At 42.9% G+C, this 466,842-nt stretch overlaps 3 protein-coding genes and 1 long non-coding RNA gene across 18 annotated transcripts in view; 2 read left to right on the top strand and 2 right to left on the bottom strand.

Annotated features, from left to right (window-relative positions):
* Positions 1-77,423, bottom strand: part of znf469 (zinc finger protein 469) — a 1,056,360-nt gene extending 978,937 nt beyond the window's left edge. For 7 of the 9 annotated variants that reach the window (XR_013576938.1, XR_013576939.1, XR_013576940.1 and 4 more), the window contains exons 1-2: positions 77,295-77,423; positions 39,837-39,903 (exon numbers count right to left, since the gene is read on the bottom strand). The gene's annotated coding sequence lies outside the window, so the exon portion shown is untranslated. Of the gene's footprint in view, positions 1-39,836; positions 39,904-76,188; positions 76,297-77,294 lie in introns of those variants that run through there. The other 2 variants (XR_013576943.1, XM_078544424.1) reach the window with 1 other exon arrangement.
* Positions 77,424-100,544: 23,121 nt separating this feature from the next.
* banp (BTG3 associated nuclear protein) lies at positions 100,545-380,953 on the bottom strand. Of its 4 annotated transcripts, none has more exons than XR_013576944.1 (13): positions 380,815-380,953; positions 341,663-341,779; positions 332,254-332,360; positions 325,220-325,419; positions 309,492-309,614; positions 300,559-300,734; positions 261,083-261,322; positions 255,742-255,909; positions 232,990-233,123; positions 217,348-217,436; positions 201,057-201,101; positions 122,471-122,614; positions 100,545-101,597 (listed from the first exon to the last, which is right to left on the bottom strand). XR_013576944.1 is itself a non-coding variant. In XM_078544429.1 (13 exons), exons 2-13 carry the CDS (start codon positions 341,730-341,732, stop codon positions 101,469-101,471), a joined length of 1,608 nt encoding a protein of 535 aa, XP_078400555.1. In that variant the 5' UTR covers positions 341,733-341,779; positions 380,815-380,953; the 3' UTR covers positions 100,545-101,468. The 4 variants fall into 4 exon arrangements, 3 of the variants coding, with proteins under 3 accessions (XP_078400555.1, XP_078400556.1, XP_078400557.1); XM_078544429.1 differs by having other exon boundaries at positions 217,348-217,419; XM_078544430.1 differs by having other exon boundaries at positions 217,348-217,410.
* Positions 380,954-404,925: 23,972 nt separating this feature from the next.
* On the top strand, positions 404,926-447,782 carry ca5a (carbonic anhydrase Va). Of its 4 annotated transcripts, none has more exons than XM_078544435.1 (7): positions 404,926-405,560; positions 405,885-406,082; positions 412,852-412,970; positions 415,293-415,388; positions 416,182-416,244; positions 434,339-434,365; positions 445,193-447,782. In XM_078544435.1, exons 1-7 carry the CDS (start codon positions 405,443-405,445, stop codon positions 445,349-445,351), a joined length of 780 nt encoding a protein of 259 aa, XP_078400561.1. In that variant the 5' UTR covers positions 404,926-405,442; the 3' UTR covers positions 445,352-447,782. The 4 variants fall into 4 exon arrangements, with proteins under 4 accessions (XP_078400561.1, XP_078400562.1, XP_078400560.1 ...); XM_078544433.1 differs by having other exon boundaries at positions 404,929-405,560; positions 434,210-434,365; XM_078544436.1 differs by lacking the exon at positions 434,339-434,365 and having other exon boundaries at positions 404,927-405,560.
* A 4,989-nt stretch (positions 447,783-452,771) lies between these two features.
* On the top strand, positions 452,772-457,011 carry LOC144682099 (uncharacterized). Its single transcript, XR_013576937.1, has 2 exons — positions 452,772-454,542; positions 456,663-457,011. It is a non-coding gene; the product is annotated as an uncharacterized LOC144682099 (long non-coding RNA).
* Positions 457,012-466,842: the final 9,831 nt, after the last annotated feature.

The following is a 466,842-nucleotide window of genomic DNA, read 5'->3' as shown; positions in this document are numbered from 1 at the left end:
TTTCCAAAAAGTTTGCTTTATTTCATCTTTGTGGACTGAAGATATCAGATCACAGAAATCTAAGAATTATGTTTAATGTGGGATGAAAACATACAAGACAATAAAGTAACTCTCTCATAAATTCATATGAAAGCTATCTGTGCATTAAAAGTAAAAAAAAAACATGATTACTATCAACTGTTTATTTTTCACTTGCTAGAACAGGAATAGTACAGGAACAAATGTTTCAAAATTAAGGGATGAAATGCAGTTGGAAAATAAATGATGATGATGGAAATAATGTATAAATATCTTCATCAAATAATGACTTACATGAAAAATAAACACCACAGTGGTATATTTATTTATATTATTGCAGTATAACAATCTTGGGACGGTATTCCACGGTCAAGAATCTGATTCTGCAGAGAGACATATGCATAAGAGACATCCTTTTTTTTAAAAAATGAACAATGAATTCTAGCAACAATAACTTGTATTTCTACAACACCTTTAACACAGAAAAAAAATACCAAGACTTCACAGCTGTATAAACAGAACAAAATAATAACACCAAGCCAAAAATGGATATTAGGAGGGTCAACTAAAAAAGCTTGGTCAATGGTGCTTTTTAAGCAGTGCCTTAACAGAAGAAAGGGGTGTAGAGGGGCAGAGGTTTAGGGAATGTATTAGGCCCAAGACAGCTGTAGGCATGGCTACTAATGGTAGGGTGAAGGAAACTGGGTATGCATAATAGACTTGAATTGAAGCATCGCACAGTTCTGAGGGGGTTGGAAGGCTGGAAAGCTCGACCAAGGTAGGGAGGCATTAGGCAGTGAAGGAATTTAAACACGTGGTGAAGAGTCAGCTGCAGCCACAGGATGGGGAAAGTGTGAAGGGGGTTGAAATGGGGAGATCAACATAATGGGAAAGTTTGGCAGAGGCTTCCTTAAGGGGTTGAGGTGGAGAGCACTCCTGTTACTCCGTGGTACAAGGAGTGCTGTTTACCTTGCAGCTGACAATTCCTGCCTCCCGTTCACTGGCTGGTTTCCTGACCCTTAGCAAACTCATGCAGCTATCGACAAACTTAAATCAAGCTCCATATGCACAATGGGAGCCTGACTTCAGGAATTGTCCCAACACCGTGGGCAGAGTGCCAATGTCACAAAGTCCACCGACACCACAAAGCTCACAACCAGAAAAACAACAATGGGATGTGTATGTTGGGGGCACATTCCCTGTATTTTTAATCCACGATGATATGTCTTGGGCCAAATCGCCAGTTTCTATGTTCTATATTCTATGTAATTCCATGTAAAAGTTCAATTCCGTGGTGCGTACTTGCACCAGTCACAAACCAGTTACCTTCAGTAAAATCAAGACTGCAAAAGACTTTGATAAGTTTTTCATTTTTCCCCTAGAATCATTATTTGGTTTTGATTTTTGCAGTTTCCAAGAAATTATCTTAAAAGGTGGAAACAAAATACCTTATTCATCAGGGATGAAATCCAAAACAATGAAAAAGTGCACAAATGAAGCAATACCTGACAAAAACTTTTCCCTTCCATATACAGCTCTACCAAATTAAAAGACGTAGAACTTACTTACTGGACGTCCTTGCGTCGGTTTGCAAAAATCTAAAGCAAGAAGCTAGATGCACATGTGAAAATGTGCTGACATTGGAATCCATTAGACCAAGAGGAATAAATTTTAGAGCGGATTACTATTTTCCTTCACTGGGTCAGACTTAACAGGCAGGGAGACTTATCTTTTGAAATGTAACCAGCACCATAAAATTGTCCAGTTTCCCATAAACACAGCCTTTCACCATTTTGCCTTTTAAAAACAACAGCTGAGCGATGTTTAACTGATACAATTTTTATTAAAAATGCAAGGAAGTAAATAACAATTACCATCTTGGCGAGCCAACACTATCAGCAGTGAAGATAAAGAAGTGCCATTGCTGGCAGTGAAACAGCTAGACATTGGGATATTAAATTAATATATTGGTTTTGGCATGATTAAAGAATGCTGAGAGAGTAAGTATCAGTCTAGCAGCAAAAAGGCTTCTCATTTGGAAAAACTAGGATACAAGTCACTATTTTCTTTACCAAAGCGTCTAATTTTTATTATCTCCATTCTTGCAGAATATATCTCAAATATCAGAAATATGCTGTGCAAGGATTTTGAAAGAACGAGTATGGCAAATGTTCTGCCTACCCACTTAAAATTACAGGAATTAATAAATATTAAAACATTTGTTCAAAAATATCTGCAATTGAAAATGTGGCTTTTCAGTAAAAAGCAATTCTTACCCTAACTTAGTGTCCAATACTTCAATTGTTGTGCTAAAAGTGCAGTCCCAATGTGCATGCGTCACAGTCTTAAAGTCATCATGCAGGCTGAGTAAAATGTATGATGGGCCATTGGAAAATATTATTTTATGGGTATTGGTGTTCCAAATAAAAACCCCTTCTTTAACCAATTTTCTCTGAATTTACCTGTCTTTTTGGTGTCTGTTTGTTTCTTCCTAGGTTTTGAGCTTAAAATGAGGCCTCATCATTGAATGCAACAAGTTGATCAAACAAAGGCTTCTGATCTGGTACTTATGCCAGCTACTCCAGTCTACCAATGCCCCTACTGTAAATTTGCAATGTCAGGTCAATGTGATAACTTGTTGATCTGTGTAGCTTTTAAGGAGTACAGCATCTGGGGTTACAATTATCTCAGCAGTCACTTCCTCCATAGCTTGTTTTGTATGCTTTTCTCATAACTATAATGCCAAAGCTAAACCACATCAGGTAGTTTTCAATATCCATATCGGTTATGATTTCTCCAGGCTCACAACAAAAACCCAACAACGTAAATAGTCAAACAGCTGAACACATTCGTCAGGCCCACGAAGCAACCAGGACTTTTCCTTTGTTTTGAATCTTTTCAGTTTGTAAATTGACTCTTAGGGTTGCAGGATCTCTCACGAACAAAGCCAGTTTACTCTCAATAAAGCTAGCAAATAACTGATACCATGGGCAGAATCTTCTGGCCCCGCCAGCAGAGGGAAGTTTGGCGGGCAGGGGAACTTATTTTGGCGGGAGGCCAAAAATCAGTTTTCCGATAGCAGGACAAAATTTTGGAATTAAGTTCTTGGGACTTTAAAAGCAAATGGAACTTCCCAACCAACAATATCGGGAGGCTATTCTGCATATAGAACCATAGAAAAGTTACAGCACAGAAGGAGGCCATTTGGCCCATCTTGTCCATGCCAGCCCGAGGACACCCAGGTGCCCTTTCTAATCCCACCTTCCTGCACCCGGCCCATAGCCCTGCAGCTTACAGCACTTTAGGTGCAGATGCAGGTACATTTTTAAAAGAGTTTAGAGTTTCTGGCTCTACCACCAACTTGGGCAGCGAATTCCAGACACCCACTATCCTCTGCGTATAAAAGTTCTTCCTCATGTCCCCCCTACACCTTCTGCCACTTATCTTGAATCTATGTCCCCTGGTTCTAGAATTCTCCACCAGGGGAAACAATTTTATCCTATCTTCACATATGGTACATGCTCATTAAAAGGCCAGCTCACCAGTATCAAGTCCCCCCTCCACGTAAGCTCCCCGCCAGTGTGAAACTAGAATGTTCATTTTTACAACTGCATATAAGTGGCGTGCACCTGGCAAGGCTGCCTTCTTCCATGATCAACTGAGTGTTACCGCTGCATTGTCCCCTTTGGAGAGCGTCTGTAATTGCCAGACTATGCTCGAGACCAAATGGCGGAAATGCAAGTTGTGTAGAGGAAGACCAAAGAAGGGAGGAAGGGAGAGTGGGAAGGGTCGAGCGGTGGCCAGGCAAAGGAGTAAGGTGGAAGGAGTAATCCAGACTGTCCGGGTGCCCTTTAGATATGGTGCCTGGGCTTTTAACCCTATGAGGTAACAGCAGGGACGGCAACTTCCTGCTCGCCCCCACCACGAGAATCGTTGAGCTCCAGGCGGACGCATATGTAAAGAGGTGAAAAGCGCAGGATTGCACGTGGTCAGGCATCGCCCCGGCAGCCCCACTCCTACCCCCCATAAAAAATCACTCCCACTTCCATGCCCATCGCTGAACATAGACTCCAGAACGGAAGGTCCAGCCCATGTCTTCTTCATTAAGAGAAAATGAATTTGAAAACAATTTTGCTATGTATCGAAGTTCCGAGATTTGTAAAACAAATTGAAAATAGTTACATTAAAAGGTATAAACTGAAATCACTGCTGGATATAGCAAGGATCTCCTTTCATTCACTCTGCCTCCAATCTACCTATCAGGGTATCTAAAGCTGCACTTACACTTTAACTGTAGCATGGGTGCTAAACAGTTTAACCTGCACCATCACTACATTTATAGAGTGTAAATTTATCCAAATCCCACTCTGAATTTGATGGAGCCCGTCAGAGCGGGCACGAGGATGGGGGTAAGGAGGCCAGGAGAATCAGGCGGGGGTATCCTCGTCCAATTCCTCGCATCAGGAAACTGTCCCCAATTTAGTCAGGGACAGGAAGGGCTCGATGCGGGAATCCCACCTGCTAGTGTCAGGATGCCAATTAGGTTCATAAATGGACCGCTCAAAGCCAATTATCCCTGAGCCCACCGGAATTTATGGGTTTAAAAGGGGCTCACACAGGTCTCCTGTGGCTCCCGAAAGCTGCCCTGTAAACCCTATCAGGTTTGTCTGCAGCTTGGTAGGGGAGTCACTCATTGACAGGCATTCAGTGCCTGATCGAAGGACCCAGCATCAGGTAGAGGGGACCGTTGGAAGCCACCTCTGTGCCCATGCATCCAACCCCGCTACCCCACCTCACCAGTGACCCCCCTCCCCATGATCCCTATCGCACCCACATTCACCTATTGCCAGGGATCCACGTCGATCTTCTGACTAGGCTTTCTGGCAACCAGCAGCAGCCACCACTCCGGATACCCCAGGGCAAAAAAAAAACAGTAAAAGCTGGAAAATAACAATACTGGTCTGAACTGGTCTTGCATACCTTAAAATGGAACACCAGTAAAAACTGGGAAATAAGAATACTAGTCCGAACAGTTTTTCCTTCTGGGTGGAGCGCTGCTGGTCACTGACCGGCTGGTAGCTCTCAGGGTAAGGATTCTGCTCGCCGGGGCCTTAATTGTGACAGAGACCCGACACTGACCAGTTAAGTGCCTAAGTGCCTTAAATAGCATCAGGACTGCAGCATCAGGACTGCAGCATCAGGACTGCAGCATCAAGGATGGAGTTTTTGATTCCAGCTGGTTCTCTAACTGGTGGGGAGGGGGGACCCGTGTCACCGGAACTAAATTCCCCCCTTGAATCTGAGCAAAGTGGAGTAAAATTCCCTGGAATAGGCAGTCTCACTCCACTTTAAACTCAGTCAGACCTGAACTCCTAATTCTTTCACAGTTTAGCATCAGTGGGAAGCCAAAACCGCATTATGCAGATGTTAAATTTGTACTCTGAATGCACCCTAGGTTTCTAGTGCCTCTCCCAATTCTGTACCGTATGGTGAATATTTTTGGTTTCTGGTTATTTTCAGCAACTGTAATCTTATGTGCGCGTATTATCACATCACGTTGCAAAAAAAAAGAACACATTTAAAAATTGTGAAGTGGAGAAAAGATGGAATAAAGTTGGAAAGTGCGGTTTTCAGAAACGTCAGCTTCCTGATTGATTACTTATTGGCATGAAAACATTGTAACAAAAAAATAAATTGATGCTAAACAAGATTTTTACTTGTACTAAAATGTTAAACATTAAAATAAGTGTTCAATAACAGTGGAACAAGACAGATACTCAAAACATATTAATTCCCAACTCTCATAACTAAAGTAAACTACAGTCCCCAGCTATTAAACAAAAGGGATCCCTTAAACGTCATCAAACTGTTCGGCACGCTCCAAATCTAATGATTCATACTAAATGTAGTACAGTTTTATCAACATGTCATAGTAAAACCTTAAGTGCCATGTACTGCGGAGCTGATTTCCTTTCATGGCATGTTGTGAATACAGGGAACCAAATAATTCAATAACTGCAGATGGAGTTCCTCATTAAAACACACAGGGATGTTGTACTTTCTCTTTTTTAGCTAAAATAAAACATATCTCCAAACTAAGTCAATCGTAACATCTAGGTTAATGAAAACCTGAAAAACCATTTGAATATACAGCAGATATTCTGAGGTAGCAGACTACCGGTTAACAATTACCATAATGGGTAATATTTATATTTATGCCAGGAAAATCAACAGCTACACTGAAGCTTACAAAAACACCTCTAATATTAACTACCCCAAATTCTAAATAAATTTCTCAGAAGCCATTTGGCTTAATGTGCCACTTGCATACCATCAAAACCCTATAAGTTACAGATCAGGTTATACTGATCTTCCTATTAGTTTGCAAACATCTCAAGCTATGGGTCGCACCAGATCCATGGGTCCTGATTTAGGATTCTTCCGCAATGTGAACAGCTATTTTCAAATACTACACGAAACTCAAAATGAATAAAGAAAGAAAGAAAAATCGACTACAAGTAAAAATTGCGTGGCTCGGTGTGAATTGCCAGGGCTTGGGGCTGATTATGTGCTGAGTAATACAGCATAAAAAGTCTTCCCCTCTCTTTCAAAATACTCAACAGACACAATCACAGCTTTCCATTCCTAAATGCTTGATACGCCTGCATGATGGAACTCACAACTCAAATTAATCTACACAATTTAAAAATTATTAATTTAAATCACTTCAAAGCATTTACAGCACAGAAACAGGCCATTCAGTCCAACAGTTCTATTCCCGTTGTTGCAAGTGTAAGGTTTTATAGGATGGTTGTGTTTTGGCAAAATGGAGTGCATGTGATCTCCTACTAGTTCTGTCCAAGGATAAACCTATGTGACCTGGTTGCCACGGGGGCTGTGGGCCCAGGTCGAGTCCTATTAAAACTCAATTGCCAGTTTTCACAACTGGACACAGTAGAAAGGAGCAGCTGGCCTTGCTTACTGACTCAGAGACTCAAACTGGATACAGAAAGAGAGAGAAACACACAGAGCGAGAGGAAGAGAGAGAGAGAGAGAGACAGACAGAAAGACAGAGAGAGAGGGAGAGGGAGAAAGAGAAAGAGAGAGAGAAAAAGAGAAAGAGAGAGAAAGACAGACAGACAGAGGGCGGAATTTTCCATGCCCGCTGATTCTGGCTGTGTTTGGCAGCGTGAGCAGACAATATAACGAGAGGGCCAAAGATCAGTTTCACGACATTGTGAAACCAGTTTGCAATCGTCCCCTCTGCCTGTCAATGGCGGGCCACATTTCCCGCCATTGGATGTTGGGAACCTCATTGTAATACATCTGCATGTCATTATAAGCCCAACCCACTGGAATCATCCCCCTACGCTGGATCATCCAAGCACAGTGGTATGCGTTTCACTACAGCATTTATAATGCGTGAACTTGGTGTGCTGCATTTCAAGGGGAACACGGGGGTGAGTGCACAGTAACTGCAGCACTCGCCAGGGTCGACTGTTGGATTTCAAAGTTTGAAGTGCCGCACATTCAGGCAAGGGCACAGGCAAGTCATATTTTCCTGGCTGGCTGACAGTGTGGTGCCAGGGCATAGGATGCTCTATGGTTCAAGCGAGTCGGAGGGGGGTGCAAGGGCTGCCCCGAGGTTGAGGTGACTTCAGGGGGGAAAGGGCTGCACTGCGGTTGATGGTAGTGCACAAGCACGTGCAGGGTGGCAGGCGTGCGAACGGACGGGTGGGCGGGCGGGGAGGGAGGGAAGCGGCCACACATTAGGGAAACCTTGTATAAAGTGACCATTCCTCTGCAGCCAAAACAGTTCAGATGCAGCCACATTGAGTCTGAAAGCATCGTTGATAGCACATTTAGAGAGGTGGCCACACCGCAGCTGAAGGGACTTGAGGAAGGACGGGAATGGGTGACCACCAGGCAGTCCAAGAGAAACAGGCAGGTAGTTCAGGAGTCCCCTGGGGTCCCGCTTGCAAATCGGTATTCCGTTTTGAAGGGTAATGAGGACGCTGGTTCCTCCAGGGAGTGCAGACAGAGCCAAGCTTCTGGCACCACAAGCAGCCTGTCTGTACAGGAGGGGAGGAAGAGAGGAAGAGCAATCGTAATAGGGGATTCTATAGTCAGGGGAACAGATAGGCACTACTGAGGCCATCAACGTGACTCCAGGATGGTGTGTTGCCTCCCTGGTGCCAGGGTCCGGGATGTCACTGAACGGCTGCAGGTGATAAGGCAGAGGTCATGGTACATGTTGGTACCAATGACATAGGTAGAAAGAGGGATGAGGTCTTGCATCAAGAATTCAGGGAGTTAGGCAGTAGACTAAAAAGCAGGACCTCTCGGGTTGTAATCACTGGATTACTCCCATTGCCACGTGCTAGTGAGCACAGAAATAGGAGAATAGCGCAGATGAATACGTAGCTTAAGAGATGGTGCAGGAGGGAGGGTTTTAGATTCCTGGATCAGGGGGAGAGGGTGCGCGCAGTGGGAGAGAGGGCGTGCAGAGGGAGAGAGGGTGCACAGGGGGAGAGAGGGCGCGCGCAGGGAGAGAGAGGGCATGCAGGGAGAGAGTGCACACCAGGAGAGAGAGTGCGCAGGGAGAGAGTGCACACCAGGAGAGAGAATGCGCAGGGAGAGAGAGTGCGCGCGCGCAGGGAGAGAGAGCGTGCACAAATAGCACGTGCGCACAAGGAGAGACACCATCCACAGGAAGAGCGCGTACGCAGAGGGAGAGAGAGCATGCAGAGAGAGGAAGCGAGCACACGGGGAGAGGGAAAAATTGCATGCGCAGGGAGAGAGAGCACCCACACGCGCACAGGGAGAGAGGGTGCGCGCCCACAGGGCGAGATTGAGCACCCACACGCAGGGAGAGAGAGAGAGCACACGCAGGGAGAGAGAGAGAGAGAGAGCACACCCAGGGAGAGAGAGAGAGCACACCCAGGGAGAGAGAGCGAGTACACACAGGGAGAGAGAGCACACGCAGGGGGAGAGAGAGAGCACACGCAGGGAGAGAGAGAGAGCACACGCAGGGAGAGAGAGCGCACACGCAGGGAGAGAGAGAGAGCACACGCAGGGGAAGAGAGAGAGCACACGCAGGGAGAGAGAGAGAGCACACGCAGGGAGAGAGAGCACACGCAGGGAGAGAGAGAGAGAGAGCACACCCAGGGAGAGAGAGAGAGCACACGCAGGGAGAGAGAGAGAGAGCACACGCAGGGGGAGAGAGAGAGCACATGCAGGGGGAGAGAGAGAGCACACGCAGGGGGAGAGAGAGAGCACATGCAGGGAGAGAGAGAGAGCACACGCAGGGAGAGAGAGAGCACACGCAGGGAGAGAGAGAGAGCACACGCAGGGGAAGAGAGAGAGCACATGCAGGGAGAGAGAGAGAGCACACGCAGGGGAAGAGAGAGAGCACATGCAGGGAGAGAGAGAGAGCACACGCAGGGAGAGAGAGAGAGAGCACACGGAGGGAGAGAGAGAGAGAGAGCACACCCAGGGAGAGAGAGAGCACACGCAGGGAGAGAGAGAGAGAGCACACGCAGGGAGAGAGAGAGAGCACACGCAGGGAGAGAGAGAGAGAGAGCACACCCAGGGAGAGAGAGAGAGAAAGCACACCCAGGGAGAGAGAGAGAGCACACGCAGGGGAAGAGAGAGAGAGAGAGAGCACACGCAGGGAGAGAGAGAGCACACGCAGGGAGAGAGAGAGCACACGCAGGGAGAGAGAGAGAGAGCACACGCAGGGAGTGAGAGAGAGAGCACACGCAGGGAGAGAGAGAGAGAGAGCACACCCAGGGAGAGAGAGCGAGTACACGCAGGGAGAGAGAGAGAGAGAGCACACCCAGGGAGAGAGAGCAAGTACACGCAGGGAGAGAGAGAGAGAGAGCACACGCAGGGAGTGAGAGAGAGAGCACATGCAGGGAGAGAGAGAGAGAGAGCACACCCAGGGAGAGAGAGCACACGCAGGGGAAGAGAGAGAGTGAGCACACCCAGGGAGAGAGAGCGAGTACACGCAGGGAGAGAGAGAGAGAGAGCACACCCAGGGAGAGAGAGAGCACACGCAGGGAGAGAGAGAGAGCACACACAGGGAGAGAGAGCGAGTACACGCAGGGAGAGAGAGAGAGAGAGCACACGCAGGGAGAGAGAGAGCACACCCAGGGAGAGAGAGAGAGAGCACACGCAGGGAGAGAGAGAGAGCACACGCAGGGAGAGAGAGAGCGAGAGCACACGCAGGGAGAGAGAGAGAGCACACGCAGGGAGAGAGAGAGCACACGCAGGGAGAGAGAGAGCACACGCAGGGAGAGAGAGAGAGCACACGCAGGGGGAGAGAGAGCACACCCAGGGAGAGAGAGAGAGCACACGCAGGGAGAGAGAGCACACGCAGGGAGAGAGAGAGCACACGCAGGGAGAGAGAGAGCACACGCAGGGAGAGAGAGAGAGAGAGCACACGCAGGGAGAGAGACAGCACACGCAGGGAGAGAGAGAGAGCACACCCAGGGAGAGAGAGAGAGCACACGCAGGGAGAGAGAGCACACGCAGGGAGAGAGAGAGAGCACACGCAGGGAGAGAGAGAGCACACGCAGGGAGAGAGAGAGCACACGCAGGGAGAGAGAGAGAGAGCACACGCAGGGAGAGAGAGAGAGCACACGCAGGGAGAGAGAGAGAGCACACCCAGGGAGAGAGAGAGAGCACACCCAGGGAGAGAGAGAGAGAGAGCACACCCAGGGAGAGAGAGAGAGAGAGCACACGCAGGGAGAGAGAAGCGAGAGCACACGCAGGGAGAGAGAGAGAGAGAGAGCACATGCAGGGAGAGAGAGAGAGAGAGCACATGCAGGGAGAGAGAGAGCGAGAGCACACGCAGGGAGAGAGAGAGAGCACACGCAGGGAGAGAGAGAGAGAGCACACGCAGGGAGAGAGAGAGAGCACACGCAGGGAGAGAGAGAGAGCACATGCAGGGAGAGAGAGAGAGAGAGCACACGCAGGGAGAGAGAGAGAGCACACCCAGGGAGAGAGAGAGAGAGCACATGCAGGGAGTGAGAGAGAGAGAGCACACGCAGGGAGAGAGAGAGAGCACACCCAGGGAGAGAGAGAGAGAGCACATGCAGGGAGTGAGAGAGAGAGCACACGCAGGGAGAGAGAGAGCACACCCAGGGAGAGAGAGAGAGAGCACACGCAGGGAGAGAGAGAGAGCACACGCAGGGAGAGAGAGAGCGAGAGCACACGCAGGGAGAGAGAGAGAGCACACGCAGGGAGAGAGAGAGCACACGCAGGGAGAGAGAGAGCACACGCAGGGAGAGAGAGAGAGCACACGCAGGGGGAGAGAGAGCACACCCAGGGAGAGAGAGAGAGCACACGCAGGGAGAGAGAGCACACGCAGGGAGAGAGAGAGCACACGCAGGGAGAGAGAGAGCACACGCAGGGAGAGAGAGAGCACACGCAGGGAGAGAGAGAGCACACGCAGGGAGAGAGAGAGCACATGCAGGGAGAGAGAGAGAGCACACCCAGGGAGAGAGAGAGAGCACACGCAGGGAGAGAGAGCACACGCAGGGAGAGAGAGAGAGCACACGCAGGGAGAGAGAGAGCACACGCAGGGAGAGAGAGAGCACACGCAGGGAGAGAGAGAGAGAGCACACGCAGGGAGAGAGAGAGAGCACACGCAGGGAGAGAGAGAGAGCACACGCAGGGAGAGAGAGAGAGCACACCCAGGGAGAGAGAGAGAGAGAGCACACCCAGGGAGAGAGAGAGAGAGAGCACACGCAGGGAGAGAGAGAGCGAGAGCACACGCAGGGAGAGAGAGAGAGAGAGCACATGCAGGGAGAGAGAGAGAGAGAGCACATGCAGGGAGAGAGAGAGCGAGAGCACATGCAGGGAGAGAGAGAGAGCACACGCAGGGAGAGAGAGAGAGAGAGCACACGCAGGGAGAGAGAGAGAGCACATGCAGGGAGAGAGAGAGAGAGAGAGAGCACACGCAGGGAGAGAGAGAGAGCACACCCAGGGAGAGAGAGAGAGAGCACATGCAGGGAGTGAGAGAGAGAGAGCACACGCAGGGAGAGAGAGAGCACACGCAGGGAGAGAGAGAGAGAGCACACGCAGGGAGAGAGAGAGAGCACACGCAGGGAGAGAGAGAGAGCACACCCAGGGAGAGAGAGAGAGAGAGCACACCCAGGGAGAGAGAGAGAGAGAGCACACGCAGGGAGAGAGAAGCGAGAGCACACGCAGGGAGAGAGAGAGAGAGAGCACATGCAGGGAGAGAGAGAGAGAGAGCACATGCAGGGAGAGAGAGAGCGAGAGCACACGCAGGGAGAGAGAGAGAGCACACGCAGGGAGAGAGAGAGAGAGCACACGCAGGGAGAGAGAGAGAGCACACGCAGGGAGAGAGAGAGAGCACATGCAGGGAGAGAGAGAGAGAGAGCACACGCAGGGAGAGAGAGAGAGCACACCCAGGGAGAGAGAGAGAGAGCACATGCAGGGAGTGAGAGAGAGAGAGCACACGCAGGGAGAGAGAGAGAGCACACCCAGGGAGAGAGAGAGAGAGCACATGCAGGGAGTGAGAGAGAGAGCACACGCAGGGAGAGAGAGAGCACACCCAGGGAGAGAGAGAGAGAGCACACGCAGGGAGAGAGAGAGAGCACACGCAGGGAGAGAGAGAGCGAGAGCACACGCAGGGAGAGAGAGAGAGCACACGCAGGGAGAGAGAGAGCACACGCAGGGAGAGAGAGAGAGCACACGCAGGGAGAGAGAGAGCGAGAGCACACGCAGGGAGAGAGAGAGAGCACACGCAGGGAGAGAGAGAGCACACGCAGGGAGAGAGAGAGCACACGCAGGGAGAGAGAGAGAGCACACGCAGGGGGAGAGAGAGCACACCCAGGGAGAGAGAGAGAGCACACGCAGGGAGAGAGAGCACACGCAGGGAGAGAGAGAGCACACGCAGGGAGAGAGAGAGCACACGCAGGGAGAGAGAGAGAGAGAGCACACGCAGGGAGAGAGAGAGCACACGCAGGGAGAGAGAGAGAGCACACCCAGGGAGAGAGAGAGAGAGCACATGCAGGGAGTGAGAGAGAGAGAGCACACGCAGGGAGAGAGAGAGAGCACACCCAGGGAGAGAGAGAGAGAGCACATGCAGGGAGTGAGAGAGAGAGCACACGCAGGGAGAGAGAGAGAGCACACCCAGGGAGAGAGAGCGAGAGCACATGCAGGGAGAGAGAGAGAGAGAGCACACGCAGGGAGAGAGAGAGAGCACACCCAGGGAGAGAGAGAGAGAGCACATGCAGGGAGTGAGAGAGAGAGCACACACAGGGAGAGAGAGCACACCCAGGGAGAGAGAGAGAAAGCACACCCAAGGAGAGAGAGAGAGCACACGCAGGGAGAGAGAGAGAGAGAGAGAGCACACCCAGGGAGAGAGAGAGAGCACACGCAGGGGGAGAGAGAGACAGACAGAGAGGGGGCGGGCACAGACAGAGAGGGGGCGGGCACAGACAGAGAGGGGGCGGGCACAGACAGAGAGGGGGCGGGCATGGACAGAGAGGAGGCGGGCACGGACAGAGAGGGCGGGCACACACAGAGAGGGGGCGGGCACACACAGAGAGGGGGCGGGCACAGACAGAGAGGGGGCGGGCACAGACAGAGAGGGGGCGGGCACAGACAGAGAGGGGGCGGGCACAGACAGAGGGGGCGGGCACAGACAGAGAGGGGGCGGGCACAGACAGAGAGGGGGCGGGCACAGACAGAGAGGGGGCGGGCACAGACAGAGAGGGGGCGGGCACGGAGAAAAGGGGGAAGCACGTGAAGAGTGGGTGCACGCACGGAGAGAGCGAGGACACGCGCATGGGGAGAGAGAGTGCGCTGAGAGAGAGCGATAGCCAGAGGGTGAGCGAGAACGTGTGCAAGGAGAGAGCGAGAGCGCAGAGAGAGAGAGCACACACGAGAGAGCCCATGTGTGAGCAAGTGTGCACACGCTAATAAGAATAGACACCCGCGCAAGCAAGAGAACTTGCATAGTTACCTATTCAATTTTCAAAGAAACATCAGAAAAATCTTCAGATACAATTAATTACTTGATGTTCTATGGCATTCTCACAGAAAATTTGCTCTGTGATCTTTAAAGTCTCCAAGAATAGTCAGGTGAACTTTACATTTCCAGAAGGGCAGGACCACTATTAATGCAGCACTCCGTCAGTGCTTGATGTTGTCAGATAGATTATATGCAGAAATTCTGGAGTTGGACTTAATTCCACAAACTGCTGACAGTTGCTACCAAGCTGACATCAACACAAACGCAACAGACTGTGCTCCAAAGTCGCAGTTTACAAATAAATCACAAAACCCAGGACCCAAATGGAGCAATTCGAGGCAGTGAATCATTTCAATTTGGCGCAAAGTTGTTCATTATGGTCATGTGACAAAAAAGTGATCATTTCAGAATTTGAAACTATTTAGCTGGAATTGAGTACTTTTGACTTGCATGCAAACTAGAATATCAGCAATGTAAAATAGGAAGACTAAATGTGAAATGCCACCAAAAGTATCAGCAGTTTATCGTTAAAAACAGATGATCTGAAAAATCAATAGTTTTACCTTTGGTGAATCCACACTCCTACTAAGAAGGGAACAAATATGCCAACCCTACTCCCACCAGTTAAAACACGTGTTTAATTTGTCCACACAATTAAAAATCAGGCTGCCACATGCATGTACACAGCTATAGTAAAATATAAATGCATTCCTCCAGTAGAAATCTAGGAAGCAACCAACAGTTTAAAGTTTGTTTCCCCTAACAGCATGCAAATTTAAAATAAAGTCTTAGACATCCTTTTATGAAGGGTGCATGCATGCGTTACACTGTTGAAGGAAAGCTATTCTCGTTTGCCCCAGTATTGCATGATCTGCTGGTTCCAATTTTGTGATAAGTTTTAAAATACAACTTGTTGAAGAGAATGCACTTGTTTGTGCCGCCGAATGAAGCACTTTCCAAATTTATAATACATTTGCAAACACCAATTTCAAAGCAGCAAAGAAAAATGGTCAATTTATACTGTTGGGCATTTTCAACCCAAGGACAAAACCTGTTTGCAATCAGAGACTCAGCATGCAATCACAGATGTTAGCTTTACAACTTTAGTGGTACTCAACTGCAAAATTAGTTACCCGCAAGAATAAAGCACTAAGTACAACTTAACAGGACAACCTAGATTTACACCGTACTGAGAGACCAGTTATCTAGATTGGAATAATTATCAACTGCTATATAGTTTGTGATAAAGTCGAGGTTAATTCGCTTGCTACGTCCTGATCACCAGTTTACTGGGATTCAGGGATCTGGGTCGCACGCCTGTTTTGGGATGGCCGAGTTGGTACAATAGACAGGGTTGATGAGTAGACAATTCTTAGATGGAACACATTCTGCTTATTGACAAAGGTACTCAGCAGCTACACTTTTGTGTTTTCAAATCAAACCCTGTCTCCATACTAAGATAAAAGCAAAAAACTGCCGATGCTGGAAATCCAAAACAAAAACAAAAATACCTGGAAAAACTCAGCAGGTCTGGCAGCATCTGCGGAGAGGAATACAGTTAACGTTTCAAGTCCGAATGACCCTTCAACAGAACTAAGTAAAAATAGAAAAGAGGTGAAATATAAGCTGGTTTTAGGGGGGGGGGGGGAGGAGACAAGTAGAGCTGGATGGAGGGCCAGTGATAGGAGGAGATAACCAAAAGATGTCACAGACAAAAGGACAAAGAGGTGTTGAAGGTGGTGATATTATCTAAAGGAATGTGCTAATTAAGGGTAGAAAGCAGGACGAGCAAGGTACAGATAGCCCTAATGGGGGGAAGGGATCGAAATAGGCTAAAAGGTAGAGATAAAACAATGGATGGAAATACACTTAAAAATAATGGAAGTAGGTGGGAAAAGAAAAATCTATATAAATTATTGGAAAAAACAACAAGGAGGGGGAAAATCGGAAAGGGGGTGGGGATGGAGGAGAGAGTTCATGATCTAAAATTGTTGAACTCAATATTCAGTCCGGAAGGCTGTAAAGTGCCTAGTCGGAAGATGAGGTGCTGTTCCTCCAGTTTGCGTTGAGCTTCACTGGAACAATGCAGCAGGCCTAGGATGGACATGTGGGCATGAGAGCAGGGTGGAGTGTTGAAATGGCAAGCGACAGGGAGGTCTGGGTAATGCTTGCGGACAGACCAAAGGTGTTCTGCAAAGCGGTCACCCGGTCTGCGTTTGGTCTCTCCAATGTAGAGGAAACCGCATTGGGAGCAGTGAATGCAGTAGTTTAAATTGAGGGAAGTGCAAGTGAAATGCTGCTTCACTTGAAAGGAGTGTTTGGGCCCTTGGACGGTGCGGAGAGGGGAAGTAAAGGGGCAGGTGTTGCACCTTCTGCGGTTGCATGGGAAGGTGCCGTGGGAGGTGGTTGAGGTGTAGGGGGTGATGGAGGAGTGGACCAGGGTGTCACGGAGGGAATGATCTCTGCGGAATGCCGCCGGGAGGGGGGGCGGTGAAGGGAAAATGTGTTTGGTGGTGGCATCATGCTGGAGTTGATGTAAGTGTATTTCCATCCATTGTTTTATCTCTACCTTTTAGCCTATTTCGATCCCTTCCCCCCACCCCACCCGGGCTATCTGTACCTTGCTCGTCCTGCTTTCTACCCTTAATTAGCACATTCCTTAGATAATATCACCACCTTCAACACCTCTTTCCCCTTTTGTCTGTGACATCTTTTGGTTATCTCCACCTATTACTGGCCCTCTATCCAGCTCTTCTTGTTCCACCCGCCCCCCCAAACCAACTTATATTTCACCTCTTTCCTATTTTTACTTAGTTGTGTTGAAGGGTCATTCGGACTCGAAACTTTAACGTGCTCCTCTCCACAGATGCTGCCAGACCTGCTGAGTTTTTCCAGGTATTTTTGTTTTTGTCCTGTCTCCATACTTCTGACTACTAACTCAGACTACTCACTACAGAGGTAGCCCCCGTTACTCCTCTATTAGTCACATAAGATCATGTGATCTTCCTTTATAACATCCTTCTTAAAGGTATACTACACATTACATAAAACCATTATTACCACAACGCTATAGCAAGATATAAAGCATACACCACTGCCATGTGAATACACTTTATATGGAACTATGATCTTATCATGTAGACAGACAGCAGTGCAAAACAAACAGGGGATGTTGATATGCTACCACAGGATACAAAGCGTACCACACTGCCTTATGAAAACACTTTATACTGAACTATGATCTTACCAGAAACACAACACTTCACTGTGCTTTTTTAAAAATATGCATGTTCCCATACAATAAACCCATAAGAAAGAAAAATAATCTATTCAGTTTTCCAAGCTCCCTCACTGAACAAACCCTGCGGTTCACCATAGTATGGACTCTAAGCCAACTATTTAACCTCCTAAGGGAAAAAGGCTGAACCGAAAGGAAATACCTCCATGAAAATAAAACTTTAGAAAATTTCTCCCTGACCCCAAGATTAGGTTTCTGCTTTTGCTCTCTGCTAGAGGAGAATTTTAGGATTATATTTTAAACTTTTATAAAAATTAACCATCGTGTCACAGAACACAGACATGGAAATACCAACTAAATTTTAAATCACATTTGGTGCTGCATACTTGATGCTTTCCTACATCAAACAAAGTTGCCATGACACTAGAACTGAATGCCTGCCACAGAACTTCACAGCAATGAAACTATGGTTCAAGATGCACCAAGATTCTTGGCCTACTGTTCCACAGGATCGCCAAAATTTACGCATCAGAAAGGCTCAATTCCAGCTGGTGACACAGCAAATTACCCCAAGGAAGTATTATACTATTCTAAGTCCACTAAGTCCCACAGCGATCCTGATTGCATTTCTCCCTGCCCCTATTCCGTTCACCAAGTTTTTGCATTGCCATCACTTCTGTTCTAACAATGCAACCTTCCATTCCAGTGCTTCAATGGGTCTTTTTACCTCAACCAATGATTTTCCCCCTCTATCACCCACAATTGTGGTTTCCTAAAGATCTGGTCTCAACCCTTCCCTCCACTCCAAAAAACACAAGAGGATTCTCCTTGTCCTCGCTTTCAATCTCACCATCCTCCACAATCAATGAACTATCCTCCATCAATTCTGCCACCACCTGTATAATGTTCCCACCAAGTTATTCTTCTCATCTCCCAATATTCTGAAGGGATCATTCCATCTACAACACCCAGGTGCACTCTTCGATCACCCTCACCACTCGCCCCCCCGCTTCCGATGGAGGTGCAGGGAATGCAAAGCCTGCCCTTCCATCTCGCCCCTTTCTACTGTCCAGAGCACCAAACACAACTTCCAGGCAAAACAGCAATTTACTGGTACATATTTCAATTTAGTATACTGTATTCCCTACTCACAATGTTGTCTCCTTTACACTGGAAAGACTAAATTGGGTGACAGCTTTGCAGAACACCTCCACTCTGTCTGCAAGCATGACCCTGAGCTTCCAGTCACTTGCCACTTGAATTCTCTGTACCACTCCCATCACTGACCTCTGTCTCCTGAACTGTTCCAATGAACCTCAACGTAAGCTTGAGGAACAGCACCCCATCTTTCAGTTAAGCAGCAGTTTACTGCCTTCCAGACTCAACACTGAGTTCAGCAATTTCAGATATAACAAGTGCCCTCATTTTTTTGGGCAGCAGGTATAATGATGATGGGAAGGCCATTGGTGAAGCAGTTCAAGATCGTTAGGCCTAGGACAGTGCCCTGAGGAACTTCTGCAGTGATGTCCTGGGACTGAAATGATTGGCTTCCAACAACCAGGACCACCTTCCTTCATGCTCGGCATTACTCCAACCAGTGGAGAGCTTTCCCACCACTGATTCCCATTGACTTCAATTTTGCCAGAGCTGCTTGATGCCACACTCAGTCAAATAATGCCTTAAGGTCAAGAGCAGTCACTTTTCACCTCACCTCTGGAATGCAGCTCTTTTGCTCATGTTCAGAACAAGGCTGCAATCATGTCTGGAACTGATTCATCCTAGCAGAATCCAAACTGAACATTGGAAAGCAGGTTATTGGTGAGTAAGTGCCACTTGATGGCATCATCAATAATACCTTCCATCACTTTGCTAATGTTTTGAGAGTACTGATCGTTGTGGATTTGTCCTGTCTTTTGTCATCGGGACATACCTGGGCAACATTTCACTTTGTTAGGTATATGCCTGTGTTGTGGTTGTACTGAACAGCCTGGCTACAGTCACAACTAGATCTGCAGTATAAGTCTACAGCACAACAGCTGGAATATTGTCAGAGACTCTATAGCCTTTGTTGCGTCCAATTTCTTGATATCAGATGGATTGAATTGAATTGGTTGAAGATTGGCATCTGTGATGCTGTCCCAAGCATCAGAAGACTGCCGGGATGGATCATTCAGTGGCATTTTTGGTTGAAGATGATTGTAAATGCTTCAGCCTTGTCTTTTGCACTTATTCACTGAGGACGGGGATGCTCAGGGAGCCATATTTTTTGTTTAGTTGTTTAAGTGTCCACCACCATTCAAGACTGAATGGGGCTGGACTGCAGTGTTTAGTCTGATCCACTGGTTGCAGGACCAGTTCTGAACATTAGAACAATTACAGCACAGGAGGAGGCCATTCAGCCATCATGTCTGTGATGACTCTCTGCAAGAGCAATTCACCAAGTCTCACTCCCCTGCCTTTTCCCCATAGCCTTGCAATTTTTTCCTTTTCAGATAATGACCCAATTCCCTTTTGAATGCCATGATCAAATCTGCCTCCACCACACTCTCAGGCAGTACGTTACAGATGCTAACCACTCGCTGTGTTAAAAAAGGTTTTTCTCATTGCCGACTTTGCTTCTTTTGGCAATTATCTTCAATCTGTGCCCTCTGGTTCTTGATCCTTCCACCAATGGGAACAGTTTCGCCCCATCGACTCTGTCCAGATCCCTTATGATTTTGAATATCTCTATCAAATCGCCTCTGTCTTCTCTTCTCCAAGGAAAGCAGTCCCAATCTACCCACATAACTGAAGTTCCTCATCCCTGTGACCGTTCTCGTGAATCTTTTCTGCACTCTCTCAAATCACTTCACATCCTTCTTAAAGTGTGATGCCCAGAGCTGGATGTAATGGATGAACCAGTGATTTATAAAAATTTATCATAACTTCTTTGTTTTTGTACTCTATGCCCCTATTTATAAAGCCCTGGACCCAGCAATAGTACTGAAGACTCATGCTCCAAAACTAGATGCACCCTTAGCCAAGCTGTTCCAGCATAGCTACAACCAGTACCTGGTAACGTGGAAAGCTGCCCACAAAAAGCAGAACAAATCCAACCCAGCTAATTACCGCCCCATCAGTTTATTCTCGATCATCAGCAAAGTGATGGAAGGGGCCATCGACAGTACTATGAAGCAGCACTTACTCAGCAATAACCTGCTCACTGGTACTCAGTCTGTGTTCCTCCAGGGTCACTCAGCTCCTGACCTCATTACAGCCTTGGTTCAAACATGGACAAAAGAGCTGAACTCCAGAGGTGAGGTGAGAGTGACTGCCCTTGACATCAAAGCTGCATTTGATCGAGTGTGGCATCAAGGAGCCCTAACAAAACTGGAGTCAATGGGAATCAGGGGGGAAACTCTCCACTGGTTGGAGTCATACCTAGCACAAAGGAAGGTGGTTGTAGTTGTTGGAGGTCAATCATCTCAGTTCCAGGGTATCACTGCAGGAGTTTCTCAGAGTAGTGCCCTAGGTCCAACCATCTTCAGCTGTTTCATCAATGACTTTGCCTCTGACATGAAGCTATTAATGTAATATATAATATTATTGGAAAATATTTTTCTTTTAAAGTAGAGGCTTAGTCTGTGGGTGTGCCCTAATTGGATTAAAACTAGCTAGTCTGGGTGCTTTGATGTGTACTAGTTTTGAGATGTAAGAGGTAGAGTGCGTTTGCATTTTCTGAATAGAACATTCAAGAAGTGGGGTGAAATCTGGCACCTAGCGAGCAGAAACCAAGCAATATGTTTATATTGCTAATAAAATTGGTACTATGAAAGAGGTTTTATTGTTAGAAGAGGTGGATTCAAGGAGGCTGGTGATACAATGAGAATTTACATTCAATGATCGGTGCTAGGTATAACTTCAGCAGTTTTGAGTGTGTGGGGCAGAGGCAATGTAAGATCAAAGTAGCTGTAAGCCTACAACTGTCTCCACAGGAATCAAAGTGAAAGGAACCTCATTTAAATTCGTAAGGTGAAAATGCTTTGCCCAGTGTCTGCTTAAAAATCTATGGGTTGCTGTTGTCTTAATGAAGATTAGTTTAGGAGTTTGTTAAAAGTTATGATAGTAGTAATTCTTGGCCATGGATATGTATTTAATTTGTGAAAATTAATAAAATGTTTTATTTAGTTTAATATAAAACCTCTCGAGAACTGGTGGTCTGATTCCTGAATTTAGAGTTGCATGTCAAACATACCACTTAAAAATATAGGTTATGACAGCTGTTTAAAGTTTCCCTCTGGGGTTTTTAAATAACTCAGCTTTACCAAAAGGCTGTCTCATAACAGCCTCCATCATAAGGTCAGAAGTGGGGAAGTCAGACGTTCGCTAATGATTGCAAAATGTTCAGCACCATTTGCGACTGCTCAGATACTGACGCGGTCCATGTCCAAATGCAGCAAGACCTGGATAAAATCCAGGCTTGTGTTGATTAGTGGTATGTAACATTTGCCCTACACAAGTGCCAGGGAATAACCATCTCCAACAAGACAGAATCTAACATCTTCCCTTGATATTCAATGGCATTACCATTGCTGAATCCCCCACCATCAACATCCATTGGCCAGGAACTGAACTGGACCAGGCACTTAAATATTGTGGCTGGATGAGTGGAGCTCCAACAACACACAAGAAGCTCGACAACATCCTGGACAATGCAACCCACTTGATGGGCACACCATCCATCAACTTGAACATCCACTCCCTCAACCACCAAAGCACAGTGGCAGCAGTGTATACTATCTACAAGATGGACTGCAACAACTCACCAAGGCTCCTTCGACAGCATCTTCCTAACCCGCAACCTCCACCACCTAGAAGTACAAGGGTAGCAGATGCATGGCAATACCACCACCTACAAGTTCCTCTCCAAGCCACACACCATCCTGACTTTGAACTATATCGCCGTTCCTTCACTGTCATTGGGTCAAAATCCTGGACCTCCCACCCTAATAGCACTGTGGGTGTACCAACACCGCATGGATTGCAGCAGTTCAAGAAGGCAGCTCACCACCACCTTCTCAAGAGTGTTTAAGGATAGGCAATATAAATGCTGGCCTAGCCAACAACACTCATGTCCCATGAAAGAATAAAAACAAACTCCATATGCTTTATTAAGCACGCTCTCAGCCAGTCCTGCCACCTTCAATGATTTGTGCACATAGACCCCAGAACTGCTTCTGCACCATCTTTTACAATTAGACCCCTTTACGATATATTGTCTTTCCATGTTCTTCCTAACAAAATGAATCACTTTGCATTTCTCTGCACTGTATTTCATCTGTTACTTGTTCACCCATTCCACCAACCTGCTTGCGTCCTTCTGAAGTTTAACACTATCCTCCTCACAATACTTCTAAGTTCCATGTCATATGCGAGTTCTGAAATTGTGCACTGTACACCAAAGTGTCTATAGCATGCTGCTTCTGCTACTTAGCATGCATGTAGTCCTGTGTTGCAGCTTCATAAGATTGACACCTCATTTTTAGTTATGCTTGATGTTGATTCTGGCATGCTCTTCTCCAATCCTCACTGAACCAGAGTTGGTCAGCTAGCTTGATGGTAATGGTACAGTCGAGGGATATGCCAGATCATGAGATTAGAGATTTTGGTGGAATAGAATTCTGCTCTGCTGATGGACCACAAGAGCCTCATGGATGCCTAGTTTTGAGCTGCTAAATCTGTTCTGAATCAATTCCATTTAGCATGGTGGCAGTGCCACACAACACAATGGAAGGTATCCATCCTCAGTGTGAAAATTTGCCTCCACAAGACTACGTGGTAGTCAATCCTACCAATGCTGCCATGAACAGATGCATCTGTGACAAGTAGATTGGTGAGAGCAAGGCCAAGTAGGTTTTTCATTCATAGGTGGTGAGGGAACCATCATGTCCTTCAAGATTCAGCCAGCTTGTTCAGACTGTAAATCACTGTGCCGCTACCTCTGCTGAGTCCATCCTGCTGGTAGGACAGGATATGCCCAGGGATGGCGATGGGGGACTCTGAGTATGACTATCAACTAATGAACCAGAATTATACCTATGTTTTGCTGCTGTTTGACCAGTGGGACAGCTCTCCCAATTTTGGCACAAGTCCCCAAACATTAGTGAGGAGGGCATTGCAGGTTTGATTGGGCTGGCTGAGCCTGTGTCAAGCCTGGTGCCTAGGTCAATGTCGGAAGGTCCAACCTCTTATTATTTTCGTTTTATGTAGGGGTAGATACAACAGAATGGCTTGTTAGGCCATTTCAGAGGGCAGTTAAGGATCAACCACATTGTTGTGAGTTTGGGGTCACATATAGGCCAGACTGGGTAAGGTGAACAGATTTCCTTCCCTAAAGGACATTAACGAACCAGACAACATCCAATGGTTCAAATGGGTGGCTAGTGTGTGGTGTTAGGCATTAAGTGCTATTGTGAGAATTACTTGGCCACTGAAGTTACTGCATAGCAATTAGGAGTGGGAAGCTTGACTTTGTTTCTGCTCTTCCTAAACCAGCAGCACAAAGGTCAATTGCAGACTCAACTGCTACTTCAGCATGCTACAGTCATTTAACTCAGTATCTGGAATTAAAGCCAAGAACTTTGATGTATCTCTTAATGCTGCACAACCCAATGGCTTTATCCTATAGGAGAGCAGGGAATTGCTTCACAATCAGAACTGACTTCTCATTTGTGACAAAATATGATACAAATTCTAAACAACTCATCATTCTTGATGATTTTATCCTAAAGTTATCCTCATTTCATAGCCTTCAAACTACCCACTCAACCTGAGTATCCCCCCTTATTCTGGTCCACTGTAATTTACCTCATCTACCAGCCACCTAAGAGGTACCAGGCTCACATCCATCTGACAATATGAAAAATTGCCCAGTTATCGCCAGTCCATAAAAAGCAAGGCACATCAACCTTGCCAATTACCCACACATCCCCCCTCCCCAAACCTCAGCAAAGTGATGGAAGAAGTCACCAACAGTGTTATCAAACAGCACTAATTCCCAAAAAGCTGCTCATAGGTGTTCAGTTGGTGTTCTGCCAGGGCAACACCACCCAGATTCATTATAGCCTTAATCCAGCATACATTAGCTGATCTTGGAGGTGAAGTGAGAGCGATTGCCCTTGACATTAAGACAGTGTTTGACTGAGTGTGGCACAAAGGAGTCCTAGTGCAACTGATGTCACTGGGGATCGAGGGAAATCGCTTCACTCTCTGGAGTCATACCTAGCACAAAGGAAGACGGCTGTGGTTGTTGGAAGTCAATCATTTCAGCTCCAGAACATTGTTGCAGGCTCAGGGCAAAAACCTAGGCCCATCTATCTTCTGCTGTTTCACCAATAATCTTTCTTCCATCAGGTGGTCAGAAATAGGTTGGCTAATGACAGCACAGTGTTAGATCCATTTGCAGTTCCTCCGACAGTGCAGCTTTGCCAGCGATGTCAACATCCTGAGAATTCATTCTTTTAATAAACTCCTATATGGTTTTAAACATAATATCCTTTCCATTCTGAAAATGAATCTTTCCAAGCAGCAAAATAAACACGTGTATGTGGATGCTTGGTAGATGAGTATATTCAAGACTGAAATCAATAAATTTTGAGGCACTATAGGAGTCAAGTTATATGGGAATAGGGTGGGAAGAAGAGTTAATGTAGAAGTTCAACAATGACCTTACTGAATGGCAGACCAGACTTGAGGGGTCTGCTACTATTTCTTGTGTACTTATGTGTCATTCCTTTCAAAGTTCAAGTGCGGAAAAGATTTTTTTCCCAAGTAATGTAGAGCTATCAACAGCCGGGACATGTTACAATTGAGATTAATGATTAAAAAAAAACAAAGCCAGACTGATTGCAAAATCATTTAAACATATGAAGTTGTGTTTATGTTACAGAGTAAGATTTATCAAAATACTTTTTGACCTAAAACTATAACTCAAAATAAGCACACTTGATAGGGCAAATCATACATTAAGACTGGTATCAATTAAAGAACTTTGGACAGTTTTGTGGCAATAATCACACAAGGTTGTTGCCAAATCAATCACATTTCCTTTTGGCTTTACTGGATTTAACTTGCTTCTAGTGTCTAGTCACATAATTAGTTGAGACCAGTGATTATCATACTTAAGCCCTTCAATAAGCAGGAAGTTGGGTCCTTGATCCATGTAAATGGTTTCGTTGATCCAGTCTTCTATCTATGTTACAAAATAGTAACTTGATCACCCACCGGCTCTGATCAGAAAATAGCACAATGAATATTTTAATAAATTTACTAAGTTTGCTTCCCCAAGTAGGAATAAACCTGATAGAAGAGCAAAATACTATGGATGCTGGCAATCTGAAATAAAAACAGAAAGTGATGGAAATATTCAGCAGGCCAGGCAGCATCTGTGAGAGAGAAACGAGTAGAACAGGGGACAACAGGTGAATATAGTCACTGCATATGGGTGAATTCAGCTAAATTATGAAAGGTGTCGGCAACTGAGGGGTAGCTATTTAGGAAAAGGCGAAGTGCATTGCTGCAGGAATTAAGCACAGGAGAGTTCCATAATGTACAACATATCTAAATGCTTGTCAAGCATAGCACAAAAAACAAAGGGATAAAAGGCAGGACAGAAAATAATTACAAAAAGCCATTCTATTTCATTTAAGCATACCAACACTTTAATGCAATCAATAATATACAAACATAAGAAATAGAAGGAGTAGACTATTTGGCCCCTCGAGCCTGCCCAATACGATCATAGCTGATTTTCTATCTAATCTCCATTTTCCCGCCCACTCCCCATATCCCTTGGTTCTCTGGGACACCAAAAGTCTGTCTACCTTAGCCTTAAATATATTCCACATCCTCTGGGGTCAAGAATTCCAAAGGTTCTCAACTCCTTGAGTGAAGAAATTTCTCCTCATCTGAGTCTTGAATGATCAGTCTCTTACCTGAGACTGTGCTCCATGTTCTAGATTCCCCAGCCCTGGGAAACAACCTCTCGGTGTCTACTTTGTCAAGCCCCTTCCTGTATGTCTCAATGAGATTACCACTCATTCTTCTAAACTCCAGAGAGTGTATTTTTTTCTTTATTCTTTCATGAGATGTGGGCATCACTGGCAATACCAGCCTTTGTCATCCATCCATAATTGCCCTTGAACTGAATGGCTTGTTTGGCCATTTCAGGTGTAGTTAAGAGTCAACCACATTGTTGTGGGTCTGGAGTCACGTGTACGCCAGACAAGGTAAGGACAGCAGATTTCCTTCCCTAAAGGACATTAGTGAACCAGAAGGGTTTTTACAACAATCGACAATAGTTTCATGGTCGCCATTAATGGGACTAGCTTTTTAATCCAGATTTATTGATTGAATTCAAATTCTACCAGCTGAGTGGGTGGGATTTTGAACCCATGTCCCAGTACATTTGCCTAGGTCTTTAGCAAAGGGACAATTTACACAGCCTCTCGTCAAAGGACAGCCTTCTCATCCCAGGAACCAACCTGTCATCACAATCTAGTGAATCTTCACTACACTTGCTCCAAGGCAAGTACTTCCCTTACTTACAGAAACCAAAACTGCACACACTACTCCAGGTGTGCTCTCGCTAAAAGTCTGTACAATTGTAGTAAGATTTCTCTGTTCTTGTACTCCAATCCCCTTGCGATAAAGGGTAACCTGCCATTTGTCTTCCTAATTGTTTGCTGTGCCTACATGTTAACATGGTGTTCCTTATACAAGTATACCCAAGTCTTTCTGAACATCAACAGTTACAAGTTCCATGCCTTTTAAAAAATATTCTGCTTTTCTATTCTTACAACCAAAGCGAATAACCACACACTTCCCCACATTATACTCCAACTGCCAACTTGTTGCCCGTTCACTTAATCCGTCTATCTCTCTTTGTAGCCTCTTTGTGCACCCCACACCCCCACTCACAGCTTACATTCCTGTCCAGCTTTGCAAAATGAAAATGTGTTCACGTTCAGTGCAGCTTCTTGACAAAAGTGGATAACTACCTATGGCTGTTCCTCAGGCCCTTTCCACTAAAAAAAAATCAAGCCTCTTTCAAGGTGCCTGATCAACACCCTGTCCTTTTTGTGTAACTGTGGCAGGTTTCCAGCGCGGTGCCTTCTTTTGTAGGCGGAAGCTGGCTGCTGCCTGTAGGACTGTTCTCAGTTCTGAATGTTTCAGTAGTCCTTTACTGCCAACCCTGGGTTTAGCTTCTTTGGCAGCATTGGGAGTTGGGTGCTGAGTTCTCTGCCCATCAGGGGCTCTGATGGGGCTAATCCACATTGCAGCGGGACGGGTCTATAAGTTAATATCGCCGTAGGGAAGTCATTGCTCTTTCTCAGAGAGCTTTAATGGCATGGACGCCCCTTTCTGCCTCACCATTCAATTGCAGATACCTTGGGGTGCTGGTACAGTGTTGAAATCCTTCACTGATGACAAATTGGGTGAAGTATTAATTTATGAATTATCGGACACCACCTGGTCCGGGATGCCATGGCTCGCAAATATCTCCTTCAAGAATCTCACAACCGCCTCAATGGTCGTCGTGTGTAATTGCTTCACCTCAAATCTATCAGGAGAAGTAGTCAATCACAATGAGGAAGGACTTGTCATTAAAGACGAATAAATCGACTTGCAACTGTTCACATGACCTGGTAGGGAACTGTGTGGGGATGAGGGGCTCTCTTTGGTCTGGCCTGTGCAGCGCACAGACCTGGCCATTTGCGGTCATTTCTTCAATGATCCTGGCTATGTCCGGCCACCATACTGTAGATTGAGCATGCAATTTTCACTTAATAATGCCCAGGTGGCCTTGGTGAATGTTTTGGAGAATCTCTAGCTGAAGGGAGACTGGAATGACCAGCCACTTGTTCTATACTAGCAGATCACCTATCAAGTTGAAGTGTTTCTGCTGTTCAAACCAAGTTCTCCTGACGTTGCCACCAGCCCTCTGCTGTGGCCAACCTTGCCGACAGTAATGGCTGATGCGGACACACTCATCCTGCATCTACTCCTGGCGTATTTTCTGAAGTTCCCCTGAGGCAGTCAGCAGTTGGCTCTTCACCAATTTGGAGCATGACTTGAGCAACTCAGCCAGGTTGACATTTTCACAGTAAGGTCAACCAGGATCCTGGATAGCGTGTCTGCAGTCATTTGATGTTTCCCTTGAACATACACCATCTCATATGTGAATCTCATGAGATGTAAACGGAATCTCTGAATTTTGGGGACTATCTTTGCAAGTTCTTTCTCGTCTAACAGTGAAACCAGTGGTTAATGATCAGTTTATGGCTTTCAGGCCGATAATGTAGTCAGAGAACTTCTTGTAAGCCCAAGTGACTGTGAGAACTTCTTTTTCAATAATGCTATTATGCTTCTCTATGTCTGACACTTCTCATGATGTATAATACACCAGTGCAACATTCATCCAGTTGTTCCTGAAATAAAACAGCCCCTTGGCCTGTGGCTCCACATCTGTTGTTATAGTAGTGGGCAGGGATGGGTCACAATGAGCCAGGATATTGGGTGAGAGCAGCATGACTTTGATGTGCCCAAATGCCTGCTCCTGGTGTGCATCCCAGTACCATGCCTGTCATTTTTTGAGAAGGTGTCGCAGAGCTTCTGTGAACTATGCCAGACTGGATAGAAATTGCGCCAATTGGTTCACCATGCCTAGGAATGTCTGGAGGTCTGCAATAGATGAAAGAGTTGGGAACTCGCTGATAGCTTTTTGTTTTTTGTGGGTCCGTCATGATGCCTTTCCTGCTGACAATGTGTCCTAACAACTGAATATAGGTCTTGGTGAATTCACATTTCTTGTTTAGTGTCAACCCTGCTTCCCGCAAGCATTCTAGGACAGCTAGCGAACCGTGTTCCTCCACAGTCGTGCCATGGACCAAAACATCATCCATATGGCAGATGACACCCTCCAGGCCTTGCAAAATGGCTGAAATTTTGTGTTGAAAAGTCTCTGGTGTTGAGGTAATGCCAAATAGCAATTGGTTGAAACAGGATCTGCCAAAAGTGGTGATAAACATAGTCAGCAATCTTCATTTCCTGTCTAGCTGAAGTTGCCAGAAGCAGCTGTTAGCATCTAGCTTTGAAAATACTGTGCTTTTGGAGAGCTTGGTCAGACTGTCATCCACCGAGGACGTTGGGTGGAGCTCTCTCTTCACTGCCTTGTTGAGCTGTGTCAGGTCACACAGATATGGATAGGCTTGTTTGGCTTCGGAACTGGGACCATCGCGGAACACCATTTGGTCGGCTGAGTGACAGTGGAGATGACCCCCAGTTTGGTCATCCCGTCCAGTTGTTGCTGCACTTGCTTCATGAGCGGGTGTGGTATTTTCCATGGTGTGAGCAGGCACACGTGCTTGGCTTATGACCTTAATGTAATGCTGAATGCAGTCTTCAGTCGCCCCAATCCAGTGAAGAATTGGAAAACTCTTTTTTTAATTTGGAACCAGACCATTGCTGGTTGACCTTGTCAGTTTTCTGAAGGAGGTTGAGGTCAACTTCTTGCTTGAAAGGGGAAATTCTTTATTCTGGACTACAAATAATGTCTCCAGTATTTGTTTATCCTTGTATTAGCATGTTGCCTGCAATGTACCTTTAACTGGGAGCTTGATGCTGTCTGCTCTGTACAACTATGTTGTGGGTTTAGTTTTTGCAGTGATTTGTTAAATCAGCAATTTGGGGCCTTCCCTGTGATATCAGAGGATTTTTGGGCATTTTACAATCAATTCCCAGCTTTGGCTTCTTTTTCTTTCCCTTACAATGAGCTCAGCCGCCACATGGTATGGTACCGACCCTGAGCCCAGGCTGGTCACAGTTATTTCAGAAACAGGCTGCTCTGACATTTTTACAGTGCTGAAGCTTTTTAAACTAGTCCTAGCTTAGAAATGAATTTTTTTACTCACCACTGCTAGATCCTTTGACTCAGCACTCTGTGGGCATTCACAGTGGACCTCTACAAGATCTTGTGAAGTCTGCAGCTGCACAGTGGAGTTTTTTTCTTCTGCCTTTCTGCTCCCAATTCTGCAATGGAGTTTCTTTCAAGCGATCTCCCTCTGTGTCTTTACTTCAAGTGCTTTCAGTCAGGTCAGAATGTTACTCCTTTTATTTTCCAGCATTTGAATTTCTGCTCCAGCTTCTCTGAGCTTCTGGGTTTTTTCATTCGCTGCCACCATGTTGCATGTTTAGTAGGTCTCATGAAGAGCTTCTGAGTCTTGTATGGTTGAACGTTAAGTGCTTATTGATAACACATAACTATGTACAAATATACAGGGTATAGCCCAAGCTATGAGGTAACTCCATTCTTGCTCCTATACAGGTCTCTGTCCAATCCACAATTGACTCTAGTTTCAGGTCATGTGTCTCTTTACATCACACTGTGAATGGTACTGTTTCCCAGCCCACATTAGCCCTTGCTATGCCAGATATCCTTATACTACAATTACCAAACAAAACATTATCTAAATTGATACATGCTTTCTCAAAACTGTATTCAAAGATGCTAAACCAGTCAACACCTAATTCTAGAACAAAAACAAAAATACCTGGAAAAACTCAACAGGTCTGACAGCATCTGCGGAGAGGGATACAGTTAACGTTTCGAGTCCGAATGACTCTTCATCAGAACTAAGGAAAAATAGAAAAGAGGTGAAATATAAGCTGGCTTAAGGGGGTGGGTGGGACAGGTAGAGCTGGATAGAGGGCCAGTGATAGGCGGAGATTGCCAAAAGATGTCATAGACAAAAGGACAAAGAGGTGTTGACGGTGGTGATATTAGAGTAAACACCTTGTCAAACACCAGGAGAGAAATGGAAAGCAATGAAGGTGAACAGGGCAAAAGAGATAGGCGGAAATCCTGTAGGAGAGAAGAGCAATACTTCTTCAAGAAGAGAGGTGGCAGTCAAATTAAACACTAAGATAAAAGCAAAATACTGCGGATGCTGGAAATCTAGAACAAAAACAAAAATACCTGGAAAAACTCAGCAGTGTTCAGCTACAAGGAATGTCATGATTAGTTCAACAAAAAAGATAGGTACTATAATACCTTGCGATAAACAAAAGCAAAACTCGATCACGTCATTTTGCAGACAGGGAGTCAAGACTGAATATAGCCAATGGATAAAATGGGAGTTTTGCAGGTGGTGGGGTGATGACTGCTGGGTGAGAGAGAAATTGGATCAAGGTGTACAAACATATTTCATTTTAAAATGTTATTCCCTTATTTTTATATTTCCATTGCAAATTGCACATTTGTAATGTAACCGTCAACATAAATTTGTCCTGAATTACACTCTCCCCTGCTCATGGTGATGCTGCATCATCTCTAGTGGTAGGAGGGGGAGTTGCCAGACAAAGGATTATGTAAACAAACAGCTTTCATTCTCTATCAAGACATTGGAATTTATATGGGAAAAAGTTGACCAGAAGTACATATACCCCAAATTTTTAACAATTGTACACAGGTAGGGCAAAGACTTTAGTTGGAAAAGAGAGAACCAGCAACTAACATTCAACCAAAGACACACATTCAGCATGCAAGGTTAGCAAAACTGAACCCACAGGATAGTTTGAAAAGTTGAAGCCCATGGGATAAAAGGGGAAGTAGCAGCACTGATAAAAAATTGGCTAAAGGATAGAAAATAGGGTTGTGGTGAATGGCTGTTTTTTGGACTGAAGGTAGGTATGTAATGGAGTCTCCCCAAGACTCAGTACTAGGGCCACTGATGCTTTTAATACAAGGACTTTCACAATACTGGCATACAATATTGTGACAAAGAAGATCAAAATTCAAATTCATTAAAACAAACAGGCAAGAACTTTATTTCATTCCTCAACAACAACAGCAGGAGATGGGGAGAAAGAGCCTGAGAACAGTGTCAGATTTTCCATTTTTAAAAAACAAATTCCCATAAATTAACCTCAAAGCTTGCATTGAAAATGCAATAAATGTTTGAGACATTCAGGACACCATGCAAAAAAATATAAAATTAACTGAACGTAATCATATCCCATTGTAATCATCTGAATGGAAATGCTATCAAAAGGATGGCCAGATACTACTTCAAAAAGGAAATAAGCAGGAAAAGGGAAATAAACAGGAACAATCAGGAAAGCAAAATGCCTCAGGTAATGGAAATCTGAAATAAAAACAAAAATGCTGGAAATACTCAGCAGGTCAGGCAGTGTCCACGGGGAGAAACAGAGTTACCGTTTCAGGTTGAGCTGACCTTCCATCAGAACTGAAGAAAGGTAGGAATATAAGAGTTTTAAGCCAGTGGAAGGGGGGAGGGGGTGGAGGTAGCAAGAACAACAAACGGGAAGTTCCGGGATAGGGTGGAGAGCAGGAGAGATTAAGTAACAAAAGATTTTATGATGCAACAGCCAAAGAGAATGGCAATTGTAGAAGGATCCGGTACATTAAGGGTTAACTTAAGGGACTGAGTACATGACCAGTGATGTAAGAAGGCATCTGACCTAGCGCTTAGGTCAGCAGTCTACAGCTCGGCAGCAACATGTAAGGACATACCATGGAGTTCTCCGTACCTGTAGCCTCGACTGTAAATATGTACATAGTTCAGTAATGTTAATAAAGACCTCTTGGTCATTTCTACAAGACTGCTTAATGGTGTCTAAGCAGCACACACCACGGGTAGCGACAACCCAATATACCATGATGAGCAGCGGGGATAAAAATCCACGTCCCCTGGACAAACACTGAAGAATTCAGGAAAAGGATGCCATAAATGAATTTCTGCTCAAAACCTCACCCAAGAACGAAGTAGCTGAAAAGACTCAGCTGAAAAACTCCAGAGAAAGGAGATCCTGACAGCAGAACTAAAGGTGCAAGTTGAGCTCAAGCTAAAGTCTCCATTGAATCCCTGTGGAACCAGCTTCAACACAGCAGAGCTAATGCCCAGGGGCCTGCTTGTTGAGGTCAAATCTTTCAAAAAAAGGGTTCCAGGAAAGCCAGTCCTGTGAACTGTTTCTTTGAAATCCAGACAGACAGAAAATTCAGTTGTTCATGTGTCAGTGTTCATCGCTAGTCCAATGGCTCAGCACCCTTTCCATGTGTCCCCCTCCCCGCTGAGTCCAGAGCGCACCAAAGGAACAAAAGGAAAAGAAAACATCGAACACAGGGAAACCCCGTTTAATCAAAAGCCCAAGTACCTCACAAATTGGCCTCCTGGCCAGTGAGACCTTTGCCCCCCCTGACCCGGACCCGATCCACGACAAGCCAACAGCATTGCACAGCCTGTAGTCGCAACCTGACCCGCCGCCATTTTGAAGCTCCCTTCTCATCGCAGATCATCACTGCCATTTTAAAAGTTGCACCAAAAGGTCGAAAACATGTGAAAATCTTCTCCTTGGCAATACCGATGGTGCCATTTTGAAATCCTCCTCCCTCTTAAAAGGGCAGCGACCTGCAGATTCTCTTAAAAGGGCAATGACCCTTCATGCTGTAGGAAATAAAGGAAATGCAGCCATGGATGGGAAACTTAAACTCCCAGACCCATTTCTGCTAAGGCAAGTTCAAAACCAGGCCCATGACTGGGAGTCCTGGAGAAGAAAATTTCTAAATTACTGGAGCACATTAGGTCTTAGTGAGAAATCAGAAGAATTCCAGGTTAGCACCTTTTTACACTCCTTGGGTGAACCTGCTGCCCACATAATCCTCACGCAGTCCATCAAAGGCCCAACCACCTTCGATGAAATATTAGCAGCGTGCCATAAACGTATGCACAAAGACCCTTTACATTTGTACGGCAGAGCTCTGGCCAAAGGAGACGACACATCTGCGAGAACAGTGGCCCTGAAACCACTGAAATTTATTAATGGATGCAACATTAACCATCCCAAGAATTCAGACCAGGACATGGACAGAAAGATCAGAGTGCGAGGAAGGTGAAGAATTAAAACAACAAACAACCAGAAGCTCGGGGTCATGCTTGCAGACTGAATAGAGGTGTTCCACAAAGCGATCACCCAGTCTGCGTTTGGTCTCCGCAATGTAGAGATCGCACTGTGAACAGAGAATGTAGTATATTAAATTGAAAGAACTATAAGTAAATCACTGTTTCACTTGGAAGAAGTGTGTGGGGCCTTGGACAGTGAGAAGGATGGAGATGAATGAATGAGTACTGCATCTCATGCGTTTGCACGGAAAGATGCCAAAAGGAGGGCTGTTAGGGATGACTGAGGAGTGGACCAGCGTTTCATGGAGGGACCAGCCCCTTTGGAATGCTGAAAGGGGAGGGCAGGGGAAGATGGGTTTGGTGGTGGCATTACGCTGGAGCTGTCAGAAATGGCATAGGATGACCCATTGAATATGGAGGCTGGTGGGGTGGAAGGTGAAGACAAGTACCTAAAATGTTAACTCTGTTTCTCTCCACAGATGCTGCCTCGCCGGGTGAGTATTTCCAGCATTTTTTGTTTTTGTTTTAGGAACAGTCTGGAATTCACTTTTGTTTCTAGCTGATCCTGATAACAGCTGTTCCGCTCCAGGACACCAACTAAGACAACTGTTAACATGGTTTTTCGAACCTTGAATCTTGCCAGTCCTCTGTGACACATCCTTATCTTTTTCAGGGTTATCGGTTATACTCTGGTCACATTATTTTCCTATCAGATCATATGTTTCAACTGCCTTCTAATGAATTATCTTAATTGCACTGATGTTCATTTTTAAATGTCACATATTGGTGTCCATCTTTGATGGAAACTAGAATGTAATTGAATCATCACAAAGAGAATATTGCTTTGATGTGCACAATGTTACCTCTATTATCTCTACCATATTTTTCCTAACAATAGATAAAACAATTCTAACGTCCTTTACCCTGGTCAATTTTAAACTTAACCACCAAAATCTCTCCACTATTGAAAAATATACTCATATGCATTTATGATATCAAACCCTCCTTCTAGGTGAAATGGTGATTTACTTGTACTTCTTCAATTTTGTATACCATATTCACCGCTCAGTGTGCAGGTCTCCTTTACATCAAGGAGGCTAAACAGAGGGTTGAGTGGTAGCATTGAGGAACACCTCCATTCAGTCTGCGAGATTAATCCTTCCAGTCATCTGTCATTTTAATTCTTTGCCCCACTCACACTCTGACCTCTCTATTCTTTGCCGCCTATGCTGATTCAACACAGCTCAACTTAAGCTCAAGGAACAGCACCTCATATTTTGATTAGGCATTTTACATCCTTTCAAACTCAACAATGAGTTTAACAATTTCAGATCGCAACAATTGTTCTTATTTTTTCAGTCAGCAGTCGTTGATAATGATTCTAACATTGCCACTTATAGCTCCTCTAGACGAATAATTTGCTTCTTTACTTGTTTCATTACCCCCATTTTAGTCTTGCAGCATCATCCATTTTGTCATTTAATCTCACCCGCTTTCCATCCTAGCACAGGCATTGCATTTTGATATTTCCTGTCCTTCCCCCAACCCTGCTTACAACCTGTTACACCTCTAATTTTTTCCAGTTCTGATGAAAGGTCATCGACCTGAAATGATGACGCTTTCTTTTACACAGGTGCTGTCTGACTGGCCGGATGTTTCTAGCGTTTTCTGAGTTTATTAATTACTTGGATTTAGGATAGAGAGCACAATTTCCAAATTTGCAGATGACATAAAACTTGGAAGCATGGTAAACAGTGAGGAAGATTGTAATAGACTCCAAGACAGGCTGGTGGAATGGATGGACTCATGGCAGATGAATAACAATAAGAATGGGAAGAGACAATACAGCTAAATGGTACAATTTCAAGGACAGATCTTTGCAAAAATCTTTGAAGGAAACAAGACAAGTTAAAAAGCATGTGGAAATCTGGGCAATTACCCTGGCAAACCTCAGTCTCTACAGAGGGATGTAAATGGATGCCATGTAAATATTCCCATGTTGAAATGCACATATTATCTTCCAGTGGTGCAGCTTTTCTAATTTTCCTTATTTGCAATGGTAGACACCCACCAGTTGGTGGAAATCCCGCCAGGAGCCAGCCCACCCTTTATACCCAAGCAGCCCTAATCCATGAAAATGGGTGAAGGTTAATGTAGGGCCAGCAGAGCAGAAAGTCCCACCTCACTGCCACTCTGCTCAAAAAGGTAAATCCCACCCACAATGTAAAAGGGGAGAAATTTCCACCACATTGCTGGCCTCTGCACAATTATTCAAATGCGTGAAATCAGTAAACCACTTTATCTTCCAGGAAGGGTTGAAACTGATTCAAAGTCTTGCTCTTGCCAATGGGAGATAAACAGAAATATTGAATGCCTGGAAAATTGTAAAGGCTGGGAACCCATATCGAGTCCACCATCTGAAAACTTAATTAGCTGATGCAGAACTACCCAGTTTTGAATTACAGTATAGTTATGACAATAATTTCATTTGACCAAGTACAAGATCCTTCTGAATAACAGCTTAGCCATGATAATGATGAGTTGGTGGGGTGGGGGTGGGGTTGGTGCGGGGAAGGATAAAAAGTTTATTCATATGTTTACTAAGTATTTAAAAGCTATTACATGGAATATACAGCACAGAAACAGCCAATTTAGCCCAACTAGTCTGAGACACTACTACCTTGTGTATTATTGAATAATTACAGGACCAAGTTAATTTTGCTATTCATGATTAAAATGCAAGATCTTGCTGTTAACTCTTATATAATCCTTAGAATTGTGAGCATTACTCCCCCCAGACCCCCAAAAATACTGTTTTAACGTAACCACAGTTTTTCTTTGAAGGTAAAAATTCTATTGATTACACATTTTAAAATGTATAAAACCTAAATTGCTGAGTAAGCCAATGTTTTTTAGCTTTCATATTCATCAAGATTCCCAGGTATGGCCCTAAATCCCACATAGAAGAGTTGAAAATCAGTCATTCAGCTCTTTTTGAAAACAAGTTTCAAGCAGGTCAATTATTGTAAAGAAATTACGGTAAAAACTAAGAAGCCAATGAGAAAATGCTAATTACATAATTCTTTTCACAATTTCCAATTTCTCTATCAATGAAAAAACTGAGAGCTTGTTTCCACGACCAGGTACATTTATTAACTCTGTTGATTAATTAGTGTAATCAATCTATTGCTAACCATCTCTAGCAAACTCTTGTTCCAAAAAAATTCAAGTTCCCAAATATAGAAAATTAACCCTTTCAGAAAAGAACCAGGATAGGGTTCAAGGAATCTTCAGCCCCCAGTTCAACCCAGTTTCCCAACATATTGTGCAGGGACCAATACTGACCACATATAGTTGAATATAGATATCAGTGCGCATTCCATACTTAAGGTAGGTAATCACAGTTAAACTAATTGTTCAAAATCACATTCATGCCTTGTTTCATTTTTTTGAAGAGACTAAACATGCCCAGTTTATTCTTAATCTGTGTCCCAGAAGGTAGTGTTCATCATCAGTTTCAATTCCAAAACAAATTGACTTTGTACAGCATTAGGACTGCTTTTAGTACACCTTATTTGAAACCTAGTACAGGAGACAACCACTGACTATTAAACAGGGAATTAGCAAACATGCTGGCTTTGAGAAGGGAAATCTTGTACTGTCTGCAACTGGCCCACCCCTATATATGGCAATGCGAAAACGCACAAATGTAGATCAGATTCAAAATAACCGACAATTTTAAAAGAGCCCCAAATGTAGGCCAAGCTCATGCCTGTCGCATGTAACTATACAAAGTGCGTCCAGCCAAATTTCCATCGCGTGTGGGGTCTTACTCTCCTTTCCTGCAAAGAAATGCTGGGCTGTGTGGAAATTAATTGGTATTCTTTGTTGCCAACTGCACCAAATTGTTTTAAAATTGTTCATCTTTCATGGTGATCAATTTACTTTTTCTCTCCCCTTCCGGCCCCAGGTCAGAGTGGACTTTTCTTCTCGACTAACGATTTACATGCACCCCTCTATCCCCAGTTCCGCTGGCATTACTTTCCCCATCAATTTAAACTGGTCCTCATCTCTGGATGAGGCAGTGGGTGGCCTGGGGAAACTTATATTATATTTCAAATATATGCTCCAAAATAAATATCAACTTCCTAAATTACTTTGGAAATGTTTAAGTTCCTGACCTATCTTCAACTTTTAGGCACAGAGCACGAAACTTGAAATATCTACAGCTCAGGGAGAGAGTGTGGATGGTCTTTTCAACTCTTTCGAGTACATTCACAGTTCTTGGTTTCCGAGAGTGGGACATGAACCCACAACCTTCTGATTCAAAGGCGAGGGTGCTATGAACTGAGCCACAGCTGACACCTCCTGACCTATCTTCAATCAGGACTTGACCTTCCTCCACCAGAATGGGGTGTGGGTTGAGAGTGCTGCTTACAAAAGCTGTGATGGGGTTTTCCCTCAGTATTTAACTGACTTTGGGAGAGAAGTACGGGCCCTCACAACATGGGATGAAGAAAGCAGCAAAATGTTTCACGTATTGGCAGGGTGGGGGGGAGAGGAGGTGGTAATGGTATGGGGAATGGTAGGAATCAGGAATAGTGAGAACACAGCATCTATCTATAGTAGGAAATCCATTCGAACCCACTGCACACCCTTTCTTCTGCTTCACAATTCTCTCCACCCACTAAACCATCACCCATGCCTGTTTCCCATGACTAACCCAATCATGGGAAAACTCCTAAAAGCATCCCACTGCCTCCTCTCCAATGGAAACACCTCCAACTTCTCCACTGGCTCTCCCAGACCCTCACAAGCTCATGTTATTGCTCTCAGATCCATGACCCTTTCTCATACCACACAACTGTCCGAACACCACCCATGTACATAGGCACTCCCTGCTGCTATGTGGAATATGTGTCCTCCCATTTTCTCTAAATCCTAATCTTTCATGCAAATCAAGAGATAAAATTAATAGTCATCAAGATCCTCCAAACAGCATATCAATATTCATTACAAAACCCAAAACAGTTCCACCCAAAGAAAGCCTAGAAATTTTGTTTAGAAATGGAGATGATATATTTGAACAAAAATTGCAGTTTGACTTTCTGAATCACCATAAACGAGTAGCCTTATATTATGCTTTACACGGGATAAAGCTTATGGCCCAACTCATCATGAGCATCACCATGCTGATCTGAGTGTATAAACTAAAATGAATAAAGGCTTTAATGGAAAACACAATTTTAAAAAAAAAAGCATTTGGCCCGAAAAGCCGTATAAATGTAGCTTAGAAAATGCAAAGTACTCACAAGCTGCACTGTAACCTGAAGTGGAGATTTTTATACAACTAACTAACTGGAACGTATCCTGGAACAGGACTATCATATCTGTCTGCCTCCTTAGTAGCGGTCTTGATAATAGTGCTATGGCAACATGATTTTAACATAAACTGTAAGGCTGAAGATCAAAAATTTGTTCAACGTTAATAAGAGATAAATATACTGCATACTTAACTGTTTGCATGTATTTTAATAAAAAATTAAATATGTTTAGCTTTAAGCCACAGGGAAACCATTTGTAAACCTGAAATTGGATGCAAGAATTCAAATACCTTTCAGATATCTCCTTTCCATCACTTCCCTGTCACATCAACTGGCCCGCCTCAGGGATCTTACTTCCTGAAAACAAAGCAGTCCACCATTATTCACATAAAATCAATACACTTGATAGCAAGACTTAAAATCATTGCTCAAAAATGAAAGAGATATGCAACATTGATCACAATTCAAAAAGGTGGGGTTAAAAAATAGCAGGATTTTATCACCTCTGAACTGTTCTCTGTTCAGTAGGTCTCACAAAGAGGTTCTGAGTCTTGTATGGTTGAACATTAAGTGTTTATTGATAACAAAGAACTATGTACATATATATAGGGTATAGCCCAAGCTACGAGTTCACTCCATGCTTGCTTCTATTTAGGTCTCTGTCCAGCCCGCAACTGACCCTAGTCTCAGGTCATGTGTCTCTTTACATCACACTGTGGGCGGTACTGTTTCCCAGTCCCACATTAACCGTTGCTATGCCTGAAACCCTTATACTACATGAACACAGAAAGATGAAACACAGAAAAAAGGCATCACTTGTACCATATGCTTATCAGTAGTTCTTTAGTGCTTGCAGAGATAACAGTTCAGAGGGCACGCAAACATCCAGCTCAGGTATGACTTTCATAATATGACTTACTCTCAACCTCAGGTCACATTGCTCTGAACTAATGCGGAACATAAGAACATAAATAGGAGCAGAAGACCACCATATGAACCATCGAGCCTACTCGACCATTCAATATGATCATGGCTGATCCTGGGCTTCAACTCTACCGCCCACTCCCCATATCCCTCAGCTTCCCACAATAGCTTCTAACTTCATGGCTTCTAACTGTAATTGCCAATTAGTAATATTAAAGCAGTTCTGTGCTGAGCACACAGCCCTACAAACTGACTCTTGAGACCACTCTACTTTGTTTTGGATTTGCCCCTTACAGACAATACAAAAAGTGCACTTTCATCACATTAGCAATACAAGCCCAGGTGCCAGAAGTGATGAGGGATTTCAGTTATGTGGAGAGGCTAGAGCAGACCTCAGGTTAGTGAGAGACCTAATAGAGATATTCAAAATTATGAACAATCTTTGATAGAGCATTAGGGAGAAACTGTTTCCTCTGCCAAGTGGATTGACAAACAGAGATCATAGGTTTAAAATAATTGGCAAAATAACCAGAAGGGAAAGAAGGAAACATGTTTTCAAAGTTTTAAGATCTGAAATGCACTTCCTGAAAGGGTGGTGGAATCAAATTTCAGAGAAAATTGCAAAAGGAAATTGGACATAATTGCCGCAGACTAATTTGCAAAATTATGGGGAAGAGGCTGACATGTGGGACTAAACTAGACAGCTCTTTCAAAGAGCCAGCACACATATGGCTGTTTGAATGGTCTTATTCTGCACTGTAAGATTCTATGACAGTAGAAGTGATCACCACACATTCCTTGTGCAGACAAAGTCCCATGTTCACACTGAGGACACCCTCCATCATGTTGCGTGGCACTGCCACTGAGCTAAATAGGATGGAATCAGAACAGATCTTTCAGCTCAAAACTAGGTCACCAATAGCAGCAGAATTGTATTCAACCATAGTCTGTAACCTCATTTCCCAGTATATCCCTCACTCTACCATTACCATCAAGCCAGGGGATCAACCCTGGTTCAATAAGGAATGCAGGAGAGCATGCCAGGAGCAGCATCAAGCATACCTAAAAATGAGGTTGAAGCCTCATGATGAAGCTACAATACAGGGCTACATGCTAAATAATACAAACAGCACGCTGTTGACTGCGCTAAGCAATCCCACAATCAATGGATCAGATTTAAGCTTTGCAGTCCTGAATGGTGGTGGACAATTAAACAACTAACCGAAGGAGGAAGCTCCAACAGCATTCCATTCTCAATGATGGAGGACCCCAACATGCCAGTGCAAACAGGCAGCTGTAGCATTTGCAACCATCTTCAGCCAGGAGTGCCAAGTAAATGATTCATCTCAGGTCTCCTTCTGGGGTCCCCAGCATCACAGATGCTAGTCTTCAGCCAATGCGATTCACTCCATGTGATATCAAGAAGCTGCTGAAGACACTGGATACTGTAAAGGCTATGGGCCCTGACAACATTCCAGCTGTGGTGCTGAAGATTCTGCTCTGGAACTAGCTGTGCCCCTAACCAAGCTGTTCCAGTACAACCACAACACTGACACCTGCCTGACATTGTGCAAAATTGCCCAGTTATGTCCTGTTCATAGAAAGGAAGACAAATCCAATCTGACCAATTGCTGCCCCATCTTTCACTTAACAGCAAAGTTATGGAAGGTGTCAATGACAGTGTTATCAAGCGACATTTACTCAGTAACAACCTGCTCACAGATGCTAGTTTAGATTCGCCAGGACACTTGACTCCTGACCACATTACAGTCTTGGTCCAAACGTGAACAAAAAAAGCTTAATTCCAGAGGTTAATTAAGAGTGACTGCCCTTGACGTAAAGGCAGCATATGACAGAGCGTGTCATCAAGCAGCCCTAGCAAAACTGGAATCAATGGGAATCAGAAGAAAAACCTCCATGGGTTGGAGCCATACCTAGCACAAAGGAAGGTGGCTGTAGTTATTGGAGGCCAATCATCTCGGCCACAAGGCATCACTACAAGGGTTCCTCAGGCTAGTGTCCTAGGCCCAGCCATCTTCAGCTGCTTCATCAATGACCTTCACTCTATCATAGTGTTCAGTACCATTCACTCCTCAGATACTGAAATAATCCATGCCAGCCTGCAGCAAGCCCTGGACAACATTCAGGCTGAGGGTGGTAAGTGCCACAATACAAGGCAATCATTATCTCCAACAAGAATGAATCTAACAAATAATTTTTTAAAAATCGAAGTGAAAGTCCATTACAACCAATTGTCCTCAATTTGAATCTTGCAAAGAAAATAAAGTGTTTCATTGTTTGAGCTAGTCAATGGCAGGAGTGCCAGAAAGTCCTCTTCTAAACTAACTGACATCTCATTTATCAATATAAAGATCTAGGGCAGAATTATCTGCCTGTCGGGCAGGTGGGCCCAACCCCCAACCCAATCTCCGGTGATCCCTGCCGGAGAAGCGGGCCCCAACGCCATTTTACATGGGCGGGCCAATTAAGGCCCGCCTAGCATGACGTCTGGCGGTAAGCGCTATGCGCTTCCTGTGCGGGAGGGAGGGGATTCCCCAAAAGCGAAAGTGCGCTCTTTCACGCATGCGTACGAAAGAGTGCACATCTCCCTGGGGCTAAGTGCTGCCTCAGGGAGATCGCTGACACTTGTACAAACATTAAAAATAGAAAAAAAAATCCTTAACATGTCCCCCTCATGTGACAATGTCACATGAGATGGGACATGTTCATAAATTACACTAAAACTTTATTAAACTTTTTAAATCCCTACATGAAACCTCATCCCGCCGGTGGATGAGGTTTCATGTTTTTTCTATTGCCCACCGGGGCTCCTGGCCTGCCCACCAACCTTAAGGTTGGACGGGCAGGTCCTTCAATTGTTTTAATGATCCTGTCAATGGCCTCAATTGGCCATTGACAGGTCGGCGGGCACACAGCTGATTTTGCAGTGCCCCCGCCTTCCTGAATATTTAAATGGGGAGGTATGACATCGGGGGTTCCACCTGATGTCATCCCACGTCATTTTACACGTCGGCGAGCGGGCCCCGCCCCCTGCAAAATTCAGCCCCTAAACTTAACCTGGGCTCAGGTTAAGCATATTATGCATGAAACATCAGACCATCATATCCTGTCAAAATAGATAAACATCAAAGTTCTGTTTTAAGTTAAAAAAATTGTGCTGTAATTTCGTCTATAAAGCTCACAAAAGGTATATAGGATAGATCAGCAAAGAAGCACATTTCCATAGGAATTCCTGACATAAAAAGATTCTCTCATCACCCGTCACATACAATTCCAGGAGCACCTCCATCCTCCACACAGTTTTTTGGCTCCACAGGCATGTTTCTACTATCAGATTCAAGCCTAGCATTATTTGTCTTGGGAAGCGTGAAGCCACATCTCTGCAGAAGATCTTTACAGCACCATATTTGTTTTTAAGATCTGCTGAAATTCCATGTCAGTTTAATGACAGAATATAACATTTCCCAACATACTAGGTAAGGAATTTATCACTAAGCCTTCTGTAAATAACTTCTAATGATTGTTTAAACAGGACAAGAGTCGACAGGACTGACTTGCCACAAGGTTTTTCTGAACAAATTCACTGAAGAGAGCGAGCGTGATGGCGCGAGCGAGCCTGAAGGAAAACGGTTGGATATCCAAAGTTAATAGCAGTGGCAGGGAGTCAATGAGAGACAGGGCCAGCACTTTCAAAAGGAAGAAAAAAAATCAGCATGATATCAGAGGAATATAGGCAAATAGTTGATTAGTATTTCTTGAAACTAGGGCATTCGCTTAAACTGGGATGTGGAAAATTAAATATTTCAATTGGGGTAAGTATAACAGTAAGGGAATTAAGAATCTGGGGAGTCTTTGGGGTATGTGCCACTCTCAAACCAGAGCTCAGCATTGGGGACTGCTGGGAATGATGACCCCTTGAAAGAGTGCAGTCCAGACCATGGCACCAATGGGTACAAGGGGAAACAGCAAAGATTAGAAATGCAGTCAGCACAGGAGATTGCATGGTTAGGGACACCGACAGGCATTTCTGTAAACATCATCATAAATAGAGATGTTGAGTACAAATGCAGGGAAGTTATCATCAACCTTTATAAACTCTGGTTAGGCCACAACTCGAGTATTGCATCCAGTTCTAATCACCACAATTTAGGAAGGATGTATCTAATCCTGTCATAATCTTGTAGACCTTTACCAAATCTCTCCTCAATCTCCTTTGCTGCAAGGAGAACAACCGCAGCTTCTCCAACCTAACTTTGTAGCTAAATACCCTTATCCTTGTAAACATTCTGTTAAATCCCCTCTGTATCCTCTCAAGGACCTAAAGTGGACAAAGAAAAGCTGTTCCCTTAACTGATGGTACAAGGATTAGTGGACACAGATTTACGATTTTTGGCAAGAGATGCAGGAGGGATGTGAGGAAGAACTTATTTCTTTTTACGCAGTGACTGGGAACGATCTGGAACATACTGTCTATGAGGGTGGTGGAAGCCAAGATGATTAATGATTTCAAAATGAAGTTTGATGGGCACTTGAGCAAAATAAACATACAGGCCTCAGAAATAGATGGGGAATGGGAACACTAGGATTGCTCTACAGAGAGCCAGTACAGACTCAAATGGGCTGAAAGGCCTCCCTCTGTGCCATAATGATTCCATAATTCTATGCATACAATTTTATATCCAACAGTGCAGGAGTACATTCTAAAAAAAACCTAACACTTCATCAGAGGAGAACAAGACAATTGCATTAGAAACTAATAAAAAGATGATGGTGAGGACCATTGTGGCATATGCTGGCTTACATGCAGATTTTTTTATGATCGTTGTATGTTCTTTCCTTCTTTTGTTACTACCTATTGGTTATGTACTGAGATGGTCTGCAATATAGCTGAAAACACCAGCAACATTGTATGGAGAGGTGAGCGGTAACTGTGGCCAGCGCAACAATTCTAAATAATCGCTCCAGGCAAACAGGGGAAAACAATGTCAACCAACAATAAGCGGCATCAACAGCTTTTGTCAAACGACAAGCAGCAGACTAAGGTTGACGCAGCTCATTGAGCAAGTCAATATTCTCAGCAAACAGTCTGGTGAAGAAAAAGGACCACTCACAATGGATAGACAAAAACCTAGATGTACTAAGATGCATCTCATAAATTCAGACCAGGACTGCAAACTTTACTGGACAAGGCACTACAAAGCTTCGCAATGAATTTGGGGAATATATAGACATGGAGTATATTTGCAATTTGCATTTAATACAACACCTTTAATGTAGTAAAATGTCCCAAGGCGCTTCACAGGAGGGTTATGAAATAAAATTTGAGCCACATAAAAAGAGATATTGGGATAGGTAATTAAAAGCCTGGTTAAAAAGGAAGGATTTACAGTGCAACTTAAAGATGGTGAGAGGTAAAGTGGTTTAGGGAGTGGTTTCTAAAGTGGAGGGCTTAGGTAGCTGGAGGTATGGCCGCCCATGGTACAGTGAATGAAATCAGGGATGCACAAGAAAGGAGAATGGGAGGAGCACAGAGATTTTAAAGAGTCATTGAACTGAGGAAGTTATGGAGAAAGAGGGAGAACGAGGCCATGGTGGGATCTGAACACAAGAATGTGAATTTTAAAATTGAGACGTTGAACTGCGAGCCAATGTAGGTCATGGAGCACAGGGGTGATGGGTTAGCAAGACATGGTTTGATTTAAAATATGGAGAACAAAGTTTTGGATGAGCTCAAGTTTACACAGGGCGGGTGAGAGGCCTGCAGGAGGAAAAAACAGTAAAAACTGGGAAATAAGAATACTGGTCCAAACCGTTTTTTCCTTCTGGGTTGGTATAATTGATTCTGAAAGTAACAAAAGCGTAGATGAGGATTTTAGGCAGCAGATCGGCTGAAGCATGGGTGCAGACAGGCAATTCAATGCTATGGAGGTAGAAGCAGGTGGTCTTGTTAATGGAGAGGATGTGAGTTTGGAAGCTTATCTCAGGATCAAGGTTGTGAACAGTCTGGTTCAGCCTCAAGACAGTGGCCAGGAAAGAGGATGGAACTGGTGGCTAGGGGAAAAAAAGTTTGGTATTGAAGGCAATGGTTTCAGTCTCCCCAATATTAAATTGGAGGTAATTTCTACTCATCCAATACTGAATGGCAGCCAAGCTACATCACAAATCAGAGGCAGTGAATAGATCAAGAGGGGCAGTGGTGGTGAGATGGGCTGTGTGTTATCAGCATACAAAGAATCTGGCATTATGTTTTCAGATGTCGCTGAGGGGCAACATATGGTTGTGGAATAGGGGGAAGCTAAGCATAGATCCTTGAGGGAATCCAGCGTTAGCATTACAGAGATGGGGAGAAAAGAAATTGCATGAGATTCACTGGCTATGACTGGCTAGATAGTTAAGGAACAAGGAAAGGGCTGTCTTAACCAACTAGATATCAGAGGAGAGGCTTTGGAGTCAAGATTGTGGTAAACCACGTGAAACGTTATAGAAAGGTCGAGAAGGATGAGGAGGAATAGTTCACCATGGTCACAATCACATGGGATATCATTTGTGATTTTGATACAAGCTGTTTCACTACTGTGACAGTGTGGAAACCTGATTAGAGGGATTAAAAAGTGCATTTGCAGGAAAGGTGTGGACAGGTTTGAGAGGCAACAACAGGCACAAGGACTTGCGAGGAAAGGGGCCTGTACATGCCATTGTCTACTAAAATTAGGGAGCGTGGATAAAAAAGTGCAGCTGTAGCCTCATCTGTAGTCAGCAATTCCTGCTGAACAATACTGATTTGACAGATCCTAATTTAAAAGATCCTTCATTTAGTGTGCACAGTACATAAACAAATTGTCTTAACTTCAAAGTCTCACTTGCAAATTATATATCATGCTTAATATGGGTTTCTACACCCACCAAGTTGACCTGTACTAATATTTAGACAAGTAAGAGAAACTACTAACCATGAAGTAAAGAGCCACAGAGAAAAAAATAATCTATTAAACTACTCTTCATTCCCTCCAGTTATCAATCAAGATTCGATAACTTGCATGGAATAAACCAGCCAAATCTTTCAAACAATTTCGGGTTTTTTTCAGTGACCAGTTAGCCAATAACGTTCACCTAAGATTACCAATTATTGAAGAAAACTTTATGCTATTGCAAATCAGTCCAATGGGGCCAATTTTCCATTTTGTGTTCTCAACAAGGACACTTGCCCACGAATAGTGATGTCAGAAATTTGGGTGTACACTGTGCGTGGTTAAAACGGTTGGGTAAATCAGACACAAGTTGCTTTTTTCCATTAGGCCTTTCCTCATGATATTTTGAGCCTCTGTGCATGCCAAACCTAGCATACCTTTCTGTTTTCCTAACCTCTATGACTAGCAGCATGACTGTCAGTTCCCCAGCAGACCATCATAGCTCACTCAATGGAACCTTTAAGACTCTGGAATATTAAACCTTGCTGCATAGGAATCAATATATATTTTAACTGAAGTGTTTCAGCAGAAGCCTGCAATAATAGTTCACCTATCTCCAAGAAATTGATGACCCCTTGAACTTGTGCAGAGCTCAGCTTTGCAGTAAGCGTTCTCCACAACTTGAAGAAAAGATCTTCAAGCCGTGCCCAAACAACAAGACTTTGCAGGCCTCAAGAAATAGTATCCATTACGTCAGCATACTTCGTTATGCAAAACATTCTGCTCAAATATAATCTTCATCTATTTGTTTTCTACTCTACTCCCATTCTTTTTGAACTAGGCTTTTACTTTTTAAAACTATGCAACTTAATTTTCAACTAATATGCTCTGTTATAATGTTTGTCAATTACTTTGAGTACACTCAAAATTTTCCACTGCTTCTGCAGTCCAATTGTTCATATTTGGTGTGGGAGGAGATGAACCACATCACAAAATACGCCTTCTGATTCCATTAAAGCCAAATCAACAGACTAATTTTTCAATTAGTGGAGGCTCAGAACAATAAATTCTGACCTGGGCTTGTCAGTGACTCAACCATGTGAAACGTTGAAACGTTGAAGCATTTTTAGAACATGAATTTTAACATTAACAGCATGCTAAGGGTTGACTAACATTGTTGGCAAGCTTTCAACATCCAAAGTCTGCAGCGTGGAGAGAGATACACTGACAAAAAACCACACAAACAGAATAGCCAATTGTCACATCAATCCAAAGACAATGTACAAGTTGCTTATCACAGATCCTTCCTCTCTAACGTCATTGAACACATTGCTACTTCCCTATTCACTCAATATCTTTCCTGCAATGCTATGGTTGAATCTTGCCTAATTAAATTTCCATCTCTGCTAATGTATCGGAACAACCGTGATTGAAGTTTCAAATGACATCCTATGTAACTGTGACAAAGGTAAACTAACTCTCCTCACCCTTCTTGACCTGTCTGCCATTTTTGACACAGCTTCCTCTGTTGTCCAGTTGTGTGGGACTGACCTCACCCGGTTCCATTCTTATCCATCCAGTTGTAGCCAGAGAATCACTTGCAGTGGTTTTTCTTCACACTCCCACACTGTGGCCTCTGGAATCCCCCAGGAATCTAGCCTTGGTTCCCTCCTATTTTTTACCTACATGCTGGCCCTTAGCAACATCATCTAAAAATGCATCAACTTCCATACATATTCTCACTATGTTCACTGGTGGCACTATCACCATGCCAAATGGGATGGATTTTGAACGGATCTAGTAGCTCAAGACTGGACATCCATGAGGTGCTGTGGGTCATCAGCAGAATTGTACTCAACCACAATCTGTAACCACAGGCCCAACATACACCCCACTCTGCCATTACCACCAAGTTAGGGGAACAACCCTGGTTCAATGAAGAGTGCAGGGGGGCATGCCAGAGCAGCACCAGGCATACTTAAAAATGAGGTGTCAACCTGGTGAAGCTACAACACAGGACTACTTGCGTGCCAAACAGCATAAGCAGCAAGTGATAGAGCTAAGTGGTCCCACAACCAATGGATCAGATTTAAGCTCTGCTGTCCTGCCACATCCAGCTGTGAATGGTGATGGAAAATTAAACAACTCACTGGAGGAGGAGGTTCCACAAATATCCCCATCCTCAATGACGGGGGACCCCAGCACATCAGTGCAAAAGATAAGGCTGAAGCATGTGCAACCATCTTCAGCCAGAAGTGCTGAGTGGATTATCCATCTCGGCCTTCTCTACATGTCCCCAGCATCACAGGTGCCAGTCTTCAGCTAATTCAATTAATTCCATGTGATATCAAGAAACTGCTGAAGACACTGGATACTGCAAAGGCTATGGGCCCTGACAATTTACAGCAATAGTACTGAAGACCTGTGCTCCAGAACGTGCTGCACCCCTAGCCAAGCTGTTCCAGTACAGCTATAACAGTGGCATCTACCCAACTATGTGGAAAATTGCCCAGGTATGTCCTGTACACAAAAAGCAGGACAAATCCAACCCAGCCAATTACCGCCCCAACAGCCTACTCTCCATCATCAATAAAGTCATGGAAGGGGTCATCAACAGTGCTATCAAATGGCACTTGCTTAGCAATAATCTGGTCACTGATGCCCAGTTTGGGTTCTACCAGGGCCACTCAGCTCCTGACCTCATTACAGCCTTGGTTCAAACATAGCCAAAAGAGCTGAACTCCAGAGGTGAGGCAAGAGTGACTACCCTTGACATCAAGGCAGCGTTTGACTGAGTCTGGCATCAACGACTGCTAGCAAAACTGGAGTCAATGGGAATCAGGGTGAAAGCTCTCCGCTGGTTGGAGTCACAGCTAGCACAAAGGAAGATGGTTGTGATTGTTGGGGGTCAATCATCTCAGTTCCAGGACATCACTGCAAGAGTTCTTCAGGGTAGTGTCCTTGGTAGTGGCCAAACAACTTCAGCTGCTTCATCAATGACCTTCCTTCCATCATAAGGTCAGAAATGGAGATGTTCGCTGATAATTTCACAATCTTCAGCACGATTTGCGAATCCTCAGAAACTGTAGCAGTCCATTTCCAAATGCAGCAAGACCTGGACAATATCCAGGCTTGGGCTGACAAGTGTGACACAAATGTTACTTACCACAAGTGCCAGGCAATGACCATCTCCAACAAGAGAGAATCTAACCATCTCCCCTTGATAGTCAATGGCATTACCTTCACTGAATTCCCCACTATCAACATCCTGGGGGTTACCATTGACCAGAAACTGAACTGGACAAGCCATATAAATACTATGGCTACAAGAGCAGGTCAGAAGCAAGGAATCCTGTGGCAAGTAACTCACCTCCTGTCTCCCCAAATCCTGTCCCCCACCTACAAGACAGAAGTCAGGAGTATGATGGAATATCGCCACACGCCTGGATGAGTGCAGCTCCAACAACACACAAGAAACTCGACATCAACCAGGACAAAGCAGCCCGCTTGTTTGGCACCCCTTCCACAAACCTTCACTCCCTCCACCACCGACGAACAGTGGCAGCATCTATAATATGCACTGCAGGAACTCACCAAGGATCCTTAGACAGCACCAGCTTCCAAACCCACGACCGCTACCATCAAGAAGGACAAGGGCAGCAGACACATGGGAACACCACCGCCTGCAAGTTCTCCTCCAAGCCACTCACCATTCCCACTGGAAATATATTTTCATTCCTTCACTGTCGCTAGGTCAAAATCCTGGAATTCCCTCCCTAACAGTACTGTGGGTGTATCTACACCACACGGATTGCAGCGGTTCAAGAAGGCAGCTCACCACCACCTTCTCAAGGGCAATTAGGGATGGACAATAAATGCTGGCCTAGACAGCGATGCCCACATCCCATAAATGAATACAACAAAAAAAGTTCTATTTCACCATCACCTCTTGATCCCTCAATGGTGTTTGATTGGTGACATTACTTGCTTGACATCTAGCAATGGATGAGTGTAAAATTTTCTCCAACTAAACATTGGGAAGACCAAAGTCATTAACTTCCGTCCCTGCCACAAACACAGTTCCCCAGCCACTAATTCCATCTCTCTCCTGGCAACTGCCTGAAGCTGAACTAGGCAATTCACAACCTTGATGTCATAACTGATTTTGGAATGAGTTTCCAACCATAGATCTGCTCTGCTATACCCCAGTAAGCCAGGGGGCAAAGGATAGAACAGGTACCAATCTTTACACACTTTATTAGCATCAATTTACAGTGATACAGTTACAAATATGAAGTAGAAGGTGTGAGGTATTCCCACCTACAAACAATGGCCACGGCAGCTGTGCTGACAATGGATAGAATGCTAGTTTCCAAGTCACAGGAAGTGTTAGGAACGTTAGGTTTTCTAAACGGTTATACTTTAAACTATTTAATTTCAGGATGGAATGAAGTTGGGGTCGAAAGGATAGATAATTAGCATTTCTAACTGCATTCAAGGCCCATGGGATTCACGTTACCATGGAAATGGGCTTTTAGAGGGTAACAGACGTTGGAAAGTGATAGTAGCGCCTTCTTACAGGGTTTTTTTTTTAAGGATATCCCTGAATCTCGTGGACAACTTAGTCTCCAAGAATCTGAGAAAGAACAGAGAGATAGAGACAGCCAGTCTCTATTGTTCACCACACAGAATGTGGGTTGGAGCTCATGCTCAGACTGAAGAGTCCAAATTTGTGAGGATTTAAATGAGGCTGGAAGATTCACCGAACTTTGGCTAGAGGGAGGGACTTCCAGGGTGACCCACACCGTGAAAGTGGGGAAAGGTTATCCAGCTGGAAAAGGAAAAAGGAAGCAAGCCATCGGAAGCTTAGAAAAGCTTTGGGCTGGTTCCTGGAGAATGAAGTGTCCACTTTAGGGACAGAGTATTCTATAACTATGGAGGGAGATTTTTAGTCATTTTAAAAGTTAAACAGGGAAACTTTCTGCAGTTGAGAGTATAAGTTGCCTACTGAAATATTATTTTGACTATGTTGCTTTTACTTTGCACAGTAAAAGTCTTAAAACTTGAAATCTCATCATGCGATCTTTTCTATTGGTCATTGGAATTCAAATATCTTTTTTTTTTAGAGTTATTGGTCTCCACAGGGATCAAAACAACACACTCTCCAAACATGCACCTCCAGGCCCAACACCCAGCTTCAAACTCTTTCGAGTTATCAACAGTCACAGATTGCAACTCTTTCGAGTACAATCACAGTTCTTGGTTTTCTGGGAGTGGGACATGAACCCACAACCCTCTGATTCAAAGGCGAGGGTGCTATGAACTGAGCCACAGCTGACACCTCCACCCAGCTTCAATTTGCACCTAATTATAAAAGCACATGTGAATCCCCAGTTAATACCCATCAACTGCATACAATTAAATATAATTAATATATAATTAACATGCTCCATCATTGACGCTGCCTACTTCTATCTCTGTAACATTGCTCAAATCTTGCCCTGCCTCAGCTCATCAGCTATTAAACAAACTCATGGATGAGGATTTCATCTCCAGACTTGGTTATTTCAATGCCCTTTTGGTCTGTCTCTCATCTCCCACCCTACATAAACGCCCCCTTCACCCACCATCCCTGTGCTTGCTGACCTACACTGGCTCCCAATTGGGCAACACCTCAATCTTAAAATTCTCATTCATGTTTTCAACCTCCTCCACAGCTTCCTCCAGCCCTAAAAGTCTTCGTGATCTCACGTTCCTTGAATTCTGGCCTCTTGTGCAACTCCAGTTTTAATCACGCTATCCTTGGCAGCTGTGCCTTTGGTTGCCTAAGTCCTCAGGTCAGGAATTATTTCCCTAAACCCATGCACCTCTCTACCTAACTTTCCTTCTTTAAGACACTCCATAAAACCTACTGTTTGAATAAGCATTTGGTCATCTGTCCCAATAGCTCTTTATGTGGTTGTGGGTCCAATTTTGTTGGATAATGCTCCTTTGAAGAGACTAGAACTCTTCGATAGTCACACTCTCACAGGAACCATTTGGTCCCCCAAGGAATATTTCATCAATACCTAATGTTGTCCTTATAACCTCTAATTCCATTCTTAACTACTTAATTCTCTGTCTTTTTTCAACTGCTTTTGTTGAAGTCTTGAGAAAAGATTCTTGTAAACAAATATAATTTGAGGCAGATTTTTTACTTGTACCCTTCAGTACTGTACCAAGGAAAGCTTATAAAGCCTAAAAGATTATGACACAAATCATCTTTACAAAAGCCAGATAGGTTCACATTCCTTTGAGTTCTGTGAAACTTCTATATGCAGACTTGGCATTGCAGCAAGATTGCTATTGGCTTTGATAGATAATTCTCATTATGTGATAATACATATCATGTAAATATTCATGAAAGTCACTAACTATGAAGATATTCATGTTTTGACAGCAGAGATCAATCTCAAGAATAGGCATTTTAAGTAATTACATATTCGTCCTGAACATTACAAAATATATCATGCTGTTGTTCAGAAATGAGTTTCCATCTTGATAATACTATTATCCAGAAACGGGTTACTATTGAGTTTGGGTTGATATGTTCCTTTAAGATATTGTTTAATCCTCATTTTGCAAAATAAATTGAATGGTTGCCTAGTTGTTGGACTTACGTTCAAATTCCTACCCCGCTACATGACCTGGCGGATATGTGACTATATAATTGACCCTTAATCCCCTCCCACAAGGATAGTTAATAACTACAGCCTTGTCAATTTTGCCCATATCCCAAGAACATAAAAAGAACACGCACTACCTAAATTTGAAAAGGAGGTGGGTCAGCTCACAGGGCTTTGCCAATGTTATCCTGAAGCTGGCCACAGAGAAGTATGCACAAGAACTCCAATTTGCTTTTCCCTTATACTTTCCTTCCATCCCAGTGGAGAAGTTATTCCACCCCCTTCCATTTGCCCACACTCCGCACCCCTGCCCAATTCAGTAACTTCTCATTGTGACATGACTGAAATCATCGTTCAGCACATCAAGAGTTACAGGCTTGAACTGTATTCCATTACTGACACAATTAAGTAATTTTCCAAAACACTGCACCCTTTGAAGATGGTTAACAGTACTGCCCCTCCAATCCATGTTTTGAAGTGTTTTGTGATACGTGTACATACATAGTGGATGTGTATACATACATAGTAGATACATATACATTCATAGTGGAAGCTATTGCTGCGACAGTAGTACTAATTTTTAAAAAAGGAGGGCTAAAAGCATACCATGTGTTGAGTCTTATTTAGTTCACTTACATAATTGTGCTAGTGACAATTTGAAGCCTATGGGAACAATTAAAATAAATTTTCCACAGGAAAAAGAGATTAGTGTGGATACTGTACTGGATTAAAAGTTTGAGAAAATTATTTGCACTTGATGAAAGGATTTTAAAATTATTGTGTACTTCCAATCAACTACTTAAAATGTAATTAAAAAACTCTTTGTGTGGTTTTAAATAAGAAGTCTGGGTAATTTTCTTCTGCACAGAAAAAGGGTCATGGAAAATTATTTTAACTTGGCCACCCCGCCCATTGATTATGTATTAGAACTAAAAAAAACTAAAGTCATAAAATTCACGAGTCGCAATCCTGGTGCTCATGCCCAAAAGTGTGCTTCAGAGATGAGCCTGCTAGAGTTTGTGGAAACAGTGAGATGGTACCTCACTTATGCGAGCCAGAAAGGTATCACTGTCACAACCTTGATAGAGACCAGTAACTTTTTTTTATAAAACAAGAAATCTGAAATCATCATTATTCACTAAAAGAAGGAAGCCACAAGATTCCATGGTTTAAGACAAAATAATTTTTATTACACAAGAATCAGGAAATGCAAACACTAAACATTATCTTAGCTAACCACATATACTCCAACACCCAGAATCAACACAAGTTAATCATGAATTAGCAGGTAAATTGTGGTGAATATAAACCATAAATTACACATTAAATGGCAGATACAACTAAGGCTCAGTAGTCTACTCAGCATATAGGTTATCAAATTCAGTTACAAAGTCCTTTAAAACTTTGTCTTCCTGATGAAGAATTTCAGCTCCTCTCCTTCTAGGAACTAGTCCAATCCCCAGCCGACAGCAATGCACAACCAATCCAAATTCCTCGCACCACGTCTTCACCAAAAATGGCACACGTCTGCAACTTGGTCTGGATGGTATAGATCCACTAATGTTACCTTCAAGCAATAGAATCAGCTGCATCAACTATGCAATAAAAACAGAAAATGCTGGAAGAACACAGCATCTGAAGAAGAGTCAAATGCACTCGAAATGTTAACTCTGTTTCTCTCTCCACAGATGCTGCCAGACCTGCTGAGTTTTTCCAGGGGCAGAATTTTTACCTCGCCCAGTGGGCGCAGCGAGCGGGTCTGGGAGCGGCCGCGCAACAGACCACCGCCCGCGATCTGGCCCTGACCGCAATTTCACACTGGCTGCCCAATTAGCAGCCAGCCAGCGTAAAACGCATGCTGATAACCTCAGCGCTACCGGGGTGGGGGCAGGAGGAGCGCAAACGCTGAAGTTTGCACATGCTCAGTGAAAGCTCCCTGAAGGCACACAGCTGCTTCAGGGAGCTGAAGATTTCTAACATTAAAGAATTCAACATTTTTTTTAAAAATGTCCCCGCTCATGTGACTCTATCACATTAGCAGAGGCATGTTAAAAATGAGTTTTAAAAATGTTAATTTTTTTAAAATCACTGTTCGAAACCTCATCCCGCCCGTGGATGAGGTTTCGCAAAAATGCAAAGGCCACTTGGCCTATTTGCCCGCCTGCCAACCATAAGGTTGGACAGGTAGGGAAAATCTCACTTTAATTAATTAATTAATGGGCTTAACGGCCCTCTTAATTGTTGACAGACATGCTGCCGACTCCCGCATGTGCCCGCCACCCGAAATATCGCTCGAGTGCACGATGATGTCGGGACACTTGCCCGCGTCATCGCGTGCTACTTCACACTCGTGCATGTCGGGTACCACCCACACGCCAAGCTAAAAATCCTGGCCCAGCATTTTCTGTTATTATTTCAGATTTCCAGCATCTGCAGTATTTTGCTTTTATTGCATCAACTATGCATTTACTTGTGCTCAGCTTCTGGATCTGTCTTCTGTCTTCTTCAGCTTGCCAGTACTGCACCACTGGACTCATCAACTTGGATTCAGTTAGAATAGCTTAGATGGCCTTGGGCCCCTCTGTATAGCCTCAACCAGTTTCAGTCTGCCCAGAAGTTTTAGTTTCAGATTTGGTTTCCTTAGAAACTGGAAGGATCAGTTTCCTTTCCCGGTTCTCCTTTTCATTAATGGGCTGTCTCCAAAAACACAAGTTTGGAAACCCTGGATTCCATCATACCACCACTTCAAGTGCATCTCTGAAGCCCACCTACCACATCTGCTACTAATGCCACCTCTGCCCTACCATTAGTGGTTGGTGAAGGGAGGGGTGAGAAAAAGGGTTCCCAGGTCCTCCACATGTTTTTTCCTCAGTCTCCTCTGCTGGTGGGCCGATCCACTATTGGAGGATTGGGTCAGTTAACTGCCCTGAACTGTCCGTTGCAGTTTACATGCAACCATATGGAAGTTAGTACATCTCTCCTCGCATGTACGCATAGACTGAAATGCCAGGTCCCTGCCCAGCCTAAGTATTGGGACATTAAGGTTTGAAGAGAGTCCTGCCCCATGATCTTGCTTTTGTACTGCAGACATCTTGAGAAGGCCTACCTACCATGGACCTGCTGGCAAAGAGCTTAGAGATGTCTGCAACAAGTTTTTGTTCCCTACAGTTGAAAGCATTATCCCAACTTTCCTAGAGTCACCCAAAGCAGGTGTTTTTCTCTCCCACCCATTTCCTTTGTTCTCTCTGCCTTTCTATCGCTATTCTGCTCTCAAAGAAATATCCTCATGATCCACAGTAATACTCTCCAGAATGGTTATAAAACTGAACCATGGTGCTAGGGTACAAACATCAATTCTGTGAACACCAGCCATGCAATAACTCTGTTGTGACTTGGAATGCCCAATGGGAGCGCCAAGGTCCCCTTTTCCAGCAACTGCTTGCAAAATGTTGGATGGCAATGAACCTATCTGGACCTTCATTTATAATGTTGTTAGCTCTTTCTCACAAATGCTCCAGTCTTTCCTCACCCCCTTCAAGTGCTACTCCATATTCTCTAATGCATTCCACTCCTTTAGCCAACATTCTTCACTCACCCTTTAATTGCACTCAAAAGGATTTAGCGCACAAAATCCTCTTATTTGGGCTGCTGGTCAAGGTCATGCACCAATAGAAATGTTGCATAAAACAATCTGTGGCCATTCTGAATGTTAACAATTGGATTGGTTGTGAAAGGATTTCTCACAAGTTAGAAATTAAGGTAATTGGCTCATGTTTCTGCTGTTAGCCAGTGGAAGCTGTACCACGATCCTACTAAGTACTAAATAAATGCTAGTGTTCTTTCTCTTTATAATTTTGACATCAGGGAAAGAGAGGAAACTTAGAAAGCATTTCACAGAATCGTTGAATCACAGACTGGCGAGGCCATTCAGCCCACATGTGTTCATGCTGGCTCAGTCCCACTTACCCATCTTTTCCCCCTAATCCTGCAATTTTTTTCTTTTCAGGTAATTAGCTAATTCTCATTTCAAGGCCTCAATTGAATCTGCCTCCACCACATTCTAAAGCAATGCATTCCAGATCGTAACCATGTTTTCCTCATCATCGTTGCTTCTTTTGCCAATCACCTTAAACCAGTGTTCTCTGGCTCTGGGTCCTTGCACCAATTGCAACAGTTTCTCCCTATCTACTCTATCCAGATCCCTAATGATTTTGAATACCTCTATCAATTCCCCTCTTAATTTTCTCTTCTCCAAGAAGAACAATCCTAGCTTCTCCAACCTATCCATATAACTGATGTCCCTGATCCCTGGGACCAATCTTGTTCATCTTTTTTCTGTACACTAATGGCTTCACATTCTTTCTAAAGTAAGAGGTGTCAGCTGTGGCTCAGTTCATAGCACCCTCGCCTTTGAATCAGAGGGTTGTGGTTTCATGTCCCACTCCCGGAAACCAAGAACTATGATTGTACTCAAAAGAGTTGCAATCTGTGACTGTTGATAACTCGAAAGAGTTTCTATCTAAAGTATGGTCCCCAGAACTAGACACTGTACTCCAGCTGAGAGTGATCTGTTTTATAGGGACTGTATACATTTGCTGTGCTGCAGATCATGTCTCAACTTGTGATACCTTTCTCTATATTCTTAGAAAGTGTGTTTGATGGGAATAGCATGACTAGTATTTACACTATTGCAAACAATTTTCTTTTCTTCAGCTTGGTATCCAACATCTTCAGAAATCCACTATCAGTTTAAGAGTCTTCAAATCAAGCTACTAAGAAATCAACCCAGTGTTTCCTGTTTGTACAGTACATAATACATTCCCTATAAAGAATATGCCATCTAAGGTTGAGATCCTTGGGTTCAAGATTAATAAAGCTGAGCCTTGAAGACCCATGTCAGCACAGGGCTGCTGGAGTCTAAACAAACAGTTAATCCCAAGAAGCTCATCTGGCTAGGTCCACCCTCGTGGTTACATTAGTCAGTCAGGCTGGCTCATCAACTGGTTACTGGGGAACTACCTGCAGTACAAGGTTAAGATTGCCAGGTCTGCTTAGTTCCAAGTTTCCACCACAAGGGTGCTTCACCTTGGAACCGTCTCAACCTCAATTTATCTCATTAACAGTTATAAATTGGTGATCAGGCAATGGAAAAGGGCAGCTGTCTAGTTTTCCTCAATTCAATCATCACTCTAAACCTTCGATATACAACTGCTTGCTCTTACATCTGACCTCCAGTAGCTGTTGTCTTAATTCTAGATTTTATCACAGAACTACACAACAGGACTCAAGTATTGCTGAAAAAGGGGGCATGCTATCAAAGTTTTTCATCTTTGTCATCAGGACAGCGCACAAGATAAGCCAGCAGTAAAGGTAACAACAATTTATACTGCATGAGAAGAAAGTGTCAATTGGTTGGCAAGTGGACTCTGATTGGTAAAGGCATTGCCATGGAAAATGCAGCAGAGAACAGTTAACTGCCAAGCATTTGTTCAAATTCAAACCAGGAAGGTGGCTCTGATTGGTCAAGGCATTGCCATGGGGAATGAACCAGGGAATGGCTGTGCCCCAAACTTTTGTTTAGTTGGAAAAGGCACAAAGTGTGGACATGCTCCTTCTGTCTGCTAAGGACAGGGTCCTGTGTGTGAATATATGTGGCTTCTAGCACATGTAAATGAGCCACATTGCAAGCCCAACTAATAATCTTAAATTGTTTTCAATGTAATTCATAGCACAATCAGGATTATAACCAGCAGTATAAACTGTTGCTCCCTTTACTGTTAGTTTATCTTGCAAGCTGTCCTGATGAGTACAAGATGAAAAGCTTCCATAGCATGTCTTTTTTTTCCAGCAATATTCAAATTCTGTACAACCAAATGACTATTAACGTAACAGAAATACGTGTTTCGCTTTGTGGAAGGCCCTACACAGGACATATCGTGTTATGCCAACTACCTGGATATTAGGCCAGAAGTCTCCTGGAATTGGCATCAATCTCCCAATGGCTTTTAAAAGCAATCTGGAAGATTTTAAAAGGCAAAGGGTTCACTTTTACCCCTCCTTGCACTTGTCACTGGGAAAAGAACGAACAAATTGATCACATAAACAGAAATCCAGGTTGATAGGATTGTTTCCCTAAATTACCTTGGGAAAAACACATTTCTGAAATTATATAATTCACCTCATTCGGTACTTAGATCGGTAAACGTGATCAAGATTCAAGGTTCCACAGCAATAGTGAGCAAGTTTACCAACAGGGGCAGACCCAGGCCAAGCTGACAGGGCAGAATCTCACTTCTGAGGTGCTGTTGTACTGTGGACTTGGTTTGTGCACTGAACACTTCCAGGTTCTGCAAATGGTGTAGGGTGGAGGGCGTGGCTCTGGCAGTTTGTGCCCAAGGTTAAAACAGTTAAATATCAACATTTCAAACACATCTCAGTTCTAAGTAGATTTGTTGGAGCTGAGATAGACAGATGGAGTTTTCTGTATCCATGCTAGGGTCTGTCTGACAGTTAAAGGCGCTGGTTTAATTATTCATATCACTGAACTGGGAAGGTAGTCAGAGGACTTTTTAAAAAAAAGTTAACTTCCCATCAGTTGCGGTTGTTGCCATTTTTGATGCACTATTAACTCAATCAGTGTCGTGTTGTTTTATTAGTTTTCTTCTAATCTTGGGCCATTGAACACAACTCGTATTGGAAGCCAGAATTAAACATTTAAAAGACCCTGAGGTGATTGTTGTGGGGAGAGAAAGGGGAAACCAAAAAGAGAAATAAATGTCTAAAAGCTGAAACTGAGAATGGCCGAGGGAAGTGGGATGAGATGATGGGGTAGATGAGAAATTGGGCCAGTGAAGAAATTCACCTGTTCTTGTCAGGCCACCAGCTTTCCATGACGTCACTCTCACCAAGGTCTCCCAGAATTATGTACAGCCAGAGTTGGCAACCGTACTGGATATTCCAGACATTTAAGTCCAATGTCACACAATAGCCTGACTCATTCATTAACTGATAAATCTAGGTTCTCACAAGGGGTTTCAGCAGAAAAACCTAATCACATGAAGCTGCTTTCCCCTCTCAGGTGCTCAATGTCGGGCCACAGCACTCATTCGCAAAGCAAACCTTATCAAAGAGTAATTAATTTCATTGCTTGTTCCTGAATTTTTCAGATTTTCCAGGGAACAACCTTTGGTTTCATGCCCAAAGTGCTCTATACCATTAAAGAGAACAGTGCAGATGCCACGTCTTAACACCACAAGATTAACCTGTACGGAGGTTCTCCAATCTTTGACAAAAGAGAAGACAGATCAAAGCATTTTTCACCAAAGAACTCTAAACAGTGTCTAGGGTGAAAATGATATTTACCAGCATTGTGAATACCATTAACATTGGTGCCTTACATATACCAGTCACTCATAAGGAGCAATACACAGTCATGAGACCAATGTGAATTAAGGATTTCTCCATTACCCAATATTATCCAATATCTGAGAAAAGCACGCAGATCCCCCGAGCCAAAGCACACAACCCTTAAAAAAAAGAGCCAATGAACATTAGGAGGATCTGGTGAATGACCACATCCCAATTGTAACCGGATCCACAGCCCTTCAATTTAGTTAAGATATAGATTAGCCATAAATAACTGAATGGCAGGAACAGTTACATAGGGCTGAATGGCCTATGCCTGTTCCTTGTAAGCATTGAACCTTATGTAAAATGGTCATTGAGCCACCTATTCCCTATCATGCAGACATATACATTCCCAGAAAAAGTCCATTCTATGGTCTCCATTTTTGCAACCTTAAACACCAATTCCTTGAAGGTAACAGTTGAAATTGAGCCACAAATTTCTTCTAATCATTTTGCAAATTCAAGAAAAGTGTCTACTCCTCCTTGACAGTGAACTGGATAGATAAATGCAGTGCTACGACCTACCAATAGGTCCAGACAACTGCCTCTTTAAATGCAACAATGTTTAAATCAGACACTTTCTGCATGTCCCCTGGACAAAATTATTAATTGTTGTTAAATTTCCACCAGAATAAATGCCAATTAAAAGTCATTAAAATAGCCTTGTATCTCTATTAAATCTTCATCAGCTTCCATTGCAGCTGTCATGTCTTGTTAGGGATTCACAATCCAAAGGCTCCACTACTAATTCTGCCATTTAATTAGACTGTACATTAGTAAAAACAATTTTATTTCTACCAGCTTAAATGCAGATTATGTTATACACACACAGCAAACTGTGAAACATAATAGATGTCACATGTTGCAGGACAAAAATGCACAGGATTAGGGTATGCACACGACTCACACAATAAATGTCAAAAGCTGGCAACACAACATGTTCCACGCGCTACTTGTGGATATTTTCTCTTACATAGGCCGGAGCTTTAAGACAAAGCCATAAGTTTTAACTTTTACTTTTTAATACTTAAACCTACACTGATATATTTTTATTCTAGTGATTTACCTTTTCTTCTGTTCAGCGTAATAATTAATGGTATTGGAAGATGAAATTTTTCTCCATGATACCCAGATGTTTCTGTGGGCAATTATTTCCTCCATCAGTTATCTTCAAGAGAGGCAACTATATTTTACCAAGTAAGTTAAAGGAATTTGGCTCCGTGATGTGCAATGAGCAGAAAATGGAGTTCACTTATGTCCAGTTTGCTTTATAACTTAAATTTGTTATACTTCCTTTAAGCAAATTATTCATTCAGGACATAAGTACGGTTACAGTTCCAGGCAGAGCACAGTATTTCCAAAACTAAGCGTTAATATTCAAAATGGAAAATTCATGATCATATTCCAAATAAATTGATACATGATAAATCAAATGGCATAACAGCAATAAAACAAATTGGTATTTAATTCACCGCAACTCTGAATGTGCGTACAGTAAACAATTGAAATGGATTGTAAGTAATGATGCAGATTAGAATGAGTCTTGCTGGGAAATTGCGCACTTCAAAATTAAGTGAAACTGACTAGATTTTTTAAAAACCTTTGCATCACAGCTATTAATGATTGGCTAACAATAAGAAAAAGACTGCAGCAAATTTGAAATAAAAACTGAAAATTACGGTGTACAACGCCACTGTATACAGAAAAAATGGGTTAATGATTTGGATGTACCTTTTCATCAGAACTGGAAGGTAGGAAATTGAAATGTCCTTTTTATAAGGCTGAGTAAATTGAAAGGGGGACACAAACGGCAAGATGGAAAAGTATCAAAAGATGGCCAATGTCAAAAGAAATTGACAATGCTCCTAACAAGTGGACATATCAAGAACCAAATGATACGTCAAGACAGGTAGTTACTTTGGATTTTTAACACATTTTATGCACAATCTTCTTTCCCTTGTTGTTTTCTAGTTTTTCTACTACCCTCATACCTATTCCAACCACCTACCACCTACACTTCATTCAACTTTGAACCTTTTCAACAACAAGGTACAAGAATGGGAATAGTTATTGCACCGTCAGGCACACGTTGCTTAGGATTTCTATCTGGGAAAGTAGTGAGCAGCTCGTGTCCCAGCTCTCTTTTCATCTCTTCCTAATCATATTGACATTTTTATCTCCTTCCCTCTTCAATTCAGCCTGGCATTCCTCTTTCCCCGTCCAACTCAGTAAAGCTGGCATTCTCCTTCCAATCCTCTCCCATTGTTAAAACTAGTATTGTTTCCTCCCCTCCAGGATTTATCCTGGCATTCTTTGCCATGACACCGCATCCCAGTTCACAGTGGCATGCTCTCGCCCTCAGCCAATGCTGCACTCTTCTTCCTCACTACAAAGCAGTACCAATGTCTCCCCACTTGGTTGTTGAAAGTGCCTTTCCAACTTCTACCCCTTTCTCCCTTCCGTTCATCATCGTTTCCTTCTTCTATCTATTGCTATTTATTCCCATTAAATTCTCTATTTCACTCCCATCCACTTCCCTCCTACTGATACCCTTTGTAATGCATTCTCTGATATGTAGAAAATACTAGCCTTTGAAAAGATAGCTTTCCATCATTTGTGAAAGATAACATCAATTGATATGATTCTGACTGTAGTTTATTTTGGTATGTAAATTCTTGGCTTTTGGAAGGTTTAATTCTACACCTTATAACTGTTAAGAACATAAGAAATAGGAGCAGGAGTAGGCCATTTGGCCCCTCAAGCCTGCCCCGCCATTCAATAAGATCATGGATGATCTGCCCCAGGCCTCAACTCCTCTTTTGTGCCAGCTACTCTGCTACATCTAAAACTGTGTAAAACTGTCTGTCAGTTCAGTAACTACATAAGGTCCAAATGCTTACCCATGCCAAATTAAGGAGAAAAAAGTACACAAATTGAATTATAAAGTTTCTGGGTCATTTTTTGATAATGGGGGCCCCAAAGCTGCAGGGTTGTAATGTTCTACATCAAAATCTCTGATTTATGGACAGGGGGAGTTTAAAGTTATAATCAGAACAGTAATTCATCATTGAGGCAGAAAGATTTCAGCTGTTACCACCTTGGCAGCTGGTAATGAATGAGTTTATTTCTCTAGCTGTGTGCTTCAAATACGACGCTCTACAAACATTCAAATCACAGTGGAGTGCTGATAACTAGAATCATCTGCTGGGATAATTTCCATCAATTCAAGATAAAAATGACTGAATTTTTACACCACAGACCAATTAACCATTCACTGAAATTCAATCAAAAACAATTCTTTGAAACAGAATTTTTAGATAACAACAGAGCCAACATTACTATTTTTCTAAAGAAAAGAGAAGGCTAGATTTTTCATAATGGCTAAGCCTTAATGAAATGCAGGGACATGTGGTTTTCAACTGTGTGACTTCATTTTATATTTGCCAAACAGCAAGCAAGTCACTTAGCCATTGGAACTGTTAAAAAATTCATTGTCCAGCAATGGAGTGTGAAAATGTCTAGGGAAAAGAAGAATATTACTGTGAAGTAACATCACAGGGCATACTTACTAATGAAGCAAACTACTTATACCAAAAATTATGCATTGTCAGATCATATTAGCTAGGAAAGAGCAAGTATGATATTCAAACTGAGTCATTACTTACAACATACATGGCATGTTTCAGGACAGAATATACTGCAGGAAGCAATTTTCTTTGTGTGGAACAACATACTGTATCCCAGTGCCCAAGAAAACTCTCATAGGAGGCACAGGTGCAGCCCCCATATTTTAAAAAAACTCTCTCCATGTCAACGATCAATAGTTCATTTGCTGGGGAAGGAGGAGCCAGAAAAACCTGTGTCAGAACTACAGCGATCGGACGAGAAGAAAGAATCACAGTATAAGTGATGTAATTCAAACCATTAAGTACCCAAATAGCTAACTGTTTATGAACTGACAAGAACATGACTCTTATCTTGCTGTAAAAACTCTTGAAAAAGTTACACTTGTTGAATGAGATGTAACTGGGTTTATAAACTGTGAACTAACTTCACAGTTACTTGAGATTACCCTCTGTGATCCTGAAAAGCTAATCTTAAAATTTGTGTCATGTGTGGACAAATCATTTTCTCAAATAATAGTCAAGAGGAGTTGCCCTGGGGGTTCTCAACATCAACTCCACCCTCCATGAAATCTCATGGCATCAGGTCAAACATGGGCAAGGAAACCTCCGAGTGATAACCGTGTACTGCCCATTCCGCTCCCCCACTCAGTTGATGAATCAGTACTCCCCCATGTTGAACACTTGGAGTAAGCAAGGAGGGTGACGGGGGCACAGAATGAACTCTGGGTGAGGGACTTCAATGTCCATGATGAAGGGTGGCTCGGTAGCACCACTACAGACCGAGCTGGCATAGTCCAAAGGACATAGCTGCTAGACTGGGCCTGCGGCAGGTGGTGAGGGAACCAACAGGAGGGAAAAACATGCTTGGCCTTATCCTCACCAACCTGTCTTCTGCAGATGCATCTGTCTATGATAGTATCAGTAGGAGTGACCACCGCACAGTCCTTGTGGAGACGAAGTCCCATCTTCACACTGAGGATACCCTCCATCGTGTTGTGTGGCACTACCACCAGGCTAAATGGGATAGATTTCGAACAGATCTAGCAAATCAAAATTGGGTATCCATGTGGTGCTGTGAGCTATCAGCAACAACAGAATTGTACTCAAACATAATCTGTAACCTCATGGCCCAGCATTTTCCCCACTCTATCATTAACACCAAGGCAGGGGATCAACTCTGGTTCAATGAAGAGAGCAGGAAGGCATGCCAGGAGCAACACCAGGCATTCTTAAAAATGAGGTGTCAACCTGGTGAAGCTACAAGACAGGACTACTTATGTGCCAAACAGCATAAGCAACAAGTGATAGACAGAGCTAAGCAATTCCACAACCAACAGATCAGATCTAAGCTCTGCAGTCCTGCCACATCCAGCTGCGAATGGTGATGGGCAATTAAAAAACTCACTGGAAGAGGAGGATCCACAAATATCCCCATCCTCAATGATGGGGGAGCCCAGCACAGCAGTGCAAAGATAAGGCTGACGCATTCACAGCAATCTTTAGCCAAAAGTGCCGAGTGGATGATCCATCTCGGCCTCCGCCAGGAGGTCCGCAGCATCACAAATGCCAGTCTTCAGCCAGTTCAATTCACTCCATGTATGATGAAGAAATGGCTGAAGGTACTGAATACTGCAAAGGCCATGGGCCCTGGCAATATTCCGGCAATAGTATTGAAGACTTGTGCTTCAGTACTTGCCACGCTCCTAACCAAGCTGTTCTAGTATAGCTACAACACAGGCATCTACCCAGCAATGTGGAAAATTGCCCAGGTATGTCCTGTACACAAAAAATAGGACAAATCCAACCCGGCCAATTACTGCCCCATCAATCTACTCTCAAACATCAGTAAAGTGATGGAAGGTGTCATCAACAGTGTTATCAAACGGCACTTGCTTAGCAATAACCTGCTCACTGTCGCTCACTTTGGGGTCCGTCAGGGTCACTCAATTTCTGACCTCATTACAGCATTGGTTCAAACATGGACAAAAGAGCTGAACTCCAGAGGTGAGGTGACAGTGACTCCTTTGACATCAAGGCCGCATTTGACTGAGTCTGGCATCAAGGAGCCCTAGCAAAACTGGAGTCACTAGGAATCAGGGGGTAAATGCTCTGCTGGTTGGAGTCATACCTAGCACAAAGGAAGGTGGTTGTGGTTGTTGGAGGTAAATCATCTCAGTTCCAGGATATCACTGCAGGAGGCCCAACCATCTTCAGCTGTTTCATCAAATGATCTTATTTCCATCATAAGGTCAGAAGTAGGGACGTTCACTGATGATTGCATGATATTCAGCACCATTCGTGACTCCTCAGAGGCTGAAGCTGTCCATGCCCAAATGCAGCAAGACCTGGATAATATCTAGGCTTGGATATTAGCAAGTGGCAAGTAACATTGGTGCCACACAAATGCCAGGTGATGACCATCTCCAACAAGACAGAATCTAACCATCAACCTTTGACATTCAATGGTATAACCATCGCTGAATCCCCTAGTACCAACATCCTGGAGGTTACCATTGTGACTGAAGTACAATAATTTTCACAATATTTTTCTGGTTTATTGTGAAGTAGGTTTATGGGGGTAAGTACAGTTGGGTCTGTGTGATTTAATTACATTTGAAGTCATCAAAAGAAGCTCGGTGCTGGGCATGCTAATGAATAAACATGGGTGGTGGCTTAGCATGTAAGGTGTGAAGGGGATTGGCATTTTTAGATAAATGAAGGGATTTTTGGGTTTCAAAGGGATCTTAGTCTGTTTACAACGAGCCAGATAAGCAGGGCTAACGAATGTGTTTATTTCTCCCAAAGGTTACTGATATTATTGCCAACATTTAAGTTTTTATATTATGAGGAAGATACAGTTTCAACAGCATATGAAACAATAGAATTTACATATTATAAAGAGAGAAACATATATAAAGGAGAATGAAAGCCTATGTGGGAGGTAGGCCAAGTAAGATCTAACAGGAATGTGTGAGAAAGCCTTAAATGAAGCCTCCAGCCATGTGTGTTTGAGTCTGCTATGTAACGAAACTGAAGTTACGCAAAAGCCATTTGGAATTCCACTGTCAAGTGGGTATTGTGTTAACTTGCTGGTTCTGTTTTAAATCTAAATTTTATTTTGGACCATTGCCTTAAAGGGGATGTAACTGGGGGTCAGGTTAATTAGGAATTTTAGGAGTTATCATAGTAGTAAGTAATTGTAGTCTTATGTATGCGCTTGAAGTATTTTATATTTTGTTATTAAATATTTTAATTTAATTTTTTAAATCTATAAAGGTCTTGGTGGACTTATTACTTCTGAATTCAGTGCACACATCTTCCCATAATAAATACAAATTGAAAACTGTTGTGATTGGGCGACCAAGTTTCCTTTGTGGATTTGGTCCACCTGGCATACATCATTTGCCACGTCATAACACCACTGACCAGAAACTGAACTAGCCATAGCCATATAAATACTGCGGATATAACAGCAGGTCAGAGGCCAGGAATCCTGCAGCAAGTATCTCACCTTCTGACTCCCCAAATCTTGTCCACGATCTACAAGGCACAAGTCATGAGTGCGATGGAAAACTCTCCACTTGCCTGGATGAGTGCAGCCCCAACAACACTCAAAGTTTGACACCATCCAGGGCAAAGCAGCCTGCTTGATTGGCACCTCTTCTACAAACATTCACTCCCTCCACCACTGACGAACAGTGGTAACAGTGTGTACTATCTACAAAATGCACTGCAGAAACTCACCAAGGCTCCTTAGGCAGCACCTTTCAAACCTACGACCTCTGCCATCTAGAAGGACAAGGGCAGCAGATACATGGGAACACCACCACCTGGAAGTTCCCCTCCAAGTCACTCACCATCCTGATTTGGAAATATATCGCTGTTCCTTCACTGTCTCTGGGTCAAAATCCTGGAACTCCCTCCCTAACAGCACTGTGGGTGTACCTACACCAGAGGGACTGCAGCAGTTCAAGAAGGAAGCTCACCACCACCTTCTCAAGGGCAATTAGGGATGGGCAATAAGTGCTGGCCTAGCCAGCGACATCCACATCCTGTAAATGAATTTTTAAAAAAGATTGTTTCTCCAAGTGATTCAAAAAATGTCGAAGATGAATTATGGGACCCGAGTTGAAACTTCACAGCAATCTATGACAAAATACTTATTTTTAATATCAGAAACAGGTGCTATTTTAGAGGACACAAATCAAAAGGGAAGACATGAAAAACCTGTGCTTGAAAAGTTCAATTTCATTACCGTTATAAAAAAAAATTGGTAATTGGTAAAGTAAAGCAAACTTTCACATTAAAACTATTACTCCACGAAACTCCAGGGTCTAGTTATATGAAATCGAGTTCAATTAATCAAATTTGCCAGCTCAACTGGCCCATGATTCCTAAGTGTCCACTAATTTAAATATAAAACGTAAACCACTGATGTTGGTGTAGGTGATTACCATTTTGGTATGTGAAAAAAAAAGTTATTCAAATTAAATCAATGCGTTATACTTTATTTAATGAAATATTTCTACAAGGATGTTTGAACCACAATCATAACGTTTTAAAAGCCATCAAATTCATAGTTTTCAGCATCCGATGCAAAGAGTTCACTGGATTCATCCTGAATCCCTTTGCCAAAGCATCATCATAAGGATCCCATTCTGGATCAGATGTGGTGCTTTCGATTTCATAATCGTCCTTCCACAACAAATCATCTCCCTCTCCATCCATTGACTTGGATATGCCACATTTTTTGAACAACTGATGACAGTTTATTCATTAATTGATGTCAAAACCACAAAACATCAAGCAGGGTATTTTCATATTTCCATTCCTTGTGAATGTTTCCTTCTCCAACAACCGTTCACCTATTCCATTCGGCACAAACTTGATCCTTAAATATCTTGTTGAGGCACACATCCAAAGGTTGAATGACAGACATTAGACCCCACCATTATAACTGCAACTTGGGTGTTATTTTGTCGCAAGTGGCTCTTGATCTCATTGGTTATATGGGATCTGCACATGTCCCACACTAATAAACTGCATTCTTTGTGAAGGACACCTATTCCGCACGTGATTAATCCAAAGCTTCACTCCAACCTCATCAATCCAACCATTGTCATGGACATGCACAAAAACTCCTGCAGGGAACCTGATATATGATATGGTTTTACATTTGAAAATTACCATAGGCTTTAATTTCATTCTGTCAGTCATGCAGCCTTGTACAATCATGAATCTTGTCTTCTCACGTCCTATGGTTTTCACTAAAACTCCTTTTGAACCTTTCCACTCCAGAGTTTGGTTGCTGCGCATACTGAAATTCACAGGCTTTTCATCCATGTTGCCAATGTGACTATGGGTACTTGTGTTTTTGCCACTGTTGATGAATCACTGGAAACTGGTCATTTTCGCATCGAGGTCTCCTGGTAGTCTTTGAGAGATCTCAGTATTCTGTCGCCACACTGGACATTTGTGTACCATAAAGCAGCTGTGACAACTAGCTGTTGCTCTGAAGTCTTTGCTGCACTCAGGGTTTGATTTGGGCCACTTAAGTGCATATATATGCATTGAATTTCTGGTGACAATGTAACCATTCTGACTATTTGAGGACCCATTCTGATACATGCATCTCAAGATCAGGCCAGTGGCTGATTCCTGTTCTCATCGCACATTTCGCCTTGGGCATCTTTGTTAGAGCAGATTCCTTATTCTTCCATTCATGTGCTAGTTTTTCACTAACGCTGAATTCCCTTGCTGCAGCACAGTTATTTGATGAGTTAGCAAACATTATGACTTTTAGCTTGAAACCAGCCCAATACTTCATTCTTTTGGCAGGAGGATCTATTTTGTTCACCACATGCAGTGTGCTGTGTGTGGACATGTCTTCAACTTCCGCGCATCTTCTTGGCAATGCAGCCCGTATCACCTGCTTGATCCCATGCGCCAACTTATAAGGTAAGTCTAACCCTAAACATGTACTGGGGTTGAAAAATTGAGGCCGGCTCCTAATGCATTTATTAGCTGAAAAGTGGAAGGTCTAATTAAGTGCAGAGTATAGACCTAAATTTGCATTTTGGCACCAAAAAAGAGATAGTCTTATATACTGGGTCAAGTTAGCGCCATGATCTACAGTACTATGCACAGTTCTGGTCCATATTATAAAAATAATACAGAGGCAGTTGGGAAGGTGCCAAGATTTAGAAAAATGAGACCAGAACTGAGAGTTTGTAACAATCAGGATAGACTGAATAGATTGGGTACATTTTTCCAGAAAAGAGAGGAATGAGGGTGACTTAATAGTAGTGTTTAATAGAGTAGATATAGTGAAGATGGTTCACATGTTGGGTAGTTCAAAACTAGGGACCATAAAGAAAATAGTCACTAATAAATCCAAAAGGGGATTCAGGAGATATTTCTTGACCCAAGAAATGATTCGAAAGTGGAACTTACTACCACATGGAACAGTTGAGGTGAACAGCATAGATGCCTTTAAGAAGAAGCTAAATAAGAAGAAGGGAGAAAGGAATAGGAGGTGGTGCACGTAGGCTTAGATGAAGCCTTAGATGGAACATTATCATTGACAGAGACCAGTAAGACTAATAACCTGTTTCTATATATTCTCCTCAGGTATTCCTGTTGCATTTTCACCATCTTCAAAAGCAAAATATTTTTAAGACTCTCTAGAATTCTGTCACAAATAGAAGATGTCCCCTTTGTTTACAAGTGGTTCCACCCCTTCTTTAGCAATCCTCTTGCTCCTGCTCATAAACAGCCTTGCTTACGTCCCCTTCTTTGCTACTCAGCCATGCTTACCTCTTTCAACAGTATTAGACAAGCACAGACCCCTGCCCCTGCACCATTTCTGCCCACAAATTTCCATCTTATGTCAGTCATAACATACTTAAAACACCTCCCAGTATTGTAACTCCATGACTACTGCAAACCTCTCCAAATTGGTCCATTGTACAGTGATCAGAGAGAAGCAGACAGATGAGTACTCTTCCCAGATATACAGGAAACTGCTATTTACTAACAGCAGGTGAGCAGAGAAGCAATAAGAATGCATTCTCCTCTTTTCAATTGAAGTTGCACATCTGAACACTCTTTCTACTGACTGTTTTTCTCTTCTTTACATTTCAACTAGATTACCACAGGTAATTAAGGAAACAGCCTTAACAAGTCCTAGGATGTAGTCTAGCATCAAATGTTGAAACTACAAAGCATATCTTATGATTTCACTCCTGTTAATTTCTTAGACAAATGATGGAACCATCTCCCAATGGGTCAGTAAATTTACCTATTAAGCAGCTGAGCTCAGAAAAATAAAATTTCCTAATCTTTAGTGAATTAGCTGCTTGGTAACAGAGTTGCTTCAACTGGCCTCGGTGCCCCTGCATTAGGTAAGGTTCTTGTTCCTGCCCATAATCACTATGAAGCAATGGCTGCTGTATGAGCACATACGAATACCAGATAAGTAAAAGACAAGGCTCAGTTGAGACACACTCAACCCTCCCACGCACCCCTCCCTCCTCCGTTTGAATAAGCCACTGGCTATCGCTGTCAAGGCTTAAAAATAAATGGCACTTGGATCAAAAAAAAATCCCTGTAGAACTGCATTCAGTTAGGTGGGTGGTTAGTTGTATGGATAATGGTCCACAATTTGCAGAGTTTACCAAGGTCTGGAGTTTTAGGCACATGGACCTCACTGCCTCACTACTCAAGGTCCAATGGCAAAGCTGAGAATGCTGGCAAGACTGTGAATTGACGTTATGTAAAACGCAAGGAGTTCAAAGTGTCTAGATCTGTTAGGTTGGCGCAAGAAGCCATGTGAAGGTATAGGTACAAGTGCTGCACAGTGACTTGGGTCATAGGTGTGAGACACTTTTTCCTGTAGTGGGAACACTCCTACAGCCTACATATAAATTGAATGCATTAACTTTGTTTCTCTCTCTGCGGATGCTGCCAGACCTGCTGAGTATTTCCAGCACTTTCTGTTTTTTATCTCAGATTTCCAGCATCTGCAGTAATTTATTTTCATCCTCCAACCTAGATATTCAATTGAGGAAGACATCCATGTGTTTTCTGGCATGAAATAATGTGAGTAGTATGGCAATGACAGAAACGCTAAGCCATTTCATGAAATATACTGGTGACGTGTGCAGATGAAGCTCCGTGGCTGGAGTATCTGTATGCCGGAACAGGCACACATATGGGGGTCTTAGAGGTTAAATAATGTACAAGGCAAGGACCTCAGCAGATCGCAAAAATCACCGTCAGTTGACTTATGTTGATGAAGCATCTGTAAGCAAAACTCCTAAGATTAAGGACGCTTTTGAAAGGTAGGTCCCCAGTGGTCCTCTTCTACAGTCTCCAAAAAAAAACTACAGAACCTGGTAGTTAAGAATCATTCACCAATTGCAGATCTGGAAGATAGCATCAGCCTCCATCTCAACTGAAAGGACTATTGTGTCAATACCTCTTTAAACAGTAGGCATAGCCATAAGTATCAATATTTTATTACATATATAAAATGAGAAGTAAACAGAGTAAGTTCTAGAAGCTATAAGTGTTTGCTGCTCAACAAATCTCTCAGAAGGGAGAGAACCAAAGAATCACCTGATGAATCACATGAGAAATCTTATCAATCAGATACTGCACAATTGCAACCGATGTACATCTCGCAAATGTACACCCCTCAAAGAGCAAAGACTATACTATTTCAGTTCAAAAGAGAAAAACACATGCATAGCAGTGTATCGTGGTGTACCCCAAAGATGCGCTGGGGAAACCCCCCCAGAAGTTCCCAGATAAGGAGTGTACAGCAATTGCCCGGGAAATTCAAACTTCTGATGGGCAATTTCCCTGCACTGAGAACCATCCGAAAATGCGATTTAAATCACAAACTTCAATTGCTTCTGACTGTATTGCAGCAATAGTTATCCAGAAATAGATAGAAGAATTGTATTGCAGCAATAGTTATCCAGAAATAGATAGAAGAATTAAAACCATCTGGCTTCTGGGTAACTATAGCACTGACCTACCCGGCTCCCCCACGGGAATCCCTCGAGACCCCACCCCACCTCCCGGGACTACACCCTCCCCCCTCCCCACCAACTCCCCACTGGACTACCCTTCTGGGACTCCCTCCACCACTGCACACCCCCACCCCCCCCCACCCCGAGTCTATACCCCATGACCCCCCCCGCCCCCACAGGACTCCCGACTCCACCCACCAAAGGCCGATACATGACTACCCCAACCCCCCAGGGCCCAGGACCCACTGCCCACCATTCCCCCAGCACCACCACCCCCCCCCCCACCCCCACCCCCCCACCCCGCCCCGAATGCACCTCTCCCCCCCCCAAGGCCCGACTCCCAACCATCTCCCACACCCCTCCAGGCCCGCCTTCCAACTACCCCCTAACCCTCCCAGGCCCACCTCTCGATTACCCGCCCATAGGCCCGCCTCCCAACTACCCCTACCCCACCAAAAGCCTATCCACTTAACTTATACATTTACATTCTCCCTGACTTGTCAAAGGCCTTTAAACTCAGCTCGACCTTTAAACTTACCTGCGCCATATAAAAGGGGCTGTGGCTTACCAACCTTCAACTGAACTGCCCTCATCTATATGCCGCAGGAGTGCGCTGCACTGCCCAGACCTTGCTTGGCCTGAGTTGGAAGGTTGTACAAGTTAGGATCGCCTGGATTTCCAGGTAAGTAATTTTGCACAGAGTGGCAATCCGAATCAATTGCCACTCTATCAGAAGTTACAGCCCAAAAATGCAGCAAAGAATTTGGGAGGTAAAGTTTGGGTTGGGGGGGGTTTTCTAGGATAGGAAAGAGGTAATACTCAAGAGTTCCCCTACAAAATAAATATTTCCCTCTTCCACTGATTTCTCAGGAAAGGAATAAAGGAACATTAGGCATACCTGCAACTTAGTTATAATACCCTCCACACTTTCAATATCATTGCTTATTTTCACTATTGCAGGCTTATATTCTGGGCTCTTATTGGGCAGTCAGCCTACATAAGATATATGGCACTGAAACAGGCCATCCAGTGCATGCCCATGTTTATGCTTCACTCGAGCCTCTTCCCATCTTTCCTGATCTAAATCTACCATCATAACACTGTATTCTCTCCTCCCTCATATGCTTGCCTAGCTTCAACCATTCCCTATGGTAGTGAGTTCCACATTCTCAGCACTCTTTGGATGAGGAAGTACCTTCTGAATTTCTTTTTTGGATTTCTTGGTGACTACATAATATTGATGGCCTCTAGTTACATTTTTCCCACAAGTGGAAACATTCTCTCAGTATCCACTCTATCAAATCCTTTCACGATTTTAAAAACCTCTATTAGGTCGCCCCTCAGCCTTCTTTTTTTCAGGAGAAAAGAGACCCAGCCTATCAATCCTTTACTGAAAATGTATACCCATGCATTTCTGATATCATCCTTGTAAATATTCTCTGCACCCTCTCAAGTGCCTCTATATGCGTTCTATAATATGGTGACCAGAGCTGCAAACAATACTCTAAGTGTGGTCTGACCAAGGTTCAATATGGGTTTGACAAAACTTCCCTACTTTTCAATTCTAGGCATTCCAAGCTCCTAGTTATATTTTTTTAATGGCCTTACTAACCCTGTGGCACAGCTTTTAATGATTGGTGTGTTTGTACTTCAAGATCCCTTTGTTCCTCTACCCCCCCCTCCCCGAGGCTTGCATCTTCCAAATAATAAGTGACCTCCCTATTCTTCCTACCTAAATGTATTACCTCAGATTTTTCTGTGTGAACTTTATTTGCCAACTGTTTGCCCATTCTAATGGTTTGTAGTCCTCCTCAGCGATGACTACCGGCCCCAATTTGTTGTCATCTGCAAATTTAGAAAACACTTTTGATTCCCAAGTCCAAATTATTAATGTAAATTGTGAACAGCAGTAGTGCCAGCACTGACCCTTGTGGAGTACCTCTTCCCACATTCGGCCACTCTGCCTAACTACCCTTTCCTGCCACTACTTTTACCAGGCGTTTAAGTTGCCAGGAATAGGGAGAACAGTTAGAAAACACATCAACATGTTTACCTGTCCTGCCACTGTTGTCACTGAATAAATTGTTCTATGTCGATCAGAACACAACAAAGTGCCGGAGCTCTGCACAAAACCGGTCTTGTTTCGACTTCTTGCTCACCGTGTGGGGGGGGGGGGGGCGCGCACACCCGCGACTGCAGCGCGCGCCACCCACCTGCTCGCTCCCAAAAGGAGTTTTTCGGTCTCAAACCTTGATTCGTCAACACAGAATGGGAGTGAAATAAACTATGAGATGTGTGCAAGGAGATAAAAATGCTAGATTAATGTTCATGCCTCATCATTTAAATTCTAAACTTCTATGTCTCTTGGCTGCCGGCACCAGGTGTCAATTTGCACGAGCTGTCAAGGTGAGGTCGCCTCTCAATTTTGTAGACCACAGTCACAACGAGACGACCGACAAATTCCTCCAAGACCAAAAACCTTGGCATTATTGTTAACAAATACAATCACTTCAAAGTTACTTGGAACTTGGGTTTTTTTTTAATCGTAAAAGAAATCTTGCAATTTTCAAAGAAATGCATCCCAAGAAAATGCGATGGGGAGAGTGCTCAGCAAAGTTCCATGATCTCCTAATAAGAAACAGATACTGACGGCTTCCAGCCATAGAAAAAGCGAAAACTATTTCAAAGCTCTCCAGTTGCATTAATGGACTGCTGATGTTTAAAGACGTGCTGACACCAATTCATTCATATTTTTCAACACAATTCTCTATGTAGCTGCCGACTCAGAACATTGTGCATGTTTCACCAATAATAATGTATTGAAACTAACCAGTTCAATCGGGCTGCTAGAACGCGTTTAAATGAAAATAGATGCCTGGTGCAAATAATTGAAAATTGTGCTTCGTCTGAGCGTTAACTACTCTCAAAATAGTGATGGATCAACAGTAAACGTCTTAATTTTGTAATATCCCTAATTCTAAAGGCTTCAGAGTGCAAAAGTATGTAAAATAAAACTTGCGCATTATTTAATTTTCTCAAGTTTATGGCCAGCAATGAACTCCTAACTTTTCCAAATTCCAAGCCAAGCTAGTTCGATTTCTGATTCTCTTATGAAATTGCACAAAACAGCAATGTTTACAATAGTTATCAATCACTCACCCTCTCGCCACCCAGAATGGTTCTCAGTGAAGAACGATTCGAGAGGTTAAAGTAACATGTGGAGCTATGGATGGATGTATCTATCTTCTTTGCAAATTATGTGAGAAGATTCCGCATTGTCGTTCTCCGCAGCAGCACTTCACAAAAACTCAGAGAAATCTCTCCGCCCTCACACTTTGTTAACTCTCTGTGTGCCAAAAAGCTTTTGTCCTCCTCTTCCGCTTTGGTGTCAATTTCTATTTAGTGGGGTAATCAATTCGAACATTTTATTCACCTGCAGTTTCTTGCATGCTATTATTTTTTTAAATATTGCCCGAAATATTGAAACGTCCATATTCTCATGTTTCAACTTGGTAGATTGTTGAAACAGCCATCATCCCACAGACCATATCAAGTGGTCGTGCACAGCTTAAGCTATAATTATGGGTTTAATATTATGGCTCCGAAAGTACACGGGGCCATTCATCCCGGTGTTGCACTCTAAAACGGGAGGACCCCATCCTCCACCATCCATGACCAGAATACGTGGGAATCTGCTGATTTAAATATTGTATCCTCTGGCGTTTCTTTCCTGCAATTGCCTATAACATCAAAGTTATCTTGTGGCATAGGTGGGAGCTACTGCTACAGTCTACAAGAAGTGGTTGAAAATTGCCAAGAAGTTTAGGGAAGCTTTGGGTTAGTACAGTGGTGAACTTTTTCGTAAGAGGGGTCACTGTTATTGCTAGTTTATGAGATGTTATGGCACTTATAAATAATATCTTACATTGGAGAAGCAGGCAGAGGCATCCAGAAAAAGGAATAGAGCATTGGAAAGATGCAGAAAAGAAGAACACAACATTTTAATGAGACAACCATTCATCACTCCTGGGTGAAATGCTGAAATAGAAAGGCTGCTAAGTGCCATGTGGAGAGTCATACAGTTTTATGGAATAGCTGACTTCCTTAAGGTTTGTGCTGCTATCAATAATGTCTACATTGCATTGGTGGTGCTCAAAGAGCACCCAGTTATGTGAACAGAAAATTATTCAATTCCCTCAATACCCAAATAGTCCATGATACCACATGGTGATTTATATGCCTGATGGGCAATAAATGCTGGCCTAACCAGCGAAACCCACATCCCTTGAAAGAATAAAAAAAGTCAAAGATTCCTTGTTTTCATCAAAAAGCAGGATATTGCAGATGGTGGAAATCTGAAATAAAAACAGAAAATGCTGCCAATGTTCAGCAGGCCAGGCAGCATCTGTGGAGAGAGAATCAGAGGTAATGTTTCAATCAATGACCTTTCATCAGAACTGGAAGATGTTAGGGAATGAACAGTTGTTAAGCAAGTGCACAGTCAGGGGAAGTGGAGATGGGTGGGTGGAGATCGGAGGAATGGAGTGCAGAAAGAATGAAAGGGTCTATGATAGGGTGGAGGGCGGGAGTGATTCACAGACAAAAATAATTATGCCTTTGTTTAAAATTTCCAGCATCCACAGTATTTTGTGTTACTGTAATTAGTTGTTGAATTCGCAAAGCTCGGGTAGACGAGGGCAGTGCTGCCAGGTGGCAGAGTGCCAAGCAGGGAATGGCTGCACTGGCACATTTACCAGTAACAGAGCAACACTGGCACTAACCAGGACTGCTACTGGTGCATGTGCCAGCGCAGCCATTCCCTGCTTGGCACTATGGACATGAAGTTCTTCCCTGTCCTTCAAGTTGTTCAGGTAGGATGCTGAAACGACAATTCTCTGTGCAACTCGGAGATCAAATCAGCCGCCATGCAAAAACAACAATGTTTCCTGGATCAATCCTTACACTGGCCCTCTTCAACATACATGCAAGTGACAGTTCTTGGCATATGCTGATGACTTGGTTCTGGCTTTCTAGGTTAAAGAATTCCAGGACATTGAGAAAACACTCATTGAAGATCTATGTTCTCTGGAAGCCTACTTCAGAAAATGGAGTCTTCGACCAAATACTGCCAAGACCAGGCCAGTGATCAAGGGGGAATTTGGAAGTGCAAATATTAAGGGATATGCGGATAGCGTAGGAAGATAGAATTGAGGTAGAAGACCAACCATGATCATATTGAATGATGGAGTAGGCTCAAAGAACCAAATGACCTACTCCTGGTCCTATTTCTTCTGTTCAAAGTGCACTTTTGCTGCTTGGAAAGGTTGGGCGGGGATTTCCCGTATGCTCCAAATTAGATATCCAGAATACTGATGATGTGCCCTTCACTACTTTGCCATTCAGATAGGGCTACATCTTGATGTAACTGAGGATACATCCCTGGTCCAATGGATCTTCAACAATATGGAGCAGATAATCAGGATGGCATGTATTCAGAGAAATCTTCACTAATGTGGTATTTCTTTGCCAAGGATGGAAGAAAGAATAAAGAACATAAATCGAAAAGAAAGGCCGCAGTAACTGAACTGAACTGAACTCAAGCAATCTTTTCTGTTTTTGAAAAAAGATTGAATTTGACACAGTTTGACTGCTCCTCCTCCACTTGCAAATAGAGAGACATTCCCTCAATCCACTATTCATCGTCTCCGATGATAACTCATCAGCTCTCTTTGTCTTGCCAATTTTTTAAAATATTCATTATAGGGATGTGGGCATCGTTGGCTATGCCAGCATTTATTGCCCATCCCTAAATGCCCTTCGGAAGGTGATGGTGAGCTGCCTTCTTGAACCACTGCAGTCCCTGTCATGTAGGTACACCCACAGTGCTGTTAGGGAGGGAGTTCCAGGATTTTGACCCAGCGACAGTGAAGGAGCAGCGATATATTTCCAAGTCAGGATGGTGAGTGGCTTGGAGGGGAACTTCCAGGTGGTGGTGTTCCCATGTGACTGCTGCCCTTGTCCTTCTAGGTGGTAGCAGTCGTGTGTTTGGAAGGCGCTGCCTATAGTCTTGGTGAGTTTCTGCAGTGCATCTTGCAGATGGTACACACTGCTGCCACTGTTCGTCGGTGGTGGAGAGAGTGAATGTTTGTGGAAGGGGTGCCAAACAAGTGGGCTGCTTTGTCCTGGATGGTGTCAAGCTTCTTGAGTGTTGTTGGAACTGTACTCATCCAGGCTCCATCACACTCCTGACTTGTGCCTTGTAGATGGGGGAAAGGGTTTGGGGAGTCAGGAGGTGAGTTACCCGCTGCAGGATCCCTAGCCTCTGACCTGCTCTTGTGGCCACAGTATTTATATGGCTAGTCCAGTTCAGTTTCCCCCAGGAAGTTGATAGTGAGGGATTCAGTGATGGTAATGCCATTGAATGTCAAGGGGCGATGGTTAGATTCTCTCTTGTTGGAGATGGGCATTGCCTGGCACTTGTGTGGCGCGAATGTTACTTGCCACTTGTGAGCCCAAGCCTGGATATTGTCTAGGTCTTGCTACATTTAGAGATGGACTGTTCCAGTATCTGAAGGGTCGCGAATAGTGCTGAACATTGTGCAATTATCAGTGAACATCCCCACTTCTGACCTTATGATGGAAGGAAGATCATCGATGAAGCAGCTGTAGATGGTTGGACCTAGGATGCTACCCTGAGGAACTCCTGCAGTGATGTCCTGGAATTGAGATGATTGGCCTCCAACAACCACAACCAACTTCCTTTGTGCTAGGTATGACTCCAACCAGCGGAGAGTTTTCCCCCTGATTCCCATTGACTCCAGTTTTGCTAGGGCTCCTTGACGCCACATTCGGTCAAATGCTGCCTTGATGTGAAGGACAGTCATTCTCACCTCACCTCTGGAGTTCAGCTCTTTTGTCCATGTTTGAATCAAGGCTGTAATGAGGTCAGAAGCTGAGTGACCCTGGTGGAACTCAAGCAGAGCGTCAGTGAGCAGGTTATTGCTAAGCAAATGATGCTTGATAGCACTTCTGATCATCCCTTCCATGACATTACTGATGGTCAAGAGTCGACTGATGGGGGCGGTAATTAGCTGGGCTGGGTTTGTCCTGCTTTTTGTGTACAGGACATACTTGGGCAATTTTCCACATGGCCGGGTAGATGCCAGTGTTGTAACTGCACTGGAACAGCTTGGCTAGGGGCACAAGTTGTGGAGCACAAGTCTTCAGTCCTATCACCAGAATATTGCCAGGGAGCATAGCCTTTGCATTATCCAGTGCCTTCTGCCATTTCTTGATATCACATAGAATGAATCGATTTGATTGAAGACTGGCATCCAGAAGAGGCCAAGATAGATAATCCACTCGGCCCTTCTGGCTGAAGATTGATATGAATGCTTTAGCCTTATCTTTTGCATTGATGTGCTGGGCTCCTCCATCATTAAGGATGGGGATATTTGTGGAGCCTCTTCCAGTGAGTTGTTTAATTGAACACCACCATTCACAACTGGATGTGGCAGGACTGCAGAGTTTAGATTTGATCCACTGGTTGTGGAATTGCTTAACTCTGTCTATCTCTTGCTGCTTATGCTGTTTAGCATGCAAGTAGTCCTGTGTTGCAGCTTCACCAGGTTGACACCTCATTTTTAGGTATGCCTGGTTCTGCTCCTGGTACACCCTCCAGCACTCTTCATTGAACCAGGGTTGATCCCCTGGCTTGATGGTAATGGTAGAGTGGGGGCTATGCCAGGCCATAAGGTTACAGATTGTGTTTGAGTACAATTCTGCTGCTGCTGATGGCCCATAGCGCCTCATGGATGCCCAATCTTGAATTGCTAGGTTTGTCGAAATCTATCCCCAATTAACACAGTGATAGTGCCACACAACACGATGGAGGGTATTCCTCAGTATGAAGATGGGACTCCATCTGCACAAGGACCGTGTGATGGTCATTCCGACCAATTCTGTCAGGCACAGATGCATCTGCAGCAGGCAGGTTGGTGAGGATGAGATCATGTTTTTCCCTCTTGTTGGTTCCCTCACCACCTGCTGCAGACCCAGTCTAGCAGCTATGTGCCACTGTTGGTGATGGACATTGAAGTCCCCCACCCAGAGTACATTCTGCACCCTTGGCACTCTCAGTTCTTCCTCTAAGTGGTGTTCAACATGAAGAAGTACTGATTCATCAGCTGAGGGGTGGGTGGGAGGGGCGGGGTTGGCATGTGTTAATCAGCAGGATGTTTTCCTTGCCCAGATTTGACCTGATGCTATGAGACTTCATGGGGGCCAAAGTCGATGTTGAGGGCTTCCATATGAGTGCACCCTTTCCTGTATGATAATGATCCCTCATGAATGAACAATGTTTCAAATCAGTATGGTTTACTTTAACAGTTTCAAAGAACTCCCCAACTCTTTGCAAACACAATGGTCCCCTTGGGTACCTACATGTCTTTCTATTGCCTACTCTAGTACTTCTAAATGTCAACTGAGGACCTGGAATATGAGAGATGGCTGGATGTTCCTGCTGTGCAGAAGGATCTTAAGACTGAGGTGACTCTCATCTTCTGGCTGCTGTTTCCTGTTAGGGTGTTTCTGGGAAGCCTGGTCTCACATTTCACATTCCACAGTTTCCTTCACCTCAAGGAGTTTATGCTTTCCTTTGTCCAGGTCTACCATAGCAAGAAGAGCAATGGAAAATTTTATGGAGGAAGATGATAGTCAATTGTGGGTCAGTTGGTATTCAGTCTATCATCCTGTGATTCTACAATAGTGATTGCTGTTTGGACATCTCAAGAGGGGTGCTGCTATATAATCCAGCCAAGACAAACGGGGCCATCATATATATCACCTGTACTTGCAATGTTATGATCAGGTTCTTTGGCATCCTCTGGGTCTATCACCCATCCTTTTCTGATTTCAAAGTTGTGAAGCACATAACATGCTACCTCAATTTGTGAAACAATGTGGGTCATATACAACAGCACATTCCCGGACTATCGAAACATTGAGCTAAATTTTACACTAGGGAAGGAGGGTCGATCATGGCCCCGCTTGGCTGGCTTGCCATGCAGCCATTTAGCGACTGCTGGGAGTCCTGAAAGGAAGCATGCTGTGATGGAACCTGGACTTGAAGGTAGGTTGGAGATCTAGCCGGGGTCAGGCAGGCTGGTGAGATGGATGGTGGGCTGGGATGGACAGGTCAGGGAGGGAGGGAAAACATATGGAGAGGGGTGTACCTTGAAGGGCACCCTGATTGGCACAGATGACCCAAAAAGGTGGCACCCCTTCCTTGCCTGGCCACCAGTCTGCCAACTTTCACCTAGTAGGCTGGACACTTGGCATTGGCCTCCCCCGCTGCAGGTAAAATTCCAGTGGAGACAAAAGGTGGCCCTTAAGTGGCCATTAATTGGCCATTTATAAAATTAATAAAATTCCAGCCATGACTTTCTTTGAGCATTCCAATGCTTTTTTTCAATTCTTATTCTTGGTCTGCATGCTTCCCTGAAAAGATGTTATGAATCATGGGTGTAGCAGGTATCATTTGTCACTTCTTGGCAATCTTGGTTCTTGGCCCAACTGTGAGACTGTGCTCTCAAAAATATGAAAGCATGCCTTTACTTCAGATACAAAAAGCTGTGTCTGTCATCAAAAGTAAGCTGCACATCTAGGGACTTCAATCTATGCTGTTCACAAAAAGAACTCTATAAAATGACATCCAGAAAATACAATATCAGTATTTCAGCCATTTGATCAGAGCTGAAAAGCTGCAGTTATCTATTCTAAAGGGCAAAATGGAGGTCAGCAGAAAGACGGGCCCACCCAGGTGTAGTTGGATGACAGGCGTCATAGAGTGGTTGCAGATGAACTACAGTGTAAGGCAAGACAGACGAGCTTAGCATACATAACTCCTGGTAGGAGTAGCTACAAGCAGCAGCAGCAGTTCACTCAATTATAGGGGTTTATTATATTTGGGGCACATAATTACTATTGGATGCAATCAATGGCCCCTAAAAACCCCAGGAAATCTGGTAATTCTGAGAAGTTTGTTGGTCTTCTCAATCATCTGCCTGGAAGCATTGTCTCAATCTATAAATTGAGCAGCTCTGGCAAAGAGTAAATTGGTGACTTGTTTTGTAGAGGAATGAACAGCACATTGACTGATCAGACAAAAGTCTCCTGTGGCTCACTGAATGAGCTTACAGAATGAAATTTGAGAGCTGTGGTTACTTTCTCTGCCACTGTCTAGAGAGTATGTGCTGTGGACCTTTTGTTTGCTGTTGCAATCAGGCATATCAACTGAGATCCTCCAAAACTTCATGATGGTACTGGAACTTCCCGAGACAAAGGTCTCAAAAAGACCTTGCATCTATAGATCTGGTGGATGGATAGGGCTGAGATTATCTCACTCTCCTCTGGTGTCGCCTGGTTAATCTGGCTTTCCTTACATCCTCCTCCTGTTTCTCTTCCTCCAGTAAAGAGATCATGTAAAATGGTGTTCCCATTTTGAAACTCTCAGATCCAAGCTCAGTAATTGTCTTGCAATGGAATGTTTTCCAATGGAAATGCAGAATGTAGGGTAAGCCCTGACCATATGAGTGAAAACATTCTTGCAATGCCCACAGTGAGTCTCGAGGTCAAAAGTCTCTACAAGCAATCCCTAATTGAACAGTGTCCAATAAACCAACTACTTTTACCTTGATGAATTGATCCTGCTGAGTGTATCTTTTATTCCATGGAGCATATTCTCAAGGATGCATTGGGAGGCAGAAGTTCTGGAATTTAGCACCAACGATGTCATCCCAAACTAAGGCTATCAATTGCATTTATCACTGAGAAGGCAGATACTTCATCAGCGTGGTCTGAATCTAAAAGGGACTTATGATGAACCTCTAGCCAAATATAGGTGTACATCAGCATCAAATTTCTGGCCCCACAAGATGTAACTGCTGATCTACACAATTGTCCAACCCAGTAATTTCCAGGTTGATGTCCTCATTTATTCCATTTTCCACATATCCAAATTCTTGCAAACCTGGAAACCAACCCCACTCTGTGCAAACTCCACTCTGTAAAAGAACGGTAGGTCCAAGCGAGGCCAATTTTCCCTTCCTTCCCATTGGAGAAGTAACAAGCCTCTATTTAGGTTAACTCCTTGAAACCACAATCAGATCGCAAAGTTTGTGCATATCCAACCATTTTGTGACTGTATGCCATTCATATCCACATTCAAAAGTAGGAAAAGCATTTTCTTAACCCACCAAAATTTAGCCCATCTTCAAATAACCACGAATATTCACTTAAAACTTTAAGACACACCCTGAGACATATTTTTGTGCAACCTCAACTTATTTGAAATTCCTTCAAGCTTATACTAATCATACACTCAAAAAAACAACATATTTTGACTGCAATGTGTCAGATTTTCATTGTCCAGTTACACATGAATGATAATTTCCAGTGCTTTATTTAACTTTGAATATTTGGAATTGAAATACCAAGTTATTGAATTTCAACATCTCACATTTCTTTACTGCACTAATTATCTTTTTTGCCACTTTTTTCTTGGAAAGACTTCAATTTCCCTTGCTGATTAATTTTTGAAAAATAAATCAGTGTGAGCACAAAATGGAATTTTCAATTTTTTCAAGTAAAATATTGACCACAGGAATTTTACTCACTTCATTCTACATTAGCTGTTCCTGCTTTGAAGGCTCACATCTCGAACAAATACTGTAGATTATAAAGTTGAGCAGGAAAGTGTTGCAGTTGTTGCAGGTCAGAAGCCCACACCAATACTCTGGTTATATAAACTGGGCTGACACTCCAATGAAGTACTAAGAGTGTCCTGAATTGTTTTTTGAACAAGATGTTAAATCGAAATTCTATCTACTTTTCAGATGGATGTTAACGTTATAATGGGAAGTAACTATAGTTGGTAACCATGGAATATAAGGTCTGCAAGGCTTTATACACTCAAACCTAAATAATCTGCATTTGCAGACTTAAGCATGTCAATCAGTGGCACTGCAAACACAAGTTTCCTGGATTTACCACTATTACACTCTGGGTAAAGTTAGACCTATATATGTGAGGCACAGTGGCTGACTGTGCCATGTGATCAAGGTAGACTGAGGAGCTTTTAATAGTCTTAAAACTTTGTCTTCTGACTTTTCCTCAATCTTAACTTTGCTTTTACCTACTGAGACCTGAATTTGATTTTCAATGCCTATCACTGGGTCAAGTGACCTAGAGTATTTTTGGACCCAACCTCACCCGCCTTCCCTCCACCACCTGCAAATAACCAGAGCAAATGCGCAGCAGGAAGCACATGACTGAAAATGCTTGAAATCTGAACAAAGAAATAGAAAAGACTGTATATACTCAACTAGTCAGGCAGCGTCTATAGAGAAATGCAAATCAATCAGTCAACATTCTAGGTCTGAGACCCTTCCTTTAATTAATTATCACTTCTCTTCTAAGAATGCCAACCTTAAAGTTCTGCTCCTCTCTTCAACATGATATCCATTTGTTTCTTTTACCCAGTTTAACTTCATTGTTGTCTCTTTCACTTCTTGTGTTTGATCATGTACTTGCTAAGATTAGTTTCATAGCTCCATCCCTTCATCAACTTTTATCTCTATCTGCAATCCTCAGGAAGGGTACTGGAACTGAATATCCAGGAACAAGTATGATGTTTTTCTTGAGCAGTCCAATCTATGCCATTATTATGAAGGTGGAAGAACAGCACAGGTTGGAGAATCAGGTAGCATGGGATAAGAATGGAGTCCACCACAACCACCACCCCCTGCAATCATGGAGCACAGTTATAAGAGGACCACTTTGAGAATCTCTGCATCGGAAGACGTTGCTTCTCAAAAGTTGCAATTGGGCATTTCTGTGAACTGCTACATGAAGTAATCAGGCCATGATCATCTGCAAGCACTGCTCTTTCTCTCTGGTGATGATGGTCACCACACCACTGTCCTCAACTTTTATGAATCAGGCTCCTTTGATGCAGTCACGAGAGATCTTTGCAACAAAAGCGGAGACAATAAGAGCATGTATATGCCAGGTCACTGGTGCCCCATATAGTAGAGCAGTCAACTTCATTAGCTTTAGTATTACAACTAGGCAGCAGCTGTAATACTAAAGCACCCTACAGTTCTATCTGTTTGTAATACAAAATATCTGTTTACTGTCAGTCATAAGTTAACTGGTGCATTCGCCATGGCATGCCTCTACCAATCAGAGTCCACTTGCCAACCAATCAGCACTCTTCTTATGAAGTATAAATTGTTATTCCCTTTACATTTGGTATTCTTGCAAATTGTCCTGATGAGTGGAAGATGAAAAGCTTCAACAACATTTGTCTTTTTTCAGCAATACTCAAGTTCTGTACTATCAAATGTACTATGGTTGTGGTTGTTGGAGGTCAATCATCTCAGTCCCAGGACATCGCTGCAGGAGTTCCTCAGGGTCATGTCCAAGGACCAGCTATTTTCAACTGCTTCATCAATGACCTTCCCTCCATTATAAGGTAAGAAATGGGGATGTTTGTACAATGTTCAGGACCATATGCGGCTCTTCAGATACTGATGCAGTCTGTGCCTGTATGCAGCAAGATCTGGACAAGATTCAGGCTGGGGCTGATAAGTGGCAAGTAACATATAGTTAACATAGTGGCATAGTAACATATGGGGCAGAATTTTTCCGTTGGCATGTGGGGGCGGGCCCCGCACACTGACGTGTAAAATGACGCGTGGTGACGTCAGGCGTGCGTCCTGACATCACCGCGTGCCATCGTGGTATTTGGGAAGGCTGGCACGCTATAAGTTCGGTTGTGTGCCCGCCATCAATTAACGGGCCAGTTAAGGCCCTTGAGGCAGCAATTGAATTTGATTTTTCGCAGCCCATGCGATCTTCAGGACGTCGCATGGGCGCAACGGGCAGGTGGGTAGGAGACATTTGTATAAACCTCATCCACGGGCAGAATAAGAGGGGTGAGTGGGGTCGCGAATGTGATCTTTCAGGTATTTAAGTGTGAAAGTTACTGATACTTGCCTGTGTGAGCAGGAATACTTCAGAACTCATACCAGCTGCTTGGACAGGAGTAAAAGCCTTGGTCAGGACTCTACAGTAAAGGTCATTTTTGGGGCCTGCAGCTTTCAGGGAGCCTTCCCTTAGCCTGGGAATAGGAGTTGTGCTCTCCACTGGAGGCACCTCCTCTGAGGAGGAAGGGAGGGCCAGAAGGGGGAGGAGGCCAGGAGTCCACATTCAGACTCTAGGGGAGCCACCTTTGGGAGGAGAGGCAAAGGGCCAACAGGAAGTCCATGGCAGAAGGGGCCACAGAGATGCCAATATTCTGCTGCCAGGGTATACAGGCGGCGCAGCAGCTACCTCAATATGTCTGAGGTCCAATGCCGAAGGAGGCTCCGTCTCTCAAGGGAGACAGTCACTTCCATCTGTCAGATGATAGGCCCTGAGATCTCCGCAAACTGTGTGAGTGGGGACCTCATGCCAGTGGCTCTAAAGGTCACAGTTGCCCTCAACTTCCATGCCTCCGGCTTTTTCCAGGGGTCGGTGGGTATTCTCTGCGGAGTCTCCAAAATCAGCTGTCCACACTTGTATCAAGCAGGTGACAGATGCTCTATTCAGGTGTGCATTAACTTTCAACCACTACCGCTGGGACGATGCCAGCCAGACACAGTGAGCCAGAGGCTTCGCGGCCATTGCTGGTTTCCTCCGCATCCAGGGTGCAATAGACTGCACACATTGGCCATCACCAGCAGGTGAGCCCAGTGCCTTCGTCAACAGGAAGGGCTTCCACTCCATGAACGTGCAGATAGTGTGTGATCACAGGATGCTGATTCTCAGGTATGTGCAAGGTACCCAGGCAGCCCCCACGATGCTTACATCCTCAGACACTCCCAAGTGCCGAAGCTCTTCAGTACTCCAGCCCAGCTGGATGGATGGCTGCTGGGTGATAAGGGCTATCCCCTCAAAACATGGCTCATGACGCCTCTCCACCATCCAAGAACAGAGGCTGAGCAGCGGTACATAGGAGCCACGCCTCCACATGGGCTGTGGTGGAGAGAACCATCGGTCTCCTCAAGATGCGCTTCCGATGCCTGGACCGGTCAGGGGGCGCACTCCAGTACCCACCAGATCGTGTGTCGCTGATTGTGGTTGCATGCTGCACTCTCCACAATCTGGCGCTGGAAAGGGCGACGCAGTGGACGAGGAAGACATAGATGCAGTTGCTCCGGATGCATATGATGAGTCCAGCAGTGAATCCGAGGATGAGCACGCACAGGAGAACGCTAAGGGGGTAGACGCTGACCCGGGCATAATCCAGGGAGGTAGGGACACCCAGGAGGCTTTAATCCAAAGAACCTTCAGCTAGCCCACCACAGATGGACCTTCAACACACGCCAGGGCTGCAGGCTCCACACTCGATACCTGAGTGCTAAATCTGCCTGGATACTAATATTAACTAAGGCCCTTGTCAATAAAGCTCAATGTCAAACAATTCACTCATAACATCATGGCTTCCCGGCCACTTGCAGAAGTAAGGAATCACCCTGAGGCATGGCAATATGTCAAAATTTATTGAGTGAACAAATGTAACTTAATAAAGCAAAATAAAACGGTGTTGGACATCACACCGAGTCTTCCAGAAAGTACTATGGGCCAACATAAAAGCACCAGTGAGAAACCCATGGTGTGCCTAAGATGCCTTAATTTACGCTTAATGGGTGCTACGTCTAGGTGCTATCCCCTCACTGGCACTGGCATCTGAGACAGCCTGCTCATTGTGCTGTCCTGTTGGCCTCGATGACCTTGGCGGACGTCCTCTGGCCTGTGGAGCATTTGATAGCCCCGCCTGGGAGGGAGCAGCCAGTTCCACAGCTGGCTTCTCCCCAGTCGTCGCAGCCTCATCGAATGCCACAGTCACTGGCAGAGGGGCGGAGAAGCTGCTGCCCTCATCCAGAGAACCCTGAGAGGAGCCCGCAGAGACGACAGGCAGCTGCTGCGCTAACGTGAGGTCGCTTCAGACCTCCCTGCTCACTGTAGATGGATGGGCCCTGAGCTAGGATACTTGGTGCCCAAACCATCTCCCACACTGGCACTGACCAGCTGAGGCCAATGCCGCTGCAAGGGCTTGCAGGTCCGAGCGCAACCCCCGGAGGCCCCGATTGTTCTCCTGGAGGAGCCTCTCCCCGTGAGTCGCCACTCTCTCCATGGAGGAAGCATGGCCCTCAGCCATGAGGCTCATTGCATCGGTGATGCTCCGTGTGGACTCCTCAAGTATGGGCACCATGCCATGCATAGCCTCATGTATCTCCGCCAGATCCTCCCGCACACTCTACTGCACTTCCAGCGTTCGCTGCCTCATGGACAACTCCAGAGGCACATTATCAGCTACCGACTGAGCAAGTACCTAGTCCCCAGCAGTCCCCCGACTGCCGGCGCCCTGGGCACTCTCTGTCTCTGCCTGCTCCTCAGGCGAGTGTGAAGTGCCTTCACTGCCGTGCCCCAGGACACTAGCCGAGTATCTAACTCGCACTGAGGTGCTAGTATCTGCGCTGGTGCCTGCCTGGCTGAGACGGTGTGACGCTGGTGAGTGGATTTGCTCTGGGGCTTCAGGGGTGAGAGGTAGACCCTCTGCCTCCTCCTCCTGGCCCTGCTCCGGTGATGCTGAAAGGAAGAAAAAGGACATTTGATTAGTTACAGTGCAGATAATGTCAACTTGCATGCTGCTCCCCCGGATCATTATACGCTCATCCTTCAATAATCAATGGTCAACCCATGTTGCTAACTTCAATCACTGAGCATTCAGCAGTGCCATGGCTTCTGTGGCACTCATGGTGACCTGTGTGCTCGCCAAATATACTCTGCTAGCGTGCATTCGTTCAGAGGCATTGTGTGCAGTCTTCTCCTGAAAAGGAGAGAGGAGCATTGATTAGTCCAGCCTGCACCTGAATTCCCATCGCATCCCTGCCAACCCAGCCAGAGTGGGACATTGCAGGGCTCCAGTTCTTCGTCACCCCGCAGCTGCTGCACACTCACCCAAACCAGCCAGGGCTGACCCCACCGCCCCCCCCATTGCCAAAATGCTGCCTCCTTTACATGTGGCACCACTTTGCTCAGCAAGGAGGCACAAGCACGTGGAGTGCAAAGACCAGCAGATGGATTGGTGCCCTGCCAACTGGAAGCTCCGCTCCCGGCATGTTCGCACTCTGACTTTGACATGCTTCCCAGTTCCAGCACTCTGCCTAGATGCAGACCCTTGACTTTCAACCCCATTCCATACTCTGGATGTCAGCGTCACACATGCTGCGGATGCAGAACCCAGCTCAGCACAACCCTCTCAGGGTGAACTGGGCATGGGCAATATCTGCTGGCACACCCAGCGAGGGATACATGCCGTGAGGGATGCAATGCCATTGCTGTACTCAGAGTTGCGGGGCCGGGGGGGGTTGTTGGGGGGAAAGGGTGATGCGTGAAGTGACTTGAGGTAACATGGTTCTCACCCTTCCCGAGCGCAGGAGATCATTGAATCTTTTGTGGCCCTGGAGCCATGAGTGCCGCACCACATCATGGGAGCTCACACTCTCGGCCACCTCCTCCCATGCACGTTTGGTCAAGTGGGGAGGCCTCCGCCTCCCGTCCCTCAGAAGAAGGACCTCCCGCCGCCCTGCCACCTCCTCCAGGAGGGCAGCTCGGCACTCGTCGGAAAAACGAGGGGCACACTGCCCCGCTGGCCTACCCTCCAGCCTGGCCTGCCCCGATGGCCTACCCTCCAGCCTGGCCTGCCCCAATGGCCCGCCGCCGCCCCCCATTCCTGCTTCCATGGGAGTCGTTAAGTATGCTGGGTGGGCCTTAATTGGCCTGCCTGCGTAAAATGGCGGCACGGACTCAATCGCTGGCGGCGATCGGGTCCGCGCACGTTACCGCACAGCCGGCCCGACATGGGGCAAATTCTGCCCATGATCCTGGGCCAGACTCCCAAATTTTTGTTAAGATCTGGTTAGGGACCCATAACTTCTTGTTTAAAGCAGACAAAGTCGAGATTCAAGACACTTGCTAAGAGAATGAACCACAAGATTCCATGGGTTTTGAACAAACAAAACTAAACTTTACTATATAAGATCTCACAGGGCCACACCCCCAGACAGCTTTCCATCTTTCTGACAATATATTTTCTCCCTTTTGATCAGTAAATCCCATTGTTTCGCCTCTTGCTTTGGAAGTTACTTTTCCCAGAATATAAGAATCTTTCATGTTATCCTAATGGCCAGCATTTTCGGGGGAAAAAATGAATAACTTATTTATCTTGCCAGTTGTAAAACATCTTAACATACCTTTGAAAAATCAAACAACCTCTCAATTTATCTACAAAATTCAAATTCCATTCACGCTGTATCTGCTGAGACTTCATCTTAGCTCAACCACCTCCATTTCAAAATGCCTGTTTTACACTTAACCCCATTTGCTGATTTAAACCTTGCAGTCTGACTGTCTTTAGTTTGATTAAATTAGTCTCTCACACACAAACATACACACAGAAGCGTGCTTCAGTATCCCACAGTAATATTAAGAAAAATAATATTTCCTTTTCATAGCCATAACCAGTGGGTAGTGAGAAAACTGACCCATTGTCCCTCATCAGTCTTTAAACTCTTGGTATCAAGGAATTACAACAAACCTACCAACTCTCAGCATATAACTCTATTGAAATATGTAGAACTATGCAACATCTCAATGTATGTATCTGGAAATAATATGACTTTTTAAAATGTATTTGTTCATGGGATGTGGGTGGCGCTGGCTAGGCATGCATTTAATTCCCATCCCTAATTGCCCTTCAAAAGATGGTGATGAGCTGATTTTTTGAACTGCTGCAGTCCAAGCGGTGTAGGTACACCCACAGTGCTGTTAGGGAGTTACAGGATTTTGACCCAGCAACAGTGAAGGAAAGGTGATATAGTTCCAAGTCAGGACGGTGTGAGGTTTGGAGGGGAACTTGCAGCTGGTGGTAGTGCCATGCATCTGCTGTCCTTGTCCTTCCAGGTGGTAGAGGTTGAAGGTTTGAAAGGTGCTGTCAAAAGAGCCTTGGTGAGTTGCTGCAGTGCATCTTGTAGATGGTACACACATGCTGTCACTGTGTGTTGGTGGTGGAGGGACTGAATGTTTAAGGTGGTAGATGGTGTGCGAATCAAGTGGGCTGAATTGTCCTGGATGGTGTCAAACTTCTTGAGTGTCATTGGAGCTGAATTCATCCAGGCTAATGGAGAGTGTCCCATCACACTTCTTACTTGTGTCTAGTAGATGGTGGACAGGCTTTCGGGAATCAGGAGGAGGGTTACTCGCTGCAGAATTCTCAGCCTCTGACCTGCTGTTGCAGCCACAGTATTTATATGGTGTTCTGGTTCAGTTTCTGGTCAATGATAACCCCTAGGATGTTGATAGTGGGGGATTCAGCAATGAGGTAATGTCATTGAATGTCAAGGGGAGATGGTTAGATTCTCTCTTGTTGGAGACTGTCATTGCCTGGCACTTGTTTTATGAGATCCAGACTTACCTCATCGCCGGAAGGCTGGGAACTACAACTCTGCATATATGTGGACTGAGAGTGGACTGCGCATCTGCAGCAGTGTTTTGGAGTTCTCAGGGCACATGTGTGAAGAGGAAAAAAAGGTGCAGAAACCCCAATCATGTGACCTGGGAGGGAAATGCCATAATTGCAGAAGAGTCCCTGACAAGGAGAAGGAACAGAGAGAGCTCCTAATTAAGAAGAAAGAGGCTCCAAACAGAAAAAAGGGATGCAGCTCAGGGGAAGCCCTGGAGATTGAAGAAGGCATCAGCCCTCTTCAATGCTGCAGGCTGTTGGACAAAGGTAACCCTCTGGAGCAGTAGTGTTTTGCTTGATGCGGCCAAAGAGCTGAAGTTGTACTTGTGAGTTGGTGCTAGAGTGCAGATTTGGGAATCCAGGGGAACAGTGTCTCGGGAGATAAGACTGAAACCCTATGAGATGGACCGTCGTTCAGGCTGCCTGAGTTGGAGCGACCTTTGGAGAGAATTCCAAGGTGAGATCTTCAAAGGTGAATCAATGAGATTGGTTGACTCAGTGTTTACTGACATCTAGGTTGGTTGTTGAGAAATACATGGATTCTGCCTTGGTCACATCTGCCATTTATTGTGCAGTGTGGTGTATTTGACCACAGTTTGCCTGTTAATTCACATGTTACCTTATATTAACCATGAATGTTAGCGTACAAGGTAGATATTGTAAATTGTTTTCTTTTTATGACCTTATATAGTAAAGTTCATTTTTGTTTGTTCAAAACCCATGGAATTTTGTGGTCCATTCTCTTAGCAAATGTCTGAATCTCAACTTTGTCTACTTTAAACAAGAAGTTATTGGTCCCTAACCAGATCTTACCAAAAATTTGAAATAGACCTGTGAAAAAGCAGCCTCTAGCCACCTCAGATAAGTGCTGATTTGGTCCAGAGTGCAAGGTTTTGTTGAAAGCTTTGGACTTCCATTGTCGAGTGAGAGGGAGAAGCTGTGAATACCTCCCTTATAGTAACAGTGGGTGCATGTGGTAATATTGCTGATTGTTTTATAGATTAAGAATCTACTTGGACTGTTACCTGAAAAGGGATGTGCAGTTGGGAGTCTAGTTAATGAGAAATATTTTGGGAACTGTTATAAAACTAAGTTTAACTGTATAACTGTAATATTGTGTGTAACTTATTTTCTTTTGTTAATAAATGCTTTAATTTAATCTTTAAAATCTCCAAAGGTGGTAGTAGACTTTTTACTTCTGACTTCATTGTACATACCTTCTTGTATTAAATGCAAATTGCAAAATCGTTGTGATTTGACCAAGATTCTCTTTGGCATTTGGTCAGCCTGGAAATTACCATCTGCCACATCATAACAGGTAACATTTGGACAGCATGTACTCTTTGATATAGTGGTAGTATGGTATCAAGCTTCCCATTTATAAAACCAAGACTTACTCAACAAAGTCGGGTAGAGGAAAAGATTTTGGATGTATCCTCTTGCTGTTGGAAATGGAAATTGAGCCGGCTTCCGCAATGATCAGTACACAATTCCCCAACTACTTATGAACAAGTTCCACATGGAGTAGCACGGTTTTGTTCACTATCTCAAGGTCCAACATTATCTTCAGAAGATCATCCTTCTTCCTTGCAAAAATACAAAGGCTCGCTCACAGACATATCTTCCAGCTTCTTTATATAGTCTTCCGTGAGAACAGCAAACATCAATACCCTACCTCATCCTTTGGAGTGTGATCCAAGTTGACCCACAAATAAGAAGACTGGAGACTAGCATGTAAGCTTAGCCACGATCTTTATCTGTTGCAGAATGAGAGTAGACCAACTCAAAATACACTTTTGACCATTAGTTTGCCAGTCAGAAATAAGTCCTTAACAGTTCCAAATTATTATGCTGACATTAATAGCACTGTTACAGAAATTGGTATCTTCACCAAAAAAAATCAGAAAGTTGAAATTTTCTGAACAGGTGCTTGATCTAAACCCCAGAAATTTGCTTCCCAATATTGAAGACAAATTTACAGTGAGATGAAAAAATAAACATAGTTGGAGAATTTATAAAAACATTTCAATTTAAGTTAAATTGAATTTCAACTTTGGTTTGCTTATATTTCTTCTATATTATGAGAATGCCAGGAGCATTTCCATCGATTCTTGTTGCTAGCAAAAGAGCATTTACCTAATGGCAGTCATTCAACGGCTACATGACAAAATGGTAGAGCTGTAGAAGCAGCAGAGAGGAATTAATCTGATGGAGTGTTGAGTCCAGTTAACTTTAGAACTTAATGATCTCTGCAGCTTTTTTAATACTTACAGATTTTGAAGATTTAAGGATTATGACTGTGTTGATAGTTTGATATTTCCCTTTTGGAGTAGATCCTGAAGAAATCTGCTGTTGGAGCTCTCAACTTCTTTTCTTTTGTAAGTGAGGCCAATGAGGCACAGAAAATTAAGCAAAATATTTATTGCACATTTTTATTAAGCCTATTGGCCTAGGAACATTTTAAAATATTGAACTTTAGAATTACATCAACAAATGGTGCATTTTTTAAAGCTATGTCCTGCTGTCTAAAAGGTAATCAGAATTCAGATTGCAAGTCATCTTCATCCCCTCCTGTTTTATACAGCTCTTGAAATAAGGAAAAACATAGGAGGGGATATATTGCAGAGCATTATCCTCATGAAATCTGGATGTCAAAATCATTTGTTGCCAAATAAAATATTAACAGTGAATTGGCAAAATTCAAAGTGATTAAAACCTGCTTAAATCCCAAGTTCATACCTTAAATGCATGAGGCTGAATTTTGCAGTCAGTGGCAGAGCAACATGCTCGCCACTGACCTCGAAAAAAGCTGCTCGCTAAGATCTAGCTATCTCAATAGCATGGATTCTCTCTTTTGTGATATCAGTTTGAATCTGATGTCAAGTCAAGGGGATCTACAGGTTTGCAACAAGAGTGACATCATCAAGCAGGGTGAGCAGCCAGTCACGCTGAGGTATTCTCACAGGCAGCAAACCGGGAAGTAATAGCCACTGAATCCCACTTTTTATTCTTAAATTTTACAGACAGTGAAATAAATAATTGGGACATGTACATGGGATTAAGCTAAAATATCAAAAGCAAACTTAGAAAAAATACATTAAAATATATGGAATTTCTTAACATAATGGAGATATTTGACATTCAACAAATATAAAATTGATTTATCAGGGCCAGTAAGGCTGCTTAGCAGTAATTATGAACTTAGTTCCTCATTCAACAAGGTGTATTTTTTCGAGTGTTTTTACAGCGAGACTACAAGGATAAAAAAGGATTTTCTTGTCAGTTCAATGATTTTTAATTGATTGCAATCTGTGGAGACTGCATACCCTTTGAAGAATTTCCCTGTTTAACTGTGCACATACAGACTTCAGAAGTTGCTCAGTTTCAAAGGAGTAATGACAGCGAATGCTAACAGTTTCACCATTATTACTACCACGAAATCCAAATCAAAATTTTAGACAATAATGGAAGGGGAATTGAAACAGAATCCATTTTCACTGGACTTTCTGGTCCTATTGAAAAACTCCAATAGTAGGGGAGAACATTTTCCACCCATCACCATTATTACTACCACGAAATCCAAATCAAAATGTTAGACAATAATGGAAGGGGAATTGAAACAGAATCCATTTTCACTGGACTTTCTGGTCCTATTGAAAAACTCCCAATAGTAGGGGAGAACATTTTCCACCCATCTCTTTCCATGTGCTGTCACACTTGGATGCAGGACTGTCAGAATTTCAGGTTCCCCTGGAATTCTGACTAGCTCTGCCCTCTGTACAGCAACCACACTTGCCAAACAGGTGATGTAAATGCGTGTCACAGTACCATATCTAAACATCAATGTCAAAAAGATCTATTTCCATTTTGAGAGTGAATCAACAATAAGGGCCCCAATATGAGGTGATTTTCTCAAGTCAACACTTAGACCAAATTGCTTGCATTGCTCAGACAAATTTGTATGGTGCTGTTCTGAAATCAGTCTGCTTCTACAGGTGTTCTCATGGTAACATTACCAGTGTGGGTGCCAGCCTGCCCCACTGTCTTTTCCCAAGATAAATGCCACAGGATGATGCGATGACTTTGCAATATTGCTGTGGAACCATGGAACCATAGGGATACTTAAAGAATGCCAGAGCACAAAATGTAAATTGCTCACCTTTTTGCATAGCATTCCGCAGTTTTGAAATTGATTTTATGTGCCCAAGTAACAGAACATGATGAAACATCAGTCTTCAGCACCATGAAATGTTTGGAATTCCAACCAATCTCTTGTTCCATCAAGTTGCTAACCTTGCCTTCAGTGGTGGGGTGAAAGGAAATGCAAAGAGACATCGCCTCTTCTGGCTTCAGCTGAAAATGACCTAGGTGACAGAGTCAAAAAGCATGTTGCCTACCTTCTCAACTGCAATAAATAGCACAAGGAGATGAGGATAGAAACTGAGTGAAAAGTAAGTGACTTTCTGAGTTACAGCAAGCACTGTACAATTTTTTGAAGAAATTTGTAAATATTCTTTTATGATGAGGCAAAGTTCTTTCAAGGCATCTTGCATGACAAGTTCAGTGAGATGTTCAGATAAGATCTGTGGCTTTGCACCCTGGTGGCTGGGTATCAATGGGAGAGTTTGCTTCTATTATGTTGCTTGTTTATTAGTCTGACCTCCTGGGTTCTCTGCTCCCTCTCCTTCTCCAACAAATACACCTTAAAGAGGGAAATTCTAATGACGGAAAACACTTTGCCCTTCACTTAGGGAAAATCCCCAAACAAGAGCATCTCGGAAGACTTCATAATTAAGCTGGCCCCTTCCAAAATGAAAAAGGAACAATCAGAGGTATGATCATAACTCTCTACCTAACAGCACAAGAAAATATGGGAAGATTGGCACCCCATCTACAAACATTCACTCCCTCCACCACCAATGCACAGTGGCAGCAATGTGTACCATTGACAAGGTGCACTGCAGCAACTCACCAAGGCTCCTTAGACGGCACTTTCCAAACCCACAACCACTACCATCTAGGTCAAGGACAGCATACACATGGGAACACCACCACCTGCAAGTTCCCCTCCAAGCCACTCACCAACCTGACTTGGAAATATATCGCCGTTCCGTCACTGTCACTGGGTCAAATTCCTGTAACTCCCTCCCTCACAGCACTGTGGGTGTACCTACACCACATGGACTGCAGTGGTTCACGAAGGCAGCTCACCACCACCTTCTCAAGGGCAGTTAGGGATGGCCAATAAATGCAGGCCCGGCCAGCGACGCCCACAGCCCGTGAATGAATAAAAAAAATTAACTCGCCCCTAAGATTCATGCAATAGCCTTTCTCAGCTAGGCCTGTTTTATAGTGGCATAAGTTAAGTTGGTGTAGCCTGGAATTTCTTTTCATCCGTTCATGGAATGTGGTGCTGTTGTTACATCCTTTTTCACATTGGTGAGCTCCTTCCCAGTGACAAGAACCTTTTAAGAGTATATTGTTGAATCTGATGGTGACAAAAGCATGGATAGGCAAGCATTAAATTCCATTATTTACGTTCCGGGGAGGTTGTGGCATAGTGATATTGTCACTGGATAGTATTCCAGAGACTCTGGGAACCCAGGTTCAAATCACACCATGGCAGAAAGCTAAGCAAGTATTTATTGCCCATCTCTAATCGCCCTTGTTCAGAGGGTGTTTAAGAGTCAATTGCATCTGGAGTCACATGTAGGCCAGACCAGGTAAGGACGGCAGATTTCCTGATGGGTTTTTACGACAATCAGCAATGGTTTCGTGGTCATCATCAGACCTTTATTGAATTCAAATTGCATCATCTGCCATGGTGGGATTTAAACCCAAGTTCCCAGAGCATTACCCAGAATTTCTGGAATACTAAGATAAAAGCAAAAAACTGTGGATGCTGGAAATCCAAAACAAAAACAAAAATACTGTTGAAGAGTCATACGGACTTGAAATGTTAAATGTATTCCTCTCCGCAGATGCTGTCAGACCTGCTGAGTTTTTTCAGGTATTTTTATTTTTGTTTTTGTCTCTGGAATACTAGTCCAGTGACAATCCCAATATTTCACCACCTCTCCCTGGAATGTAAATAATGGTTGCCTATCCATACTTTTGTCACCACCAGATTCAACAATTCCCAATGTGCCAAAATATTTCCTCTTAAAAAGTTCTTGTCGCTAGGAAGGAGCTCACCAATGTAAAAAAGGATGTAACTGCAGCACCAGAAGAAGTGGCAAGGGCCATTTAAGGATTAGAAGTGTCTCAAAGACTGATTCAAGGATCCCACAGGCTGAGATCAGGGTCTTCAGCAGGTCACTGCTAAGCAAAAACAGAAGGGAGAGGGAGCCTCTAAAACACCCTCTTAGTTAGGGTATATATGTGGCGGCCCTGAAAAGCAGTAGTAAGTGCTTATTGAAGGGGGAATCCACCAAAGATCTGAACTTCACCTCTGCTGCTACTTCCAAATGTCTCCATGAGGCTATAGAAATCCTGGTAAGGGCATAAAGGAGGCAGTCAGCCTCAGTGCTTGCATTTACCTGGTTAAGCCCATTCAAACCATCAAAATTTTGGGACAAAAGATGTTTTGCTGTTTTTTTTAATCCAAAACTTCAATCATCAAGAAGAACTCTAGGTTAAGTGTGACAACTTGTTCAATATTACTGATATTGAAAAATATACACTTGGAATACTTAAATAAACAGTAGTGATAACTGTGACAGGAATGTCCCTTTGCAAATGACAGGGAAAACACTCAGTAAAAAAAATCTTCTCAATGATTTCGTCAGAAAACACTGGTTTTTAATGTGTTTTTATGGTCAACTAGACATAAAGAAAAAATGATCATAAGAGTTATTAAACTTATGTTTCCGTGACTAGTGTTTTGACTATGTTCCTGCTCAATACTATCCATGTTAAAAACACAATGACCTTGGTTTCTCATTGATTTAATAAGCACTTTACAAGAATATTTCTATAGCACATGAGTCTTTATCAAGACTGCAGAAGAGTGCAAAAACACTATTTGCTGTTTCCTTTATGATGTAAGTTAAAAGTAACAACATATTGCTACACCTAAACTAAGCAGTAAAATGTTAATTCACTTCAGACTGAAAGAACTGGCGGTACTTCACTATTCCTTTTCATAATAATTGGAACAAATCTCCTTAATTGACTGCCATATTTTCTAACCAAAATTAGTTACAGAAAAGCTTTACTGGTTCTGCCTCCTAAGAGCTTGCAACTGCAAATGATAACGAAAAAATAAACTCCCTGAATTCTAGTTATAATGTATACAATTCATAAATACATTTCTTTAAAACTTCAAACAAAGCATCTGTGTAATTCAGTTTTCAAACCAAATAGTTCAGTAGCAATAAAAACACACTGCAGTTAAGCCAGACCCTGTAAAATTACAATGAGCAGTACAGATATATATATATATATATATTTTTTTTTTCCCTTGTTTCACACATGGTTAACAGTTGATCCCAATGTCCACAATAGTTATTTTGATATAGGAAACAAATTCTTCAAATGATTTCAAAGTCTTTTTATATTTCTCAACAGAGCACTGAAATGCTTTATTCTTTTGTAATGCTTCAGGTTTGGCTACCATAATGTGCGACCTGCAGCTAAGCCATAGCTTGTTTTGCACAGGCTGTGTTTTTTCTCCCTGCTATTATAGTTCTGTTCATTTAATTTTAACTGTTGACAGTATTGACTGGCATTTGGATTTGAACAACTTCTCCATTTTCTCCTTGTTGAATCTGGATCGCTCCATGTTCAATTTGCATTTCAGGCTGAATTGTGGCTGCAAGAGTTTCTGTTCCCTAAATAAAGACAGAAAAAATGCTAATTATTACACGTCAAATTCTCTATGAGACGGTTCCCAAAAAATGAAGTTTACATCCTTGTTTCTTTTCTTTTTAACTGTACATATATTTTCTTATAGTTTTCTACTTTATATATATTTTGCACATTTTCTTTTTGTGAATTGTAGTTATACTCTTTCCCTCCATTTGTTTTAAATATTAAAAGAAAACAGATTTTTCACTAATAGATGGTGGCATCCATTTCACAACAAGGAAATTCAGGAGGAATTGAAGTTATAAAATAGCAAGAAAATAGAATGCTCTCACTTCTTAACATAAAGCACAAAGGGCCTGACCTTCCACGGAAAGGCAGAGTTGGATTGCCACTCCGCTCCTAGGTACTTATCTGGGAATCCAGCTAATCCTTTTTCTCCTGACCTTCCGACTCAGGCTGGGTGAGAACTGTGTAGGGGATAGCGTCCTGAGGCCTTCAGTCAAGGCTGGAAAGTCGGAGGTAAGGAAACCAGGCCCCTTTTTTTACAGCACAAGCTGCTGCAAAGCAGCTAAGTTTAAAGGTCCAGCCACTTTCAAGCCAGAGAGAAGGAAGGTTTGTAAGGGTGGTCAGTGACGGGGTCAGCTGGTCAGATTGTCAGTGGGGGGAATGGATCAGTTAGGGAGAATGTCGGGTGTCAGTGTGTGTGGCGGGGGGGGGGTCGGGTGTCAGTGGGGGTGTTGGGTGGTTAGTGGGGGTGTCGGGTGGTCAGTGGGGGTGTCGGGTGGTCAGTGGGGGGGAGCTGGGGAATCAGGTGGGAAGAGTCAATCGGGGTGAGGTTCGGGTGGTCAGTGGGGATGGTGGGAGGTTGGGTGGTCAGCGGGGATGGCGGGAGGTTGGATGGTCAGCGAGGGGGGTGTCAGGTGGTCATTGGGGGCTGTTGAGTGATCAGTGAGGGGGTCAGGTGGTCAGTTGGGGTGTCAGGTATTCAGCGGGGTGGGGGAGGTTCAGAGGGTGTCCAATGGGAAGAGTTTGGGGGGGTGGGGAGAATCCAGTGAGAAATCAGAAATCAGTACTATAGTTACCCAGGAGTTAGAAGTAGTTTTAATTCTTCTAATTTTTCCTCGGTAATTATTCTGCTAAGACATTCAGAACCATCTGAAGTTTGCAATTTAAATTGTACTTTCGGATGGTTTTGATTGCAGGGCAATGTAAGTTTAAACTTCCCGGGCAATTGCCAGGTAATCCTTACCTGGGGACTTTGAGGGTGTTCCCCAGTGCATCTTTGGGATTAATCTCAGTTACAACTCTGGGAAGCTTGGAAGTTATGGGCCAATACTTTGAGAATCCTGCTGCAGAGTATAAAATGTCGCTAACTCTAATCAGAAAGGGTTATTTATGTAATGTGTATACAGAAAGTTTGTACTATACATTCTGTAGGTGTATCAAATAGCATTAAGACATGCCTAAGTGACATTATTCATCACAAGGTCAATTTCTGAGTGATCAAGAATGATGCTTGCAGATTCAAGACGTACGGTTAATATTGTTGAGGCACATTAAAATTTAGTGTTCGGAAAAGTTAATATGCAATCCCAAGCATATTGGCTGTGAAGTGGTTGTTCTGGGCCCCTAACTACTTAAAAAGACTCTGGATTCAAATGTTACAAATTTATATAAGCCATAATTCCAGCATGCCCACTGTTGGTCTTCAGTGCTAATCATACTGGAACATGTGGAATCAGTTGAAAGACTCATTTGCATGGGGTTAGTGGGCATCTATGTCATTACAGACAGATCTTAGGGACCCACTATTCAACACTGGTGAAAATATTATTTGCTGTCAACCAAAAGGTCAGTCCCTTCAGCCTCCAGAGAAACAAAGTCTGAGCCTCCTTATGTCCCATTTGAATGTAGGCTGAAAATGGTAAATATTTCATGGAAACTTACTGGGCACTCGATGGAGCCCATTTGTATCCATCTGGAAGTCAGTACAAATCTTGGCATACCAGCTTTCAAACATACAACAGGTCCTAATGGGCATTGAAGATGTGGAAAAGTCCAGCATTGGGCTCTTCTGCCATCAACCCTGCTCCTTTTGTATCTTGTTCCAGCTGAGCGGAAGCTATGGCTGCAAACTAAACCACTGAAAATTTCCTAAGGCTGGGAGCTGGTGTATCTGGGACATGGTGTATTCTGGGTCCTGAGGGAGTTTCTGGTTATTCGCCTCAACTCTTTCCGGAATTATAGAAGGAGTCTGGAATAATGGCCGAGTGGACACAGGATCAACGTCTTTTCATTTGTACAGTGTTTCTAAACTGATCTGATAGGAATAGTTTGTAAATTGTTAGTCTGTAAAGAGTTCTCCTTTGAATAATAGTGGAAGGTTAGAAAAATGGAAATACATTTATTGAGGCAATCATTTGCTTTTTAAGATTGTAATATCAAGATTTGCATATACTTGAAGAACTACTTAGCTAACATCTCAAGGAATAGGACGGTCTAGTTAAATTTAGGATTTGGTTTAACAGAAATAACTCAATTTTACTTACTGAATTATAGTTGGACTTTAATTTATTTCATTTTAGCTATTCAATATTAAAGTCCATTTAAACCTGCTTATATTGTGCCTTAGGTGTGTATTGACTTGAACTATTAACAGGTGATTAATTTCTTAAGTAGATAGCATGATTAGCTCTTCTCTGATTGACAGATGATCGTTCTGAATCTGGGACTCACCTTTCTGAAAAATAGCACTTTTCTCCTTTTTATGATGAATATGTTTTGAAGAAACAGAGAGCTTACACTCAACTAATTCTTTGTAAAACATTTGCTTTTAAATTAACCATTTCTCAGAAAGATAAATAAAACATTTTTATTGCAAAAATACAATTAACTGATTTAAATTGCGATGAGGCACTTGTTTCTCCAATTCAACAGCAGAAGATGGAACCAATTGTTTTGGGCCCCGTCAACACCAACTCATGATCCCCATTGGCTGTATATATTGAGCCGAACCAGACTGTACATGACACTGACATCCTCTTTGATTTTGCACTTCTAAGTGTATGCCTATATGTGATCAACACCACTTAATTTCACTGTTGCAACATTGCTATATTCCTGATCAGCTTCTCCTCAACCACTGAAACCTTTATCCACCACACCTTTGTCATCTCTAGAGTTATTCCTCTACTGTCCTCTTGAATGCCACTTTGCATAAACTCCAACTTATCCAAAACTTTGTAGGCTGCATCCTGTTCTGTCCCCTATTTCATTTGCCTATTTCCCTCAACATCCTCCCCACTAGGCCTAAATGAACTTTCTGTACCCCCAGAGCACTGAATTTGAAATCTTGGTCCTCATTTACAAATTCCTCCAAGACCTCATACCACCTTAAATCTGCAGGCTCTTACAGCTTAACATATCTTTCTGTTCCTTCTAGATCACTGGCTGTAGCCTTCTGCGCAAAATTCCTCCTTCTGCTCTGGCATGTGGTAAACTTTCCACCATCATGGCTGTACTCTCAAACTCCCTCTCTAAACCCTGCCACCTCTCTGCAACTTGAAAACACTCCTTAAAACCCATTTCTGCGCCTTTGGTTACTTTATCTCTCCCACAAAGGTTTGCTGTGTGTTCCTTTCTTCCACTTTATAGCACCTTAAGAGAATTTTTTATGTTAAAGGCACTATATATTATGTATAATGTTCCTGATACTGCTGTTGTTTCCTTCATTCGGTACCGAAGTTAATATTGCCACGATTTTTGAAAGGAATTTGTTTCAGATTGTGACAGCAATAGAAAGAAGCAAATATGGCACCCTATTCCCCTATCGTCAACTTCAGGAAGGAAACGTTCAATTTTAATAGGATGATACACATCATAAGAAGCTCAAATGGAACTGGTATTTTTAGTTTGCATTTTTAATCAAGTTTTACTGCAAAAAAATAAGTTTTTAGTTAGAAAAGCTGAAATTCAGTCATTTTGAGAAACAATCCAACCCTCAAACCAAGCAAAGTTGATTGTGAACCAATACAATCAAACTAGCCAAATTCCCACTGGCTCAGTATTTTGGCACGGGTATGCACTCAACCCTACAGACACTGGAAGTCTGCTACTACTGCCAATAATGTGGGACACATATGTACTTTCTGTTCTTTTGCGTATTGATAAAGTCATGCCAAAAGTGGTAGCCTAAAATATATCCAGTATTTGAACTACGGTCAGCTAAATTGTAAAAAAGCACACAACATTATCATATTTATTCACTTCAAACCACATTATTCATTCAGTACACATTATCTTTACTATATGGCTTTCAGATAATTTAAACTTGTATTCGTCACCCTGGTAAGTTACATGTTCACAAAAAAATAACTGACTTAAATTTTCCCTCAGACATAGAACTTGTACAACCACAGAACCTGTTGCACAGATTCTTTTGGTGCCACTAAAATCCATAGGTTGATCAACTGTCAGTTAGATTTGCCATTACAGATGTTGCTGTAGTTCTGCTTCAATATTAAGCATTACATATCATAGAATAATACAAGACAGAAGGAGGCCATTCCACCCATTGGGAGGAATCGTCCCAGATTTGCACTAAATGCGGAAGAGGACGGGTAAAACGATGTTTTACCCGCCGGCCACAATAGCAGCTTTTCACACATCGTCCCAAACCCACTGCATTAATTATGCATTCCAGGGAAACACGTCGTTTCCATGCCATGACCTTGCCGCTTCAACATGCTGCTTTAAAGTCCAGCTGTGCGCACACATCTCAGTGCTTCCAGCCCACGACTGCTGCAAAGAAAACATGGTCCTGAAAAGCAAAAAGACTGCAGCCCCCAGGTTCAATGATGAGTCCCTCAAGCGCCTTTTGGACACAGTGGACACTTGCTGTGATGTCCTCTACCCCTGCTCTGGCCGCAGGATGGGCAGCAACCTCACTAATCCGGCTTGGGAGGCGGTGACAGCGGTGGTCAGCGTCAATGCCCTTCAAAAGAGGACAGCCACCCAGTGCCGAAAGAGGATGAATGATCTCCTCCGTCCCGTCAGGCAAGTCACTCTTCTCATCACTCTCAACTCACACTCATAAACCCATCATATATCCACAGGGCCCTCACTCACTGCCGGTTCAAGGGACATCACCATTCACTCTCACACACACCTTCATTGTTGTCATCCGTCCATGAGGCCACTCACTACCCACACATGCCAGGCACACTTATCATTTGGCCTCACAGGCGTCCTGCTTACACTTTCTCCATTCCCATTCATGCAGGACAAGCTGGCGCACAACAAGAGGGAGAGGTCACAGGCAGGTGGAGGAATACCTGAAATCAAGGTCCTCACGGACTTTGAAAACAGAGCCATCCAGCTGGCCGGTGAGGATCTGGACCGGTCCTGTGCTGATGGTGAGGTCAGTGATGCTCTACCAAGTGAGGATCCAGCAGTGCAACATCCATCAGACAACCATGCTGTGACTGATGTGTCCTGTTTCACAGGGCACTGCCATGCACTAATTATCTCCCTTTCCTTCCGCAAGCACATCTGGGAAACAACTGACTGAGTCCACAACCCAGGGCCTCCAATCAAGCCTCGAAGGAACCTCTGAAGAGGAATCTGAAGGCACCCTCCTTGAAGTCCTGTTACAGCACTCACCCACACACTCCACCAGCATAGAGACACACACCTCAGTGGGACCTAGCTTTACTAGCCTCAGGATCACAATCTGGTGAGCACATCGCACTGTCTGATCCACAACAGGCGGGGCAGGGACTTCCCGTCCAGCACTCAGAGCACTGCTGGAGGCCACAAATTTGCTGACAATGAAAGTCAGATGTAATGTCCGATGATGAGCCTCTGGACTCGGTCATGCCACAGTTGCTGGAGTTGCAAAGGCAAGCTCGGGAACATCAGGAAGGGATGTCCACTGCACTCCCCACATTGCAAGGCACGATGGAGGAGTCCATCCGTCTTCAGAATGAAGTGATAGCACCGGCATGCCAGCGCACCAAGTTCAACACTGGTAGGATGGGGGCCACCATGGGGGCCTTGGTCCAGGATGTTGCTCCTGCACTGCTGTGAGGGCTCAAATCCATTGCTGATGCCATAGTCGGCCTCCAACAGTGTGTACGCCAGAGGGTGTGGCGCAGCTTGATCTCACTCCAGATACCCCTTCTCCTCAAGGAATCAGCCAGGGCACCCATGGGGAGTAGGATCAGCAGGTATGCCCCCCCGATGGCATCCATCCAGGCCCCCTTAACAGATCCAGGAGAGTGCTGGCCACCACTTGGATGGCCAGAGACTCCTGCGTTGCTTGGCTGTCTGAAACCCCATCCACCTTTGCCCCACTCCACCCAACCAATTGGCTGCAGCTTTGCCAATTGAACTGCATGCTGTGCTTTCAGCTCAGGTGCAGACATTCTCCTAACCATGGTGCAAGGCCGCACTGTTAGCTTGAACCGGGGGAGACTGGTCCAAACTGGGATGATGACGTTGCAAGGGGCCGTGAACGCCTCCACCAGTGACTGCTTCATGGCCAGCTTTAGCAAGGAAATTGTACAACATGCCCAGTCGTCCAGCTGTTCTGCAGTCTACTAAAACGCTCATTACTTTGCAGTCCGACCAATACGAATCCTCTCTTCCTGTAACCTCAGCAGCCCCAGCTCAACAGGCTGAAGAGGGTGCCACTGCCACACAGCAGGGCCCCAAAAGCAGGGCGGAGCTCTCCAGATCTCAGCGCTCCAGAGGACGCCCACCAAGGTCATCACAGACAGGGCTTGCAATATCCCACAGAGGTCACCTGCGGAGACCTGAAAGAAGTCATTGGCGTAGAAATTGAGCGTTGCTGTCACTTTCACGGCCATTGGCAGTCGACGCTCTCTATGTTCCTGTGGCACCAAATCCTGCAGTAGCTGGCAGATGTGATTGACCAGTTCCCTTGGCATGTGCAGTCTTTGGCAACACTGGTTCTCGGTCATCTGCAGGAATGAAAAGTGGCATCTAAAGACCCTGGGTTTAGCTAGGCACCGACCAGCCACGGCTCGCTGTGGCTCTTCGGCAATGTGTGGGAACCACAGCGGCCCTTTCTTAGAGGGTGCCGCTCCGCCCTTTGTGCAGCCAGGCGCCTCAGTTGCTCTCTTCATCATTTTTGCTCTCTGTAAGCCACAAGGCATACAGCTAGATCACTAGGCTCCATGCTCCTGATGTACTCCTGCAGGATGAGAGAGTTAGCATGGGTGTACTAAGAACCTGTCTTGATTAAGTATGACACTCATTACTTTGCAGTATGTGCCCAAGGAGTGAGAAGCTCTGGAGCACTTGGTGGCACTTTGATGCCTCTGCGTTGCTTGAGTAGGCAGAGAAACTAGAGGCCCGACTCCAATCATATCAATGTGTCTGTGTCTGAACTGTCTCAGCTGTAGAGGAATGGTCACTTTATACAAGGTTTCCCTAATGCGTGGCAACTTCCCTCGCCCACCGCCCCCACGTGCTTGTGCGTTAAACCGCAAAGCCACCTTTGCCCCCCCACCCCCACCAAGTTGCCTCAACTGCAGGGTAGCCCTTGCACCCCTCCACCCCCCACCAATTCACCTCAACTGCAGGGCAGCCCTTGCACTGCCCCCCCCCCACAGTCACCTCAACCGCAGGGCAGCCCTTGCCACCCCACCCTGCCCCACCCCAAGTCACCTCAACCTTGAAATTCAACAGGTAACCCGGGCGAGTGCTCCGCAATGTTAGTGTATACTCACCTCCGAGTTCCCGTCAAAGTGCAGCCCGTCAAGTGCATGCCTCTTATACGCTGTTGCGAAACATGTTGGCGTGGGGGGACAATCCCAGCGGGCTGGCCTTATATCGATATGCAGGTGTATTCCCGATGTCCAATGGTGGGAAGTGTGGCCTGCCATTTGCGGGCGGAGCGGACAATCGCAAACTGGTTTCCCGACATCGTGAAACCGATTTTAGGCCTTTTCGCCACATTGTCCACTCATGCCACCGAACACACCTGACGCCAGCAAACACGGAAAATCCCAGCCATCGAGTCTGCACCAGCTCTTTCAAAGCGTAATGCGGCTTGTCCCACTCCACGGTTCTTTCCCTTTATCCTTGCCATTTTTTATGCTTCAGGTATTTATCCAATTCCCTTTGGAAAGTTACTATTAAATCTGTGCCCATTACCATGTGAGGCGGTGCATTCTAAATCCTAGCCACTCATTTGAGTAAAACAAATTTTCCTTGTGTTGCCTCTGGTTCTTTAGCCAGTGGCCTTAATCTGTGTCCTCTGGTGGTCAACTCATCAGTCATAGGAAAGTTTCTCTTCATTTACTTTATTGAAACTCTTCATGATTTTAACACCTCTACTAAATCTCCTCTTCACCTTCTCTGCTGTAAGAACAACCCCAGCTTCCCAGTCTATGGTTGAAATATTTATATTTATGATTCCATATAGAATTATGAATTGTTTCCTAATGGTTCAGTCAAGAAAAAGTATTGTTTTTTTAGATTTCTCACTCTGGGACAAGTGTAGCAGAAAAGCGCGATTAAAAGTATAGTCACAAAATCTTCAAAACATCAATAAGTTTGAAACCTAATTTAGGGTTTTTATAATGAGATAGATAGCCAAATGAAAAACAGGTCTCCAAGTCAGAAAGTTAGATATGTTTCTCAGCAATTACTATTTACTTTCATAACATTTTAAAGTAAGTCTATTTTGATCAAAAAGTGTTCCTTCCCCACATGAGCACCCTCATAGTCGAAGTTCATATTTTGAACTTCAATGGATGATAGTCTATCCTTTATTTCTAAACTGTTAGAAATGTCAGCAGTTCATACCCCAGTTGTAAAATGAGATAAGAGGGCCATCTAATCTTGAGGGATCTTGAAAGTGCTTGTCCACTGTAAATTCAATTACCAGGAGCAAATGAGCAAAATAGAAGTCGAGCATTTCTAATCCCATTACGCCTGATTTCTAACACTTCTATTTCCAGCTACAACTGATGGAAAGCAATAACCTGTATTCATCCTAAGCATTTTTTTGCATGAATTACAACAAAGCTGGGAGATGTTCATCCCTGGTGTTCAGAGCTGCTGTCTTTGACTGAGGGCGCCATTTAAAGAGCCAACAAACCCATTTAATGGACTGCAGAGCCATTCATTGATTAGGTTTAGATGCTGACTTCCTGTCAGGGGCTGAGAGCCCATTTGAAAAACATAAGCGGCCTTGAAGCCTGAAAATCAGTCAGGGTCAGGGTCAGGGTGTATCCTTGCAGTGGATCTCACCCCACCAGAGTTGTGGATTCCATGATTCCAGAAAAGCAGAGAACTACATATGGTGCAAGCAAAATACTACAGCATGATTATAAAATCAACAAATAGAAGATAAGAAATATTTTTTAAAAAAATGTTTATATAGGAATGAGTTAGCTGGAAAACTCTGTACCACAGTCACTTCCCTGTCAAGATAACTTGAACTCGGTTTTCTGCTTTAATGATGTGAGTAATACTTTCACTCCGATGACTTTCTGCCCTGTGGGAGTTTGGGGGAACGACTCATTTTCCATGTACTTTATCATTAGATCTCCAAGGGGCTGACATCATCAGCTAATATGAACTCAGTATTTCTGAAAGTGAGTTGGCTTCTCCCCACAAAATCATTCAATGCAGTAAAAGCATATTAATTATTTTCAACTTTTGAGCAAAGTATCCTAATATGCTTAAAAATGAAATATAGACCATTGGGGAACGCATGAATTACTTATACTTTCTTGTATTAAGCACTACCAGTAACATCCTAAACATTCTGATATTTCAATATATTAGTCTGCTTGATCAAATGGATGCATAGCACTATTCAAAGAAGGGAGCAGGATTTTACAGTATTTATGCCTCATTCAGGTGTGTCCCAATAATCTATATATTTATACATCAACCAATACAATAAATCGACCATTCTTTGGTCTTTTGCTGTGTGTGGGCAGAGCTCTATGCAAACTGACTGCATAGCACTTTGAGAGATCCTGAGGGCATGAAAGGGATTATAAAAGTGTAAGTTACTTCTTCAAGGATTCTGTTGTATGTAAAATTGTTGCTGGATGGGATGAGACAAAAAGTGTTTCCTAAATTTCCAGTGAAATGAAAACAATGGATGGATATTATAGTTTAATAACTTGTGTGAAATATTTAACCATTCAGAATTTGTACTTGAATTTTACAAGTCTAGAAATCCTGGAAACTACTGTCGATGTCTTCAAGAAACTGAATGCAATTTTTAAATATTAAAACAAGCTGCAAATAATAGCTTTAAACTAAAAAAAGCAAATTACTGGTTATTAAGAGTAGATTTTAAAGATAAATGGCTGAATCATGGGATATCTGATATTCTATTGGTGATTTGAAAGAAAATAATGGCATTGTACAATATTTGAATTACATTAAATAGATATTTATCCAAGTGTCAGTTTCACGCATAAAATAGGGCAAAGGTTGTTCCAAGACCTGGAGTGCTCAAGGAAGCTTCTTAAAGATGTGGGTTTGACCAAATTATTTTGTTTTTTGTGTTGTTCCTTTTGATGAACTTTTCTTAGTTAATTGGTGTTCGTAGATTGTTTGTAGTTCCCTACTTTTGGGAATTTTCCCCAATACTGGCTTCATCTTTCTCTGTTAGCTTTGATGTTGCACCATATAAAGGCATCGCTTTATGCTCTGATTCTGGTTTTTAAGTGTACTTAAGTGCAGATGTTTGCCCTCATGAACAATGCATTAGTTTCTTGTCTGTTATACCTACACATTGCGTACTTGTTAACAGCAGCTTGCGAGGGGCTGAAGGAATAAAAAAATCAGGATGGTGGTGACTTTGAAAATCATTGCAGTCTCAGGTGAAACTGCAGAAGCTAGAGCAACTCTTGTTATTGGAATGTAGGAACATAGGACTTTGGAGCAGGAGTAGGCCAGTTGGCCCATCAAGCCTGCTCCACCATTCAATAAGATTGTGGCCAATCTAGTTGTCTCTCTTGTTAATTTTTTATCAATTAGGATTAATTGTACTCAAATGGTGGACATTAATTCAGGATATAGTAAGAGGCTGAAGGTTTGGTTGTTGGTTGGAGGTGCACAATATGCAATGTGTGTATTTGAAAGTAAAAGCTTTTAAGTGTATAAAATAGGGTAAAGTAGGATCATTTGAGACCTTGGAGATGGTCATCCCTGTCCTTTTGCAAGTCTCCCCAGGCAAGGGTTCCATGGCCAATGGCGGAACCAGTGAATTTTTGATGATGACGGCAAAAGAGCTAGAATCTCGAGAAACATCAGCTGACGAGATCCTTCAAGAAGAGAACTTGTGTTTCCTTTAAGCACACATGAGGAAGGCATCAAGAAACCAGCTAGAGTATTCTTACACTCCTGGTCAAACTGAAAATCGGAGGCTCTTAGAAGCAAATGAAGAAGAAAGTGCAAGTCAGTGAAGCATAGAGAAATGAGGGGAGGACCTGCCCTTCAGCAGATCACTATAACAAGTGTATAAAGATTAAGCTCCAGTTCTTCCTTCAGCATGTGGCAGCCTGTGTTGTCACATCCCCTGTGAACATTAATTTTAGGATGCTAGCTCTGTCCAAACATGCCCAGGCGTGGGTCTATAGATGAAGTTGCATAGGTAATGGTCGGTGTGGGCAGTCTGTCTTGAATACACATGCAATGCTTTGGCATCCCTTCCTACATCTTCTACATTGTATGACTTTATGAATGCATCTCCAAAAACTCAACAGAAAAGCACAGTAATTACACTACCTATTTTAGCATTTTTGTGAACAACCAAAATATCTCCATTCACTTTAAGAAATCAGTTCCTCAATCAGGCAGAAACGTTTCTGACTTTTACACCATTTATAGAGTGGACCATGCACACATAATGATTCCATTATAAAGGACAGGATTTCATGTCTGACCTCATTTACATCTAATTATCGATTACCAATCAAATGGTGCTCTCACCATTTTGTTTGGAGAAGTAGTATAGCTGGCCAAAAGGGCCGACTGGAATTTATTACACAGGACAAGTTCAACAAGAGTCCAGAGAAATGGATCCTTGCCTGATTTCTCAGCCCTGCATGCCTGTTCTGTGTTTAGTTTGTGCTACCCATTCGATCATTATTTTTGAAACAGATAACTTGGAGAAACACTCCATTATTAGGAACTTCATAAAAATCAGTGCATATTATAATGAACCTTTATGGAAGCAGGCAAATGACAAATGCAGTCAATACGCCAACCATGCGGAAGTACCTTTTTCTATTATTTTAATAATCTATTAATTTATTTTTAATTTTTATTGATTTTTAGAAGGAAACTAAAGCACAAGGCTAGGGGGTCTACGAGAAGCATCATAGAGGATTGCTGAATTGGCCTCCTTCTTGGAGCCAAATTTCAGCCAGGACTTACATAGACTTTAGTGATACCTTGGATTTTGTTGTCAAAATGTAGTAGGTGGGAATGAATGAAGTTGCAAACCCATTCTTGGTGCTAGGACATAAAAAATAGGAGCAGGGGTAGACCATATGGTATATCGAGCCTGCTTCAACTCTCTACTTTCCCACCCGTTCCCCATATTCCTTGAGAAACCAAAAATCAAAAAGGGACAGTAGCAATGTGGGTACAAAATTGGCTGAGGGATAGGGAACCGAGAGTAATGGTTAATGGGTATTTTTTGGGTTGGAAGAAGGTTTGTAGTGGAGTCCCCCAGGGGTCGGTTTTGGGATCCTTGCTTTTCCTGATATATATGAATGATTCAGATCTTGGTGTGCAGGGGACAATTTCAAAGTTTGCAGATGACACAAAACTTGGGAGAATTGTTAAACTGTGAGGAGGACAGTGTAGAACTTCAAAAGGACATTGACACATTGATGAAGTGGGTAGATAGGTGGCAGATGAAGTTCAATGCGGTGAAGTGCAAGGTGATACACTTTGGTGCAAAGAATATGGAGAGACAGTATAAAATAAAGGATACTATTCTAAAGGGTCTGCAGGAGCAGAGAGACCTGGGTGTATATGTACATAAGTCATTAAAGATGGCAGGACAGGTAGAGAGAGCTGTTACTAAAGCATACAGTATTCTAGGCTCTATTAATAGGGGCATAGAGTACAAAGGCAGGGAGGTTATGATGAACTTAAAAAGACTCTGGTTAGACCTCAGCTGGAGTATTGTGTACGGTTCTGGGTGCCACACTATACGAAGAATGTGAACGCATTGGAGAGAGTACAGAAGAGGTTTACGAGAATGGTTCCAGGGATGAGACACTTCAGTTATGAGGAAAGACTGGAGAAGTTGGGATTGTTTTCCTTGGAGAGGAGAAGGCTAAGAGGAGACTTGATAGAAGTTTTCAACATCATGAGGGGTCAGGACAGAGTAGATAGGGAGAAACTGTTACCGCTCATAAAGGGATCGAGAACCAGAGAGCACAGTTTTAAAGTGTTTTGCAAAAGAAGCAAATGTGAGGTGAGAAAAAAGTTTTTCACACAGCGAGTAATTAGGGTTTGGAATAGACTGCCTAGAAGTGTGGTGGAGGCAGGTTCAACTGAGGCATTGAAGAGGGCGTTGGATGATTATTTAAGTAGAAACAATGCGCAGGGTTACGGGGAAAAGGCAGAAGATTGGCACTGAGTTAAAATGCTCAGAGCCAGACAAGACACGATGGGCCGAATAGCCTCCTTCTACAGCATAACAATTCTGTGATTCTGATCTGTCTATCTCAGCCTTAAGTATATTTGATGATGGAGCATTCACAACCCTCTGAGGTAGAGAATTCCAAAGATTCACAATCATTTGAGTGAAGACATTTCTCCTCACCTCAGTCCTAAATGATCAGTCCCTTATCCTGATACTGTCCCACAGTGTTCTAGATTCCCCAGCCTGGGAAAACAACCTCTCAGTGTCCACCCTGTCAATCCCCTTCAGAATCTTGTATGCTTCAATAAGATCACCTCTTATTCTTCGAAGCTCCAGAGAGTAAAGTCCCAATTTACTCAACCTCTCCTCATAGGCAATCTTCTCATCCCAGGGACCCATTTACTTCACTGCACTGTCTCCAATACAGTCTCCATAGTTATTCCTTAAACATGGAGACCAAAATTGTACTCCAAAGCCTCATCTTTATCTGTCCATCATTGTTCATATGAATGTAATAAAAAAGGACAGCAAATACAGTGAAAATTAACTTGTATTCTTTATCTTCAGAAACTGGTTTAAATTTGAATGTGTACCATGTTTTCAACGATCCAGTCAGAGCCTTTCAGGTTTTAACAGTGATTTACAAAAAGTACATACTTTATGGTCTGAAATGATGCATTATACACAGTTTATAAACTGTGACCAATACCATACTCAAAACCCTTCATTTGGGAAAATAAAGGCTAGCTTTGCTAAAATCATTTTTCGTCTTATGAAGGACACACTACCTCACTTTTCTTCCCATTGTTTGAAAGTGTTGTCCTGTTCTTATGTTCCTAGGTTCTGCAGCTCAGCTATCAAGAGTGTGTGGAGGCAATCTGCTTCCAGAGCTTCAGAAATGCTCCTTTGACTATCACCAGAAAATACTGGCAGCAACTCACACATTTGACATTCCCTCAATTACAGAGAGCTGCTACAGTTTCTCTTTGGCTCCTCAATGGGCTTAGGTTGGGAATGGAGTAGTGCTGAGTATGGTTCTTAAATATTAAATAAAGCTGCTAAGACTATGCCCTGGTGAGGATTACTATCAGCATGTCTCAGACTTTACTACTTTAAAATTAATAAATTCTACACTGAAAACAAAAAGAAAGATAAAGATATTATAATTTAATTATTTTTCTGATAGACTGTCACAGAAACAATGGGAAGAGAAAAAATAGGGTAGCACAAAACCATGATTCTTGCATATTAATAAGGGTAGGAAATTAACAAAATTACCCTGTACTTTGATATGTACTTCTTTTTTTAAATATTAAAAGGACTGCATTTCATTAATTTCACAGTTGGTTAACTGGGCTAGTTTATCATATATAAATGAAGAACTATACAGAAAAAAGCAGCTCTTTGGCTCCAGAATGAGAAAAATAAATATTTTTCTTGTGATAGTGTAAGTTATAGGATCGTATTTGCATCATGTGAGTACTGTAGTGATACAAGCTTTAGTTAGATTCATATGGATTGAGCTCTACAATACAAAAGCAAGCCGATGTTAGAAATACTAGTTGTGCAAACATCAATGGCTTACCACCAAAACTAAACTATTTTAATTTAAAGATAACAATTAATTTGTAGACTATAGTCAAATTACACACAAAAGCTTCTCAAGAGATGGTCTCATTTTCTTGTAACGTGCTCTAATCTTTTCAAGTAAACCAAAATTAAATAAACATTAAGTAAATTAATCCATGTGTTTTATGTCTGATTTCTGAGGCCATTTCATGAGAAAGTAAAATAATTTCAGAATTCCTACCAACAGATTAGAAAATATACTTGTTAATCTAGCCACAAATCAGTACGAATAATTGTTGTTTCATCATGGGATGCAACATACAAATCTGTATATGTGAAACAAATGTTAAATTGCAAAAGAATGCATTTTTTTGATTAAGGGAATTAAAGGCAAACGATGCTGCGACCAACAATGCATCGTTCCAAATAGTAATAAGATGCTGATTTGTTCCTTCATTCCACCGAATTCTTTAGCTAAGCTATGTTGCTGCAGGCATCATGAATAGCGGGCAGGTGCCTCTACCTGTGGAGGGGGGAGGGGAGAGAAATCAGATGAACAAGTCTCCACTAAATTGTTCTCGTGCACAGTACTTCATGTGCATCAATACCGGAGATAATCTGGGATAATCAGGGTGTCTACTATACCCTAAGATAAAAGCAAAATACTGCAGATGCTAGAAATCTGAAACAAAAACAAAAATAGCTGGAAAAACTCAGCAGGTCTGACAGCATCTGCGGAGAGGAATACAGTTAACGTTTCGAGTCCGTATGACTCTTCATCAGAACTAAGGAAATCGAGAAATGAGGTGAAATATAAGCTGGTTGAGGGGGGTGGGACAGGTAGAGCTGGATAGAGGGTCAGTGATAGGTGGAGGCAAAGAAGAGCTTGCCAAAGATGTCATAGACAAAAGAACAAAGGGGTGTCGACGGTGGTGATATTATCTAAGGGATGTGCTAATGGTGACATTAAGGGTGGAAAGCAGGACAAGCAAGATGGCCCTAGTGGGGGTGGGGTGAAGGGATCGAAATGGGCTAAGAGGTGGAGATAAAATGTTAGATCGAAATAAATTTAAAAATAGGTGGTAAGAGAAAAATATATTTTTTAAAAATGATAAATTATTGGAAAAATGGGGATCGGAAAGGGGGTGGGGATGGAGGAGAGAGTTCATGATATGAAGTTGTTGAACTCAATGTTAAGTCCAGAAGGCTGTAAAGTGAACACACACTCGACCTCTCCCTCCAGCAGCACCGACTCACCCTATCTCTAAGCTGTCCTTGCCCCCAGTTTCATTTTATTCTTCGTCTCATCCGACGCCTCAACAAGAAACTTTGTCTCTTTCTTTCAGGTGCAAAGGAACGCAAGCTCCAATAACTCATCGACACCAACGCCCATCCAGGACCCTCCACCCCTGCCCGTCCCTCTGACCCCATCCCATCTTCTAATCCCAGCCCCGGCTATGTATTCGCCATACCCCCTGACCTTCCCCTCTCTGATGCTGAAAGTTCAGTGCTCAGCATAAGACTCAGTTTCATACCCTTACGCCCTCACCTCAATGAATTTCAGGCTCAGCATGATATTGAACTCTTCTTCCGCCGCCTTCGTCTCCGTGCTTACTTCTTTGGGCAGGAGTCATCTCCCCGTTCAATGGATCCTTTTACCCGCCTCCAATTTTCTCCCTCCACCTGGACCCCTCCCTCTGGATTCTTTCCTGCTCTTGATCTTTTCATTGAGAACTGTCGGCGTGACATCAGTCGTCTCAATTTCTCTCACCCACTCTAACCTGCCTCTTTCTGAACTTGCTGCACTCCGTCCTCTCAGGTCCAACCCTGCCTTTGTCATCCAACCTGCTGACAAGGGTGGTGCTGTTGTTGTCGGGCGCACTGACCTCTACATCGCAGAGGCTGAGCGTCAACTCGCAGACACTTCCTCCGACCTCCCCCTGGACCATGACCCCACCACTGAACATCAAACCATTGTTTCCAGGACTGTCACTGATGCAACTCCAGCATGATGCCACCACCAAACACATCTTCCCTTCACCCCCCCCTCCCCCGGCGGCTTTCCGCAAGGATCGTTCCCTCCGGGACACCCTGGTGCACTCCTCCATCACCCCCTACACTTCAATCCCCTCCCACAGCACCTTCCCATGCAACCGCAGAAGGTGCAACACCTGCTCCTTTACTTCCCCCCTCCTCACCGTCCAAGTGCCCAAACACTCCTTTCAAGTGAAATAGCGCTTCACTTGCGCTTCCCTCAATTTAGTCTACTGCATTCGCTGCTCCCAATGCAGTCTCCTCTACATTGGAGAGACCAAACGCAGACTGGGTGACCGCTTTGTGGAACACCTTCGGTTTTGCCGCAAGCATGACCCAGATCTCCCTGTCGCTTGCCATTTCAACACTCCACCCTGCTTTCATGCCCACATGTCCGTCCTTGGCCTGCTGCAATGTTCCAGTGAAGCTCAACGCAAACTGGAGGAACAGCACCCCATCTTCCGACTAGGCACTTTACAGTCTTCTGGACTTAATATTGAGTTCAACAATTTCAGATCATGAACTCTCTCCTCCAAGCCCACCCCCTTTCCGATCCTCCTTATTCCAATAATTTATAATTTTTTTTTTACAAATATATTTTTCTTTTCCCACCTATTTTAAAATTTATTTCGATCTATTGTTTCAGCTCCACCTTTGAGCCCATTTCGATCCCTTCCCCCTACCCCACCCCCACTCGGGCCATCTGCGACTAGCTTGTCCTGCTTGCTACCCTTAGTGTCCCCGTTAGCACATCCTTTAGATAATATCGCCACCGTCAACATCCCTTTGTCCTTTTGTCTATGACATCTTTGGCAATCTCTTCTTGGCCTCCACCTATCACTGGCCCCCTATTGAGCTCTACCTGTCCCACCCTCCACTACCAGCTTATATTTCATCTCATTTCTATATTTTTTAGTTCTGATGAAGGGTCATACGGACTCGAAACGTCAACTGTATCCCTCTCCGCAGATGCTAAGAAACAAAAGGTGCGTCCAGAGGAAGTGTGAATGGCAGGTTAGCAGCCATCTGAACACAAAGTCTTTTTGTCACATAATCTCTTCTGCTCCACACCCTTCCATTTTGTCCTCCTTCCCACCATCCCTCCTTTCACTTACTCAAAACCAATTGCATTACCAGCTTTTCTCAGTTCAAATGAAAGGTATAGACCTAGAACATTAACTCTGCTTCTCTCTCCAGAGATGCTGCCAGACCTGCTGAATATTTCCAGAATTTTCTGCTTTTATTTCAGATTTCTAGCATACATAGTATTTTGCTTTTGTAGCTATGCTTTTAATCTGTTAGTCAAGCAGGGCCTGGGAGAGAGGGGTGCATACGGTCCTAATCACCAAGGTCCGTGCCTCTGGGGGGCCCGGGCTCATTGGCCAAGTGGCCTGTCAATCTGGATGGTCAGTGTCCAAAGCAGCCAGTCCAGCACGTAAATCATCCTGATTGACAGGCTAATCGACCAATGATTGCTGTTGATCTGAACAGCAGCAATCATTGGTTGAGTAGTAGGACACACCAGATTCCTTTCTCACCTCGTGGGTTTCTGTTTGGGCCTGGTCATCGTGGAATGCTGCTGCTTCTTTAATCTTCAGACCTGCCTGGAGTACAAGCAGGTTGGTGACAGTCATTTTGAAGCTCTTAGAATTACTTGGATGGTTGTTTTTCGAAATAGAAATGGGAAAGAACATGTGATTCTGTACACGGTAAAGCGCCTGGTGCCTCACCTCTCCAGTCTTACCCAATCTTCCTCCCTCATTGGTGTGTGGGCGCTTGCCCTTCCAGCCCTTCCCAAACCCCTTCAGCCACTGCTCTTGGTGTTAATACGGAGTTCCACCACATTTCTGTATCCTGTGAAAAATTATTTCAGCTCCATCTCATCTGTATAATGAGGCAGGTTCTGAACAAATATTGGATTGTGTGCTGTGTTTCTGTACCCCCCGGTTTATTTTCACTGCGACCTGGCCTCGGGCTCTGTGGTGGCATTTGCTGATCATGAGGCCTTGGGGATGGAACCTGTTTTTCTGATTTTGTCTCTGGTTGGGGCTGTGGTGTTGGGGGGCTTTGACAACATGAGGTGCAATTCCAGTAGTGGGGACGATCCCTCCTGATCTCAGTCCACACACACACACACGTCGAAGCTTTTTGTCTTGCACTCATCAGGGCATTTCACAAGAATACCATTGAAAGGGGAAAACAACAATTTATATTGTTTGAGAACAGAGTTCTGATTAGTTGGCAAGTGGACTCTGATTGGTCGAGGCATTGCCATGGAGAATGCACTAGTGATCGTGACTGACAGTTAACTGCCAAGCATTGTTTGAAATTTAAACCAGGCAACCTGACCCCGATTGGTCAAGGCATTGCCCTGAGGAATGATTCAGTGAATGGCTGTCGCTTATTCTGTTCAGCTGAAACAGGCACAACGTGTGTACATGTTCTTTCTTTCCGCAAAGAACAGGGCCCTGTGTATTAATATATGCAGCTTCCAGTATACGCAAATGCGCTACATTGCGAGCTTGCTGACAATCTTAAATTGGTTGTCAGCGTAATTCTTAGCACGCTGAGGATTATTTAGCAAATGGTTATCCAATCATACAATCACAATTTTTTTTGGAAATTCTTATTTAATGTTGTGCCAAACCAGATCTCAGGCAGCTGCTGCTGAGTTTCCTGCTGAAGGGGAATGAGAGGCTCACAGAGGTCTGATTGCTTTTTGGAGGGCTGACAAAAGGGTTTAATTTTGCTCTAATAAAAAACAGAAAGTGTTGGAAACGCTCAGCACGTCTGGTGGCATCTGTGCAGAGAGAAACAGAGGTCAGTAACTCTTCATTAGAATTAGAGCGTATCGTGGACCTGAAACATTGACCCTGTTTCCTCTCCACAGATGCTGCCTGGTCCACTGAGTATTTCTAGCATTTTCTGTTTATATTTCATATTTTCAGTATCTACAGTGCTTTGCTCTCCTATTATATGCTCCATGCTGGACATTTATAAGTGGTTAGTTTCAATTTAAAATGACAAAATTATTTATCACTCAATGCAAAATGTAATTTCTCTGTTAACATTAGTTGGTGCTAATTTGCTGGAAGGTTTTGCCATTTTTAAACTTGGAAGCGAAACCGGGAGTTATGCACCAATAGAAAATGTCATTGTTAGTTTTAGATATTCTCATTTGTTTTTGGGATTGTTGATACAGTGCTTGTGAGGTTCAAGTCTTTGGATGTTGCAATGGGCCTGGTTCAAAGAAGCACAGATGATTGCATATTATGAATGACCAAGTTGTGAGTAATTGTCTGACAAAGCTGTGGTTGTAAAGTGTATCATACTGAAGCCTGAGATTTCGATGGGCTTTTTAAATGGAGGCATAGAGTACAAATGCCAAGAAATTTTGCTAAACCTATGTAGAACAGTTCGATCCCACTGCCAATTCTGGGCACCTAGGGGATGTAAGGGGTGGGCGGGGGAAGGGAGGATTTGGGGGCCTGGAAACAGGAGAAGCACCAGGGCTCATGATTTCTCTCCCTGGCCCTGTAGCCAAGATTACAACTATACTGATAAATCAGTTTACCTCCCAAACCAGAGACTGAGGAGGAAATAAATTGATTAAGTCTCCATTCTGTTACTCACTTGAGCTGCTGTGGTGTGATCTGTTACGGGTGCAAGCTGTACATATTGCACCTGGATGTCACTTCCCTGTAGAGGCGATCCATCTACTCCACTGGCTGGATGTTCAGCAGAAGCTACTGCAATTAACTGTGCACCTTGCAACACCTACAAAATACAAAAATAATGACTAAACGTAACTATATTCACTGTATTAGTTTAATATACTTTCAGGTCAGTCTTTTATCTAAACATCATTGCCAAAACACTAGATAAATAAAAGAACGCTGTGAACAAAAGTACATGAAAGAAAGGTTACTTTGCATAATTTAAAATGCTGATATTAATACATTTTACATTAGATAACTCATGTTAATGATTGGGTTTGGCTGAAGTCAATAGCCATTGCAGCACAGTAGGAGGCCATTCAGCCCATTTAATCTAAGCCTGAAAGCACCATCACCTCAAAGTGATTCAATCATGAAGCTTTCAGGTCTGGAGGAAAATGTGCTGCCATTGAGCCACGAGATCTACAGGTCACAAAAGACCTACACAAGGACTGCTGCAAGATTATCCATAATTACTTAGTTGACTAGCCAAAAGAAAAGTAAATCAAACATAATTTTTTTGAAGAAGTGGAAAGAGATAAATATTAATAAAATCCTGTCAAAAACTTAAAACTCTGCAATAACCGACAACACTGGAAGCTTCATCACGATGATATTCTGCTCTTTGAGACTGGTTCACTATTTGTGTATGGTATACAAATCATAAAATATGTGGAGTTGAAGTTTATTTGTGTTCTTTTTGTGAATCTTGTTGTTCAATATCAAGAAAATGAAACTTTCCCAGAAGTTATCGGCTTGATTTTCCCAGCACTAAAGCACCATCTTTTCCACCCATTGTACAAATAGGTACTTGAATGGAAGGCAATGCCTAAGCAAGGTAGGACAGAAACAAAGGGCAGAATTGTCCCAGATTTGCACAAAGCATGGCAGCGGATAGGAAAAAAGTTGCTTTACCCACTGGCCGCAATGGCGGGTTTTTGCACCATATCATCCCAGAGACTGCCTCCTCAGCCCTCAACATCTTGAGACCACTTGCACAGATCAATGTGCCCCCACATACACCCTGGGATACCCCCCTTCCCCGTACAGCCCTCGCCCTGTAGCCTCTTCCCCTGCCTGAGGTCACTTCTGCCCCTTGCCCAAGCAAGCCCTTGCCGTGCAGCTGTTGAAAAGCCATCCCTGTCTTATTGCTGGTCTGGTAGGTAGAGACCTGCCCATGAGCTCCCTTGAAAGTGATGTGGTGCTGACTGCGAAGCCTGGCACTGATGACCGCGAGTGTCGCCCGAAGCAAGATAGGCAAACAAACTTTGAAGTCCCGAGCAAAGTGCAGCTCGCCAGCTGCACATTGCTTATGTACAGTTGTTAAACACGTCGGTGTGCAATCACGCCAATGTGCCCGGAAGATCCAGCGTGGGGGCATTTTACCAGCATGCAGGGCTTATAATGAGATGCTAGAATACTGAAATTAGGTTCCCGACGTGTGGTGGTGGGAAATGCAGCCCCCCATTGAGGGGTAGAGCAGATGATCGCAAACTGGTTTACAACGGCGTGAAACTGATTTTTGGCTGTCTCATCATATTGTCCCCACCCCCTTGCCCGCCATGACACCTGATGCCAACAGGGCCAGAAAATTCCAGCCAAAGCTTCAAGTAACTTTACCATCTTGGTTACAAAGCAACATTGGCAGGGATCCCAAAAGTTACCTGGACTTTTGTCCCAGAGATGCTGATTGGGGAGGGATTAAAGAAAGGATGGAAACAAGTTGTGGGGATTTACAAATCTGTTGAAGTACATGATGCAACTTGGTTATTAATATTTCACAATATAACCTGTGGACTTAATACATCACATTTAGAAAAATTCTTCACTGGAAACAGCTGGGAGATTGAAAGTGTGTCATGTCTATGATATGTAGGGATAGAACATGGCATAAGCATCCTCCGGAAGCCTACATTCCCATTCCAAAACTTGATATATTCTATGATGTTCTCCCATGCTGTTGTTATAGCAGCTTTCCATTAAAAAAATAAGTTCTATCAGGAAACTATAATAAATTAATATTTTATATATATTTCAAACAGGTTGTTAATTTGTTAACATGAGCTGTGATTTTAAATGAAAATAAGATTAAGGATATATTAAATTAACTTCAGTAAAGTATTTGAATTTACTTGCCTACATTTCATATAACTTGTTTCTTATGTCAATGTTTTATAAGCAATAATACTTATTAAACAGCACTTAACTCAAATCCAGATGTTCATAAAACAACTGGGTGTTGCAGTAAAATAATAAAATGCTATGTAGTTCTACCACCAGACAGGTAGAAGGGTGGTGAAACTGAACAGTAACCATAATTGAAGGCACTATAATAAAAAAATGTGGAAATAAGTATTAAAAGAAATAACCATGAAAATGAACAAAGCAGTCTACAGGATTGATGTCCCAATTACAGGACTAAACCAACACACCAAGGTCAAAATATAAAAAGCATGATGGTAACCATGATTGCCATGTACCATCTTTTGTCATTTAATCTCTCCCATTTTCCACATTATCACAGACCTTCCCTTTTGTTCTGTTCCTCCCCTGCCCCCTTTCCCTGGCTCTGTATTTGCTTCAAAGCTGTTATATCTCTAATGTTTTCCAATTCTGATGAAATGCCATTGACCTGAAATGTTAACTTTGTTTCTCTTTACAAGTACTGCCAGATTGATTATTTCCAACATTTTCTCTTTTTATTTGATTTCCAGCATCTGCATCATTTTACTGTCATACTATTGTAACTAATTGCTTTGGAATTAAGAGTACAGCCGCTTTTAAAGAACATAAGAAATAGGAGCAGGAGTAGATCATTCAGCTCTTCGAGACCGCTCTGCCATTCAATGAGATCATGACTGATCATCTACTTCCAACATTATTTTCCTGCACTATCCCCGCATCCCTTGATGTTTTTAATATGTAGAAATCTAATGATCTCAGTCCTGAACATACTCTACGACGAAGCCTCTACAGCCCTCTGGGGCAGGGAATTCCAAAGATTCACCACCCTCTGAGTGAAGAAATTCCTCCTCATCTCAGTCTTAAGTGGCCTATCCCTTATTCTGAGACTGTGTCCCCTAGTTCGAGACCTCCCAGCCAAGGGAAGCATCTTTCCTGCATCTACCCTGTTGAGCCCTGTAAGCATTTTATATGTTTGAATGAGATCACCTCTCATTCTTCTAAACTCCAGAGAACAAAGGTCCAGTGTATTTAATCTTTCCTCATAGGACAGTCCCTCCATCCCAATAATTAATTTAGTGAACCTTTGTTGCACTCCCACTATGGCAAGTATATCTTTCCTTAAGTAAGGAGATCAAAACTGCACACAATATGACAGGTACGGTCTCAACAAGCTCTCTATATAATTGCAGTAAGGCATCTTTACTCCTATACTCAAATCCTCTTGTAATAAAGGCCAACATACTATTTGTTTTCTTAATTGCTTGCTGTACCTGCATGTTAGCTTTCAGTGACTCATGAACAAGGATATCCAAGTCCCTTGGAGTTCAACCCAGCCTCTCACCATTTAAGAAATACTCTGTTTTTTTTTGTTTTTCCTACTAAAGTGGATAATCTCACATTTCTCCATCTGCCAAATTTTTGCCCACTTGCTTAGCCTCACCAAATCTCCTTGAATCATCTTTGCATCCTCCTCACAATTCATACTTCCACCTAGTTTTGTGTCATCTGCAAACTTGGAAATATTACCTTTAATCCCCATATCTAAATCATTTATACAAATTGTGAATAGCTGGGGCCCAAGCACTGACCCTTGCAGTACCCCACTAGTCACAGCCTGCCAACCTGAAAATGACTCATTTATTCCAACCCCTTGTTTTCTGTTTGTTAACCAGTTCTCAAACCATGCCAGTATATTCTCCCCAATCCCATGAGCTCCTGGACCTCATCAAAAGCTTTTTGAAAATCCAAATATACCATATATAACGGTTCCGCCTTATCTATTCTGCTAGTTACATTCTCAAAAAACTGCAACAGGTTTGTTAAACACGATTCCCCTTTCATAAATCCATATTGATTCTGCCCAATCCTATCATTATTTTCTAAGTGTCCTATTATCACATCCTTTATTATAGATTCTAGCATTTCCCCTACTACTGGTGCCAAGCTAAAAGGTCTGTAGTTCCTCGTTTTCTCTCTCCCTCCTTTCTTAAATAGTGGGGTTACATTTGCCACATTCCAATCTGCAGAACCATTTCAAAGTCTAGAGAAGTTTGAAAGATGATCACCAATGCATCTACTATCTCTGCAGCTGCCTCTTTCAACACTCTGGGATGTAGATCATCAGGTCCAGGGGATTTATCTACTTTAGGTCTCACTAATTTCTCTACTACTATTTCTATACTAATATTGATATCTTGCAGTTCCTCATTTACACAAGTCCCTTGATTCTCCATTATTTTTGGAAGGTTTTTTCGTATTTTCCTCCATGAAGACAGACACGAAGTATTTGTTTAGTTTCTCTGCCATTTCCTTATTCCCATTGTAAATTATCCTGACTTTGCTTATAGTGGACCCACATTTGTTTTTGCTAACCTTTTCCTTTTTAATACCTATAGAAGCTTTTACAGTCTATTTATATGTTTCTCACAAGTTTACTCTCATATTCTATTTTCCTTTTCCTAATCTTTTTCTTGGTCCTCCTTTGCAGGATTCTAAAAGGCTCCCAATTCTCAGGCTTACCTTTTTTTGGCCATTTTATATACCTTTTTCCTAGTTTTACCTCTGTCATTGGTGCCAACATGGACCACGACCACTGGATCCTCCCCCTCCCACTGCAAATTCCTCTCCAGCCCTGAGTAGATATCCCAAACTCTGGCACCGTGCAGACAACACAGCCATCTAGACTCATGCTCTTGACTACAGAGAACAGTATCTATCCTCCTGACTATATTGTCTCCTATCACTACTTCATTCCCCTTTGCTCCCCCCAACTTGAATGGCATCCTTCACCATGGTGTCATGGTCAGTCCGCTCATCCACCTTGCAGTCCTTCTCCTCATCCACACAGGTAGCAAGTGCCTCGTACCTGTTGGGCAAAGTCAGGGGCTGAGGCTCCGCCATCACTACATGCTGGTTCCCCTATCCTGCCTGACTTGCAATTACATCCTCCTGCTTCTGACCACCGAGGCCAACACTGGTAGCATGGCAGCCGCCATGGAGATCTTGGTCCAGGACATCACTCCTGCATTGCTCCGTGGGCTCAACTCCATCGCTAATGCCATAGTTGGCCTCCAACAGTGTGCACGCAAGAGGGATGCTGGGCAGCTCAACCTCACTCCGGCTGCCCCTTCTCCTCAAGGAGCCAGCCTGGAGCCCTCGGGCACCCATAGGGAGGAGGATCGGCAGGTACACACCACGGGGCCATCAATCCAGGTAACTCCAGGAGTGTCCGGCCCATCCAAATCCCCCCTTCCTGTGAACTCAGCAGCTCCAGTCCCATAGGCCAAGCAGGCTGCCACTACCACATAGCAGGACCCCGAAAACAGGCCGGGGCCTTCCATGTCTCAGCCTTCCGGAGGACGCCTGCCAAGGTCATCACAGACAGGATGTCACAGTCAGCAGGCTGCCTCCATCTCCGCTGTGGATGTCCAGGGAGCACCAAGATGTAGCGGCAGGGTTAGGAAGGTTAAGAAGAATTAGTTGCACAGCCTGGGTGCAAGTATTAATCACTTGTACATACTGTTCACTATTGTCATTAAACTTCCAAGAATGTCTCCCTGCCTTTGGCTCCTTGTTCTGATGAGCAATGTTTGTGCCACTCAGATGCGAAACCTTTCTGCATAAGATAAAGGCAGGTGTCTCCATCCAGGGCCTCTTCCCTGTGTTTTGTGCAGCCTTCAGACTAAAGTGATGGTCTGGCCTCACACTCCCTGGACACATTACTGATGCCTAAACCTCGATGGTGCTTGTCATTGCTGCCAGAGTGTAGTGAGCAGGTGTCACAAAGTTGTCATTCTCTCTGTGTGCTCTCAGCACCTTTAAGGTGGGGCTGGCCCCCATCTCTTCAGCATCTGTGACCAGTGACGCTGTGCTCCTGAAGGGGTCAGGTGGTGAAGGTGGACAAAGGATCAGATGCTTCTAAAGTTTCATGGCTGCATCTTTACGATATGACCCTGATCACAGAGCACAAGCTGCCCTCGGCCAGACAGGAGTCAGATATTCTCAGAGGCTATGTGAAGATCTATAGAGCGTCCTCACTGCATGTCAATCCTCCTGCAGTCGAGCGACTATAGGGCTTCCATTGCGTCTCCATGACAGGAGCATTATCACAGCGGGTAATCATGCTCTCCCATAGCCAGATTGGAGTCAAACATTCACAGGTGCAACGTGAGGATCTATGGGGTCTCCTCACTGCATGTCATTATCATCCTCCACAAATCTAGCAGCTTTGAGGGCCTACTGAGCTTGCCTGCCTCATCCCCATCATCATTACCTTCAAGGACTTCCTCACCCTCATCCCCCTTATCGGAGGAGACCTCCAGCTCCTCCATCTCCTCTTCAGCCTCGCCCCGTTGCAGTGCCAGGTTATAAAGGGCACAGCAGACAACGGCGATGCGTGAGACCCTCTGCGGATTATATTGCAGGGTTCCACCAAGCTGGTCCAGGCACAAGTGCCTCATTTTCAGCATCCCGATGGTCTGCTCCACCAAGTTGCGGGTTGCAGCGTGAGCCTCATTATACATTTGCTCTGCTGCAGTCTGAGGCCGCACGAGTGTCATCAGCCACAGCCTCTGTGGGTAGTGCTCGTCTCCGAGGAGCCATCCCTGCAACTTCCGTGGACCCTGGAAAACTTCAGGGATCTGTGACCGACCGAGGATGTAGGAATCATGTACACTCCCTGGAAACTGTGTACACACCTGCAAGGTGCGCATCTGGTGGTCAAACACCAGCTGCACATTCAGTGAATGGAATCCCTTGCGGTTGATCTGGTTGACCGTGTGTTGCGACGGAGACCTGAGTGCCACGTGAGTGCAGTCGATCGCACCTGCACCTGTGGGAAACCCGCGATCTGGGCAAATCCAATCGGTCTTGCATCCTGGCTGCCCTGGTCCCAGGTGAAATGCACAAAGTTGTGAGCCCTCGCAAAGATGGCATCCGTGATCGCAAGGATGCATTTGTGGGCAGAGGCTTTTGAGATTCCACAGAGGTAGGTCACCTATGGAGCCCTGAAAGAAGCCACAGGCATAGAAATTGAGTGCCGCTGTCACTTTCACGGCCACTGGCAGTGGATGCCCTCCATGTACCCCTGATGCCAAATCCTGCAGCAGGTGGCAGATGTGACTGACCAGTTCCCTTGACATGTGCAGTCTTTGGTAACACTGGTTCTCAGTCATCTGCAGGAATGAAAGGCGGGTTCTATAGGCCCTGGGTGTCGCTAGACGCAGACCAGTGACAGCTCGCTGTAGCTCTTCGGCAGTGTGTGTGGGAGCCCCAGTCGCCCCTTCTTCCAGAGGGTGCTGCGCCTCCCTCTGCGTAGCTGGGAGCCTCAGTCGTTCCTTCCTCCGTCGTCTTCGATCTCTGTAGGCCATCAGGCATGCAGCTAATTCACCAGGCTCCTACTGAGACTATTCAAGATCTGCAACAGAAATACCGAGATAGGTTTGGCACCATGGGTAGTTTTATAAACGACACTGTTCTTCACCTGAAAAATTACATGGGTCCTTCCACAGATCCACCACAGAAGTGCACTGTCCACATAAAGGACAAGTTAAAGGCCAAGCTTGACACGATGAGACAACAAAGAATTATTTACTATGTTCAATAACACAAAGATTGGTGTAGGTCTATAGCCACTGTAATTAAGAAAGATGGACCGAGTGTGTTCCTGGCTGTGTTTGTATTGCAGATGACATACCAGTCATAGGAAGTACCAAGGAAGAAAATGACAAGATTCTTCACATTCTAATGAAGTGGCTAAAAGCAAAGGTCTTGTCTTTAACAGTAAAAAATGTGCAATTAATGTGAAATATTCATTTCTTCAGTTCAATTTATTCTGATAAGACAATATGACCAGATCCCAGTAAGGTCAGTGATGTGCAATCAATGCCCACTCCTCAAGATAAAGATGATTTATGGAGATGTTTGGGCTTGTTTAACTTCTTAGCACCATATATCCTGAATTTTTTTGAAAAAGCATCATCACTGTACAAACTTCTCAAGAAAGATGTGCCCTTCTGGTGGCATGACGATTATTAACATGTGCTTGATTTGTTAAAATGGTCACTTTCTGCCTAAGATAATACAATCCGAGGGAAGAAACTGAACTCGAAGTAGGTGCTTCACAAAAGGGTTTCACGGCATGTCTGTTGCAGGAAAGCAGGCCAGTTGCGTTCGATTCCAAGAGTTTGTCACCCAGCCAGGTAAACCATTCTGTAAAGAAAATATCATTTTTTCCAATATTATTGTGGGAGACTGTGAAGCAGGTGTGTGTGTGTGACTAATTGAATTAAACTGAAGGCAGTCAGACTGCAAGGTTTAAATCATCAAAGGGTTAGGTGTAAAAGCAGGCATTTTGAAGTGAAGATGAACAAGCTAAGATGAGATACAAATAAATACAACATGAATAGGAATTTGCATTGGGAGATAAATGAGGAGTTGAAGTTTTAGCTGTTGAATTTCGAAGAGAAATAAAAGGAAGTTTTCCAACTGGCAAAGATCATAAACTTAATAACTTTGCCTTTTTCACGAAAGTAGTGGCCATAAAGACAACATGAAAAATTTTTATACTCTGGCAAAGGTAACTTCCAAAGAAAGTTAAGAACAATGGGTTTAAAGATGAAAGAGAAAAAATATATTTAAGGAAAGCTTGAAAGCTGTATGAGAAGTATGGCCATGTGATCTTAGAGAGTATGTTGTGCAAGGACAGACCTGTGAAGTAACCAACCCCTAGCCACCCCAGAGAATTGTTTGTTTTCCAGAAACAAGGTTTTGTTACAAATCTTGGATGTCCATTGTTGAGTGAGAGGGAGAGAGAAGCCTGTGAAATACCTCCTCTGGAGCAACAGTGGGTGCCTTATAGTAATATTACTGGATGTTTTGTAGATTAAGAATCTATGGGGGCTGTTGCTTAGAAAAGGGTGTTTATTTGTGAGTCTAGCTAAGTAGAAATCTTTTGGGAAATGCTGTAAGACTAAATTTAACTGTGTAACTGTAATCTTGTGTATTTAAGTTTTCTTTCCTTTTGTTAATAAATATTTTAATTTAATATTTAATACAAACCTGGAAACCTCATGGTTATGTCTGACACATTAAGCGTGCTACCCAATCCAAGAAGACAGGATATACCATTGGATGTCGAAGTGGAAACTAGATGCAGAATTAGAAGCTGTACACAACACTGAAGTGATTCGATTTAGACAAGCCAAATGTAAGAAGGTCCGGAGAGAGACTTCCAGAGATCCTGTCTTCAGGGCACTAGAGTAGATCATCATCAGTGGGTACTGTATGGAAGGTTCTCACAGACCTCAGAACTTTTTTACTGTATTGTGATGAAATTGGCATTTCAACTGGAGTCATTTTAAAGGACAGACAAGTGCTGATATTAGAAGCGCTTTGCCAAGATATCCTTACCCAGTTACATCAATGTCACGTGGGCATTGAATAAACAATTTGCACATGAAACAGTTTATTGACCAATGATCAATAATGACATAGAACAAGCTGTGAAGATGTGCGATGCATATCAGAAGCATCAGCTGAGTCACCACAAAGAGCCACTCCATCCTCATGTTGTTCTATCACATCCATGGTCAAGAATAGCTGCCGACTTGTTTATTGTCAGAAGTTATTTGTTACCAACTACTTCTCCAAATTTCCTATAATTCAGCAACTGAGGGATACATCAAATGCATCGGTGACAAACATGAGGGCAACTTTCACTCTTTTTGGTTACTAGAAAAGATAGTGTCAGACAAAGGTCCACAATACAGCGGTAAACCCTTCAAGGACATGTGTGCGAAGTGGGCTGTAAACCACGTTACGTTATCCCCACACTATACGAGGTCAAATGGGCTAGCAGAAAAGATGGTGTGAATGGTAAAGTCACTGATTTTGAAATGTAAGGAGACCAGTCAAGATATTCAAGTAGCAATGTTGCACCTACCAGTAACACCACTAGATTTGGGATCATCATCTCCTGTAGAGATTATATTCAGAAGGCAAGTGAGGACAACTCTTCCAAGTCATCATCCGATCAGATCGTTGTCAGTCCAAGAAAAATTATTGGAAAGACAAGAGAAAATGAAAATCACACATGACAAACATGTAGGTGTGGAGTTGCCTCCTCTTCATGTAGGGCCGAAGGTCACAGTGATCCACCTGCAAGAGAGGACATGGTTCCCTGCGGAAGTGCCTGTAATGCGCCACAGTCATTGAGGTGACCATCCCGAATGTAGCGATGTCGAGGAGGAACAGATGTCAGTTGAGAGAGTTATCCAACAGAATCTTAACCATCACTCCTGTGGCGTCAAGAACGAGTGCAAATTTAAATTCTGAGAGTGGAGTTAAGAAAGATGACATCCACAACACTCTTGTGCAAAATAATTGTCAGTCTATACCTATGAGTCAAGAAGAAGAGTTGACAATTCCAGATCTCAGCAAAGTTTCACTGTTACCAGATCAGGTCGAGTTCGACAGACCACCTGTGCGTTTCAGAGACACTTGAATAACTAATGTGAGAGTCAAGATGTGTGTGAATACTGTTCATAATTATCCTTTTCCATTATGTACAAAGAAAAATTACACAAGTTATAAGCTATTTAAAGAAAGGGGGATGGTGTGACATTGCTTTGTAGTGCATGTTGTTTAACTTACTGCTGATTATGTAAATGTGGTTGGTATACATCATCATAGAAAGGGATGCAAGTTATATAGTAGTTGCAGCAGTGTTGATTAGTAGAGAACATGTGTATGAAGAGCTCTCTTGGAATCCTGTTATTCTTCAACAAAAAATCTTTCCTTTCCTTTACCAATCATTGTCCTAGTGTGTTTGATACATTTCTGTTAAAAGCCAATAAAACAACAGAGATTACCCATTGCCACTGTCGAGCTCAGTGTTGAGTTTGGAAGCTTACAGAGTACCTAATCAAAAGATAAGTGCTGTTCCTCGAGCTTATGTTGAGCTTCATGAGAACACTGCAGGAAGCAGAGGACAGAGAAGTCAATGTGTGAGCAACTAAGACACTAAAAATGACAAGTGACAACAAGCTCAAGGTCAAGCTTATGGACTGAACGGATGTGTTGTACACAGCAGTCACCCAATTTGCATTTGGTCGCCCCTTGTTTTCAGACAGCAGCTATTCTTCAATCTGCCATTTAGACCTCATATATACACATTTTCTTACTTGTCCTATTACCACTCCCTTTTGCTCTGCACCACACTCGTAACATTAAATTTCTCCTGTCTTCCAACCTATCAGACCTTCCCTTTTGTTCTTTTTCTACCCTTCTTCCTTTTCACTTGCTTCAAACCTACTAAATTTCTTACACTTCCCAGTTCTCATGAAAAGTCATTGCTCTGAAGCATTAACCCTGTTTCTCTCTCCACAGATGCTGCCTGACCTGCTAAGTATTTCCAGCTTTTTTTGTGTTTATTTTTGACATGGCATGACCTTTTCTAGAATCCTTGTTGAGACTCTCAAGTAAGAGCTTCTGTATCAAGGTGGCCCACACAGTGTATCACTAATGATCCCTTCAAGCAATTTACTTACCACTGATGTCAAACTAAGGGGCCTTTAATTACTCTAATTTCGATGGCAGTAAATGTAAACATGCTGCACAAGAAAGGCCCTGACATTAGTAGCAAGGAAATTCCAAATTTATTATTAAAGATGTGGTAGCAGTACACTTGTAAAATCACAACGTATTTACACAGATTCAGCACAGTTTTACAAAAGGGAAATAGTGCTTGACAAATCTATTGGAGTTTTTTGAAGGTGTAACTAACAGGGCAAATAAGGGGGAAACCAGTGAATGCAGTTTATCTGGATTTTCAGAAGACATTTGATAAGGTGCCACACCAATGTTTGTTGGGGAATGGGGAAATAAATTAGCATGGACTGAGGATTGGTTAACAGACAGTAAACAGAAAGTAGGAATATATGGTTTATTGTCAGGATGGCAGGGTGTAACTAGTGGAGTACTACAAGGATCAGTGCTTGGGCCTCAACTAGTTACAATCTATTTCAATTATTTAGCTAAGGGGACCGACAATACAAAGCTAGGTTGGAAACCCATAAGGAAGACTGTTATGGGAACATGGGCAGGTTAAGTGAGTGGGCAATATGGTGGTAGATAGAGTGTAATGATGGGGCAAGTGTGAAATTACAGATCAGCCATGATCTTATTGAATGGTGGAGAAGGCTTGAGGGGCCAAATGGCTGACTCCTGCTCCTAATTTGTACGTTTGTATGTAAGAATAATTACAGGGATTTTTATCCTTGCAAGTTATTTTTGGTAAAAATGAACCAGCCCCAACAGCTATAATTCATCATCCTAACAGAGGAAGGCAGCAAGAAAAGGCAGATAGTTAACCTAGGCAGACAAACCACATCTTCTCTTCCTCCAAGAACAAAACAATGTACATAAAAGAATTGTCTTTCCTTAAGAAACATAGAAAATAGGAGGAGAAGGCCATTCAGCCCTTCGAGCCCGCTCCGCCATTCATTATGATCATGGCTGATCATCCAACTCAATAGCCTGCTCCCGCTTTCTCCCTATATCCTTTGATCCCTTTCACCCAAGAGCTATATCTAACTCCTTCTTGAAAACATACAATGTTTTGGCCTCAACTACTTTCTGTGGTAGCAAATTCCACAGGCTCACCACTCTCTGGGTGAAGAAATATCTCCTCATCTCAGTCTTAAATGGTATACTCCGTATTCTCAGACTGTGACCCCTGGTTTTGGACTCCCCCACCATGAGGAACATCTTTCCTGCATCTACCCAGTCTAGTCCTTTTAGAATTTTATAGATTTCTATGAGATCCCCCTTCATTCTTCTGAACTTCAGCGAATATAATCCTAATCGACTCAATCTCTCCTCATATGTCAGTCCCGCCATCCCAGGAATCAGTGTGGTAAACCTTTGCTGCACTCCCTCTATAGCAAGAACATCCTTCCTCAGATAAGGAGACCAAAACTGCACACAATATTCCAGGTGTGGTTTCACCAAGGCCCTGTATAAAGGAAGGCACAAATTAGGAAAGCAATTTAGTTCAACGTTAAGGACTACCTTTTTTCAATTCTCTGAGTAAAATTAGCCAAGATCAAAAATAAACTGAACTCAATCTCAGCACACATGAAATTTCTTCCCACTAAATCTACAACAATGCAAGCTTATTTCAAGGCTAAGACTACAATTATTTATTTTTCAAATAAGGCAACCAAAACTATACACAGTATTCCAAAAGTGGTCTCACTAATGCCCTATACAGCTTTAGCAAATCTTCCTTACTTGTATATTCCATTCTGCTTGCAATAAAGGCCAATGTTCCATTTGCCTTCCTAGTCACTTGCACCTGCATACTAACTTTTTATGATTCATGCACCAGGACATCCAGATTCCTCTATACCACTGAGTTCTGCAATCTCCCTGCATTTAAATAGAATACTGCTTTTCTATTCTGTCAAAGTGGACAAGTTCACATTTTCCCACATTATACTCCATCCGTCAAATTTTTGCCCACTTTCTTAACCTGTCTATGTCCCTTTGGAAACTTTCTACCTCCTGACAACTTACTTTCCTACCTATCTTGGTGTCATTTGTAAATTTAGCTACCACTCACCATTCCTTCACAGATTCTGAAAACTGGAAATCCTTACTTCCCTTATCTGTCCTTCATCTAGCAATATATAAGCTTTAAAAATCCAAGGCTGGTTTCATCTAATCACTGGAGTGTAAACACTATGGCACCAATTTTGAGCATGAAGCTCAAATGATGCAGCCACAATGCGTGGACGGAGACCGGTCCAAAGTTAAGCCTCAACTTTGTTAACATGGTCTGTTGTCCAATCCAGGGATGGATTGGCAGGGTTCTGGGGCAGCTTGTGTCCCAGGGCCACAGTGTGGGTACTGCTGCTACTGGATGAACAAGGGTAGTTGTATAGATAAAACAGAGAAAGAAAACTTGCAACGAAATGATAGAAGTTAGAAGCTAGAGTGAAATGAACAGCCCAATAACAAACAAGATATTCTTTGTAAAGAAAGAATTTGCAAATACTATGTACATATTACATATCTAGAGAACATCCAATTAATTACTTTTGAAGTGTAGTCGCTGTTGGTGTGTGGGCAATATAACAGGAAATTTGTAAAGATCCTAGAAAGGACAAATGAGATAAATGACCACTAATCTCTTGGTGGTGCAGATTTGAGAATGAGTATTGGCCAGGGCACCAGCAGAATTTCCTATTTGTTGAATAGTGGTCTGGGATTGCATTCATTTGAACAGAGAGGACTTTTGTCTAACATCTTACCAGAAAGAATGCACCACCAAAACTGCAACGTTGCCTCAGTACTGCATTGAAAGTGACAGCCCAAATTTACTTGCTCAAGTCTTGGAGTGGAATTATAATCCACAGCCTTCTGATTCAGAGTCAAGAGTGTTAAGGGTGTCAGGGAACACAAAGGGGATTAAGTTAAGTAGAGGAAGTGGAGAAAAGGAGAATGGGGGGAGCGGGAAGATTACAACAGCAAAGACTGAGGAACTAGCTCAGTGGAGGTGGGAGGAATGCTTCCCTTCCATTCTGTAGAGATGCATTTCCCTCAGTGTGGGTAGACAGTTGTGAAGGATGGATGTTGAGTAGAGGATCTGGTTTCTGGCTCATTGGTTGGTTAGAAGGGGTGATCACAGGCAGAATGTCCATTATTCTGTTAAGTGAGGGTGTGTGGTGATTGAGAAAGACTTGTTTTCTTCTCTGTAGGGGAGCAGACACTCTGTTTTCCATCTCAGCAGTGCGACCATTTGAATACTCCATGTGGATATGTATGTCCTGTTTCACAGCCACATGAGGAGCGGGAACAGCAGGTATTTCTCAATGCTTGGTGCTTCTCCAGTAATAAGTAGGGATAGGGATGGTTGTTTCCCTGTCAATAGATTGGCTGCGGGTTATTATCAATTATGGGAAAGCAAGTTTTACTCAATATGTTAGCCTTGACAGTGTAGAAACACTCCCGCCTCTGTATCAAAATGTCACGGGCTCAAATGCTATCCAAAGGACTTGAAGACACAACCTTTGCCAACATTTCAGTGTAGTAATGAGGGAATGCTGCAGTATTGGAAACGCCATCCCTCAATCAAGACATTAAACTGAAGCTTCATCTGCTCTTGTCAGGTGGATGTAAAAGGTTCCATGACACAAATTTAAATAAGAGCAATGGTGTTCTCCAGATGTCCTGCCCAACATGCATCCTTCAATCACTAAACCAGATGATCTAGTCATGTATCTCATTGCTGTTTGATGAACCTTGCTGTCATGTTGTCATATTTACCTACATTATAACAGCAAATGCACCTGCAACTCTTAAGGCGTCTGTAAATATTTTAAAAAGTCATCTAAGTTCATTAAATTATATGGTGCCTTTAATGCAGTGAGAAAATCTCAAGGCACTTCAAAGTGGCTTAAAAAAAAGTCTACATCAAGCAAAGGAGGATGATATTAGGAGGAGTGGCAAAACGTTTGATTGGAGAGGTGAGTTTTAAGGAGACCTTAAAGGGGAGAAAGATATAGAGAGGCAGAGTTATTTCGGACAGGAATTCTAGAACGTGGGGCCAAGGCAGCTCCAAACATGAGCTGGAATTTTCTGGCCCTGTCGCGGGTGGGGCCTGCCGCGGGGGAAGCGGCGCTCCAGTCTGCTGTCCACTGACTTACGACGGGACCAGAAGATCCCAGCGGTGGACAGGTGCGGAAAATCTCGCCCATGGTAACAAATGGTGGAGCAAAAAGGGGTTTGCAGGTGGGGTGGGGGGAGAATGCCTAAGAGGCCAGACTTCGAAAAATATAGCGTTTGAGGAGTGTCATAGAGGTAGAGGAGGTTATAAAGACAGGGAGGGATAAAGCCACAAAGAAATTTAAATTTAAGGATAAGAACTTTAAATTTGAGATTTGGGGACCAATAAGGAATTATTATAGGTCAGCAAACAGAGGTAATCAGTTAGTGGGACTTGGTATGGGATAGGATATGGGCAGCAGAGTTTAAGATAGCTAATCTACTACTGAAATTTGTTTTTTAGACTATCACAGGCAGGTGATTTTTATGAAGGTGGACATGGGCAGTCCTTATGATAGAGATGACATGGAGTCAGAAGTTCACCAAAGGATCGAACAGCACGCCGAGTTTACAAAGGGAGATGGATTTGGTGGTAAGGTATGGAGTTTGTCTTGAGCATTAAATGTTGATATAATTTTACCAACCACAAGTTATTTTCCCATACTGGTGATCAAAGGCAGTCCAAGAATCACTCTAGCTCTGATAATGCTATACAATACTTAACTTTTGTATGAGGTGTTCTCTGCCACAGTTGGAAACAGGTCCAGCTCTCACTTAAATCTGGTCTGAATCATTTTGCAGAGTAATGTGATGATTTATGTGCGTGGCCACTTCTGAAACTTGAACCTATTTTTTTCCTTTCAGATGCTGACAGACATGTGCACTTCCAATATTTTTTTTTTGCCTGTAATGCAGTAGCAAACCTAAGCATATACTGCAAAACAATAAAGATTAATTAAAAGCACTGTAGTTCCACCCTGGTCAAGACGATCATTTACAATATGGGCCTGCTGGAACAATCTGCTCAGCCTATTCCTGGCCACTTGCAGTTTATATCTACTCCTTAGATCCCCAGGTGTGTCTCAGAGGTGAGCTGATTTTCTGTGTTATCTGTCATGGTAACTGATTTGGATTGAGTGGGTTAGGAGTGTACAGCTGTTTTTTAATAACAATGTAATATGTTTCTGTTTCCTTGAGGTTTCTCTTGCCCTTGCTGAGCCATGCAGCTTGTACAGAATGATCTGTCCACCCCTCACCCTTGCCCTTCCAGAGGCCTCAGTCTGTGCTGTTCATCACTCTATCTATTGGCCAAGTACTGTCTGTCACCCTCCATAAATTGAGGTAATCCAAAGTTCTGCTGCCCATGTCCTAATTCACAATGTCTCATTCACCTATCACCCCTATGTCAGCTGATCAACATTGGCTCCAGTTAAGTACAATACCTCGATTTTTAAAATTCACATTCTTAGTTTTCAAATCTCTCCATGGCCTTGCTCTTCCTCACCTTTGTAACTTCCTCCAGCCTACAACTCTGCCTTTCTCCCCTCCCTCTAACCCCAAGATATTTGCACTCATCCAATTCTGCTTTCTTGAGCATTCTCGATTGTAAAATTGCTCCAACATTACTGGTAACATCACAAGCTGCCTAGCCTCATGCGCTGGAATTTCCTCCCTAAATTTCAATGGCTCTTTACATCTCTTTGCTCCTTCAACATTCTCCTTGACTGAGTTTTTGGTCATCAGCACTAAAAATCTCCTTATATGGCTTAGTCTGAAATTCACAGACTCAGAATCACAATGGTTACAGCTCAGCAGACAGCCATTCAGCTAGTTGCGCATGTACTGCTCTATGAAGGAGCAATTCACTTTGTGCCATTACCCTGCCTTCTTCCCATAGCCATGCACATTCTTCCTTTTCGCATAACAATCTAATTCCCTCTTGAATGCCTCGATTGGACCTGTCTCCACCACACCTTCAGGCAGTGCATTCCAGATGTTAACACTTGCTGCGTAAATAAGTTTTTCATGTCACCATCGCTTCTTTGTCAATCACCTTAAACTGTACCCTCTGGTTCTCAATCCTTCCACCGATGGGAATAGTTTCTCCCTATCTACTCTCTCCAGGTCCCTCATAATTTTGAATACCTCAATGAAATCTCCTCTTAACTTTCTCTAATCGAAGGAAAACAGTCCCAACTTCTCCAATCAATCTTCATAACTAAAGATCCTCATCTCTGGAACCATTCTCATAAATCTTTTCTGCACTCTCTAATGCCTTCACATCCTTCCTAAAGTGTAATGCCCAGAGCTGGACAAAATACTCCAGCTAAATAACGCTGCCATGAAGTGCCCTATGATGTTCTACTACATTAAAGGCACTATATAAATACAAGTTTTTTTGAAGGCTTCTATTAAATCTTTCTTTAAGCTTTATTGTTCTAAATCTCAGTATCTCCTTGTAGCTGAAATCTCATCCTTGGTACCATTTGAGTAAATCCCCTCTACACTCTATCCAAGCGTGTTTCATCCTTCCATAAGTATGGTGACCAGCTGTGAAACATTTTCATATTAGTTGCACACCAGTTATTTAGCAGTCTGCATTTTATCAAAATGGTTTCATGCTGTTTGCCATAATGCACTTTCAGATTAACTTCACACACTAGCAATATGTAATTTTATTCATTAATAAAAAGACTACACTCTAACCAGGTATGAATAGGCTATTATCTTGGATACGTCAGTTCTCAACCTGACCTTCCATTGCATCCAAACTTTAAAATTCCCATCATGCACACCTCGGTGGGACCTAGTTCTAGAGTAGCCTCAAGGTCAAAATCTGGTGTTATGATCCCAGCTGATGTTACTACTGGACAAGCCTGATCCCAGGGTGCAACCCAGCTTGATAGATCCCAACTTTTTTTTGTTTAGATATGTGGAGAGTGGCTACTGAACAGAGTCACCAGAATCAGCTGATGAGCTTTCAACAAAAGAACACAACATTTATTAAACAAGAAAAGGACTACATTACAATACTCCTTCACCCACAACTATACCTTTGCAGATAGATACGGCTTTGTAAGGCAAGTTACAAAAATTATCTTGTACTTTAATGTTCACAGTAAGTACACAGTCCATGTAAACCAACAGATGACCTATGGTCAGACACACCACATTCTAAAACCAAGTGACAGATGCTACTCCAGACATGCTATGGATCTCTCCTCAACTCCCCCCAGACACTTGTTGACCATGAGCCAACCAGTCTCACTGAACTCTGTCTTTTACATGAGGGTTTCCAATCTCCAATCTCCAAGAACTCGCTTTGGAATTTTCTTCCAAATGCCTTCCGCAAGGGTCCACCTCCAGGGTTTCAAACTCCCCTTCCGATGTTCCTCTCACCTGGTCACCACATGCATTCATGCTTTCTTCCATGCACTCTCTCTCACCGACTCAGCCGTCAACAGTACACCACTACTTCACACGCCCATAGTAAAGAGTTACAGGCCTTCAGCTGTCTCTTTGGACCTCTGGCTTCTCGCATGACTATATCGCTTTAAATCTGCTTCCTGTAGCTTTAGTCTCTTTAAGCTTGAAGCCTTCCCTTCTGTTCCTTACTGTCACTTCTATTGAACAGGATCTTTTCTTATAGTCTCCTGTTCTTCCTTTGACTAGAATGCCTCCTTGGGACCTTTCCTTTTTGTCTCACTCCTAGGCCTTGGAACCTTTCGGTTCTTTTGGGAAATCTACTCTCTGCAGTTCCCTCTCCCAGTAGACTGCTTCTCTGGAGCCTTGGCTTCAACTTCAGTTTGGGACTTACTATCTGTCTCACCTCTCTTGGCAGCTGCTTCCATCTGAACTCAAACTGCTTTCTACTGAACTCAAATTGCTGCTTTTTTGTGTGTGTGTGTGTGTGTGTTGTGGGGGAGGTGGCTCTCCTTCTCAGGATCCCTGTTGCTAGGAAACGGCAGTTTTTCTCTACCTTGTTTGCTTTACTCCCTTCAAAAGTCATAAAAATCTCCTTAGAATGCAGGCACCTTTTAAAGTGAAACTAAAACTCAACCTCTCCTTTTCTTAAGACACAAATACAGAAATACAAATCAAACTTAAACATTAAAGATATATCTTATTGTTAACACACTCAAATACACATATAACTTTTCTTAAACTATCTCTATTTCCTAACACTGGTGAGCACATTGCACTGTCTGATCCACAGCAGGTTGCAGTAGGGACTTCCGAGGTTACCAGCTCACGGAGGACTGCTGGAGGCCAGAAATATGCTTAGTCCGAGACAGATGACGAACCTCTGGACTCAATCATGTCTTAGTTGCTGGAGCTGCTAAGGCAAGCTCGGGAACATCAAGAAGGGATGTCTGCTGCACTCCTCAGATTTTAAGGCACGGTGGAGGAATCCGTCCGCCTTCACTCTGAGGTGATAGCGCTGGCATGCTAACGCACTGAGATCAACACTGGTAGGATGGCACCCCGCCATGGAGACCGTAGTCCAGGACATCGGTTCTCCACTGTTGCGTGGGTTGAACTCCATTGCTGACACCATAGTTGGCCTCCAACAGTGTCAACACGAGAGGGTTGTGGGGCAGCTTGATCTCACTCCAGATCCCCCATCTTCTCAAGGAGTCAGCCAGGGGCCCTTGGGTGCCCATAGGGAGGAAGATCAGCAGGTGCACATCCTGGGGCCATCCACCCAGGTGACTCCGTGAATGTCCGGCTCATCTGAATCCCTTCTTCCTGTGACCCCAGGGCAGCTCCTGCTCCACAGGCTGAGGAGGCTGCCACTGCCACACAGCAGAGCTCCAAAAGCAGGCCGGAGCCCACCAGGTCTTGGCCCTCCAGAGGATGCCCACCAAGTTCATCACAGACAGGGTGTAGCAGTCAGTAGGCTGCCTCCACCTCTGCTGTGGATGTTGGGAGAGCACCAAGATGTAGCAGCAGGGTTAGGAAGGTTAAGGTGTAATTGCACAGCCTGAACATGGGTGTTAATCACTTGTACATACTGTTCAGTATTGTCAATAAACTCCCAAGAATGCTTCCTTGCCTATGGCTCCTTGTTCTGATGAGCAGTGTTCGTGTCGCTCAGATGTGAAACTTTGGTCCCTGCACAAGATAAAGGCAGGTGTCTCAGTCCAGGGCCTCTTCCCTGTGCAGTGTGTAACCTTCAGACCAAAGTGATGGTCCGCTTCACACTGGACACATTTCTGATGCCTGCACCTCGATGGTGCTGGTTATTGCTGCCAGGATGTCGTGGGCAGGCATCACAGAGTTCCATCATTCTCTCTGTGTGCTCTTAGCATCTTTGTGGTGGGGCTGGCTGCCCATCTCTTCAGCATCTGTGACCGGTGATGCTGTGCTACTGAAGGGGTCAGGTGTTGAAGGCTAATAAAGGATCAGGTGCTTTTAAAGTTTCATGGCTGTGTCTCCATGATGTGACCCTGATCACATAGAGGAAGTGAGCTGCCCTCAGCCGGACAGGAGTCAGACATTCACGGAGGCAATGTGAAGATCTATGGAATGTCCTCACTGCATGTCATCATCATCCGCCTGGAATCTAATGATTATTACGGCCTCCACTACGTCACCATGACATGAGCCTGAGCACTGAGGGTATATGCGCTGCCATCAGCCACACAGGAGTCAAACATTCACAGATGCAAGGTGAGGATCTCACTGCATCTAGTCATCATCTTCCTACGGATCGTGCGGCTATGAGGGCCTTCCAAACACGCCTGCCTCGTCTGGCCACTGTGATGGCCTCACTGCCGGGATCCTCACCTATGAGGATTTCATCATTGTCATCCCCTTTGACGTCCCCCTCATCGGAGGAGACGTGCAGCTCCTCCATGTCCTCCTCAGCCAGCTCCTCTCCCCGTTGCAGTGCCAAGTTGTGGAGCATGCAGCAAGCGACGATGATGTGCGACATCCTCTAGGGGCTATATTGCAGTGCTCCACCGGACCTGTCCAGGCACTGGAACCTCACTTCACCCAAGTCTGGGTCATGAGCCTCATTATACCGTCTCTCTGCTGCAGTCTGAGGCCGGCGCACGGGCATTATCAGCCATGTCCTATGTGTGTAGCCCTTGTCCTTGAGGAGCCAACCTTGCAGCCTCTCTGGACCCTGGAAGGTGTCAGAGATCTGAGACCTGCTAAGGATGTAGGAGTTGTGGACACTCCTTGGGAATCGAGCACACACCTGTAGGATGTGTTTGTGTTGGTTGCACACCAGCTGAACATTCAGCAAGAGGAAGCCCTTGCGATTGACATAGTTGACTGCTTGTGGCCAAGGAGATCTAAGCGCCATGTGAGTGCAATCAATGGCACCCTGCACCTGTGGAAAACCAGAGATCTGCACAAATCCCAGCGCTCTTGCTTCCTGGCTTTGCTGCTCCTGGGCAAAATGCACAAAGTTCTGTGCCTTCGCAAAGATGGCGTCCGTGACCTCCTGGATACAGTTGTGCGTGGAGGCTTTCAAGATCCCACACAGGTCACATGTGGAGCCCTGGAAGGAGACACTGGCATAAAAATTGAGCACCATGGTCACTTTCACGGCCACTGACAGTGGATGCCCTCCAAGTCCTCATGGTGCCAAATCCTGCAGCAGGTGGCATGTGACTGACCAGTTCCCTAGACATGCGCAGTCTTTGGCGACACTGGTTCTCGGTCATCTGCAGGAATGACAGGCACCTTTTATAGACACTGGGTCTAGCAAGGCGCCTACGAGCGACGACTTGCTGTGGCTCTTCAGCTGTGCGCGCAGCAGGCCCTGCCGCCTCTTCATCTTGAGGGAGGTGCTCCTCCCTTTGCCGAGCCAAGCGCGTCTGCCGCTCTTTTCTTCTTCTTCTCTGGTCTCTGTAAGCCATGAGGCATACTGCTAAATCACCAGGCTCCATGATCCTAATATTCTCCTCCAGCAGGATCAAAGAGAGAGACGCGTGGGTTAGCATAGGTGTACTAAGAACCTCTTTTGCTTAAGTCTGAAGGCCCCTTCACACATGCGCCGCTTGGATGGCAGTATGTGGTGCGCTCATTGGCTGTACGAAGCCCCATACACCTCTGCCCCACTCCACTTGACCGATTGGTGGCAGCTTTGGCCATTCAACTGCATGCTGTGCTCTCAGTTCAGGCAAAGGCATTCTCCAAACCTGCACTGCAAGGCTGCACTTTTAGCTTGAACCATAATGGATGCTGGTCCAAACCTTTATAAAGACATGCAATTGGCCGTTAGCGCCTCCACCAGTAACTGCGCCATGGCCATCCTTTGCAAGGGAATTGTACAACTTGCCCAATCGGTCAATTGCTCTGCTGACCCCTAAAATGCACATTAATTTCCAGTTTGCGCTTGAGGGGTGAAAATTCTGGAGCATTTGGTGGCACTTTCATGCTCTTACGTTGTGTGAGTGGGCAGAAAAGCTTCAGAGGCCCAAATCCAAGCATGTCAATGGAACTGCTGCTGAACAGTCTCAGCTGCGGAAGAATTCTCACTTTTGACAAGCTTTTCCAAGTGTGTGGCTGCTTCCCTCACCCCTCCTTACCCCAATCAACCCTCCCCCTCAGAATGAGCTTGAGTATTTCCTTCAATCTGTGCTCCCTGCACTGGATACACTCCAGTACCTGCACTGGAGCCCTCGCCCCGGCAACGCACTAAAAGCCAGCCGGGAAAAAGCTACTTGCCTGTGCCCCCTGCAAATGTGCAGAGTCTCTTCCTTGATGTCCTATGGGTGCTGTGCGCAATTGCAACACAAGGTTGTGTACACTCACCTCCGTGTGTCCCTTGAAGTTCAGGTTGCCAGGAACATGCCTTTTAAAGGCAGTCATGAAGCACGCCATGCTGAAGTCATGCTGACGTGGATGGTAAATTTTACAAGGGGGATGACTCTGGCGAGCAGGGCTTATAAATAGATGCAAATTTATGAAAATTACACTCACGATGTGCATCGGTGGGAAGCTTAGTCTGCCATTGACGGGTGGTGCGGACAATTGCAAATTGGTTTCATGACGGTGTAAAACTGACTTTTGGCCTTCTCGCCATATTGTTCACCTCCTCCCCCTGCCCCCAATGATGCCTGACGCCAACGGGGCCAGAAAATTCTGGCCTGAATCTTATAAATGTGCTCTCCGACAGCTAGTCTGGTTAAGAGTTCAGGATATTCCTTCCTCTTCTTGAGGTGACTTTTGGATTCCTGGAGGTAAAGATTGCATCCTCATAAAGAAATTTTGGCGACAATGATAGTGGATGCTATGCTTGCAAAACTTAAAAACAAGACTTCTGCTGTTAGATGTAATTCCATAACGGGTTGGCACTTGTTAAAAAATCTTGAATGTGCTAATAGCTACATCAACAACCAATTTAAGATAATCAGCTAAGCTTGTAACATGGCTTATTTACTTTTGCTGCACATACATTCGTACACAAGGAGCTATTCTCTGCAAAAAGGAATATGTTTAAGCCTTGCGTCATTTTTCAATTACACAGGAGCTTGGGGAATCTATAGTTCCTGTTGCCTTCTCCATTGCAACTGCTCAGCCAATCAGCAACTTGCCAACTAATCAGCACCCTTTTCTCCAGCAGTATAAATTGTTGTGACAGTTCAAATTTGGCATTCTTTAATTTGTCCTAATGAGTGCAAGAAAAAAGCTTCAATAACATGTTTCCCTTTTCAGTAACATTTAAGTTTTGTACTATCTCGCGACTATTTGACTAGATTGTTTAGCAGATTGGTACCCAGGCATTGGTTTAGCAACCAAGATTATTGCTTTAAATCTCAGAGTTACTTGTCACTTAAATCTGCCTACTAGATGGAACAAATCTTTTGAGGTCACATATTGAAGTGCCATGTAAACATTGAAGTTCCATTCTAGTGGATGGAGAAAACTGCTATTTCCCATCTCACCATTCTATAACCACACATCCTATTGCCTATTTATTGAGTATTTGCCATTTATGGTGTTTTGGGCTGAATATTGTTTTGCAGCAAGAGACCACTTGAGTTCAACTGTACAGGAAATGTAGGAGGAATTTGACTTCTATTGCAATATTTCATTTATAAATTTCTGCAGAAATCTATGAGTCACTTATTTTTGATAAGTTTATTGAATATCTATTACGCTGCAGCTCAGAAGAAATGAAATAAATTCTGTAACCTGACCACACACGCTCATGACAATCCCTTGGTCGGTATCACAATCTGTCTTCACTTAACTTCAACAGAATCTATGTAACAGTCAGGAACAGAAACCTTGCCCAATTTATCCCTCCTGATCTTTCAATACTGACTCAGCACAAACCAGGGATTGAACCTGAAAGTTCTGTGGTCTGTGCAGCTCAGTGTGATGCAATGCAGTACATAGCAATCACATTACCGGGTAGGATTTCATTTCATTTTCATCAAAGCCAATTATACATTCTCTTTACAATATTTTTTTGCCAACATTTTCCGCCCATTTAAAACATGCTGAGATTTTTGGTCAGATTTACTATAGATGTGCATTTCTTACATTCGTAGAGCACCCATAGGGGCAATAAAATCTCATTCAGCCACTGAAAGGTTTTGATCTCCTAAGTTCAAGAAAGCTCGGTATTAGCTTGATAAAAGTGAGACAATCTTTTTTCCCCCAAAGTCAATAACAAATAATACAAACAGAAGGTACTAACTGAAAAATAGAGTTATGATAATCATAAAAATTCTAAAATACAATTTGTAATAGAGGTCTTAATGGATTGCTATAAAATATTCTGATGCTTTAAAAGTTGACTAGGATCCAAAGCCAGACAAAAATATACCAATTTCTGTTTTCATATTACAAATTGTGCATAATGAATATCCCCCAATACTATTATCAACATATACATGACAATATAAATTAAATGCACTCAGTGTTAAATCAACCTGGTCATTGGCCTCTATTTTGCACTATTATTACAATTGCATGCTGTGTATCAATCATTGTAATTGTATCCATGCCTCTTTGCGTTTACTCACAGCATGCTGTGCATGTACAGGAAGTAAATCAAAAATTTGTACATGAAGTTGAACAAAGCATCATAATTTTAAAATGCACTTTCTCAATTCTATACAGTTTTCCTCAGATCTGAAAATATGGAATCCATTGAATGTTGGCATGAAGATAATTCACATTACAAATGAATGTTGAAAATTAGAGAAAAGAAAGACGCAGACATGGAACGAATATATCAAAAGAGCACAGTTAAAAAGTGGGGAAAAAGAGCTTAAAGTCAATGATACAAATGAAGAGAAGTTTATTAAGAGAAATATGAAGAAGAGGAGAACAGCCCAAATCACAGTGAAGCATAAACTGTATTTGTTTGTATTCCTGGGAAAATACTAAAGGACTTTAAAGTCTGAAAATAGATTGTACATAGAGCAGAAACCATTTTTTTGATAAAATAATAGACATTTTAAAATGTGAAACAAAAATGCTCTATAATGAAAGGGTACTTCCATCAGGTATTTATTAAAATGTCATTGCTGTTTGTGGGATCTTGCTCTACACAAAATTACTGCACTCCAAAATATAATGTGAACTACTCTGACATGATAAAGTGCTATATAAATGCATGCCTTACTAAATAATAACAACCATATTCGAAAAACTTGGTATTCAATGAGAAGACAGAAGACAAAAAAATTACAAAAATCTTCACCAAAAATAGTGCAATTTCTAATAGTTTTTCTCCCGGCAAGAAAAAATGGTCTCGATACAGAAATAAAATGAGCACTCTAATGAGGCAAAGGAAATTAATCAACTTAAATACATGGACATTTCTCTGCTCACTAGCCTCAAGCTTCTATTGCGATTTCTACTGGAGGGGAGCTGGCAAAACAGCTCCTTTCTATAATTAAAAAATATAAAGACATCTCACGATAAAAGCAAAATACTGCAGATGCTGGAAATCTGAAACAAAAACAGGAAATGCTGGAAAAACTCAGCAGGTCTAACAGCATCTGTGGAGAGAAAAACAGAGTTAACATTTTGAGTCCGTATGACTCTTCTTCAGAGCTAAAGAGCTTTACACACCTAATTGGCCACTAAACTCAGTTCTGGGTTAATTTGTGGCTGACACATTGAAAATTGTGTTGCATCACTATTGCAGTGCGAGGTTAGGTTCCAGGGGTCATGTTCCTAATCCTGGAATGAAATTTCACTCTTATGTATCTGAGTTCCGGGCCCATTTCCTTGGGTCCACGGTGACAGCCTCTTGCCACCCGAGGTCCCAGTCGCCGCTGGCTTCGGGCAGGAGCAGGCATAATAACATTTAATGAGGCATGGAAGTTAATATTGCATGGGCCACAATGCTGGCACTGCCACGGGCACATCTCTCTCAAACACATCCCCCATTCCCGCTCAAGGCTAAATCAGTTCTTCTATTTTTCAACAAACCAGGCACCATAAGTTATGTTTAGTTTAACTTATAGAAAATTCACAATTTTAATTCACATTTTGACTTAAATCTGTAAGATATTAATGTACATAGCTATTCCAGGGCACCTGATTCTTATATTCCCAGTTGCTTTTCAATCAAACACTTTGGAATCATGCTATGAAACCAGGCATATATGTCAATGGGTTTAACTTTCTGGTCAACGGCAGCTGAAGTTCTGTAACTCTAACAGTTGAAGGGGTACCACTTACAAAACAAATTTGGATACTATTGCACACGGTGTTCAAAACTCTTAAGAACAGAGATTTTAAAAAAAGATAGGAGTTTCAGGCAGGACAACAGTTGAACTCTAGGCCTCAACATTGCTGAGAACATATTCCATATTAAGAATAAAGCAGATCTCAAACCTCAGCTATGAAATAGCTGGAAACGGAAACAGTCTGGTTTCTAGACATCTCGCCCACTCTTGTTTCCCCACTCCTGTTCCTCCCCACCCACCCCACCAGTAACTTTCCCTTCAGAAAATGCCCCAATGGCAATTTGCCTTGCTGCATTATAGATTGTTATGGGATGATGGGCCAGTGTTAACCTGGCAATCAAATCAGCCATGCTTGTAGCAATACTGTATATCATTTCAGAGTAAATTTAGATTTCTTTCAGCAGTCTAACAAGCTCCAAGTTCAACATGGTTTCAAAACATTTTGCAGAGGAAATTGTACATCAATGTACCCATTTCTCAAGCCTGAAAGAAACAAAGTGAGGTCCAAAATCAAGTTGAAATTGCCCACATCCAATTGGCCCTGAAAGTGTAATTTATATGAAAATGAATCAGTGGCTTTTGGTTACAGGAATCCAGCATGAAATTAGATATCAACTAGGAGGTGCTTGCAACTAATTATTCTTGGCCTAGAGCAGCTTAACCTGTGGTCCTTAAAAGGACAACAGGAGCCACTGAAAAAAGGCACAGCAATTTTGAAAATGTATTTGCAGAGTCAGGAGTAGGAATACTCCTCCTGGTTTCACAAAGCAACTGACCATTACTGGCCTGGATTTCCCCACTCTCAATTTTGCCTTACCCTCTTGTAGGACTTCCTTGGGAATTGCTGCTGGCATTGTAGCTGACCCAAATTAATGCAAATGAGGTGCTTCTGGTTGCGCATTTGGTGCCTGCAGTTCACTGATCAAATACAGATAATGCCTGGAGCTTTGGAAAGAGCTTGACAACGCTATGTCGAAAAATCACTATGCTGGTTTGCTCTATTTCAACTTCAAATCCAATTTCTACACATTAAAAGGTTATGTAGTCATTGCCAACTAACTGTTCAAGATAGCAATTATATCTACCCGATTTTAACTGAGATGCCAAATGTTACTTTTAATGCTGAAAAAAGCTCACACTGCAAACTGATAATCCCACTCCTGAAATTTAAGGACTGATTCCAACAATGGGCTTCACTCAATGAAATTGCAGTTTGGGGAAATCAGGCCTATGATGTTTAGCTGTATGTCGACTCACGCATCTTTGCAATTACCGAATGGGCATGTGAGATTGGAAAATCATCCCTTTCGAGAGAAGATGATAATACCTGCTGAGAATTCCCTCTGATGGCTCGATGAGTAAACATTACTGTGAGTTATAGGTATAGTATTGAGTCATAAAAGCCATTCATTTGATGGCAGGTGCCCTGTAATATTATGTCTCAAGGTACAAAGCCAAGGACATGTCCAATGGGCCTGGAACAGTTGCATGCTACTAGCCAGCACAAAGAACCTGATATTTTATAGAAAGGCAGGGAAGCAGAGGAGTATTTTTGGCATGGTACCCAGTAACCAAGCTTGGTGGAGTGGGCGGTGTCAGCCAATCAAAGACCAACTTGTTGAATATACAACGCAAGACTACTTACATGCTAAGCAGAGGAACCAGTTTGCCAGAGACAGAACTAAGCAATCTCTCAGTCAACTGATCAGATTAAAGCTCTCCAGTTCTGCCAAATCCAGGCATGAATGGAGGTGGATAATTAAACTAATGGGAGGAGGTGGTTCCATGAACATCCCCATCCTCAATGATGGAAGAGCCCAGCACCTAAGTGCTAAATTCAAGGCTGAAACATTTACGACCATCTGCCCTCAGAAGTGTTGAGTAGGTGATCATCTTGGCATCCTCCTGCATTTCCTACCATCACAGATGCCACTCTTCAGCCAACTCAATTCACTCCATACGATATCAAGAAACCACTGAGTACACTGAATACAGCCAAGGTTATGGGTCTGGACAACATAAAGCAGTTAGAGTTCGGAGAGAGAGAGCCCATAAATCAGCATAGGGTTTGCAGAGGGAGAGCCCATAAAGCAGCAGCAGTTCAGAGGGAGAGGAAGAGAGAGCGAGTGAGCCCATAGAGCAACAGGGGTTGGGAGAGAGAGAGAGCCCATAAAGCACCATGGAGTTCAGAGAGAGAGCATATAAAGCAGCAGTAGTTGAGAGAGAGAGCTCATAAAGCACTGCGGAGCTCGGAGAGAGAGCGCATAAAGCAGTGCGGAGTTCAGAGACAGCATCCATAAAGCAGCAGGAGTCGGGGAGAGCCCATAAAGCAGTGCGGAGTTCAGAGACAGAGCCCAAAAAGCAGTGTTGAGCTCAGAGAGAGCACGCATAAAGCAGTGCGGAGTTCAGAGAGAGCATCCATAAAGCAGAAGGAGTTCGGGGAGAGCCCATAAAGCAGTGCGGAGTTCAGAGACAGAGACCAAAAATCAGCGTGGAGTTCAGAGAGAATGCCCATAAAACAGTGCGGAGTTCAGAGACAGAGCCCATAAAGCAGTGCAGAGCTCGGGGAGAGAGAGCCCATAAAGCAGCATGGAGTTCAAAGAGAGAGAGAGAGAGAGCCCATAAACCAGCATGGAGTTTGGAGAGGGAGAGCCCGTAAAGAAGCAGAGGGAGAGAGAGAAAGCGAGCCCATAGAGCAACAGGGGTTGGGAGAGAGAGAGAGAGCCCAAAAAGCACCATGGAGTTCAGAGTGAGAACATATAAAGCAGCGGTAGTTCAGAGAGAGAGCCCGTAAAGCACTGCGGAGCTCAGAGACAGAGCCCATAAAGCAGCACGGAGCTCGGAGAGACAGCCCATAAAGCACTGCGGAGCTCAGAGACAGAGCCCATAAAGCAGCACGGAGCTCGGAGAGATAGCCCATAAAGCAGTGTTGAGCTCAGAGAGAGAGCGCATAAAGCAGTGCAGAGTTCGGAGAGAGAGCCCGTAAAGCAGCAGGAGTTCAGGGAGAGCCCATAAAGCAGTGCAGAGTTCAGAGACAGAGCCCAAAAAGCAGCATGGGGTTCGGAAAGAGTGCCCATAAAACAGTGTGGAGTTCGGAGACAGAGCCCATAAAGCAGTGTGGAGCTCAGAGAGAGATTCCATAAAGCAGTGCAGGAGTTCAGTGAGAGCACCCATAAAGCAGGGTGGAGCTTGGTGGGAGAGCCCATAAAGCAGCAGGGGTTCAGGGAGAGCCCATAAAGCAGCACGGCATTCAGATAGAGATCCCATAAACCAGTGGGAGTTTGGAGAGAGAGCCCAAAAAAGAGAGAGAGCCTATAAAACAGCATGGAGTTCAGAGGGAGAGTCCATACAACAATGGGAGTTCAGAGAAAAAGAGCCCATAAAGCAAAAGGAGTTAAGCGAGCCCTTAAAGCAGTATGGAGCCGCTCAGTCTGTAGACCAACTGCACAGGGAAACAAGTAATTGATTGGTGTGTTTTTTGCTCGTTTATGTTTCAAAATGCAGGCAATTTAGTAGTGATTATAAAGTTTTATTAGTAGTAGCAATTACTAGCAGTAGTAAAGCTTATTAGGAGCAGTAGGGTTTATTAATTATAAATTAATTAAGAAAAATAAATTAACATGTAATAAAAATGGCAGGGCAGATGATATGTGGGTACTGGTGGATCCCAGTGTGATCCAAGCATTTGCAGTGTTTGCGGCTCAAAGTCAATAAACTGAAGACTGAGCTACGGACACTGTGATACATCACGAAGGGGGAAGGTTATCTGAAACTTTGTTCCAGAAGGCAGTCACACCCCTTGGGATAGGGTCCTCTGATTTGGTCAGTGATCAGGTACAGGAGGGTGTGACAGCAAGTGAGGCAGGTAAAGGGACTGAGAAGGCAGAAGTGGAGGAGCTTCTTCCAATTGCGATTGACTAACAAGTTCAAGGTTCTTGCAGCTTGCATGGATGAGAGTGGAGGTTGCAAAGTGGTTGAGCGAACTGACCATGGCATCATGGTACAGAAAGCAGTTTAACTGGACCGAGTTAGTTGGAATTTTGTTGTAGTAGGGGACAGCACAGTCAGGGGTAGACACAGTTCTCTGCAGCTGAGAGCGAGTCCAGAAGGCTTTGTTGCCTGCTCGGTGCCAGGGGTTGAGACGTCTGCTCTGGGCTGGAGAGGAACTTGCAGTGGGAGGGGGAGGGTCCAGTTTTCGTGGTGTACATGGGCACCAATGACATAGGTAAGACTAGGAAAGAAGTTTTGCTTAGGGATTATGAGCAGCTAGGTGATAAATTAAAAAACGGAACTTCAAATGTAATAATCACTGGCTTGTTAACTGAGCCACGAGCAAATTGGCATAGGGTAAATAAAATTAGAGAGATAAACACCTGGCTCAAGGACTGTTGTGGAAGAAATGGGTTTCGATTCATGGAGCACTGGCACTAGTACTGGGAGCTGTACCATTGGAATGGGCTTCACCTGAATATTGCTTGGACCAGTGTTCTGGCGAGTCATATAACTGGGGCAGTAGAGAGGGCTTTAAACTAAATAGGGATGTGAGAAGAAATGTGGTAAATCAAAGGGAAACAATGAGGTAATAGAGCAGGGTAGTGATTTGGGTAATGATAACCAGAGAAAGGCAGGAAGGGACAAAGAATACAAGCTTAAGCATGCACCAGCAGAAAAGGCCAGAGACTATGAAAATGGCAAAAGGACAGAGTTAAAGGCTCCGTATCTGAATGCACGCAGTCTTTGTCACAAAATGAATGAGTTGTTCGCACAGATAAGGCTGGGACATGAATATTGAAGAGTTTATGACACTTCAAAAAGATAGGAAGCTAGGAAAAGGTCGTGGGTAGCTCTGTTAATTAACAATATTATTAGTACAGAAGTGAGAGATGACTTTAGCTCAAAAGAGCAAGATGTGGAATCAGTTTGGATTGAGATAAGAAATAGGAAAGGAGTCACTTGTGGATGTAGTATATAGGCCCCCCCAACAGTAGTTACGCTGAAGGCAGAGCATACAGGAAGAAATAAATGAGGCGTGTAAGAAAGGTACCACAATAATCATGGGTGACTTTAATCTACATATAGATTAGGCAAATCAGATTCACAAAGGTAGCATGGAAAATGAGTTCATAGAGTGCATTCAGAACAATTTCTGGGAGCAGTATTTTCTAGAGCTAACCAAGGAACAGGCTACTCTAGACCTGGTAATGAGCAATGAGACAGGATTAATCAATACCTTCATGGTAAAGGATCTCCTTGGTGATAGCAATCATAACATGATAGAATTTCACGTTTAGTTTGAAGGGCAGAAGTGTGGGTCTAAGACTAGTATTTTAAAACTGAACAAAGGTAAGGATATGAAAGCAGAGCTAGCTAAAGTGAACTGGGAAACTAGGCTAAAAGGTAGGACAATAGAGATGCAGTGGCAGACTTTTAAGGAGATAATTAATAACTCTCAGCAAAGATTTATCCCAGTAAGAAAGACTCTTTGAGGAGGATGCATCATTGTGACTGAATAAGGAAGTTAAGGATAGTATCAAATTGAAAGAAATACTGTATAAATCTGCAACAGTTAGTGGTAGGTCAGACGATTGGTCAGATTTTAAAAACCAGCAAAGAATGTCTAAAAAAAAATAAAGGGGGACAACGTACAGTATGCGAGAAAGCTAGCTAGTAAATATAAAAACAGATTGTAAGAGCTTCTACGAGTATTTAAATAGGAAAAGAGTAACTAAAGCTAGTTTTGGTCCTCTAGAGAGAGAGTTAGGGAACTGATAATGGCAAACAAGGAATTGGCAGAAGCATTGAACATTTTGTATCAGTCATCACTACAGAAGATTTAGAAAACTTTCCAAAGATACTTGAAAATCAAAAAGTGAACAGGAGGGAGGAACTTAAACAATCAACATCACCAGGGAAAAGGTACTGGGAAAACTATTAGACCTAACGGCTGACAGGTCCCCAAGACCAGAAGGCCTGCATCCTAGGGTCTTAAAATAAGTGGCTGCAGAGGTAGTGGAAGCATTGGTTATAATCTTCAAAAATTTCTTGCATTCTGGAAGGGTCCAGTGGATTGGAAAATAGCTAATGTAACACCTTTATTTAAGAAAGGAGGGTGACAGAAAGCAGGCAACCATAGGCCAACATCTGTCATTGGGAAATTGCTAGAATCCATTATTAAAGAAGTGATAGCAGGATGCTTAGAAAATTGTAATATGATCAGGTAGAGTTAACATGGCTTTACGAAAGGGAAATCGTGTTTAACTAATCTATTAGAGTTTTTGAGGCAGTGACAAGCCAGATGGATAATGGGGAACCCGTAGATGTTGTCCACTTGGATTAGCAAAAGGCATTTGATAAGGTGCTCCATCAAAAGTTATTACACAAGACAAGACCACATGTGTAGGAGTTAAGATATTAGCAAGGATAAAGGGTTGTTTAGCTAACAGGAAGCAGAGATTAGGGATAAATGGGTCATTTTCCGGTTGGTAAGCTGTAACTAGTGAAGTGCCTCAGGGATCAATGCTGGGACCTCAGCTATTTACAATATATATCAATAACAAAAACAAAAATACCTGGAAAAACTCAGCAGGTCTGGCAGCATCTGTGGAGAGGAGCACAGTTAATGTTTTGAGTCCGCATGACTCTTCAACATAACTAAGGAAAAATAGAAAAGGGGTGAAATATAAGCTGGTTTAAGGGTGGGGGGGGGGGGGGGGGGACAAGAAGAGCTGGAAAGAGGGCCAGTAATAGGTGGAGATAACCAAAAGATGTCACAGACAAAAGAGCAAAGAGGTGTTGAAGGTGGTGATATTATCTAAAGGAATGTGCTAATTAAGGGTAGAAAGCAGGACGAGCAAGGTACAGATAGCCCTAGTGGGGGTGGGGTGGGGTGAAGGAATTGAAAAAGGCTAAAAGGTAGAGATAAAACAATGGATGGAAATACATTTAAAAATTAAGGAAATAGGTGGGAAAAGAAAAATCTATATAAATTATTGGAAAAAACAAAAAGGAGGGGGAAAAATCGCAGACACTTCCTCCTACCTCTCCCTGGACCATGACCCCACCACTGAACATCAAGCCATTGTTTCCAGGACTGTTACTGACCTCATCTCCTCTGGAGATCTTCCTTCCACAGCTTCCAACCTGATAGTATCCCAACCTCGGACAGCCCGCTTCTACCTCCTACCCAAAATCTACAAACAGGACTGTCCCGGCAGACCGATTGTGTCAGCCTGTTCCTGCCCCACGGAACTCATTTCTTGCTATCTTGACTCCATTCTCTCTCCCCTTGTCCAGTCCCTTCCCACCTACATCCGTGATTCCCCTGACACCCTACATCATATCAACAATTTCCAGTTCCCTGGCGCCAACCGCCTCCTTTTCACCATGAACGTCCAATCCCTCTACACCTCCATCCCCCACCGGGATGGTCTGATGGCTCTCCACTTCTTCCTCGAACAGAGGCCCGAACAATCCCCATCCACCACTACTCTCCTCCGTCTGGCTGAACTTGTTCTCACACTGAACAATTTCTCCTTAAACTCCTCTCACTTCTTCCAAATAAAAGGTGTGGCTATGGGTACCCGCATGGGCCCCAGCTATGCCTGTCTCTTTATGGGGTATGTGGAACATCCCTTGTTCCAGTCCTACTCCGGCTCCCTCCCACAACTCTTTCTCCGGTACATCAATGATTACTTTGGTGCTGCTTCATGCTCTCGTCGGGACCTGGAAAAATTTATTAATTTTGCTTCCAATTTCCACCCCTCCATCATTGACACTTCCCTCCCTTCCTTGACCTCTTTGTCTCAATTTCTGGTGATAGACTGTCCACCAATATCCATTACAAGCCTATCGACTCCCACAGCTACCTCGACTACAGCTCCTCACACCCCGCTTCCTGTAAGGACTCCATCCCATTCTCTCAGTTCCTTTGCCTCCGTCGAATCTGTTCTGATGATGCCACTTTCAAAAACAGTTCCTCTGACATGTCCTCCTTCTTCCTTAACCGAGGTTTTCCACCCACGGTGGTGGACAGGGCCCTCAACCATGTCCGGCCCATCTCCCGCGCATCCGCCCTCACACCTTCTTCTCCCTCCCAGAAACATGATAGGGTCCCCCTTGTCCTCACTTATCACCCCACCAGCCTCCGCATTCAAAGGATCATCCTCCGCCATTTCCGCCAACTCCAGCATGATGCCACCAGCAAACACATCTTCCCTTCACCTCCCCTGGCGGCATTCCATAGGGATCGTTCCCTCCGTGACACCCTGGTCCACTCCTCCATCACCCCCTACACCTCAACCCCCTCCCATGGCACCTTCCCATGCAACTACAGAAGATGCAACACCTGCCCCTTCACTTCCCTCTCCTCACTATCCAAGGGCCCAAACACTCCTTTCAAGTGAAGCAGCATTTCACTTGCACTTCCTTCAACTTAGTCTACTGCATTCGTTGCTCCCAATGCGGTTTCCTCTACATTGGAGACACCAAACGCAAACTGGGTGACCGCTTTGCAGAACACCTTCGGTCTGTCCACAAGCATTACTCAGACCTCCCTGTCGCTTGCCATTTCAACACTCCACCCTGCTTTCATGCCCACATGTCCGTCCTTGTCTTGCTGCATTGTTCCAGTGAAGCTCTACACAAACTGGAGGAACAACACCTCATCTTCCAACTAGGCACTTTACAGCCTTCCGGACTGAGTATTGAGTTCAACAATTTTAGATCATGAACTCTCTCCTCCATCCCCACCCCCTTTCCGATTTTCCCCCTCCTTTTTGTTTTTTCCAATAAATTAAATAGATTTTTCTTTTCCATTATTTTTAAATGTATTTCCATCCATTTTTTTTATCTCTACCTTTTACCCTTTTTCGATTCCTTCACCCCACCCCACCCCCACTAGGGCTATCTATACCTTGCTTGTCCTGCTTTCTACCCTTAATTAGCACATTCCTTTAGATAATATCACCACCTTCAATACCTCTTTGTCCTTTTGTCTGTGACATCTTTTGGTTATCTCCGCCTATCACTGGCCCTCTTTCCAGCTCTTCTTGTCCAATCCCCCTCCCCCTTAAACCAGCTTATATTTCATCCCTTTTCTATTTTTCCTTAGTTCGGTTGAAGAGTCATGCGGACTCAAAACGTTAACCGTGCTCCTCTCCACAGGTGCTGCCAGACCTGCTGAGATTTTCCAGGTATTTTTGTTTTTGTTTTGGATTTCCAGCATCCGCAGTTTTTTGCTTTTATATATATCAATGACTTGGGTGAAGGGATTGTATGTATGGTAGCTAAATTTGCCGATGACACCAAGATAGGTAGGAAAGTATGTTGTGAAGAGGAGGTAAAGAGTCAATATAGATGGGTTAAATGAGTGGGCAAATATTTGGCAGTTGGAGTATAATGTTGTAAAATGTGAACCTGTCCACTTTGGCAGGAAGAATAGAAAAGCAGTATGCTATATACTATTTAAATGGAGAGAGATTACAGAACTCAGTGATAGGGGGGGGATCTGGGTGTCCTGGTACATGAATCACAAAGTTAGTATGGAGGTACAGCAATTGATTAGGAAGACAAATGGAACATTGGCATTTATTGCAAGCAGAATGGAATATAAAAGTAGGAAAGATTTGCTACAGCTATACAGGGCGTTGGTGAGACTACATCTGGAATACTTTGTACAGTTTTGATCTCATTTGAAAAAAGAAATAATTATGTTAGTTGCAGCGCAGAGAAGGTTCACTCGACTCATTCCTAGGATGAGGGGGCTCATCTTAAGAAGAAAGGTTGAACAGGCTGGGCCTATAACCATTAGAGTTTAGAAGAATGAGAGGTGATTTTATTGAAATATAATATCCTAAAAGGACTTGATAGGTTGGGTACCAGGAGGATGTTTCCTATTGTAGGGGAGACTAGAACTAGAGAACACAGTTTAAGAGGTCTCCCTTTTAAATGGAGGTGTGGAGAATTCTTTTCTCTCAGAGGGTCATTAGTATGTGGAATTCTCTTTCCCAGAAGGCAGTAGAGGCTGGGTCATTGAATTTACTCAAGGCTGAGTTAGTTAGATTTTTGATCAACAAGGGAGTCAAAGGTTATGGTACACAGACTAGTTCAGACCACAACCAGATCAGCCATGATCTTACTGATTGGCAGAGCAGGTTCCTAGGGCCAAATGGCCTACTCCTGCTCCAAAGTCCTAACATTCTGTCTGTAGTAAAGACAAATGCTCCAGAACTAGCTGTACCTCTAGAAAAGCTGTTCCAGCACAACTATAACATTGGCATATACCTGAAAATTGCCCAGGCATGCCCTGTTCACAAAGAACATGATAAATCCAATCAGTCCAAGCAGCAACTACTCACCAATGAGCCTGCATATTAATGCTATTTTTGGGCTTCACCAGGGCCACTCATTTCCAGATCTCATTACAGCCTCAGTCCAAACATGGACAAAAGATCTGAATTCCACAGCTGAGTTACAGTGACCTCCTTGACATCAAGACAGCATTTGACCGCGTGTGGAATTAAGAAACTGTAGTAAAAATGGTCAATTGGAATTGGGGGGAAACTCTCCACTAGGACGTTTTACTTACATTAAAAGGTGCTAAATAAATGCAAATTTGTGTAGTTTGGATATTGAAGATTAATAGCAAGCTTGGTTGAAATGCTCTTATGGTTGAATAACCTGATGTTTTTCACTGTCAAGATTACACAAAGTATCGTTCATTCTTGGTGCCCATCAAACTCTAGGGCAGCATGAGTCTATGTCTTGAAAAAAGAGAAAACAAATTGGGGGAAGTATACTTGCTTAATTAAAACAGAAAATGCTGGAAATATTCAGCAGGTCAGGCACTAGCCTGGGGAGATAGTGGCGTAGTGGTAATGTCATTGGACGAGAAATCCAGAGGCCCAGGCTAATGCTCTGGGGACACAGGCTCAAATCCCACCATGGCAGCTGGTGGAATTTGAATTTAGTTAATTAATCTGGAATATAAAGCTGGTCTCTGTAATGGTGACCATGAAACTATCGTCAATCATTGTAAAAACCCAGCTGGTTCACTAATGTCCTTTAGGGGAGGAAATCTGCCATCCTTACTTGGTCTGGCCTACATGTGACTCCAAATTGACAGCATTGTGGTCGACTCTTAACTGCCCTCTGAAATGGCCTAGCAAGCCACTCAGTTCAAGGACAAATTGGGATGGGCACCAAATGCTGGCCTTGCTGGCAGCACCCATATCCCATGAAAGAATTCTTAAAAACATTAACTCGGTTTCTCTCTCTCACAGATACTGCCTGACCTGCTGTGTATTTCCAGCATTTTCTGTTTTATTTCCGATTTCCAACATCTGCAGGATTTTGCTTTTGTATACTTGTTTAATTATTCTGTTGCTTCAAACAATCACCTAGATCTTAGAGCTTTTTTAATTTAGTGCAAAGTCCATCACAGAAATAGATGACATGGGACCAACAAAAGCAACTTCTTGAAGAATACTTCATCATTTTGAAGATAATGAACAATGAACTCATAAAAATAGATAGGCAACTGATTACAGGTGCTGGTTAATCTTTGCTTTTCAAATTTTTAGCAAAATAATTTCAATACTGAGTAAAATTGTAATTAATATAAATGAATGGAACCAAATTCTGCCTAGAATAAATCACATATCCCTTTTAATTCATTACTTAGACCTAGAAAATAAATAACAAAAATATTGAGGGTTCTTATCAGAAAGGACAAATAAACATTTCAGACTTTACTTGTAATGTTTAAGGACAAATGCTTTGAGGTAAATGATATGAATGATTTAAATTATTTGATGATTTGTCTGAAATTTTTCAAATGGCAGAGTGTGATTTACCTCCTTGTCTTAAACTGCTTTGAAATAATAGAGGCTATCAGTGCTCAAATTTACTAAAGAGTAAATCAGATAGCAACTTCTGCCATTCACTGATGTACAGTTGTAATGAGGCTATGCCCCTTTATTTTTGAAAATATGATTTTTCAACTCTCAACTGACTGGAACTTTTTCAATTTGAATTGAGACAGAGCAAACTTCTTAAAAATGCAAGGCCACACTCCAAGGTGAAGTTGAGAAACCAACAAATCACTCTCAGGGGAATGTGAAGAGGGAGACATTTCCTATAATCCAGACACCCATTGAAACTCCTAACTGTCTAAGGAAAAGGCATTAAAAATGCAAAATACTCGATACTGAAACAGTAGCTGTTACAGACAGATCCACCAAAAACCTTTTGGAAATACACAATGGGTGAAGTATTTCAAGACAAGGCTGCCAGCCACTGGAGAGAGACTGCAAGTGACACAAGCAGTTTCCAGAAAGTTTTCAGCAGAGAAAACAATCTGAGGGCAGCTCGCTCTCTCCCACTCTTTCTTTTGCAATAAGCACGTCACCTGGTTCCAGAAGCCAACTCTACTAGAAACCTGCCAGCAAAAAGAGATCTCATAATAATTGCAACATCTCCTACATCTGACCTCATCCAAGAAACCAGCTAACCTAAATCGGCTGCAATGTTTAAAATCAAAGGGCTCTTAACCATATACTCTTTTACTTTTTTTAATTGGATGTTACCCCCTCTCATTTCTGACACCTGTGTGTGTGTTTGTGTGGGCCCTAATGACTGCATGAGTGCTGAATGCTTGATGTCACATTTTTATTATTTTTCTTGGGTTTGGCGCATAATAAATTTGTGACCAACCAAGGATATTGAATGGGGGGGAGCCAGTTCACTCCTGCTCAGCTGGTCGTAACACAGTAAAACATGGAATACAGGAAGGTACTGTCCCAATTGCCCCATTCCTTCACAAGTTGCGCTACTCTGGAACCTTGCCAATAGATACATTTCAATGCCAAGTCTGAGTAGGCTGTAAATTTGTAGGTACTTACCCAATAGATACCACTGGACAAGCCTGAAAAAATTACAGCTTGTCCATTCAAGTGTGTGAATTTTTAAACGGCATAAATCTTAATTACTGTCAAATAAGATGTTGAAAATTAACTTTTAAAAGTAAGGACTCTCACTCCTCCAGATTTTAATTAGTGTTGAGATTTTTTAAATGAATAAAATTAAAACTTTTTTTATGTTTTCTTTCTGTCACTCATATCTCTCTCTTAATTCCATCTTTTCCTCGTTTTATTTCATTTTGTGTACTTGATTTTGCATTGAATTAAACATTCCAATTTAGATTTCCTAGTTTAAATTCTGCAGGGGCAAAAATTGGATGGTTCCCGAAAACACGCATGATTAACTTACTCTTCTTTCTGATACTAGCAGCACGCAAACTCCTGTTCATTACCATAATTTTAACAACATTTATTATTTAGCAACTAAGCTCACATTATTTAGAGCTAGACTGCACTACTTTCAGCTAGCCTGAACCCCTTAAAGGGGAGATGCATTCTGGCTGCAGCATGTGCTGGAAGTGACCGGGAGAGTTTTCAAGCAGCAAGAACATTGAATCGTTTTTTTTTTATATTCAATTTTGGGAGATGAGCATTGCTGGCAAAGCCAGCTTTTATTGCCCATCCTAGTTAAAGTGCTGGTAAACCACTTTCTTGAATTACTGCAGTCCATGCAGTGTAGGTATACCCACAATGCTGTTTGGGAAGGAGTTTTATAACTTTGACCCAGCAATAGTGAAGTAACAGCAACATATTTCCAGGTCAGGATAGTGCGTGGGTATGTGTGGAACTTGGTGGTGGTGGTGTTTCTATGCATCTGCCTACCCTTGTTCTTCTAGCTGATAGAGGTTGCGGATTTGGAAGGTGCTGTTGAGGGGCCTTGGTGAATTGCTGCAATGCATCTTATATACGGTAAACACTGGTGCCACTGTGCACCAGTGGTGGAGGGACTGAATCTTTAAGGTAGTGAATGGGGTGCCAATCAAGGCAGGTTCTTGGGCCTGGATGGTGTGGAGCTTTGAGTGCTGTTGGAGCTGTACTCATCCAGGCAAGTAGAGAGTATTCCATGACACCCGATTTGTGCACTTGTCGCCACAGTATTTATATGGCAGGTCCAGTTAAGTTTCTGGTCAATGGTAACCACCACCAACTGCACCCCCCACCCCCAAGATGTTGATGATGGTGGTTTCAGTGATGGTAATGCTATTCAATGTCATGGGGAGACAGTTAGATTAGGTCTCTTTGTTAGATAGTGGAAGGGGAGTGAAGGACGTCCCTGACCCAGAGGTTAGAGATTTGCACACTATTCCAGCTCTCACTATGCCTAGCTTGTCTTGCCAACCACTCTGCTCTCCTGCACTCTATTTTCCATCATTCTCCAGTCTGTGCCTTGGAATGTGTGCATTTAATATAGAATTAAAGCCATGCTCCATATTTGATGAAAATAACATGGATGTATTTCAAAAAGTCCATTTGGAAATGTGACACAAGGTTTCTGAAAAGTAGATCAGAGCATGTAACAAATTAACGTGTTGCAGCTTTTATAAAATGGTACATTGCACCACAATTATTTGAAGACATGGAAAGTGACAGTATTGAAGTACTGATGGTTTACTTTCAAAAAATAGCTCTGTGATTCTGACTGTATGGTGACTGGAATTGAATTGGTTCAGAAGGAAAATCACATTGCCCACAACCTTTCATAGACATCGTCTTCATGATGCAGTATGAAGTGTGAGATTCATTGGCTTGGAACAACTTCAGTACAGCACAAAACCCAGAAATTTGGCAACAGTAAGCCTTGTGAAAATGTTCAGTTTTCACTGTGTGGATGCTATATGTCAAAAAGGTAACTGATGAAGGTAGTTCAGAGTTCTAACTTTTAATTAATTCCCCTTCCCTTCCTGCATCCATAACAATAATTAATGGCATTGAGGTCTCATGGCACTGTTCACTTGTTCGTCTATAAATAATAACTCTTTGTTCTTAGTAACATGATAAATATATTTCATCTGATTCTAATCAAGCTTCATGAATGAGCTCCTTTCAGTACATTTTGGTTGCATTCATTTTAACTCTGAACAGGCTAGGAGCTCCTATCTGCAATGTTGTGAAAAGCCTGATTCCAGGGTGGAGCCCAGCTTGCTAGATCCTAACTTTTATTTGTTTGTTTAGATATATGGAGAGGGCTATTGAACAGAGTCACCAGAGTCAGCTAATGAACTTTCAACAAAAGCATAAAACATTTATTAAACAAGAAAAGATGAACTATATTACAGTACTCCTTCACCCACAACTATACCTTTACAAATATATACAGATTTGTAAGGATAGCACAAGTTACAAAAGCTAGTTTATACTCTCATGTTCACAGTAAGTACACAATCCATGTAGACCAATTGACAACCTGTGGTCAGACACACCACACTCTGAAACCAATTGACAGATGCCACCTCAATCAGATGCTACGGATCTCTCATCAACTCCCCCCCACTAATGCTTGTCACTGTGAGCCAACCAGTCTCACTGAACTCTGTTTTTCACACGAGCGTTTTCAATCTCCACTCTCCAAGAGCTCACTTTGGAATCTTCTCCCAAATCGATGTTTTCTCTCAGATGCCTTCCGTAAGGGTTTCGAACTCTCCTTCTGATGTTCCTCTTTCTCTGGGTCACCACGTGCATTCAAGCTTTCTTCCACGCACTCTCTCTCACCAACTTAGTCATAAACAGTACACCACTGCTGCACCTGCCCATAGCAAAGAGTTACAAGACCTTTAGTTGTCTCTTTGGACCTTCTGGCCTCTTGCAATCTGTTCTCACTTTAAATCTGCTTTTTGTAGCTTTTGTCTCTTTAAATCTGAAGCTTGGAGCCTTTCTCTCTACCCCTCACTCAACTTCACTTAACAGGATGTTTTCCAGCTTCTTGTCCTTCCTTTGACTAGAAGGTCTGCTTGGACTTTTTCCTGTTCCGCTCCCCTGAATTTTGGGGTCTTTTCTGTAGCTTGGGACTGGCTATCTGTCCCCTTTGCTCCAGCCTCTCCTGACAGCTGCCTTCAAAACCAACTAAACTGAAACAGCTTCCAAATCAAACTGTTTCTAGTTTAAAAGCAAAATACTACAGATGTTGGAAATCTAGAACAAAAACAAAAATACCTGGAAAAACTCAGCCGGTCTGACAGCATCTGTGGAGGGGGATACAGTTGACGTTTCGAGTCCTTATGACCCTTCATCAGAACTAAAAAACATAGAAATGAGATGAAATATAAGCTGGTAGAGGGGGGTGGGAGGGACAGGTAGAGCTCGATAGGGGGCCAGTGATAGGTGGAGGCCAAGAAGAGACTGCCAAAGATGTCATAGACAAAAGGACAAAGGGGTGTTGACAGTGGTGATATTATCTAAAGGATGTGCTAATGGGGACATTAAGGGTAGCAAGCAGGACAAGCTGGTGGCAGATGGCCCGAGTGGGAGTGGGGTGGGGGGAAGGGATCGAAATGGGCTAAAAGGTGGAGATGAAACAATAGACCGAAATAAATTTAAAAATAGGTGGGAAAAGGAAAATTTATTTGTTTCTAGTTTCTTGTGTGTGTCTGTGGGAAGGACCTGCCTCTCTGGACCCCTGTTGCTAGGTAACAGCCCAGTTTCTCTACTCTTGTTTGTTTAACTTAGCTGCAACAGTTGTAAAACTATTAGAAATGCAGGCACCATTTAAAGTGAAACTAAAACTCAACTTAACCTTTTCTAACACAAAACAGAAATACAAATCAAACTTCATGGCACAAAGTTCTGTGCCTTCGTGAAGAAGGTGTCCGTGACCTCCTGATGCACTTGTGGGTGAAAGCTTGAGAGATCCCACATAGGTCACCTGTGGAGCCCTGGAAGGACACACTGGCATAATAATTGAGCGCCATAGTCACTTTCAGTGCCACTGACAGAAGATGCCAGCCACATCCCCATGATGCCAAATCCTGCAGAAAGAGGCAGAAGTGAGTGACCAATTCCTTAGACATGCGCAGTCTTTGGCGATACTGGTTCTCGCTCATCTGCAAGAATGACAAGCGCTGTCTATAGACCCTGGGTCTAGCAAGGCAATTAATGGCGATGGCTCGCTGTGGATCTTCAGCTGCATCCGGAAGAGACCCTACTGTCCCTTCATCTTGAGGGTGGTGCTCCTCCCTTTGCCAAGCCAGGCACTTCTGTTGCAATCTTCTTCTCTGCTTCCTGTAAGCCTTGAGGCATACAGCTAGATCACCAGGCTCCATGATCCTAATGTTCTCCTCCCGCAGTGTCAAAGAGATTGATGTGAGGGTTAGCATATGTCGCCTAAGGACCTCTCTTGGTTAAGTCTCCACCTCCAGTCGCATCTCTCAAGGCCCCTTCATGCATGCCAGAGAGTACTGGCCACCACTTGGATGGCCAGTGTTTAGTGAATCCTCACTGTCCCTCCCATGATCACGTCAGGCAGAGGTCAGGCACCTCGATCAAAGTGCTGTTTTTGCTTCTGCTCTCTCAATTTGAGCAGGTCCTGCATGCTGTAGCTCACTAGCTTCGGAAATATCAGTTGAAGCACAGTTGGAAGCTTAGTTCTTAGTTTTCTCCCCATCAGGAGCTGTGCTGGAGATGATCCAATGCCCTCTTATGGAGTATTCCTGATATCCAGCACAGCCAGATAGGGGTCTCTTCTGCCTGCCTTTGCCTTCTTCAACAGGTGTTTTAAGGTCTGCACAGTACGTTCCACCGTTCCGTCGGATTGTGGATACTTGGGGCTTGACGTAGTGTGGCAAAACTCCCAGTCCTGTGCAATTATCTCAGTTATCTGAGATGGGCACTTCAGGTATGCTGTAGTGAGCAAAAATTGATTTTAAATTATTTATTACAGTGATGCTCTTACTATTATTTCTCAGCAGCATTGACTCAAAGAACTTTGAGTAATAATCTACTGCTAGTGGGTACTCATTGTTGTCAAATGTGAACAAGTCCACTCCAATTTTCTGCCAGAGCCTCTCTGGAACACTGTGTGGTTGAAGTGGTTCCTTTCATTGCGATTTACTGTACTTTTTGGCACACTGCACACACATTCACCATTTTCCTGATTTGTGCTCCCATTCCAGGCCAATACATTACATCTCAAGCTCTTCTCCTGCATGTTTCTATGCCAAGTTGACTTTCATGTATGCGCTGCAGCATTTCTTTCCTCAGGGTTGCAAGAATTATGATCTTTTCTCCCTTGAAAAGTATTCCTTTTGCTACATGAAGTTCCTCATGAAAGCTCCAGTACTCTTGTACAGCAGAAGGGGCTCCACCTGATGTGTGGGCCAGCCAATTTGCACAATTTGTAGCCGTTTTCTCAGGGTGGTGTCATTGTTGGTCGTGTCCCTGATCTCATCCAGTTTGTTTACAGTCACAGGTAAGTTCTGACCCGGTACTTCTACAGACACATTAGTAATCTTTGGATTCTTGGTGGTGCACAGTTCAGGGGCTTTTTAAGCATAGCTTCCTAAGGCTTATGATCAGACTCTGCCTCTACATCTTTGACATAGACAAACCGGTGGAAGCGTTCCAGGCCAAACACAATTGCTAGCATTTCTTTCTCTATTGCGGCATAGCGCTGCTGTGTTTCAGTCATTGCCTTTGAAGCTTATGTCACTGGTGCCTCATTTTGCAAGAGGACAGCTCCCAGGACTGACTTTGAAGCATCCATTGAGATCCTGACCGGCTGACTGACATCGTTATACTTTAACACTGGTGCCTGGGTCAGTGTTCTCTGCAGACTGATCAAAGCTTCCTGGTGACTTTGTTCCCAATACCATTCCACAGCATTTTGTAGAAGTTCTCTGAGAGGTGCTGTCAGGTCTGACATGTTTGGAATGAAATTCCCAAGATAGGTCACCATTCCCAAAAACCTCTCCAAATCTTTCTTACATTCTGGGGGTGGCATGTTCACGACTGCTTCAATTTTACTCGGGTCCGGCTTCAGTCCCTCACTTGTTAGCACATATCCCAAGTACTTGGTTTCATGAAGTCCTATTTTGCACTTTTCCTTCTTCAGCTTGAGGTTCCTTTCTTTAGCTCTGGCTAGCATCTGCCTCAGTCTGTGATCGTGTTCTTCTCGTAAGGCTCCCCAGACCAGCACATCGTCGATATAGGTTTCGACGCCCTCTAACCTTTCAAACAGGTGCTTCACTGTCCTCTGGAGCTGAATTAATACCAAAAGATAAGTGTAAAAACCTGTATCGCCCGTATGGTGTGTTGAAGGTGCAGAGGTAGGAGCTGCGTTCATCCAGTTTGACCTGCCAGAAGCCTGAGCTCGCATCCAAGACTGAAAAGTATTTAGCATCAGCTAGCTTGCACATGATCTCTTCTACTGTGGGCAGCTGGTAATGCTCCCTTTGTAATGCCTGGTTTAGGTCTCTGCGATCCAGACAGACTCGCAGATTCCCATCTGATTTTTCTACAGTTACAATTGGATTAATCCACTTTGTTGATTCTTCAATTTTCTTGATGGTGTGAAGTTTCTCCATTCTGTCCAACTCTGCTTTCAGTTGGTCTCTCAGCATTACTGGTATTTTCCTGGGTGGGTGCATTTTGGGTGTCACAGTTCCATCAATCTTGATGGTGTGTTCTCCTTTCAGGCAGCCAATCCCAGGAAACACATCTTTACACTGGCTTAGGATGTCATCAGTGGTATCAGTCATTATTCTCTTGATTAGCTTCATATTTTCACAAGCTTTGACTCCAAAAATGGGTTTTGCATTAGTTTTCACGACTATGAATGGAAGAGCTTGAGACTGTTTTTTGTAGCTCACTTGAAGTGTCTTCTACTGCAATTTTTTCACCTGCATAAGTAGACAGCTTCACTTTTGTTTTAGTTACGTGTTTTCCTTTGTGCATCTTACAATACAGGCTTATGGGAATGATATTTGCTTGTACACCTGTGTCAAGCTTGAAATTCACACTCATGTTGGCAATTCTTAAATCAACCTTCCATTTGTCTTCTTTGGAATTTGTTATTGCAGCAACAAAAAGTTCAGTTTCAGTGTCTGTGTCATTATCTGCAATTGTGTGCATTTCTTCGATTTACACAACTTAGCAAAGTGATTTAGTTTATCACAGTACTTGCACTGCTTTCCGTACGTTGGACAACTACGTGATAAATGCTCTGTTCTGCATCGGCTGCATCTACACGTTTTAATAGCAGTTTTATTCTTTTTATGCTCAAACTGTCTATTTGTTCTTTCCCGGGGCTGTTTCTGTTTAACTGCATCTAACGGCTTGACTGTGTGCTGCTTATCATCTTCTGTCATCTGTTTAATCTGGCATTTCATTGTCTCTGCCGCTCTGTAGATATTTATTGCTTTCTCCAGCACGAGATCAACTTCTCTCAAAAGCCGTTTTCTCAGAGTCATTTGCGATCCCGCAAATTATTCTATCTTGGATGAGTGATTCTTCAAGCTCTGCAAATTCACCTGATTTAACTAGTATTCTCAGCCCAATTCTTACTGACTAATGTTGTCACTGCCTTGCGTGCACGTAAAAAATTGGTATCTTTCATACGTGATGTTTTTCTTAGGGCTGCAGTAGGTTTCGAATTTTTCCATTATTTCTTTCAAATCATTTCATTTCTCATCACTTTCAAATGTGAATGTGTTAAACACATCTAGGGCTGCTTCCCCTGCTACATAAAGAAAGATAGAAGACTGTACCTGAAGGTCTTTTTTATCACTGCCCGTCGCTGTACAGCTGGAATCGCTGCCAGTTTTCGGCAAGATTTCCCTCCAAAGTGAGCTCTGTCAGTGGTTTCAGAACCTCCCTTGTTGTGCTTATAGTTTGCTTCTGACACCATGTCTTGTTTTTTGTTTCAATGGAATCCATAGTTTCAAAGCTTGTATTTTTTTTAAGATAGACCCTAATTGAAAGTGGAAACTAAAAAAGGAAACTGACTCTCCCAAACAAGCTAAGTTTCTAAACAAGCTAGGTCTGAAACTGAGATGAGAAACTAGAACTTCTGGGGAGACTGAAACTTATTGAAACCATTTAAAATGACATACAGCACCAGAGCTCAGATAATGATCCAGGTGGTGCTGTACAGCCAGGCTGAAGACGACGAAAGTTGGATCCAAAAGCTGGGAATAAGGAAATATACAGTTGCTGCAGCTGTTTCTGTTACTTGCTGCATTTGGACATGGACTGCTTCAGCATCTGAGGAGCCTCGAATGGTGCTGAACATTGTGCAATCATCAGTGAACATCCCCACTTCTGACCTTATGATGGAAGGAAGGTCATTGATGAAGCAGCTGAAAATGGTTGGGCCTAGGACACTACCCTGAGGAACGCCTGCAGTGATTTCCTGGAGCTGAGATGACTGATCAACAACCACAACCATCTTTCTTTGTGCTAGGTATGACTTCAACCAGTGAAGTGTTTTCCCCCTGATTCCTATTGACTCCAGTTTTGTTAGGGCTCCTTGATGCCACACTCAGTCAAATGCAGCCTTGATGTCAAGGGCAGTTACTCTCAATTCACCTAAGAAGTTCAGCTCTTTTGTCCATGAACCAAGGCTGTAATGAGGTCAGGAGCTGAGTGACCCTGGCGCAACCCAAACTGGACATCAGTGAGGTTATTGCTGAGTAAGTGCTGCTTGACAGCACTGTTGATGACCCCTTCCATTACTTTACTGATGATCGAGAGTACACTGATGGGGCGGTAATTGGCCAGGTTGGATTTGACCTGACTTTTGTGTACAGGACATATCTGGGCAATTTTCCACATAGCCGGGTAGATGCCAGTGTTGTAGCTGTACTGGAACAGCTTGGATAGCGGTGCGGCAAGTTCTGAAGCACAAATTTTCAGTACTATTGCTGGAATGTTGTCAGGGCCCATAGCCTTTGCAGTATACAGTGCCTTCAGCCGATTCTTGATATCGCGTGGGGTGAATCGAATTAGCTGAAGGCTGGTGTCTGTGATGCTGGAGACTTCCAGAGGAGGCCAAGATGGATCGTCCACTTGGCACTTCTGGTTGAAGATTGTTGCAAATGCTTCAGCCTTATCTTTCGCGCTGATGTGCTGGGCTCCCCCATCATTGAGGATGATATTTGTGGAGCCTCCTCCCCTAGTGAGTTGTTTAATTGTCCACCATCATTCACGTCTGAATGTGGCAGGACTGCAGAGCTTAAATATGATCCGTTGGCTGTGGGGTTGCTAAGATTTGTCTATCATTTGCTGCTTATGTGGTTTGGCACGCAAATAGTCCTGTGTTGTAGCTTCACCAGGTTAACACCTCATTTTTCGGTATGCCTGGTGCTGCTCCTGGCATACCCTCCTGCCTTCTTCATTGAACCAGGGTTGATCCTCGGCTTGATGGTAATGGTAGAGTGGAGGATATACCGGGCCATGACGTCACAGATTGTGTTCGAATACAATTCTGCTGATGGCCCAGTGCCTCATGGATGCCCAGTCTTGAGTTGCTAAATTGGTTCGAAATCTATCCCATTTAGCACAGTGGTAGTGTCACACAAGATGATGGATGGTATCCTCAATGTGAAGGTGGGACTTCGTCTCCACAAGGTCTGTGCAGTGGTCACTCCTACCAATACTGTCATGGACAGATGCATCTGCAGCAGGCAGGTTGGTGAGGATGAGGTCAAGTATGTTTTTCCCTCGTTGGTTCCCTCACCACCTGTTGCAGATCCAGTCAGGCAGCTATGTCATTTAGGACTAGGCTAGCTCAGTCAGTAGTGGTGCTACCAAGCCACTCTTGGTGATGGACATTGAAGTCACCCACCCAGAGAACATTCTGCACCCTTGCCACCCTCAGTGCTTCCTCCAAGTGATGTTCAACATGGAGAAGCACTGATATATCAGCTGAGAGTACGTGGTAATCAGCAGGAGGTTTGCTTGCCCATGTTTGACCTGATGCCATGAGACTTAATGGGGTCCGGAGTCGATGTTGAGGACTCCCAGGGCAACTCCCTCCTGATAGTATACCACTGTGTCGCCACCTCTGCTGGGTCTGTCCTGTTGGTGGGATAGGATATGCCCAAGAATGGTGATGGTGGTGTCTGGGACATTATCTGTAATGTATGATTCTGTGAGGGTGACTATGTCAGGTTGTTGCTTGACTGGTTTGTGAGACAGCTCTCCCAATTTTGGCACTTGCCCCCAGATGTTAGTAAGGAGGACTTTGCGGGATTGACAGAGCTGAGATTGCCGTTATCGTTTCCGGTACCTAGGACAATGCCTCGGCCGGGTGGTCCGTCTGGTTTCATTTCTTTTTTGTGACTTTGTAGTGGTTTGATACAACTGAGTGGTTTGCTAGGCCATTTCAGAGAGCATTTAAGAGTCAACCACATTGCTGTGGGTTTGGAGTCACATGTAGGCCAGACCAGGTAAGGATGGCAGATTTCCTTCCCTAAAGGACATTAGTGAATCAGTTGGGTTTTTACAACAATCGACAATGGTTTTGTGGTCATTATTTTGTGTTTAACTTATGTCGACTCTGGGTTTTTAAGAGTATAGATAGTTAGCCAAGGTAGTATTTAGTGTTTACTTTGTTTGACTACTGTATAGTACAAATTATTTTGTTTCAAGCCATGGAATCTTGTGGCTTGATTCCTTCAGTAAATAAATTATTTCAGATTTCTTCTCTTTCAAACAAAAGTCACTGATCTCAACTGAGATGATAAGACATTGGGAAAGGCACCATATAACTGCAAGTCTTTTTTTAAAAATTGGATCCTGTCTGTAATTCTGAGATACCAGTGTGTGGATTGGGGGCTAGTCACATACTGCACATTTGTACCAGGTGTTCAGCAATCTCAGCTACATCCACAACAGGCTACAGGAGACCACTTAGAAAGCAGGCCAGGAAATTTTCAATTTTGTTTTAAAGGGACCAGGAGTCAAATTACACAACTGAGCCAGGTATAGTAGCATTGTAATTAAGAAAAGTGATATATTGGCTGTACATTGTCACTCACTGAAAACAATCTCTCCAAAGGCATTGCACTTTTTCCACTGCAGTCACCATTTTGGATGGCATTGTCCCCTATGATGAACTGCAATACTGTCAGTTGTTAGTCCAAAACACTGGTGCCAGAAATGGAGGTATTCATCTCTGAAAAGGATTTCTCAGTCATTTCCAGCCTCCCTCAAGTTATTTATTACTTGGTGTTGCCACAGCCAGTATAACTACAATAACTACAGCAACAGTGTTAACGATCAATGAATGGTAGCTTGCATTTTTAAAAAACCTCTAACGGGCTGAGTGCATTCCACATGGGTCAGCAATGCTCTGGACATAACAATGTTTTGTCTGTTGTTGCTGACCCAGTGGGATCTGCCCAAAATATAAACAGACAGTTTCCACACCAATAAGAGTTAAGACTATTATAGAATGACTACTACTTGAAACAATTAAACAAATGTAGCATTAATTGGTAAATCAACAAGTCAATGAAACTTGGCTGAGATTTCCCATTAGTGAATGTAACAGGTTACACAAAGCAGACAAATAAAACACTGGAAGAGATTACTGAAATAAAGCTACATACAACAGTAAAATGAAAAAAGGGCTAGACAATGAATGGCCCTTTCCAATAATGTTTTCTGTTTTTTCTCTCAGTTTAGCTGAAATCTATTATTGACGCTCTGGCTTAGCACTGCTGATAAAGGTTGACCAATATATTCAAAAGATACTGGAGTTACTGCATACACAAACACTCACAACAGTGAGTGTTTGTGTATGCTACAAGTTCAATTGGTATAATTTTCCTTTTAATAAATGTCACTCAAAATTTGATCACTTTATTCCATATATGCTGAGGTTCTAAAAGAAGCGTGCAATGCTTCCATCTATCTGAATGATTGGTATCAAATGCAACTGGCTTTTTGCCAATTGGATATAAAAAGGGAGTATGGATCAGGGCCTATGTTGGACTTGAGAAACCATCTTTGAAAATTAGTAATGATTCAAAAGATCTTTTAACATCTTACATTTAATTAAAATGTGATGGCAAATAAAAAATCGAATTTTGTTTTAGTGCATAACAGCTTATATTTACAGACCAAGCGTATCCATTATTTGGAGCACAAAATTACATTCCTGACAAAATAATTGGTTGGCATGATATAAAACTGGTTAGATCACTGTCTATTTTGTCCTGTTACAATTGATTGTGGCTTGAAGTGGTACAAGAAGAATCTACAAGTTTATGGATAGATGCAGATCAAGTTGTGCATTGTGCCACACGGAAGATTAATAGTAGGCAAGATAAGGGCTCATGGAGTTGGCAGTAATGTATTAGCATAGATAGAGGATTGGTTAATGGATAGGAAGCAGAGAGTGGGCATAAACAGGGCATTTTTAAGTTGGCAGGCTATGACTAGTGGAGTGCCGCACCTCAGTAATTTACAAACTATTTTAATGACTATTTTTTGTTCATTCAGGGGATGTGGGCTTTGCTGGCTGGGCCAGTATTTATTGTGCATTCCTAATTGCCCTTGAGAAGGTGGTGGTGAGCTGCCTTCTTGAACCGCTGCAGTCCATGTGGTGTAGGTACACCCACAGTGCTGTTAGGAAGGAAGTTCCAGGGTTTTGACCCAGCAACAGTGAAGGATCAGCGATATATTTCAAAGTCAGGATGGTGAGTGACTTGGAGGGGAATTTCTAGGTGGTGATGTTCCCATCTATCTGCTGTCCTTGTCCTTCTAGATGGTAGTGGTCATGGGTTTGGAAGGTGCTGTCTAAGGAGCTTTGGTAAATTCCTGCAGTGCATCTTGTAGATGGTACACATACATTGCTGCTGCTGTGCGTTGGTGGTGGAAGGATTGAATATTTGTGGGTGTGGTGCCAGCCAAGAAGGCTGCTTGTCCTGGATGGTGTCAAGCTTCTTGAGTGTTGTGGGAGCTGCACTCATCCAGGCAACTGACTTAGATACATTACTCTGTCTCTTCATCTAAGTTTGCTGATGATACAAAACTAGGTGGAAGGGTAAGCTGTGAGGGGGACACAGAGAGGCTGTAAAGAGACAGTGACAGGTTACGTGAGTGGGTAACCAGGTGGCTGATGGAGTGTAATGTGGGGAAATGTAAAGCTTTTCACTTTGGTCGTAAGAATAGAAAAGCAGAATATTTTTTAAAAGATGTGAAACTTGTAAATGTTGCTGGTCAAAGAGGCTTGGGTATGCTTGCTCAAGTAACACAAAGTAAACAGTAAGGTACAACAAGCAATTCGGAAGGCAAATGCATGTTGGCCTTTATTGCAAGGGGATTGGAGTACAGAAATAAAGTCGTCTTGGTACAATTTTACAGGACTTTGGTGAGACCACACCTGAAATACTGTGTACAATTTTGGCCTCCATATTTAAGAAAGGATATATTTGCATTGGAGGTGATACAGCGTTCACTAGATTAGACCCTGGGAATGAGGGGGTTGTCCTGTGATGAGAGGCCAAGTAAATTGGGCCTATATTCTCAGGAGATTAGGCGATCTCATTGAAACATAGAAGATTCGGAAGGGGCATGGAAGGGTAGGCACTGACGTACCATTTCTGTTGGTCAGGGAATCTAAAGCACGGGGGCACTGTATCAGGATAAGGGTCTGATCATTAAGACTAAGATGAGGAAAAATTAGTTCAAAGGATTGTGAATTTTTGGAATGCTCTGCCCCAAAGGGTTTTGGATGTTCCTTTGTTGAATATATTCAAGGCTGGGATAGAAGGGTTTTTGGTCTCTCAGGGAATCAAGGGAAATGTGGAGTGGATGCGAAAGTGGAGTGCCCAAGATCAGCCATGACCTTATTAAATGGCTAGACAGGCTCGACAGGCTACATGGTCTATTCCTGTTCCTATTTCGTGTTTTCTTGCCATCACCAAACACATCTTCCCTGCCCTCTCCTTTCAGCATTTGTAAGGGACTATTCCTTCCACAACACTCTGGTCCACTCTTCAATCACCCCCAACACCCTGTCCCCTTCCCACGGCACCTATCCATGCAAGCACAGGAGATGTAACACGTACGCTTTTACCTCCTCTCTCCCTCACTGACCAAGGCCCCAACCACTCCTCATGGTGAAGCAGCAATTTAAAAGTACTTCTTCCAAATTAGTATACTGTATTTGCTGCTCACAATGTGGTCTGCTGTACATTAGAGAAACCAACACAAATTGGGTGACCGTTTTGCAGATTACCTCTGCTCAGTCTGCAAGCACAACTTTCTGCGGGAAAATTTCAAAAGTCAAAACAGCTTAAAAAAAATCACAGGGTCCAGCTGGGCAGTTTTACCTTCCCTGTCTCCCATTTGTCCGATACACTTGAAAACAAGTGTCACTTTAAAACAATGAAAAAAAAATGTCTAAAACAGTATTCAAGTTCTTCAATAACATCTCACAATCTGGATGTACACCTTCTGGTAGAAGGAAGTGCAGGGAGTCTGCAGTCTCCTTTGAATTACTTTTTAAATATTCATCAAAGTTCCATGACCTTCCCAGAGGTGGAGCTAATGCTAAATTTCATTGGTGAGTTGCAGCTAAAATAACTGCATAATAAGTCTTTAAATGACCCTCAAGTAATAATTTTACAGGGATGTTATCTTCGAGACATAAACCAAAGGAAAGCATTAATTGCATTTTTTACTAAGATGGTGGTGTAGTGATAATGTCACTGGACTAATAACCAGAGGCCAAGATTAATGCTCCGAGGACATGGGTTCAAATCCCACCATGGCAGCTAGTGGAATTTAAATTCAATTAATGAATCTGGAATTGAAAGTTAGTCTCATAACCCACCCTGGCAGCTGGTGGAATTTAATTTCAATTAACAAATCTGGAATTGAAAGTTAGTCTCATAATGGTGACCATGAAACTATCAGCGATTGTCGTAAAAACCCATCTGGCTCACTAATGTCCTTTGTGGAAGAAAATCTGCTTTCCTTACTTGATCTGGCCTACATGTGACTCCAGACCCACAGCAATGCGGTTGGCTCTTAACTGCCTTCTGAAATGACCTAGCAAGCCACTCAGTTCAAGGGCAGTTAGGGATGGGCAACATGAAAGGATAAAATAGAATAACTTTTACACATCTCTTTGTCTGTCATTCTCCCATCACTGATTGTTCCTTTACTTTAGCCTCCAACTTTCTCTCTTCACCCAATCTCTCCTCACTACAATGATTCAAGCTGGCAAATGGCTGCATTTGCAGTGGTGACATGTGATAACCCTGACAACCCTGTACAGCGACCAGCAGTACCATCACAGCTACCTCTATTAGATTTTCATACAATGAAAATATATGCATGTTTGACACAGTGTGGTGACAAATAGGTTTTGGTAAACTTTGGGTTAGAGTTCCAAACTTGTAGTGAAGAGAAATTTACACAAAACATACAAACTTGTCCATTTTCCCATCAATTTTTAACTAAATTGGAGTCAAAGGTTGATAGAAAAAAAGCAGTAGCTGATCAATGGGCTAACTTCAAAGAAGAGATAATTCGAGCAAGGTATATTCCCCGAAAGGGAAAGATAAGGCGAACAAATCCAGAGCTCCTTGGTTGACAAAGGAGATAGAAAATTTGATAAAGAAGAAAAAGTGTGCTTATGGCAGGTGTCAAGTGGAAACTACAATTGAGAACCAGGCTGAATGTAGAAGGTTCAGAGGAGAGGTGAAGAAGTAAATAAGAGAAACAAAGAGGGAGTATGAAAAGAGACTGGCAGCTAACATAAAAGGAAATCCCAAAGTGTTCTATAAGAATACAAATTGAAAAGGGTGGTAAAAGGGGGAAGTAGGGATGATGAGGGGCAAAAAAAGGAATTTACACATGAAGGAAGATGGTACAGCTGAGGTATTAAATGTATACTTCACCAAGGGCTAACAAGTGGCAAGTAACATTCACACCACACAACTGTCAGGCAATGACCATCTCCAATAAGAGAGATAATCCAACCATCGCCCCCTGACGTTCAATGGCATGACCATCACTGAATCCCCCACTATCAACGTCCTGGGGGTTACCATTGGCCAGAAAATGAACTGGACTCGCCATATAAATACAGTGGCTACAAAGCAGGTCAGAGGCTAGGAATCCTGTGACAAGTAATTCACCTCCTTATACCCCAAAGCCACCATCTACAAGGCATAAGTCAGGGATGTGATAGAATACTCCCCACTTGCCTGGATGAGTGCAGCTCCCACAATACTCAAGAAGCTTGACACTGTCCAGGACAAAGCAGCTCGCCTGATTGGCACCACATCCAAAAACATTCACTCCCTCCACCACCGACACACATTAGCAGCTGTGTGTACCATCTACAAGATGCATTGCAGGAATTCACCAAGGGTCCTTAAACAGCACTTTCCAAACCCCCAAGCACCACCATCTAGAAGGACAGAGCAGCAGATGGATGGTAAGACCACCAGCTGGAAGTTCCCCTCCAAGTCAGTCACCATCCTGGCTTGGAAATATATCGTCGTTCCTTCACTGTCGCTGGATCAAAATTCTGGAACTCCCTTCCTAACAGCACTGTGGATATACCTACACCACATGGACTGCAGTAGTCCAAAAAGGCAGCTCACCACCACCTTCTCAAGGGCAACTAGGGATGGGCAATAAATGCTGGCCAAGCCAGCGAAGCCCACATCCCATGAATGAATTAAAAAAAGGAAGATGATGCTCGCCAGGCCATGGTAAAAGAGGAGGTAATTCTGACGCTAGAAGGGTTTAAAATGGGAAAGGAGGAGGAATTGGATAGGTTATCTGTACTTAAAGTTGATAAGGCACCAGGACCAGATGAGATGCACCCAAGGATACAGCAAGTGAGTGTAGAAATTGCAGAGGTATTGGCCATAATTTTTCAGTCATCCCTCGACTCAGGGGTGGAGCGAGGACTGAAGAATTGCAAACTATATACCCTTGTTCATAAAAGGTTGTAAGGGTAAGCCCAACAACTACAGGCCAATCAGTTTAACTTCGGTGGTGGGGAAACTTCTAGAGACAATAATTCAGGGCAAAGTTAATAGTCACACAGGCAAATGCAGGCTAATTAAAATCATGTTTAACTGACTTGCTGGGGTTTTTTGAAGAGGTAACAGAGAGGATTGATGAGGGCAATACTGTTGATGTGGTATACATGGACTTGAAAAAGGCATTTTAGACAGTGCCACACAACAGACTTGTGAGCAAAGTTATAGCTCATGAAATAAATGGGCATAGGAACACAGGAAACATAGCAACATACGAATACAGGAGCAGGTGTAGGCCATTCAGCCCATCAAGCTAACTCTACCATTCAATATGATCATGGGTGATCATCTACTTCAAGCCTTTTTCCCACAATATCCCCATATCCCTATATGTCATTGGTATTTAGGAATGTCAGTTTCTACTTTAAATATACTCAATGACTGAGCTTCCAAAGTCCTCTAGGGTAGAGAATTCTAATGATTCACAACACTGGGTAAAAAGAATGGCTTCCCCCTTATTTTGAAATTGTGTGACCCCTGATTCTAGACTCTCCAACCAGGGGGAACATCTTACCTGAATCTACCCTATCTATCCCTTTAAGAATTTTGCAGGTTTCAATGAGATCACCTCTCATTCTTCAAAGCTTTAAGAGTATAGGCTCAGTTTCCCCAATCTCTCTTCATTGGACAGTCCCGCCATCCCAGGAACAAGTCTGGTGAATCATTGTTGCACTCCCTCTATGGCAATAATATCCTTCCTAAGGTAGGGGGCAAAAACTGCACTCAATACTCCAGGTGCTGCCTAACTAACGTTCTAGGCCAGGCTTGTCCAACCTGAGGCCCACAGACAGAATTGTGGCCCGTGAAGCCCCTCTACGTGGCTTGCAGAGTGATTGTTCAAAATGAGTAACCATTCCATTTCCATGTTTGCTGCTGATATACTCAATAGTGAGTGAGTGAGTGAGAGAGAGAGGGAAAGAGACAGAGGTGAGTATATGTGTGTCAGAGGAGTGCATGTGTATGAGAGAGAGGAGTGCGTTTCCAGGTGGTGGTGTTCCCATGTGTCTGCTGCCCTTGTCCTTCTAGATGGTAGCAGTTGTGGGTTTGGAAGGTGCTGTTGAAGGAGCCTTGGTGAGTTCCTGCAGTGCATCTTGTAGATGGAACACACTGCTGCCACCTTGCGTCAGTGATGGAGGGAGTGAATGTTTGTGGATGTGGTGCCAATCAGGCGGGCTGCTTTGTCCTTGATGGCGTTGAGCTTCTTGAGTGTTATTGAAGCTGCACTTATCCAAGCAAGTGGGGAGTATTTCATCACACTCCTGATTTGTGCCTTGTAGATGGTGGACATACTTTGGGGAGTCAGGTGGTGAGTTACTCGCCACAGGATTCCTAGCCTTTGACCTGCTCTTGTAGCCACAGTATTTATATGGCTAGCTAAGTTCGGTTCTAGTCAATGGTAACCCCCCAGGATATTGACAATGGGGGATTCAGCATGGGTAACGCCAGTGAATGTCACGGGGCGTTGGTTGATTCTCTCTTGTTGGTGATAGTCATTGCCTGGCACTTGTGTAGCATGAATGTTACTTGCCACTTGTCAGCCCAAGCCAGAATATTGTCCAGGTCTTGCTGCAGTTGGACATGGACTGCTTCAGTATGTGAGGAGTTGCGAATGGTGCTGAACATTGTGCAATCATCAGCAAACATCCCCGCTTCTGACCTTATGTCGGAAGAAAGGTCATTGATGAAGCAGCTGAAGATAGTTAGGTCTAGGACACTACCCTCAGGAACTCCTGCAGTGATGTCCTGGAACTGAGATGATTAATGCCAACAACGACAACCATCTTCTTTTGTGCTAAGTATGACTCCAACCAGTGGAGAATTTCCCCCGATTCTCATTAACTCCAGTTTTGCAAGGCTCCTTGATGCCATATCCGGTCAAATGCTGCCTTGATGTCAGGGCAGTCACTCTCACCTCACCTTGGGTGTTCAGCTCTTTTGTTCATGTTTGAACCAAGGCTGTAATGAGGTCAGGAGCTGAGTGACCCTGGTGGAACCAAACTGAGAGTCAGTGAGCAGATTAATGCTGAGCAAGTGCCGCTTGATAGAACTGTTGATGACCCCTTCCATTACTTAACTGATGATCAAGAGTAGACTGATGGGGTGGTAATTGGCCAGGTTGGATTTGTCCTGCTTTTTGTGTACTGGGCATACCTGGGTAATTTTTCACATTGCTGGGTAAATGCCAGTGTTGTAGCTGTACTGCACCAGCTTGGCTTGGGATGCGGCAAGTTCTGGAGCACAAGTCTTCGGAACTATTGCCAGAATATTGTCAGGGCAGTATCCAGTGATGTCAGCCATTTCTTGATATCACATGGAGTGAATCAAATTGGTTGAAGACTGGTATCTGTGATGCTGGGGACCTGAGGAAGAGACTAGGATGGATGATCCACTCCATACTTCTGGCTGAAGATTGTCGTAAATGCTTCAGCCTTATCTTTTGCACTGATGTGCTTGGCGTTCCCATTATTGAGGATGGAGATATATGTGCAATCTCCTTCGCCATTGAGTTGTTTGATTGTCCACCACCATTCACAATTGTCTAGCACTTGTTGCTTCGGTTGTTTGGCAAGCAAGTAGTCCTGTGTTGCAGCTTCACCAGTTGACCAGTTTGAGGTATGCATGGTGCTGCTCCTGGCAAGCCCTCCAGCACCAGGATTGATCCCTGGCTTGATGGCAATGGTAGAGTGAGAGATAGGCATGGCCATGAGGTTACAGACTGTGGTTGACTAAATTTCTGCTGCTGCTAAAGGCTCGCTGCACCTCATGGTTGCCAATTCATGAGTTGCTAGATATGTTTGAAATCTATCCCATTTAGCACAGTGGTAGCACTGTTGCTGAAGTTTTTGAGACATCTTATCCTTCCAGGACATTCTGAGGTTGAGTGGGCACTTTTCAGGACCAACAGTGGCAGCCTTAAGCCCATTCATGAGTTTGCCCCATATACAGCAAGCAATGAACCAATCAGGATCGCCATTATCCCGCAGGATAGCTTTGATGCACCCTATTTTGGCATCAAGCTTGCATAGTAAACAAATGGCTTGGGCCCTATTTACGTGATTGCCAATAAGGGCAATCTTATAGCACATGGAACTGTAGGAGCCCCAATGAGTACATTCATCAGTGAAAGTGGGTTTGCAGTAGACTACAGTAAAGAACCCACTGGTAGATTTCTCAACTAGCACATTGAGGAAAGCGAGCACATTTTACTGCTGCATTTCAAAGGTGAATTTGAGCGCAGGATGGAGCCCATTAAGGTGTTTAAGGAACTTCTTACATGCCGTTGCAGATTCAAATGTAGCAAACATATTATCTACGTATCAGAAAATATGCATGAGTAGGAGGTTAGAGGTCATTCCATTGAATGCGCATTTCCCGTGGAAACTGACAAAGATGTTAGCAAGAGCTGAGCCTAGAGGGGATCCCAAGGCAACACCATCTATTTGGGCACCCATGGTGTTGTTAAAACTGAACTCAGTTGTGTAAGTTGCTGAGTTCATAAATTCAATGAATGCAGATTTTGACAATGGCAGGACATCCAGATCACCATGATATAGTGATGTGGTGCAAATGTCTATGGTTTCCTTGAGTGGTACATCGCTGAGTAGGCTAGCAATAACGAACAAGCACATGCATGGACATTACATTGCTATTGATATGCAAGTCCTGTATGGTGTTATTTTTCTAACTCCCATATTTGAACAACAGTTGTATTTTCTAACTGATTCGCCCTGCAAACACAGCATCCAGTTTTAAAATTGAAGAGGGCTTGTGTGCTTTTATTCTTACTGGCGATAGGTACAAGCTACAAATCCAGCTAGAACTTTATAATCATTGGTTAGGTTTTAGCTGGAGTAATGTGGATAAATCTGGGCAAAACACTTCAGGGAAGGCATTTAGGCCACAGAATGGATTTTGGGGATGTTACCATGGATTAGGACCTTCAACTATGAGAGGTTCAGAAAGGTAGGACTGTTCTCCATGGAATAGAGAAGGTTAAGAAAAAACCGAATAGATGTTTTCAAGGTGATGACAAGTTTTGATAGAGTATACAGAGAAGAATTACTCCTTCTTGTGAGTAGGTCAATAACCAGAAATCATAGATTTGATATAATTGATAATAAGTGCTGGCCTGGCCAGTGACCCCCACATCCCGTGAAAGAATAAAACTGGAAAAACATCTAGGCGGGGGGGAAGAGAAACTTTTTTCACAAAGAGACTTGTTGAGGTCTGGAGAGCTCCACCTGGAAAAGTGGTGGAAGCTGGTTCTATAAGTAATTTTAAAAGGGAATTGAACATGTACTTGAGGATCAGGAACTTGCAGAGTTATGAACAAAAAGTAGGGGCATGGGAGCCAGCACAGGTACGATGACTTCAACTGCCTCTATGTTGAGTTTCTATTATTAAAGCCATTTGCCATTCTTCCCTTCAAAAGAGGATATTTTGCTTCTCCACACAGCCAATTTTATTTAGCAGGCTAACTCAGGTTCTTAAGAACTCACTTAATTGACAAGAACATCATCATGTGATAAGGCTGCTCAGGGACCTCAAATCATGGGGATAGATTTCAATTTTCTCCCCATGTCTAAAACTGGAATGAATCTCAGTTGATCTGCAACGCCAGTTTAATACCTGGACAGCAAGTTGAAAATCTACACCATCTCTTGATCATGCAATATCAGAAATTATTTTTTTGTAGAAAAGCACTACATAAAATCACTATGACATTGAAAGTGTCAACAGTTTCCTTTTTTTATGGTGTTTATTAGCTCAAATAGGCCTTGAAATTATGGCATGGGATATTAACATTATAAACATTTAACGCATATATGAGAAATTCCATCTTCTGCTATTTTAATTTAAAAATGAACCGATTAGTACCTTAAATAAAATAGTGATGGAAAGAAATGCAGATTAAAGCAGTAATGATAAACCCAGAGGGGTCAGTCTCCCAGTGTGGAGTCCTGCTGAACTGGAGAATTTGTCACTAAATCAGACGTATAGTACTGTCGTTCTGCCTTGGACCTGCATTCACCAAGTCGTGAGGTTCAAAGGCTAGAAACTTATAACCTTAACTGCTCATGCATTTTTATCCATAGGTGTAATTTTAGGACCTTAGAAACTCAGAAGGATCAGTACGATTAAGGAGTGTTGCCTGGTCATTGACCATGTAGGTACAATCATCTATACTGAACTCAATGGCAAATAACATCATCAATGCCCTCAAATTTTATACCATAGGGTTCCTGCCAGCACCACATTGGAACATCAAAGAAGTCAGTCACTTTGTTGTCGATAACTAGTGTGGGTTACATTGTCCAATTTTCTCCCAGCCCGCGAGTTCTGGAATTGGTTACTATTGCTTAATATTCAGCATGTTTTCAAAGCCAGAACTGCTCGCTGCTTTTTCAGTTTTGTTTCTGCCAAGAAATGACTATGTTCATCTTGCATAATTGACATTTTCTGCTGTATAAAAGAATAGATGTTACAGATATAAGGTCTTGCCTTACATATTGTCTCAGATACAATGATGCTGATCACTCCCATAAGCAGTTCTTACATTCACAAATGTGCCCAAACCGTTCAACATTTAAGTATAATCTATAACAATCGAACCCACCTAACACCACCTTCTGATCTGAACTAGATATTGTAGATTTTGTATGTACCTTCACATGTACTTCTCCAATCTTTCAGTGGAGGAACTTAAAATCACATCAATGAGACAAAGTTAGATATAAATTGTTTCGCTACTTTATTTTTAAACAGAGCAAGCGAACATAGAGTAACCGTAATAAATACACCTCACTAACTGCAGTCAATTTATACTTTCCCTCCTCGAACATTTGAAAAAAGTTAATAAACCACATGCCCTATTCTTTTCATGAGCTGGTTGTCTCCTTTTTGACAGCTTTTAGTTATGAAGCTGATCATCTTATTTCTTCAAACTTCAGGTTCAGACCTGCATCTCAGGCTCTTATTTAAAACCTGACTGACGGTCCAAGTGTTTCTTTTCTCATTTTCTCTTGGTGTTCCTAACAAGTGGGAGGGCCGTTCTCTGTTCCCTTCCCTATTCAGTGATTGTCCCTACAACTGGCAGCCTCTTCTCCCATCCTTGGGGAGTAGGTTTAAATAAACCATCTCTTGCTACTTTTAAAATAATGGAACAGAGTCTGAATTAATGACAAAACATGTTGGAAATACTCAGCAGGTCTGGCAGCATCTGTGGAGAGAGAAACAGAGTTAACGTTTTGAGTTGAATATGACTCTCGAGTCTCATTTTCGACTCAAAACACTAACTCTATTTCTCGCTCCACAGATGCTGCAAGACTGAGATTTCCAGTACCTTGTTTTTTTCTTTCAGATTTCCAGCATCTATTGTATTCCACTTCTATTCTGGCTTAACACCTTGTGCTGAGTCAACCTACTCTCAATGCCTCAGTTTGAAGTAGATCATGGTCTGCAACATTCCATATTCTGGCTTCAATGCACATCTCTAATGTCTAGTCCAGTATCAAATAGACCATAAGACATAGGAGCAGAAATTAGGCCATTCGGCCCATCGAATCTGCTCTGCCATCAATCTTGGCTGATAAGTTTCTCAACCCCATTCTCCTGCCTTCTCCCCGTAACCTTTGATCCCCTTACCAATCAAGAACCTATCTATCTCGGTCTTACATACACTCAATGACCTGGCCTCCACAGCCTTCTGTGGCAATGAATTCCATAGATTCACCACTCTCTGGCTAAAGAAGTTTCTCCTCATCTCTGTTCTAAAAGGTTTTCCCTTTACTCTGAGGATGTGCCCTCGGGTCCTAGTCTCTCCTACTAATGGAAACATCTTCCCCACGTCCACTCTATCCAGGCCTTTCAGTATTCTGTAAGTTTCAATCAGATCCCCCCTCATCCTTCTAAACTCCATCGAGTATAGACCCAGAGTCCTCAAACGTTCCTCATATGTTAAGCCTTTCATTCCTGGGATCATTCTCGTGAACCTCCTCTGGACCCTCTCCAGGGCCAGCACATCCTTCCTGAGATAGGGGGCCCAAAATTGCTCACAATATTCTAAATGTGGACTGACCAGAGCTTAGAAAGCCTCAGCAGCACATCCCTGCTTTTATATTCTAGTCCTCTTGAAATAAATGCCAACATTGCATTTGCCTTCCTAACTACCAACTCAACCTGCAAGTTAACCTTAAGAGAATCCTGGACTAGGACTCCCAAGTCCCTTTGCACTCCAGATTTCTGAATTCTCTCCCCATTTAGAAAATAGTCTATGCCTCTATTCTTCCTACCAAAGTGCATGACCTCACACTTCCCCACGTTGTATTCCATCTACCACTTCTTTGCCCATTCTCCTAACCTGTCCAAATCCTTCTGCAGCCTCCCCGCCTCCTCAATACTACCTGTCCCTCCACCTATCTTTGTATCATCTGCAAACTTAGCCAGGATGCCCTCAGTTCCTTCATCTAGATCACTAATGTATAAAGTGAAAAGTTGTGGTCCCAACACTGACCCCTGCGGAACTCCACTAGTCACCGGCCGCCATCCTGAGAAGGACCCCCTTATCCCCACTCTCTGTTTCCTGACAGACAGCCAATCTTCTATCCATGCTAGTACCTTGCCTCTAACACCATGGGCTCTTATCTTACTGAGCAGCCTCCTGTGCGGCACCTTGTCAAAGGCCTTCAAGTCCAAGTAGATAACATCCATTGGCTCTCCTTTGTCTAACCTACTCATTACCTCCTCAAAGAATTCTAACAGATTTGTCAGGCATGACCTCCCCTTGATGAAACCATGCTGACTTTGCCCGATTTTACCATGCACTTCCAAGTATTCTGAAATCTCATCCTTAATAATGGACTCTAAAATCTTACCAACGACCAAGGTCAGGCCAATCGGCCTGTAATTTCCCATCTTTTGCCTCACTCCCTTCTTAAACAGGGGGTTACATTAGCGATTTTCCAGTCCTCTGGGACCCTCCCTGGCTCCAGTGATTCCTGAAAGATCACCACTAACGCCTCCACTATCTCTTCAGCTATCTCTTTCAGAACTCTGGGGTATAATCCATCTGGTCCAGGTGATTTATCCACCTTCAGACCTTTTAGTTTTCCTAGCACCTTCTCCTTGGTAATGGCCACCACACTCACCTCTGCCCCCCCCCGACTCTCTTGAACTTTGGGGATGTCACTCGTGTCTTCCACAGTGAAGACTGACGCAAAGTACCCATTCAGTTCCAGCCATTTCTTTGTTCCCCACTACTACTTCTCCAGCGTCATTTTCCAGCGGCCCAATGTCCACTTTTGCCTCTCTCTTACCCTTTATATATCTAAAAAAAACTCTTGCAATCTTCTTTTATATTACTGGCTAGTTTAACCTCATATTTACTCTTCTCCCTCCTTATTTCTTTTTTAGTTGTCCTCTGTTGGGCTTTGTAGGCTTCCCAATCCCCTGGTTTTCCACTGCTCTTCGCCGCAGATAGATCATTTGTCTCAGTGGCTTCATTCTGTGGCTTTTTAAATCTTTGTGAACCACTTTGTTTTAAAACACAATTCTAACATAACTCTCATCCATTTCCTGTCCATCAAAAAATGGTCACAAATACCAAAATGTGACAAGTTACATTGAGCATGTGGTAGTTGAGATTGGGTTGCCAAATATAGCTGCACATATTTTTGAAGGTTTCATCACATGATCTCTGATCTCCAACTGCCCTACCTGTCAGACAGCCTTTCAACACCCTATTTCCAATATTTTGGTTTAACACTAGTTAAACAAAAATATCCAGAAAATGAGAATAAAAACAATTTTCTTAATGACCATGTAAATTTTCTCCTGGATTGCTCTACAGGTGTGCCCACGAGATTAATTTTGAGTTCCTGGAGATTCAAAGATAACCTTGGAAAGTTGGCAACCCTAATTTGAATGCATGTGGTTTATATGTTAAAATATCTTTCTGGTGCATTTCCATATTTGATGTTTGCAGTATAATTTCCATAATTTTGTACAGCACCTTTAATTTAGGAGATCATCCAATGTGCTTCAGAGAAGCTTGGGGTGGGTGGGGGGGAGGGGGGGTTTGAAATAAGCATTGTGTACCACTGAATAACCGAAAAATAGTTATGTCCATCATTAGTTTCATTTCTTTCAGTGCATGCAGTGCAATTTATTCACCTTTCTAATAAAATATATATGGGTGCATCAGTTATTTCACTCATGTTGCATTCTCCCCTTGTACCCAAGATTCCCTTCTTAACGGTATTATGTTGTGCACTTTAAAGATTGTTCTAAACTGTGGATATTGGAAATGATTATTTTTTTTCTAAAGGTTTCTTTGATAACAGGAACTCACCCACAGACTCCTCCTCCCCAGAGTAATCCAACACAATGCTCAATTTGTTCCTACTTGGTGCACACTGAAGACAGGATCTAAACTGAAACATTACACACAAGTGTTTGCATATTGAGCCACTCAATGTGAACCAGAAATAGAAAACAAGATTTAAAGGAACATTAATTCACCTCCTACCTAAAGATCAATTTATCTGTTATTGTTAATATGAAGTAGGTTCAATCAATCCAGTCTTAATGGATTCAACTTCTTTCAACTTGTGGTTAGAAAAAAACGGCAGCGCAGCACACTGCTGACAAGTAATAGGGGGTCTTTGTGATTGGTATCACGGGGTCAGGTACAATATTCCCTATAAGGTGCCCCATGCATGGTCGCACAGCAATCTTGAACGTACCACAAATTAGGAATAAACAGACTGCTCAAAAGCAAACTCGAGCATCAAACCCCAATGGCAAAAGCACGAGTGACTCGAGAGTTTGGGCACAAGTGCAACTGTGATTGGAGGATCAGTGTACTCAAGCGGGAAGTGGTATGTGTGTCCGGATATGAATAGCATGTGGCGAGAAGGGCAAACAACAAGGCGCCACACATGGTTTCAGAACTGGAGGAGAGACTGAGCTTCAGAAGGTGAGAGAACTCTGGATTTAATCAAACAAGGTTTGCTGGAGAACACTTGGGTCAGCCAGTGAGAGAGGAGCTGAGTCAGCTGAAAGTGATTGGGCCCACGGAGCGTCTGGATAACAGCCCTGTATTACAACGAGACTCGAGAGTGTTCCTGTTCAGTAGCTCTCAATGCCCAAGGCTCAACCTGTCCGAAAAGGCCCACAGCCACTAAATAACAACAACTTACAATTATATATCACCCTTAACATGTTCCAAGGTGCTTCACCGGGGCATTATGGAACAAAATTTGACACTGATGCACTTAAAGAGCTGTTAGGTCAGGTGACCAAAAGCTTGGTCGAACAGAAAGGTTTACAGGAGTGACTTGAAAGGTGGAAAGAGAGGCAGAGCGATAAAGGGAGGAGATTCAAGAGCATAGGGACAAGTCCAGGCTTGTCCAACCTGTGGCCTGCAGGCTGGATTGTAGCCCGCGAAGCAATTCTCTGTGGCCCCCAGAGCCCTCTTCAAAATACCAGTAAGACAGGCAAGTAAAGTTGAAGATTCTGCAAGGGAGTGCTCCTCCAATCACAGGCTGTTCCTTTCCCACAATTGAGCTCATCAGCACTAAATGTGGGAGAGAAACAGGCTGTGATTGGAGTAGCAGTGGACACCAGTAGCGGTGAGATGCTGTGAAAATACAGAGGTTTTGGGCTGCCAGGGCCGTGGGGGAAGGGGAGGCCGCTAGGGCCGCGGGGGGAGGAGAGGCTGCCAGGGCCGGGGGGGGGAGGAGAGGCTGCCAGGACCGCGGGGGAAGGAGGGGCCGCGGAAAGGAGGGGCTGCCATGGGCCTTGCGGGAAGCAGAGAATGCGAGGGCCACGAGGAAGGAGAGGCTGTGGGGTCCATGGGGGACGGAGAGACTACAAGGGCCACAAGGAAGAAGAGACTGCCAGGACCTAGCAGTGAGATGCTGGCTGCAAGGACCGGCGGTGAGACACTATGGAGCCCGGGTTCAGGGGTGGGGGAAGCTCTGGCTGGTGTGTGTGAGTGTTTGAGAATGAGAGAGAGAGTGTGTGTGAGAGAGAGAGACACAGACAGAATGTGAGAGAGAGAAAGAGAGAGAATGAGTGTGCGCTCGCGCGAGATGGAGAGAATGAGTGTGCGTGCGTGAGAGGGAGAGAGGGAGAGAGTGAGTGCGCACGCGCAAGGGAAGAGAATGAGTGCGCGCGCGCAAGGGAAGAGAATGAGTGCGCGCGCGCAAGGGAAGAGAATGAGTGCGCGCGCGCAAGGGAAGAGAATGAGTGCGCGCGCAAGGGAAGAGAATGAGTGCGCGCGCGCAAGGGAAGAGAATGAGTGCGCGCGCGCAAGGGAAGAGAACGAGTGCGCGCGCGCAAGGGAAGAGAACGAGTGCGCGCGCGCAAGGGAAGAGAACGAGTGCGCTTGCGTGCAAGGGAAGAGAACGAGTGCGCTTGCGCGTGCGAGAGGGGGAGAGAACGAGTGCGCTTGCGCGTGCGAGAGGGGGAGAGAACGAGTGCGCGCGCGCGTGCGAGAGGGGGAGAGAACGAGTGCGTGCGCGCGTGCGAGAGGGGGAGAGAACGAGTGCGCGCGCGGGTGCGAGAGGGGGAGAGAACGAGTGCGCGCGCACGTGCGAGGGGGGAGAGAACGAGTGCGCGCGCGCGAGGGGGGAAAGAACGAGTGCGCGCGCGCGTGCGAGAGGGGGAGAGAACGAGTGCGCGCGCGCGAGAGGGGGAGAGAACGAGTGCGCGCGCGCCCGCGAGAGGGGGAGAGAACGAGTGCGCGCGCGCGAGAGGGGGAGAGAACGAGTGCGCGCGCGCCCGCGAGAGGGGGAGAGAACGAGTGCGCGCGCGAGAGGGGGAGAGAACGAGTGCGCGCGCGAGAGGGGGAGAGAACGAGTGCGCGCGCGAGAGGGGGAGAGAACGAGTGCGCGCGCGAGAGGGGGAGAGAACGAGTGCGCGCGCGAGAGGGGGAGAGAACGAGTGCGCGCGCGAGAGGGGGAGAGAACGAGTGCGCGCGCGAGAGGGGGAGAGAACGAGTGCGCGCGCGAGAGGGGGAGAGAACGAGTGCGCGCGCGAGAGGGGGAGAGAACGAGTGCGCGCGCGAGAGGGGGAAAGAACGAGTGCGCGCGCGAGAGGGGGAAAGAACGAGTGCGCGCGCGAGAGGGGGAAAGAATGAGTGCGCGTGCGCGTGCGAGAGGGGGAGAGAACGAGTGCTCGCGCGCGTGCGAGAGGGGGAGAGAATGAGTGCGAGAGAGGGAGAGAATGAGTGCGCGCGTGCGAGAGGAGAGAATTAGTGTGCGCGGAAGGGAGAGAATGAGCGCGCGTGCGAGGGAGAGAATGAGTGAGTGCGCGGGTGCGAGAGAGAGAGAGAATGAGTGTGCGAGCGAGAGGGAGAGAATGAGTGCGCGCGTGAGAGAGAGGGAGAGAATGAGTGCGCGTGCGCGAGAGAGGGAGAGAATGAGTGCACGCGCGCGTGCAAGAGAGGGAGAGAATAAGTGCGCGCACGCGTGCGAGAGAGGGAGAGAATGAGTGCGCGCGTGCGAGATAGGGAGAGAATGAGCGCGCGTGCGAGGGAGAGAATGACAGCGCGCGTGCGTGCGAGGGAGAGAATGAGTGCATGTGCGAGAGAGGGAGAGAATGAGCGCGCATGCGAGGGAGAGAATGAGCACACGTGCGCAAGAGGGAGAGAACGAGCGCGCGCGAGAGGGAGAGAATGAGCGCGCGCCTCAGGGGAGAGAATGAGTTCGCGCGCGCGAGAGAGGGAGAGAATGGCTGCGCGCGCAAGAGGGGGAGAGAGTGTATGCGCGAGAGAGGGAGAGAATGAGTGCGAATGAGAATGAGAGAAGAGGGTGTGTGTAGGAGAGAAGTGCGTGGGAGAGAATTGAGTGAATGCATGGGAGAGAATTGAGTGTGTGTGAGAGAGAGAGGGAGTCTGTGTGTGTGTGTGAGAGAGAGAATGTATGCATGTGAGAGAGAGTTTGTGTGTGTACACATACAAGCACGCACAAGCCAGGCACAGACATTCTGACCCTCTCACACTCTAACGGTCATCTTTATTAATTACTCTTTTGTTAATTTTATCAATTTATTGCTTTGACATTGCTTTATTTTTACTCTCCTGGCAGCGCAAGCTCTTAATTCAGGAAAGTAGAGCTAACAGTTCAGGAGTAGAATGTGTGAGGAAGATGGAATGGGATGGATGTTAAGGAGGGTAGAATGAGATGTCTGCGGTGAGGTAGTACAACCCATTTAAGAAGAGGAAGAATGCAACTACTTGGCAGAGAGATAGAATGGGATGCATGGTAAAATGGGACCAGTGAGAGGAGAGGCAGAATGGGATCAGTGAGCGGAAATGCGATGGTGTAGTGGTATTGTTACTGGACTAGTAATCCAATGACCCAGGGTAATGCTCTGAGGAAAAAAATGTTCTGATGAAGAGTCATACGGACTTGAAACGTTAACTCTGTCTTCCTCTCTACAGATGCTGTCAGACCTGCTGAGTTTTTCCAGCTATTTTTGTTTTTGTGTTGTTAACGCTCTGAGGGCCCAGGTTCAAATCCTGCCTCGGCAGATGGTGGAATTTGACTTCAATAAAAATCTGGAATTAAAGAGTCTAATGATGACCGTGATGACCATTGTTGATTTCTGTAAAAATCTATCTGGTTCACTGATGCCCTTTAGAGAAGGAAATCTGCTGTCCTTACCTGGTCTGGCCTACATGTGGCTCCAGACCCATGCTGTGGTTGACTCTTAATGCCCTCTGAACTAGAGCAACGAGAGGTAGGTAATAAATGCTGGCCTTGCCAGCGATGCCCACATCCCATGAATGAATAAAAAAAAAGAATGGGACCAGTGAGAGGTGAGGCAGAATGGGACCAGTGAGAGGGCAGGCAGAATGTGATCAGTAGAGAGGAGAGGGAAAATGGGATGTGAGAAGGGAATGAGAATGTCAGAGGAAAGGCAGAATGGGATCAGTAAGAGAGGGGGCAGATTGGGACCAGTGAGAGGGCAGGCAGAATAGGATCAACTTTACAACAATTCAGTAACTTTTAAAACGTAAGCTGCCCATGACAAAAATGTAGCGCTTAAAGAACTTTGAAGCCCACCTAGTACAAAGAAAACTTCGAAGGAACTTTGGTTGGTGGACTTGGACTTGGGATTGGGGAGAGGTTGGAGTCTCTGGGGTGGTGCCAGGTGTCGGGGATTTCAGTACCAGGAGCAGCGCCAATTGGGATGCTGGTCGTGGTCAGTACTTTTTTTTATATTTACACTATGTTTAGGGATGGTTTTCCAGCTTTGTGCTGGCTGCCTCAGGGGAAACCAAAGTTGGAGGTGGGATCTGAAGCATCCTTTACTTGCAAAGCAACAGGGTTAATGCCTTATTCAGGCATAGTTAAACAATGTCTCTTGTTTGTCCTTACCAAAAATGGTGAGCGGCATATTTCAGGTTGGAGGTGTATGCATGTTTCCTGCCTAGGCTATATGGCCCAATTTAACCCCAAGGTGTGTCTGGGAAAATAATAGAAATTGTAAATGATGCATGGTTTTCCGTATTTATTGCTGGAGTTGATGAAGACATTAGTGGAAGTAATGTGAATGACAATAAGGAAAAGGTTTCTGTTTTGAAAGTCTCACGGATTGCTCTTGCAGTTGCAACAGATCCCTAGAGGACTTTTCTCAATTTATTTTGCATTCTAATCACCTGCATCTGCTATCTCATATTTATCATCCTGTTGCTGGTTCTCAAGATGGATAGTTGTTTCAATGACTACAAGACAACTAACTTATACACCACCTTTAACGCAGTAAAACATCCCAAGGCACTTCACAGGAATGTTATCAAATAAAATTTCACACTGAGCCACATTAGGAGATATGAGGATGAGTGACCAAAAGCTTGTTTTGTTCAAAGAGGTATGTTTAAGGAGCATCTTCGAAGAGGAGAGAGAGGCAGGTGAAGGGTTCTCAAAATTCCCACATTTTTCATATCATCAACAAGGATCTGACTTTTGGACTTTTAAACTGCTGAGTTGAGTGTAAAACCCTGCAGACAGGAGGCTGGGCCCATGAAGACCTGGGGCTGGACATGCCCGGGCTTGTTGAGTGCACTGTGGATAGTTTTGCCTGAGACCAAACAACGAGAGGAGACAGAATACGCATTCTTCCCTTTTAAAACAATCAATTCAGAGAAAGACTTCATCTTACACTAAACTAAAGCCCAACAAAATCTTGCATAAATAATCACTACTAACTACTAAGGCAGGAAGGCACAATCAATGCAATTATGTGAACCCATCAATACTCCACACATACAATGGCTTTCAGTTCAAAACTAGTTACGGGGGCAGGAAGACAATGATAAACATCATGCGAGCCCATTAAAAACAACGAGACAACAATCACTGGGGGAAGCCCTCCAAAATCAAACAAAGAACTAACCTTGATTTGGATTCCGATAAGAAATTCGAAAGACAGTATAACTGGCCCAGTCAGTTACGAAGGGGAAAGAGAGAGAAACCAGCTAGCAGGAGGGTGGGGAGTTTTTGAGACGGTTGAAACGGAGTTTAAGCAAGGAGACCTGGAGGTTTGCAGGCCCGCAGGCAACACCACGGCGAGTGGCATGGGGTGGCAGGCTCAACCGAAGACAACAAGGCCGCAACGGCAGCCCTCCACGAAGATCGACCACCCACAACTGCGTCCTCCACTCAACTGAAGAACCTTTGCAGATTCCACAGACCAGGACCACGTGGGGACGGCAGGCCCCAGAGGACACAAAGAGCGTACCCCAAAACTACAACCGGCTTACCTGGCTGGATTTCAAACTGTCAAGGAACCCTGGGTTGGTGAGCATGATCCCTGACCTCTCCTAGTTCAATTTAGTTAGGTTTTGGGGGTGGGACAAGGGTAAGGAGATTGGTAGTGTGATTTTCCCTCACTATGCCGTGTGTTCCCCATTCTTAACTAAGTGTACTTTGTAAATCTGTATAATCTCAGTATAATCCTAATGTTATAAGTTCATTTGTGACTTCAATAAACACAGTCTTTTTCTTGCACCAAAACCAGTTGTCTGCTGCACTTTGTCACAACCCCCAAATAAGTCCAAGGTCTAGAACCCAGGGAGTGGGATCGATTTGAACCGCTTAGAAGTCAGAGGTGAAACTAACACACACTACCACAGCCCACACAGGAAGGTTTAGGAAGGGAATCCCAGAAGTTTGGACCGAGGCAGTTGAAAGTGCCCTGTGATTGTGGGTGTAATTTAAATCAAGGGGTGCAGAAAAGGCCAAAATTGAAAAAGTGCAGGGATCTTGAAGGCTTGTAGGAGGCTTGATGCAGGAGGGTAAAAAGATAGGGAGGAGTTTTAAAACAAGGATAGGGATTTTAAAATCATGGCCTTGCTTGACGAAGAGCCAATTTAGATCAGCAAGCATATTGTGATGGGTGAATAGGATTTAATGCAAGTTAGGGTACAGGCAGCAGAATTGTGGATGGGTTCAAATTTATGGAGATGGAAGATAGGGAGCATTTGCATTTCCAACAAAACCAATAATGCATAGAACAAAATTAAGAATATTAACCAGAAAACACAAACAAAAAACTTTTTTTGATGAACAACGTACATACTTTTAAGAGGACTGCTTGAGTGTGCTAGGCCTCCAAGCATCTGATGTGCCCATATAAAAACGGTGTGCAGCTATATATTGGAGAGAATCCAACTATCTCCCCTTGACATTCAACGGCATTACCATCCCTGAATCCCCCATTATCAACATCCTGGAGGTCACCATTGATCAGAAACTGAACTGGACTAGCCATATAAATACTGTGGCTATAAGAGCAGATCACAGACTAAGAATTCTGCAGTGAATAACTGATGTCTTGACTCCCCAAACCCTGTCCAAGGCACAAGTCAGGAGTGGAATACTCTCAATTTGACTGGATGAATGCAGCTCCAAAAATACTCAAGAAGCTAAACACCATTCAAGACAAAGCAGCCCGCTTAATTGGCACCCCATCTACCACTTTAAACATTCACTCCCTCCACCACTGACACAGAGTGGCAGCAGTTTGTACCATCTACAAGATGCACTGCAGCAACTCACCAAGACGTCTTCGACAACACCTTCCAAACCCACAACCTCTACCAGCTAGAAGGACAAGGGCAGCAGATCCATGGGAACACCACCACCGGCAAGTTCCCCTCCAAGTCACACATCATCTTGACTTGGAACTATATTGCTGTTGCTTCACTGCCGCTGAATCAAAATCCTGGAATTCCCTTCCTAACAGCACTATGGGTTTACTTACACCACATGAGCTGCAGCATTTCAAGAAGACAGCTCACCACCACCTTCTCAAGGGCATTAAATGTTGGCCAAACCAACGGCCTCCACATCCCATGAAAGAATAAAAAAGCTGTGGTAAAAATGGGGCATGGTCAAAGTAGTCTCCTTTAGTTCAGATGTATTCAGTTCAAAATGCATTTTACTTTGGAGAATATCTGCTGGTAGAGCAGATAGTTAAGGGCTAAATAAGATTAAGACTTGATAGATGAAATAATCATATTCTGTCTCAAACTCTTTGTGTGGTAGGACAGCCACAGCCAATGGATCCTTGTGTTGTTAATTATCATGGAAGAGAATAGTCCACTTTGCCAAAAGATGAATCATCCCTACTCTATATACAATTACCATTGTTGCAATGCTGCCCTCTAATGAACTACAGAATAAAAATAAATCCTGATATGTGTATGCATGAAAATGTACAATATAAAATCTAAGATACTTTTGCATGTTTTCACAATCGATATCCAATTTTACTTCGCTACTACTTAAACAAAAATAATTCTTAATGCATTGGGGTACATTCATCGATCCTGCACCTTCGATGTGTTTTCTTTAACTGTGATACCATCGGAAAATTACCACAACAGAGCTGCAGCCTGACTCTTCCTTCCTATACACTATATATTGTTAACATCATTATGCTCAGGATAATTCTCCTTTGTTACAAATTTATCAGTCCATCTGCATTAGTCATAAAATGCAAATGAAAATGATAGATTGGTAGATGATCACTGTGAAATTAATTGTATAATGGTACAATTGTATAATTAGCTAATAATTAAAAACAGCAATTCATTCTAAACATATCTTTTGTCAGTTGGGGAATGAGGGATATGGATGAAGGAAAGTGGCTGTTCAGTTAAGTATTGTGTAAATCGTGGTTTAATTGATACATTAAAAATCAAAATATTCATTTCTGCTTTTAAAATTAAAGGTGCTACTCTTTTTCTTTGCAGTTTTCTCAGTGTTGATGGCTTTCAATGCCAGATGCATATACTGAAAGTGGAAATTGTACTGAGGGTTCCCACCTCCAATATAGAGCAACAGCATTCTGCACCATTAACAGTGGGGTATTGTGTGGACCTTGTCTGGCACATTAAACATAGGCCTTGGGAGGAGCAGGATGGGAGGTGGGAAAAACAAGCAGAACAAGGGAATGGGTTGAGGCAGCGCTAACTGAGCCCTATGAATGTTGACAGCAATTTGTAATGCTGATAGTTGTCAAGCATGAAGGACCATACATAGTAATGACCCATCCCACGTAAAAGTCAACCCCTGGATTTTTGTCAAAAAAAAATTCATTTTTCATATATCTCATGTGTAAGTTGACCCTGACTTGTAGCCAAAAAATCCAAACTTTTTGTACTTATCACCCACTCGCTGCTGGAGTCAAACTTGACCTGGTGGAAACCCATTCATTGATAGAATCATAAAATAGCACAGCATTGAAGGCAGCTGTTCAGCTCCTCATGTCTGCACACATCAACAAGTGATTCAAGGCTACCACTTCACTGGTGCGCACTGAGTTCCCGCGCATCCTGCTCTCTAATATGGCAACATGGTATCAAGAAGGAACAGCATATACACAGCCCAGTTTAAACTTGAAGTCGCTGAAATTGCACAGCAGACAAATAATTGTGCAGCGGCTCGAGAATTCAAGATATCAGAGAAGAACGTTAGAAATTGGAGGAAGGTCTCTACGCAACTTAGCCAGTTGCCTAAGAATAAGTGTGCTAACAGAGGAAAGCTTAGCATGTGGCCTCTGTTGGAAAACGAAGCTGCAAAATACAATGAAAATCACCAGAATGGACTCTCAGTTTCTCAAGGATCAATCCAAAGCTTCGCCCTGAAACAAGCAAGAAAATTAGGCATTGCAGAGTTCAAAGCCACCATCGATGGTATACCAGTTTTACAAAAAAAAACAAATTTGTACAGCAACAGAAGGCCAAGATTTCTCAGCGTATCCCAACAGAACTTGATGATAGGCTTAATGTACTTCAGTGGGTTTATAATCAAACATCAACAAAAGAATGGATACAGATTGCCCTATATTGGGAACATGGGTGAGACTCCAATGAATTTTGACATGCCAGCCAGTCAAACGGTGAGCAAAGTTGGAGAGAAAAAGAGTGTTAGCGAAGGTAACTGGCCATGTAAAGAGTAGATTCAACATTCTGCTGTCGTATTTGTCTGACGGGACAAAGCTTAAGCCAATGGTGATATTCAAGAGAAAAACCCTCCCAAAACAGCAATTCCCTAAAGAAGTAGTCATCCACATTCATGATAAAGGATGGCTGGATAAGGTGGCTTGAAAATATGGCTGAAGAAAGTTTGGAGTTTCTGACCAGGAGGATTACGGAAAGAAAAACGTCTTCTCATCTGGGACATGTTCAGATCACACTTTGTCGATGTTGTTGTTGCTGAAATTAGATCACATAACAGTGATTCCCAGTGATCGAACCAGCCTCAAGCCCTTCAAGGATAGCATGAGAAAAAGTGGAATTACTTTATGATCAGAGGAGAGAAGATATTCACCAAGGGAGGCAGCATTTGGGCTCCGACATTAGCAACCCTGTGTGAATGGGTTGCGGATGCTGGGATGAAATCAAAATGGAGATTATCATCAAGTTATTCAAGAAATGTGGTATATCCAATGCACTTGGGCACAGAAGATGATTATTTGTGGATGGTGTTGATGACCCATATGATGATGCCATTCAAGGAGTATATGGGACAGGTTACTTGGTTCTGAAGATGAGGAGGAGGGTGATTTTTATGGATTTAACACATGTTCAGTGCATGCTTCGGCTGCTAAGTAATATTCTTTTCTGTGCTTTGAAAAAAATGAATGAAATTGCACAAATTTGCATATATGGCATTTGTTTTTGATGAATTTAGTGTACACAAATTAATGTCTGTCTCCATGGAGATTATTACTTGTAAATAAAAATTAAATAATAAAAGTAGATTTTAATCTCCTTTTGCGCTTCATTTGGGGGTGCAGTTAGCGGAAACAATCTCCAACCTGGCAACGCTGCGATAGTGAGATGATGGGAGAGGGTGGATTTCAACCCCTAGTGTAGAAGTCGGGTTTCTAAGACTAAATTTTTGCCAAAATGCAGGAGGCCGACTTTTACCTGAGTATATATGGTAATATCACTCATAAAAATTGTAAAACTGCAAATACATTAGTTTCCTTAGATGAAATGTTTCTGTTAAGAAATAAACTTTCATAGAAAATTATTGAGCTAAACAAAAAAAATGCAGCTAAAACATCATTGCAGACAATTAAGCAGAATGCACAAAGTAAATTACAAGCACTGGCAGCTTTCTGTGGAAAGATGTAGTGTTATCAAGTGGATTATCATTCACACATTAAAATCACTTTTAAAATTCCTACATTCTTCTTGAAAATTAAATTTAATATAGGATAATAAAATGACTGCATCATCACTTCATATTATGCTTATGTTCTATTTTGTTTAGTAATTGAGATATTACATTAAGAGGATGCAATGCCACAAGAAATATGCTTGGAATCATTTCATTGAAATATTTATGAAGCTTACAATGAGGTTAACAAACATTTATTGACATGGCGTTAACCATCATGATAATCTGACTTCCTTACTAAAAACTGCCTTTGTTTAATTACCACTTTTCAAAAATAGTTGCAATACACCAAATTCACTGCAGTAATATTGGACCATCTAACTTGCCAGAGTGCTCTAAAATAGCAAATATATATGTGGGGATATTTGTCAAATAAGTAAATCAAAATCATCTTACAAAGGCACTTACCTGGCCATCTTGGCTAACATGTACCTGGTGTATTTGAAGATTGCCCTATATGTAAAGAAATGAATAAAAAAATACATTACTTAGTTTAATAGTCTTTTCATCTTGCAGTTTACTCCATTCATCAACTTGGTGTTTGCTTTCTCCTTCAGATATTCATTTGAAGGCCCTTAGTTCACTGGATAAATGTATTTGGTATCGAGGCAGCAACCTAATCTTTCAAAATGAGTGACAACGCATCCCTTGTGCACATTGCTGGATTAATTATGAACCTTTGGCTGCATTTGGATTGAAATTAGCTCAGTGGATTCAAATTTCCCAGGTTTTAAAGCACTCTATGGTCAGTTAGAACAACTCTCTGTAGTGGTGAGTTAACTGCAATCAAGTGTAGACAAGCAAGCTGCTCACCAGCAACTTCTTCAATGAAATAAAAATAGAAAATGCTGGAAATGCACAGCAGGTCAATCAGCATCTGCAAAGGGAAAAGATTAGTTATTATGCTTTGGGTGTGTATCCTTCATCAGCAACGAGCCTGTCCCAAGCAAGCCAACAACAGTTTATGATGTTACTTATGTAAGGTACTGAAGAATCAGTCATAGAGCTGTTGCCCAGCAAAGAGTCTACATGCTGAAGAAAAAGTTGGTAAGGAAAATTGAAATTATATTGCATAACCAGTACAAACCACATTGTCTTCTGAGTGAACACATTAATAAGGCAAGATCCAAGAATAAAATAGTACATTATGTGACTGAACATTCCAGAAACTGTAAAAGTTTCATCAAAAAAGGTGAAATAGTGGATGAAATTGGAGTGGAGAATTGACTGAAGATGAAAAGATGACAAAGGACATCTAAATGATCATTGAGTTAGACAAATGGTTGTATAAAATTCCACAGGTAAATAAAAAATACTGTAATTCAATTTCTATGTTGGATAACCTCACTGCTACATTAAAATGAGAGCTTCCATATCTTGCTAACAAACCCCATTTGCTCACTGAAACTTCAAAGTTAAAAAAATTCTACTCTCTCTTGTACTCATTAGCAGAGAAGCACAAAGCGGTTTGACTGGTAGTGTTTCTTGAACAAGTTTATGGACCAGTGTCCCAACACTGATGGTGATTTGTAACCCCAAAGCAAAATAAGGCAGTCTTGGCATATTTGCATCAACAGGATTTGACCATTACTACATTCTGGATCTGTGTTACATTTTCAGTGAGGGACGTAATCTGCCTATCACAATGATAAACAGATTAGCTAAACAATCAACCCTCTTCAGTGCTGTGCCAACCAAATGTGCCTTGATGCTACTCGATGCATCATGAAGCATTTTGAATGTCATGATGAGGCAGCTGAACGCTATCCTCTAATATGCCGAGGACATGTGAAGTGGGTGTAAAAGCACTAATTTCTATCAAGTGGGCTAATCTGCCTCTGGTCTTTGTTGTCAATCCTTTGGTCTATATATTTCAGGTGTCTGTCAGAGGTGGAATATAATTGGAGGGTTTCAAACTGGGAATAGCAGGAGAGATGGACATAGGTTTGCCAAATAACAACACCTTCTAAGATTCTGAAGAGGAAAATGCTGGAGGTGGTGTGATGGTTTGTAAATAAAGAGGAACTTAAGGTGGGATTTTTGAAGTAAGGGGTGATGATATCAGTCGTGTGAAGGGGATGGGCGGGCAGCAGGTGGTAGTATGAACTTGCCAGGCAGAGACAGAAATTAATGAAAGCCTGGTGGCCTTTGGAGGACTTCCGAGGTCCAAATGTTGATAAGGAGATTTTGGGAGAGGGAGTTTGGCACTGCTCCCTTTCACAGTCCTTTTATCTTCTCCAACATCAGAGTCCTGAACCTGTGTGGGTTGAATGATGACGTTAAGTGTGGAGGAGAAACAGTTCAAAGTCTCTTTGATTCCTCCAGACACTTAACACCCCACAATAATTCACCGGATCTTCTGGTCATGCAGAGAGTGGGAGAAGCAGGTACAGGCAAACAAAGCAAGTGCCTGACCTGAATCTTTCATTCTCTTTGCAGTTCACTGAAGCTAATGTCACCTTCAGTGGTTTTGGGGATTTCTGGCAAGAGTCAGGACCGAAAGGTTGCAGAACATGGGGCAAAGAAAATAAATTATGCAGGATAATGTGGAGTCACAGCACAAAAATTTCCCATTAATCTGTCAAAACTAAACTCAATGCAAAAACATTAAAATTCTGGTTGTTGTAAATTGTGTGAAAATCTCTATTCCTGGGCATATTATTAACTGGCATTTTTGGAATTTCTAACTCATGCTCAGGAGTCAGTGATTTGAAATAACTCAACTTTTTTTTGGTTATCTTCAAAGTTCTGGAATGTGCGAGCAGAAAACAAGAGCAAAAAGGGGACTATTGCTGTATGATAATGATTTGAGGAAATCTTATAGTTAGTTGAATTGCTCCACAGAGTGTTTAAAGTTTTTTAAAGTTTACTTGTAAGTTTGGAGAAACTGGCACAAGCTGACATTCATTAATGATGTCTGGATTTGTCTTAAAATGCAAATAAGTTAACTCCCCAAACAGCTTTGCAATTTTTGTACTTACGGATATTAGATTAACTCTTTCTAAATCACCAAGTAACAACTTCTGCATTGAAAACTTGCCTGAAGTTTAAGGGATTGATTGATACTGCAGTTTCTTGGAATCATCGGAGTCAGCATGGGGCTAATGAAGTCAATGGATAGTGATCTGAAATTTTGTTGCAACACTGATGACTGATAAGTGTGTGATAATACCTATCAAAATGATGCTAATTTAACATCCTGCATGGAATGATCTCACTCATGCAATGTTGAAGCGTGGAGGTTAAATTACCCTGTAATTGTGGGCATGGGGTGTGGAAGATTGTGTGCACATAATTTGCAACCTTGTATCAGATTTGTTACCAATAATGAGATACAGGTATACATAGACATAGGCTGGGGTTTTCTGTTTTCGCTGGTGTCGGGCGTGTTTGGTGACGTGAGCAGACAACATGGCGAGAATTCCAAAAATCGGTTTTGTGACATAGTGAAAACAGTTTGTGATCGTCCACTCAGCCTGTCGATGGCGGGCCGTGTTCCCCACCATCGGATGTCGGGAACCTCATTGTAATACATCAGAGTATAATTATAAGGCCAGCCCGCTGGAATCATCTACCCCCACCCCCACCCCCCACAAATGGTTCGATTCTCTCTTCTTGGAGATGGTCATTGCCTGGCGCTTGTGTGGCGTGAATGTTACTTGCCACTTGTCAGCCCAAGCCTGGATATTGTCCAGGTCTTGCTGCATTCGGACATGGACTGCTTCAGTACCTGAGGAGTCGCGAATACTGCTGAACATTGTGCAATCATCAGTGAACATCCCCACTTCTGACCTTATGATGGAAGATCATCGATGAAGCAGCTGAAGATGGTTGGACCTAGGACACTACCCTGAGGAACTCCTGCAGTGATGTCCTGAAGCTGAGATGATTGATCTCCAACAACCACAACCATCATCTTTTGTGCTCGGTATGACTCCAACCAAAGGAGAGTTTTCCCCCTGATTCCCATTGACTCCAGTTTTGCTAGGGCTCCTTGAGGCCACACTGGTCAAATGGTGTCAAGAGCAGTCACTTTCACCTCACCTCTAGAGTTCAGCTCTTTTGTCCATGTTTGAACCAAGGCTGTAATGAGGTCAGGAGCTGAGTGGCCCTGGTGCAACCCAAACTGGGTGTCAGTGAGAAGGTTATTGCTAAGCAAGTGCCGCTTGATAGCACTGCTGATGACCCCTTCCTTTACTTTACTGATGATCGAGAGTACACTGATGGGGCGGTAATTGGCTGGGTTGGATTTGTCCTGCTTCTTGTGTACAGGACATACCTGGGCAATTTTCCACATAGCCAGGTAGATGCCAGTGTTGTAGCTGTACTGGAACAGTTTGGCTAGAGGTGCAGTAAGTTCTGAAGCACAAGTTTTCAGTACTATTGCCAGAATATTGTTTGGGCCCATAGCCTTTGCAGTATCCAGTGCCTTCAGCCATTTCTTGATATCACATGGAGTGAATCGAATTGGCTGAAGCCTGTGATGCTGGGGACCTACAGAGGAGGCCGAGATGGATCATTCACTTGGCACTTCTGGCTGAACATTGTTGCGAATGCTTCAGCCTTATCTTTTGCACTGCTGTGCTGGGCTCTTCCATCGTTGGGGATGGGGATATTTGTGCAGCTTTCTCCTCCAGTGAGTTGTTTAAATTGTCCACCGCCATTCACGACTGGCTGTGGCAAGACTGCAGAGCTTAGATCTGATTCGTTGGTTGTGGGGTCGCTTAGCTCTATCAATCACTTGCTGCTTATGCTGTTTGGCACACAAGTCGTCCTCTGTCAAAGCTTCACCAGGTTGACACCTCATTTTTAGGAATGTCTGGTGCTGCTCCTGGCATGCTCTCCTGCACTCTTCTTTGAACCAGGGTTGATCCCCTGGCTTGATTGTAATGGTAGAGTGGGGGATTGCCAGGCCATGAGGTTACAGATTGTGTTTGAGTACAATTCTGCTGCTGCTGATGGCCCACGGCCAGTCTTGAGTTGCTACATCTGTTTGAAATCTATCCCATTTGGCACGGTGGTAGTGCCACACAACAGATGGAGGGTATCCTCAACGTGAAGCCGGGACTCCGTCTCCACAAGGACTGTGCGGTGGTCACTCCTACCGATACTGTCACGTACAGATGCATGTGCGGCAGGCAGGTTGGTGAGGATGGGGTCAAGGATGACAGATTTCCTTCCCTAAAGGACATTAGTGAACCAGATGGGTTTTTACAAAAATCGACAATGGTTTCATGGTCATCATTAGACTTTTAATTCCAGATTTTTATTGAATTTATATTCCACCATCTGCCGTGGCGGGATTTGAACCTGGGTCCCCAGAGCATTACCCTGGGTCTCTGGATTACTAGTCTAGCTACAGTACCACTATGCCATCGCCTCCCTATATGTGCAGCATTGGCACTGATCCCCACTGCCACTGTCTACCAAGCCAGAGTGGCAATGTTGCTGCCCTTACTGCGGCCAGAGCTGTGGTAGAGGGCATCACAGCGGGCCTCCACAGCGTCCAAAAGGCACTTCAGTGTTCTTGCCTTTCGGGGCCATGTCTTCTTTGCTGCAGGCCAGGGCTGGAACCATTGAGCATGGCTGTACTTTAAATGTGGTGCCTAGCGTGATGAAGCAGCGAGGTAATCGCATGGCAGGCGAATCGGAGCCCGTCCACCATGAAAACGTTATGCATCCTGGGAATGCATAATTAATGTGGTGGATTTGGGACGATACGGTGTGAAAACCATTGTGGCCGGCGGGTCAAGTGTCGTTTTTCCTGCCTGCTGCCACACTTAGTGCAAATCTGGAACGATTCCGCCCATAGAGTCAGATAGGCACTGAAGGAGGCCATTGGGCCCACACCTACTCTCTGTCGAGCAATCCAGTCAGTCCCATTCCCCCACTCTATCCCTGTAGCCCAGCAAGCTTCCCTTAAGTGTCTATCCAATTTCTTTTTGAAATCATCAATTGTCTCCACTTCAACCACCTTTGTGGGCAGCATGTTCCAGGACATTACCACTAGGTGCAAAAAAGTTCTTCCTCACATTTCCGCTGTATCTCTTCCAAAAACTTTAAATCCGTGTCCCCGTGAAACATCAGCTGACGGGAGCAGGTTTTCTTTGTCTGTCTTATCTAAATCTGTCATAATCTTGTGCACCTCTATCAAACCTCCCGCCAACCTTCTTTGCTCCATCAGCTTCTCTAACTTAACCTTGTCGTTAAAATCGCTCATCCCTGGAACCAATCTGGTAAATTTTCTCTGCACCCTTTCAAGGATCTTCACATCCTTTAGCAAGTGTGGTGACCAGAACTGGGTGCAATACTCTAGCTGTGTCCGAACCATGGCTTCATAAAGGTTCTGCATAACTTACCTGCTTTTGTACTCAACACCTCTCTATTTATGAAGTCCAAGAACTCATATGCTTTGCTAACTACTCTCTAAATATGTCCTGCCACCTTCAAAGAGCTATGTGCATGAAGCCCCAAGTCCCCCTGTCCCTGCACACGCTTTAGAACTGTGTCATTAACTCTATTTCCTCTCACTATCCCCTCTGCCAAAATGCATCATCTACACTTACCTGTATTAAATTCCACCTGCCACTTGTCTGCCCAATCTGCTTGCTTATTTATGACCCGCTTCAGTCAACTGTGATAATACTCACTGCTTGCCAGGACTCCAAGTTTGGTATCATTGGCAAGTTTTGAAATTTTACTCTGCATTCAAATATTTAAGTCATTTATAGATATCAAAAAAAGTGGTAGCCCTAGTACTAACCATTGGGGAACACCACTGTCTACCATTCTCCAGTCTGAAAAACAACCATTTAGCATGAGTCACTGTTTTCTGGCCTTAAACCAATTTTCTATCCAAACTGACACAATCACAGAATTGTTACAGCACATAAGGAGGCCATTCAGCCCATCACGTTTGCACTGGCTCTCCAAATGAGCAATTTGTCTAGTGCCTTTCCCCGCCTTCTCCCTGTAACTCTGCACATTCTTCCTTTTCAGATAACAGCCTAATTCCCTTTTGAATGCCTCGAATGAACCTGCCTCCACCACACTCACAGGCAGTGCATTCTAGTCCTTAACCACTTGCTGCGTGAAAAAGTAATTCTTCATGTCACTTTTAGTTTAAATCTGTGCCCTCTCGCTCTCGATCCTTTCACGAATGCAAGAAATTTCTCCCTATTGACTCTGTCCAGGCCTTTCATGATTTTCAATACCTGTATCAAATATCCTCTCTACCTCCGCTTCTCCTGGATAAACAGACCCAGCTTCTCCAATCTTTCTTCATAACGGAAGTTCCTGATCCCTGGAACCATTCTTGTTAATCGTTTCTGCACTCTCTCCAATGACTTCATATCTTTCCTAAAGCATGTCATCCAGCTGAGGCTGAACTAGTGTCTTCTATAAGTTTAAGATAACCTCCTTGTTCTTGTACTCTGTGTCCTTGTCAATAAAGTGTTGTATAGTGTATACTTTATTAACTGCTCGCGCAACCTGTCCTGCTACCTTCAATGACCGATGCACATATACACTGAAGTCCCTCTAATCCTACACGCCCTTAAGAGTTGTATCCTTTATTTTATATGGTCTCTCCATGTTCTTTCTATCAGAATGAATCACTTCACATTTCTCTGCACTGAAATTCATCTGCCACTTGTCCACCCCTTCCACCAACTTGTCTATGTCCTTTTGAAGCTTTACGCTATCCTCTTCAATGCTTCAAGTTTCATATCATCAAACTTTGAAATTGTGTCCTGTAAAATAATATCTAGATCATTAATATATTTCAGGAAGAGCAAGGGTCCCAACACTGATCTCTGGGGAGCTCCATTACAAACCTTCCCTCCAGCCCAAAAAATATCCATTAACAACTACTCTGTTTCCTGTCACTCAGCCAACTTCATATGCATGTTGCTACTGTCCCTTTTATTCCATGAGCCATAACTTTACTCACAAGTCTGTTGTGTGGCACTGCATCAGATGCCTTCTGGAAGTCCACGTACACCACATCAACAGTATTACCCTCTTGAATCCTCTCTGTTACATCTTCAAAAAACTCCAGCAAGTTGATTAAACACAACTTTCCCTTATCAAATCCAAACTGGCTTTCCTTAATTAACTTGCATTTGTCCATGTGACTATTAATTTTGTCTTGAATTATTGTTTCTAGAAGTTTCCCCACCACTAAAGTTAAACTGACTGGCCTGTAGTTGCTGAGATTATCTTTACACCCTTTTTGAAAAAGTGAGAAAAAACTTCTTCACACAACGAGAGGTTTGGGTCTGGAATGCACTGCCTGGAAGTGTGGCGGAAGCAGGTTCAATCAAGGTATTCAAGAGGGCATTAAATGATTATTTGAATAGAAACAATGTGCAGGGGTACGGAGAAATGGCAAGGCAATGGCACTAGGTCATAATACTCATTTGGAGAGCAGGTGCAGACACAATGGGCCGAATGGCCTCCTTCGGGGTGCTGCTAAAATTCTGTGATTTGGTGTGTAACAGTTGTAATTCTCCAGTCTTCTGGCACCACCCCTGAGTCTAAGGAAGACTGGAAAATTATGGTAAATGCATCTGCAATCTCCACTCTTATTTTCCTCAGTATTTTTGGATGCATCTCATCTGGTCCTGGTGCTTTATTAACTTTTAAGTATAGACAGCCTATCTAATACCTTGTTATCTATTTTAAATCCTTTGCTTGTATTAATAACCTATTCTTTCACCATGGCCTGGTTAACATCATCTTCCTTGCTAGAGACAGATGCAAAGTATTCATTTAATACCTCAGTTACTCCCCTCTGCCTCCATGCGTAAATATCCTCTTTGGTTCCTAATCGGTCCTACTCCTCCATTTACCACCCTTTTATTATTTATATTCCTATAGAAGACTTTGGATTCCCTTTTATGTTAACTACCAGTCTCTTTTCATACTCCCTCTTTGCTTTTCTTATTTGCTTGTTCACTACCCCTCAATACCTTCTAATCAACAGGTTCTCCAACACTCTGAAGAGTCATACGGACTTGAAATGTTAACTCTGTTTCTCTCTCCACAGATGCTGTCAAACCTCCTGAGTTTTTCCAGCATTTTCTGTTTTTATCTCCTCTGCATTATCTACCTGACATCTGTCATAAGCACACTTTTTCTTCATCTTAATCTCTATTACTTTTGTCATCCAGGGAACTTTGGATCTGTTTGACCTACCTTTCGCCTTTGAGGGAATATACCTTGACTGTGCCCAAACTATTTCTTCTTTGAAAGTAACCTATTGTTCAGTTACCATTTTTCCTGCCACTCCCGGTCTCTCCCTTTGCTGCCACTTGCCGACTGAACTCTTGCTTTGTCCATGTTGTTTATATCCCCGCTCTCGTTAGTGGACTCGCCCACAGCGGGAAAAGTAAACATGAAAATTTTCTCAGCTCTGTTGGCCACATATTCGTGGGAATCTAGGTTGATCAATATAAAAGCTACATTTTGCAGGGAGAAAAAGTTCAGAGAAGTTTTTTTAATTCATTTGTGGGATGTGGGCATCGCTGGCTAGACTGGCATTTATTGCCCATTCCTAATTGCCCTTGAGAAGGTGGTGGTGAGCTGCCTTCTTGAACTGCTGCAGTCCATGTGGTGTAGGTACACCCACAGTGCTGTTCAGGAGGGAGTTCCAGGATTTTGACACAGCCGACAGTGAAGGAACAGCGATATATTCCCAAGTCAAAATGGTAAGTTGCTTCGAGGGGAACTTCCAGGTGGTGGTTTTCCTATGTGTCTGCTGCCCTTGTCCTTCAAGATGGTAGTAGTCATGGGTTTGGAAGGTGCTGTCTCAGGAATCTGTAGATCTTGTAGATGGTACATGCTGCTGCTACTGTGCACGATGGTGGAGGGAGTGAATGTTTGTGGAAGGGGTGCCAATCAAGCAGGCTGCTTTGTCTTGGATGGTGTCAAGCTTCTTGAGTGTTGCGGGAGCTGCACTCATCCAGGCAAGTGGAGAGCATTCCATTACACTCCTGACTTGTGCCTTGTAAATGCTGGACAGGCTTTGGTAAGTCAGGGGGTGAGTTACTCGCCGCAGGATTCCTAGCTTCTGACCTGCACTTGTAGCCACAGTATTTATATGGCTAGTCCAGTTCAGTTTCTGGTCAATGGTAACCCCCAGGATGTTGATAGTGGGGGATTCAGTGATGTTAATGCCATTGAATATCATGGGGCGATGGTCAGATTCTCTCTTCTGTGGCGCAAATGTTACTTGCCACTTGTCAGCCCAAGCCTAGACATTGCCCCGGTCTTGGTGCATTTGGACATGGATTGCTTCGGTATCTGAGGAGTCACGAAAGGTGATGTTGTGCAATCATCAGCAAACATCCCCACTTCTCACCTTATGATGGAAGGAAGGTCATTGATGAAGCAGCTGAAGAGCACACAAGTGTTTTTGAAATGTCTAAAGGGAAAAACAATGAAGAACGGAAGCTGTGGAAATTAAACATATGTGTCTATGGATTGAATGATGCATTCAGGGAATGCTATTTTTTGGTTAGGTCTGTCTTGCTGAAAGTAGGCTGTACTCAACTGAAAGCAGATCCCGCAATGTTCTACTGGTATCACAAAGAGAAACTCTAAGGCATCTTTATGATGAATATTGATATTCTATGGGGAGGTTCTGTGAATTTGTCATAAATAAGGTTAATGGGGAATTTAAGGTTGGAAGTCATGCTTCAGGGACCTTAAATATATAGGCTGAGACATTAAGAATAATAGGTCAGGAGAAATGTTCAATCAACAATCATATCTAGAAAATGTTACAAGTATCCAATAAATCTTGCTAAGTTGTCAGTGAAAGATGATCTTACATCTAAAGGAGAAACAGAGTAGTTAAGAAGTTTGATAGCCAATTAAATTGGCTATGTAATCAGACAAGACCTGATGACAGTTTTGATATATTGGAACTAAGTACTACGATGAAACACACTACAATTGAGGATGTTTTAAGGGCAAATAAACATTTTCAAAATTAAATACAGAGAAATGGATACTCCAGTTTCCAAACTTGGATGACCTGAAGGACATCAAATTAATCCTTTTCATCAATGCTTCCCATGCCAATCTTTTGGATGGGTATTCAAGTACAGCATAGTTTATAATACTCTCAGTGGGTGAAAATGAAAAATGTTGTCCCTTAGCTGGGAAAGCTAAGGAAACAAGAAGAGTGGTTAAGAGTACCTTAGCTACAGAAACACTGGCTTTCGTAGAAGCAATAGATATGGGGTTCTATTTATCAAACATTATAAGGGAAATCCTACACAAGGGGCATTCTGAGAATAGTTTGCCCATTGAATGTTATGTGGATAACTGTTCTCTGTGGGGTAATATACACTCAACAAAGAACATGACTGAAAATAGGTTAAGTATTGATCTGGTTAGTATAAAAAAGATGACTGGCAGAAAAGAAATATCCAAGATCAAATGGATCAACACAAGTCACCAATTGTGGATTGTTTTACAAAAAGAAATGCTTGCACAAAAAGACTATTGGGAGGGATGTCTTGTATTATGATGTAATATACAAAATATGGAAAACCTTTTCAAACTTATTCTTTTCTTCAATTTTGTAATACTATTTGTATGTTGTGAAGTTTTGCTTTTTTTTAAAAAAAGAGGAGAATCGCTTAATGGTATATTAATTGTATTATCAAGGTTAAGGATACACAGGTGAAGGGCATTGGTTGACTAAGTACCCAGAGCAAATATAAAGAAAGACTGCAGGGCTGGAGTGCATTGTCAGCCCCAATAACACAATTTTAATTCGGTTTGTTAAGTTTCCTTTAGAACTTTTGATTTGTTTGTTGCAGTACCCAGCCAGGGGCTGTCAAGCACTGCCTCCCACCCTTTCATTTGTGTGATTTATGACCACTTGTTTTATTCAAAAGAGAATAAAAAGAGCTGGAGTACATCGTCAGCCCCGGGTACACCATTTTGATTTGATTAAGTTTCCTTTGAAAGTTTTATTTCTGTTACAGTGCCCCATCAGGGGCTGTCTTGAACAGTCTCAATAATTGAACTTCCACAGACCTCTGGGATAAAGAATTCCAAAGATTCACCACCCTCTGAGTGAAGAAATTCCTCCTCATCTTAGTCTTAAATGGTCTACCCCTTATCCTCAGATTACATCTCCCTGGTTTTAGACTCACCAGCCAGGGGAAACATCTTATCCAAATCTACCCTGTCACGCTTTATAAGAATTTTTTAAGTTTCAATGAGGTCACCCCTCATTCACCAAAACTCTAGAGAATACAGACCCAGTCTCCTCAATCTCTCCTCGTAAAACAATCCTGACATCTCAGCGATCAATCTGGTGAACCTCCACTGCACTCCCTCTGTGGCAAGTATATCCCTCCTCCTTAGTTATGGGGACCAAAATGGTACACAATACTGCAGTGAGGTCTCATCAAAGCTCTATACAACTGCAGCAAGACATCTTTACTTCTGTACTCAAATCCCCTTGCAATAAAGGCCAACATACCACTTGCCTTCCTAATTGCTTGCTGCACCTGCATGCTAATTTTTAGTGACTCATGAACAAGGACACCCAGGTCCCTTTGGACATCCGTACTTCCCAGCCTCTCACCATTTAAGAAATATTGTGCCTTTCTGTTTTTTCTACCAAAGTGAATAACTTGACACTCATTCATATTATATTCTATCTGCCATGTTCTAGCCCATTCACTTAGCCTGATCGAGTTCTCTTGAAGCCTCCATGCATCCTTCTCACAGCTTACATTCCCACCCAGTTTGGTGTCATCAGCAAATTTGGAAATATTACAATTGGTTCCCACATCCAAATCATTCATACAGATGGTGAACAGCTGTGAACGTAACATAGATCCTTGTGGTGCTCCACTAGTAACAGCCTGCCATCCTGAGAACAGGGAAAAAAAGAACAGATCTCTGAGTGACTGAAATGGCATATGTTCATAATAGATATAGTGCATTTGATGAGGGTGCATTTATTGAGAGGCAAAAAATTTTACTATAAGGATGATGGTGAGTGGAATTGTTGATGGATAGATGGAGATGTGAGGAAGTCCACAAAAAAAGAGTAGGGTCTGTGTACTTGCAAGGCAGGTGGATGTGAGGAGCGATGTAGGCTTGACAAAGTAGTGAGGGGGTGAATGTGCAGCTATACTTGCCTTTCCAGGCCTGGTTAGGTCATTAAAGTGCTTGCTGCATTAAATCCAGGACATGCAATACTCCTGCACTGACTGGCTGGAACACCTCCAGCCAGGCCTTCTTTGTGGCAGCAATAGGTTTCTGCCTCTACTGGGGAAGAGCAACAGCTCCTCACTGTCCCCAGCAGTCGATACAGTGATACAAATACATCATTAACTGAATGCACAATCCTTGACTACTCTAATCTATCATGAAACTCCTACCTCCTCTTTGGATTTGCCTGTTAAATACTGGAGTTGAGATTGCAACATGTGGGTCTTCATTCAGCCTGCTGCCATGCAATCAACACCAAACCCCGTAAGTATAATGATAAATAGCTGACTGTGTTAAAATGACACATACAGAAGTGCTGAACTTATCTTCCATTCAATTTGAAACTCCTCCCCAACATCACCACCCCCGATTCACCCCCTGCTTCCAATGTGCCTCCAAGTTAATATTGTGGACTATGTGGCTGTGAGCGAGAAAAAGCTGGGGGTCATGGTGTGCATAAATTGCATCATGATAATATAGGATAGGCTTGATGGACACTTTAAGTTGGCCTTTTCCTGTCCTTTGATTCATTTGTACTTAGGTACAAATGAATTATTTGTTTTTAGTATTTTACGTACACTAAGCAAAATTGTAGATATCCTTGAACTAACTGAGAATATCAATTTTATTGCTTCAAATTTAAATTGAGCAGAAATTTATTTTTACAGAAAACCAATATTTAATGGAATTGTTTCTCATAATGTAAATTAGAGATAATGTCATTAGTCTCTATTGAAGATTAAACCATAAGCCATCACAAAAAGTCGATTATGCAAATTTAATCAGAGAATTTTTCACTTTCATTAATTCTTAAAAATATACACATGAAATGTTTGGATTTTTAAAGAGAAAAGCATTATGTCACATTTTGGTCAAAAACCAAAAATTCTTATGGACCTTTTCATTAGTACATAACTTTCAAATCAAACCAAGGGCATTACTGGGCTCCAACCTCTCAGCTGACAGCAAATATTGCCTCAGTAGCTGTATGGACAGCCACCAGAATTTATTTGAAAGAGAACATGTCTGGATCAAGTAACTCACTTTTAATAAAAATCAGAAATGGTCATATTTTCATTCTGATTTGCTTCTGCTTTGCTTTGCGTCCAAATTATGTTGCAAAACTGGGGGCTATAACAAAGGTTGACATGTTTCAACTTCATAGTTCCAGACACAGATGGCATGATTGTGTTTGTAACACAAAGAATTAACTTGAAAAAAGTTGACTGTATACAAAACATAGAGAAATAGTTTGCAAGATAGGATGAAAAAGAATCACATATGTCTTCTATAAGGTGGTTTCCCTTACAGGAAACCAGTCAACATCATCAAAAAAGAAACTTAACTGATCATTCAAAATGCTGTTAACCAAAAATTAAGTCAATATGTCATCATAAAATCTTGTTGCAAACATCAGATTTCATAATTCATATGTTTTAGGAAATAACTTCCAGTTTAGGAATTGAATTTTCAATGTAGATAAATGGAAATATTTGGTTGAGAAACTGGGAAGCAGACCTGGGATAATTACAGTTCAAAGGGTAACCTGTGTATATTTACTAAGTGACAAATTAATAGATGACCCATCTCTGAGCTCTTGGTAGGGACAGGAGGTCTACAGTTATTCCAATAAGGGATTTGGATTGTTCATGTAGTCCCCAGACCAAAAAAGCTAAAAGCACCTTTGTAAACAAAGGGGTTTCTTGGTGGAACCAGTAAGGCTAGAAAGAGGGCCATTAACTCCATTAGAGATATAAAATTGTTCATGTGGGTCACAGAATCAGAATCAGAAATATGGAAGGCAAATCAGTGCCTGTGACTGATGGTGAGGAATTCAAAGAATGAGTTCCCTAACTCCTGTCAAGTTAGAAAGTTTCCAAAAGTTTGCAAAAATAATTTACAACCTAGAAACATAGAAACTTGGGCAATAAAATAAACAAAGTTAACACAGTGGCTATGGACCAACTTAGAATGCAAAACAAAAAAATCACTTCATTGATCACAGTCTTTTAGTGATAAATTGTGTCAGCATGACATGCTTAGATTGGGAGGAAGTATAGTAAAATGAAGGATTGTGGAAAATATCAGGAAAAATAACTGATGGCACAGTGACCTTAATGATTGGCACTCATGGAGAATTCTTTTGATGTAAATGGAGAAGTATACATTGGGTCGGGGCCAGTTTGGCAATCATCAATCTCAAAAGGTGTAGGCAACAGTGAGAAAGTGGCATTATTGTCATTTCTAGAGAAGCGAAAATTGTGAAGGAGTGTTGGGTGATAGAAAATACATGATTACTGACAATACAGTCATGCAATTCAATAGAAACAGTAGTATAAGATACTTCTCCTTAATCTTATTTTAAGTACTTTGAAAGCATTGGATCATCACGTTTGTGCAATATGCTTATTATTTTGAATGGCAAATGAAATCTGAATTCAGATCCAATGAAGTGAAACAATACATTTGCCACCTGACAAAGTCACAACATAGATGTTAGTGATAATAAGCTCAGGTTTTTTTAATGTTTGCATGAAAAAACATATTTGGAAATCTCACACCCAGAAAATGTCAAAGCACAGCACAAATCATATAATCAATAAAATGTTACACCTTGGAAATGCAAAATACAGGACTGAGCTAAAGGCAAGTTATATCATTGACTGTTTCCCCAGCATACTTCAATACGAATAAAATCCAGAGCTTGATGAGATAAAATACAATTATCAAGTTTGGCAAATAACAAATAAAGTAGTTCTGGGGAAAAGAGATGAATAACAATTGTTCACAGATATATGGTCAGATGGAGAACTTCCATCACACTCAACATTTCTGAGATCGATTGTTGGTGTTTGCCATTTATGTATTTCAACTGTACTGCCTGCAATGCACTCGGACAAATGTCTTGGAGCTGAATATTAGTACTTTGATTTTTTTTCTGCTAAAGAACATGATAATAAAAATGAGCAAAATGAATAAATGACAATTTAATGGAATTCCTATTATGTGATTCAAATGGTACAAGAACAATAAAACACAACATTGTCATTATGCCTGGCCAGGGAGGAATACAGTTGTATTACAGAGATTTATAACAATTTGGCAATCTGAAATGCAATAAATGACTGTTGGTGATGCATTGCAATAATTAAAAGAAAAAAAAAACACCTAATCATGAACCAATATACACTAAAACTGATATTAAGAGCCACCTGTGTCAAAGAACAGCAAAGGTCATTCCCCGGCATCAATGCATTTCTGACCCAGGCTTAAATATTTCTTAGATTATCTACCCACCAGGAGTATCAGTGGGTAATCCTAAAAGACATCATTATAAACAAAGTTCATGAAACAAGTTTGGTATATTTATCAGTGGCATCAATTTAGTCATGGATTCACTGGTATTCATGAAGGGTGATCAGAAAATCAAAATTAAGCATTCCTGCAACCTTACCTCGCTATCCTGAGTGATTTGTACTTGCTCTCCCTGTGGTACCTGAGCGATATGCAGGTGTCCCTGTACAGCCAGTAGGCAGAAAAGACATGGAGAAGGAAGAAAAAAAGTATCACTAACTGAAACAAATCACAGGATCTAAAGGGCTTGCTTGCAAACAATTCAAATTAAAAGTTACATAGAACTGCCTGCTACTTAACCTGATTGGCAATTAAGCCAAGGGATATTGGTTATTACCAGTAAATAAATCCTTGCATTCTAGTATTCAGCTGCAGATTGCAATCACATGCTGCTGGTAAGCCCTTTCAGTGTATTCACCCACAGATAGCCGAGCTTCCTGACCTCCTCCCACTTGACTGTGGACCATCCCGACTTCCGTCCGCTTGATGCCCCACTCCTGAGCCCATGGGAGTGTACGTTCAGGACAGGGGCATTGAGCGGGAGGTCAGATAGCTTGGCCATCAGGCAAGGAGGTCGAGAAGGTCCACCATCGAGCAGGAGGAGGTGAGAAGGGCCACCGTCGATTGGGAAGAGGCTGGGAAGCTAGTGCACTGAATGGCAGGAGGATGGGAAGGACTGTCGCCGAGTTGGAGAAGCTCAGGAAGCCTAGCCATGGAGCAGAAGGAAGTAGAGAAGGGCCACCATCAAGTAGCAAGAGGTCGGGAAACTTGGCCATCAAGCATGGGAACGCCTAGGGCTTCAATTCTGAAATTCCTCAGGGTGACCAATTCTATCAGGATGTTTATAATGTTTATCCACAGGAAACTACAATGGGACATTGATTATCTGTAACAGGCCAGCTTGATATAAATTGTTCCGGATCATTGAGAGGAAAAACATGCTGTAAATATTCCAGAGGTTTCTATATACAAACATACGAAATGCAAAAATATTTCCTGTTACGGCAGAAAATTTGCATTTGAGACAAAATTCAGTGATATAGTAATCATCACAATTTACACCTTGCAAATTAAGGTCATATATTGTTTTTGAAAGTGTCCTGTGGCAACAAAATCATAAAATGGTTCTCCCACAGCCAGGGGCAATTTTTTTTTATGCTGCTCAAGTCAGACTGGTTTTTTTTTGACTTGAGTCAATCCAGTTGGCTTCAATTTGTACAGTTTCCAGTTCAAACAATTGTTGAAGCAGCTAGATATCAACTGGCTCCACTTAATTGAGCAGGAGGGTTAAGGGAGGGGGTGGACATAAAGGGTCCAGAAACAGGGCACCAACTTGACAAGTCTAATTCAGTGACATGGAAACATGAAAGATTTATCACACAAAAGGTGTTGCTGAGGTTCATAATGTCTTTGCTGACTAAGAAAGAGCTATCCAACCTAATCCCACTTTCCAGCTCTTGATCTTGTAGCACTTTAAGTTATGGCACTTCAAGTGCATATTTAAATATTCTTCAAACAAAAAGAGGTTTCATTTATGTTTGTTGGAGTTTGCTGTGTGCAAATTTTTTGAATTCTTTTCATGGGATGAGGGCATCATTGGCTGGGCCAGCATTTATTCCCCATCGCTAATTGCCCTTGAGAAGGTGGTGATGAGCAATCTTCTTGAACCGCTGCAGTGCATGTGGTGTAGGTACACCCACAGTGCCGTTTGGAAGGGATTTGCAGGATTTTAACCCAGCAACAGTAAAGCAACAGCAATATATTTCCAAGTCAGGATGGTCTGTGGTGTGCTGCTCTTGTCCTTCTCGTTGGTACAGGTTGCGGATTTGGATGGTGCTGTTGAAGAAGCCTTTGTGAGTTGCTGCAGTGCATCTGGTAGATGTTACACACTGCTGCCTCTGTGCATCTTGTGGTCGAGGGAGTGAATGTTGAAGGTGGTGGATGGGGTGTCAAACATGCAGGCAGCTTTATCCTGGGCAGTGTTGAGCTTCTTGAGTGTTGTTGGAGCTGCACTCATCCAGGCTAGTGGAGAGCATTCCATCACACTCCTGATTTGCGCCTTGTAGATGGTAGACAGGTATTGGGAAGACAGGAGGTGATTTGCTTGCTGCAGAATTCCCAGCCTCTGACCTGCTCTTGCAGCCACAGTATTTATATGGCTGGTCCAGTTCGGTTTCTGGTCAATGGTAATGCCCAGGATGTTGATAGTGGGGGATTCAGCAATGGTAATGCCATTGAATATTACGGGAAGATGGTTGGATTCTCTCTTGTTGGAGATTGTCACTCCCTGGCACTTCTGTGGCACGAATATTACTTGCAACTTATCAGCACAGGCCTGAATGTTATTCAGGTCTTGCTGCATATGGGTACGGACTGCTTAAGTAGCTGAAGAGTCACAAATGGTGAACATTGTGCAATCATCAGCGAACATCCCCACTTCTGACATGATGGAGGGAAGGTCATTGGTGAAGCAGTTGAAGATGGTTTGGCCTCAGACACTGCCCTGAGGAACTCCTGCAGTGATGTTCTGAGACTGAGATGATTGACCTCCAACAACCACAACCATCTTCCTTTGTGCTAGTATGACTTAAACCTGTGGGGAGTTTTCTCCCTTATTTCCCATTGACTTTAGTTTTGCTAGGGCTCCTTGATGTCACACTCGGTCAAATACTGCCTAAATATTAATGGCAGTCACTCTCACCTTACATCTTTAGTTCAGCTCTTTTGTCCATGTTTGGACTAAGACTGCAATGAAATAAAGAGCTGAGAGGCCCTGATAGAACCAAAACTGAGTGTCAGTGAGCAGGTTATTGCCGAGTAAATGCTGCTTGATGGCACTATCGACGACCCCTTCCATCACTTTGCCGATGATCAAGAATAGACTGATGGGGCAGTAATTGGCTGGATTGGATTTGTCTTGCTTTTTGTGGACAGGACATACCTGGGCAATTTTCCACATTGCCATGTAGATGCAATGTTGTAGCTGTACTGGTACAGCTCAGCTAAGGGCATGGCTAGTTCTGGAGTACTATTGCCAGAATGCTGTCAGGGTCTAAAGCCTCTGCAATATCCAGTGCCTTCAATCGTTTCTTAATATCACGTGGAGTAAATCCAATTGGCTAAAGACTGGCATCTCTGATGCTGGGAACCTCAGGGGGAGGCCGAGATGGATCAGCACTTCTGGTTGGAGATGGTTGCACATGCTTCAGCCTTGTCGTTTGCACTGATCTGCAGAGGATGGGGATATTTATGGAGCCTCCTCCTCCAGTTAGTAGTTTCGTTGTCCACCACCTTTCACTACTGGATGCGACAGGATTGCAATGCTTACATCTGATCCATTGGTTGTGGGATCGTGTAGTTCTGTTTATCACATGCTGCATCTGTTGTTTGGCATGCAAGCAGTGCTGCATTGTAGCTTCACCAGGTTGACACCTCATTTTTAGATATCCCAGGTGATGCCCCTGCCATGCTCTCCTGCACTCTTCATTGAACCAGAGTCGGCTCACCGGCTTGACGGTAATGGTAGAGCGGGGGATATGCCAGGCCATGAGGTTATAGATTGTGATTGTATACAATTCTGCTAGAGCTAATGATCTACAGCGTCTCAAGGATGCCCAGTTTTGAGATGCGAGATCTATTCGAAATCTACCCCATTTATCACAGTGATCGTGCCACACAACATGGAGGGTATCCTCAATGTGAAAATGGGACTTCATCTCACAAGCACTTTGCGGTGGTCACTCCTACCAATACTGTCATAGACAGATGCATTTGGGGCAGGTAGATTGGTAAGAACAAGGTCAAGTAGGTTTTTTCTCTCTTGTTGGTTCCCTTACCACCTGCTGCAAAATCAGTCTAGCAGCTATGTCCTTTAGGACTCAAAGCGTGGTCAGTAGTGGTGCTATTGAGCCACTCTCGGTGATGGGCATTGAAATCCCCGACCCAGAGTACATTCTGTGCCCTTTCCACCCTCAATACTTCTTCCAAGTGGTATTCAACATGGAGGAATACTAATTCATCAGCAGAGGGAAGGTGGTAGGTCGTAGCCAACAGGTGGTTTCCTTGCCGATGTTTAACCTGATGTCATGAGACTTCATGGGGTCCAGGATTGATCTTGAAGACTTGGTGGTGTCTGGGACATTGTAAGGTATGAACTCCATGAGCGTGACTACGTCATGCTGTTGCTTGACTAGTCTGTGGGACAGCTCGCCCAATCTTGGCACAAGCCCCCAGGTGTTAGTAAGGAGGACTTTGCGGGGCTGTTTCTGCTTTTGTTGTTTCCAGTGCCTAAGCTGATGCCAGGCAGTCCATCTGGTTTCATTCCTTTTAGACTTCATAGCAGTTTGATACAATTGAGTGGCTTGCCAGGCCATTTCAGAGGGCGTTTAAGATTCAACCACATTGCTCTGGGTCTGGAATCACATGTAGCCCAGACCAGATAAGGACAACAGATTTCCTTTCCTAAAGGACATTAGTAAACCAGATGGGTTTTTCTTTGCGACAATCAACAATGATTTCATGGTCACTATTACTGAGACTAGCTTTTAATTCCAGGTTTAATTAATTGAATTTAAATTCCACCAACAGTCATGGTGGGATTTGAACTCGTGTCCACAAAGCATTTCCTATATTTAAAAAGCTGACTGCACCTGAAAAAAGTAGCTCACTGGCTATAAAGTGGGTTGGGACATCAAAGGCTCTACATAAATGCAATTGTTTCCTTCTTTGAAAGATCATATCTGCTTCTACAGAGGATTAAACCAAGGGAATTTGGTTAGCAAGGGAATCTTGTGTGGGGGGGAAGGGATGCTGTTCTAGCATTTAAAAAAAAAGGAGCAATCCATGAGAGGAAGCAGGAGACGGCAAGCATGGAGAGTTGAGGTCTAGAGGCAATTATTAAAATTAATTGTTTAAACATTGTATTAGCTATATACTAAGAGAGGGAGTTGATTTTTTTTTAAAGGTCGTGGATGTGCAGCTGGGAATTGTTGCTTGCAATTCCTGTGTCGGGGGGGGATGGGAGGCAGGCACCACATGTGTAGGAAGAGTCTCCAGCTGCTCGAGCTCAGTGTTTCCAAGCTTATGGGGCAGCTGCAGTCACTGTAGAGCACCAGGGAGCCCAAGAGATCCCTGGATCGTGCATTCCAGGAGGTCGTCACTCCACAGACAGCATGAGATCAGGATAGTAGCTGGGTGGCCATTCGGAAGAGTAGGAAGAAACAGGAAGTGCAAGAGTTTTCAGGTGTGTACCACTTCCAAACCAGTACTCAGCACTGGAGAATGGTGAGAGTACAAGAGTGCAGTCCAGACCACAGCACCAATGATCATGTGACTGCACAGGGTTGGGGGGGAACAGCACAGTAATTATAGAAGATTCCACTATAAATGAGAAAGACAGGCATTTCTGTGACCATCATCATGAGTCCCACATGGTGTGTTCCCTCCGTCACACCAGGGTAAGGGGCGTCATGGAGAGGGTGTAAAGTATTCTGCAGGCTGAAGAGAATGAGTCAGACTGTGGTACACATCTGGACCAATGACATAGAGAAAGCAAGATATTGAGACCTTTACATTAGACTTTCAGCAACTGAAGAAGTTGATAAGAAGCGGAGGTTAAAGGTAGCAGTCTCTGGATTACTCCCTGTGCCACTTGCCAGCAAGTGTAGAAATTTCAAGATAGGTAGGATCAATGTATGGCTTTAGACATGGTGCAGAGGAAAGACTTCAGATTCTGGGAGCATTGGGACCAGTTCTGGGGCAAGAGGCACCTATTCAAAAGGATGTGTTTGTTACAAAGCTATCATATTTTTCATATAATTATTGTGGGATATTGTAAAGTAGACTTGTGTGTGTGTGGCTGATTTAATTAAATCAGAGACAGGTAGACTGCAAGGTTGAAAAAGGTGTGAAAAGGCATTTGAACTGCTAATAAGTGAACTAGGGTAAAGTCAGCAGATAGGGCGAGTGAAATTCGCTTTTTTAGACCATAAGATGTAGGAGCAGAAGTAGGCCATTTGGCCCATCGCGTCTGCTCTGCCATTCAATGAGATCATGGCTGATCTGATAATCCTCAACTCCACTTTCCTGCCTTTTCCCAATAGCCCTTGATTCCCTTACTGATTAAAAATCTGTCTATCTCAGCCTTGAATATACTTAACAACCCAGCCTCAACAACCCTCTGCGCTAAACAATTCCACAGATTCACTAACCTCTGAGATAAGAATTCCTCCTCATCTAAGTCTTAAATGGGTGACCCCTTACTCTGAGATTATGCCCTTTGGTCCTAGACTCTCCCACAAGGGGAAATAACCTCTAAGCATGAACCCTGTCAAGCCCCCTATGAACCTTATATGTTTCAATAAGGTCATCTCTCATTCTTCTAAACTCCAATGAGTACAGGCCCAACCTACTCAATCTCTCCTCATAAGAAAATCTTTCCATACCTAGGATCAACTTAGTGAACATTCCCTGGACTGCCTCCAGTGCCAGTATATCTTTCTTTAGATAAGGGGACCAAAACTGCTCATAGTATTCTAGGTGTGGTCTAACTAGTGCCTTGTATAGTTTTAGCAAGCCTTCCCTATTTTTACACTCCATTCCTTTTGAAATAAAGGCCAACATTCCATTTGCTTTCCTATTACCTGCTGAACTTGTATGTTAGTTTTTTGTGATTCATGTATGAGGACCCACAAATGTCTCTGTGCTGCAGCTTTCTGCAGTCATTCTCCATTTAAATAATATTCAGCTCCTCTGTTCTTCCTGCCAAAGTACATAACCTCACATTTTCCCACATTATATTCCATCTGCCAAGTTTTTGCCCACTCACTTAACCTGCCCATATCTCTCTGTAGTCTCTTTGTATCATCCTAATCACTTGCCTTCCCAACCTATTTTTGTGTCATCTGCAAACTTGGCGATAGTACATTCACTTCCCTCATCCAAGTCATTAATATATATTGTAAATAATTATGGCCCCAGCACTGATCCCTGTGGCACTCCACTAGTTACAGGTTGCCATCCTAAAAATACCCCCCTTATCCCAACTCTCTGTCTTTTATTAGTTAGCCAATCCTCTATCCATGCTAATATACTACCAGCAACTCTATGGGCTCTTACTTTATTAAGTAGCCTTATGTGCGGTACCTTATCAAATGCCTTTAGGAAATCCAAATATATTACATCTACTGGTTCTCCTTTATCTATCCTGCTTGTTATCTCCTCAAAGAATCCTAATAAATTTGCCAGGAATGATTTCCCCTTCATGAAGCCATGCTGACTCTGCTTGATTATAATTATGCATTTTTAAATGCTCTGCTATTACATCTTTTATAATAGACACTAACATTTTCCCAATGACAGATGTTGAGCTAATTGGCCTATAGTTACCTGTTTTTTGTCTCCTCTTTTTGAGTAAGGGTGTTACATTGGCAGTTTTCCAATCCTCTGGGACTTATCCAGAATTTAAGGATTCTTGGAAGATTACTACCAGTGCATCTTTTATCTCTGTAGCTATTTCCTTTACTATCCGAGGATGCAACCCATCAGGTCCAGGGGACTTACTGGCCTTTAGCCTCATTAGTTTCCCTAGTACTTTTTCTCTAGTGGAAGTTATTGCATTTATTTCCTCCCCCACCTTTTCCCCTTGATTATTTAGTATTTTTGGAGTGCTTTTAGTGTCTTCTATCATGAAGACTGATGCAAAGTATTTATTCAACTCCACTGCCATATCCTGGTTCCTCATTATTATTTCCCCAGACTCATTCTCTAACGGGCTTATGTTCACTTTGGCCTCTCTCTTCCTTTTTATGTATTTAAAGGAGCTCTTACTGTCTGCTTTTATATTACTTGCTAGTTTACCCTCAAAGTTTATTTTCTCCCCCTTTATTTTTTTGGTCATCTTTTGTTGGTTTTTAAAACTTTCCCAATCCACTGGCTGACCATTAATCTTTGCCGCGTTGTATGTTTTTTATTTCAATTTGATACTAACCTTAACTTCTTTGGTTAACCATGGTTGATTTATCCCCTCCCTAGAATCCTTTTTCCTCACTGGGATATTTTTGCTGCGAGTCATGAACTATTTTCTTATACATCTGCCATTGTTCACCAACCGCCTATTCTGCTAAACTCCTTTCCCAGTCCACTTCAGCCAACTCTGCCCTCATTCCTTTTTAATTACCCTTATTTAAGTTGAGCACAGTTGTTTCCAACCCAAGTTTCACACTCTCAAACTGAATGCTAAATTCTACCATGTTATGGTCACTGTTTCCTAGGGGATCTTTTACTCGAGATCATTTATTAAACCTGCTTTATTACACATTACCAGATCCAAAATAGCCTGATCCCTAGTTGGATCCACAACATGTTGTACTAGGAAACTGTCCTGAATACACTCTACGAATTCCTACCCGCCGCTACCTCTGTCAATTTGATTTTCCCAATCTACATAAAGATTAAAGTCACCCATGATTAACGTGCTGCCTTTTTTTACATGCCCTCATTATCTCCTGATTTATTCTCTGTCCTACAGTATAGCTACTGTTCGGGGGGTGGGGGCTATAAACTACTCCCACCATTGTCTTCTTCCTCTTGTTATTTCTTATTTCCACCCATATAGATTCTACATCTTCCGATCTAAGATCATTTCTTGCTGTCGTACTTATTCCATCTCTTACTAACAAAGCTACCCCACCACCCTTTCCTTCCTGCCTGTCCTTTCGAAAAGTCACATACCCCTGAATGTTTAGTTGCCAGCTTTGATCTCCTTGTAACCATGTCTCCATAATGGCTATATGATCATACCAAATAACCTCTATTTGTGCCTTTAATTCATTTATTATGTCCCAAATACTAAGTGCATTTAAGTTAAGAGCCATTAATTTTGCCTTTTTACCCCTTTGCCATATTTGCTGCTTTTTAAAAATGTTTGTACACTCTCTCTCTTCCTGTTACACTCTGGGTATCATTGCCTAAAAAGCTGCCCTGCAATGCTGCCATACCCTTTTGATTTGTAAGCGAATGTATTGCTTCTCCAGAACCCTCCCCCACTCTATTTAGTTTAAAGCCCTCTCTACAGCCCTAGTTATTTGATTTGCCAGGACACTGGTCCCAACATAGTTCAAGTGAAGCCCGTCCCACTGGAACAGCTCCCTTCTACCCCAGTACTGATGCCAGTGGCCAATGATCTGAAACCCATTCCTCCCACACCAATCTTTGAGCCATGCATTTAAACTCTTTGACTTTATTTACCCTATGCCAGTTTGCAATCCCGAGATTATCTTGGAGGTTCTGCTTTTTAATTTAGCTCCTAACTGTTCAAATTCTTTCAGTAGAACCTCCCTTCTAGTCCTATCAATGTTGTTGGTACCAACGTGAATGACGACAACTGGATCCCTCCCCTCCCACTCCAAGTTCCTCTCCAGCCCCAAGGAGATGTTCTTATCCATGTCACTGGACGGGCAGCCTTCGGGACTCAGGCTCACAGCTGCAAAGAACAGTATCTAACCCCACTAATTATACTGTCTCCTACCACTACTACGTTCCTGTTTCCTCCTCCCATTTGAATGTCTCCCTGTACCACAGTGCCATGATCAGTTTGCTCATCCTCCCTGCAGTCCCCGCTCTCATCCACACAGTTTGCAAGAACTTCATAGCTGTTGGACAATTGCAGGGGCTGAGGCTCCCTGGGTCCCTGCCTCACCTGTAGTCTCCTGTCCCTGATCACAGACCAAATTGGAATTACCTAATCTGAGGGGGGTGACCTCCTCCTGGAACAAATGTCCAAATAACTTTCTCCCTCCCTGATGTGGCGCAATGTCTGCAGCTCAGATCCGAAGTTCCTCGAGCTGCAAACACTTACTTCAGATGTGTTTGCTCTGGATCACCTTTGAGTCCAGCAGCTTGTTGGATTTTCAAAAGAAACATGATAATGTTTTTACGACTGGAAAGATAAATAGGGTAAGGTTATTATGTTGATTTTTTACCAAAAGTGCTGACAAAAATGATAACATAAAAGATTTTTATATTATGGGAAAAGTAAATTCCAAAGGCAAGGGGGAACAATGGGATTTACAGGTCAAAGAGGAAATAATATATTTAAAGAAGGATGGAAGGCTATGTGGTGTGTGGCTATGTGGACTCTGAAAGGTACACGGTGTGAAACAGACTTGGGGAAAAGCCTCTTGTCACTTTGCTGAAGTCTGCTGTTCCAGTAACCAAAGTTGCATTAAAAGCCTTTGGAATTCCACTGTCGAGTGTGAGCTTGTGGCGACCTTGGACTATTGCCTTAAAGGGGGTGTGTAATTGGGAGTCTGGTCAATTAAGAATTTTGGGAATTGTTATAATATTAACTAACTGTGTAATTATAATCTTGCGTATGTGTTTTATTCTTTTCGTTTGTTAATAAATGTTTTAACTTACATTTTAAATGTCTCTAAAGGTGTTAGTGGACTCATTACTTCTGAATTCAGTGCACAAACTTTCTTGTAATAAATGCAAATTGCCATAACATCGTGATATTGTGGCCAAGTTTCCCTTGTGGATTTGGTAAATACCACCTGCCTTATCATAACAGTTGCATATCAACAAGACTGGGGCCAATGTCCTTATGGGGAAGTTCACAAGTATGGTTGGGAAGGGTTTAAACTAAATTGTCTGGATGGGCACCAGGATATCGAAGCAGAAATGAGGAATAAGGTGCATCTGGGAGCGAGAGTGATAGTTCCATTTTATATAGGAGCAGACCAAATGGATTACAAGGAATACAAAGACAGGTTGTATAGTCAATGCCCAAAGTTGGGTAAATAAGTTTGGTGAGGTACAAGAGCAAATACCCAACTGGGAATGTGATGTAATGCTAAAAAAGGGCACTTTATATGCACGGATACCAAGTGTTCAGAAAAGATATGGAAGGTAAAAAAGGTAGGTGGGTGGCAGTACTGATTAGAGAAGCCCTTGCAGTGTTGGAAAGAAAGCAAGTCTTTTAGGGTGTTAAGAACAGAAACCAATTGGTCAGAGTTGAGGAGCAAACAAACCTGCAAAAAGTGAGAGTGTGATATAGGAGCATGCAAATCTGCAGGGAAGTCACAGAGCTATGCAAGTACCAGAGTAGTGATGTTGGGAGATTTTAATTCTCCAAATATTCATTGGGATAGTTTTGGAGTAAAGGGGGATGAGGAGAGGAATTTCTGTAAAGTGTTCAAGAAAGCTTCCTGGGCAAGGGCGTTCTCAGTCCAACTAAGAAAGAGTCATTCCTGGATCTGGTGATGAGGAATGAGCTTGGCCAAGTGAATCAAGTGTCTGTGGAAGAACACTTGTCTAAGAGTGACCATTGGATCATACCATTTAGGTTTAGATTACTAACGGGGATGAGCAAGGTACTATCTAAAGTAGAACTTCTAAATTGGAAGTGGGTTGACTTCAATGGAGTAAAAGGGGATACAGCCACAGTAAAGTTGTAATACAGTCTGGAAAAATTGTAATGGAACAAAAGGTGATCTTTAAGAAAAAAATGTTTCAGGTACAAGGAGGAAAGGCCAAGAAGCTAAAGCCAGGGCTCTTTGGATGACAAGGGAGATAGAGAATATGATGAAACAAAAAATGGGAGGGTGTATGATGCATGTCAGGTGAATTCTTCAAACAAGAACCAGGGCAAATACATTAAGTTGAGAGGGGAAGTGAAGAGGAAAATATGACTGGCAGAGAGAGAATATAAGAACTGAAAGGCAGTTAATATAAAAGGAACCCAAAATCTTCCACTGGCATGCAAATAATAAGCAGGTACTAAGAGGCAGGGCAGGACCTATTAGGGACAATGAAGGTTATTTATGCATAGGGGCGCTGAGCAAGGCTAGAATACTTAATGGGCACTTTGTATCAGTGTTTACTAAGAAAGAGGGTGCTGATAAAATATGCGGATATGGTAGAAGTAATGGTGGGGTGAAAATTAATAGGCAGAATATACTGGAAATGCTGGCTATGCTTAGAGTGGATAAGTCACATGGTGCAGGTAGCTTGCATCCTTGATTGGTAGGGGAAGTGGAGGTGGAGATAGCAAAAGTGCTTCCAATCTTCACCAAATACAGGAAAGAGCCAGGGGATTGGAAAGTGGCAGATGTGACACCCTTGATCAAGAAATGGAGCAAGGTCATTCCTTGTAACTGATGGATTGCCCCGTCGCTTCAACAAATGAGTGTTCAGCAAGTAAAAAGAAAGACTGGTTTACAGACTAAGTTGATGTTGTCTCATGTCTGATGTTAGTCCAAGTCTCAAGTTGCTTAACCAATTGCAAATACTACATATAAAGTCAGTGTTGGAGGCATTGGCCTTGCGCCATGCTCTCTTGTCCTGGAGGCAATTGACTCTGTTCTCTTCACTTGTCAAAATCACTTGGTTCTCACAAAGACGTCTTCATTTGGGTCTGTCCAAAGTTGTTTTTTCCCCATGTATTGCGATCCAGCTTGCAAGGCTTGAGGTTGGCTTTTTGATTGTCTTTATATCTAAGTTTGGCTGGTCCTGTGGTGCAGGTTCCCATGCTCAGCTAGCTGTAGAGTATGCGGGAATCCTCGTTGCAAACCACATGACCAACCCAGCAAAACTGAGCTCAAATGAGCATACTCTCAATGACAGGTATGCAGCACTTTGCAAGAACCTTGGTGTTGGGGAATTTGTGTTGCCACCTGATATTGAAAAATAGATGTCAGACAGAGAAAATAGAATGCATCTAGTTGTTTTATGTGATGCCAGTAGGTTGTCCAAGTCTTGCACACATAAAGAAGCAATGGAAGAACCACCACTGCATGGTAGACTTGTATCTTTGTTCCAAGGCAAACTCCAGGCTCTCTCCAAAGTCTGTGAGTGAGCCTGCCAAATGCTGAATTTGCTTTTGTCAGATGATGGTTGATTTCATCATCCTGCATAGTAACATTGGAGAGGATACGCTCAAGATAGCAAAACTTCTGTGGTGGACGAAGGATGGTTTTTTGATACTGACTGTGGGGTCTCGGAGTACGTGGTCAGGGTTGAGTTAATGAAAGATCTCTGTCTTCTTCAGGCGTATTGTCAGGCCAAAGTGTTCTAAGGCCGCAAAGTGATCAACAAGCAGTTGAATTGTCCTCCGGAGTCTGTGCAAACAAGAGTTCACTCAGTAGCTGTTCAGTAACCTTTGTGCAAGCCTTGAACCTTTACAAATTAAAGAAGTTGACATTTGTCCTGAATTGAATGTGTATTCCTGTGTCAAGATCTTTGAGTGCATACTGGAACATGGCTGAGAAATATACGGCAAACAGAGCTGGAGCTAATACATGGCCTTGCTTGGTGCATTAGTGACAGGAAAGGCATCCGATGACGCAACACTTTGCATCATGCCGGCCATCATGCCACCGTGAAATGAGAAAATGACACTGATCATCATCTTTTTAGGGTAGCCATATTTGTATAGAACCTTCCACACACCTTCTCGATTTACTACATCAAAAGACTTGGTCAGGTCAATGTAGAGGTCCTCACTCTCTTCGATGGATTTTTCTTGAATTTGACATGCTGCAAAGGTCATGTCCACTATTCCCCATTCTGCATGGAAGCCACACTGTGATCCTGGGTACACACAGTCAATGAGATGAGCGACAATCCAATTAAGAATGCAAGAATTGTTGAAAGAAGTGATATTTCATGATGATCATCACAGATGGACTTGCTCCTTTTCTGTTTGTAGAGATGAGTTATGGAGGCACCCCATCCACAAACATTCACTCACTCCACTGCCGATGCACAGTAGCAGCAGTGTGTACCATCTACAAGATGCACTGCAGGAGCTCACCATGGCTCCTTAGATAGCACCTTCCAAACTCACGACTGCTACCATCTAGAAGGACAAGGGCAACAGATGCATGGGAACACCATCATCTGGAAGCTCCCCTCCAAGCCACACACCATCCCGACTTGGAAATATGTCGCTGTTCCTTCACTGTCGCTGGGTCAAAATCCTGGAATTCCCTCCCTAACAGCACTGTGGGTGTAGCTACACATGGACTGCAATGGTTCAAGAAGGTAGCTCACCACCACCTTCTCAAGGACAATTCAGGATGGCAATAAATGCTGGTCCCGCCAGCGATGCCCACATCCCAAAAATGAATCTAAAAAAAACTTTGCCCAAGCAAGTCCAAAGGCCAGCTTCGACAGTCAGGTATGGACTTTGCTATTCGATTTGAACTGGCGCGCAAGCTAGACTCATTTCCTACAGGGATCAGCAATGGACTCATGGTTCTTTATTTAAGTCGTGCCAGTAACTAGCATGCAACACTCATTAGTGCCTATGCTCCAACAATGACACATACAGATGAGGTTAAAGAAGCTTTCTATGATTATCTCAGCAAGATAATTAGAAGAGTGCCCTACCAGGACAAACTCATTATACTTGGTGATTTTAGCTACCAAGTGGGCACAGGCTGTAATACATGTAATAATATATGCGGCTGCTCTGTGTTCTAGTTTCATATTGTTGTCTAGAAGTGTTTTGATATTCCATGAACCGAGCTTCATATGATGAGTAGTATTCTTGTTCTTTACACTTCGACTGCCTGAGTGGATAACCAGCCAGGTGCAAGTGCAGGGAAAGCAGGCTGTGTTTAGAGTTCCTTTTCTTCCCTTTACCTGGATTGTAACTGTAGGCTGATCAGTTTAACATCAGTGGTAGGCAAAAGTTTTAGAAACAATAATTAGGGAAAAAAAATAAAAGGCATTGAGTTAATTAAAGAGAGCCTGAAGGATTTGTAAAAGGCACATCATGTTCAGCTAATCTAATAGAATTTTTTGATGAAGTAACAGAGAAGGTTGATGAATGAATGCAGTGGATGTAATCTATATGGATTTTAAGAAAGCTTTTGACAAAGTGCCACATATAAGACTAGTTAACAAAATTGAAGCTCATGGAATAGGAAGGTCATTCTCAGCTTGGATTTTAAAAAGTTAGCTTAAGGATAGAGTCGTGGTAAATAGTTGTTATTCAGACTGGAAGATGGTTGACAGTGGTGTTGTTCCCCAAGGGGCATTCCAAGGATCACTGTTTTTTTACTTTATATATATATTATATATTATACATATATATTTTTATGGGTACTGAAATACAGAGCAAAATTTCAAAATTAGTCAATCATACCAAACTTGGAGGTGCAGCAAAGTGAGTATGATACCAATCAACTGCAACAAGACATAGAAAGGCTAGCAGAATGGGCAACAAGTGGCAGATAGAATTTAATGCAGAGAGAGGTGTATAAGATTTTTGGGTAAGAGATACATACAGAATGTGAGGAAGAACTATTTTACACAGCGAGTGACAATAACCTGGAACTCTGCCTATGAGGGTGGTGGAAGCAGAGATTATCTATGATTTCAAAAGGAAATTGGATAGGTACTTGAGGGAAGTAAACTTGCAGGGCTACAGGGGTACAAAGGGAGAATGGGACTGACTGAACTGATATACAGAGGATTGCTATACATGGACTAAATGGTTCAAATCACCTCCTTCTGTGCCATAATGACTCTGTGACATAAGCGATACAAACATACTGTAAGTTACTGTTAACACAGGTAAATCCTGCAATCCCACACTTCTTAGCTGGAAAGCGGAATTCAAAGGGAGCATGAACTAAATGTAGGCTACAACATTAAAATGTCAATTTCTGGCTCAAGAATTGATGTAATCTACCTTATAATCTACCTTCCTGTGTTATATCTTGAAAATACTCACTACTTGTTGAACTTGTCCATCCTCTCCTATGCGATGAATATGAACTTGCTGAGCATTTGCTAATGCATAATGGAGTGTTTGTGCCTGATTCTGCTGTAAATCTCCAGATGACGACACTGATCCTTGTATTCCCCCTTCAATAAAGAGAAGCAGGAAGAAAAATACATGTAAGGGAAGTGTTCATACCTATTGTGGACTAAATCAAAAATACTTAATGTTATTATTTCATATCAAATTCATATTGTTCATACACATGACTTCTTTTGTATTTTACAGTTTTTCCAACATACAGGCTAACTCCTATATTTTATCCATGGTTTTCCTAAATTACCTTTCTCCAACAAGAAAACAGGTGGGCAAGCAATCTGATCCCATGCCTCAGCTAATTCCATTCTGAACCCATTGGGTGCATGAGAACGGTTTATGGATGATCATCATTCTGTGTCTATGCCTTGGTGAGAAAGTATCTGACCACCCACTGGACCTTAAGTGTTATCATTCCTCAAAAGGTGACAAAATAAAAATCCTGCTCCGATAAACATAGAAATTTAAAGACTTAGATCGTTTCCTCTAAACAGCTTACTTCCCCTATAAATTAGGAATATATATGTTTTTGGTAACATCATCTACCCATCTATTCTATTAATAAATATTATGGACAGCTGCAACCACAGGGCTGACTCCTGGGACATGTGTAAGGTTATTCAATTTGGTAGTAAGAATAGCAAAGCAGAATATTTTTTAAAAAGCGTGAAACTTGCAAATGTTAATGTTCGAAAGGAATTGGATGTACTCATACAAGGAATGTAAGAAAGAACTATTTTATGCAGCAAGTGGCAATGGCTTGTGTCACAACACGCTGGAAATAGTGTGCTGTAATATCAATCCCCACTGTTCCCCAAGCCACGACAAATGTGAAAAGTTTAACCAAACCACCAGATTGCCCTAATTCTACCTGTTTAATTTAAGTCAATACGTTAGAATACGTTTGTAAACTTAATAAGTAAATAACTGTTTATTGAACAAATTGTCTTTAACTAGTGGCAAAAGAAAGAAATATGAACTGCTAACTTCTAATTCAACTTAAACTCTGCCCCTTCTTAACCCCCTACACATACACAAAAAACATGGATTTTAAGGGTGAGGTAAAACAGTGCAATAGCACCAATCTGGAGTACAGGATTAGATGGGCTGATTTTGATTGATGTCTTCCAAATTCCTTGCAGTTTGTTGTTGATGACACGAGGTGGTGTCCCAGCACTTTCAGTCTGTGCTTCACTGGTTGAAAAACTTGCTTTTCAATGCCTCTACAGGTGATTTTACCCCTTTCCCTCTAGACAAGGGTTTTCAGAGAAATTAGGTTACAGGGATAGGAGGGATAGCCAGCTAGCTATTATGGCAGAATTGCTGGAATCATACAAACACAGGAGAGAGAAGTTTCAGGTCTTCACTCTTTGCAGGCTAGGAGCTGTTCTGCCTGCACTGTTACCATACAAACCGTGGTCACCTTGTCAGGAGCCAATTAAAATGCCATCATTAGGCAGTTCCCCCTCTTCCAGAACTTCTTTCCAGCACCACCCTTATGGTGCCCTCTGTTCCAGGATAGCAACATTGTAGATATTCCTCATCCTGTTCCAGCAAACATATCTTTCAGCTGCAGCCATGGTAGTTTTTAAAGCCACAGTCCAATTTTAAAGCCACTGTCCAAGACAAAAAAAGGTTCTTTACACCTGGAACTCACTGCCTACGAGGGTGGTAGAAGCGGAGATGGTCTATGATTTGAAAAGGAAATTGGATAAGTACTTGAGGGAAATAAACTTGAGGGAGTCAAGGGTTATGGGGGGCAGATGACAAAGTGGGGTTGAGACCACAACCAGATCAGCCATGATCTCGTTGAGCAGCGGAGCAGGCTTGATGGTCTGAATGGCCTACTCCTGTTCCTACGGGTGCCCCATCGTTGGATATATTTAAGGCTGAGGTAGACAGACTTTTGATTTCTCATGGAATATGGGGAAATGGGGAGTGGGCAAGGAAGTGGAGTTGAGGCAGAAGAACACCTATGTATCCTATAAATTGGTGGGGCAGGCTCAAAGGACCATGTGGTCCACTCCTGCATCTTATTTTCTTATGCTGCTTCTCCTATCAAATTCACCATCCATTGCCACTCACCACTATCAATTTTTTTTAAATTTGTTTCATTGTAGCCAAAAAAAGATGAAGATTAACACTTTGGGTGTTGGTTAACTTATCGCATAACACACACAATTTCTGTTCATATTTCATATCCTTATAATTTTTCTTCACTTTTATTTCAACTTCACCGACGCCATTATTTTCAGTCCCCCACTCCAAACTCCATTCCCTAGTTACAGACTCTATCCTTGGCAACCGTCCGAGATTAAATCAGTTGCTTCACAACATCTGTGTCTGACCATCTATTTCCACCTGCATAACAACGTCCAACTTTGCCCATGTAAGCTCATCTGCTGCTGAAACTCTCAGTCATGCTTTTGTTACCTCTCAACTCGTCTAGTTTAAGGCTGGTCTCCCACATTCTACTCTCCATAAACTTGAGGTCATCCAAAGCTCTGCTGCTCATCTCTTAATTTGCACCATCTTTTTCACCTATTGTCCCTGTGCTTGTGACTTATGTCGGGCACAATAGCTCACTGCTTGGTATGCTTACCCAATGGGGCATTTACAATGGCCATTTAATTAATTATGCCTCCATAAATTCTCTTCAACTCCTGAAGTAGCAACAACCTGCATTTTCTAAATTAAAAGCTGTAAAAATAAAGATTCCAATATTTTTCCAAACCCCCATTATCTTACCTCTTGCTTCTGTAGGAGATCTCTCATTCTTCTTTTCTACCATTAACAGGCCTACAAACTTCATTTTGTCAAACCCAAAATTCATGCAGTTTATATTCTTGCCATTTCACAGAATTGTTACAGCACAAGGAGGTTATTCGACCTATTGTTTCTGCACTGGCTCTCCAAATGAGCGTTTTGAATTAGTGTCATTCTCCTGTTTTTTCCTCATACCCTTGCACAATGATTATTTGAATAGAAACATCAATTGCCCTCTTGAATGCCTCGAAAGAACCTGACTCAACCACACTTCCAGGCAGTGCATTCCAGACTCGAACCACTCGCTGTGTGAAAAAGTTTTTTCTCACATCACATTTGCTTCTTTCAAAAATCACTTTAAATCTGAGCCCTCTTGTTCTCGATCCCTTGATGAGCAGGAACAGTTTCTCTGGTTTATCCAGCCCCCTCATAATTTTGAACACCTCTATCAAATCTCCTCTTGGCCTTCTCCTCTCCAAGGAGAACAGTCTCAACTTCTCCAATCTATCTTCATAACTGAAGTTTCTCATCCCTGGAACCATTCTTGTAAATCTCTTCTGCACTCTCTCCAATGAGATCACACCCTTCCTATAGTGTGATGCCCTGAACTGTACACAATACTCGAGCTGAGGTCTAACTAGTGTCTTATATAAGCTCAGCATAACCTCCCTGCTCTTGTGCCCTACGCCCCTATTCATAAAGCCCAGGATACTGTATGCTTTATTAACTGTTCTCTCCACCTGTCCTGCCACCTTCAATGATCTACATACATATACACCCGTCTCTCTGCTCCTGCACATCCTTAAGAATTGTACCCCTTATTTATATAGTCTCTCCATGTTCTTCCTACCAAAAATCACCTCACACTTCTCCGCTTTGAACATAATCTACCACCTATCTGCCCACTCCACCAACTTGTCTATGTCCTTTTGAAGTTCTACACTGTCCTCCTCACAGTTTGCAATGCTTCCAAGTTTTGTATCATCCACTAACTTTGAAATTGTCCCCTGCACACCAAAATCAAGATCATTAATATATATCAGGAAAAGCATGGGTCCTAACACCGACCCCTGGGGAACTTCAATACAAACCTTCCTCCGGCCCAAAGAATATCCATTGACCATTACCCTCTATTTCCTATTACTCAGCCAATTTTGTATCCACGTTGCTACTGTCTCTTTTATTCTATGAGCTATAACTTTTCTCACAAATCTGTTGTGTGGCACTGTATTGAATGCCTTTTGAAAGTCCATGTACACCCCCATCAACCCTCTCAGTTACCTCTTCAAAATACTCCAGCAAGTTAGTTAAACACAATTTCCCCTTTATAAATCCATGCTGGCTCTTCCTAATCAATCCACATTTTTCCACGTGACTACTCATTCTCCCCCGAGTAATTTTGTCTGGAAGCTTCCCACCACTGAAGTTAAACTTCAGGGATTACTTTATCATCAACTTTTTATGTTTGCTTTACTATTTTTCCAATCTCCCTCTTGCCAATTACATGAAATCTATAAAAATATTTGTATTTTTCATTTACCTTATTTTTAAGATCTTTATTTAACTGCATTTCAAAAATATTGTAAATTAAAGGCATTGAATACTCAATTAAATAGAGCTGAATACGAAAACCAGCTAAAGAAAACAAAGGCTGCTAATAGATCAACTAAAAGGCTAATAGAAAAGAGGGTCATAGACAATTGTGGAAATGATGAGGTAAGCTTTTACAGTTATAAAAACAAAAATACCTGGAAAAACTCAGCAGGTCTGGCAGCATCTGTGGAAAGGAGCACAGTTAACGTTTCGAGTCTGCATGATTCTTCAACAGAACTCTGAATGAAGAGTCATGCGGACTCGAAACGTTAACTGTGCTCCTTTCCACAGATGCTGCCAGACCTGCTGAGTTTTTCCAGGTATATTTGTTTTTATTTTCGATTTCTAACATCCGCAGTTTTTTGCTTTCGTTTTAAGCTTTTAAGTTGCCTGAAAGATCAGAGAACTGTCAACTATTGTATTGGGCCACTGAAAGACTGGTTACAAAGGAATCACTGGGTATGGTGGAAATATTAAATGAGTACTTTGTATTACTTTTCACTCTTCAAGATGATGCTTAACTATTTGAATTGAATGATTTTACTAATAAATCTAATCTAAAATAGATGAACAAGTGTTGCTGGCTATCTGTAGAGTTTCTTCACAGGGCCAGCGCTTCAGTATCTATTCTCAATGGGTGACGTGCAATAGGACTGCTGTTCAAGTGCTCCAGTTGCTTAATGGAGAGGCTAATTTAAATAAAACGCGGGACATTAAAATGAGCCTGACCAACAGTTTTTGAGCAGATATCCTATTGGATATTGGATAACATGCTGACGTTTTGACCGTACACTGGCTTCAAGCTACGCCTTAGTGCAATCAATACATCATATTATCAGCCTCATTAAATTATTCATCTGTACCAAGGAAGTTTCAGGAGTGGCCCTCAATATGTGCTGATTTGGCTGATATTGGCCAGTGATAGGGTGCAATGTCTATAATTGGCTGCAGCTCCATATTTTAAGGATGAGAAAATTGGCCAGGATTAAAACATGCTTATGTTTCTTGGAGGAGGATTTTTTCAACACTATTTTCCCCAGACTGACTTCAGCTGACCGAGTTTCAAGTCATTGCAGAAGAGGAAAACTAGAAAAATACCACTTTTTAATTGAAAGATTAACTATTTTCTCCTGCCAACTAAGGTTAATCTTTACTTATGGTTCAACATTTCTCCCCTCTACTTCAGTCTTCCTAATAGCGCTGCAATTATTGCTACCTAGCTCGTCTGACATTTTTTTCTTCCTGTTTTGAACCATGCTTCTACCTTCAATATTCTTCCAACTCCACTTCATATCCCCATGCATCTGCCTGCATTCCATATTTCCATACCACGTGAGGTTCCATATGATTTGTATCAAACAACTGTTGTAGTTCAAAAAGATGACTATTACAGTAGCATAATGGGTTAATAGAATAGTTATGCTAATGAGTTAGTGACGTATATCATGATGTAACAGTAACATCAGCAGTCATGTGCCAGATACCAGGTAGAGCAACCAACATACAAAATAACTACCTTTTCAGGTCAATTAAAAGCAGGCAATAAATACCACCATTGCCAGCAACACCCATACCCAAGAATTATTTTTTTAAAAGCCAGTTAAGGTCAACACCAAAGTAACAGTAGACAGATTATGGACCTTAAAATCAATCAGCTACTATCTGAATCCTAATTCTTACTATCTCTGTAGAGACTGTTAACATTTAAAGAGAAATTCAGAAGTGATTAACTGAAAGGACTATGCCACAAAATTTCATGTTTTTAAACAATAACTTTACTGTTTATGTAAAAAAAAACCAAAATAAACACGACCAACTTAACACTGATCGTCTGTCAAGACTTGATCCAGTTTCCTTCCGAATTCCACCTAAGAGATCCCTGCACATTACGAGATCTTGAGGGTTAATTCACTTCTTCTGCTAGGATCAAACCAAGTATGCCACAGCTCTTCACTTTGATTTCTCCTCAGTGTTGTAACTATTTTCCAGGGAACAAGATTCCATTGGCTTTTGGCTAAGCAACCCTCAAAATTTCCTTCAAAACCTCAGAACTGTCGACTTCTCAGCTCAAGCTTGGGCCTCACTGGGTTTGTGTACAAGGAAGACCCCTAGTTCCTAATGGTTTTTATGTTCCTTGACTTGGCTTGGCTTTGGACAAACAGACTGATTTCCCCCAGTCTGCTCTCAGGCTAACTGCTTTTCACTATGAAGGTTACTGCAGATTTCTTCCCTCTAGCTCCAAGCTAGGCAATTTTTTTATTATTCATTCATGGGATGTGATGTCACTGGCTGGGCCAGCAGTGAAGATAAGGTGGTTCTACCTTCTTACATGGACCACTGCAGTCCATGTGGTGTAGGTACACCCACAGTGCCAGTAAGGAGGGAGTTCCAGAATTTTGACTCAGTGACAGTGAAGGAACGGAAATATATTTCCATATCAGGATGGTGAGTGGCTTGGAGGGTATCTTCCAGTTGGTGGTGTTCCCATGTGTCTGCTGCACTTGCCCTTCTTGATGGTAGCGGTTGTGGGTTTGGAAGTGCTGTCTAAGGAGCTCGGTGAGTTCCTGCAGTGCATCTTGTAGATGGCACATACTGCTGCCACCGTGCATCGGTGGTGGAGGGGACTGAATTTTTGTGGATGAGGTGCCAGTCAAGCATTGTCCTAGATGGTTGTTGGAGCTGCATTCTTCCAAACAAGTGGAGAGTATTCCATCATATTTGTGCCTTGTAGATGGTTGACAGGCTTTGGGGAGTCAGGACGTAGCCACAGTATTTATATGACTAATCCAGTTCGGTTTCTGGTCAACAGCAACCCCCAGGATGTTGGTAGTGGGGGATTCAGCGATGGTAGTGCCACTGCAGATTAAGGGGCGATGGCTAGATTCGCTGTTGTTGGAGCTCGTCATTGCCTGGTACTTGTGTGGCACGAATGTTACTTGCCACTTGTTAGCCCAGGCCTGGATATTGTCCAGATCTTTGCTGCATTTGGGCACGGACTGCTTCAGTACCTGAGTCGTCGTGAATGGTGCTGAACACTGTGCAATAATGGAAGGAAAGTCATTGATGAAGCAGCTGAAGATGGTTGGGCTGAGGACACAACCCTAAGGACCTCCTGCAGTGATGCAGGATTCACCTCCAACAACCACAACCATCTTCCAGCTTCTTTTCCCCTCACAAACTCTGTCTTCAAACTGAGCACAAGCCCCCACCCACATTCAGCACAGTGAACAATAAAGTTAATACTTTCTCTGTTTAAGGTGCAGGCCTGGTTAATATTTATCTCTTTCATACCCTTGACTCTCACTGAGCTGCAAACTTCACAAAACTGTTGTAATTGAGGGTATAGCCCCTCCTGCTGTCTATCAGGGTTACACTAAGGCTCCGGCCAGTGAGCCCTAAGCGTGGGCAATCCAGGGGGTGCAGCTTCCTGACGAGAATTCAGACCGACCGTGTAGCACCTCAAAAGCTCTCTGTAATAAAGTTTAGCTGTTTCTTGTTGAAGCCTGCCCACTCCATTAAGTCATTACATTTGGCGACGAGGGTAAAATTAGCTCTGACTCTGCGCCTCGCCCTGTTACTGAGAGTGCATCGCATTTTAAGAAAAAAAAGAAACACTACTCCCCAGTCATGACACTGTTCAGCAGAATCAATCCTTAAGATGCGACTATGGAAGACTGGAGCGAATATGTACAGAGCCTCAGATTTTATTTCGTAGTGAACAAAATTGCCATGGAGGAAAAGCAGAAAGCCATCCTCTTAAGTGCATGTGGCAGTAAAACATACAACCTCATTCACAACCTGAAGGCCCTGAGCGCGCCCAATTCTAAGTCCTATAATGAATTAGTGGACCTCAGGAAAACACACTTCCAGCCGAAGCCATCTGTAACCATAGAACCATAGAAAAGTTACAGCACAGGAGGCCATTTGGCCCATCTTGTCCATGCCAGCCCAGGGACACCCAGGTGCCCTTTCTAATCCCACCTTCCTGCACCTGGCCTATAGCCCTGCAGCTTACAGCACTTAAGGTGAAGATCCAGGTACTTTTTAAAAGAGTTGAGTTTCTGCCTCTACCGCCAACTTGGGCAGCGATTTCCAGACACCCACTACCCTCTGCGTAAAAAAGTTCTTCCTCATATCCCCCCTACACCTTCTGCCACTTATCTTGAATCTATGTCCCCTGGTTCTAGAATTCTCCACCAAGGGAAACGATTTTATCCTGTCCACTCTATCTATTCTCCTCATAATTTTGTACACCTCAATCAAGTCACCTCTCAGCCTTCTTTGTTCTAAGGAAAATAACCCTAACCTAGCCAATCTCTCCTCGTAGCTACACTTTTCTAACCCTGGCAACATTCTTGTAAACCTTGTAACGATGCAGCGTTTTAAATTTAATTCCAGAGTTAGGGCCCCGGGAGAGTCCATTGCCACCTATGTAGCGAACCTCAAGCAGTTAACAGAACACTGCGACTTTGGGGACATATTAAATGATATGCTGAGGGACCGATTAGTTTGTGGAGTTGACGATGATGCCATACAGCGCCGTTTACTCGCCGATGTCAACATCAAGTTTAAGCGCCCCCTAGAAGTCTCCCTCACCATGGAAAGTGCTGCGAGAGACTTGCAGGCTTTGCAACACATAGAACATGGCGCCGTACTTCATGTTGGGACGGAACCTACCGCCAACAGTGGCACGAAAACCAGACACACCAGGGCAAAGCTGAAACAGCCTGCAAAACAGCAAACCAACGTGATTGAAAAGAATACAGCAGAGACTGAAGCTGCTGACATGGACTTTTATTCCCTACATAACATAACAGCTGTGAAAACCAAATCTGTCATTGTGACAATCCAAGTTAATGAGAAGCCCGACCGCACCATACATATCTGTGGAGACTATAAATTGATAGTAAATAAGGCAGCCAAACTAGATAAGTACCCTAACCCAAGGATAGATGACTTTTATGCCAAACTGGCTGGAGGCAAGTCCTATACAAAACTGGATATGAGCCACACTTACCAGTAACTAGAGCTTGATAGCACATCGAGACAGTACATAACTATTAACACACACACAAAAGTCTCTATCAATACACCCATCTACCCTCCGGGGTCTCGCTAGCATGTGCTATCTTCCAGAGAACAATGGAGAGCCTTTTGCAATGACTCCCACGAGTAATTGATGGTGTCCTCATCATGGGGTTAACTGAGGCAGAGCACTTGATCAACCTGGAGGCGGTGCTAAGGAGGTTCATGGAAGCTGGGGTACGTTAAAGGAGGAAAAGTGCACATTTCAGGCACCAGAAGTGACTTATCTAGGCCCCAGGGTGGATGCCATGGGACTGCACAAACATAGTTCAGGCAATAAAAGATGTACCATCACCATCCAATATAACAGAACTCAAGTCCTTCCTAGGCATGATCAACTACTATGTTGCTCTGTGTTGGCACCGTTACACTCGTTACTAAAAAAGAACCACCATTGGCTTTGGGGGACACAACAGGAAGGAGCTTTCATGAAAACAAAGGAATTGTTGCATTCGTCGTGTCTACTGGTAAACTACGGCCCATCGAAAGAGCTGCTATTAACATGTGATGCCTCTCCCTACGGAGTGGGAACTGTGTTATCCCAGAAAATGGAAAATGGGTCTGCAAGGCCCATTGGCTGTGTCTCGAGAATCCTCTCCACAGCCGAGAAGGGCTATTCCCAGCTAGAATTCCCAGCTAGCCTATAGTATTCAGGGTGAAGAAATTGCACCAGTACCTGCGTGTACACCATTGTGTCGGACTATAAACCATTAATGGGTTTATTCAGCAAGGACAAGGACATCCCGCCAATAGCATCAGCAAGGATGCAACAATGGGCTCTGATATTACCTGCGTATGTTCTGTCCTGGCCTACACATTGCAAATGCAGATGCACTCAGTCGGCACCCGTTGCCAAACAGTATTGTGCATACTCCCGTTGCACAGGAATTAGTGCTATTATTGAACTACTTAGATTTTTCACCTGAATGCGAAACAAATTAGAAAGTGAACAGAGGTCCAACATTATTGAAAGTCAGAGACTCTGTCTCAAAAGGATGGCCAGACTTGCCTGTGTCTGAAGATGAGACCATTCCATGTCAGACAGACGGAATTGAACTGCCAAGGTGAGATTTTGTTGTGGGGGTCAAGAGTGGTGGACCCACCACAAGGCAGAGAGCCACTCTTGACAGAGCTCCATAGTGCGCATCCAGGCATATCAAAAATGAAAATGCTTGCATGAAGCTATTTATGATGGCAAGGCATTGATGGAGATATTGAAAATTTCGTCAAGCACTGTCTCCACTGTCAGCAAGAACAGAAGTTATTTGTTCCGGCTCCCCTGCATCTGTGGGAGTACCCTGGTCGACCCAGGGTTTGATTACACATCGATTACGTAGGACCATTCTTGGTTATCACGTCCTTGTTAATTGTAGATGCACATTCCAAATGGATGGATTATATAAAGTCAAGTCGCCAACATCAAATGTAACTATAGAGAAGCTACGTCACAGTTTCAGCATACGTGGCCTACCTGAAATTGTTGTTACAGATAATGGCACCGCTTTTACCAGCACAGAGTTTCAGAAATTTATAGATCTGAATGGAATCAGACATATTAAAACAGCCCCTTACCATCCCTCACCGAATGGCCTAGCCGAAACTTTTAAGTCTGGTATGAAAAAGATCTGGAATCTCAACTTTCCCACTTTCTTTTCAGTTATGGTACAACACCACATTCGACTATAGGTTCAACACCATCTGAATTATTGATGAAACACTGCCTAAGTGCACGGTTACATCTGGTATTTGCAAATTTAGAGGGGGAGGTAGAGAGTAATCAAAAATTAAACCACGACATACACAGCAAAGCTTGCACCTTCACTGTAGGTGACACGGTATTTGTGCGAAATTTTGGCAGTGGACCCTGTCGGGCTCCTGGAACCACTGTCTCAGAGACTGGTCCATTATCTTTCCAAGAACAAGTGGGAGATAGAATCGTCCGTAAGCACGTAAGTCATATTTGTGCTAGAGAGACATTCCAACAACCAACTATTCCACCTGTGATTAACAATGACCCATCAATTCCTGAGGCGACTGATCAACCTAGAATAGGCATGCCCAATGTCTCTGTAGAGTTGCCAAACCCTGAACTACCACGTTCCAATGATGTGTCTCATGCTGCAGTCCCAGGTCCTGTCTTTCCTGTTGAGGAACCTCAAGTGGTCAAGCTATGCCTCTGTGCCTCAGAGTTAGACCTCAGCTGAAGTATTGTGTACAGTTCTGGGCACCACATTATAGGAAGGATGTGAACACATTGGAGAGTGTGCAGAAGAGGTTTACAAGGATGGTTCCAGGGATGAGAAACTTCAGCTATGAGGATAGATTGGAGAGGTTGGGATTGTTCTCCTTGGGAGAGAAGGCGGTTAAGAGGAGATTTGATACAGATGTTCAAAATCATGAGGGGTCTGGACAGAGTAGATAGGGAGAAGCTGTTCCCGCTCATTAAAGGATCAAGAATGAGAGGGCACAGATTTAATGTGATTTGCAAAAGAAGCAAATGTGACGTGAGAAAAAGCTTTCTCATACAAGTGGTTCGGGTCTGGAATGCACTGCCTGGAAGTGTGGTGGAGGCAGGTTCAATCGAGGCATTCAAGAGGGCATCAGGTGATTATTTGAATAGAAACAATGTGCAGGGGTATAGGGAAAAGGCAGGGCAATAGCACTAGGTCATAATGCTCATTTGGAGAGCTGGTGCAGACACGATGGGCCAAATGGCCTCCTTCTGTACCAGCCATATAAGGAGAGCAATTCAGAGGCTTGATCTTTAATCACCTGAAATTGTATATATGTCTATGTTGTTGGATGTTCAAATATTTCCCATTATTAGAAATTGTAAAAATCTAAAGGGGGAGGAAATATGGTCACTGAGGGTACAGCCCCTCCTGCTGGCTATCAGGGGTCATGTGATGTTCTGTTAAGGCTCTGATCAGTGAACTCTAAGCATGGGCAATCCGGGGGATGGACCTTCCTCACGAGAGTCCTGATCAAGCGTGTAGCACCTGAAAAGCTCTCTGTAAGAAAGTTTAGCTGTTTCTTGTTGAATTCCACTCCGTCGAATCATTACAAAGACCAAAGCTGCAAATATCATAAGACCATAAGACATAGGAGCAGAAATTAGGCCCTTCGGCCCATCGAGTCTGCTCCGCCATTCAACCATTACTGATAAGTTTCTCAACCCCATTCTCACGCCTTCTCCCCGTAACCTTTGATCCCCTTACCAATCAAGAGCCTAGCTATCTCGGTCTTAAATACACTCAATGACCTGGCCTCCACAGCCTTCTGTGGCAATGAATTCCATAGATTCACCACTCTCTGGCTAAAGAAGTTTCTCCTCATCTCTTTTCTAAAAGGTCTTCCCTTTACTCTGAGGATGTGCCCTCGAGTCCTAGTCTCTCCTACTAATGGAAACATCTTCCCCACATCCACTCTATCCAGGCCTTTCAGTATTCTGTAAGTTTCAATCAGATCCCCCCTCATCCTTCTAAACTCCATCGAGTATAGACCCAGAGTCCTCAAACGTTCCTCATATATTAAGCCTTTCATTCCTGGGATCATTCTCGTGAACCTCCTCTGGACCCTCTCCAGGGCCAGCACATCCTTCCTGAGATATGGGGCCCAAAATTGCTCACAATATTCTAAATGTGGTCTGACCAGAGCCTTATAAAGCCTCAGCAGCACATCCCTGCTTTTATATTCTAGTCCTCTCGAAATAAATGCCAACATTGCATTTGCCTTCCTAACTACCACGTCAACCTGCAAATTAACCTTAAGAGAATCTGGACTCCCAAGTCCCTTTGCACTCCAGATTTCTGAATTCTTTCCCCATTTAGAAAATAGTCTATGCCTCTATTCTTCCTACCAAAGTGCATGACCTCACACTTCCCCACGTTGTATTCCATCTGCCACTTCTTTGCCCATTCTCCTAACCTGTCCAAATCCTTCTGCAGCCTCCCCGCCTCCTCAATACTACCTGTCCCTCCACCTATCTTTGTATCATCTGCAAACTTTGCCAGGATACCCTCAGTTCCTTCATCTAGATCATTAATGTATAAAGTGAAAAGTTGTGGTCCCAACACTGACCCCTGCGGAACTCCACTAGTCACCGGCCGCCATCTTGAGAAGGACCCCCTTATCCCCACTCTCTGCCTCCTGCCAGACAGCCAATCTTCTATCCATGCTAGAATATCCCTGTGGTATTCCTGGATTTACAGAAAAGCCTGTAACTTGATCCCAGAAATATCTTCCCCTATCCCCTCCTCCAAGTAGAAATATTAAGCAGCTATCTCTGACACAACAGTCTTTAAAAACAAAAAGGACAGGTTTCAGCACAACTATTTACAATTTTGATACTGGTAACATCTTTGAGTTTCAGGAGGCTTAGGGCTGGATTTTCAGCTTGGCATGCAGTTGTGTGCCCGATATGCACAAGCATGAAATAGCGCGCGATGAGGGCTGTTAAGCCCATTAATAAATTATTGAAGTGAATTTTTCCCTGCCCGTCCAGCTTTACTGTTGACGGGTGGGCGAAAAGGCTAAGCGGCCTTTGGATTTTTGAGGAAACCTCATCCATGGGTGGGATGAGGTTTCTGATGTTAATTAAAAATGAAATAACATTTTTTAAATCTAATTTTTAACATGTCACTCCTCTTGTAACAGAGTCACATGAGGGGACATGTTTACCTTAATTTTAAAATCTTTATTTTTAATGTTAGAAATCTTCAGCTCCCCGAGGCAGATCTGTGCCTTCAGGGAGCTTTCACTGAGCGCACCTGTCCGCATGCGCCGACTTCTGCACTCGTCCTCCTCCCCCCACCACCCAGGCAGCACTGAGCGTTTCAGCGTACAATTCACGCTGGTTGGCCGTTAATTGGCCAACCAGCGTGAAATCGTGGTCGGGGCCCAATTGCGGACGGCGGTCGGTTTCACGGCCGCTCCCAGGCCCACCCGCTGTGCCTGCCCGATAAGGTAAAACTCCTGCCCTTAAAGTCTGTTAACTGTAGACATAGCAACAATGTAAATATCAGTCACCTCCCTTTCAGTAACACAATTTGAGTCTTCCCTTTCATCTTTAAGAATTAACACCCAGCTTTTACATTCAGTTGGACTGCAGCACAGATTACATGATCCCTCTCATTTATCCTAAATTTCAAAATACAGTCCCAAACTCTAACCATCCCTCAAATTAAAAGATGCAGTCCTAAAACATAATAATTATACTTCACCGTTGTAACATAACACAAAAGCAAAGCACTGATGCTGGAAACCTGCAATAATTAATTTTGTTAAAATAAAGAATTTTGTGACGAATGCTGTTATTTGAGGAAAACAGCTCATGGAGCCCCTCACTAGCCTCCAATCCCTACAAAAATACAAAAAAAAGGTGAAATTAAAGAACATTTGCTGCCAGTTCCAGTTATATCCTTTTCATCATTTTATTCAGGCTGGTATAAGGGAACATTGGTTTAAACCTTTCACAATTGCTCAAATTTGCAAATCAAAATATTGTTCAAGGTCTCAGAGATAAAAACGTAGGAATATGCGTTTCCCAGATTTTATGGCCCAAATATTTTTGTTAAAAATAATGGTGACAATATTAACACTCACTGTTATTATGGAATGAATCAGTCAGAAACATCCAGAATCCACAGATGCACAGTTAAACGTGAAAATCTGGAAACTGCTGTCCAATTTACCCTGCTCCCCCAAAAGCTGCACTAGACCAGTACTTCGACAACAGACTGAGTATTGAAATCAATGTAAGGGCGCAAAATTGCTACATTTACCCATTAGTTACTCACTAACTATTCCAGAAAATATTAGGGCTTTGCTTTCAGGTGTAAGTGAATTTTTAACTGAATTCTTCTGGCCAAATGCCTCTGGCATTGAAAGTTTAATTTTATAAGTGTGGAGAGTCACATTCTTTCAAAATGTAATTCTGCTTAGAGATATTTTTGATTTTTTTTTTACATGCACTATATCTTAATTCCATCTTTCTTTCCCTCCCTGTACAGGGTTTTATAATGGAACTAAATATTTTATTTTACAATTCCCTGGTTTAGGTTCTTATGGTTGAATTTTAATCTGGAAGAGCCCCTGAGTTTGCATACAGGCGTGGGGTTAAAACTGGGAAAAATGCTGTGCATCCGGAAGCTCACTCAAACCCACCAACTTCCACATTTAACTCAAGCACTTTAGGCTGCCTACCCACAACACTCCTCAGGAAAAGCAAGTTGCCGATTACCACAGTGCAAAACTAGAGGCCATCAATATAAGATAGTCACCAGGAAATAAAATGCTGATAAAGTTATTATTCAGGCATCATTCCTTCACAATTTCTTTGTTCATTTTGCATCATCCTGGGTTTCAACAGTTTTTCCCTGAATTACTGTATCCCTATGATACTTCACCAGATGCAACACTTGCCAATTTACCTCTTCCATATTATTGTCCAGGTTTGCAAACACATCTTCCATGCAAGACAATTTACAAATATTTAATCCAATCTGTTATGCAGTTTCCAGTGCTCATGGAGCTCTCTCTCTCTCATACTTGGAGACTGAACAATGATTAGGTGACTGGTTTGCAGAACACCTTCTGTAGCCTTAACTCTTCTCCTTCTTCTGTTCCTAATTTGATACTTTCACCCCTGGCCTCCTACACTGGTCACAAAACTCAGAGTTAATTCAAGGAACAATTCCTATCTTTTAATTAGGCATTTAATGTAAATGTGCATCTTTAGTAAAACAAAATGGGCCAATGTCATTTCAGTGCTTCACTGTTGCCTAGCATTTTGCAATTCATCGCCTATTTTCTCTGAAGAGAAGGGATTACGGGCTACTGAACGAATTAGCTATCTTTCTGTGACAATAGTTAAGTGTATCTGACTCTTGACGTTGACCTGCCCAGAGCCTTTGCTTTCTTTATTTTCTGACGATTTCAACAAGAAGGTATAGGGAAAGAGAAGAAAATCTGAGGTTTATTCAAAGACTGTTGAAAACTATCAACTGGTCACAGAATCACAACGGAAAAAATGATAGGCAGCTCAGCTACTTGAGTTTTCATTCATGGAATGCAAAATATATGGACCTATATGGAGGAGAGGAAAAAGTAATTTGAACAAAATGGTAGGAGCTGCAGAGATGGGAGCGGAGGGCAGAATTATTATTCCGAAGTGATTTAAACTAGAAACGACACTACTTCTTGTAAACAAGTGAAATAGATAGGTGGATGTTTCAGCTGGCAACTGTATTTTTATAAATCCAATGCTTGGAGAAGGTACTTATGAGATTTGTTTGAAGTCTGACAGGATTCAAAGTTTCAGTTGACAATCATCCCTGGACAAATTATCAAGACCACTATAAATTCCCTCCTTGTCCTCATTACAGTAGGGGATTACATAACAATATTTTATTTTGAACCCCCTCATCGAAAGCATACCAATGCTGTAGGAAGTGAATAGTTTCTAAAGAGAAACTGACTCCCAAAATTATGCAACATGGCATACTTACTCCATTGCAGCAGTCCTTGCTCTAATGTTTTCAAAATATTACACATATTTAACTTTGTTACGTGTATTCCTATTATTAATTTTCCCTTCAATATAATTCAAAAATGTAAAATGTCATTTCCTATTCTTTACATTTGCACATTATGCTAACCAGCTGCAAGACGCTAAATGTATCAACTGCCACAGGATTACAGCAACAGTATAACCAAAGATTCTGAAGCAGGCTATGTCAGCTAAGTCCCATGTAATAAAAGTTATTACATCGATTCCTTCCTGATAAAATAAAGTCAAAATCCTAAAATAAATCAACATGTGATATAAATAATATAAGTAAAGGGATTTTGTTTTCTGGAAAAACAAACCAGAGTAAAATTGTAGTATAAGGCTCTGGCACATAGAGGGCTAATTTGGAACTGAGTGCAATACCACCCACACAGTTATCTAAGAAGGGGCATGACCCAGGCTTAGGGTCAGTGTGATGTTCAGCAGAGATGTGTAAAGGCCTAGACATGGAGATAGCTCCTTGCCTGTACCCTTTGCTGTATATATGTATGTAGTTACAAGTAGTTAATAAAGGCTTGCTGTTAACCTAAAGAAGACTACGAAGGCTTCTTTAAGAGACACCATTCCGTAGCCAACACCCTCCCAACATGGTGGCAGCTCGGGATCAAAAATCCTCACCCTCACTAAAATGATGAAACACTAAGAAAAATCAAAACCTTCAATAGAAATTCTGACCTGAGAGAAGCTCCCAACAGAAACTGAAGAGATTGAGACAATTCACCAGAAAACGCTCTGGAGAAGTGAGCCTGGAAGTTGAAGGCAGATTTTTTTTTACAGCAGCTGAAAACTTCACTGAATCTCCCTTGGAAGTCCAGCTTCAAAACACAGAGTCCACAGAGTCTGCAATGGTGAGCTAAATCTTTTAAAGTTCCAAGCTGCAGTTAGTCCTGAGAGCCCTTTCACTAATCCAGTGTCAGAAGCACCGTTTGAACAAAACCCATTGCTAAAACCCAATCCCTTGACTCGGAGCCTCAATATGTGGCCCCCAAACACGTAAAAGAAAAAAAAAAAATTAAATCTCTGGGAACATCGTGACTGTCCAACTCAGAAAACATCAAGCTTACATTTAAATCTGAATGCCTCATTCCTCAGAAAAGTGAGCCATTGAACAAAAGAAGTCGGCAGACAGCCAACCCAGGCAGCCATTTTAAAAAGTTTTCCTTCAAGAAGTGCACCATCGCCATTTTGCGGAGTCAAAACTGGCAAGCATGGGAAATTCTTTGTATTGTAGTGAACAGCGATGCCATCTTGAAAGCCTGTAAGCTATTAAAGCTTACCCATACTTTAAAAATCTTCAACATGGATCACAATTCAATGTTTCCAATTCAATTTGGACTAGCCCAAAGGCCAAATCCAACAGGAAATCTGGCATCCTTGAGAAGCAACTTTTCACATTACTGGAGTACATCAGGTCTCAGTAAAAAAAAATCAGAAGAGGCACAGGTTACTGCCTTTTTATACTGGTTTGGCGATCTCGCAAACTATGTTATCCTGATGCAAGGCATTGATGAATCTACAACCAGCCTCGAGGAACTATTAAATAGCCTTTGATGAATACTTTACTCTTCAAGTTGAGGAGAGTACAGGGCTTAAAAAGAGGCATAGAAAATCTCCAGCAAAGCGATGAGAGGGTTTAAGACAGTACCCAAACAAACCACACAAGGGTGCCAGAGAGATACAGAACCTTCCAGAAGGCCAGGAATATATTTTTTTGGGTAGCCTGAGACAGAATTCCCAAATGAATACCTTTTCAAAGATCCAGGCATGTTTCCAGAACTGTATCAGCAGCTAGTATCAAATGACAAGGAAAAAGCAGAAGTTAAATCAGAAAAGTTGAACTGAAAGATTTTATGCGTAAGATTCAAGCCGAGTGTATACCTTTGAGAATAAACGATAAGCTGAAGTCTTCACTGAACCAAGTTGTTTGAGATCTGAAAAAACACATTTCAGAGACACCACAAAGGTATCAGGGGAAAATAAATACTCTCAATTCAATAGCTGGCAAATCAAAGCAGGAATTAGAAAAACTCAACCAGCTGTACAGCCAGGTACAACACTAGGCAGAAAGCGTACTCAAAGACATTGTGGCCTTGAAAGACTCTTTGAAGAACCAATACATACCCCTGGAAAAAACACAAGGAGTTAATTAACACATTTAATGCTACCTCAGAAAAAGCTGCATTGAAGCTATCAGTGACAAAGCAATACACTGAGACGCTGCATGAAAAAACAAGAGCTGACCAAGAAAATAAGCAGTTGAAAAAACAGCTAATTGTCCTTCAGGATCAGACTCAAAACCCTTCAGCAATATGACGGAATAAAGAATACCTTGAGCAGCAGAATGGCAGAACAGCAGAATAAACTCAATGAGACTCTGGCAAATTACACAAAAACTCTTGATGAAATAATTGAGCTTTGCAATGAAGAGGAAAGCCTGTTGAAATACCTTCACATGCTACAAGGATCCCTCAGCTCAGAGTTTGTTCCTCTGGAACATTACGAAGTCAAACAAAATGAATTTAATGGCACTCTGAAAGAACCGACGAACCAGTTTTCAGAGAAGACTCAGGAATGTTCAGTATTCTGAGACGGAGCCGAGAGATACATGAAAGAGACTGCGTGGCTAAAGGAAAAAGCTGCATGTTTGGAAGAAACCTTGGAAAAATATTACATTTCCAAAGAGACGAATATCAAGAACATAGAATGGCAAGCAAAGATAGAAGTTCTCACTAAAGAGCGTGAAATGTTTTTAAAAAACTGGCAGAAGTGCAATTACAGAGGAATTATACTCAGCTTTCACGTTTGAATGATAAGTTTGTTAAGGAAAAATGAGAACCAATGAGAACATAGGAAGTAGAACACTTATAAGACTTGGAATGCTTAAATGATGAACTTATACAAATAAATTCAACAAAGATAGAACTTCAATTAAAACATGATGAACTTCAAGTATTTGACATCACTCGTAAAGATTGTGAGAAATGCCTGGAACAGGAGAAGGAATTACAGAAGATGCAGAACAGTTGCTTGAATGCAGAATTAATAACAAAAACTGAAAAAACTGTTGAACTCCGATCCAACCTGAACAACATGGACGGACGAAATGTGTAGTATGGAAGAGCAAATCCAGACTTTGAAAGCAGAGGAGGAAAATTCTAAGAATTCTGAGGATCTAACAAATGAACTGGAAAAATCTAAACAGCGGTCAGTGACCAGGCAAGAAACATTCCAAATAGAACTGAATGCCCAGGTGAAGCTGTTAAACTTATATAAGAGTTCCGCAGACAACTTTGAAACAAAGACAACCCAACTTAGCAGAGTAGTTGCCGAGCCAAATGAAAAGACTCCTAAGCTCCAAAGCAATTGAAAAGAAGTATTTTAAAAACTGACTAAAATTGTGAAACTGGTGCGAATGAAGGTTCCAATCTTGAAACATGAACGTCCATATACATCGAGATGGCCCACATGGCGAAAGAAAAGAAAGAAGCATTAAAGAAACAAACTCAATATTCATCCTCCCAGAAAAAAATGAGTTAGAGTAGCAGCAAACGCTGATCAACGCAATCACTGAACTGATCGACAGCAGTTTAACATGAAGCAATGGAAGAAAAGAATGAAAGCATGCCTGAATGCTAGTCCAACCTCCAAGCCAATAGGAAGCAAGAGCAACAACAGAGCTTACCACTCCTCCAACAGAACGGCGAACAAGATATGCAAATATTATAAGGCCTCCACGCCGCCTGAACCTGTAAATTCGAGGACTTGAAGGGTGGAGATGGGGTACGGATAATATTGTTGCAGTAATAATGTAGTAATAGCAATAGTGTGGTAACAACAACGTAAATGCATGAGACCGACAATATAAGACATGAAGTAAACTAGTGTAGCTTCAAATGCATTGGATAAAGACTTGGGGGTGGTATAGTATACGGTTCCAGCACATGCAGGATTAATGTAGGACTGAGTACAGTACCGCCCACACAGTGATGTAAGAAGGCACATGATCCAGACCTAGGGTCAGTGAGGTTTTGAGCAGAGACATGCAAAGACCTAGAAGGAGATAGCTCTTTGCCTGTACCGGTGATCGGTGCCAATGCAGCACAGAAGAGGTTGGCCATCCGATGCAGACAGAGGATAAATGATCTCATATGATCTCATCCGTGCAGCCAGGTTAAGGCAACCATCTCATCACTATGAACTCACATACTCAAGCCCATTACACATTCACTGGCATCTCATTCACTGCCAGCTCAAGGGACATCATTACTCACTCTCACATCTCCATTTGGCCTCATCTCCTATGGAGACTGCCTCCACAGTCACCATCTTAAAGCCACTTGCACAGATGAACTTGTGCCCCTCACACACTTGGGATACACCCTTCCCCACTCAAGCCCTCACCCTGCAGCCTCTTCCCTTGCCTAAGGCCACTTCGTAAAAGACAACTGATGCTTAAAAATAGGCCACTACTAAGTGGTCAAAGTTCCTTAACGAGTGTCTTTATTTCTATCCCTGTGGACTGCAGCTATGTAGTTTTTAAAAAAGAAAGGCTTTTTTCCACTAGTCAGGTAAGGGCACATAAATTCATTATTACAAGAACTACAAGAGCATATTATGCTTCATTATACTTCAGTACAGTCAGCTATTTTGCAGGGCTTAAGTCTCTGGAGTGGGACTGAGAGGCAACGGTACTACCAAATGAGTAAGTAATGCTGGCGATTCAGAAACATGAGGATTTCAATAGATTAGGATTGAACAGAACACAGGCATTTTGCATCATCTGTTTCCGCCTGAATAAGTAGGTGAGGGATGGAATTGGAGACCGCATATGAAGTTTTGGCAAGAGCCAAATGAGGTAGCTATAGTCTTCCCGAAGTTCAAATGGATGAAATTATGACCCATTCATGTTCAGATAGAATTTCTTATAACTCAGAAATGATTGCAAGTTGAGTGCGCTGGAGAGGGAAAAGGGAATGTTATCAACTGACAGGTAAATGAGGGAAAGGGCGGGGGGAGAGGGAAAGTGATCCAAGATGGAAGCTGTGTGTGTTCCAGAGCTGATGTTACAGGGCAGGTGATGAAGCCATTGCTGGAGATGGGCTGGTTGTTATGACAAGTAAGAAAAACAATCTCTTGGGGAGGGGTCCAGACAGATGAATTGGGATGAAAGGAGGCAGAAGAGCACAGAGGCTGACCATGTTGAAGTACACAGAGAGAATAAGGTGGAATGCCAGCCATTGTCGTGATTTTGACTAAGTCAGTCTCAATGCTGTAGGCAGAGTGGAAGCCAGACTGAAGCAATTTACAGGTAAAAAGGTGAAGCGTGAGTAAGGTGGCAATGATGTGTTCAGCTTCATCTTTTTAATCTCAACTTGAAAAGTGCTACCCCAATACCATTACAGCTCAATTTATATATTATGGAATAAAGTCAACAAAGCAATACAAGAAAACTTATCTCTTGTACACTTTTGCAATGACCAAAATATATGATTACTATAAACGATAATATATGTAAAAATAGACTAAGTAATTGCTTTATTGGATTAACAGATATATTCTGCTTAAACATGCTTTCAAAATTCAAAAATTAAATAAATAACTAGGATATATGAAATCTCTTTCTTTGATAATGTTTACACCATGTATTTTTGTACCTGTTCCACTCATAACTGATGATGAGGGTGTCCTTCGGGCAAAACCTTTTACTGCCAAGCTTTGTCCACGCTGCTTTCTGCGCCATGCCGTTCGACATTTTGAGTCTATGCTCTGTTTTATTCTGTACCAGTCCGATTCAGTGATTCCAAATTTATGGAAAAGGTGGCCTGCAAGTTTTAAAAAACATGTTGAAAAATATAGCTTTGTACTAGATGCACATGATTACAGGTTAATTTGTATAAAACTTACCAAGACATAGAATCATCCACTGTGCTACCAAACCAAATGGCAAAGTCCTAAAATGGCGCACAAGTTCAGGTAAATCTCACCTGACTTGTCTCTCCATCCTCCTCCCGACCCCTCCACAGCCCTACCTCAAGTATTGCTGAATGCCATGGGCCTGAAAATCCAGTGTCAGTGCAGCAAAACAGGCGTTGACCTCTGTTCCTGACTCTGCCAGGGTATCCAAGATGAAAGCAATATGTGAAAATGCCCACATCTTCAGATGTGGGCAGTTGCACCAGCCTGGTCATGTGTTTGATGCCTGTGTGGGCTGGGAAGGAAGGAGGAGTGGTGGGAACAGGATATGTGACACTGGCATGCCACATGGGTGCAGCAGCTCCAAACAGTTTTTTTTTCTTTTGGTCAATCAATTCCCTTACAGATTGGGCTGGCAGTTTTCAGGTCACCGAGGCAAGGCACGTTTCAGGCTTGAACACAAAGGTGTCCCATACCCACAGACTGAAGCTATTAGCAACTATAGAGCACAGCAGAATTATGGTCAAGACCATTGATTTTTGTTTTCACAGAAAAATATAAATGGAATTGCACAATGTGGTCCCAGAACACCTGTAAAAAGTCAGGAAAATAACACTCAATGATCAACAACCAATGGTCTTAATTAGAAGTGAGTGGAGTAACAGAATGCCTTACCTAAAATACTGGCAAAAATCCTGGAATTTCATGTCATAAACAGATATTGATAATTCAATAACTGCAAAACAGTGGGCCTGGTCATTATGTTTTTATTATTTACTTCATTGGCAGTCTTCACAATGGTAATTGAAAAATCAATAATTGTAGCAATTTGAATTCTCTCAATGGCGTGTGATAGTTAATGGTTAAAATGTAGTATACATTTAGAGCAATATGATAATGGCAACAAAAAGAGATGTACATTAGTCTTCTTCAGCTAACAGCATTCTAGGCTTAGCGTCACCTGGTCATGCTGACAAAGATGAAAATATGGGCTATATCAGTCAATACACCTGCTCCTAGGATCATATAAATAATAGTCAGACCTCCTCTATCATGAAAGCTGAAATTAGCCCAAAACCTCAGGTCAGAAATTGATCTAGATTTCTTCACTGGTCTTGTTCCTTAATGGAAAGTCTATGGAGCAGTCTTAGCCAGTTTCAATACAAGTGGGAGCCAAGTACAGCTTCTTCAAATCATGGTTCCATAAGTCAGAAATATTTCCTCTGAAGCCAAAAGACATACAACAGATTGTTGTGATTGATTTATTGCTGAAAGAATGCCTTAAGGTGCTCATGCTCCTCAGTGAATTTACCAGTACTCATTACAATCAAACAGATGTTATTCCATCACATATGTAAAATCATGCCACGTCATATTTCTCAACAATTATTAAGAATTTGATGTTATTCTATGATCAGATGGTATGAGATGTACATGGCACAGAAAATAAAAGGCTGCCACACCTCCCTCCCCACCAAGTAAATTAATTGCTTCAGTTACACCACCTGGTAACCCAGAAGAGAATTAACATTGCTGCATTTAAGGGGAAACGAGATAAACTCATAAAGGAAGCAGGAATAGAATATTGATAGAATTAGGTGAAGAGGACTGGGAGAAATCTTGTGTGGAGCATGAGGACCATCTTGGGTCAAATGGCTTGTTTCAGTGCTGTACATTCATAGGTTTAGTAATTAGCAGCACCAGATTTGAACTCTCAATTAATTTTGTCAAAATATTGCTCTGAAATTGCTTGCTTTTATGCCTGTGTGAAATTGGTGCATAATTTTACTAATTTGGTTCATCATAAAATACTTTTCTTTTAAATAATGCGAGGTTCTGGTAAAATGTTAAAATGCTTATTGACATAGATCCATTCACAGTAAGCCTAATTCTAAATGACTAACAATCATCTACAATGCATCTGATACTTCTCAATTTAAAAATACCTATGCAAATAATCTAAGCTGACCCGATACTATGAAACAATTTGCAAATAAACACGCCATCATTTATTTGCAAGTTAGACAGTAACTTCCAGGGAATGCACACGGGCAGTCAAACACAAAAATCTGGAAGTCGCTATTCAAGATACAGAAGCTTTCCAAAAACAATAAATTGTCATCTGGCTCCCATTCGAATGTATTGAGCAGCATGAAGTTCCTGTACTTAAGTCATAGATTCAGACTAAACCTGCCACAAAAAGCTGTCAAATCACTCTAGTCTAAGTATTCTTTTAATGGCTTGATAAGTGTTAATTCCTGCAAAACCACCTTACGGGCACTGAAAATTAACTTTAACCAATGTGGCGACTCATTCCTTCAGATTTTAATTAACGTTGGAAATTTTTTAAGAACTATAGCTTTTTAAAAAAAATTTTTTGTTTCTTTTATTCTCCCGCGATCTAATCCTTCTTTCTCTTTCTGGACTTGATTTGACATTGAATTCACTATTCTGACTTACACTTCTGGTTCAGGGTTTGTAGTGCTCATTAATGATTCTTCAATCCAATTGATTAAGGGGATGCACAATTTCTTGTCCTGTTGGTCCCAATACCATGTAGGGCAGTGCTTCCCAAACATTTTCCCAATGTGACCCCATTATTTTAATTCCTCAGACTTCATATGACTCCAAAGTGAAAGTTTGCGGCGTGTGCAAGAGTTGTTGAGGGGAGACTTCTGCTATTGAGCAGAGGGGAGGGAGGGTTGGAGGACAGGAGTTGAGTGGAGGAATTGATGAAAAGGCATGTAATAGTATCCTGAATTATAACATAATAGGACTCTTATTAGGAATGTAATACGAACCTCATTATTAACAAGCTAGTACTCAGGTTATTAATGTTCTGATTAATGATTAGGACTAGTGCAATAGGTACTTGATTAATGAAAATGTGTATGGATTATTAATGTATCTGGACTCATTGTTAGTGTAATAGCATCCTTATTATTAATTTTATAGGAACATGGTTATTCACACAACTGGCAAATGGCTTTAATGTAATAGGATCCCAATTATTGATGCAAATGGACTGATTATTAATTTAAATTCTAATTATTAATGTATTAGCATCCTGGAAGCAATAGGCAGCTGATTATTAGTGCATTGGAACTGTGTAATTCTGTGTAGATTCTAATTATTAATGTAATAGTATCCTGAATATTAAAGTAATAGACCCTGCTTATTTATGCAACCATATCCTGATTTATATGCAATGGACTATTAATGTCATATTATCCTGGTTATTAATGATATAGTATCCTGAATCTTAAAGTAACAGGGCTTTAATATAATAGGAATCAGATCATTAATGTAATAGGACTCTGAGCATTGATGTAATTAGATCCTCTTAATTGCTGCAATAGGACTCTGATTAATGTATAAAATCATGATTAATGTACTATGATACTGATTAATGAAGAAATAGGTTTTCAAAAAAAAGAAACATAAATACCTACCTTTTTCCAGACTTTTTTTGCTGCAGCAATCGGGTCTCAGAGATGTCCATTAGGCCACTCCCACCAACCAAAAAACACAAGGGTTTAAAGGGGCCTCACAGTTTTCAAAAAATCAGTTTGAGCCCCACAGCAGCCATGCTGCCTTGGAGCTCACTACACCAAAATTTCATTCCACAACCCCTCTGGGGCTTGCAACAGTTTGGGAAGCCCTGTTGTAGGGTGCCCTATGTCATTTGAATGGCCCTCTGACAGCAACTTGCCATGCAAAGCCTCATGGAAAATCTATGGGCAAGTGCCCATAGTCTAATGAAGAGCTGGTGGTGTTCCTCCAGCACTCACAGCAAAATTCAGCCCAAAAATTTGGTTTTATAAGCTGTCATATTGAGAATTGAACCATAGTATATAAATTACTTAGTAGTTTTGCCAAATAGATAGGACACAACTACATCTGTGATGGTGCCATTGATTCCAGATATGAACATATTTTCCCAGCCTGACGGAGGTTATGGGGTGCATGCAGTGGGGAGGGGAGATCCCGGAAATTGACAGTGGGTTGGGATTCCAATGTCATCCTGCCCTACTCTGGCTTTCCCCTGCGCGGGCTCAAAGGCGAGCAAGGAATGACGTTGGATCTATCAATGAGTAATTGAGAAATGATTGAGGAAGTTAAGGAAGGAATTAGGACCTGCTTTAACCCTGAAACCCGGATTTCCCTACCAGGGGTCTGTTTCCCAGCCTGTCAGCAATGCATTGGGGTCACCGAGGCGAGTGCACAGTTGGAAGAGCATTTTTCAGTAAAACTGACAGGTTGGGAAGGTTTTGATCAGTTACAGTGAAGAGATCCAGCCATGGCCAATGAGACGTTGCAGTTCAAAGTACTTCTTTAACAGAGTGCTTTCACTATTTGACAGGTGATTGCCAACTTCTTAGGAGATGCTTCAGCTGTCTCGCACCACCTCACCTTCAGCTGCATTTTCTTGCTGCTAGCCTTCAACACGGCATGAGAGAAGCTTCTGGAGTTTTCCCTTCCATCTCTGCTGAGAGGCAAGAGCAGTGGCCACACCATTGCCAACTGCTCCAGCAGCATCGGGAGCAAAACCTGCAGCAGCACCAGCTACCTTCTCCTCAAATGCATGCCACTCCACAGGACAGATACAATGGTCACTGAGATCACAAGAACACAACAATTCGGAGAGGAGAGGTCATTCGACCCCTCGAGCCTGCCCTGCCATTTGATGAGATCATGGCTGATCTGAATGTGCCTTCAAATCCATTTCCTATCTCTCCCACTAACCTCTGATTCCTTTGTCGATGAAAAAAAACTAGCTTCAAAAATCACACTTGTTAACTGTACATTTAAATTGTGTTAATTAATAACCTTATGATTGCAGAGAAGTTGATGAGTAGTATCACCACCAGGGAAAATGTTACGCCTCATTTTATGGTGGTTTACTTGCTCTTGAGAAATCAACAGGTCAAAATTAATACCAAAAAATTTGAAACCATCTGTAGCCCAGTGAATTTCTCTCTTTGCAGAAATTAGTTTGGAGATAGGTATTACAACAAAACTGAGGACAGAAGCAGAGAAATAGTGTTTTATTAATAGGCAAATAAATTTCACAGTGCTTACATCGAATTCCGTAGATCATTAAAGGATCCAGCTGCTTCTTGCCATGTTTTCCCTGCCCTGAGAGATTGGACACAGCTTGTATCTCACGATGGAACAAGTAGTCCAAGAGCGTCAATGCCATTTTTTCAGCTGTTCTGCAATTTGTGGCAACATGCAGCATATCAGCAGGAGTGATAGGACTCCTGACTCGCATCTCAGCATTATTCTCATCCCCAAGCCAGGTTCCATTAGGGAAATCCTCTGAAAAAAAACATATTATAGGATTCAAAGATCAGAAGTAGTAGACAAACAACACTCATCAGCAATTATGAAATTATCAAGTATTATTCACAATCTCAATTTTGGATAGTTACTATTATAAGCAATTATCTATTAGAGACTTGTTCAGAGACATCAAACCAGCTAGCCAATCTTTACGGAAATCATGGTTGGTGATACCATGATTTATTTAGGTTACTCCATCTATAACAAACTCATTTTTGTATTTAATCATTGAGACAGTTAAAATTTTCACCCCCCACAACTCAATGGAAGTTGTTCCTGAAAAATCATGAAAGAAATTCAATTTCTCATTGCAATTACTGACTCCTGCTGGGATAAAAGGTATTGGCAGACCTCCGGTACTGTGTACAAATGATCACAGCTCACATGAGACTAAGCCTGAAGGGTTACTAAGTTCGTGCGTGTGGAGTGTCACAGGAACTTAAATCAAATCCTTGCCCAATTCTACAAATGAACCTTCAACAGGATGTTAGTGGAATCACTTTGAGCATCTGTAGCATCCATACATACAGGTATGCATACTGAAGCACTAAATCTGTATTTGTTATTTACTGCATTTGCATTGTTAAAAATGTGAACATCTGAGCCGAATAGCACATTGTCTGGTCAATTTTTAAATGAATTGTACCATTGACGTTATAAGCTGAATATTGACATGAAAACATCCATATTTCATTGGAAAATGTAGAATTCACAATGAGACCTTTTATGGAACCAACTAGTTGGTTACACAACCAATTATGAGAGCACTTCATGGGGTGGATTACCCACCCCACCGACCTAACAGCTAGTTGAAACCTCACCAATGTGAAATGTGGCTGTCCCGTAGCAAGATAATGCTGGGGCGGCCTTACTTGGGTCAGAGTGGGACATGCGCCCCCTCAGGGACAGGATGTCCCGTCCTAGAGAACAGGAGGAGGTGTAAAGGGGGAGCCCCCAGATGGCCACAGGGAATTTCCCCCAAAGAAGCTACCCCCACCCCCCCTTCCTACTTGACAGCAGCCTACGCTGTCAAAACTGCCAGGCTGCCCGCCATATTTCCACTTTCCCCGCAGACTGGGAAATTGTGGCGGAGACAGAATGGGGCCCTTAATTGATCACACAAGGACCTCAATAGGCCTAAGGGCAGGTGGGCTGTGTGACACCTTACCCGGCCCTTGCAACATGGGATAGATGTCAGGGGCGGGTGGGAAGGCTGGGGACTAGCCACCCGCTTTATTTTGCACGCCCCCTACCTCCAAATACGCCAGCTGGGAGGGTGGAATTCACCCCTATATACTCAAATTTTTTTTAAAAATAAAGTTGCATATTTACTATGCTATTTCCATTCTGACAACCACATGCTTCTGAGAGAGGTGAATTCTACCATACATTATGCCTATTAAATAAATATTAAAATGTTCTCTGCATTAATTGTCCAATTCAATCAATATGTATAAAACAAATAGAATCTGCATTATAATATAGTTACAACTCCTTTAAATGCTTCAAATGATATGGTATTGAATATCCAAGGGTACTCGATATTTAGGAAGGGCAGGCAAAAAGGAAAAGGAGGTGGCATGGCATTGTTAGTTAAGGATGAAATCAGTGTGATGGTGAGAGAGGATATTGGCTCAGAAAATCTAGATGTAGAATCAGTCTGGGTGGAGCTAAAAAGCAACTAAGGGCAGAAAACATTAGTGGGAGTTGTCTATAGGCCTCCAAATAGTAGTGGTAAGGTAGGGAACGACATTAAACAGGACATTAGAGATGCATGAAACAAGGGTGCTACAGTAATCATGGGTGACTTTAATCTACATATAGACAGCGCAAACCAAATTAGCATTAACACCGTGGCAGATGAATTCCTGGAGTGTGTACGAGACGGTTTGTTAGATCTGTATGTTGAGGAACCAACTAGGAAACAGACTATCCTAGATTTGGTATTGTGCAATGAGAAGAGGTTAATTAATAATCTTGCTGTGCAGGGTCCTTTAGGAACATTGACCATAACATGATAGAATTCTTCATTAGGATGGAAAGTGAAGTAATCCGATCTAAAACTAGGGTCCTAAATCTAAACGAAGGAAACTACGAAGGTATGAGGCGTGAGTTGGCTAAAATAGATTGGGGAACTTCATTAAAATGCATGGCGGTGGATAGGCAATGGCTAATATTTAAGGAATGAATGTACGCATTGCAACAGTTATGCATTCCTTTCTGGCGCAAAAATACTACAGGAAAAGCAGCCCAACCATAGCTAACAAAAGAAATTAAGGATGGTATTAGATGAAAGAGGAGTCAAATAAAGTTGCTAGAAAAAGTAGCAAGTCTGAGGATTGGGAGCAGTTTAGAATTCTGCAAAGGAGGACCAAGAGATTGATTAAGAGGGGAAAAATAGAGTATGAGTAAACTTCCAAGGAACATAAAAGCAGACTGTAAATGCTTCTACATGTAAAAAGAAAAAGATCAAAGACAAATGTAGGTCCCTTACTGTCTGAAATGGGAGAGTTTATAATAGAGAACAAGGACGTGACAGAGCAATTAAACAACTACTTTAGTTCTATCTTCATGAAGGAAGTCACTAGTAACTTCCAGAAATACTAGGGAACCAAGGTTCTAGCGGGAGGAGGAATTCAAGGAAATTAGTATTACTTAAAAAAATAGTGCTGGAGAAATGAATGGCACTGAAAGCTGATAAATTCCCAGGGCCTGATAATCTACGTGCCAAGAGTATTAAAGGAGGTGGCTATGGAAATCGTGGATGCATTGTTTGTCATCTTCCAAAATTTTGTAGATTCTGGAACAGTCCCAACAGAATGGAGGGTGGCAAATGTAACCCCACAATTTAAAAAAAGGAGAGAGAAAACAGTGAATTACAGACCAGTTAGCCTAACATCAGTAGTAGGGAAAATGCTGGAGTCTATTATAAAGGATGTAATAATAGGGCACTTAGAAAATATCAGTGTAATTAGACAAAGTCAACATGGATTTATGAAAGGGAAATCATGTTTGACAAACTTATTGGAGTTTTTTGAGGATGTAACTAGCAAAATAGATAAGGGAGAACCAGTGGATGCGGTGTAGTTGGATTTTCAGGACGCTTTTAATAAAGTCCCACATAAAAGGTTAGTGTGTAAAATTAAAGCACATGGGATTGGGGGTAATATATTGGCATGGATTGAGATTTGGTTGACTGGAAGCAGAGTAGGAATAAATGGGTCTTTTTCGGAGTGGCAGATGGTGACTAGTGGGTACCACAGGGATCAGTGCTTGAGTCCCAACTATTCACAATATATATCAATGATTTGGATGAGGGAACCAAATATAATATTTCCAAGTTTGCTGACAACACAAAGCTTGGTGGGAATGAGAGTGGTGAGGAGGGTATTGAGAGGTTTCAAGGCGATTTAGGCAGGTTAAATGAGTAGGAAACTACATGGCAAATACAGTACAACGTGGATAAGCGTGAAGTTATCCACTTCGGTCGGAAAAACAGAATGGCAGAATATTATTTAATTGGTGATAGATTGGGAAATGACACTAGGCATTTTTTAATGGCTCCACTCTTAAATAACCTAATGTATGAGATATCTAGAATTATAGGTTTTCAGATGTCCCTAAAGTCAAATCCCGTCCTCATGAAAAAAAGTGTCAACACATTTCCTATCATAGAAAAGCCTGGTTAGTTTAAATTGAGTTTAATGTGATGAGCCAGTCAGGTTTGATATAGAATAGGCAGACTGAATCATGGGTCCCAGTATTTACACGGAGAGTGGGATGAGGCCGAAAATGGACAAAAATTCCAGAAAACGTAGGGGTGCAAAAAAAACCCACCAATATCAACAGCAGGACCTTTTTCCCACTGTTTAGCTCCAATTCCCATCCAGCAGACAGTCAAATGGAGAACACTAGCAGCCAGGAGACAGCAGCAATCAGATTGTGCGGCAGCCGGTGAGGCCCACGGCTTCCTGGAGGGGTCGGGGTTGGGCAAGTGGAGCTCCTGCTTCTCCTGGCCTACAAGTAGCCCTGAGAGAGGTACTTTTCTTGTGGAACCAACACTCCAGCCTCGCTCTCACTGTTTGGTTTCCTGGCCCCTGGGAAACCCATGCAACAGCAGTATACTTTAAATTGGGCTTCCTATTGCATGAATTTTTGTTTGGCTGCGAAGGTGGGTGAGGGCACAATATCACACCCTGAGCAGTGTACTGGTTTGCTGGCATAGTTCGGCCTAAATTTTGGAACAGCCTGGATCGGTTGGTTGACAGCAAGCGGCAGGTAGCCAATTAAGCCACACAAAGAGCCTATTAAGGCCACTCTACTGGTGCCAACTGGAATTGCATGCAGGCTCCAAGCTGAGGCCAAAACATAGCCAAGAGTTGGAGGTGGCCTCCCAGTGGCAGACCAAGGAGGATACGGCTAGCGTTCCCCTGCCCCCATTTCACCCCAACATCTGGCAAAACCATAGTGCCACAGCTGTTACCTCTCTATAATGTAGAGGGTTACCCCTCTACAATGATGGCCTGGCAGTTGTGGCCTCTTTGTACTTATAAATTTGTAAAAGGGCTTCAGAGGGTGCTACCATCTCCTCTTTCTTCTGCCTACATCAGCAGCTTCCACCTTTTAACAATAAGGTTGCCAATCTGTCATTTCTGGTAGGCCTCCTACTGGCCCTCCAGCTGCAGGAGCCAACCTGCATTCCTTCAACGGACAGGGCTTCTGGAGGCAGTCTCTCAATCAGCTGCCTCCTCAAAAACACTTGCAGGGTCTCGCCGCTGACATCTCTGCGTTCCTGACCCAGAATTCATCCTGGCATTGTGATAAAGAGCCTGGAACGAAAATCCAGCCCAAAGTGTCGTAGCTTTCCAAAGCAAGACACTTGGATTCCCCAAAATCCATCGCTGTAACAGGAGTGGCATGCACATGTGTGGTGGATTGCAGCTGCGTTCCTGTATTTCACTTTTTAACCCAACCTCCCCAGTCCTCTCCCACCTGTCATAAGAAGTTGATATTGAGGCCGGAATTCTCAATAAGATGAATCAGAAAATGTGTTACATGATAGATTTGAATTATGTTGTCATTTATATATTTATGAAAAGCAAAATTAAACACAAATACAGGAAATCTGAAACAAAAACAAAGTGCTGGAAACACAGTACATTAATCATCATCTGTGGAAAGTACAGTTAACATTTCAGGCACACAGCCTATGATCAGAACTGGAAAAATTGATGAGCAATCATTTCAATACAATCAAAACAAAGGGGACGGTTAAGGAAAAATAAAACAAGAAAGTACGTTTTTGTATAATGGCATTAAAAGACAAACTGGTAACAAATATTTGACTGAGATAATCTTTACATCAGACATTTAAAAGGTATGTAAAAACATAACAGAATCAAATAAAAGTCTAGTATTTTCTACTTTACCAAACCAACTTCGTAATTCATAGTCTTCACACTTATGATTATTGCACATTTCCAAAATCCACGAGATCATGAAAAGTGATCTGAAGTATCCAACAAGCTAACTAATACTTAGAAGACATTTTATCCAATCCGCAAGCTCACTATATTACCAAATATTGAGCATATCTGGTATTTAAGGTGTGAGGACTCACTTAAAGCATGGTCTTTGACACCAAGCTCAGGAACAATTTAAAGTCCAGCACGGTTATGTTTTTAGAAATGTCAGTGGAAACCTTTCTTCAACAGTACAAATAGAACTTATGCTCAACATGTCAAGTATAGCATGCCCCATTTAGCTCCAGGTGCTAATCAATAATTTCACTCACTACAAGATGGATGAGGTAAGATTCCTCACTCAAATTAAAAGATAAATTGCAATGTTAAATATAGACTAGAAGGTTATAATCTTAATCTTAATTGGAACTACATTTGTAGTTCTTTAGGCACAAAAAAACCTCTCAACACAGTTCCACATGTTAACCTAGAAAAGTTATTTTATAAACTGCATAAAATTGTTAACTCAACCCCCATTAAAATAATTAAAACTCAAGTAACAACCAATAACTCAAAAACGTCCTTGACCATAGGCCTATGACAAGGGCCACTGCTTTGACATGAATCACATGTAGATGTCATAGTTGAATGATGTAATAACATAAACACTAATTGAACCTTGATCTTTCAGGTAGATGAAGTAAGTTCTTCCATTAACATTCTTCCATCAACTATGAAGAAGCAGTGTTTAAACATGCCTTATATGTTACAGCTTAATATGCCTTGCGAGAAAGAAAGATTCTACGAGAAAGACACGCCATCTGTGACTAATTAAGGAAGTTAAGGATGGTGTCAAATTGAAGAAGGCATACAAAGTGATCAAGGGTATGGGGAGAATGTGGGAGAAGGCTATTGAGTTGGATGATCAGCCATGATCATAATGAATGGCGGAGCAGGCTTGAACGGCCGAATGGCCTACTCCTGCTCCTAGTTTCTATGTATGAAGATTAGTGCTAAGTGAGAAGACTAGGAAAGTTTTAGAAATCAGCAAAGGATTACTAGCAAGAAATATAAACAGACAGTAAAAGCTTCAAGTATATAAAAAGGAAGAGGAGGTAAAGTGAGCATTGGTCCCACAGAGGGTGAGAATGGGAAATTAATAATGGGAAACCAGGAAATAACAGAGGCTTTGAACAAGTATTTTATATCTACCTACATGGTAGAAGACACAAGAGGCATCCCAAGAATAATAGAAAATCAAGATACAAAAGGAAAGAAGGAATTTAAAACAATCGTACGAGAAAAATTAACAGGAATGGCCATGGGACTTGAGACTGACAAGTCCCTTAGATCTGATGGCCAGCAGCCTAGGGTTTTATAAGTGGTAGCAGGGATAGTGGATGAATTAGCTGCACTCTTCCAAAATTCCAAATTTTGTAAGGACCCCAGTGGATTGGAAAGCTACAAATGTAACAACTCTATTCAAGAAAGGAGGAAGACAGAAAGCAAGAAACTATAGGCCAGTTAGCCTAAATCCAATATCAAGGACGTTGTAGCAGGGCATTATAAAAAATCAGAATGCTATTAGGCAAAGTCAACATGGTTTTGAAAAAGGGATATCATGTTTAACAAACTTAGAGTTCTTTGAGGATGTAACAAGCAGGGAGAATAAAGGGGAGCAGTAGACGTAGCGTATTTGGATTTTCAAAAGGCATTTGATAAGGTGCCACATAAAAGACAATTCAAGAGCTTATGCTATTGGGGTGATATAATAGCATGGATAGAGAGAACTGGCTAACTAACAGGAAACAGAGTCAAGATAAATGGGTCATTTTCAAGATGGCAAACTGTAATTGGTGGTATGCCACAGGGATCAGTGCTGGGACCTCAACTTTTTATGATCTATATTAATGACTTGGGTGAAGGAACCGGCTGTATTGTAGCCAAATTTGCTGACAATACAAAGGTAAGTAGAAAAGCGAGCTGTGAGGAGGATACAAAGAAGGTATAGATAAGTTGTTGGAGGTCAATGATCTCAGTCCCAGGCCATCACTGCAGGAATCCCTCAGGGTAGTGCCCTATGCCCAACTGTCTTTAGCTGCTTCATCAATGATCTTCCCTCCATCGCAAGGTCGGAAGTCAAGATGTTCACTGATGATTGCACAATGTTCAGCACAATTCGTGACTCCTCAGATTCTGATGCAGTCCATGCCCATATGCAGCAAGACCTGGATAACATTCAGGCTTGGGGTGACAAGTAACATTCACGCCACACAAGTGCCAGGCAATGACCATTTCCAATCAGAGGAAATCCAACCATTTCCCCATGACATTCAACAGCATTACCGTCGCTGAATAGCCCACTATTAGCACCCTTAGGGTTACCATTGGACAAAAACTGAACTGGATCAGCCATATATATATGGCAACAAGAGCAGGTCAGAGGCTGGGAATTCTGCAGAGAGTTACTCCCCAAAGCCTATCCACCATCTACAAGGCACAAGTCAGGAGTGTGATGGAACACTCTCCACTTTCCTGGATGAGTGCAGCTCCAACACCATTCAAGAAGTGTGACATCATCCAGGGCAAAGCATCCTGCTTGATTGGCACCCCATCCACCACTTTCAACATCCACTCCCTCCAACACTGACACAAGTTGGCAGCAGTGTACATCATCTACAAGATGCATTCCAGCAACTCACCAAGGCTCCTTCGATAGCACCTTCCAAACGCGTGACCTCTAGCACCTAGAAGGACAAGGGCAGCAGATGCATGGGAACACCATCGCCTACAAGTTCCCCTCTAAGATGTGACGAGTGGAGTCCCACAGGGGTCTGTACTGGGGCTTCAACTTTTTACAATTTACATCAATGACTTAGGTGAGGGGAGCGATGGCATGGTAGCTAAATTTGCAGATGACACAAAGACAGGCAGGAAAGTATGTTGTGAAGAGGACATAAGGGTGTTGCAGACGGATATAGATAGGTTGAGTGAGTGAACATAGTAAGAAACAGGAGCAGGAGTGGGCCATTTGGCCCCTCAAACATGCCCCACCATTAAATAAGATCATGACTGATCTGCCCCAGGCCTCAACTCCTCTTTCTTGCCAGCTCATAGCCCTCAACTCGTGATATTTCAAAAATCTATCTACCTCCTCTTTAAATACTTTCAGTGATCTAGCCTCCACAACTCTCTGGGGTAGAGAATTCCAGACATTCACTACCCTCAAAGAAGAAATTCCTTCACATTTCAGTTTTAAATTCTGTAACTATGTCCCCTAGTTCGAGATTCCCAGACTAATGGAAACATTTACCCTGTCAAGCCCCCTCAGAATCTTGTACGTTTCAATAAGATCACCCCTCATTCTTCTAAACTCTAATGAATAATGGCCTGTTTAGCCGTTCTTGATAAGTCAACCCCTTCATCCCAGGAATCAACCTAGTGAATCTCTTTTGAACTGCCTCCAATGCCAGTATATCCTTTCTTAAATACAGGGACCAAAACTGTACACAGTACTCCAGGTGCGGCCTCACCAACAACCTGTGCAGTTGTAACAAGGCTTCCATATTTTTAAACTCCAACCCCCTAGCAATACAGGCCAAAATTCCATTTGCCTTCTTAATTAGTTGCTGCACCTGCATGCTAACTTTTTGTTTTTGACGCACAAGAATACCCAGATCTCTCTGTGTTGCACCTTTTTGGAGTCTCTCTCCATTTAAATAATAGTCTACCTTTTGATTCTTCCTACCAAAGTTCATGAACTCACACTTTCCTACATTAAACTCCATCTGCCAAGTTTTTGCCCACTCACTCAACCCATCTATATATCCCCTTGCAGATTCCTTCTGCCCTTATCACAACATGTCCTCCCACCTATTTTTGTATCGTCAGCAAATTTGGATACATTACACTCTGCCCCCTCCTCCAAGTCATTAGTATAGATAGTAAATAATTGAGGCCCTAGGACTGATCCTTATGGTGCTCCACTAGTTGGGCAAAGATCTGGCAAATAGAGTTTAATGTGGGAAAACATGAAATTGTTCACTTTGGCAGGGAGAATAAAAAAAACAGAGTATTACTTAAATGGAGAACGGCCGCATAATTTCAAGGTGCAGAGGGATCTAGGTGTTCTAGTAAATGAGTCACAAAAAGTTAGTATGCAGGTACAGCAAGTAATTAAGAAGGCTAATGGAATGTTATCCTTTATTATGAGGGGAATTGAACATAAAAGTAAGCATGTTATTCTTCAGTTATACAGGGCATTGTGAGACTGCATCTCAAGTACAGTGTGTGGTTTTGGTCTCCTTATTTAAGGAAGGGAGTAAATGCATTGTAAGTGGTTCAGAGGAGGTTTACTAGATTGTCACCTGGAATGAGTCTGAAGAGGAAAGGTTGGACAGACTGGGGTTTTTTCTACTGGAGTTTAGGAGAGTGAGGGGTGATTTAATTGAAGTATACAAGACCCTGAAGAGCCTTGGCAAGGTAGACACGGAAGAGATGCTTTCTCCTGTGGGTGAGTCAAGAACTAGGGGACATTGTTTTAAAATTAGGGGTTGCCCTTTTAGAACAGAGATGAGGAGGATTTTTTTCCTCTCAGGGGGTTGTGTGGCTTTGGAACACTCTGTCTCAGAAAGCGGTGGAGGTGGGGTCGTTGAATATTTTTAAGGCAGTGGTAGATTGATTCCCTTGCCTAACAAGAATCTAGGTTATCAGGGGTAGATGGGAATGTGGAATTCAAAACACAAGCAGATCAGCCATGATCTTATTGAACAGCAAAGCAGGCATGAGGGGTCGAATGGCCTCCTCCTGTTCCTATTTATGCTCTTAGATTCTTTTGTTCTAAGCCACACACCATCCTGACTTGGAGCTATATTGCCATTCATTCACTGTCGCTGGGTCAAAATCCTGGAGCTCCCTCCCTAACAGCACTGTGGGTGTTCCTACACCACATGGACTGCAGCAGTTCAAGAAGTCAGCTCACCATCACCTTCTTAAGGGCAATTAAGGATGGACAATAAAAATGCTGGCCTAGCCAGCGATGCCCACTTAACATCAAAGAATGAAAAAAAGTTGTGTGCAAAAATTTGCAAATGGAGTATAATGTGGGAAAATGTCAAGTTGTCCACTCTGGCAGGAAGAATAGAAAAGCAGAATATTATTGAAATGGAGAAAAATTACAGAATCCTGCTGTACACAGGGGTTCAGCTGTCTTTGTACATGAATCACAAAAAGTCAGCATGCAGGTACAGCAAGTAATTATGAAGACATTTATTGCAAGGAGGATGGAGTATAAAAGTAGGAAAATATTGCTACAACTGTACAGGGCATTAGTGAGATCACACCGAGAGTACTGTGTACCGTTTTGGTCACCTTACTGAAGGAGGGACATACTTGCATTGGAAGCAGTTCCGAGAAGATTCACTAGGCTGATGCCTGGTTTGAAGGGTTTATCTTATGAGGAAAGGTTAAGCAGGTTCGGCCTGTATTCACTGGAGCTCAGAAGAATGAGGGGTGATCCTATTGAAACATACAAGATTCTGAGAGGGTTTGACAGGGTAAATGTTGAGAGGATGTTTCCTCTCATGGGAGATTCTAGACCAAGGGTCACAGTTTAAAAATAAGGATCTCCCATCTAAGACAGAGATGAGGAGGAATTTCTTCTCTCAGAAGGTCATTACTGTTTGGAATTATCTCTTCCCCAGTGAACAGTGGAGACTGGGTCATTGAATATATTCACAGTTGAGTTGGACAGATGATTAATTGACAAGGGAATCAAGGAGTATGGGAGACAGGCAGAAAAGTGGAGTTAAGGCCACAATCAAATCAGCCATAATCTTATTGAATGGCAGAGCAGGCTCAAGGGGCTGAATGGCCAACTCCTGCTCCTATTTCTTATGTTCTTGCTGCCATTGAAAGAAAACAAAGGTCAAATTACCTTTAGCCCTTATTAGCATGGTTTTGAAGGCTGAAGATGGCATCTAGATCCCAACACGAATGAACAAATGGAACAGATGGCCCACTCTATCTTCTGATCAACACATTTGAGATCCTTCCTTGATGCATGCAAAGTCATAACACTTTATACTATCTAGGGGCTTAGCACTGAGTTCCACAAAGAGAATAAAGCTCATCAAACTCTCAGATGAGTTGCCAACAACATTAGATTGTCTGTTAAAAGCAGACCTGCATTATTTCAAAATATTCAGAACAGGTACTCCATCATTAGCCATATTATTGAACATATCATTAATGAAGTCAACAAATAAAATGGGTGAGAATGTTCAATCTTCTCTTACAAGGGATAGGTGGAGGAACTCGCTAAACCTATCCATATATGGATCTTGGAGCATGAGTATGTATGCCAGACAAGATTCAAGATTTGACCATGTGTTACCATAATTTCCAGCTTGTGCCCAAGGGCTACAAGAAGAAAGAAATTAAAAGCATGATTAAAAGTGTACAAAGCAATGTAAGTGGATTCATTCCTTGCGCTTCACAATGCTACAGAACCAACGATAAATTCACAATTAGCCCATGCATTCCTTATGAGGTAAGATGTTCCTCTCCGATTATTCAGCAGGCCTTCAATATGTGCATCAAAACAACTCAAAGAACTGATGCTATCACCAAGATTACTGATAAACTTCAAGTTCACTGGGATTCCTTCCTTGTGAATAGAAATCACAACTGTACTTTGGTATGTTGAGGGTGTACATGCTTCAAATAGAATGCTATTCACAGTCTCAGGATGACCAAATCCAAGAAAGACAACAGAAATAAACTTGCATTTATACAGCAACACCCTTTCCATATTCAGGACATTTTACAACCAGTGGTGATTTGAATACAGTCATTGTTGCAACAATTGCACCACTGTGCACAAAACAAAGTTAGTTGAAGGAGGAATGTAGACCAAGACATCAGTCTCACACCCTGCTGTTCTTTGAATAGTGCCATGGGATCCCAGTTTAATTCCAATCTGAAGACAGTACCTCTGATAATGCAACACTTCCTCAGTATTGCACTGAACTGTTGCTCTAGATTAGATATTCAGGTCTGCAATGGGATTTCAAGCCACAACACCAGATTCTGAGGCAGAATTGATGCCAACTTATCCAAGCTGACGCTTAAGGCAAGTTAGTACTTTCTGGCACTGTCCTCCAAGACTATTCCCTTCCCTTCTCACCCGGAGTAACAAACACTGACTGAATATATATACGTCACTTCTCTCATTGTACATTTTACATTACTCTCTGTATTTTCCATCAGTTTTTCCACTACAATTTACACAGTAGGCTCTACAGAATATCTCCCAGGAGTTTTGATGCCACCTTTCAACACAAGCCAGAATGAGGCCTACATAACCAGGCATGAATGCAGAACAATACCTCTCAAGAAATTGCAAAACAGTAGAATTTCTTACTTTACAATCAATTAAGTACTTTTTAAAGTTTGGTTAAAGACTGTAGAGTGCTTTGGAATGTTCTGAGGTCACGAAAGGCACTATATAAATGCAAGTTTATCTTTTCCCTCCTATTTGCAGGGTATTCTGCAGTAAACATGGAAGATTGGCCAGGCAGAACCAGAAGCACTAACTTATTCCAAGAAAGATGGTATTGACGTGTGAACACAAACGCTGAACATGAGCATGGAAATGCTAATGGCGGGCATGACTGACTTTTTAATGTTGTGGTTCCTTACAAGGACAATTCAAATCTGGGAGATAAAAGGTATTTAAAAACAAAAACAAAACATTTTAACTACTCATGTAACTTTTTCCCCTATCCATCATTTCCTAAATGCAATATCTGGCATGTGAGCTGCTCCAGGTAATGGTAATATTATGCAACTGAATGCAAAGAACTCATACAAAGAACTCAGAGAAATCTCAGAGTTGCAGAATCTTATGGCAGAAGGAAGAGCAAAATACTGCAGATGCTGGAAATCGGAAATAAAAACAGAAAATGCTGGCAATGCTCAGTGATAGCGTATGTGGAGAGAGAAAGAGCGTTAGTATTTCAGGTCGATGACCTTTCGTCTGATAATAGGTCATCCGCCTGAAATGTTAACTTTATTGCTCTTTCCACGGATGCTGCCAGGCCTGCTGATTATTTCCAGCATTTTCTGTTTATATGCCAACTTACTTGTCCTGGCTTTCTAAAGCTATCCACTTAGAACCATTTCTCTACCCTTTCTCCACAACCTTTCAAACTTCTTTTCCAAATATTTATCAACCTGCCCTGTAGAAGCTATTATGGATTCTGCTTCCACTGCTTTTTCTGTCAGAATACTTCAAGTAGTAACACCCTTCTGCCTCAAATTTTCTAATACTTTCCACAATTCTATTTCATGAAAACAGACCACTGCCAAAGTCCAATGACTTCCTGCCAGGAATTTAAGTAGTTATATACGCTCTATCTCTATTCTTTCCAAAGAGAAAATACTTGTATTGAAGAGTTCAAAATATTATTTTATCCTTCATTCCAATTACAGCCTTAAACTCATCGCTGAGTTGCAGCAGATATTCAAGTGTTTCAACAGTCAGGAAACACTGACCAGCTGAAATAAAGCTTTGAAATCTGCTTTTAAGCTTCCAGCTGAAATGCTGTAGTGGCAAACAATATATTTTAAAGCAGACCGAATTTTAGATGTTCTATTTGTTGGATCAAATTTTCCTCAGCTTACTATATACACATTGGTTTGATTAAAAAACTAAAACTGAAAAAAAGTTTGATTTTTCTTATTTAATGACTAAACTATGTTTGCTACATGAGGTACTTTTCCATGAACAAGCTTATTCGGAGATCCTATTGATTCTTTCAGCTTCTTAATAACCCATGTAAATATTTAAATACGCTTTCTGCTGTGTTTTACTTTGGTTGTTGTCTCATATAAATTCAAATCAGCAATTTATTTGTTGGTCTGGTGATTTCAACATTTTATAACTCTCTAACCATATTACCATTTAAATTAGTTTGTTTGCAAGCTTTGTAAAGTAACTTGTTTTTGATGATTACTAGCTTCATAATAACACAGGGCATTTCCAGGACATCTGTTTTCACTGTGCACTCTGTTTCACTTCATGTAAAACTTGTGTAAAACACAACATATTTAGTTCCACTCAAACGCAGCAGCCCAAATAACTTGAAGTCTGGACTTGATCTTTGGTAGTATATGGTGCAAATTAAAGCCCTGTCCTTCATCTTCATGTTGTAGAAAAGAAGGTCTCTTTATTAACTTTTCTGGTCACACAGGAAGTGATAGCCCCATCTTTCCTAATCTAAGAAAAAAAACCAATATGAGTATAAACAGTGCTCCTTGCCAACATGCGGACATCTTTACTCATATTCAATATTCCATACCGTATTTTAATAATTTAGACACTCTAAAGATGAATTCTCACTAAAAGTCTTTGCAAAAAAAAAATTGATAATAGCTGTGATCTGATTTTTGCAGTACAATGTAAATTTGTCATCGCAGTTAACTGCAAGCTTTATGACATGAGAATAACAGCTTTCAAAATAAACAATAAAACAGAATGTATTCAAATGGAAGTCAGTACAAAATCAACCATATTTTTATAGGTGTGAGATGTTATACTCCCTCCACCCAGCAACAGGAATGAGCAAAGGGCCGAACTCCAAGCACCATTTTATAAATATTCTGCAGTCCTGGTGAAAAAAATCTAAGATTAGTTCTTTCTTAGATCAGTAAGGACATGAACCAACATTGTTATACTGAACTTATGCTGTCAACCCAAAATCAAATCTTATATGACATCAACATCAAAGATGCAGTGATGGTTCTTACAGTTGAAGGTACTGCCTTCAATTAATTTTCTTGATTACCCCTGTCGAGACAAAAATCAGCCTGTTTTAGCATACTTTTGAGGTGCTTCGTGTAGTTTTTAAACAGCTTTTACAAGCCACAATCAGTCTAATTCAGTGAATTAGATCAATTAGTGAAATAAAAGCCCTGCAATGTAATTAATTCCCACAGAAATTCTCATTGAATTAAAATATCAACCAATTTAATCAAGATAGGTCTTCACCCTTGTACAATATCCTCATTATGGTCATTATGTTTTTATTATTTACTTCCTTGGCAGTCTTCACAATGGTAATTGGTAATTGAAAAATCAATAATTGTAGCAATTTGAATTCTCTCAATGGCGTGTGATAGTTAATGGTTAAAATGTAGTATACATTTAGAGCAATATGATAATGGCAACAAAAAGAGATGTACATTAGTCTTCTTCAGCTAACAGCATTCTAGGCTTAGCGTCACCTGGTCATGCTGACAAAGATGAAAATATGGGCTATATCAGTCAATACACCTGCTCCTAGGATCATATAAATAATAGTCAGACCTCCTCTATCATGAAAGCTGAAATTAGCCCAAAACCTTTTTTATTAGGAGAACATCAGGGCTAAAAGATTATAAGGATAGAGTCAGAAGATAATTGACCAGAGCTGGTTTGACACAGTACACAAACGTATTTTCATGTAGGCAGAAGTGGGGAATAAGATGGTTCATGATAAGTCTGTAAACAGAACAAATACATTGTTAATATCCAGATATTCATTGCCGCACAGACACTTTCTTGGCTTGGAATTCACTGCACTGGCAATATTGGCATATTGGCAATGAATGTGATGATCTTTCAATGGCAAACGCACAACATCATTTGATGGAAAAATGAGTGAATACGCCACCGTGAGTTCAGCGGTGATTCAGAAGTAGCACAACCTATGGCTCTCTGCAGTTACAGGGAGTAAACGTATTGGAAATATTCTCTCCCAAAATAGTTCACTACCAAACTGTAGTAAAAGTAAGTGTTTTATGCAACACATAGTAACTGCACTGTATTCTACTTGAGATGTAATAAAAGTTACCTAATAAAATAGGCATTGCATTACTGTACTATTTAAATTTGAAAGCTACCAGGTCCATCGAGACAAGCAAGACACCCAGTAGCGACGGTTTACCAACCGAGTTGTATTCGACTCTGTGGGATTTGATTTTCCCAGGCCTGCAGGAAGTGTACAAGAGCATGTTTCTGGCTGGCAACATGTCAGAATCCATTAGCAAAGGCATCATTACCCTCATCCACAAGATAAGGGGGAGAGGGAGGATATCAGAAATTGGCAGCCCATTTCATTGCTTAATGTGGGCTATAAAATTCTGTCCAAGGTCATTGTTAATCCAATCTTCTCTGGAGTTGCTGATCCACCCTGATCAAACCTGCACCGTAACCTGGCACTAAAATCTCTGACAGCCTGGCATTACTTGGGAATGCAATCTTCTATGTACAGAATAGAAGTGTAGACACCTGCCTCATCAGCTTGGACCAGAAGGCATTTGACAGAAAATTATACATCTATACAATGGACATGCTCTCTAATATGAGGTTTGGGGAGGGAATCCACAATTAGACCAACCTACTCTACACAGACCTCAGTAGCATAGTTTCAATCAACACACGGGAATTAGAAAGCTTTCCTATCAAATCTGGAATCAGGCAAGGCTACCCTCTCTACTGTCTTGCTCGTCTGTGCATCGAATTTTTTGCCAAGTCCATCAGGAAGGATGCCAACATGGAGGGGTGGCAATCCCAGGCAGCAGAGACGCTCAATTTAAAGCCTCCCAGTACATGGATGACATTGCTGTTTTCTGCTCAGATCTGCTGCCGGCTTGAAGGTTGATGAGCATCTCCAACCACTGACTGAAAATGGACTGTGTCCACTGGGACACCATGTATATATCTCTAGATAAATGGGAGAAAAATGTACCCAACGTCGCTCTTATCCTGATGGCCACCTTTGTGTGTGGCTGCATAAAATATGTGCGTCAGCCCTTGGTATGCAAACTCCAAGTGTCATTATGTGCTGAGATTCTATCTGTCCCCAGCGTTGTGAAGGATGGATCTGGTCATGTTGCCACAGAATGTAGCATTCAGTTTGACCGTGCCATACTACTTGTCCCTCATGGAGAAGTGGTGCAGAAAAACCTTTCAGCAGAAGTCCATCAGGTAGTGGTGCTCAAGGCCTTGCAGGAAAAGGAAATGGTGCATCCTGTCAGATGGTTTTCTGAGCAGGCTGTCAAAGTCATTTAGCAGTATGCTTCATCACCAGAACTTTCAAACAAGCGCCAAGATTTTGCTTGGCTGGTGGGGAGGAGGGCCGTCCCTGTCAGACTCTTCATGCACACCAGGAGTCTCAGTGCCATTGCATGCAGTTCTCAAGGTGGCTGCGGTGGTGAAGAGACCATCATCCATCCTCCTTCTGGAGTGTGCTTTTGAAAAGAAGGTCTGGACAGAGATGTAGTTTTTTGTCAAGGTTCATCCAAAGCAGCTCCATAACACAAGACTCTGCTCCATGGGCAGTTCCAACAAACAGACACGCACCAAGACAAGTATTAAATGCTGTTGGAGGACCATTAATTCGGTGAAAGATGCTTTTTGGCTTGCATAAAACTTGGTCTTCTAGTGCAAAGAACTGGGCATTGCCAAATGTTGCAGGCTGGGACGTTCCAAAGTCCAAGACTACTTGCAGGGTGACGTATTAAAGCTTTGGGCAACTACCACCAAAGCTCAATAGAGAAAGTCTAGTCTAAAGCCTTCTTGCCATGGTACATCAAGGGGCTGAAACCGTGGCAAAACCCATGTATGCACTAGAGAATGTTTGACATGAAATATATATTGTGAATAGATCCTGTAATTACTTCCACCAATTGCCCTCACTGGCTTTTGTGGGTCCTTTCTGTGCACAAGCTGGTACCTACACTTATCAAGAAAATAACAGTGACCATACTTAGATTTTTTTTGGTTGAAAAATACATTGGTGCACTGCGAATACACATCCTTCCTTTCTAACTGGGGATTAGGTGCATTTGTTATGCAGAGCAAATATCAAGGGACCACTGGATATTTTTATGATTTATTTTTAAAATCTTAATCACTTTATCCTTCTAGAGACCCTTTTATGCTATTTATCATTTACATGTCCCCTAGTTCATCATTTCTTTCAGTACTTGTCCCATCACTTGTCCTTTTTGGGCTCTGAACCAGGGGGCCTGAGAATGGATAGTAACTGGTTCTCAGGCCTCATCTCAATACTGAGGGTGAGCTGTCATCACTGGTTGTGCTTCTCCATACATATAATGGAGACATCAATATTGGTCCACCTGGCCCTCAGCTAAGTTCAAGGGGGACAATCGGCATTCCTGGAATTAGGGGAGCACTCCTCCTACTGGTGCCTACTGGGGGTAGAAAAAGCTTTTAAATACATACCTTTGGTTGCCGAGTGCAAGGACTGCTGAATAATCCTGATGGCCCACTGCCTACTTTGTTCACGGTTACTAATTTCTCAAAAGTTTTTTTTTTAAAAAGGCCGCAGGCCTCAAATTTACATGTTCATAAAGCCTAATGTTGGTTTTGCTTTATGGATGTCATAGTGCTACCAACAGAAAAGACCTGCCCATATTTTCTACACTACTCACATTTAAGCGCAACTGGTGTTCTCCCAGACCAATTGACATTCATCACTTGGAGGATAGGTGGGAATTGCCCCATTTCAAATCAACCATTTGCTTTTTTTAATACTTTCATGGGACGTAGGCGTCAGCAGATGGCCAACGTTTATTGCCCATCCCTAATTGCCCTTGAGAAGGTGGTAGTGAGCTGCCTTTTTGAATCGCTGCAGTCCATGTGATGTAGGTGCACCCACAGTGCTGTTAGGGAGGGAGTTCCAGGATTTTGACTCAGTGACAGTAAAGAAACAGTGGTATAATTCTAAGTCAGAATGGTGTGTGGCTTGGGAGGGGAACTTGCAGGTGGTTGTGTTCCCATGCATCTGCTGCCCTTGTCCTTCAGGTGATAGAGGTCATGGGTTTGGAAGGCACCATCTACAGTGTATTATACTGAGATGTGGCAAAACACTGTTATTATCCAGGGGAGAACAACCTACTTCAGGGTGTTATAAATTAGAATTTGCCCTAAGTGTCTTCTGGGGTATAATATGATCAGTCACTCCCTACACCATCTGAATGCCTTTTTATTAAGTTGGCTCCCACCTGGAGCATAAAAGTGAAATTTCATTGTAATCTGGACCAAAGCTTTTCCGTTCCATGATTATTTCCACCACACCCCCCTCCTCACCCCCACCAACCTTTATTCAAATTCTTCCTGCTCCTCACTATTTTAAAGACTCAGTTTGGAAATGTTGATTTCTGACAAGTCTTATTACCTTCACCAATAAAACTATCACCCTCCCTACTGCTGCCAACCTCAGCTTTGTACTCTTGACCTGGGTATTTCCTTTGTGGTGTCTTTCAGACTTTACAGACTATTTTGTAAAAATAAAGCCTTTTTTAAAATAATCTTTGCTTTAAAAGTAACTAAATTTTGTTTTCCTTGCCCTCACAACAATGTTACTGTACATTGCAGAAAATATACTTCATATTTCAACATTCAGCAGCTGCAAGCAAAAAGCCCTCCCATTTTTACAATGCAAAGCACAGACATTATGCTTGATTTTGTTGGTGCAGTGGGGCTCCAGGCAACTGGCCAGAAAGCCAGGGACAACCCCACCCCAGCCGTTTGGCACCTCCAGTCACATTTTAGGCCCATCCAGCAGCTAATTAGCTGCATCAGGGCACCTGTCCCTTTCAAAGGCAGGAGCCCACATCCAAAAGTTGCTGGCCAAGCGGAGAGCTGACAGGTCTTCAGGCTCAGTAGTGCCACTGCAGCCAGTGGCCAAAGCTGGGACTGTATCCAGCCCAGAAGGCCCAGTGATGGGGACTGCCCTCTAAGAAAGGTGAGTCGGATCAGGGTGGCCAGGAGTTAGTGAGGCATGTCCCAGAGAGGGAGGTTGGGGGGTATTGGTGAGAGAGTGGGGAGGTGTTGGCACAGATGAGGACATGGGCCAACTAGTGCCCGATTAGAAGGACCGCCCCCCCCCCCCCCCCCCCCCCCCCCCCCACCACCCAAATCACCGGTGATGGGAAAAGGCCCTTGGCTGCTTAAGGGGCACAGTTGGCTTCTCAATGGGAGGGCTGTGTTCCACCTTCCCTGCAAAACGCCATGGCAGCAGACAATCCACCCCCCCACCTTCCCAAGTCATTTTAAGGGCACTCCTCATCTCCCAGTCCATCCTTTGAGAGCTGGTAAAATCCAACCCATCATGTCTGCAAAGATCCAGTAGACTACCACATGTGAACCAACCACACAAAACAATACAGCAGGGTGCAAAAGCTTCCTTAGAGTTTCAAAGACTCTCATGCTATTTGGCCAGAGAGGAATTAAGTGAGCTAAATATTGCCAATTAGACTTCAGTGACTTCCAGAAAAGCAATCCATTTAATAAAGGGAAGAGTCCAAACTGTTCAAGGTGGTACAGAAAAATCACTCTATTTGGGCATATTGTTACTCATGGCTGAAATTTTTATATGTAAGTTCATTAACCGGTTTCAAAATGTTTAACTTTTCTGCTGCATGACACCTTCATCTTTTTGCCATTTTCATTCCCTATCTTCTTTATGGCGCTCCACGCTAAATAGCATTTCTCAGTGACAGAAAGGTTAGATAGTCTTCTGCCGGGCATTTGCCTATAGCACTTGCATGATAAATTGTCCAGAACGATCAAAAAATACATTAGCTTCACTTAGAATGTGTGATGGAGACAGTCTGTCATTTTTAATTGCACTTAAACTTTGGGGTTGAGGCGTTGTTGCAAATATACAGCTAGCACCAGAAAAATCTCACACAAGATGTATATATTCAATATGAACAGGTATGTGTGTGTTTATGTATAGACATACATCCATACATGACACAAATGGTTCTAAACATATACACATGATCACATGTGCAGTGTTTTTGATAGACAGACAGACAGATTGATATTGCTGCTGATCCTTCTCAGTGGGAGAATATAAGGACAGAATTTTACGCTCCCCAGCAGCAGGATTACAGGCAGAGGGCCTGTAAAATTCGTCGGATGGTCTTCTCACCACCCTCCCTGACCTGTTCTCAATTTTACAGTGAGATGGGCGAAGCCTAGCCCGACCCGCCCACCTTCCAATTGAGGCCCTTAAGTGGAAATTAATGACCGCTCAAAGGTCCTTTTCTGCCTTGCCTCAATTTGAGGTAGGCAGGAGGAGTTCAAAAGCAGGGGATGGGAAGCCTGGAAAATCACCCTGCTCAGGCCTTGGGTGGGAAGAAGGAGGGCCCACCCTTCTACGGCCTCCTTTCTACATCAGGCGCTTCCTGCACAAGATTCCTATGAAGGATGGTTAATCCATAAAGCCAGTTTTACACCCAGGCGGCAGGTTGAAAATCTACTCCAATGTCTCCTTGCTGGGTACTTATGTGAACGAGACAGGGAGCTAACGTTAAACTTCGTCATACAAGCAGTGGACAGAAAAGCAGAGAAAACAATGGGTTAATATTTTCATTTGTAGAATCCAAATGAGGCAGAGATCAGGGAATGAAACTCAGGCCATGATCCAACTCCCACATCTGGCTAACCAGTTCAGTATTCAAGTGTGTAAATAAAGTTGGAGTCTGAGACGCCCAGACAGTCCTACACATTACAAAAAAAAACACCTGGCTGGATTTGAGCTCCATTAGATATGCATTACCACTTGCCATTGTTGCAACAATGTATTTTGCATTTAATATTTTGGAGATGCATCCTCAGCAGACATTGTGGTTGTCTGGTTGGGATGTCTGTTCAATCAAAACTCTTCAGACTTGAATTCTGCACGATTTTAAGTTAGCCAGTTGCTTTTGCTTAGCAGAGGTGCTCAATTTACACTGTGACACTGATCAACAAGAGTAGCGTGAAGCAAATTTTTGTAACCTGCCATTTTCACCTTTCTAATCCTCTGAAACTAAGAAAATAAACATGCATTGCCACCAACACAACTATGATAACAAGAAATCTCATTGTGTAGTTCCTCGTATGCAAAACGAGATGACATTTAAAGTTCAAAAAGTAACCTGAAAAACATAGAAAGAGAACCCCAACCAAGTAAACAACAAAGAAAAAGAGGTCAATGTGCACATCCACAATTTCATGCAAATTTCAGATAAAAGCACCAACGACATGAAAAGGGCATCGCTTTATGAAATGTTGGCAAGACCTTCTTTCCTTCTATTTCATTCCATCCTACCTTCCAACTGCTCGCCTTTAATTGAACAATTCTAGCTGAATCAAGCAATAGAAGGGATTATTTCACAAAGTGGATTACCTATTGGCACAGGTGCTATTATCGCTTTTTAAAGTTACAAATAAATATGTAGTACTACTGCAAAAATCAGAGTCTGTCACTTTAAAAGACTTCACAGTCACAAACCATGCCACTTCTTTTTGTTTTAACCAGGGGTGCAGGGAGGGACAAGGGTGCCCTTGGGGCTCCTCTCGAGGTGCTCCTGGCGTGGCCAGGCAGGCTCTCAGCCGCTCTGACCATGACATCCAAGGCTCATGAAGCCACAAAGGCTGAGGCAGCTCCTGCATAAACACAGGAGGCCCTCCATGTACTAGGACCCTCTAGCCCTTATACAAAGAGGATGACTGCCTGATCATCTAAAGCAATGGAGCAGGGGTGCAAGCAACCTGCCTCCACATCAGCTACTTACTTGTACAAGGTAGCACAACATTGGAGGAAATGCAAGCTCAAGTCCGCCTACATGTACTTGGCTGATAGTTTGTGTTCTGTCACATCGTTGGCTGAGTGTGTCAAATGAAAATGATGTGTAGCATTACAGAAGTCCTCCTGTAATAATTTCTGTGCTATTAAGTCCTTAACAGCTGGAGTATTCTTGAGAAGGAAGTGAAGAGGTCTGGGACTACGAGGGGTCATTGCATTATGCATGCCTTGATCTGATGTCATGACAGGTCCAATGAGATGGTAAGGGCATGCACCGTCAGGGCAACAGGGTTATAGGTGCGAGAAGATTCAATTGTTTACATGGACGTCTAAGTAATTCTCAGGAGAAACGTATCTATATGAGTGACCCAAGTTCCCTGGGCACATATGTCATTCAACCTTGTCTGCGATCCCTCAGGTACTTTGTCAATGCCTGCCTAGTCTGCAGCCCCTCCACATCTTCCTCCCTGGAGGAAGATGCTTCACACTCGAGGAGGTTCTCATTCTCCAAAGCTCTGTATGGTTACATATTTCTAACATGTATAGAAGAGGCAACATTGTAATAGAGAGCACTGTAATCACAGAAAGAGATGGTATAAGCGGCTTGGTTGATGTAGTGAAGAGAGTGTTGTATTGACATCGAGGATTGTAAAGTCAAAGAACCTTATTAGTTATATAAAAAAAAAGCGCTTGGAACAAAGTTGAGAAAAGTAGAAAATCTAATCCCATTATTTAAAACCTAGTCAAAAGACATGCTAGGAGCTTGCTGAATGCTTCATCAAGTTTTGCCATTGAATAGCTCAACCAAATACACCAATGAGATTTAGATTCCAATTCCTGCTGTGTTAATGGGTCTTAATGGGGATGATAAGGCAAACTGTCGTACATGCACCCTATTATCCTGAGCGAGAAAAAGGGGGAATATCCTGGCCCAGATTTCACAGTCTGCAGCAAAGCAATGGTGTTCGCCACGAATCTCAAAGAAAGATGCACACATAGATCTGTGGCGTGATTTACCAACATTAGTTTGATTCTGGCACCAAATCTAGGAGAAATCCAGCTGTGCAGCAACAGTAATGTCATCAAGCAGACGAAGCAGCCAACCACACTGATGAATTTGCATGGACAGCAAACCAAGAAGTAAAATACACTGATTAATCTTTCAAGTTTTATAAATTTTACAGAGAACAAAATAAAAATTGAGACATATTGAGGAATGAAGCCTGGTCAAAATACATGCTATGGACTTGCTTAATGGTTCAACAACCTTCACCAATGAATAGCTCAGCCAAATATACTAAGATTCAGATTCCAAATCCTTGCGGTATTAATGGATCTGAATGGGAATGAAAGGATGTGCGTACAATAGTTTGCCTTATCACCCTAGGCAAGAAATAAGGTGATAAAGTAGAAGCTGAAATATCAAACTTTCTAAAACATAGCTTTTATTATATTAAAAGTCTATGGAATTTTTATCATAATGTAGAAATCAGATTTTCCACAAATATAAAATTAATTTTATAGATCAAGAGAGGTTGTTCAACAGTAGTTATGATTTAATATATTGTTAAAAACCCAGTGACAGCTCATTCAACAAGGCAAAATTTCTTCAGGCTTCTTTCTGCAGAGGTATTGCAGCAGAGGGGGGATAGTGCATGTCAGTTTAAGGGATTTCTGAAGATTGCCGTCTGTGGAGACTTCAAAAGCACACCCTGTGGGGGAGCAGGGAACACTGACAGTCACTTCTGAATTTCTGCATTTAACTGCACATGTGCTGATGCCAGAGTCACTGTCAGCTTCACAATTGTAATGACACAAAACACTGACAATTTTGCCATCATTACCATGGTAAAATTCAGGTCAATGTGTTCTCTTTCCTGGTCAGATAGATAAGCACAGGATCATATTTTGCTGGTCACCTTCAGCTCATCCAGAACTGTGCCATCATATCCTAACATGCACAAGTCCTGTTCAACCATCAGCCCTGTGCTAGATGATCTACTTTGGTTTCTGGTCCAATACTGAACTACTTGATATTAAACTTCTCATTCTTCTTTTCAAATTTCTCCATGGCCTCTCCTCTCCCTAACTCTGCAGTCTCATCCAACCCACCTTCATGGTTCAAATTGATCAAGCCCAAAAATCATATCCTGGAATTGTCCACCATGGGAAATTCTCCCTCAGGAGAAGTAGAACGACATTCATGAGACCTTAATTTAAATATTGAAAACCTGCTTAAATCATGGGCAGAACTTTTTGTAAAAACAAAACTTTTATGCTTATCGATGAGGGTTGACTTTAACTTTCATATAGGTTCCACCAGAAGGGTAGTGAATTTTGTGAATGTGTTCAAGGTAGTTTTCTGCAACAATATGTCCTAGATCAACAAGGAGGCATGCCACATTAGATTTAGCAATGAATTATGAACCAGGTTCATTTAGCAGCCTAACAGAACACGAGTATTTATATAATAATGATCATAAAATGATTGAGTGCAATGTAATGTTTGAAATGGATTAACATTAAATTCCACCTTTAGTACGTATTTCATGTTGGCAACACAGGTCCAACAGCAGACCCAGAATCGGCAACGCTGACACTTTGGGAGGAAGCAGCCAGTTGAACAGGGCAGCCTGCCAATTAACGTGTTAGAGGCGCAGGGTCCATCCATCAAGTGACGGAGAAAAGCAGGAAGGCAGAAATCCTGGCTTCAGGTGCTGGCACCATTTTTAAACCCAGCATTTCTGACTCAAGATTTCTGTTTGTGCTTGCAGCCAAGAGGATCCACCATGCAGTTCAAAACACCAGCTTCAGCTTCATGTCAGAAAGGATTGAACAGGAAGATGTGGATCCACCATTGGCCACAAAGCATTCTGCCTCCCCAGTGTCTGTAGCCTTCAATGAAGAAAACGAGGCGAAAGGCTGATAGAGTGAAACAGCGCAGGTCAGACAGAGGATGGCCCCTGTGTTCAGCAATGCCTCCCTGCAGGATTTTCTCCAGGTGGACCAGGAATGGCGGGAGGTCTTGTTCCCAACAGATGGAAAGAAGCAACCCCCCTACTTGACCAAGTAAGCCTGGAAATCTCATCATGGAACCCCAGATCCAGCAGAACACGGTGGCTGCCGGGTTTGCGCGTAGTCCTGCATACCATAGCTTTGGCCATGAATGTGAGGTCATAGTGAGGGGGGGACCTGGAGCTCCCTCCAGATGCCCCTCCATCTCCGGTAGACAGGAAGGTGCTATTGCGCACAAGAGGGAGGAGATGCTGCAGCCTGCCACAACTAAGGGCTCCTCTCAAGGCATTCCTCAGCCCCTCTGCCAGTGACCCGACACTGCCTCCAGTGAAAGTGACTCCAAAGGAGACTTCTGCACTGGTCTAAGAGCCCTTCAGCATGCCAGAACCCTTCAAGACCCAGCACATAGAGGACGGCCGCCAAGGTCATCTCAGGCCACAGGAGTCACATCCAGCGACAAAAAGGCAGTATGGAAAGAAATTTGTAAAGGATTTCAAGGTCAAGAAAAAAATGTTACAATTACATTAGGAAAAAGAGGGCGGCCTTTGATAATTGGCAACAGTGATATTGTCAATGAAACTAAGGAATTGCTGGGCATGTTGAATGATTAGTTTTCCAAAGTATCAACAGTAGAAGTAGAGGTTAGCATGGTAAACATCCCAAGGAAACTAATATTGTATCAGGTACAGGACTCACCAATATCAACATAAGCGAAAGACCTGTACTGAAGAAAATAATGGCACGAAAGAGTGAAAAACCCTCAAGGTCAGATGGGTTCCAGTGCAGACTTTTAAAGGAGGTGAGGGAGAACATTGCAGATGCCTCAAAGACGTTTGCAGCACAGAAGGAGGTCATTCGGCCCATTGTGTTCGCGCCAGTTAACAAAGATCTGACTACACTAAAATTATGTTCCAGCGCTTGGCCTATAGCCCTAGAGGCTATGGCAATGCAAGTGAATATCTAAATACTTCTTAAATGTTACGAACGTTTCTGACTCAACCACCCCTTCTGGCAGAGTTCCAGATTTCCACCACCCTCTGGGTGAAAAATTTTCTCAACTCCCCTCTTAGCCTTCTGCCTCTTGCCTTCAATCTATTCCCTCTGGTTATTGACCCCTCTACAAATGGAAAAAGTGCCTTCCTATCCACCCTATCTATGCCCCTCATAATCTTATACACTTCTATCAGGTCCCCTCTCAACCTTCGTTGCTCCAAGGACAACAACACCAGCCTATCCAATCTTTCCTCAAAGCTGAGACCCTTCAGCCCAGGCTGCATCCTGATAAATCTCCTCTGCACCCTCTCCAGTGCAATCACATGCTTCATATAATGTGGTGACCAGAGCTGCATGTAGTACTCCAGTTGCGGCCTAACCAGCGTTTTATACAGTTTCAGCGTAAGCTCCCTGCTCTTGTATTCTACGCCTCAGCTAATAAAAGCAAGTATCCCCAACCTATTACGTTCCAAAGTTCTCTCGATTTGGGGAACCATTCCTTTGGATTTAAAAAATTGTGCAGAGCGGCAGCAGAGAATGCAAGAGAAGGAAGCAATTCCTGCACTCTAGATTCCATTACCTCGTGGGATGTCCTGCCTCATGTGCCCAAAGATCTGTGGGTCAAGAATTGGCCTGTTCAGTCACATGATGACCCATAGCAGAAACTCGCGGCCCTAAGTAAACGTCACTCAAATCGGGGAACAGCCGACAATGATGACGATACAGAGTTGCATTGCTTGGAATTTAGACGGTTATGGTGTGATTTGATTAAAAATTTCAAGATATTAAGGGGAACAGATAGGGTAGACAGAGAAACTATTTCTGCTGGTTGTGGGGTCCATGACCAGGAACAGAGCGTTAAAAGCTAGTGCCAGACCTTTCAGGAGTGAAATTTTGAAATACTTCTACATGCAAATGGTGGTAGGACACTCTTCTGCAGAGGACCATTGATGCTAGATCAGTTGTTAATTTTAGATCTGAGTTTGATAGACTTTTATTTATCATAAGTATAAAGGGATATGGGGGAAAGTGGGGTATATGGAGTTAGGTCGTAGGTCAGCCATGACTGCATTGAATGGAACAGGGTCAAGGGGTGAAATGGACTATTCCTATGTTCCTACGCAGAACGTTAACGCTGGGGAATGTAACCACTGCTAATTCAATCACCCAGTGTTGGCAAGAATAGCACAACCAGAAGTAGACTCAAGCTCCCTAAATACCATCTCAAAGTATGCTCAGCAAGTGCAGCTGAGGAAACTGAGTGCAAAGTTGAGAGTTTGGTGAGTGGGGTTGTTTGGTGAAGGGGAGGCGGGAAGGAGGTGTTTGTTTCCTTACGTTTTTTCTACCTTTCTCACCCTGTCGGAATTGGTTCTTACTCTACTACAGAGTAAGGAGCTAGCTATTTGGTGAGGTTCTGGTAAGTGGTTAAGGCCTATTCTATTCCTAAGCCTTAAAATAGTATACAAATTGGTGGTAAAGTTAATAAAATATAAAAAAGCAACATAAATAAGTGAATAATATAACTAATTAATTAAAACACATTAAGGATGGCAGGATAAGTGACACGTCAAGGCTGCAGCATGTGGAAGCTCCTGGATACCATTGTGATCCAGGACAAACATGTCGGCAGCTTTTGCGGCTCAAGGAACTTCGGCTCAGAGTCATTGAGCTGGAGGCTGAGCTGCAGACTCTGTGACACATCAGGGAGGGGGAAAGTTACCTGAATGCTTTGTGCCAGGAGGCAGTCACACCACTAAGGATAGGGTCTTTTGATTTGGTCAGTGGTCAGGAACAGGAGCGTGTGACTGCGGGTGAAGCTGGCAAGGGGACCCAGAGGGCAGGAGCACAGGAGTGTCAGCCTCTGCTATCATACAATATGTTTCAGGTTCTCTCAGCTTGTTTGGATGAGAATGGGGGCTGCAGGGTGGAGCAGCAAACTGACCGTGGCACCATGGCACAGGAAACCATTCAAGTCGGGGGAGCAAAAAGGAATGTAGTGGTAGTACGGGATATATAGTGAGGGGGATTGAACGAGAGCCCAGATGGCTTTGTTGCCTGCCTGGTGCCAGGGTTCAGGACATCTGCTCAGGGCTAGAGAGCAGCTTGCAGTGGGAGGGGGAGGATCCAGTTGTCGTGGTCCATGTAGGTAGCAATGACATAGGCAGAACTAGGAAAGAGGTTCTGCATAGTCAGTACGAAGAGCAAGGCTCTAAATTAATAAGCAGAACCTCAAAGTTATAATCTCTGAATTATTACCTGAGCCGTGTGTAAATTGGCATAGGGTACATAAAATTAGAGAGATGAATGCGTGACTGAAGAACTGATGTGGGAGAAATGGGTCCCAGTTTGTGGGGCACTGGCACCACTACTGGTGAAAATGGGGGCTGTACCGTTGGGACGATCTACAACTGAACCATGCTGGGACCTGTGCTTTAGGGAGCCACGTAACTAAGGAAGTAAAGAGGGTTTTAAACTAAATAGTGGGGGCAAGAGAACAAATGTGGAAAGATGTGGTATATCAAAGAGTAGAGACAAAGTAAAAGATGGAAATAGTAATATGGGAAATGAGGGTCAGTGAAGGGCAGGAAGAGAAAGAGAGAAAAAAAACCTAAGACTGCACCAACAAACAAGACTAGATGTTAAAAAGCTAACAAAAAGATAAAACTAAAGGTTCTGTATCTGAAGGTGCATAGCATTCATTACAAAATAAACAAATTGATAGCGCACATTGAAGTAAATAAGTATGATCTGATAGCCATTACGGAGACGTGGCTGCCGGATGACAAAGATTGGATCCTGAATATTGAGGGGTATATGACATTCAAGAAGAATAGTAAGCTAGGTAAAAGTAGAGGCATAGCACTGTTAATCAAGGATGGCATTTGTGCTATAGTTAGAGATGACTTTGATTCAGGTGATCAGGATGTAAAATTGGTTTGGGTGGAGATGAGGAACAGTAGTGGTCTACAGGTCCCCTAACAGTAACTACAATGTAGGACAAATTGTACAAGAAGAAATATTGGGTGCTTGTGATAAAGGGGTGGCAATAATTATGGGTGACTTTAATCTATGGATAAACTGGTAAAATCAGATTGGCAGTAGTAGCCTGGATGAGGAGTTCATAGAATGCTTTTGAGATGATTTCTTAGAGCAGCACATTCTGGAACCAACCAAAGAGCAGGTTATATCAGGCTTGGTATGGTGTAATGTGACAAGATTAATTAATGACCTCAGAGTAAAACCACTGCTAGGTAGCAGAGACCACAATATGATTTAATTTTACATCTGGTTTGAAAGGGAGAAGAGTGGGTCTAAGACTAGTATTTTAAACTTAAAAAAGGGCAACTATGTGGGCATGAAAGCAGAGCAAGCTGAAGTGAACTGGGATACTAGGCTAGGGGATAGATCAGTAAAGAAGTAGTGGCAGACATTTAAGGGGATATTTCAGAATACTCAGAATAAGTATATTCCTACTATAAAGGAAAATTCTAAACGAAGAACCTACCATCCGTGGTGGACTAAAGAAGTTAGGGAAAGCATCAAACTTAAGGAAAAAGAATTTAACTAAGCAAAGATGACTGGTCACAGTATAAAGAATGGCAGAGAATGGCTAAAAGGTTAATCAAGAGAAAGAAATTAGTGAGAGAGAAAGCCAGCTAGAAATGTAAAACTTGCTAGCAAGAGTTTCTACAGGTATTTAAAAAGGAAAAGAGTAGGTAAAGTGAGAGTTGGTCCTCTAGAGAGTGACAATAGGGAGTTAGTCGTAGATGATAAGGAAATAGGGGGGAGGCGGTGGCATAGTGGTATAGTCACTGGACTGGTAATCCAGAAACCCAGGGGTAATGCTCTGGGGACCCAGGTTCCAATCTCCCCATGGCAGATGGTGGAATTTGAATCCAATAAAAATCTGGAATTAAAAGTCTAATTATAACTGTGAAATACTACCGATGGTCATAAAAACCCATCTGGTTCACTAATGTCCATTAAGGAAGGAAATCTGCCATCCTTGCCTGGTCTGGCCTACATGTGACTCCAGCCCCACCACAATGTGGTTGACTCTTAAATGCCCTCTGAACAAGGGAAATTGGTGATGGGCAATAAATGCTGGCCGAGCCATACAAAAAAACAATGGCAGATGAAATGAACAAATATTTTCCTTCTATAGAGGATACAAAAAACATTCCAGTAATAACTGTAAATCAGGAGGTGGAATGGACAGAGGAACTTGGTGAAATTACAATCACTAGGGAAGCAGTACTGAGCAAACTGATGGAACTGCAGGCTGACAAGTCTCCGGGTCCTAGAGTTTTAAAGGAGGTGGCTAATGAGATAGTAGATGCATTGGTTTTAATTTTCCAAAATTTGCTAAATTCTGGAAAGATTCCATCAGATTGGAAAGTAGCAGATATAACCCCGCTATTCAAGAAGGAAGGGAAGGAGGGAGGCAGAAAACAGGAAACTGGATGCCAGTTAGCTTGATGCCTGTCCTGGAGAAGGTGTTAGAATTGATCATTAAAGAGGTTATAGCTGGGTACTTGGAAAAGCTAAAGGTAATCGGGAAGTGTCAGCATGGTTTTGTGAAAGGGAAATCATGTTTAACCAATATTTTAGAGTTCTTTGAAAGAGTAACATGTGCTGTGGATAGAGGGGAGCCTGTAAGCATAATGTACTTGGATTTCCAGAAAGCATTTGAAAAGGTGCCACATCAAAGGTCATTGCAGAAAATAAAAGCTCGTGGTATAGGGGATAGCTTATTAGCCTGGATAGAGGATTGGCTGGCTGGCAGAAAACAGAGTATGCATAAATGGGACTTTTTCCCGATTGGCAGGATGTGATGAGTGAAGTCCCACAGGGGTCTGTGCTGGGGCCTCAACTTCTTACAATTTACATTAATGGCTTATGTGAAGATGGATGTTATTATTTCAATATTTTGGGAATATGATGGTATCCTGTAAAGAAGGGTGTGTGTGTGTGTGCGCGTGCGCGTGTGAGAGATTAATTAAACTGGTGAAAGATTAGTAAAGACAGCTTGTCTGTGGAAACTGAGAGATGAAAGGTAAAAGTGCTAGATGCAAGCATTTGTAATGAGAGGTTATGGTGAAGTTTAAAGTACGAATAAATAGATTGGGTTTGAAAATTTGCATTAGGTGATAGGGACTTGACTTTTCAGCTGTTAAATTTCAATGGGGAGTTTAGAAGTGACAAGGGACTTTTACAACTTATAAAAGTTTCATAAGTAAACAAGGGAAGGTTAATACATTTTATTTGAACCAAAAGTGGAGGTAATAGGAAAACATAAAAGGTTTTTATATTTTGGAAAAGTTGAGTTCAAAGAGATGCTTAGGACAATGGAATCTAAGATGAAAGGGGAAAAGCATATCTAAGGAAAGATGTTGAGCTGAGTTTGTGTGGCTGTGTGGGGAGATGTCCTGAGACTAGACCTGTGCTGGGAGAAGGTGTGAAAGTTGTGAATTTGAAGCAGCCATTGGGTTTTCAAGCCAGAGTCTTTGTTTTCAGAAAGCAGTCTGTTTCTGAACCTTTCTTTTGGGTTTCCACAGCAGAGTGGAAGAAAGTGAGAAGTCATGTGGTATATCTTTTACTAAAGTGACAGCAGTTTTTGCCTCGGGTCATACTACTCGATTTTTATAGTTAAAACCTATAAGGAAGGTATTGCCAAGTAGTTTGCTTGTATACTCTGACCAAGTGTTTTTTTTTCTGGGATGTTCTGTCGAACTGTTTCAGCTGTGTAATTTTAATCTTATGTGCTTAAGTTTTTTTTCTACTTGTTAATAAATCTTTTAATGTTTTAAAATCCTAAAGGTGTTACTGGAGTTCTATGCTTCTGGGATCAGTAGCTTTTCCTCCTAGTTTTCAAAATATAAATATAAATGGTTTTGATCAGCACACAAGTTTCCCTCTGGGATCTGGTTTGCTCAGCAAATAACATTGGCTGTGGTCCTAACACTTAAGATGAGAGGAGCGAAGGCATGGTAGCTAAATTTTCAGGTGACATAAAGACAGGTAGGAAAGCAGGTTATGAAGAGGACATAAGGAGGTTGCAGACAGATATAGATGGGTTGAGTGAGTAAGCAAAAATCTGGCAGATGGAGTATAATGTGGGAAAATGTGAACTTGTTCGTTTTGGCAGGAAGAATAAAAAAGCCAAGTATTACTTCAACAGAGAACGAATGCAGAATTCCAAGGTGCAGAGGGGTCCAAGTGTTTTAGTGCATGAGTCACAAAAAGTTAGTATGCAAGTACAGCACGTAACCAAGAAGGCTAATGGAATGCTATCCTTTATTACAAAAGGAATTGAACATAAAAGTAAGGATGTTACGCTTCAGTTATACTGGGCATTAGTGAGGTCACATCTAAAATAGTGTGTGCAGCTTTGGTCTCCTTATTTAAGGAAGGATGTAAAGGCGTTGGAGGAAGTTCAGAGGAGGTTTACTAGAATTGATACCTGGAATGATGGGGTTGTCTTATGGAGATAGATTAGACAGACTGGGCTTGTTTCTACTGGAGTTTAGAAGAGTAATGGGAGACTTGATTGAGGAATATAAGATCCTTAACGATCCTGACAAAGTGGACGTGGAAAGGATGTTTCCTCTTGTGGTTGAGTCCAGAACTAGGGGGCACTGTTTTAAAATTAGGAGTCGCCCTTATAGGGCAGAGATGAGGAGAAATTTTTTCTCTCAGAGGGTTGTGCGACTTTGGAACTCTCTGCCTCAGTGGTAGAATCAGGGTCATTGAGTATTTTTAAGGCAGTGATAGATTGATTCCCTTGTCCAGCAAGAATCTAAGGTTATTGGGGCTAGATGGGTATGTGGGATTCGAAGCACAATCAGAACACCCATGATCTTATTGAATGGCGGAGCAGGCTTGGGGGCCAAATGGCCTGCTTCTGCTCCTATTTTGTATGTTCATAAGTATGTTTGTATGTTAACCCCAAATTCAGAAGAGTACCCTGTTTCTAGTTCCATCTATCCAAGGCATTCCAGACGATTATAACCAATTAAGGCTGAGTTATAAGATGTTTTGTGCAGGACCTTGCATACTAGTAACTAAACTGATATTTTCCCAAGTCATTTCGGAAAGGGTCCTAACTGCCAGGAGATGAAAGGTTGCTGAATTCCCATCATGACAGAGATCTTGACCAAGAATGGTAAATTTTTATTTGATCTGAAGAACTGGATTGTTTTTGGGAAATTAAAGCTTGCCATCCCCCACATCTATACCTGATAAAAGGTAACTGAAGAATGCTTATGCTAAGCAGAATTTGGAAACTTATTCTATTCTCCATGGCTAACAGCAGCAAAGGAAACTAATATTTATTTCTAAAATGTGCCATGAGGGTATGAACATTAGCCTGTGATGGTAGGAATTGCTTGTGGTCTAAGGAGCTGAAGATTCCAATTTCCAACATACGAATTAGGAGCAGGAATAAGCCATTCAGCCCCTCGAACACTATAAGGGACCATTTTATCTCCTTCACTGTCCGCCATTCAATAAGATCATGGCTGATCTAATGTTAACCTCAACTCCACATTCCTGCCTATCCCCAGTAATCTTTCACCTCCTTGCTTATTAAGAAACTATCTACTTCTGCCTTAAAGATATTCAAAGACTCTGCCTTAACCACCTTTTGAGGAAGAGAATTCCAAAGTCTCACAACACTAGGGGAAAAAAATTCTCCTTATCTGTCTAAATGGGCAACCCCTTATTTTTAAACTGTGATCCCTAATTCTAGATTCTCCCATAAGAGGAAGCATTCTGTCCACATCCACCCAGTCAGGATCTTATATTTCAACCAAGTTGCCTCTTACTGTTCTAAACTCCAATGGATACAAGACTAGCATGTCCAACCTTTCCCTATAAGACAATGCACCCATTCCAGCTATTAGTCTAGTAAACCTTCTCTGAACTGCTTCTAATGCATTTACATTCTTCCTTAAATAAGGAGACCAATACTGTACACAGATGTGGTCTCACCAACACCCTGTATAACTGAAGCATAGCCTTCCTACTCTTGTATTTAATTCCCCTTGCAATAAATGATAAAATTCTATTAGCTTTGCTAATTACTTGCTGCACCTGCATATGATTCATGCACTAGGACATCCAGATCGCTCAGTGTCTCGGAGCTCTGCAATCTCTCACCATTTAGATAATGTTTCTTATTTATCCGTCTGCCAAAATGGACAATTTCACATTTGCCCAGATTATACTCCATTTGTCAGATCTTTGCCCACTCACCTAACCTATCATTTTGTAGTTTCTTTATGTCCTTTTCACAACTTACTTTCCTACCATCATCAAATTTAGCAACCATACCATCATCCAAATCATTTATATAAATTGTAAAGAGTTGAGGCCCTAGTACTGATCCCTGTGGCACTCGGCACATCCTGCCAACCAGAAAATGATGCCATGTATGTCTACTCGCTGTTCCTCTAAGCTAGCCAATCTTCTATCCATGCCAATATGTTACACCATACACTATAAGCTTTTATTTTCCTCAATAACCTTTGATGTGGCACCTTATCAAATGCCTTCTGGAAACCTAAGTACATCCACTGGTTCCCTTTTACCCACAGCACATGTTACTTCTTCAAAAGCACTCCAATAAATTGGTTAAACAGGATTTCTCTTTCACAAAACCATGTTGGCTCTGTCTGATTGTCTTGAATTTATTGAAGTGTCCTGCTATAACATCTTTAATAGCATCTAACATTTTCCCAATGGCAGATGTTAAGCTGACTGGCCTATAGTTTCCTGCTTTCTGTCTCCCTCCCTTTTAAATAAAGGAGTTACAACCGCTTTTTCCAATCTAATGGAATTCCTGGAATTGAATGAATTGGAACCAACGCATCAACTATTTCCTTAGCCACTTCTTTTAAGGCCCTAGGATGAAGTCCATCAGGACCCAGGGACTTGTAAACCTGCAGTTCCAACAATTTGCTCAATACCACTGCCCTGGTGATTGTAATTTTCTTGAGTTCCTCCCCTCCCAATTCTTGGTTTACAACTATTTCTGGGATGTTACTTGTATCCTCCATAGTGAAGACCGGTGCAAAATACCTGCTCAATTCATCTGCCATCTCCTTATTTTCCATTTTTAATCCCCAGACTCACTTTCTATAGGAATAATGATCACTTTGTTAACTCATTTCCTTTTTAAACATCTGTAAACTCATACTGCCTTTATATTTCTAGTTAGCTTTCTCTTGTACTCTAACTCCCCCCCACTTATTAATCTTTTAGTCATTATTTGCCTTTTTAATATTCTTTCCAATCTTCTGACCTGCATCCATCTTTACACAATTATATGCTTTTTCTTTAATTTTGAAATGATCTTTAATGTTTTAAGTTAACCACTGATGGTGGGTCCTCCCCTAGGATTTTTTCTTTTCTCGCTGGAATGTATCTATTTTGTATATTCTGAAACATCCCCTTAAATGTCCGCCACTGCAGCTCTATTGACCTATCCCTTAACCTACATTGCCAGTTCACTTTAGCTAGCTCTGCTTTCGTGTCATCCTAATTGTCCTTATTTAAGTTTAAAGTACTAGTCTTAGACCCATTCTTCTCTCCTGCAAACTGAATGTAAAATTCAATCATATTATGATTGCTGCTACTTTGGGACACGTTCATTATGAGGTCATTAATAATCCTATCTCATTGCAAAATACCAGGTCTAATATACCCTGCTGTCTGGATGGCTCCAGAATGTGGTATTCTCAGAAATTATCACAAAAACATTTTATGAATTCGTCATCTACGTTACATTTGCCCATCTTATTTTTTCCAGTCTATATGTAGATTAAAATCTCCCATGATAATTGCCATATCTTTCTGACAAGCTCCCACTATTTCTTCCTTTATTCCCCATCCTACCACGTGGTTACTGTTCGGGGGCCTATACACCACTCCCACATGTGGCTTCTTGCTTTTATCATTCTTCATCTCTACCCAAACTGCTTCTATATCCTGGTTTCCTGAACTTAGGTCATCCCTCTCCATTGTGCTGTCACCTTTAATTAACCACCCCCTCCACCTTTTCCTAACTTTCTAAATGTCACATATCCTTCAATATCCAGATCCCGATCTATGCCATCCTGCAGCCATGTCTCTATCATGGTTATTAGGTCGTACTTATTTACCTCTATTTGTGTATCAGTTCATCTGTTTTGTTTTTAATGCTACATGCATTCAGATGCAGAGCCTTGAGTTCTGTCCTTTTATTATTTTTGTAATCTCTAGCCTCATCTGTTGATTTCCTTTTAGATTTGTATTCTCTGTCCCTTCCTGTCACCAACTGTTTATCATTCACATATTAATACCTCATCTTACTTTGTGTCTACTCTTTGGTATACCACATCTTCCCACATATGATCCCTTGCCTCCGCTATTTAGTTTAAAACCCTCTTGCCTTCCCTAGTCATGTGGCTCACAAGAACACTGGTCCCAGCATGGTTCAGGTGGAGACCATCCCAACGGTACAGCCCCCATTTTCCCCAGTACTGGTGCCAGTGCCCCACAAACTGGAACCCACTTCTCCAACACCAGTCTTTGAGCCACACATTCATCTTTCTAATCTTATTTTCCCTATGTCAATCTGCACGCAGCTCAGGTAGCAATCCAGAGATTATTACCTTTGGGGTTCTGTTTCTTAATTTGGTGCCTGGCTCCTCATACTGACTATGCAGAGCCTCTTTCCTTGTCCTGCCTATGTCGTTGGTACCTATATGGACCACCACAACTGGATCCTCCCCCTCCCACTGCAAGTTGCTCTCCAGCCCTAAGCAGATATCCTGAGCCCTGGCCCCGGCAGGCAACACTGTCTTCTGGACTCTCACTCTTTGCTGCAGAAAGCAGTGTCAATCCCCCTCACCATTACATTCCTTTTTGCTCTCCCCGCTTGAACAGCTTCCTGTACCACAGCCAGGCTGCTCATCCATCATGCAGACTTTGCTTTCGTCCACACAAGTTGCAAACACTTCAAATCTGTTTGACAATTGCAAAGTCTGAGTCTCCTCCACTCCTGTCTGCTCGGTCCCTTTACCTGTCTCACTCATGGTAACATCCTCCTGTCCCTCACCGTTGACCAAAACAGATGACCCTATTCTAAGAGGTATGACTATCTTCTGGAACAAAGTGTCCAGGTATTTCTCAGGAGGGACCGAGTGGCCTACTCCTGCTCCTAATTCGTATGCTTGTATGTTCACTATAATTTGACTCATTTCCTTAAAAAGCACACTGAGTTTCAAAAGCAAACAAAGCCTTTGAGGGAAACAGGCAGAAGGACGCATGGGAGAGCTAGGACAGATACAAACAGGATGAGACAAAGTAGGCCTCTGGCCTCACAGTACCCAACATTCGGACAGCAAATAGGAACAATGGAGAGTGGATAGAGAGTTATGGTTAAATTGAGTAACAGTGCAGCAAGGGAGAAGGGAGGTTACAAAGTTAAGTAGTTTGTTCTAAGTGGAAGAGATGGGAAGTGGAAAAACTAAGGAGTAGTAGGAGGATGAATGAGCAGTGGGAAGCAAAGACATAGAAGGCCCAATGGGAGCAAAAGGGGAAAGGTATGAGGGCCTCCAGCCCCCATCCGAAATGCAGCCTGTAACTGTTGGTAACTCTTTTCTCCACTATACCACACACCAACTCCCAAATGGAAGGGAAGAAGAAAATAAAGAAAGATGCAAAAGAGAAAAAGAACCAGCAACATGAAGGCATCAGACATTTTAGAAAGTGACTGCAGAAAGCTCACAAACCTACAACACTAATTCTGTTTCCCTCACAGATGCTGTCAGGCCTGCAGAGTACTTCCAGCACTTTAGGTTTTCATTTTAGAAAGTGACTGTACCTTGAGATTTACTGTGGTCAGTTCTACAGGTCAAACAGTTCTTTAGGAATTTCAACATGCAGTAAGAAACCTTTATAGCAAAGCATTAACAACTCATGACATGGGAAACAAAGCACTTCTATTAATTAAATGGCTAATTTTACAGAAAGTCACAAACTATTTATACAAACTACATTATTTTCAACATTTTTTCTTCCAAAGTTTAGACATCATAATGCCTACCTTCAGAGTTCAATGTAATGAGCGTAACATTCGGTGCCAAGTTCTGACCACCTGATTGACCACTGTTCGAAACGGTGTCACTTGTTTCAGATCCACTTTCAACATCTTCAGTATGGCTATCTTCATGGCCAGGAACCTTCACAATTATTGTGTTCTGTCTCCTCCCTGGCATAGAACTTTGTTGTCCCAAAATAGGAAAAAATACACAAAGTAATAAAGCAACTGGTTAGACTATATGTTACTCACATATCAATAAGAATGAAAGTGATGTTTGGGGCTTTATAGTTAATTATTGACATTCTAAAATAGCTAATGAATTGTCAGTAGACACGTACAGTAAAACCTTATAGACATATTTCATAACAGTATACTTTTTAAAAATCAGCTACTTGGCAGATGTCTTTATTTTTCAATTATATGGAAACATGCCATTTTAATTCTCTCCTCACACCAGGGATCACAGTAGCCATGTATGTTATTATGAAGGAAAAATTAATTAAATGCATTTTAAAAGAACTTCAACCTGCATGTGATACACAAGAAAACTGAAAAAATATTGTACTACTGAATGTTTCAACTTAAGAGCACTAGACGTACTGAGAGTTATGAGTTCCATGTCGTAAATCAGATACTTTTCATAAATCATACTCTTTTGATTTGCACTATACTTAGCCAGCACACATTTTTACTTCCTACATTTTCTTTCTCATGAAACATTTTGTGAAGACAGTATTCATAGAATATGATCAGACTGTTACATAGATTTTGGGTTTTCATTTTAAATGTTTGTTCATTTTGAAATATAGTGTAAAGCAGCATAAAAAATTGCCATTTGATAATAATAAAGACAGACTAAGTTTCAAACCTCATAACACATTAGGAGCCAAAATACAGACAAATATTAAGTGTGAATGACCTGGTTTCATCATGTGATTCAAACGGCTATTTCAAGAAACTTAAAAGAAAGCTATTTCTAAAAATAAATTACAACTGATCTGGACCAAGGATCAACAAACATCTGTTTAAACAGGCATTTCTTCCAGTTCTTTGAAACTATGGGTGGAATCTTCCATTCTGGAATCTAAGTTTGGTGGCAGACATGGAAGTGAGAGATTTCAGTCGGGGGTGGGGTGGGACAGCTGATCTTGTGCTGTTCAGCTCATTACATATGCACCCATAAGGGACTTGCCAACTCTCGCAGCGGGATGGGCAGGAAGTTGCCACCCCGCCATTGCCTCATAGGGTCAAAGGTCCAGGCGCCATATTTAAAGGGTGCTCAGACAACTATTTATTCAATGCAGGCCAGAAGCATCACTCTTACTATCAGTTAAGATTCTGCCGAGACCAGAATGTTACAGAGAAGACAAAGTCTGGCCCACGGTTCAGCGAAGCCTCCCTGCAGAATCTCCTCCCGGCTGTCCAGGAAAGGCGGGGGGTGCTCTTTCCCAGGGATGACAGCAGGAGGCCCTCTCTTTGGCCATGGCAGCCTAGGCAGAGGTTGCAGCAGTGGTTAGTGCCCATGGGACCCACAGGAGAACTGCTCAGCAGTACAGAAAAAAGATGAAGAATCTGCTGCGCTCCACCAGGTTAGGTGGCATAGTCTACTCACAGCAAAGTGACACTCAAAAGAGCATCCGAATGGCCTACTCCTGCTCCTATGTTCCTGTGTTCCCATCTTCCTATCAAGGGTGTCAGACAGGAGTTTGGATTGCAAGACTCAGTAGCAGACGGGACATGTGCACTTAAAGTGTGCCAGCCACTTCATGCGTTCAATGTTATTAGTTGCAGAGCATCTTGCTTGTTAATCACTTACTGGAGAGGAATCAGGAGCTGACACAGGCATGTATGCTTCTAAATTGCTCATGCACCCATTGGAATGACACTCAATCCTTCTGTCTTTTTGCAGGACAAGGACAGTAGGAGAGAGCAGGCCAAGACCACAGGCGGCCTGCCCAACATCAGAATCCCCACCCCTTTCGAGGAGGAAGCCACCAAGCTAGCCAGAGAGCAGCAGGACTGTGCCTGCGCTGAAAGCGGGATAGGACTCCCCCAGCAGGCTAGTGAGGATGCCTCCAGCCTGCAAATGTCAGATGCAGCAACTGAGTGAGACATTGCTTTAATAAAGGAGCCTGCTTAGGCATCCACTCCAGGTACCAGCAAGGAAAGCAGGAGGTCCATAAGAGAGGCTAGTCACAGAACCAGCTCCAACCACACCTCTGAGGATGATGCACCATCAGGGCTTTAACCCTCCACCAACACAGATACATTCACCTCAGTGGGTGCACAATCTAGAGTAGGCTCAGGGTCATAATCTGGTGAGTACATCATTGACGCGAGTCTACAGCTGGAGGAGGAAGTGACAGCCGAGGTCTCTGACACTGTGAGGACTGCTGGATGCCAGGCCCCTGCTCAGCCTTAAGAGATTTGATGGAAATGCAGAAACAGGCAGGGGAACATCAAGCAGAGATGCCAGAGGCAACGCGTGGGTTGGACCAAATGCTAGAGGAGTTCATCCACATTCTGTCTGCTGTCATGGCTCCAGCGTTAGTGCCTGGCTGCAGTGGAAAGGGTGGCTGCCAGATATGCACTTGGACCTGCACTCCATCGCTCTAGCCATAGGTGCAAAGCAGTGCAGCAGTGGCTAGGCAAGAGGGGGACGGGCAAACTTGACCACCCTCCAGCTGCCCTTTCTCCTCAAGGAGTCAGGGAGGTGCCATGGAGCATCCACAGAGAGAAGGAGTGCCAGCTAGCCACCCAAGGGCTTCAGCCCAGAACACTCCAAGAGTGCCCTGCTACTTCATCTCCCCTCTACCAATGACCCGATTGCCTCCAGCAGGTCCGACTGAGAAGGGTGCACCTACACCTGAGCAGGAGAACCTTAGCAGGCCGGGGCCCTCTAGGCCTCGGGCCACCAGAGAACATCTGCCAAAGTCATCACAGTCAACAGGGCATAACAGCTAGCAGGCTGCCTCAGCTGTGGATGTCGGGGCTGCACCTAGACATAGTAATAGAAAAAGAAATAGAATGAAGTTTTGAAGGCACATAGTGTCCAAATATTGTATATACTTTTGGCACTTGTAAATATATGTTCACTTGCACAGTTTGGAAATGTCTTGGATTCCATCTTGCTGCTAGTTGCTTCAATGGTCATGGGCATTTAAGAATGTGGAATTTGGGCCCCCATCAGAGTCAGATAATGAACTCCTATAGATTCAGCTCTCTTATATTATCAACATAGTCATTACTCAATAATCCCACATGTGCGTGCTTAAGCACTGGGCATCTTTTGTGAGCATGTGGCCTGGGCAGGCATCATACAAGCCATTACTTGCAGCTCAGCATGTTCTGACCTCTGAAAATGATGACTGCACAGTGTGTTCAATGAGGTCATTATATCTCCTGGTGCTGTTGTCGATTTGAGATGTGGGTAGATGCCACAAGTACTCAAGGGGAGTTAAACATGCTATGCGAGTGACAAGGAGCACTGTAGATGCAGTTTCAGGGTTGAAAGAGTGATGCTCTACAATGTGTTCTTAACAACAGAAAACCAGAGGGTTCCCCACAAGCTGTGGTGGGCACATACAATTGTTACTGGCCATCCTTGGTGATTTGTCATTTTGAACTAACAAGGCTGAACTAACAAGGTGAAGGCTACAAGTAAGGAAGCAACAGGCAAGTTACTCTTGACTGCAAGAGCAATTGAGTGTAGGATTAAAGTGTGTGTGCAGTTCACTGAGGCCTTTGTTGGACCTCACATGGAAATTTGGTTGGCCTGCTCGTCTCCTTATCAAATGTGGCTGTACACCTTGCAATAAGGGTTTGCATCAAAAGCGTAACAGACATCACTGAAGGACTGCAGTATTAGTCCATCAAGTGAGAGAGAGTAGAATGGGCCAATGTGCTGGACCATGCAAAAGACTGTGAGGCTACCCTTGTGAAGCATCCACAGCTCTAACAAGGCTCCGCAGGGTCCATGCAGGAAAGATGTTTACCTCGGCTGATGTGTACAGAATGACGGATCACAGTCTCACACTAATACTAAGGCCAACTAGGGCTCAAACTTGTAGGAGTCTCTGCAATTGGGAGGTACCTGAGTGGTTGCCACTCAGCAACTCATAGTGTAGGTGAGGCACCCTCAGCGAGTGGACTCTAAAATAACCTCGCAATTTTTTGGGATGATAAAGATATCGTGGAATATGAGTTTACTATGGGCAAGTAGTGATCGGAGGGGGGAGGGTTAGGCGGGGCAAGAATATAACCTTGTCTGATCAATCTGCACGGAGGAGCGATCTCGAGAGACCAATGGTGTTCTCATGCTGTTCCTTCCTGTGGACCCATCTATCTGGTTCAGCTCTCTGCAAGATCTGTCCCCCACCTGTTGGGAGCAGGTGTGAAGGTGACATGACTGCATCCCTGCCAAGGTAAGACTTGATATTGCTTCCAAGTTGCTATGCACAGGGACTTTGTGAGAGCATGGAAAATATTCCTACTTAAGGTGCCTGAGGTTGTGGGAGAACAAAGTGCTTTGCATGTTCTAAAGTGTGCATTTCGCGCTGGGGCTCTGTATAGCAACATGCAAAGGATCGAAACGCCAGCATGGGAGACATTAAGTAGTGCAATTTAATTCAGCTATCTTAAATCAAGGTACATTAGAGCAAAGTATAAGGTCTGTTACCAAAATAGAGCTGGGGCCTGCCAGCCAGCAGAAGATAGAAAACCAAACAACAAAGGAAATGTCTTGGCAGCTTACTCTGCCTGGAATCTATTAGTTATCAGATTGTTATGGGCCTCTCTGTCACGTCGTACCCTTGCGAATGGCTTCTGTATGTACCTCAGCGACATCCTAGCCCTTGTCATCATCATTCCCTTCACCATCCTCATCATCGGAGGAGAAACCTTGGTCCTCCATGTCTCCCTCAGCCAAGACACAACCCCCCTCTTTGTAGTGTAAGACTGTGTAGGGCGTAGCAAACAACTATGATCCTGGACACACTTTGTGGTAAATATTGGACAGTCCCACCTAAGCAGTCCAAACATCTGAACATCATCTTTAGGAGGCCTATCGCCTGCTCATGGACTTCATGGAGGCATGTGCGGCATTGTACGTCTCCTCGGCAGCACTCTGCACACAGAGAACTGGTATCATCAGCCAGGTCTTCTGGGGGTATATCTTGCCCCCAAGGATCCAACCCTGCAATCACCAAGGTCCTTCAAAAACTTGTGGCACCTGGGAATGGTTCAGAATGTAGGCATCATGAAAGCTCCCTGGGAACCGAGCACAAACATGCAGGATTTGTCTTCTGTGATCACATATCAGCTGCATATTAAAAGAGTGGAAGCCTTTCTTATTGATGTATGTGAGCAGCTTTTGCCAGGGAGCTCTCAAGGTCACATATATGCAGTCAATAACCCCTTGCATTTGCAGGAAACTTGCGATGGCTGCAAAAACAAATGTTGTTGCAGCCTGGCTTTCGGGATCCAAGCAGAATTGGACAAATTGGTGTGCTCTCCTAACAAGGGCATCTGTCACCTCCCAGATGCACATGTGGCACTGTCTGGGACTTGCCACACAGGAGCCCTGGAAAGACACTAGCAAAGAATTGTAAGGCGGCGGTGACCATTAATGCCAATGGCATGGGATTGCCACCAAGTCCTTGCAGGTACAGGTGCTCATGGAGAAGCTGGCAGATGGTGAGCAACCACATTCCGAAACATCCTAAGGCACCTCTGGCACTGCCTTTCACTCATCTGTAGATAGGTGCACCGCTACCGAGATACCCGTGGTCAGGCCAATGTTCGCCATTGCACTGACCCCTGGTCGACAGCATCCTGACCTTCTTGAGGCCTCTTGCTGCTCAGGCCATTGCTGCTCCTGGCCCTCTGCCAACCTGCACTGGATCCTCCTCCTCATCTGGATGAGACCCAGTAGAAAGACAGAATTGCCTGGAGCCTGCATCATCTAGGCCTCAGTGGATCTGTGAATGCAGAAATCAATCTAGTGAGCATATTCTTTGCAGATTTGCCTCCATCTTAGAGCCACCAAGTTAGTGCTAAGCCCTGTGCCCGGCTTCCATCTAGACAAGGCACCCCCTCCCCACCCTTTCCAGATGAAGGACATCCTGGGGGAAGAGAGATGAGTGTTGCTTCCATTCATACACGACTTTTCATGGAGAAATTGTTCTTTGACTGGGATGGTGATAGCCACGTACAAGAACCCACCCTCAGGCACTATTCAGCTTGCCTCCATTACCCTCGAAACTCTAAAGAGACACCACTGCCTTGGCAGCATAGAAAGATTTCCACATGAGCCCTTGCTAGCCATGACCATTCATCAAGGAAGAGGGGGGCTTGGAATCAGGAGTTTGCTGCCCTCCGCCAGCCGTGCCACTTGGAGGCATCCACCTCCCTCCCTCCCTGCCTTTGACAGCAGCAGATGGCAAATTGCACAGAATGAACAGCTGCTCCAGGACTTGCTGGGCTCTCGATATAATACCTGACTATTACCCTGGATCTGCCACCCTGCTGCATCCAACTCCCCGCTCTCACTGTGGCTGTTCCCTCCACTGCCCAGTATCCTCAGTTCAAACCCCAGGACCCCACCATCTCGGACCATCCCACTCCCATCATCCTTGCCCGGAAACTTTCTCCCCCACCCAACCACAGGGCCCAAAGACTCAAAAAGCAAGGTCTTCCCCTCCATTCCATGTACCTCACCCTTGCCTTCCCTCATAGCCCCCCTCCCTGCCCCAGTCTGTCTTCCTTCCCTGGACAGCTGCCCACCCATTCCCCCCCTTTACTTGCCTGTCATGTCCAGCCTGCACTCCACTCCTCCCTGCCCGTTAGTTTGCCTCCCGTGTCCAGCTTTCGCTCCTCTTTTCCACCCTTAGCCTGCCTCCCATGTCCAGCCTTCCTCAATCAAGAGGCTGACATTTGTGAGCGGTCCCCAAAAAGGCCAAAGCAGTGGCTACTCATTTCAAAGTCATGGGAAAAGTCAACCTCACCAGGTGCATGGCACTTATATGCAGTCGTAAATGTAAACGGCCTAATTTCTGACTGGGAAGGAACTTAATTTGGAGGAGAAACCTAACTCTGGCAAGCTGTCCTTTTAATGAGCATGCATGACTTGCTAGTGCATTCAGAAGGGCTTCCCGACATTGTTTGTTGGGAAGCTCAACCTGCCTTTAAAGTCCCAAGAACATAATTGCAAAAGTTCACCCTGCCATCAGGAAACAGAGTTTTGCCTTCACACCAAATTAAGTACCCTCGCCTGCCAAGCTTCCCGCTGCTGGTGGACCTGGAAGGTTCCACTCTACATTTTTATAGCATGTCCTATTTGCCCTCTTGGAGTCAAAAAGAATTTAAAAAATGATCAGGATCTGTCTCAAATTTTATTTACCTTCTAACATCAGATTAAGTTTCTACCATACCTCTAAGATTAATAATTCCATGTTTAGCCAGCTACTAGTCAATCAGGAATGCATTACAGCTGCATCAACTATGTAATAAAAACAGAAAATTCTGGGAAAACCTAGCTCTGAAGAAGTCATACAGACTCAAAACGTTAACTGTTTCTCTCTCCACAGATGCTGCCAGACTTGCTAAGTTTTTCCAGTGTTTTCTGTTTTTATTTCAAATTTCCAGTATCTGCAGTAGTTTGCTTTTATCAAACTATAATAATATTTGCCAACAACCCTCTTATGCTGCGCACTTACACTGTCCCTTTCCATAACTGATATTCAAAATACTAAATGTTTGCTAATGATGTCATCCTAATGATGAAGAAATCACTATGGTGTGAAATTTGAGTTTTTCTGTCTGATTATGAGTCTGCAATGTGCCACTGGGCATTTTATATAGGTGCTGAACAAAATCTTGAAACATTTTGCTCAGAGTTGCAACTATCATCTAGGATGAAATAAAGCCATAGACCACAGTTAATGAAAAGAACTTTCCAGCCAAGATCTCAGAATTAGTAAGAACATTTAATTCTTCATATGCATATCAAGTGAGCAAACAGTAAACACAATAGCCTAGATGGCATAACCTCAAACAAGTCAGGGAGTGCAAGAAGGTTATTTGCCCAATTTTTAACACACTGACCCTATGTGAATTTTTGGAGAGAGGCTCGTCATCATGACATAGCCAGTTACCTGATATAAAAACAACCAGCAATAAATTCACGTATTAGGCAGAAAATCCAGCATTGGTGATTTCACACTGTGAGGAACAGGAGGTAATTTACTGAAAAATGCCTATAAGGAGCGCTGGAAGGCAGAGAATCGGATAGTTCTCTGATGGGGTCAAAGAACTTTTCCTATAGGAAATCAAGATTATTACAGCAACCCTCTTCTGGATTGAGCACAAGATGATGGTATTGTTTTGCAGGCTGGACACACCTTCCATATGTGAATATACACCAAAAAGCATGAAAGATCACGTCACCCTTACAGCTGTGAAAACGGTCAAAATATATAAGTGCTGCTGTATTTTAGAATTTAGCCATTTCACCATACAAGTCAAGGATGTAATTTAATTTAAATGTACTTTTAAGTTCTTTTCTTGCCCCATCACCATTCCCTTTGGCCTTGTAAGTCTAATCCTTCTGACATTCAATCTCTCCGGTCTTCCACCCAATCACAGATATCCCTTTTTGTCCTTGTCCCATCCACCCCTTGCTCAAAACCTGTTATATCTCTAACATTTCCCAAAATAATGAAAGGTCACAGACCTGAAACGTTAACTCTGTTTCTCTCTCCACAAATGCTGCCTGACCTGCTGAGTGTTCCCAGCATTTTCTGTTTTTATCTTACTAATAACTCTATAGGGAGACGAAAATTCGTGGTGTGTAACTAAGTGGATTAGTAAATTATGGTTATTGCTAAATAACCTTGGTGCAACAAGAAAATGAAGTGGAATTTCTAAGTTTCACTAACTTGCTGAGAATATTGTCCAGGGTGTCTGTGCCTCTCGGTGAAGGTTCTTCTTGTCCAGCAACCTTGGAACCAATTGGGTTCTGACGATCGCTATTTAATATTACAGTGGTCTGTGGTACAGTACTGCAAGAAATGTCAGGTTAAAAAATAAGAAACTTGAACAGAGTCATACATAAAACAAGATCATAACTAAATATTATATCCAACAAGAAAATACAGGGTGTAATTAGTTCCATATATACACAGATCAACATTTTGAGAAATAACAGTTGCCCAAGGGGGAGCAAGGAGGTTATGCTGAATTTATATAAGACACTTGTTAGACCTCAGCTGGAGTATTGTGTACAGTTCTGGGCGCCACATTATAGGAATGATGTGAACACATTGGAGGGAGTGCAGAAAAGGTTTACAAGAATGGTTCCAGGGATGAGAAGTCTTTCGATGTAGGCCCCAGCAGCTCTGACGAACGGAAGTGGCAAAGTAATTTTCAAGACCAGTTAAGTAGGTATTCATTTTTCTAATTTCTGCGGGCCAGCATTTCCCAACGCTAGTCGGAAATTACGGCCCAATATTACTTCACCATACTCAAATTGTCTTGAATTGACAAAGAACTAATGAATGTTTTGGCAATTTTGACAATACCAGAGACATACCACTTACATTTCACTAGGAGTAATGGAAGGGTAACCAATGCTAAAGCTGATCATAAAGAGAGATTAAAATGGAACAGGAAAAGGAGGGTTATGATAGGAAAAGGAGATAAATGACAAGTGTAAAGTGCAAAATACATTAGAGAACCAAGTAGAACATAGAAACTACAGAGACAATCTAACAAAGGGGAATAAGAGGGGCAAAGAATATGCGAAAAAATAAGCGGTTAACATAAAAAGGAAACCCAGAAGTCTTTTACAACCATATAAATAGTAAAAAAGCAGTTAAAGGAAGAATGAGGCCATTTCAGCACCACAGAGGATATATTCTCGCCAAGGCAGAGGGTATGGCTGAAGTACTAAATAAGTAATTTGCCTAGAAGGGGATGTTGCCAATGTAGCAGTAAAGAAGGGGGATGAAGCAATACTGGGTAAAATAAAAATAGAGAAAGAGGAGGTATTTAAAAGGTTGACAGATCTCAAAGTGGAAAGTGACCTAATCCAAATGAGATGCATCCCAGGTTACTGTGGAAGTTCTAGCCACAATCTCCCACTCTATTTTGACACTGTGTGGTATCATAAAACTGGAGGATTGCACATGTTACACCTCTGTTTAAAAAAGGGGAGAGCGGTAAACCTAGCAACTACAGGCCAATCAACATAATATCAGTAGTTGGGAAACTTTTATATATAATAACCTAGAGCAGAATTAACTGTTATTTGGAAAAGTGTGAGCTAATAGATGAAAGTTATCATGAATGCGTTGAAGCCAAATTGTGTTTGACTAACTGAATCAAGTTCTTTTGTTAAGTAACAGAGATGGTTGATGAGAGAAGTGGAGTTGATGGTGTGTATATGGACTTTCAAAAGATGTATGACAAAATACTATATAATCTTTTTGCAAAATGAAAACTCATGGCATTAAAGGGACCGTGACTATGTGCATACAAAACTGACTAAGTGCTCAAAACCAGAGGGAAGTGAAGTAGAGAATGTAGAGTGGTGAATAGTTGCTTTTCAGGTATTTCCAGGTATCAGGGCCACTAATTTTTTGATATACAAGAATGACCTGGTGGATTTACAGGGCATAATTTCAAAGTTTGCAGCTGACACAAAACTGAGAAATATAGTAGACAATGAGAAGGACAGAAACAGACTTCAGGAGGTCATAGAGTGGTGAAATGGACAGACTAAATGTTTTGTAGTGATGTGTGAAGTGATACATTTAGGTAGGAAGAATGAAGAGAGATCATTGTAAACTAAAGGGTACAATTTTAAAGAGGTGTGCAGCAACAATGATATCTAAGACTGTATGTACACACATCTTTGAAGGTGGCAGGACAAGTTGAAAATTCTAGAATAAGAATAAAGAATTCTGATCTTCATTATTCAAGAACAGAACAAAAAAGCAAGGAAATTATGCTAAACCATTATAAAACACTGGCTAGGCTGCAGCTGGACTAATATGCGCAAGATCTGGGTACCAAACTTTAGGAATTATGTCAAGGCATTTGAGGGTCTGTAAAAGAGATTTACTAGAATAGTACTAACAATGAAGGACTTCAGGTATGTGTAAAAAGTGGGAGAAGCTGGGGTTGTTCTCTTTGGAGCAGAGATGTTTAAGAGGAGATGGGCCATTCCAAATCATCAAGGCTTTTGATAGAATAAATAAGCAGAAGCAGTTTCCCCTGGCAGAAAGATGCCAGATGAGACAGGTTTATGGTGATTAGTCAAAGAACCAGAAGTGCCACATTCTTTTTTTGTACAGCTATTTGCAATTTATATCAATGACTTGGAAGAAGGGCCCGAATGTATGGTTGCTAAATTTGCTGATGACACAAAGATAGGTAGGAAAATAAATTGTGAAGAGGTCATAAGGATTCTGCAAAGAGACATAGATAGGTTAAGTGAGGGGGCAAAAATGTGGCAGATGGAGTATAACGTGGGAAAATGTGAACTTGACCAGTTTGGCAGGAATAACAGGAAAGCAGTGTATTATTTAAATAGAGAAAGATTGCAGACTTCTGAATTACAGAGGGATCTGGGTGTCCTAGTACATGAATCATAAAGTTAGTATGCAGTTACAGCAAGTGATAAGGAAGGCAAATGGAATGTTGTCATTTATTGCAAGGGGAATGGAATATCCTTTTTATTTTTTCATTCTGTCATGGGATGCGGGTGTTGCTGGCTAGGCCAGCAGTTGTTGCCTATCCCTAATCACCCTTGAGCTGATTGGCTTGCTAGGCCATTTCAGAGGGCGTTTAAGGGTCAACCACATTGCTGTGGGTCTGGAGTCACATGTAGGCCAAACCAGGTAAAGATGGCAGATTTTCTTCCCTTAAGGACATTAGTGAATCAGATGGGTTTTGACGACAATCAATGATGGTTTTGTGGTCACCATTTCTGAGATTTATTAATTGAATTCAAATTCCACCAGCTAAAAAAGTAGTGATGTTTTGCCACAGTTGGTGAGGCCACATCTGGAGTAGTGTGTAAAGTTTTGGTCTCCTTATTTAAGAAAGGATGGAAAGGCATTAGCAGCAGTTCAGAGAAGGTTCATTCAACTGATACGTGGGATTTGGGGGAGGTGGTTATCTTATGCGGAAAGGTTGGACAGACTAGGCTTGTATCCACTGGAGTTTAGAAGAATGAAAGGTGATCTTATTGAAACATATAGCATCCTGAGGAGACCTGACAGGGTGGATAATGAAAGGATGTTTCACCTTGTGAGAGAGACTAGAACGAGGGGTCACAGTTTAAAAATAAGGCATCTTCCATTTAAGATGGAAACAAAATGATATATTTTCTTCCAGAGGGTTGACAGCCTGTGGAACTCTTCCCCAGAGAGCAGTGGAGGCAGTATCATTGAACATTTTTAAGGCAGAGGTAGGTAGATTCTTGATTAACAAGGGAGTCTAAGGTTATTGATGGTAGGCAGAATACGAGTTAAGGCTATAATCAGATCAGCCATAATCTTATTGAATGGCGGATCACGCTCGAGGGGCCAAATAGCCGCCTCCCACTCCTAATTCATATGGTCAGACGTTCAAATGCACAGGGCAACTTGTGTCATACCAAATATCTTCATCGTTCAGATATCCAAATCAAGTGCCATTAACTTCAAGGTTTACTCATCATCAATTCTTAATCCAGTTCCTCACATAAGGCACATCCCATTATTGGTATATTACCCTTTTGCCATAGGATGGATTTGGAAATTAGTTAAATTTTAAGCAGCGTGAATTAAATTAAAGTGGGTTATAAACGGGAATGATTAGCTATTCAGGGAGATGTGGTGGCGTAGTGGTATTGCCACTGGACTGGTAATCCAGAGACACAGGGTAATGCTCTGGAGACCTGGGTACAAATCTCACAATGGCAGAATTTGAATTCAATAAAAATCTGGAATTAAAAATCTAATGATGACCAGGAAGCCATTGTGAATTGTAAAAACCCATCTGGTTCACTAACGTCCTTTAGGGAAGGAAACCTGCCCTCCTCACTTGGTCTGGCTGACATGTGACTCAAATCTGCAGCAATGTAGTTGACTCTTAAATGCCCTCTGAAATGGCCTTGCAAACCACTCAGTTGTACCAAACCTCTAAACAGTCAATAAAAAGGAATGAAACCAGACGGACCATCGGGCATCGACCTCGGCACCAGAAACAACAACAGCACACCCAGCCCTGTCAACACTGCTAAGTCTTCTTTACTAATGTCTGGTGGCTTGTGCCAAAACTGGAATAGCTGTCTCACAGACTAGTCAAGCAACAGCATAACATAATCATACTCACAGAATCATACCACACAGGCAAGTCCCAGGTACCACCATCACCATCCCTGGGCACGTCCCACTGGCAGGACAGACCCAGCAGAGGTGGCGGCACAGTTGCATACAGTCGGGAGGGAGTTGCCCTGGGAGCACTCAACATTGACTCCGGACCCCATGAAGTCTCATGGTATCAGGTCAACAATGGGCAAGGAAACCTCCTACTGATTACGACATGCTGCCCCCAGTCGGCTGATGAATCAGTACTCCTCCATGTTGAACACCACTTGCAGGAAGCACCGAGGGTGGCAGGGCGCAGAACATGCTCTGGGTGGGGGACTTCAATGTCCATCACCAAGAGTGGCTCAGTAGCACCACCATAGACAAAGCTGGCCGAGTCCTAAAGGATATAGCTGCTAGACTGGGTCTGCGGCAGGTGGTAAGGGAACCAACAAGAGGGAAAAATATACTTTGCCTCATCCTCACCAACCTGCCTACCGCAAATGCATCTGTCCATGACAGTATCGATAGGAGCGACCGCTGCACAGTCCTTGCGGAGATGAAGTTCCATCTTTACAATGAGGATACCCTCCATCATGTTGTGTGGCACGACCACCATGTTAAATGGGATAGATTTCGAACAGGTTTAGCAACTCAGGACTGGGCAACCATGAGGCGCTGTGGGCCTTCAGCAGCAGCAGAACTGTATTCAACCACAATCTGTAACCTCATGGCCCGGCATATCCCCAACTCTGCCATTACCACCAAACCAGGAGATCAACCCTGGTTCAAAGAAGAGTGCAGGAGGGCATGCCAGGAGCGGTACCACACATGCCTAAAAATGGGATGTCAACCTGGTGAAGTACAACACAGGACTACCTGCGTTTCAAACAGCATAAGCAGCAAGTAATTGAGAGCGCGAAGCGATTCCACAACCAATGAGTCAGATCTAAGCTCTGCAATCCTAACACATCCAGTTGTGAATGGTGGTGGACAATTAAACAACTCACTGGAGGAGGAGGCTCCACAAATATCTCCATCTTCAACAATGGAGGAGCCTAGCACATCAGTGCAAAAGATAAAGCTGAAGCATTTGCAACAATCTTCAGCTAGAAATGCCAAGTGGATGATCCATCTCGGTCTCCTGCGGAGGTCCCCAGCATCACAGATATCAGTCTTCAGCCAATTCGATTCTTAGGCCAGAAGTGGGAATGTTTGTTCATGTTGAAATGGTGCCAATAGAGTTCATGCTTGAAGTTCATAATTAAGAGCATCTGTCCCCGATTGGGGGCTTCATCACATAGGATGTTAAAGGGAAATTGGAGTAGTCTGTCTCTTTACTCTGCAAGCTTGGAAATATATCAGTCTTAAGGTATTGACTAGCTTCAGACTCATTCTTTCATCAACATACTGATGCTGGGTGTTTCATGTTCAAGGATGATTGCACAATGATTGCATCATTCAAGACTCCTCAGACACTGAAGCAGTCTGTATCCATATGCAGCAAGACCTGGACAACATTCAGGCTTGGGCTAATAAGTGGCAAGTAAAATTCATGCCATTCAAGTGCCAGGAAATTACCATCTCCAACAAGAGAATCCAACCATCTCTTCTTTACATTCAATGGCATTACCATTACTGAAACCCCACCATCGACATCCTGGGGGTTACCATTGACCAGAAACCGAACTGGACCAGCCACATAAATACTGTTGCTACAAGAGAAGGTCAGAGGCTGGGAATTCTACGGAGAATAACTCCCCAAAGCCTTTCCACCAGCTACAAGGCACACCAGGAGTGTGATGGAATACTCTCCACTTGCCTGGATAACTGCAGCTCCAACAACCCTCAAGAAGCCTGACACCATGAAGCCCGCTTGATTGGCACCCCATCCACCACATTCAACCTCCACTTCCTCCACCACCAATGCTCAGTGGCAGCAGTTTGTCCTATCTACAAGATGCACTGCGGCAACAGTGGAGGCGGTGGCGTAGTGGTTTTATTTTTTATTCATTTATTCATTCATGGGATGTGGGCTTCGCTGGCTGGGCCAGCATTTATTGCCCATCCCTAGATGCCCTTGAGAAGGTGGTGGTGATCTGCCTTCTTGAACTGCTGCAGACCAGTATCGTCAATAAATTGGTAATCCAGAGACCCAGGGTAATGCTCTGGGCTCCTAGGTTCAAATCCCACCAAGGCAGATGGTGGAATTCAATAAAAATCTGGAATTAAAAGTCTAATGATGACCAGTGGTGGATGGGGTGCCAACCATTGTCAATTATTGTAAAAACCCATCTGGTTCACTAATGCCCTTTAGGAAAGGAAATCTGCTGTCCTTACACGGTCCACATGTAACTCCAGACCCACAGCAATGTGGCTGACTCTGAAATGCCTTCAAGGACAATTAGGAATGGGCAATAAATGCTGGCCTAGCCAGCGATACCCATATCCCAAGAATGAATAAATAAAAAAAACTCACTAAGGCTCCATCGGCAGCAACTTCCAAATGCACGGCCTCTACCACCTACAAGGACAAAGGACAGCAGATGCAGGGGACACCACCACCTGCAAGTTCCACTCCAAACCACTCACCATCCTGATTTGGAACAATATTGCTGTTCCTTCATTGCTGCTCTGTCAAAATCCTAGAACTCCCTCCCTAACAGCACCATGGGTGTATAGGCACCGCATGGACTACAGTGGTTCAAGAAGGCGGCTCACCACCACCTTCTCAAGTGCAATTAGGGATGGGCAATAAAAATGTTGGCCTAACCAGTGACACCCACATCCCGTGAAAGAATAAAACCTCTGCCAAAATCGTTCTCAAAGGCACCACTTTAAGGTACCACATAGAGAAATCCATGATTGTTAAAAGATATTGATGCCCACTTTTGGTTTTGAGGAGGGACCATCTACCGAGGCCTTACGAAATAGTTCATCAAAAACTGGTTTGGAATCGAAGGTGCTGGTAAAATTGATGGTTGGGGTTTCCCAACTATTTGACACATATGACCATGCCTGACAAAATCTAACCACATCTTTATGTAACGCTGGCCAATAAAAATGTTTCATTATTTTAGCTTGGGTTTTCTTGATTCCCAAATAACCTATCAAAATTTCCCTACAATAACCATGAGGGAGTACAATCTGACGGACTACTGTGCCTTCCTCATCTGCTGGGATCTGAAGCGATTTCCATTTCTTCATTAATATATCATCCTTTATGTAATAACATTCAGGAACCTTTTCTGATTGCACCTCAGAATACGCTGCCGGATACAACCTCCTCAGGATCTGCCTGTTGGGCTTTTTTTTCATTCATTCATGGGATGTGGGCATCACTGGCTAGGCCAGCAATTATTGCCCATCCCTAATTGCCCTTGAGAAGATGATGGTGAGCTGCCTTCTCGAACTGCTGCAGTCCACGTGATGTAGGTACACCAACAGTGCTGTTCAGGAGGGAGTTCCAGCATTTTGGCCCAGTGACAGTGAAGGAATGGCAATATATTTCCAAGGCAGAATGGTGAGTGGTTTGCAGGGGAACTTCCAGGTGATGCTCTTCCTCTGCATCTCCTGCCCTTGTCCTTCCAGATGGTAGTGATCATGGATTTGGTAATTGCTGTCTAATGAGGCTTGGTGAGTTGTTGCAGTGCATCTTGTAGATGATACACACTGCTGCCACTGTGTATTAGTGGTGGTGGGAATGAATGTTTGTGGATATGGTGCCAATCAAGTGAGCTGCTTTGTCCTGGGTAGTGTCAAGCTTCTTGAGTGTTGTTGGAGCTGCACTCATCCAGGCAAGTGGAGAATATTCCATCACATTCCTGACTCGTGCCTTGTAGATGGTGGACAGACTTTGGGGAGTCAGGGGGTGAGTTACTCACCGCAGGATTCCTCGCATCTAACCTGCTTTTGTAGCTACAGTATTTATATGGCTAGTCCAGTTCAGTTTCTGGTCAATGGTAACCCCCAGGATGTTGATGATTAACCTCCAACAACCTCAACCATCTTCCTTTGTGCTAGGTATGGCTCCAAACAACGCAGAGCTTTCCCCCTGATTCCCATTAACTCTAGTTTTGCTTGGGCTGCTTGATGCCAAACTTGGTCAAATGTTGCCTTGATGTAAAGGGCAATCATCCTCACCTAACCTCGGTAGTTCAGCTCTTTTGTCCATGTTTGAACCAAGGCTGTAATGAGGTCAGGAGCTGAGTGGCCCTGATGGAACCCAAACTGAGCATCAGTGAGCAGGTTATTGTTTCGCAAGTGCTGCTTGATAGCACTGCTGATGATCCCTTCCATCATTCCTAATACAACCCCCAAAGAAAGGTTCTATTAATCAGCCAGACCTGTTGATTGATCATCAATAGGGCCCCAGAGAAATACAGATCCACTTCAAATAAATATTAAATTATTGATCCTGCCAGGGTTTTAGCTTGAATGTGAACTTTAATCGCCAAGATTGCCATCATGGTGTTCATTCAACCGCCAGAAGGCTTACCTTCTTCCCAAAGAGAATAATCATTAGTTGATCATTAGGCAACTGACAGGTGTGATTTAAAGCTTAATGGTAAAAGAGCAAACAAAAAGGGGATAAGTGAGGGGAAACAAAAAAAAGCAAGACGAGACAAATAATGCAACAACTATATGTCATCTACACCAAAACTGGTTATCAAAAATAAAACTTTCTGATTTACAATTTCAACTGCATTTCATTCTATATTTCCTTTCAGGATTATTGGAAATATGGATAAAGCAGGCCTTGGTCATTTATACCATGGCATACAATTTTATTGTACATTGGCTACATATTAGTATATAATCGAATAGAACTAAGTTACTAGAAATACTGGGAACAGTAGTAGGCTGTTCAGTCTCTCAAGCCTGTTCCAACATTCAAAATTACCATGGCTGCTCTATGCTCAATTTCAATTCCCTGACTTTGTTCCCTACCACTCAACAAAACATTATCCGAGTCTTGAAAATTTCAACTGACTCAGTATCTACAGCGTTTTGGGAAAGCAGGTTCTAGATTTGCATTGGACCTGATGGGTTGCATCCTAGGATTTTAAAGGAAATAGCTAAAGAGATACTAGGTGTGCTGGTAGTAATCTTCCTTGTGGGAGACTCTCGGACCAGAGGACATAACTTCAGAGTAAGGGGGCACCCATTAAAAACAGAGATGAGGAGGAATTTCTTCTCTCAGGGGGTAGTCAATCAGTGGAATTCTTTACCGCAGAGGGCTGTAGAGGCTGGGTCGATAAGTATATTCAAGGCTGAGATAGACAGATTTTAATCAGTAAGGGAGTCAAGGGGAATGTGGAAAAGGCAGGAAACTGGAGGATTATCGGTTCAGCCATGATCTCATTGAATGGCTGAGTAGACTCGATGGGCCAAATGTTCTGTTCCTATGTCAAATGGCATTATGATCCTTTGTGTGAAAATATTTTTCCTGATTTCACTCTTAAATGGGCTAGCTGCAATTTTAAGATTATGCTGTTTGTTCTGGATTTCCCTACTCAAGAAAATAGCTTCTCTGCAGCAATTCCATCGAAACTCTGTATCATTTTAATCGCTTCAATGAGGTCACTCCTAAACCTTTCAAACTCAATGGAATGCAAGCCAATCCTCATGATTTAAGCCTAGAAACCCTGGTGTAATTTTTGTGAAGCTGCATTGTAACGCTTCCAAGGCCTAAATTTTCTTTTGAGGTTTAGCATGAAAACTGGGCAGTACGCCAGATGGCTTCGAACTAAGGCTCTGCATAACTGAAGCATCACTTTTCCACTTTTGAATTGTAACCCCCTGGAGATTAAGGCTAATATTTCATTACCCTTCTCATTTTTTTCATTCATGGGATGTGAGCCTTGCTGGCTGGGCCAGCATTTATTGCCCATCCCTAGTTGCCCTTGAGAAGGTGGTAGTGAGCAGCCTTCTTGAACCGCTGCAGTCCACATGGCGCAGGTACACCCACAGTGCTGTTAGGAAGGGAGTTCCAGGATTTTGACCCAGCAACAGTGAAGGAACGGCGATATATTTCCAAGTCAGGATGGTGAGTGACTTGGAGAGGGACTTCTAGGTGGTGGCATTCCCATCTATCTGTTGCCCTTGTTCTTCTAGATGGGAGTGGTCGCAGGTTTGGAAGGTGCTGTCGAAGGAGCTTTGGTGAATTCCTGCAGTGCATCTGTAGATGGCGTACACTGCTGCTACTGTGCGTCAGTGGCGGAGGACGTGAATATGTGTGGTTGTGATGCCAATCACGCGAGCTGCTTTGTCCTGGATGGTGTCAAGCTTCTTGAGGGTTGTGGGAGCTGCACTCATTCAGGCAAATGGGGACTATACCATCACACTCCTGACTTGTGCCTTATAGATGGTGGACAGGATTTGGGGAGTCAGGAGGTGAGTTACTTGTTGCAAGATTCCTAGTGTCTGGCCTGCTCTTGTCGCCACAGTTATTTATATGGCTACTCCAGTTCAGTTCCTGGTCAATGGTAACCCCCAGGATGTTGATAGTGGGGGATTCAGTGGTGATAATGCCGTGGAACATCAAGGGGCAATGGTTAGATTCTCTCTTGTTGGGGATGGTCATTGTTTGGCATTTGAGTGGCGTGAATGTTACTTGCCACTTGTCAGCCCACCCCTGGATATTGTCCAGGTCCTGCTGCATTTGGACATCGACTGCTTCAGTATCTGACGAGTCGCGGATGGTGCTTAACATTGTGCAATCATCAGCGAACATCCCTACTTCTTACCTTATGATGGAAGCAAGGTCATTGATGGATCAGCTGAAGATGGTTGGGCCGAGGACACTACCTTGAGGAATTCCTGCAGTAATGTCCTGGAGCTGAGATGACTGACCTCCAACAACCACAACCATCTTCCTTTGTGCTAGGTACGACTCCAACCAGCAGAGAGTTTTCCCCGATTCCCAGTGACTCCAGTTTTGTTAGGACACCTTGATACCACATTCCATCAAACGCAGCCTTGATGTCAAGGGCAGTCACTCTCACATCACCTTGGGCGTTTAGCTCCTTTGTCCATGTTTGAACCAAGGCTGTAATGAGGTCAGGAGCTGAGTGGCCCTGGTGGAACCCAAACTGGGCACCAGTGAGTAGGCTATTGGTAAGCAAGTGCCGCTTGATAGCACTGTTGTTGACCCCTTCCATTACTGTACTGTTGATCAAGAGTATGGTGATGGGGTGGTAATTGCTGGGTTGGATTTGTCCTGCTTTTTGTGTACAGGACATACCTGGGCAATTTTCCACATAGCCGGGTAGATGCCAATAGTGTAGCTGTACTGGAACAGCTTAGCTAGCGGCACGGCAAGTTCTGGAGCACAAGTCCTCAGTACTATTGCTGGAATATTGTCAGGGCCCATAGCCTTTGCACCATCCAGTGCCTTCGGCCGTTTCTTGATATCACGTGGAGTGAATCAAATGGCTGAAGACTGGCATCTGTGATGCTGGGGACCTCTGAAAAGGCTGAAATGAGTTATCCACTCGGCACCTCTGGCTGAAGATTGCAGCAAATGCATCAGCCTTGTCTTTTGCACTGATGTGCTGGGCTTCCCCATCATTGAGGATGGGGATATTTGTTGAGCTTTCTCCTCCTGTGAGTTAGTTAATTGTCCACCACCATTCATGACTAGATGTGGCAGGACTGCAGAGCTTAGATCTGATCCGTTGGTTGTGGGATTGCTTAGCTCTGTCTATCACTTACCGCTTATGCTGTTTGGCACGCAAGTAGTCCTTTGTTCTAGCTTCACCAGGTTGACACCTCATTTTTAGGTATGTCTGGTGCTGCTGCTGGCATGCCCTCCTGGCTTGATGGTAATGGTAGAGTGGATGATATGCCGGGCCATGAGGTTACAGATTGTGGTGGAGTACAATTCTGCTGCTGCTGATGGCCCACAGCACCTCATGGATGCCCTGTCTTAAGTTGCTGGATGTGTTTGAAATCTTGATTATATAAAAACAGAAAATATTCAGCAAATTAGCAGATCTATGTGTCTCTGTTTCTTTCTCCATAGATGCTGCCCAATCTGCTGAGTGTTTCCAGCATTCGGTTTTTATTTCACATTTCTAGAATCTAAAGCATTTTACTTTTGTATGAACCTTTTTGATTTTACCTGTGCACTAGGTGTCAATGATTTGTGTACATGGGCATCTAAGTCTTCTTGTTCATGTATAATTCCTAGTCTCTCACCATTCCAAGCATTTTCTGATTGACTCTCAGATTTGAAGTGGATGATCTTTTACTTCTTTGCCCAGCGCAGTGGCATAGGATTGAACCCAGGATCTTCAGACTTTCAATTTACTGCATCTCTAACAGAGCCACCGCAATGGGAGATTGCATTGTTAGAGAACAGGGCCGCAATAAACTAAATCCTATTTCCTAACTCTAATCCCCTGGCATTTCAAACTCCTGCCAACCAAGAGAGGAGAGTCTAACAATTAACTCTTCTATTCCATTACTCAGTCAGTTCAGTTGTTTAACAGTTAATGATTTAACATTCAACATTTAACACTCAACTTCACCAAGCAGATTCCTGTGGTTACAGATTTGTACTAGTGTAGCCGTTATGGTACTGCAAGTCTTCAGTTCAAACATGCCATTGCAAGTTGTGAAACTGAACTCAATTCTCCTGAAAATTTATGAGTTAGCCCAAGAGAAAAAAAATCAAAGTGTTTTCAGTAAAAAGCCTTAAGAGAAGGGAACCAGTCTAACAATATATGGTTAGCTCTCTATGACCCCTGAATTGGTCTAGAAAAACAATCACTACAGAATACAATTACCAAAAATATTAAACCGACCTACTACAAAAACCTAGTCATTGATTCATGACAAGTTAGGATATATGGTCGGACCTTATTTGACCTGACGTGTTGAGACTTCATGGGGGCTAGAATCAATGTTCAGGACCAGACGATATTACCATGCCCTCAACTCTGGGATAAGACATACCCAAAGATAGCGATGGAGTTAGATGGAGTCCATTGCACAGAAATAGGTCATTTGGCACAACTGGTCTGTGTCAGCATTTATGCTCCCCACGAGCCTCCTCCCACTCACCTTCATCCAACCCAATCAGGATACCCTTCTATTCTTTTCTCCCTCACATGCTTATCTAGCTTCCTTTCAAATACATCTCTGCTATTGGCTCAACTACGCCTTGTGGTAACACATTTCACATTCTTACCAGTTTCTATTGTCACTAATAAATCCAAAAAAATAACTATTTATCAACCCTAGTTTTTGAATTCCCTACAAATGGAAACATTTTCTTTAAGTCTATCCTATCAAACCTTTTCATCATTTTAAGCATGTTTAACAGCTCTCTTTTCTAGAGAAAACAGCACCAAACTGTTCAGATCTTCCCTATAGTTATAAGCTGTCACTTGTGGAATCATTTTCAGGAATGCTCGATGTTGCATTTAGCATGGTCTTTTATACTCCTCATTGAACTCAGGTTGGTCATCTGGTTACAGTAGACTGAGGGACATGCCAAGCCATAAGGTTACAGATTTTGCTGTTGTTGAGGGCCCAAATGCCTTATGAATGCCCAGTTTTCAGCGTCTGCATCTGTTCTGAATGTACAAGTTCCCAGATTTTAGTGACGACAACTGTGCAGTCAACTGAGGTGGGCATATCTAGATATTGATGCTGACTGGTCTGTCCAGTTTCATTTTCACTATAATTCTTTGTAGTGCTCAATACAAATGAGGGGCTTGCTGGGCCACTTTAGAGGGTGGTTAAAAGTCAACTACATTGCTGTGCATCTTAAGACACATATTGACAGCCAGCTTCTTTCTCTAAAAGACATGACTGAACCAGCAGAGCTTTCACAACAATTAAATTGCTTCAGAGTCACCATTACTTTTTATACCAGGTTTTTGATAAATTAACTGAATGCAAACTCGCAAACAGCCACTGAAGTTTATCCATGCATCCAGAATATTACTTAAGCCTCTAGATTACTACAGCAGTATCATTGCCATCATACCATTGCAGTATCATGTATATGGAAAAAATAAAACACACAAAGATGTGTTTGTGGGTATGGATTTAGAATTTTTTGAAGGAAGAGAATAAACTCTGATTGTGCAAAATTTCTCTCTTTTTTTAAAAGGAGCGCTGCATCTTTGGGCATTCTTTGCTAATAAGAGAAATTTTGATTTTCAACATTTTGTGCTGCACTTTCCAGTATTTTGAAGTGTGACAAGATTCTGCAATTGGATTTTTGAACTTAGTAAGGGTGGTTTAACCCTAACTTCTGAACAGTATTCTAACCCTCATCATAATCCAAGTTTTGTTACATTTAAAACCCATTTTAAAAATTCAGAACTGTGTTTTTAGCTGGATTTTATTTGTTAGTTTGCTAATTGCTAATTTTCTATTTTTAGGAGACACTCAAAGTCAGTTATTCCTGACCCATCAACTCCACACTCCTGGGCCAAGTCTTTGTGCAACATTTTATTGCAAACTTTCCCCATATTAAATGGCTGATATCTATGTGTTATTATTTGTAGCTGTGGTTGCCTTGTATTGCCAAGGAGTCATTTAGGGTTTCTTGGTATTCTGGAAGCTCATTACAGCAAATTAATTTCAATAATGTTGTAATACACTGATAGGAGCCGAGAGCCATCTCTGAGTACAATGGGTCTGTAACATAAGAAAATGTGTAATTACATAAAAGTAAGATTTAAAGACAAAATTAGGAACTTACTTTGCCCAACTAACTGCCCTTATTCTACCCTCAGAAAATGAAAATTCCAGGAACCAGAAGAGAACTAAATCAAATTATTTCAATTTATTTTACTAAGAGGACTAATTGCTCAAAATAATTCATGTTATGTGCAAAGTGAAGAAAATGCAATTTAAAATGCTGTGACAGATTCTCTTTTGTGCTAATGGCCTCTTTCTCCCACCATCCTTTTGAATCCTTTTTGAGTCCTTTCTCAGTTGCAAATGATCAGACTGGCAAGTGATTTCGCACAGTTTATAATTACAGTCACAGAAATTATGTTGATAATACCAAATTACATTAGCCTACCAGTACAACATACATGGGTTATCAGAAAAAAAGACAAAAAAAATCACAGCGAGTCTATATCACATATTCAACCTTATATAGACACTTCATGTGTGGTTAAAAACTCCCACCTTTCACACACTTATGAAGGTAGTTAATAACTATCTGGCCTTCATTCCTATACAACAATCAGCCAATTCAAAACAATAACGTACTTCTGTACACAAGTACAGCTGCAACACATTTTCCTGAATATTTGTTTCCATAGCATGAAGCTTACCTGCGAACTTTGTTCCATGTCTGTGTTGCACCCAAAGGAGATCCTGCCACCATGGGGACCTGGATAGGACTATTTTGTTTATTAAGAACCAAGTCTATTTTTTCTTCAATAGCTTTACAAGTTGCTTCTACAGCCTGGATTTTGGCTTCAATGCTATCAAGACGCAAACAAATGGCTTGATTAATGTCAAAGAGAATGGACTGTAAAAAGAGAAAAGAAAAATAAACAATAATTACTTTTACTGGTAAGAAAGTGTGAAAAGATTGTAATTTGTGACTTTCACTTTGGCTTTATGAATAAACACTTCAAAATGATCCATTTATAATATATTATATATATATATATAATATGAATATATAATTATTCACGTAACTTGTATCCTTGTCGAATCTCCAAATTCTTCAGTGGAGTGGGTTTGAATTTTATCTGTTCACTTTCAATGATTACAGTGAATCAGCTTATTTTGTTTACATGGGCAAATCTATACTAAACTTTACTTTGACATTTGAAATTTTGATAACAGCCTTCACTTGAGCACTGAATGCTAGACGTGAGTAATACTGTCTCTGAAAGGAATATTTGAAAAGTTGAAAGTCATTACAAACCATATCAAAAGTGATGACAAGAACTGAATAAATGAAAAAGTCATTGCAAGTAGAAAGTATATGTGAATTGTACACATCTCTCCCTCCTCCGGAGGCCAGTCTTCAGCCAATTCGATTCACTCCACGTGATATCAAGAAACGGCTGAAGGCACTGGCTACTGCAAAGGATATGGACCCTGACAACATTCCGGCAATAGTACTGAAGATTTGTGCTCCAGAACTAGCAGTGACCCAAGACAAGCTGTTCCAGTACAGCTGCAACACAGGCATCTACCCAGCAATGTGGAAAATTGCCCAGGTATGTCCTGTACACACAAAAAAAGGACAAATCCAACCCAGCCAATTACCGTCCCATCAGTCTACTCCCAATCATCAGTAAATTGATGGAAGGGGTCATCAACAATGCTATCAAACGGCACTTGCTTAGCAATAACCTGCTCACCCACTCAGTTTGGGTTCCGCCAGGGCCACTCAGCTCCTGACCTCAATACAGCCTTAGTTCAAACATGGACAAAAAAGAGTTGAACTGCAGAAGTGAGACGAGAGTCACTTTTTTTATTCATTTATGGGATGTGGGCGTTGTTAGCTGGGCCAACATTTATTGCCCATCCCTAATTGCCCTTGAGAAGCTGGTGGTGAGCTGCCTTCTTGAACAGCTGAAGTTCATGTGGTGTAGGTACAGCCACAGTGCTGTTAGGAAGGGAGTTCCAGGATTTTGACCCAACGACAGTGAAGGAACAGCGATATATGTACAAGTCAGAATAGTGAGTGGCTTGCAGGGGAACTTCCAGGTGGTGGTGTTCCCATGTATCTGCTGCCCTTGTCCTTCCAAATGGTAGTGGGCCTGGGTTTGGAAGGTGCTGCCGAAGGTCCTTGGTGAGTTTCTACAGTGCATCTTGTAGATGGTACCCATTGCTGCCACTGAGCGTCAGTGGTGGAGGGAGTGAATGTATGTGGATGGGGTGCCAATTAAGCAGGCTGCTTTGTCCTGGATGATGTCAAGCTTCAAGTGTGGTTGGAGATGGTCACACCCCGGCACTTGCGTGACGCAAATGTTACTCGTCACTTGTCAGCCCATGCCCGGATATTGTCCAGGTCTTGCTGCATTTGGGCATCGATTGCTCCGGTATCTGAAGAGTCACAAATGGTGCTGAATGGTGTGTGATCATCAGCAAACAACCCTACTTCTGAAATACGATGGAAGGAAGGTCGTTGATGAAACAGCTTTAGATGGTTGGGCCTCGGACCCAAAGAACTCCTGCAGTGAACTGAGATGATTGACCTCCAACAACCACAACCATCTCCATTTGTGCTAGGTATGACTCCAACAAGCAAAGAGTTTTCTCCCTGATTCCCACTGACTCCAGTTTTGCTCGGGCTCCTTGATGCCACACTTGGCCAAATGCTGTCTTGATGTCAAGGGCAGGCACTCTCACCTCACCTTTGGAGTTCAGCTCTTTGTCCATATTTGAACCAAGGCTGTAATGAGGTGAGGAGCTGAGTGGCCATGGAGTGACCCAAACCGAACTTCAGTGAGCAGATTATTGCTAAGCAAGTGCTGCTGGATAGCACTGTTGATGACTCCTTCCATCACTTTACTGATGATTGAGAGTAGACCAAAGGGGTAGTAATTGGCCAGGTTAGATTTGTCCTGCTTTTTGTGTAGAAAGCAGACCTGGGCAATTTTCCACATTGCCGGGTAGATGCCAGTGTGTTCTAGCCGTACTGGAACAGCTTGTCTAGCGGCGCGGCAACTTCTGGAGCACAAGTCTTCAGAACTATTGCGGAATATTGTCAGGGCCCAGAGCCTTTGCACTATCCAGTGCCTTCAGCCGCTTCTTGATATCACATGGAGTGAATCGAATGGCTGAAGACTGATATCTGTGATGCTGGTGAACTCTGTAGGTGGCCAAAATGGATCATCCACTTTCATTTCTGGCTGAAGATTGTTGCAAACGCTTGAACCTTATCTTTTACAATGAGGTGCAGGGCTCCTCCATCATTGAGAATGGGGATATTTGTTGAGCCTCCTCCTCCAGTGAGTTGTTTAATTGTCCACCACCATTCATGACTGGATGTGGCAAGACTGCAAAGCTTAGATCTGATCCGTAGATTGTGGAAATCACTGAGCTCTGTCTATCACTTGCTGCCTATACTGTTTGGCATGCAAACAGTCCTGTGTTACAACTTCACCAGGCTGTCACTTCATTTTTAGGTATGTCTGGTGCTGCTCGTGGCATGCCCTCTTGCATTCTTCACTGAGCCAGGGTTGATCCGTTGGCTCAGTGCCGAGTGGTGCGTCCAGTTTCATTCATTTTTATTGGCTTTTTAGTGGCTTGATACAATTGAGTGACTTGCTAGGCCATTTCAGAGGGCATAAAAGAGTCAACCACATTACTGTGGATCTAGAGTCACATGTAGGCCAGACCAGGTGACAATGGCAGGTTTCCTTCCCTAAAGGACATTAGTGAACTTCCCTTGACATCAAATCATCATTTGACTGAGTGTGGCATCAAGAAGCTCTAGCAAAACTGGAGTCAATGGGAATCGGGGGGAAACTCTCCGCTGGTTGGAGTCAAACCTAGCTCAAGGGAAGATGGTTGTGGTTGTTGGAGGTCAGTCATCTCAGTTCCAGGACATCACTGAAGGAGTTCCTCAGGGTAGTGTCTGCAGAGCAACCATCTTCAGCTGTTTCATCAAAGATCTTCCTTCCATCATAAGGTCAGAAGTGGGGATGTTCGCTGATGATTGCACAATGTTCAGCACCATTCGCGACTCCTCAGGTACTGAAGCAGTCCATGTCCAAATGCAGCAAGACCTGGAAATATCCAGACTTGGGCTGACAAGTAACATTCGTGTCACACAAGTGTCAGGCAATGACCAACTCCAACAAGAGAAAATCTAACCACTGCCCCTTGCATTCAATGGCATTACCATCACTGAATTCCCCCACTATCAACATCCTGGGGGTTACCATTTACCAGGAACTGAATTGGACTAGCCATATAAATACTGGGTCTATAAGAACAGGTCAGAGGTTAGGAATCCTACGGCGAGTAACTCACCTCCTGACTCCTCAGAGCCTGTCCACCACCTACAAGGCACAAATCAGGAGTGTAATGGAATGCTCTCCATTTGCCTGTATGAGTGCAGTTCCAACAATGCTCAAGAAGCTTGACACCATTCAGGACAAAACAGCCCACTTGATTGGCACTTCAACCACAAACATTCACTCCCTCCACCACTGATGCACAGTGGCAGCAGTGGGTACCATCTACAAGGTGCACTGCAGGAACTCATCAAGCCTCCTTAGATGGCACCTTCCAAACCCACGACCACTACCATCTAGAAGGGCAAAGGCAGCAGATACATGGGAACACTGCTACCTGGAAGCTCCCCTCCAAGCCGCTCACTATCCTGACTTGGAAATATATTGCCGTTCTTTCAGTGTTGCTGGGTCAAAATCCTGGATCACCCTCCTTAACAGCACTGTGGGTGTACCTACACCACATGGACTGCAGCACTTCAATAAGGCAGCTCGCCACCACTTTCTCAAGGGAAATTAGCGATGGGCAATAAATGCTGGCCTAAAAAATTTCAACAATGTCAAAACATTACAAATAGTACACACAACAATTAAGCTTGTTGAAAACCTAAGTACACAGAAATGTACACTATAGGGTTAAAGAATTAATAAAATATGTTCAAACGTTTCACCAACTTAATGCAGAAATGTATGTTGCTCAAATGCCCCATAATCCTAAATATTGCATATAGAAATTTCTATACATTGGAAATCTTTTCAACATAGAATCCATAACCATCAGGTTTTAACCTCTCATTTAAAAAATACACTGCATTAGATGTCAGTGCTTTAATCACAGAAATTTGCAATTACTTCCACAAAATATTTTAGAAGATTATGTAATTAAGAAGCAAAACAAACACATCTTTACTGGACATTTACAAGTTTCCCCCTTCACTGGACATGCAGTAATGTCACCACCCAGTGGTTAAAATTGAGTATGGCACTGGTTCTTAAACCAATGTTATCATGATTTTGGCCCAGAACTTGCTGGAAAAGTCATGTGGATTTCCTGGCGTTTGCCATTATTAAAGCATAAAATATACAGCAATTGCGGGAAAAAGGGAAACAGTATGAGTTGCGAATCATCAGAAATTGCTAGGCATCGCTCTGCCATTAAGAACATAAGAAATAGGAGGAGTAGGCCATTCAGTCCTTCAAGCCTGCTCCACCATTCAATGAGATCATGGCTGAACTTCAACTTCAACACCATTTTCCTGCACTATCCCTGTCAGATCCCTTGATGTTTTTAAGATGTATAAATCTATCGCTCTCAGTCTTGAGCATACTCAACAATTGAGCCTCCACAGCCCTCTAGGGCAGAGAATTCCAAAGATTCACCACCCTCTGAATGAAGAAATTCCTCCACCTCGCAGTTCTAAATGGCCTCTCCCTTATTCTGAGACTGTGTCCCCTGGTTCTAGACCACCCAGCCAAGGGAAACACCCTTCCTGCATCTACCCCACCAAGCCCTGTAAGAAGTTTCTACGTTGGAATGAGATCACCTATCATTCTTCTGAACTCCAGAGAATAAAGACCCAGTGTATTTACTATTTCTTCATAGGACAAGCCCTCCATCCCGAGAATTAATTAATTTAATTACCTTTAGCCTCACAGAAAACAAGAGCCTGCTGTCAACCTTCCCAAGTTTAAAAAAACTGCTAAATTTGCACAGTAAATATGAATTAAACATGCTGCAGAAAATTATGATAGGTATTTAACAACATAATGACCTTTTTTTTATGATGAGATTCATGTTCCTGCAATGCCATTCAACATTGGAGGTCCAGAAAGGGAAAAATGAAACTGTGGAGTCTCACTCCGAACAGGTAGTAAATCATTCTTAGACAACTTTTACATTATTTCTTTATTTTTCTTTCTGCATATAATTTAACCTCCTTTCACCTTATTTCTTTTTCCATTGTTCTTCTGTTTCTTTCTCTATCCATGATTTAACTGGCTAAGGAAATAAACTGGTGGTCCCATCATTCACCAAGGCCCCAGATGCCCAATTAACACTTCAAGGAAACAACACAACAAGTTTTTGAGCTGAAGGATGAGGAAGTAAATTCAATTCATGTGACATGCCATTAGTGCCCCACTCTCGCAAATTCTGGGCCACTGAAACATTAGGAGAACAGAATACAACAAAGACAATGGAACTTTGGTGTTAGCCATAGCATAGTAGGAGTACTCTCGTTTGAACCAACATGTTGTGGGGGTTCAGCCCTCACTCTAGAGACTTAAACACATAACCTAGGTAGTGCTGCACTGTTGAAGGCAGCTGAAGGTGTCATTTTCTGAGTTCAAATTTTAAACATTCTTAACTGGATAAAATCCACATGTCTACCAAAAGGATGGAGTATGTTCATAATATGTAAATTGTATTATCAAGGTTAAGTATACACAGGTGAAGGGCATTGATTGATTAAGTACCTAAAAAGAGACTTCTGGGACACTGGGTGTTGGTTAGGTAAGAAGCAGATATATGCAATGTTGTATTCTGTAAATAAAAACATTGGTGTCCGTTTTCCTGCATCATCTCACTTCAGAATGAATTAACAGAGGAATCATTCTAACAACTGCCCAAAATTGCATTGACAATTATTTTGAAACAAGATTAACCCCATCTTTTTGTCATGGTAGGTCTGTGGTCAGTTACAGAAATTAACATAATTAAAAAGAATTAATGCTACACCTCTTTTTTAACAGTCACAGATTGTAACTCTTTCGAGTACATTCACAGTTCTTGGTTTCCGGGAGTGGGACATGAACCCACAACCCTCTGATTCAAAGGCGAGGGTGCTATGAACTGAGCCACAGCTGACACCTCGTTACACCTCTTTTTTTAAACTGAACTTCTTAACACTTTCACGAAATTGACAGAATGCAGGCTTATGTTTGTGATTCCCAAAGCAGTTCTGCATTTCATCTGGGCCATCAAGGTGTTCAGGAGTTTAAGATGAATACTTCACTGCAAGGAGGAAAGGAAAGTGGTCCGGTCCTACCAGAGACCACTCTATATACCTCAAATTAACATTGCAGAGCCATCCTTTCATCAGATAATGATGGGCAAGCCAAACAGGAGGTGACTAATTTTTTTTTTGTTCCAAACCAGGCACCAGCTTTTCGCAGACACCTGAATGCAAATATGAGTTGCATTTAAAGGTGTTCAAAATGTAATGCTGCATCAACTTGCAACTTAAGAAAATGGTGCTAACTTCCAAAAGATTTTTTTTTTTTTTTTTTACAGATTCATACATTTGCTTAATTACATTTCAGCTTGAAAACAATAATTTTGTAAAATCTTCATCTGACAACAGCATACTCTTTTCCAACTTTACCTTTATTGTACCATCTTGGATTGGCTGCCCATTTGATATATCTACTCGTTGACGTTTAAGAGCTGGTTGTTCAATCCCATCCTCAGACTGATGATTCTCCAAAACATCTGAAACAGATGAAATCAGTTGTACATGTTCAGTATTTTGTATATGTACAAAAGGGGTGCCCAAGTTTCTTTGCTTTCTGTACCACATAGGTATATACTGTGGAGTCTTGGAAGCTGCATTTTAAATTTGTTGCTCCCATTAATTAGCACAAATATTGGCAGCAGAATGAGTGCAGGAGTATCCTCCGAACCCCACAAAGAAAGCTCAAATCTGCCCCTTCCACAGACATGCCCCCACTGCCCCCCTCAACACCAAACTACTTTCCACCAATCATATGACTCATGCGGGTGCTCCTGGCAGGCAACACAGCCACTTACACGATCTTAGCAGGCAGCCTCCAGACAGTGTGATTTTCTGTCACTTCCTGCTCATCTCCCACCATGCAGCAGATGGGAAGTCAACAAGAGAATTTAAATGCGACCTAGGAGCAGTACATTGGGTCTTATTTCTGGAGCAGCCAGTGAATTTCTAATTGATACAGCTGCTTTCCCACTACACAACTGGCTCAGAGTTAAATTCTTAACTATTGATTCATCACTGTCAAAGTATGAAAGCAAATGTGATCCCAAATGACTAGATTAAAATTGTGGTCTGAAAAATCACTGTTAAGGACCTCAATCTTCGCAATGTACAGTGAACTGGTTTGTACAGTACTGGAATCATATCTTTCAAGACTTGATTTTTTTTCACTTAAAATATAGAAGGGCATGCCATTATCTGGACATTTGGAGGCTGACCTGTAGTTGTTTTTTTTAAAAATGGTCATAAGTTCACCTTGTAACTGTCAACAAGCAGGCCTCTTCCAAGAAATCACCTGACCTGCATGGTACTTGAGGAAGAGCTGGTTGTTTGTTTTGAACTGCAATCACATTAATTAATGAGGGGAAGAAAACTGGAAGACAAAGGCTGGAGGTTTTTACTGGAAATCACATGGCAGAGGCAAACTTTTTTAAGTTTTGAACCTGTAGGTTTGAACTCAGTCTTGTTGGGGAATAAGCTGAGAGAGGAAGTCTATCCTAACTGGCTCTCTTTCTCTCTCTCTGCCTTACTTGAAACTGTGTGTGGTTATCAACCTGTAGCCAGATAAACCTCATCGGAGTGTACTATGTCTGCATTTTTGGACCTGCGAAATTGAAACAGGAAAAATTGATCCAGCCATACTGAAGTTCTATTGGTGAGAACTTCTAGATGCCACACTGAAGTTCTATTGGTGAGAACTTCTAGATGCCCACCGGGACCATCGGCCAGTCTTCACATGAGGGAACTCCAGATCAGCAGCATCAAGACCTTGTGAACTTTATCCTTTATTTCATAATGCCTAATCTCTAAAGCCCATCTCTGCAGAGAGAGACTCTATCTGTTTGTCCTTTGTTTGTTTGTGCACATGCATTTTGATAAATCCAATGTGATAGCTATTGTTTTTTTTTTAAAACAGGCAAATATGTTTTTCTGCAAAAGTCAATGACCAGAGGTTGCATTTACTATTGGTCTATCTTCAATCCTGTGAAAAGTAAGCAAAACAACTGCTATCAATCAACGCGATATCTAACCACTTATCCTTTAGTATTGTCAGTTCAGCAGAATTAATTAAAAAAACATATTGAGCATATGTTACAGAATCTATTTCTGATATTTAATTTAGCCTTCCAAGGCATAAACAGCTCTTAAGGGTTCAAACACTGTGTACTTATTTAATTCCACAATCCACTGTCTTTTTTTCAACCCTGAATTATCCAACAATTTATCTGAATAGAAGACAAGCTGATTCAGTTTGGCAGAATCAGTGTAATAAAACTTAAAACTGATGTCAAAATACATTTTCGTTGTCTTACGCTCACTTGCTGATCCAATGATATAAATTTTAAAAGCAAACTGTTTAAAATTACTACCTGTGACTGAAAAATTCAGAATAAACATTCCACAGAAATTCACGAGTTCAAAGAAAGACTGTTAGTTCAATCCTATTTCCAGATGAAGATACTCCCAAGTTTTCTTCAATCTTCTTCTACTAATACCAGCTGGCAAACCTGAAAAAGGTTCATCCTTGAAAATGTCTGTCCATCATTTAGTTGAACAGTTCACAGGCTTCTGGAACTGTTGCATCCTAGTCTATAATATAATCATCACAAATACTAATATTCTGATCCAATTTTAGCAAGAAAACAGGAGGTACATCCCACTTAATATACTCTACAATAATCTAACCACTTATCCTCTAGTATTGTCAGTTCAGCAGAATTCTTTTTAAATTAAAAAATATAATGAGCATACGTTACAGAATCTATTTCTGATATTTAATTTAGCCTTCCAAGGTATAAACAACTCTTAATGGTCCAAACACTGTGTACTTACTTAATTCCACAATCCACTGTCTTTTTTTCAACCCTGACTTTTCCAGCAATTTATCTGAACAGAAGACAAGCTAACCTCATTGCTTCAATAATATATCTGGACTTCAAAGATCACAGATGCATCAATTTTTGTAATGGTAGGCACCATCTTTCCAGTACAAGTATCCTGGATTTTTTCACAATTTCTTAGATAACGTCCCTCTGGTCAAACTGCTAATAAAGCAATCATGTAGATATTCATACTGGGTACTCTGTGTGACAGAGAAGGTTGGGTGTGGGGATTAAAGAAATAAAATGGGTGAATGATTGTATCAGGGCAAAAGTTTTCAGTAAGTTTCTGGTCCAATGAAGGAAGATTTGCTTGATTTGGTTCTGGGGAAAAAGGTGGGTTAAGTGAATCAAGTGTCAGTAAGGGAAGATTTAGGGGACAGTGATCACAGTACTAGTTATGTTAGCTAATGAAAAAGGAAAGGAGCAATCCAGGGTAAGAAAATGTTTAATTTGGACGGGACCAATTTCAGTGGGGAGAGAATGGATCTGGTTCAGGCAAACTGGAATCGAAGATTGGCAATCAACACAATGAGCTGCCTTTAAAAAGGAGATGGTTCGGCTATAGTCGAGGTACATTGTTACAAGGGGGAAGGATAGGGCAAACAAAGTCAGAGCTCCCTGGATGACAAAAGAGATAGAATGATGAATCAGAAAATCAGACAAAGGTCAAGTTGATAATACAAGTGAGAACCAGCCTCAGAGTTCAGAGGGCAAGTGAAAGGAAATATATGAGAAGCAAAGAGAAGTATGAGAACAAACTGGCAGTCAACATAAAGGGGGATACAAAAGTCTTCTACAGGTAATAATAAAAATGTGGTAAAAGGAGGAGTGGAGCCAATAAAGAACCAAAAAGGAGATTTACACCTGGAGTCAGAGAGCATGGCTGAGATACTAAATTAATAAATTATATCTGTCCTCATCAAGGAAGGCTGCCAAAGTCATAGTGGAAGAGGAGGTAGGTGAGACACTGAATGGGCTAAAAATTGTTAAAGAGAAGGTATTAGAAAGGCTGGATTAAAGTTGAAAAGTCACCAGGACCAGATCAGATGTATACTAGAATACTGAAGAAAGTAAGGATGAAATTGCAGAGGCACTGGTCAAAATCTTCCAATCCTCCTTTGATACTGGATGATGACAGAGGACTCAAGAATTGCAAATGTTACACCCTTGTTCAAACAAGGGTGTAAGGCTAGGCCCAGCAACTATAGGTCAGTCAGTTTAACCTCAGTGGTGGGAAAGCTTTTGCAAACAATAATCCGGGACAAGTTTAACAGTCATTTGGATAAATGTGGATTAATTAAGGAAAGTCAGCACGAACTTCAAGGACAAATTGTGTTTTACTAGTTTGATTGAGTTTTTTGATGAAGGTAATGTGATTGATGTGGTGTACAGGAACTTCGAAAAACCGTTTGATAAAGTGTCAAATAGCAGGCTTTTCAGCAAATTAAAGCCCATGCAATAAAAGAGTCAATGGCAGCATGGATAAGAAGTTGGCTGAGCATCAAGAAACAGAATAGTGGTGACCAGTTGTTTTTCATACTGGAGGTATGTTGGGAGGTTCTGCAGGGGCTGGGATTAGGGCCACTACTTGATCTATATTAATGACATAGACTTGGGTAGGCAAGACATAATTTCAACAATTGCAGATGACACATTATTGTGAACTGTGAGGAGAATAGAGATAGACTTGAAGAGGACATAGGCAGACTGGTGGAATAGAAGACACATCTGCAAATTACATTTAATACAGAGAAGTGTGAAGTATTATATTTTGATAGGAAGAATGAAGAGAGGCAATGTGAAATAAAAGATATAATTCTAAAGTGGGCGGTGGAGCAAAGGAACCTGGGGTTATATGTGTAAAAAATCATTGAAAGTGGCAGGGCAGGTTGAGAAAGTGGTTAATAAGGCATACAGGATCCTGGACTTTATAAATAGAGGCATAAGAGTACAAAACAAGGATGCTATGGTGAACCTTTAAAAACATTGGAGTATGGTGTCCATTTTTGGGCACTACACTTTAGTGCTGTTGAAGCTGCACTCATCCAGGCAAGTAAAGAGAATTCTACCACACTCCTGACTTCTTTTAGATGGTGGACAGCTTTGGGGAGTCTGGAGGAGAATTCCCAGCCTCTGATCTGATTCTATAGCCACAGTATTTATATGGCTGGTACTGTTCAGTTTCTGGTCAATGGTAAGCCCCAGGGTGTTGATAGTGGTGGCTTCAGTGATGGTAATGCCATTGAATGTCAAAATGAGATGGTTAGGTTTTCTCTTGTTGGAGATGGTCATTGCCTGGCACTTGTGTGGCCCTAATATTACTTGCCATTTATCAGCCCAAGCCTGAATGCTGTCCAGATCTTACTGCACATGGACATGGACTGCTTCAGAATCTGAGGAGTTGTGAATGGCACTGAACACTGCGCAATCATCAGTGAACATCCCCACTTCTGACCTTATGATGGAGAGAAGGTCATTGATAAAACAGCTGATGATGTTCAGGCCTAGGACACTACCCTAAGGAACTCCTGCAGTCATGTTCCAGGGCCGAGATGATTGACCTCCAACAACCACAAACATCCTCCTTTGTGCTAGGTATGGCTCCAACCAGTGGAGAGTTTTCCCCCTGATTCCCATTGGCTCCGGTTTTGCTAGGACTCCTTGATGCCACACTCAGTCAAATACTGCCTTGATGTCAATGGTAGACACTCTCACCTTACCTCTGGAATTCAGCTCTTTTGTCCATGTTTGAACCAAGGCTGTAATGAGGTCAGGAACTCCAGCTTATATTTCACCTTTCTCCTAACTATACTCAGTTCTGCCGAAGGGTCATGAAGACACGAAACGTTAACTGATTTCTTCTCCACCGATGCTGCCAGACCTGCTGAGTTTTTCCAGGTAATTCTGTTTTTGTTCAGGAACTGAGTTGTCCTGGTGGAACCCAAACTGAGCATCAGTGAGCAGATAATCACTGAGTAAGTGCAGCACTGTCAACAGCACCTTCCAACACATTACTGATAATGGAAAGTAGACTGATAGGGCAGTAATTGGCCAGGGTGGGTTTATCCTGCTTTTTGTGGAGAGCAGACCTGGGCAATTTTTCACATTGCTGGACAGATGCCAGCATTGTAGCTGTACAGGAACAGCTTGGTTTGAAGCACAGCTAGTTCTGTCACACAAGTCTTCAGTACTATTGCTGGGATGTTTTCACAGCCCACAGCCTTTGCAGTGTGCTGGGTTTCCCCATCACTGAGGAGTGGGGATATTTGTGGAGCCTCCTCCTCCTGTTAGTTGTTTGATTGTCCATACCATTCACAACTGGATGTGGCAGGACTGCAGAGCCTAGACCTGATCCATTGGTTGTGGGATCACTTAACTCTGTCCATTGCATACCGCTTCCGCTGTTGTGGTCCTGTTTTGTAGCTTCACCCAGTTGACGCCTCATATTTCAGCCTAACTGGTGCTACTCCTGACATGCCCTCCTGCACTTTTCATTGAACCAGGGTTGATACCCCAGCTTGGTGGTAATGGTAGAGTGGGAAATATGCCAGGCCATGAGGTTACAGATTGTGGTTGTATACAATTCTGCTGCTGCTGATGCCCACAGCGCTTCACGGATGCCAAGTTTTAAGGTCCTAGATCTGTTCAAAATGCATCCTATTTAACACGGTGGTAGTGCCACACAAGACAATAGAAGGTATCCTCAATGTGAAAGTGGGACTTCATCTCCACTAGGACTATGCGGTGGTCACTCCTACCAATACTGTCATGTATAGGTGCACATGTGACAGGTAGACTGAGAATGAGGTCAAGTAGGTTTTTCCTTCTTGTCGGTTCCCTCACCACCTGCCACAGGCCCTTTAGGACTCAACTAGCTCAGTCAGTCGTGGTGCTACTGAGCCACTCTTGGTGGTGGACATTGGAACACCCCATGCAGAGTACACTCTGTGCTCTACCACCGTCAGTGCTTCTTCCAATTCCTACTGAACATAGAGTAGTACTGATTCAAATGCGGAGGGGAGGGGGGGCAAGCAGTGGTGGTAATCAGCAGGAAGTTACCTTAAAGAAAAGAAGGTTGAGATGGGACGTCATAGAGATGTTCAAAATCATAGGGACTCTGGATAAAGTAAATAGGGAGAAACTGTACCCATTGGCAGAAGGGTCAAGAACCAGAGTAAACTGATGTAAGGAGAATGGCAAAAGAACCAAAGGTTATGTGAGGAAAAAGCTTCTTTTATGCAGCGAGCTACGGTAGGATTAGCTTGGAATCTGAAATGAATTGCCTGAGAGAGTGGTGGAGGCAGTTTCAACCATCGCTCTCAAGAGGGTATTGCACAATTACTTGAAGAGAAAAAATTTGCAGTGTTACAGAGAAGAGGCAGGGGGGTGGAACGAGCTAGGCTGCTCTTGCAGAGTGCACGACACGACAGGCCAAAAGGTTTCCATGCTTTAGATATTATATAAATCTAAATGGTGACTATGTCCTGCCCTGTGAAGGCATGTCCCATTCATAATTTCAAACATGGCCTCTGTTTGTATGGAAGCCTCTGGAACTGTCTTATACCTTTTAAAGTGGGCAGTCACAAAGTGGTTAAGATGGCTGCCAAGAGTCAGACGACCTTTGAAAATTTAACAGAATATCTGAAACTTGCGGAAAGTTCCTAATTGAATCAGCCTGGGTGGGGACCTCTCCATGGAATGGACATATCAAGACGAATACTATCAGTGGAATCTACACTTGTGATTGTTTGAGGATTTATCCCAAACACAAGTCCTCCATGTCTTCATGTTGGAACCTTAACAATGAGAACTGGGCAGAAACCAATTCATCCTGACTAAGTGCAAAGAACTTGACCATTATCTCCATTGAATAGCAATGACTGTCACCTTTAAGCCATTCCGGGTGGATAATAGCAATCGGTTACATGTGCAAAACCGGTTCGAGATAATGAGTTTTATGATCTGAAGACCCAGAAAGACCTGGGAAGTCTGCGGAGAGCAAAAAACAGCAGCTGCAGAAAAAGGCTGCGTCATGGTTGCCTTCAAGAACCTGGAGGTTGTGAAAATCTTAAGTCTCTCAGCCTGATTCCTTTTCTCTCAAAGTCCACCAGTACAAAACTTGACCTCCTGGCAAGGAAGCCACAAGGAAATGACATCATGATCTTTTGAAAAGCCATCTTTTTGAGGGAATCCTGAAATAATCCAGATATCAGACTCCAGCAATTTGAACCCAGCTGATCTACAACTCAAGAATGGAAAGGATTTCTTTTCTTACTGGGGCTGAAAAAGCTGTTCTTCCACAATGAGCCAGACATATGAACTATGAACTATTTTTTTGGTTCACAACTTGTAAAGGTATACTATTCTCTTTAACTGTGTCTTTCTTGTGTGCGTAGCATTTAGATTTTTGGGGTGAATGCTTGAATAGCCAACCATCTTTACTTAAACCCACGAAAGCTTGTTATTATTTAACTTGACCACACACTCCGGGGGTTGAGAAGCACACAAATCTACCTTTCCCAAAAAAACTCTGATTACGGACTGTAAGGGAATTGTGGGGTTTGGTGGGGGGGGGGGGGTGCTTCAGTTTATCTCTGCTTTTACATAGTATTAGGCTCTTTAAGTTGGCTCTAATTTTGCACGGTCATTAACATGGGGGCTGCACTTGCTTGTGTTAAGAACACACCTACAATAGTAAAGCAAAAGTTCACATGGTCAAATTGTGAATCAAGTCCCTCCCCTTCATCTGAAAAGTAAGTCAAGTCAGGGGTACAATTAGCTGCAATCTACAAAATCTGGCCAGCAACAACTTAGCAAAACTAAGATTTCCATCATGACTTTATGATTGTGAGGGGCAATATGAGTGAACCTGCCCTAGCCAACAAAAACATCTGCAGTTCTTACTATGATAGGTTCACAAAAGGATCATGTCCTTTTAGCAATTAAAGAGGTGGTTACACGAGTCAATGTAGGTTTTGGGAGAAATGTAAATGCTCCCTCCTTTGAGCTATTGCTTATTGCCCAGAAAGATATGGCACACAGGATCCATTTCGCATCCAATAATATTAATGGAACATGCACAGTTCATCTTATCATAATATTAAATGCACTTGTACTGTAACATGATTTAGGAAATTTAGAAACTGGCAGAACTGTGAAAGGGGTTAGTATAAATGGAAATGGAATTACCAACCATGGTTAAAATGAGACAAAAATACAGTGATAAAAATAGGTTGACATTTTTTTATTCATACATGGGATGTGGGCACCACTGGCTAGGCCAGCATTAATTGCCCCTCCTTGATTGCCCTTCAGAAGGTGGTGGTGTGCTGCCTTCTGCATTATATTATCACTGCATTCGATTATTGGTCAGGAATTTGGATTAAGAGAAAATCGTTTAAGGTCTGAGATCATAGTGTGAAAATATACAAGCTGCCTGGTTTTAGTTAATTCAGAATACTGCATGGTTTAATCAAGAATAACAATTTGAACCTAGGTTCCTTGGGAACCTTTATATTGCACAAGTGTCATAGTCAACTATCTTAATTGTAACATATTCAAACAGCATCTGGATCTATGTTAATAAAACTATTTTAAGAATTACAGCTTCAAGAAACACACCAAACCTAAAAGTTTGGTAATATTTCCTAGCTTTCAACAATTGCTTGACCACTATGATAACTGTTTTTTCAATAAAGTTTATGTTTTTCAGGATTTATTCATAGAATATTCAAACGTAAGGTTGCATTTCATTCCTGCAGTATCTAATGTTCTTAGAGATCACAGTAAGTAAACAACATGTTCTATGAAAAGGTAATTTAGTACCTAAAGCATTTAAACATTAATCCAGGATTATTTTTTGCATGTTTGGTTAAGATATACATTATCCTATAGCTTACCTGCTTGATCTTGTGTTAGGTCATCAACTGCAATCTGAACCACATCTGTCAAATCGTGTTCTGACATCATCTAGTTACAACGCAGCATCAACCTCCACGCCAAAGCCCCACTACAGTCTGCAATGTGTAACAGATAAAAACAATAATTGTCAAATTAACATTAACATTGCCTAACCATTATTTCTGTGAGACCAATCATTGCATTTCAGTTATCAAGCTTCTAATACATGTCTTCCTCCATGAGCAATGCACTGCATCATCTGCTGGTCGGTCTGGCTAATGGACCAGCTCCAGCAGCAATGTCCAAGATCAGCATTAAAGCTTCTCATAAACATCCCCTTTGGCCAGTACCCCTAAGAGCACAAAAATACTTCATCTTGAACACCATGAAATCATAAATCCAATTTGCTGCGCACCACATTTTGTAATATGAGATTGAAAAGGAGATTGCTTTGCTGATTTGCTCAGGCCTCACTTAAATACTATAATTTGACCAAATAGGTTAATTATTGAATTTCACGACTCTGCATGCGACCATGTCAACAGCATTTGTCTCACCCATATAAATAGGGCACTAGACTGCTGAGCAGGCCTTCTTTGGATTGCTTCTAAGAAGTAGCTGCTGTTTCTGTTGTCGAAGAGCAGTTTTTTTTGGCTGGAAGCATCTTGCAAATATTATCCCCTGAACATCTTGCAAATATTATCCCTTTCCACAGTTCTGAATTTTTACGGAAGTCTGCATTTTGCAAGGCTACAATTTCTAGGTTTCCTAAATCACATTACAGTACAAGTACACCTAATATTATGATAGGATGAACCGTGCATGTTCCATTCATGATAAGACTTGGGTGAGAAATGGATCCTTTGTGCCATATCTTTTTGGGCAAAAAGCAACTGCTGAAAGAAGGGCACATGTACACTTCTCAAATTTTAAACTCTCATCCTAGTGTTTAAATTCTGTCATGGTCTCAATCTTCCCTATCTTTAACCTCCTCCCAGACCTCAAAGAAAAACCCCTCCAAACTCTGAATCAGGCCTCTTGTGCATCTTTCCTTTCCCCAAATCACTACTGGAAGTCGTGTCTTTAACCACCTAGGTCCCACATGCTGGAATTGTCTCCCTAAACCCTTCTGACTCATCATCTTCCTCTCTTTCATGATGACCCTCATTATAATCCACCTCTTTGGTCATGCCTTGTATTTGCTTCTTTATCTTGCTGTCCATTTTTAAAAATAAGTCTCTGTGAAGGATGTTTTTTTATATATATTAAAAGATGCAACATTCATGTAAATTGTTCAAACAGTCGCTTGTTAGTACAGGACTTGAATATTGCTGAAAAGAGAGATATGTTGCCAAAGTTCTTCATCTTGGACTCACTCATCAGGACAAATGCAAGAATGATCACAGCAATTTATACTTTCAGGAAAAAGGGCGCTGATTGGCTGGCAAGTCAACTCTGAGTGGCCAAGGCGTAGCCATGGAGAGAGCAACAGGTAACTATAGGATCCCCAAGCTCCCTGGTAATTCAAAAAAGACGCAAGGCTTGAATGAATTCCTTTTGTTTGCAGAAAACCAATCCCTGCATTTCAATGTATGTCGCTTGTAGCTAGTGTAAATGAACTACGTTACCATAGAAATTAGCTTGACTGGTTATTTTAAATTGATTGTTAGTGTGGCCAGTCTAGTCTCTAGTATATACAGTGCCTACCTCAAATTACCCTGGAAAGGCAAAGAATTTCAAAAATTTGAATAACAGATTAAGCAAACAGTTTCAAGTTACTACTATGCAGTGACTACACAAGTAGTATTTTCTACCAACAGGATGCTGCCTTCAGTCCAAAAAGACGTTCTGCCTACCACACAATTGAGCTATGTCATGTATGAATTTCAGTGCCATTGTGATGCTAGATTCTTAGGCTGTACATCCCAGTGATGGGGAATTAATAATGGAAAATAAGGAAATGGAGGATGAATTGAACAAATATTTTGCATCTCTCTTCACTGCAGAGGGTACAGGTAATATCCCAGAAATAATTATGAACCAGGAGGTAAAAAATTAAAACAATCACAAATCACCAGGTAAAAGGGTACTGGGAAAATTGTTAGAACTAAAAGCTGAAAAGTCCCCAGGTCCTGATGGACTTCATCCTAGAGTCTCAAAAGTATAGCTGCTGAGATAGTAAATGCATTGGTTTTAATTTTCCAAAATTCCCTGGATTCTGGAAAGATCTCATCAGATTGGAAAATAGCGAATGTGACTCCTCGATTCAAGAAAGGTGAGATGCAGAAAGCAAGGAACTGCAGACCAGTTACCTTAACATCTGTCATAGAGAAAATATTGGAATTTATTAAGGAGGTTCCAGTGGAGCACTCAGAAAATCTCAATGTAATCAGACAGTCAACATGGTTTTGTGCAAGGGAAGCCATGTTTGACTAATTTCTTGGAGTTCTTTGAGGAGGTAGTAAACAACATGGATAAAGGGAACCTGTGGATGTGCTGTACCTAGATTTCCAGAAGGCATTTGACAAGGTGCCATATCAAAGATTACTATGCTAAACAAGAGCTCATGATGCAGGAGGTAACATATTGGCATGGATTGAGGATTGGTTAGCTAATAGGAAACAGAGAGCAGGCATGAATGGGCTATTTTCGAGTTGGCAAGATATGACGAGTGGAGTTCCACAGGGATCAGTGCTGGGGCCTCAACAATTTACAATTTATATCAATGACTTGGATGAAGGGACCGAATGTATGGTTGTTAAATTTGCTGATGACACAAAGATAGGTCGGAAAGTAAGCTGTGAAGAGAACATAAGGAGTCTGCAAAGAGACTTAGATAGGTTAAGTGAGTGGGCAAAAATTTGACAGGTGGAGTATAACGTGGGGAAATGTGAACTTGACCACTTTGGCAGGAATTACAGGAAAGCAGTATATTATTTAAGTAGAGAAAGATTGCAGACTTCTGAATTACAGAGGGATCTGGGTGTCCTGCTAATTTTCTTTCGTTCATTCATGGGATATGGGCGTCGCTGGCTAAGCGAGCATTTATTGCCCATTGCAAATTGCCTTCGAGAAAGTGGTGGTGAGCTGCCTTTTGAACCGCTGCAGTCCATGAGGTGGAGATACACACACGGTGCTGTTAGGGAGGTAGTTCCAGGATTTTGACACAGCGATAATGAAGAAATAGTAATATACTGCCAAGTCAGGATGGTGCATGGCTTGGAGGGTAACTTGCAGGTGGTGGTGTTCCCATCTGTCCGCTGCTGCTGTCCTTCTAGATGGTAGGGATCATGGGTTTCAAAAGTGCTGCCTAAAGGGCCTTGGTGGGTTTCTGCAATGCATCTTGTAGATGGTACACCCTACTGCTACTGTGCGTCAGTGGTGGAGGGGTGAATGTATGTTTGGGGGTGGAATCACAATCAAGCGGGCTGCTTTGTCCTGGATAGTGTCAAGATTCTTGAGTACAGTTGGAGCTGCATTCATCCGGGGAAAGGAGTATTCCATCACTCTCCTGACTTGTGTCTTTGATTGTGGACAGGCTTTGGGGAGTCAGGAGGTGAGTTACTTGCTGTAGGGTTGCGAGCCTCTGACCTTCTCTTGCAGCCAAAGTATTTATGTGACTGGCCCAGTTTTTGTTTTCAATTTCTGGTTAATGGTATCCTCCAGGATGTTGATACTGGAGGAATTCAGCAATGGCAATGTCATTGAATGTCATGGGGCGATGGTTAGCTCCTCTCTTGTTGGAGATGGTTATTGCCTGGCATTTGTGTGACATGAATGTAGCTTGCTTCTTGTCAGGCCAGGCCTGGATATTGTCCACGTCTTACTGCATTTTGACATGGACTGCGTCAGTATCTGAGAAATCACGAATGGTGAACATTGTGCAATCATCAGCGAACATCCCCACTTCTGACCTAACGATGGAAGGAAGGTCATTGATGAAGCAGCTGAAGATGGTTTGGCTTCAGACCCTACCCTGAGGAACTCCTGCAGTGATGTCCTGGAACTGAGATGGTTGATCTCCACCACAACCATCTTCCTTTGTGCTAGGTACGACTCCAACTAGTAGAGAGTTTTCCCCCTGATTCCCATTGACTCCAGTTTTGTTAGGGCTCCTTAATGCCACACTCGGCCAAATGTTGCCTTGATGTCAAGGGCGGTCACTCTCACCTCTGGAGTTCAGCTCTTTTGTCCATGTGTGAACCAAGGCTGTAATGAGGTCAGAAGCTGAGTGACCATCTCGGAATACAAACTGAGCTTCAATGAGCAGGTTATTCCTAAGCAATTGCCTCTTGATAGCACTGTTGATGATCCCTTCCATCACTTTACCAATGATCAAGAGTACACTGATGGGGTGTTAATTGGTCTGGTTGAGTCTGTCCAGTGCCTGTTGTCCAGGACATATCTAGGCAATTTTCCACATAGCCAGGTAGATATTGTTGTAGCTATACTGGAACAACTTGGCTTGGGGCGTGGCAAGTTCTGGAGCACAGGTCTTCAGTATTATTACTGGAATATTGTCAGCCCCACAGCCTTAGCAGTATCAAGTGCCTTTTGATATCACGTGGAGTAAATCAAATTGGGTAAAGACTGGCATCTGTGATGCTGGGGACCTTGGAGGAGGCCAAGATGGATCATCCAGTCAGCGCTTATTGCTGAAGATTGTTGCAAATGCTTCAGCCTTATCTTTTGCACTGATGTGCTGGGCTCTCAAATCATTGAGGATGGGGATATTTGTGCAGCCTCCCCCTCCAGTGAGTTGTTTAATTGTCCACCACCATTCACGATTGGATGTGGCAGGACTGCAGAGCTTAGGTCTGATCCGTTGGCTGTGGAATCACTTACCTCTGTCTATCGCATGCTGGTTATACTGTTCGGCATGCAAGTTGTCCTGAGTTGTAGCTTCACCAGGCTGACACCTCATTTTTAGATATGCCTGGTGCTGATCCTGGCATGGCCTCCTGCACTCTTCATTGAACCAGGGTTGATCCCATGGCTTGGTGATATTGGTAGAGTGGGAGGTTGTGCCAGGCCATGAGGTTACAGATTGTGGTTGAGTACAATTCTACAGCTGCTGATGGCCTAGAGCACTCATTCATGCCCAGTCTTGAGTTGCTAGATCTGTTCGAAATCTCTCTCATTTAGCGTGGTGATAGTGCCACACAACACGATGGAGGGTATCCTCAATGGGACTTCATCTCCACAAGGACTGCCGATGTTGTCATGGGTAGGTGCATCTGCCACAGGCAGATTGGTGAGGATGAGGTCAAGTATGTTTTTCTCTCATTGGTTCCCTCACCACCTGCCGCAGACCCAGTCTAGCAGCTGTGTCGTTTAGGGCACAGCCAGCTCGATCAGTAATGGCGCTATCGAGCCACTCTTGGTGATGGACATTGAAGATCCCACCCAGAGTACATTTTGTGCCCTTGCCACCATCATTGCTTTCCAAGTGATGTTTAACATGGAGGAGTACTGATTCAATCAGCTGAGGGGGCACGGTACGTGGTAATCATCAGGCGATTTCCTTGCCCATGTTTGACCTGATGGCATTAGACTTCATGGTGTTTGGGGTCCATGTTGAAGACTCCCATGGAAACCCCCTTCTGACTGTATACCACTGCACCGCTGTTGGGATAGGACATACCCAGGGACGGTAACGGTGATGTCTGGGACATTATCTGCAAGGTGCAATTCCGTGAGTGAGACTATGTCTGTGAGACAGCTCTCCCAATTTTGGCACAAGCGAGGAGGACTTTGCAAGGTCAACAGGTCACAGTTTGCCATTGTCGTTTCCGGTGCCTAAGTCAATGCAGAGTGGTCTGTCTCGTTTCATTCCTTATAGGAATCATAACAGTTTGATACAACTGACTGGCTAGGCCGTTTCAGAGGGCATTTAAGAGTTAACCACATTGCTGGGGGTCTGGAGTCACATGTAAGCCAGACCAGGTAAGAACAGCAGGTTTAGCAAACCAGATGGGTTTTTACAACAATCGATAATGGTTTCATGGTCATCATTAGATTTAATTCAAATTTCACCATCTGCCATGGTGGGATTCGAACACTGGCCCCCAGAGCATTCTGGATTACTACACCGGTGACAATACCACGGCACCACCGCCTCTCCCTTACATGAATCACAAAAAGTTAGCTTGCAGGGGCAGCAAGTGATTAGGAAGACAAATGGAATGTTGTTGCTTATTGCAAGGGCATTGGAATATACAAGTAGTGGTGTTCTGTTACAGTTGTACAGGGCATTGGGTTTTTTAAAATTCATTCATGGGATGTGGGTGTCGCTGGCTAGGCCGGCAATTATTGCCCTTCAGAAGTTGGTGGTGAGCTGCCTTCTTGAACCACTGCAGTCCATGTGGTGAAGGTACACGCACCACATGGACTGCGGTGGTTCAAGAAGGTAGGTCACCAACACCTTCTCAAGGGCAATTAAGGATGGGCAATAAATGCTGTCCCAGCCAGCGACGCCCACATCCCATGAATGAATACAAAAAAAACCCTGTACAACTGTGACAAAACATCCCTATTTTTATATTCTATTCCCCTTGCAATATATCATTTCATTCCATTTGCCTTCCTAATCACTTGTTGTACCTGCCTACTAACTTTTTGTGATTCATGTGCCAGGACACCCAGGTCCCTCTGTACCTCAAGAGTTCTGTAATCTCTCTCTATTTAAATAATGTGCTACTTTTCTATTCTTCCTGCCAAAGTGGACAAGTTCACATCTAAGGCCACATCTGAAGTGCTGTGTACAGTTTTGGTCTCCTTATTTAAGAAAGGACATAAATGCATCAGAAGCAGTTCAGCGAAGATTCACTCAACTGACACCTGGTACTGGAGAGGGTGGGGAACGTGACGTTATGTAACGAAGAAGGTTGGGTAGACTGGACCTGTATCCATTAGAGTTTAGAAGAATGAGAGGTGAGCTCATTGAAACATATAAGATCCTGTGGGGACTTGACAAGGTGAATTCTGAAAGGATGTTTCACCTTGTGGGGGAGAATAGACCTAGGGGACATGGTTTAAAAATAAGGGGTCTCCCAATTATGACAGAGATGGGTAATTTTCCCACAGGGTCATGAGTCTTTGCAACTCTCTTCCCCAGCAAGTGTGGGGGGGGTGGGGGGACGCAGGGTCAATTAATATTTTTAAGGCAGAGGTATATCGACTCCGTTGTTAGTCAAGAATCTAAGGTTATTGGAGATAGGTGGAATGTGAAGTTGAGGCCACAATCAGATCAGCCAAGATCTAATTCAATTACAGAACAGGTTCGTGGGTCTGAATGGCCTATTCCGACTCCTAATTTGTACGTTCCTAAGGAGGCAGGGATGGGTTGCAAGGTGCATGGCTGCAAGGATAAAAATAAAGATAATATATGAAAGTTAAAACAAAATCAGAAACGTTAAGGAGAATTAGTGTTAAATAGCAAAAATTGAAGGGAAATAAAAAGGCTTTCTATAGTCGTGTTAACTATATATATAACACTATAGAGAATCGTCAAGGTCAGGGTACAGCAAATGAGAAATTGGGGAGGGAAATATGCAGTACATAGTGAGGAAGTGACAGATAGTAAATAAATGCTTAGTTTAAATTTTCACAAAGCAGGTGTGTATCATGGAACTATAGAACTCCCAGAAATCAATATGTAAACTTATAGTGGTAATTATTATTGAAAAATAGGAATGACATTATTCAAACTTAAGGCACACACATCACAGAATTCAATCATTTTTTAAATTCAAGGATTCTAAGGGAAGCTATTGAAGACACATGGGGCTTAGCGTGTAATATTTCAAAGTTCCATGAAAAAGCAAACTGTGCCAAAGAACTAGAGTATGGCAAATATGACAATCTTCTTCAAAAAAGCAAACAGGAAGTAATAAACCAATTTGACTACATATTTCTAAAAAGCAGGTAATGTTTGATCAATCTTAAAGAATGTTTAAAAAAACATGCTAAAATAATAAAAATGCAATAAAGATGGCTTTTAGAGATTTTTTTTTACAAAAAATTAAGATATCACACTGAATTAAGAGGAACATGGTCATTGAACCTTAGAACACTACAGCACAGAAAACAGGCCATTCGGCCCTTCTAGTCTGTGCCGAAATATTATTCCGCTAATCCCATTGACCTGCACCCAATCCATAACTCTCCAGACCTCTCCCATCCATGTATCCAATTTATTCTTAAAATTTAAGAGTGAGCCCGCATTTACCACTTCAGAAGGCAGCTCATTCCACACTCTCACCACTCTCTGAGTGAAGAAGTTCCCCCTAATGTTCCCCCTAAACCTTTCCCCTTTCACCCTAAAGCTATGTCCTCTCGTGTTTATCTCTCCTAATCTAAGTGGAAAGAGCCTACTCGCATTTACTCTGTCTATACCCCTCATAATTTTGTAAACTTCTATCAAATCTCCCCTCATCCTTCTACGCTCCAAGAAATAAAGTCCTAACCTGTTTAATCTTTCCTTGTAACTCAACTCCTTAAGACCCGGCAACATCCTAGTAAATCTTCTCTGCACTCTTTCAATCTTACCGATATCCTTCCTGTAGTTAGGCGACCAGAACTGCACACAATACTCCAAAGTTGGCCTCACCAATGTCTTATACAACCTCACCATAACATCCCAACTCCTATACTCAATGCTTTGATTTATGAAGGCCAGTATGCCAAAAGCTTTCTTTACAACCCTGTCTACCTGTGACGCCACTTTCAGGGAATTATGTATCTGAACTCCCAGATCCCTTTGTTCCTCCACACTCCTCAGTGTGAATAAAGTCATGTAAATAAAGAAATCATTGGTGCATAAAAACAGAGTAGGGATAAATGGAGGTTTCTCAGACAAAATCTGGTGAGAAGTATTCTATGGGAATCTCTGCTAAGGCTACTCTTATTTACTATATATGTATATAAAGAATCAAAGTTTGGGGACTGAAAAGACATCAATATCTAAATGACATTGAATTGTCAACATCTGGAGACTAAAGTGAATGTCCCTTAAAGGTTACAAAATATAATTACTATGAATTCTTGAAATGAATGCTTGAATGATTACAGATTAACCCGTGATTTCTTCTTCGGGTTTAATATGTTCCAAATGTTATTTACTTCAATTAAGATATCAAACAAAGAGCCATTTTGTCCTCTGAAGTACAATCCGAAGATGAGCAGAGGACTTCTCCAGGTGAACAAAAACAAAAATACCTGAAAAAAACTCAGTAAGCCTGACAGCATCTGCAGAGAGGGATACAGTTGACGTTTCGAGTCCGTATGACCCTTCATCTGAACTAAGACATATAGAAATAAGATGAAATATAAGCTGGTTGAAGGACAGGAGAGCTCGATAGGGGGCCAGTGATAGATGGAGGCCAAGAAGAGACTGCCAAAGATATCATAGACAAAAGAACAAAGGGGTGTTGATGGTGGTGATATTATCTAAAGGATATGCTAATGGGGACATTAAGGGAAGCAAGCAGGACAAGCTAGTGGCAGATGGACCTAGTGCAGGTGGGGTGGGGGGGTGGAAGGGATCGAAATGGGCTAAAAGGTGGACTACAGCAAATACATGGAGTACAGGTGTCCTAGCCAACAGCTACCCTCAACCAACAGACAAGAAACATTAACACTGATGCCCAGTTTGAATTCCGCCAGGGCCACTCAGCAATTGACCTCATTGCAGCCTTGGCTCAAACATGGACAAAAGAGCTGAACTCCCGAGGTGAGGTGAGAGTGACTGCTCTTGACATCAAGGCAGCATTTGATCAAGTGTGGCATCAAGGAACCCTAGCAAAGCTGGAGTCAATGGGAATTAGGGAGAAACTCTCCGCTGGTTGGAGTCATACCTAGCAGAAAGGAAAATGGTTGTGGTTGTTGGAGATCAGTCACCTCAGCTCCAGGACATCACTTTAGGAGTTCCTCAGGATAGTGTCCTCAGCCCAACCATCTTCAACTGCTTCATCAATGATCTTCTTTCCATCATAAGTTCAGAAGTGGGGACGTTCGCTGATAATTGCACAATGTTCAGCACCATTCGTTACTCCTCAGATACGGAAGCAGTCCATGTCCAAGTGCAGCAAGACCTGGACAATATCCAGGATCGGACTGACAAGTGGCAAGTAACATTCGTGCCACACAAGTGTCAGGCAATGACCATCTCCAACAAGAGAGAACCCAACCATCACCCCTTGATGTTCAATGGCATTACCATCACTGAATCCCCCACTATCAGCCTCCTGGGGGTTACCATTGACCAGAAACTGAACTGGACTAACCCAATAAATACTGTGGCTACAAGAGCAGGTCAAAGGCTAGGAATCCTGTGATGAATAACTCACCTCCTGACTCCCCAAAGCCTGTCCACCATCTACAAGGCACAAGTCAGGTGTGTGATGGAATACTCCCCACTTGCCTGGATGAGTACAGCTCCTACAACACTGAAGAAGCTGGACACCGTCCAGAACAAAGCAGTCCACTTCATTGGCACCACATCCACAAACATTCACTCCCTCCACCACTGACACACAGTAGCAGCAAGTGTGTACCATCTACAAGATGCACTGCAGGAATTCACCAAGGCTCCTTAGACAGCACTTTCCAAACCTATGACCACCACCACCTAGAAAGACATGGGCAGCAGACAGATGGGAACACCACCACCTGGAAGTTCCCCTCCAGGTCACTCACCATCCTGACTTGGAAATATATCGCCATTCCTTCACTGTCGCTGGGTCAAAATCCTGGAACTCCATTCCTAACAGCACTGTGGGTGTACCTACACCACATAGGCTGCAGTGGTTCAAGAAGACAGCTCACCACCACCTTCTCAAGGGCAACTAAGGATGGGCAATAAATGCTGGCCCAGCCAGCAAAGCCCACATCCCATGAATGAATAAAAAAAACTGGTTATTCATTCACTGCTCTGAAGAATCATACAGACTCGAAACATTAACTCTGTTTCTCTCTCCACAGATGCTTCCAGACCTGCTGAGTTTTTCCAGCATTTTCTGTTTTTAATTCGTTCAGGACTGTTTGGCAGAACTTTGCTGCATGCAAAATGGTTTCTGTACTTACTGACAAAACAGTGCCAGTAGCTTCAAAAGTAATTAACTAGCCACAAGTAAGTCTGGAGCATCTTTGTCTAGTAAATACAAGGTCAAAAAAGTCATCCACAGTAGCCGCAGAGACTGGAACGTATTAGCAGCTTCAGATTGTAACTGGGTAACATGTGGCATCTTAGGATCACTCTGCAGCAGCAATGAGTATAATAATTGGCTGCTGACATTTCAAGGATAGCACCATTTCTAATGCATCACTAGCAAATCTCTCACGGCTCTGCTCAGTTGATCAGAGAAGCTATTACTAAATGTGGTGGCTGCCCCTTGATAGTTGTATGGTTCTCGAAATTCTCGAAATGAATGCTCAAGTCAATTACAAGTCTAGCTGGATATTAGAACCCTAATTTTGTTTGTGGAAAAGAAGCTGCGGACATTCTATGGTGTTTCACGAGATAAAGAGATGTGCATAAACTGGATTATAATAACTGGAGGGAGGGGGTAGAGGTTGACCTATCATTAAGATATGATTGATGGATAGGTAATTAAATATTAGTCCAGAGGCAAAACATCCAACTATGTTGTGCAGTGAAAAATGTAGATTCATGCCTGCAATTCTTCATAATGGTTTTATCCCCTCAGTTAGTCCATCAGGAGGTACTGAGTGGAGACCAGGGTAGCCTCAAAGAAGACAAGCCTAAAAAGAGGAACAAAGTAATTAGAAAAAAGGGGATAATAAAATGAAAATATGGTTTGATCACAAACAAGTCACAAAAAGGCAAATCAACAATTTAGATTTAAAATTTATTGTTCATTGGCTTCATTTTTGTCCAATATCAATGATAATTTACAGAACATTTAGAAGTGGACATAAACAAAACTACAGAAGTATTCTTTCAAATATCATTCAAATGAATATTGAAATGATTTAGAGGCACAATTATCAACAGCAATTTTTTTAAAACAAAGACTTAAATGGTTACACAGAATATTTTTTTCCCAAATTTAGTTGATTTCCTAAACATTATTATTTGAATAGGTGTTGTGGGTGATATCACTGGAGGGTACTCATTTGGAAGGGTTACTGAACTTGATGAAACGTATTGGGTCAATTTTTCATTTTTCACTTTTAATTAGGTAGGGCGTCCACCCTGCCTGTCAATGCTGTCAACGCGTGGCCCTTTCCGATACCAATGACATTAAAAGCTAGCCAGTAAAGCTAATCTGCTCACCGACCGGAAGGCAGGGAAATCCAGTAGGGTGGTTGTCACTTAAAAGCAGCCTGCAGTCTCTGGAAAAGGTTCACTTTTCAAAGAGAATCAATTGCTTCCTGTGTATAAGAAACTCAGACTGCCAGGGAGCTTCTACAATACATCAGAGTTTATAGAGGAGTCCAATACTTCCTTGTCTATAGTTCACGGACATGGCACAAACATTCTGCAATCAGCAGTAGAGCATGGACGTCGGTGGGCGCTGCTACTGGGCCTTCTTAGCAGGAGTCTATGACAACAGTGGCAGTGTCTCTCAGGAATGTTTATGTTAGGCCACATGGGCTCTCTGTGCTGCACCATGTCCTCCACATTAGGCAAAATGAGGAGCAAAATGTTGGTTTTAATTGGTACATCTCCTTTAATTTGCACTCCACTCTTCAGTGGTGGTACTGGATCAGTCTGATAGCAGGGGCAGTCACACAGTGGGATTAGAACATGTTGTCATATCAGAGGATGACATCTGCACCTTTGTCACTCATAAGACCATAAGACATAGGAGCAGAAATTAGGCCATTCAGCCCATCAAGTCTGCTCCAGAGGAGGTTCACGAGAATGATCCCAGGAATGAAAGGCTTAATGCCAAAAAAGTAGCTGAGCTAGACTGCTCTAGTTGCAGTTTAGCCCCTGAGTCCCAAGCTACGTGCAGAGACTGCTCCTGTAATAACTAGTGACCCTCCAGTGTTAGGTTGATATGAATAGCAATGTCCATGTTTGGGCACAAGCATTTTATTAAAGGTTGGAAGAACTGGAACAGATGTTGGATATGACTGCAAATGCAATGCTTTTTGAGATAAGGCACTTTTCTGTGAGCTACTGGCAAATAGCTCTGGACGCAGGAAACTGTTTAGCACCATCTGCTTCCTTATCTGCCACTATATCATCAACGCCCTCACTCTCATTATGCTAAGAGAAGCAATTTGTTGACCCCATTGCAGAACAATGTTATGCAGCATATGTGATGAATATCTGGTTCATGGGTCATGTTAACATTTTTTGGGTAATGTTTAATTCGGTGAAGATTAGTGCCTAAAAGAAAATGGCAGTTCACAAGGTTACCCATGTTTATTTAATAGAGTCAGTGTGGAAGAGATAGTGTGATAAAAAAGCAGCTGGGCTAATTTAGCTGAAGAACTGGAGACGTGATGTCTACATTGCTTGCAAAGAAGTGCAGTGCATAGAGATATTTTGTTTTGGGAGTTAGAGTTAAATTAGTTCAAAATCATTCAATCAACCCAGTAAGGCTACGTCATCATGGAGGTGGGTGAAGCTTAAGAAGGTTCTCTGGTTTGAATTTATTTGTGCGTTTGCTAGGAGAGGGGGATTGGTTGCAGTTTGGGCCTCGTGGTTTGCAGCTCACAGAGTAGCCCTGGGAGATGTCAACTTGCTCCAGGCAGTTAGAGCTCAAAGTCTTGGGGAGCTCGGCGGAAGGTCACTGGTTCCATGCCAGAGACAGTTATGGCTCAGAGATGCCTTGGGAGCTATATATTACTTGGTGTAGCCAGGAAACTCGAGTTAGGAGAAACCCAGGGACAGTGTCAGCTTAGTGAAGCTAGCAGTTTGTGAAAGAGTTGCAAGTGTGTCAGCAATTGGAGGCGGGAACGCAGCTTTGTGAATCCCTGGAAGGCAGTCTCAGGAGAAGAGATTGAACCATCGGGAGGTGAGCAGTTATTGAGATAGTTCGAGTCGAAGCAGCTTTTGAAGAAAGTCAGAGGCTAAATTTTCAAAAGTGAGGAGTTGAAATCCTTCCTGAGGGAGAGAGAGAGTTTTAATGAGATATTGTGACTCGGTGGTCTGTGATTTTGGGTGGGATGCTGAGAAATCAGTAGGATGTGTTTTGATCGCATCTGTCATTTAACGTGCAGTGTCGTGTGTTCATCCAGTTTTCCTGTTAATTCATATTTATCTCATTTAATTCTAAATGTTATCGTATAAGATAGATATTGTAGATCATTTTACTTTTATGACTTTATTTTGTTTGTTTAAAATCATGGAATCCTGTGGCTTTTTTCTTCCTAGTGGGTAGCTGGGATTTCAAACTTTGTCTACTTTAAGCAAAAAGTAGAGGTCCCTAACCAGATCATAATTTTTTTTATTCATTCACTGGATGTGGGTGTTGCTGGCTAGATCAGCATTTATTGCCCATCCCTAATTGCCCTTGAGAGGGTGATAGTGAGCTGCCTTCTTGAATTGCTGTAATCCATGTGATATAGGTACACCCACAGTGCCGCTAGGGAGGGAGTTCCAGGATTTTGACCCAGCAACATTTTGAATCCAGAGACAAATATGGATGCTGGGACTTGCAGAGGCTAAGGCTGGTAAGATTTTCACAGTGAATTTTCCTATACTTACTGAAATGCAGAATGGCTTTTTCTGTTGCTACAACTTTTCAGGAGGGGGAAGATTTATCCCTGGTGATTTGCAACAATTAACCAAGGTAGGTTTACAAGAATGTTGCCAGGGTTAGAAATAGTAGTTACGAGGAGAGATTGGATAGGTTGGGGTTATTTTCCTTAGAACGAAGAAGGCTGAGAGGTGACTTGATTGAGGTGTACAAAATTGTGAGGGGAATAGATTAAGTGGACAGGATAAAATTGTTTCCCTTGGTGGAGAATTCTAGAACCAGGGGACATAGATTCAAGATAAGTGGCAGAAGGTGTAGGGGGGACATGAGGAAGAACTTTTTTACGCAGACGGTAGTGGGTGTCTGGAATTCGCTGCCCAAGTTGGTGGTAGAGGCAGAAACTCAACTCTTTAAAAAGTACCTGGATCTTCACCTTAAGTGCTGTAAGCTGCAGAGCTATGGGCCATGCAGAAAGGTGGGGTTAGAAAGGGCACCAGGGTGTCCTCGGGCTGGCATGGACAAGATGGGCCGAATGGCCTCCTTCTGAGCTGTAACTTTTCTATGGTTTCTATGGTTAGGGTAATTGCATTAGCAGAAGAGTTGAAGTTAGAGTTAAAAGCAGGGGCTAAGTAAGCAGACATAGTTGAGATAATAGCACAGCATTTGGAATTAGAAGAAAAGCCTGACACAGGTATAACACAACTTGAGTTAGTTAGAATTCAGTTGTAGATGAAGCAGCTTGAGATGGAAAGATACATAAATAATTAAAATACTTGAAAAACAAATGGAAAATAAGAAGCTCAAACTTGGGGGAAAAAAGGGAAAAAGAAAAAGAGAGAAATGTGAAGTTTGAACTCTAGAGGGAGAAGTTAGCAAGGAAGGAAAGAGATAAAGAAAGAGACAAAGAGCTTCAAAGAGAGAAAGAAATCAGCACGATTAGGCTAAAGAAAAGCTTAGGTCACAGGGTATAAGAGAGCCTAGTAGTTCAGATGATGAGTCAAGTCCCACTCCGAGCTTTGATATGCCGAAGATTCTTTGCCTGGTGCCTAAATTCACTGAGGACAGGAGTTGAGATTTTTTATCTCATTTGAAAAGGTGGCTGTAAAGCTATGAGTGGCCAAATGACAAATAAAATCTCTCTGTGCAGAGCACTTTGGTTGGAAAAGCAACAAATGTGTATTCTAGCCTTTCAGCAGAACGATCCTCAAAACTCAGATGATGATATGGTTAAAACTGCAGTACTTAATGCATATGCTAAAGCATATCAGCTAACCTTTTGGACATTAAAGAAAAGACCATGGAGAAAGAAGTGCTGTGCGACCGGTGGTCTTAAGCATTGAAGCTCAAACAGAATGAGAACGTGAGAGCGCTACTGATAATGGAAAAATTACAAAACAGCATCCCTATACCTATCGGGTCACACCTGGAAGATCGCAAGGTTTCTAATGTAAGTGAAGCAGCAGTTCTTGCAGATGGGTATGATAGATCACATAGGCAGCTTGGGGGCAGAGATCTCCATTTGTAAACCTGCAGGGAAACTGGAAGAATTGAAAAGAGTCTAGCTTTGAGGAGAAGGCAGAAGCTGTTCCAGTCAATGAAAATGTCATAGAGTATATAAATGTAAAAAAAAAAGTATGCATTTGAAAGATATTTTAGCGTTGTAGCTATCTTTTCAAAAGAGATATGAGTGGCCAAAGATAGGACACAAAAAAGCAAATTGGTGGAAGTGGAACAGTAAACTGGTGGCAGTAATAGGGATGCTTAAGGAGTCTTCAGAAAAGGAAATGGGTGTTGAATCAGTGGCACTGGTGCAAGTGACAGGAACGTCCATAGAAAAGGCTGTACCAGAAAGTGAAGTTTGTGATAAACACATTGTATCTAATGTGATTACCTTGGGAATAGATAGGGCTGCAAAGGGTTATAAAGTGTTTATATTTGAAGGGGAAGTCACTCAATTTTTGTCCAAGAAAAAGCTCAGAAAGATCATTATCCTGAGAGATACTGGTTCGGCTCAGAGCTTATTGTTAGCAAAGGATTTAGACCTTTCTTCAGAAAGTTTGTTGAATCAAAATGTATTAATACAGGGTTTTGATGGGAAGTGTGCGCCTTTTCCATTACATAAAGTAAATTTAAATTGTGCTCTGACAAAGGGGTATTGTGCGATTGGAATTGTTCGTAGATTACCTATTAAAAATATGGATTTTATATATTGGGAAATGGCATAGCCAGCAACGTTGTTTTTCCACAATCTGGAAAGAATGCCACATTCAGGGATTGTTCCTGTGAGTAAAAACTCCTCAGTTATCTGTGAAAAAAAACTGATACAAGAAAAAATGCCAATGGAATAATTCTAGTAATGGACAGTAGAGACAGCAAAGGTGTCTGCAGAATTTCCAATTCAAACCTCGTCACAGAAAGGACTGAGAGCTCAAGAGTGATCCTTAAGGCTTAACAACAATTAACAATTAAATGTCCTGTCAGTGCCAAGAATTTTTATTATTATTCATTCACGGGATGTGGGCTTCGCTGGCTGGGTCAGCATTTATTGCCCATCCCTAGTTGCCCTTGAGAAGGTGGTGGTGAGCTGCCTTCTTGAACCGCTGCAGTCCATGTGGTAACGGTACACCCACAGTGCTGTTAGAAAGGAAGTTCCAGGGTTTTGACCCTGCGACAGTACAGGAATGGTGATATATTTCTAATGCAGGGTGGTGAGTGAGTTGGAAGCGAACTTCCCGGTGGTGGCGTTCCCATCTATCTGCTGCTCTTGTTCTGCTAGATGGTAGTGGTTGTGGATTTGGAAGGTGCTGTCCATGCAGCCTTGCGAATTCCTGCAGTGCATCTTGTGGATGGTACATACTGCTGCTACAGTGTGTCGGTGCTAGAGAGAGTGAATGTTTGTGGTTTTGGTGCCAATAAAGTGGGCTGCTTTGTCCTGGATGGTGTCAAGCTTCTTGAGTGTTGTGGGAGCTGCACTCATCCAAGCAAGTGGGGAGTATTCCATCACACTTCTGACTTGTGCCTTGTAGATAGCGGACAGGCTTTGGGGAGTCAGGAGAGTTACTCGTCACATGATTCCTAGTCTCTGACCTGCTGTTGTAGCCACAGTATTTATATGGCTAGTTTGTATGGCCAGCATTTATATGGCCAGTTCAGTTTCTGGTCAATGGTAACCCCCCAGGATGTTGATATTGGGGTTTCAGCGATGGTAATGCCATTGAACATCAAGGGGCGATGGTTGGATTCTCTCTTGTGGAGATGGTCATTGCCTGACACTTGTATGGTACGAATGTTACTTGCCACTTGGCAGCCCAAGCCTGGATAGTGTCCAGATCTTACTGCATTTTGACATGGACTGCTTCAGTATCTGAGGAGTCATGAATGGTACTGAACACTGCTGATGATCGCACAAATATCCCCATTTCTGACCTTATGATAGAAGGAGATCATTGATGAAGCAGCTGAAGATGGTTGGGCCTAGGACACTACCCTAAGGAACTCCTGCAGTGGTGTCCTGGAGCTGAGATGACTGACCTCCAACAACCACAACCATCTTCCTTTGTGCTAGGTATGAATCCAACCAGTAGAGCGTTTTCCCCCTATTCCCATTGACTCCAGTTTTGCTCGGGCTCCTTGATGCCACACTCGGTCAAATGTGGCCTTGATGTCAAGAGAAGTCACTCTCACCTCACGAGTTCAGCTCTTTTGTCCATATTTGAACCAAGGCTGTAATGAGGTCAGGACCTGAGTGGCCCTGGCAGAACCCAACGATTAACCTTACCTGTCAGCAATGAGCTACAGGAGACAGCTGCAAAAATCCAGGTAACTGGACCAAGTTCAAAAGGCCAGTTAGTTACAACCTCAAAATGATTGGAATAAAGTAATTTGTGAATTGGGTGGAAGACTCAAAGTCATAGAAAGAAAATTCAAGATCCAAAACGAGGAGGCTGGTGATATTGTTTGGAAAGAATAAACTAAAATTCAATCTGAATGAGATTAGGAGAAACTAAAAGAATACAAATTGTTGAAAGGTCTGACCAAACAAGAATATCAAACCTTTCTGCTTGAGCATAAAAAGTATCTACATGATATTCTTAAAGTGGTTAAGGAAGATTTTGATCAAAGCAGATCACAAAAAGAAGCCATTTATAACTTATCTCAAAAAGCGAACTTAAAACATTTAAGTCCAGAAAATGAATTTAAAAATTAAGATACAGCTATAGCGAAGAAAGAGGGTGACAATGTAACTATGGATTTAACTGAGATATTCTTTGTGGAGTTTAAAGATAAGAAAACTACATACATGGAGGGCACTAAGGTTCAAAAACTGAAATCAGCACTGACTGTTTTGAAGACTGAGCTTGAAAATTCACCTGTGCTTAACAATGTAATGTGGAATCTTATTTTGTAGATGGACCTCTGGATTATAATTGTCAGAAAGCTTTTGGAAAATGTCATAAAAAGTAATATTTTTCACCTTAAACTGGACATGGGATTCAGCAGAGTGCTGATGGACTCGTGAAATTCATTGGACAGTGGGTGGATGATTTATTGGGTGTATTACATGCTTAGGATATTGCTGAAAAGAGAGACACGTGTAAGCTTTCTGTCTTGCATTCATCAGGACACTTGCAATACCACCAATATAAGGGGAAGACAACAATTTATACTGTATGCAAAAAGTGTGAGATTGGCTGGCAAGTGATATTGTCATGGAGAATGCACCACTGATGGTGACAGACAGTTAACTACCAAGCATTGTTTAAAATTTAAACCAAGCAGCTTGACTCTGATTGCCCAAGGTGTTGCCCTGAGGAATGAGACAGCAAGTGGATGTCATTTATTTTGCTCATCTGAAACAGGTACAATGTATGTACACATTATTTTTGGCTGCAAAGAACAGGGCCCTGTGTATTAATATATGTAACTTCCAGTAAACGTAAATGCGCCACACTGTGAGCCTAACTGACAATCTTAAATTGCTTGTTAGCATAATTCTTAGCACATTGAGGATTGTTCAACAAATGTTGTCCAATCCCAGAATCACATCTAATGTTGGGCACTGTGCTTAGAGTTTTGCAAGCACAGGCTGGTTGGGTACAATCTGTAGCCTGCCCATTGCAAACAGTGGCTGGGACACACTGTTGATATGTTCCACCAGTCTTTGGGACAAACGGCCTACATACCTAACGTCACATTGGCACTGAAATTCATATGCCACATTACTCATTTGTGTGATAGGCAAAACGTCTTTTTGGCTTGATGGCAGCATCCTGTTAATGGCGAATACCACTCATGTTGCTACTGCATAGCAGCATCATGAAACAGCTAGCTTCACCTGTTGCTCAAATTTTGTTTGGCAATTAACTGTGAGTCACCATCAGTGGTGCATTCTCCATGGCAACGCCACTTGTCAACCAATCAGCACTCTCTTCACATATAGTATAAACCGTTGTCTTCCCCTTATATTGGTATTTTTGCGAGTGTTCTGATGAGTGCAAGACAAAAAGCTTAGACATTTCTCTTTTTTCAGCAATACTCAAGTTCTGTACTATCAAATGACTAAATCTTAAAACTGTCCGAAGCGTATATAACATATTGCAAGGTGTGATATCCGAAATGGTAAATGAAAGCGCATCACACTGGTGATGCATTTTCATTTTTTCAAAAGGGAAATGTGACGAATAACTAGTTCATGGATCATGTTAATATTTTGAGAGATAATGTTTTGTTTGGGGAAGGTCATTGCTGTGCAAGTAAGGTAACTAAAATGCTGGGCATTAGAGATTGCCAGCTCACCTGAAAGAAAATGGCAGTTCTAAAGGCTACTCATGTTTTTTAATAGAATCAGGATAGAAGAGATAGAGTCATAAAACAGTAGATACTTAGCTGGAGATGCGATGTCTACAATGCTTGCAAGGAAGTGCAGTCCAGAGGGATATTTTGTTTTGGGAGTTACAACTAAATTAGTTTTAAACTGTTCAGTGAATCCCGAAAGGCTATGTCATCATGGAGAAGGATGGAGTTTAAGAAGGTTCTCTGGTTTCAAATTATCTGCGTTTGCTGGGAGAGGGGGGAGGTGGTTGCAGTTTGGACCTAGTGTGGTTTGCAGCTCACAAAAAAGCATGCTCCAGGCAGTTAGGGCTCAACAAAGTCCTGGGGAGCTGAGAAGGTGGGGGAAGGTCATCGGTTCCGTGGAGACAATTAAGGTTCAGAGAAGGCCTGGGGGCCATTTATTGCTCGGTTCAGCCGGGAGACTTGAGTTAGGAGAAACCGAGGGGCAGTGCCAGCTTGTTAAAGCTAGCAGTCTGCAAAAAAGTTGAACTATGCCAGTAATTGGAGGTGGGAGTGGAGCTTTGTGAATCCCGTGGAAGGCAGTCTCAGGAAAAGAGATTGAGGAAACTAACAGTCGTTGAGGCAGTCTGAGTCAGAGTGGCTTTTGAGGGAATTCTGAGGCTTGATCTTCAAAAGTGAAGAGTTGAAATCCTTCATGACGGAGACAGAGTTTTAACAAGGTTTTGAAACTCTCAGTAGACACTGACATCTGGGTGGTTGCTGAGAAATCTGTTAGAGTATGAGATAGATATTGTAGATTGTTTTACTTTTCTGAATTTGTATAGTAAAGTTTACTTTGTTTCTTTTAAAACCATGGAATCTTGTGGCTTTATTCCCTTAGTGGGTAACTGCGATTTCAACTGTGTCTACTTTAAGTTACCGGTTCCCTAACCAGATCATAACAATTATTCACACCACTAACAGAGGGCGTTCTTGCCTATTTGCAGGAAGGCACCAGACCTGTCAAGCAGAATTGTAGCCTGAGGGTCTGCTTCATGAAAGTTCTAGTTCACCAACAAATCTTAATACATCTTAGTTCAATAGTCATGCTTGCATCCTGAGGAAATTCATAAGCCAACTGTACAAACGAAAGCACTTGTTCCCAGGCAACCAGGTTAACATTTGCTCTGCAGCGGCAAAGAATGACAGATAGAAGATATACAATATAAAATCAGGATCCCGGGAAGACAAAGAGTCATAAACCTGGTGATCACCCTCTGATTTATTGAAGCAATGGGTAAAGGAGCTGACAAAATGATATAAATTCAGTCAGGAAAAGGCTGGACTTGGTCAAATCTGCAATTTGCGAACCCCAGATTTCTATTCTGTTGCTTCCAGTTGTTCACGCCAAAAATGATAAAACTTGTTTGCCATCAGTCACTTGTTTAATGCAAGCATGAACTGCAAACCAACTGATATCCCCTGTGGCAGTATGGAAGGAACTATACAGTACTCAAAATCTTCTCCATCTCCAATTTTTTTCAGGTCATCAACCTGACACACTCTCTCCACAGAGGCTCTGACCTAAGTATTTCCAGCACTTTATTTTATTTCTGATAAAACCTACTACTCCAAGAAAAATTCCAGCTATCCATCGTTCACAATTTTCCTGAAAAAAAAATGGATAGTCGCTTGTTTCCAAAGAAGCCTATCTCTGGGTATCCCCACAACTAAGACAGATGATCCAAGATCTCGGAGTGCGCGATGTAATTTTTAGAATACACAAAATGCTGACAAGCTCCCAAAGTGGAGACAGAACGATTATTCAACTCTGGCTACCAGTGCCGATGTCAAGGACTTTAGTGCAAAAAAAACCCAAGTAATTTAAAACAGAAATGTGGCTAATTGGCAACGTGTTCCCACAAACTGCAAATAAGTATATTTGCTGCCCTCAGTTTCAGTTTATTGATATTCCATTTGAGTTCATAACTTTTACTCTTACTTATTAATTGTAAGATGCATTTGACTATCGTTTTTTGGTAAATTTGAAAGCACAAAGGCTATTTTTTCATAAATCAATGGTCATGAAGTAGCTACATTAATCTAAGAGCAATTTAGAATCAAGTGGACAATGAATGTTATGTGCTAAAAAAGGCCCTAGTTGGGATTTACATTGCCCCAAGGTAGTGGAGAAAACAGGTTTGGGAGGTAGTGCTGAAGAAACCGTGGCAAGCTGTTGCTGTGCATCTTGTAGATGGTAAACACTGTAAGGCACACCAAAGTGTTGTCACTCAGTACACCTGTAACTTTTAGATAAAAAGCTAACATACAAGTTCAACAGGTAATAGGGAAGGCAAATGGAATGCTGGCCTTTATTTCAAAGGGAATGGAGCATAAAAATAGGGAAGTCTTGCTAAAGCTATGCAAGGCACTAGTTAGACCATACCTAGAATACTATGAACAGTTTTGGTCCCCTTATCTAAGGAAAGATATACCAACATTGGAAGCAGTCCAGAGGTTCACTAGGTTGATTCCCGGTATGCAGGGATTTTTCTTATGAGGAGAGGTTGAGTAGGTTGGGCCTGTACTCATTGGCATTTAGAAGAATGAGGGGCAACCTTATTGAAACATAAAAGATTCTTGGGGGGCTTAACAGGGCAGAAGTTGAGAGGTTGTTTCCCCTTGTGGGAGAGTCTAGGACCAGAGGGCATAATCTCAGAGTAAGGGGTTGCCCGTTTAAAACAGATATGAGGAGGATTCCACCTCTCAGAGGGTAGTTAATCTGTGGAATTCTTTACCAGAGAGGGCTGTAGAAGCTGGAGTTAAGTATATTCAAGGCAGAGATAGGCAGATTTTTAAATCAGTAAGGGAATCAAGGGTTATGGGGAAAAAGGCAGGAAAGTGGAGTTGAGGATTATCAGATCAGATCTCACTGAATGGCAGAGCAGACTCAATGGGCCGAATGGCCTACTTCTGCTCCTACATCTTATGGCCCCTGCATGAATAGGATGAAGAAGCTGCAATATTCTAGTGTCAGCAAATGAGCTCTACGAGCCTATCTGTTCTAAATTCCAAACAGCCAGGGCACAGGAACTATCACAAATTTAAGCAAAAATTGGATCAAGGAAATTTGAGCCAAAATTGGATCAAGAAAATTTGAGCCAGAGTTAAGGAGGCCATAATCAAAGAATGTAAAGTGTACACATTTAGCAATGCTAACATAGATGTCAAGGATGTGTTCACGAGTGAAGTTCATTGTTATTAACCAGTAAACCAGAGATACCACCTGGTTTATGATGGGCAAATAACAGTGCTACAACATTTTTTTCCTCCTGCAATGCCTGTGCATGGGCTACAGATTGATTAATAACAAACACGCATGAGTATTGAGTGAAGCTTTTCATCTTCGACCTGATAAAGTACGCCCCCTATTGTATGATCATGTGCCAATCTTAGTCAACATAGCAGTCCTCAGTTCAAAGCACTACAGCTGGCGTAAGCACACTTCCTCAAAACAGACTCAGAAAAAAACTCAAGGCTGACACCTCCAGTGTGTGATGCTCAAGAACTAGATGCAAATAACTGATATGGCATTTTGTTTGACAACAACAATTTATGCCTACAATTGGACTTTGCACCTGGGAGGTCTTGGGCAACAAAGCATACCAATGATATGTACTTGAAGATACTGATCTAGTTCTCAGTTAAGCATCAAGTTGGCATTGGTTCCAGAATCACTTAATATGAAGTCCATTCAAGGGAATCTAGTAGTCTTTTCAGGGGATTCACACTGGCTGATAAGTATGGTATATTTAAACCAGAGATTGTTGATAAGGGAAGACCTTAAATATGCTTCTTTTTCAGCAGGTATCTAATGCTCTGGGCTAAAGCCCTGCCCACAATTGCAAATTTCTGGCAAGGATCTAAAAGCCACAACATACTTCATTTGTACAGTGCATCTCCAGGATTTTTTAAGAAAGATCTGAGCCAATGATCGCTCTGGCCGTAGGTCACAGTGTGGCCCTCGTAAAGTGTTATTGTCCATCATGTGCGCAATTATACAGCTATATGCAGGACAGAAGCTTCAAACTGTTTCAATACTGTGGTCGTAATTTGTTCCTGTAGTTGACAAAATGAAAGCCACTGGAAAAAGATGTCAAACCAGAATTCGATCATCAATTTTGACTTGGAAATTAGCAACATTAGAGCTCCAAAATCCAAAAGGAAATACAATTAAGAGTATAAATCATCAATACATTACAACAGGAGAAATAAAGACTGCAAATTAGTACAATAAATAACCACGTCGCCAAAAGAAAAGGCATAGAAACTGTGTAGTTTATCTATAACTGGCCCGGATTTTGCAGTGTTAATAATAGTAAAACCATCAGCATTTGCCATTATTATTCCACTGGAAGTGACGGCAACTTCTGGGGTCGTGTGCACAATTAAATGCAAATCCAGAAATTGCTGTCAGTGATTCTACATTTCTCTGTAGGCTGGCCTGTTTAATTCTTAGACTGCAATTTATTAGAAATCAGTGAATTGAGAACTTCCACTTTTATGCTATAAGTCTTGCTATAAAAGCACTGGAAAAGTTACACTTGTTGAATGAGGTACAATTGGGTTTTAACAGCATACTAAGGTCATAATTACAACTCCTCTGACCCTGAAAAACTAATTTCATATTTGTGCAGTGTCAAATTATTCAATGACAGTAAAAAAGTGTTACACATTTTAATTTTAAAAAATTGATATTTCAGGTTCTACTGTAATCCTATGTGCATGTTCCAATCTTTATTTTGCTCCCTGTAAAATATTAAAATGGCCTCGTTCTGTGCCGTAAATGATTGCATAACTCTTACCAAAAGCAAAGATCAATCGTTGAGTTTAACTTCAGATAAAAGCAAAATACTGCAGATGCTGGAAATCTGAAATAAAAGCAGAAAATTCTTGAAAAACTCAGCAGATCTGGCAGCATCTGTGGAGAGAGAAGCAGGGTTAACATTTCAAGTCCGTATGACTCTTCTTCAAAGCTAAAGGGAAGCAGAAATATGATGGTTTTTATACTGTTTAAGAGGGGGTGAAGTAGTGGAGCAAAATAGGTCAGGGATAGGTGGGAGCTAAGGGGGTCCAAATAAAAGGTGTGGCTATGGGTACCCACATGGGCCCCAGTTATGCCTGTCTTTTTTTTGAGGTATGTGGAACATTTCTTGTTCCAGTCCTACGCAGGCCCCCTCCCACATCCCTTTTAAATCGATACATCGATGACTGTATCGGTGCTGCTTCATACTCTCCTCAGGACCTGGAAAAATTTTAATCGATTTTGCTTCCAATTTCCACCCCTCTCTCACCTTCACATGGTCTCTGACACTTCCCTTCCCTTCCTTGACCTCTCTATCTCCATTTCTGGTGATAGACTGTCTACCAAATATTCATTACAAGCCCACCGACTCCCACAGCTGCCTCAACAGCTCCTTACACCCTGCTTCCTGTAAGGACTCCATCCCATTTTCCCAGTTCCTCCGCCTCCATCGCATCTGTTCTGATGATGCTATATTCAAAAACGGCACTTCCGACATGTCTTCCTTTTTCCTTAATCGAGGGTTCCTCAACCACATCCGACCCATCTCCCGCACCTCTGCCCTCACCCCTTCCCCTCCCTCCCAGGAGCATGATAGGGTCCCCCTTGTCCTCACTATTCATTCCACCAACCTCCACATTCAAAGGATCATCCTCTGCCATTTCCACCAACTCCAGCATGATGCCTCCGCCAAACACACCTCCCCCTCACCGCCCTCGTCAGCATTCCGTAGGGACCATTCCCTCCGTGACACCCTAGTCCACTCCTGCATCACCCCCAACACTTCAGCACCTTCCCATGCAATCACAGAAGGTGCAACAACACCTCACTATCCAAAGCCCAAACACTCCTTTCAGGTGTAGCAGCGTTTCACCTGCACCTCCTTCAATTTGGTCTATTGTATTCACTGCTCCCAATACAGTTTCCTCTACATTGAGGAGAATAAATACAGACAGGTTGACTGCTTTCCGCAATACCTTCGCTCAGTCCACAAGCGTGACCCAGATCTTACTGTTGCTTGCCATTTCAACACACCATTTTGCTCTCATGCCCACATGTCCGTCCTTGGCCTGCTGCAAATTTCCAGCGAGGCCCAACGCTAACTGGAAGAAGAGCACCTTACCTTCCGTTTAGGCATTTTACAGCCTTCTGGACTTGACACTGAGTTCAACAACTTCAGACCATGAACTCTCTCCTCCACCCCTACCCCTTTTTTAAAAATCAATTTAAATTTTTTATTTATTTATTTATTCTTTTTTTTTTTAAATCCTTTTTCCCCAACCACCCCCACCCCCACAACAGGGCCATCTGTCACTTGTTTTTATGTTTTGCTTTCAGTGCTGACCTTTGTTCTGCTATTAACACCTTCTGCTATCTTACCTTTATGCCACTATCAGCATCTTCTTTAGTCTTTAACACTACCATTAGCACTCCCTTTGTCTTGTGTCCATAGCATCTTTGTCAAATTTCTCCTGAGCTCCCACCTTTCCCTGACCATCTATTCTGCTTCACCTGCTCCACCCCCCTACCTTAAACAGTATAAAATCCATCACATTTCTACTTCTCTTCAGCTCTGAAGAAGAGTCATATGGACTTGAAACGTTAACTCTGTTTCTCTCTCCACAGATGCTGCCAGACTGCTAAGATTTTCCAGCATTTTCTGTTATCATTTTAGTTGAGTTTAACTTCCTGGCATGTTCCCTGAGAATTTTTCAATGTGATTGGTTCCTTAGCCTGTTTGATGACATCACTGTTGCTGGATGCCTGGAGATCCCCTCAAATTGAACCGGATTCAAATTAATGTTGGGAAAGATCCCTTCCACACCAACAGAGATTGCTATATCTTTGTAGCAACTTTCTTTAAGATCAGTATCGAGTGCTGTCGCTTCACCACTGGCCACAAAATCCAGGCTGTTCTGTTCTTACCATTTTTATTTCGATCTAGATTTTGTTGAAGGAAATTAAGTCTAGTGCCACATCACGTGCTCATTGTAAAGGAAGTACATTGGAAAAAGAAACAAAACTGGGATCATAAACAGGCAGCAATATATTAAAGTTAATTTATATAACATTTACATTAGTCAATGTACAGCATTCATCGATAAAATCCTGACTGCATCGGATTCTTAAAAGGTAGTAATTCTATGGATAATCCTTCTAAAGTTTAATTTTATGTTCTGATAAGGTCAGGTATTGTAACTTTGACTAGCATATTTATAGAATTAGTAAAAGTAGTTGTGTGCACTTTCAGCAAACTGATAGAAGGCAAACTTTATGCATTTAAAATATATTATCTTTTTTCCCATAGATGAATTGATTAATACATTCCCAAAATTGCTTTAAGAGTAGCAGATTACAGTAAGAAAAGTCCTTTGATCATCCTTTGAAAATCTTTGATCATATGTGGAGTTACAAAATTAACATAACAGTCGTACAACCACTGGGAACTCAATTCCATTCATGCACAACCACCTGGTTGAGTTTCTATTCCTAAATGAAGATACAATAGAAGTACTATAAAAAAATTCACTATAATAGAACGAATGACAATATAATTAATATGACACACCAAAGAACCCACATTCTTTAGATCATGTGAAGCATAAAATGATACACTTTAGTAGCAGGAACAAGGACAGGCAATATAAACTAAAGGGTACAATTCCAAAAAGGGTGGAGGAACAGAGAGGCCTAGGAGGTATATATGCATAAATCACTGAAGTTGGCAGGGGAGGTTGAGAACTTGGTTAAAAGAGACATGGGATCCTGAGCTTTATAAATAGAGGGACAGAGTACAAAAGTTATGATAAAGTGTACAGCTATGCCAGTATTATAACTAATTTAAAATTATTTTTTTATTACTTTCTTAGAAATCTGTTTTTTTTGTCAGTGTAAGGGAGACAGTGAGAATATCCACACATTCCTGCCTGATGAGCTTTATTATTCAAAGAAAATGTCTAGTTAAATAGATTGCTCGTAGTCAGCCCTGTCAGGGCACATAGTTTGACTTAATTCCACAGACATATGTGAGCTGACTATTGTGAGAAAATATCCGATTCATTACCTACAATTGCTGTTCCACCAGGCAGAGTATGCAATTGAATTTGCCTATCTAGCAGACTGCTTTGTCCTGAATGGTATCAAACTGCACTCTTCCAGGTATCACACTCCTGACATGTGCCTTGTAAATGGTGGATAGACTTTGGGGAGTCAGGAGGCAAGTTCCTCACCACAAAATTCTCAGTATCGGACTTGTTCTTGCAGTCACAGTATTTAAATGGCTGGTCCAGTTAAGTTTCTGGTCAATGGTAATACCCTGCAGGATGCTGATAGTGGGGGAATTCAGCAATTGTAGTGCTATTGAATGTCATGGGGAGATGGTTAGATTCTCTCTTGTTGGAGATAGCCATTGCCTGGCACTTGTGCGGTGCGAATGTTATTTGCCACTTTTCAGCCCAAGCACGAAAACTGTTCATGTCTTGCTGCATAAGGGTGTGGACTGCTTCAGTATCTGAGGAAACGAATGGCTGAACATTGTACAATCATCACCATGCATCCCACTTCTGACTTTATGTTAGAGGAAAGTTCATTGATGAAGCAGCTGAAGATGGTTGGGCCTAGGGCAATAATACCCTGAGGAACCCTGCAGCAATGTCCTGAGGCTGAGATGATTTATCATCAACAACCACAACCGTATTCCTTTGTACGAGGTATGACTAACCAGTGGAGAGAACTCCCCCTCCCCCCCACCCTCAATTCCCCGTTGACTTCAATTTTGCTGAGGCTCCATGATGCTACACTCGGTCAAATGCTACCTTGATGTCAAGGCAGTCATTCTCACCTCAGTTCTGGAATTCAGCTCTTTTGTCCACGTTTGGACTAAGGCTGTAATAAGATCAGGAACCGAGTGACTCTGGCAGAACCCAAACTGAGCATCAGTGAGCAGGTTATTACTGTGTAAATGCCGCTTGATGGCACCATCAACGACATTTTCCATCGCTTTGCTGATGATCGAGAGAAGGTTGATGGAGCGCTATACACTCCACTCCCCTTTCCCTGAAACTGGTACTATAAATCAATGTGGTCAGAGGTTCCCTGGCATTAGTTTGAAATATTGTTAAATATGAACATATTAAATATGAAATATTGTTAAATATGAACATACCAAAAACATAGAACGTTGTCTGAGACTAGGAAGAACAGGTTCCAGCTTATCCTAGTAAAATATGGTGGGGCTGTTGTTGGACCAAGAAGTTAAAGAGAATGTTGATAACATTCCCTCCAAAAGGATGACACATGTTGCAGATGATGCATAATTAACTGTTATGGTTATATCCCAGAGATTGCACACATTCTCGGTTCAGATTTGAGAGAAATTCACAGGAGTGAAGTAGCTGAAATACTAGAAATAATCCATAGTGATGTTTTTTTTAAAGGAAAAGGGTTCAACTTCATTAAACACAAATCTAAAACATGAAAGTTCATAATCATTCATTTGAATTAAGTAATGTGCATTGGAAACTGGAGCTTTTTCCATAAATCTAACATGTAAGGCAGGTAGTTAAGATGCTGTTGTAATGAAAATTTTAACTTGTGGAATCACACCTCACCTACATTCTTCAGTGAGTTATATGTAAATCACGTATTCCTAAGTAACAGTTGCCACATTTTAAAGTGATTCATTGTAAAGTTTTGAGATATTTTTGAGAGATCAAATAAGGCATTTATGAATGCAAGTCATCTTTTACATACTGGTGATTGATTTAAAATTACATGATCCAATATAAATAACATTGCTCCAATTTTCCAAAAACAGAAGTAAAAATGTTTAGTTCAAAGTCATCGCCTGGCAAAATATATCTTATGGTGAATTCCCACGACATCTGCAGCATTGGTGCAAACTAGTTTTACTTTGAACCAACACTGCAGTTATAATGTAGCCTCAAACTGGAGTCAGAACCTAACCTGACCCCAGTCTGAAATGACATGCAACTCCTTGGTGAGAGTTTGAATAAATACTCTCTCTATACCCAATTTACACTACAAAAAGTTTAGCATATCTATGAAACTACTTTGCACTACCATTATACCTATAGAATAACTGCACCCTTTGATACCAGGAAGCTTCCAACACACTAAAATAGTAATCTGTCAGAGCGATCCTGAAGGTATTGGTTTTATATTAGGGATGTTAATAGGGCAGCCAGATTTAGGTAACAGTTTATGCAATTGTACTCAAAGATTCTGAATGGAATTACAGCCACATTTTGTTGTAATCAATGCAGTGGGAAAATGAACACAACATGAAAGATGACCAAAAACAGAAAACATTGGAAAAACTCAGGTCTAATAGCATCTGTGGAGAGAAAAAACAGAGTTAATGTTTTAAGCCAGTATAACTCTTCTTCAGAGTGAAAGAGAGTGGCAAACACAGGAACATTAAGGAGCGAAGCAGGTCATTAAACCCTTTAGGCTGACTCAATTAGATCATGGCTGATCTGCACTTGAACTCCATTTAACCACTTTGCTCCATATCCACAACTAACAAAAATCTATTCATCTCAAATACTCCAATTGTCCAAGTATCCACGATCTTTTGGAAGTGAATGTCAAATTTGTACTAATCTCTAATTTTACAATAATGTCCCCTTGTTCTCAATTCCCCAAAAATAAATTTCTCTGCATCCACCCAAATGAATATAAACATTTTAAAGACCATGATCAGATTTCCCCTCAATCTTATATGCTCAAGGAAATACAAGCCAAATTCATGCAATCTGTCCTCATTAAATATAAACCAGCATAATTTCTGGCAAATCTGCACTGCACCCCTTCTAAGGTCAATGTATCCTATTTGAGGTGCAGCATTCCAAATGAAGTCTGGCCAAAATGCTATAAAACTTGAGAAGGCCAAAGAGCTAAGTTTTGAAGAAAATAGAGGGACGGAGGAGCAAATGAGGGAAATGAAATCAACTTGTTAGTTCTATGGTTCTACCCTGACTCAATGTAACCATAATTTATCCTGGATCTATTCTGATTAAAATAATTGATCTTACGAGTTCAGATTGGTGAGGTAGGTGCAAGCTGTCTTAGAATATATTTCACTACTAATTGATGCTTTGCTCAGTGCAAATAATAGATTAAAAGTAATAAATATATATTAAACTTTTACTAATCTCAAGATTACTAAAGAAGAGTAGGGAGGCCTGCCTCAGCGCACATTTCTTTTTCCAAAAACAGAGTTGGACAGAATTTTCCTACACCATTTGAAAAGTTACGCACTGACAATCTTAATGGTAATGCCACATCTGTCAATATGCAGCTTTTCCTGTTGGTCAACTGCAGCTATACATACAACAGATGGCTGCACTGTCCCAAGATTTTTATAGGCTTTGTAACCGGACATGAGGTTACGGCCCCACTATAACCAAGTCAGTTTAATGCTCATTGTTACATAAATAGCTCAGTAATATATGCATCCTCATCACAAAATAAACTCAGTGTCCAAGTCAGTTTTGAGGTCTGCTAAGTGATTAATGGCCCAGAAATATATCACTCTGATGTTGAACATTTCATTTTCTAAGAGTCTCTTGAACCAAAAGGTAAACTGGCACCTAATTCCAATATAAATGGATGAGAGCAGTCAATGGAAGTTGTTTCAGCATCACTCTCCCACAACCTAGCATTTGAGGCAAAAGCACCTACTTGAAGGACCTTGCTAGACCCTTTACATCATTCCTTCACTACAAGCTCTGGAAGCAAACTCATCTTCATAGGTAGCACATTTCTGATCTTCAGTCAACTTCAGCTTATTGTAATTGGTCTTGCCAAACTACTCTTAACACAAAATGAACAAAGTTGTAGTGGGACTGAAGAGGAAAGTGCAAGATCATATGGATATTAGCAGGTTCAAAAGAGGAAGGAGTCATGATCCATTCATACATAGGATTACACAATCTCAATTTTCAGAATAATGTGTGTAGTGGAACAGAGGAAATTTAAGTAAATTACATCATCGCCAACAGGACAGTTATTAGCCATTCAGCTAGAACCTTTAGTGCCTGTTATTTAGCACATTTCATGGTGTGAAGTTTCACAAAGGATTTTGGGCTTCTTCATACTAATCTTAAGGAAACTAAAGGATTGGATAGAAACCTGGCTTCATTATCTACTAAATAAGACAAAAGCAAAATATTGCCTTTGTCAGGAACTGAAATAAAAATAGGAAATGCCGGAATACTCAGCAGTCTGGCAACATCTATGGAGCAACAGAGTTAATGTTTCAGTGACCTGAAACGTTAACTGTTTCTCCCTCCACAGATGCTGACAGATCTACTGAGTATTTCCAGCATATTCTGCTTTTATACCTGCTAAAGTAGCTGAGTTTGGTTAATGATATTAATTCAACAATAAAGCTGTTAAACCGAATGCTCAACCTGGCATGCTGGAAACTTGGTCAATTCAGAATTATTCAGACCAGCAGGCCTTGAAACACTGGGGAAAGCTGTTGTAAACATGGGGAGCTGTTTCTGTAATGTCAGTCTGCATAAACACGGAAAGGTGAAAGAGGTTAGTTACTGGGGAAAAAAGCTACTTGTTGTCAGTGAACACAGTATAAGAACAACCACTCTCAAGTGAAGGAGAGAAAGAGACCACAATGTTAAAAGATGCAGACTTACCTTAAAGTCAGGCAGAGGCTAAGAACTCAGCCTCGGGTGTTTCACCCATGCGTAGGTTGGGAGCAGGTGGCACATGTGCAATCGAACATTTCTATAATTCTCTGGGCCAAGGATGGGCCCAGCACACCTGTGCAAAATGAAAATGGAATCATGTGACCTAGGGCAGAGCGCCACATTCAGAGAAAAGAACCTAACAGGGGACAGGGAGGATGGGACATGGAAAAGTCCCAGTTCAGAAGGAAGAGGTACAGAGAAGAGGCTCCAAACATAAAAAGGGCTGCAGTTGGCAGACCTTAAGTAGAGGGGGCTCGAGAAAAGCCTTGGTAATTGAAGAAGGCAGAAGGTTGGTGACTCCGTGCTGCCAGCCAATGGGGCAAAGATGCCCCTTTGGAGTAGTGGTGTCCTGCTCAGCACAGCCAAAGAGTTGAAGTTGTGCTTGTGAATTGGTGCTGGAGCGAGGACTTGGGCATCCAAGAGAATGGAATCTCGGGAGATGAGATTGAAACCCAGCATTGTTCGTGCCATCTGAGTTGCAAGGACTTTTGGAGAGAATTCCAAGGCAAGATCTTCGAAGGTGAAAACTGGAATCCCGCGTGAGAGACAGTCAGTTTCGATGAGATCAGTTGACTCAGTGTTTACTGAAGTCTGGACGAGTTGTTGAGTTGGATGATCAGCCACAATAATAATGAATGGCGGAGCAAGCTCGAAGGGCCAACTCCTGCTCCTATTTTCTATGTTTGAGAAATCATTGGAATCTGTTTTGGTCGCATCTGTCACTGATTGGTTGAACACACGACAATTAACTCACATGTGCCTTATATTAACCCTGAATGTTACTGAGTATAAGATAGATATTGTAATTTGTTTTTATCTTTCTGGCCCTATAATGAAGTTTATTTTTGTTTATTCAAAACTCATGGAATCCTGTGGCTTTATTCTCTTAACAAGTGTATTGAATCTCAAACTTTGTCTACTTTAAACAAAAGTTACTGGTGACTATCTGGACTGTTTCAAGAACTTGGGGTCTGATGCAGGATCATAACGAGGGCAAACCAGAAGAAACCCACAAGACATTTCCATGGAGAATTAATCTCTCAGCCTTCCACAGCAGAAGAATTGATCAATCTATGTTGAGTTGCACTACTCAATTTTGTATGAATCGCTGTAAAACTTGTAACTTAATGTTCAAAAAATCAATTATTTAGAAAAGTTTAAAGTTGTCCAAGCCATAATGCAGAAATGTGTCTTAGAGCTAAAACTAGCCTCACCACAATAATCCTTGGGATTTGTTTTTAAAATCAACTTACACTGATAAACGTGTGCATTATTTAATGGTCAATAAGTAAAGATCACTTTCCAAATTGGAGGGGTAAGGGGAAAAACAATTGTTATCTTACCAAAAATGTGGTTTGGAGATGTGAATACATTACACCCATGATATCAGCACATATGTTGAGCGCTGTACATGCTCTCCTGTAGTTAAGGTCCTGGTGCATGCAAATCTCCTGACCCAATTTTTATTAAAAGAACAGCTGCACGATTTGTTTTAAATAAAATGAGGCATTCGTTACCTTCAGATATGTCTGTGAGGGTATTATCTTTAATGCTGCAAAAAATTTCATTTTTTCATTCCTAGTTGGCTATGGAACAAAGATGGCAGTAAAACTGACCGTTACCTAAAGATTAAGATCAAAGGTTGACTCAGGTAACATGAGGCATTTATTTTAATTAAACTAAAAGTAAGCCTAACAGAGTTTCTGATTGCCTTTCATTTAAATTCCCTGCCCCACTCCTACTCTGACCTTTTTGTCCTCCTGCTCTGTTCCAATGAAGCTCAACATAAACTTCAGGAATAGCATCTCATCTTTTGACTCAGTACTTGACAGCCTTCCTGGTGCAACATCAAGTTCAACAATTTCAGATTATTTCTGCCCATGCTTTTGTGCGTTTTTTTGTTTTTAGATTCCAGCTGTTGATGATGATTCTACATTTCCCATTTACACCTCCTCTAGACACATTGTTTCTTTAGTTGACTCATCATCTCTCTTTGCCTTGCACCTCTGTTCATTTTGTCATTTAATCTCCCCTGCCATCAAAGATCTTGCCTTGTCCTTTCTTCCCCTGCCCCACTTAAAAACTGTTACATCTCTATTACTCTCAGTTCTGACAAAGCGTCATCAATCTGAAACGTTCACTGATTCTCTCTCCAGATTCTGCCAGACCTCCTGAGTATTTCCAGAATTTTCTGTTTTTATTTCAGATTTCCAGCACCTGCAATATTTTGCTCATGAAAACAGTTCCATTGAGCACAACATATAACAATTTTCTGTGCCATATATCCTACGTAGTGATATTAGGGTTCAGCTTGACATACATTTGTTCTCATGAATTTCAACAATATTCAAATTAAGAAATATTTTTAATCCTCTAAATTCACGAGTTTCTGGAGACCAATTCTTTCCCACTGATTTTCTTTTTTCACACCAAATAAAAGTCCATATTTTAGACCAGCAGCCAAAATTGACTTGAAAGATCTTTAACTATCCTGTATACACAGATATTAAAAGCAATGACCAGAAAAGTTAACAGGTCTTCTCCAAAATAGCCTGTACGATGCAGTTACACATATCAAGTCTACAGCAGAAACAGGCCGTTCAGCCCAAATGATCTATGCCAGTGATTATGTTCCTCCCACTCCTCTTCATCTAATCTCCACCTGCATATCCTTCCATTTCTTTCTCCCTCGTGGTTTACCCAGCTTCTCAAAGCTAGTGTAATTTATGGGAAGTTTTTTTTCCCCCTCAAGTTTCCCCTCCATTTTGCATTTCACCGAACGCAAAATCTGCCTTGAATCAACACAATTGGTCAGCATTTTAGAATGTATTAAAACGTTGCATTCAAAATATTCCTTGATATATTGGGTTAGCCTTATTACACATGAAAATTGGTTTTAATCTCAAAAAATAAGCATTTAAAATCAGAGTGTCTGGTCCACCACCTGTAAGTAACCCAATTTTAAATAACTGAACAACTTTAAAAACTTTACAGAATTATTTACTAATTACATTGGTGTACAATGGTAAGTTTTGTAATAAATTAAAAATATTTTAAAACTTTTACAATGAGCCTATTAGTGTCCTTGCACCTAAAGAAAACAATTTTAAAAACCTCTTCAAAAGCCCGCAAATGTGCACAATTCACAGAAATTTGCCATGATTAATTCAATCAGGAGGTGTGGCTTGTTTTGTGGATGGGGCCGGCCTTCATCAAGAATTTTTTTTTAAAAACTGTTGCAAAAAAAAACTGCAGAAACATGAATGACCTGAACATGATTTGTGCTTAAAATTCCTCAAATCTTTTGTGTTGATTTAGCCAATTTTAGGCGAATTGCACACGTGGTAGAAACTCCTGCCCAGAGAACTACTTTTGCCAAAGAAAGTTAATCACTCACCACAGATTAGAAGAATTGTCTATTTGCGAGACTGAACCAAATTTATCCATGGGCAAAGAATCAAATTTAAACTATAAACCCTTTGCTGATATCAAGGAAGATCTTCACTTGTTAATCATAAAAAGTTACATTTACCAAATAAAACTCTATTCCTATCTTAAAGCAGAGAAAAGGCCATAAATGCAAAGAGTTACGGGGTAAGGGAGTGAAAATCATCTAGTTCCACAAGTCATCACTGAGTGCCCAGTTCATTGGGGGTGGGGTCTTTAAATGTTGCCTCCCGTGAAATAGAAAAGTTTCACAGTCCTGGTCAGTTTGGCTTTCTTCAGTACATGATCAATATATAAGCTTTTGATGGCCTTGCAGAGAAGAGTTTATTTTTTGTTTATTCAAAACTCATGGAATCCTGTCGCTGTATAACTTCAGGGCACTAGAACATCAAATACAATGTGCAACTGAAGAACCCTGGATTTTGAGACTGATATTGTTGATGTATCCCTTTCTCTCTTTCCTTCCTCCCTCACTCTGGAAATATAAATCCTAATTCTGATCCTAATGTACGATCCATGCCACATTAACTAAAAGCAAATATATACAAAATATCTTGTTTGAACTGTCAAGGGGAAAAAAAATCAAAGTGCAGCACAAGCTAAAACTGAATGTTTGTGCAAGGTCATAAGATCTCCTTGCAAGTTTGCTCTCAAACAGGTTTACTGGATTTTAAAAATTCTTAAATTCAAGGTTGCAATTTAATATCAAGATTCCAATAACAAGTGCATATCATTCGAATACCAACGTTAAATTACAGCTGCATTCTGCACATTTATGGTCTTCATGGCTATTTTCAACAGTAGAACTGCAAAAAATGTTCAGAAACTGCACATGAAACCTAAACAATTACTGCCATTGGTTAGGCCAGAATATCTCATTACATCTGATGCCCCAAAACATTTAACAAAGAAACATTGAAAATGTTGGAAGGAGGGGAAGCATCTACAAATATAAATCCATCCTTTACAGATACACGCTTCTGTATGTTTCCAGCAGGTTGTTGTTAATTACATTATACAGTTACAGCACAAACTTAATGGAAAAAAATGTAATTTCCAATTCATCAACAGCATTATCATAGGATGTAGTGGATGCCAATATTATTTGTAAAGCTACCAACTGTGCATGTACAATATGGGTGCGAACTCATACGCATACTGAAGAAAACTCCCTTCACCCACAAGAGATACAAGATTGTTCAAGAATCTCATATGTTCACAACTTGCAAGTTTTTCATGGGAAACAGATGATACTGGATTTATCTAACTTACCTTCGTTTTTCATGAAGTTAGAATAATCCTGTGATCATGCACAGGCTATGCTTTACACTAACAAAACACAAAACAGAGAAACCCTGCATGGCCGTTTCAGTTACAATATTGCAATTGCCAGCAAGAACAGCCTCTGCTTTCGAAGCCCGAGTAATACTACCGTACGTTCTTAAGTGTAAGACTCTACCGAACTTGTAGCAGTATCAATCGGGTACTTTGAGTACCTAACTGTACTGTTGCAAAACGACACTCGCTTGTAGTTACAGCTAAATAAAACAGATTCACAATTAGATAAATACCACAATACGCAACGCATCAGGCGAAGTTATTCTTAAACTTTGCATGTGAATTTCATACTGCATTTGCTTTTACTACCAACCCAATTAAGTGTTGTGGAAAAACTGGGACCAAAATGTTCTAATTCTGTTTGACATAAATCGAAGAACTGGTCCGGGTAGCAACAAAAGCCTTAAGGAATTATCACACTATCCAAGCCTACAAATAACTGGGCCTATAACCAACATGAAGTATTTAAACGTTTAATTTAAACCATTGTTGAATTTTCCTGCACCTGTATTGTCTATCAATGGAATTTCGACATGTAATTAAATCATTTCGTCGTTGTGTGAAAGGTGAAATATTTATTTACCGAAGATTAGAATTTGCGCTGCAGAAAAGCATTGGATGTTCGCATACATACACATCAGGTATTCAGAAATTATAACAATTAAGTTCAACGGAGACACATCAGGTATTAATAAATTATAACATTACGTTCAACCATAATCGTTTTAAATCTCATGATATCTCCTCCTTCCAACAATCTAATAAACCACGCGAGTCTGAATACTGTTATACTGCAGCATGTCGACTCAACAAATGAATAAACTGATATGGTACAGGGCAAATGAACATCCAAACTCTCAGGCCGCCCTGACCCTACCAACCCTCAATTATAACCACGTTACTCGTTACAAAGGCCAGATAAACAACAAGAATTAAAAGTCAGGCGGATCTACTGTAGGCCTCTCCACCTCACGGTCCGACTCTCATATATGAAAAAAAAAGTAATTGGCGTTTTGCAGTCATTTCGCTTGCAAATAACAGGCGAGCGGAACCGGACAAGAATTTACAGACGAGAGCCGCGCTATCGCGGTGGTTATTACCGTTCAGTTCTCGTTTCTTGTTTGTTAAAATCCGATAATGGCGTCCTTCCTCGCGAGAGAATGCCTTCGACACAGCAACGGCCGCGCCGGGGGACACAAGATGGCGGCGGTGGGCCGCGCGGACGCACGAACTGTTGCCTCGCGCAGCCGTTCGCTCCCTCTGCCCCAACTGCCCAGTAACCGCCATCAGCGAGGGGGGGGAGGGGGTGTGAAGAGAGCGAGGGGCTGTTGTCGACAGCCAGTCTTCGGCCAAACTGCTTCCTCACCACACATTTGATGTTGTCCTGAATATGTTAATAAAATCGGTGATATGATTATCGTCAAAAGATAGTTTGCCGGCCCTCACCCTTGAACTTTACATTTTTATAAATTCTCTCCAGGAAAACAACCCCGCCGCGCTAAGAAGTCTGCATTTCCTGCACTGTCTCCAGCTTACATGTTTAACGGGTGAAAATTGGCATTTGCTGTTTTATTACGTTTGTTTTAATCGCGCGTTGTGCTTATAACTGAATTTCTCAACGGAGCGGACGGAAGTGAAAAAGCTTCTGAACCATTTAAAACTAATATTTAAAACCAAATGCAATCTTATTAATATTTTCGCTTTTGGTAATTTTCGAAGTCTCTCCGTCAGATTCTGAAAAGCAGAAAATTAGAAATTTGATCGGAAGAAGTTTTTTTGCTATCATCAGACTTAACTTTCTCCCGAGTTCAGTTCGGTAAAAGTTGCTTTCAGTGTTCATAGTTGAAGTCAAGAACCCATAGGTGTTCATTCTAATTTATGAGTTGGACCACAGCTTTATTGGATTTCAAAATATACTTAAGACAAGTATAATAACAAGTATAAGACAAGTAATCAAACAGGCCCGGGAATACACGATGAATGGTAGGACCCTGGGAAGTACCAAGGATCAAAGGGACGGACCTTGGTATGCACCGTCCCTTAAGGTAGCAGGACAGGTAGATAAGGTGGTTAAGAAGGCATGTGGGATACTTGCCTTTAGTAGCTGAGGCATAGAATTTAAGAGCAGGGAGGTTATGCTGCAACTGTATAAAACGCTGGTTAGGCCACAGCTAGAGTATTGTGTGCAGTTCTGGAATCTGCATTGTAGGAATGATGTGATTGCACTAGAGACAGTGCAGAGGAGATTTTACCAGGATGTTGCTGGGCTGGAGAGTTTTAGTTGTGAGGAGAGATTGGATAGACTGGGATTATTTTTCCTGGAGCAGAGGAGATTGAGGGGAGACATGATTGAGGTGTATAAAATGATGAGGGGCATAGATAGGGTAGACAGGGAGGAACTTTTCTCCTTGGTGGAGGGATCAATAACCAGGGGGCATAGATTTAAGGTAAGGGGCAGAAGGTTTAGGGGCGATGTGAGGAAGAATTTTTTCACCCAGAGGGTGGTGGGAATCTGGAACTCACAGCCTGAAAGGGTGGTAGAGGCAGAAACCCTCATAACATTCAAAAAGTATTTGGATGTGCACTTGCGATGCCATAGCATACAAGGCTATGGGCCTAGTGCTGGAAAATGGGATTAGAATAGGTACTTGTTTGACCGGTGCAGACTCGATGAGCCGAAGGGCCTTTTTCTGTGCTGTAGACGTCTATGACTCTATGACCTGCACACTTGGTATGTTAGGATAAATACTTCGTACACTTTAGCCTGCCATACACATGTAAAAGATATGGTTTGACCTCCAGCATCAAGGTATGCAAACAAAGGCTCGCAATTTTCAAGCACTACATATGACATGGTGTCAGAAGTGAGTTGTCATGATTTGACAGTATTTTGTCAGCTTTTGGATTGGGGCATGTCAGTTGTAAAACAGGCAACACTTGTACAAAACATCAGAGGATAATTATGTCAGGTGGAGCACCAGCAGGAAATATTTGAGTGCAGTTTTGAGCAGAAGTTTGACCCATTAGGGCCTAGCCACGCGCTCACGGACAAGTGGGATGAGCATAGCCACAGAAGCCTTGCATTGCCCAAGTGCTCATGTTGCATAGGAGTCAGGTCATAAAACTTTTGTCCACAACTTTGCACAGGACATCGATACTGTAGCTTCGTATGTCATTATGGCTTTGAATTTTCCAATGCCTGCTCCTACAGACCTGAAGAAGGGAGATTTGAAAGGAAATTGGCAATTCTTCAGTCTCAATGGCAGAATTATGAGTGTGCCACAGAGTAGACAAGAAACACGAACAGGCAAGAGTACCAACTCTTATCATTGATGGGGTGGGAATGTTACAAGCTGTTTGGCATACTAGATCTCACTGAGGAGGAGAAGAAAAGCAAGATGTATGAGGTTTTGGAGGCCTTGAGGTCCCATTTTGAATCCTCTATTAATGTCATTTATGAACGCTATGTATTTAGTATTAGAGCTCAGGAAGAGAGGGAGAATATTGATGAGTATGAGACTGTACTGAGACATCTAGCTGAATCTTGTGAGTTTGAGCAACTGAAGGATGATCTGATCAGAGACAGGATTGTCGTAGGAGCAAAACATATGAACAAACGAATTAGGAGCAAGAGTAGGCCATTCGGCTTCTGGAGCCTGTTCTGCCATTCAATAACATAATGGCTAATCTGATTGTGGCCTCAACTCCACATTCCGTCTACTCCTTGATCCTGCTGTGAGAGCATGAACGCTGAGAGAAGAGAAGCTTACTCTCAAGAAAGCTATTGAGATGTGCAGAAGCTCTAAGGTGGCTGGATAATCATCAGCTGAAGAGTATTGATGGGAAAACCAATGAGGCTTTGCACAATGCAAAGAACAATCTATGTCTTCCAAGCACAAGTCAATAATGAAAAGGGAGGACAACTTTCAGAAGGGCCAGCAGAAAGATCAAGTACTGGATGTAAATATTGTGGAGGGCATCACAAGAAGGAAAAGGAAGCATGCCCAGCATAGGAAAAGCAGTGCTGTAACTGCAAGAAGCTGAATCATTTTGCATATGTGTTTTGCTAGAAAGAAGTAAAGGAAGCCTATAAAGATGGTTGCTGGACAATGATTCTTATGAATCACTCTACACCCTAGAACAGATTGACACCATCAAGCCTCAAGGTAGAAAGTGGTTTGTGACTGTTGGAATAATGACTGCAGAAGGAGAACACCAGGTTGATGTGAAGTGTCAGATAGTCATTGGTTCTACGTGCAACATCATGAGCTTTGCAGACTAGTGTGAAGTTGCTCAAGATGGTGTCCCAAATATGAAGCCATTGAAAGTAAGGTTGAGGTTCTATGATGGACTGATACCCTCACCCCAAGAAGACAAACTAAGCTCAGAGTCCAATGCAATGGGAAGAAAGAAGAACGTCAATTCCAGATATTGGACACTAAGCAAATTCAGCTCATTTCAGCTGAAGTCAAAAGCTAGGACTGGTAACCCTCTACATACCAGAAGAAATTTGCAGTATTTCTCAAGGCACCAGACCATTGACTACTGAACAGATCCTGACAGATGACAAAGATGTTTTTGCAGGTCTTGGATGCCTTCCTGGTGAATATCATCTTGAAGTAGATGAGAATGGGACCAACTCAACATCTTCCAAAGAGAGTTCCAGCTGCCCACAAGCATAGCCTGCAAGACAAGATAGAGGAACTTGAAAAGACGGGGATAATCAAGAAAGTGACAATTCCTACAGACTAGATTAGCAACATAGTAGCAGTGAAAAAAATCTAGAAAGCTGAGAGTACATACAGATCAAAAGAACCTCAGTAAAGCTGTGAAGTGATCTTGCGACCCTCTCTGCTTGAATTTGCCAGGGCAAAGGTCTTTACTACCCTAGATGCTAAAGATAGATACTGGCAAGTGAAGTTGGGTGAAAGCAAATTTCTGGATGCTGTTTGAGAGGGATAGATGGGTGTGCAAGCCATTTGGCATTTTTACTGCTCCAGAAGGGTGCCAACACAAGCAGGATGAGATAGTCAATGGTCTACCAAGAGTGGAAGTGATCTTTCATGATCTTCTATAAATATGGAGATACAATGGAAGACGTCATCACAGATCATGATTGGAATCTATTGAGACAGCTAGACGGAGCTCACTAGATGAACCTGAATCTGAATAAGAAAAGGTGGCACCCGAAGATGACTGAAGTCAAGTATATAGGTCATGTCCTGACAGCTAAAGGACCTTGCCCAGATTCTGATGAGGCACAAACTGAGAGATGCAACAACCAATAGATGTGAAGGCAGTTCAATAATTTGTTGGCTTTTTGAACGAGCTAGCCAAGTTCTTGCCCAATCTGTTGTCGGAGTCTGAACCTCTACACAAGCTAACTGCATAGGATGTTTAGTGATATCGGAACACAGAACAAGAAGCAACTTTCACTCATGTCAAACAACTAGTGACAGCACTCATGCTGAGGTACTATGATGTCAACACATGAAGTCACCCTGCAGTATGATGCCAGTGAAACAGGACTTGGAAGCACGTACAGTCAGTTGCATTTGCATGCACATTGTTAGTGAAAACTGAATGGTGTTATGCACAGATCAAGAAAGAGTGCCTGGCTATTGCCTTTGCTTGTGAGCATTTCAACCAGTACATGTTTGAAAGAGAGAAAGCCTGGTCACAAGCCTCTTGAAAGCATCTTTCTTAAAATGCTTCTATCTGCTCCAAAGCATTTGCAAAGGATGTTACTTTGTGTGCAGTGATAACAGTTGGAAGTGAAGTACAAGCAAGGAAATCAGATGTGCATCACCAACATGCTGTCAAGAGCTGCACCCCCTTGAAGGAAGTTGATACGAGCACAGTGTGAAATCTTCCAGATTCAACAGCAGGACATGTTCTGGCCAGCAGGGACGTTGAAGTTGACAGACGAGGGTCATGCTCAAATCAAGCAAACTATGTGATGAGATACAACTCTTCAAGTGCTGCAGGAATTGTGAAGAAAGGATGGCCTGAAACTGTCAAGGACACACCTGTTTCTATAAGAGTATTGGGCATATAGAGACGGTGACCACCCAAGATGACATATTGTACAAGGCAATAGGTTGATTATCCCTTAAGATGGGAAAAGAGATGCTGAAGTGCATCCATGCAAGCCATCAAAGGATCTAATCTAGTCTGAGGAAGGCAAGAGAAGTGTTCTACTGGCCAAACATCAGCAATGAGATTAAGAACCACATCAGCCAGTACAGTGCTTGCAATGAACATCAAGCTGAGCAAGCTAAAGTGCTCCTCATGACTCGTGACAGCCCTGACAGACCATGGATGAAGCTGGAGCAGGCCTCCTAACTCTCACTAGAACTGATTGTGTGGCCAAAATTAGCTATTATTTAAACTACTGTGAGTTAGACCAACTGGCATTAACAACTCTTGGTGAGATTGTAGAACGCTTGAAAGCACACTTTAATCATCATGACATTGTAATGAGCGACAATGGCCCTCAGTTCACAAGTGAATATTTCCATACTTAATGAGTGATTGGGAAATTCAGCACTACACATCATCTCCCACTATCCTTAGTCAAAAGGAAAGGCTGAGTCAGCAGTGTAAATTGCCAAAAGAGTCATCAAAAAATTTACTAGATCCATCACAGATGTGTACAAGGAAATCTTAAAGTGGAGAAACACACCCACTGGACACATGGAAAGTAGTCCAGTCCAGCGACTAATGTCACAGCGCACCCAGACAACTCTTCCAATAATTAAAAATACTTAAAGCAAAAATAAATTATTCACTCATGGGATGTGAACATCGCTGGCTAGGCCAGCATTTATTGCCCAGTCCTAATTGCCCTTGAGAAGGTGGTGGTGAGCTGCCTTCTTGAACTGCTGTAGTCCATGTGGTGTGTAGGTACACCCACAGTGCTGTTAGTGAGGGAGTTCCAGGATCTTGATCCAGCGACAGTGAAGGGACGGCGATATATTTCCAAGTCAGGATGGTATTTGGCTTGGAGGGGAACTTTCAGGTGGTGATGTTTCCATGCATCTACTGCCTTGTCCTTCTAGATGGTAGCGGTCATGGGTTTGTAAGGTGCTGTTTAAAGAGCCTTGGTGAGTTCTTGCAGTGCATCTTGTAGATGGTACACACTGCTGCCACTGTGTGGCGATGGTTGAGGGAGTGAATGTTTGTGGATGGGGTGCCAATCAAGTGGGCTGCTTTGTCCTGGATGGTGTCAAGCTTCTTGAGTGTTGTGGGAGCTGCACTAATCCAGGCAAGGGGAGAATATTCCATCACACTCCTGACTTATAGATGGTGGACAGACTTTAGGGCGTCAGGAGGTGAGTTACTCACCGCAGGATTCCTAGCCTCTGACCTGCTCTTATGGCCATAGTATTTATATGGCTAGTCCAGTTCAGTTTCTGGTTAATGGTAACCTCCTGGATGCTAATGGTTTCCATTGACCAGAAACTACTGAAGTCAAATGTCGTAGCAGGAGTAAGAGACAAGATCTGAATGAAACAACAGCCAAGTTTCACTTTGATAATATTGCAAAATTGTTTACGGAGTTGAAAATTGGAGAGTCAGACAGAGTGCAAACATTCAAAGCAATGAAGAAAAATCAGCCTATTTGGGATTTGCATGGAAAAGTTGTTACCTCGATTGCTTAAAGTGGATGTAAACAACTGGAACTTTCATCACAACCACAATCATCTACGCTCAACTGGAAGAGCTGTTTCTCCACAGCAAACAGCTGAAGGGAGAGTTCTGATTCTGTCAACTAAACAAGGAACTGAACGACCATCAGCCCCAGAGGTCAACGGTACTCCAATGCGTGCAACACTCGCCACAGCAACAACATTCTTTAGAGAAGCAACATCATCCAAAGAAACACCAGGAACCAGACAAACACTGACAACGACTATCACGGGTATAATAAAGCATTCTGGTTGTTTTAAGCATCATGTGTGAAACTCTGGTGAAGTGTTATCACGTTTTTAGAAAACAGAAAGTTTCAAAATTTAGCTTCAAACAAAATAAAACTCATGTATGTGGATTAATTTGCAAACAATTTTGCATGTAATTTTTTTTATGAAAAGGGGGAAGTTTGGATAAATACCTTTGTACAATTTGGCTTAATAAGATACTCAGACATGGTTTGAACTCTGACATCAAGGTATGCAAATAAAGGCTCTTGCCACTTTCATATACCAAATGGAACAGAGTATGTCCTTTCCTTGTGGGTTGTCTCTTGGTTTTCAACATTGTCAGACTTTGGACACAAGTAAATCATATTTTAAGTTGTACAAGTATAATTTTTATTTAACCTTACTTAATTTGGCATGAACCTTTAGTGGTTTGAGGATGAATGGCAGTATTGATCAAAGGAATTGTTGCACTGGAGAAGGATTATGTAGTTCAGGGATGAAACCATTTGGTTAGAATTAAACAAATAGAGGGGCAAAGTTGCACACATATTACAGAAAGCTGCAAGAATTACTGAGTAATTATGATGGAGGTCTTCAAATGTCTTAACATGGTCTGGAATAGTAACAGCGTAAAGAGAAAAGAGAGGGGGGAATTCCTGAACCTTCTTGATCAGTATGTTTCCAGCCCAACAAGGAAGGAAGCATTGCTAGATCTAGTTCAAGGAATGAAGTGGAGCAGGTGAAACATGTTTCAATGAGAGAGGATATGGCAAACAGTAACCAAAATATCAATTTTATAATAATTATGGAAAATAACAAGGAACAATCAAGCATAAAAATAATTAACTGGAGGAAGACTAACTTCAGTTCTTTGCTTTTATCTCTGTGTTTAATTGACTGCCACTTCTCTTTAAGGAATGCCTACCTTGAAGAAGTTTTGCTCTTCTCTCCGTCAGGATTTTCGTATCTCTCTTTTGCCTTGTTCACCTTCATTGCTTTCCATTTCTCTCCTGTTGTTTGACAAGGTGTTTACTAAAACCCGCTTTCACAGCCATATATCCTTTCTCAGTGACCGTCTCCGTCTCAGACTTACCCCATGTGGATTTCGACTGAAATTCCATCCCTCATGTTTCGAACCCACCCAGGATTACAGGTATCTCCGGGACATACAACGCTCCTCGGACTGCTGTTCTCGTCGCATTCTGAGATCCACACTCAGTGCCATGCGCCGCCATATGAACACACTCGACCTCTCCCTCCAGCAGCACAGCCACACCCTTTTTCAAAGCTGCGCGTGCCCCCAGTTTCATTTTATTCTTCGTCTCATCCGACACCTCAACAAGAGACTTTTTCTCTTTCTCTCAAGTGCAAAGGAATGCAAGCTCCAACAACTCATCGATACCAACACACATCCAGGACCCTCCACCCCTGCCTGTCCCTCTGTCCCCATCCCATCTTCCAATCCCAACCCCGGCCGTATATTCACCATACCCCCTGACCTTCCCCTCTCCGACGCTAAACTTTCAGTGCTCAGCAAAGGACTTAGTTTCATACCCTTACGCCCTCATTTCAATGAATTTCGGGCTCGGCACAATGCTGAACTCTTCTTCCGCCGCCTTCGTCTCCGTGCTCACTTCTTTGGGCAGGAGTCCTCTCCCCGTTCAACGGATCCTTTTACCCAGCTCCAATATTCTCCCTCCACCTGGACCCCTCCCTCTGGATTCTTACCTTCTCTTGATCTTTTCATTGAGAACTGTCGGCGTGATATTCGTCGTCTCAATTTCTCTGCTTCTCTCACCCATTCTAACCTGTCTCTCTCTGAACTTGCTGCACTCCGTTCTCTCAGGTCCAACCCTGACATTGTCATCAAACCCGCTGACAAGGGTGGTGCTGTTGTTGTCTGGTGCACAGACCTCTACCTCGCAGAGGCTGAGCATCAACTCGCAGACACTTCCTCCTACCTTTCCCTGGACCATGACCCCACCACTGAACATCAAGCCATTGTTTCCAGGACTGTCACTGACCTCATCTCCTCTGGAGATCTTCCTTCCACAGCTTCCAACCTGATAGTCGCCCAACCTCGGACGGCCCGCTTCTACCTCCTACCCAAAATCCACAAACAGGACTGTCCCGGCAGACCGATCGTGTCAGCCTGTTCCTGCCCCATGGAACTCATTTCTCGCTATCTTGACTCCCTTCTCTCTCCCCTTGTTCAGTCCCTTCCCACCTACATCCATGATTCCTCTGACACCCTAAATCATATCAACAATTTCCAGTTCCCTGGCCCCAACCACCTCCTCTTCACCATGGACGTCCAAACCCTCTACACCTCCATTCCCCCACCAGGATGGTCTGCTGGCTCTCCGCTTGTTCCTCGAACAGAGGCCTGAACAATCCCCATCCACCACTACTCTCCTCCGTCTGGCTGAACTTGTTCTCACACTGAACAATTTCTCCTTTAACTCCTCTCACTTCCTCCAAATAAAAGGTGTGGCTATGGGTACCCGCACGGGCCCCAGCTATGCCTGTCTCTTTATGGGGTATGTGGAACATTCCTTGTTCCAGTCCTACTCCGGCCTCCTCCCACAACTCTTTCTCCGGTACATCGATGATTACTTCGGTGCTGCTTCATGCTCTCGTCGGAATCTGGAAAAATTTATTAATTTTGCTTCCAATATCCACCCCTCCATCATTTTCACATGGTCCATCTCTGACACTTCCCTTCCCTTTGACCTCTCTGTCTCAATTTCTGGTGATAGACTGTCCACCAATATCCATTACAAGCCTACCGACTCCCACAGCTACCTCGAGCTGTAGCTCCTCACACCCCACTTCCTGTAAGGACTCCATCCCATTCTCTCAGTTCCTTCGCCTCGGTCTAATCTGTTCTGATGATGCCGCTTCATTGGAAGCTGGGAATCTCATTTACTGAAACTTCCAGATTATATATCTTCATTATTCACAGGATCGCCAGAAGCATGTTTTACAGAGCGAACCGTTGATAAATGATAGGTAAAGTGGACACAAAAAATTGCAATTTGTTAAGAACTGCACAGACTCAAAAAATGGGTAACTTGAACTTAATTGTTAGTCAGTGTCAAGCCAACTTGTTGGTTTACATGCAGCAGCTGACACTGACACAACTTATGTGCAGGAAATACTCCCCTGAGCATTGCAGCACAAATAAACAAAGCCCTAATTTAACCAAAAAATGCTGGAAAAACTCAGCAGGTCTCACAGCATCTGTGGAGAGATAAATAGAGTTAACGTTTCAAGTCCGCATGATTCTTCTTCAGAGCTAAGAGGAGCTAAAGCTAACAGCCCTAATTTAATTGGTTATAAAGCAATTTAAGATGCCACCAAAGTTGAGAGACTGAAGAAAGCTGGGTTTGTTCTGCTTAAAGCAGATAAGGTCAAGAGGAGATTTGGTGGAGGTGTTCAAAAACATGAGCAGTTTCGATAAATTAAACAACAGAAACTGTTTGCAGTGGCAGGAAGGTCAATATCCAGAGGACACAGATTTTTGGTGATTGGCAAAAGAACCAGAAGAGACTTAAACATTTTTTTACAAAGTGAGCTGTAAGTGATCAGGAATGCACGGCCTGAAAGATCTTGGGTTAGGCCAAACCTTGAATACTATAAGGAAAGGAAGACCTTCATGCATCCAAAATCACTTTATAACCAATTCATTAGGAAAGAGTAGTAGAGTGCTTTTGTTACTGGTTGAGTAATCCAGACGCCTAGATGAATGCTGTAGAGACATGAGTTCAAATCCCACCTTTGCAGGTCAAATTAAATTAACAAATCTGGAATAAAAAGCTAGTATCAGTAATGGTGACCAAGAAACTGCAGAATTGTCATAATAACCCATCAGGTTCACTAATATCCTTTAGGGAATGAAATCTGCCATTCTTACCCAGTCTGGCCAAGAAGTCACTGCAGACTGCAATTTTGTTGACTCTTAGTTGCCCTTTAAAATAACCAAGAAAGCCACTCAATTGTATTAAGGTGCTATGAAAATGTTGAATAAGAATAAAACCAGATGGACCACCTGGCATTGACCGAGGCACAGGAGATGACAAAAGCACACACGCGACAGTAAGCCCTGCACGCTCCTCATCACTAACATCTGGGGCCATGTGCTAAAGTTGGGGAAGCTGTCCCACAGATTAATCAAGCAACAGCTGAACATGACAACATAAGAATCAGGAGCATAAGTAGACCATTCAGTCCATTGAGCCTGCTCTGCTATTCAATAAGATCATCGCTGATTTGATTATGGTCTCAACTCCACTTTCCTGCTTCCATTGCACCACCCCTCACCCCAGCCCGGTAACCCTTGGTTCCTTTATAGATCAAAAGTCTGTCCAACTGAGGCTTCAATATATCCAATGACCAGCCTCCACTTCTTTATGGGGTAGAGAATTCCAAAGATTAACAATCCTCTGAGGGAAGAAATCCCTCCTCATCTCCATCTGAAATGGGAGACCCATTAATCTGAGGCTATACTCAGTGGTTCTTGAGTCCCCCACAAGAGGAACAACCTCTCAGCATTTACCCTGTCGTGCCCCCTCAGAATCTTATCTGTTTCAATAACCTAATACTATAGTTTCCACTTGCCTGGATGAGTGCGGCTCCAATAACATTGAAGCAGCTTAATACCATTCAGAACAAAGCAGCCCGCTTGATTGGCCCCTATCCACCACCTTCAACATTCACTCCCTTCACCACTGGTGTATAGTGCAACAGTGTGTACCATCAACAAGATGCACTGCAGCAATTTGCCAAGGCTCCTTTACATCATCTTCTAAACCAGCGACCTCTATCACCTAGAAGAACAAGGCAGCAGGCACATGGAAACAACATCACTTCAAGTTCCCCTCCGTGTCACTCTTGGAAATGTATCGCTGTTCCTTCACTATCACTGTCACACAAAATCTTGGAACCCCCTGCTTAACAATATGTGGGTGTACCTACACCATGTGGACTGTAGTGGTTTAAGAATATCTCCCACCCTACCCATCTCAAGGGCAATTAGGATAGGCAATAAATATTGGCCATTGCTAGTGATATCCACAGCCCATGTGTGAATACAAAAAAAAACTCTCAGGAACCTTTCGGCCAATGTCCCAGGCTCCTCCATCACCATCTCTGGACATGTCCTGGTATCTCCAACAGAAGAATTTAACCACCTCCCTTGAAATTCAATGGCATTGCTATTGTTGAAACCCCCAACCATCAACATCCTGGGTGTTACCATTGAGCAGAAAGTTAACTGGACCAGCTACACAGACAAGTGGCTTCGAGAGCAGGTCAGAAGTATTTTTAAATTTATTCTTTCACGGGAAAGCTGCCTCGACATGCATTTATTGCGCATCCCTAATTGCCCTTGAGAAGGTGGTGGTGAGCCGTCTTCTTAAACTACTGCAGTACATATGGTGTAGGTACACCCACAGTGCTGTTAGGAAGGCAGTTCCAGGATTTGATCCAGTGACAATTGTCATGATAATGAAGGAAAAAACACTGAATTGCGTCCGGAAATATTGGACTCCAAAATAAAAGACCTGAGTTTTTAAAAATGAACAGAAGCCATGTTCATTTCTGCAGGGTGATTCCCTAAGAGATAATGGAACCCCACCCTGTTGCCAGACAAGGTTCTAAAAGACATGCAGAAATTAATTGCTTCCTCTGGTAGAGACAATGGGACATAATGGGAGATGAGCAACATCTCATCAAGAAATCCTGTGAGCAATGCCCAGACAGATTTGTGAATTCACTTCCCACTTGGGATATACAAATAAGGGGATAAAAGTGAGCTAAAAAGCTGCCCCGGTGTCTGCTGGCGGGTGTTCTGAGAGAGAACAAGTGCTGGAAGTTTGACTCAGAAGTAACAGCCACACACAGTACCCCTGCAAATCGCCTTTTTACAGGTATCCCAATCTCTCTACCAAATTCAACAATACTGGAACCTCAAAACCGATTATTCATCTACCAGAGTCAACTCTACTGGAACCTCAAAACCATTATTCATCTACTGGAGTCAATTGCACTGGAATCTCAAATTGTAACGGCCACAATGCTCAATCACCTACTCCCTACAAGTCAAGAAATGTTCCATTTACTTTTTTTATTTTAAATAAATATACTCACTTACTTCAAGCTAAATTCTTACTTTTAACCTGTATGACCGTATGTGCATGTGTTTTATCCTTTCTTGCCGTTAGTAGTTAATAAACTTAATCTTACCTTTAACTCAAGAAATTATGATCAAATTGGCTCCTTTAAAACCAGAACAATTGGGTCTGGGAAAAAGGTATCCGCAAAAGGGATGTTTTTAGTTTAAATCTTGTTGCGACCAACAGAAGAATGGGAGGGTGGGGGTGGGGTGGTGCTGAATAATGACAGGGAGCCAGTTCATCCCTCCTCACCCGGGGGCATAACAAGTTGGGGGTGTCCCATCCAGATGGTGACAAATTGAGGGGCCTCGCCTGGATCAACTACTTTGGGGAACCTCACCTGGGGGTGGTGCGCTCATCCGGTATTTGAACAAATTGGGGGCTCGGAGCCTGGAATATTTTTTACCACAGATGAAATGAACAAATTAGAGTGGGGAAAGTGAATTGTCATTTTGAAATCAATATTTTAGAAGAAACTGCAAAACGACTTTCTTGACTATGTACTACCAAAGTGTTAAGATGTCTACTTTTGATGCCAGTATTTTTCTAACAGGACCAGAAGCAGTTACTTTTGAACAGCTACAGGTTGTGTCCCTCAAACAGTTAAAAGCTTTAGCGAGGCGTTTAGAATTAGAATTTCGGCCAAAAGCCAGAAAATCTGAAATTTTAAAAGGGGTGACCAATGGTCTACAGGTGGAAATTCAGGACGATGAAACACATAGCATTGCAGTAGAGAAATTAAAATTGGAGAAGTGGAAATTAGAATTTCAGGAGAGAGAAAAGGAAGGGGAATTTCAGGAAAGGGCACGAAAGGAAGAGAGAGAATTTCAAGAGAGAGGAAAGGGAGTTTCAACTAAAACACCGTGAACTGAAGAGCAGGCATCCCACTGGGTCCCTTGAAGACACCACTAGCTTGGATTTAAGGATTGAGGCAACCCAGTTTGCTCATCTAACCCCTAAGTTTGATGAAGCAGAAGTGGAAGCCTTCTTTATATTTTTCGTAGCGGTTAACACAGCAGCTAAAGTGGCCAGTCCAACAGTGGTCCCTATTACTGCAGAGCAAGCTTTCAGGGAAGGCTCATGAGGTTTACTCCCTCCTGTCTGAGGAAAGCATCACTGACTATGATGCAGTAAAAAGTGCTATATTAAGTACATATGAGTTGGTGCAGGAGGCGTACTGTCAGAAACTCCGTACCTTCAGGAAACAGCCTGACCAGACGTACCTGGAATCTGAAAGGCTTAAGCAACTTGCTTTTGACCAGTGGGTGTGGGCACTTAAAGCAGAAGCCACTTACGAAAACCTCTGTGAAATAATTCTCCTTGAGGAGTTTAAAAACCCCCTATCCTTTCCAATAAGAACACACCTAGAGGAGCAGGGGGTCACCGGGACCAGGCAGGCAGCCACACTCCTGAGAGTGCAGTTGAGGTTAAACAAATCCCTGAGGGTTAGTGGGATTTTGTATCCAAAGAAGAGTGGCCACATTTCCCCAGGGTGAGGCGAATAAGCCTGTAGTAATACTGAGGGATACAGGGACGAGCCAGACTCTACTGCTGGGAAAAGGCATGACCTTCCCACCAGAGAGTGCCATAAATGCCAACGTGCTGGTAAAGTGGATTGAAGGAGGGTACATGCCCATTCCTGACGAGGCTACTCACTCACTACATTTAGAGGCTTGTGAAGAGACAAGCCAGGCTGCACCACCCTAGCCCTACGTGATGTGGATGTGGGAGAGGCCCCTCCCCTAAGGCAACATCCCGACCGTTTAGGCCCAGAGAAACTGGCCCAGGTCTGGAAGGAGGTTAGCTACATGCTGGAGAACCAACTGATAGAGCCTAGCAACAGTAGCTGGAGCTCCCCAGTTGTGCTCGTGCCAAGCTGGATGTATCCACAAGGATCTGCATTGACGACAGAAAGGTTAATGCAGTGACCCGAGCTGACTCCTACCCGATACCCCTGCTGGAAGACTGCATAGATAGGGTAGGTAAAGCACCCTATATTACAAAGGTAGATTTACTCAAGGGATACGATACTGGCAGGTGCCCTTGATGGCCCGCATGAAGAAATCTCCACCTTTGTAACTCCAGACAGGTTATTCCAGTGTCAGGTTATGCCCTTCGAAGTCCAAAATGCCCTGGGTACCTCCCAAAGGTTGATGAACCAGGTAGTGGCGGCTTGTCTAATTGCGCCGTGTGCCTGGATGACCTCCTAGTGTACAGCGACACCTAGGAAAACTAGGTAGAGCAACTGGAAGCCCTTTTCCAGAGAGTACAGTCAGCTGACCAAGTGGCCAATCTTGCAAAGAGTGAGTTCACTAAGGCCAAAATGACCTATCTAGGACACGTAGTAGGTCAAGGACAGATACTTCCCAGGGCTGCCATGGTACGAGCCATAGCCCAGTTCCCCATTCCCACCATCCGAAGTGGGAAATTATAAGGTTCTTGGAGATGTATGGGTACTACCACAAGCTCATTCCAAACTTGAGCACAGTAGCCTCCCTGCTGACAGACCTACTATAGAAAATAGCAAAAGTAGTATGGACTGAGAAATGCCAGTCAGTTTTCGAAAAGCTGTAGGCCATTTTAATAGGTGAGCCTGTGCTTACGACCAGACTTTAATCACACATTTAAAGTAGCCATTGATGCGAGTGACATCGGGATAGAGTCAGTTCTCCTACAGGAGGATGAATCTGAAATAGACCAATCAGGTACTTCTCTAAAAAGCTCAACAAGCATCAGAAATGGTACTCCACAGAAGAGAAAGAGACCCTCGGTTTATTACTGGCCCACAGACGCTTTGAGATATATGTCTGAAATGGGTACAAGAGACCACAGTCTATACTGACCACAATCTGTTAACTTTTGTGGCAAAATTTAAGACCCAGAATGCCAGGTTATTCCATTGGAGTTCGATCCTCCAGGCGTACCACTTAAAAATTACCCACATTCTTGGGAAATCAAATGTGACTGCAGACTCCCTGTCCAGAACTTAAAGGAGCCCAGTTAGAACCGGAAAAGATAAGTTTATCATTTCTGAAAGAATGAATGTGTGTATGAGATTGTTTTGTTGTTTATAAGTTTTTCCCTTTTCTCTAATGAAATGAGAATGAATTTCATTTCGTTCCAGGGAGGAGGGTGTCATGATAATGAAGGAAAAAAACACTGAATTGTGCCTGGAAAAATTGGACTTCAAAAAATAAGACCTGAGTTTTTAAAAATGAACAGAAGCCACTGGCTGGAGTGCTGCAGGGTGACTTCCTAAGAGATAATGGAACCACACCTACTTCTAAAAGACATTCAGAAACTAATTGCTCCCTCCGGTAGAGGCAATGGGACATAATGGGAGATTATTTCATCAAGAGCATTATCTCATCAAGAAATCTTGTGAGCTATGCCCAGACAGATTTATGAATTCGCTTCCCACTTGGAAGAGACAAAGAAGGGGTTAAAAGTGAGCCGTAAAGCTGCCCAGGTGTCTGTCTGCTGGTGGGTGTTCTGAGAGAGAACAAGTGCTGGAAGTTTGACTCAGAAGTAACAGCCACACACAGTACCCCTGCAAATCACCATTTTACAGGTATCCCAATCTCTCTCCCTCTCTACCAAATTCAACAATACTGGAACCTCGAAACCGACTATTCATCTACCGGAGTCAGCTCTACTAGAATCTTGAATCATAACCGCCGTAATGCTCAATCACCCACTCCCCACAAGTCAATAACTGTTCCGTATACCCTTTTTTATTTTATATATATATGTGTGCACTTAAAGCTAAATTCTTACTTTTAACCTGAATGTGTTTTATCCTTTCTAGCCTTTAGTAGTTAATAAATTTACTCTTACCTTTAACTCAAGAAAGTCTGATCAAATTGGCCACTTTAAAACCAGAACGATTGGATCTGGGAAAATGGTATCGTGAAAGGGATGCTTTTTAGATTAAATCTTGTTGCGACCAACAGAAGAGGGGTGGCTGAATAGAGACAGGGAGCCAGTTCATCCCTCCTCACCCAGGACATAACATTTTGGGGGCATCCCATCCATACGGTGACAAATTGAGGGGTCTCGCCTGGATCAACAACTTTGGGGAACCTCACCTGGGGTAGGTCGTAACACAGAGAAAGAATGATGATATGGTTCCAAGTCAGGATAGTGTGTGACTTGGATGGGTACTTGCAAATGCATCAGTTGCCCTTGTCCTAGATGGTAGAGATCACGGGATTGGAAGCTGCTGTAAAAGAAGCTTTGGTGAGTTGCTTCAGTGCATCTTGTGGATGGTACACACCGCTGCCACTGTGCATCGGAGGTGGAGGGAGTGAATGCTGAAGATGTGGTGGATGGGGTGCCAATCATGTGGGCAGCATTGTCTTGGATGGTGTCAAGCTTCTTGAGTGTTGTTGGAGCTGCACGCATCTAGGCAAGTGGAGGGTATTCTATCACACTCCTGAAGCATGCCTTGTAGATGGTCAACAAGCTTTGGGGAGTCAGCAGGCAAGTTACTTGCTGCAGAATTCCTAGCCTCTGACCTGCTCTTGTAGCCACAGTATTTATATAACTGGTTCATTTCAGTTTCTGGTGAATGGTAATGCCCAGGATGTTGATAGTGAGGGATTCAACAATACTAATGCCATTGAATGTCAAGGGGAGATGGTTAGATTCTGCCCTATTGGAGCTGGTCATTAACTGGCACTTGTGTGGCATGAATCTTACTTGTCACTTATCAGCCCAAGGCTGAATGTTGTCCAGGTGTTGCTGCAAATGGACACAGACTGCATCAGTATCTGACAAGTTGCACATGGTGCTGAACATTGCGCAATCATCAGCAAACATCCCCACTTCTGACATTATGATGGAGAGAAGGTCATTGATGAATCACTACCCTGAGGAACTCCTGCAGCAATGTCCTGGGACTGAGATGATTGACCTCCAACAAGCACAACCATCTTCCTATGTGCGAGGTATGACTCCAACCAGTGGAGAGTTTTCCCCCTTACTCACATTTACTTCAGTTTTGCTAGGACTCCTTGATGACATACTTGGTCAAATGTTGCCTTGATGTCAAAGCCCGTCACTCTCACTTGACCTCTGGAGTTCAGCTCTTTTGTCCATGTTTGATCCAAGGCTCTAATGAGGTCAAGAGATGAGTAGTCATGGTGGAACCCAAAGTGAGTGTCTGCGAGCAGGTTATTGCTGAGTAAGTGCCATTTGATAGCACTATTGACGACACTTTCCATCTCTTTGCTGATGATTGAGAGTAGATTGACGGGATGGTAATTGGCTGGGTTGAATTTGTCTTGCTTTTGTGGGCAGGACCTACCTGGGCAATTTTCCACATTGCCAAGCAGATGCCAGTGTTGTAGCAGTAATGGAACAGCTTGGCTAGGGGGCGAATTGTTCTGCAGCACGAGTCTTCAATACTATTGCCAGAATGTTGTCAGGGCCCATAACCTTTGCAGTATCCAATGCCTTCAGCTGTTTCTTGCTATCACGTGGAGTGAATCGAATTGGCTGAAGACTGGCATTTGTGATGCTGTGGACCTCAGGAGGTGGCTGAGATGGATCATCCACTCGGCACTTCTGGCTGAAGATAATTGCATTGCATTGGATGGTATTCTGAGAGGAGTGACTCACCTGACTTCCCAAAGTCCTGCCACCACCTACAAAGCACAAATCAAGAGTCACTCACCACTTGCCTCACTGAGTGCAGGTACACAACATACAAGAAGCTCAACAGTATCCAGGACAAATCAGGCTGCTTGCTCGGCACCCTATCCACCACCTTAAACATCCACTCCTTCCACCACTGGTGCAACGTGGTGCAACTACAAGATGTATTGCAACAACTCATAAAGTCTTCTTCGACAGCACGTCCAGACCCACAACATCTGCCACTCAGGTGAGCAATGGATACATGGGAACACTGCCAACTCCAAGTCTCCATCAAGTCACAAACCATCCTGATTTGAAGGGGACTTCCTTCATTGTCACTGCATCAAAATCCTGGAACTCCCTACCTAACAGCACTGTGGGAGCACAGACTGCACAGTTGAAGAAGTTGGGTCACCACCGCTTTCTCTATGTTCTTCCTACCAAAATGAATCACTTTACACTTCTCTGCACTCAAGTTCATCTGCCACTTGTTTTCCCATTCCACCAACCAATGTCCTTTTGCAGTTCTACATTGTCTTCCTTACAGTTCACGATACTTCCAACTTTCATGTCTGCAAATTTTGGAATTGTGCCCTGTACACTAAGGTCTAGGTCATTAATGTATATCAGGAAGAGCTGGAATCCTAACACCGACTTCTGGGAAAGTCCACTATATGGTAGAAAGCAGGACAAGCCAGGTACAGAGAGCCCTAGTGGGGGTGAAGGGAAGGGATCTAAATAGGCTAAAAGGTAGAGATAAAACAATGGATGGAAATACATTTAAAAATAATGGAAATGGGTGGGAAAAGAAAAATCTACATAAGTTATTGGGAAAAAAAAGGGGGGGGATCGGAAAGGGGGTGGGGATGGAGGAGAGAGTTCATGATCTAAAATTGTTGAACTCAATATTCAGTCCGGAAGGCTGTAAAGTGCCTAGTCGGAAGATGAGGTGCTGTTCCTTCAGTTTGCGTTGAGCTTCACTGGAACAATGCAGCAGGCCAAGGACGGACATGTGGACATGAGAGCAGGGTGGAGTGTTGAAATGGCAAGTGACAGAGAGGTCTGGGTCATGCTTGCGGACAGACCGAAGGTGTTCCGCAAAGCGGTCACCCAGTCTGTATTTGGTCTCTCCAATGTAGAGGAAACCGCATTGGGAGCAACGAATGCAGTAGACTAAATTGAGGGAAGTGCAAGTGAAATGCTGCTTCACTTGAAAGGAGTGTTTGGGCCCTTAGACGATGAGGAGAGGGGAAGTAAAGGGGCAGGTGTTGCACCTTCTGTGGTTGCATGGGAAGGTGCCGTGGGAGGGGGTTGTGGTGTAGGGGGTGATGGAGGAGTGGACCAGGGTGTCCCGGAGGGAACGATCCTTGCGGAATGCCGCCGGGGGGGTAAAGGGAAGATGTGTTTGGTGGTGGCATCATGCTGGAGTTGGCAGAAATGGCGGAGGATGATCCTTTGAATGCGGAGGCTGGTGGGGTGATAAGTGAGGACAAGGGGGACCCTATCGTGGTTCTGGGAGGGAGAGGAAGGTGTGAGGGCGGATGCGCGGGAGATGGGCCAGACACAGTTGAGGGCTCTGTCAACCACCGTGGGTGGAAAACCTTGGTTAAGGAAGAAGGAAGACATATCAGAGGAACTGTTTTTGAAAGAGGCATCATCAAAACAGATGCGACGGAGGTGAAGGAACTGAGAGAATGGGATGGAGTCCTTACAGGAAGTGGGGTGTGAGGAGCTGTAGTCGAGGTAGCTGTGGGAGTCGGTATGCTTGTAATGAATATTGGTGGACAGTCTATCACCAGAAATGAGACAGAGAGGTCAAGGAAGGGAAGGGAAGTGTCAGAGATGGACCATGTGAAAATGATGGAGGGGTGGAAATTAGAAGCAAAATTAATAAATTTTTCCAAGTCCAGACAAGAGCATGAAGCAGCACCGAAGTAATCATCGATGTACCAGAGAAAGAGTTGTGGGAGGGAGCCGGAGTAGGACTGGAACAAGGAATGTTCCACATACCCCGTAAAGAGACAGGCATAGCTGGGGCCCATGCGGGTACCCATAGCCACACCTTTTATTTGGAGGAAGTGAGATGAGTTTAAGGAGAAATTGTTCAGTGTGAGAACAAGTTCAGCCAGACGGAGGAGAGTACTGGTGGATGGGGATTGTTCGGGCCTCTGTTCGAGGAAGAAGCGGAGAGCCATCAGACCATCCCGGTGGGGAATGGAGGTGTAGAGGGATTAGACGTCCATGGTGAAGAGGAGGCGGTTGAGGCCAGGGAACTGGAAATTGTTGATATGATGTAGGGTGTCAGAGGAATCACGGATGTAGGTGGGAAGGGACTGGACAAGGGGAAAGAGAATGGAGTCAAGATAGCAAGAAATGAGCTCTGTGGGGCAGGAACAGGCTGACACAATCAGTCTGCCGGGACAGTCCTGTTTGTGGATTTTAGGTAGGTGGTAGAAGCGGGCCGTCCGAGGTTGGGAGACTATGAGGTTGGAAGCTGTGGAAGGAAGATCTCCAGAGGAGATGAGGTCAGTAACAGTCCTGGAAACAATGGCTTGATGTTCAGTGATGGGGTCATGGTCCAGGGGGAGGTAGAAGGAAGTGTCTGAGAGTTGACGCTCAGCCTCTGCGAGGTAGAGGTCAGTGCACCAGGCAACAACACCACCCTTGTCAGCGGGTTTAATGACAATGTCAGGGTTGGACCTGAGAGAACGGAGTGCAGCAAGTTCAGAGAGAGACAGGTTAGAGTGGGTGAGAGGAGCAGAGAAATTGAGACGACTGATGTCACGCCGACAGTTCTCAATGAAAAGATCAAGAGAAGGTAAGAATCCAGAGGGAGGGGTTCAGGTGGAGGAGAGTATTGGAGGTGGGTAAAAGGATCTGTTGAACGGGGAGAGGACTCCTGCCCAAAGAAGTGAGCATGGAGTCGAAGGCGGCGGAAGAAGAGTTCAGAATCGTGCCGAGCCCGAAATTCATTGAGATGAGGGTTTGTAAGGACTCCATCCCATTCTCTCAGTTCCTTCGCCTCCGTCGCTTCTGTTCTGATGTTGCCACTTTCAAAAACAGTTCTTCTGATATGTCTTCCTTCTTTCTTAACCGAGGTTTTCCACCCACGGTGGTTGACAGGGCCCTCAACCGTGTCCAGCCCATCTCCCGCGCATCCGCCCTCACACCTTCCTCTCCCTCCCAGAACCACGATAGGGTCCCCCTTGTCCTCACTTATCACCCCACCAGCCTCCGCATTCAAAGGATCATCCTCCGCCATTTCTGCCAACTCCAGCATGATGCCACCACCAAACACATCTTCCCTTTACCCCCCCGGCGGCATTCCGCAGAGATCGTTCCCTCCGGGACACCCTGGTCCACTCCTCCATCACTCCCTACACCTCAACCCCCTCCCACGGTACCTTCCCATGCAACAGCAGAAGGTGCAACACCTGCCCCTTTACTTCCCCTCTTCTCATCGTCCAAGGGCCCAAACACTCCTTTCAAGTGAAGCAGCATTTCACTTGCACTTCCCTCAATTTAGTCTACTGCATTCGTTGCTCCCAATGCGGTTTCCTCTACATTGGAGAGACCAAACACAGACTGGGTGACCGCTTTGCAGAACACCTTCGGTCTGTCCGCAAGCATGACCCAGACCTCCCTGTCACTTGCCATTTCAACATTCCACCCTGCTCTCATGCCCACATGTCCATCCTTGGCCTGCTGCATTGTTCCAGTGAAGCTCAACGCAAACTGAAGGAACAGCACCTCATCTTCCGACTAGGCACTTTACAGCCTTCCGGACTGAATATTGAGTTCAACAATTTTAGATCATGAACTCTCTCCTCCATCCCCACCCCCTTTCCAATCCCCCCCCCACTTTTTTTTCCAATAATTTATGTAGATTTTTCTTTCCCCACCCATTTCCATTATTTTTAAATGTATTTCCATCCATTGTTTTATCGCTACCTTTTAGCCTATTTAGATCCCTTCCCTTCACCCCACCCCACCCCCACTAGGGCTATCTGTACCTTGCTTGCCCTGCTTTCTACCCTTAATTAGCACATTCCTCAGATAATATCACCACCCTCAACACCTCTTTGTCCTTTTGTCTATGACACCTTTTGGCTATCTCCACCTATCACTGGCCCTCTATCCAACTCTACCTCCCCCCCCCCCCCCCACACCTTAAACCAGCTTATATTTCACCTCTTTTCTATTTTTACTTAGTTCAGTTGAAGAGTCATACAGACTCGAAACGTTAACTGTGTTCCTCTCCGTAGATGCCGCCAGACCTGCTGAGTTTTTCCAGGTATTTTTATTTTCGTTTTGAATTTCCAGCATCCGCACTTCTTTGCTTTTGCCTTAGATAGCAGCCTTGGCTCAGTGATAACACTCTCACCTCTGAATCAGAAAGTTGTGTGTTCAAGTTTCACTCCAGATACATGACCACATAATCTAGGCTGGTACTTCAGTGGAATACTGAGGAAGTGCAGCACTGTCTTTCAGATGAGACATTGGCCTGGATTTTGCCAGTAAGAGGCCCAGCAAGCTCCGGAGCATGCACTGCAGTGCCATTCTGCACTGCTGAATAGGTTTTGCTATTGCACTCATCAGCCTCAAGATTAAAATGGAAGAAATTTGCCTGGTGAGAAATTGGGCTGATTGTTCAATAATAACAAAGCTATATTCCCCTTAAAGTTTTAGAGTTAGCGTTTCCAGTCAGAAAGGGCCTCCATAGTCAGTTTGTCAATACTTAATGAGGGCACTGGTACTGATTTAAACTGCAAAACACCTGGTCACAGATTTTTCAACTCTCCTCAGATTTAACTGAACTCGTAACATGATCTGACTTTTTAAATGTTTCAAAGAATGTGACTTTTTAACAAGATTTATCAGACTTTTCATTTGTATGTGACTTTTTAATTTAATTTATCTGACTTTTAAAATATTTTTTAAATGATTCTAATCAAAGTTATTTGATTTTTTAAAAGTAAGTATAAATTTATGATTTTTTTAAATGATTCTGATCAAACTTATCTTGTTCCGATGACTTCACATGTCAGTACAACAGCTTATTTTAGACAGATTGTGTGTATGTAGCTTCTATTCACTCTAAACATGACCTGTCCTTTTCACCCAATTTAAGGAACAAAGAGGGGTCATACTGAAGCCCATGTGTTAAGGAATTCTCTCTCCTTGCAAATGAAATTCCATCGCAATACAGAAGTTAAGTTTTAATTTGAGTCCAGCAGTGAGCGAGTTGCTTCCTTGCTGACCAAAAAAACCTGGCCATTAAACAACCACCCTTGGATGGGTGGCAAAGATCCCAGGCACAATTTGAAGAGGCTAGTGTTGACTTCCAGCGCTCTGGTTAATATTTATCCCTCAATCAACATCCAAAACATGATCTGGGCATTTTCGTTGTTTGCCTTGAGCAAATTGCTGCTATGTTTTCTACGGGACAAAAGTGACTGCACTAGTACTTCATTAGCTTTGAGATGTCCTGAGGTGGTGAAAGGCGCTTTGTAAATGCCTGAAAGTGTGGTAGAGGCAGATTCACGACTTTCAAAAGCATATTGGATAATTATCTGAAGAGAAAAAATTGCAGGGCTCCGGGGTAAAGGCGGTGGAGTGGGACTAGCTAAGTTGCTCTACAGAGAATCCGAATATGACAGGCCAAATGGGCTCCTTCTGTGCTGTAACCATTCTATGACTTTCCCTCTGACGATACTCATCTCTGTTGATGTTTGGATGTCTTTGGTCCTGACGCATTGACTTTGGGACGCATGCGCAGTGGCATCTCGTTCATTTGAATGGGTGGGTTTTGCAGCCAGCACGCATTTAGCCGAAAGGTAAAGAAGATCAAATCGAAGCGTACAACATTTTGCAATAGATGTATTCCTACATAAACTGGTTACGACAGTTGCAATTTGGCATTGACTGTTTCGAATCAGATTGCGACACGACGGCCGGGAACCCGAAAGCAGCTTCCGAGTAAAACCAACATGGTGTTTTCTTTCAGGGCGATTCTCGCTTTTGCGAAACGTTTCCAAGTGAGGGATCACTGGATCCCGGTGCGGAATTGCAATATTGCCTCCTGCACTCTAAACATCAATTTAGCAAGTAAGCGATCAACAGAACTTTCCGTCGATTTTCTTGCCCGGAACAGACTGTCTTTTCAACTTTATCGTGGGTGAACATATTTAAGATACAAATTAATTTGCCATTTAGTTTATAAATCCGAAAGGATTTGTTTTCTAATTTAAAGTTAACTCCATGTCCAAAACTTGGATTTTAAAATTTTATTATGAGGACTTCGTATTTTACATCTGTGAGCATGTCACGCATTTTTCGATGATACGTTTATTCCAGGAGGGTTTCTTCCGTAAAATGCAGTTGGCAGTTGTTAACTCTTCGGTTAAATGTTTTTATTCGTCTTTGTTTCAGAACAGCAAGAGTGTCAGAATTCTGTGCCTGCCTCGAGTGGAACCCAGCAGTCTCCTATTGACATCAACACTGCTGACAGTGTGTACGATCCGCAACTGAAACCCTTAAAGATCTCGTATGACCCACGTAATTGTCTTCGACTTAGGAACAACGGCTATTTTTTCCAGGTGGAATTTGAAGATTCCAGGGACAGCTCGGGTATGGAAAACTGTATTTGTCCTCGGAAAGTTTGAATGTTTAAAAACATGTGAGATCAAGGCGTCTCAGGGCAAGGGTGTAAGTGGTGTATTTCCACTCAATGCAGCTACTGGACTCAAAACAGGCAGCGTTCTGTTTACCAAGCAAGAGTAAGACTTGCTTAGGAAGTAGCTCTATGCTTTAGTGCAACCTCAGAGGTCCACCTTCAACAATGAAGTTTAAATATTTAACCGGTGCAATGGACAGTGAGTATACATTCTCTAAAAAAAATAAATAATTTGTGAGATGTTTAATAGCTTCTGGAATTATAAAGTATCTTGCACACATTTTGTGCACAGAGACATGAAACATTTACGATACAGAAGGCTGCCATTCGGTCCATCATGTCTGGCGATCAAAGAAGAGCTAATCCCAGCTCTTTTTCCATAGCCCTGTGGATTACTGCGCTTCAAGTGCATATCCAAGTATTTTTTTAAATGTGAAGTTTTCTGCCTCTAACCTCCTTTCAGGCTGCAGTTTCCAGACCACGCACCCCTTACACCTTCTCATATCCTATGGGTGTAAAAATAAATTCCTCAACTCAGCTCTAATCCGTCCACCAATTACTTTAAATCTATACCCATTCCCATCATTCCCAGAACTGCATGTTTGAATCCCTCCAGTCAAGTTTTCACCCCAACATAGTACCAAAACAGTACCAGTGTAGAAGGAGATGGTGTGGCTAACTTTATTAAAGGCTGCAAATAGGTGAAGAAGAACGAATAATTTAAAGTTTATTTTTGTCACACCATCCTCCTTTCACGCCTCTACACTGTTGACCAGCTTGATGGGACTGCTCTCACCTGGTTATATTCTTATTTATCTCATCATAGCCAGAGAATTACTTACAATGGCTTCTCTTCCTGCTCCCACACCATTACCTCTACTGTTCCCCAAGGATCTACCCTTGGCCCTCTCCTATTTCGCATCTGTATGCTGCCTCTCAGCAACATCATCTGAAAGCACAGCGTTAGTTTTCCCTTGTATGCTAACAACACCCAGCACGGTGCTGTACTCTTGCTGCGGTCTAGCTAGTGTTTTATACTCTTCTAGCATAACCTCCTTTTCCAGACTTGGTTAATAAAGCAAAAAATCCTTTATGCTTTCTTAAACGCCTTATTCACCTGTCCTGCTACCTTTTGGAATTTGAGGACATGCGATTTGAGGTCCCTCTGTTCCTCTGGAATTCTCTGCATTTGGGACTGGTGGATAGGTGAGGGTGAGATCAAGTAAGTTCTCTCTTGTTGGTTCTCCACCTGCTGCAGGCCTGGTCTCGCAGATGTTTTTCAGGACTCTGCCAGCTCAGTCAGCGGTGGTGCTACTGAGGTACTGTTGGTGATAGACATTGAAGCTCCCATGTAGAGTACATTCTGTGCCCTCACTACCCTCAGTGCTTCTTCTTGGACTTCTGGCTACATCTTCCTATCTGGTTGTCGTGGAGGAGGTCTGTAGTGAATGTATATGGCAGATGCTTGTCACTGTTGGAGAGTGTGATACAACATGACTTCAAATCCTTGATACCAGTACACTATCTACACCATAGTTCTCTGTTCTACCTAAACTATTATCAAGACCAATGTATTCCTTCACTATCTTATTTCAGCCCATCCCAAATGAACTCTCAGGTCACAGCTGAAATAAAATAAATCAATAGTACCACCTGCATTTGGAGTAGAACCAGCTCCACCCATACCGGGCGATGGTCCGAGCGTGGACCAGTTGCATGGAAGCAACCAGAGCGCAGGAGACGTATGCCCAAGAAATGCAAAGGTGGTTGGTTCCAGACCTCATGAAAGTGAAAACACTGGAGTCGAGGTGGAGATTTTGCCACATGTCCACGAAATTTTGGGAGACAACCAGGCCCCTCAACTTCTCCATCGCTGCACAGCTGTTTGGAGTACCGGACTGATGCCTCACCTACAGGTTACAGTTGAAATTCACTCCCAAGGGTCAATTAAGTTGTCAGTGGAGCCAAGATGAGTGGACACTTCGGCAAGGAAACACTATTGTACATGCACATTCACAAGGTGAAGCAGCACGTCCCCCAGCAGACGATGAGATGCAACAAGTGGCTTGGCACAGGCTCCTTGACTCCAACCCCCTCCACTGCCACCACCACTCCACCCCAAGATCTGTTACTGAAAATAAAGGGCCAGCAAGATAGGCAGGCCACCTGAATTGGAGATGAAGTGGCTCATGTAGACCCCTCCTTGCCACTCCAGGAGCCTGTCTCCTGAAAGGGTGTGGGCTTCCTTCAGGAAGCAAACCACATACCTCTCTTCCTTAAGGAGTGAGAAGTTGGGAAATCTGCCATGTGCCTGTCTGCTATCATTGATGTTGAGGCTGGCTGTGGTTGCCTTCATGGCTAGAGCATGGTGCACCCACCGCCTATGTCGTACTTTGGGAAGGCTATTGTATTTTAGTTCAGCAAACTATGAAGCTAGAACAAACAGAAGCATTACATTTAAGTTTTACAAATGCAGCAGACAAAAATATGAGATTATGTTAATGTTGTTAGATGAAACTTGTTTTGTAAATATAATCTAACTTAAAATTCTAGAAAATATCCCATGAGAGGAAAAATGCAAGGCAGATTCTACATTGTAACTTGTAAAGACAGCATGACAAGATAATTAGTTTTAATTATTTGCTGTTTAATGAAATTTAATTAACTTTGTTGTCAACTTAAAGTTTTAACCAAGAAAAGTAATATTTTTCTAACCATTTAAAACAACCTTCTCTCCATGGTTCAAATTGTGTCCACATTTAATTTTAATCTTATCCTGCAATAGACTGGTATATTGTTACATTAATGGTAACTTGAAATACTTATTGATCAGCCGGGCCTTGTGCAATGGCAGGTTGACATACTGATCTCTGGTTACAAATGTTGAGTTGACCAGTTCTATAAATAATAAGCTAACTCCGAATTCTTTTTGATTGTCTCTTACCATTATTATACGGTTATGTTGGCAGTTCTGACACCAATACTAGATTGGTGATCTGTACTGTTGCTTAGTTTTACTTTAAAAATAATTTGTGCTATCTTTTCCCTTTGTTTTTTGCTTTCATCTGTTTACTTGTATCTGGCCGCAATATATGTTGTTATTATAGATCAGCTGGATAACTTAGACAGCAGAATACTCTGATGGTTAATGTTTAACGTTATCAGAAGCCTGGAGCAAATTGTAATGTGTAATCATTGAATTCTGAGACAAATATAAATAGTTCTTGAGAGTTAGAAAATACAGCCAGGATACAAAATTGAAAGAATTAAAATCTTGAAATTTCACCCAATCGTTGAATACCAGAGGTGGGCAGGTTTTGGAGGAGATGTGAAACTAGACATGATTTTGGACAGATTTCAGATATCTAAACCTCCCTGCCTCTCTCTCTCCATCTCTCTCCTTTAAGTCACTCCTTAAAATCTACCTCCTCGTTTTTGGTCATCTCTCATAATATGTCCTTATGTTGTTGTCAAATTTTAGCCATTAACACTCCTGTGAATGCTTTGGGATGCTTTACTATGTTAAAGGCATGATATAAATGCAAATTGATTTTTCTATTAGTTTTTGATCTCGAGTCATTACTGCTGATTTCACTTGGTTTAGTGTTATTAAACTTAACTACACTGTATTTGATTTCCAAGTATTTTTGATCATTAGTTCACCAGCAATGAGACAGAAGCACAAAACAAACATATATTTCATTAATTTGTGTTAGAGAAGTGCATTCTACAACATACTGTGCTTGTTCAGGCTGCTTTTTTAAATGTTCCAGTCTGTTTTTGGATAAGAATAAAAGCAGAATTGTTTCACAGTTTCAATAATAATTATTTTTAACTGCATAATCATGCTCAGAGGTTATCTATGCTATTGATTTTAAAAAATCAATGGGGATGCTGAATGTGGATCTACTTGCAGTAATGTTAATGATCTAGTGAACAACATTAGAAACATCAGATTTCAGCACCTCTGTACTTTATTTCCACATGTTCTATGATCGCTTGTGGAATAAAAAAAATCCATACACTGTAAAGGGTGATGTAAGTTTTTACTACATTTTGTATTTTCTTTTTGCCAATCCTAATGATTAACTTGTGTTAGTGTCCATTTATCCATAAATAATTAAACCACTTGTGATCTGAATAACTGTTTTGACCCAGCTTGATAAACACATAAATGTTATCAGAACATATGACTGTGTGCCCTTAAGACTATGTCCTTGAACACTTGACTTTCTGGGGCCTTTGATGAAAATAACATCTAAAAAAGTCTTGTAATAGATTTCAACCAAATTTTAAATCTTAGTCCTGTGAAAATCTGGCTAATATCTTTCACCCACCCCTGTGGACCTGTTTCCACAGTTACCCATGTGCCATCACTGCCAAAGTGTACTAGTGCTATTTGGGCCACTTTGCATTTTTCATTTCAAATTTGTGTATCTGATAATGTAAATTATTTTATTTTTCTTCTGTAAAGGTTACAGATAATGTGTAGGTTTTGAAAGCTGAGCACCTTCCATCTTCAAAGATTGAAAAAATGATATTGTGACTTTTGAAATCTTATGGACTTTTCTTAAAATTTCCATACTGTATTAGGAAAGTCAGGTAAACCCCTTATTAGAAAAAGCTGAAATTCACATGTACCTTCGACACAACCAAAGCCATTTCTGAACTTCTGGATCAGCAAAACAGATCTCATGTAATGATTGTCTGACTTAAAATGTGTTTGCTGTCTATAGTGCAAGGCCATTCACTGTCATCTAAAGTGTAGCCACATTTTTCAATGCACTGTTCCTGCTTTAGTCAATGTGGTGTCAGTTTGGGTCAGAACAGCCATGATCTCATTGAATGGCGGAGCAGACTCGATAGGCAGAATGGCCTACTTCTGCTCCTACGTCTTATGGTGTTATGCCTTACTCCAAGCCATTCCAATCTAAATTCTTCTGCACGTTCTCCTTCTCCATCACATCAAAGTTATTCACATTGAGAAATCCTCGTTCAGATTGCATAGGCGTACTTTGAGTGGAGCTGAGAGTAAAAGCAGCAAGAACAAACCAGTCTTCATTAGCAAAGCACAAAATGCCCTCTTCAAAGCAGTAATTGCCTCAGAGACACCATGCAGCCTCCATTATTGTTATTGATGTAATAACAAAAGTTTTTTAAGATGGGATAAAAGCAAAAAAACTGCAGATGCTGGAAATCCGAAACAAAAACAAAAATACCTGGAAAAACTCAGCAGGTCTGACAGCATCTGCGGAGAGGAATACAGTTAACTCGAAATGTTAACTGTATTCCTCTCCGCAGATGCTGTCAGACCTGCTGAGTTTTTCCAGGTATTTTTGTTTTTAATTAAAACAGGTGTGTAGAAGAAAAAAAAGTTAGCCACATTTTTTTATCTCAATTTAAATGTGGCAAAACAGGCTTGACAAGGCATTCTGTGTGCCTTGAGGAAAGATGGCAGATTTTTGGGAAGATAATTTAGGTGCAGTTTTTTTGTGGCAGATTTTACATGATAGTCTTTAAGATTGCATCATCCTCTCTTTAACATCCCAAAATCAAATGAAAATCCAGGTCTAATTTTCCACTGTTTACTTTTTGAATGTATTTGTATTGCAGCATCTTTTTAAAAAGACAAGTGATTTTGTAACATCAACTTGCATTATAAGATTATAATTTAATTTATAAGTGAATGAGCTCATTCAACACTTTGTTTATCATTTCAAGCTTGGCAGAATAATGAGCAATGATGTTGAAGAAAATAGGGAATGTGTGTAAGCACTGAGATAAAAGCAAAATACTGCAGATGCTGGAAATCTGAAAGAAAAACAAAATGCTGGAAAAACTCAGCTGGCCTGGCAGCATCTGTGGAAAGAAAAACTGAGTTAACGTTTCAAGTCTGTATGACCCTTCTTCAGAGCTACAGAGAAGTAGAAATGTAATGGAATTCATACTGCTGAAGGTGGGTGGCGCAGGTGAAACAGGATAGAAGGCCAGTGACAGGTGGGGGCAAAGGAGAGATTGACAAAGATGTCATGAACAAAAGGACAAAGGGAGTGTAAATGATAGTGGTAAGGGTTAAAAAAGCTGCTGATAGTGGCAAAAAGGTGAGAAAGCCGAATGTGATAATAGCAGAACAGGGGTAAGTACTCTGAAAAGAACAACATGAACAAGTAACAGATGGCCCTTGTGGGGGTGGAGTGGGGGAAAAAAGGACTGAAAATGGGATAAAATGGGGGCATAAAAAAGGGGATAAAAGAATGAATAAAAGTAAGTGGATAATAGTAAAAGAAGTATTTTGAAAGAAGGGGTAAAAAGGGGTGGAGATGGAGGAGAGAGTTCATGGTCTGAAGTTGTTGAACTCAATGTTAAGTCCAGAAGATGAGGTTCTGTTCCTCCAGTTGTGTGTAAGCACCGGTTGTTACTGTGCCAGTTCCTGAGTGGCATTCATAAAGGATACGGAAGGCGATACACACTGCTCCCATGCGGACCAATCTTCATGGATTTTATCTAATTTCTTTTCGTGCATCTGTGCTCCAGATCCCAGATTACCCCCGAGCAACTTTAAAGTAGAAATCCGACAATATACGTAGGCTATATATAAAAATGTGGTCTGCTAATTCAATATGCATTTGCTTTTAGTTGAATGTTTGCTTTAAAAATGACTGTAGCAACATAGCCTATAATAGAATACCTAACTTGGAATTCTCTGTCTGTTTTCACCCACAGTTATTAGCAGTGGACCATTGAAGAACCATTACCGATTGAAGCAATTTCATTTCCACTGGGGTTCAAAAAGTGATCGTGGATCAGAGCATACTATCAACAATCAGGTGTACCCTGCAGAGGTATGTTGATTTAATTCTGCATTTGTTTCCTAAAACTCTGTTTCCAAAACACAATTCAAAATAGCCCAGCATATTCAGAAAAGTTGACTGAGCATTTGGTAAATAAAATGATTTCCCCTCCTTAATGGTGCCCAAGATCCAAAAGGCAGAACAAGCAAGAGTGCAGATCCGACTTTTCATATCATCTGCAGACTTCTTAATTATGCCCTCTACATTTAAGCTTAAATCATTGATATATACCATGAAAAGCAAGGGACCTAGTACTAAGCCCTGCAGAACCCCACTGGAAACAGCCTTCCAGTCACAAGAAAATATGTAGACCATAACCCTTTGCTTCCTGCCGCTGAGCCAATTTTGTAGATAAATTGCCACTTTCTCTTGGAATCCCATGGGCTTTTAATTTACTGATTAGCCTCCCATTTGGGACTTGTCAAAAACCTTGCTAACATCCATGTAGACTACACCAAACACACTTCTTCAACTGTCCTTGTCTCCTCAAACAATTCAGTCAAGTTAGTCCGACACAACCTTCCCCTAACAAATCCATGTTGACTGTCCTTGACTAATCCTTGACTCTAAATGGCAATTTATACTGGGCAGTATTTAATGGAGGTGACAACAGTCTCGCCTACCAGTTAGAGAGCAAGTGAAAGCCCCATGTCACCTCTTTTTAGGAAAGGTCTGCCGTACTAAGTGCCACTCAGCCAGATAACTGTACAGCGGTGGGCCTTCCCCAGGATCAAGGACCCTGTGGAAGTCCAGCAGGCCGAGAGCTGCTGACAGAGGCTGGCAGCTCTATTGAATGGCAGCACCCTTGTTGAGGCAGTGGCTGCTGCAAGTATGACCCCCACCCAAGGCATAGACGTTGTCACAGGATCCTAGGTGAGTGATGGTGGGAAGGGGGTCGTGAGGTTGGGGGGAATCTGGGGCAAGGGCAGAGGAGCAGCTGTCAGCGGGGCCCCCCCCTTCCTGATGCCGGGTCTCTTGATCAGCCACTGAGTGCCTTTGAACAAGGGACACCCCTTGCACCTCCCAGGAGCCCACAAGCAACCCTGAACTGGTTTGCTTGTCGTGCCCCCCCGCATAGTGAGTCCCTGCCCACCACCCGGTTAATACCAGTGGTGGGATGAGATTGGCAACGGGGCAGGAAGGCTGTCCATCTGCCTTCCCGCCATGGATTTAATCGTGTGGAGTCAGGAAGGTGGCAGGGCCCCCACCTGCCACCCTCCTGTTGAATTAAATGCCCCCGCCACCAAACTTGTCATGTGGAAGGACATTAAATTCCACCCACCATCTCTCAGAATTTTTTCCAATAATTTTCCCAGCACTGAGGTTAGGCTGACTGGCCTGTAATTATTTGGGCTATCCCTTTCTCCCACTTCAAACAACGGTACAATGTTAGCAATCCTCTGACACTATGCTGTAGCTAGAGAGGATTGGAAAATGATGGTCAGAGCCTCCACTATTTCTTCCCTTGTTTCCTTTAGCATCCTGAAAAGCATTTCATCCTAACTCTCCTTGTCCTATTCACCCATCACCTGCTTTCTCACTGACGTACATTTGCTCTAAGTCTGACAATGCCTTAATTTTAACATTCTCATTCTTTTTTGCAAATCCCTGCATGACCTTATTCCTCCCTATCTCTGTTACCTCCTCTAGCCTATAGCCCTCTGAGCTCTTTATGCTCCTGCAATTATGTCCATTTGTACATCTCCCACTCCACTTGCCGTGTCTTAGCTGCCAAAGCCCTAATCTCTGAAATCTCCTCCTTGAACCTTTCTGTCTCTTCATCTCCTTCTCCTCCTTTTAAGACCTAGCTCTTTGGCCAAGCTATTGGTCACCTGTACTCATATTTCCTTACGTCACTTGCTGGCGATTTTTAGCAGCACTCATGTAGAGTGCCTTGGAACATATAATTACTTTAAAAGTGTTATATAAATGCAAGTTGTTGTATTTATTGATTTTTACCTTTTTAATAAATAGTATGCCTGTCAGCTAACTTGGGTTGCCACTCTGCATGAAACACCAATATTCCAAGTGGGATGACACTTGCTGAAACAATCTTTGTTATTACCAAATTCAATTTCAATACTGAATGTGTACATCACTGCATCAATTGAAGCTCAATTTCTACAACACAACTGCTTTTGCAGTTTTCTATTGTAAGAGGAAAAAAGCACAACTTTGTGAAGTGAATAGACTTTCCAGTTTCCTTTGTTTTTAAAATGTGTTAAGTGGTGACTCCTGTTATTCTATCATATTAATGCATTAAAATACACAATTAAACAATTATTTAACAGATTTTTGTTCTTGCTATTTTAGCTTCATTTAGTTCACTGGAATCCAGTAAAATGCAAAAACAGTGATGAAGCCATTCTATCTGAAAATGGCCTTGCAGTTGTAGGAGTATTTCTGAAGGTAACTTAAAACAGCTGATCACTTACTGGTGATTTGCATTATTACTCATCTGAAATTATAATGGTACATTTTTCACTGTGGACACTCAGTGACCACCACATAGTCCTCTGCCTATAAAGTCGTAACTTGTACTGATTTTCTTGCCCTGACCATTTATGTAGCCTCGGCACACTCCAGGCACAGGCTTGCCCTCTATCTAGGCTATGTGTTTAGAAATCAAGCAAAAAGTCCAACCTAGGCTCCAGACTTGTGATTTGTGCTCCTGGCTGCCAATATTATGGCCTTTGGGGAACAGTCACAAAAAGACCCCAAATGCTTCCAAACTTCTGGAAGTGGAGAAGGTCTAAGTTTCAAGCCCATTTGCCAATCTTTTTTTCAGCCTACCACAAGTAACCCTGCCCCCATATCTTCCAGTCTGCTTGTGTCTAGGGGTAGGGCCTTGTGCTAAGGTTCTTTGGGCGCCTCAAGGATTATAATTGGAGAAAGAATGATAATAGCAACACTGGACTTGCACCGACTATAGGATATTCCTCAGAAGATTCCAGTGTAGAGAATGGCAGCAGAGAATTGATGCAAAAGCCTTGTACCTATATCCTGTTTCCCTCTTTCCTGTGCCAGGGATTTGCCAATTGCCCTGGTGCAGGGAAGAAGACAGTCTATCCTGTGAAAATAATTTCAATCATAAAAGAAACTGTTCTAACAGAGTATCAACATTCGAAAGAATTATGCAAGAGATATATTTTGATTAGTACATGATGAATTTTTTTTTTATTGATGTTTGTTTTATTAAAAGCTTGGAAAAAGACATAATAGTCTACAGAAACTTGTCGATGCATTGCCAGCTGTTAAACATAAGGTAGGTAGATGACTACGTTTAGTTAGTTTTTCTGTTTTTTCACTGTTGCAATTATGCCCCCTCTATGTTACTGATGTTCTCTTCAGTTGAAAAAACAAGGATGGCTCAGATTGGACAGCTGGATAGGGTATACTCAAGCAATTTAGTTCACAAACTTTGTAATGAGGAATCACAGTCAGAGTCTAATTCTTCCAGTTTCTAAGGTGAAAATATTAACACTGGCACCAAATATTGAAGGCTATCAAAAAACTTCATTTTATAGTTTAGATTTTCTTGTGTGTTCACTAAGGTAGGGGCATCAGTGCAGGATAATTTTCCACTTTTGGCAACTGTTTTTACTATCCAACATTCCCAAGTCAATTATATCCCATAAAGCCACTTCTGTCATCTACCAACAGGATGATTTAATCCCAGTCTAACCTGATTAACTTCTTTTTGGAAGTTTTCCACTTCTCATACCAATTGCAGTTATGGAGCTTTCTTGTAAAATCTTAAAGTACCCAACAATTGCTGCACAGTTGGTGCTGTCTCCTCCTAAGGGCTGCTCAGCATCTACACATGTAGCATACCATTATCTAATCTAATCTATTGACAAGAATTTGCATACCTGCAGTGTACAAGTTTATTCAGGGCCTGAAAAATACGTAAATTTGCCTGCATAATATGGCTGAAATGCTTGAATAGCACTATGTAGCTCAGAGCATGTTTGAACTGCCTGCTGCAAGGAAGTTTTTGTTTTCTCGAGGCCTGATTTGTTAAGACCTAGGCTGCAATTTTCAGGTCTTGCCCACCGTGGCATTATAAATTCCCACCCGAAGTCATTGGACCTTTGGTTGGTCAGTCAAATTTTCTGTCCCACCTGTGACAATTCCTGCCATGGGCGGGACCGGAAAGTCCCGGCCCTTCTATCTATTTTTCACCTGTTTTAGTGTATCTTTGCTGTTAAGCTTTTTAATCCAACCTCTTAAAGCTGCATTCTATCTGCCAACTTTGCCAATTTTCCCAGGAATCTTTCATCCTGCTTAAATAAGTATGCTCTAGGTATCTGTATGTTTTGAGGTTATGTAGGAAAAGGAAGATTGTCAGGGAGGGCATGCAACACCATTGTATTTGCACTTTCAGCATTCAGTTAGGATTGGCTCAGACGCTCCCTCCCGTTTGTACATAGAAACTTAGAAAATAGGAGCAGGAGTAGATCCTTTGGTACTTCGAGCCTGCTCCGCCATTCAACGTGATCATGGATGACCCTCTATCTGAATGCTGTACTTCTGTGTTCCCCTTACACCCCTTGACGCCTTTAGAGTCCAGAAACCTATATCTTTCTTAAATATATTCAGTGACTTGGCTTGCACAGCCTCCGGTGGTAGAGAATTCCATAGGTTCACCATCCTCTAAGTGAAGAAGTTTCTCCTCATTTCAGTCCTAAATGGTCAACCTCGTATCCTGAGACTGTGACCCCTTGTTCTAGACTTCCCAGCCAGAGGGAATATCCTCCCTACATCCAATCTGTCCATCCCTGTCAGAATTTTACATGTTTCAATGAGGCTGTCACTAATTTATCTGACTTGGGACGGCTGCAGTGGCGGCTTCTTATGCCGTTTTGTCCCAGCCTCCACTGCATTAATTATGCATTCCTGGGAAACATGCTGTTTCAGTGGTGGGAGGGCCCTCATTCGCCCTACACTCCATCACCTCGTTGCTTCCTCATGCCAGGCGCCATATTTAAAGTCCATCCATGCGCACACCTTTCAGTGTTTCCAGCCCAGTACTGCTGCACAGAGGACATGGTCCCAAAAGGCAGTCGACGAATACGCTCATTATTTTGCAGTCTGTGCCCAAGGGGTGAAAAGCTCTGGAGCACTTGGTGCCACTTTCGTGCCTCTGCGTTGCTTGAGTGGGCAAATAAGCTAGAGGCCTGACTCCAAGCATGTTATGGCTGCATCTGAACTGTCTCAGCTGCGGAGGAATGATCATTTTACATGAGGTTTCCCTGATGCGTGACCACTTCCCTCCCCCAACAGCCCGCACGTGCCTGTGCACTACCATCAACCACAGTGCAGCCCTTGTCCACCACCCCCAAATCGCCTCAATGGCTGGGCAGCCCTTGCCCCCCGCCCCCCCCAACTGGCCTCAACCTTGAAGTCCAACAGGCGACCCTCGTGAGTGCTGCACAATGTTACTGTGCACTCACCTCTGAGTTCCCCTCAAAGTGCAGCCTGCCAAGTGCACGCCTTACATATGCTAGTGTGAAACTGGTCGACATGCAGTCACACCCATGTGCTCGGACGATCCAATGTGGGGCGATGATCCCGGCGAATTGGGCTTAAAATGAGATGCAGATGTATTGCAATGATGTTCCTGACGTCCAACAGCAGGAAACGCGGCCCGCCATTGATGGGCAGAATGGACGATTGCAAGCTGGTTTCATGATGTTATGAAACCAATTTTTGGCCTTCTCGCCAAATCACAAAATCACAGAATTATTACGGTGTAGAAGGAGGCCATTCTGCCCATTGTGCCTGCACCGGCTCTGAGCATTTTAACTTAGTGCCAATTTCCTGCATTTTCTCCGTAACCCTGCACATTAAATGATTCTTTAAATAGAAACAATGCCCTCTTGAATGCTGTTGAACCTGCTTCCACCACACTTCCAGGCAATGCATTCCAAACCCTAACTACTCGCTGTGTGAAAAAGTTTTTTCTCACCTTGCATTTGCTTCTTTTGCAAAACACTTTAGAACTGTGCCCTCTGGTTCTTGATCCATTTACGAGCGGGAACTGTTTCTCCCTATCTATTCTGTCTAGACCCCTCATGATTGGGGGAGGCAATGGCGTAGTGGTATTGTCACTGTGCTAGTAATCCAGAGACCCAGGGTAATGCTCTGAGCATTACCAGGTTCAGATCGCACCAATTCAATAAAAATCTGGAATTAAAAGTCTAATGGTGACCATGAAACCATTGTTGATTTTTGTAAAAACCCATCTGGTTCATTAATGTCCTTTAGGGAAGGAAATCTGTCATCCGTACCTGGACTGGCCTATATGTGACTCCAGACCCACAGCAATGTGGTTGACTCTTAAATGTCCTCTGAAATGGCCTAGCAAGCCACTCAGTTGTAACAAACCGCTACAAAGTCACAAAAGGAATGAAACCAGACGGACCACCCAGCATCAACATAGGCACTGGAAACGACAACGGCAATCACAGCCCTGTCGACCCTGCATAGTCCTCCTTACTAACATCTGGGGGTCTGGTGCCAAAATTGGGAGAGCTGTCTCACAGACTAGTGAAGCAACAGCCTGACATAGTCACCCCCACAGAATCGTACCTCACAGATAATGTCCCAGACTCCACCATCACCTTTCCTGGGTATGTCCTGTCTCACCGGCAGGACAGACACAGCAGAGATGGCGGCACAGTGGTATACAGTCAGGAAAGAGTTGCCCTGGGATTCCCCAACATCGACTCCCGACCCCATGAAGTCTCATGGCATCAGGTCAAACATGGGCTGATTACCATGTACCGCCCTCCCTCAGCTGATGAATCAGCACTCCTCCATGTTGAACATCACTTGGAGGAAACACTGAGGATGGCAAGGGTGCAGAATGTACTCTGGGTGGGAGACTTCAATATCCATCACCAAGAGTTGTTTGGTAGCATCACAGCTGGCCGAGTCCTAAATGACATAACTGCTAGACTGGTGCTGTGGCAGGTGGTGAGGGAACCAACAAGAGGGAAAAACATACTTGACATCATCCTCACCAACCTGCCTGCCACAGATGCATCTGTCCATGACAGTGTCGGTGGGAGTGACTACCGCACAGTCATTGTGGAGACGAAGTCCCGCCTTCACATTGAAGATACCCTCCATCGTGTTATGTGGCGCTACCATCGTGCTAAATGGGATAGATTTCAAACAGATCTAACAGCTCAAGACTGGGCATCTATGAGGTGCTGTGGGCCATCAGCAGGAGCATCAAACACAAACTGTAACCTCATGGCCCAGCATATCCCCCGCTCTACCATTACCATCAAGCCAGGGGATCAACCCCGGTTCAATGAAGAGTGCAGGAGGGTGTGCCAGGAGCAGCAACAGGCATGTCTAAAAATGAGGTGTCAACCTGGTGAAGCTATAACATAGGACTACTTGCATGCCAAACAGCATAAACAGCAAGTGATAGACATAGCTAAGCGATCCCACAACCAACAGATCAGATCTAAGCCCTGCAAGCCTGCCACATCCAGTTGTGAATGGTGGTAGACAATTAAACAACTCACTGGAGGAGGAGGCTCCACAAATATCCCCATCCTCAATGATGGATGAGCCCAGCACATCAGTGCAAAAGATAAGGCTGAAGCATTTGCAACAATCTTCAACCAGAAGTGCCGAGTGGATGATCCATCTCAGCTTGCTCCAGAGGTCCCCAGCATCACAGATGCCAGTCTTCAGCCAATTCGATTCGCTCCACGTGATATCAAGAAACAGCTGAAGGGACTGGATACTGCAAACGCTATGGACCCTGACAGTATTCCGGCAATAGTACTGAAAACTTATGCTCCAGAACTTGCTGCGCTCCTAGCCAAGGTGTTTCAGTACAGCTACAACACTTGTATCTACCTGGCTATGTGGAAAATTGCCCAGGTATGTCCTGTACACAAAAAGCAGGACAAATCCAACCTGGCCAATTATTGCCCCATCAGTCTACTCTTGATCATAAGTAAAATAATGGAAGGGGTCATCAACAGTGCTATCAAGCGGCACTTGCTTAGCAATAACCTGCTCACTGATGCCCAGTTTGTGTTTTTCCAGGGCCACTCAGCTCCTGATCTCATTACAGCCTTGGTTCAAACATGGACAAAAGAGCTAAACTCCCGAGGTGAGGTGAGAGTGACTGCCCTTGACATCAAGGCAGCATTTGACCGAGAGTGCCATCAAGGAGCCCTAGCAAAAGTGGAGTCACTGGGAATCAGGGGGAAAACTCTCCGCTGGTTGGAGTCATACCTAGCACAAAGGAAGATGGTTGCTGTTGTTAGAGGTCAATTATCTCAGCTCCAGGACATCACTGCAGGAGCTTCTCTGGATAATATCCTAGGTCCAACCACCCTCAGCTGCTTCATTAATGACCTTCCTTCTATCATAAGGTCAGAAGTGGGGATGTTCGCTGATGATTGCACAATGTTCACCGTTCGCATCTCCTCAGATACTGAAGTAGTCCATGTCCAAATGCAGCAAGACCTGGACAATATCTTGGCTTGGGCTGACAAGTGGCAAGTAACATTTACGCCACACAAGTGTCAGGAAATGACTGTCTCCAACAAGAGAGAATCCAGCCATCGTCCCTTGATGTTCAATATCATCATCACTGAATCCCCCACTATCAACATCCTGGGGGGTTTACCATTGACCAGAAACCAAACTGGACTGGCCATATAAATACTGTGGCTACAAGAGCAGGTCAGAGGCTAGGAATCGTGCGACGAGTAACTCACCTCCCGACTCTCCAAAGCCTGTCCACCATCAATAAAGCACAAGTCAGGAGTGTGATGGAATACTCCCCACTTGCAACACTGAAGAAGCTGGACACCAGGACAAAGCAGCCCACTTGATTGGCATCACATCCACAAACATTCACTCCTTCCACCACTGACGCACAGTAGCAGCAGTGTATACCATCTACAAGATGCACTGCAGGAATTCACCAAGGCTCCTTAGACAGCAGCTTCCAAACGCACGACCATTACCATCTATAAGGACAAGGACAGCAGATAGATGGGAACACCACCACCTGGAGACTCCCTAAGAAACTCACCATCCTGACTTGGAAATATGTTGCCATTCCTTCACTGCTGCTGGGTCAAAATCCTGGAACTCCCTTCCTAACAGCACTGTAGGTGTACCTACACCACCTGGACTGCAGCGGTTCAAGAGGGCAGCTCACCACCACCTTCTCAAGGGTGACTAGGGATTGACGGTAAATGCTGGCCCAGCCAGCGAAGCCCACTTCCCACGAATGAATTTAAAATATAAAATAAATTTTGAAAACTTTTGTCAAGTCTCCTCTTAGCCTTCTCCTCTCCCAGGAAAACTGTCCCAACTTCTCCAATCTTTCCTCATAGCTGAAGTGTCTCATCCCGTTCTCGCAAACCTCTTCGGCACTCTCTCTCCAATGTGTTCACATCCTTCCTATAGTGTGGTGCCCAGGACTGTGTACGCAGCTGAGGTCTAAACAGTGTCTTATATAAGTTCATCATAACTTCCCTGCTCTTGTACTCTGTGCCCCTATTAATGAAGCCTAGAATACTGTATGTTTTAGAAACCGCGCTCTCTGCCTGTCCTGCCAACTTTAATGACTTATGTAAATATACACCTGTGTCTCTCTGCTCTTGCAGACCCTTTAGAATAGTATCCTTTATTTTATACTGTCTCTCCATATTCTTTGTACCAAAGTGTATCACCTCACACTTCTCCGCATTGAACTTCATCTGCTACCTAACTGCCCACACAACCAATGTGTCTATGTCCTTTTGAAGTTCTACACTGTCCTCCTCGCAGTTTACAGTTCTCCCAGGTTTTGTGTCATTCGCAAACTTTGAAATTGTCCCCTGCACACCAAGATCCAGATCACTTATATGTATTAGGAAAAGCAAGTGTCCCAATACCGACCCTTGGGGAACTCCACTACAAACCTTCTTCCAGCCTGAAAAATACCCATTAACTATTACTCTCTGTTTCCTACTCCTCTACCAATTTTGTATCCATGTTGCTACTGTACCTTTTATTCCGTGAGCTATAACTTTCCTCTCAAGTCTGTTGTGTGACACTGTATCAAACACCTTTTGGAAGTCCATCTCCACCACATCAATGGCCTTGCCCTCATCAACCATCTGTTACCTCTTCAAAAAATGTCAACTAGTTAGTAACACACAATTTTCCTTTAACAAATCCATGCTGACTCTTCGGGAATCAATCCACATTTTTCCATGTGACTATTAATTCTATCCCAAATAACTGTTTCTAGAAGTTTCCACACCATCGAAGTTAAACTCACTGGCCTGTAATTGCAGGGCAGACCTTTACAACCTTTTTTGAACAAGGGCATAATGTTTGCAATTCTCCAGCCCTCTGGCACCTCCCCCGAATCCAGGGAACATTGAACATTGCCAGTGCCTCTGCAATTTCCACTCTCACTTCCTTCAGGATTCTTGGATGCATCTCTTCCGGTCCTGGTGCTATATCAACTTTAAGTACTGACAGCTTATCCAATACCTCCTTCTCAACAATTTTAAACACTTCTAGTGATTGAGTTTCCTCCTCTGTCACCATGGCCTGGGCAGCATCTGCCTCGTAGGTAAAGACAGATACAAAGTATTAATTTAACGTCTCAGCCATGCCTCTTGTCTCTATGTGTAAATCTCCTATTTGGTCCCTAATATTGTCTGCTCACACCACTGAACACACCTGATGCCAGCGGGCATGAAATATTCCACCCTTGTTCTTAAATATTGGCATGATCTGTACTTCAACCGCTCACTCAGTGCATTCAGTCCACAGCCTCACAACCCACTGCAGGTTTTTTCTGTTCTCTCTCTCTCTCAAGCCACTTATGTTTAATCTTATATCTATGTCCTCTTGTGTCCCAATGCCACTCCCTTCGTGTAGAGGAAGGGCCTCCATTCCATCTGTTTGCTGCTGGTGTATTGCCATTGCACTTAAATGCTTAGTACCATAATTCCTTCCTTCATTTTATACCAATTTAAGGTGCCACAATTATTTTGAGGTCTAGAAAGACCATGAGGGAATCACGGATATCAATTAAATCCCTAGTTGCTTACTCCTTTAAGATGTTCAACAACAATACCTGAAAGGTGATGCAATAAGACAAATCATGCCAACAGGGATTCTGCTGAGACACTTGATCTGTGTTCTAAAGCAAAAGATGGCTGCACTGATCAAAGATATTACAGTACAAGCCAGCCAAGGTGTCCAAAATTATTGTTGCCTGCTATGTGTTACACAACTTTGTCCAACAAAGGAGCTTTGCAATGGAACAAACAGGAGAGTTCAGGTAGCAGCAACCAAAGACTAAATTTATAAATCAATAAGAATTTCATGGCAGGCTCAGAAAAGCACCTGAAGTACCATTGCCCAGCAATAACCTGCATGTGTCCAATATCATGGCCAATTAAAGCATTGCCTCCACTGCCCCATCCATGCATCAAGATTCTGAAATACCTTTGCATTGTGCTACAACTTCAGGTGCCCAAACTTAACTGACCTCTCTCAGCACATTAGAGTGCCAACTAACCCATCCTAAAATTATGTACTGCATACCTATTCACTTTGATTACCCCTATAAGGACACGCCATTAACTTTACTTCAAGGCCTAACTATGTGCTACATCGTGTATAATTGGGTGATTATAAAGTCATTTAAGAAGAAAGGTACAAAAACAAAAATTGCTGAAATGCACAGCAGGTCCGATTAGCATCAGTGGAGGTAGAAACAGAATTCATGGGCGGAATTTTACACCAGTGGTTTGAACAGCTTGCTGCTTTTAACGGCCCTGTGCCTGTCGCAACGGGGCCATAAAATTCTGCCTAATATTTCAGTTCAATGGTCTTCTAATAATAAGCCATCGACCTGAAACATTAACCTTGGGCAGAATCTTGCCCTTCGATGGCGGGCGGGCCCCACCGGCTTGGCGGCGGGCAGGCAGCCTACCCCCGCCACTGAAATGGGGCCTGCCGCCATTTTAAGTTTGGCCCGCCCAGCGGCATCCCCGACGGGAAGCGCTATGCGCTTCCTGTGCTGGTGGGGGAGGGAATCCCCAGCTGTCAAAGAGCGCACTTCCCCCTGAGGCAAAGTCCTGTCTCAGGGAGAATACTGATAGCGTCAAAAACATTAAAAATAGAAACATTAAAAAATTATTAACATGTCCCCCTCATGTGAAAATGTTACACGAGATGGGACATGTTAATAAAGAACACATACACTTTATTAATTTTTTACAATACGGACATGAAACTTCGCCCCGCCAGAGGATGAAGTTTCATCAATAACCTGGAGCCCGCTGGGGCTCCTGGCCTGCCCGCCAGCCTTAAGGTTGGATGGGCAGGTCTTTAATTACTTTAAATAGCCTGTCAATGGCCTCAATCGGCCATTGACAGGTCGGCGGGCGGACAGCTGATTTTGTTGTCCGCCCGCCTTCCTAAAAATTTAAATGGACCAAGATGACATCGGGGATTCCTCCCGACATCATCCCGTGTCATTTTCCCCTCGGCTCAAACAGGCCCCGCCCCCAAATCGACGAGGGGAAAATCCTGGCCCTTGTTTCCATCTCCACAAATGCTGCCAGATTTGATGAACATTTCCAGCATTTTCTGTTTCTATCTCAGATTTCCAGCATCCACAGTATTTTACTTTTGTATTAATGAAGGACATATTGAGTATCTATACACAAGCTAATAGAAATTCAGTCTTTGGAAAACACTTGGAATTCGAAATTCAAGATCCGATTAATGAGCATTTAGAGATGCATGGATTAATGGAGGATTGTCATTCTGGATTTGTTAAAGACAAGCTTAATATAGCATTTTGAAAAAATGACTGAATGGGTAAAGAAAATGGACTGGACATTGAGTTTATGGATTTTCAGAAGGCTTTTCATAAAATGTTTCACAAACAAGTGGGGCTGAATAATACAATGCAATTGGGATCATTTCCCACTTTGCAAAGCATATTTTGGGGCATGATGATGTTGGGTGCCATCCACGACATCATCACACTGCTTTACAATCATACCATATGCAGGCAGGTCAAAAGTCGGGAACCCGCCCACATTAGTTAAATGAGAATTTAAAATCCAATTGATTCAATTAGCTACCTATCACACCTGAATAATACAGCCAGAGGCAATAATATGCCTTCAGAGTGAGATTTACGACAGTTGGGGAATCCGACTTTTTAAGGGCAAGCTTGTCTAGGTGGGCTTTTAAACTGCGGCTGTAAGCAGAGTCTCAGGTTTGCAGTTCAAAATCCATTGACTGTTGGGACTGCTCATTTCAGTGGGCAGAATTACATTTTGGACATTTTCTCCTTAGAAAGATTGTCCTCTCATTCAGAGGGCTTTTTGATTGTTCATTGTTTTATCCAGTGGTGAGGGATGAAAACCCTCGGAGACAGGTGGGGATTGTGGTCTCTTGGAGCAGAGGAAGATTCGGAGGAGGAGGAGAAGGGTGCGAGGAATGAGGGATCACAGGGAGGCTGCAGATACTGTGGGCCCTCAGTAAGGGGACAGAACAATGCCAGATCCCAATGGTCAGGAGGAGCCTAGCAACCATCATCAGAGGCACAGACAACTTTATCCAAAGTGTATACAGGCAGCAATTCAGCTACTTGCAGCTGAGTGAGACTTAGTGCAGAAGACAATCCAGGCTTTCAAGGGCAATATTTCAAGGTTGGCGTGGGACCGTTTTATTCAGCCTGTGATGTGAAGAAATATAACAACATAGATAGAAAATTATTTAATGATGGACCAGGGAATGGGGTGAATGGATGTTGCTTGGATTGGAGAAAGGTAGAAAGTGGTGTACCCCAGCAGCCATGCTGTGGTCACTTTTGTTCTTGAAAAGTGTTCAAGTGCAAATGTGTATGTTTTAAATTTGGATGTAAGCAACCTAATATCAAAATTTGCTGATGACACAAAAGGAAGGGTTTGGCAAATAGCCAGTGAGGCACAGGTTTGTGGAATGGGCAGTCAGGTGGCAGGTGTAAGTTAAAGCAAAGAAATATGACAATGCATTTTGGAAAGAAAACGAGGAATGGAAGTATCAGCTCAATGTAAAGATACTAAAGAGAGTGAAGGAACAGATAGACGGGTTTGATAAATAACTTTTTGAATGTGCGAGGGATTGCTGATAAAACCATAGAAAAGGCCAATGGTAATTATAGGGTTTTCTCAATAAGTATTGCTTTGGTAAATAATTTTGCAGAATAGTTTACCATTGGAAGGTCTGATGCTATAACAATTATAATGTAACTGTTTATCTTATAGTCTGAATGAATCATAATGCATAAATTGGAAAAACAGAATTGGACATGGGAGATTGGATTGTGACAGATAAAGCATGCGTCGGATTCCCAGAGATGCTTAGGAACTGATTGATTCTGGAACAAAGTTTCCATATACTGCCAAATACAGTGGCAACAAATGAGCCTTTCATAAGATACTACCATTTATAAAAAATAATATGGCTTCTCCTGACTTTCATGATATTGATACCAATGCCCCAGGATATGCCGTAGCATGTTGATGATATTGTATTACAGGTGAGTATCAAATATGTAACATTCTGAAGTGAATGGACAAATCCTCCTTACTAAAAATGGGGGCTAGTGCCAAAATTGGCAGAGCTATCTCACAGTCTAATCAAGCAATGGCCTGACATAGTCATTCTCACGGAATCATATCTTACAGATAATGTCCCAGACACCACCATCATCATCCCTGGATATGTCCTGTCCCACCAGCAGGACAGACCCAGCAGAGGTCACGGCACATTGGTATACAGTCGGAAAGGAGTTGCCCTGGGAGTCCTCAACATTGACTCCGGACTCCATGAATTCTCATGGCATCAGGTCAAACATGGGTAAGGAAACCTCCTGTTGATTACCACGTACTGCCCTCCATCAGCTGATGAATCAGTACTCCTCCATGTTGAACACCACTTAGAGGAAGCACTGAGGATGACAAGAGCGCAGAATGTACTCTGGGTGGGGGACTTCAATATCCATTACCAAGAGTGGCTCGGTAGCACCACTACTGACCTAGCTGGCCGAGTCCTAAATGACATGGCTGCCAGACTGGGTCTGTGGCAGGTGGTGAGGTAAGTAACAAGAGAGAAAAACATACTTGACCTCATCTTCACCAACCTACCAGCCACGGATGCATCTGTCCATGACAGTATCGGTAGGAGTGACCACCACACAGTTGCTGTGAAGAATTTTAAAAAAGCATTAAATATAAACATTTTGCACAATGTTTGACTGTACTTAAAAGTATTGTGCACAATTTTGAGCACCCTACTGGAGAACAAAGACCTTTTCCTATACTTGCAAAGTCATTGATGAGTGTTCATAATTTTATATTATCACCGAAGAAAATGAGGAAGGTTAGGAGAAATTTATTCAGGAAATATCTTATTCAAGCATGAAGGGTGGAACTGTCCCAGGAAAAGTCCGGTATCAGGTGGGGAAATCGGCGTGTGACCTGCCGACAGCAATGGTGACTTTTTCTGCTGTATCATGCGCCACTTTGTTTAAAAAATTGAGAGACATTAGTTTTACGTCAGATCGCTGGTGGGGCGTCCTTTGATTCCCCCACCCCTCCGTGACCTCAGGCCTTCAATAAACTGGGCCATATTTACAGGCTACCTCTGCACAGAGTTAGCACTCTTCAAGGTATAGGGAGCTGTTGGGAACTGATGGCTGCCAAAGGGAAGAAACATGCTGCCCCCAAACCTAACAATGCCTCCCTCGAGTGCCTGCTGGTTACGCAGTGGAACCCCGCGATGCCCTCCACCCCGGCTCTGGCCAAAGAACCTCATCCAAGGTGACATATCCAGCATGGGAGGCAGTGGCAGCAGTGGTCAGCGCCAATGCCCTACAAAAGAGGACAGCCACCCAGTGCCAAAAAAGGATGAATTTTCTCCTCTGTTCTGCCAAGGTAAGTCAGTCTTTCATCACTCTCAACTTACACAGTCACAAACCCATCACACATTCACAGGGGTCTCACTCACTGCCAGCTCGAGGGAGATCACCATTCACTCTCTCACATACACCTACATCTGCCCTGCAGTTCGTGTCCTCATCCCGTCCAAGGCACCACTCAGCACCCACACTTGTCAGGTATCCATCCCATCTGGCCTGGCAGGTGTCCTGCTTACATTCTCTCCATCTGTATTCATGCACACAACAAAAGGGAGAGGTTGCAGACTGGTAGAGGAATGCCCAACATCAAGGTCTTCACAGACCAGAAAATAGAGCTATTTAGCTGGCCAACGACAATGTGGACCATTCCTGTGTTGACGGTGAGATAGGCAGCGCTTAACCAAGTGAGGATCTAGCAGTGCAACATCCACCAGACAACCATGCTGTGAGTGAGTTCCCCTGTTCCTCAGTCCCCTGCCATGCACTAATCATCCTTGTTTTCGTAGGCACATCTGGGAAGCAGCCGAGGGAGTCTACGAGCCAGTCCTTGACTCCAGTCCGGAGGACGCCACGGAAGAGGAATCTGCAGGCACCGAAATTGAAGGCCCGTCGCAGCACTCACCCACACCCTCCACCAGCAGAGGGAGACACTCACACCTTAGTGGCACCTAGTTCTAGAGTAGCTTCGGGGTCACAACCTGGTCAGCACATTGCACTGTCTGATCCGCAGCAGGCGGAGGCAGGGACTTGCCAGGTTGCCGGCACTCGGAGAACTGCTGGAGGCCAGAAGTCTGCTGAGCCTGAGTCAGATGAGGAGCCTTTGGCAGTTACTGGAGCTGCAAAGGTGAGCTCAGATGTTCGCTGCACCCCTCAGATTGCAAGACATGATGGAGGAGTCCATCTGCCTTCAGTCTGAGGCGATAGCGCCAGCATGCCAGTGCACCGAGGTCAACACTGGTAGGATGGTGGCCACCATGGACAACTTGGTCCAGGATATCAGCCCTGCACTGCTACAGCAGCTCACTCCATTGCTGAGGCACTTGTAGGCATCCATTAGTGTCAAAACGAGACTGGGGCAGGACATCTCGAGCTCACTCCAGCTGCCCCTTCCTTTCAAGGAGTCAGCCGGGGCCCTCAGGTACCCATAGGGAGGAGGACCAACAGGTCCACACTGAAGTTGGCCACTTCAGTCTTTCCTCTGTATGTTAGCACTCCCCTTGCTTTTCCATGGTCCATATCCAGTCACCCAGGTGACTACAGGAGAGTCCGGCCCATCTGAATCCCCTCTTCCTGTGACCCCAGCAGCTTCAGCTCCACAGGCCGAGGAGGGTACCACAGCAGGACCCCAAATGCAGGCCGAGGCCCTCTAGGTCTCAGCCCTCCAGAGGATGCTTGCCAAGGTCATCACAGACAACAGGGCGTAGCAGTCAGCAGGCTGCCTCCACCTCCGCTGTGGATGTCAGGGGAGCACCAAGATGTAGCGGCAGGGTTAGAAAGGTCAAGAAGATGTAACTCTTGTAGAGTTAAAACAATTAACTAAATTGTCAAGAAGATGTAACTCTTGTAGAGTTAAAACAATTAACTAAATTAATAATAACAAGAGGTAAAACAAGCACAGCCCCTAAGTCAGGTGTCAAGAAGACGTAGTTGCATAATGTGGGCACAGGTGTTAATCACTTGTACTTAATGTTGACCATGTAAATACGCTCCCTAAATGTCTCCTTGTCTATGGCTCCTTGTTATGATGAGTAGTGTTCGTGTCAATCAGATGCGAAACCTTGCTTTCTGCACAAAGTGAAGGCTAGTGTCACAGTCCAGAGCCTCTCCCCTGTGCAGTGTGTTACCTTTTGAGCACAGTGATTGTCTGGCTTCAAGGCCACTCTCCAGATTTGTGATGCCTGCACCTCCATGTGGCATTTGTTTGCTGCAAGAATCTCATACTCAAGCATCACTGGGCTCCATGATATTCTCTGTGTGCTCTCAGAACCTTAAGACACAGGGCTGACCCCACTCCCCCATCTCATCACCATTCCTGACAGGTGAAGGCGTGGTGCTGAAGAGAACAGGTGATGAAGCCTGCCAAAGGATCAAGTTGTCTGAATGTTCATGTGCCCGCTGTATCTCAGCAGCGTCTCCATGATATGAGCCTCTTCACAGAGCATATGTGCGCTGCCCTCAGCCAGACAGGTGTCAGATATTCCCAGATGCAATGTGGAGATCTCAGGAGTGTCATCACTGCATCTTGTCATCATCCTCCTGGAATCCTGTGGCATTGAGGGCTTCACGAGCATGCCTGCCTCATCTGGCCAGTGCAATGACCTCATCACCTTCCCTGACCTCATCACTCTTATCCCCTTTTACTTCCTCCTCATCAGAGGAGACATGCAGCTTTTGCCTCTCCTCATCATCCAGGTCTTCCCTCCTTTGCATCGCTAGATTGTGTAACACGTAGCAAGCCACTATAAAACGTTCCACTCTCTGGGGAGTGTACTAGAGTGCTTCGCCAGATCTGTCCAGGCACTGGAATCTCATTTTCAGGATGCCAATGGTGTGCTCAACCAAACTCCAGGTTGCGGGATGAGCCTCGTTGTACCTTCTCTCACCAGGAGTTGGAGGCCGCACAGGGATGTCATCAGCCACGTTCTTTGTAGGACAGAGCCCTTGTCCCCAAGGAGCCAGCCCTGCATCCTCTGTGGTCCCTGGAAGATGCCAGGGATCTGAGACTTGCTGAGGATGTATGGGTCATGGACCCTAATGGGCTATCTTGCACACACCTGCACGATCTGTTTGTTATGGCCATAGACCAGCTGAACATTAAGAGAGTGGAAGCCTTTGCGGTTCACATAACGGACTGCTTGTTTGCCAAGGTGACTTAAGGGCCACGTGAGTGCATTCGATGGCACCCTACACCTGTGGGAATCCAGAAATTTCAGCAAATCCCAGCACTCATGCTTCCTGGCTTGCCTGATCTCTGACAAAGTTGTTTGTCTTGGCAAAATGGGAGCCTGTGACTGCCTGAACACATTTGTGGTGGAGGCTTGTGGGATCCCGCAAAGGTCCACAGCGGAGCCCTGGAAATACTGTGCCGCACCTGGAGTACTGTGCACAGTTTTGGTCCCCTTACTTGAGGAAGGATGTAGTTGCACTTGGAGGTGGTTCAGAGGAGGTTCACTAGATTGATTCCAGAGATGCGGGGCTTGTCTTATGAGGAGAGATTGAGCAGTTTAGGCCTATACTCGCTAGAGTTTAGGAGGATGAGGGGAGATCTAATTGAGGTATATAAGATGCTAAAGGGGATAGGCTAAGTAGACGTGGAGCAGATGTTTCCCCTTGTGGGGCATTCTAGAACGAGAGGCTAAGGGGTGGTAGATTTAAATCAGAGATGAGGAGGAATTACTTTTCTCAAAGGGTTGTGAATCTGTGAAATTCACTACCTCAGAGTGCAGTGGATGCCAGGACGCTGAATAAATTTAAGGAGGAGATAGACAGATTTTTAATTAGTAACAGGTTATGGAGAGAGGGCAGGAAATTGGAGTTGAGGCCGAAATGAGATCAGCCATGATTGTATTGAATGGAGGGGCAGGCTCGAGGGGCTGAATTGCCTACTCCTGCTCCTAGTTCTTAAGTTCTTAATGGTAAAGCCCCAGGATGTTGATGGTGGGAGATTTTGGCATGGTAATGGTATTGAATGCCATGGGGAGGTGGTTATACTCTCTCTGTTGGAGATGATCATTACCTGGCACTTATGTGGTGCACACGTTACTTCCCACTTGCCTGAATGTTGTCCAGGTCTTGCTGCATGTGGGCATGGACTCTTTCATTACCTGAGGAATTGTGAATGGAGCTGAACGCTGTGCAATCATCAGCAAAGAACCCCACTTATGACCTTATGGAGGGAAGGTGATGCAGCTGAAGATAGTTCAGCCCTGGATAGTGCCTTGAGGAATTCCTGCTGTAATATCCTGAGAGTGAAATGATTGGCCTCTAACAACCACAGCCATCTTCTTCTCTAGTAGGTATAACTTGAGCCACTGGAGAATTTTCCCAATGACCTGCATTGCCTTCAGTTTTACCAGGGCTCGTTCTTAGAGCTCTTTGATGTCATTCTCGATAGAATGCTGCCTTAACGTCAAGGGCAGCGAATCTCATCCAGACTCCTTCCAGATTGCTCTTCCATACCAAGTTAATTGATACCTTTAAGCCCTTCCAGTATGAGCAATATCTTCAGATGAAGCATACTGCAATGCCTTGCATAAGTTCCCTTGGAACTTTCCTTCCACTTCCAAACAGCCTCTGACAGATGCATCTCTACCCTATGTACCGTACTCACTTCCATAACCTAGGACAGGAGCAAAAGACTGAAGGATCCTCAGAACAAGCCTTAGGGTAACCACCACCTTCCATCTCCACCACCCCCCCACCAACACCCTTTTCTTCCAAATGCTGCACTAAATCCTTTTTTTAAAAAAAAATCAGCATCTGAAGCAGAGGGAATTACACAACAGTGGGATCAGTAAAGAGGTGGTGCTCATACAGTGGGCTGTATGACTTCTTTCTATGCTGCAAGATTTTGCGGAACCGACTTTGGAATCTGCACTCATTTAATTCTGGCCTCTTGAGCTCCCCTAGTTTTAATTGCTCCACCATTGATGGCTGTGTCTTCAGCTCCTTGGGTCCTAAACTCTGGAATTCCCTCCCTAAACCACTCTACCTCTCTTTCCTCCTTTATGATGCTCCTTAAAACCTACCTTTTAGACTAAGCTTTTGGCCATCTGCCCTAACATTGCATTTACGTGGCTGTGTCTATTTCAGTGTCTAATACTTTATAATTCTCCTGTGAAGTATCTTTACACTAAAGGTGCTATATAAATACAAGTTGTTGATGGTGATGATGATTATTATTAAGAAATACTTCCAGAGGAAGAAATCCTGCAGTACAAATAGGATATGACTTCTGCCTTCATTTAATGAATTCCGTTTTAATGAGGATGTTGTTGGAGTGCCATGTCAATGCATTGCATATAAAGAATTGTAAAGATACATGTCCATTTCACCCTGTCAGGGCCAATTACAGGGAGAAGAAACCTGAAACAAAATGTATATGCATCTCTAAAATTACTACCCACTTGATAAATAGTTTTCAGAAACATAGGGTTAGAAGAAATAACCTGCTGCCATGAATAATCAAGAAATCGTAACATGAAAATGTATATCTTTCTTTACCCAAAATGTAGTTAATTATGTATACCTACAGGACGCAGCAGTAGATTTCTTTAACTTTGATCCCACCTGCATGATTCCACCCTGTTCTGATTACTGGACATACCCTGGTTCTCTGACTGCGCCACCTCTAACTGAATGTGTCACCTGGATTATTATGAAGGACCCCATCGAAGTTAGTATTGAACAGGTAACATTTTTAACTACTTAATTATTACAACTTTTATGTGCCCCTAAGACATTGTAAAAGGCTGTGCTACGGCCACAATTGGAGTAATGTGTGCAGTTTTGGACACCTCATTATAGAAAGGACATTAAACATACGGGTGGAAGCTGCAAAGCACTGGCATGCTAGTTTGAACTAGACACAGGGAACGATCTCTGTGCGCGAAGATAGGGCCTTGAGAATTGAAAGAAGTTGACCCTCAGACCTCATCTAAATATTAAGATTGGGTGGACAGCAGCAGCTTGCCTCATGGAAGCAAGCAATATTGGACTGCCTGCCCTCTGATAAGTTCCGGAGGGGGTGGGTGGCAATTGTGGCTGGCAGTGACCATTGGAAGTACGTAGAGTTCTCCCTGGCTCTGCAGGAATTTTTAATAAAATGTTAGACATCTTTTTACAGTCGCAGCTGCTGGCTTGGCGAGATCCATGCCCCAAATCCTGAGATGGCTTTCTCCGCTCAGAACAACCCAATTTCTTGTGTGTGTCCCTAAACGTGTTAAGGCCCTCCATAAGCATATGTATAATTTGGGCCATATCCTTTCTTATCTCACTGAACTTTTCCTTTATCCCATCCCATATGCTGATCTTTCAGTCTTCATCATTATTCTTCTCCATTTTTACAATGAGCTTAAAGATGCTGTGGTGGTTGTCCCTCAGTTCTCCAAAACTCTCAGTGGTTACTTGTCATTTCATCTTGCAGAAATAATGAAGGTTTCTTCTTTCTTTGTTAGTCTAGAAATGTATTGACCTAAGAAGCAATTTTAGATTTTTTTAAGCTTCCCTAGTTTGACAACACGCATTTATTTCTATCCCAGTGCATCTTAGTATAGTTAAAATATCCAATATTGCTACCCTGTTCTTGTATTATCATCACAAATCTCCCACTCTAATTTTCACTGTTTGATGTCCTATAATACAGTGAGAATTCTATAATCAACCTTCCTCTTCCTTAACCTTATTTACAAGGATTCTGTCTGAATGTAATCCCAAAAACATCCTTGCATTCACCTGAATCCTTTTTAATACTGGCACCCCAGTCTCTTTTTTTCCTGGAAAGAATGTTAAACTTGTAAAGAACCTTGGTTAGACTTGGAATAGTTTTGGTCTCCATATTATAAAAAAGATATAGAGGCACTGGAAACAGTTCAAAAAGGATTTACAAGAATGATACTGGAGCTGAGAGGTTATACCTATCAAGAAAGACTGAACAGGTTGGGTCTCCTTTTCCCTAAAAAAGAGTGGACTGATACAGATTTTAGGATTATGAACAGATTATGGGTTTGATAGGATAGACAGAGAAGATGTTTCCATTTACCGGCAAGTCTAGATTAAAATTAGGGGCCATAAGTACAAGATAGTCACAAATAAATCTAGCAGGAACTTCAGGAGAAACTTCTTTCTGCAGAGTGGTTAAAATGTGGAGCCCACTACCACAGCAAGAGTTGAACCAAATAGCCTCAACATTCAAGAGGAAGCTTAGATAAACACTTGAGGGAGAAAGAAATAGAATGTTGATTGTTACGATCCAGCTAGGGACCAGTATCTTTTTTCTAAAGGAGACAAAGTTTGAAATCCCAGTTACCCATCATGACAATAAAGCCACAAGATTCCACAATTTTAAGCAAACAAAACAAACTTTACTGTACAAAGTCAGGAAAGTAAAACAATTTACAGTATCTATCTTATACTCCAACATTCAGAATTAACATGAGGTAAATATGAATAACAGGCCAACTGTGGTCAAACACACCGCCCTGCACACTAAATGGCAGATGTGACCCAGAAAGATCCTTTGGATTTCTCAGCAAGCCACCCAAATGTCATTGACCGCTGTGAGTCACATTATCTCGTTAAAATCCTGTCTTCCTCATGAAGGATTTTAGCTCTTCACTTTCAGAGATCTAGCCTCTGAATTCCCTCAAAACCTGCTCTGACTCAGACTGCCTCAACAACTGCACGCTTTCCGATGGTTCAATCTCTTCTGAGACTGCGTTCCATGGGACTCATAAAGCTGCACTCCCTCCTTCAATTATTGGCACAGTTTCAGCTATTTCGCTGACCGCTAGCTTCACTAAGCAGACACTGCCCCTGGGTTTCTCCAAATTCCAGTCCCCCATCTATACCAAGCTATGAATAGCTCCCAAGGTTTCCTCAGCTCTAACGCTCTCCAGCACGGAATGAGTAACCTTCTGCCACCTTCTCAGCTCCCCAGGACTTGAGCCCTAATTGTCTGGAGCCTGCTAATAGCTCCAAGGGCTGCTCTGTGAGCTGCGAACTAGACGAGGTCCAAACTGCAACCAACATGCACCAATGGCTAGCAGGGTTTCTTCAAGCCTTAACTGTCTAGAGCCTGCTAACAGCAGCACCCTTTCGGTATCCAGCCTCTTCCCCTGCTGCAGAACACTCGCTCTCTCAGCAAACACATGGGTAAATTGAAACCAGAGAACCTTCTTAAGCTCCACCTATCTCCATGGTGACATAGCCTATTCAGGTCTATCTTCAAACTGACCTCCAAGCCAATTATCCCTCCTTTCTCCAGCTAAGAAAGCCCCTCTCCTGTTTTATGGCTCCATCTCTTCTAGCTGTTAACCCCTTGTCAACATGGCCCCAACCTTTTAAGTGTAATAGACTCTAAGCTTTAGTTACATTTAACCAATTTTCAACAGTTAAACTTTCCAGAACTAAAGATTACCCCTAAAATATTAACGTGAACTAGATAAACTATTTGTCACATGATGAGGTTAGATGAAGAAGGGGCGGGGGAGGCTCTTGTGGAACATAAACACCAGCATGGGTATGTTGTGCTGAATGACCTGTTTCTGAGTTGTAAATACATTGTAATTCATACAAATTAAATCATCTCACAGGGACCATCGCAATCAGCAGGCTGCAATCCACATTGGCCTTTTCACAAACATTAAATGTGTTTCTTATTGTGCGAAGTAGCATCAATGAAATGGATGAACTGCTTCATGATATACGTTTCCATGAAATCTGTTGCATGAGAAACAGCAACAGGCAGGAGATGAGCTGGACATGAAATGTAAAGCAATATCTGTTGTCTTTAAATTCACATCACTGTTAAACTTTGTACCGTAAGCAACAGAACCTGAATTCTGAGGCACTATTCTTTGCCATGTAAGATTATACTGTTTGCTTTAAAATTATGATTGCACACATATCTCGTTATTTGTAGCAGGTATAAAATAGATGTAAAGAAATTGCACTTTTGTGAATACGTTTGATGGTTATGTGAATGTTTTGGGCAACCAAAGGTGGTGTAATTTTGATTCTTTGGAATCCTCTTATTTCGAGGTTTAGCCATCCTCCCACTCAGTGATAGTGTCCCACTGTGAGATTCACATTCCTATGATGTCAACCTCAGTTGAACGTGTCTCTACACCCTTGTGTGGTGCCAGGGACATGTATTTAAATCTTTATTTGAAGTGTGTGATGTAAGCGTTTCTAACCTTCTTCCTCAAGGCTCTCCACTGAGAGTGAAGGCAGCTCATCAGCATTGATATTCTAGCGACATTTGTGTCTCCTCAGTGGTACTGGCAGAAGAAAAGACATGTACGGGAGGACGAGATCCCAAGGCATGTCCACATATCAATCGCAGCAGTGTGTGCATCATTATATGGTGGCGAAGGCTGCAAGTCTTCTCTTGCATCTGGTTCCTAAGTAGACTGTCAATTCCCAGAGTGAGCTCATTCACAGGGCTCCACGGGCCAAAGCAAAAATTATGGCCTGACGATTCATCTGCAAGTGTGAATGCAGGACTCGTTCTCACTGTAAGTGAGTGAACATCCCCTGAGATGAACGCAAATGGCATTGAGGGCTAGGAGAGATGCCCTCACTTAAATTTACTCTTCCTGGAACCAGCAACTAACGTATTACGGGCACATTTCCCACGTCTTCCTTCCTCCATGGCATGATCAAACTCATACTGACCCCCTGCAGCCTCCTGAGGTTCCTGGGCCTCCGGCCCTTCATCCTCTGATGAGCTCTCATCCTCCTCCAGTTCATTCTCTGGCAGGGCTTCACCTCTTTGCATTGCCAGACTGTGAATGGCGCAACACATTGCGATGATGCAGGAAACCCTTTCGGAAGTGTATTGTAGTGAGCCACCTGAATGGTACAAGCATCTGAAGTGCTTCTTCAGAAGCCCTATGGTCTGCTCTATAAGGGAGCATTTGGAGCTGTGAGCAGTATTGTACCTCTCCTTGGAAGGACTCTGAGGGCAATGCAGTGGTGTCATCAGCCAGCGTTTCAGTGGGTACCTCTTATCCCAGCAGCCACCTCTATAGGCGTAATGGCCCCTGAAAATCTCAGGAACCTGAAAGTGACTCAGGTTGTAGGAATCATGGCAACTCCCAGGGTACTGTGCACAAACGTGTTTCCAGTGATCACATACCAGATGTACATTGATGGAATGATAGCCCTTGCGGTTTATAAACATTAGGGGCTGCTGCCATGGAGCCTGTATAGCCACATGGCTGCAGTCTCTTGCACCCTGTGCTCTTGGCAAACCTGAGATGGTGGCAAAGCCTGTGAATCTTGCAGCCTGGCTATCTTTGCCCAGAACAAACCTGACATAATAATGGACCTTACTGTAAAGGGCATCTGATATCTCCTTTATGCATTGATATGTTGTGGACTAAGAGATGCCGCACAGGTCCCCTGTTGATCCTTGGAAAGAATCGGAGGCAAAGAAATTTAGCACTGTGGTCACTTTCAAAGCCACTGACAAAGGATACCCTGCAACTCCACGTGGCATCAGGTCTTCATGAAAAATGTGGCATATGTGATGTACCAGGGCTCGGGACAAGCCATTTTTTTTGGCTCTTCCAGTGATATTGGGTGGCTGGTGGGTGACAGGCTTAATAGACCAGAAAGCCTATTATCGTCCTTTATTTTTGTTTGTATTTATGTAATTGCAGACAACTTGCAGCATAGATGCTCTTTCTCAAGACTTTCGGCTACCAAAGCTTTTCACTGACTTTACAACCTTTGCACTATGATTAACATTCTGCCACTGATTTTGCTTTTGGCCATGATAGTCAGAGAACATGACACAATATTCTGACTTACATGCTTCTTTAGCTCTCTCCATAAAACCAGACATGTACAATTTGGGTCACAAGTTGAAATCTCCCAGGAATAAAAACAGAATATGCTGGAAAAATCTCAGTAGGTTAGGCAGCATGTGTGTAGAGAGAGAAACAGAATTAGCGTTTCAGGTTGTGACCTTTCATAGAACTGAGAAAAGTTAAAAATATAAAAGCTTTGAGCAAGGGCTTGGTGGGACAAGAATAAATGAAGGTCTGCGATAGGATGAAAGGCTAGAGATTGAATGATAGAAAAATTAATGCTCAAGGGTCCAAGCGAATATAGATGGGGCAAGAAAAGAAACAAATAAAGATGTGTCGACAGCAGGTGCGCTACTGGCTGAAAGAATACCTATTTTTCTGGTATATTGATGACTGTATTGACGCAGTGTCCTGCTCCCACCCTGAATTGGAAAACTCCAACTTTGCTTCCACCCTTCTCTTAGTTTCACGTGGTCCATCTCTGACTCTTCCCTTCCTTGACTTCTCTGTCTCCATATCTGGTAATAGGCTATCAACTAACATTCATTATAAGGCTACTGACTCCCGCAGCTACCTCGACCACACTTCCTCACACCCTACACCCTGTAAAAATAGTTTTTCTTTCGGCCAGTAGCGCACCTGCTGTAAACACATCTTTGTTTGTTTCTTTTCTTGCCCCACCTATATTCTCTTTGACCCATGAGCATTAATTTTTCTATCACTTAATCTCTAGGCTTTCATCCTATTGCAGACCTTCCCTTTATCCGTTTCCCACCAACCCTTTGCTCAAAGCTTTTACATTTTTAACTTCTCTCAGTTCTATGAAAGGTCACAACCTAAAACGCTAATTCTGTTTCTCTCTCTACACACATGCAGCCTAACCTGCTGAGATTTTTCCAGCATATTCTGTTTTTATTCCTGGGAGATTTCAACTTGTGACCCAAATTGTACACTGTCTGGTTTTATGGAGAGAGCTGAAGAAGCATGTAAGTCGGAATATTATGTCATTCTCCCAGTTCCTCTGTCTCTGTCGCATCTGTTCTGATAATAGTAGAATCACAGAGAGCTTATGGCCCAGAAAGAGACCACTTGGCCCATTGTGTCTGCGCTGGCTGAGAAACAAGCCACCCAGTCTAATCCCACTTGGTCCGTAGCCCTACTGGTTTTGGCACTTGAGGTGCATATCCAGACATCTTTTCGTGGAAACAATTTTTGGCATTCTCGCCATATTGTCTGCTTACGCTGTCAAACACGCCCCCCACCAATGGGCACGGAAAATTTGCCCGAGGTGACCAGAACTGCACACAGAACCTAAGTTGTGGCTTAACCAATGTTTTATATAGTTCCAGCATAACCTCCCTGCTCTTATATTCTATGCCTCTGCTAATAAATGAAAGGATTTCATGTGCCTTCTTAACCCCCTTATAATCCTGTCCAGCTACCTTGAGGGATCTGTGGACATTCACTCCAAGATCCTTCACTTCCTCTACACCTCTCAGAATCCTCCCATTTATTGTGCAATCCTTTGCTTTTTCTGACCTCCCCAAATGCATCATCTCACATTTATCTGGGTTGAATTCCATTTGCCACTTTTCTGCCCACCTGACAGTCCATTGGTATCATCCTGCAGTCTGCAGCAATCCTCCTCACTATCAACCCCATGGCCAATTTTTGTGTCATCTGCAAACTTCTTGGTCATTTCCCCTACATTTACATCCAAATCATTAATATACGCCACAAAAAAGCAGTCCTGAGCCTAAGGAACCCCACTGGAATCCACCTTCCAGTTACAAAGACATTCATCAACAATTACCTTTTGTTTCTTGCCAATGTAACCTTCCACATCAGTGCTTCTGAAATGTCTTCTTTTCTCAACCAAGAATTCCTACCCACTCTGGTTTACATGGCCCTCGACCATGTCTGCCACCTTTCCTGCACTTCTGCTCTCACCATTTCCCTCCCTCCCAGAACCACGTTAGGATTCCCCTTGTCCTCACCTTCCACACCACTAGCCTCCGTATTGAAATGATCATTTTACACCATTTCCACCACCTTCAGTGTGATACCACCACCAAACACATCTTCCCCACCCCTTTCAGCATTCCAAAGGGACTGTTCCCTCCGTGATGCTCTGGTCTTCTCCTCAGTCACCCCCAACACCGTTCCCACAGCAACTTTCCAACTCAGGAGATGTAACACATCTTTTACCTCCTCTTCATCCAAGGGCCAAACAGTCCTTCCAGGTGAAGCAGTGATTTACATGTACTTCTTTCAATCTAGTCCACTGTATTCGCTGCACACAATGTGGTCTCCTCTACGTTGGGGAGATCAAATGCAGATGTGCTTTGCGGCACATCTCCGTTCAGTCTGTGAGCATGACCCCGAGCTTCCGGTGGCCTGTCATTGTAATCCTCCACCTTGCTCTCACGCTGACATTTCTGTCCTCGGCCTACTGCACTGTTCCAGTGAAGCTCAACATAAGCTTGAGGAACAGCACCTCATCTTTCAATTAGGCACTACAGAGCCTTCTGGACTCAACATCGAGTTCAACAATTTCAGGTTGTAAACTCTGTCTCCCATTTTATTTCCTTTTCTTTGCTTGTTTCAATTTTTTTTCTTTCAGCCAACAGCACAACGCTCCAGGCACACACACATTGGTTCTTCCGCAGTATTTTGCTTTTATATTGTTTCTTTTCTTGCCTCATCTCCATTCCTTTGTTCCTGAAGGTCAAACCTTTCTGTCATCTAATCTCCCTAATCTTTCACCCTATCACAGACTTTCCTTTTGTCCTTGTCCCGCCCACCCTTGTTCAAACCCTATTACAGTTTCCAGTTCTGAAGTTCTGATGAAGGGTCAGAGACCTGAAATGTTAACTCTGTTTCTCTCTCAGCATAGATGCTGCCTAACATGCTGAGTTTTTTTCCAGCATTTTCTGTTTCTATTTCAGATTTGCAGCATTCTTGATTGAAACATAAGAGATCCTGAGGGTCTTAACAGGGTGGATGTGGAAAGGATGTTTCCTCTTGTGGGAGAATCTAGAACTAGGGGCCACTGTTTAAAAATAAGGGAGTGCCCATTTAATACAGAGATGAGGAAAAATTGTTTCTCTCAGAGAGTCGTGAGTCTTTGGAACACTCTTTCTCAAAAGGTGGTGGAAGCCAAGTCTTTGAATATTTGTAAGGCAGAGGTCGATAGATTCTTGATAAGCAAGGGGGTGAAAGGTTATCAGGTGTTGGCAGTGTGAAATTGAGGTTACAATTAGATCAACCATGATCTTATTGAATGGCAGAGCCGCTCAAGGGGCCAAGTGGCCGCCTTCTGCCCCTGATTTGTATGTTCATCCATACTAGTCTGCTTTTCAATTGAAATTTACTAGGTCCTGCCCAAGATCACTGAATTTAAATACAAATTCCAATTCTGTTTTTTTTTCCCCAACTGAAAATCAGGCCTTGAGGTGTATGTGCTTCACATCAGCATTCAGGTCATCTGGTATGTGTTGCACACAACATGGATCACTCATAAGGGCACAAGTGCAATGTTTCTGTATTTCTGAACTTGATTCTTAGAAAGGAAAAAGTTGAAGAGTTCTGATTTCTTTTGTAAATTTCAGGAAACATTTAGTACTTAACAATTAGAAGCCCAAAATAATCAATGAATTTTGGGAACATTTATTAAAAAAAATATTTTAATGACCCTTACAGTTAAAAGTAATACCTCAAGTATTCTACCCAGGCATGATTTCCAAGTAGGATAAAATCATAGCACAGGAAGTAAATGTGACAAAATTTTCCATTTATGTAGAGTGACTAACATTGTGAAATATTCTAAGGTACTTAACAGAGTGTAATATCATAAAAATTGACATTGAGCCAAAGAAGGACATTTTCAATCTGATGGCTAAAAGCTTGACTAAAAAGATAGGTTTTAGGAACTGCCTTAAAGGAGGAGCGAGGATTGAAAGTTTTAGAGAGGGAATTGCAGAGCTTAAGATGTAGATGGCTGATGATACAGCTTCCAATGGTGGGGTAAAGCAGGAAAGCAAAAGAGGCCAGAATTGAAGGAATGCAAAGTGCTTGTGGGGTTGTAGAGCTGGAGGAGGTTACAGAGATTGGGATGGTCACAGCCATGAGGAATTTCAGTATGAGAATTAGAATTTTAAAATTGGGGCATTGATGGACTGGGGGCCAATGTAAGTCAGTGAGCATAATAGTAAACCAGACTTTGTGCAGGTTAGGATATGGACAGCAGAGTTTTGGATGTACAAATTTATGGAGGGTGGAAGATGGGATATCAGTCAAAACACATTTAGAATAATTGTGACTGAAGATAACAAAAAGGATGGGAAGGTTTTTGGAACAGCTGGGTGGAGATGGGCAGCAAGTTGTAGCAAGTTTTTAATGATGGTAGAGGATTGGTACATCAGTTTGGTTGAATTATCCAGGCAGCCTTCCCATCACCCTCCTTCCCACCCCTGACCTGTCCTTACTTTTATGAGAGGCGGGCGAGGCCTAGAGTAGCCCACCCATCCTTGCCCCAGTTGAGGCTCTTAAATGGCCAATTAATCGTCACTTAAGGGCTGTTACCCACCCAGTCTCAATTTTGAGGCTGGCGAGAGGAGGTCAAAGGTGCGGGGTAGGTCCAGCAAGTTACCCTGTTTGAACCAAAGGCAGGAAAGAGAGCGCACCTCTCTAAAGGGCTGCCATTCCAATACAGGCGCCCAAACTCCAGGTTCTGCAAATCCCCCGGTGTTCCCACCCCTGATCCTCAGCCTCTCTGTTAAGACCCCCACCCCATTCTCCACACTCTCTCCGGGCCTCATCTCCCTTCCCTGCCATGAGACACTCCCCCAACCTTCTGCCGTGCTGTCTGGTCCTGGACTTAAGGACTCTGGGACTGCTTTCAGTACCAGCAATGGCCACTGCTGGTGGTGCTGCTATGGCTATGGAGCTGCTAGCCAATCAGATTGTCCAGCAGCTCTCTGAAGCAGGGCTTCCGCCCAAGTGAGGGGTAAAAGTTTCATGGAGTATTAAATGGCTGAGGGGCAGCTGGCATCCGCATTGACACTGACCCTGCCATCTGTTAAATGCTGGAGATTAATCACACAACACCAATGCTGTGGATCTGACTTGATCGTAAGAGCATGTGGTATTTTGCAGTATCTGCAGCAATAAATACCCTTTATATAAAAGTTTTTTAGGTAAGGAAATTTTGCTGTAGCCCGTGAAGGACCAAAGGCATCTCCCTCCATTAGAGACAATTGGTTATATAGCTTTAGGGGAGGTAGTCCTCCATGAACTACCACAGCTGGTACGGGGATTGAACCTGCACTGTTGACATCATTCAGTACCACACACTAGCCAACTGAGCTAACTAACCCCTAAAGTTTATTAATATTTAAATAAAGAAGGTTTTCATGTATTTTCTCAACACTCCCATAATTGTGTATTTAATCAAGACTCGTGCAATATGATTTTTCATAATTGATAACAGGGTTACAGCAGTACAGTACTTCATTACATATGTACACAACCACTGATTTACAGTGACTGAAAAATCAAGTTTTTCATTTTAATGGATGTCGTAGAGTGTATTCTCTGATTCTGTCCTTTCTTCCTTGAACACCACAAACCAGTTGCTTTGTGGTGTTCTCTTGAGAGGAGGCCATGGTGCATTTTGTAACTTTAAAAATTTTCTTTTACAGCTGGCTATGTTTCGCAGTTTGTTTTACACATCTATTGGGGAAAAGCAAAAGAATATGGTGGACAACTATCGATCAGTGCAGCCTTTACTGAAACGGACCGTATATTCAACGATCCCATCATTCCGCAACAGTGTTTCCCAACAGAATGCATACACCTGAATCTGGAAAACTGTTCAAGAGAACATACCTAAAAGCCTTACTTAAATTTTAAGGATACTAAATTACTTTTCTTTTATGTTTGGGTAAACTGGAAAAAGAAATCACTTAATTTTTACACTTACATGCAGAAACTTCCACAGTCCTTTAAAAACCAGAGACGGTTCAGTAGATATTTTTAGGGGTGATTTTTATCATTCAGTATAGTTAGAATTTATACAGTAATTGGGGTATGTATTTCTTACACAGCATAGTTAAAATTGATACCATTATTAGGTGCTTTTTATCATTCAATAAGCATAAACAAAGAATGTATGTTTATGTAAAGAACACTAAACTAAACCACTTTGATTGTTTGCTTATCATTAAAAATATATTTTCTGGAACACTTAAGATTTATTACAATGATTGCTGATTTTCAAACTCAAATATTTGATGGCAGATAGTATATGTAAATTTATTATGGTTATTACTGACTATTGAACCATATCATACCTTGTAAAAACAAGACCAAAATGGAGTAAAATAGTTGGTAGTTAAAATAATAAATACACAGTGGGTGATGTCTTGGTGCTACACACTACTATGCAACCAGGCAACAGCCTGAATAATAATGATCTAATCAAAGTGTTCTTGCCTGCTCTTGTTTATATTTTGCAACAGGGTAAGTGCCTGATCTCAGCTGTGCAATTATAGAGGGATGATGGTGGATGAATTCATCATTAACACTTTTATGCAGCTTCTGGTCGCCATCTCAGAAGTTATATTGACTGTTCTGCAGGGCTAGGAAAATTGAAAGATGAGGCAGAAAACAATTTCTGCATCCTTAATAAAGTTCTGAGGTATTTATTCACATGCAGAATAATGTTTTAGTTTGAGTTGGTGCAGAAGTGTGATGTTGAAGGTATCTCACATGTTAAGATGTGGTGTCATACTGGAGAATCTTTGTAATGCAACAGTAAATGCATTTTTTGTTCACCTGCAGAACACTTTACATAGCAACATAGGAATTGTTAAGCTAATAGAAGTCAAATCTGTCTAGTTCATTAACTGCCAGCCTGGCGGATACATAATACTATAATATTGGAGTTGTTGACTAATTATCATAATTAAATTATCAATTCTGCAACAAACCCAGTATGACAGAAGGAAAATCCCATGATCAAGAGCTTTTGGAACTACAGGTCCTAAAGTCACCGTATTCCTCCCGAGCATTCTAGACACACCATATGTTATGTTTAAAATTATTTGTATATTGTATACCCAAATTGTTATTTTCTGAAAGAATTTTTTCTAATTTGCATTTGAAAGGATTAACACTACCTCCTCCCACCATCTCCCTAGGGAGACTGTACCATAGATTAGCATTGCATCACGGGGCAGTTATTGCTGTGTTAAATCAAGAACAAAATTAGAGACAGCAAAGGGAATGCACTTAATGTATTAAAAGATAGGACAAATTGACATCAAAATCAGTGCTCCATTAAATCGGAATAATAGATTTGAGCCTGTATTTTCCCACATGTTTGATTATAACTACAATGCACAGGGAAAGTGATCCGTGTCCTTCTCATGGATCTCCCAATGGAATTCATGTAGGCACAGGAAGATAATCTGGAATAGAACAAATAAAATACTGGAAATTTAGCAGCAAGAACAAATATATTCACATTTTTGGTTAAACCCATTCTTTAGATTAGCGAATCCAAACCAGAATCTGAAACTTTTACTCATTGGGTGCTGATCAAATTGCTGTGCATTTCCTGTATTTCTACTGTTACTCCACATTTCAGGCACTTTATGGTTTTTCTTTTTAATTCACATCTATTGACTGAGCGATGCAGTTCCTAACAATAACAGAAATGTACAAAATCTATTTTTGAGACAGGTTTAATTAATCAGCATTTAAAAATTATTTTAGATAACTGTTGCCTAAGTTTCAACCAGCTCCTTAAAACTCTGAAGAAGAGTCATATGGACTCGAAACATCAACTCTGTTTCTCTCTCTATGGATGCTGTCAGACCTGCTGAGTTTTTCCAGCCATTTCTGTGTTTGTTCCATAAAACTGGCATTTGATATCCTATGGGAAGAGAATTTTACTAGCCAAACGATAAACAAAAGGCTGATGTAACCAACATGGAGTGACGCTCATGGGGAGCAATGATCAGGATTTTGCAGAGCAAAGCTGTCTCAATTTAAATAATTCAAATTAACAGATAGTGGGGCGCCCAAGGCCACAATTTCATGATAGCTGCTGCCTGCAAGCATCTTTCTAAACTGTGAGAATCCAATTAGAGAGCCAACCCGTGGAATCAATCCTTAAGCATATTAAGAGAATGGGGACTTGCTTTACAAATAATATATATGTATGTATAAAAACATCTAATCTATAATTTGATCTTTTTGAAAATGATTGAGCAGCAAATAAAGATTTTTAAAAAAGCCTAGCTTCTCCAACAATATATGTAAACCAAAGTATCTGTTTGTGTTCTTAAAATAATTTTTCTTTTGTTGTAGCTCCTCACATGGCTCGGTGTGTAAATATCAACAACTTGTTATATAGTGCCTTAAATGTAATAAAACATCCCAAGATATTTCAAATAGCCGATATAAAACAAAACATGCTTGGTCAAGGAGATAAGTTGAAAGGAGTGTCTTAAAGGAGGAAAGCGAGGTGGAGAGGTTTAAGAAGGGAATGAATGAGGTGGAAATAGGAAGATAACCAGCTGCAACATAAATAGTGCTTTCCAAACTTTCAGACCTACAAAATTGAAACAGTGAGTAAAAAAGAAGCCTTTGTTTCAAGGCTGGATTGACAGGATTTGGGAGGAGATGAGGGTGGAATCTTTGGGGTGGGGGTGCTAGCATGTGGCTCATGTTCTGTAATTTATCTCTGAAATAAGATATTGTAGTGTGTTGATGTAGTATAATCATCTCTCAGTGTGTGCCATTGCCTTCTGGAGAGGAGGAGGAGGAAATAAAGAAATAAAAACAAAAAATGTTGGAAAAACTCAGCAGATTTCAGATTCCAGCGTCCGCAGTATTTTGCTTTTATCTAGGAGGAAATTAAGAATGGATTCTTTATTTTTTGCTTCCGTTGCTGATGTACTATTTGTTAACAATGACCTCTTATATTAGTCTCTAATCAATACAGTGATCCTTCCAGTAGCAAGTACCCACCCATCTGTTAAAAGCTGAATCTAGGGTTTTTATTAGCTTGGGAGCTTAGAACAATGTCAGTGGTGCTTTGATTGTATCAAAAAACAAATACACATCGGCTACCACTATTTGTATGGTCTGGAACAAGAGGAGGAGAATCAGAGTTGGGTAAATGCCAGGCAGATAGGATTACACCTTAGTATTGTCCTTATGCTGACACTTATGTATATGGGATGAGGACTACTTATTCTGAGTTTAGGTCAAGGGATGCTCTATTGCAGCAGGCCTGGATGTGACCACATTCTCCATAATGGTCTACTGTTCAGTTGTGCAGTACCGCACTGATACAAGTTGAATACTGCTGCAGTAGGCACCTTCAAAAGTTAGAGGTTGTATGGAACAATCTCAGAGGACTCCCAAGAGGACTGATGTTGAGTACCAAGGAACATTTGTAGGCAAGGCCTCTGAGGTCTGAGTGCCTGGGAGCAACAGCTGAAGGAAGCTTGTGTGTGAGGCAATCAATGACTGGGTAAATAAGGAGATAAGCAATGAAAAGTCCATGGATATTATGAGAGACTGGTCTGACTTCATCATTTCCTACTCCTATTGCCTCCATATCTATAATCATTATGGCCCTCTTTTCATAAGTTAAAGGTCGTAGTTTTGGTGATCTACTCTTGTCTGCAAGTACTGCCTTCTGTTGCATACAGTTGATAGGATTATGAGAGCAGACAACTTTCACCTAAGTGCCCAGGACAATAATTGTCTCATTTAACTTGGATATGCAGCTGTAAGGAGTCTTATGCTGACATTGTACTTGGTGCTCTGAGTTCAACCATATCTGCAATTGACAGCTGCAATAATATTCAAGTTGTTCTCCCAAATTGAGAAGCGCACAACTTTTAATGATGAGCTTATGTCTACCCAAGTGCCATGTACTGAGCACGGTGCATCTATAGCAAATGGTGCATCCAAAGCAAATAGTGCAGCATTCAGGCACTCATGCAGTACTTACGAACAGACAAATTAGGAGCAGGAGTATGCCACTTGGCCCCTCGAGGCTGCTACGTCATTCAATAAGATCATGGCTGATCTGATTATAACCTCAACTCCACATTCCCACCTACCCCTTTCACCTCCTTACTTATCAAGAATCTACCTACCTCTGCCTTAAAAAGTCTAATACTCTGCTTCCACTGTCTTTTGAGGAAGAGCGTTCCAAAGACTTGTAACCCCCTGAGAGAGAAAAAATTCTCATCTCTGTCTTAAATGAGCAACCCCTTATTTTTAAACAGTGACCTTCCCACGGTTCTAGATTATCCCACAAGAGGAAACATCCTCTAAACATCCACCTTGTCAAGACCCCTCAGGATCTTATATGTTTCAACCAAGTCGCCCTTTACGCTTCTAAACTCCAGCGGATACAAGCTTAGCCTGTCTAACCATTCTTTTGAACTAAGTCTGTCTGACCATTCCAGTTGTTAGTCTAGTAAATCATCTCTGAACTTTTTATTCATTTACGGGATCTGGGCGTCGCTGGCTAGGCCAGCATTTATTGTCCATTCCTAATTGCCCCTGACAAGGTGGTGGTGAGCTGCCTCCTTTAACCACTGCAGTCCATGTGTGTAGGTATACCCACAAAGCTGTTAGGGAGGGAGCTCCAGGATTTTGACCCAGTGACAGTGAAGGGACCGTGATATATTTCCAAGTCAGGATGGTGTGTGACTTGGTGGGGAACCTCCAGGTGATGATGTTCCCATGTGTCTGCTGCTCTTGCCCTTCTAGATGATAGCGGTCGTGGGTTTGGAAGGTGCTGTCTAAGGAGCCTTGGTGAGTTTCTGCAGTACATCTTGTGGATGCTACTACCACTGCGTCAATGATGGAGGGAGTGGAAGTTTGTGGATGGGGTACCAATCAAGCGGGCTGCTTTGTCCTGAATAGTGTGAAGCTTCTTAAGTGTTGTTGGAGCTGCACTCATCCAGGCAAGTGGAGAGTATTCCATCACGCTCCTAACTTGTGCCTTGTAGATGATGGACAGGCTTTGGGGAGTCAGGAGGTGAGTTATGTGCTGCAGAATTCCTAGCCTCTGACCTGCTCTTGTAGCCACAGTATTTATATGGCATGGCCAGTTCAGTTCTTGGTCAATAGTAACCCCCAGGATGTTGAATGGAACTGCTTCCAATGTATTTACATTCTTAAATAAGGAGAGCAATATTGTACACAGTACTCCATATGTTGTCTCACCAATGCCCTGTACAACTAAAGCATAACCTCCCTATTTTTGTATTCAATTCCCCTCACAATAAACGATAACATTCTATTAGCTTTCCTAATTACTTGCTGCACCTGCATGCTAACCTTTCGCGATTGATGGACTAGGATACTTAGATCCCTCTGCTTCTCAGAGCTCTGCAATCTCATCATTTAGATAATATGCTTTTTTATTTTTCCTGCCAAAGTGGACAATTTCACATTTTCCCACATTATACTCCATTTGTCAAATCCCAGCGCACTCATTTAACCTATCTATATCCTATTGTAGCTCCTTATGCACTCTTCACATCTTACTTTCTTACCTTTGTGCCATCACTAAATTTAGCAATCATACCTTCAGTCCCTTCATTCAAGTCATTTATATAAATTGTAAAAAGTTGAGGCCCCAGCACTGATTCCTGTGGCATGCCAGTCATTGCCAACCAGAAAAAGACCCATTTAAGCCTACCCTCTGTTTCCTGTTAGCAAGCCAAACTTCTATTCATGGTAATATGTTACCCCGTATACCATGAGCTTGTATTTGTTGCAATAACCTTTGATGTGGCACCTTATCAAATACCTTCTGGAATTCCAAGTACAGTCCATCCACCGACTCCCCTTTATCCACAGCATATGCTACGTCTTCAAAGAGCTCCAATAAATTGGTTAAACATGATTTTCCTTTCACAAAACCATGTTGACTCTGCCTTATTACCTTGAATTTTTCCAAGTGCCCTGCTATAGCATCTTTAATAATATCTTCTAACATTTTCCTTACGACAGATGTTAAAATAACTGGCCTGTAGTTTCCTGCTTTCTGTCTCCCCTTTTCGAATAAATTCGCTATTTCCCAATCTAATCTAGGGAATTTCCCCGAACCTAAGGAATTTTGGAACATTAAAACCAACGTATCGACATTTAGCACCATTTAGAGCCACTGGACATCCCAAAGTGCTTTACAGCCAATGAAGGCACAAAGGAAGATGGTTGTGGTTGTTGAAGGTCAGTCATCTCAGCTTCAGGACATCACCGCAGGAGTTCCTCAGGTAGTGTCCTCGGACCAACCAGATTCAGCTGATTCATCAATGACCTTCCTTCCATCATAATGTCAGAAGTGGGGATATTCGCTGATGATTGCACAATGTCCAGCACCATTTGCGACTCCTCAGATACTGAACCAGTCCATGTCCAAATGCACCAAGACCTGGACAATATCCAGGCTTGGCTGGACAAGTGGCAAGTAACATTCACGCCACACAAGTGTCAGGCAATTACCATCTCCAACAAGAGAGAATACAACAATCGCCCCTTGATGTTCAATGGCATTACCATTACTGAATCCCCTACCATCAACATTCTTGGGGGACCAGAAACTGAACTGGACTAGCCATATAAATACTGTGGCTACAAGAGCAAGTCAGAGGCTAAGAATTGTGTGACGAATAACCCACCTCCTCTCCTCAAAGCCTGTCCACCATCTACAAAGCACAAGTCAGGATTGTGATAGAATACTCCCTACTTGCCTGGATGAATGCAGCTCCCACAACACTCAAGAAGCTTGACACTGTCCAGGACAAAGCAGCCTGCTTAATTGGCATCACATCCACAAACATTCACTCCCTTCACCACCGACGCACAGTAGCAGCAGTGTGTACCATCTACAAGATGCACTGCAGGAGTTCACCAGGCTCCTTCGACAGCACCTTCCAAACCCACGACTACTACCATCTAGAAGGACAAGGTGAGCAGATAGATGGGAACACCTCCATCTGGGAATTCCCCTCCAAGTCACTCACCATCCTGACTTGGAAATATATCGCCGTTCCTTCACTGTCGCTGGGTCAAAATCCTGGAATTCCCGAACAGAATTGTGGATGTACCTACACCACATGGACTGCAGCGGTTCAAGAAGGCAGCTCACCACCACCTTCTCAAGGGCAATTAGGGGTGGGTGAATAAATGCTGGCCGTGCCAGCAAAGCCCACATCCAATGAATGAATTTTTAAAAAATACTTTTAAAAAATTAATTCACAGGATGTGGGCTTCCCTGGCTGGGCCAGCATTTATTCACCCATCCCTAATTGCCCCTGAGAAGGCGGTGGTCAGCTGCCTTCTTGAACCGCTGCAGTCTATGTGGTGTAGGTACACCCACAGTGCTATTAGGAAGGGAGTTCCAGGATTTTGACCCAGCGACAGTGAAGGAATGGTGATAAATTTCCAAGTCACTTTTGAATTGTGGTCACTGTTGTAAATGTAGGAAACAAACTACAAATGACTCAAACTATAATACAGTTCCCTGGGTGTTGGATGTCCTACAGTACTCGGTCAGTCATTATTATTTACGTACAAGCACTAGTCAGCAGGGCTATTTGATCCTGCTCGCAGTCACAGCTGGGCCCAATACTAGTTTCAACTGGTGTCTACACTCCTGCACTTTCTAGTGTGAAGCACTGGATGGCAGCTTTCCACTTTCCCTTCTCTAGTACAGTGGTACAGAAGGCAATTGTGCAGCTGCTACTACATTCTAATTGGGAATAGCTAAACCTGCTACAGTTTATTGCTGGTGCCCCTTAAAAAGGGAACATTTGTTAACTGTTTCACCAATTTCCATCCATATAAACTTGTTATGTTAATAGTATTTTAATAGAGGCAACTTTTATTTAAATATGAAGCATTGTTTACTCCACAATTCCAATCTACGTTAAAGCAGCAGATGAATAAATCCAGTCTGATATGTAGTGGACATGAATGGGTATGCTCAACAGCTCACTAATTTACCAAATATTTTGTTCTTTAACCTCCCATTAGTATCCAAATGTTGCAAATTATCAGCTGCACGCATTAGACCATTGTATTGTTTCTTTACAAAATAGTCTAGTAGTGTAGAAGTATGAAGAAGCATAGCAGTGTACTGAGACACATGCTTAATCTCTGCTCCAATACAATTTGGAGGTACCACATGGAAACCGGGCACCACAAGAAAAGGAAAAACTAGAGAAAATCAGTCATTACTAAGCTACTTGTCTGTACTTGCTGGAGCTCATGAATGGCGCAGATCGAGGCCTGGAACCAGATTGACTTCTAACCTGAGGGAGGCGCAATGAAGTCAAAAGAGGAAGAATTGGGGGTGGAAATTAGTGGAAGGAAGGTGAGTGTTTCAGCAATGCAGTAGCTGTAATAAATACAACATGGAGCTCCTGCTTTATAACAATCACTGCAATAATACTCCATTGGCTGTAAGGTGCTTAGGGACATCATGAGATTGTGAAAGGCGATATTTAAATTTCATTCTTTTTCAGTTCTTCCTTTCTTTTAGTCCTTAGTTTTGCCACATTGTTTTGATGCCCATAGTTTCCTATTATCTCTAAGCCTCGGAGGACTACAAAAGTAAGAGTAGATCCACCTTTTTAAAAAAAGCATATGTTTTCCCTACATTTCAAAAGTGTTTTAATTGGTTGTAAAGCGCTTTGGGAAATCCTGAGGTCGTAAGTACATGGGGTGAATTTTATAGGGGGATGGATTACCTGCCCCCCAACTGAAAAGTTCGTTAACACCGCCCTAACCAGAAATCCTGCTGCTCTGCAGCAATAATACGCTGGGGCAGCCTTAATTGGGTCGGTGGGGGGGCTCATGCTCCCCTCTGGGAGGAAGCACTGCCCTAGAGAGCTGACAGCCAATCTGATTGGCCGGCAACGCCGTAGCCCGAGTAGCACCACAATCAAGTAGTGGCCACTGCTGGGACTACAAGCAGTCCCCAGAGAAGAAGCGTCATGGACTTAAGGTAAGTCCGGGCATTTTGGATGGGCCAGCTTGGCAGACCCCAGAAAGTGGGGGGAGGGGGGGTTGTCTTAAAGAAGGGGTACAATCTTGGGGGAGTGTGCTTCCACTGGGCACTAGGGGCCCCCCAAAGGAGAAACATCCCCTTCCTGCCTGACAGCAGCCCACGCGGTGAAAGCTTCCGCATTCCCCTGCCGCACGTATTATAGTGGCTGAGGACAAATTAGGCCTTTAAGTAGCTATCAGTTGGTCCTTACCTGCCCACCATAATATAGGAGACAGGTCTGGGGTGATGGGAAGGCAGTGCACAGGCCATCCTTTTTATGTTGTGAGCGCACCGCCCCCACCCCCCACATTCAAATGTGCCGGCAGGGAGCCATAAAGTTCACACCTAAGTTTTTTCTCTCTTAAAATATAGCAACTGAATTGTTATTTTTGTGAAAATGTAGTTAGAATGTTGTGTTTAAACCTTTCTGCTATGTATATTAATGTTATATTTTAAGGGACTTTCTGACTGTTATGTCCTTTGTAAGCCATACATTGCTACATCAAAACATGCCCATGATTTTTTTTTGTATGCCCATTTTTCTTTCACAGAAATAATGTTGCACACCCATTGTTCTTCATTGCTGACATCCTTCTCACCTCCTCCTTATGTACTAGATATTTAATACAAGAAAACTGAGAATTGTCTTGTATATTCCTTGCACAAATTAATAGATGGTCAGGGATCAAGTGGTGCATATGTGTTTCCTATTGACTTTGTACTTAAGGCAAGTACATCCCAAAATGAATGTAGTTAGTATGCATATGTGTATAGATTTCTATCTGTTTATTATATAAATTTTTACTGAATACAATATCCATTGAAATCTGCAAAAATTGTTATTTACAGCGACTCCTCCAAGCTAAATTATGTCAAAGGCAGCTATGCTGTGTATCATGCTGATTAGGATTTTCTGTAAAATTAGATCATAACCTTTGTGATCCAGCAGATACAGAATAAACACCAGGTGCCTTCTTACAGAGAAAAAAGGATGAAACCTGAGACTAAGCTTAGGCCATTTTCACATGCATGCCAGAGCTAAACAGTATCATTTGGAGAGGGAACACTGATAGTTTATCACTACTGCATCTTTTAGTCAATGCTGCATTATTATGTCCTCCCCTCCAGTTTTCAGCCCTTATCCTTTATATTCCAAATGTGGTGCTTTAATACAGGGTGTAAACACCAAAGTGGCCAATCCCCATGAATGAGTTTGGACAATCATTGGAAGGAGGCTAATTACTACCTTGTAGTTAATATACACTGCAACCATGGTATGTCAGTTGTGAAGGGAGTGAATGTTTAAGCTTGTAGATGGGGTGCTGATAAAGCAGGCTGCTTTGTTCTGGATGGTATTGAGCTTCAAATGTTGTTGCAGCATGTGGTGTGTTCACTCACATTACAAACCTGCCTTGGAGATGGTAGAGAGACTTTGTGGAGTCAGGAAGTGAGCCATTCATCACAGATTATCCAACATCTGATCTAGTAGCCATGGCATTTATGTGGTCAGTCAAGTTTGAGTTTTTGGTCACCAGAATTTACAGAATATTGAGGATGGGGAATTGGACAAATGTAGTAGGAGATGATTCTCTCGTGTAGGAGATGGTCATTGTCTGGCATTTGCGTGATATGATTATTACTATTGTAAGGAACATATCTTTTTATTTCTGTTGGATTGTTGTAAAGAACATACCTCTTTATTTTCTGTTGGACTGTGGGTTAAAATTACAATGGCTGCAGTATGAAAGACATGTCCACTGGAACAGGATGAGAGATATATACAGTGTTGCAGTTCTGGAACAGAGTGGGCCATGAAAGACGGGATGGTGCCGGAAAGGAGTCCTGGACCAAGGGAGCTGCCTGACAACAGCATTTTAATTGGCTCCTGACCAGGTGACCAGGTTTTGTGTGAGGGCAATGCAGCCGAATAGCTCCTAGGCTGAAAGGAAAAAGACCTAAAACCCCTTGCTCTTGTGTGTGGAAGATTCCAGTAATTCCACAATAATAGCTAGCTGAGTTTTTCTCTTCATAGCTCTATAACCTGCTCTCTCTCTCTCTGAAAACCCCTGTCAAGAGAGAAAGGGGAAAATCCCTGTTAGAGGCATTGAAAGGCAAGTGCTTAACTAATGAACTAAATACTGAAAGTGCCGGAAGACCACCTATGTCATCAACAAGAGCTGAAAGGAATTTGGAAGACATCGATCAGAATCAACCCATCGAATCCTGTACTCCAGAATTGGTGATATTGAACTGTTTAATCCCACAATTAAAATCCATGTTTTTGTGTGTCTTATGTGTCTTGTATGTGTGTGTGTATAGGGATTTAAGAAGGGGTAGAGTTCAGGTTATAGAGTTAGAAATTAGCGGTTCATATTTCTTTTGCCACTGGTTAATGACAGTTTGTTCAATAAACAGTTATATACTTATTAGTTTACAAACCTGGTGCTGATATTCTGTTAACCTAAATTAAAAAGTTAGGTCGAATTGGGACAATCTGGTGGTTTGGTCAAACATTTTCACATTTGTCATGGCTCGGGGAACAGTGGGACTTGATATTACAGTGCATTATCCCCAGTGAGTTGTGACACTATTGTTTTCCATCCCATCACAGATCTTTGCCTTTTGTTCTTTCCTCCCTCCCCTTTTACCCTGGCTCTGTACTTAGCTTAAAAACTGTTACATCTCTAACTTTTTTCGGTTCTGACAGAAGTTCATTGACTTGAAATGTTAACTCTGTTGCCTGACATGCTGAGTATTTCTAGAGTTTTCTGTTTTCATCTCAGAGTTCCAGCATTTGCATTATTTTACTTTTATATTATTAACTTTGTGGTCCATCTGTGATCCTGAACTTGTAAACTGAGAGTTCTGACTTCTCACAGCACAGGGAGTTCCAATTAATTATGGGGGAATGTTATCTAAGAGGTTAATTGCTAATGTAAAAACTGAAATTAATAGATTTTTATTAGCCAAAGGTATTAAGGGATATGGGGCAAAGGCAAGTATATGTGGCGAGGTTGCAGATCAACCATGATCTCACTGAATAGTGAAACCAGCTTGAGGTGCTAAATACTAAAAACTCCTGTTCCTGTATGTCTAATTGCCAAATTGAAGCTTCTTGGTGATAGTGGAAGGAACATCCATTTCCTACTAAGGTATTGGTATGGTCCCACTTTCTCTTGTATGGAATCACCATGGTGATGATAATGGACCAGGAATTGCAGCAAAAGTAGGTGTTGTGTGACATACTGTATGATATTTGGGTTTTTGTGTTCACCATTTACATTGCATTACATCTGCATTGCAAATTGCTGGAATGTTGACAGGGTAATGGTACAGTGATGTCATTGTTGCATCTGGGACCTCGTGAACATTGTGCCCAATGGCTTCTGGCCCAATGAAAGAAAAGGATAGAGAAAGAAACAGTGCAGATGATGGGAAAGGAAATAAGTGAATTGGAGTTAAATTGTAGACAGAGAAATAAAGAGAGGGAAAGAATGAGTGGATTAAGAAAAAAACTAAAAGGAAAAGTGATTTTTTTTAAAAACACCACTGTGTTTGGGAATTGCAGTATTGGTCCTTGAAAATGTAATGATAGGGTAGCTGTAAATACATACATTCTTGACCCATGAAGTACAGAACCAGTGGCCTGATCCTGCATGATCAGGAACAGTGGAACACGCTTTTGCTTTCTCAGGAAAATGGGAATTGCTAGACAAAAAAATGGTGAAGTTCCTTCGAGTTTGCCTTTCACAATCCTGGAAATTCATGATACAATGATAATGGAGTTGTTGATTAATCATAGCAATCTGTCAAGCTTGCAACAGACCCATAAATGACTTGAGGAAATCCCAGTGGTGGAGAGCTTTGGGCAACATAGGCCCTCAGTTACCATTATCTTCCAAAAGATGCTCTAGTTACCATATGTCATGTCTCAAATTACTCAAATATTGTATCCCAAATCCAATTTTCTGAAAGAAATCTTCTCTACTTTTAATTTGAATGAGCAACCTTCCTCTGAGTATCAAAATCCCCTGAAAATGATTTTTTTCAAATTCTAATAAGAATGTAGATAGCAACACTAGCACAAAAATACTGCAAAGACAGGTAAAAAAATAATCAAAAAACCTGTATCAATAATTCGCTACCTGCTGAAGTGAAAACGCACAGATTCATTGGTCCTTTTCTGGGCCTCCAAGGTCGACGCCTCTCCACCGTCCAAAATTAGAGGCAAAGCAGGGTTACAATAGGATTCATGCCTCCACAAGGGCAGTGGTAGAGAGGACCATAGGTATTCTCAAGATGTGCTTCAGGTGCCTGGATCGTACAGGGGGTGCACTACAATACCCCCGAGGGTGTCACTAATAGTGGTTGCATGCTGCGCTCTCCACAATCTGGCACTGGCAAGGGGGGATCCACTGGAGCAAGAGGATCTTGACGCAGCTACACCGGCCACAGATGATAAATCCAGTAGTGAGTCAGAAGAGGAGCACGGTGAGGAGAACACTGAGGGTGTGGAGGCAGACCTCTGTGTCCTTCAAGGAGGCAGGAACACCAGGGGTGCCTTAATCCAATGCTCCTTCAGCTAGGCTGGAAAAGATCTGCTTTCACCTCATGCCAGAGCTGCCGTCTCCATCCCAGATATCTAAAATGACTCTTTCATTTGTACCCAAAGACCACTCAATGCCTGTGTATTAAAGTAGTGAGCCACTCACGTCCAGCATTACACACTGGCGCACCCTGCACCAGAAAGGAAAAGGTGAAGCATACTTAGGCCATCAGAACCAGAGCAAATTTAATGTTATTGTCACATTGAAAGCATAATGACATTACCATTACTGGTGTTGATGTCCACATCAGCAGACATTAAACCAAAGATAACTGAACGGAAAATCACCCGTAAACTGTCCCTCTTGTGCCTTTAACTTACATTTACAAATGCTACATCTTGGTGCCGTTCCCCCCCTCCCCCCTCTCACTGGCACCGGCATTGGAGACGGTCTAATGACTCTGCTGTCTTGTTGGCCTTGATGACCTTGGTGGTCGTCCTCTTGCCAGTGAGCCTGTGCTGGTCCCGGCTGGGAGGGAGCGGCCAGTGCCATAGTTGACATCTCCCCAGTCATTGCAGCCTCATCAGATGCCACAGTCACCGGCGGAGGAGCAGAGAAACTGCTGCTGTCATCCAGAGTGCCCTGAGAGGAGCCCGCAGAGATGACACTCAGCTCATGTGCCAACGTGATGTCACTCTGGACCTCCCTGCTCACCATTCATGGACGGGCACCTAACTGGGATACTGGGTGCCTCATCCATCTCCCACACTGGCACTGACCACCTGAGGTCATTGCCTGTGTGAGGGCTTGCAGGTCCGAGCACAACCCCAGGAACTCCTCATGCTGTTCCTGGAGCTGCCTCTCCATGAGAGTCACCACTCTCTCAATGAAGGAGGCAGCGCGCTCAGCCATGAGCGTCCATGCAGTACTCATGCTCCTTATGGACTCCTCCACAACGGAGACCATGGCACGCAGGCCCTCATGGATCTCCGCCAGATCCTCCCACACATCCCGCTGGATATCCAGCACCTGCCGCCTAATGGATGACTCCAGAGGCTCATCATCTGCCTCCTCCAACTGCTGGCGCCCTGCGCACTCTCTGCCTTTGCCTGCACCTCAAGTGAGTGTGAAGTGCCCTCAACAATGTGCACCGACATTCTAGCTGCCGATCTAATGCCCACCAAGGTGCTGGTATCTGCGCTGGTGCCTGGTTCAGAGAGCAGGTGTGACGCAGGTGCAAATAAAGCCCCGCAGTCCTCAGCCATCAGGGGTGGCCCTTTGGGGTCCAGAGAGCAAGTGTGTGCTGGCGAATCTAAAAGGGAGAACAAGGACATGTCATTAGTTAAAGTCATCACACTGTCGCTGTGCATGCTGGCACACTAGTGAGACAATGGAGATCTGCATCATGGTGCCATCATCTTTCAATGATCAATGGGGACTCCAGGTTTGAGGCTCCCATCAATAAAGAGACTACACTAGAATGGATGCACAATCCAAAACTCTCACCTCTGTGCACTACACTCTCACCTTTGCCTGGCACCCCCGCCTCTCCACGCTTGGTTGCACGTGGATGTGTTGGCTCTCCAGCTCAAGGGTGTCCCGCTCAAACCTGGTGAGCAGCAGCAGGTTGGGCGGAGCCTCCGCCTGTATGTGAGCTCTCCAATTGGTTATGGCTTGTCTTCTCCTGAAAGGACAGAGGAGCATTGATTAGTCCACTCTCTACCTGCAGCGCCATTGCAGCCTGGCCAACCCCAGCTGAGGAACACCTCGCAGGGCACATCCAAGTCATGGCTCTCGAGCCGCAAAGCATTCAGTTCAAGCAGCCAGGGCTCACCCGTTGGCCAGCTCCGGCGTCACTGACAGTTGGCCCTCAGACTCTAGCACTCCTTAGGTCCACGGGGGGATGGCCACACCTTAACACTTCTGCATACTGACCCATGACAACATGGTACTCACCCTTCATGAGCGCAGCAGGTCATTGAGCCTCTTCCAGCACTGCACTCATGTGTGCCGCACCATGTCATGGCTGCTAACCGGTGCTGCCACCTCCTCCCATGCCCTCTTTGTGAGGTGTGGTGGCCTCCTCCTCCCATCTTTTGGGACAAGGGTGTCCCTCCTGACAGCCACCTCCTCCAGCAGGATGGCAAGGTACTCATCCCAAAAGGGGGGGCTGAGTGCCCACCCGACATGCCCTCCCATCTGGCGTCTCCAGCCTCACTTGACTCCATCACTTTGCTAAAGCAGATCAGGCATTCTTCAATGGCAGCTGGGCCGTCAGGTTGCTATTGAACCCGGCAGCTGACAGGCCCCCACCCCAGCTCGGCCCTTCCCGACCAGTGAGGAACCACGTTTTACGCTGGGCAGGCCTTAATTGGCAATCGGGGGCCTATCACGGGCAGCGGCCTGTTTCTCGGCTGCTCCTGGGCCCCCCAATCGCGTGTGTCCGTCAAGGGTAAAACTCAGGCCATAAAGTTAGTGTGCTATTTAAAACCTAGTTACTCTATTTAAAATCTAGCTACAGGGACCTGTGGCATAGTGGTAATGTTACTGGATTAGTAACCCAGATTACAAAGGCCTAGATAAATGATGTGAGGATATGGGGTCAAATCCCACCATAGCAACTGGTGGAATTTTCTTCAATTAATTAATAAAAGTGAGTCTCAGTCATGGCAAAAATGACATTATTGGATTATCTGATGCACTAATGCTGTTTTGGGGAAGGAAATCTTCCATCCTTACCTAGTCTGCTTACTTGTGACTGCAGGCCCACACAATGTGGCTGACTCTTCACTGAAATGGCTTACCAAGCCACTCAATTGCATCAAACCATGCCAGAAAAGTCAAAAAGAAATAAAACTGGACCAAGTACCCAGCATCAACCTAGGCACCAGAAGCAACAACAGCACACCCTGCCCAGTCAACTCTGCAAAGACCTCCTTACTAACTTCTGGGGGCTTGTGCCAAAATTGGGACAGCTGTACCACAGACTAGCCAAGCAACTTATGAACATGGAGCAGAAGTGGGCCATTCTTCCTCTCAAGCCTGCTCCACCATTCAATAAGATCATGGCTGATTTATTTGTGTACCCCGGGTAACCTTTGATTCTTTTGCCTAACAAGAATCTATCTACCCCCGCCTTAAAAATATTCAATCACCCCACCTCCACCACCTTCTGAGGCAGAGAGTTCCAAAGTCACACAACCATCTGAGAAAAAATTCTCCTCATCTCTATCCTAAAAAGCAACCCCTAATTTTAAAACAGTCCCCACGAGTGTGGGAGCGTGGGAACACAAGTGCCGGGGCCCAGTCGTGGGGAACCAGAGTGCTGGGCCCCAGCGGCGGGAAACCATGGTGCCATGGCTGCGGGGAGGAGATGCTGGTTGCGAGGCCTAGGAGAGAGATGCTGTGGAGTCTAGGGTTGGAGGAGGTGGGTGGAGGAGAGGCTGACTGGCGTGTGTGGTATATTCATTGAATCATATATTACAGCCAATGTCCCAGGCACCTCCATCACCACCATGCAGGTGCCATCAGAGCTGGCAGCACAGTGGTATATGGTAAAGAGGGAGTGACGATGGAAGTCTTCAACATTGACTTTGGAACCCATGAAGTCTCATGGCATCAGATCAAACATAGGCAAGGAAACCTCCTGCCAATTACACCCACTTCCCTCCCTCAGCTGATAAATCAGTAGTTCTCCGTGTTGAACACCATTTGGAAGAAGCACTGAGTGTAGCAAAGGCACATAATGTTCTCTGGATGAAGGTCTTCAATGTCCAGCACAAAGAATGGCACAGTCACACTTCTACTGACTGAGCTGGCTGTGGAAAACATTACATTGCTGTAGTGTTTCCATCCCTCCCTCCTCCTCAAACCTAAAAAAAAAGAGAGAGAGGAAGAGGCAGTGCCTTCAGGAGTGCACCAGACCTGCGAGGGACACTCTTCTGAAAGTGGATTTTAAAGAAAAAGCAGCTGATTGGTGAGTAAATCCTGGGAGCAGACTTGGAGGGAGGAGCACCGGAGCAGTAAGTATAAATCTAGCTTACCTTGGGAATTCGCGGCCTTGTCTCCAGGGAGCAGACTCGAAGGGAGGAGCACAGGAGTGGTGAGTATAAATCTAGCTTACCTCGGGGATTCGCAGCCTTGTCTCCAGGGAGCAGACTCGGAGGGAGGAGCACTGGAGCGGTGAGTATAAATCTATCTTATCTCGGGGATTCACGGCCTTGTCTCCAGGGAGCAGACTTGGAGGGAGGAGCAGACTCGGAGGGAGGAGCACCGGAACGGTGAGTATAAATCTAACTTACCTCGGGGATTTATGGCCTTGTCTCTAGGGAGCAGACTCGGAGGGAGGAGCACCAGAGTGGTGACCTCGGGGCACAGAGTAACTGAAGCCAAAACTGAAAAAGTGACGTCACAGGAAAGCTGTGACCTGATTGGTTGGTAGGAGATCTGCACCAAATTTGAAAAAAAAAAACACTGCAAAGCTAATTAATAAATTAATTATCTAAGTAGAGATGGTTGGGCAGGTGATGTGCTGTAGCTGTATGATGTGGGAGCTGGCAGATCCCATTGTGAGCCGTAGTGACCACATCTGCAGCAAGTGTTGGTTGCTGGAGGAACTCCGGCTCAGAATTGATGAGCTGGAGTTCGAGCTCTGGACGCTGCGGCACATCCGGGAGGGGGAGAGTTACCTGGATGCTTTGTATCAGGAGGCGGTCACACCCAGTAGATTAAGTACCACAAGTCTGGTCAGTGGTCAGGGTCAGCAGGGTGTGACTGCAAGTGAGGCAGTTAGAGGGATCCTGTGTTCAGGAACAGAGGAGCCTCAGCTCTTGGCCTTGTCCAACAGGTACGAGGTACTTGCTCCCTATGTGGATGAGGAAGAGGGCTGTAGGGAGGATGAGCCAGCTGAACACAGCACCGTGGCACAGGAGGCCATTCAAGAGGGGGGAGCAAAAAGACAAGTGGTAGTTGTAGGGGATTCTATAATTAGGGGAATTGACAGCATCCTTTGTAAGCAGGATCGAGAGGCCCGCATGGTATGTTGCCTGCCCGGTGCCAGGGTGAGGGACATCTCTGACCGGCTTGAAAGGATATTGGAGAGGGAGGGGGAGGATCCAGTTGTTGTGGTCCACGTCGGGACAAATAACATAGGTAGGACTAGGAAAGAGGACCTGTTTGGGGATTATCAGGAACTAGGAACTAAATTAAAGAACAGGTCCTCAAGGGTTATAATCTCCGGATTACTACCCGAGCCACGTGCAAATTGGCATAGGGATGTGAGAATAAGGGAAGTAAACACGCTAAAGGAGTGGTGCGGGAAAGAGGGGTTCCATTTCGTGGGGCACTGGCATCAGTATTGGAACAGGAGGGATCTGTACCGTTGGGACAGTCTCCACCTGAACCGATCTGAGACCAATGTTCTAGGGAAAAGGGTAAATAGGGTGGTCAACAGGACTTTAAACTAGAAAGTGAGGGGGTAGGGAAGGGTAAAACTCCAAGAAGTATGACTAATGGGAAACAAAGCAGCAGGTTAGCAGGGGCGGGGTGGATTCAACTTCATGGAAAATTACGAAAAAACTGAAAAGAAAGGAGAGCCCAGGAGAGCTATTAAAGTCTTCAGAACACAAAATAGGACAGAGTGTTTGGAAAGGGCTAGGAATCTAACTTCAAGCACATCAGATAAAGGGACGACAATGAGAAAGGGGACGGGAAATACAGGACTGAAGGTGTTGTATCTGAATGCACGGAGTACACAAAATAAGGTAAATGAGCTTGTGACGCAGATTGAAATTGGCAGGTAAGATGTGGTGGGCATTACGGAGACATGGCTGCAAGGGGATCAGGACTGGGAGCTAAATATCCAAGGATATACATCCTATCGAAAAGATAGGCAGGTTGGCAGAGGCGGTGGGGTTGCTTTGTTAATAAGAAATAAAATTAAATCGATAGCAAGAAATGATGTAAGGTCAGATGATGTAGAATCTGTGTGGGTAGAGTTGAGGAACTGCAAAGGTAAAAAAAACCATAATGCGAGTTATGTACAGGCCTCCGAACAGTAGTCAGGATGTGGGACACAAGATACAACAGGAGATAGAAAAGATGTGTAAGAAAGGCAAGGTTACAGTGATCATGGGCGATTTCAATATGGTAGGTAGACTGGGAAAATCAGGTTGGTAGTGGATCCCAAGAAAAGGAATTTGTGGAATGTCTACAAGATGGCTTTTTGGAGCAGCTTGTGGTGGAGCCCACTAGGGAACAGGCAATTCTAGATTTAGTGATGTGTAATGAGGCAGATTTGATAAGGGAGCTTAAGGTGAAGGAACCCTAAGGAGGAAGTGACCATAATATGATAGAATTTACCCTGCAATTTGAGAGGAAAAAGCTGGAATCAGATGTAATGGTATTACAGTTGAATAAAGGCAACTACAGAGGCATGAAGGAGGAGCTGGCCAGAATTGACTGGGAGATGAGCCTAGCAGGAAAGACAGTGGAACAGCAATGGCAGGAGTTTCTGGCAGTAATTTGGGAGACACAGCAAAAAATTCATCACTAGGAAGAAGAAGCATACTAAAGGGAGGACGAGGCAACCATGGCTGACAAGGGAAGTCAGGGACAGCATTAAAGCTAAAGAGAAAGCATACAATGTGGCGAAGAGCAGTGGGAAACCAGGGGATTGGGAAGCCTACAAAGACCAACAGAGGACAACTAAAAAAGAAATAAGGAGGGAGAAGATTAAATATGAGGGTAAACTAGCCAGTAATATAAAAGAAGATTGCAAGAGTTTTTTTAGATATATAAAGGGTAAGAGAGAGGCAAAAGTGGACATTGGGCCGCTGGAAAATGACGCTGGAGAAGTAGTAGTGGGGAACAAAGAAATGGCAGAGGAACTGGAAAGGTACTTTGCGTCAGTCTTCACAGTGGAAGACATGAGTGACATCCCCAAAGTTCAAGAGAGTTGTGGGGGAAGAGGTAAGTATGGTGGCCATTACCAAGGAGAAGGTGCTAGGAAAACTGAAAGGTCTGAAGGTGGATAAATCACCTGGACCAGATGGATTACACCCCAGAGTTCTGAAGGAGATAGCTGAAGAGATAGTGGAGGCGTTAGTGGTGATCTTTCAGGAATCACTGGAGTCAGGGAGGGTCCCAGAGGACTGGAAAATCGCTAATGTAACCCCCCTGTTTAAGAAGGGAGTGAGGCAAAAGACGGGAAATTACAGGCCGATTAGCCTGACCTCGGTCGTTGGTAAGATTTTGGAGTCCATTATTAAGGATGAGATTTCAGAATTCTTGGAAGTGCATGGTAAAATAGGGCAAAGTCAGCATGGTTTCATCAATGGGAGGTCATGCCTGACAAATCTGTTAGAATTCTTTGAGGAGGTAACAAGTAGGTTAGACAAAGGAGAGCCAATGGATGTTATCTACTTGGACTTCCAGAAGGCCTTTGACAAGGTGCCGTACAGGAGGCTGCTCAGTAAGATAAGAGCCCATGGTGTTAGAGGCAAGGTACTAGCATGGATAGAAGATTGGCTGTCTGGCAGGAGGCAGAGAGTGGGGATAAGGGGGTCCTTCTCAGGATGGCAGCCGGTGACTAGTGGAGTTCCGCAGGGGTCAGTGTTGGGACCACAACTTTTCACTTTATACATTAATGATCTAGATGAAGGAACTGAGGGCATCCTGGCTAAGTTTGCAGATGATAGAAAGATAGGTGGAG

Source organism: Cetorhinus maximus, chromosome 6 (genome assembly GCF_964194155.1).
Source record: "Cetorhinus maximus chromosome 6, sCetMax3.hap1.1, whole genome shotgun sequence".
Lineage (NCBI taxonomy): Eukaryota > Metazoa > Chordata > Chondrichthyes > Lamniformes > Cetorhinidae > Cetorhinus > Cetorhinus maximus.
The sequence above is the reverse complement of the archived record's forward strand: the minus strand, read 5'-3'. Positions and strand labels throughout refer to the sequence as shown.

What these genes read in the sequence shown, in the direction of transcription:
- banp (XM_078544429.1), bottom strand. Translation starts at nt 341,732, where the DNA reads ATGATGTCAGAACACGATTTGACAGATGTGGTTCAGATTGCAGTTGAT. An exon ending in ACATGGAACAAAGTTCGCAG is followed by an intron (nt 309,615 to 325,219) that starts GTAAGCTTCATG and finishes CATTTCTTGCAG; the next exon opens with TACTGTACCACAGACCACTG. An exon ending in ATGGACAAGTTCAACAAGTA is followed by an intron (nt 217,420 to 232,989) that starts GTGAGTATTTTC and finishes TTCTGCCTACTG; the next exon opens with GCTGTACAGGGACACCTGCA.
- ca5a (XM_078544433.1), top strand. Translation starts at nt 405,443, where the DNA reads ATGGTGTTTTCTTTCAGGGCGATTCTCGCTTTTGCGAAACGTTTCCAA. An exon ending in ATCAGGTGTACCCTGCAGAG is followed by an intron (nt 412,971 to 415,292) that starts GTATGTTGATTT and finishes TTGCTATTTTAG; the next exon opens with CTTCATTTAGTTCACTGGAA. An exon ending in TTGTAGGAGTATTTCTGAAG is followed by an intron (nt 415,389 to 416,181) that starts GTAACTTAAAAC and finishes TTTTATTAAAAG; the next exon opens with CTTGGAAAAAGACATAATAG.